General features: G+C 38.5%; 1 protein-coding gene and 2 long non-coding RNA genes across 3 annotated transcripts; 2 read left to right on the forward strand and 1 right to left on the reverse strand.

Moving 5' to 3' along the window:
- Positions 896 to 436,327, forward strand: PARD3 (par-3 family cell polarity regulator). Its single transcript, XM_021389241.1, has 26 exons — positions 896 to 979; positions 3,677 to 3,787; positions 45,896 to 45,997; positions 140,862 to 141,042; positions 171,052 to 171,230; positions 185,343 to 185,474; positions 216,375 to 216,466; positions 219,126 to 219,209; positions 227,342 to 227,467; positions 228,686 to 229,068; positions 239,625 to 239,764; positions 241,373 to 241,501; positions 245,304 to 245,342; positions 256,682 to 256,870; positions 257,341 to 257,511; positions 268,493 to 268,643; positions 276,163 to 276,352; positions 281,285 to 281,433; positions 282,524 to 282,568; positions 288,412 to 288,639; positions 294,912 to 295,128; positions 317,245 to 317,355; positions 335,476 to 335,733; positions 421,897 to 422,017; positions 431,300 to 431,427; positions 434,795 to 436,327. The coding sequence occupies exons 1-26, from the start codon at positions 896 to 898 to the stop codon at positions 435,186 to 435,188; spliced, it is 4,134 nt and encodes a 1,377-aa protein (XP_021244916.1). The 3' UTR covers positions 435,189 to 436,327.
- LOC110393060 lies at positions 86,568 to 94,082 on the forward strand. Its single transcript, XR_002434766.1, has 2 exons — positions 86,568 to 88,754; positions 93,206 to 94,082. It is a non-coding gene; the product is annotated as an uncharacterized LOC110393060 (long non-coding RNA).
- LOC110393165 lies at positions 534,965 to 539,231 on the reverse strand. Its single transcript, XR_002434864.1, has 3 exons — positions 539,036 to 539,231; positions 538,555 to 538,636; positions 534,965 to 535,186 (listed from the first exon to the last, which is right to left on the reverse strand). It is a non-coding gene; the product is annotated as an uncharacterized LOC110393165 (long non-coding RNA).

The raw sequence follows: 540,287 nt of genomic DNA on the forward strand, positions 1-540,287 counted from the left end.
CGAGGCGAGAGCCGTTGGAAATCCAGCCGCAGGCTTCCCGGCCCTCCAGGCCCGGCGAGGAGGCGGTGCAGGGGGAGCCCGCCGCAGGGACGCCCCCCGGCCCTGCTCCGGCCGAGGCTCCGGGGATCCCCGCGGTGGCCCGGCCGCACCGCGCGGCCTCTGCACGGCTCCGGTGGTGCGTGGGGAGCCCCGGGAACGGGAGGCGGCCGCGGGGTGCGGGGGCCCCGAGCCTGCGGCGGGGCCGAGCCCAAACGCTGCCCGTGCCGGCCTCCCTCAGCCCTATGTTGAAATCTCGGCTGTGGGTGTGCAGCGGTTACACGCTCGGCTTCCCTGCCACAGATTTGTTGGAACTGCTCTTTTGCGTCTCTCTGTTCTTTTTCTTGTACTTTCTTCTTGTTGCTGCAAAGTTCTTAATCAGCCGTTGGCTGGGACAATACCAAAGTTGCTCGCTCGAAGCTGAAGTGCCATCCGTTCCCCTTCCCTCTCCCCGATTCGTTGAAACACCGTGTTCAGCTTTTCTGAGCCACTCAGACGGTCCTCACTCCCCCAGATTTGGGAGTTTTATGTTGGCAAACGCCGACCTGAAAGATCTGAAGCTGCAGCTCTGCTGGGAGAGCCCTGTGAGCAGAAGTGGTGGGTGTGGAGGATCCCCAGGAGATGTCCGAGATCCTTGTTCTCAGAGGGAGCTCTGAGTGCTGCAGGGACGGGGGACACTGAGGGTCTCAGTGCATCCCTGCTCTGTTCCTGAAGGTCTTGGTTAGGAAGGAAAAAAAGCAGGAAGCACTCGCTACTCTTTTGTTATTCCTCTTGCAACAGTTGCGATTCTGGCTGGGAAACGAGTAAGGGATCGGCTGGGATGGGGCCGCCCCGTCGCTGATGGTGTGCTGCAGGCACTATGCATGCCCATGTGCTGCGGGTACAGCGCAGTGGCCCAAAGTGTGTCCTGGAGGAGCACCGAGGGCTTGGCTGGGCCGTTCATGTGAGAAGCATTTGCAGAATTCATTCTTCAGTGCCACAGCATTGGCAAATATCAAGTATTGTGATGCCTGGGATTTGCGTCTGGTCACGGCCTGGCCCCTGCCCCAGCTTCCCGTCCTGGTTTACATGGCGTTGTACTGCAGGTATTAGCAGTTATACGGTGGTTATGCCGTGTGCCACGGGTATGGGCTGGAGTAGCCATAATTACTGAGATTGTTCCTATTATATGGAAATATTGTGGTTGAAAACCTAGCAGCAGCTTCCACAGGTTTTTCTGTGTGTGGTTTTTGCAGTCAGTGTCACACTTTGTGTTTAATCTGATCCCAGTGCTGCCCAAGATGGATCCCAGAGCCTCCCATAAGCGCATGGGTAATGTAGTAAATGTATGGTACCAGGGGCAGGGCTTCTTGGGTTACTGTCTTCTTCCAGCAGTTAGATGGTTTGCTTTCAGTGGTAGTGTAGTGTTAGTGTAGCCAGGGAGCAACTCTCCCGTCTGGACTGAGATGGTGAGGAGACAAAGTGATTCCTGCACTGAGAGGTGGAGGTGTGTGTGTGTGTGTGATGACCGGGCCTGGCAGCTGGCCCTATACTGACACTGAGATCTGCTGAACTGCTGCTGTGGAAAACGCCTTTGTGGTGGAACAGTGTTCAGAATAGTTTAATGAAATGTATGGTTTTCCTGCTGACTGGAAAGCAATGTTTCTCATCCCGCTCAAGGAGCGTGGCGGCTCAGCGTGGCTGTGCTGCTGGGAGAGGGCCGGAGTTGCTGCTGGCCTTGGCCAGAGCTTTCTGAACTCTGTTACTGAGGCTGCGTGCTGGGAGTGAGGAGAGTACATATGCAGGTAATGGAGATCGTAGTGAGGTTCTCCTCTCTGTGAAACATTAAAAAGCACATGGCTGACACACCTATTTACTGCAGTCTCTTGTGGATGCTGCTGTCTGTGGTTGGTGTTCATACATCTCAAAGAAGTTCAGTGTGGATTAACACAGCTGTCGGTACTAAATCTTTACGTGCAGAATGACTTCCTAACATGGTGGGCTGTGTGCGGAGTGCACTGTGTCCAGGAAATCTCTGTGATCCCTTGCCTTTGTTCCAAAGGGAGCTCCGTGTCTGAAACGTGATCCATTTCTCCTCAAGTTGTGTTTGTGGAGAAAGATGAAGTGAATTGAGAGATGTTTGAGAAGTCCACCTGTCAGGGGTGCTTGGACGTGGTGTGTGACACAACTTCTGCAGCGCGCATTCCATGAGCTCGGTTTGTTCAGGTGGTGGCTGACCTGAGAGGCACTCAAGGAGCTTGGGGCTCAGTGAGTTCCATGTCTGTGCCATTCTGGTCATGGTTCCTGGGCAGTTCATTTGGTGATTGAATGGTGCTGGAGAAGAGCTATGCGGATCCTTGGGAAGAGGGGAGGCCAACCAGCCCGTGATATGTTAACACTGACGGAAGGAGTAGATGGGCTGCTCTGCCAGGGAACAGGCAGATGGGCGTTTGGTTTGAAATATTTTAAGTGATTGCTTATGACCTAATGTGAAAGTGTGGAAAATATCCATTAAAATAATGTCAAGTTGGATGTGTAAATTAACATCAAAAAGAACTAAACTGCCCACAGGGGCTTTTGGGGCTCTTTGTGGCTGTAGATCCTGCTGTCCCATGTGCCACGAGCTTGTCACAGTGTTTGGAGACTGCACGTAATCCTGATTTTCTGTGAAAAATAAGGAAATAAACAGAAACTCCCCCTTTACCCACAGCATTTTAGGAGAATCCTTTCCCCTCCCCCTCACCAGAACATTGTGGAAAATTAAATCTTGGAGGGATTGCAGTATTGTATGGAACAATGCTTCAATTGTTAATTTAAAAACCACAGGATGTTAATATTTGTTAGAAGTAATTGAAGTCTGTTCCCCGATAGCATTTGAAGGCAGCTGCTGATACCAGACCAGGACTCAAAACCCCTCGGTGCTGTAAGCAGAGGTAGCCGTGTCAGGTGCCACCCAGAGCCTGAAGCCCCAGCTCGCTGGTAGGCGTGAAATCCATTAGCAGGGAAGCATGAGGAGAAATGCTGTGTTCTTAGGGAGTGTATACTGCATTTTTTTTTTGTTCTTAATTTGTCTTTCTTTTTCTCAGTGCGAGCTAGCACAGGAGTGTGTCAGCATGAAAATCTCCTGATTTTGTGTGTGCTTTCTATGGGTGTTAGCATTCTCTCTGCACAAGAGCGGCTGCCAGGTTTTGGCGTAGGCACAGCCGATTCCCTCAGGGTGCCTTTGGGATACTCCTTTGCAGTCACAGTGAAGACACTCATGGGCAGTGATGGCATACATAGCAGAAAGGAGGTTTTATTTTCAATTCATCTCTGCTGAGTTGCGTCGCAGCCCGTTCCCCTTTGGAAAGCTGCTGTGGGATTCTGCAGGTTTGGAAGCTACTGCTGGAAATGCAAGTCTACAGCTGGTGTATGGTGATGGAATTCCCTCATTTGTTGTAGAAAACTTCTTTTTCCCCAGTTCTCTCTTTATAACTCTGCTTTCTTGTAGCTATGCTGAGCATGAGAGCTGGGCGGCATGCAAGTCCTTCAGCTCTGCAGGTAGCATTAGTGGGGGCATGCGTGGTGTTACCTTGTTTTGCTTATGTGAGCAATACATATCTTAGCTGGATGGGCTGCAGCATTATTTTAAGATAGTATTGCATGATTTGTCAATATTTAGCCATTACTTACTGATGGCAGCAGTGCAGTGCGCTTTGTGGAAGAGCAGCTTGTGGGCGACTCACTGCTGGGTGCTGAGCTCAGCTGCAGCGCTGAAGATGGAATTGTGGAGGTCTGTGAAAGCACTCAGCGTGGTCCGTGAGTGGCTCCGGCCTGCAATTTGGGGTTGAGGAGCTGCCAGCCTTCCTTGTCTCGGGCAATAGCCTCGACCAGTGGAAACCATCCGAATCTCATAGCTCTTCGCACTTCAATGCAGTTATGATGGTTGCAGATGTTTTAGTGCTATAAAAGCACTGCTGGAAGTAGCGCTTTCTCAGTTGTATCAGACTATGACATCTTCTGGTTGTGGCACATTCAGTCTGGTAAAATAAGATGGAGTAAACAGGGGAGAAACATTACTGATATTGGTCAGACAGCGTACAGCTCATGTAGCTTTATAACAATTTCCTGGTTCTTCAAAGGAAAACAAACCTCTTCATCCAAATAGAAACTGAATGGATAAAACATGCAACAATGCCGAACTGATGCTTATGTATATTGAAAATAAAGTGGAATTCTTCTGACATAAATCCAGAGTATGGCACAGATGTTCTCACTCAGAAATATTTTGTGAGCAGTAAGAAAATAAAAAGTGGAGGAAAAAAAGTATTAAAAATTCTGCAAGATACATTAGAGCATCTGTGCTCTATATTTTTCTTTTCTTTTTAATATACAGTATGTATTTTCCTTGTTTCTTTGAGGTCATTTTACTGTAGTGCTCAGCAAATCTGGTCCTGGAATGAAAAAATCCAAGAAGCCAAACTGCCTCTGAGGGAAGTTCCATAATGCAGTGATGCTGCTTAAAAATGAGAAGGGAAAAAGAATGCTTGGGAGCTGGCAGCACAGATGTCCACAGTGCTTGTCAGGAAGACTGGTACCGCTGGTGGAAGGGAAATGAGTCAAATTCTGAATTCAGGAAAAAGTAATTTTAAATGAGCAGTGACCATTAGGGTGTTTTTGTTCTTAAGATAATCACGTTCTTTTTGCTTGTGACCCTGTTGAAGTATTACATTGTTTCCAGTTGGTAGCTTTAGTTATTTTCACAATTTGATTCCAACTATTCGTTAAATCAGAAGTGCTTTTAATAATTATTTTATTGCACTTACTCTTAAACACACAAACAAAAAAAACCCAAGCCAACCAACCACCACCAACAAAAATCCCAGGTAATAGGTACATGAGGGTGACTTATGTTCTACTTGAGTTCCTTATTGTACTGGTGGTACAGATCATAGAATCAAAGAATATCCCCAGTTGGACGACACCCATAAGGATCATCGAGTCCAACTCTTGGCTCCCCACAGGACCACCCAAAAATCAGACCACGTGTCTGAGAGCACTGTCCAGATACTTTTTTGAATTCTGGCAGCTTGGGGCCATGACAACTTTCCTGTGGAGCCAGTGCTCCGCCACCGTCTGGTGAAGAACCTTTTCCTGATGCCCAGCCTGACCCTGCCCTGTTGCAGCTCCATGCTGTTCCCTCACCAAGCTATCAATGCTATGCTTGGTGCACCCTGACAATTGGCGTTCTTGGCTGCCTGGGCATGCTGCTGACTCATATTCAACTTGCTGGGGACCAACACCACCAGATCCCTTTCAGTGGGTCTGCTCTTTAGCATCTCATCCCCCAGTCTGTATGTATAGCCAGAGTTGCCTCTCCCCAGATGCAGAATCCAACACTTGCTCTTGTTAAACTTTGTGTCACTGGTCGTTGCTCAGCTCTCTAATTTGTCTAGATCTCTCTGCAAGGCCTTTCCACCTTCAGTGGGGTCAACAGCTCTTCCCAGCACTGAGTCCTAAACAAAACGAGGAATGTATCCTACCTGAAAGCTCTCAGACTAGATCCCATTTGCTGTATTTGCATGTGGGCCTGCTGGAAATGTATGTGGGAGCATTTCTTGTACCTGTCTGGAGGCACAGTGCCGGCCCTCTGAGGTTTTCTGTCTGTAGTAGAAAATAAGCTTGCCTGGCTTGGGAAATGTCAATACAGAGAATCTTCCAAATTGAATTCAGTGCTGACCTTGCTGCTCTGCTGTGTGAGATAAGGGCTCACCAGGCACTCACGTCAGCAAAAGCACCTGTGTTGGTGAGGTGCAGAGGGCACTGATTTCATTGAATTAAGGCATTATGGATGCCGTGCTGCCTCTCAGGGTTTCCAGTGGAAGGGGAATTTCATCAAGGCTGTGTGTGTTGCAGCATGGGCTGTGTGTTGTGGGGCTGTGTGACACCAGCCAGCCCCATCTGCAAGGCTTTGTGCTGGGCTGCTTGGCTTGCTTGGCTTCCCACATCAGTGCGTCTCCGGCTCGTTGGGACTTCTTGGTAACAGGAATAGGGCTGGCAGAAGGGAAGGGATGGTGAGGAGAAGAGTGGACTTCTGAAGGGGAGGGAAAAAGGCTTGGGGTGGCTCTGGAGTCTGGCCAAAGGAAAAACCTCCGTGGCAGTGACAGATGGATGTAGCTCCTGGTACCATTTCTTTCACAAGAGGGAAATAGGAATTTGCAAGGGGGCAAGATGATAAATTGCATACTGACAAATGAGAAGAGCTGAACGTAGGAAGAATCTGGTTAACTCTGTGCCCCAGAGGTAAGCACTCAATTTAGGAAGAGGATGAAATATACATCCTCAGTGGGACACCAAGGCTGTCGTTCAGAGGGCTTTATTTTAAAAAGAAACCCAGGGAATTTATCACAGGAAGCTGTCCTTTTTGGGTCATAGGTCATAGGTGTCCTGAAAGTAGTGAATCTCTGACTTGGCAGGGAAAACAGGCACCATTTTGGAAAAGTGACATTCCATTTTTAGCCATACTTTCCCCATTCTCTTAGCTTAGCTGGCTGCTTATGCAGAGATTCTGGACCTTTGCAATAGGAGCGAGCTGCTTTGTCATTAGTGGTTTTCTTTTCAAGTGCCCACGTTGATAGGAATTTGTTATGAGTATGCATGCTCTTGCTAAACCAGGGAGTCGGAGGGCTATTTGCAATGTTCTGGTATTCCTGTTGAATTACTAATGGGAGAAACAAGTTATGTGGGTACAAAAAGTTTTAAATGGAGATAGAACGGTTGGGAGTGTCTGCGTGCTTGTGTGTGCGCCCACTTGGGTGTTCTCATTCGTTTGAAGAAATTTAGCCACACTTACCAAATGAGCAAGGAGTTTCACCTTACCCCATCTTTTTTGCATGTGCTTTCAAAGTTCTTGAGTTACTCTGCCTTCCCCTAGGCAAAGGGCACATCGTGCTTTTCTTCCCTATTAAATGTTGGAAGCTGCGTCCTACCTGTGAGAAACCTGCAGAGATGCACCCTGTCATGCACGGCAGGGGAGCAGCTGCTTTGTTTTTGTCCTCAGAATCTGTCTGAGCAGGAGCAGAACTTCATGAAATACAGAAAAAATACTCATAGAAGTTTTGGAGTGTCTGTGAGGTGACCAGCCTAGAAGTTTTGTTGCTGTAACAGCTGAAGTGTTGGTTAAACTGAAACTTCAAGCACCTTTAGCTTTAATAAACTGCTAAATTAGACTTTGCTGCCTTGGTCAAAGAAGAAAATGTTGTGTCCTGTATGTAGCACCGGGTGTTTAACTTGCGGTTGTAGGAGGCAAGGGAGCTGTCTCACACTGCACCTCGCAATCACACCAAGCATAATGCTTTGGTAAACTGAAACCAGATGTCAATGTGTGAAGTGTTATTGTAATCTGTGTCTTGCAAATCTCCCCTTTATGAGTATGGATGTTTGAAGTACATCCCGATGACCCTGTTGTTGTGTCACATCGCCACAGATCGGTCCCATGCCAAGCTGGGAGCCAGTGTCCTGCAGCTGCTGGGGGAATCCCAGCATGACCCAGCTCTGTCCCTGCTCGCTGGGGTGCCACGTCTTTGGGCTGAATTCCCTGGCTGCAGAATGGCAGCAGCAGCAAAGCAGAGCTAGCTTATACAAAAAGTTAATTTGTGCTAAGTATTCTTTCGATATTTGAATATGCAGCAATTATCTTGGACGTACTGCTGTTTGCCTTTTAGGATTTGGAGAAGTCTAAACAAACTGCTGAAGGGAACTGTATTATAAATCTCCTTCTGAAACATTTTTTTACAATGGTGTGTTTCAGATTGAGACTAAAGCTGCTCTCTGTGGTGTCCTGGTGTCTGGTGACTGCTGGGAGCAATGCTGGGCCCAGGGTAAGGGAAGGGCTTGGGCAGAGCTCTGATGTGTGCAGTCACCTAAGGGACCCTGGGAGTCCCCGTTCTGGATATGCCCTCAAGGTGAGAGTGTAACTGCTTGCACATGGATGCTGCTTCTCTGGCTTTTAGAAAGAGATCCATAGTTCTATATTTACCGTGGCCAGCTGCTGTGCTGGAGCATGGTTTGTAGGAAGTGCTCCACTTTGTTCTAAATTGCTTTGACTTCTTAATTCGGTGCTTGCTTGGTCTCACTGTTGAACAAGGTAAATAGAAACATATGTTTTCTTTGTTTAATATGAAAGTTATTAGAATATTTTGGATCTGAACATTGTAATAGCTAATTTTGTAACTTGTACGTTGTATGGGTCTGCTTTGCTTTCTTAGCCCATGTGTTATGTCTGTGATTATACAGTGATAGGGATAAAGGCTGCTCCAGCTCTGGGTGCTTTCACATGGTGCTTCTGCTTCTATGTGCATTTTGTTGCCTCCTGAAAGGCTTTGTTGCCAAACGTTAGTAAATGCCAAAGACACTATGAATATCCATTGATATTGAATATCCATTCTCAGACACAATAAATACACAATTTTTCTTGATCACTTTTGGAGATTAAAGTTGTATGTCATATTGAAATTAAAACAAATAGTTATTCTGTTATGAATTATGATTTAGATGCATGCCATGTTTAGTCCAGAACTTTTCTGTCAGTTGCTTTCCTAATGTGTACTGTTCCTTTCTGAAGTGGAGCGCAGAGCGTAATAACTCACCTTCCTGCTTCATGTTATTCTGCTGTATAAGATAAATGCTGAGATAGGAAGCAGAACTGTGAGATTGAGCAGTTTATTATTAACACCCTGTTGCAGCTTTTCTTTCACCTGTTGCTCTGGTCTGAAAGCAGACTCTCAGTGAAGACCACACAGCTTCAGGTGTGCCAGCTGTACCTCAGTCCAACATGTGAGGGGGTCTGTGCCCTGCACAACCCAACTTGTGCCCCTCTCAGCATCTCCAACCAACAGCAGCCAGCCCTTTGCTGCTCACCTCCTCCTTTGCCACACATGAAGCTGGGAGGTGGGTGTTCTGGGGATGTGGACCAACGGCTTGCTGAGGGCAAAGTAAAGGTTTCTCAGAAGCTGCCTTGTGATGATGATGGCAGACGCATGTACTTTTTTCTTCCCCTCCTTCATAATGTCGAAATTTCAGTGTGCAGCTCTTCGGTGTGTAAATTATGGTGTGTGTGGGAGGGAGGACATAGTGGAGATTGGTACCTAGACCAGTCAAATGACATGGGCTTACATCTGTCCCATGGAAGCTGAGGGAATTTAGAATTAAACACTGATCTCTAATGACAACAGTTCTTCTACTTATTTGAACTTCAAAGCTCCCCTCTCCCTCCTTCTTAAAACCCAATGTGAGATGTAAGAGCAAAGCAGAGGAGTCCTTCCCCAGCTCCTTATAAACATGCTTTGTCGTCTCTGCTGCTTGGGCTGTGCTGCTAAATGGGGAAGGGAGAAACAGAGCATCAGAGTGATTTTCAACAAAATGTAATGTGATACATTTTTTTTGTTTTAAAGCTTTGATTTTAATGGACGTTATAATCAGTGTAGGGGAACTCCACTAACTAAAACTCCAGGTCCATGTTTTGTTATTTCTTAAATGACTTGAACGATGATCCTATTTAGCTGATATTTTATATCACTTCTCAAGTAATTTTTGTAGCTGTGTTTCATTGTAGAACTTGCCCCTTTGGGAGTCCTTTGGAGCTCAGTTAACAAAATCCACTTGAAATTCATTTGCTTAAAAGCATGGAGACTTTTTTTTTTTCTGCTGCTTTACCAACACCTTCATCCTGGTTGCTACTGTGGGCTTCAATTTTTGGAGCTTCATCTATGCTCACTGCTGAGGAGCCCTGCTTGGTTTGTACAAGACCAGCAGCAGTTCCGTTACTGCCTGGAGGGCTGCTGTGCAGCATCCACTGGGAGAGCCTCCTGGGTGTTAGAGCTTTCTTTCATTGTAGGATGAACTGCTGCAAGTTGCCTTGATTTCTTACCATGAGGTAAGGTCATGCATACAGGTTGTATGAGCTGTTGGTGAGCACAAATGGTTTGAGTCCTGACTCAGAGTTACATCTTGCTTGTCTGCAGCTCTGAAAGCAGGGCGTCTTTGGAGGAGTTTAATGCAACTTTGCTAATACATCATAGGAAACTAACGATAGGTGTTTTTATTTGGTCAGAATTATTCCATTTTGATGTGTGAAAAAACCTTGGGGAATGGAAAGATGTAGAAATGCATGAGGAAGGCTATAAACACTGTGGTTAGGATTTAAGAAAAAACACTGCAGTGTCTCAGTTCAGAGGAGACAGTTGAATCCTGTGGTGAAGATGTAGGAAATTCCTTGATAGCTTTTCACCACCAGGCTGCGATTTGGGAAGGGAGGTGGCTCTGTCAGTGCCCTGCTGTGCCAGGGTGGGGCTGGGTCCTTTCCATCACCGCTGTCCCAGATCCACAGTCACTGAGAGAGTCATTGTTTATAGCAAGTGGATGCTTGTACAACATCCACATGGGGATTTTTTCCATGTCTTTGTGTTCTCTTAAGACAGTCAAAAGTACTTTGCTGAACTGGTTGTTGGTGCTGCAGCAGAGCCATGATGCGCCCATCAACTACAACAGTGCATTGTGCCTCAGCAAGCTGCAGTCTGGCACTTTGGGTAGTAATGCAGCAGCATGTGAGCTTCAGCAGTGTGCTCACCTCACGTCTGTGCGGTGCTGGGCTCTCAGTGTCATCTTGTTTGAAATGAAACATGCTGTGGTTTATATGCTGCAGGCACAGCCAACATGCCTGCTGCCTTGCGTGGCTCCAGCAGTGTTCGGCCGTTTGTAACCTGGGGGCTGAGGCCCTGCCTCTACCTGCAGCCCAGCAGCAAGGGGAAAAATGCATTGTGTACTGCACGCCAGTCTGCCTGATGGTAACTGCTGATGTGTCACTGTGCCACCAGGAGTGTCCACTGGTCCTGCATGGTGAGGACGGCCGTTGCAGCGTGAGTGTGCATGATACTGAGAGCAGTTTGCAGAGAGAATGGGTATCGTTCTTCTCTGGTGGAAAGGTGTCAAGGAACTGCACCCAGGGGCATGCAGCAGATCAGCAGAGAGAGTATGAATGCTTTCAGGCATGCCTGCCTCTTGCGTGGAGTGTACGGGCTTGGAAACAAGATTTCTCTCCAGTGCCTTCTCATCTTAACTTGGTAATTTTCTTGTGTGCTTCGCCACCTTCTCCCATCAAAAAGCAAATCAGGGAGCAAATGTTGTAGCATTTGGCAGGTATGTAATTAACCCACAGAGCAAATGGGGAAGTGAGGCGCGGGAGGTCACTGACTTCAGGGCCACACAGGCAGCCCAGCACCGGGCTGGAAATAACATGCTGATGTGCTGACTCCTCAGCCGCAGCTCTATCTTTCCCCTCTAGTAAGGATGTGGTGAAGCACTGCTGTACTTAATCCTGCTGCTCTTCTGAAGGTTAGCCTCCCTGTGAAAAGACGTGCCAGGCTTTGCCAGGCTGAAAAGAGAGTGTCTTGTGGTAACTGGCTGCTGGAAAGAAAGTATCTTCCTGCTAGGGAAGTGTGGGCTCTGCTTGCTCAACTGCTTAATAATTACTGTTTCTTGTGTAATTTATTTCACAGGTCTCAGTTTGTGTGAGATCTCTCTCACAGTATGAGTTACTGTGGTTGAAACTTCTGTACAGTAATCCACACTGAGTAGTGAGGATGTTGATTCCAATATTGCATACTTGTTGAAAAGGTTGTAACTTAGAAAGAAGGCAGAACAAAGACTTATGTTTCACTTTAATATAACTAAGTGGATTTATTAATAGCGATTTTTATTTTTTTTTAAATTTTATTTTAAACTTAGCCCCACACAGAAGCTATAAGGAGATGTATCAGTGATGTATTTGGCTTAAATACAAGAAGTTTAGACAAGGGAGAACATAGACCTGTGCTGGTGAAACTTGTCTGATTTTTTCTCATTAAAGTGCTGTATTTTTCTTTTAATACTGAAGTATTAGAAGTAAATAGTAAGTGCTCTAAAGTTCAGCTGGTGCTGGTGAGAAAAGGTGCCAGGTCAAAAGGCAAGGGCTGGGAGCAAGAACTGTCTGCGTGCGTGCGTGTTCCTTTTAGATTGATGGGGTTAATTGCCACGGTCTCGACTTTGCTTGTGGACTACTGTGCTACTGATGCTGACTGAAAAGGAGCTCAGTCTAGCACAACTTTTTAATCCCTTCTTCATGCAGTGCGGAAGAAAGCACATTTTCTCCTTGTAGATGTAAGTTTTCATTATCATAATGTCATATCAGGATCTCTATATTAAGGAGAAGGAAACATGCAGAGCTGTGTTTGCTATAGCAAGTATTAAATAATAAAAATAATAAGCCCTGAAAATTGAGATATTACAGATTATAATGTCACCCTAAAACAGCTTTTAAAATGACTGGTTTGAATTTAATAAGCAGCAATTAATTCTTTTGTGTTTTAAAAACATGCCACAGCACAACTGCAGCTCAGTATTACTGCTTTTGTTGAAGCCTTCAGGTTCTGCTAGCAGCTGACATAGCCACGTTATCTCCAGCACTTTGGAAAAATGCAGCTGGAGGACTGTGCAAATGAAAACATTTACTGACTAATTTCAGATGAACCATTGTTCGTCTTCTGGCACTAGACTTCATTTCCAAGTGACTCCGCGCCTTTGACAAGCACACTGTTACCCGACATGAGGACGTACAATGCAAAGTGACTTCTTGAAACTGGATAGCTTGAGAGATTTCAGTGAATCCTGTTAACAAATATCTCTAATGATTTGCATGCATCATTTTGCGTCTCTTCCTTGTTGTAGCACTTCCCTATTATTCCAGACATGCTTTCATTAGAAAGCCCCTGAGAATGTATTGTCTGCTTGTACTTAGGTTTGAACATTCCTGAAGCTCACAGTGCTGCTGTTTTGCTTTCTGCTCTCTCCTCAACTTCTACTGCCTTTGGAAACAGAGCTGTTTCTCACCTGTGCAATGGCATTGCTGTTGGCTTTTTCATCAAAATTAATTTTCCCTAGTTTATAGCCTCTACTTTTTTTTTTTTTTTTTCTGGTGCTGTTTCTGTTTCTTGCAATTGATTGTTACATGACAGTGTCCCCTTCCATTGTAGGCACTATATGCACTCCAAAGGCTCTGTTTTAGGGGGTTTCCTGGTTCTCATGTGTTACAGAGTGCATAGTGACACTATGAAAGGAAATCACAGCATCTCAGTTGTGGTCATTGCTTCATCCGCTGTGTCCTACAGTAGAAGAAAAGAGGACGGTGAGGTGGTTTCAGAACTGGCTGAGCTCAGAGGGTTGTGATCAGTGGTGCAAAGTCCAGTTGGAGGCCTGTGTTTAGCGGTGTTCCTCAGGGGTCGGTGCTGGGTCCAGTCTCATTCAACGTCTTCATCAGTGACCTTGATGAGGGGATAGTGCGCACCCTCAGCAAGTTTGCTGATGATACAAAGCTGGGAGGAATGGCTGACGCACCAGAAGGCTGTGCTACCATTTAGTGAGACCTGGACAGGCTGGAGAGTTGGCCGGAGAGAAACCAGAAGAGGTTTAACAAAAGCAGTTATAGAGTCTTGTAATCTAGGGAGGAATAACCACATGTACCATTGCTGGTTGGGGGATGACGTGCTGGAGAGGAGCTCTGCAGAGAGGGACCTGGGGGTCCTGGTGGACAACAGGTTGGCCATGAACTGGCAGTGTGCCCTGGTGGCCAAGAAGGCCAATGCCATCTTGGGATGCATTAAAAAGAGCGTGGGCAGCAGGTCAAGGGAGGTGATCCTCTCCATCTACTCTTCCCTGGTAAAGCCTCACCTGGAGTATTGTGTCCAGTTCTGGGCTCCCTGGTACAAAAAAGACAGGGATCTCCTGGAAAGAATCCAGTGGAGGGCCACAAAGATGATAAAGAGCCTGGAGCATCTCTCTTATGAGGAAAGACTGAGCAACCTGGGTCTGTTCAGCCTTGAGAAAAGAAGATTGAGAGGGGATCTGATCAACGTCTATAAATATCTAAGGTGCGGGAGGCAAAGGGATGAGGCCAGACTCTTTTCAGCGGTGCGTGGCTATAGGACAAGGGGAGATGGCCACAAGCTGAAGCATAGGAAATTCTGCACAAATGTGCATAAGAACTTCTTCACAGTAAGGATGACGGAGCACTGGAACAGGCTGCCCAGAGAGGTTGTGGAGTCTCCTTCTCTGGAGATGTTCAAGACCTGCCTGGATGCCTACCTATGCAACCTGGTCTAGGGAGCCTGCTTTGCAGGGGGGTTGGACTAGATGATCTCTAGAGGTCCCTTCCAGCCCCGACAGTTCTGTGATTCTGTGAGGAGATGGTCTGCAGATGGACATAAATGGTGTATTAACTTATCTTCCTTTACTCTGCCCCATACATATATGTTTTTAGGCTGTCTCGAGCTGCCTTGGGCCTTTTTTTTTTTCCTCTCTGTCCTAAATGATGCTGTTCGCCATACCAGGACGGTAGTCAAGGAATTCTGTATTGCCCTATAAATCTCACACCCTGCTTACATGAGCTGTTCCTGAAGGCATGCAAGAACAAAACAGAAGTGGTGGCTGGTGTGCAAGAATGATGGCAGCAGTGCGCGTTCTGTCCAGACGCTGTCATGCTCTCGTGTGCATGAACCAGCCATGTGAGGACACAGATTTTTCACCTGCCAGCAGGACTGTCGTGAGGTTTGCTACAAATGCTACTGAGGCAGAATTTGCAACAAAAAGCTGAATTTTACTGAATGCAATGGAAGTGCTGTGCATGATGATCATTGAGTATGTGGTGGTAGGCTTCTGCCAGCTCAGATGTTGCTTCATTTCTGCTTGTCCTGACGCCTGCAGTTTACAAGTGTTTAGGTTTCCAAATGTAGACTCTTCTGGTAATGATTTGAAAGGGTATTTCTGTGCCTGTTCTAGCCCAGAATATATTTAAGTTGAGTTTGTAAACCGTTAAATAAGCTTAAACCCATGTGTGTGCTTTCTAACAGCTAGTGAAACTTTCATTTAATCAATTCTAATAATGTTAAGAAATGTACATTCAGCATTTTGTCCGTGGCAGACAAAATGCCTGGAGGGAGAATACAGCCAAACAGACTGCGTATAGGAATCAGTATTAGAAAAAAAAAAACAGAACATCACTGTGAAGAAGGGTAAATAATTCAGTTTAAAACATAAGTAAATAATTGTTTCTCATGTACAATGCTGCACTTTTCATTGAAGTACAAAACCAGAAAAATTGGGTATGTTCACTGATTTACAGGCTGCTCAGACATGAGTGCATGAGACAACTGAAGTTCCTCTAAAGAGAAGGCAGCATAATCTGAGGATCAGCAGCTGAATGGCACTCCCCTTTTTAATCTTCTGTTTCCAGCTGGAAGGGGAAATGTTCTTAGTTTTTTTCCTCTCTCTCTTTTTTCTTTTGTGATAGATTGTAGTTGTAGAGCTAACAAGAATAGACTGTTTGCTTTCACAAGCCAGGCACGTTTCCATACAATTGTTCTATTTGCTTCTTTCTTTATCAGTTGAGGGCAAACCGTTCAAACTATTCTTTTTACAGTACCTTTCCTTTTTATTACCCTTGCCCAGAGCACAGACTTGTTAGTTAGCATTCAGGTGGACTGTGTACAGAACATAAATGGGAGTCATCCCAACGATATTGGCCATTGAAATGCCTCATCTGCCTTCCTTGTTTTTAAAGAGCCAGTTTTCTTTTTTTCCCTATATCTCATCTGCAGTGCAAAGCATAAAATATTTTCAAACACCCTTCAGTTCATGCTGTGTGAATGAATTGAGGAAGTAGTCTGATACGTGTCTGCAATTTGCAATTTACATATAAAATCTGAAAGGTAGAACATCTGAAAAAGAAAATCTCAACTTGGCTTCTGCTGTGTGCACTGAAGTGCTACGCTTATTAAATATAAAACACCTTCAAATCTTAAGATGAGCATATATGGGACCTGTCCCCTACAGGAGAATGACTGCTGTTGTTGCATGACCAGGGCCACATTTAGGTAGGAACTGGATGGAACTGCCCTGAAATCAGCAGACTTCTGTCCAGGCACGGGGACCTGCCACTAATGCTATTTGCCAAATTCTGCAGTTAAACTTCTGAAGATGTGCATTTAGCACTGTATGGTCTGCAATTTCTTCAGGCAGCAGCAACCCCACGGTTGGATTTGTGTCATGTCATGACACTGCTGTGATGGGTCCTCTGTGAGTAGGGCTGGCCTCAAACCTAGGGGTTACCTGGCTCAGCTCCTGGCTCTCAGCAGGGCCAGTACTGTGGTGGTGTTGGTCAGTGTGGATTACTGGTGTGGAAGAGGCAGCTGTGGATGGAAGGAGACACAGAAGGAGGCATTTGCACTCAGCTGTTATGCAGACTGTCTGTGCCTGTAAGCATGCTCTGTAGATGTGATGAACATCACGGATGCCACTTGCTTGGGTGACTGTGCTACCTGTGGAAGGAGGGGATGAATTTGCTGTCAGGATTCCCAAGGCCAGAGGGGACCTGATACTTTGTGAGGCTGACTGTGTTCATTGCCCTTCTGGGAGGCCTTGCAGTGTCCTGTGGTGGGCAGGCCTGTGAGTGACAGCCCCTCTGAGCAGCGTCAGCGAGGTTCCTGGGGCTCTGCTGTGGTTTGACAGGCTTCTGGTGAAGCTGGCACATTTCTAAATGCCCTTATTAGTGATTTTATTGAGAGTGTGCACTGTATTTCCAGTCTGAATGCAGAGCTGCAGTTCTCAGCCTTGTCTGCGGCCTTGCCTTGAAGTTGGTGTCGTAGGCCTTTAGGAGCAGGGGCTGCTTGGGTCGCACTGCAGGTCCCCATGAATCAAATTCCATCACGCCTGTGGATACTATCAGGCTCTGTGATGGAATTTGTCCTTCCAACTCTGGATAAATTGTACTAAGTACCATCAGTGTGGAAAAATGAAGAGAAAAAGGGCAATGGGGCAAGAGACTATGTCTGACCTTGCCACGGCTTCTGTTCAGGTGAAGTCTCACTCCTTATTTGGGCTCAGAGTAATCACAGGATTGAATTTCATTGGATTTCAGTTGCAGGAACAGAGTCCATAATTAAGGAATTCAATGAGTGCTTCTCAGAGTCAGGTTACATTCATTTTGAGGAGTTACTTAGGTGACTGCTTAATTTTCATTCAAGGTTTGAACTCTTATGGGCTTATTAATTTAATTATCTCTTTTTAACTTGTCCTTCTCACACATGCACACTAAGACCCTACTGAGGTAGATTTTAGTTACTGTCTTATCTTTTTTTGGTGATTTGATGTTACTGCTATCAGTGATATGGTAATGTAAAAAGTAATTTTTCTTGTAAATTTAATTTTCTACAGTTCTGCTAAATTGCTATTCATGCTTAACATTATAGCTTTGAGTGAGGCTCAAGATTTCTGCAGAGTCTCTGTCTTTGCAGCTTTGTGTCTACAAGTGTTAAAACTCTTGAAGAGAAGCCTCTTCAGTGATGAATAGATTCAATGATTCAGCTGTTTGTAAGGGTAAAAGAAAAAACAGGAAATCTGAGCACTGTTTTATGGTGTTTGGCAATCTGCTTTCACACAAGAAATGAAGCGTTTTTCTAGTATTCACAAGCGCTGGTGTCTCCAGGCTCTTATAAATGTGCAACACTGGCTGCTTTAGCAATATACACCTCTTAAGCAAGTGGGAGAGGGATGAGAGCCAGCTGGCCCCGAGTTCGGGGTGAGAGATCTAAGAAATCACAGGTTTCATAATTTCATATGTTCAAGAGTCTACACAATGGTTACTTTAGCACTTTTACTTATCATATATTTTAGATGTAGGAGCACAGGCAGTGAGTTCTGAAGTGCTTAACTGGAGTAGCCTTGCATGTTGACAGGTTTCCTTCAGTACTGACTGTCATCAGAAGCATGTGTTGTAAATGGTGTTGCCTGGAAGCTTCTTGAGATGCACTAGAGGTTACCCTGACTCATTTGCTGCACGGAAGTGCTGTAGCAATAGTATAATGGAGTGAGCTTTGAGAGATTTGATTGTAATCAAGTACTGGCATATCTCCTGTTCTTTACAGTTACTTTCTTTTCCCTCCAAAAACTAAATTATCTTAGTTAAAATCTGTCAATTTGTGGCAATAAACATGGTTCTGAAGACTTTAAGGAAAATGTTCTTTATGATATGGAACATCTTATGTTTCCTGCACTGAGTCTTGTTGGAGACGATCCAGATTCCACTCCGTGTTCCCATTTCACAAAATTAATATTCATCCCCCAAAAGCCAATATGTTTTAATAATCTTCATAATAATAATCATAAAACTCTTTACTATCTTGTGATGTGTAATATCTCTTTTTATTTGGTGAAATCAGAACATGCATTAGGTATGAACTTGCGTGATACAAAATGTGAATCATTGTGAAAGAAACCAAACCCCGTGTCATTGCTCTGTGTGAATGTGCTGCTTGCTCATTAAAGGTGTATCTTTGCACTAGGAAGCCAACAATAAATCAAATAACAAATCAGCTCACACCGTACCCTGCAGGTGAGTCAGGCAGCACAGGCTGGATGAGTGCATGTGCCTGTGGGCTCTGAGCATGACAGAGTTGTGCTGGAGCAGCAGCCATATGCTGTGAGAATACACTGAGCTTAAACCACTCATTCTGAGGTGGGAGCATGCACAAAGGTGTTCAGGAGATGATAGCGTTGCCTCAGAGAGAACAGATATTGGATATTGCAGTGCAGGGGCTCATACGTGTCAGTATTGAGCTATACAGAGCTTGCTCCTACTAGGTATAATTTCAGTGTGTGTAAGCTGCCATCACCAAAATCTTTGGTCTTGTTTTGTATTCAAGTACTGATTCCAAGTAGTAATTAATACCCAGTTTAAGAGAGTATCTTCTATGTGATTGTTGGTTTCTCTTGGACAGCTTCAGGTGCTTTGTAGCTCTTTCCTACTTTGAACACTGTTGCTATCCAGTGCACAAAGCTGTGATTGCAGCTCTTTCTCCTACTGACGTTGAGAACTGATATCTTCATGCTGAGATAATGTTATCTTCACCTCCCTCACACCAGCCAACTTTGACAGGAGCAAGCATAAGTACAAATCTAGCTGTTTGGCGTCTACAGGTGGTCTGGGTCCCACAGGCTTCCTTCAGAGTTGGTGCAGAGAAATTCATGGTTCTAAGGTGTGATTCACCTTATCCTCAAGCAGCAATATATAATAGCTGATTTTTACAGTCTGGGAGCTGGCTACAGCATGCCTGCAGCTGCACAGCCTTCCTTCAGTGTGCACATATCCACTGCTAGCTGTCTGGGTCTATCTCAGTGGATCCTATTCATTGTATCCTCTTGTTACAGGTCTCCATTTACACTGGTATGTGATCTTGCAGAGCAGCCACTTGCTATGTATCAGAGTAAGCATATGCATAGAAAAAAACTAAGATAACAACAACAGCAAAAAACCCACCAAAAACCTCTGCTGCTAGCTCTTCATGCAGTTGTAGGAATGTTGCACTTTCATGTTACTTTGGACAAAATGCTCACATCTTGTGTGTTGCTGCGAGAGCTGCACAATGTGTGTATAAGACAGTACTACTTTACTCAGTGCAGAGTACTGAGCTCTGTGCTCTGGGGAGTACTCAGCTCCACAGAGCTGAATGCTGTTGAGAAATGTTGCTTTGTCTTTTCTTGCAAGGAGGGATGGGGACTCCTCAGCTCCTCCCAACAGTGGTATTTACTCCAGTTTTCAATACGAGGGTTAGATAATTTCAAGGTTGTTTTTTAAGGCCAGCCACTAAAATCAGTGTTTTGAAAAACTGTGTATACACGCACAAATACACATATATTTATAATACTTCTTTTCACCTGTATAAGCTCAAATAAACTCTTCAAACCCAGTAGGTTTTGGCATAAACTTAAAAAGGAGCATAAGAACGTCTTCATATTTAGCATCTAATTTTTTTCATTCCTCCACTGCTTCGAAGTTGCATAAAAAGTAACACTGAACTTTGTCGTGTATGGCTGTGGAAACAATTTTAAATCACATATTTCAACAAAATGCACTGTCCTGACATGTGTTTCATGATCTGCTTGTTTGCTCTTTCCACTGCTTTGAAACCAGGTTGCTAAATGGTGATGGGATGGAGGTGATTAGTTTTACATGTGCCTTACTGTGTCATGTAGAATTAGATGAATAAATATTGAAAGCCCTGGAAAAAAAGTATGAGAGAAGCACCAGGGTTGTATAACCACCTCTGTGTAGTGAAAATGGTGTCAATCAGATACATAGGCATGTTGAAGCAGATCTGGAAGCTGTTTGAAAAGAAATCGTGGCAATTGTTCCTTCTAACGTAAACATTTTGTAACTCTAATTAAAAGGTACAAGAAGAAAAGGGTTGTGCTTGCAAGTAAGGAGTTGTTCTATGGTGTGTTGGGGGAAACGAACTGAATTGTTTTGCAATTTATATAATTCAGTTTCAAAAATAAAGCTGTTCTTGGTGGAATACCCTTGTGGATGCAGTCAGTGTCAGGTGGTCCCAACCTGCAGGCTACCTGTTACGCGCAGATGCATGTCCATAATGTTGCAGGCTGTTACTTGCACTGTAAAATTGAAGCTAAAAGCTTGGCAGTATTGGTAAACGTGGTAGTAAAACTTATTACAGTCCTTTATAAGTGTTTAAGGAGGAAATCTTTCATTATATCCATAATATTGTGGCATAAATGCTATCACACACAGTCAAGTTGTCACCATGTGCTGAATTCCCAAGTACTGTGAGAGGAAACATTCATTTGTGGTTTTGAAATAAGATGTTTTCAGTTCAGGATTGATAGGCACAGCGAATTCTGTACCACTGCTGGTGTTATTCTTGAGCTTACATTTTGGTAATGTTGTTACGATACCTATCCCTTGCCATTGCACAGCCGAGTACTGGGGATTGTTTCAGGGCAGTGAACCTATCCAATTCCAAACAAGTCATTTACTGTTGAAACAAAGTTCTAAAGTTCTAACTGCTGGAGCTGCACTGTGTTGAAGTTACAGAGCTGGGAAGACAAACACAGGTTTCTGTTTGGTGCTAATCCTTTCTTAAAGCTTTTTTTCTGTGACCAGTGGCTGCACCAACCCAAGGTTGTAGTGCCACACTTCAGAGGGGTTTTGTGGGCTGGACAGTGCTGCTCCCCAGGAGCTGGGGATAGTAGTAGTAGTTTGGTGATGTGCTGCTTCTCACCATACCCCTTTGCCATCCCCCCTCTGGATACCACTAGTTTATTATTATTATTATTATTATTTTTTCCAGTGTGGGTCTTACTCAGTTCTTTTCCCCGGGGGATTTCAGTGTATTGTTTGTCTGTTGGGTTGGCAGAGGGAGCGTGCGTGCTGGTGGGCACAGAGCACTGGGGGAAAAGAGTGGATGTTTTAAAGGAACATGCTGTTCAGTGATCTTTAGCTGTGTTTTCTGATTTTTCCTTTTGACTTTGTAGTCCTGCTCTGTCCTGTTGAATGCTGATACTTACACCTGCAAGTACTAACATTCCCATCCAATGTTGTTAACATCAACTCTGAAGCCAGAAGAGCTGCTTACACAATGCTGACAGCTTGGGGTTTTGAACTTGCAGCTGCTCGTGTCCTTAAAAAAGATGCTTCACAGCTGTGAGATCTTGTTTCTGTAGATCCTTCAAATGGAAGCGTAGAGCTAGAGGTGACAAATCTGAATTTACAGCATTTTTCCTCTTGGTAGCATGAACAAATACACAGTAGCACAAATGGCAATTGCTATGAAACGCTAAATTGGGATGTTGGGAACTAGCGGTCAAGAACAAAAGAATAATAAAAAGAATAAACAAAGATCAGGCGTAGGTGTGATGGTTTATGGTTCACAGTGGCAGTGACCTGTGAAGAGGTCTGGATAGCGGGTTGGATTTTCAGTGTAAAAAATGAGTGCTTTGGCAGTGCACAAACTTGAGTGGCCAGGCGTCACCAGCATAAAAGCTCAGACAAGGCAAATCCAAAGATTCTGAGTTTAATACTTCCCTGAAGTTTTTAATTATTCATTTCAGATGTTTGCTCAAAGTGGAGGGTCTTGGAGCTCGTGCTGTGCCAATATTGCTGCTCCAATACTTGTAGGCTTTTAGTGTCTTGAAGTTACAAGCTGTGTGAAATGAAATACTCAGATCCACAGCTCTCAGCCTTAGCATAGACTGCTGTAAAATCTTTCGGATGTATCTGCTGATTAGGTGCCAGTATCTGAGCAGAAGTAAGAATGCTCTCTTGCGCTGTAACAATCTATTCACTTATTGCCACTGGCCAGAAGTAGGAATTCTTCCTTTCAGTGAGTAGACTAAATCTTGTATGCTACAGTTTTTGTTCTCTGGTTTGATTACATTGCATTCAAATGTGTCTTATTTTACTGTAAATTAGAAGTTTAAAGGGTTGGGGGTGGGAAAGATATGTCAACTTTCTGATTTTCACCATTTCCTTCTAATTCTGCCCTCTGCCCTAGCGTGGGTTTTGAACAGTGGTTTAAGGAGATAAGTGCTGCCATTCCTTGGTAAAACTGGGTACGCTTTCAGAAGTGGTAGGTGGGTAGGTGGTTGTGTTGGGAGGTTCTTAAAGTTTTAGATTATTTTTTCTTTTTAATATTTTTTTTTTTTATAATCACTGGCAATTTAATTAGCAGCCAATCCAAAAATCTGTCTGAGTACCATCTTAAGCTTGCTTTTTGATCTTAAAACATAGAATTTGTAGATCTTCCTCTGCAGAGGGAGTCTGCCATGGGCTGGACTGATGACCTCCCCTGGGTGGAAGGGGCAGGGGCAGGGAGCTGTGGGGCTGTCCCCACCTGTTGCTTAGGGAAAGGGACAGAGCTTTCTGTTGGGAGTGGGTTGGAGCAACAACTTGAAAAGAGTTTGCTTGGGGTGCGGTGAGCAAGTGGTCTTCTAGGAAAAGGTTTGGAGAACGAAAGCAGCAGCAGGAATGGGGAAGAACTTGACAAGCGAGTAGGGTTGCTCCCATGGAGAAGGGTAGGATGTTGTAGCCAGAGGCAAGGAATAATAAGGCTGAGAAGGATAATAGTCCCTCCGGGTAGTGCTGGTGCTGAGCAGAGAAGAAGGTTCAGTTATGGCCCTGCCAGCACTGCTTTGAAGTGGACCAGAAACTCCTGTAGCCTGTGGACAATGTTGGTGAGAAAAAGGTTGTGAAATAAATTGTTTTGTTTAAAAGTTCATTGGACAGGGTGTGAAATTCTGGTGGGGGTTGGGAAGGGAGAACAACCTTCCTGCAACCAGCTGACCAAGGAAGGATTGCTGCTGTTTATGAAAAAGGCAGGAACCAGGAAGGAAGGTACTGAAAACTGCACATTTATCATTGTGGGAGAGCTGGAGAAAAGTGAAAGCTGTGCGGCGGCACACCAGGTTGATCTGGAGTCAAAGTCAAGCTGCAGTAAGGAGTTTGTCGCCCTCCTTTTTTGGCAGAAACAACTGCCTCCCCCCAGCAAAAATCCCCAACCATGCACAAAAAAAACCCAAACAAAATAACGGGATGCTGGGACTCTTTTGAATAGTGTGCACCTACAGATCCCCATGAAATCAACAGGATGAATATGGAGAGATTTTTCCAAGTCTGAGCTGTAAGTTATCCATCAATAATTATTTTAAGAAACATCAGACATTGTTTAAAAATTCTTACTTTGTAGCCAACATCATCATCGTCTTCTCTGCAATGCTGAAGTTAATAGATCTTCCCCTCCTCTTATCATTTATGCTGATGTCTACTCCTTTATAAATTATTGGCATGCTCCCCAGTTAATTCTTTGATGACAACAAAATGAAGCTTGTATCTCATTTCAGTAGACAGTGGTTTCCCTGGGATGAATATTTCATTGCTTTTGCATTGATGTGTTGTGTTGGCTTCCGTGATACCTGCTTCTTGCTTTGCTGGGATGCACAGCTGCTTTAGCCAGGTAACTGCTGCAGGAGGGAGCAGTGGGCTGGAGCCTTTGCACTGGGCATGGAGGGAAACTGGGGTAAATAAGGAAGAGAAAGGCCTGAGCCTGGAAAACCTGTTTGTCTTGTGCTGGTAATGGTAGGCTGTGTGCTTATTTTGTTAGTGGAGATTTCATAGCTCTGTCTACATTGGCTGAAAAGTCCCAGACTAAGATAACTGGAACTGGAGGATGAGGCTATGAGATCCATTTGTATCTTCAAATTGATCTGCTGGGCCATAAAACCCTGCTGTTTGTCCTTGTGTGCTGGCACCCATCCCTGCAGCTGCTGTCTGGGGTAGGACTGCAGCTGTCAGAGGGCAGCAATGGGACTCCTGCTCCCTCCAAAGGTGGCTGCCTTCCCCTGCCACTCTTCCCCATCTTGTCCCTGTGATATCGTCCATTGCATTCTTCTCGATGGATAGCTCAGTCATTTCTTACCTTTATTTATGAGCAAAGTTATTTATGCATGAACAATTGCATTAAGCTGGTGTTACTTTTTTTGGAGACCCTCTCCTTATTTTCTCTAATCATGTGCAGGGCCTTGCACTGTGGAGGGAGATGTCAAGCTAAATGTTGCCAATAAAACGCTGTAAAAGAAAAAAAGACTCAGTGGCATGACTTTTTTATTTTTCCAGTGAGATCAAGAATTCTGTAGATTGGGGTGGGATTAATATTTCAAACACTGAAAAAGTGGTTAAAATAATAATTTTAAAAAATTACAAAAAAACTGGTAAATCCTTTCCGTGAACTAGGAAGGTTTGCTTTAACAGAAGTTCAGTTGTGAGTCAAGAGGGTTTGCAGTTAATTTCAGAAGTGCATTTAAGTCAAGGAGCAGAGGATGATCAGGCCAGACTGGACTTTCAAGGCTAGACTGGATGTGGCTCTGGGCAGCCTGGTCTAGTGGTTGGTGACCCTGCACTCAGCAGGGGGGTTGAGACTCAATGATCTTTGAGGTCCTTTTCAACCCAGGCCATTCTATGATTCTGTGATCAGAGTGAGGTCCCCTCATGTGTGTTTCACTAAGGATTCGTCACCCCCCAGCTTTGCCCTCATCCCGCGACAGATCGAGAAACTTTTGGTGAGCAACAAAGAACAGGACTGCAAAGTAGATATTTCTAGGGATTCAGGTTATTCATACACATAGGAAGTGCAGTAGCATTTCCTTTGTTATTACTGAGCATCATTTACTTGGCTTCAGCATCCTGAGCTGGAAGGCTTTGGCACTGGCGCTGGTTTGCAGGTGTGTGTTGTCCGGGGCTTCAGGAGCAGCTCTGCAGGGTGCTGTGCTGCACAAAGTCACATTCAGCATTTAGAACACGTGTATTTGTGGCGAAGACCACATTGCCCATTTAATGTTTGCACTGCATAGTGAGCTTTTTCACCATATCTTTTTGGTAAATACATCCATTTAGTTAAAGAGAGGTTGAACCGTGTCTATAAGAGTGCTTAGTGTTGAAAGCTTTTGTAGGCTTTTGGAAGGCACAGAATTTCATGAAAAATTACTTTCTCTGTGATGGTTTTATTATTTTTTTTTTTACCACCACCACATTTTTTACACTTGAGGTTATAAAATTCGAGATTATTACTCCACAGTTTCTGGTAAGAGTGTTCCCATCGGATGCTGTAACAGCAGAAGGAACTAAGCCTCCTGCCTGTTTTGTTCGAACAAAGTTCTCCAGCATTCTGGAGGGTCAGATCTTATTATTTTTACAGTATTACATTAAATGTACTTTGAAATTAAAGGCAGGTATTCCCAAGTCTATTGCCAAAGTACCATTCTTGCAAAGAAATGATGTGGTTTTTTCCTCCAAAGTCTTCTGACATATGAGGATAGCTTTGAATTTTAAATAATAATTATAATGGGTTTGAAAAAAGCAACACCTTAAAACAAAACCAAAAAATGCAATCAGGTATCCCTCATACCCTCCTCTGTTCCCACTGTATCCCTAATTTGTTGGGTTTTTTTTGGATGTAGAGGAAACATATTCTTTCCAGGCAAGGTAGTGGAAGAACTGCCATACATTTTTCTTTTAGATGTAAAAAATATGAATTTCAGTCTAAACGAATGAAAAAAGTACCCTAGTGTTTTTAGCAGAGCCAGGAACTTGCAGAAATTAGTAGAAAGTGCAGAATGTAGACGACTTCGGCAGATCTCTTTTTGCAACGCCAGGTCTAAGCACCGCCTTTCTGTGTTTTGGAATCATCTTTGTTTCTTAAATCTCTGTGCTCCAGCTGGACACCATGCTGCTGGGACGGATGTGCACCGAGGGATTGGGAAGGGAAGCTTGAGCGTGCTGCCGTGCAGCGAACATAGCTGGCTCCTGCAGGAGGAACTGATTCATCATGAGCATTTAAAAAAAAAAAAAGGGGCAGGGGGAGGGAGAGGGAAGCAAAGCTGAGCTTGCTTAACATATAAGCCAATAAAAACAAAACTGAGTGAAGAGGCAGCACAAGGCCCATGAGTGTAACTGTATGACATGTAGGTGCAACAGGTATTTAATTGAGAGAATAACTGTAACTGGTGGTGGACAGAAGGAAATTGGAAGAATGGAGGCAGGACTTGAGCATGGCCCGTCCATGCATTTCCTTCACCCTCCTCACTACAGCATGTTCTGCCGTGCCTGCCGCGAGATGCTTGCACTCCCAGCCTCAGGCTCTGCATGTGTGACTTCACTGGTGTGTTATGTACTTCAGGAGTAGTCCTGTTTATTTCTGCTTTGTTAATTCTAGATACTGGAGTCAGAATGACAGGGGAGGTTCAGGTTGGATGTCAGGAATAGGTTCTGCACCAAAGGGCAATGGGCATGGAACAGGCTGCTCAGGGCAGTGGGCACGGCCCCGAGTGCTGGGGTTCAATGAGTGTTTGGACAGTGCTCTCAGCCACTGGGTTTGGATTTTGGGTGATCCTGTGTGGACCCGGGAGTTGGACTTGATCACTGTGGGCCCCTTCCAACTTGGGATGTTCTGTGATTTACTGTGGGGAAAGGATGAATTTCTGTTTTATTTTCAAATAAAGTGAATGACCTGCAGAACTCTCAGATTTTGTTTTCTCATACCGCTGCTTTTTCGGAAAGACCAGGCTGTGGCAAAGTGTTCAGCTTTGTCAGCGGAGTGCTGTGAAATGCTACAAATGGCAAAACCTGGTTTGCTATAAAATGAGATTTTGCTTTGTCTAATGCAGTGAACTCAGCTAACCGAGGAAGCTAACTTATATGTGTTTTGGTTTTTGTCATTTTGGTCGTGGTTTCCATATGCATGACTTACTTGGGTATGAGATGGATCAGCTTTCTACACTGTGCAGCAGTAACTGCATTTTAATGTGCCCATAGCTATGTTTGTCCAGCCATCCCGTAGTATTTTAAAGACTCCACTAAATCAGATTTCGTTTTGTTTGCATTTTCTGAATGTAATTATCTTTAAAAGTTGTGTACACAGCAAAAGCCACTTTAATAATACTCTAAGATTTGGAGCAAAGTAGACAAAGCGTTTCGTTTGCTTTGTCCATGGATTCCCTTCCTGTCATTGTGGGATACGTGCTTAATTCCCTCTGAAATCTTAATTTGATGGAACCTGTCTTTTCACTGTTGATTTTGCTGCTGACAGGTTTAAAAGGAAGTTTCCTCCAGTTATATGTGCTTCACTACTCTGCTTTTTGGGAAAAAAAATGCATAGTTTTCCAGAAGTGGCTGCTATTCCTACTTTATTTATTCGTTAATGTTTAAGGAGTGTCAGTATCAACAGAGCAAGAAAGTTAGCAGCGCAGCTTGATGTTCTCCTGCAAGATCTGTTGCAAAGTGAGTAATTATATATATGTTTTAAGGACTGTTGGACATATGATCAAAGCTTCATCATAACCAGGCAGAGCATTTGCTGAGCTGGAGCCATACGTTGCCAGAGCTCCTTTTGCTGTCCGCATGGTGAATGCTAAAAGGCTCCAGTGGGTTGGACTGACATGGGGAGGTGGCCTTGGCAGCCTGGTGGTGGCAGGAGAGGGAATGCTGAAGCTCCAGTGACTGACTTTGTCTTAAGCGTCGTTTAAACAAATGGGTGCACAGGATGGCTCCATGATCGACCTTGACCCTCAGGAAGACTGCATTCCCCCCCTGCATTTCTTACGTTCTAGAAAAAGCATTTATGGAGCAGGTCTTAGATGTGGGTTTATGCTTCAAGCCTCAGGGGTGCCTTTTGCTGGGAATTACTCTTGTAGTTCTCTAACAGACATTGAGAATGCCGTGTGTGTACATGGCTGCTCAGCAGCGTTGTGGTATGCGGTTTGTGTACTTCCGGGGCTTTAAAAAAATGTAATGAAGACCATTTGTGGGCTGGTTACCCAAGGTCACCTGGTTTATGGTGGCTGGGGTATATGTTATTCCCTCCCAGAGATACATAGTATGCATCCTTGTTTTCTGTCATGGTGTCTTGTTCTTGGGCTGGGTAGTTGTACTCCTCACCTGGCTTAGGGCTTGGAAAGCCCTCAATCCCTTGGACTTTTTCTAAATAGAAAAGGGTAGAAAGCTGGGGAGGATGTTGCTGCTGCTTTTCAGCCTGCAGTGAATTTGTCCACCGAGCCACTTTCCTAAGTGCACCTCGGTTCTCCTTTCCACTGTCATAAAGCTGCAAAAGAAAACCCTGCATCCTCTTTTGTCCTGAACTACTCAGTGACTTTAGTCTTGATTTAATGTTTTTGAATTGAAACATTTTTCAGTCCTGATTCAACTGCAGCAATTAGAATTAACAGGAATGGGAACAAAATATGCAACCGAAGTGTATATAGAAGAATTGACTGGGAAGGCTCAGACCTTTGCAATGACATTTTCCCAGGGGCAGGCAGTGCAGTTGAGATCATCATATCTGACCTCCAGTTGCTTCTGTCCTGCATGTTGCAGCTGGCCTGAACTTCTGGTAGTAATGTTACGCTGCAATTCCTTAATTTATCCCAACCATCCCTGAAGTCATTTGCATTAAGTCTGAAAGTTTCCTTTTAGTTGCTTGCAGTTAATTCCTCTATGTGCATTGAGTATGCTCTCATTTAGTGAAGAAGGGATTTATATAAACTCATCAACTAGCTATTATATGGACATTTAATATGTAATGACACTTCCATTATTTATTCATATGTGCCAACTGCCCTGTGTCATAGCACAGTACCTGTTTTATCGCAAAATGACTGTCTTCCTCTGGACTCCTCTCATGGGGAACGCATTAAGTGTATTTCTGAACTTCATTAATTTGCTCTCCTTCCTAAGTGGTTCTTGTGTATTTGGCATTTAAAAATTTGCAAATGTTTGTTAACATTGCTCCATTGTGAGGACAGAGCATGCAGGAATCTCTTGAGACGAGAACATGGCCTTCTAGGTCAGGTTAAAATGCTTGCTGGAAGTGAGTTGAAGCAAGCAAGGAAAACAACGCAGGCGTGCTGCACAAATGTGTTGGCAGGAGATGAGGGTTCTTCGCTGTGCATCCACCATCGCTGCCTGAGCCTGGCAAAACATTTCTGTAGGGTATGTGTATGGCTCTTCAAGCAAATAGTGAGTAGGGTTTAACGCCCCTTGAAGCACAGGGTAAGCCTGGGTGGAGGCGGGGGGCACTTTCTACTGACTGCAGGGCTGCTGGAGCCAGAACCAATTATGTGATTGCACGTTTATCTTGGCCTTTGAGGAGTCTCTTTTGGATTTAGTCTGTAATCAAAAAGGAATGCATGAAACAGAAGTCTCAAATAACCTTTTCCCGATCTCATTTCTCCTTTAAGATTTGAAACAGGAAAAAGTTATGAAGACAATAATAACCTAAAGCTAAATTTGAGTTAATGGCACAAAAACCTGTGCTTATCTCTTGGTGACTGATCTGTGTTGTGAAAATTTGAGCTGTGAGTTGTAGTCTGAAGACAAACTATGGTTTTTGGAGTTCAGCAGAAATGATGAGTTTATCTTTCAACGGATGGAGGTCTATTAATAATGATGTTATCTTTTTTTTTCCCTTTTTTTTTCATTTCTTCTCTGAACACTACTGTATCTGCCCTCCCCTCTGCTCCCTCTGTCTAACCCTGGCCCCATCCCTATAATTTAGTCTCTTCAGGCCTCTCAGTATGGGACAAAAGCCCCAAGTCTCTGAAGTGATTGCAGTGGTGGTGGTTTGTGTCATTTCCCCAGACTCCTCCGCTGCTGGTTAGAGCACACTGATGTTTGCTTCTGGCCTGAAGGCCTCTCTCATTTTCTTGTTTTGCCTGCGGAGGTGGCCGGGAGGGCAGAGGGGTGAGGGGGCAGAGCCCATGCAAGGACAGCGATGGGGCTGGCACAGGGGCCAGGCTTCAGCCCATCACAGACATGAAGTGTGTTTCTCATTTCACTCAGCTGGCATGACATTCAGCTGTGGATAATCCTGGAGCAGAATTAGAGGTAGCTAGCTTTGCGTTCACAGGTTTGGGCTGTGGGCATGTCTTACTTGTGGGACACCCTCATCCACACATCTGCTCCCTGACTGCTTGCTTCTCCCTGCATGGCACTTTCATTAATTGCCCAAAGGCCTTTCTTATTTTGGATGCATTCAAATAAAACTGCCTTCAAATACATTTTTCCATCTAAAAGTCTTTGGGTCCTGAAGAATGAAAATCCCAAAGTAGAAATAACTGGGATTTTTCTTTTTTACCTTTTTTGATCATGATAATTTTGTGAATCAAAGTACAGGCACCTTTTCCATTGTGACCCAGGTCCAACTTTTGCACCCTGAATATCTGCATACATCAATACGCATGCAACTATTTCTGATGTTTCTCATTCATATTCTGATCTTAATTATTTCAGTTTGGTTTTTCTCTTTTGAGCACAAGTACAAAAACTTAAGCACAGATTTTGCTTTCTGATCAAAAGAGTAGCTATTCCGAAGATGTATTTTTTTTTCCTGTGAATTTTGAGGGAGACATGCAGTGCAGTTTATCAAAGTGGTGGAATATTAAAACTTTAAAGGAAATTTTTTCTTTCTTTAAAAAACTTTTTTATCAGCCATTCAGGTGAGACTGATTTTAAGAGTCAAACAGTAATTTTTAATAGATTTATTGAGTAGAAGAGTGTGTAAAGGATCACTGCAACCCATCGCTGTGCTAAATTATAATTGATCTCTTTCATTTTACAAAACATGACATGTTCTGAATTAGCTGCATAAAGACGTTTGCATTTGCTCTTACTTTACAGACCAGCGCAGAGAGCAGCTCTTATAGACTTAATGTTACACTGTATTGTGCAACAGAATTGTACCTCTAATAGCAAGCCTGACACATTCCAGAGTTCATGACTGCTTTTTTTCTTTTTCTTCTTTTTTTTATCTTTATAATTTAAGAGAGTGTTTCACTATCACAGTGTTAAGTTTGATCTCATGTTGAAACTGTCTGAAAAGGATATGTAGTTTGAGAGGTCTGAAAGATTTGAGTCCCAGACAGTTTAACAAATTTATTTTTGAACTCCTGAAGCTTAGTAAGACTTCAAACAAGCAGGTTTTACATAAAACTAGCTAGTGAACAGGATTTCTGTTGTGTGAAAAAAATAATGTTTAAATTTTTATATGGCGTTTCAAGGGAAGTGGCAGCTTTTGTATAAAGCATTTCCTACAGTGCACAGAAGGTGTTTCAGAGGCTGAGATGGGAGGTTGGGTGGTGAGGCTGCACTCTGCAACCACTCCCCAAGCCTGGGTGCTGGGTGTTGACATTGCTGACATCAGTGTCTACTCCAGAGAATCTTCTTTTCAAAGGGAAACTTTGTCAAAATTGGTGATTTTCAAATTGTGTTTTCGAGGAGCTGATGTTGAAGGAAGCTCTCCTAAGCATGAGGACTCAGCCATGGGATCAGGCTGCTCAGGAAAGTGGTGAAGTCCCCGTACCTAGAGGTATTTAAGAGACATGTGGACGTGTCACGAAGGGACATGATTTGGTGATGGCACTCAGCAGGGGATGCTGATGGTTGGACTTGGTGATCTTGAGGGTCTTTTCCAACCTAGATGATTCTATGATTCTATTCCTCATCACGGTGTCTAAAATATTCCTCTCAAGTTCTAAAATTTTATGCTAATTTTTGTTACATTTTATATTTCTAGTCAGGATGAGAACTACATTCCTAGTGTCAAAATGTATGTCATGTTTAAAAGAAGAAAGAAATCCTACAAAATAGGAAGGGTGGAAGAGAAGCGAGTCATCCAGCAACATAAAATGATATTAGGGCTAAATTTTACTCCTCAGTGCAAACCTCCTGATGAAATCCATGCATGCGAACTTGGAACAGAAGTTTGGCCTGGCCCAGAGCGTTGCTGTGAGTCAGTGTCTGATTCATGACAGCCGGGAGAACATAATCCCTCTTCCTCCAGTACCTAGTGTGTGTGCAGCATTCATCCCCCCACCTACTTTATGGTCGTGCAATCTCTTACTTGTGCTTGTATAAACAGTCTGTTTTTTAAATTGAGAACTAAATGAAGAGGAGGTTTCTTGCCTTTCCCTTTTGTTAGCACCGATACATAAAAATCCAGCAAAACTTTTGATTTTTTTCCCCTTCTTGCTTCATTTTGAAGGAGTGTGGGGCTTGCGAGTTGGAAATGCTTTCTGCTTGGAAGACAGCAACAGCCTCCAGCCAGCTTTATCTTTAGCTTGCAGCCTGTAGATCTCGCTCTGTCACACCAAAGTAAGGAAGTTCATGACCTCTCCATATCTGAAAAAGTTCACTAAATATAGACTGGGAGTTTCTTGGGAATTCTCTCAGCAATATGCCTCATAAAGCAATGGAGTAGCCAAATCCCCTGGTAATGTGGGAGGTATCGGTTGTAACTGACCTGTACATGGGGTTGGCTTGTGCCCTGTGCTCTGCGGCTTTCATCTGTTCACAATCGTGAGTGCCTTACATGCCTGTAGCAGAAAGCACATGAAAGCAGCCATAAGGCTTTCTGGTGAAGTGAAGGATTCTCCAGGAGAGAGCAAGATGTCAGTACTGGAAAATGGCATTATGTGTTAAGGCTCTGGAAAATGCTTTCCTATTTCTTAGTGTTTTCAATTGTTTAAATGTACATCAGTTGTGGTGTTTTTTTTTTTTCTTGTTTTGTTTTCCATACTGAATCAAATAGAGCACAGGAGAAAAGTCAGAGAATCCAAATTTTTGTGGCACATTTCCTCTTTAAGAACAATATTCTCAGTTTTAAAAATTAGAGAGTGGGTTTTATGCAGGGAAGATAGTTTCGTTGCTTGCAAGCTTCTGTCACTTCAGACATCTTGCTGTTTAAAAAAGTATGTAGGATTTTTTAAAATAAATATATTTTTATCCCAGTTATTGAAACTTTCATTGTATTCTTAGCAGTGTTGTTGCTATCAGTGTAGAGGAGAAGAGACCCAACAAATGACTGCTGGTTGCTAGGGAATAACTTGCAAAGTTGAATTAATTCATTTGAAGTGTTTTGCAAAAATACATGGATGGAGGTTGTGGTTGGATGAAACGGTTTAAAACTCTTGTTAGCTTGATGTAGTAGTGGCTTGGGAGCTGTTAATGTATGCTGTCTGAAACACATGCTGTAACAATCAGAAAGATGCCATATTTTAATCTGTTTCTATTTCAGCAAGCTCTTTTATTTTTGCTATTCTGTGCCATTACAGAACAGCAAGCAGATTTTTTCTTCAGTGGAGCCTAAGTCACTGTCCTAATACAAGTAACAACAGCAGTGGTTATGCACTGATCACTGGGAGACAGCAAGAGATGCCAGTGCCTTCCTAGATCTGCCTTGTGGTGTGGCACCAGTTGGAGAGAGCCCAGATGAATAATAAAAGCAGGTTTTCAGAAAAAAGCCTTGTGAAGTTTTTAAGAACCTGTTTTTTTTTTTTCTTTTTTTTTTCTAGGGCTCACTTGTCAGGGTTTGCTATTTGTTCTTAGTCTCAAATGTACTGTGGTTATTTTAGAGGAGTTACTTAAAGTAAAAGTTGCAGTTCTTAAATAAAAAAATCTCAAACTTTTGTGTGAATGTTTGAGCTACATGTAATTGAATATGCCTTGCTTTGATTTTTTTTCTTCTTTTCTATCAGTCCTATGTAAAACCTATTTTTGGCGTTTTGAAGCATTCGAAGAAATAAGACTATGGTTTTGCTGAAAACATGTCCATCAAGTCAGTTTCTCGAAGCATGTAAGGATCTAGAAAGTGGAAGTCTCAAACACAGGTTTCACCAAGTAAAGAATGCTTCTTTACTTGTCTAGCAGAATTGGAAAGGCAAACACTTGTTTTTTGAAAAACTGAAAGGTATAATTGCAGATGGAATATTGTGTTGCATTTTACTCTGCTTCTAGCATTGTTACAATGCTTAGTTTTGAGTAATTTATCTCTATTTTCTGCCAAGATTGACTCTGTTGTGAAAATGGGAATTTCTAATTTAGACCACATTATGAGTTAGGACTGCAAACACCAGAGCGTCGTATCGGTCTTACACTGATCAAACCTTTGCAGACACAGATTATCTGAGCTGGAAAAATTAAGCTGCCTTCACAATCTCCTATGTGATACACTCACTGTACAGTTGAGAAGACTTCAAGGTTTACCTTTTGCTTTACTGGTTTTAATGTGTTTCTTTTTTTTTTTTTTTTCCTTTTCTGGTCAAGAAGACTAGCTGGTTTTGCTTCTCTTTTAATCAAGACTTCTGCTTTAATTTTGACGAGTGCAAACTTGCTGTTACAAGATTTAAGCAATTCTGGAAAATGTGTAATGGGTTAGAATTCAGTGCCCTGCTGTTAGCTGCTCCCCATCACCATAGGTGACAAGGAGGAGAAGATAACTAAGGAAGTAAAACAAGGTTTTTAGTGCTAACCCCTATCTTCCTGCATTACTGAATTCATTTTCAGGGTTTAATGTACTAATGCTGCTATGTTTGTGAATGTATCATGGGGTAAATTTGGAAGGAATACCAGCGGAGTGATTGTGGTACAGTAAATGGAAAACATATGCTTTATATGCTTTTAAATAGTGTGGTTTTCTTTATTTCTCCAATAGTTGTCATCTGTGTTTGCTTTAATATCTTAGAAGTGCCCTCTGTTGCTGCTGTTTGCCAGCTATGGAAGTGATGGTGAGCCGTACATAAATGCAGATGATGGAGGAGAGCAGGTTGGGAGAAGGGAGAGGAAGAACAGTTAGGGTTCTCCTGCTGTGGGCTCTCTTCACTACTCGGACAGTGGGAGTTAGGACTGTGGTTTCTGTTGGTTAAACTGGGGCTTGGGCCAGACATGAGCTTAGGTACTGATTTGTAAAAGGAATACTGCAGGTTTGAGAGGAAGAACTGTAACCAGTGACCTTTGAACTAAGCGTGGGCTTAAATTGAAACAGTGGGAAAAGTGAAAAATGTGGAGTTGGTAGCACTCAGCATTAGTTCTGTCTTTATTTTTCCCTTGAAGGCTCCAGCCCGCTATGTGCTAATTATGCTTAATCATAAAAGATGGTAATAGCCTGCAACATGGTCAGACAGTCATAATACAGTCATACTAATCCTAAGGCTACTTTAGGATATTTTTATTTATTTTCCTAAACCTTTATCTATAGAAGTTATGAACACTTTTGAAAACAAGGCAAACAGTCCCAGAGACGATTAATTTTAGGAGTTTGGAGGTAAGGTGCTTTCCCTCATTCATCCATTCCTGGAGTCCTACCTCACAGTTCCTGCTCTGGATCGATACCATTCAAAACCTTGAATTCAAATAGATTGGCAAATCTGTTTTATTTAACATAAAACAATGATGAATATAATAGTTGCATTTATATAGTGTTATATACTGTAATATATAAATTATATACTGTAAGCTTCAGACAGATGCTCAGAGTGTCCAGAAGTGAATGACTGCACATCAGTCAGTGCCATAAGAGAGTGTTGAAGTTAGAGCACTTCAAAATATTGAGCAGTTTGGAAAAGTAATAGCTAAATATTGTTGTTAAAATTTTCCCCCAGAGATGAAAATAAGGAGTGTTTTGGTTAACGTGTCTTGAAAAGTATTTAACAGATAGATTAACACACTACCTTGATTATTTCCACATTTCCAGCTAACAGCTTCAGAAACAAGGATCTGACCCACAGGCCCTCACATGGGTGTGCACACGCGTGTGGTTAGCAAAGCTGCTCCTCTGATTGTTGCAGGTACAATGGTGGGCGCTTCCTTGCGGGCCCTCACATCAGCCTGCTTTGGGCATGCAGAAAGCTGGCTGTTGTGTGAACTACTGTCTCTACACAGCTGTGGAAGATGAAGGAAAGGACGATGTTGCTATTTCCTTGCCATGCAAATGGTGGCAAGGTCATTGTGGACTTGGGAGCAGTTTTATAGCACACACTGGAAACTCCTAAAGCCTCCAGTCCCCTACTTCGTTATTAGCAGCAAGTGCAGATGTTGGGCCACCTGGCAGGACAAGGGCAGGTGCTTTCCTATATTGCTCTGTAGAGATGATGTGTTGGTTCATGCCTTCCGAGAGCGCGTTTATCCTCATTATTGAACACACAGCATTGTATGAATGCTTTATCTGTATCATTTACGTAGTTGCCTATTGACTAATCGTGGTTCTGCACTCAGTATGAAATCCTTTTCCTTGAACAATTAATAAAGCTCTAAATCCTATCAGAAACATAAGATACCATAGCTGACCTGAACAGTGATAAACTTTCCTGTGATTCCCATAACTTGTGCATTCCTTCCCCATGGTTCAGCAAAGCTGTTTATACTGCAAAGTCCTACCCACTACACTTTGACTTTGAAGCTTCCAGAGAAGTAAGAGTCATCAGAACAGAGAGGGACATTTTGTATTTTTCACTGACTTCATGGTTTACAGGCTGTTGGAAATGTGAGGCTCTGTTTGTAGTAATGTAATTGCAAATCTCCGTGTGTATTAATCATAGCTTAGAGTTCACATACTACAGGATTAGTTGTCTCTGCTCATCCAGGAGCATGTACCAAAATTTGTTGTTTCCATCTTTCATGGCATTTGATATTAATGTCCCCCAAATGAAAATTTTCTTTCCAGTACACATCTGAAATATATAATTTCATCTCATGCTGGATGTCACTAGGGTAGACAACTGTATTTCTTCCCTCCTCAATCTTCCCTTAAAAGGAAGGATTTGGCCAGACTTGCATTTTTTTTTTCTAATGCTTAATAAGCATAGATCAGTCGCACACATCAATCTACATTATCTATGTCTGAATATAAGCCACACACATGGCGATGGTTATTCCAATAAAATATATTATTGCAGTCTGAAACTAGTACCGACTTTGAAGAGCTTTCATTGTGGCTGAAAACCAATGGAAGCTTAAATCCAAGCAATGCTGTAATGATGGATGGTTGAGAGATAAGCTCTTAGGAGAAATAGAATCGTAGAATCAGGATCATCAAGTCCGACCTCAAAATAGAAATCACTTCTCTCTTTCTTCAGATTCATTCATAGGTCAATTGCCAAGCTGCAAGCCAAAGGTGTTCTGCATTTTTTCACCATTGTTGCCCAAATTCTGATGCCCCTGCATAGAAGATTGTGTACCAGTGTAGTCAGTACATTATGTTTCACGTTTGTGAATTCTGGACTTAGTTGCCCTATTTCACATCTGTAATCTGAAGCAAATAATAATAATTGTAAAATGTTACTGACAAACTCTTTTGTTGCATTATTGTGTTTACTATGTACTACAGCAAAATAGTGTGAAAAGGACAAATTGTTCTTAGCCCTCTTGTGGATTTAGCACACTTGGAGGCTGTAGCAGTGCTGTGATAGAGATCTAGGATTTTCCTACAAAGGAATAAATCCCGTCTAAAAGTTATCTCACAGTTTAAGCAGAACAATAGATCCACTCAATGTATTTTTCTTCAATATTTTATTATTTTTTCCCTAGTTAACATGAACTTGCACAGCAAAAACAAATAGTACTGAGGGTAAAAAAAAAAACAACAACAACAAAAAACACAAGTATTCCTCTTTCACAAGCAAACATAAGGGTTTAAACATGTATTGAATCTCAAACCACGTGCATTCTAATGGTGTGTTGCCCTGTGCATTCTACTGGCAGCAGAAAGCAGCTTTTCCCTTCTGCTGGACCAAGCTTTGTGAGCCGGCCCTGTCCTGTGGCAGGGCACCTCCTGGTGGCTGCCGGGCTGCGTGGGGAAGAGTGTCATCTCAGTCCTTCATGTTGACAACTGGCAGCACTTCCAGGGCTTGGGATGGCCAACAGGCCCACTGCCCAGCCACCTGCGGGAAGAAGGGGACCCAGCTGGGGCTGGGGACCAGGGCAGGAGGCAGGGTTGTGCCCTTCTGCTCAGCGTGCTTGGAGTACATCTAGGTCAGGGCTGGTGCCTCCCAAGGTCCCTTCCAGCCCTAATTGTCCCAGGATGGTTTGTTACTGGCAGTGTGTTGATGTGGTACTTAACAGGTAGTGGAATAATGCAGCACACCGGGAAGCTGACTTATGTTAGAGATGTAATTTCTTGTGGCTTGGTAAGTGTTGGTCCTAGGTAATCTGGGTGAGCTGAAAAAAAATAAATAAAATCCAGACGTCTGTGATGCATGAAGATAACACACTAATGGGAAGGAATTACACATCGTAAAACATAGTATTTTTACCTAGAAAGTTGTAAGGTAGAAAAACAGGAAGAATATTTCAAGGGTGCCACTGGAGTACATCTCTGAGTATTTTGCTGGTAGATTCAGGAAATCACTAAGTGCACTTTTGTTTCAGAAGAGTAAGAGATTCATCTGTATTGAAAGTCAATGTGAACTGCATAGTGGTTAACAGCTGAAGAAAATTCACCATTTTTAATAGCAAACTTTTGTTGTTCAGAGCAAGATCCAGTAGTCCTTTGATGCTTTAGTATTCCAGTAGTAATGCAACACAGCTCAACATATAGTAGTGTTCCAATGATTTACCATGTTAGTTCAACTTAAGTGTGTTTTTGGAGATATTTTGATTTTCAAGTGCTCTAATAATTGGCTCAATTTTTTGGCTGTCAGACTTCTATACTGAGACCTGAACCTGATAATGCAATGTGATAAATTTTTAAGGAAATGACTGTTACTTTTAAAAGCAAAAATGTAGGATGCATGCAAAGACTAACATTGCTTTCCACTTCATAAAGACCCTTTCCAACATTTCATTGTCTTGGGAAAAGTGATACTAGCCAGATGTTCAGATATTATCTTGAATGGAGTTTTGCAAAGTAAAAGCCCTTTTAGAGAGGCTGGAAAATATTGTTCAATGTAAAAATGGACCAAGATGCTGCGGTGATCAGATCTGTGTGTTCTTCTCTTTTTCATAACTGGTTCATATCCAAGACTATTTAGGTAACTCTTGGTTAAACACATTATATGTATACTTAATTATTCTATGATTTTATGTTTGAAAAAATTGAATCCCCTGAGCAAATCCTCTTCTAAAGGCATGGTAAGTTATATTTTGTGGTGTAGGTCCTTGTTTTTGTTACTGCTGAATTTACTTTAGCTTAGTACATCCCAACTCCAAAGAACAATTTTATGAGTTAAGGAACAAAAAGATAAAAAGGTTGAGGCTTATCTTCTAGCATCATCAGTAGTACAGCATTCAGCTATTTCTGTACTCTTTTTGTAGCTCTGCTTTTCTTTGTTTCATGGGGCACAGGGCAAACTAGAGCAAACATGCTCCAAAACTGTGAGGAGAGGAGTGACTGCAGGTGGAGTGCCATCAGGAAAGGAAGAGCTGGCTCAGCTCAGGGCCTCGTAACTTGAGTTGCTGCAGGTATCTGGTGCCTTCTGAGGCATACAGAAGTACTATCATTGATGTTAAGTATTTTGCAGGCTTGTGCTCTGGCAGAAATTCTGAGCATACTTACGTTGAAAATCATCACAAACTGTCCATGGCACAGTGTCAACATACGTAAGAGAACGCAATTGTCCGCAGAGCTGCTTTTTCTCTTCCCTTCTGCTGCATGTGTTACACAGGAGGTCTTTGTGTCTGAAATTCCAGTAGGTCTGTGATGGGGATGAAATGCAATGCAAACCCTCAGGTGTTTGCCCTCCTTTCTGGGCTGCAGGGCTGTGCGAAGTGATGGGAGCCCAGCTCGCATTAAGAGCATTCGTGGCTTTCCCTTGGCACCTGGAAGCTTGTTTTGACGGTTCCCTCCTCCAGTACAGTGCTAGACAGGGAAATGAATGAATTTGTTGGCAAATTTTCAGACACATTCGTTTTTTATTAACCATTATTTTCCTTTCAGCCTGTGGTAACATGCCCAAGTACCATATGCTGCTGAGCAGACAAGTCCGGTCCGCGCCTGAGCTGGGTTATTGTCTTAGTTTTGATACATGTGTAATCTTTTGCCACAAAAACTCTATCTGTTCTCAGAATACTCAGTCACACACATTTTGATGTATCCTTATATTCCAGGTGATTTTAAGCAGAAACCAGAAATTCATGCTTACTTTCCCTTTATCACTTCATTTATAAAGGAAAAGTTGTGTTGAATGTTTTGGAACTGCCCCTGCAGCTCCATGGTCATTGTGCACAGCTGTCCAGTTAGCAGTGTTTTTTAAAAATCCTCTATGGAGCTATGTAATGAAAAAGGGCTTAAAGCTGAAAAGCTCTAAATGTGTCCAAATTGAAATCACCTCTGCTTTAGGAAGACAGTATCAAGTAGGCTCAGGGAGCCATGGCGAGCTCAGCATGACAGACAACCCACTTCACAAAGTACCGTGGCCAATTCGGCCTGACTGGATTGGAGAATAAAGTTGTACGTAGAAAATGTCTGGTTAACCTGATTTCTGGATGTGTAACAAGTGGCAGTGGCAGTGGGTGCGCACTTAGCTGAGGTGAGCTAACACACCCTGGGCGGGAAGGCCCTGCCTGGGAGTGGCCGCCTGCTCACAGCGCTCCCTGCTGGGCGGCTCTGGGCAGGCAGGAGCAAAATGCCAGAAACTGCCGCGCAGTGCCAGGCAGATATGGAACTTGGGGTGCTCTGGGGCACCCTCATGGTACGGCAGGGGAAAGTACATGATAGCAATGAGTATTGCATGGCAGCACGTAGGAGCTGGTTTTCTACTGACTGTTACACATGAGGGCTGCTCTGAAAGTGATGCCTCCTGTTTTATTATGTTGGCCCATGATCTCAGGGGAAGATGCTGATAATATGATAGTAGAGGCTGAACCTTCCCACTAACACTCTATTACATTTTGTTGCCGTGTGACATATGGCAGCAGAGGGACAGTCTGACAGTATGGCATCTGATGTGGAAGTGTGTATGAAGCAAAGGTGTGGAACTGAATTACTCCAAGTGGTAAAAATGGCACCCACTGACATTCATTGACACTTGCTGATTGTTGATGGAGACCAAACAATGGATGTGAGCACAGTGAGGTGGTGGGTGGTGTGTTTCTGCAGTGGCAGCAGCAGTGACAGTGGTCACCTCCACTGGTGCAGACTTTTCCAAGCATGTCATGCAGACTCTTGTTCATAGCTGGTCAAAATACATCACTTATGGTGGTGACTGTGTTGAGAAATTGTGTTTTGTAGCTGAGAATTTGCTCTATCAACTAGTGTTATTGTGCTCTTTGTATCTGTTGTAATTTCCATGGAAATAAGTAGGTGGCATTACTTTCAGGGTGACATTTGTAGATGGCTTCTTCCAGTGAAGTTTGTGGTATTCTATTTCACTGCATGAACAAAATATTTCAAAGGACAATTGTAACTTATTGTAACTTTTGATTTTAAACATATATATTTTTGGAAAAGGTATGTTTGCAAAAACTAAGACACATTTAGAAATAAAAAGCATAAGAAATCTGTCTGTGCCACTAGTTAAGAGCAAATTATAGTTTCCATTCCTGTTTCTAGATATTGTTTTCCACATATGGTCCTTGTTTCTACTATGTGGGAACATAACGTTGTTAGCTACAGAATACTGAATGATGTTACTTAAACTGATGGTTTTCTCAGTTTTTCCTTTGTGCTTTTTACATGTTGTGTCATATGGAATAAACAGAATATGAACAGCTGCATTTTTACTGGCTTTGCTAAAGTGTTCTTGCTTCCACTCTCTGTTAGCGTTCACTTAGCAAATATTTATCTTCCATTATAGAGGACTTTGGAGCAGAAAATGTGGTGCTCATGAGTTTAAATTCTAAGTATCTTTATAATCATTGTCAAGTAGAATAGTTAGATGGGTGTGCACAGGAAACAGGAGATCTGACTTGCTTAGACTTGAGCTGAGTGATGCAATATTTAAATGAAGATGCAATAAATCAGGTTTAGCATTACTTCTGTCCTTGTATTCAATGAAGTGAACTTGCTAGTTCTTCTGCATACGCTAGTGACAAAGACATTTATATAGCTTTTATGAAGTATTACACATCGCTAATTTACACAGAGCAGTGTAGCTAACGAGTTTTCTATCAAAGTATGTTTTGATACCTCTAAATGTATTGCAAATTTGGAGACCTTTTAAGGCAATCATGAGAAGGGTGAGAGAGATTATAAACATGGCTTTGTTTTGTTGACAAAATGTGGGAATGTATTGTAATATCTAAATTCATGTTTTGAAACTACAGCAAAATATTCACATCTGTGATAATGCTTTCTTTAACCAGAAAAATTCTGAAGCAGGTTTTGTGAAAAAAAAAAATATATGTAGATTTAATTTTGTTTAGTTTTTTTTCATCTTTGCAGAAATTGACATTTCTACCCTCCCGACTCAACATCCTTTGTACTCTTTCTGTTTAGTAACTAGCAGGCATTTTCCTTCTCAGTACTGCAAGCATCTCTTTCCATATGCTGTAAGCGGACAGCATCTCTGGGAGTTACTGTTGGAGCAAGTTCTTTGTTGATGAGACCTCATTTGGGGGCTGTGCACTGCCACCAGGAAACGGTGACCCTGAAGGTCCCTGAGGTGTCCTGAAGGAGCCATTGGAGCAGTCTGTCTCACAGATGAAGTAACTCTAATAAACTCTGTTCGTTGCCGATTTCCACATTATGAATCACTGTTTGAAGCTAAAACAGTAGTTTTGTCTCCTTCAGAAAATGTTTGAGGGCTGCGTTACTACCTTCACATAGGAAATTCTGAATATCTGTTTAATGACTGCAGTGGAGAAATACAACTTGACCAAGCAGTGAATACGTATATCCTTGTGAAGTCAGTGTTGTAGTACTTGAATTCAAGTCAGTGCTGACTGTGGTTCAGTTTCTTTTGCATTTAGCAAATAGAGCATATAAGCTGTTTCTTATGCAATGTGTGTTTGTTGTTGACAGAGTGCGAACCTGGAATTTCAATTTGAGCATTTGTGCAATTCATATGTTTCCATCTTGTTTGTGTAGTTATTACATAGAATTAAGCTTTAAAATTTGGAGCCGTGGATGGGACTTTATTAATGCAGTAAAATCACTAGTTGTTTTTTTTTTTTTGGGGAAACAGAGGCAAAGGCAAGTATGTGTTTGTGAGGACACAATGTATTAAGGTAGTCATTTTTCATTTTTAATGACTGGGGGGGGGGGAGGGAGAAGGGGAAAAAGGGAGAAGTGGAGCAGGAGGCATGGTATAACTAATCTCTATACCATGTGATTACTCCACTTCTCGCTAGAACTCTTCCTTCCCAAGCCTCCCCCTCCAAGTATTTGATTTATGGGAAAATTTTAATGGAGGAAAAGGGCCTCAAGAGAAGGACTGCTCTGTGAAGTTTGGAGAAGGCTTTAATGAAAAGTTTCATTGTTATTTCATATTTACTTACCAAATCCTGCCAGAGTAAATTCTTGCCAAACTAGTTTTATATATTTCTTGTCTGGTCTTGCTAACTTACTGTTTTGTATCAGGCCCTTGTCAAACAGGAAGAGCAACCAGAGTAGTTCAGGTTATGCCACAACAAATAGGTAATGCAGAAAAAATGAAGTCTATCTAAAACTTCTTATGTAATATCGAGTAACTTTTAAAGGAACTAATTAGCAAAAGTGATGCAGCTTTTATCAAAGCTATTTTTAATGCAGATTGAATGTACTGAAATAGCACAATAGTGCTTTAGAAGTGGGCGTTCCTACTATTGATACTGTAATCATGCACGTTTCCTTATGTTTGCGTTGGAGGTGGGAAGTACTTGAGGTAGAAAGGAAAAAAAGCAGACAGGAATATTAAAGTTCCAATTTTAGTTTGTGTGTTTTTGAGCTGGATTAATTAGCAGTGGAAACATGAATCAAGTCTGTAAGATGCTTCCTAGCTTGTTGGTCCTCTTGAGCCTTCAAAGCGTGTGTGTTCATAACAGTGTCTCAGGGTTTGGTCTAGGTACCAGAGAGAGGAGTTTTTTTGTAATGTGCTAGAGGATGAAAAAAAGTGTCTTTCCTTTTAGCCTCAGAGCAGAATTTACAAAGGCACGTCTTTAGTGCACATTACTTGAGAACTTGTTCACTGAGGGTCTTTGAAGTTTCATAGCATCTTGAAGTTCCTCTGTATGCCTGGTAATGCCAATAATGGAGTGTTGTTTAAAATTATTTCTGAATTTTTACCTTACAAAAATGGATGATGAGTTATTTCGTGTACAGTACTGCAAGGCTAATTCCAGTGTGAGGACAAGTCGTACATTAGGAAAATCAGTTATCTGTACGATAAGTATTTGCTTAGAAGAAATGTGAGTTAATGGTCTTTAATAGTTACAGAAATTAGAGAAAAACACCATAAATTTAATTTCAGAAATCTCTTGGATAATGACTGTTAAATGTAATTCTGACATCTGATCGTCTGATGATGATAATTAACAGCTGTATTTAAGTTGAATTTACTTAGGAATGAGGCAAATTTCATGGTTATCACATTTCTCCAAAATCATTGGTCTATACAAACGTATCACATGCAAAGTTGTTTTTCATACTTTGAAAGTAGAGTTTAGGATGTTACAAGCAAAATGAACGTCACTCAGTGTTCTTGTGTGGAGCATGTTGTCCAAAATTTCATGCAGCATGTACTGTCAAGATTTAAAAATATGTACGGATTTAGAGGATTTCTGGTTGACCCTTTTCTTCTCCTGTTCTGTCCTTTAAGACGTCAAATGTTTTGACTTCTAGACTGATACCTGAAATGAGGTTGATGCTAGTTACTATTTCTAGGAAGTCAGGCACATTTTGCAAGATGTTGCAAGTTTGAAGTTCCTCAAATTAGTCACTTTCTGCAGTCATCTCTGCTCTGTGAAAAGCAACTAAGTCCTGCTACTCTTTTTGCACTTAACAACAGCCTGGGGCATTGGCTTTGTTAAGGGGGAGTATTTGAGAAGAAAGAAAAGATTATGTACCATGTTCAGGTTGTGTGTTTATAGTACAGCTTCTCCCTGTTGAAAAACACTTTTTAAGAATAGCAAGTTGAGTTCTAGTCAGCAATCAGGTGATGTAATAACATGCAGAAGACACTTCGTGGATGCTGTGTTATTCTTTCAGTTATGACTTCCTTCAGTACCAAAAGTAATAATAAAAACTATAAAGCCAGTCTGTCCAATTACTGGTAGGCATATATACATATACATGCACATATAAATACATACGTATTTATATGTGCATGTATATGCACACGTATATATAAGTCTTTTCTTAATTAAAATGCAAAGTCTTCTTTGTATGTAATTCAGATATCCCATCTACCATCTCAGCAAGCGCAGGTAGAAAGCCCTTTCATACCGCTGACCACTGGCTGAGATGGTTCATTTTGAGGAGGATGAATTTCCTTTCATAAGTGCATAACATCAGTAATACTGAGAATCTCTTTCTCTTGTGTGGTAGTGTTGGGAGTGCGATCATGCTTATCACATGAAAGCACATTCATATGTGGAATGATTATATGAAAAAAAAATGCTTTGGCTTTATGTTTAAATTTACATTAGTTTACAGTATTATGACCTAAATAGGTGTTTTAATGCTGAGTGTTTTTAGGACCATGATGTTCATTGTACTGGGGGGGGGAGGTGGGAACCTTTTTCTGTCTTTTTTTTTGACCTCTGATGGTTTTTTTTCCTCCCTTTGTGTAGGATCCAAACTACTGGATACAAGTACATCGACTGGAGCATGGAGATGGTGGGATCTTGGATCTGGATGACATTCTCTGTGATGTTGCTGATGACAAAGACCGTGTAAGTACAGATAGCTACAAAAGAAGTTCATTGTCCACAGTGCACGGTCAGGCCAGTGATTCTGTGTTTCCAGCACATGTCTGAATGTGCAGGTCAAACAATACAAAGGGTTAATTGTTTTAAATTGTTTGCTTAACAGATGTGGGAAGTCTGTTGCTCTTATGATTTTTCAGAGAGTACAGGAATTATTTTATTAAAATAATGAGTTTTCTCTTTGGTTCTTTAACAGATCAAGTACAAAAATGAACTGAAGTAATAATAATAATAAAATCTCAGAGGAACAATAATACGAAAAATTGAGTACACAAGTTAAGATTTTAGCTTCACGTTACCAGTTGAATATCTGAAAAAAACATGCTGTTTTCCATCTGTGGAACGCTTATCATAAATCTTTTTTGATATTGGATACCCAAATATTTGGATAATTGCTGGATGCACACAACTTCAGAAAATAATTATACATTCTTGGACCCTGTGTGTTCTTTTCCTCCTTTTTAAGTAGAGATTTAGATCACCATCACCTAGGAGGTTTTTCTTTATTGATTGATTGATTGAGGTTATAGATATTTATGTCTTTGAACTGCATGTTCTAAAGGGTAAGGTAAGAAACACTGTGGCAAGCTGTAAAGGCTTATGTAAATATACCTCTTTTTTCTGCAAAGCTGCTCATGTTTGCTGAAGCTCATGAGAGTGCCTGAGCCTGCTGCAGACTTCAGCCTGGAAGTGTAGGACCCTGCTCACGTCACTGGCAGGATCTTTAATTGCCTCTATTGGAGGCAACATGCTCTCTAAATATCCTTGAAAAGAGGCCAAATTATGACTCTTAGGCTAATTTTTCCAAAGTTGATACTTTGCCTACAGATATTTCTTGTGACAAAACTTAATTGTCTTGGTTATTTCAACCAGGACTTTATAAAGAAAAATTATGTGGAGAGTCTTGGGATGTGAAGACTCCTTGCTGTCTGAAATGTAGAGTGGTATAGAGTAACAGTGCTGTGTTTTCAGGAATTTCTTCAATAAAAATAGTGCCCAGCTAAGATTTCATGAAAAGCTAATTAAAACCTCCAGTTAGTTATCTCATATTCAAGGTCTCAAGTTGTGTGATTAGTTTAGCTTTTGCTTATGGGCCTCAAGGAGACTGGTGGAAGCTGTCTCAAAATATACACATAAATATATACATACACACGAATCTCTATAAATGACTTCTGACTTATTTGAATCATGCACTTCTTAGCTGCTCATGTGCTTCTTGCTTCAGAAGGAGAAGTTTAAATTCTGGTGACTCGAAGACCTCATTTGTTGGCTGTTATCTCAGCTTGCTGCCTTCAAGTGGGGTAATTCCTCCCGGTGAAACTCTGTGGGTGTTTATATGTGTGTGACTAATAGCTGGAAAGCTCTTGACTGCAACTGAAACAAGCAAAGTCATTACAGCAATATTGTTTTTGTGTACAGATGGACAAGATACTAGTAGCTAGTAGTATTTATTTCCAGATTTGCCCAGCTCATTTCCTCTGATTCTATGAATCTGGCATGTCTCTGCTAGTAACATATATCAGTTATTATTATTTTTTTAAAAGACCTTGTAGCATTGATTAGGAAAGTGCAATATAAACATGTACTGTGCTATATTGTCTTATATCCTTGAATTAATCTTTCTCACTTGACCTTCACACTTAATCTCTTCAAGCATTTCAGTCATTAGTCATTGTTTTTCAGTTTCCTATCTTATGTTTTACAGCTGACCTTCCTGGTTCCTTGTAGTTTTGGATTGTTAACTTTACGTTTTATGCTTCCATATTAATTGTATTAACTAGTTCTGTGTTAGCAGGAGCTGATACAAGTCTCATAACTGCAACGTCCTGAGCATAACTCCAATTTGCAATATTCTATATACATACAATTTGGCACATCTTGTTTAAAAACAGGTTATGTGTAATCATTTAAATTATCACTGAAGTCTGTACAACTAGTTATAGTCAAAGCTAAGTCACAGAATCATAGAATGGCTTGGGTTGGAAGGATCATCAGGTTCCAACCCCTCTGCCACAGGCAGGGCCACCAACCTCCAGAAAAGAGAAGCTCATAAAACTCATGAATGTAAGCTTATAAGTTAGCTTATAAATATATTTTTTAACTGGGACAAAAATGTCCAGGATATTTCAAAACTGAACACTTAGTATCTTAGTTTTCGTTTTTCACAAGGAAGGTCTTTATGTTCCTGATGACAAAGGTGGTTGTGTTGCTTATTACTTGTAATGTGTATTTCTGAAAATGAGTTTGCTCTTACGATTCTTTAGTTGTATGCATCATTCCCACAGTGAAAAATACTACTGTTTTGCTTTTTTGTGTCACTTCTGTGTCATGCTTTTTTTTGCAACATCTTTATTAGCAAAATATAGAATATGAAGCAGCTAAGGATCAGCCTGTCCTCTTGATGAACTTTTTCACTTTGTATAGTCAGCTATATTAGTAAAACGCTTAAGTAATGTGAGGAATATTCCGCTGTCTCCATGGAGAAAATTTTCTATCCTGTAACAAATACAAAGATCCTTAGAGACAGCAGCTGCTCTGAATGGAATAAGAGAAGTATCTTTGTGACAGCGTCCTTCCAATAACATGCAGCATGATAGGGTGACTTTATGTTGCTTTTTTCTATCCCTGTATGTTGGTATTCTTTTGTCATTTAGTAAAACAGAACAGATGGATGAGGGTTGACCAGTTATTCTCTGGGATTATTTGTTGTGTGCAGTCTTGTTTTCCCCTTAAAAAAAGGAGAGAAACATGAAAAAACCTGTGTGGAAAAATTTATTTTGCTATGCTGTTTGTTACTTTCTGAAACAGCTTTTCAGAAATCTTTTAACTTACTTCACTGAGAAAGTGCACAATGCCTACTAACATAGCTGGCTTGCAACTTTGACATTTGTATTACACAATGTCACTACAAATGAACTTGGTTAATTATTTGTAGTAATAATATTAAAACAAAAATCAATAAATACTTGGATAGTTTTTTCAAGGCGACCATTTTTATAATTGAAGTGAAAATATTGTTGAAGCTTTGTTGTGGAAGATTGCTTGCAATGGAAATATACCAATATTATTTTTTTCTCTCTCTCTAATCCTCCATGTATACCAGTGGGTAGTCTTGGTTTTTTTGCTGTTTTTGAAAAATGTTTGTCTACAAGAACCAGGAATCTGTTTGTAACTTGTGGTATTCATGTCAGAACAAAAGGAGAAATAATTTCCTTCAAATTGCTGCTATTGAACTGTGTAATCTATTTCAATTATTTAAAACATACATGGTTCTTGTTCATTTAGCAATCAAAACAAAATTTTTAAGTTAGATTAGCAAACTGTTTTACTTGGATTTTTGTTACTTGTAAAAGTAGGTTTTCATTTAAAGGCTTTCAAAAAAACATATGTCAACTTGTCAGGTTTCCAGCTTGATGATAACAAACTCGATGACCTCAGTTTTCTGTAGGTAGGCATTCTCAGAAGCAAAAAAAAAACAAAAAAAAAAAAAAACCACAAAAAAAAACCCAAAAAAACAAAAAAAAAAACCCAAACCCCACCACTAAGCAAAAACCAGCTGTCTTTAACTATGGTTTTTCCTGACAGACCAAAGCGCATCCACACTTCAGTGGTCCTCATACTTTGGGTGTAATATGGAAGTACTTCCTCAGGGATCGCATGGGCTCTTTTTGTCTATGGAAAAAGATATTCAGTGAATTGCTGTATAACCTCCCATTTCAAAAGTATGCACACGAATATTACTTACTCTCAATTGAATTCTCACTGAAAAAGTCAGTTGTGTTTTGGATAATTAAAAAAAAAATACTACATGTGCAATTATATGTAATTCTTTCCTTCATAGTAATGCTCAGGCTGTTGCTCAGTGAAAAGCTGTAGAGACTACAGTGTCTGTATGTGGTGTAGCTCCAATATTTCTGAGAAATTAGAGGCTTTCCTTCCCAAGAAAGCAATGAGTGTCTGCCATAAACAGGCACTGGCTTTGGTAAACAGCTGGACAAATAGAGCTTATAGGGTATGAAGCTGCTGACAGTTATTCATCAATTCATTTACCCTAACAGATTAGGTTTCTGTTAGGTTGTGATTAGCAGCCTGTAGCCGTAGAAACATTGGCATCTTATGATTTCACTCACTGCTGTCCTAATAAATTCAGTGCTCTAGTTCTCAAAAATAACTGCTGTTAATTTACTGTATTGTGGTATATGCCCGAGTAACAGCCCGAGCAATTGTCTCTAAACTGAAAATGGTCTTCCTCTGCTGGCTTTACTGTTTTTAAATATTCAGTCAAGTACATACCCCACATAATCTATATTTTTGCCCACTGAGTGCAGATGTACAAAGTGGAGAAATATTGTTTGGTAGTGACTGGAGTGAACTTTCATGCTAAGTACAGTGTTTGTGTGCATGCTTGTAGAATCCAGGTCGGTGTAATATGAGGTGATGTTTGTCCTTAGTGCTGGTTTAGACATATTTTGAACTTCCTAGAAAGACACTGAAGAAAAAGAAAGTGCTGTATTGAGTGAAATTCTGTTGATGAAAGTGAGATGGACGTTCATTTAATACGAACATGCATTCATTAAATATTAACATTAGTTTAATAAGTCTGTTTTGAGGTAAAGTTCATAAATGTTCATAAACTACAACTAGCTTTGTTAGGTAATCAAATTGCAGCTGAAATTTTTGAGGTCAGTTGAGTTGACTTGCATCCCCTTCTGGAGACCTCGAAAGACTCTTTTTAGTACTATTATGAATTTAATACTTGCTTGTTTCTAGCATGATGGGAGAAACTCTGAGCTGTTTCTTCACGTAGCATGAAGGCATATTAGGACCTTTTCCCAGCATCGTGGAAAGGAAATGAACTTTTGGTTTTTGTGTTAAACATATGGTCAATTGTAAATAATACTGTTGTTTTGTTTACTTCCTCTTGGAAAGCACTGCTGAGTTAGAGAAGCATGTGATATACAAAATGTGGCTTTGGAAAGGATGATTGTATTTTGTTTTGTAACAAATGTTAACTTGAAACCAACAGAAAAAGAGCTCTATTTTGAGCGTCGTGATCCTGAGGTTAAAGGCTAGCTTGGGACTGGAGAGCTGTGATTACAATATCTCGCTGCTATTTATTTTTATTCTGTGACTCTTATTTTTTGGGAGAGTTGTGCACAAGCCTGGTTTTATAGTGAATTCTGTGTAGGGCAGTGGCAACATGGTGCTTATAGAACGAGATTCTGGTACCCTTGTGTCTGTTTATCCTTTAAAATGTTAAAGAGCTTTTGAACATGATGGAAGATAAACTTGTGTTATCTTTAGATTTCCATCAGCACCTAATCAGGATACTCAAAGTAGTGCTGTTTGTTCTAAATTTGGGTTTCTGCCTCATTTACTTACAGCTGCATTTACATTTTAGTTTTCTTTGACTCAGCAACTTAAGAATTTAACTCAAAGAGCATAAACAGAGAACAACAGTTCTTTTGTTGTACTTCTAAAGTTTTCTGCCATTAACATACAAAACCCTAGAGTGAACTGAAGGACATCTGGATCTAGTGCAGTAAATTGGAGAGCAGAACCTGAAAACGGCAAAGTTTTACTCAGTATGCCCTTTTCTTTCCTTTTTCTTCAGAACTTTTCCATAGAACTAATATTCAGCTGCTGCCTTGTCTCTTTCTGCTACAGTGTGCAGCTTCTCTCATTTTGTTCTGTGGCTTCCTTCTCTGTATCCCAGGAAAGCAGAATGACCTTGAAACAATTTGTTGTTACTTGTAAGTGACTTGGCAAAACACATTTTGAGCATAAGGCATTCTTTTCTTGCAACAGCTTAAAATAACCACTTGTGCTGCTGAGCTTGGGAAAGTATTGGTATTGGGAAAGAAAACTTTCATACAACAATTTCATGATTCTCTTCTGTAATAAAACTTAAAAACTGTAGTTTGACAATGAGCTCTTGATGTCATCTAGGATTCTGCAGTTTTTTTTTATTTTAAAGTAAATTTTAAGAGGATTGACGTTATAGTTTTATCGGAGGTTCTGACAAATGAAAAACAGAATGTCTCTGTTTTAACTGGATTTTCTTGCTGTAGCACTATTGACTCATTATTACCAGGATGTCCACATGATTTTTATGTTCATCTTGCTGGTGGAGTTCAACCAAGGAAGAAATCGAAGTCCTGAAGATAGTCTTTATTCCCATCTGTTTTTTAATGAAGACATACTTGGAAATAAGTTACTCCAAATACAACTATTGTATTCTCTCAAAGAACTGAATTAAGATGATTATAACATTTCTAATTAATTTTTATCTTCACAATGTTTATAGACGAGACTGAACCTTGTGGAAGTGAGGAAACACTGGATATAATGTATTACTATTGAAATGTGGGAATTTTCCTCTTGCTAAGAAATACTCGAATGAACTGAAGGTTTTGTCACACCCAGAGATCTGAGTTTTATGGCCCTTTCAGTGTTCTCCAAATTTACTTTCATTTAATCTCATTTACTATTCCCATCTCTGTAAAGACAACATCTCTATTCATGATTCACTGTTTATTTTTGGAATAAACGGCGATATCCAAATTTGTTTCCTAAATTACTGACGTAGTTGTATGAATGCACTAAGAACTCTCAAGTAAGAGAGGAATGAAATCAACATAATATTGTTATTTGGAAGTTAGTTCCCACAGAAACCTGAAGAGCTGTATGTAAGGCTGACTTCTGAAAATTAAATCATATGGTAAAAGCTGCTCTTTAAAGAATAGTGGGTGCATGTGAGAAGATTATGTACTGAGGAAGACCACAGAAGTGTTGTGAAAGTCAGTCATGCCTCAGAAGTCTGCCAGAAATGAAGAGCTGAGCAATAGTGCCTTGGTTCATACAATCAGAAAAACCTCACCATCCTGCCATGGGAAAAGAAAAAGAGTTTTAGGGATACGTAAGGGATGGAAAGATGGAAAATAGAGCTTGCATTGTTGAGCATATTTGCAAGATCTCTGGAGAAAAGGGAAGAGGTGACTGAACCCTGAAGTGACAAACTCCATTGCTGTTTGTGAAGCTGAATGTTGGTAGTAAAGCACTGGTTATAGAGTGCTGGCAAGGCATTCTCTGCTACAGAGGTACATGGTAATGTGGTTCATGAAATAAGATGTGATGTGCTTTCAGAGAAAGACTCTTTTAATTGAATGCACAAAATAATTACTTTGGAAAAATGTTCCCAATTCTGTAATAGATCTTGAGAAGCACCAGCTTATGCTGCAAGGTATGGCTCTGTGAGATTTAATAGGGTAAAATAAGGCATCCAGCAACTAACCCTTTTGCCTCTCCTTCATGCTATCACCCTCTCCTGCTGCTCACCTCTTTCAGGCTCTGGCACTCTTTGGACCCCCTCTCTCAGCCAGTTTGTTCACCAGAACATCGGAGGAGTTTTTGCAAACTTAACTGAATGCTTTTTGCTGTTCCGCTGAAGGAGCTGGCAAGCTGGTGGAGAAAAGGGAAAGGACATCACTGCTGGGAGTGGTTGAGGTGTGAGGGAAGAAGAGAGAGGAGACCAGGTGGGGATGTGAGCAGGAGAAAGAGCGGAGTGAAGCCTTCCTTGTGAGTGCAGCGAGGCTGCTGGTGGCCTTGGAGCCACTTGTGTGGTCCCTCCAATGAAGCAAGGGAAGAGGCACCTGAGGATGTCCATGCCGGTGGTGAGGCTGGCTACTCCCTCCAGCCACCAACAAACATACCAAAAGAGCTGTTGTACAGAGAGCAAAAGCACGGAAGAGTTTCCAACACCAACTCCAGATATAGATTAAAGGCTAATTAACCAGCAGTGCCAGCATGGCCCAGGACTCTCAGCCTAGAAGAGGAGGTGGAAGCAGCTAACTGTGGATGACTGTGAAATCACCCGTGACATTAAAAAATCAGTCATCTTTTTGTTGCAAGGTCTGGGGGAATCAAATAAAGCTGAAGCTTTCATTAGCAAAGCAAGTGAAAGGAGTTGCATGTCATCTGTAAAATACTACCTTTTATTTCAATTTTGGTTCTTTCTGAGTGCTGCAGATTCTTATTTGTAGGGGATTCGTGAATAAGTAAAATCCAGACTGTCTTCTATATCTTTGAAGATTTTAAAGACCTCTGTCCTGTTCCATTCTTGTCCAAAATATTTTATGTCACCTGGAAATCCTTGCAGATTCCTGATCGTTCTTAATACATTTCCTATACCTGTGTGAGAAGTAATGTGGTTTTTACTGAAGTACAATAAGCAAGGTTAGTAATACCTACAGTATTTACTATCAAGTCAATTGGATTCGGTCAAACTGCAGTGAAGTAAAATGGATCTTAATGGATTTCTAAAATTAATTTGTGCCTTTGTCAGTCTTAATTGTTGCTTTTTTTTTTTTTGGTACAAATAAGCATGATTAGAATAATTAATAAGAGTAGATACCTGTAAAAGGCTTTCAAGCTTACTTTGACCTTAATTTTTATGTTGCATCAGAATATCTGGGGATTTTTAGCAGATAGTGCAGATGCTTTAAGAAGTTTTGGAGAGATGTAATTGTTATTGAGATGTCATGGCTTAAAAGCATGCATTATGCTGTATGATCCATTAATTGTTTCATCTTCAGAAAGATGATGCTGGTAAATCACAGAAAGTGGTAATTCAAATAGGGCTTCAGTTTTCTTTAAACTTCAGTGGAAACCACAGTGTGTGGAAATGGTGATGATCTCACAGTGGCTAATATTGGTAGCACTGAATGTCAATATGTGTCTATGGATGATGACTGCTACAGTATTTTAAACCCATCACGATTAAGAGACATGTTGTACAAAGACTATTTAATAATGGATTTTTTTGTTCTGTCTTGTAGTAATGACAAAATTCACAACTTAGATAGCGTTGTAGATAATAGGAAGAAATGTTTTATAATTCTTCATTGTTTAATTCTCCACAGAAATCAGCAGTGAATCTAGAATTAGGCCATTATGGCTGAGGCATGATATTTTGCTATCTTTTCATTAATTTTATCTGTATGACTTTGTCCTAGAGGTATATTATTCATCCTGCAACAAAAGAAAAAATTGCAGCAAAGGTTGGTTGTGGGAATTCATTAACACATATCGGCAGGTTTTAAAAGAAATGCTGCTAGAGCTTTGCGAATATTTCTGAATAGAGATGATGAGGCTTGTACGCTAGAGGACTGACCCATATTAAAGCTTAATTATTGTAATGGATAATCCTGCAGGTATAAATTATTCACGGCTGCTTAGTATGCGAAGTAGTGTCATGAATAAATTAAGGAAAAGTTTCTGGAGAAGACATTTGACAGTGTCATAAGTTTGTCAAAACAAAACTTTCCTTTTTGTCTTCTAACCCAGATTTAGATCTGATAGTGTTAGGTTTGCAAACACATCCCTACATGTGCAACTTTCTGCTTTGGAGATGTTTTGTCTAATCAAAATCAATAGCAGGGAGTCTTGGGCTTCTACACCCTTGTAGTGTTCCTTGACTAATACGTTATGCAAGGGAAACATTCCTACCTAAACACAGGCCTGCTACAAAAGTTGCAATCTCAGCTGTCTGATAAGATTCCCACACTGTCACAAGGCTGCGAATTCATTAACATTTCCCTGTCATCAGTCGGTACCAATAGGGGAGTGCTGTAACTTCGTAGTTATTTCCCAGTAAGGACAGCAAGACTCATACATAGGCTTGGACTTCATTTTCCAGCAGGCTTGTTAGATAAAGTGTCTCCTAAGTTTATGGAATGAATAGCCTTTCTGACAAAGGGGAATATTTGAGTAAGGCCATTAATGAGTGGGGCAGCTGTGTCATGCTAAAGGTTCTTTCAGCACGTGCTTTGGATTAGAAAATAACACCATCATTTTGGGGGAACCTTCTCAGCCTGACTTCTCAGATACCTTGTTAGCAGTAGCCTAGAAAGGAAGGAGTTAAGAAGATGCTTTGAACCCAAAGTCTTCTGCTTCATCCCCACACCCTGTTGGTGTACTTCCACACCCTCCTGCTCTGCAGGGAACTACCTTCCGTTCACCTTTAGCGTGCTCAGCAGGATAGTCACTATGTTTTTCAGATTAGCATCACTGCTGAAGCCTGTTTGAGTTTATACAGCAAGAAGGAGTTCTGCCTGCTCCTCAGTGACACACAGCATTGCAGGACCATCGCCTTTCTTCATCTGTACAACCTGCTGGAAAACTGAAATTGTTCAAAGTGGGCTCTGCTCCTTGTAGGTTACTTTGCTTCCTGTAGGATTGAAGACTGTTCCCTGTAAGTTTGGTGGAAGCTTGATGGTACTGAGGATTTGCCTTTTTGGGACACTGTTTGCTTGAAGTTAACCACATTTTGGTGGTTAAAATGGCAGACATACCGAAGAGGAAAATTACAAAGAAGTCATCATCTTTTTCATACGACCGTCGGAGAGATTCAGTGAAAGTCAGGAGACAGTCCAAGTCCCTTAGCTTTAAGTCAGCTGCGTTGGACGCTCAAAAAAGGCAGACAAAGAAAAAGCAGGTTTGTATTTGGATATTCCTTTACAAATATCTTTACTTCCCAAAGTCCTATAAAGATTGTAAAGCTCGATGTGTTCATGTGAAGCGGAAAATAATTTCTGCTGATATGCAGCCTGCGTGTGAGTATGTATGTGTACGTACACAAACTTGTGGGCAGGTAAAGCTGTGGTGGTTTTTTGTTGTTGTTTGCTTTTTTTGTTTTTGCCATGATGTTTCTTGCAAGCTAGTGAAACTTACAGTGTCAATTTGTTTCTAAGAAAAGTCCGCATTTTCTTTGCTTTTAAGATTTCTGTTTTGTTGCCGGCAGTTGCTTCTGTAGTGCAACACGCACTCTGTGAGCTTCTGGTTGTGTTTTGTCATGCTGAAACTTTTAAAACAATTATTCAGGTTACAGCTGTTTCACTGCTCTTCATTACTATTTATTTATTCTTTTTTAAAGTTGAAATGTACCAGACTGAGAGCTTTAGGGAGGGAAATATTTTACTTATTCCAGAACAGGTAGTGCAAGTCAGCGGCAGCACCTGTTCTGGTGGGACCAGTTCCTAGGGTTAGAGGGCAGCTTAATGCCTTGGCATCATTGCACTTCAGTAGTAAAAGACTCATACACAGGTCTTTATCTTTTATAGTTGGAATATAATTAAATGAAATTTCTCCAAAGAGCAAACGTACCATGTGCTGTAGTAAATGGAACAAAAACAAGTGAGTCAGTTCTTGAAATGTCTTTGTATACTGATCTCCCATTTAATCTAATATGAAAGGAGCTCAGGATCATGGACTTCATAGCCATCTCACTGAATTTATGTGCATAGAGTGCCTTTTTGAAAGGCTTAAAGTAAATTTCAGGGCAATTTTTTAATTAACTGCAGAACATGGAAGCTTTTAATACTTTGCAGCTAGTGCTTCCACAAATGCTTTGAAATAAACTACATTGTCATGAGCAGTAAGAGTGAATTTCTCATACACCTGACCGCTAGCTCTGCTCCTAGCTTTGAGGACAGTATACCCTGTCAGATTTAGGAGTGTTAGCAAGCCCAGTGTAAGCTTTGATATTAGCTGAAAAAGAGAATGGGTTTAATGTATTTGGGTTCATAGTTGTGTTATTACTGTTTCTGTTCTTGAAAGCTTAGAATGTCCCTATAAAATGCAAAAATATCAACTATTAGAGTATTAGAATATCCCAGCTTTAGTGTGTTTCTTTAATGTTAATTACAGTCATAGGTGAAGCGCTTTTGTCTGACTGAAAGTTTTAAACTGAGGAAATATTTGCAAAAATGAGGAATGCCTTCAAAAGGGCACCAAGCTCTAATTCTGTTTTGCTTTCCTGTCAAATGTAATTTGAGAAGTAAAAATCTTGTTCTGACTTCTGCAGAGGTATGTGAGCATTCAATTTCTCTGGAAATTAAAAGTTTGCTCAAATTTAATAATTTTCTTTATAAATGCATATGAGTGTATTTTAATTTTTGCAGACCTTCAGGTTTTTGCAGACTCTTCGCTTTTGGATGACTGCCATGGTTGCTGTCTGACCTCTAGTGGTTAGTGGAAAACAATTACTGAATTCAAGCTGATGCTTGAAAAATTCCCTAACACGTATGCTTGCTGGTTTCATTATTTGATGCTCTCAATTCTATTATTATTAAAAAGAAAAAAAATGTCATCTGGTTTAAGTTGATCTTCAGTGGTGTCACTTCTGGAAAAAATATTTTCTAAAATAATTACATGGATGTGTTTCTGAAGAGCAGTGCTGGTAGATGTGGAATATTTAACTCTGTTTTTTCTTTCTCTGCTCTTTTGTGAAGCAGTAGTAGACTTTGCTGCTGATCCACACGAAACCTCTTATGTTGTCCTTTTCTGATGGAACAAGACTTTGCTTCTGCTTGTGAAGACAGGCAAGCTAAAATGCATTTTCTAAACATTTTAAAGTATTGATATCAACCTCAGCCCATTAAAATCATAATGTGGCAAAAACATTTTCTGCTTCCTCTGCCTTTGTGTTGCTGACCTCCCTTTTTGCAGAGTTTGATTTATTTTCCTCCTTTTTGTGGTGGTAGAAGTTCTATTTTGGTCTTCTTATATAACTCATCAAGACTCTTAAATCTTTGATAAAATATTAATGAGAATTGGAGAACATTTTAAAAAGACATTTGTCACAGTTTCTGGATTGCAATGGTGATGTGACTACATTGCCAGCTAATTGCCACACTGTTGCTTGTTGCTTTTTGTTGTTATTTTGTTAGCTTAACTAATTTATTGTAAGTTGAAGATTGTAATTTGTTCAAAACTGACGGTTTCACATATCCCATCTCAGGTAAAAAGGAACCTTCAAGATCATCTTATGAAGTTACTTATTAATGTGGTTACTCTTTATTTCTAGTGATTTCTTTCATCGTTCCTAATACCTGAAGTCTGTGTTGCAACTCTCAGCAACGAAGCCATCTTTAAATTGGTCACATTTTGCATTTTCTGTTCAAATTAGCAGTTAATTGGTGAAAATTATTTAATGTCCTGTTTCAGTACATTTTACGGCAGGCACTGAGGCACCCCTGCTCTTTCCAATTGAAGGGTATATGTACGCCCTCATCACTTATGTAAATTTTGTGCCTGATCCTTTTTTACTTGCTTTGTGATACTGCTGGTGAATTCTGTTATTTTGGTGGAAAAATATGAAGCAAGGCCTGTCGGTTCTAAGGGAGGAATTATAATGCTAATTACTTTCACTGGCTGCTGATACTGTCAGTTTAGTTGATCTGAATGTAAAGCCATGTTGCACAAAGATGTTGAAGGCAACTTCTCAGCTACATAAGTATTGTTCAACATAATCTATGAAATAAATGTTTGATAATGACAGGAGAAGGAAGTTGCCTATTTTTACGTTTTGAATGAAGAACAAATTCAGTTATGTGAAGTAAAACCTATAAATAAGTTTTAAGAGAATGTAAGATCAAGATCCTTATGTGCAGAACATAAGAGATGCGTTGCTATTTTGGTGCTTCTAAAACCCAGTCTTTCATCACCAACTGACTGGCTACCATGACATGGACTGGAGCCTTAGTGGATTAATATGATCTGAGGCTGTTTTCCTGATAACTACTTATGTTTTGGATACAAGTTTTTGGAACATGACAAGATTTCAATTCCATACTAGGCTATAGAGAACTTGCATGGCACTGCAGATTAGGTTTTTTTCCATGCAATCCTGGAACTGTGTGGGATGTGCCATCCGCTATCCCAGGTGCAGAGGGACAAAGGGAGCCCAAAATCTCCAAATCTCTGTGTTTAAATATTCAGTTAAATAGGAGTGCTCCAGATTTATTGTTATGAACATCTGAGTTGGCTAAGTGTTTTGAATTACACTCCTTGTTGCCTTATTAGAAGGCATTACGATGGTTGGGGAGATGAGAGAGGGGGGTGGGGACACATAGCGTGAGTTTATCATGTTGAGCTCTGTTGTAGAGAATATTTATGGTACAACTATATATAGTATAGTGCCAGGTGCAGTGTTACTGGTGCGTGGCAAGGCTGCTGAGCACATCCCATTGTACCAACACCAAATTATTTGTAATCTACTTAGATACCTAAGTAACAAAAAAAAGTTAGGGATGAAAGAGACATCTGAAATCATTTTCAGGCAATATTTTTGAAAGCATTAATGTATGATTGCTTTTCTTCTATTGCCTTACTTACTTTTTTTTTTTTTTCTGCAAGAGCTTGTTTTGCAGTCCCTCGAGAATCTTAAATGTCCTCTCCAGGGAGCAGGAAGTCAGCTTCCAGTGTGAGCTCTCAGGATTTGTTGTGAAAATCTGATCCTTTTTCTTTCAAAATGAAACCAGACAAGCATGTAAAAGAGAAAAAAAAAGGCAATGTGTTAACAGAGTACTGGGAGATAAGAGCGTGTTGGCTCTTCTGACAGTTAGGGTGTTAGAACAAATGTGGCCTATCGAATGTGGCCTATTCACTCTGGAACATGGCCAGAGCTGAACCGTGGTGGTTAGCTGTTGTTATTAAACCAGTGATCACAGCAAGGCGCGGTTGGTTGTAGCCAGCTGAGCAAGCCCGTGTTGAATGAAATGCAGAGCAAAGAGAACTGGAGTGAGAGGCTTGGTGATCTCGATTCTTGTTTCTTGCATTCCTTCTGTTACTGAAGCTTGTTTGTGGAGACTGTGGTAAATGTCTGCATTAGAATACTTCCTGGGATAAGCAGAAATAAATAGCGGCATAGATCACTGAGCCTGCGCAGTGTCATGCCCTTCATGCCCACTGGCTTCCAGGAGATGGGCCCGCTGCCAGGGGCAGCAAGGTCTCTCCCTTGACGACCTGTCCTGGTGGCTAACACAGCATTGCATACAATCATACAAGCTCAGAAAATATTTTATTATGGTGTTGAAATCATGGTGTATTGCCATGAGCTTTTCGGATGTAATTGGTGATTTCCTTAATGCAAGCCAACTATTAGGTCTCATTTTGACAATTTTACAGGTTCATCTGGTCTAAACTGAGCTACTACTTTTAATTCTTTCTGAATACTTGTTATAACTCATGTATGACCTAACATGATTAATCACACCTTTGAATTCCTTAAGGTGTGGCTTTGTGATGGATTTAAATGCAACTAAGGTGGTGGTGCTGTACAGTGGTTAGGCCTCACCCTCCCCTGGCCATGGCCATGCTTTCTACCTCTCCCTGCCACTTATGGCAAGAATTGTCACTTGTGCCCAGAGGGCCTTGTCTGCTGGTCTGGCTAAAAACTCACCCTGCCAGGAGAGTGGACGGTGGTGGGAGTACTAGGGCTATGTTGCTGGCTGCAGGGGGGAGGCAGTGGGAGAAGGGATACGGACACAGGTCTCTAGTGCATGGAGCAGTCTGGATGCTGGGAATGGCTTTGCAGGTGGTGACCCATAGAGGACTGGATTAATTTTGGCCAAATGGAGCATGCTGAGCTGATAGATTATGTGCATTCTCTGAACTTGTTACAGCTGAACTTCACTGTGGTTGAAGTTTTTGATCTAATGCTGCAATGTAGGTACGCGCACACGAAGGAAAGTGAGAAGCAAAACCGAGTTGAAGAACTGTAGAAGGATTTAGGCTGTAAAGAACCTCTGGTCCACGGTTTGCCCATGGCCTATATGGTTTGGGTCTGTGCCTCTCCAAGCAAGGAGGTTGCACAGCCTCCCTGGGACCTGTTTCAGTATTTCACTGCCTTGGTGGAAAATGTGTTCTCTCATCTGAGTTCCTGGTGTTGCAATTGGTATCCCTGTTGCCTCTCCTCCCAACACCCTCCACCTCCCAAAGATCCGACTTTCTTTTCTCTGTCCCCTCCCATGAAGCAGCTGAAGACACCCACATGCACTTCTTTCATCCTCCTCTGTACAAATGCCAGTAGGAGATTCCCATTCTAGATTTAGCTATTTTGTTCAAAGTAAGAGGTGGAAGACTATAAACTGAGTGGAAAAAAGGGAGGACCCGTTGGTATCACTCCTTTTCAGGATGCTCAATATCCAATGCATTAACAGAAACAGAATTCTAATGTTTTAGTACTTCCAGGACTTGAAAGTACCTTTCAAGTGTTCTGCCACAGTTCATGCTTTTGTGGAACACTTTGACGCTTGTGTGGCTTAAAGCTTGTAAGTTTTAATGTATTGTTGTAAAAATAATATACGGACGTATACTTTGAATAGTTACTGAAGTTCTGATTGCATGACCTTTCCCCTTATTTTCATGCTATTAGAAAGAGCTGTGTTTTGATGTTACAGAATTTGCTGATTGGGAAAAATTTTATCACATTTCCAACTGACAAGTTTGTCACTTTTATAAAAGGAACAAGCTTAACCCCGTGATACTCTGTGCAAGATTGGGTGAGCCAGGAGGTTGATTTTAATCTTTCTTGACAAAAGAGAAATAAAATTAATTTTAATTATCTAAAAATATGTCCCCTGGCTCAAAGTGTAGTTCTCAGATAGAAAGAAAGCAGTGTTTTGCTTTCTCAGCAATTTCTGTCACTTGAACCATGAATTGATCATGGAGGTAATAGAACATGGGGAAAATCCAGAGGGAACTGTCTGATTTCATATGTGTTTCTGTTCCAGCACTTAAATTCTTTTGATTTGTGGACTGTAATTTTCACTGACAGTATTAGTAGCTTTCAAAAGAACAGCCATTGACAGATGACGTCCTTCTAACCAGCTGCTGCCTAATCCGACTTCAATCTGCTAATGGTATTATCTAACTGATTTGAAATACAGTAAATATTAATGACATTTCATCTGTTATTTAAAATAAATAGAAAGTAGTGAGAGAGTGATGGTCATATTTCACACTTCTACTGTTACTTGCTTCTTGTCATCTGTTATGATACTATCAGCTTTTATGACTGACAGCCATTCTTCTTAGGTAATTTCTTTGGGAAAACTCAGTATTTTAATTTTTTTTTTCCTCCCACAGTCTTTATTACTCTGGTTTGCAGTATGGTCAGAAATAGTGAGTTGTTTCAGATGTGTGAATTTAAAAGTGAAAAATCAAGAAAGTTTTCATAATGCTGTTTTCTACTTTATTTGTTAATGCTTTAAAAAAAAAACACAATAACAAACAACCTCCACCCCCAAAAACACAAAGAAACCCCACTCTGTGTTTTCCCATTTTCTGAAACGAAAACCCAAGATCGCGGTAGTGATGACTCTACCGTGTATTTGGCTGTCATTGCTCTTGTTCTGGTTTTATTGAAAGCAAGAAAACATGGAATGTCATAACTTTCGCTTTAGGCAACTGCAGTGCCACTTTTGAAGTCAATTTGATCATCAGTGACTGTTCTAATTTCTCAGTACTGTAAACCTGAGGCATTTCACTAAGCCCCATTAGATTATCTTCTGCAACCCCTGCTTTCTGATATTTTGTATTTTAGTAACTGAATTGTCTTCTCTACCTCTATTAATACTTGTGAAGGCATACTACATTGATTTTTGTTTTGAATATTAAGTCATTCTTCTTTCACATTTTTCATCAAAAATAGCAGTTTTAAGTACGTCACCTGTCATAAAAAGAAGTCAGCTTTGAAAACTTTTTAAATATTGCAATACATTTTCATTAAAGCAAGTTGTCAGTAGAGAACATATTTCTTTCCTTGACACTGTCATACTGCAGTGATGAATGACATCGGACACTGGTGTTACTCTTTATTACATTAGTTGAGTACAATAACAGCATTGCAGGTGTAAGACTGAGACATCAATCTTTTCCCTATCTGCCTGCTGCACCTGTTTGATTTGCAGGGAAGTGCCAGAGTACTGACGATGCTGCTTGCTGGCAGACGTTGATAGATTTGCAGCAAGGGAAACAGGCACAGGATGGTGTTGTAGGAGTTTGTTGTCTTCTTAGCATGACAGAGATTTCCTGAATCATGAAAAATGTTGGTACTTGCTGTTATGAAACAATTCACTGAGCTATCTGGTATTGTGCATGTGAAAATATGTTCATGTTTTTATGCGTATTTAATTCCTCTTTCTTCCTCATTCTACGTTCTGTTAGAAGCTAGGTGGGCTGAATATAAACACTTAATCTGATGCAGTCACTATTTATTGCATTAAATAACTTGAGCACCGCCTGTGGCTTCATACGTTCATGTCAGATGACTTTTTAGCATTTAGATGCCAGGACAGCTACATTTAGATTATGAAATGTGGTATTCAACTTTATAAAAAAAATTTCTGTCATGCATCTTGAAAGAATAATTGCTAACATCTGCTGATTTAAAACAAACAAACAAACAAAAAAACACAACAAGGCTTGAGTCCTTCCAGATGTTACAGTGGAGTTTTACTGAGCAAATAAACTCAGTAGTAGGGTTTTGTTCTTTGAATATACAACTACTCCTTGTTGTTTGTATGCTTTGCAGGCTGTGATTGCATATATTAGTGCTCTGGCTGGGGTGGGTAGGTCTTCAGGGCGTTCCTACCTAGCCCTTCGCCTCTCTGCTCTCTGGCATCCAGTCAGATACTCAATCTTCTGAGTAGCCATCAGGTGTGAAAGCTGGGGGTGTTTGCTAATAATTCAAAGGATTAGTCAGTGGAGGTGTTACAGAGCCAGTGTATGATGTGTGGTAGTGCAAGGGTTGGGTTGGACCATCTTGATGCACCATGTCTTCCCTTTCCCTGCCCCTTTTCTTTCTACGTTTGCCAAAAAGCAAGTATATTTTTATTTACCAGAATAAAAAATAGGTTATTATGTATACATACTTTGGGAGGAAAACTGCTTGACTAGCTACTCTGAATGTATTGCATATGTCTTATAGAAAGGTTAATGCCTCCTTTAGAGCTCCGTAAGACCTCTCAGATACCACATGGAAACAAATATTTGTAACTGCTCTTACCTGTTTGTAATTATTTCCAAACATAATGGCCTGGTGTTACGGAGCCTAGGTAGGCTACTTTTAAATTGCTCCTGAAGTTGATAGCAATGAATTGATATACTTGGTGAATTTACATGTTGGTAAACTTGCAGAGATTAGCACATTAATCTTCTGCTGCATTTTAGTGAACATTATTCTCGTGCCCTGAAATTGAAAACCCGTTGCAAATTTGCACCTAGTTTGTCCCAGCACTTATACTGTTTAGATCAGCATTTTGGTTGAACTCACAAAATGCAACAACCATATTTGATGCTTTGATCAGCCCAAACATTTTTTTAGAGACTTATGAATTTTGTCTCAAGTTTCTCTTTTATAAACCTACCATTCTAACAAAGGTATCATAATCTTAAGAATAAAATTCTCAATTTTTATTAACGTTTTCTTCATATTACTTCCTTTACATTAATTTCTGAAATGGAACTTGAATTTTTACATAATTCTTTTTCTTTTAATCTGTTTTCAAGTTTAGCTTTCTGTCACTATTTATTTTCATAATTATACTGCTAGAAACTAGTTTTAATGAGGAACTGAAGAGAAAAGGCATATGCTTTTTTATTGCCGTTGAGGGAATTTTTCTTGGAACTGTCACAAAAATAGCGTGGAATAAAAGTCAAGCAATCGGATTTTTTGTTGTTGGCAGTGGTTTTACCTTCTGCTTCAGTACGTGTTTAGTTCAGTAGACAAATCAGTATCAACATCTGTAACAGTGAATGAACTAAACGGAAGAAATTTGGGAGTTAAAAAATTAGTGATATGGCTACAGGCTTCAGTGTAGTCAGAATTGAGACAGTACTTCACAAAGTTTTTTTTTTTAATACTCAAACCTTTTAAGATGATTAAAGAAATTAGGAAATGATTTTTGGTTTTCTTTTTTAGAGAATTCCAAAGAAGGATCTATGCATAATTTACAGAAATCTCAGAGATGTATCTGTGGTAAGCTGTAGGTACTCATCTATGTATGAGTAGTTATGTCTAATTATGATATTCTGATTAAAAGAAATAGACACTATGTAGAACAAAATGAGTAAATTAAACCTCACATTTATTGAAATCATAAATAAGACTTGTTTCAAATATCAGCAGACCACTGTTAAACATGAGAGCCCATGGCATGTAGTAGCCCAGATTGTTCATTAAATACTGTTTCAAAAAAGACTGAAGCTGAATAAGGCTGATACAGAGGAGCACTAAGCTGAGCTAGTAGGAGAGTTTCTCTCCTGGAAGTAAGTGGATCAGCCCGAGGACTTCTGGGTAAAAGAGATGTTTCACTCCTTTCGTGGCTGGTTGTGTTTTGGCTCAGTTGCAAGCACCCTGTATGACTGTGGGCAGGTCTGGTGGGAGAAATGGTTGGTATGACACACGTTGGTAATGAGGAGAAGGAATGTGGTATGGCCAGCTCTGATTTTGTTACGCAATAAAATTGCATATAAGCAGGAAGCGGGGTCTGAGGTTAGTAGGAGCAAGTGTGAAGGACTGTACCAATTGATTGTTCTAGTTCTCTTCTGAATTGGAATGAACTCTAGGTGCACACAGGATACATCAGTTTTTTTTTTTCTGTTTGCACATTAGTCTTAAGACCTTTCATGTTCTTATTGTTTTGGCACTGTATTAGCTTGAATGGTGTGCAAGAAAGAGGAGGTTTCAACTGGAAGTGGGAACCAACTTTTTGTGAGAGGGAGTGTTAAGTAGATATGAGAAATATCAGGGTAGATAATTTTATGGGAGCTGTAGCAGACCCATTGTTTCTGGTTGGATTTTACTGAGAATATAAGCCTCGGAAATATGTATAAGCATGAACCCTAAATTTCATTTCCAGATAAGTTTATGTATTGAAACAAATGACAGAGCTCCTATTGATTACAATACAATTAAGTTTTTAACTTTTATAATTCCAAATTCAAGTTTGAAAAACTATTCCAATTAAAATCTGGTGGTTTGCTTGCAGCATATGATGACTAAAATTACTAAAATAAACGTTTTTTCTTTTAATTTTGGCGGTTTAAACCTGAAAGCTATTTAAAATCCATCTCTTTTCTTCTAAGGGAAGAAGGCAACCAATTTGTGACTTATGAGCCCTCAGAGTGATGTTTCACATGTCTCTAAGTTGTGAGATGATGATGATCCATTAGATGTTTCTTAATTGAATTTATGAAAGGTGTTTGACAATGTCTCTCTCTGGAAGCACTAAAGAAGTCTTAACATCCATGATATGAGAGAGAAAGTTTGTCACTAACTAAGAAAAAAATAAAGGTAGAAAATAGAAAGGAAGGGTAAATACCAATTGTCAATAGTAGAAGGTCACCAACAGTTTTTTTTTTTTCAGAGAATGACTACTTGAGACTTGTGTTCTTAAATAGATCTATAAATGAGCTATAAAGGAAAACAGATGACAAAACTAAGTGACGACCCTAAGCTGTTCAAAGTAATAGAGAACAGGATCTGCCACAGTCTTTCATGGTTAGTCCTTGGAAGATGGAAAGGTGGGTGTTACAGTAGTAGATGAAACTGAGCTTAGTTGAATGTTGAGGGATTGGAGGCTGATTTTAACTACGGTGAGCCCAACCCCAAGGTTCCGAGTGCAGGTTTTTGGCTCTGAATCCTCCCTGAGAGCAGCTGTAATTTGACATTTTTGAGTTGTGGGGCAGAACCTCCCTGCTTACTGACTGCAGGTAGTGCTGGTGGAGCCAGAGCTGGTGGAGCCAGAGGTGAAATCCCCTATGGCCTTGTTTACAGATGCCCCCAAAGTCCAATTTAAGGGAGTGTCTTGAGTGCCTGACTGCCTAAATCGCTTGACATTGATAGAGTCCAGACATCTTAGACAGTGCTGTAAGCACATTTCTCAGAAATGGTTAAACTGCAGTAGAATGCTTATTATCTGTGTTGTCATCTCCCTCTCACACCCCTTCCTGACATAGAGCCTGTCCTTGGTGGGCCTTCCTAGTTGCTCCTCGCACTCATCCTCCTTCCTGTTGGCAAAGAACTCTATGCAAAATTGGGGGTTGGAATAAAACAGTTTTCATTAAAAGCATGCAATTTAGTGGGGGATGATGTGGAGCCTGGATTAGAGCTCCTGTTGCTCTGGGCCTTTTGTGTTGGCTCTCCAGTCAGGTTGCAAGTATTTTGTTTTCCTTGAGTTCAGACCAAAAGAAAATGGTATCCAACTGCTCTAGCTGATATTTAACCTCCTTTGGTGCTTCAACCTGTAAATTTTCCAGGATTGGATTCGTCCAGTTTCTCTTGTGAAATAAGCATCCCCATTTAACAAGTTTAGCTGGTGAGAATATTAGTTGAATTACCCGCTTCTCCATTTTAACAGCAAGACAACCTATCCTGTTCTTATTGAGGCTGTTGCAGGTGCCACCCAGATAAACTGGGAACATTGTATTTTCCATCGAGTGGTTACAACTATGTCATAACTGGAGTGTATTTAGCTACCTATGTTACATATCTCACTAAAAATCTAAAAGTTTTTAAAGTAAAAATGATTCAAATTAATCATTGATCCAAATGGTTTTAACAACTCAAATGGATATGTGAATAAAGTCAAATGGAGAATAAAATAAACTGACAAATTATGAACAGGCTGCCAGCTCATCTCACTCCTTGCCTTGTAAAAATTTAATGATGACATATTTTCATGTAGGGTTAATGAGAACTGACACCTTCGTTAGTATTTGTCATTTTAAGGAAATATATATTGTTGTTGCTTCTTATCCTTTGATACATTTTATACTTTTGAAGTATTCTTTCTTTTTCCACATTCTTTCTCTTATACTTTTGAAGTATAAAATGTACCAAATTTACCTACTTTTGAATTCACTGCTCCTATACAGACATTTTGCTTTTCAGCATAAAACACCTTATTGCTTTGAGATCTGTTACTGAAAGGGAGAGCAGTAAATCTTTATTTGTTTTATTTATATCAATATCAAGAATTGTGTGAAACTGTGAATGAAGCTGTATCCCCATCATACCTGTTTGTTGCAAAAGAAATCTCATGTTGATATATCATCATCAACAACAAAAACCTTCTAATTGAAAGTACTGAGTTTCACACAGTTCTTTGTATGTTGTGGTAAATATTAACTGGTCAGTTGCAATTTGACCTTTTATGTTTGGCACATTAATTCATTTGAAGAATGTTAGCTAAGACTGGGAACCTGCCATTGCAGAGACATGCTTGCCCTAATGAAGTCATAAGTACAGATCTTAGTCTGAAATGTATGTATGTTTGTATGTGTATGCACATGTAGGAGAATGTTGCATGTCATTTGCATAGAGACAGCTCTAGTTGTGGCGGTGCTTCTGAGAAGTTACATGTCCAAAATTCACTGCAGTAGTATGAGGCTGAGTTAGGAGCTGTACTTGTGACATTTACATGCTGACTTTTTTGGTGAATATTGCAAAAGGCAAAGTGTCATCAAATGTCTTTTTTTTAACATCTTGGGCATTATTTTTTGATGTTTTAGGTTTGAACAACAGATACTATGTACAAGTTAAGTATGAATATCTGGGCACCTTATATTTTTAGGCAAGCCTAATGGTTTTCATAAAAACCTCTTTCTTTGCAGCATATTTATATCGGGCATGTGAGCATGATCTCAGTGCTCTCCCAGGTGTTTCTCAGACTGCAATCCAGGTGCTACAGAATGTGCAGGTTTAAGTGGAGGTGGCTGTCCCTGCTGCAGGAACTGGGCCTCCTGTCACAGCCCTCAGCAGCCCTGCATTGCTCCTCATCATGGCCATTCCCTTCCTGTTCTCAGCATGTGTTTAATTAGTGGGAGAAACAGTTTGAGAAAGAACTACAGGCAAGTACAGGTCATCACAGCCAGATGTTTAATTATTGTCATTAGGAAGCATTTGGAAGTTCCTGGTGTGCACTTCTGGAAACATAACAGTAACTGCGTCCCTTTGGATTTTGATGGATTTGTCTGTTGTATTAAATGAGGATTAAAATGATTAGATGCACAGTGTTGAAGCATTAATTTTCTGAGTATCTTCATAAAAAAAAAGGTAATAATTATAGTCTACTTGAAATGTTATGCACATCATACTCCTTTTAGCTGATTTTTCTTTTTGCACGTGTGCCAGATTTTAATTAACATACTTGAATAGTGTAAAAACTTGTGCATTTATAATTATTATCTTCATTGACAACATCACTGTGCTTTCACAAATGTATATTTACCATAAAAAAATGCCCAGAATTATGGCCAGTCACACTCTTCCTCCAAAAAGTGCTGGGCTTACACATGAAGCAGATGGCAGCCCTTTTCATCAGGGAAAAAGCAGCAGCTGATGGAAACGTTTCTGGGTGCACTCAGGGCTCGGTTGTGAAACGACTCAGAGCGAACATGGTGCTTTCCAGGGGGCTGAAACCAGGACAGTCCTCTCATTGTTCTTCCTGAACTTTCTCAACACAGACAACTTTAATTTTTCCACATCTTTAAAAGCAAATCATTCCATGTGGTCATTCCGTCCTCTCCTGTGTTAGGGAGTAACGTGTGAGAACATGAAGTCACTAGCTACCTCTTGTGTTCAGTCTCTTTAATTACACTCGTGAGCCTTTTTGGTTATTTTTCCCCCAAGAGGGCTGGATAGCCTCTTGTTTTTGTTAGAATTCCCAACAGTTTTCTGGAGTATTCGAATTGGTAGCAGCAGTGTTTTGTTATTGTGCAGAAGGGTGGTGGATGAATCAATATTTTCACTTGTATCTCTTTTAGTAAGATATTTCTTTTTGAAGATGTAATTGTGGAAGGAGCCGATCTTACCTTGCACTACTGAACATTAGGAACTGTTAGGGAAATGGGAGAAGATCTGAATTCCCTAACCCTTGCTCTTGCTTTCTAGTAGAGTGTTGTGAAATCTGTTTATTTGGAGATATGTACATATTTGGATATATGCTTATGTTCTATAAATGAAGATGAATAAAATATATATAGACACAATCTTGTAATATGTATTTTTTAGCATTTCTTCAATACTTAATAAAAAGTATATTGCAAATGCAATCAAATGACTGATGACTGCTTCATTTTCCAGGCATTTGGGAAATGTTTCTTTTATATTTAAGCTATGCTCAGGGAGAATCCAGCCTGCTTATTTTTGATTCTTGTGTATCTATTTTGTCTTAAAGGATTCAAATATGATTAACTTCTGTGGAAGGAGCACTTAATACAATGCAGTAAGCTTTTACAACGTATTTTATGATCTAAAGTGTTGCAATTAGATCATTACTGTAAAATTCAGGGTTCTTCTATTTTCTCTCTAGGATGATGCTGTTGTAGAGTAGGGATCTTCAGCCAAGGTTGTGAACTCCAAATTTTTTTCTAATGGAGGCTCGACACCCTTTTTGAATTGCCTCTATCTAAGTTTCCACCTATTTTAACAAATGGAGACAGCGGATATATCTTATGTGTTTTGAATCTTAAGTTAAAAAAAAATACATTTTTAATAATTCTGGTAGGGCAAAGACTACTAATTCTGGGTAGTGTAGGTAGATAACATTATTGTTGCAAAAGTAATTCTGTAGCATGTTTATCTGATTGATCAGCCAGTTGAAAAGAAAAAAACTCTGCCTTATTCCTAAATCAGCTGTCTCCAGAAGGTACGCTGAGGTACACCAGCATGGCTGGTGTCAAGTGCAAGTTTCTTGCTTAAATTCCAAAGTGATACTACTGCAAGCCAGTGAAGCTGCAGAGTTGCGGAAGCTTAGAAATATTAATATATGAGTATGGTACTGTTTGGGGATTCGTATTCAGCTTTTGCTTATACGCATGTGCGTAGTCATGCACAATGCTCTCTAACCCACAGTTTTTTCTTTGGGTATCAAGCGTCTACTATAAGTGGGAATGCAAAGTATTTACTATGTTCAGGAAGTGTCGTAAATACAGTGTGCAGTCTCCTCCATAACATTTGAATATTTTAAAATGGCAATTATTTTTTGTGTGCAGTATGGACTTCTCAGAGGATAAAAGCTGCCCTTTATCTGTCACTTGAATCTTTTTGTTTCCTCCTTTTCCTGTAATTTCCTTTTGTTCTTGGATGCTTTTCTCTCTTGGTATTGAAGGAGGCTTCATTCTCTGAGGAGCTGAGCTAAGCCTTGAAATGACCCCTTGGTTTTGTTATCTGTGGTGTAATAGAAATATAGTGTGAAATGTCCGTGCCTCATGTTTCTCAGCTCCACTGGGGGAGCTGAGTGGCTGAGCTGCCCATTAGGTTTGTAGGATGCAGCTTGCTGATGGGTTTCCTGTGATATGTCTGATGTGTGCAAATTTTGTAGTTTCTTTGTGCATCAAATCCAGCGCAGATCCCCTGTGAGACGTGTGTAGGATTTATTTAGATGAGAAGACAGTGGCTTAACACATCTCTGTAGGGATGTGGGAGCAGGGCCTCCTTCCCTCCGCTAGGTAGCAACTGCTTCTTTCCTCCCTTCCCCCACTTTGAACTGTTTTATCTAATTTGGGATGTTTCAAGTTATTATTCTAGACAGCCACTTAAATAAAAATAAACAATTAAAAATACATCATAAAAAGTATATTGCGCCCAAAAAGGAGTCAATGACGTGTCCCACAGGACCATAAAATGAACCTTACAATATTATGGACAATTTAAAATGGGCAAATTTAATTATAGCAGGAGCGTGCAATTACTGAATGAGGTATGAGAGACATGGGAAATGTCCCCATCTAAATAATGACCAGAATGTGCTTGTTCTAATAATATTCCATAACACATTTAGGGCCCTAGGATTACAACACTTTCAGGTTATTAGAAGACAATGATAATAGTGTGTTTTATTACCAAATTACTACCATACTCTCTGAGGTATGAAGCGATATTAATGACCATTTTCAATAAAGAAAACATTTTGCAACATTGTAGCATTTAACTGTATTAAAATACTCCGTGCAGTTAAAGCCCTGGGGTACAGAGATGAAAACTAGAAAATTTAATTTTGAAATGCAATTGGGAAATTATTTGGGCATTCAAAAAAGCTTTAGGGTAGAAATATATTAATGAAGTGCATTTTAAAACTATTTGCATTAAATAAAAAGGTGCCTGTATATTACTTAGTTGTAATTTTATTTTATAAAAACGTTAAAAACAGTGCACGACCTATATTCTGCTTATTGTGCTATATTAAATTCCAGTTATCTAATTGTCTGTTAAATCTAGAAATTGACCAACAAAATAGAAAATTAATATAAAAGTGCATGCTGGCTGGAAGTACAATACTCTGAGAAAAATGCGTGCAACAGATGTAGTCTTTATAGAATAGGTGACGAGGTGATAAGTCAGTTTTTCTATTAATATATTCTGAGAAGCTCAGTATTAATACAACAACTTACAGACAGCCATTCTTTACAGATTTGTCTGTAAATATTTCAATATTTGTTTTGCCAAGGTCAGATGCTCAGACTTGGTGGCCTCGCTGTCACTGATCTCATCATCTGTAACTCTCATACCATCTGGTTAAGTTATTATGTTAATTCCAAGTAAATAAGTTAATTTCAGTCACTCAGAACTGCCAAATGCAGGGTATTTTATGATGTCAAAATATGTCTCTGGAGCTAAATAAGCCCTCTGTACATATTGTATGTTATGGAATATTGTAAAAATGAAAGATGCTTTTTCCTGTAGAAACATCACTTCCATTTGTTCAAATTGAGTTTTATTTAGAGCCATAAAAATATGGAAAACATATTATGGTTTCATAGTAACTGTAAAATTACATACAATATTTGTAAGTTACCATCTTGCTGTTCAGTGAGCAACTGAAGAATTGCGTATGATATACATGCTAATTGTATATGATGTTGTTTTGTAAGATATGAGTATCGCTAAAAGGACACAACAGAATACATGAAGCATTGTTTTGCAGCCACAACCTTGTTTAAATGTAAGATGTGGAAGTGTCAGAATTGGAAATCTTGTGATAAGTCTACTCATAACTAATGGCAAAATGTGCTATCCATATTCTTAGAGCCTGGGTTGCCTTTAAATATATGAAATCTATCCTTTAATTAAGAACAGTAAGCTAATTCTGTATTACATTATTGAGTTCTGCTATCCCATATGTTCAAAGAACCTGAAATGAGCACTGAAAATTAGAGAGGCAATCTTTTAAAAACCATGGGATTTCTCTGAAGTGAATGTTGGTCATGAGAGAGTATCATCCTTGTGATGCTGCATGAGAGCCAGTCTTGAGAAATTGAAGCATCTGAAGTTTAAACACAAACCTGTATTGTGGAAGTGGATTAAAATCACAAGAGTTGGGTGAAATCTTAAAGGCTGAAACAGCTGAATTTTTAATTAGGACCCTAAGAAGTCCAAGTTCATCTCCAATGTGATGTGTATTCCTATTTGCCATATTGTTTTGAAATGTGTCAGTTTGTGGCTCTTGCATAACTTTGGTACTACTCCAGCCATCCCTTTACTGCTTAATTAAAAATTACTTCAGTATTTAAGAGTAAAATAAAAAAGTTTTGTTAGAGTCATAAGAGGAAGCTTTGCTAGACTCTGCCAGGTAGCCAAATCCTGATTCCCTTGAGTCTACATGGCTGAGAGCCGTAGGGCATAGAAGAAGTGATGTCTGGTGGCTTTGATGTGGAAGCATGGCCTTGGGAGCAGTTGTGTCTGAATGAACTGAGCCATCTGACAGTCTCACAGGGAGGGGATTAGTGTTTGGTGGCACAGTATGCAAATTCCTGCTTGGTAACATGGTGTGTAATGCAATTTGGGATGGAATTTTGACTATTCCAGTTTCATGCAAATAGAAATATTATAAAGACTCAGTATTCAAGCTTTTTACCTTTAACACGTTTTTACATATGCTTTTATATATCCACCTTTATAGAGACATTTGCAATGTATTCACTAGCAGAGCTACCCTGTGTTCGTGTATATTCTAGCCTTAATTCTCTTGCTCTGTTATGTCTTCACACCCTTACACTTTCCAAGGATCCAAGTCCATCAGTGATCCAGATACTGGTTTCTTCTACAGGAGGGTAACGTCAATTTGAAAATCACATTGTGGGACTGCAACTATCTACAATTACTAAGGACAGTTTAAGCTAGAAGAAAAATTTTGATGCTGTTAGTTTAGCTGGCTTTGAAGAAAATGCATCCCCTCTCTGTGTACGTGTTTTTCTCTACATTTCAGAAAGAAGTGGTAGTAGCAGAACTGCTGCTGCTTCTAATAAACCAAAGTAGCTGAGCTCAGCTGTGTGTGGGATGAAGGTAATTGCCTGAGTCTGGAGCTCTCTGAGGTCTTGAGGTTTTTAGGATGATTCTCCTGTTCAGGAGTGAGCCCCAGTATCTTTTCAGTAAATATATATATATATATATATATTTAACTTCAGGCAAACAGAGCTGCTTTTTTCTGTCCTCTTGTGTGGGCTGAGGGCACTTACACACCTCCCGTGTTCTTTCTGATTCCTGGAGAATATGCTCTGGGATATTGTGGATTTGGCCAGAGATTCTCAGCTATTTTGAAGAGTGCTTTATTTTTTCAGATGTGTTCCTTTTATCCGTTCCGCCTGAGCAGGGCTGTGGCTTGGGCTGTGGCTGGGTGTCCCCGTGTCATGGGAGGTTGTGCAGGGGCAGGCAGGGGAGGCCCAGTGCGACCAGCACTGGTCTAAACCTCTGCACCTAGCCTAGGAAAAGGGTTTGGAGCAACGGAAATATTCACTCTGTTTGTCAAAGTATGCTTGACAGAGATTTGGGAATTTTCTCATTTGTAAGATCTGAGTATTTCTGGTTGCACTGCAGCCAGCACTGCTCTCACCAAGGTCATTATCTAGACCCTGGGAGCACACGCAGAGCGATGGTGTTTAATTTACTGGAATAAGTGTAACTCTATAGTGGATGGATAGTTGAAATTACTAGTTCCAGTCAAAAGCATTAAATAGCTCACAAAGTCACATATAAAGCTTTGGTGCAAAACTTATCTGTTTTGGGTTATCAGAAGATTCCTCCTGGTAGTTCTGCATAAAATTTTGTTGTATCAGATAGAGCCGTGTGTTTTGTAGCTGAAATGGTGGCATTCTTTTCAAAATCTCACTTGTGCAACTGATTTGCAAGTGACGGGTTTGGCTGTGCTGCTGTGTTTTCGGCATGCAGGGAAGATGCACAAACCATTCAGCAGAGGTCACTGTGAGTTTGTGGTTGAGACATTTTAATGATACTTATCAAAATGTAGTACTGGAAATATTCATATTCTGACTAGGAATTCTTACTCTGCATTAGCTTAGAAACGATATGAACTTTAAGAAAGATCTTTTTTTTTTGTGGAAGTAGAAAGTGGAGGAATTTGAGGAAATTCAAGAAAATGTGAATAGCCTTAAGAAATGTGGCTTATACGCAGAATTTCATCATCTTTATTGTTGTTTATTAATATTTATCCAAACAGTGATTTCTGTAGCATTACCTCTTCCTTCGCAAATGTGCCATGCCTCCCTGTGAGCCAGGTGTGGTGTGCTCATCTCTCACTCAGATGCTCACACCTTTCCAGACTCTTCTTGCCCTGTTTGGAAAGGCTACAAAATAAAGTCAAAAAGGAGTGGGGCTTGCTTGTTTGCTTTGTGAATTGCTAAAGAGGCACTGAAATCTTCTTCATAATTTAGTAACTGAATTAGTTTTTAAGTGTATCACATTTGCTATTCTAAAAGCAATTTTGATGATCTGCAAGTACTTTTTGGATGAAAGAGAAGTTTATTTTTCCACAGTTGATTAGGAATCCAAGTTCTGGAATATTGCCATAGCAGTTGTCTTGCTGAGAGGCAGTAAGTGCTCATGGGTGTGTAGCTGTCTTTTCACCTGTAAAAGAAACAGCTGCAAACGAGCAGGGCAACCTTCACCCCACCGATACTAGGCTATTATTCTTATAACTGGTGCTGATGTGACAGCTTCAGTGTTCTGAAGTTACTGTCTTATCCCAGCTGTTTAGACAACTTGGATCCCTCATGGTGCTGCTTGTATTTCTCTAACCAAAAAGACAGCTGAGATCTCCATCTACTTTATGAACTGTATACACTTTTTTCTTGTTCCCTTCACCATCAAAGTAGGTTTTTTTTAAGCTACATGGCAGCAAGAGGTTATTTTCCAGCTTTTCCCCTTGACTGTGTTTCTGTTATTTTGCCACTGTGACAGTGGGCATTAGTAGCAGGCCTGATCATCTGTTATGTGAAAATGTTTATCCATTTTCAAACTAAAACAGCCACAGAGCTTCTGAGAAATGTTGCTTTAAAGCTTTTTGTTTTCCAGTTTCATGAAGAGCAGTCCATAGAAGGAATCTCAAAAGGCGCCCATCTTCTAAGAACAACTTAACATTCTGATTAATAAGAAAGTTAATGAAGCTTTCAAGTCTTTTGGATTTTTTACTTGATCTTATTTCTTCAAGGGCTTGTCTAATCTTATTGTGGAAATAGTGCCAACAGATGTTTGCAATTTTGCATCAGCTGCAGATCTATCATTGCATAGGCAACTGTGGAAATGGATTAGTGGGGGGAAGCAGGTGGAGTTAGGTTGCTAATAGGTGTTTGGAAGGAACAATAAGGAGCTCAGATTTCATTCAAGAAAATAGAGGAGGGAGGAGTTCATTTTAGTAAGGGCATTGGGAATGCAGTTTGTGAAGTGTGCTGCACCAAGGGGAGTCTTTTGTTAACCAGCAAGTGCAGCAGAACATATATTCTCTTTTTCTGCTCTGCCTCAGTCAGTGTGCAGTTGGTTTTTGTGGTTGCACTGAGGTGAAGTAGTGGAAACCCAGCCTGGTGAACCTTGCAATAGATCATGTGTGTATCTGTGCCTTCAGAAACCACTGCTTTTTGGCAGTTGCTACAAACGGGGACTGTAATGTCAATTAAGGGCCTCTTTGTGGTCCTGTATCTTTTCAGTTATGTTCTGGCTTAGTCATGATTCACACTACCTTTTTTAATAAAGCCAAAAGACCTCTGGAAGGCATGCATTGGGGTTGGAAGGATACGAAGCAGTCAGTGGTATGTGTGTGCCACTGTTCCTCCTGTGCCCCAGTGGTGAAATTCTCTGAGCATGCCTTGCTCACACAGCAGCAGTGCAGCCAGAGACAGGGAGGAGGGGTTTCTGTGGCTCAGGCTCCATTCCTCCATGGCTTCTTCTGCCTCAGGGCACTCCAACGCACAGCTCAAACCACTCAGGCCTTCCTTCCATCCAATAAATACTGGGTTTCCTGAAGACGAACTGTACTGCTTAGGCTAATGTTTTACTGACTATCCATAAGTCAGTAAAAACAGATTTTTGCTGCTAGACTGCAACTTACCACAAAATTCCCTATCAAAAGGAGATGAAATATCCTTTTTGAGTTGTCAGCTTGAAATATTTGTTATTCATTCTGTAAAGATGGTATGACTGAGACAACGCGTTTATGGATATGTCTGCATGGATAGAGGAAGTCCTTACTCAAAGCATTAATTGCATGTGAAGGTTTCTTATCTTTCACAAATTTCTATGTCCAGAAAGTTTCGTTCTGTGGTGGGCATGTGCTAAAATAGTCTCCAGTTCTTGAGATTTTGAGTGTTGCTGTGCAGATGCAGCTTGGGATTCCTGAAGAAGGCATTTCTGAAGAGCTGCTCCTGGGTTTGTTGTTCCTAGTCCTCACCAGCTTATCTTCCTCATAGCACTTACAGCTTTTTTCTGTTGAAGAATTTGGTGTCTTCTGGACTGTGCTGCTGTCTTCAGAATGGAAGGATTTTGGTCTGGCTGTTGTGGAAGAAAAGCCATCCCCACCCCAAAATCCCAAGCAGAACTAAAACACACAATAGTGACCCTCCCCCCCAAAAAAACCCAAACCAAAAGCGCTCTACAAGAGTGATTTGGTTTGGCTGAGAAAAGCATACATGTGTGATGCACACAGCTGAGGATCTTTTGATTAAAGAGCCTCAGTTCTCTGTTTAAAACTTGAAATCAATGTGTGTAAGGGTGGGAAAGTAAGCTCCTCGTACATTCTGTGTGTGTGATGCTCACCTGCACACTACAAGATGCTCTTGCAGAGGGGATGCTACTTTTCAGTCATTTCCTTTCAGCCTTTATGGAACACTTTCAAACAGTAAAGCAGAAATTGCCAACTCATCCTCAGCTTGGTGATAAAAAACTTCTTGTATTGGTTTTCTGGGCTGATCTCTGAATTTGGTAAACAAAGGAGACCCCTCCCACACTTGTGCTGTATTTAGAGTGGCTGTACTGCTGGGTTTTTCCCATTAAGGTTGATAAGAGATCAGATTAATTTAACCTTTTCATGGTTAGGTGTCAATGAGACCATTGTGGTAGGAATATAATTTTAACACCTACTGTTGGGAAAATAAATTGAAAATGTTTAATATGTTGACACTGGTGATAAATAGCATTCTGCTTGTTAGGACTAACACCCATTGTGTTTGTATCAGATACAGGACATGAATGTGTTTATAGAGAAACAATTCATTACTGCCTTATTCAAATCTATATTTTATAACTGCTAATGCTCTGGTGATATTCTGCAGTCTTTTCAGTGACCGTCCTTAGTTCTAAGATAAATCTGTAAATAACAATGCAAAAAACCCTCAGCAATAGCTGTTCTTTAGAACACAGCCCTGTGACTGATTATCCAAAGAGGGAAATCCCGTTCTAAAGCTGTGGTCCCACAGATTAGATACGAGGACTTTATTATTCCTCAGTGTTGTTGCTTGCCATCTTTTAACACAAGTAAAGCAGAGAGCAGCTTCACAGTCTCTCTCTCTCAGATGTTATCAAAACTCATGTTGTTGGCAGGCTGCACATGGAGGTGTCCATTGGCTTCCAGTGGTGCTGCTCTTCCTGCTGCACGGAAAACTGGTCCTAATCCCCATATTCCTCTCTTCTCCGTCTCCTTGCAGCATCATTCACAGTCACTATTTGTTTATTCTCCCTTTGCTTAAAAATGGTTTATGAGGGGTAAAAATAAAAAGTGATGAGTTCAGCTGCAAACAATTACATACGTCCATACCTTTTACAGTCTTGCACTGTTTTGGTTGCAGTGGTTTTGGAAGTGTGTCTTTGTGTGTTTACTTGTGTACACAAGGGTTTTGTAACTGTTTTCAAGCAATGTCTCAGCTTGTGTTTTGTAGCCAATTATGACCACTTCTGAAATAGTTTTCTGAAAGATGTTTTTGGACGTAGCAACTATTCGGCTAATTGGGACAGGATTGGGAAAATGTTTTTTTTTTTTGTTGTTCAAATTGGGTGTGTGAAAACTCTGCTTCCCAGCTCAGAATGTCACTAATCCAATTTGTTGATTTAAAAGATATGATTCTTTGGCTGCAAATTTAATCTAGTAAGGTCACTGGGAAAACTTGGAATCAGCGAAGCTGGGCAGAGAAGGAATGTCTTTGTGCAGAGCAGAGGCTCTATCTGCTGAAATTTGTTTTCTTAGTGGAGAAGGGAACACTTTTATTTATTTCTTCATTTCTTTTTTCTCGCTTTCTCTTCTGAGGTTTGCTGCATTACTGCATACATCTTGAAGCATCTTAAAGGAAAAGTGGAGTGGAGTTTTTCCCGAAAACTTCATTCTACCAAAACAATACCAAAAAACAAGCAAGAAAAATCCAGCACCAAGGCTAGTTGATGTTTGTCAGTGACTAATGTGTAATTAAATTAAAGTAACAAATACTCAACATCTAGGATGGTGTGGACCACAGTGTGGTATTCCAACTATCTAAAAAAGAAAAACAAAATCCTCTCTAACAAAGAGTTGGTGCTTTGTGATGGGAATAAGTACCCTTTCTCTGAGAAAGCTAGGCAATATATAACAGTGTCACACTATGAAATAGACATATGGTTTGTGTGTTTGATCGTGCTAAATAAGTTTACTTTTAAGGTAGTGCCTTTTAAAAGATAGAATCTTTGCAGTCAGATCTCTTTTTTCCTCTTGCTGGCTCCTGTAAGCATGCATCATTCATTATTATCATTGTACAGCATCATGAACTCTTTGATGGTAATGAGCTGACCACCGTATTTTTCTGATACCTCGGGCCTCACTGCCGTTACTTGCATTCATGTAACAGTCTGTTTCTGTGGTCTTGAGGGGACCCACATCTGTGAAATTTCAACAGGAGGTGGAGATTCGTGCTCCTCCTTTGATCCCACCGAAGTGCTGTGGTATCTGCGTGTCCTATGGCATCTCCTACAGGCTGTGGGAAAAATATACCAGGAATGATACGATGCTTTGGTGATTTTACAAAAATAACTACAGAGCATACTTCAGCATAAGGACTGAATTAGTGGAGATGAGAGCTGAGCAGATGGCTTAATGCTAAGATTTGTGCTACCTGAGATGCTGAATTTTAAATACAGACTTTAAGATTTCCTCTTGTAGTTAGGGATCTGCAAGTTTTTCATTCCCCTAGTACCTTTACTTGGTGCCTTCTGGCCTTATGTGATATGGATTTTTAGAACAAGCCATTTGGGTAATAAAATCATTTTGTTATAGACTTACAGTTGCAGTGCTAATAAAAGATCAGCTGTTCACTGTAGAAAAACTGTCACTTGTGCTATTGCTGCTGTCTGGGAAATGGCTACCTCCCTTAATCCCTTTGCTAGCCCAAGGGACTGTGAAAGGACTTTACTACTTCAGCGTGAAGTCAGCTGCCCCCAGTGCAGGCCGTGGGTGTTTGAACTAATCTGAACTGTAAGGATCAGAGCTGCAAACCACACTCCTAAATGACCCGGCTGCACTCTTGAGTGCCCCTTGAGGTTCCTTCTCATTGGGCCATTCTTTTTGCAGATATATGATTTGATGAAACTTCTTGCTTTATATTTATAGCTTCCATTTTTAAAAGACATTAAATTGAGTTTAACGGAATTTTGAGTTTCTTTTTTTCTTTCTGCCCCCATGTCATGGCTTGCGTATTCCGAACAGGGTGTGGATATCCTTTCATTTCACTTGGCTGGGTGCCTTTCCCGCCCAGCCGCACGAACAAGAGGGAACATCTTTCTATTCAGAAGTTGGCAAAAATAATGGAACAGCAAAATTTCACCCTTGGGAAAATTTCTGATATTCTTTTAAGAATGTGAGAAAACAGCAGGCTTTGCCTTAAGGTACCAGAGTGAAAATTGATATCTTTGCACAGAATCTTTCATTAACACATGGAAAAACACAGAGAACACATGGGAAGATGTATGGAAAAGTGCTACTACTTGGCGAGAATGCCAGCTTTTCTTTACTAAGGATCTGGGGCATTTTTGATATTCCCTATATATAACCACCCAGAGTTCTGTAGCTGGTACCGGGTGATGTTTCTCATTTTCTTAAAATCATTTATCATCTTTATTATCTTTGTTCGGAAGCACTGATATTACTAAGAAAAATTATTTCAATCAATTATAGTTTTAGTTGAAAATGTATTAATCAGCACTGTACATAAACAAGAAGGCATATAAACAACTTGTGTTGAAATTGCTTTCTAGTTTTGTGTTTGAAGAGTAAATAGAAAAGGAAAAATATGAAGGATCAGAGAATTGTAGAGAAGTGTAGATCAGAGAGCACAGTGACTTATACCATTCACCAATTCTTGACAGCAGTCAGCACCAGATACACGATCTGAATTTGTCTCTTTTATTCTCTGATTTCTCAATGCTTTTTACAGACCCAGACCGAAGCGCTAAAACACTACAGTTTTCAGCTTTCGTTACTGCACGCTTACCCCCTTAAGGGCTATGCAGGTGATTGTACATTGGCACTAATTAAAGTAGCTGGGTCTGTATATTGGGGAGAGAAGAACTCCAGCACTAAGGCTATCACTGATTGCCACTTGAGCAGCAGAGCCACAGCAGAAGGGCACCAGATTAACAGATGTGCCCATGTCCTGCCAGTGGCTGTGACTCCTGATCCCCTGTCCCAGAGATGAGGGCTGCAGATCTGCTCTGACAGCTGGGGGCCTGGGGGATGATTTGCTGCAACTCAACAGGAAATAAAATGTAGGTTGTGGTGAGATGGACAGCAGCAGGAGACTAACACCGAGAGCAGCAAGGATCAAATAATAGTGAAGTTGGTACTTCTGTTATGAGGATTCTGTTTGGCTACAGTCTTTTCCACAGCGTGTAAGACAAGGAGGTCTTGCCTGTGGGGTTTTGCAGATCTTGAATTCAAATTTGATGCGAAGAAAACAACTACTTTTCTTTCAAAATATCAGTTGTTAAACTTCTTAGTCTAGAAAACAGAGAGCTATTGTAGTAGTAGTTGTATTACTCCTGCGTGGCTGTGCATTGAAGAGCTGAGTGTCTGTGCTGTCTGTATAGATACTTAACAGCATGGAGAACTGCTGTTGTGCCGTCTCTGACAATACTGTGTACTTGAACGATAATTTCTACATTGGTTTTTAGTTTATAGATTGGAGGTTGTGTAGGCTGCCCTAGTGGGAAATACCGGTAAGCGCAGGAGAGGTTGAGAAACGGTAGCTTGGCTGATAGGGAAAGGAAACCTGTGTTGTAACAGAGATGACTGAGATTTGCAAAAATGTATGGAGTGGCTCATTCTGGAGGGTGTATTTTTGCGGTATTTAAGATGTAATATGCTGGCTGTGATACTTTTATTCCCAGATGAGCACAATATTCTATGCTCTAATTTCACTGTTCATTCTCAAGCTCTGTCATTGTAATTTGTAAGGTGCAGTCATTGAGATCAGAGCTTTAGAGAAATAGAGCTTTCATTCAGAGGAGTTTTTATTCTAATTTTGTAATTAACATGAATTCATTTATTAACTTGCATGCGAATAATGATTTAAAAAATGCTAAAAAGGAAAAATCTCTTTTATGCTGCAGTTTTTTTTTTTTTTCTGTTTGCACAAACATGGACTATACCATTTAATAAAAGTTATTTCACTGAAAGAATGTACATTTACACACAGACTTTGCGGTGAGGATGAAATTGTTCTTTTTGGAAGGATGCTAGTCCAAAATGTTCTTAAAATGAAGTAAAACTAAATTACACACTGTGATTGGATAAATTTATAAAATAAAATTTCAGGAAATGTACACAATATTACAATGCATGTATTGGTAAAAACATTTAACATTTATTTTTTGTTACTGGTGGTGACACAACTACAGTAGTTTCTCAAGGAACTTGAAACTGCCAACATAGTTACACAGCTTTAAGTTACCAGGCTGCTTGGGGCTTGACTGAACATCTGTGACATCTGTGGTGTAATTGTTTTACTGTGATTTTTAATTCTCTCCTTTTTTTTTTTTTTTTTTTTTATCTTGACAGTTGCAGTTAGCTGTCTAATTACAGAGATGTTGCAAATCTTTCTTCCTCAGAGCTTTGCTAATAGCGGTCGTTGATTAATGAGAAGCTGCGCTGAGGTGTCATTATATGACCACTGAAACGTTTCTTTCCATTTCATGGTCAGTGGCTCTTGTTGACCCCACTGATTAGATCATAAATGTCCTACTGGAAGTTCTGAGGTTTAGTTAAGGGCAGGAAAGAAGATGCTTTTAATATTGTTTTATTGTCAAGCCATGTTCAAAAATAATATGGAATTCTGTTGATGCACTTCACCTCTAGGATAAAAATTGTTCTTGGGGAAAATATCGCTCACAAAGATCATTTGGAATACCAGCTCAAAGTAATATTTGTGCTTAGTATTCCCTGTGATTAAGAGCTGGTGTTTCTACTTATCTTTCTTTCACTATATATGGGATGTATAGTTGATATTACGTACACTTGAAAACTTCAGCCTCTGGCAAAATTAGTCTTTCAGTAGTGATTTCACTGCTAATTTGATTCCTTCACACAAACGAAAACATCTCTATCTGCATGTGTAAATAATCCATAGCTGCTTGTGTAGAATGTTAATAATTACAAAGTATGATTAAAATAAAAATTAAGTGACCAAATGAAGCACTCCCCATGAAGCACTGCTAGAATTGAGGCTCTATCTTCGCATTTTTAATTTTTATATAGTAATTTATTGGTCTTTCCCTTCTTGGGTGTTATTGGCTGTGAAATGCAAACTGGAAACCATGTTCAACTTCAGCATCTTATCATGCTACACTGATTATTGAGAGTTCTCTGCTCATGCTGTAATGGATAGAAATAGAGTGTTTTCCTCAGTCTTGCTTTGCATGCAGGTAAGAAGATGATAATACTCATATTTAACCATTTTTAAGGTTTACTTTAGGCGAATGCTTTCAGTTACTGATTGTGGGAGAGTATGAGCAATGACTTTTCTGAGCCTTCCTACTGAACTGACTATATTTCACCTGCTCCCTTCCAGCCTCTTCCATCCTGCCTTGCTTTTGTCTCAGTTCTTTAGTGCAGATGGTGCCAGTTCCTCATCCTTCTTGCCCAGAACCATTTATTTCCCAGTCCTGGCCTCTGTCCTCCTCACTGTTTCTTTGAAAAGATTTCCTCCTTATTTACACCCTGCTGTCAGGAACATAATTTTGATCTATAAGTGTCTGCTTTGTATGGTGTAAGAGGTAAATAAAATGGGCATGATCCTAACGAAGTGATGATCCTTAGGGAAAAACTGATGATCTAAATTAAATAGGGTACAAAGACCTGCTGGTCCCTATGAAGCATCCGTTTATCTAAGTTGCCTCTGTGATGCTTGCTGATCATCGTTTTTCTGTTTGTATTCATTTTGGCAGGGGATTTATTCTGAAATATTTAACAAAAAACAATATTTGTTTTGAAATCTACCTCTCCACTTCCCACCCCTCCTTGCAAGGTAGATCTGTTTTGTCTTTATGGCCTTCCTGCAGCCAAATCAAATACATTCAGCTTAGCTTGTTCCCATGTTGCCTTGCTGTATGAATTTTCTTCCGGGCTAGAAAATTGATAAGTATCTGATAACCATTGTGGAGACAAAACAGAAACATAAAGATCATATGTTGTGTAATCATCCTGATTACTCTGAACAGTACTATGCTGCAGGTTTCTCTAATCAAGATTAATTGTGATCTAGGCTACATGAACTGCCATGTAGAGTGGATTGTAATTAAATAAAATATAATCATTTTAACATTGTGCCACTAATATGTATTTACAATAGGTAGTACTTTTGAAAGGACTCTTATTCCCTACAGTGATTAGGAAGCAGAGTTATATTTTCTAACTGCACAGATGTTGTTAAAAGCTCATATTTCAGGCCATAAAGACTTATTATATTTGAGGTTGTACTGCAATAGAAAAATGGTTTGTGTGTCTGTCTATTGTGTGAGATGCTAAAATTAAAAAGTCTGAAATGCCAGAGATTTATGGAAAACCTAATGTGTGTGTACGTATGTATTTTATATGTGGTAGCTAGTTATAGTAGGGCATTTCTAACAACAACAACAAAAAACGCTTTGACAGGTCTTTACAACTATTTTTAATATAGTGTCTAATAAGAGAATCACCTCTGTTTCAGAGTGAGTTGACAGGTCTTGACTTCTTTCTCATTATATCTTTAAATTTTTGACTGGAAAGGATTCTACAAGTGCTCCAGTTTGAGGCTTAATGGATCAAAACATTTTGGGGGAATGTATACTCAGGTTCTTTCATGTGGGGTCCTATATCTATTTATCAGAATATTGCATTTTATATTCTAACATGTAGAAATGTAGTAAGCTTAAATATTCCTTTTATTAATCAGAGAAAAAGGGTACATCCTTGGCAACTGTACAAAAAAACATACCAGAGTATTAAAAACTCAAGTGTGTGAGTGGGTTTCTGCCCGTGTGCGAAGTGGCCTTTTTTGGTGACTTTTCTCTACTGGTGTCGTTTTCATCTCCTGACTGTTCCTTTTACAGGACAGTGCTTTCTCAAGTGCCTGAATTTCCATTCTCACCCATCTCAGAGATAATCAAGTGTACCTCTGAGGATCTTTGGCTCTCCAGCTGGTGGTACTAACCCAACAAGGGCTTGCTGCCTGTGCTGGCTGTTGCACTGGCTATAGAGAAACCTGGTTCTTGACCATGTGTCAGCTTGGCAGGAGGCTTGTTGGTGTTGGGAGTGTATCAAATGTTTGCAGGGAGATTGTGTTGATGCTAGAAAGAAGCTGTGGTGTCATGAATCGAGCTGTCTTGGGCACTCAGCTGAGATTTTATCAGCTCCATAGCTGTGCTATCAGCGCTAGATATGGTGGGCTTTTCCTAAATGTGATTTTCTTTTAAAAGATGTGCTTGCTAAAACTGAAGGAAATTAAATTTAAACATGCTTTCAGATTATATTGAGTCAAGAAACTAAGTGGATAAAAGCAAGGAAGTCCTAGCTAGTAGTGTTGCTGGTCTTTACCCATCCATCACGGTGGGCTGCCTGAGGCCTGCAGGATCGGATTGCCTGCTCCCTGGTGTCCAGGCCTCCATTATTTTCCTTGCAAACTCTCTGAGGGGCCTGTGAGCAGCTCCCCAGCTGGGAATCCTGTCCTTACACTCTTGAGGGCTGAGGGCTCTGGACTGAGGACACCATTGAAGCTTTGCAGTGATAATGGCCAGTGTTGTCAGGATGATCTTTATGTTGAATACAGAATTTAGAATTGTCTTGACTTCTTTTTGTTTTTAAGAATGATTAGAAATTATTGTTCAGAATTTGCTTTCCTTGTCTTATTGTAAACAATGTGCACACAATTTACACTCACACACATATTATGTATGTCTTTAAATTCCTGTCAGAACTGCAGGAAGGCTCAAGCCAGTGCATGAAGCATCAACATTTGATGACAGGACAGAAAATGCTAGCTTTGCTTCTTTATGTCTTTTTGATTTTGAGACTGACTTGAGAACTCTAAAGATGTCTGTTTAATGTAGTGACATTCAGATTGTTTTCTTTAGCATTTTTGAGCCTGATTCTCAATAGTGCTATACAGTGCCGCTGCCCTGGGCAGGCTGTGCTCATGTGTGGTCACAGAATGACTCAAAGACCCCCTGCAGTGTTTTGTACTTTGAGCCTCAGGTATGGTCAGAGGAAGACCTTTTTCAGTATCATTTGAGTCTAGATAGTGAGAATATATTTCCTAAATTAATTATCTCAGAAAATATTCATTTTATAAAACTATCATTATAATTAAAACATACAAATCATGGAGCTTTAAAAACAATTAATGAAATTAGGAAAGACTATATGTTTCTATCTTTCTCAGAGATGGAAGCTGGTAATAGAAATGTTTTTTAAATTGGTCATTTTCCTGTACTTGATGTCCACATGAACATACAAATGCTGTGCTGCAGGTCAGGAAGGACAGCCAGTACCTACCCCAAGTCACAGCTCTTCTCCTTGAGTAGCTTCATGTGGTCTCTGAAACTGCTCAAAACAGTTTTGTGATTGACTCTGAAGGAGAATAGTCATGGTGAATTGCTCTTACCTTAGCTGTTGCAGTGTCAACTACAGGCAAATTCTTGCAGTTTCCCTCAGACCCTTCCTATTTCTCTCAGAGCAGGTGTGAATCAGAGGAGTTTGTGGTGGGATGGAAGGAGGATTTTATGGTGGTTCCAGATGAGGGACAGGATGCAGTAAAAGATGATAATGAAAAAAATCATTGCTGTGATTAAAATCATCATTTGTTCAACCTGTAACCACATAGTGTCAGAAAAAATCATCTGTTCTAAGCAAACGTGTAATGATTATTATTTATCCAACCATAACAAGTGAGACACTGTTGATTGCTGAACTAAATATAATTGGGGAAAGGCTAGTAGTCTTCATCAGCTTTATCAGTGCTCATGTGTGCTCCTGTTCTCTTCTGCTTTATAAAGAAAACTTCTACACTTTTCTGTATCTATATATAGGTGTTTTCCTTCCTGTAGACACAGTTCAGTAAGAACTTGGACACTTGGACAGTGAACGGTTACATTCATTTCATTGTGAGTATTTACACTGAAATTTAACCTCAAGTATTAAATGCTTTGCTGAATCTGGCGTGAGCGGGATGCAATGATTGCAATAGGAAATGGATAGTTCTTGGCACTTCCCCAAGCTTTCTTGCTTGTAAAGGTGTTGCTAATGTGTGTGGGGAGTAAATCCCCAGCAGAAGATAAGACAGTATTTTCCATTTTCTTCTTACTGAAAAATACCAGATAGCTTGTGTTTGACACATATCTCCAGGTAATAAAATGTTGGATTTTACTTCAGGAAGTTACATTATTATTAGTCAAAATAATAATTTGAGCTGAGACTCATTACATGTTGTTCCTGAATTGTAATAGTGGGGAAAAAAGCATTTTCCACCTTCCTATATGATCATTGAGTGACCTTAAAATCTTTGAGTTACTGATGTTTTCCTAAGTCTCTTTATTTTTTTTGTCATTACAAATGTTGTACAAATGTTTGTCTAATGAAACTTCTTAAATCATTCTATTCTATTCCTTGATAATTTATACAGATTCTCTCTTCCATCTTTAAGTAGATGATGATAGTGCCTATATAACATGTACGCGTATACACAGACATAGATGCGTGTGTTCTCATTTATGCTACTGTTTCTTAAACTCTTAAATTCTTAAATAAAGAACTGTCAGTCTTATTGTTTCCTGGGAGCTGATTTTTCTCCTAAAGATGAAGTATTTTTTAGGAGATAGAGTAAAATAAGATTCCAGTTAGACTTACACTAAGTAATCTATATAGATTGGCTAGAGCGGTGGGCAAATTTATTTCCAGAACAACAGAAATGTGACTTGTTTTGTTTTGTTTTGTTTTTTTTTAACTTTAAAAATAATGTGACTAGTGTAAATCAGAAAGGGTTACTATGCCAAATGCAGTGCAGCTATTTAAAATGAGTCTGAGATAAGACATCCTGGAACAAATGGCAACAAGACATTTTACAAAAGTAGTCATAATGTTGAAACCAAAGACTGCATTATCTCTTGATTAGACTTTGATTTTTGTTACCAGAAGAGAGACTCTGGTCCTAAGGGGTGGCTATAATTTATTTAGAAAACTCATGTCATCTGGCAGGGGGGTCTATACTTCAGTAGCAACTTGATTTTTACTATTCCCTTCAGAGGTACTCTACAACTTGCTGTCCTTGAGTGAATCAATCCTTCTGATACAGAGGACTAAGAAAATAGGTACTTTGGAAGTAAAGAAACTGTAGTTTAAAGAGGTGCAATAACTGATTCTGTCTAATCTCAGAGGACTGATATTAAGAGGACAAATCCTCAGAATTACAGATTAGGGGGAAAAACACCTGTTTTTCATAATCAAAAAGCTTTGTGGGATTCATTCCTATTGAATTAAGCTTAAACAATTGAAGCTGATGTATAACAGCCTGCCAAATGGGATTGCAGGAGGTCAGGTTTTGAAAACTCTATTTTTCACATATTTGTTGAGGCTGGAAACAACTGTTCACTTTTAGCAATACAGGATGTAAGCTGTGGCAGCGGGCGCTGGAAGTGATTTTTGGGGCTGAGATACATGGACTTGGAGCTCCTGTTCCCATGGAGCATCTGTGAATTAATTGATATACAGGGATGAGGATAGGAAGGAAAGTGAGCTGGCAGTCTGCATGTGTTTAAATGTGCAAGGAAACTGGGTACTGAATGAAGAAAATAGTAATGAGGGAAAGGAGCAGTGGAAGCAAGTGCTAAAACAAAGTGATAAGAAATGTGTCTTGACTTTATCTTGGATGCATGAGGTAGAGCAGCAATACTGTAATTAAACAAAAGCCTTCATTTTTCAAAAGGTGTTGATTTTTTTTTTCTCTCCCCCTTCCCCTGTTCAGAGGAAACCTTATTCAAACTTGCAAATTTGGATGAGAGTAAGCTTTGGCTTACCTATTGATTTTCCTGTGTTGGAAAACAAATAGACAAAACTCCATGATTTCTGCTGCTGCAGATCTTCGAAGCCCTCTGAAAGTAGAAAGAGATAGACTTTGTTCTTACCTAAATTATTCATAAGATGATGACTGCTAGCCAAGGAATCTGTGAATCGTGCAGGATTGTTTTTACTAGTAATCCTTTTATCAATACGTTTTTAACAATTGTGTGATTAAAAAGGAATATTTAGTTGCATCACAAACATTTCAGATATGGACTTATTTAGCTGGGTTCAGGGTTGGTATTCAAATTTCATACCTGTGAAATCTAATTTTTTTTTGAGTTCTGACTTGTAGCTCTGGCACTCTACGGGGGCAAAAGATGTGCTTCCTTCTGTGCTTACTAGAGAATGTCAACTTTGTTCAGAAGCTGTCCTGTAGTGAAACTTGATTGAAACATAATTTACAGATGGTGAAAGCATTTCAACCAGATACATCTCAGATTTGAAAATGCAAAGAAATAAAAACTCAACTTTTCCCATCACTTTGTTGTAGCAATTAATGAAAGTTGCTGTTAATTAGCACAGTCAAACCTAATTTTACTGGTACTTATTTCCTCTACCCATTTCCCATGCAAGCTTTCTGAAGTAGTCCTTTGGAGAATGAGTTTTAGAAGTCAGAAGATAACTCAGTTGTAGCATTGTTTAAAGAGGAAGATTTTCTTCCATGATTATTCCGTTTCCTAATTGGATTTTCTTTTCTAACAAGGTCTTTTGCACTTTATATATGAAATCTTTTTGTTGAGTATAATTCACTTTTTACTTTACTGAAGTGACAAGATTTAATCTCCCATTCCATTGAAGAGAGGAAAAGTTAATAGAAATTTTACTGAAAACACAGCACAACTAAAAATAATGGGAATGTTAGGTGAGCACAAAATTAAACAAAGCCCATTCTGTACTTACACATTAAGAAATCCTTATGAAGGGAGGGAAGATGAAAATAACAGTTTGCTACTGGTTTTAAAGAAATATTTATACACAGGTAACAGAAACACAAGTTGCTTGTATGTGTTGCTTGTATGTGAGAAATTCATAGGACCGTAGAATGGTTTGGGTTGGAAGGGACTTGAAAGACCATCAGTTCCATCCTCCTGCAGTGGGCAAGGTTGCCACCCACTAGATCAGGATGCTGAGGGCTCCATCCAACCTGGCCTTGAAGGCCTTGAGTGCAACCTACAGTATTATATATACTGAAATTTGCTTTAAATAAACTAATTGGTGTGTTATTTAGTTATAAAGATGAGTCCTCTGCAGTACGTTTTAAAGTTTGGGAAATAGCCACCACTTGTGTTGACGTCAGATACTTCACTGTAGCTTGTAGCAAATGATGTTTAGCACTTCAGAGATTTCTTGTTCGTCTTCAGCTGGCTTGCTTCACAGTTGATAGATTTTATTTTTTTATCCTGTGGTACAGGATCACTTATCTTCTTCATTTGGCTTGTTCATATTTTGAATCTTTCCTCCAAGCAACTCCCCTTTATGTGACATCTGACTGTTAAACTCTTTCTGAGCCAGTCATGTTACCATCCACTTATTCACTCTGTTTAAATAAAACTTTTCTTTAGTGCCTTTTTCAGTCAGTTACCATGACTATAACTTTCCCAAGGCATGGGGTATGATACCTCACTCCTTATTTATTGAGATGCTGCTTGTTTTATCTGGTCGGACACAAATCTGTCATCCATTTCTATTCAGCCTTAAATGGAAAGCTTTAACAGGAATATTCACACTATTTGACTATAGTTTTCAGTCTTCCTTTGGGAGTACAATTACTTACCAAGCAGTGCTCTGAGTCACCTTTTCCAAAAGTTCTTGGGACAGTAGAGGAAGCTTTGAGACTCTTGCATGAAATGCACGCATCTCAATTATGCTGCTACCAATTAGCAGTGCATTGTGACTCTTGTGGTGTTGTGGTTGGTAATATTTTGTGTCAACCACCCAATATTGTGTCTGCTAGCTTGCAGACTTAATTACAAATATATGCTTTGCTTTTGCAATCTGTAATGCTCGACAGTGCTGGTTCTGGCGATAAGTCTATCAGCTTTTACTTGGTCAGTAACACACTACCAGCATTAAATTCTAAATGGCAGCCTCTGTGTTCGCTGTCTGTGCTATCTCTGATAAAACATTAATCATTTCAAGGTTCCATTCAAACTCATTGATAGAAATTGTGAAATGCAATTTAGCTTTGAGAATAGAATTAATGTTTTCTAATAGCTCTAAGCTATTCTATGATTTATTGGTTCCACTGCTTGAGGGTTTTTATAATTTAAATTGGTGATTACAGATGATACACAACATTGTGTATCATAAATAGGAATTATGTGTCTGGTAAAAATGATAATGGGTTTTTGTATCCTGTATGTATATTAGTATATTTAGTAGTATATTAATGCCCATTTTAGAATCTGAAGATAATTTTGCCTACGTATAAATCTTCCCAGGTCATTCAGTTATCGAGTCTGCTGCTATTTACTTTTTTTTTCTCTTAATTCCATAGGTTCGTATCGTATTAGAACAGCATAAAAAAGGAGTACACCTGTGGAATCTCACTGTGTATGCTATACTCTCCTTTACAGTTTATGATATCTGAGGGAATTTTAGACTCATGATTGATTGGTGATGAATGCATCTATAGATTGTGTCTGGGAGGATCATTTCTGTACAGTAGCTCCACCATGGGAAGACACCTTTGTAAACACAGAGAAGATCGTAGAGTCGTAGAATAGCTTGGATAGGAAGGGACCTTAAAGATCATCTAGTTCCAACCCCCCTGCTGTGGGCATGGTTGCCACTCACTAAATCAAATGCTACATCAGGTTGCCCAGGGCCCCATTCAACCTGGACTTGAACATCTCCAGGGATGGGACATAAGTGAAGTGAACATCTTTTTGGACAATGCAAATTTTATGCATTTGTATTACAATTTTCATGTGCTGTTATTTTTATTTCCTAAACATTTCCCAAATTTCTGCCCCTGAGTCTAGGACATTATTGAGCTGTTCTTTCTGTCACCAGTGTGTTGGTAGACTTTCTGAGATCATTCTCAACAATCAGTGGTTTTGAAAGGCTCTCACTGTTGTAGAAATTTTAAAGCAATTGTGATGAAACAAAATTGGTTTTACTGCTTGAAAAGTGATCTGGAACAACTGGTTTGTAATAACGATCTGTAAATTCTTCCTCTAAACCTTCACTGATTTATTTAAATTTAAATCTTATGAAGAATGATATTGAAGTACCACAAATATTGCTTGATTTTTCCTTCTGTTCTTCGTAATATGAAGATATGCAATAAAAGTTAATGTTCAGTATAAGCGGAACTAATTTTTGTTATAAACGAATTATACAATGAAATAAAGTATTTCTTATCAAACTGAGCAAACTGTTGTATATTTCTTATTTATGGTGTCTACATCTAATTTCAGATAAATTCACTTTAGACAAGGCTTTCAATGAAACCAGGAAGTCATTTATTGCATTCCTCTTTGAATTTGCAAGGTACTCAGGTTTCACAGTGATAACCATTTATTATTATTTTAATCACATAAATACTTAGATAAAGACAAGTCAGTTCCCTTCATAGATGCCAGCAGTGAATTGAATAAAAAAAATACTAATCAATAACTCGATTTTAGTTCAGGATTTTTTTTAGAAAACAGTGGTTTTAATCAGGAGAGAATGCTTCAAGTATAAAATTTGATTTTCTTAGAGGAAAATCATTTTGCTTTATCAAACTCTGAAGTTCTATCCCCCCCTTTCTCTCACCATCATACAATTCTCCTTTTGCAGTACGTCTAAATCAGATTTGTCTGAAGCAATAATTGGTGATTATCTCCTAACGGCAAGATATAGTTGAGCCTCTTTGGCTAATCCTATCTTGCTTGCCATCTATAGTGAGTCAGAGCAAGGCAAGTAAGAGAGGACTTGAAATGTGATTTCTCAGATCATTTTTCCTCTGAGGCATAATTATGTCCAAGAGCTCTGCAAATTGTGGAGAGAATGGCCATTGGATCTCAGCATGGAGACAGGAAACCTTTGTGGTGGAGAACTGCTTCCTGCTTCTGCACAAACGCAGCGAGTGGCTGGTGCTGTGATGAGGCAGGAAGAATCCCATGTTGTTTCTTTGTGATGAGCAGAAGTAGAGAATTTTTCTTAATTTTTTTTCTTGCTCTGTAAGCTTTCTTGTGCACTCTTGTGTATGTGTTCATTATTTTCATTAATGAAATGTTACAAGATGAAATCTACTTAATGGAAAAAAAAATCTTATTTTATTCCATATAGAAATTTAAAATGGAAAGTGAAGATTATTAATGCATATGCAGTGTTCTACATTCCATTATAAGGATGGGTTTTGCTTCATAGTTGACAAAAGGTTTATGTACTGCAGATTCTCTCATCATCTTCATTATTATTATTATGTTATCAGGTGGTCTAATAAAAACTTCTCTCACTTCTAAGCCCGACATTCTTGTTTTATTCATGCTTCTTAGCATCACTTTGTCAAACATGACACAGTTTCTGCAGAAGTAAGGCTCTTCTGAAAGATGCCGAGAGCCTTTCCACTGAGCTCTGTTGGAGGCAGGAGGATGATTTATAATTTTGTTAGCAAAGTCTTCTCTTACAGACAGCTTCATTAGATGTTTTATGGGAGAAATGTTTTAGAAGTCCAGCTGCTAGTTTGTTATTTCAATCATATGCTAGGGAATCTCACTGCACTTGTGGTGCCAGGTTCTTTGTTCCTTGGGTGGAAGTCCCATTGCTGTCAGAGCAATCCTATGCAGTGCTGGAAAGCAAACAACAAAATGGTAAAGAGATGAGTAATTTCACAGTTTATTAACACATTATGTATCATCTCTCTGTCTCTCAATTTTGGAGTGTAGATCAATGTGATATCAATCTATAGGTAATGCTGCAACTGACAACTGTAAAGGAACTTTCTCATAAATTACTGTTATTTAAACCTTGTGTTCTCATAAAGTATTTCATGTATTCATCAGTATTTTGATTCACTCTTTAGTATTATGATGATTGAAGGATGATTTTTTTATGTACTGAAGTTCTTAATATATAATTTTGTTAGTGTAAACATTTATACAAGCCTCTTCAAGAGCTTTCCCACTTCCAATTTATCATACATTTGAAATGATGTTTTCATATTCTTTACATCAGCAGAATGCTTTATCCTGCATGTAACTGTAGAAAATACATCCAAAATCTCTGCTGCTGAGGTAAAAATCCTTTTACTTTTCTGAAAAAAGCAGCTTGACTGTATTAGGACTGTCTCTCTAACATTTGTGATTTCAGTAAATCCTGTGCTTTCTGTGTTTGGTTCCTTGCCGCACAGTGCCTGGGATGCAGCCAGAATCAAAGTCTTTAGGTCTGCAAGAGTAACATAGAAACGTTACAATCATCAGGGTTATATTAAACAGAGAACACTGAAGGGCGGCTGTGAACCAAAATTGTATTTTGGCTTTGGAAAAAATGTCAGAAATACTTCTATTATAGCATTAAAATGAAATTATTTAACTCAATAATAATTATTGATAACATATTAAAAGTAAATGTCAATGTGTTAACCTTTTTTTCTTTGTTCTTTCGACCAACCAATGAATAGATGTATGGCCTGCTGGAGCTCCTTGTTACTTTACGAACTTCAGCATTTTTTCCGTATACAATTGTGGCCCTTACTTATATTACAAAGTTCACTTTACTATGCTAACTATAGAGTTACGGTTAAAACTTCACAAGTGAAAACATCAAAGCAAAATATTTTTTACAAGGATTTGCTGTTTTTTTTTTTTTTTTCTTTTAAGTGGGAGCTGGGTTGTGCCAACACTTATAAGTTTCATTACTCTTTGTTGCTCATTACTACAGTATGAAAGGTGTATCTCAACAAAGGATATATAAGCAAAGCATGCAGGGTGGGTGCTTGATTTAGGAAATACTTTAACTTCATAGTTTTCTGAATTCTGATGGAGAACAGAGATGATTAAAGCTAAATACAATGACATTAATGTCTCAATCTATACACAACTCCCTTTATGGTGACGGTCTTGCTTTTATCCAGGTATTTGTTGGTGCCAAGCAGTTGTAAGTCCATTGTATGGAATGGTGCAGCAGTGCCAATGCCAACCTAGTGCACGGGCACCTGTCCAGGTCTGGTCAGCTCTGTGTTCACAACAGTGTTTTGGCACAGGAGTCAAAAACAAGTCTACGTGCTCTTATTTTCACAATTTTGTCTTGTCCTCCTTGCTTTCTGTACTTTTAGGGTAGAATAACGATACTCTGCTTTCAGCACTTCCATTTCCAAAACTACTTTATTAGGATGCGTGAAGTATCTGGCCGACATCAGTAAAAAATGAGGCGACTCATTTTTTACTGATGTGGGTTCACTGAATAGAAATGATATCAGGATTGCAGTTCTCTGGCCAAGAAATGTTGCCATTTTTATGTACTTGCACGTGTGGGAAATGAATATATTTCCATGGGATGCTACAGAAGGAGATGCATATGAAAAACAAAACAAACCCACCTGATTCAGATGTTTGAAATGTGCATTCTTTTTCTTTCTTCCTATGTAATTACTGAAGATATGCTTAAATTATTTGTTTGCATTGTCAATTTAATCAGTACACTTTCAAGTTGTTTTTTCTCTTTTTTTTTAACCTTTGACTCAGAAGTCAATGATGAGATGCCATTTTTTGTTAGTCATTAGTATTCGCTGCTCTGTTAGACTGCGGTTCAAACTCTTTTGCTTGTTTTTGTCACAGGAGATGATGGAGGAAGGTTGCTTAGAAACACTTAGCCACACTTGCAATGGGTGTTATCAGTCTGCTCTGTGTATTCACCTCCACATGCAGGGGAGAAAATTGAGCTTTACAACTGGTGATGTGAATTCATTGCAGGTTTGTTTTAGCAGTAGTATTTTTAAATGAACACAAACATGCATTTTCTTTCATCAGATACAATGAGAAAATGTCTAGGAGAATATAGATTCATAACAGTGATTTCAAAGTATGAGAGATTTAATTTGCTTATATGCCCTACAAAAACACAAAGCTTTAAAGTTGTTGGATGAGGTAGTCAAGACGTTGTCCTTTACCATCGTTCTGCATAAATTTGAGATTATTTCACGATCTATTTAAAATAATTTGTATAGGTTACTAGCTTTAGTCTTCATTTCAAGAAAATATGTCTCATTTGACTACCAACAGCAATTACATATTTCCCCAACCTAATGAAATTCTTGATCTTTGTAAGACTTGCCTAAAAATAGACCAAGTCACTCAAGTTATAAAATTTCTGATCTTTTCAACTTTGAGTGACTTGGTCTATTTTTAGTCCAGCAGTAATTGTACACTAATGTGATAGGAAAGATAAATGCAGCTTTTTATCACTCTAATTTCTAAGCACCCCAATTATTACACTTATTAAATATGCTGGAAATGCATATATTTCCTCCTTTGAGTCTGAGATAGACTTCAGTATCTTTTCAAGAGCCTTAAATGTTTCATATAATTGAGATCCTTCCACTCTTTTTAACATACAAGCTGTTGTTTAGTGGGTCATTGACACTTGATCCTGCTTTATTTTCCTTACTTTATGCTGAACTCATCCTCTTATCTCCTGAGAAGCAAGAAATCAGGTTAAAATAAATGCTGCACAACAAAATGCTTCTGTAAAGCTAATAAAATGCTTGCAGCCACTTTGTGAAGTTTAGTTTTACTAAAACCAGAAAAGAATTCCTATAATTATAGTAGAATAAATCTGGCAGCAGACCAATAAAATTGCAATAGTAAAGAGGGAAATCATTTAATTCTCACTTTAGTTTTCACTATTATTTAAAAAAAATCAATTTTCAGTAATATAATTTATTAAACCATTTTACATGCTGGCAATATTTGAATTAGTCTGGTGCTTGTGGATTTTATATTTAAAGTGCATCTTTGGCAGAATTTTACATACTTGAAGTCACTGAATCTAGATTTTCTCATGGAAGATAGCTGAGGAACTATTTACCGGGGAAAAAATGAAAAGCCACATGATGGCTTAATATGGGATACCTCCTTTGAAACTGTTAGTAGAATCTGCTTGGCAAAGCTTCTTTGTTATTTGCTATGAACACTGCAAAAAAACTGAAGAGGAATTGGTATCTCTGGTACTTGAACTTAGTGGTGTGAGCCTTATTGCCTGTATCTTCTACTTAGGTGCAGCTCAGAGGAAGGACTGAAGATGCTCTTGAGCATGGGAGCTGTGTTCCTTGTGTTTGTGCATTTCTGCTTTTTCCTCTCACTCTACTAGCCCAATCCCTTTTATATTCTTGTGTTGGATACTAGTTCACTTTGTGAAATAGGATTTGTTACATTCTTTTTAGTCTATATAGTTGATTTCCTTTCTCTTCTGCCACTGTTCAGTCACTGTTGCAGCAGGTGGCTGTATATATGTACAGCAATGTACCAGTTGTGGCTGGTCTTCACAGCCCTCATAACGGCCCAAATACACCAACGTGTGTATTTTACAGGTGTCTGGGCAACTTTCAGTCCATCAGTTCTTTATTAGGAAATAGTATTTTAAAAAGGTATGCTTATAAATAATACAAAGTCAAAATGCCATCATGTCAACCAGGGTACTTGGAAATGATAAGGAGCCAAAGTTTGTCTGAAAAAAACAGAATGATTGCAGGAGGGCAGGTAGGATGTACTCCTGTGGTACGAATGGATTATCCTATTAAAACTGTAAAGTAAAATGTGCATTCTCATTTTAACCCATTTGGTAAAATTAAGGTATTTGTAGCAGCCAGGGGGTATATGCTTGGTCAATAAGCACAGTTCATCTGTGCTTACCTACAGATGTTTAATTGTGCCTGTAGTTGGTGTGGTCCTTTCTATGGCTGCTGAGGAGAGTTTGGGGTAACATGGTGGATTTTTTCTTTTTTCACCTTAGTTTTGTAAATATGCATCTGTATCTGCTTGTGCTTAGCAGAGATTGTTCCTTTTCGACACAGTTTGAGTGTTTCCTGCTTATCAGTTCAGATACCACCTTGCTATTTGCTGAACTTGTATGGATTTGGAGATGCAAAGCTTTTTACTGTTCCTGATACTTGGGTCCTCCCAGAACAAGACAGCAACTGCCTTTTAGAAGAAGAATTAAATATAATCGTAATTAATTCTTGATAGTATTTCTTAATATTAAATATTTGTTCCAAATTAAAACTGAACTAAATCATGGATCAGCAACATATTCTGCCGATGGGAGTCCTTTATGTGTCTTTTTGTCTATTAAAAGCAGGTGTGTTTTATAGCTGCTAAGTATCCTGAGAGAAATCCGCGTGTCTTTCAGGTTGCTCAGATTGTGTGTGGAAGCAATCCAGGATTAAAACCACCCATGTCACTGCTAATAAGAATTCACTTTAAAGTTGTATTCTGAATGAAATCCCAGCAGAAAATACAAAAACTCCGACCGGTGTTAATAAAAGGAATTCTCATGGGAGAGTCTGTACATTGAGTAAGACACAGATAGAGGGAGGCAGAACCAGAAATATTCTCAAGAGTGAAACTGAGAGGAAAGCAAGCTGAAAACACTCATTTCCTTCTGAGTTTGTCTGTTCATTCCCTTTTCTTTCTCCTGGTTCTGAAATGAAAATCACTATTTCCATATAGCAAGAATAACAGAATTTTATAAGAGTGAAGTTCAGTTCCCAAACCACTGCCCATTACCTTTAGGCTGTAATGCAGCTTCTGTCTTTTGGCAGTGTTTGTCATAAGCTTTTGGTATTGTTTGAGAGCATTTGACACCATTTCTGAATCTTCCTCCCTTGCTTATGTTCTGAACCCAGTGCTTATTTGTGCAACCAGCATGAAATATCATTGCTGCTCTAGGTAAAGATTATAGACCATCTTCTGCTCTCCTTTAGGCTATTGTGAATTTTCTTTCATTGCGAGACTCTCAGTGGAATAGAACTCAATAATCACATTCACATCAGCTTAATAAGAACATGGAGGGAGTAAAAGTCAGTGGCACTTTCATATTAAACTTCTCAGGTTCTTCAGACCTATTAAATGATATGTTCTTAAAATTGAGAAAAATAGATAATTCTTGCAATCATATAACAAAGGCTGATTGTTTGGGTGTGAGGGCATAGGATGGGATTGACTTGTTTAGCTGAAAATGGAGCTGTTAGAGATTACAAGTTCCTCCTATTTACTTACTAAGCTGCAAATAAAGTGCTGAGGGAATGTTTGGATGACCCAAGAGTGACTACTTTTCTTACTTCCTTTTACTATCTCGTGACCATTTGAAACTTCAGTCTATTTCATAGTTCTAGGAAGTCAGGATCTTTATCACCTTTTCTGACCTGCCTTACTGCTGCCCCACCAAAAAATCCAGGTTTTGGTATGATGGTGAGCGAGAATGGAGTTGTAAGAGCTTTTAAAAATATACTTCAGTGAGATTTCAGTGTCATCAGTGACCATAGGGTCGAGTGCACCCTTGGGAAGCTTGTGGATGACATCAGCCTGTGGGGTGTGGTTGACATGCCCGAGGGAAGGAATGCCATCTAGAGGGACCTAGACAGGCTTGAGCAGTGGGCCCAGGAGAACGTCATTAGGTTCAACAAAGCAAAGTGCAAGGTGTTGCACCTGGGTTCAGGCAACCCCCACTACCAGTACAAGCTGTAGGATGAAAGGATAGAACACAGGCCTGCCGAAAAAGACCTGGGGGCACTGGTGGATTGCACGCTGGACATGAGCCAGCAATGTGCCCTTGTAGCCCAGAAAGCCAACTGTATTCTGGGCTGCATCAAAAGAGGTGTGGTCAGCAGGTCAGGGAGGTGATCCCGCCCCTCTGTTCTGTGCTGGTGAGACCTCACCTGGAGTACTGTGTCCAGATGTGGAGTCCTCAGAACAGGAGGGACATAGACCTGTTGGAGTGTGTCCAGAGGAGGGCCACAAAAATGATCCAAGGGATGGGACACCTCTCCTATGAGGACAGGCTGAGAGAGCTGGGGTTGTTCAGCCTGGAGAAGAAAAGGCTGCGAGATGACCTGATAGCGGCCTGTCAGTATCTAAAGGGGAGCTACAGGAAAGAAGGAGACAGGCTCTCTTGCAGGGTCTCTGGTGATAGGACAAGGGGAAATGGTTTCAAGCTTAAAGAGGGTAGATGTTGGTTGGCCTAAGGAAAAAGTCTTTTACAGTGAGGGTGGTGAGGTACTGGAACAGGTTGCACAGAGATGTGGTGGATGCCCCATCCCTGGAGACATTCAAGACTAGGCTGGACCAGGCTCTGAGCACCCTGATCTAGCTGCAGATGTCCCTGTTCATTCCAGGGAAGTTGGACTAGATGATCTTTAAAGGTATCTTCCAACTCAAATGATTCTATGATTCTATGACTTTGGTACGCATTTTGTTTTCTTGCTCCCAGTTTCTAAAAGCTAATACCCAGTTGTGGGTATATGTGTGTAGTTTCTGATGTCTAGATGTACGTATATTGTAAAGGCATGCTTTAATTCTTATGCTGACTTTTGTAGTGACTTTAGTGAATATAATTTTGGGGCTTTCAGAAGGTGGGAATTTTTAGAGTCATTGTTTTTGTGACTTCGGAAGATGAGCAGAAGGTGGTATGCGGGAATGTATGTTTCTCACACAGAGATCTTGGAACTAGAAGAGACCGTTATGGTCTTAACATCTAGAGGGCTTTATACTCGAAGGCAGAGATTTTCACTGTCTTGAACCCCAAATGCTTGTATTTGAGCTGGAAACCCTCACATTGCCGTGTGCACAGTAATACTCTCTTCTGTTTTTTCTGATGCAAAAATTAGCTCACAAACATAGTTTGTTTTAAATACCTTGATTTGATTTTACTGTCTGTCAGTGTTTCAGTCCTATACCAGTTTGAAGTAGCTTGTGTATCAGTAATTGCCTTACGTGATATTATATTGCACTGGGAGTTTTGCTTTAATGAAGGTGGGGATCTATGTGTCTATTTAAAACAGATGTATCACTTCCTGCTAAAGGGATTTATTTACTTCTGTTTGTGTTTTATAACAATTTTGTACCTTATTTTGGAGAAAAAACAATTTTTGCTTCCAAAACAATATATTGTTGCTGACTTAGCAATGTTGTGGTGAATAAATTTTTTTCTTGTCCTACTTATCTAGGGTAGTAGAATTTACCACCTAGAGTAGTAAACCTATAAAGGTTTGGTAAAAATAACAGTGTAATGGCTAAAAAATTCCTTATGACATCAAAAAAAGAAATACTTGCTTGAACATATCCCAATTGCATACATTTCTCATTATACGGAAGATTTATGATTGGTAATATGACCCTTTGAGTTCAGATACTTGCTGCAGAATATGATTTCAGCACCTAAAGCAGTAGGAATGATTGGAATGCATGTTTTGCATTTTAATTTCCATCCTGTAATGTTGACCTTTAGTTTCTCTCATTTTTGTCATGTTTGCCTTTCTTCATGCTTACTGTGTATCAGCGCTGCTTTTCCTTTATAGTGATAACGTCTTCAGTAACTTTGTTCACTGGCATGGTTAAATGTTTTAGAGTGTGATTAAATGCCACGCTAGATGTTGAATTATTGTTAATAAACACACTACTCTAAAGTAATTCTTAAATCTCACTTTATTCTGTATGTTCTTCTGGTACCATGGACTGTGTTCTGTATGCATTTCTGGTACTGTTTGAGCTGCTTTGATTGCATAGAGTGAAATTGAGAACACTGCGAAAAGAGAGAATATTGATTTTTTCCTCTACTTAAGCAGCAGTATTCCAAGTGACAGAGCTCAATTATATTATACTGGTTATAGGACTATTTAACATATGCCTTTTTAGTGCAGTGATTCTGGTCAGTAATGTTCTGTATCTTAATTAAGCCGATATTGTGAGGGCAGTTGGGTAGAACATACATCCGAAAATGTAAATGTCAAGTATATTGTACCAAGGCTTATCTGTTAAATACTGCTAGGTTTCAATCCAGACGAGACTGCTGGGAGTAAGAACAATTGTTCAGCCTTTTCTTTTTCTTTTGTTGCTGTGTAATTGGATCATCACTTTGCCTATTTGATAACTACTGGGAAGTGAGAGTAAGTTGGTAGTGGATGCATAAACATGGTATTTAAATCGTTAATTAATGAATTGGAGTAGGTACTCTGCATGAGGTCAGCCTCCAGGCATCTCAGAATTGCTGTCAGAAAATTTCATTTAACATTAAAAAAAATGCTGAGAGAAAAGAAGTATCTTTGAAATGACAAAGACAGCTCTATCACTTTAGGGAACTGAAAATAGTTTTTAAAATAGGTGAGAAGCTAGCGGCATATAGCACAATCATGACTTGTCTTCATAATTTGTGCTCCCTACGTATTTGCTTCTTTTTTTAGGGTATGCTGACCTTACATTGTGTGGGTGCGTGGATATGCGTGTGTGGAGGTAATCACAGATTCACCCAGCAGCAAGCAGTAACACATCTATTGCTTGTTCTGGGAAGCGCTGTGTAGATTAGAGTTAGGTGGATCACACTTTCTATTTTGGTCTAAAACCATTGCAAATACGAATAAAATTATAATTCATATTAACAGAATGTTATTAGCCTTGTGTTTCTGCACAGATTTGTGCATGTCAGAGCTGTAACATGCATTTTGGATCTTCTGCTTCCAGCTGTTTTGTTCTTTATTTCAAACTACCATCTCCAACTACTGTAAGGAAAAGGTGCACAAAGAGCAGAACAATCATTACAATCACGTGTGGCTGTGCAATGCAGATATGTTTCTGTATGGTGGAAAATATTTTAATGGTATGGGGAGAATATTCTTTTTCAGTTTTCTTTGTATTTTATATGTTTCTGCTTCAAATAAGTAGCAAGGATGGTTCAAAGTGTTAAAGATTTCACACAGAAGGTATGATAGAATTTTACAGCTCCTTTCGGCAATGTTTTTAGATCTGATAAGAGTATACTGGTGTGGTGTGCAACGCCAGCATAGAACTGTATCAGCATGAAAGAAATAGCGTGCGTCTTACAGAGTTTTGTATTCCACTTGGTTTTTCTTACCTTAGTTTAGACTATTTGAACGGTTCTTAAGTCTAGAATATGTCAATTTAAATCTCTTTGAAGTTAGTAGAAGAAAGCAAGTTCTCTATAGTTCAGCAATCAAGATAAAAATATGACATGCTTTGTTTGAGGGATAGGTAAGTGGCCATCCGTTATCTCAGAGCTTCTGTGTTGTTTTGCAGGATGTGACCTTTCTGTTCTGCAAGCCCATGATAAGGGTATCTGTAGCAGTGATTCTTTCTTAAAATAATGCGTAGAGACTAGGGAAAACAACAAAAAACAAATGCTTCACCTTATAAAGTTTGATGGTATTTACCTTCACAAAAGCAATACTTGATTGATAGTGTATGTGTTTATGCCGTGGCTGCCAAGTGCTGATGCATTTCATTTTTGGCTCCTGTGCAGATTTGACACTGTTCAGACTTGTATGCTTTTGTTCATTTGGATTGGCGAAATCTGTCAGCTGGAAGTTTGCTGAGTGATCAGGCTGAAGAGGCGGTCTGGGCATAAACTTTCTATTTTGGAAAAAGGTTAAGAAAAAAAACAAAAGCCACCACATGTTATTTCATGAAGTTATTCGAGATCTTCAAAGTTCTGGTCTATTTTGCATGAAAGTAGTAGCATTTCCCAGCATGTTAAAAAGAGGAACCAGCAAGACTGTCTTACCTTGGACTGATTGATTAAGGCCATGGCATTTTTGAGCTCTTTGTGATCTTTCTTGGGCTTTGGGCTTTTTGTCAGCCTAGGGGTACTAGCGTAACAATAAAGGCACAAAGTGCTGGAGTTCCACCAGAAAATTACAGCTTTATGATCATTGTTCCAAGAAAACATATCCTAATTTTTGCCCATTGCTTAATGCATGCTATGAAGGTACGGCTTTTCTGACTTAAAAATTGGTTATGATCAATTTTAACTTTTTTTCAGTTACATAATGAAAGTAAATGAGTATCGTATAAACTTGCAAGCAGTTGAAATATTTACAAAATAGAGAAGACTTAAGGCAATTAATTTGCAGCCAGGACCTGGTTGTTCGTACCATACAGCTACATAAGCCATTGTTTGTGGAATAGGGTTGCTTATGCTCTTTAACAACTTTTTTGATTTGTAGTCAATTTTGTAATCTTCTAGTTAACAGAGCATCCTCTTCTAAGCAAAGTTCCTGTTAAATTGCATGAATTTTGCACTGAAGATGCAGCTCTGTGCTGGGTGTATTTCCGTACAGACATATTGCATGAAAGACATTTAGTGACAAAGACAAAGCAGATGATAGCAGTACTGCCTTAATCAATAAACTAACTCTAAAAACCCGGTACCTTCTCTATGATATGTAACTACTTCTAGGCAATTCTGGTCTGCTCACCGATGGGATTGATAGCATTTTCATTGTCATTTATGTCTGCAGTGCAAAAAATGAGAAGTGATGAGTGAGAGGAATGAGGGGTTACAGGAGATGTGCTCTGCATCACTGAGATCTTTAGTGAAACCTGCTAACAACTTAATTTCTGAAAGACATAATGTACTACAGATAAAAGCAACCCTTTCTTTCTATTGACTGACGTGGTGCTTTCCCACTTGAAGCTCAGGCCCCAACTATGCTGACCTTTTTGCATGTCAGTAATTACCTATGCTTGTTGTCCTATTGTCCTTAGGTGAATTTTCTGCACCCATATTCTAGTTGTCTGCACTCATTAAAAGCTTTTGCTTACTTCTGCATGCAAGTCATACTTGGCAGCACTTCCTTCTTCCTGCTTTAATCCAGAAAGTGGGCAAGGTGCAGTTGCAGGCCTGAGGCGTGCTTCCCCCTGTTTGCCAAGTGATCAGCACAGCACTGCCTCTGCTCTGTGGTTCACTAGGCTCCAGAGGAAAGAAGTCAGGCTACTGTGTTTACCTTGCCAGTGATTCTCAGATTTTGATCTGGACTTTGGATTCTGAAAAGCCAGTTTTCCCACCTGAAAGTCACATCTCCTGTGGCTTGATACCACAGGCAGGGGTGCTCTTCGCCATCCAGAGTCTCCTTTAACACTTATACTGAAGGTGAGAATATTATTACTGTCTTACTTGGTAGATTTTTTAACAAAGTCTTTCTGTTGTGCTGTAGTTCAGCCTTGGCTAGACTTTGCTTGCGCAAACCCTGCTGAGTTCACAGCCTGAGGAGCTCAGCAGCTGCCGTCTGCTCTGCCTGAGTGGGTGGCCAAGCAGGAAGGGTGTGGATCCATCCATGGTCCTGATGGCCTGATAAAAGTGATATACAGGGAGTCAGAATCAGTCAGGAAAAACAGCAGAATGAGCTGCTGGATATGTTTCTCTTGGATGTATTTCCTCTAATCTCCTATTTTTGTTTATTCTGAGCATTTCTGAGGATTCTGGAGTTGCATCTCTGAAAATATTACTGCACTTGCTGGGCCTTTAAATTACAGTGGTTTACTTTTAGTCTTAACATTAATGAAATTTTCTCTCTAGGGGGAGTTTGAATAGTGAGAGTAAAGAACTGCTAAAGCCAAATCTCACATCTTTGTTGATATATGGAGATTAATGCCCTGTCTTGCAAATTTTAAAAGCATAATCTATTAAAAGAGCTGGAGGGATGTGATTTAGACCTAGCTTTTAAAGAAAATTCTGATTTAAGGTGGAAACAGTATTCAACCCTACTGTGGTCTGTATAAAGCGTTGGGAATAAAATATAAAAATAAAAAACAGGTCAGTCCATGAGTTACAGGGCAGTATGTCCTAATAGTGAAATTGGCTTTGATCTGTAAATGCTTGTGTCTTGGCTGCACTTTGGATTTAACTGAGAGAAATTTAGTTACTGTTTTTTTCAGAACTCAGTTGGGAAAATGAGCCAGTTTAAGTAGAATGTTGACCTCATGTTAGGGCAAACTAGAAAAGTGCTAAGCTTTGCATCAGCAAAGCTATCCTTTGGTGATCTGCTTAAAAATAAATAAATAAATAAATATTATGTAGAGAGTGTTTCCAAATCATTCCAAATCAGCATACGTTCTCCAGGGGATGCCACTGATTAGGAAATTTGTACCCTTGCTTTTTGTCTAGTATTCATTTTGTACTTACATGAGTTTGGATTACTAGGAACTGTTTTTTTAAGGCAGCGTGCTGAAATATAACTGCTTTCTCTTTGTTGCACAGTTCTTGCGGGACTTCAAACAAACTCTTGATTTATCTGTCTCTCACTTTTTTCTTTATGAAACCTGGATGATACCTTCTAGATCTGAATCCACTGGTATGTAAAGCGCTACTCTGACTCACATACTGAGAGTATCACAGAATGTGAAAGGTGCAAACTGGCATTAGGACGCCAGTTCTTAGTTATCTGCAGTACATATTATCTGTATTTTGAGTACAAAAACACCTTTGCACACTTACAGCTAACAGAATAAGTTATTTCAGAAAAATAGTGTGCTTGTTTCTTGGTGATTCTGACCAAGGAAGCCTTGTCCAGGCCCGAATAAGTATTTCTTCAGGCTTGTTTGTGCCTGCAACATCATTTCTGCAGACGGTAGACTTGACTGTAATGCTAAGTGTGAAACAGCATCTTGTTAAGAATTATTTTCACACGACCAATTATAACATTTCAAATAAAATACATTTTGCATTCATTTTCAGTGCACTCTTTAAAGTTTCACATCTGTTAAATTTCATTTTTATACTTATATCTGCCTTGGCAGTGAGTAGTTTCTAGAAAAATCTTAAACTGTATAAATATAACTTATGAATTTTCTTCCTCTTTCCCCAGCCTGTTCATAGGATGCATCATATTTATGTCCTGATGATGATGTCAGGCACTGTTTAATCTATTTACAAACAACTGCCGAATGGGAACTCTGGTGAACTGTTTTGGAGACATGGTTCAACATCTTCTGGTTACGATACTCTAAGAAGCCTTTTTATTTTCCTTATAGTTCTTTATACAGTTCTTATAAATTACTTGTGAAATGCCTCTCTGTTAACCTTCTTGAAATTAACAGTGAATCAAATATATTGACTTGGAGTGAATTATTCAAATTCTTCTGCATTTTTTTATAATCTTTGTAGTTATCCTGTGAAATTTGAATTCTGAAAGCATCAAAAGCAACTTGAAATGTTTGCATAAGATGAATCATTTGGGGACCAGCTTTCAGATGTGTTGAATTTAATGTTTGTTATTTTCTTCCCCAATACAGTATTAGTTAGCTGTATGCAACATATAAATACTTATTTTTATAAATATTTATTTAATGTAAGGATTATTTTGCTTTTCAAACTGTGGTGTCAGAGATGTGAAAGGTGATGTCCTCATTAACTAAAATCTAAGTCTGGAACTAGGGACTGCAGTTTTCTCTTCAAGCCTTTAGAGATTTGCAGAGTAGCCTTTCAGAAAAAAAACATAATTCATCTGAGTTTGCTCTTATATTTATGAAATAGCTACAGTTAGATTGGTTTAGTAATTTATTCTGTGAATATACAGACTGGGAGGAGCAATCCTTGAGAGTAGCCCTGCAGAAAAGGACCTGGGGGTCCTGGTGGATGAAAACATGAGCCAGCAGTGTGCTCTTGCAGCTTGGAAAGCAAATGGTATCCTGAGCTGCATCAGAAGAGGAGTGGCCAGCAGGGAGAGGGAGGCGACTGTCCGTCTCTACTCTGCCCTCGTGAGGCCCCATCTGGAGTACTGCGTCCAGGTCTGGGGTCCCCAATACAAGAAAGACAGGGAGCTGTTAGAGGGGGTCCAGAGGAGGGCCACAAAGATGATCAGAGGGCTGGAGGACCTACCCTACGAAGACAGGCTGAGGGAGCTGGGCTTGTTAAACCTGGAGAAGAGAAGGCTGCAGGGTGACCTCACTGCAGCCTTCCAGTACCTGAAGGGAGTCTACAAACAAGAGGGGAGTAAACTCTTTACAAGGGTAGATAGTGGCAGGACAAGGGGAAATGGTTTTAAGTTGCAGGAGGGAAGATTTAGGTTGGATATCAGGGGGAAGTTCTTTACCAAGAGAGTGGCGAGGTGCTGGAACAGGCTGCCCAGAGAGGCTGTGGATGCCCTGTCCCTGGAGGTGTTCAAGGCCAGGCTGGATGGGGGCCTGGGCAGCCTGGTCTAGTATTTGATATGGAGGTTGGTGGCCCTGCCTGCAACGAGGGGGTTGGAGCTTGATGATCCTTGAGGTCCCTTCTAACCCAAGCCATTCGATGATTCTGTGACGATTCTATGAATGCCTTTTAAAAAACAGTCACTTGCATGGGGTTTTGGTCTTAATAGCTGTTTCAGGCACCGACATCCATCGCTAAACATTGAGATGCCTTGCCATAGAAAACAATAATATAACAAGAAATTTGTGTAGCGACATAAACATACCATCAAATAATTTTATACTGAACCATATCTGTCTGAGAGGGTGGGTATGTAGAACAGATGTCTTAGCTGCTTCTCAGTCACTGCTGAGACTTCTGTCTATAGCAATTCACAGATACATCCCATTAGTAGTGGGGTGATGTTGCAGTTATACCATGAAGACAACCATTACAACTGTTGGTGAACAAAAATGTTTGAGATCATTATTCGTCATCTACAAGTTGAATTGAAATGGGTTCTGCCAGGATTTGCGATGTTATTCACTGAAAACCAGTTGAAGGCTATAGGTGAATGGTTTAAAATGGAAAAGATCACGAAAAACAAATATTGAATTTCAGGGCCTTTATATGCAAACTTTTTTTCACAGTCCTTTAGAACATATTTCCACTTTCTTTGATTTGCACTTTATAATTACATGTGAGGGGATCTTATCAGCACTTAATAAATATGTTAATGGGCAAGGCTCTTTAGGGATGGGGCCAGGCTCTTTTCAGTGGTGCCCAGTGACAGCACAAAGGCAACAGACATAACCTGAAACACAGGAAGTTTCATCTGAAAATGAGGAAAAAATTATTTACTTTGATGGTGACAGAGCACTGGAGCAGGCTGCCTAGAGAGGTTGTGCAGTCGTCTTCTCTGGAGATACTCCAAATCCCTCTGGAAAATCCACTTTCCTGTGTAACCTACTGTAGGAAACCTGCTTTAACAGGGGGTTGGACTCAGTGATCTCCATAGATCCCTTCCAACCCCTGTGACTCTATGATTCTGTGATTCTGAGAAGTGGTTTGCAGACCAGCAGATGTTGCAGGGATAAAGGTGGAAACCCCTTGTTTTATACACTAGGTGTTTATTTCAGTGATTCTCTGGTTTTGTTACAGCCAAAAATGACTGAAATTTTGCTTTGGGGAAGAGACTTATGTGAAAGAAGAGAGTTGTATGCTATCTTAGTATGTTTCTAATATGTATGTCAAGTATGTTCAAGGATTTTGAAAAGTGTTTGATCATTATAGTATTGAAAAGGTCATAATATAGCATTGTGCAAACATGCAGCCAATCATGTGCTCATGCCACAATGTATTGCTGTGGGTTGCAGAGTACTGGCTTTATTATGAGAGAAGGTGGACTTAGAATGAACTCTGAAAAATGCCTTACAGGCTGAAGTGAAGGACTTGAGAACTTTCAGAAGAACTAGAGCATGCTAGTCTTCTGCCACACGCATAAAGTTCCTAAAGTCCTGTTATCAAGGAGGTTATTCTATTTTGACGGCTTTATTTCATACATTATGGATAGAGAGCATAGAATGGAAGTTATTGGTGGAAAATTAAAGATTTCTTTCATGAATTCATGACAGCATTTTTCACGAATGTGCCAGTGTCTGACACTTACATAATTTGTTTTCCTTTAACTTAGAAAATGTAAATCTGGCTTTAGGATTGACTATACCTAGTGAAATGATGGAAGCATGTCATCTAATTTCTACTTTCTCCTTTTTGCCATCTTAAAATAATGTCATGCACAGTTTACATAAAAGTGCTATCAGAAATGAAGTAAATTAAAATCTTACTCTTTTAATTATTATTTGGAAAAACAATCAGGTTTCAGTAAGTAGCCAGTCTAAAGAATTATAGTGGAGGAGAGAACAGAGGTATCCCATTTAATTATTTGCGTGTAGTGTATTCTAAATTGTCTCCTTCCTGAGTGCCCCTTAAGTTGATGGTTACCAGCCTTCACTAGCTACTAGGCAGAAACTCAGGGCAGCTAACAGGCCATAGACCATGCTTAGGCTGGCTGCACTTCTAACTTCTTAATACATAGTTCAGAACTTCTTTTGAAAGGTCTGCTGTATATTGCAACAAGCTGTGTCTTGGGAAGCATAATGTGAATTACATGTTGTCATCTTGCATAGATTGAGGATAATTACATGCTACTTTCCTAGTGATGTGGAAGTTCTCTGGAAGCTTTCCATTTCCCTCATACCCTATGGTATATTTATTGTTTGTCAGTTGTGGATTTCAGCCTTTGTTTTACAGCTCTCTGCATTTCTTTTTCTTTGTAGGGAAACTGAAGAGTTGTTGGTTTAATAAAACATTTTCAATAATTATACACACTAATGCACTTCCTTTTATTGTTGTATTAATGATACAGCCATAACCCCTACTGAATTTATCAGTCCCAGTCAACCATAAAGATAAACTGGAGAGCTGTGATTTTTAGCAGAACGCCTTGAAATATGAACGAATTGAAAAATGACTGTTATTACAAATCATTCTTCTCAGCAGAATTGGTATAAAACCCTACTTAAGTCTAATATTTAAAATCACATTGTGCATCATATGTGAGCATTTCTAAATGTCGTTCACATCTGTTGTATTTTTCTGTTAGCGACATTTACTTCAGAAGTGCTTTTTTGTTGTTCATATGTGTACTTTTAGTTTCATGAAGTGAACAGAGTCGAATTATATTGCTGTCTTGGGAGTCTCTTTTCTAATTGTTTAGCTGTGCATTTTTTGGTGGATGAGCAACTCTATTAAAATGTAGAATAACAGTTTATAGTAGGGAGTGCAGTTCCTCTGCTGGGTACCGCAGGAAGCCCTTCCTTCTTGTAAAAGTTTCTCACCAGGTGTGTTTGAGAGACTGCACTTGTTCCTTTATTGAGCCCTTTTCCATACAGCGTGGGTGCTAAATACTGAGCAGCAATCCTGTACTTGTCCCTCTTACATGAATATGAAGTGTAGCATTGGCCAAGTTTTAATAGCAACATTATTCCATTTAGATTTTTGTCCATTAGAAGCAGTTGGACATTAACCAGGCAGCCATAATGCCAGAACAGTTGACTTCTGCTGAGGATTTGGACATTATTTAAGCTTGTGTTGGAATTGCCTGTAATTGCATGTTTTCCTCAAATGTACAGCAGTAGATTATACAATGCTTTGTGTGAGTGACTGGAGCTATCACATGTGAACAGCTTCTGGGCATTGCCGACTCTGTGGTGCTCGTCCTGGTGTTTCCACTGGAACGCCTGGCAGTTCTGCAGGCTGTGCGTAGGCCTGCCCCAGCTCACTGCCTCAGGCCTTGTCGCTGCGAGGAGCGAGATCAGGGAGTGCCAGCTAACCTCGCGGGTGCACAAATTGTCGTAGTTGTTTTGATGAGAAGGATGAACAAAATAGATGCTCCCTGTTTTAATGAAACTCATTAAAAATACAGATGTTAATGGGAGAATGCTGAGGGAAGGGGTAATGTTTCTAGAAGTCTGTCCTTTCTCAAAACGTTTGAATTGGCGTATTTATTTTTCTGCCTCTCTCTGTAAACCTTGTTTCTATAAATTTGCATGAATTAAATACTCTCACACTGCAGTGGATCTTTTTCCAGTTACTTTGGTTTGTCAGGAAGTGCCTATATCAATTCTTTCACTTCTCAGTGCGAAACCAATTTACTTCTAGGGAGAATCAGTTAGGCCAGAAGTAAGCAAGTGGGAGAAAAGTTTAGTTTGGTGAGCTTTGATGAATATTACATTGCTGTTCATGGTCTGAACCAAACATTCAACTTAATAAGCCTTATTCAAGTGAATCGAGTGGGATGTGGTTCAATTTCTTGTTTTGTTGTTTTAGAGACACGCAGCATTCAATGTGTCTAATTGCATTGGAGTTTAGGAGAACACTTCTTGAATATCAAATATTTTTTCTTTTGACTCTCAAACATTTCTTATTTATCTCACTTTTTTTCTTTTTGCATTTTGTATAATATACTGCTTTGACTCTGGATTATTCTGCAATTTTCTCATATTAAATCACAGCACTGAGATTAAAATCTGTTCTTTAACTGAAAGATTCTTCTATCTGTGATTCTTATTTTGTATTTTAAAGCAGCCCATATTTTAAGATGAAAGAAAAGTTGCTTTTTACCATATTAATAAAGACTTAATAAAACCAGAGTCAGTGATGGGTGGTGGTGTTAATAATTGGCAAATAACGTTTTAGCAGATTCAGGAGTATCTGTGAACTATGAAATGAAACACTTTCTTTTTAACAAAATGGCTGGTATATTATTTCCAGGGAGTGATAGCAATAAAAAGGGGGCAAAGGTGTATTAATAACTTACAAAAAGTCATAATTCATATAAATGTTACTGTCTTTTATTATGTATTGTAAGAAATAAATCAGCTCTCTGTTTTCAGACTTTTTATTCAGACCATTTTGTCGTGTACTCATCTTACAAATGAATTCCTTCATCTAGGAAGGATGGAAACATGCAAAAGGACTATAAGACTACTCTATGATGATGATGCTTTTTTTTTTCCATTTCACCAGCTTGCATTGAAATACTGAAAATTTTATCAACATTTTTCTTGAAGCTCCTGTCCCCATTTACCTGTGATAACCCAGTTCTGCTTGTATACTTGCAGATGTGTAAGAGACAGTTTACTAGTTAGAGTGAACCATGCCTACTTAAATTAGGGTATTTGTAAAAGTTCCTTGGGCTTTTTTTTTTTTTTTTTTTTTGAGGGGGACAGTCTTAGATTTTTAAAAAGTAAAAAGAAACAGTCAAACAACAACTCTGACAACAACAACAAACCTTATCTGAGAAAATAAGTGTAATATATTTAGATTCTCAGTTCAAATGAAGATGGTGAAACAATGGAAGAACACTATGTTCTTTGCAGTTAGCTGAAAGTTTTAATATGATTGTTTTTCTTTAGCCAAAGTGTATTAGTTTTTCATTTATACAGAAACTGTGTTCAGGTGACTGCTGTGCACATACAGGTACTACCTATTCCTGGTTATTTCTTCTTTCAATATGTTCATTCTGGAGCAGGACTGTTGCGTAGGTTCTGGTTAGCTTTATCTGTAAAGTGGAAACAGTACAGTTAAAATGAAAGCAAATGGTTTTCTAGAACAAATGTTTCACACAAAGAGCTGTTCAGAAACTGCTGTTGTGCATTAAGTGGACTCCTGTGTCAAATTTGAGCAATAAAGAGCTTGACGACAGATGAAGGTTCATCAGTTTTCTCCAAGTAAATGAAGCTTTTTCTGTGTTTTATTACTTTAGGATTGAAATATCAAATTGTTCTGTTTTGCAGGGAGGACAGAAATTACATGCCCAAAATTGAGAGATTCCAGGATATGAAATACACAGCCAGTCTGTTTTCAGGATTTTTTTGTTGTTTATCTCATTTGTTTGTTACAAATAGAACAGCCCTAGCTGTAAATTATAAACATATTTATTTTTTGTGCCTTTCTCTAACCCTCATCACCCTTTCCAAAGCATTTCCTATAATATGGAACTGATATGGATATAATTTAATAATATGGATACCAGCTGATGTGTGTCATGAAAGTACTTTAAATTCCACCATGAGGATGTATGCAACACGTATTTCTTCAGTGTCGTGGAAAACTGAAAAAGAGCTATGTGTTACAAGAACAGAAAAATTGGTCTCAAGATGGAAGAAAAATACCAAGGAAGTGTTGCAAGTCATTGTAGTTGAAGAGGGTTTTACAATATCTAGAAGAGGAGTAATGGTAAGCAGAGTAATGAAACCCTTGAAGTTCGTTGTCTGCCCCATTCATGTGTCTTGCACAGGTAGAGGAGAAGGAAGAAAGAGAACACATTTTTTCTTTCATGCAGATACTAAAGGGAATGACTTGGGGTAAAAGAGATTCTGGGGCAAAAATAGATTGTCATTAAGATATCAGTTTCTTGTTGTTCTAGCTGTAAATACTGTACTGTAGACCTTGATCATTTTTTCAGGCTTTCCGGTTCAACCCTGCAGTGATGTTTTCCTGAATTAGACACAGATTACTGTTTGCTGCACTCACTTTCCGTGGAACTGTTTTTTCATGGAGACTACCCCCCAATTCTAGCATAGTCAATAGGATTATTTTACTATGGAACCTTCATTTTTTGAAGAATTCAAGGGTCCTTTGCAGTTTAAATTTTCAAAGCTACTTAATACTTTCACAGTCTTGTTTTGCTTTCTACTTAACCCTGTGCACAAGTTAGGTATTTCCTAAAAAGATAAGCAGACTCTATTCTGCTCTCTGGCTGAAGACATTCATCATTGTCTGTATTTTATTTTTATTATCATAGAAAATTAAGATATATAAATCAAAACTTAAAAAGCATTTTGATTTTCAAGAGTAGTAATTATTAAATTTTAAAAAATGTGAGTTGTTAGTACCATATTTACACTTTTACATCTGTGTGGTAAAATTTATCTGCTCCTTTGGGATTTCTGATTATTTGTGTACATGGGAACCTCACGATACTTCACCAATATCTTGGTAGTCCTTATGTGCAATATGTTATTGTGACTTACTGTATTTGTTAGTAGCTGATACATTTTAGAACTATCTATTCTCCCTTCTAAAGATGTATGGGGACCTCTGTCCCCATGACAACTGCTCTCATCCATCCCTTGATGTTAATGACATCAACTAGTAGGTATAATGTTGTCTTGGGGGGAGAGACAACAGAGGGTGTTTTATTAGGTTATAGAGTAGAAGTGCCTTTCATCATGGTGCCTTGTCAATATAGAATTATCAAACTTCGAAATGTTTCTATGTCTGGCCTGCCTTCTGAACTTGGTAGAGCTTTATAGAGGCTATTCTTCGTTACATGGGGACCTGCTTTTGGATGCAATGAGCATTCTTTGTATGTATAAGATAGATTTGAAACAAATGTGTTTATTACATTGATATATGTGAAGTCATCCTGATTATTGTCTAGATCGGTAATGTCTTATTCTTGCTTTTTTTGCTTTACCTTTCTAAGGTTTGGGGAAGAATACATGAGTTGCAAGAAACTTTGAAGAGAGATTTTACTGTCTTTGCAGTCAGTTTTAGCTTTGAATCAGTTTTCCCTTACAATTTGCATTAGTACTTTTTGCAATTGCAACTTTTTTGATCTGGATGTTGCTTCTCTGAATTCTTAGACTAGCTCTCTGTGCTGCTTCAAGAAACGCGCACTGAGGAGGCTGGCTTACCACTGTCTGACTTCACCTGGGTCTATGAGGAAGTCTGGAAACAAATCACTTTACTTCTCTCCCTAGAACTTCAGGCCCCCAGCAAGATGTTGTGCGTTGATTTCTGAACAGTGGGAGAGGTGGGCTCCTAATGGAGAAACAGAATCTGTGTTTTATGTCGAATCCCCTAAGCTGGATATTTAAAAAATATTTCTAGGAATCCTTGAGTAATTTCTATATTTCTTGTGGAACTAATTACATTTTAAAATGATTACAAATGTATAATTTCTAGATAGTATCGAGAAATATTGTTAACATCATTACTTATGAGCTCCTGAGATCCAGTTTACATCTCTTTAATTTAATTTGGATTTTCCTGACTTGGCTCATTAAAGTCCCTGAGAGAGATTTACATCAAAATTAATCATATCAATGGCTGAATTGCTTAGGTAACTTGGAGAATTCAGTTTTGAGTAGGTTTTAAGATGCTGTTTAGATAGTATGCTTATGTTTCACAAAACAATTTCTAATAAACCCTAAAGATTCTCATCAAAGATAGCGTTCACAGAGGTCATAGCCTCTCACAAGGGCCTTGGAAAAGCCTGTTGTACACATGCTTTGTATGTGTATTTTTTTTCTATTTAGTTATGAAATATTGGAAAATATATAAAAAAATAAAGCATAAATAGTAAGCACTGTAATAGAAACTTAACTGTCACAAGTAGGGTTCTGTGGAAAGTGTTAATTTTATGAAAAGAAGAAAAAAATTCAAAACTTAATGGGACAAATCGTGGTCTTCCAATCATTCTGTGAAAAACTGTTCAAAAAAGCTAATTCGGATTCTACTTTCCAGTAGATGTAATGAGTGTTTATGAGAAGTAGTAAATTTGTAAGGTGTTCAGGGGTTTTGCAGAATCAATGTTTTAGCTATATTTACTTTAATATTGAGTGAGAATTAAAACTTTTCATTACTGTGCAGTAGGAGTGGGAAAACAAACAAATTCTGATTTTCCCAACAGCTTTAGTTACTTTTAGAGCAGATTTCTTTTACATTTTTCAATTTAAGTCACCATAAGGCCATACCTTTGGGATTCAGAATTCTTATTCAATTGCTATTCCTCCTGCCTCCTTTTTGCAGCAGTGTGGACCTATGAAACAAGAAATTGTAATTAATGTATGTGAGGAAGGTGGCTTGAAAGGCATGATGCAATTACAATAGCAGAACTTCTGTGTTTCATAGAAAGACTCCTAATCACTTATAGAATGAGGACGCATAAACCATATTTGCAAAGTACTTTGATGTATTTAAAAGGTTTTAAAATCTTATTTATTTTTCTTCCAGAAAGGAGTATAAATACAATATAATATGATTTAGCATAATGAAAACCAGAATCTCTTAGAAAACAGAACATGACAGTGTTATGCTCCTGCTGTTTTATTGTTACTCTAAACATTTAAGGACTGAAAAACCATAAATCACTTTGCAGATCAGGAGAAAATACTTGATGGTCCTACCATTGCGTGACTGCAAAACTTGTGTTCTCACAGGAGGATGTCTCCCTTCTTCCGAATGTGCCTTGAAGTGCTGAGATGCCCATCAAAGTTCAGAGCACCTCTTTATTGGTTTTGACAGTGTTTTCATTGTGCACTGAGACTCTTTAGAAAGGCAAACAGACTGTTCTTGGAAACAGAGTGAAGTGAAATGTGTTGCAAGTAACCTGAGTTCTGGAAGTAACAGTGCTTCTGAAAGAAACCTCTGCAATTTGTCCGCATTTTGGGAAAACTGCAACAGATTTGATGGTTCTCTTGTTGTTAGAAATCATTATTTGGGATTCTTTCAGAGTTTCTGTAACCCAGAAAGGCTAATAATGGAGTTTAAAGAGTTACCTTGTTAGTATAAATAGTATTTAGATTCGATACTAAATACAATGAACTGTTTAGAACTAAATAGGACCTTTAAATAGAGAAGTATAATTCCTGAGGTTATTCCACCTCCTGATTTTCCAGGATGATTTGGAACATATTTTGATGTTTGTATGGATCATCCTGATATAAATTGCTGTGGGGAAAAAACAGAGAAAAACACATTATATTTGTGATTTGGAAGTTTGGCTTTGAAACGCAATGTGCTTGAAAAGAATAGATCTGATGAGATCTGAATATAGTGGCACAAATAGCAGTAAATACTAGAGTCCGGATTTCATTGTTTCAAACTATTTGTATAATATAATTTTATTATACAAATTTATATTTAATTTTGGCTTAGATACTCTAAACACAAACACAGAACACGTGGATTAGGATGCCCCTGAACTGCAAACCACTGGGTAAATGAGGAAGTATTTTTGTCGTGTTATTTGGCATTTGCTGTTGGGGACTGTTAGAGCCAAATAACGGGATGGGCAGATCCAGGCATACCTGTATTTTTATTTTTTTTTAAATACTTGGTTTTACAGAAACATTTTAGAGTGGATTTTCCACATAGACCTCATTGTATCTTTAATACACACGGAAGGTATCAGTGGAATTCTCTGCTCAAATGTCAGAATGCCTACTGCTGAATTTTATGGCATAGTTAATTTGTTTTAGTGCCATTTTTATGTGAATGCTATCTGAGGATGAGATTTCATCATCAAACAGCACTGGTCCCTGTGGATGACTTTCGAAAGAAACGATGCTCAGAGATACTCTTTGGAGACAACTGTAATTTTGGTGGCTGCTCGCTGCAACAGGAGTGATGGGGCTGCCTGGCACCATTTACTGGAAGCCAGTCACAGTGAGGTTGGCCCCATACCATATGGGATGCTATATGCCAATAAGTCATAAGAAACGCGACTGTCAGTGCAGTTCTTCCCCCAGTGGTGTGCTTGGAGAGCTGAGATCTCACTGATCTTACGTTTCTCCTTTTAACACCACTTGGAAATGTATTTCCCTTTCCTGTTCTTCACTGTGCATTATGGTTTTCTGTCTTCCAACTATTATGTGCAGTAGATCGTGTGCAAATTATAAATGTACCTAGTTAGCATAGGTGAAATTGGTACATGAATGTGTCAGCCATGGTGGGTTTTGGAGCTGGCTTTTTATTTTAACACAGCAGGAAAAAGTGAAGTGGCTGCTTTTGTTAGCGCTTCTAGCTTTATCTTTATTAAAGAGAAAACTTGTCATATCACAGGTTTTACTTTCTGAGAATTTATTATGCAGTGAAAAGACATTAATTGGTTGATTGCATATGTATAATTTAAGATAAAAAATTTAAGGTAATATTTTAAATTTTTTTCTAAGAGTAAAATAATTGCTCTTTTATTTATAAGTAGTTTGATTTAAAATCCCCACCCTGCATCCCCTTAATGGAATTGTTAGGATGTTGCAAAAAAGAAAAAAAAAAAGAAAAACCCAATTTAACAAGCAAAATAAAATAACCCATTTTCAACCCCCCAAAAAAAAACTTAGAAAAGTAAGAGAAACATTCTTCCTCCCCTTTTCCATTTCAAGCTTGTTTTTGAACGTCAGGCTAATAACTTCTTCCCAAGCTCAGAATATTTCATTTGAGTTCTGACAGTAATAACTCTGTTTTCTTGGGCTGTCAGGAGCCCTGTGAGATGGCCAGGTAATGTGTTGATTCTGTGTCCAGTGGGAAGAGAATACATTAACTGTCTGAATAAATATAAAAAGAATGAGAGCAAGTTAAGTTGATTTTAGGGAAAATAAAAGCAATACACTTATTTGCAGTGACAGCATGCAAGGTGTAGGTTAGCTGTGCACTGGTTATTCATTGTGAATATTAAAAACCAAGCAAACACAGAACCACAACCATTTCTCCTTGTGAACCTAACCATCCACTCGCTGTTGAGCTGCCATCACTTGAGATGCTTTACTGTTTCCTGTACTTTGAGAGGTTTGACCCCTTCTCCATCCACGTTACAGGAGATTTAAACACTAATGAGAAGTCTGAAGGGAAGAACAGCTTTGGAGTGCCACACGCTTTCTAGAACATCTGGTGTGGAAGAACTGGCTGATTCAAGCCTGGCATGGTGCGATAGCTGCATGGGCACCTGAAGCCTGCGCTGCATGCTGCAGGGTGCTCAGGGCAAGAACTAATTTATCCAGAGCCTGTGGGAGAACCTGCCATGTATATGGGGGTGTGTGGGGACTTGAGCAGGATCGCTGTATCTTGATCACAGCTCTGCGCAGCACCAGGCAGCTCTGTTGTTCCAGAGCTCACTGCATGGTGGCATGTGTGCAATGCAGGATATGCTTGTTTACTCCAGTTGCTCTCTTGTTTTCTCGCTGCCCAGTTACAAAATGTCAGAATACATTCTTGATCTCTTGCCACCAGGCAAGGGCATGGGGAATTGCTGCCCGTGTATTACTTTGGCTCGTGCAACTGCTATCTACCTGTGCCTTCCTCAGTCACGTATGGAGTGTAGTTTTGGCTGCTAGTCTTTAATGGAAAAATAGCCTACATGTGGGATATCAGAGTGTTTGAGAACTTTCATATCTCAAAAGCACAGTGTAGATGGATCATTAATAGTGGATGGAAAGACCTGGGATGTTAAATCTAAGTTACAGTCCCTTATGTCTCCCAAAGAGTTGTGTTAAGAGCTCTGCCCTAGTTAAAATAACTTCTGGTTGATTGTCGGAGCGTAAAGGGGATACTAACTGCGGTTATTCACTGAGGGAGGTGGAATTACACATGGCTGCATTACTAGGTTGTATCTGAAATGACCTACGAATGGAACCTGGCCTGTGTTCCTCATAACACTGGAGAGTGGCAGTTCCAGCTGAGCATGGAAGGTGCTGGGTAGAGCCCAAGGAGAGGCAATGCAACAAAGAGCTCTGTGGGTAAACTGTCAATTTATTCTCTGCTTGGGAAACAATTTCAGGGAAACTGGGGCAGGCAGCCCCTTATTGATTTCTGCTTGTGTGCAGACTGCATCTTTCCCGAGGCTGAATACCACTGTGGTGGTCAGTGGCTGTGGTACATATGTCATGTGCATGGTTATGGTGATTATGAGTACTTTTAACAGGAATTCTCGCTAACTTGCTTTCAGCGTTTTAATTAAAATGACTCTGTAGTTTTCCTTTCCACACAGTCTTCCGTATGACACCAATAAACACTTGGTTGATTGCCTGTGTGGCTAATGCAGCCGGACAGTTGTCAAGACAATCTATGGTCTTTTCATGTATTCAAGAGTAAAGACATCTGAGTGTCCAAATTTTATTCTGTAGGCCTGTTCACTTATTCCTTCAATACAGTCAACTCTCATTAGGTTTCTGAGCCAAAGACGTGAAAATAACCTATTGTGTCCTTTTGATGCAGTTTGAACTACTGCTTCAAAATAAAAATTGGATCACAGAATGGAAGATGTTGCGAGCATTTCATGTACAACCGTTGTTTCTTGCTCTCAGACTAGCTTTTAAACTTTAGCCCCAGTCTGGGAAGAGACTGGTGGACATTGTATTAGCAGTCATATCAGTCTTTTAGTCAGTTATTCCTTGACGTAGGCCCTGTGGTTAAAATGATGCACAGCATGTAATGTTACTATGATTGAAGTACTATTTTGTCTTTCAAAAGATGTTCTGTGGATTTAATGTTTCTTATATGTTGTAAACGATATTTGATGGTAGGTCACATATTTGTTAGCATCCAATAGTTTAATAACTGGAAGCAAAGCTTAGTTTTTCTAGTGGAATATTACAGAGCTCTATTTTTATCTGCTCTTCTTCATTTCTCAAATACCTCTGCAGCTGAGTAACACAGATGGGTATTTCTGCTGCCTAATTTTAGGGATCCGATTTGTGCTAAAGTTAAGCTGGTATGGTCGAGCCTGCAGAACTGGTGGAAGTGAGTTCTGCTCTGCAGAGAGCCACTGAGCATGACACCCTCTGAGCTCTCATCTCTCTGGAGAGTAGCAGGAGGCCAGCTTCTCAGAGATAGTCTCAGTTGGATGTCTGAAGCTAAGCAATGCTTCTCCAGAAAAAAATCTTACTGAAAGGTGAAGTTCGGTCAGTTATTTTATAGTTGACTCTTAAGGTCATTTGCAAAGTTCAGTCTGCTGCATGATGGAATCTAAAGGGAAAGAACTGAAAGTGTAGAAGGCTTTGGTTGTAGAAAGTATGTCTGGCTGTTGAGTAGGTGCCAAGCACTTTAGTACTTGATGCTCTCTGCTGGCTAGCAGTTTTGCTAACATTTTTGCAAAATCCCAGACTTTGGGGTATCAGAAAAACATCATACAGAAGATATGTGAAATGGTACTGCTTTAGGTTTAGGTGGCATTGATAACTGGATTCTAGCAGGAGTGATGACTGTTTCTCAGTGCAGCAGTATAGCTTGAATATAATCACAACTTGTATAGGTAATGCTTCTCCATTTCTCCTCCTGAGGTGCCCCTGCTTTTGCTGATGTTGGCCATCAGCTTTCTTTGGTTTTGAAGGGAGCGTGCATTTCTGGAATTGGCAAACAAATGGTGGCATGGTGGGAGCACACATCTCCTGCTTTTCCCATGGTCAGTAAGGAGGTTCGTGCTTTGTAAGGAGCCCAAGGCAACATTCATGGCCCACCAGTGCCTGTGCCATCTCAAAGTGAAAGGTTGGCTGATAGGCTCCATGTTGCTTGTTGGCTTCATGCTTTAGTTGAATGATTTTTCCAGCTTTTTGAATTATAAAATATATGTGAATCTTTTACTAAAATGTTTTATTTCTGCTGTGTTTATTTCAAGATTTTATTTAAAAAAAATACAGCAGTCTGGCAAGTCTGGTTAAATTAATATATTTTTAAAATAAATTCTACTAGTTTTGGAGATAAATTTTCTGTGTGTGTGTGTGCAGTATTCCGGGATTTCTAGATTCAAAATGAACACAGTGAACAGGCAAGTGCACTGTTAAATAGTAATTTTGGATCTTCCAATGTAGTTTTATTTCACAGAATTTTGCTTTGTATACTAGAAAGCGTTCTACAAAAGTCTTGGGATTGCATCTGAACATGAAAGCTCAAATACAGGGCTTTCATATGAAATGTTTGCTGGAAGGAGAAGTACTTTGGTTTTAAGTGGAATTTATAAGGATCAGCAAAGTGTAAATTAGAATCTAATGAACTTCCAACTCAATATTTAGAGCAGCCTGTATTGAACAGTTTATTGCCTTTTGCTTTTAAGTCTCAAAGTTGTTTTTGGCTTGGAGACTGATCCAAGCTGTTCCCTGCTCTCAAAAGATGAATTTTGCATTTCTCCCCCCACCTCCCCCCACTTCCCTGTGCTTTTCCTCCTCCGTGTAGTAGGATGGGAGGGGCAACTTCTTCCTGAGCCCCTCTGGGACAAACTATGTATCCTTCTGGCTTTGGGGCTGCACAAGGAGGTAGGGCACACGCCTGACACTGCCATAGTCCACCGGGGCTGTTTTGGGAAGCATTGAGCCCTCATTAACGTAGGTGTGTTGTGACAGTTTCTACACTGTATTCTTGCTCAGAAGAGCACTGCAAAACACCTTATGAAGTTCTTAAAAATTGATTCCTTAGAAGTGCTTGTTGTCCTGAGGACCGGGTGCCTTTAGCTCTGTGGTGAGCTAACACCAGCGCCACAGTGTGCTCTGTATGTTGTGAGTGGCTTCACCTGGCGTTCCTCAGTTAAGGTTATCTGCATATTTGAGGAAAGCCCCTTTGCTGAATATTGAGTCTTACGGACAGCCATGGAGTGGGACTAGCACATAAATAACCTCAGCGGAGATAGGATTTTTTTTTTGTGGGAGGGAATGCTGGAAAACCAAAGTGATCATGCTGAGTTGTCTTCTCAGAGGACGCTTCACATTCCACAACCTTGATGGGATCCGCCTGGGTTTCTTCAGTATACAGTTAGCTAAATTATTACTGAAGGAATATAGCTGATAGCAGACCCAAAATAAACATCACAAACTCATAAATTCAGCTTCCTCCAGTGCAACAAAACAGATGAAGAGGGAACAAACCCAGATATATGGATGCAGCTCTCTGTGGCAGTTGGGGAGTGGGGGTGGACGAGCGACAGGCTCTTTTCCAGCTACAAATTAATGACTGCTAAACCCCTCCACGAAAGGGGAGGCCAGCTTTGTACTTGCTACCTCTGAGAGGTATCACTGTTCTTTTCTCCTTGCGGGCAGCCTGTGTGAAAGGAGTCCATAAATGCTTCAATGCCGGTGCTGGCACAGCAGCCCTGTGCTGCCCACCCTCCTGGTATGCTCGAGGCCCCTTGCTCCTGCAGCCCTTTGCCCCTCACCAGGGGGTGACCACCACTTGCTCCTGCCTCCTGCAGCCCTTTGTTGCCTTCTAATGCCATCAGGATACATGCTTCCAGGGAAAAAGTCCAGGCCCTGAAACCTCCAGAAAAATCCCTCTGTGCCACTCACCCTAAATACACATCCCAAGCACTGTGGTTAGTGGTGCTCACCTCTGGAATGCACAGTCAGTTAGGATTCTTCTCATCTTCTAATGGCGTTTCTGCTTTTTTTGTCCTTAATATTAGATATATACTTGTGGGAAAGTTTGGCATTTTAAGCACGTGGGTTTTTTATTTTTGTTACTTTTAAAAGAAGCCTGAATGCCAGCCTGCGCTGACAGCCTGGGCTGGGAGGCAGTGCAGTGACTCCTCGCTGGCTCTTCTCCTTTTGTTAGCTGCCGCTTGCCTCTGCCAGACTGAAGGAGCTTTTGCTCTGGCACACAGTAAGAACTGCAGTTTTTCCTGTGTGATTTCCGAGGGAATTTAGTAAAATTCCTCTTTGGACTGAGCCCTAACACCTGTGGCCGTGTGTTACTGTCAGCTGGGGCTAACCACCCGTGCGTGTCCTGGAAGAAGAAAAGCAGCTTGGCAGATTTACATTTCTTGTTTGCATTTTTAGGCAGTTGCACACATCCACCTTTGAGGTGTAATCGCCTTTTCTTCTGCATTAGTTATTCTGGAATTAGGTAGAAAATGGAACTATTACGTATTTGAAACTCGAGGATTTATCGTTTGGAGTTTTAGGGGACTTAGAGTAGGATTTCAACCTCTAACGCTCTAAGTAAACGAGCAGCATTTAAAATTTTGATTTAGATCAGCTTAAGGAGAAAACGCTTTATCAGTGATCTGTAAATTGTATTAGCTACATCTCAAAACACCATAAAGCTTCCTTTTCAGCCATTTGTCACTTCTCATAAGGAATTGCATAATAAGATAGTGAGGCATGCTGCCTAGTAATCCATTAGCAGAATGCAGCAGTGGGCATTGATGCAAGTGTGCTTGAAGTTGGATCTGAGCAAACTGTATTTCAGTGCCCTGTGAGGGTTTCTATTTCAACAGAGGAGCATTTTCTGAGCTCTGAAGTTGTTACAGCCATTCTGTGCTTCTGAAATTCAGGTCACTTTTAATGAGAGTGATATTTACACCAGCCAAGTCAACCTGTTTCACATTTTGGACAGTAAGAATGTGGAATGAAATGAGAATTCATTTCCTCAAATAGTTTATGTAATGACTATATTTATGTAATGATTATATATGAATATTTTTATGTAATGAATAAGAAATGCGTAGAGCTGCATGTCTGGAGATAGTTAGCACCACTGTTTTCCCATGAAAGACATATGTTATTTCACTAGCGCATGCAGTGTCCCAGTATAAACAAAAAGGTGAACTTCAGATCATTCAAACCGTCAGTTAATGATGGACGAAAGTGGAAAAAATGGCAGAATTATTATTTATCTTTTGCTGTCTTCACACCTGACTGACCGTGACTGTACTAACCCATCAGCAGTGGGAGATGCTGCTCTGCACCCTGGCTCTGCAGCTGAAGCTGAAGCAGAGGCCTGTCCGTATGCTGCATATCTGTAAACTAGCGGTGCCAGAGGTTCACAATGAGGCGACTTCACCTTCCTTCCTCTGCTTCTGTCAGCTGGCTGTTTCGCTGTTATTCTTGCTCGTCTGTTCCATCAGCCACGCACGTGTCTTGTGTGTCTCCTTTCTCCCACTCTGTCACTTTGAGCTTTGGGTTTTCACGTTGTACTCCATTCTGCTCCATGTTCTCCCCAGGAATGTTTGAGGTTCCTATCTCATGAATTCCTGCCAAGTTCTGATTCCTGCATCTGTTCCAGACATTATCCAGATGCTCTAATTTTGATATCTTTAAAGACATGACTTTTCTGATCCTATGTTTCTCTGAAACCCAAGTAACCTGAAGCACAGATACAATTGTGAAAGCATTAATCTTACAGTTAAACAATAGTAACGGCATTCTGGAAATGACACTTTTGACCACAAGAGTTTTTGTAATAGCTGGTATGCGCTGAATGTAAATTAATTCACTCTGCTGGGGATAAAGTTACTTTTGTGTAGCTGTGGCTAGATGGAGCTGTCAGAATGTGTAAGGCTGTTTGATTTATGTGCAAAGGCTATGTGCATTAGACTTCCCTGGTATGTGCTATTCATTTTAGCTACTTATGGGGTTGAATGTTGATGCCCTTTTACTGTTTTAGCAGAGATGATATAATGTTTGGTAATTATTTTGGAAAGTAGAGAAATCATTTGGGATATAACAATTAGGCACAGAGACTGTGAAATAAGGTTTGCTTTCAGAGAGGGGAAGATTATCTTAAAGCAAGGACGCTTGAAAAAGTAATGAATGCATAAATGTTTCTGATTAAATGTGTGGTTTTTTTTTTGTTTTTTTTTTTTGTATTTATGTGGGCAGAGTTGTTCTAATAAATGAATAGTCTCTAGTGAGCTAGGTAATCTGAAAATGGTATTTCACATTGGATAAAGTGACCTCTAATGAAAAACGATTCTTTTCAGAAGCTATGCTCTCTCTCATTTTCAGTTTTTCCTTTTAATATTAATTACTAGGATGTTTTAATTAAAAACAGATCTTGGAGGTATTATCTGCTTCCTCTGTTTAGTCCTTTTAAATGTTAATCACTTATGACAGCATAATTTACACAGCAACCTGCACAAGTCTTGTGCAATGTGTCTGCTTTGTGTAGTGCCAAACTGCAATCTGCACCCCAAAAGCGTTTTCAAAAAGTGCATACAATTGCAGAGATTCAGCTTGGCAGGAAAAGCACAAGGGAAACAAGGGTGTTTTTTTTATTTTTCCCTAGATAACTTAGAAATTAAAAGAAGACTTACTGAGACAGAAAAGCTATTACGAGATGGTAGGAGCTTCCCAAGAACTGATGCTTACACTTGAAGCTGAATTTACTCCTATTTCTGTGAGAAGACATTTAGAGAAGGGTGGAATGTGAGAGACTGGATTCAAGGTTGATCTTTGCCTCCCTGTGTTCTGCTTTTTTACAGATTTTTTTTTTCTCTTTTTGACAGCTGGTTTTATTTGCAATGACAAAAGGTGTAGTTGTGAGTTCATAAAGCTAAACAATTACTATATATCTCTACAAGGTAATATATGTTCATATATGGGACTTACTCTCTAAGACACTGAAGATGCAGTTCATAGGGTTTTTTTAAATATATAACAGTAAAAATTAAAGGCAACTATAAATTAATTGGAACACGATTAGTACAGTGAGCAGTAATCAGAAGAATTAATGTGTTTAAAATAAATAATCTGCTGTTGCACAAGTGAAACTGCTTGTTTTGTGTGGTGTTTCTGAATGGAACCTTTGGCAATCAGATTCCACACATGCTTTAACCTTGTGCAAAATTTAATGAAAAATAGAGTTACTACTGAATATACTGTTTTGCCAGCTCAACAAAGGATGTTAAGTTCTGCATATTTTTGCATAATAAAGATAACTGTTGACAGTGTAATGATCCATTTGGCACAGATAAAATCATGAATGATTTTAATAACCTTACAGCAGTTTTGAATTGACTATGAAATGTAATATAGGCACTTTAGACGGAGGCAGGTCTCATGCCCTGGTAAGGACTGTCAGCTCATTATAACTTTTATTTTTCTAGAAGAGAAAACAGGAGAAGCAGAGAGGCTAGACCAGCCTAGAGGAGGCAGGGAAGAGTTAGAGCTGAAGAATGGAAGGGATCTACTTCAAAGTGTTCAGTGAAGTCCTTGTCTGTAGGTTGAAGCTGATGGCTTTTGGCAGTGTTGCATCTTCTTCGCCACTCTAGGTGACTTATTTATGTTGTATTGGAAAGTGCAGTCATCTGGATGGGGGTAAATCAAGCTAAAGTGTAATAATGGTACAGTGTGCCCAAGTTGGGTAGCTTGAAATGAGTGTGCATGCAAATGTAATTTCTCTTGAGTGATTCTTTTTAAAAATATCTTTTTAGATTCATATAGGTGATGTAGGTGCATCGGTCCTGGTTTCCACAGTGATTTAGGGAATTAATTTCCAAAATGACTTCTGAAAATAGAGGCTGGAATCTTTGAAGCTTTCGTACTAAATAATTTAGGAGTAGAGTTCCGGCAAAAGTCACTGTTTATGGTCCTGCCTCTTTGGTTATAAGCCTGAGTGCTGCATCCCTATATAGAGTGCCCTGTAAGAGTGTGGTGTTCTGCACCAAGTAGCCAAGCATCATGGGCTGATGCAAAGCATAACTGGAGTAATACCAGGAGTTGCCATTGCTGTTCCCTCCTGTATTTCACATAGACAAAAGAACTTGACTTCCAGCGAATGTGCTTTGAGACTGAATGTCATGTCATTAATGATTTCCTTTCCTTCTGAGGTCTTCAGTTGTTAATCTTAATTTCTTCTTGCTCCAATGGTTTCTGTTCGTATTTGTTTTCATAAGCATCTCGAGGACAGATTTGAGAAGCCACCAGGAAGGTTTTAAAAGCAGACTTCCAAAAATGTCTTGGCATCTAATTGCTAATGATTTTACAGGACGTAAGCAAGCTTTTCTCCAATGAAATCTGCCCAATTTTTGTTGAAAATTTGGCTGCAGATAGTTCTGAACATGATTTTGGCTTTGGGAGCCTAGTTTTTAGTGAACTTTTCTGGGGATCAGCTACTACGTCGTTTAACTTGAGGGTGTTTTGTGTGAAATAAACAGTCCCTAGAGATTACTGTGTCTGGTGGATGGATATGCTTGTGGATGGGGAAGCACCAGGATATTTTTTCTTCATACAGAGATTGCTATAATTCTGTCTGTTATAGAAAACCAAAACACGTTTGGTAAGAACTGTAGTATGACGGTTTAGGCATCTTTGCCTAGTGGTGTCTTTTGCTTAAGATCAGAGTTCTTTGGCTGGCCTATGTTCATGTGATAATTCTGGTGAGTCAAGCCTGGGATGCCACAGGGCGGGCACTCATAACCTATTCCCAGTGTGTGCTGCCCACATCAGCCCCTCCTTAGCTGAAAAAGCACTGCAAGCTATTTGTGTAGGAAGAACAGTGCTAATGGGCTGCAAGTTGTTGCATTGTTTTCACCATTGTTACATTTCAAAATCTTATTAAATATTAGTCAAGGGGAACAATCAGTCATTTGCATTAAAGATTTTTTTTAGAGCTTATTTAAAGAAAGAGGAGCAAGAATTATTGACTAATGTGCTGATTATTTTTCCTATTATGCATAAAATGAAGAATGTTGTTATTGTTGTTTTAAAATGTCAGAAATAAATGTCTCTTTGACATTCTTTTTAAAATACTATATAACAAAGTTAGCTAAAAAACATTCCAATCTTGTTTTTATTAAGGCCTCTGAAAAGTTTCGGGGGGAGAAAGAGTTATACAAAAGGTAGAGGGTATGTAGAGTTTTACCTTTTGAACAGACCTTGACGTTGATTTAAAATAAGCCTAATTTAACAGATATTATATTGCACGCTGAAGATAATTTAGGCTAATGTCAAGGACAAGTGTTATCTATTCCTTTGTTGTAGTGAGGTATTGAAATAATGAGTGGAACAGAAGGGAATCACAAAATGTTTGAAGTTTTTCATCTGTGTCTCTAGATGGGTATTTTTAATCACATTCTCCTGGCTTTTGCATGCAAATTATACTGAATAGCACGTACTATACAAAATTAAGAGCTGTATTTTACCAAATCTATTTTCTTGAAGTTTAATAAGCTTGCAAAGATTCGTCTGTGCTTTAACTACCTAGTTACCTTTGTGTACCTCAGCTGAAATTCACAACTTAGATTGTTAAATGCTGCTGTTTTGATCCTGTAGGAGAGAAATTGAAAGCCTTTGGTATTTTTGAAGGTTTCTGAAGCCATTTTTTCCTTGGTACTCAAGGACTGCAGCTCCCAATGACAGATGAGACAACTGTTAAGATTTAGTACATCTTTATTTCAACAATATATCTTTCTGTGTGACACCAGCCCCTCTAATGACCCTGGTGTCTGCATTACTTACTGCATAGCGTCACTGTTTGACTGCCGACCTCTGTGTCAGAAATAAAATACAGAACTCCTCCGAGCTTCACACTGCTGACATGAGGCCTGCTGACCTGCAGACTCATCCCATGCTTGCAGGCTCAGCTGAGTGGGAACAGACTGGCATCTTTTAGGGCCTTGCCCTCTTAAAAGGGGAGGCAGAATTTTATAGTGCTCTAAAATGTATGTAAAATTGCTTCCAAAGTAATATTAACAGCACTGTCATATGTAGTTCACATGCATTCATTAGTGCTAAGGGAGCAAAACTGAAGGAGATGAAATCGGCTCATTCACGTGCTCGGAAGTGTGCCTGCTGCTTTCCACGCGCAGTGCACTCTCTTCTGATACCATGTCTTCTTTGCACATCTCTGTAAAGGCAGAGTAGGTGTATTTTTTTCCTTTTTCTTTTCAAGATGAGCTAAGGATATACCATGGTAAATCATATACTGTAATAATTTTGGAGAGTATGTGCTTAGCCTTGAAGAAGAGGGCTGTTTTCACAGAGGGATTTTAAAAGAAATGTTTTCTGCATAAATTGAGGATTTAAGGAAATAACAGGATGGCATTGTATTCTGTATGCTTTCAAAGGATGAGTCAGTGAAGAAATGACCCATTACAAAAACCCCATGATTAAAAAAACATGATTGAAAAACTTTCTAATTTAGGACTGTGATATTTTTCCCAGCTGCCCTCATACCCCAGATGTATGTAGATGTAAGTGTTTTGGTATTTGCTGTGTGGTGGAGCTGCAGCAACAGAAGAAAGGAAACTTCTGTCTGATTGTGATGTCTTCATTTTTGCTGAGGAGCATCAAAGAAAAATATAAATATTGTTTAAAAGAAATGATAATGTTTTTCTATATTCTTGCACTGTCATTTTTGCTGAAGTTTTGTGCTTAGTTAAAAGTTCTGGAAATGATTTCTCCATAGTCTTAATCAGGACACTTCCTTTTGCAGTGCGATGCATCTGCAGTATTTTTGTTTTTTGGCTTTTGTGTGTCTGTCCCCATCTTCCTAGGCATCAGAGCACAGTGATGGCATTACTTGCGCTTTGGCAGGACTCAGCTTAGCAGCTGCTGGTGTTGGTGGTGGTTGGTACATGTTGTGGAGCAGGCTGGAAGCTAATTCAGACTGTCTGTAGAGCCTTCCTCAGTGTGGTTCAAATTATAGCAGAAACACAGCATTTGTAGCAGGAGCTACAGTAACAAACCTGTCACCCATCCCTGGCCCCAGGTGAGTTTGCCGTACCAGTAAAAACCCCAACTACTGTCATATATCATCATCTTGTAGAGCGTGTCATCTTCATGATAGGCAGACTGCTTCAAACATTTATTTTTGCCTTGAATGCCTTTGACCCATTTGGGACAGGGCCGGGGATGTCTGGCTGCTGGAGATAACAGATGGAGCTAGCAGAAGTTAGCTGGCGTTAACGGCCACTCCAGAGTTGGGCCCAGTGGTCAGAAAGTCTTTGCAGAATTAGGAGTTTGAGCATTCTCTGTGTGTTCTTATCTGATAGACCACACATTGGGCCTGGCAGCATGATGCTATATATCTGATGTAATGGCCTTAAGTTCACCGGGGGGGGGTTCAAGTTGGATATTAGGGAAAACTTACTCTCAGAAAGAGTGGTAATGCATTGGAACAGGCTGCCTAGGGAAGTGGTGGAGTCACTGTCCCTGGAGGTTTTCAAGAAACAATTAGGTGTGGCACCGAGGGACATGGTTAATGGTCACAGTGGTGATGGGTTGGTGATTGGATGATCTTACTGGTCTTTTCCAACCATTATGATTCTATGATATTCAGAATCTGAGGGCATAAAAAAGCAAATCCAGCCAACTTGTCAGGCAGCTCAGTGGCATTTCTCTCTGTCTGTCTGTCTGTCTATCATCCAGAAGGACCTGGACAGGCTTGAGAGGTGGGCCCATGCTGATCTCATGATGGCCAAGTGCAAGATCCAGCACCTGGGTCTGGACAGCCCAAAGCACAAATACAAGTTTGGCTGAGAATGGCTTGAGAGCAGCCCTGAGGAGAAGGATTTGGGGGTGCTGGTTGATGAAAGACTCAACACGAGCCGGCAATGTGTGCTTGTGGCCCAGAAGGCCAACCTTATTCTGGGTTGCATCAAGAGAAGCATGACCAGCAGGTTGAGGGAGAGGATTTTGCCCCTCTACTCTGCTCTTGTGAGACCCCACCTGGAGCACTGTGTCCAGTCTGGGGCCCCCAACACAAGAAGGACATCGAGCTGTTTGAGCGGGTCCAGAGGAAGGCCACAAAGATGATCTCAGGCTGGAACACCTCCTCTAAAGGGACAGGGTGAGAGAGCTGGGGCTCTTCAGCCTGAAGAAGAGAAGGCTCCGGGGAGACCTTACAGTGGCCTTCCAGTACCTGAAGGGGGCCTACAGGAAAGCTGGGGACAGACTTTTTATAAGGACATGTAGCAACAGGATGAGGGGAAATGGCTTTAAACTGGAAGAGGGTAGATTTAGACTAGATATTAGGAAGAAATTCTTTACTGTGAGGGTGGTGAGACACTGGAACAGGTTGCCCACAGAAGTTGTGGATGCTCCCACCCTGAAAGTATTCAAGGCCAGGCTGGATGGGGCTTTGAGCAACCTGGTCTAGAGGGAGGTGTCCTTGCCTATAGTGGGGGAATTGGAACTAGATGATCTTAAAGGTCCCTTCCAACCCAAACCATTCTATGATTCTATGATCTATCTATCTGGCCTCAGAATACTTTTAATGCTTACCATATGATTTCTTGGTCTAAGTCTCAGCCTGAATTAAGCCATGGAAGCCCAGCAGAGAGTAATTCAGTTAGAATATACACACAGTGCTTTGTAGAGTGCCATCGTTGTGCTTGTTTTTAGGCTGTTGATCAGCAGTAGAGGAGAGAGGGGAGGAAAATTCTTTTAAAAATATGTCATCTTAAACTAATATATTTTAAAAATAGTCTGTTAAATTACAGTATAGTATCTAAAACTGTATTTAATTCCTACTGGGAGAAGATTAGATTGCAATTTAATATTGCTTCTAGAATTTCTCAGATCAAAGTGCTGTAGGAAATGAATAATCAAAAGCAATGTTTTAATAAAAACCTTGTATATTTGCTTCAGAATCACTTCCTAGATTTAAAGAATTATGAAAGCAGTAGATTCTTAAACTGTCTGTAAAATTAAAGTGTCTTTTGAATTAATAGATGAATTCTGATGTTGCAAAGATGATTTAACTTGGTATGTTATGCTAGGCTCAGTAAGGGAAGGATATTTACTTAGTCAGCAGATTTAAGAATGACTTTCAATTAGACCTATGATACATTTTCCAGCAGTGATTATTTTGTACTGGGGGATTTTGAGGGGGCAGAATCTATTCAGCAAATGTAGAGTCTTGCTCCTGGGCTGGAAAGCCCACACAGCAGTACAGGTTTGTGAGCCCACTGCCTGTGGTGTAGGAACTGACCTGGTGGGCAGCCTGGGGACAACTCTATCCTGGCCTTTAAAAGCAAGTGTGTAGCAGGTTGAGAGAAGTGACTATTTCCCTCTGCTTTTGCAGTATTTGATTTCCCCAGTACAATAAGACCTCTGGGCTGGCCCAGCCAGAGGCACCGGGATGGGTTTAGGGGCTAGAAGAGATCACATGGAACAGAGGCTGAGATCTGAGTGATCTCTAGAGGTTCCTTCCAGCTAAAATTTTTCTGTGATTCTCTATGAGCTTATGCTTCTGTGTAATTCACATAAGATCTAATACAAGGTGTTAATTTGATAGTAGAATGTGACCCTTGAAATGACCTTCATATGTTTTCAAAAGCAATAATGTAGTAAAGCTAAGAGAATACCAGTTGTTATCCTCCCTTCTATCTAAATTACTTTGACAAGTTGTTACTGAAAGCTAGTTCTGGCTTCCGACTGAAGCTGATGAATTAGCACAGGTAAAGACTTTCTTGAAATTATGAAAGCTTGTTGTGCTACCGTTCAACTACAACTTTGAATTTAAACTGTACTTGCCTTTTTTCTTATTTTGAAATGTTGAGTGATCTGTAAGTCCATATTGAGAGGTTCAGGTCTCAGGTTGGAGATATAGCACAGGATGCCTCCAGATAATATCTTTTTGTAATCAATCCATTTTTATGTCTGCAGACAGTAGTGCCTTATTTGTTAAAATGTCCCCTTTTTCTGCATTTCATCTTACCAGTTCATTGAAACAGTAGTTATATTTAAATGGGCTTTTAATGAGCCATGTAGAAAAGTGAACCTCAAGGGATGATAAGTATTTGGGTATGCCATGGCATCATTAAAGTCAGTTCAGAAAGCTTACATATTGATTTCATATTTAGAATCTTTTGCATCTAAGTTACAATTAGAGGCTACCTTGTTAATTATTGTCCAGAATTTGTGTTTCTTACTCTTATATTCATTTGTTCGCTCACGTGTGCAACAGTTTGTATTTCTGGACACTTTGGGCTCTGAGGTGCCATTAGCTGGAATTTGATTTACTGCTGGGTCTTACACAACAAGACTTTGTTAGTTCTGCTTTGTAGCCTGCACAGCACAGTAGTCCGTGCTGTCTGCTTTGGATTATTGCCAGTTCTACAGTGTTACTGGAGAAATTTGTTGGCATTCTCTTCGGTTATGCTCATTGCAAGGGAAATGGGCAGTCAGTCAGGTGGCACGCGTGCTTAAGACTGCATAACTGTCTGGAGAAGTTTTTGGCTAAGGGAAAGATACCTTGGAGGTGCCCTGCTATGGTCAGTTGGAAGCAGAAAAATAACCACTTGTGTAAAAGGCAGTTCTGTATATGGAGGGCTATCCTGCGGGAGAAGATGTGCAACAAACTCCAGAAGAGCCCAGCAGCTGTGTAAGGGAAGCCCACATCTGGAAATCATTGTGTGGGCCAGCAGGAAGGGAGCAGCTCAGCCAGGGGGATGGAGGCTTCTAGGTACCCAGCAGGTCAGCTGCAGAGCACAGGGTGATGAACAGGGGAGCAAATTGGGAATGTCCGTTATGAAATGCTCTAATAATTATCCTGGTAAGAAGGAAAGATACTTTAGGTAGCTCTTAATTACTGGGAAAATTTTTTTTTTACAGGTGCTGATGCCTACACAGGAGGCAGCATCAGATTCAACAGTATATTACAAAAGAATTTACAGGTTTTGGAGACCTGCTTAGGAATATGTAAAATATAAGTGATCGTTTTGTCAGTCTTGCATGTCATAGGGAAAAATACAGCTAGACATTCTGGCTTTATGGGTTTTTGTGATGTAGAGGATTTCTGGTTTTGTGGTGACGAAGGATGAACTAATTGCACTGTAAAAGTGATGAATTGTTTTATATGGTCTTAGTATTTAATGAAAATGTAAACAACTCTTGCTGGTGTGAATTTTTTTTTTTTAATCCAGTTAATTAAAAGTCAAGTACTTAATCTAGTATATTAATTAAGACTTCATATGTGTTTACTAATTTTTAATTATCTTAGAATCAAAGGAAATTGTAATAATGCATGTTGGAATGCAAACTGCTGCTGATCTGTCAATAGAATAAATCATCCTTCTTGCTTTTTATTTATTTGAGTACATATAGCCTGTCTAGTGTGATACGTCCAGTCCTGGACGAAGAAAGAGAAAAGTTTGTGATGGATTCCCTTTCACAAGGTGCTAAAGACTGGAGATAAATGCTGGGGAAATTGACAGAACGTTTCCATAGGTGGTAATCTAAACAAAGCAACTGTCTTTGTATTTGTAACTGCTACAGAATATTTAAAACATTTTTTTTCTTGGAAAAACTAATAGATGCTTTCACTGGGGACCAAATTTTCAGCCTGTTCAAACTGCTGTTTTTTTCCTATGCCAGTTTACATTGATGAAGAATGTGGATCTGTATTGAAATCTCCTTTCTATTGCTATTATAATTGGAAATGTAAACATGTCAGTCTGAATTAAGCCTACCATTTATTAAATTTGTTTCAGGATAACAGAGTGGTTTTTTGCTACTGAATTTCTCAGTTCCAGATTTTTTATTTAGTGATTGAAAACTGCAAGCAGTGTCTCCTGCTGTAGCTTTCTAACCATAGTTTCAATTCTTTGAGTTCAGATTCAGATCCCATGGATTAGTGGGGCAGGGAGGGAGGAAGTGGCTTAAAATATCATTATTTCTGTTAGTACTATTATTACTTATTACTTATTACTGTTTCTGATGTGACTTTGGTCTCTTTGACTGTGGGATGGATTCAACAAGCCAAATGGCTCCAATTTTCACTAAATTTTGGTGGAAAGTCTTTTAAAGACCTGTTATAATTTTAATCAGCTTATCTGGTTTCTTTGCACTTTTTCTGGTTTGTTCATCCCTTTCACTGATTTCCAGTGTGAGTATGATTGGTTTGGTAGATTACTCAGGTCATTGCAAATCTAGGATTGTAAGATGAAGAAGAGGGGGCACAACTGTGTCATGCATTGGAAGTAATCATTGCAGAATAATTCTGGAAAGAAGTATGCAGTCTGCTTTATTTGAAAATGGGCACAGAGTGCAACTATGGTAATTTCAGTTGTGTTTAAAATAGAAGATAAAAAAAGAAAAAAATGAGAAGAAAACAAACCAACCTGGAAACTGTTTCTCAACAGATGCTGTTATTTTCAGGCACAATAGTCATCTTTGTTTTCTGTGCTCTTTGTAAACCTGGCATTTAAAACCTATCAAAATTTGATCAGTTTACCACTGACTTGAAGGCTACAAACAGCTACTCCAGTAATCTGTGTTACGTGCTTTGCCAAATTAGCACCACGTACACGGCCTTTGAACATGACTGGCACCTCACTGACAGGTTAATTGCTTCCCTGGCGCAAAGCATCAGGTCCTGCTGTGGCTTCTTGGTGGGTCCAGTGACCTCCAGATATGGCTTGTGTCCAAGCAGCCTTAAGGATTCTCTTAATGTTTGTCACCATGGTGGTCATGTCCTGGGCTTATGGGCTTTGCAGAGTACAGCAGTGTGTTGTTCCTCATCTCACTCTTCGAGGAACTGCCTTTGAGGAAAAATATCGGAGAATCTAGAAATTAATGCTCAGTGTGCAAGTATGGTGGAAGATATTTTGTTGGTCCTTGTTTCCCGTAATCTTATGTCACCCTAAGAGTGGAATACCGAGCTCTAGAAGTCAAGGACCAAGCTGGAATTCACTGTAAGTCTTTCAGTCCTCAAGACTTGCTCGTTATTAGGGATGCCACTACTGCAGAATTAAATGTAGAGCTAATTAGGGTTGGAGAAGGCTATCATGGCTTGTGTTTCTTTACAAGTTATATGCAAAAATGTTACAACTTGGTATGCTTTTAATTGGAACTGAAGCCTTTTGAAGGTTTGACACTGTCAAAATGGTGAATTACCTGTGAAAATACCTAAGATCAAAAGCTGAGCTTGAAATGAGAAGCATTCTGTTTTAGATGTTCTGAAGTCAAAGGTTGTAAGCTGCTTGGAATAGGCAAAAAGCTGGAGGCAACTTACAGCAGAACTTGCATGTGTATATATATATTAGTATGAACATACTTTTTAATATGTTTAATGTATTACAAATCCTTGCAGAGCATGCAGTGATATTTTTCAGTTAGCCTCTAAGGAGCGGAATGTAATTTGGGGATTTATCTTGATACATGCCAGGAAAGTAGAAGATTTGATGCTTCATCCTTGGAATTCTTAAATTCATCCTTTGTGTACCAATACCTTGCACATTTTCACTTGCGGATTAATTTATTTTCAGTTGCTGGAGATTGATAATGAGCTTGTTATACAATACAGCCAAATTGTTACAAGTGTATAGTGTGCTGCTTTTGAGAGATGTGCTTCGATTTGTGTAAGTGTTGGTATTTCTCAACGTGTTAGAAAATTAGCTGTCTCATACTATTGATGTACTGATGTTTGAGGTGTTGTCTCAATTCTTTTGGTGCTATCATATGTAGGTTTCTCAAATATAAAATGGGGAGTAGTTTGTTAAAACCACCCACTCTATCTGCTGTTGCAGCCTGATTTTCCTTCTGCTGCCTACCTTCCAAATAGCCCTGCAGAGAGCACTGACTTTTACCCATTACTGATTTGTTCTTTCTCTTTTGCACATGCCAAAGCCTAAATTTGCATTAGAAATGGAATTATTGGCAGAAGCTCACTACTCTCTGCAGTTTCAAAACTACTCATTAAAAAAAAAACAAAAAACGTTAATGCCTGAAAGTAGCTTCGAAAGCTCTATTCCCAAATGATTTCCATTTGGGCTTCCAGTTTTAATTTATTTATTTTTTAATTTATTTATTTTTACTTTTTTTTAACCAATGTTTGCATAGGTCAGATTAGAGTAATGGGACTGTGGTTAAAATCTATAAGATGAGCTGATGTCAAATTCACTCAAAGAAAAAAAGAAACAAAAAAAGATAACAAATGACTTCTCTGATTCCTTTAGGTTATAGGAAGCTTTAAGTGTTGTTAAAACAAACAATTTGTAGAGATCGGCGCAGGTTTAAGCTGATTTGCTCCATTTACCCTACCAATTTGGTCAGAAGAATGTAATGTGTTCTTGGAAATGTCTTTCAGATATTACATTAAAGATTAATTTATAGGCTGCAGAATGCTCTTATCCATAGGACTTCTCTACCCATCTTGAAAATTAAGCTCTAAAATTCAATGTGTACAAGAGCTGGCCTTTTCCCTTTCAGTAGGTCACTGAAAATAAAATGGGAGGAATTATTTGTTTCAAATATAAGCATTCAGATATAGTGGAAAAAATATGTCAGATTTACTGAAAAAGCCCTGATGTTTTTCCTATTTCCTCTTGCAATGGTGAACACAGGTTTAGCAAATCATAATTAAATTAGTGACTCGGCTAAGTTTCAACTTGGGCTTTGGCTTTTATTTTTTCTTGGAGAATCTGAATGCAAACAACAGAAATATTTCTGGAAATTTGACTAGTGAAATTTTGCAAGGGAAGCCCACAGCTGAAATCATGTTAGTAGATATTAATAGATGTCGGATTAATAGATGATAAGGTAACTTGTAGCAATCTGATCACTGTAGGGTGGCTTCGTATTTTGTTTGTAGCTTTCAGTGTGTACTAACATAACTTCTTATCATGTGTTTTTATTCTATAAAGTTATATTATTGCCAATGGTTTGACTTTGTAACAGTAATGCATAGAGAGGTATCAGAAGGCAGGTGGTTACCTCCAGTGCACAGGCTTTGGGCAGTTTCTGCACTGCTGGGTGAGATTCAGGGCTTTGCTGGGAAAGGTGAGATTCCGTGTTTCCTGGCTTGGTGCCACTCGCTCTGTGCTCTCAGTGCTGGGGTCTGTGCCGTGTTGGAGCTGCTGGCCCCTGGCCCTGCCTTGGGCACAGCTGCCTTTCCTTGGGCTGGGGTTGGGCTCTAGGCATTGATTTGAGTAAGTGCAGATGGGCATTCCTTTCTATTTGATGGGAAGAAATGATGAAATGCTCATCTCCAGCGGCCTTTTGATGTTGCACAAGGTTTCTTTTTAACAGTAGATTAAATGTCGTTTGCAGCTGGTGGCTGTGTTTGATGAGCAAGATCCTCACCATGGAGGCGATGGCACCAGTGCCAGCTCAACAGGCACGCAGAGTCCCGAGATTTTTGGCAGTGAGCTGGGGTCCAACGCAGCATCGGCCTTTCAGCCCTACCAAGCAACAAGTGAAATTGAGGTCACCCCTTCAGTCCTCCGTGCAAGTAAGTCAGTGTGCTCCATATCTCAATGTGTTTCATCTTCGCTTCTGAGGATGCCAAGTGTTCTTACACATTCATGCTGCTGGGAATGTGAGTCATTATCTGTCCGTACCAAAAGCTGATCAAAATTGAGAAACGGCTTAAATGCTGGTTGCATGCAAGTAAATAAACTTTTCTGTTTTAATAAATTATTTATAAGCTGCTTTTAGGAGCAATAAATTGTGCTGCCAGATTAAAATTATCCTAACACTGAAAATCACAGCAAAATTTCTAAAGGCAGTTGCTGCATGCTGTATTTTTCAGTTTGCCAGTTTTATTGCATTTAATGAAGAAAAGAGTAAAAAGCTACTAAAGGCAGGAGCACTTTCTACTGAACCTGTCAAGGTTGCTAGGTTATGCTCAACACCTTTCCTTAAAAACACCTTGTGATATGTGCATTTACTGTGCTGGAAAAAGATACTTTTCTAAAAAGGTAAACCATAGCCAGGAAAATCCCTTCGTTCAGTTTATTTTGAAATGTAGGCAAGTTGCAAAACCAGAAAGTATTAACTATGTATAGATCGGCATTCTTGTTCGGGAAGGATTCTGAGTATTTCAGCTTACTGAAATGAAAAAATTGCCAAACGACAGTTGCAGTGCAATTTTCATTGTTGTTAAATCTATCGTGCAAGCAAGACAATTTTAGACTAAGCAGCGTGCCCCTCTTACTTGTACTATCTGTCATTTCCCCCACTGAAGATTTGAAGTAGTGATGCCATTCCAGAAAATTCATAGCAGAGGTTCTCATCAGTCAGTCCTTTGATATTCTGCAGTCTTTTAAAAAATGATTTGTAATTCCCAAGAGGTTACTTTTATGTAGGCGTTCCTTTAATGGATAAAGTGTACGTTTAAGTAGAGAGGTAAAAACACAAATGGAAAAGTTACAACTCTCTATTTAAAGTTTGAAGGGTTTTGTACCAAAGTGTTTTCTATGAAATTAGGAGTCCGGGTTTAAGAATTATGTTATGAAGTCTTGAACGCATATCTTTTCAAGTTATGACTGTGTTGCATTAAAATACAGAATTAAATTAGGGAAAGTATAAATGGCAGACAAGAATAAAAAAAGTGTCCTGGAATTTCAGTGCGCTTTCGTTTTGCTGTCATTGGAATATGCCACTGCTAAACACATATCTCAGTTCTGTGCATAAGACAAAAAGCTGTAAAGCTGTCCTCCTGGCTTCTCAGCTTGGGGTGGCTCAGAGCAGGTAATACGTACACATTTTCTCCTTAGTGTGATCATCGGTGTATTATTCACAATGTCAATGCTAGTGCATCAAAATCATATGGCGCAGATAACTTTCAGTGATATATTGGACAGCTCTCTTACCTTTGGTGTCATTCTGGAAAATACGTGTAATACTTCGCCTATTCAGTGGCTGCTAAAATGACCAAAAAGTGCTTTGAGACCCAGCAATACAAAGGTCTGTAGAAACGTGTGGGAGTTTTAAAACTGATGGTAAGCATTATAGCTCTTCTGACACATTTTTAATAAAATCATGCAAAAATAAAATGGGTGAAATGATTTGCCGTAAATGTTATTACAAAGCAGAGATGTTGTCTTACCTGGCTATGGCTTTTTTTTTTTTTTTTTTTTTTGAGGTGTTGACAATTCAATATATTTCATTTGTAAATGTTCCGCACCACAGGCTAAGAATCCCAGTCCAGTAATATTATCCCATATTAAACCTACCTTTATCAAGAATTTCATTTAAATATACATTGAAAATGGAAATAATATCCCTATTGTATTTCCTTTATAATTTGTGAAGTGAAGCATAGCATACAAATGGTATTCTCAGTATTTCAAATAATTATCTTCTTACTGCGTAAGTTCTATTCAGCAAATAAAACCTATCCAGTTTTGTGGTAGATGCAGATCCCGATTATTACATGTTGACAAGGTCATATATCTATTAATTGGATTGGAGATGGGATACAAAATTGCTGTAATTATTGTAATTTTCTAGTTAATTGCAGGGTTGGCGGTGAATATTTTACTTCTAACAAATGAAAAACAGTATTCCGCCTGAAATTGGTTTACAGCGTTTTAGACATTTTGTTTTACATCCTTGGTGCTTTTTGCTGGTGGGCTGGGCTCTGCTCCTTGCAGCTTGTGCCCAGGCTCTGTCCTCCTCGGTTCCCACTCACCTGTGGTGTGAGGCTGGGGCGGTCCCCACAGGGACACCGCTGGAGCGGGGTGTCAGGGGGCTGAGATTTGCTCTTTGTTCTGGTTGCCATGCCACCCCTTTGTTTGTTTATAGATCGCGCCACTGTGCCTTCTCAGCAAGGGAAAGGTTAGCTAGATCAGGTCCAGCTGGAGAAGTAATATTCAGCTGGATTCCCTCTTTTCCCATGCACAAACATAGCCTGTACTTTGCTCGCAGGGGGTTGTATCAAATTGAATCTTCCCATCTAAATGTGGAAACAAAAACGATGCTGGTCTATACCCCCTATGTTGTTTTGCATTGGGAAAATGTACTTTATCGATGAAAGCAGCTGGCTTACTCTCATTATCTAGCTCTTTCGCCTTTTTTTGATTTGTTTTTTTTTCTGTAACCTAAGTTAAACTTCCCATTGTTGTATTTCATCCCTTGAGCTGCATTATTTTTTGAGCATGCGGAACACAAGGCATGTTTTGTGTGAGCCCGCGTGCTTTCTGAGAAGAGGCTGGAAGCTTGCTGCGGAAGATTGTTAAAGCAGACTGATATTTATTCCCTGCTGAAATCTAAACTCGAGGCGCAGGTGAAAATTGCCAAACCTAATGAGCAATTTGGCAGATAAGACAGGATGTCAGGCAGTGACAGTTCAGCAGTGGGTGCACCGCCTGTGAACCAAGTTGTTTGTTTCACAGTACTGCATTTAAATATTGTAAATAAAATCCCTTTTCAACTACATGAGGTATTGTGAGAAGGGCCATCTCTTTGTCTAGATTTCCTTTTAAGTTACTTAGCTTTATTAAATAACCAAGGGTGGTCTTAGTTCTTGGTCTTGGTGTGATTATACATTACAAGTCTCTCTGAATGTTTCAGCAGTTACAGTTAAAAGGCATTTTTAACATAAAACATTATTTGGAAAAAATGTTAGGAGAGATTGAGAGGACTGACTTTTTCCCAGTTCAGAGAACAGTAAGGCAGTTTGGAGAGCTTTCTATTTTATAGCTTTAGCTTTTAGATACAATGTATCTTATGGGAGATAATGAAGAAGATGAAGGTAGACTCTTCTCACCTGTGTACCCAGGTAGGGTAGGGTCGGAGGTACCCATGGTAGGGCTGGAGGCCACAAACATGTGTTGCAACAAGGAAAATTCCAGTTTTTTTAAGGAACTGACACAGCCTCTAGTAAGGTTCTCCAAAGGTTGGAGTTGAGCACTCCTGCAGTGCTGGCCAGAGGACTCAGAAATTACAAAGAGCCAGCTGGAAGTGGTACACTTCTGCAATGTATTTGCTCAAGTGATCTATACTAGATATTTTAGTAGGACTCCGGACATCAGTTTCATACTCTGTTCTCAGAAACAAAGTATGGCAAAAACGCCCAAGATGAGAATATTATGCAGTGAACACGCAGCTGGCTGCAGAGACGTGCTAGCCATGTCAAGCAGCAAATAACATGCTGCAGTTCCACATCCTTGTCTATCCAGCAGCATACCTTTTGCTCTGAGGTCACTGCCTGCATGCGTGCAGTCCCTGCATTGGAAACAAGTCTGTTTCTCACAGGTAGGAGCACACATGCAGACTGCCACTCTGAATTAGCTGCTGTATTGAAGTTCATGACCTTGCTTGTCTTTGAATTTGTGCATCTCTCTGAGCCCTGTGAGCAGTTTTTAGTAGTTCACTGGCAAATTAAGAGGACATATCAAGCATAGTCCCTGAGGTCTCTCTTAGGTTAAGGACTGTTCAGTATTTTAATAAATCTGAACTGGAATATGGAGCATTGCATAAAAAGCGAAGATGGACTGTCAAGTACTTTGAAAGTCAAGGCTTCAGTTCAGCCTTCACACATTTATAAACTGTTCTGAAATCAGTGAGATGCAGTCGCTACATCTAGAAAGGGAAATGTAATTTGCAAAACAATACTCGTGAGCATCTCACTCCACAGTACTGCAAGAGGGGTCTGCACATTGTTGTAGTGCCTCTGGGCTTTAGGTTCTGCCACCAACAAGTGCTGCTGTGGGATCACAAATATAGGTCTAAGGAGGAGTGCTGAAGCTGGAGTGATAAGCCATGGTGCCAGACTTGGAGAAATCATAAACTTGGAGAGGAACAAGAAGATGCATTTGAGACTATTACCAAGTGTTGGAAGGACTGGTTTATGAAGATAAAATTGATAGGATCCAAGTCTTCAAATATATTAATTTTTTCTTGTTCTCCATGTCTAGTAAGAGAAGGCAGCTGGCATTTCCTGGGGAAAAGTCATTTTTTATAATCTGTAGGCTAATAAGTTTTGCTTACAGCTTGTACAACAAGTAAGTCTTAGTGGGAAAGGTTCAGAGCCGTCTTCTGCACGCTGCTATGCACTGTCGCATGGTATGCTGTAAGGCAGGAAGGCAGTCACTATGGCAGATATATCAACTTTCTGGCCAAGCCATTGGGTTATTTTGTAAACACAGGCAAGCCACTACTTGCATCTCTTGTTAAATATGTGTCTTTTCTTAGCATCTCACAATCAGAGTGTTCAAAAAATCCAATACTAAGCAGAGCAGCTTAAGGTGTGAGTGCATAAATAAATGTGTGAATTTCAGTACTTCAAAATAACACTTCATTTTACTTCTCTGATTTGATGCAAGTATTTATCTATTAAACCCCAAATGCATATTCTAAAAATTAATTTGTTAATATTTATAGTCCCTTTGTTTAAGAGATTGGAGCACTGCATGTTAATTAGCAAAGAATTGCAGAGGTAAGTTCTTAGTTATTCCAGCTTCAAAAATGATTATAGAATCATAGAATCACCAAGGTTGGAAAAGACCTCCAAGATCATCTAGTCCAACTGTCCACCTACCACCAATATTTCTCTACTAAACTATGTCCCTTAGTACCACATCTAAACATTTCTTGAACACCTCCAGGATGATGACTCAGCCACCTCCAGGGGCAGCCTGTTCCAGCACCTGAACACACTTTTGGAGAAGAAATTTTTCTTAATGTCCAACATGAACCTCCTCTAGTGCAGCTTGAGGCCATTCCCTCTAGTCCTATCACTAGGTATGTGGAAGAAGAGGCTGACCTCCACCTTGCCACAATTTCTTTACAGGTAGAGACTTGATAAGGTCTGCCCTGAGCCTCATCTTCTCCAGACTGAACAATCCCAGTTCCTTCAGCTGCTCCTCATAAGACTTGTGTGAGGGGTCTAAAACTGAACATGGTATTCAAGGTGTGGCTTCAGCAGAGCTGAGTACAGGGGGACTATCATCTCCCTGCTCCTGCTGGCTACACTATTTCTGATACAAGTCAGGATGCCATTGGCCTTCTTGGCTACCTGGGCATTCTGTTGGCTCATATTCAGCCAAGTGTTGACCAACACTCCCAGGTCCATTTCCTCCTCACAGTCTTCCAGCCACTCTGCCCCAAGCCTTTAGCGTTGCCATGGGTTGTTGTGGCCAAAGTGCAGGACCTGACATTTGGTCTTAGTGAACTTCATCTCATTGGCCTCAGCCCACTTATCCAGCCTGTCCAGATCCTTTTGAAGGGCCTTCCTACCCCCTGGCAGATTGACACCTCCTCCCAACTTAGTGTCATAGAATCATAGAATCATAGAATGGCATGAGTTGAAAAGGACCATAATGATCATCTATTTTCAACCCCCCTGCTGTGTGCATGGTTGCTAACCACTAGACCAGGCTGCCCAGAGCACCATCCAGCCTTGCCTTGGATGCCCTGTCCCTGGAGGCATCCAAGGCAAGGCTGGATGGGGCTCTGGGCAACCTGTTCCAGTGCATCACCACCCTCTGAGTAAAAAACTTCCTCCTACTATCTAACCTAAATCTCCTCTGTCTTAGTTTAAAACCATTCCCCCCTGTCCTATCGCTATCAACCCATGTAAACAGTTGCTCCCTTCAAGTACTGGCATGCCACAATGAGGTCTCCCCAGAGCCTTCTCTTCTCCAAACTAAACAAGCTCAGCTCCCTCAACTTTTCTTCATAGGAGAGGTCCTCCAGCCCTCTGATCATCTTGGTGGCTTTCCTCTGGACCCGTTCCAAGAGCTCTGCATCTTCCTTGTGCTGGGGGCCCAGGCCTGGACGCAGTACTCTAGGTGGGACCTCACAAGAGCTGAGTAGAGGGGGACAATCCCCTCCCTCTCCCTGCTGGCCACTCCTTTTTTAATGCAGCCCAGGATTTTGTTGACTTTCCAGGCTGCAAGTGCGCACTGCTGGCTCTTGTCCAGCTTCTTGTGCACCAGGACCCCCAAGTCCTTCTCCACAGGGCTGCTCTCGAGGAGTTCTTTCCCCAGTCTGTATAAATACCTGGGATTACCCCGGCCCAAGTGCAGCACTTTGCATTTGGCCTTGTTGACCCTCATTAGGTTTGCATGTGCGCACTTCTCCAGCCTGTCAGGTCCCTCTGGATGGCTTCCCTTCCCTCCAGTGTATTGACTGCACTGTTCAGCTTGGAGTCATCTGCACACTTGGTGAGGGTACACTCAATTCCATCGTCTATGTCATTGATAAATTGGTGAAGCCATGCTGGTTGTCTCAGATCACCTCTTCATCTCGTATGTGCCTTAACATGGTAACCAGGGGGATCTGCTCCATGATCTTCCCAGGCACAGAGGTGAGGCTCACTGGCCTGTAGTTCCCCAGGTCATCCTTTCTCCCTTTTGTAAAAATGGGAGTAATGTTTCCCTTTCTTCAGTCACCAGGGACTTCACTGGACAGCCATGATTTTTCAGATATTATGGAGAGTGGCTCGGCAACATTAGCCATCTCTCTCAGAACCCTGGGATGCATATCATCTGGTCTCATGGACTTACATACATTCAGTTTCATAAGGAGGTCTTGGACTTGTTCCACTGTTAGAGTGGGACAGAATCTGCTCCTGTCACCCACAGCTCGAGGTTCAGGGTGCCAGCAGACATGGGGAGCCTAAACACCAGTGAAGACTGAGGCAAAGCACTTGTTGAGCACCTCAGCTTTTTCCATGTCTGAGGAAGCCAGTTCTCTGTCCTCATTTTTCAGAGGGGGAACAGTCTCCGTGGTCTGTCTCTTCCTACCTATGTACCTGGAGAACCCCTTCTTGTTATTTTTCGCATCCCTTGCCAAGTTCAGCTCCATCTATGGCTTGGCTTTCCTGATTTTATCTCTACACATGCAGACAAGGTCCCTATATTCTTCCCAGCCTACACAACCCTGCTTCCACTTTGCATACATTTCTTTCTTTTCCCTCAGTTTCAGCTGTAGTTCCTTGCTCAGCCATGCCGGTTGCCCGCCTCCTCTGCTTGATGTTTTCTGCTGAGGGATGGAGAGCTCTTGCGCTCTCAGAAGGGTGTCCTTCAAGAGCTGCCAGCTCTGTTCTGTTCCTATGGCCTTAAGGACAGTTTCCCAGGAGATTTCACCCAGCAGTTCCTTGATCAGCCAGAAGTTTGCTCTCCTGAAGTTCAGGGTCCTGACTCTGCTTTTTACTCGGCCTGCAGTCCTCCAGATCACAAACTCCACCAGGGTATGGTCACTACAGCCCAGGCTGCCTCCAATCTTAACCTCTTTAATGCTTTCCTCTTCATTGGTGAGCACCAGGTCCAGTAATCTCCTGGACTGTCTGCCACCCACCATGCTGCTATCCCAGCAGATTTCTGGTAGTTGACATCCCCCATCAGGACAAGAGTCATCTGCAAACTTTCTAAGGGTTCACTCAGTCCCCTCATCCAGGTCATCAATAAAGATATTAAACAGGACAGGCCCCAGTACCAACTCCTGGGGAACACCACTTGTGACTAGTTGCCAGCTGGTTTTAACACCATTCACCACCACTCCCTGTGCCCAGCCCTCCAGCCAGTACTTTACCCAGCAAAAGGTGTACCTGTCTAAGCCTTGGGCTGCCAGCTTCTCCGGGAGAATGCTGTGGGAGACAGTGTCAAAGGCTTTGCTGAAGTCTAGGTAAACTATGTCAGCAGCCTTTCCCTCATCCACCAGGTGGGTCTCTTGATCATAGGAGATCAGGTTTATCAAGCAGGACCTTATACATGGAAATATAATCATCTTCAAGTGTTGAAAAACTAAGGAAGCAAGAGATTAGAAAAGGGAGGAAAAAAAAAGATGGGTTCTTCAAAAAATAGATGTCTGGAGCTTTATGAGATGGAGTTGTCTTTAAGGCTGAATAGCTGCTTACTAGATGTAGAGAAATTCAGCCACATTTATAATGCAAGATTACAGCTTTAGAGGCAAAGCTTGCTAAAGTCAATAGGAGGTTTTCACAGCTCCACCAAGCTTTTAGTCAGGTCAGCTTTCCACACGGAGTTTCTTGGTCAGAAACCCTCATTGGAACCAATGTGAAACTGAGGTGTTCAGGTGTCCATCATTCCAGTGCAGTAATGGGAATGAATCCATAATGATTTAATGACAGTCATTCCCACTTTTAATACCTTGCTAGGTTCTCAGAATTTTCCTTTAGTGCCTCAGATAATATTAAAAGAAATTAAAGCTGAGAATTATGCCAAGCGGTAGGCAGCTGAATAAGAAGGGTTTCCTGTGCATCAGTTTGAAGAGAAGATGTGGCAATGTCCATTTTCTTACCTTTGGGTGCTCTAGTCATTCAGGAATTCTTACTCACTTATCCCTGTAGCTCTGTCAAGGATGTGATTATTTTAAAGCCAGAGTTATTGAATCAAAAAATCAGTACCAGGTGCTGCTTTCTTCCACGAAACTAAATTTGTTCTCTCTGCAGTGCAGTTCTGACTTGAGTGATCTCCAGTTGGTGTTTTCTCCAAGTGTAGCGCTCTGCTGTTAATTTGGGATTGTTGAGCAGTTTAAAAACCATGTGTTTTTGATGAGACCGTGACACGTTTGTAAAAACAAATGGATTTTAAACTGCTTAAGTTTCTAAATTAACCTTTAATATCTTCAATCTTCTCAGTATATCATCAAACAAAATACTATAGCTTCTAGTAGGATTAAAAAAACACTGAAACCAATAAAGTAAAGAATTTTGAACTCTGTATTCTCTAAAGGAAGCCTTTGTATTCATAGGGCATTTCAAGATTTCTTCCCATATGGTGAGAGATTCTTTCTTTGAGTATTGATAATGAGGAGTAATAAAAATATGGTATTGTATCTGATATCTGGTGGAATTTTGTTTCATAGCTACAGAAATATAATACAAGACAGACAATAAGGAAGGGCTATGAAGATGTGAAGTATTGAATTTGAATAGTTTAAGAAGTCAGATTGGATTTTACTCTGAATTTGACATGTTAAATAGATTTAATGATCACTTGAACAAGAAGCTATTATGGAAATTGCAACTGTATCTTGAGAATGTTTCAATATGTATGTGTGGTGTTGGTGATGTTTTGTTTTCCCCATTCTTTAAATGAGCGGTAGTTTTATTTCCGTAAGGGAACTGTATGTATATAAAAATGTTTTGCCATTTTATCCAGGCAAACATCATAGAGTACCTGCGCCAGTCCATTATATTCTGTTGACATACTTTTATTTCCACTGTGATAAAGCTATTTGTTTATGGAAAGAGTTTGTCATCACACACGTATCAATAAGTGTAATAACCATTTCTGTACAAAATGTCTTGATTACTCCTCTGGTTCTTGTTATTTCACTATAAGTAAACAATAAGCAACATAGTGCAGATAAAAGAACTTGAATTTGAAATGAGTAGAAAATGCCTTTTTGTAGTATAGTCAAACAATCTGCTTTTTTTTTTTTGTAAATTTAGGGCTGCGTGGTGTGTGTATATCTTGTACATTGGAATCAGCAGTCCCATTTATCCAACTTTTTAAAAAAAACCCGAACATAGTATTTATAGTTACCTATTGTAAAATGTGATAAACATCATGCTTCAAGGCATCCTTAATATCCAGCACCACCAGCCCACAGGAGTGATGGGTATCTGGATCTTGTTTTGCTTTGCTTCGAGGCAGCAGCATCAGTCTCTGGGGGGTGCAGGGCTGACATGAATTACTTGTAGACAATTTTCCAACAGGAGAGGGTGCAGAGTTTGTCAGATGTACTTCACAATTCAGTCAGTCTGAAGTGAGATGATGGTATTGGAAGAGTGTTGTAGGGTTGCAGAGCATGATGCTATTGGGGCTCTGTGAAGCCTGAGCACCAATCTTATGCACGATAGCAACATACTCCCCACCCAAAAGAAAGCAGCATGTGAGTTATGTTTTGACCAGAAGCCCAAGGCTGTAAGATATACTTAGAATACTTCCTTAATTACTCAGAATTTATGCTTCAATGAGAACATTATTGCTTGTTTTTGTTTTTAATTCACAAAAAACCTTGCTCCGCTCTATATTGCATTTGCAGCACGTGAACTTACATGCTCTTTTTTTCAGATGAGGACATGTTTTGGAGATAGACCTTCTCTTTTGCTGATTACTGGAAAAAAGTTGCTTTCAAATCTGTCTTTTGACAAGTGCTTTTGAGGGGGATGAAACAGTGACAGATGGCTGCTGGCTGAATAAGCTTGTTTTTGGTTTGTACTTTATTTACACTCATGCTCTGAATAGGTCTGAAAGATGATACAGAAATGAAGGAGTGGATGAGAAATAACACTCCATTAATTTATTGCTTGATTTCATACTTTTTAAAAGATCAAATTTATCCCTTCTCCCACCCGTCTCTTGTAAATCTGAACTGAACTGTGTAAATAAGATGAGCACCAGCTTCAGAAATGCGTTGGGTTCATGTTAGGGGCAGATTAAGTATTTAGAGTGAGAGTACAGCATATATCTAGAACTTTCCTACAGAGATTTTGGCTCGCAGTCCTGCTGGATGCTGCGGAGGTAACAAGTTCAGCTCATACCCATAAGGTGAGGCAAGGATCCACTGTCAGCTCTCCTGCCAGCCTGGTGTGACCCAGCCCATGTCCCTGTCTGTGGGCAGAGCCCTGGGTCTTTCCCTCTATGAGACTGCATGGGCAGATCGAGTTTTTCTCCATGACACAATGACCTCCTCCTGGGGTGGCTTTCGTAGCCCGAGTTGATGCTTATCTCAGCAACTGGGAGTTGGAGGTGGATGTGAGCTTGGGCTGCGGTCCAGGTCAATATTTCTTTACTCCATTATGGATTGTGGTAATTAATTCTGTCAGCAGTTATGGATTTGTAGAAATGAGAAGTGATTGTATAAATGGGGAGGAAGCTGGGGATTGTGGAGGTTTACAAACAAAAGCAAAAAATGATGCTTAGATTAACATAAAATTGTTGTGTTGCTGCTTCCATACATACAGTAAAGGGATGCACAAAGATGTCAGAACAAAGCTGCTGTGTTGTCTTCTGGAAGCTGTGCATACAAGTTGGGGACCACGCTTCTGGTTTCTTTTAACTTTTGATCACCCATTAAAACTTGGTCCTTAGTGACTGGATTTGACTCAGCACTCATACAACTCAGTTCACAACTGGAAGTAAAACTGGGAATTTTTTGGCAATCTTGGGCAACAGCTGATTCAAAGCAGACACAGTGGATGCAATGAATATCAAAAAACTTCAGGTTCTGCTTCTGAGCTAAAGAACCAAGGCAACCTTCATCCTTGGGGATGATCAGACACCTTCAGGTTGTGTTTGTCCAACCTTTCTTGCAACTTACTTCAGAATGGGCTGGAGTATGGCCAGCTGCAGTGCTTGGTCTCCATTGATTACGGAGAATCAAGGGTGAGTAGCTCTGAAGTAGATGTCTGCAACTGTGTGAATCTCATTCTGACTGTGACTCACAGTCTGTAAAAGTTAACTTTTATTTAAAAAAAAATATAAATTTAATGAGGTAAGATGTTGCCTTAAAAATGATAATTTGTACTTCTGGAGGAGAAAAGCTATGTGGCATTTTACAAAGCCAAAGACTTCTAAATGTGACTCACAGAGCAATTTTACTTGTCTTCAGGAAGCTCCTGCACAGCTGAAATTATGCTTGGGAAATATCTTTGGTTTGTATGCCGTGAGTGCAGATAATCCCACATTAACTATTTTCAGAGAAAAATTGACCTCAACAAACTTTTATGAAATTTTATGGTTAAACCTGTAATATCATTGTGTTGGATCTGGAACAGGCATATAGTCACTATAGCAGTACTACTCCCGGTCTGGTAAAGAGGCAACTCTGCTTTTCTTGCAATGCATTCTGAGAACCCAAAAACTAGCAGATAATGCTGTGCGGACCAAGAGTCAGTCTAGATCTGGGGAAACAAGTGTAACTTGGAACTGACATGTGTTGGGCTGTCTCTGCCATTCTGCGTAGCCAGGTGTCTCTGTGCCACATCCCACAGTGCACTCACAGCATCGGTGTTTTGTGGCTGTCCCGTCTGTACCACAGCTGAGGTTGTGTGCTGGGAGCTGGAAGCTCTTTGTACATGTGCCCAGCCTCTGAGTGGGAGTTGAGTAACAAGCCATTCCTCCGATATCTGCAACTGAAGTAAGGTTTTTGCAGGTCTGCAAGAGAGAGTGATAGTAACAGTGAGCAACAGCAACTGAGTGAAGTGATCTTTGAACCGATGCATGCTGTTTATTTTTGGTGCATTATAAAAGAATGAAATTGTTTACCAGTTTCTGATAAGCTGGAGTATGAGTAAGCACACGTATCTTGTTAACCAGAACCGTAAGAAATCAATCTCTCAGCAGTTTTTGATATGTCTTCTCTTTCTTTTTCTGCTTTTGGGCTTTTTGGAACCAAGATTTCAGAAATGTTTTCTGTGTTTGAAAGCTTCTTCCACAAATAAAAAAGTGGCATTAGCTTCTTCTGTTCCAATCCATTTTAAGCTCTGATCCGTAAGAACTTCATTAGATGACACAAGGATTTCAGGTCAAGCACTGCCAGACTGTTAGGATGATTTCCGTCTGAAGGGTCTTGCACAGTGAAGTCTCTTGATGTTTTATTTAAAATTTAGTTAGGCTCTTGACTCATGGAAAAATAAATAAAAATGAAGAGCTTACTAGGAGTGCTACAGTGAAAAAATGATGGAACTTATTTTTCAAATGAACAGCGTGACATTTATCCATGAGAAATATCCACTAAGTACGCATATAAAGTTACTGCTCTAGTTTGACATAGTAGGCAATATTTCTCCGAGTATTGTACATATAGATGATTTACCTCTACCTCTGGTTTAAGTTCACCTTTAATGTAATAAAACATAAGCGGACAGTCTTCCCATAATCCTCCTTTCCCATAGCTCTGTGCTTTGTTGTTTAAAAGGCAGCATTACAGTGAAACAAGTACATAGGTCAGTCAGTCTGAAAGCAAGAGCAAATTCTCAGCTACAAAACATAGTCACCACCATTAGCTATGGATTTTTGCCAGCAAGGAACAAGAGCCTGCATGCCATGCTTGTAAAAATCTGCACCAGTGGAGCAGGATTCCTGGGGAGCAGCGGTGTGGGGCCGGAGGCCATGGAGAGCCCTTGGCCCACGCTAGGAGCAGGGCTGTCCCCGGGTGTGGGTCGTCAAGGCCTCGAGCCAGCAGTGAGGGGAGGGGAGGGATGCTGAGCTGCTGAAAGCCTCAGAGGAATGAAGATTGAAGAAGCCTCTGAGAATCTGTATGGGTGTTTGTTTACTACAGCTTGGTCTGCGTGTGTCTTGTGTCAGCAAGAGTTTGTCCTTAACTCTGTGCGTCTGTTGGTGGTTTGTTGCTGTAGTGTGGTAAGAGCAAAGCCAGAAAGCCATTGGGCAGTGAAAAAAATGTGCTTCATCCATGTCCTTGTAGGGCAGAGAGCAGCCACTGTGCTCCGAGAGAATAGCTGTGCAGGAGCTGGGAGGGCATGGGGATGCACCTGTGGGCTGTCCCAGCTGCTGCCCTGGGCTCTCCTTCGCATTCTCAGCAGCTGTGGGCTGGGCTGACCTGGGTCAGGCTGCTCGCTTTACTTGGCTCAGGGCTGCTGCATGGCTCTTCGAGAGTGTGCTCAGAGCACATCCAAGCACACGCTAACTGGTATTTTTCTTATTAAATGAGGTTTGGGGCAGGTTGTAGTACTGATATTTATACACTATTTACCAGGGATGTCTGCATGCCTGCTGGTGTACAAACAAGCTACTGGGAGTCTCGTTTCCCTGCGTTTTACCAAATGATTTTGTGGATGTGAATTCTGTGCATGGGATTCCTGCTAAGGACTGCAATGAATATTCAATCACTCCTCAAACCCTTGAGGCTGTACATCAGCTTCACTCTGCAATCTGCGCCGTGCTCTGTGTGCCATGTACAGGCTTTGGGTTCTTCATCCTCGCAGAGCTGGGGCTTTGTTCCATCCATTTTCATTCTTCTTTTTCAGAGTTGGAATGTTTTACAAAGGGTCAAAAATATTTTTAGCCAAGTATTTTAATTTGTTCTTGTGCTATTGGCTTGTAATCCTCCCCCTCTATGTTCCAGCAGGTGTTTTAAACATTTTCTGGGTACACGTGCTTTCAAGGTTTTTTCTGAAAATGAAATAGTATTTACCAGTCACTGAGTCCTTGCAACGCGAGGTTATTTTCCTCTGCTTTAAACCTCCCTGTTCTGGCAGATGTCTTGGAGTTCTAGGACAAGAGACTCTCAGTGTTTGCTGTATAAAAGCAGATAAAATTGGTGCATAGTTAGAATCCGCTCTGAAAGGAGCAGAGTTTCCAACCTCTGTGGGAGGAAGGCATTTCATGGACCATGTTTTCTGTAGAACTTACTAAGTTTACTAAATAATTAAATCCAGTAATGCATCTTATGCTGTGTCAAAAAAGTGATGGCTTTTGTAAGGAAAGCTGCCTTTTTTTTCTTTCTTTTTTTTTTTAAACTTGAGGGTGGCATATGTCACATATAAAGAAAATATCACGTTCGTTTGATCTTAGAATCATAGCTTTGGTAGGATTGATGATAATTTTCATTCATGGAGAGATATGCTTCAGTTTTATTTTTATTATCACCAGTAAAATTAAGTGTATTTGTATCATTTTAGCTGTAACTATGCTTTCCCAGCTGTATTGCAATAGAAATTCTGTTTCCTTATTTCTTTTTTTTTTTTTTCCACTTTTTTTCCCCCCATCATTTAATTTAAGACACCTGAAGTATCATTTTAAAAGCTGAAATGTAAGGAAATGTAAATGGTAGGGCTACTGCGTAAGGTTCCTCCTGTGCTCTGTGCTTTCTGCCCATATTTGCAGAGCACGAGATGCTCGGGGTGTGGGGACCAGGCTGCGACCTGCGAGAATGTTGGCTGGTGGCACGATGCTGCTTCCTTCTGCTTCCATCTGCTGAACTCCAGATCCAGACGTCAGGGGAGCTGGGTTAACGTGGTGCTTCATGAAAATTTTAGATTTCTGTTCTGAACATTTGTGTTCATATCAGCCCATGAAGAGAAATGGAGAGAGAAAGGAAAACGGAAGATATGAAGAATTAAAGAACAAAGGAGCATGACTCAGAAAAACAAAAAGGAGCTTGTGGCAGGGAATGCTTACCTCCCCAGGGACAAATGAAAACACATAACTGTTTCCTTGATGTTACTTTGCCATACAAACAATTACTCTGGGAGCCATGTAAATGATGCACGACTGTGAAAGAGAGTGAGTTTACTTCTGCCCTCTCTCTTTCCTCCTCTTTGCAGAATCTGAGGTGCAGTCCATGGCAAAAACAGCAAAAAAAGGAAAAAAAAAGGAAGCAGAAAAAGCTTAAAACAAATGAAGAGGGGGGAGAATCCCCAGTGATTGTGCTTTTGTTATTTCTTAAGTGTTAATCACAAAATGAAAAATGGTATTGTGTGTAATCTTAGATTTGTGTAAGTGCATGATGACATTTTGAATTACCTTTCCTGAAACACAAACTGTGGATGTCTCAGACACAGCAGACATTCGCTGAATTGCAGAGCTTTAAAAATGACAGTCCTGGGGCTTTGATGGATTCTGTGTCTCCTGAAGTCTTGAAATTAAAGTCAATATTTTTCTGTATTTCCAGCAGAAGTTAAAGACTAAAAGCAGACATTATTGCACTGCATACCTGGGCTTATATAGGTGTTTGACAGGATGATCACAGGGTGTCTTCAGGATTTGAGTCGTCAGGCTTGTTTGGAGCCTTGCCGTGGTGCTGTGGTGCATGTGGTGAACAATTCTTTTCATACTTGGCCTTGCGCTTTTCTCGTTTGACATTCTTCCTCATTTATTTTCTTACATTTCCTTTTTTTGTTGTTGTTGTTGCGGTTTTTCCAGCTGCACTTTCTCTCATGATTAATCTGTAGGCTTCAGCCAGTCCTGCAGCCTTCTCATCCCAGCTTCCCCTTCTCTACCTCCACTGCTGTGACCTGCTGGCCTCCTGCAAGCCAGCCAGCAACCTTCTTTCTCTTTCACCCATGCCCAGTTTTGTTTGTAGGTGGATACTTGGTAGTTTTGGTGGTGATGGTTTTTTGTTTTTCAAACAGTTCAGTTCCTCCTTCATGCAAACTGCAGCTATGGAGCAGAACTCGCTTCCTCCAGCACAGCTTGGGCAGAGTTTCCTACCAGACCGACTGGAGACCGAGCTGCTGCCCCAGAGCCAGGGCTAGTATCTGTTCTGCGTTGATGCTTCATGCTTTCTTGACCTGTTAACAGAAGCTGATCTGTTTTGCCTCGGCTAAAAACTGAGCATCTTGAACCCTTTTCTCCCTGGAGTATTTCTGCCCTTTATGGCACTTCGTGGCCAACTGCTGGCAGAGCTGTACCAGTGAAAATTCCTGAAGCAGTGTTTGCAAGTGTCTTGTGAGAGTTAGTAGGTAGAAAACCAGCTTGTAGCTCTGCCTGTGCTAGGGGCTTTGTGCTGTGGTGGCATGAGTGCTTGTTGTTGGGGCATCAATGCAGAAGACCTAACTTACCTTACAAATGTGTTTTTTTTTTTAAATAGAAAAATAGATTAAAAATGTATGACACTGTGGAAATGCAAAGTATTGTTACAGAAGGCAAAAATGATGATGTGAGAAAATTGTGTGACAAAAGCAGGAATGCCTGTACGCCTAGGTTTTTATCCCTTTGCTTTTACAGCAAAAGACTAAAAATACTTATGCAATATTAATTCAGGATATACAGCAAATTGGCATTTGGAAGCATTCAATTTTCTTCATAATTGTTCTCCATTCACTTGGCCGATTATCAGTAATTTCAGGGAATTAGAGATGCTCCTTTCATAAGTTTCTAGTGAACTCTTTAGAATTGTCAAACAATAACAAACCTGCCACTTAGGCAGCAATTTTCCCTCTTGCCGTCCTCGCACTAATGCTGTACTGCTGCTTGGAAAGGCTAGACAAGCAAACTGCCACACAGCAAATCAGGAGACATTTTTTTCTGCCTCATGCTGTTTGTGAATTTTGATCCAAGAGCTTTCTTCTTGTGTTTTGTTCATGCAAAGGCTTTTATCCTCCCGTGTGGTTTGAGAAGGTTGTTTTTTCTTGTTAGCAAGATTTGCAAAAGTATATTTTGCTAAAGAACTTAATACTATATTTTTGTAGATTAAGCTTGAATGTCTTTATTAATCCCCAAATGAGTCCCACAGGCTAGTAATTTAAAGTATACGGTGTCCAGGTCTTCTATTTTTCTCAGCTGTGAAATGAAAAGAGAAATAAAATTAAAAAGGAATGGGGTAGTGAAATGCCTTTTACTGAAAGGATGTAACTGCTTCCCTCTCTGCTGTGGGACTGCAAAGGAGCTGTGCAGCTCCTGGAGGGTACAGTTGCTTTTCTCTCCATCGACATGGCAACAGCAGAAGTGGCTGTCCTTGGTCATGGTATCTGGTCCTGTCACTGTTTTTGGCATTACCCAGCAGCTTCTGAGGAACATGCGTGACAGCTTGCTTTGGACAAATTATAGAATCACAGATGGGTTTGGGTTGAAAGGGACCTTATAGCCCACCCAGTTCCAACCCCCTGCCGTGGGCTGGTTCCCACCCTCCAGATCAGGCTACCCAGAGTCCCTCCAACCTGGCCTTGAACACCCCCAGGGATGGGGCACCCACAGCTTCTTTGGGCAGCCTGTTAATCTCAGAAAAATGCAGATACAACAGTTTGCTTTGTTTTAATCTGTCCTTTGATGAAATTGGCCGTAGTATTCATGCAAAATGCACCATGCTGCTTAGATTCCAAGAACTAAGAAATGGTAAAACCTGGGGGAGGTGAGGGATGCTTGATGTTGGCTTTGGAGCTGGGAGCACCAGGAAGGCCTCCGGGAGCCCTTCCTCCCAGTGTTTGACCTTTTCCTCTGAAGCAGAACCCCTCTCCTAGAAATGCTCTGTTAAGGGGTGGCAGGAACACTCCTCTGTTATTAAGATTTAGATTTGATTTCCTGCATGTGCTTAGTCTTGGCTGCCCTTTTAAATTTTTTGAAAAGGTTTGAATTTCATACATGTGTTGTGTGACCAATGGACTGATCTTCTGTGCTCCTAAGTTTGAACTTTGTATTAAGACAAAGGGTGTTAAACGTGCTTTGGAAATATTTTCAAATGCTTAAAAAATATACAAATCCAACTCTTATCTGAGATGAACTATGTTATGAATTAATGACTTTTTAAGTAGTTTTACTAATTCCCAAAAAGATTCACAATGTAATGAACTTATTCTCAAAAAGCCATTTAAAAACATTTAAGAAATATTTTTAGTTTAAGTGAATACGGTTTATATTCACATACAGATCTCAACTAAATCTAATATGTATGTGTATGAATACAGATTTATTTTTGTTCTCTGGTGGACTTAAAAGACATCTGCATGAGCGGTTATGGAGTTCTCTTTTTTTAAATCGCCTTTTTAGTTGTAATGGTGAGTATCTTTGGTACTCTTTTAAATGGTATATTTTTTGCCATCTGATATGAAATATTAAATACACTAGCTCTCAGAGTTGCCCTCAGAGTTTACATAAACACAGGCAAGTAAACAATAATCCATTTCACTTCTCTTATATGTTTTATGTGAAATTAAATATAGCTACATTTATTAAACACCAAAATGTTTAGTCAAAAGCACCACGTGTAATGTAGAAATACTGTAGTTTGGCAAAATACTTGTGGAGAATTCCTTAGAATAACTCTCGGATTTGGAACTGAGTGCTACAGAAGAATGAAGCTTTTTCCCACACGAAGCACGTGGACCCCTTGTTGTACGCTGCAGAGGAGCTGATGATGATGATCTGAGGTCCTGTAGATGTTCTCCTGCTTGGAGACCTTTCTAGATCTTCCCATATGTATTTGGTGAATGTCCACATGCTGTCTACAAGCCTCATAAGGATCCACAGGCTGCAAAATCAATGTGCTAGGAGTTTTTAATGCCAGAAAGATTTCTAAATTCGAATGTAAGGAAAAAAAAAAAGGTGATACTAAGAATTGTTCCTTAAAATCCTTCATTCTTAAGTGGATTAAAAAAATAACTCAGTAAGAGAGATGCCTCTCTCTTGTTTTTGGTTTTTTTTTTTTTATCTTACACAAGATAACTTTCTTCTCTTAAGGAGTGAAAAATATCTGAATTGCATTTCACAGAGCCTTTGTGGAGTTAAAAAAAAATAATAAAAATTGTGATTTTTACTTTTGGCTGTAGTAGCAGTATCTTAGGGGTACGCAGCTAACAGACTGGGTGAGGGAGTCCTGCAGATGCTGAGGACTGCCACATGGGGCAGTCTTCCTTCACCTGCTGGCTGTGCCACCCAAGAGCAGACTTGAATGCCCTCCTGCAGGAAGGTAGCTTCTCCTTGCACCAGCCTGCTGCCCATCGGGTGGATAGTAACCACTGCACATTCCTGTTTTAATGTTGAATATGGATTTTTTTGTAGTCTGGGGTTGTTAGCCTCAATGCTGCAAGGGTCATTGCTGGGCGTGCAAGGAGTTGTTTTTTTTTTTTTTCTGGATTTCCTGCCCTGGAATGTTGATTTTCCCTTAAATCTATTGAGATTCCTCTTTTTCAAACAACAGCGTTCAGTTGTTCATATTAGCAGAAGAGTACTACATAACATAGAGTGACTGTCCCCTCCTTTTCTCATCTCTATGTTTCATTACATTTTGGGTTGCAGAATAATAAATTGAAGAAGGAAAAATCCTTAATAGTATAAAATGAATAATATTCATGATTATTTTTTAGTAATTATTTTTTGTAAAATAGAAGTATGCCTGCCTTATGTCTCCTTTCTTTGTGCTGATAATCTCAAATTGTTGTAGCTTATTATAGGATGATATAAGGAGTGAGGCTTGTGGTGTGGAGACAGCTTGGAAAAGTTAGCTGATGGGAACCTTACAAATTCTGGCACGAATTATATACCATAGTATTTCAGTAAATATCTTCTGTTAGTTCTGGCTGATGCTGCGTCTCCACTAAGAAAGATGATCGTCATCACTAGGCTAGAACCAATCACAAATTGTAATGGAAATTGGCAACTGTAAGCCTGAAAAGTCATTGATCCAAAAATTCTTGTCTTTCATGTAGTGAGATTTCTTTTTGAACTTCAGCTGAGGTTCTTTTTATTTGCTTATTCTTGGTTTTGAACTTTTAGGAATAATTTTTGACTCTCTTCAGCCTTAGCAATGTGAAATGAAAAAATAGAAGTGAGAAATCAGTAATTAAGCGTGCAGAGTAACGATGTATTTCCAGGGTGAAAAAGGGAGGAGGGAGGGAAATTGCTGAAGTTTCTCCAAGGTGTGGAGAATTTTCTGCGTTTCTAGAAGAGAACAATTCAGGCTCCTTTTTGTTGTGAGGGCTTGGTAAAGTGTATGTAAATGCTCAGCTTTGCAGGTATTTAAGGCAGTAGGGAGATTTCCCGCTACTCATTCAGCTTAGTTTAAAAACAAGGAGATATTGTTTGTAAGTATAATATGCTTCTAGTAGGAAAGAAGAATTAAAGCTGTCTGTTGGTCCATCAGCCCTTGGAGAGCAGCAGATGTTCCATTTTATTGTCCCATTGTGGGCATTATCTAAACAATTTCACTAACAACTTCCAGTGTAGGCTAATTTGCCTTACTCCCTATTTGGCTACCGGGAACACCAGAGATTTTGCAGGAAGTGGTCTTAGCCTTGAGAGCTAATGAGAAGATTTCAGCTTTTAGCGCTGATAGCTGAAGCTCCTTATTCCCCACTTGTATAATTGGGAGGATCTTGTCTGTGGGTTGTTTGTAAGCCAGTAGGTTTGTGCTGTCCCCTGTTGCCTCTCATGGCTTCCCAGACCATCCTCTGACCCATCCTAGTGAAAGGGCAGGCACAACATCACGTTTCTGCCCAGGCACGGCAGCTCCGTCACTGCACATCCGTCAGTGGGAAGGGTTGGTGGCATTTCACCTCAGTTAAACACGCAAATACTTGATTTGTCTTCAGGGATTCAACTTGGTACTTGGAGCTGAATGATGGAAAACAGTGCTCTCACCTGGAGATTCTTATGCTCTGAGCTTTGCCTATGAGCTACGTTAGTCTCTGTGTGTAGAAGAGCCATCTGCTAAAAATATTCATTTGAGCATGTAGGATGATGTGACATGGACTTTTCCTGGCTCTGCTTAAGCTCTTTTGCTTGTCTTGGTCATCAGTGGCAGCTCTGAGCTCAGTGAAACATTAACGCGCAGGGATTTGATAAGCTTTAATGAGAGCATGTTTCATGAGTGTACCAACATGTTTCTAATAATCCTTGTAAATGTTTCTGTCATGGAAACAAGAACAAGTGCCATTAAGATTACAGAAGCTGTTAGTCATTTTTAATAGTGTTCAGGACTGTGTACACTGTATCTTGTTATGAAAGTTCTTTCCAGTTTTTTTTGGCTGTGTCAGAAACTAAGTAGTACGCAGTAGGACCTGTTCTTTCCCATGCCTTTTTTCATTTATTTTTCATCTGTAGTTGTATATAGATATGAAAATGTATACATAGATCATGTTTGACAAAAAAAAAAAAAAAAAAATTACTGCAGTAAAATCTTCTTGGTTGTCGTAACTATCACGCTCCTGTAAAAATCTGTCTAAAGTTCTGTCATGAAGTTATGTGGATTTTGGGCAACAGGTGTTCAGATCCACTTGCAGGTGCTGATACCCTAAAACTCTTGCCTTCAGCTGCCTCACAGTGGTCTGTGAGCTGCATGTAAATTGTTCATCTTCATGTCTTAAAAACCCTCAGTTGGCTTTTGGTGATTTTTTAACTTCTCCAAAGTGGAGCGTGGCTGGAGCTGGCTGTGTCCCCTTGATGTGTGGGGAAGGGAGGCTGGGTGCCCAGTGTCTGCTCCGTGTAGGGGAGACTTTGCTGTGTGGAAGTGTGCAGATGCACCAGATTAGCATCCAAACACTTTCAGAGATGGACTATTCATCTGTCTAGCTAAGAACTATCTCTTCCCTTACTGTTTCAAATGTATCCAGGGTAAACAACGTTCTTTTGTAATTCATTTGTGGCTCAAGGATTTAAGATACAAATAGCATCCTCACTGCCATCTGTTCTTTACCATACTCTATATACATGATGACCTATTCAGTGATGGTCCTGATGTGATGTTTTTACCAATCCACATTCCTTTATTTCTAACTCCCAGCTGAAACACTCTGTGTTCTCCTTCCCTCGCTGTGCTGGTGCTGTTTGCCAAGACAATCTTGGTGGGTACGGCTTCCCTTCATATTGGGGCAGGAGCACTGCAGTGCTGTTCATGGGCAGCCATGATGCTCCTCTAGGGCTATGCAAGCCTTTATGGTTTGAAAAGTCATTTAGCTCTGCATATCAGGAGACAGTAGGTGCTGTGTTGGGATCTGATGGAGAGTAGGACAGGGGAGAAATTCCTGTTCCAGCTTTGTAAGGCTTTGCGTAACAAGAAGTCCTGTGCTAATTGTGCACACACACCTGCTGAATTACAATTCAGCATATCTAACTCTTTGGAATCTGGGTGCGATCCACGTATGAATTCCCACCTCACACAGGAGGTGATGTATGAGACTGTGTCAGCAACAGATGTTGAAAGGAAGTTTGATTCTTGGGAAAGTCAGAACTGGATATAGGCTGAAGAAGCTGACCGCTAGTTTTGAACCGATAGCTTGCATTGCAGAGTAATGGTGCATTTTGCCCACCACTTTTACTCCTCACAGCCACTGCTGGTTTTCTCTGGTTGAAACTCACTCATGAAAGAGCCATAGTGCGTATTATGCATATTACAAGATTTGTGGCTCTTCCCCTGTTTTTCCTTTTTCCAGGAAAAAGTTGGAAACATCTTCCTCTAAGTGAGCCTTTCCAATCCTACAGAAAGAATTTAGACCATGAGTAATATGCAGTTTTCAGATCACAGTAATTATTCACACTAACAGTAGCTTTTCTACTGTTCAGTTTTAGGGGATTTTTCAAAGTTGTAGTAAGAATAATATCTGCCAACTTTCTTGGTGTTACCAACTCAAAGTAGCAAGGAATTTGCTCCTGTCATTGCAAACCCTTGCCTGCGCTGCAAAATTACTTTTGAGTGAAGATACAGGAATACAATGTCGTCAATATAAAATAGCTAGAACTAAATATCAGTAAGAGTCTTATTAGCTAGGCTTGCTCTTTGATGTAAGCAGATGTAAGCTGTAGTAAAGTTGATGACACTTCTGTTGTCACACAATGTTTGAAAAAGGAATAAGCAGAATTCTATTTGAGAATAATTTGCAACATCCTGGGGGCTATAAGTGCATTTTTTCCAGATCTCTAGCAATGGTGTGAAAATAGGTAATGGGGTAATCCAGAATGATATAAGAAAAGCTATGATGAATGCAACCCCAAAACTTAGACTGCAGCTCATTAAAACATACTGAAACATAATTTTTTGACAGAAATGAGTAGAACATTTGTAAGATCTGACATTTTTGTCTTTTCTTTTGGCATGCAAAGATATTTGCATTTAAAAAAAAAGCCCAGAGAAAGGAAATGGAGATAGTGTACGTAATTAAATTTTAATTTCAGTTTTAAAGATCTTTCACTAATTAGCTTTAAAAGTCAGTGTCTAAGTAAATTGAGTTTCAAGGTGCAATCATCTTTTTCCTCCTGGATATCAGTATTCAAAAGTAAGAAGAAAGAATATTAAAGAAAGAAGGATGTTATTTTAAGCCTTTCACGATAAGGATTTAACATTACCTCATTATTAAAATGTCTGTGGCAGGTTGTTGTTTTCTTATTTTTAAATTTCAAAGTCACTGAGCAGGAATGGTTAAGAAAATGGAAAACTTAGATTTTACTAGAAAAAATTGAAAATGATACTAAGTCAGTTATGACTTTTTCCTTTATGATAAGACTTGTTTGATGGATTGGTTGCATTCTTTTTACTGTCATCCATTCTTCCAGAGATGATGACATTTCTACACTATTCTGGATGGTTTCTGAACAGTGTAAGATCAGAATAATAGTTACAAAAATGAATAGAGCAATAGAGAGTTAAGGTAGAGGTGAAGTTATGTATTGCTTAACATCGTGCAAAAAACATGGGAAGTGCTGTAACTGCGTGTGACAAGTGAAAGGAAAATATAGTTTTGTAAGTTAAAGTGAGACAACTAGTAACAGAAGTATCAACTTGGGGAAACAATACATATTGAGAAGACTTTTTTTATAGTTAAGATTTTAATCACATAAAGAGTACTTGCTTTGAGGAATGTTGCAAATTCTTTTATTAAATAGTAGTTATGTAAAAGTGGAATGAATTTCTGAGAGAAAAACACTGCTCTGCACCAGGAGAGATCGAGTGTTATATATATGCTTTTCCTTTGCTGTCATGTCCAAAAATATGTTTCTGAAAAGATCTGTAACTGGTAATGCGTGGCTACATAGTGCTACCATTGTGCTTCCCTCCTGGCAGTGCTATCCACATGGCCTACATGAGTTTGCTTACAGGAAAGATGACATAATTGTTCAGGGAGTACTTTACCTCCTGGAACTGCTTATAATTTTAATATTTTTTCTTTTAAAATTAAATTTGCCTACTTTTGATTTGTACTGTTTTGCTAATCTTGAAGTACCAGCTTATCTTCATTGCTGTTAGGTTTAACACAGTCTGTAGATAAGTTCACGATCAGTTGTTTTTTGTCTCCAACTGGTTTTCTTCACTCTGAAGAGAACAAGTGTTGAAAACCTGTGTTGTAGTCCAGCCCGTGACAGCCTCAGTGTTCTTTGGAAGTTATCATCATCTTGTCTCTAGAGGCTTGCAGGAATGAAAGTTGATCAGCTTTGGGGGATCTGAGGTTTCAGAGGTCATAAGGGATGTTTGTGTGTCGCTGTGCCCAGTGGAGTGGAATGAGGAACTGGACTGGGCCCACTGAAATTTGAACCGATGCCCTAGGAGCTGTGCTGGTGTGTGAAACTCCACGCTAATCTGAATATTTTTAACAGATATTTCAGTTAAATATTCATGAAGTCCTAGCTTGTAGTTTCAAGTACTTTAAACTGAAAGAAACAGTCCTGTTTTCCAGAGCCCCAGGATAAACCTAATTAATCATTTTTCTTGAGGGCCAACGAGACTTGAGTGCTAGGGTGAATTGGCTGGGTGACACAGGCAGGGAAACTGTTAAATCCCTGTCTCCCATCCCTAGACCAGCTGCTTGATGCTGAGGTAGGATCTCTGTGTGTCTAGTGTATACAACACAACTCAAGGTACACATGTACAGGTTTGCTTCAAGATACTGTCTAACCTGAGAAACGTCCTTGATGAAACCTACTCTTTTCCACAGAGTTTTTTTTTTGTTTTACTGAATCATTATTTTCCCTGAGAAAACCTGTTTGAGTGTGGAGAAAAAAATTGTCCTGTTCAGGTCTGCTCCTTCGTCTTGGGCCTGATAGTCTGTGTGAGGTGGCCAAAAACAGCCTTATGGCTATTTTTCATCAGTGTTTTCAATTCACTACACGCAAAACTGCAAACTGCCATGACACTGAGGAGCTGAAACATCAGCTGAAATCTTCAGTGTGAAATTGTCTTGGCTATGCTGTACACATACGTACATATATATATATTTCCCCAGTCATTTCTGAGAGGAAATTGGTGTGGGAACATATATATTAGCTCTGCACTTAAAGACCACCAGCCTTTGCAGTGATGGTTGCAGGCGGGATGAAGCATTTGACTTTATGGATGAAATTTGCCAGATCCTCACATGCTTTTGGTCGTATGCTTATTTGAAAATCAGAAAAGGTGATGACCCTTTTAAAATAAAAATGGAATTGCTGGCAGGAAGGAAAGGTACAACTCTGTGTTCCTAGCATTTAAAGATGGTTATAAAATGTACATTGACTATTTTTATAATTTATAGTGAAACTGCTGTTGCTTTTAATAAAATGAGACTTCCAGTCAGAGTTTCATGATTATGAATGTGAGCATTTTGTTACCCAGCTTGGATTTATCCTACAAATAACCATTTTCTAACATAACTGTGGCCATATACATAACTTAATGGGATTCTCTGTCACACATAATTCTTTCTCAAGTTCCAGTGTTGGACTTGTTGCTGAATACTTAAAGTCCTTGAATATGGCTCAAGAACTGAGTTAGTGGTGACTTTCATGATTTTTAATTTAATTTTTTCCTTAATTCTTAGACTTTTAAAACTTCCTGTAATTCATTATTAGATTTACCATTTCAAGTGCTTATTTAAAAGGCACCTTAGCTGCAGAAGCAAATCAATATTTACAGTGCATTAGTGCCACAGAGAATTTGAAGCCTTGTGATTAGAGTTCATTGCTGTTTTATCTACTCTTCAAAGAAACCACAGACTTCAAATGGCATCAGCCATCATTCTGAAATCAGTGACATTGCATTGGTCCCATACATACTTGATCTAGTGGTTTAATTATTAAGTTCAATTCCTTTGATTTTTCTTTTAATATTTTAAAGGATATACTCTTCAAATCTATAAATTTAAGAAAACCAGAAGATTGCAACCAACAGTATGTTGGTAGAAAAATCTGTTCTGTATATTCTTTTTTGTTGTTGTTTTAACAAACAGTACATAAACTGCACTAGAGCAGCCTCTCAGAATAGAATTCAAGAATACAGGAGATTATATTTACAACTTGTGGTTAACATAGCATGAGTAAGATTTAATTCCTGGATTAATACCTGGCGAGGTATCGTCCATTGCCAAGGAGCAAGCACTAAAATTCTCCATGTTTGTCTCATTCCAGTGATAAAAAAAAAAATAAAAATTACCATGTATAAATTTCTAGTTTCACACTGGAAATGTGTAGATGTAGAACACACAGATGAATGTCTTTTATAAATCACTTTATTGTGAAGCTTGTTTAGTAATACAAGTCACATTTCCTTATACACGGAACCCTTTCCATAAGAAATGACTAGAATTGATCAAGTTGTGTCTTTGCAATGGCAGAATAACATTTTTTAGAGAAGTGTTTGATAAATGCCTGAAGGTACATCAACAGCTAGCCTTAATAAAATGAAATGGGCCATACCAAAGGTAGCTCATTACCAAAGAGATTTTTTAGAGAAAATCCTCACATTAGTGTTTTCTCTGGAACATTAATATTTGGGAATTCTGTTGCATAATCAACTTTATGTATTGTGAAAAGTCTCTGACACTTAGCACGGTTCAAACTCTGATGCTTTAGCTACAAAGAAAAAGGCAATGCAGTAAGATTTACTCTCTCTTCTCCAGAATTACTGACTTCCATTTTCTTCCTTTATTTCTTTGTTAGAAATTCAGCTTCTCCTCTTACAGAAGTTCACTGAACTGAACTTTTGTTTTGTCAAGTAATTTGAAGAAAGAGTGTAAAAAAGAAGAACATTTTGCATTCGCTGTGCTTATATATATAGATGTAGGAGCATAAGGAGTAAGTGAACTCATGTTTGAAAATTATAGTTCCCTGTTGTAGGGTGGGTAGCTAAGGCAAGCAGGATAATATGCATGGGCTGCTGCTTGGAACAAATATAGATTGGTATTTTTCTTAAGTGGCACACTCATAGTACAGACCTTCTTTCTTGACCAGGCTAATCCAATAAATGAGAGTGTATGTTCGGAGCTAAGCCAGAAGCACAGCCACTGCTGTTAATGGGTCACTTCATTATGCTCTGTGCTGCTGTTGCCAGTGACCACAGCTGTGGCACCTTTGTTATATAGATCTCTGGTGATTTGATAGTGTACTTTTATTATGTTTACCATCTAGCGGGAAATGAGAAGCTTTGCCTTCAGCTGCTCCATGAAACTTGAAGTAGTTGAAGACAAAGCAATCAAAGAGAAACTCTCAATTATGGGTTTTATTAGTATAGACTGAGTAATCAAACTCTAAGTAGAAGTTGACTCAGACCATAAATAATTTCTTGCATAATTAATGTGATATTTCCCGAAATACTATTTTATTCACTCCTTGTTTCATTATACTCTTATATATGTATTTATAAAAGAAAAAAAAATTCTTTGCTGGAAATTAACTCTTGTGAACATCTTTGTAATGAAAATGAAAAAAAAATCAGAGGAAATGGAAATAATACAGTGTTTGTGGGAAAAACACTAATTAATCCTCTGTTATCCTTGATTACCAGGTTGGACTTGAAATAGAATGACTGTTTTGGTGTTTTGCCATGTACCACTTGTGCATATCTCAGCAGCATGATTCCTAATTGTTCCAAAAAAACTCAGCCATGTATATTTTCTCTTTTTTGTGTGGCATGATCGACCATATTCCTCTGTGTCTTTATAATGCCGTATAAAATAAGGTTTTGTATTTTAATATTGTTGTATGTAGCTTTAATAGATAAACATTGTAAAGCTTAAGACTAGTCACTTATCAGACTGCTGCCACTGTGTTTTCCTGCTTGTGCTGGGAGACATGAACCATCAGCTTCTTCAGGAAATATTTGATCATGGAACTGAAAAATAGTCCTGGTCATCATTCTCGGATGTTGGCCAGTGTGACTTTCCCAGTGATTCTGCTGCTTATGTTGCCATAGTTTTCACCTTTTTTTGCTTTGCATTCAAGGTTCTCAGTGCAGCAGTAAAGAGAAATAAAACTGATAAATCACATCACCTCCTTTCTGGTGTTGAGTGGGAGAGTGCTAAGAGGTCAGAAATGCAGGCAGTGAAACTTCTGTTTGGGCACAGACAGTACAGATGTGTGGATATTTATTGTAGGATAATAAATGAAATTGGAAAAATGAAGTTGTATTTCAAGAGAAACTAATGTGCCATCAAAGTTTCTAAAACTTTGACCTCCACATATATTAAAAAACCCTTTCTTTTTCCAGTCTGTTTACCTGCCTGCTGCATTGTTTATTACTAATAAAATATTTTTCTCCTGTCATTTATACTAGTTGTAAAGCTAAGGGAAATGGGATAAATCAGCACAGATCATGTTTCAGCTATCAGGAAAAGGAAGAATGCAGAACTAAAACCGATCACTTCCTTGCATTCTGAGGAAAGAACAGAACGTGTACTTCCAAAGGAGAGGAGGCTGCCTTTCCCTCCAGAGAGGCTGCTGTGCCACCTCTTGCATGCTCTGGCAGTGCCCACACTACAAGCGTGGTGCTGGGGTGAGGGAAGTGTAGTCTGAGTCCACTCCTGATTTTGGCATCAGACTGTCTGCTTGCTCTTTACCTCTACGTTACTTTCATCAGTTGTTCAAGCTTGGGCTGTTTTTATGTTTTACACAACAACCAACAGATGGTAACGATACCATTTTTGTACTTATCAGACCAAAGAGCTGTACTAGGTTAAGAGTTTTGTTTGGCCCTCGTTTTCTTCTCATGTGGTCAGGCAGCGAGACTGTGGTTTTAAAAGAAACAGACCTTGTCCTTGAGGAACTATGCTGAGGTCAATAGCTGCTTACTCTACAAAATCACATTTGGTCAAAACCACCCATCCAGAGCTTGAAAAAAAAATTTCTGACGTGAAAAACATTTTAAATCTAGTCAGTGTTTATTTATTGTCTGTTTCATTCTTCAGATATGCCTCTTCATGTACGGCGGAGTAGTGACCCTGCACTGATTGGCCTCTCAACCTCTGTAAGTGATACAAATTTTTCTTCAGAAGAGCCTTCACGGAAAAACCCTACGAGGTGGTCCACAACAGCAGGCTTTCTCAAGCAGAACACCGCTGGCGTACCCGCTACACATGAAAGAAAGGTATATTTTGGTGTACTTCTTTCCCCCTCTTTGTTCAATAAATGTGAGATGTGCATACATTTTTTTTGTCCTTTTAATGGGTAAACCTTTATTTTCAGACCTTGTCCAACAAACCACACTATCAGCAGAACACTGTGCCAGTTCCATGTGTACCTTCTTAGGAAGCACTTAGTGATACCCACAGCAGGCGTTACAAATGTTTGATTTCGCCATTAATTGCCACTGAAGCTCTGATTACTCCTTACTCTGCCAAATAGGACCTAAATACTGTCACACATTTTCTTTGAATGCAAATAGACAGCGTCTATAATGATTTCTACTGATCTCTGCAGAAGTCCTAATGTCAGTGAATAATCTGCATGCCTACAGCTAGTCTGGCTCTGTCTTTCTGGCATACCAAAGGTAGTTTTCACTTTCGGAGTCAAATAACGCAAAAGAAAAATTACAAATGCTGTCTCTCTTTGTTAATGTTATTAAAACTAAAACAGTGCAATTTAAAGTTCCTGTTATTTGCTTCCTTTTATTCAATGTGATTTCGGCATCTCTACCTGCACTCTTTATTGAATTAAGAAGAAACTCAAAAGAAAAATAATAATTCCAGTGAGTCATTTCTATAGAAAGTCACCATTCTGACTGCACAGCACAAAATCCTGTCAGAAAAGAAGTAGCTTATAATAGTTATATTCCTTTATTATTGTTAATTCTGTGTAATATAAACACTACCCAAGAACCTGCAGCCAGGACTCCCAAACTCCAGATAAAGAAATCTTTACATACTGCTAATGAACTCGTCTGTCTCCCAAGGGGTTTTGATTATTTCAAAACCGACAATAGACATTGAGGCCCACATTCTTACAGAGGTTTCAGTTTAACATATCTTTAGGTCTCTACTTGATCAGGATTTCAAGTAGGTAAAGGTACATTTTCACTTGTGCTGGTGCAGCACAGAAGTGTGTCTTGTTTTGAAAAATATCTTATAGTATTCTGATTTGGAGAAGAAAAGTGATAATCTAATCCCTTTGAAGTGCTACTGTTTTCAGTTAATTTTTCTGAAATGATAATGAAGCTGCACTTCATTACTCTACTAGCACAGATATTGGAGAGCCATACGCAGCATAATCAGATTTCTTTTAGTATGTGAAGTTAGCAGAAATTGGAGAGAATTGAACAGCAGCTGATCTTTCACACTCATGTCCTTGTGTCATTAGTTGTTCATCATGTACTTGCTCTTGATTTTCATGAAAATATTTGATGTCTGTTGAAGCACGGCGACCAAAATAGAAAGGAATACATGTTATCTCATGTAGTGATGGGAACCTAGTGACAAGAAAACATTAAATCTGGAAAATGGTGAAGAACGAATGTACATTTGTTAGCACAACAGATACCGTTAATTTTTTTTACTATTTTTTTCATTTTACACATCGTATGCATTTGTCCTTCAAATAGAACAGATCACTGAGTAGGTTATTTTTAACAGATAAGATGCAGTAACAACTGCAATTGAATAATAATTGCTTGTACAACATATTGTACAAATTCACTTACTGAGTGAATTTCTGCTACGTTGTTTGTGTTGCCAGCATCTTGATTTCTTCATGTGAACCAAGATTTAATAGTGAATCTTATTTCTCTTAGTAATTGATATTAATTCTCCTTTCTTATCTGAATACTAGCAACAATTTCAATTGCATTGTTATTCTAAAATTCATTATTTCCTCTACCTTTGAAGTATCTATCACCTACCAAAGTACTAACACTGAATTTTTGAAATGTATTTAGATTATTTGAACTATAACTAGTATTGTTTTCTTAAGCTATTCAGATAACAAAAAGAGATGGCTGTGCTTTGTTTCAGACTGTTTCACTGATTATACATGACACAGACATTTCAAGCAAAGCAAGGAGAACAATCTTAATTTTCTGCTCTGTGCATTGGGTTTGAGCACCCATATATCTTTTGGGGGCGGTTGGCACTACGTAATGTTTTCACTGCATTTCCTTTTCTTGACAGCACAAGAACATATGTTCTTGGGCTGAGATTTGCAGCACAGTTGTAGGTTAGCAACTTTACCCCAGCAATATCTATATGTCTCTCACAGAAACAAGAAAAGGGTTTCTGGGAGAGTTGCCAAAAGCTTCATCCACCTACTGACTCTCAGAAGTGACATTACTTTCAGCCCGTCACCTCTAAAGAGGAATAATTGACAGGTAGAAACTCTGTCCAATTTTTGGAGGAATTAGCAGAGGGAAGCTGCATGTGTCTGGCAGAAGGGATTTATTTCTTAGGGGCAAGTGAGAGAAGACTCTTCACTGGTGTTTATTTCATTTTGGGTAAGAACAATTTGAAATGGCAGGAAAATGGGCAGATGCCCAAGATTAGATGAAATTAAGAGGAGAGAGTGCTGCCATACGCTGAAGGCTGTGAAGAGCCAGGACATATGCCAGTAGTTCTGGGCACATAAAAAGAGAAAAGGGCACTGGGAAAGAGGAAAAATGTGGGAGATTTGAAGGATTCTGTTGATGAAATTACAGTGCCTTTGCGTATTAGGATGGAAGTGATTTCTCATTTGTTTTTCATATCCCCTTATTGAAAAGCAACTTGTTTATTGTTGAGATATGCCAAACTCTCTGTGCTTCCTTTGAACTGGAATTTTGACCTTTTCTGTTTTCTGTGTTGTTCAGCTGTACTTACACCTTGCAAGAGCAACTTGAAACCAGATATTGAAGTTTTCTATCTGAAAGTACTTAAGTATTTGAAGAATTATCATTATAGATTTTTTACAAATTACTGTAGTAATTTGTCAGGTCAGGTAGTTCCTGACCTCTTCTTTCTGTGTCCTCCTGAGTAGTCTCAAACAAATGAATAAGTCTCCTTATCTGTGCAAGTATTTACAAAGTTAGCTCATGAGTATCAACCATTTTCTTAGGTAAATTCACTTCTCAGGATTCTTTTAAAAAAGTGAATATTAAAATGACTTTCAAATAGAATTTTGTGCTTGAGATGTGTCTGCATTACATAGTGATCCAAGGCTTGACTTAATCATTTCTCTTGCTTCCTTGAGCCATTCTAATGAAACAAGAAATCTCTTAGTAAAAATATCTTCTCAAAGGCCTGCGGTAATACCTGATTTGCAAGCAGTAATTTTGTTTGAATTTTATTGAACTGTACATTTGAACAGATTGTATGCAGCTCAAGAGCACCAGAGGTGGTTCCTTCCATCACAGTAGAATGTTTTTTTGATGCTGTGTTTTTCTGAATAACTGTTAATTTGGCTTAATAATGCAGTATGAGAGCCGACTGGCTTAAGTAGCTGCCCTTAAAACATAAGCTGCAGTAATGAAAATCAGGTTTCCTTTCCCTTAGATGTTTGTGTTACAGTACAAGAACTTAAATGCAACACCAGATAGGTTTTCTCTTGTAACGACCGCGAGTTAATTATCCTCTTTTTTTTAATTTGCACCTACATCTGTGATGAATAGTTGCATATTATTACAGATTACTTATCTGCATTGAACCTGCTTCTCTGAAATAGCCAAGGCTTATCTAGTTAACTTGTCTTGCTTAAGACAGGGATATACCATGACTACCTGGCTTATGAAAAATTTCCCAGAGTGACTTTTCTGAGTTTGATTCATGTATTGTTGCATCTGAGATAACAGCATTGGTATAGCATAAAGAGGCAATAATGTACATTGAGAGAGAGCAATGAGAGAGAAAAATGATTGTGCATGGGCTTCTGTGCCTCTCTCGCTCCTGGATTCACCCACCTGGAGCAAAGCAAATGGCGTGCAACATGCTCTGCAGGGTGGATCATCAACAGCAAACACATAGCTGAGTATACGTGGCACATCACTTTTTTTCCTCTTTTTGCCTTTGCCAGTTAGTCAGCAGCCAGATTTTTTTTGTTTATGTAGGTTTTCCATGTCTATATTATGTGGTTGAGCATAGCCATGCCTTGTAGGAATAACTGGTTTTAGGATATTCTTTCTTCCTGCTTGGAAGCCTTATCTTTATGGGCTCCATAAACTGCAGAGGAAGAAGTTTAAGCCATGTGAGGGTGACCTAAATTTCACGTAGTGTCAAATCCCTTAACTATAAAGCGTTTTGTTTCTCACCATCCCCTCTTGCAGAAATTTTTATTTCCTATTGGCTTGAGACAGTTAAATACACATATTCAAGCTGTTGCATTGATTTTTTTTTTCTGTGAAAGATGCAATGCACTCTAAGTCTCTTTGTAAGCAGAATATAAATTTTCTTTCTTTAGTGAAGTATGTCTCAATAGGATAAAAGCATGCATGCATTACATGAGATGAATATACCAAACAAAAATGGTTTGTCCATGTCAAAATCAGATTCAAAGTGAAAATTAGTTTCATTTAGCTTTAGGTCACTTTAAAGCTGGCTTAGTGAAATTTTCTCTATTGCTGTCACCAAAGATGTGGTATTTCAATAGATTTTAGCTATAATTCTGAGGATTGAAGATTCCTATATTAAAATAGTGTGTATGTATTTCATTTTATAGCCAAGGAATCTGACTTTCAGACTGGAAAGTCATTAGACCAAGTAGGGAAAATTATGGACTAAAAGATATCATTCTGGGAATAAGCTTATTTCTTTTTAGTGAGACCATTCACAGATTTTGTCATTTCAGATGTGACTGCATATAGAAAAAGAGGAAGGAAAAATGTGAGAGTTATTTACAAATAATGAAATAGTGTTTTAATGCAGAAAACGTTGCTATGGGAGAGAGAGGAATGGATATTTAGAAAACAAAACAAAACAAAAAACAAAAGTTAAACGCACCAGTTTTCTTTCTTTGTGATAGAAAATCATTGCTGGTAGCTCATCACATGATGATAAAATAGTTTAGAGCAAATGTACCCAGAGAGAGTGCATCATAAAATAAACCTAGTATGTGTTATTTTTGTCCTGGGTTGTGTGTAAAATTCATGACTTTCATAGCTGAGGTTGGAAGGTACCGCTTGAGGTCATCTAGTCCAACCACTCTGCTCAAGGCAGGGTCAAGCAGAGCAGGTTGCTCAGGTCTGTGTCCAGTCAGGTTTTGTATACATGTATCTCCAAGGATGAAGACTGCACCACCTCTCTGGGCAACCTCTTCCAGTGTTTGGTCACCCTTATGGAATTACTTGTATTTCAGTATGTACCTGTTGACTCCTGTTATTTCACTGGTTACCACTGAGAAGAATCTGACTCTCTGCACAGAGTAGCAAGTAATATTTTAGTACAGTAAGAATTAAAATCTCAATGGAAAAACTGAGCATTTCTGACTTCCAAAATGTGAAAACAAAACCAATATTTCTTACCGTCAGCAGCATGTTGAGAATGGGAGATAGAACATGAAAAATCCTTGTCTGGTGCACAGAGAGATAACAGAAAATCTGTATCACTGGATGTTGTGCTCTGCTGTTTGCTGAATGCTGTGTACAAGGAAGGATTCAGCTGTTTGGATACAAAAGTCAGTCGTGACCAGACTTGCTAAGAAGCAGGGAAAATGCCAATAATAAAAATAAACAATCCAAAGTGAAATTGCAATTTTCTCCGTCTCTTGTTCTTTTACCTATTTTTTTTTTTTTTGCTGTGAAATATCAATTTGTGAAAGCTCTCCTATCAAATTTCCTCTCTGTCCCCCAGAAGATTATTGATGCAAGATTCTAGAGAGATCTAAGAGCTTGTGTTTTTTTTGCACTTTGCTCTGAGGCTGAGCTAGTGTGTCGATCACTCTCAATGTCTGTTCTTCATCAGTTAAGTGGGAAGAATAAGTCATTTTCTTCCAGTGCTTTGCTACCCCGTCTCTTTGTGTGATGGGCCTGGGTGAGCAATGTCTGGTCTGCAGGTGAGAGAACACAGTGCTGTATCATGAGCTGTGAATGCTAAGGAGGGTCTGAATGATCGAGTATCTTCCTAGTGATGGAGGAGCGCTGGAACATGTGCAGGATGTTGATATTTTCAATTCAGTAGTGGTGGTGTACAGCATTTTTCAGAGAGGTGATGAAAGCTATACTGAAGGTACGGACCTCTCAAGTACAGAAAAACTTAAGTTGTAATGAATGGCTGACTTTTCCTCTGCCATTCATCTAAGTGTACATGTACTTGTAAATTCCCAAAATAGTAGCTTGATAAAAGATTTAATAACTTAAAAAAAAGAAAAAAAAGAATTAGGTTGAAAGCTCATGTTTAGTAATTTTTTTTTTAAATTTTTATAGATTAGAAATAGGTTTTCATTGGATCTTGGTTTAGGCCAGTTTTCATCTATTTAGTTGTAGCCCAGAGTTGTGTATTTACACTGCATTTGCAGTATACACAAATAATTTCTCCGGATGCATGTTCATATATTTGTCCATCTGCCTTGTTTTCATGTTACCAAGGTTTTGTACTGATGCAAAGCAAGTCCGAATTTTGTCTGAATGAGTAGGTAGTCTTTCAAATTTGAAGCACAAGCCACACAACAGGCTGGGCTTTCCTGCAGTGTCCTGATGTGAGTCTGAGAAGCATCAGCAGTGATTATTTCAGCCTCTTTTTGCTGCGTTTGTTGTATTTTTAAATTAATTTAAGTTACCATGCAATGAATATCAGTCATGCAAGAAAAGTAGTCTCAGACTGGAATTCAAAACCATCCATGGAACCAATATGTACAAAAGGATAGCATGATTGAGGAGGAGATGGTGAACTTCACTGGGTGGGAATTAAAACCAGGAAAGCCTACTCACCTGCTGGGCTTAGTTCTGTTAGGATTGAATTTGGGTCTAAAACAGATGCTGCTTGTCCTACCTTGGCTAAGTCCTCAGGAAGGAGTCTGGTCAAGGCCTGACATTAATTTACAAGACTGATGAGTCAGCTGATCCCTCAAAGCTGAGTGATTTCCTGGGAGCTCTGCTGAGTCCCCTCTTATTGTTAAATAGGGCAAACAGTGGTGGTTTTTAGGGTAGGGTAGGTTTTAAGGGCTGACGGGGAGAGACCAATGGCTGCTGCCTCTGGGCCTTGCTGCAGCCTGCAGGCCTTGCCTTGCTGCTGCCTGGGCACTGCCCCATGGGCTTGGTCAGAAGTCACTGCCCTTCTCTGCTCACCTGTTAAAGCAAGGAAGACAGAAACACTTAAGTTTTCTTAGCTTGAGAAGCTGGTATGGTTACCTCATCCCCTCCACTCCATTTTTGTTGTTGTCCTGCAGGTGCAGTTTTCTAAACACAAAAACAACCAGTTGAAGCTATTAAAAATTCATTTTAGGGGCATGGCTGCCTTAAAGCATTTACATACGCTTATCAGGATAGTGCTGGCAAGTTATAAGCTTTGCTTCATCTGCACTTCCATGGCAGATGCCATTCCATCAGACTGCCCCTCTGCTGCCCTCTGTCACACAGGAGCAAAATGTATTGTGGGGAAAGTTCCACCTCTCCTGCCATACCACCAATATCTGCCTCTGATGTCATGGGCCAACATAAAATAGGAGGCATTACTTTCAGAGCAGACCTCATAGCTTTATTTCTGTGTCTGGAATTTAATGACTTGCCTCTCCCAAGGAATCAAATGAAGAGATGTTAACAGTAAATAAACAAACAACATTACAAATACTATTTTCACTAAATCCAAGTACACATAAAGCACTGTATTAATTTGACTACAAAAAAAAAAAATCAGTGAAATTGGCAGGGCTGAGCATAGTTGCATTACTGCATATAAGCAACCATATAGATTGATACATAACTGGACATAAGCAACACTTTTGCATCCTTTACGGTAGCACAGCAAAAGGATGTGGGAATTGACAGAGTGTAAACAAGAGGTATAATTGTACAGATCCTCTTGTGTGATCTCACTGGAACTGTCACTTGGGGGGGGAACTGTATAACTCATCTCCAAGTATTCTTCAATTTCATTTTGGACATAATTTTACCAGCTTTAAAAGAAGTCACAGAGACCTTTGAGATATATGCCTATATATATACATACACTTAAGTATGCTTTCTAGGAGATGTTCTATATAGAGTGAATGTTTCATTTTTCTGGACAAAAAGAATAAGAAAAAGAATAGTGAGAAGAAGAAACTGCTTTCAAAATATAATGTATACAGGAAGCAGAACAGTAGCTTTATGGCATTTTAAGCTAACTGATTCATTTATTTTTCTTTAAAATGATGCTATGGAAAACAATTCCTTTTTAGTGCTGTTTCAAGAAGCTTACAGAAGTAAAATCCAGTTTCAGAATTGTAGTTTCAAAATATCAACTACCATACGCTATTTTGGTTGTTTAGCATTATGTTTTGTGAGGTTTTATTGTGAGAATAAGTAAAGAGTGAATTGATTAAGAAGCTTTTTTTTCCTGTCTCGATCAGAAAAAATGAAGTACACTACCCGCTATGTTTCTGTTTTGCATGTATAAATGCAAAGATTGTTACATTTTTTATTTTCTTTTGTAAACAAGAGAGATCAACAGGATATGATTTGTATATACAATGTCACAGTGTTTAGTTTATTCTTAACTTAGTCCACTTTCTTTGGTACTGAATAGCTACATACTCACAAGATGTACAGGAAGCTGTCCATTCTTCGTGGCCCCTACTCACTGCTATTTTTCAGGTCAGTCTTTCCTTGTCAATCAGAGGACAGCGTAGAATACATGAACTGGAATTCTGCAACTTTGGAAATTTCTGAACATGAAGTGATAGAACTTATGCATAACATTGGCTTTAAAATTGTCTTTCTCCTCATGAGCATCTAATGTGCTATTGTTAATGCATAAGAAGTTAATTCAACTCATGGAACTACGGGAGGGGTCATTTCTGAAGACAAATCTTTCTAGATTCTCTAAAGGCATCAAAATGACTATGGAATTGTCATTCTTCACATCTATTTCTATTTATAAATAAGGAATGCAAATGATTGTGTTCTTTTAGAATATTAGATATTCATCTCCTGTATCCAAAGACAGTTTTTACCAGTTGGCTGGAAATGACCCATGTTGCAGGTCAGATCTAAGAATAGGCATAAAGCTGAGATATTTCATTAATACAGGAATCCTCTCTTTACTCCCTGGGGAATGGCCTAAGAGTAGAGATTCCTGATAGTGGGTGATTGAGACTGTTGTATGCATTTGATGGCTGAGTATCTGGTATCCAGATTATTGTAGCTTCTGTGTTGTGTTCTTCAATACACTGCAAAAAAAAGCAAGCTTTGAAATTGAAATGTAGAATGATAAAATAAACTGAATTTTCTGAGAGGAAAAGGAAGATCAACAAAGCAGTAGTGTCAGATTCTTAAGATGTATGGATGTTTATAGGGAATGAGTTACTTAGTGACTGGTACAGTTCATTCTGAGGAAAACTTGAAAGCTGGTATAATTTGTTGATAAAATGCTGCTGATGAATAGCAAGATTGGATCCAAATCTGACCTCTATGTAAGGTTTTTTTAGTGAATTCCTATATGTATATCACATTACTGGGTTAATTAATTTCCCTGTAAATGAGGCATAATTTATAGTATTATTATTATTTTGAGAATTGGGGATCCAGTTGGTCTTATTTATTCGTTTATTTAAGTCCATAAAGCAACAAAAACGCGGTACAACAAAATAAACAGGAGTCTGTTTACTGAAACTTCAGAGGGCATGCAAAAGTGAGTGTATATGGATATTACTGCATTAGTAAAAGGAGATTTGTATCAGACATATCTGTATTCACATTAATTATGTGGATGCTTTGTTAATTGTTGTTTTTAGAATCCTGTCCAAGTGTGACATCAAACTGACCTGTGTCAGCATGGATGTAGTGGAGCATAAAAAGAAAGAAGAGCAGCTTTTATAGTCATGGAGCCAATAAACATATTTATAGATGCTTACTTGCCCAGAGTTGGTCAAATGAAATAATAACCTCAAAGGATTAAACAAAGTCTCATCTCTCTTCAGCGTGGAGGTATCAATCTGAGACTGTCACAAGGTATTGAAAGCAAGCAAACAAAAACCCTTTTCCAAAATGTTCTGCATACGTGAAAAAAAGATACAGCCAAACATTTTCAGTGCCCCAAATGGTTTCCTGTAGTGAAGTTCGTGAACAAAAGGTGAATAACTTGCTGTAGAAATAGCTAAAGGGAAAACTTGGTTGAGATCTTTGGATCTCCTCGCAGAGAATTGCCATGAAGAGGTCTTCAATCTGTTTACCTCCTGTTCTATCGCCATATAGAAATAAAATATCAAAAACTCATTTTGCTTTGCATTAGACATACAGAAGGCAAAAGCAAATGAAAAAAACCCTACCCCTTCTCTATTTGGAAATTGGTGTAGTGGCAAATTGGCACTACACCCAGTGGGCATGGATGTGTCACCATGTGGTGTGAAGGACATTCTAGTTGGGTTAGTCGTGCTGGGAGTCTTTAGTGGTACAAGTGCAGGTTACAATCACTAATGAGTTTATGCACTGACAGCCAGTAATTAAAGTACACGGATCATACTAATGCATCATTTTATCTACAAGCTACAAAGTCTTTGATGAGAAGCTTGTTATATATTGCAAATCATCTGAAATTAAAAGCACAGCAAAAGCACTTCACTTCTGTCCCTTTCACCCCAGCCTCCAGCAAAGCCCTGCAGGGACAGTATGCTGAACTACATCTTAAGGAGTGGGATTCTGTATCCTCATTAAAAATACTGCAAAATGCTACTATTAAGTATAGTGGCAATATGGTGATTTGACAGTTTTAGAGTTATATTGATCAATTTTCATTTCAAATATCATAAACTTGCCATTTCCCATGGTCCCCAAAGATGTTTGAGAAAGAACCTTTTTTTAAAATTACTGCATTTGATTGTAACTGATGATGCGTGTCAGTACCAGTCTCAGGAGGGCTTCCAGCTGCAGCTCCAGAAGAAATGAGAATTCCCTGTGTGACCCTGATGGCTTCTGCACTATAAAATCTTCTCTTAATGGTATTGAAGTTAAAAGCAGCACACACCTTTCCACTTGGGTGTTTGGAGCAAGCATGCTAATGCTGAATCATGCTGAATGGAAGAAAAATGGTCTGGGTTATTTGTCTGCATATTTTACAACATATATTTGTTTGTTTGTTTGCTTGCTTTAGGTGGCAAACAGTGTTGCAGTTGGTTCAGCAATAAAGAAAGGAGTGTGGTGCTTACCTATGGCAGGTTGTTTTTCTAATGTTCTGCTGTTCGGTTAACACCCACAAAACTGCGTATGATTCCAGCCCTGAAGTCATTTTTTGTTACACACTGATGGTAGTGATATTTTGAGCTGCAAAGCATAAGTCACAGGGACTGCACCTCTGCCCCTCTGCAGCTTTTGTTTCTGCCATCAAAAAAGTTGATGAGTAACTTCGGATGCCTCCTGTGTAAAAAGAACTGGTGTGCATCTCAGCAGGAGAAAGGCAATCTTCTATGAAAGTGGACTACAGCAAAAATATTTTGGTAAATGGGAGGAATTTATTCTTCTGGCCAGTGCGGATATTACTAGGCATGAACTCCTTGCAGAATTTCTGATAGTGTCTTCTGTACCAGAGGCCTAATTTAACTCACTCTTAGCATAAATAATTTCAACTGTGCTGTGTGCCACGGCATTTAAGACATTCCACAGCAGGAGGTTCCACTATAGACTGTAAGCAGTACTGCTGTCCTGCGTAACCAAGATCAGAGCCACTTAGCGTTTGAATGACTGAAGGACACTTCCCTGAACACATCCCTGGATGAGCTTTTATCTTTTTTCCTTCTCTCTTGCTTTTGCAAAAATTTCCGCTGTACATGGCTGGTGGATGCTGCGTAGAGGGAGATCTTTGTGTACCATAGATAAAAGAAGTCTGCTTTAAACGTTTGTACTGAAAATTGTAAGCATGAGTCAATGAAAAAAAGGAATTATCTATAAAATACAAAGATAGAGAAAACAACTAATTACGTAGGAGGCAGAAATTTCTATTCATTCAGATGGGGTGATGATCTGTCTGATAACAAGTTACCGTCAGATAACAGTAACTCTTGCACCAGCTGAATGGAGTGTTTTTGTGCATAAAATGATCCTTCCTTATTTCTTTGTCCAGATCTTGATTTTGTTGCAATACCTTTTCAGAACTTTGAGCAAGAGAAATTGTTGTTTTGGCTTATAGGAACGGTGCCACCTCTGTCACCATAGGAGGAGAATAGAATAAGAGCAGCATTAGGAAAAAATCAATTTCTGCATGCTGCTTCCTGTCCTTTATGGCTCCGCAGAGGGACAGTTGTACAAAGCAGCAGCTGCCTTCCACTGTCCCTCTCCTAAGCAAGAGGCTAAGTTTGCTGTGTGCTTAATCACACTGGAAAAGTGGAATATTTTTAGTAGTTGAAAGATGTGAAGTTTTTACTCATCTGTGGGAGGTTAAGCTAATTTATGATGGGGATTTGTTCAGCTGATTACTTGTGCAGATGTTTTTATACAATATCTTGTGCTGGTTGAATTCAAGCATTAATGTCTTGAAATTGAATATTTCTTTTCTACTACAAAATCTCTTTCAAAATAAGAACTTGTCATCAATTAAGAAAGCTTAGTTTGATAAGTGTGGAAAAAACCAAGCAAGCTTTTGGAAACTCTATTTATCACAGTTATACTAAGAGTTCAATTTCCTAGCAAAATATGTCATACCTTAACAAGAAATCAAATTGTAACAGGCAATTGTAGAGGAATTGATGCTACAGTCTGTGTTTTAGAGTATCAGACCGATACTGTGCTAGGCAAAATAAATATTGATAGCCTAAATAGGGGAAGGAAATACTTATGCTGATGGAATGAAGTACTGATTTAAAAAGGGAATACATAAAATATATAAAAAAGTATTTAACTGCCAATGTACACTGGTGGTTTTTCTTTTTTTTTTTTCTTTTTTTTTTTTTAAAGAGATTTTCAGGATTCCTGAAGGCATTAACATTGTTAAATATTTGGGACTATAACCCTAATTTACTTGCTTAGGAATGCGTAAGAAATAGATGCTCCTTTTAAATTGTCTGATTTGGAATTAAGATAGATAGATAGATATTGACTGGAAAAAATACTCTGCTTATCCTGTTATATTTACTGCTTTTGCAAAGCTAAGGAGAATTTTGGTTCCATGTATGCTTTTAATTGGAGGGAACTAACTTGTATAAATGACCAGTTTTTCCATTGACTTTGGGCTAAGGGTAACTCCTAACATGAAGGATCTGCCTCTTGTGTTTTTGTTGGCTTTTAGTGATCAGACTGTGTAAGGACTAAGTACCGTTAGAGGCTGAGGAATATGTACTTGTGGGAAAGAAAATTCAAACTATAACTTGTCCATTGAAAAGACTTTTTAAAAATCTGTCTCAATGTGATACGTGTATTTCTATCAGCACAATCTCTATCTGCAGCAGTGTTACAAATATGGCTGTATTTGTTTACTCTCAGCAAACCAAGCAAACAGAAACAGGGAAAAGACCCTCTGAAATGAGAAAATCAAGCTTGATAACAAGTTTCAAGCGTGAGTTCTTTACTTAATGTGTTACACATAAACACTTAATATTGAGAAGTTAAGGGGAGATAAGTATATCACCAGTGATAATCTTTCATTATGATGTGGGATGAGAAATTCCAATTCTGAACTCTCTACCATACTATTCTGGTGGAAAGGAGCATACCTGGAGGAAGGAGACACCTTTAACTGTAAAACTGACTGAATTCTGGGACTTGGGGAAATTCTGTATTGGACTTACAAGTTTCTAGAGGAAATGTTGTATGGTGTGTTTGCTTTTTTAAGGAGCTGGGTATTCTGACAGCCTGATGGAGTACGTACTTGGGAATTCTGTGCACTAGAGGTTTGAAGTTGGAATAGGGCAGTAGTGAAACACAAATGGGTGCAGGAGTGACAAACCCACTGAAGGCTGTGTTTGGACCTCTCTGGTGCTAAGGAAGGGAAGCTCTTGATGTTGAACATCTTTATGCACACACCAAGCAGTCAAGTTGTACATGTCTGGTCCTTGAGACCAGCCAGACCTGCTTTTTCCTTTGTCCTTGTTTTCATTGTATGATTTTAGTAACCAGCTGCATTGATAATGTGCAAGGACTGGTTGTTTTTTTTTATAAGACACCTTTTTGTTTCTTTTAAAATAGAAAGATGAAAACTACAGAAGCCTACCACGAGATACTAGTAGCTGGTCTAACCAGTTTCAGAGAGACAATGCTCGTTCATCGTTAAGTGCCAGTCATCCCATGGTGGACAAGTGGCTGGAGAGGCAAGAACAGGTAATATATATGCATATATATATTACTTTATCAATCTAATCTTTATGCTACTGCAAAAAAGTATATTGTTATGTGATATTGGCTTTCTAAGCGAGATTCAAGCATTAGAAGTACACTGACAAAATTTGTATGGGATTTTGTCTGCTTTCAAAATACTGCATTAAGACTGAAAATAGACAGCTGCAAATTATTTCATTTTTGAGTCATACACCCATTTATGTAGTATGTGGAGCGTTGCAGTTCTTCACAACCGACACAAACAGAGTTAATTTATTTACAGAGTATAATTTTGATAAATATTTTGCTGATGAAAGTTAATAATATTACTACAGAGTAGCCAAACGTGGGTCAGTTTTGACATTGTACTTTTAAATATTTTGTTGTTCATAGCCTTGCAACAAATAATGATTATAAATTAGAAGAAACTGCTATCATATTTATTTAGTGTACATTTGTACCACTTTTGATTTTGGTCTTTTTTGAGACAATATATATAATTTCAACTTGATTTTTCTTTAGTAATAAGCTGGTAGTCCTAGAATGTTAAAGGACTAAAATTAATATTAAGTAGCAGTCACATCACATATTTGTATTTGTCTGAAAATTTTCGAGAAGTGTCCTGAAATGTACCATGAAAATGCATCTTTATTATGGAGAATGGAGGTAAAACAGCAAGTCCGCATAAAGAACGGTGCATATAAGGGCTATTTCCTTATGTTTCTTCCTTATACAACGTTGAGATTTTGCATTGAGCATAAATGTACAAGGTTCGTATTTTATAGCAGTAGGGTATGAAAACAGAATTTACTTTATACAGAGGGATCTCTGCCCTTGGTCCTTGTATTTTTTCCCCTGCGCATTTTGTGGTAGGACCCATGGTGGCAATTTGTTGCTGTTTTCCCCTCAGTGAACCCATCTAGTGTCAGTGAGTTCAGCTGCTGCCTCTGTGCTGAAACAGGAAGGCCAGTGCCCAGAGCTGGAGGTGTCTCCCTGCTGGTGCTGTTTGATGTTTTCAAGGCACGCTTCAAGCGTCATTAGATTTTTGCTGTGGCAGTTAGTAAAGCTGTTGTCTCAGCAAAAGAGGTTGGATTAGGAATCTTAATAGTGATCTTCCTGTAGAATGTTGGGTACATGAATATTTTAATACATGGGAATCCCTGTTCAAAGAAGCATTACGTTTTCTGCTGATTTTGGTGTCTGAATGGCTTACCTAGTTCAACTTATTCCCAAATTAGGTAAATAGCAGTAGTCTGATGTATATGTTATGCCGACTAACTGGTTGAAGTCTGAATTTGCAAGTTTTATATTTCTTTTGAGCAAGTTTTTGGCTTTTGGGTTTTCTTTTGTTGCTTTTTGAAAGAGAGAGGATTAATTCTTTCCATGTGTTAATTAATCTGCCTCTATCTGGAAGACCAGGATACCTTTGCCATTTCATGCCAGTGGGATAGTTAATTAGATTGAAAACTGTTTAACAGGATATGAACAGGAGGTGAGGATGGGATGATGCACAGCTCTGCAGGGAGAGAGGGAAAGGCCCAGCAGAGAGTGGAGGAACTGCACAGAGAAATTCCATTTGGTTTTGGGGTTTGAACTCTGGTTCTTTTACAGTGTCCTCTGTAGGCACTTTTTTTTTTTCTTTTTTTTTTCTTTTTTCTTCACTGGTTCGGCCTTTCCCTTTGGTTTGCTTTTTGTTTAATTTAGCAGAAATTGAAATTGAATCTGGAAATCTTGTTAATAACTGAACCAGAAATTACAGAACACAATCATGCTCTTGGTTCTTTTAAAAAGACGAGTAACAAGTTGTGTGTGTGGTGCCTGTGGTGGAAACTACAAATGGATGAGGTAATTGTACCGGAGACAAAAGGCCAGTCCTATCTCACTGACCCTAGCTTTAAAGCACATTACTTGCTGAAAAATGCTTTTCAATGTATAAGCTTTCCAACTTTAGGTTGCGCATAACACTTTTCTTACAACATCGTTTGCCTTATCCTCTTTCCTCCTCTTTGCTGAAGCTCTGTATTCAACACCATAGGAATACTGTTAGTGGAAATGGATAATCTGAGAGCAGATGCAGAAAGGAGAGTCTCAGACAAGAAGGTTGCAGTGTAGTTTGCTGACCTGGCAAAGTCAGTTCAGTTAGTGACTTCCAGCCCTATTCCTTTGTGTACAGCACAACTGTGGGGGTGGCCAGAGTGCTCTGTGCCAGCACATGCCTAAGAAGTAGCAGACATGATGTCTGGTCAGAGGTGTTGGGCTGTGCCATGAAACCAGTTGTGCGGGACCGCCGGATTCCAAGAGTGGTGACAGTCCTTGTCCAATCTGCCTCTGTGGCTCTGCAGACTAGGTAGCAAGGACTGCATTTGTCCTGCAGGCTTCAGAGGCTTGTTGTTTAGGGAAGGCTTTCTGGGCTTCGGTTGAATTGCTTCTCTTGAATTTTCCACGCTTCCTCCTTTTGAATATAAGGAGAAAAAAATCAACTTCAGGATGATCATTGTCAGCTTCTACTGTACATGAACATTTACTGGAATTGCACTTTGAGGAGGGAGGGTGTGATGTGCCAAAGTTATTTTTGTGTGGGCAACGCCTCATTTCCAATAAGCAGAACCACAGAACACACGATAATCTTGCAACATCACAGCCTGTTCTGCAGATGGAACTGTAAGACACCTCCTTTCTAGGAAATCATTATAGGCTGCTGTAGTAGGGACTAATCAAAGCACAGAATTAGAAATACTCTAGTAGTTGTTAGAGAAATACTTCTGTAGATTTGTGTAGGTTTTAGTGCCTTAAATGGAGGAATGCTCAGAGCCTGTTAAAATTCCTTGAAGTAATTGCTTTTGCTCCTACCTATTGTGCTTCACTAGGGCTCTGCTAAATTAGAGTGATACATCAAAGAAGTGGAAAAGATTAATTCTGCCTCCTGCATACGCTAAGACGTTCTGGTTGTATATGCTGGTTAGCTACTTCTGCCTAAGGTTTGTTCCCAGTTTAGTTCCAGTTCTCCCCCTGTCCACAGGGCAAATTGATCAGTGTAATTCTCAGAAAGCTTTGACATTTCTCATGACCATGAAGTCAGTTATGTGAAATTGTTTGTACCCGAGAATCACCTTACTACCATAAAATCAAATATCCAAAGACCACTTCAAAATGATTTTAGAAAGGTAAGCTCTGTATTTTTTTTTACTGCTTCTCTCAGTAATTTCACTCGTTCTGTCTTGTAGATCGTCAAGTACTAGTGATAGCATTAGTAAGGTTTAATTCAATTCTCAAATCTTTTAGGAAATAAAAAAAACGTTTTGTTCTTTGCCTTCCCCTCCACAGTACTTTCTTCTCTCCACAACAACCAAGCTTTGAGGAATGTCTTGAGATATCTTATTTCCTTCCAAATGTATTCATCTACATGGTAATACCACTTTTATTTGAGAGATCTATTTTTTCTTCAGTTCACCTAAAAACTTGCTCAAGGCCTGATCAAATCTGGAATCATGCTGTTTCATAATAGAGACGTGAAAAGGGAACATAAGAAAGAGTTAAACTTTTCACCAATTTCTGAAGTATACAGAGCACTTCTCTTGGGTGGTCATTTTAGTTCCATTAGTCAAATATTGAAACTGTTAGCAACCAAGAAAACTTGAGCTGAAATAGTATATTCTGTGCTCTGTTGCAGAAGCCCATTTCGCAGAAGGATTAAGAGCACCCTGCTGTTCTCAGAGCTGGGAAAAGGGGCAAGAACAGCAGGAAAGGGAAATTCTCCAGCTGCCCTGCTTCATTTGGAAGCAGCTGATCAGATTTGCAAATATGAAGGGATTGGTTCAATTAAACCTGTGTGTAAATATATATATATATATTTGTATTTGATGTATATCTGTATATATGTGTACTTGCCAGTGAATGAGAACAAGGCAGGAAATGAAGTGAAATTTCGTGCTTATTACTGAAGAACAGGTCTGATGCCTAAAATCCTTATAGCTTCCAAGTAGCAACCAAAGCCAGAGATGAAAGCAACTAAATTGTATCCTGAAATGGGAAGAGAAGTGTTTACTACTGCTATCCTCTTGAACAGAAATTTGCTGTGCAGAACACTCCCAGTAAGTTGTTTATGACATCCATCCAGTGATCTTATACGGTTTCTCAGGTTCCTTTTTCAACAATGAGATCAGACATTCAAATAGCATATGGTTTTATATCTCCAGCTACAGAGTACCTGCCTTCGGCTGTTATTTTCAGCAAAATAAGGCTTGTTTTTAATATGATTGAATAGACTCTCTAAAAACATTCAGGTCGTATAAATTAGTGCATTTCAGAACTATCTGTTGAAAAAGAAAACCAGAGCTTTAGAGATAGATCGGAGAATTTAAATCATTAATTTTCTTTGGATTCTTATGTTGCATCTTAACCATGTTGTCAGATTTTTCATTTAACAAAAGCCCTACTTCTATTTTGTGCTTTAATGCAAGGGTAGAAGGTAGAAATGTAGCCTTTTTTTTTTTTTTTCCTTTTTAGTTCTGAATGTTATATGGGGTTATAACTAATGAATATAATCATCTTTATTTTCACTCATGTGCCTCTTTTGTGTTTCTCCTTGTCTGACAGGTGTGTTTTTACTTTTGTCCCCCCCCCCCACTATTTTTGTAACTATACAACATGATGGTCTGCAATTTCTCATGAACAGAAAGATGGAGAGGCTTGTGGGGCTGGAGGCTGTTCTTTGCCTCAAACTGTTCACGTGTAGAGATAGAAACTTCAGGAAAAAATGCCCTCATTAGTTAGGAATTCTGCTAATTTAAGATTTCGTTAAGAGATTTGTTAGATTTCAGTCTTACCCTGTTGTCTGTTATTCAGTGCAATGCCAAGATAGAGTCTCCTTGCTTTCCTCCCTATCGAGTACATAATTTTGTAATTTGTCTCTTATGATAACCTTAATGAATATAGAATGATGACAACAGATAAAGTGTAAAATAGAAGGATGGTTGTAAAGCTTGTCATATTCAATAGAACACACTTCTGTCGCAAAGATAGATATGTTCAAAGCTCCAGGCCTAATACAGGGGCCTACCTCTTTTTTGGGGGGGGGAGTGGAAATCTTCACTGGGTGGCCAGGTCCAGCCAGGAGGCAGAGCGGAGCTGAGCCCAGCTTTCTCATGTGGTTTACTGTGTCTGTGCAGCAGAGCTGTAGGTCATGGATGAGAAGGGCAGTACTTGGCACGTGACACTGAATTAAATATTAGGCCATAGCTGTAACTATGGACAGGTGGAAGTAGTGGCCAGAGGTGATAGAGGATTCACATATGGTGTATGTCAGTCAAAGAGCTGGTCGGGCCTCAAGGTGCCCCTGCAAGTTTAGTTTCCACAGTCGCACATCCGTGTGCAAATTCAGTATTTTTACTACCGGAGGCGAGTTCTTGGCCATGTGATGGTTCTGGCTTCCACCTAATGGATCAGTTAACTTCCCGGGTGTTACAACAATTGTTTCTTTTCACTTGTGTATCATGACAGGGGTGGAAAACTTGATTTGGCTCAAGATTATTTTCTGTTAGATGTTGCTACTATAGGTAAATATGTAATCCTCTTCCCTTTATTTTTGTACATTTGCATGCTGTTAAGTACTTCAGCTCAGGAGCTAAAAGCCCCAGCTGAAATGTAAGCTGTAAGTGCCTGCTTGACTTGCACTCTGTAAGCACAAGAGGAGTGCTTACATGTTAGCTAGGGCAGCAGCTGCATCTACCTCTGGACCAATGAAATGTCCCATCTGGCTACCAAAGAGCACCTTGACTCCTTGGAGCCATGTCTAAACACAGGTGTAATTATATATATGTATGAAGTGTATATATAATACAATACATTACAATATGATATGATGTATTAATATAATATAACATAACATAATATAAACATTATAACATAACTGTTCTGCCTAATCAGACCTTTGGAATGCTTTATATATATAATACAGTCAAAATCAATTAATGACTTGTTATTGCCTTTGACTTCCCAGAAGAGTATAATGATATTAGGTACTGCTAATCCTTATATAACCACAAATAAATTATAGTTCTGTTGACTTTTTCAATGTTCTCTTCCCTTCTATTATTATAACATTATTAATATAGTAATCATCATTATAATAATCATCGTTATTACATTAGAAAAAACTACTGTGCAAAGTGAACTCCAAAATGAGAAACCTATATTTAGCTGTTTACAGTGTGAGAACCTGCATAAATATCCCCAGTCCAGTACTGGGTAGTAGCAGAATCTAGATCTGCCTCAAGACTAAGTGTGCATGAGGGCAGCCAACAAGCTTCCACACTGGACTCCACTGAGCTACGTCCAGCAGCTGAGGCTCTGGGGGGGGGGGCGTTTAGGTGTCCAGGTCCTACAAAAAGAAGCTCTTATGATGACCATGTACATTCTGTATTTCCATATATATGATTTCTGCTTTCTACGTTTGAAATTTTTATCATTTTTTTTTCCTGCAGGGAGAATCAGAGTAGCAGACCTCTTCTAGATTTAAGTCAGACTTTGAACCTAAATGGCTTCAGTTCCAGATTTCTGAATCTAAACTAAATCTAACTGTTTTCCCGCTGGAATACGTTGTCACATATTCTGAATTCAGAAGAATCTCTGTGTTCTGCATGTAGCTTAGACATGAGTATACTAATATACATATTAATATTCTCTAAATGTATGTAAGTACAGAAAAAGAAGCATTAAAGAGAAAGACCCATCTTCATAATGAACACATCAGTGTGTATGGAGTTAAAATTTCAAATTTCAAATTACAGTATGTACTGGTTTTAAGAAAATATTAACATGGAATTTAGAAGTCTGTGCATTTTTATGGAAAATGGACATTTATGGACATGATCTTAATTGTGTATTTTGGAAAAGAGTTTCTCTTTCTTATTCATCCTGGAGTTATGAACAGCCTTGAAGTTATTTTTCTGTGCTGAGCATTTCAGTTTATATGAAATAGGATGTTGGAATAAACAGCTTTATTGCTTGGGGACAGCTGTAGTAGTGCTGCTTTTATAAACAGCATTTCATGCTGGCATCTATCTTGTTCTCCTTCAAAAATAATCTGTCATTTCATACTGTGTATTAAATAGGCGAGACAATTTTGGGGCTACAACCTGTGCTCGGTTATGTGCTGCTGTGTAGATATTAATGCAGTGGCAGAATGTAGTTGTGTACATAGAGAGACAACAGTACTTGCAATTAAATATATATACACACATGTATATATAGAAGAGTTGATTTTATGAGACAAATGAAACAACGACAATAACTACTCAAGGATTTTAATGATTAGAGGAAAAAACATGCAGTACATTCAGGTGTATATCATTGATGATCAATCTTATAGGCATGTACATACACATAGGAGTGTAGATGGTCTGGGCCAAGTCTAAACATGACTTCTGTTCTGCAGAACCTTTCTGAAGAGTGTTGGCCTTTTTAGGGTAGCTGGTAACCACACATGGCTGTTTTCCTGCCCTTTTGGACCAAAGTATTTAAGTAATCATGTTGTTATGGTAGTTAATGGTAACTAAGCTATGATGCCATAGATGGTATTTCATACTCTTAAATTACATGCAGATTCTGTAAGAAGCTTTAAATAAATTATTGCTGTTATTTTTCCTATCATTTCCGAAATACTTTGCAGCGCAGTACCATCTCTGGCTCCCTTGACTGCTGTCTGCCTATGATAGCAGGTCAGTTAAGGACATCTGAAAGTCTCCTGCTGTGCACAGAAAAGCGTTTCATCCAAGGAATGTTTGAGATCTTCCTCTTCTGCTTTTAAAAACTTGTTTTCCCATTCTTTCATTACATTGTGGAGGAGCTTTATCTTCTAGTATATTTTCTTTTTAGCGCAGGCATACATGTAGTTGTATCCCAACTGGCTGTTTGTAATAGAAATAGTCTCCCTATGTTCACAACGTGCTTGTTGCTGTCCTCAAGCACTGTGGTGGGCAGGCACGAGGAGCTGCTGGCAGTGCCGCAGCGCTGGGCACAGGGCTCCTGCTTTGCCAAAGGAACACAAGAGGGGAATGCATTAGGAAAATTAAAATTTGTCCTCATTCCCTCGGAGGGCAATACAGTTAATGAAAATAGATCTCACCAAATTAAGATAATTTATTTCATTAGTTTACAGCGCTATAAAACTTTTCGGGGCTGTGCAGCCCTTCTGTACAAACCTGAAATAGATGCAGTTTCACTATTTGCTTCGAAGAGCACAAGGTTAAAAGTTTTAAGTGTATTAAACCAATTCTGTTAATTGTGCCTATAGAGGATTCTCCTTTGCCCTTGGTCTTCTTAATTTAAAATTAACATTATGCTCGGTCTGCATTCCAGCCTTTTAACCAAAGTGTAAATATGTAAATGATTATACATATCATTGCCGCTTAAGAAGAAATTCTGCATTTTTGTTTCAGAAGATGGTACTGGTAGGACACGATATTGGTATTTTTAATGGGAAGAAAAAGTTTCCATTTTGTATTCCCATTTTCTTGTTTATTTTACTTCTTCCTGCATTCCTGCTTTGCAGTTTGTAGAATAGATTTCTATCAGACTGATTCTTCCTTTTTTCCTAGGAAGGAAGCAAGGCCATCTCAAAACCCCAGCTCCCCAAATCCCTTTTCTGCTTTGTTTTCTGATGTCTTGACGTTGTCGTTCTCCATGTTCTATCAGAAAGACCATCCAAAATTGGAAAGTTATCTCGAATCCATTTTTAGATTTTTTTTCCTCTGTTCCTTACAAATCATAAGGAAACTGAAGACTTGAGAATTTCCCTGATTTTGCTGCCAAGCCAAACTTTTATAACTCTGCATTAGGAGTCTGTCTGCCTTAGTTAAAGCCTTGAGTTAACTTAATTTTCAGTTAATTTGATTTTCATTTTAGAATTTGCTGGACTTGAAATGGAAAAATAAGTGCATTTTTTATTATTTTTAATCGTCTAATTTTCTTCCTGGAACATTATCATCTTCTAAATGGCTAATGTTACTTATTTTCAAGAAATATTTATATTAAAAATTTGTAGTGGAAGCTGTGCTCTTCTCTGCAATAAAGTATAACGAGGTACCACCCAGAAAGAAGAGGACCTTAGCACTTGTTGCGTCTCGCCGTAGGTTTTAGAGGAGATTCAGGTAAATCCCTGCAGAGCCATGCAGGTCAGTTAATTCCAGACAGAACAGAAATAAAGCAAGAGTTCTTATTTTGAGCAAGGGAAGATGACAAATTTTATCTGAATGGGAAACTAATCTTTATCTAATTTATTCAGTTATGGCAGCGTGATTTTTTCCTTTTATGAATTATTAATTATAGGAAGATGCTTACAGAAGAAGGCCAAGTTTGACCAGAAAATTGTGGAAGTGATAATTAATTCATTTTCCATTGATGTAACTAACAGTCATTTTCTTTTTAAAAAGCTTGTGTGGACAAGTCATTTTAATGACATGGTTGCACTTTGCTGTAAAAGGGAACAGAACTGTATAACTTAGAGTTAATAATTGAATTATATGGAGTAATGTGTCTGGGTTTTTATTTTATTTTGAGTTTCAAATTTAATCTTGATTTTATTGCTTAAGTATGAGCATTTCATTATTGAATGTAGTCCTCTTTGGCTGTATTAAGTGGTTAATATAATTTATAGGATACTTTGAGATATGTCATGATTCTTCATGAAATGACACAGCAAGATTTAGTGAGTGCAGCAACTCAGTGAACGGAATTACGTAATACAACCTGGTTGATGGGCTATACTGTGAGGTTTTAATTTATTGCATTGGTGTAACGGGAAGATAAAAGAAGATAATGGACCAGCCTTGCCAATTCATTCATTGACTGACTTGAGAATAAGCCCATCCTAAGTTTATCTTGAAACTACTTGGAATTGCATCTGACATAGCCAATCTAGGTAGTATCTGAGGCTGGGGAAGGGGGTGAACAGAGAGAACAGAAAATGGTTTGGGAAGGATGTATTAAAAAGTTATTTACTTTTATGTGTCTCACATGCAAAACAGAAATACCGACTTTGTTTTTCTCTACTCTTTTCATTGGGTCTGATTTAGTCAATAAAATTATTTTCGTAAGAGCCAGCAAATAACTGTCAGCTGCCTTATGGCACTGGTGGGAGTTTTTGCTCAATCCCTATACCAGAGAAGAAAAGTGCTTTGTGACTCTGATTGAGAGATGTTCCATACTCATGGTGTACAGAATTAAAATAAATACAGCAGAACTAATGCTTCCATGAGGAAGTAATCAATTGGAAACATGTGAAGCAAGCGGCACTACAAGTATTAATGAACTGAAGATTTCCTTTAATAGTCTGCTGTAAAGATTTTACTTTATAAATAAATATTCCTTTAAAGTTTTGATCTCTTGTATGTTATGTTTTAAGAATTCCATATTAAGGTATCATTCACTTTTATGCCAGCTGCATATGATTACTTTATTTGGATTTAACTTTTAATGCTTTTTTTTTTTTTTTTTGCAGCCCAGAGATATCTATTTATAAATCTGAACAAAATCAGTTTGCTATTTGCATTATTTTAGAACATTTGCCACTTAAGGCATTATTTGTTTTCATAGTTTAAAAATTAATATTGAGGCCAGCATACATATACATGTAACTATTTCCAAAAAGAAAAAAATAAATGTATCTTCCAGCTGTTTATTGCAAATATTTTTACAAACTGTGGAGTAAACACCTATGGGGTGAGGTATTGAGAATAAACAAAACCTCTGTGGTCCTACCAATATTTCTTCAGATGGCAGGGAGCCAATGTTCAGTGTCTTCATATCAAAGCTTAATTTCCTCTTCCTCATGGACATCCTCATTTGTCTTCAAAAATCTTTACTTTCCTAATACGCAGGAATTCATGATTGCTTATAATTTCAAGTCATTTATCCAGAGAACAGACTAAATTAAATGCCCCAAAAGAAAGCAGTCATATCTGAGCATCTCTATTTGAATTATTGAAACTTACACTGACTATTCCATCATGCCATTTTTATTTATCTAGATTTCCTAGGCAATAATTTTAACAACAAAGCACAGAGTTCAGAAAGTAAGCCCAGCAGTATTTTGTACTCCATCAATAGGAATAGTTTTCTTTTCATGAAAACTCTTTTAACTCATCCTCTTTTCAAACTGATTGGTTTTCCTGATGATTTGAAGGTCGCGATTGCTGGTCTCTGCATGAAGGAGACATCTTATGATGTTATATGTGATGGTGGCCATTGCAGGGCCCTACCCTTTGGTGTGACTTGCCAAGAGGCCTCAGGAGGGGCACGGATCTGGGGGGAATGAGTGCATGGCACGTGGCTTTGGTTGGAGTGGTCAGTGGGCATACAGCCACTTGCTGAGACTTGCCTGGCCTCAGTGACACCTTTCTGAGCCACTTCCCTAATATTCTGTCTATCTTGTATGGTATATCCTCCTTTAGTTTTAGAGGAGAAAACGCCCAGTGTAGACTTGTTTCCATACTAGAAGAAATATTATTTTATTTTATTTGACTTTTATTTGCTTTTACAGCTAGCCTGAAATCATGGCGATGGCATAACATGCTAGGTTTGTTTAATAATGTGTAGCAGTATCAATTTAATTCACTGGACAATCTGGAGTATTAGTCTTTAGCAACATGTTTTAAAAGTACTAATGATTATTCATCTCAAGTTTTGATTTTAAGAATATTTTTCAGAAAAAGCTGAACTTAAAGCAGTTCCTCAAATTTCAAATCTTGGATTATTTCTCTTTCCCTTTCTTAATAGTGGTAGCCTGGACTGTGGTGGCGTTTAAGCAATTGTGGTGATTAAAGTCAAAGAGACCCGAAATAAGATTGGAGACCAGCAAAGCTTTTCATGTGGCAGTGTTTAACAGTGCTGACCCTAGGTAGCTCAGGCTTCTTTCTATCTGGATTGTGAAGCTGGAATAGAGTTTCAGGAAAGAACATTTCAAAAATGCACAAATAACCAATTCATGCACTGTCCTGTAGTATTATAAACCTGCAAAGAGATTCTGTAAGTCACCTCTCTTATCTCACTTACACAGTTAACTTTTTTTTTTTTTTTCTGAAGACATTAATTTCACAGTGTTGGATAGCTTAATTTTCTTCCCTTGTATTTTAGGAGACTGGCAGTGCAGATATCTCCATGTCTGGCACTCCATTTTTCTCTGCACAATACGGTGTGTTGTGTGGCTCGAGTGCAGCGGTAGACTGTCCCAGAAATCACAATCTGGGATTATTGTCTTTGTGTATCCTCAAGGAGTAATATTTTAAAGTCACTGCATCTGTTGGTACTTAAGAGCATGATTTTTACTTTTTATTTTTGCCAGTTTTTACCATCTGTGTGTCTGCTTTTGGCTCCTTGATTTAATTTTTCAGTTAAATTTCTCCGTTGCTGTGGGATTTCTTTCTCTTTCTCACACATGCTCTTTTTGACTCATCCATGAACTTCCATTAAAAAAAAAAATTATTTACAGCAGTTGCATTGTAAAATTCTTGGCCTTCACAATTTGGATTTTTTTAATGATGGTTTTATACTGAGACTTTTCTGGTAAATGCACGTCATTTTTGGAAGTGAAATAACTTTTATTAGACTTTGTTTAAGTTTTCAAAAATTACTTTGGATTACATAGAGGCATTTTGGCGGGAAAAGCTACCTTGGTCACATTAAACACATTCTAGTTTTTCATACTCATTTAGTTTTTAATGCTCAAGAGGGAATAATTTTCTTGAGAAATGTGCGTTGTAATCATAAACAGACATAATTCAGTAATTTTCTCATGAAACATTGGCTGAAGTTTTGGCGCTAATGACTTGAAACTCGCACAAGCAGGAACATTTTTGTTTGAATTCCAAGAAAAATACTAAAGAAATACATTAAAATAGAAACAAAATATACATACAGCATTTTACAGACTACTTTCAATCTAAGGGGTGTATCTTCATCAGTTGATAAATGTCTCATGAATCCAGGCATGTTCTAGCGTCTCAAGAATGTTCTGATAGAACTTGAATTGTTTTCTGTGCTTATCTTTGACAAGATTTTACAAAGTGTATATGTTATGTAAGCAATTTTTAATATACCAGGGTAACTATTTAACACATCTATCAAATATTTTGGCTCTGTATATATTTTTGAATATTGAAAGCTCTACTCCTGCTCTTACCTTTTCTTTGACATATGTACTTTCCTTTTCACTTTAAATGTAGCGCATTTCTTAAGGTCAAATTCAATGGCTTTTCTTAAGAAATAGGCAGGTTTATTTTTGCCCTTTTTCAGATATTTTTGTAACTGAGTATTTTAAGGTTTTATTTTTACCTTCTGGTGTACTTGTTTGCTGGTGGTTGATTTTCAAACTAGAATATGGACCTGCTGCATGAACCAGTGAGTAACATGAAAATACCAGCATTCGCAGGTGAAGACATGTTCCTTTTTGAATACATGGCTCAAAAAATCTAGCATATACTTTCAGTTCTGTGTGGTCTGCTTTGAATTATTTCTCTTAACAGTGGTGCAGACCATTAAAAGACCAAAAGAAATACTTTCTTCCGTTGATAAAGCATTTTTTGAAAGGAAACATAGCTGTGAAATCCTGAGGAGCAGAAGCTATCCACATATGCCCATAGTTTTATGTAAATGCATATTATAACCTCTTTTTTTTCTGCGTTAAAGAGCTGGGAAAGTGTAGTGGCTTTTTAGAGTGATTTGGCCTTTTATTCCCACTCAATTCCTGTTTTACTGAAAGTATTTTGGTTTGGAGGAAGAAGAGCATTAGTGCCCGATTTTAAGTTCTTGGTTGTCATAAAAAAAATACGCAAAAACAACTTATAAGAGTTTTCCAGTTTTACTAATAAACATCCAAGCAACCCCTATTTGAGTGGTACCAGGAATGATTAAAACTCTATTCTCGAAATTTGAGTTCATGAATTTTTCCTGGCTTTAAGGATTTTACTACTGCCAGGCTTAGCTTCCCGAGTTCCTGCCACATGTTCTTTTACTGTTGCTGTAAGTGATGGGGAAAACTGAATGGAGAAACTAGTACCCATTTCCCATTGCACCGAGGTATGCTCTTCATTACAACACTGTAATCGTGTTCATGCACGAATTGAACTGATTTGGTGATGATAATATTTGATGAAGAAACTGCTGAGCTTTGTTTCTCTGTAGCTTTAATCTTGCGAAGTTGAAAATTTTTGAGAAAAATAAAAGAATAAAAGTTGAGAATGAAAGTAGGATTCTTTCACTGCAGTTTGTTTTTCATAGGGCTACTTAGAAAACGATGGCTGAAATAATCACTTCAGCTTTCTTTTATTTCTTACCTTCCCTGTGGAAAATAAGTCTCACGTTCTCATAAAATGGATCTTTAGTAGCATGCGATTAGGAGTGTGCATGCATTGTCCTTTTAGCAATGTTGGCTTACTTTGGGCAATATGAAGAAGAGGGGACTCCAAACACCTGTGAGCAATGCACAAGTTTCCAGCAGTGTCCTCTACAAACCACATTGCTCCTACCTTGAATCAGAACTGACTTTGCCGAAGCAGAACACTATATTTGAATGTCAGACACTCGGCCATGCTTTACTATCTATTTTAAAAGGCTCATGGGAAGCTGGGTGTAGAGTTCCATATCCAATAGTTAGGCAGCTGACTGGTACATTAATTCATTGAGGATAAGAGGTACGAATTCGATTCTTTTCCAACCCTTGTATTGCAGTCATTTTCTGCTCTGATACGTAAGGATTGATTACCATAGCAACAGTGTTTTAGCTTGTACTGCTGTGAATGTGGTTAATGATAATAGAATTATCTAGTCACTTTAAATCCTGTTATTTTATTAGGTCATCTGAACCATCCTCTTACTGTATATTGAGTTTTTCCTTGCAGCCTATCTTGTAGTTCTTTGTCTGTGCTGCTTTTACATGTGTTGAGCAGTGGGGATTCTGCTTCTTCCCCTAGGAGGCTTTCGCCATTTGATACATCACCCCAGTAAGGATTTTCTCCTGATATTTAGCCTCATTTTGCCCTTTTCTTCCTAGCTCCAAGGATTTGTACTGTGTAGAAGTTCTGCTCTGGTCTTACCTATCAAGCAACTGCAGTTAATCCTTCTTCTTCCTTCACTGTACCAGAATATAACTGCTTAGAACTTGAGCTTTTCAGAGTTTTCTTATGGGGAAAAGCAGATTTCTAAACTGTCTTTTTGGCTACCTCATTTCAATAGCAAAGGGCCCAGTACTCAAATACCATTCAGGTGACCTGCATTGTTTACATGAAGAGATTCCAACTTTCCAGTGCTTAGTGTTTCCTTTAGCATATGCAGCACTGTAGTGCTGGTCTTTATGCATGCGTGTCCCTCTGCACTGGGTGTATACAGCAGTGTGGGATGAATAGGAAGATGCACTTTTTGTCATGAAGCTCAAGGGTTGCTGCTTAACCACAAGTCAGTGGAACTATGCTCTCAGTCTGTCCTGAAATGTGTGTAGGCATAGATACTTCTGTTACCCTTGATACATAGAGACTCCACACTTCAGCCTGTCTTAGGATGTATTCTGTTTATAATCCCTTTTAGCAACATTGATTTTCCACCATGCAGGGAACTAATTTCTAACCACGTCCAAAGAGACATACAAGTTATCCTGCTCTACTTCAGGCATTTCATTGTCTAAGTGTAAGTTGGTCAGACCGGGTATTAGTTTAAAACAGGCAAATGAAAGTAGTTTTCAACACAGCAAGTAGGGAGGCCATGGAGCTATCTGCTGCTGCCCCACAGGGGTACCTGCAGACACATTATGGCTTTGTCATATGCTTCGTCTGCTCTCTCAGAAATTGTTAGTTTAGTAAGAAAGTTGGAAGAGTATTGATATATTTTTGGTAATGTGTTTCTCCCACTGCAAATTTGGCTTTCTGATATAATTTTCTTTATTAATATCTTATATCCATGTCCACTTCTTTTGCTTTTTATTCATTTACAGAATAAATCATTATATTAATATTTATCCATACTACACTGAGAGAGTATGAAACTGGGAATTTCCATTTGAAATTACTTTTAGAGCTAAATGTTCTGCAAAAGTATTATGCTACAATAAAATTCAGGTGTATTAAATTCACCACTGTATTATCATTCACCAATTCTTTAATTAGTATTGACTTTTCCTTTTTTTTTTGAGAAATAGGTTGTACTACTTTTTCTAAGATTCATCCCTTTGAGAATTAGATTAGATGGTGTTTCTCAGTATGCTTTATCTTACATTTTTTCATGTTTCAAATTCCTCAGTCACTAGACTTCTCAGTCCACCAGTGTGAAATAAGTGTGAAAATTCTCACAAATCTCATTGTGTTTTAAAAGATTGTTTTAAACCTAAGTTTTGTCTCACTGGCAAATTTAATCACTTTATTCTTAACTTGCTTTACCAAATTATTAGTCCTTTACCTTACTATCAGCCTCTTAGGAAACTATTAGCTTTTCTATTTGAAGGTTTATTTTCATGTTATTTTGTTTCTGTGCATATGCACAGTCTCATTCTTGTTCTCATTTTATCTGGTCATTATTGCCTTCAAGCTGGTTGTTTGTAAGGAGAGAAAGACAAGTGCATCTCATTAATTTATGAATTCCTTTTGAAATATATATTTTTTAATTAAATCAGATTGCAAAAAGGTTATAACTAATATTATTAGGAAACTGTTCTGAGTTTCTAGGTAGTTGAGGTTTAAACTGCGCTTATGCATGGAGGCAAATAGAATGGGCACTACAAAAATAGTGGGAAGCCTGCTTTTTTTAGTAAGTGAAAATTTACAGATTTAAGTTTTTTTCTGCCCATATTTTCTTATTGTCTCCAAGTGATATAGTCCTGTGTGAACACCATGAGCTTTATTAATTTTAGTGAGAAGCCACAGCCTTCATCACAGAATTTTTTGTTTCCTTTTTCAATTGGCTTTACCTTTACCTATTGAATCAGCTCTTAATTATAAGGCATAATGACCCTTGCATCTTTCTTCAAAAGCTCACTGTCCAGTCTCTTCAAGAGTTGATTTATGTGATGACAAAATAGATAATTTTCTCCTTCCCAGCTATTCAGGAGTATTGGTAGGCTAGCACTGTCCTTGCTTAAATTTTCTAGTGCTTGAGGAAGTGCAAAATACATCCCAGTCCTAATGATATTAAAACTAACTTCCCAAGGACAAGGCAGAAGCATATTTTCAAATTGTTTGTGTTGCCTACTGTAGCTCTTGCCTTATCTTCTGAAATAGCCAAAATTGGTCAGAACAAGGTACTAGTTTAGTTCAGCTAGTTAGTCTGAAACTTGTTGTATTCTGTGAAACTGGAAAGGAGTGCCTGAAGATCCTGCCTGAAGATGCAGTGGAAGAAGAGCTCAGTACATTTTGGTTTATAAAAGGTTTTCTTTTATGAAAGAAAGGAATTTGCTGCTTCTTCAAGTTTCTTCAAGCTTTCCTTTCATATCTTGAAGACAGTACCTACAGAATGGAAAGGTAAAGTGCTTGGTTTCTCCTATCTTTTATTTTTTTTTCAGATACACAAAATTGGTAAGAGTTAAATTGAAAAGAAATATATATTTATGTTACTTCAAGAAGACCTTAGACTATCCTGGCTTCACTGACAAGCTTATCTGGGGTTTGAATGTGGTTTATTGGAACCAAATAACAAGTCTCTATAGATTTGGAAACCTTCAACTTGGCATTATCTTCTTTAAATGTGGGATTTAAGAATGCCTACCCCCTTTCAATTCTAAGTGAACCAGGTTGTTCCGACTCTTTTCATATGTAGTTCCCAAAAAAGCTATTGTTAACTTTAAAAACATTGCTTGTGTTGACAACTGTATATAAAGTGATAGGACTTTTTGATGAAGACGGGCACTTTGGCACTTGTCTTTCAAAGACATGTATGAATTCCATGCTTTCACCTTTTGATTTTTGCTTTTGGGATGAGGAAGGACTCAACCCCAAATGCATTTGAGTTTTTCTTTCTGTTTATGCTTCTTAGCTTTTAATTCAATCAGCTAATAGCACTTGAAAGCATTGTTGTGCCTTTGTCTTAATTTGGTCTCATCTAAGGAAGATGTTGTAATCCGTGTAATCTGTGTGAAGTTGTTCAGATAAATAGTTCTGTGGTGACAAATGAAGTTCTACTGTAAATTAAAAACCGGCAAAGAGGAAAATGTATTATGGAAAATAGGTCAGCAGCATACAAGGGCAAGAGGGATTTATTCCTGGAGAGCATGCTTGTTTTGAAGAGGGTAAGTGCTGAGATAGCAACTTTAGTGAAAGAGGCACAATTATTTAGATTGGTTGCAAATAAGTAGAATTTAGAAGGAGGCAGTACGGGAAGTATGAGATTTGGCACAGAGCAGTGCAAGCCGCTGAACGCTGAAGAGTACCTTGGGCTGTGTGCTAACCGTATCCTTACCAACAAAGGACTGAAGCCACTGCTCGAGAGGTTTTAAGTCCCTGCTGAAAAGAGAAGCAGGCATGACCGTGCTTGGCTTCCTCTCTCATGTCTCTGTCAGCTTTTATGAGACCTTTAATTGGACTGAACTGGATCAGCATGGGAAACATAACCAATTATAATAGTTTATACTAAGCATTAACTTTAATTTATAACTTTTGTGTAGTGATACTAATGCTTGAATAAGCAGAAAGGAGAAAGTGGACAGAGGGATCCAGGGACGAGGATGGCTATCTAGGAGGGGAAGAAATGAGACTTCCTCTTGCAGCACCATCTGTGGTGTGCACTGATCTTGCAGCTTAATTTGGTACTGGGCTGAGATGTTGTTATGGACAGCACAATGGAAATACCATTGCCTGAAAAGATTGCATCTCCATCTTCATCACGTGTTAAGTAATGCTTTGCGTGACAGTGATTTGCATGCTGGTGTGGGTTTGGGACCTCACTGATGCTGTTCCCAGTATCTCTCCAGTAACCAGCCTCCTTTAATGCGAGCTAAGTGCTCATCTGAGTGGTCACTGACTTCATTGTCTGCCAGAAGAGTATATAATTTTTTTGTTCTTTCCAGAAATTTGCTTGGGGCTATTTTATTTTTCAAAGCACCTTTTCAGCTTCTGTCCTTTTTGGTTGCCTGCAGTAATACGTGTGAGTATTTTAATTTCTTCTGAAAGTAAGGCTCTGGCTATCTCAAAGGGATGATCCCAAACAGAAAGCATCTGAGGCTAGAGATGAGTCTCAAAAAGATAGAAAGGAATCTTCCCTGCCTCAGTTTCCCGTAATGGGAAAAAGAAATGGAGAATAACTTTTAGTTTTTTTCCCGAGGGTGCAATGAAACTAAAATCATTATTGCCATGAAGTGCTTTTGCCACTTTGTGCTGGAAGGCACCATAGAAATACTGAGTACTATTTATTTTAAATTTGATTTAATGCTTTTGATTAAAAAATTAATAAAATTGTCATAGACCAGATTGTAACCCTGTAGGCACTTGAAATGGAGCATTCGTAAATGAAGCATTTACTGAAAAGTTTGAAATTGTTTCTCATGTTGACTTCAGCAAAACAAATTAGCAAAGAACAGTGAAAAATGCTATAGTATTTTCTGTTATTAAAATAGTGAATTTGTTTGGTGCCTCAGGTAAAATCCATGTTGTGCAAAAGACCGAATGCTACAGTGTAACACAGAATCCAACTGAAGCAATTTAAGTTGAGTTTTTCTTTGAAGTGTGGGGTAAAATACCAGGTGTGACATATTGCTGTGCTGCTCTGGAAAAGAGAAGTAAAAGGTGGAACTGCAAAATAGTAAAGTCTCATGACTAAAATTTTGCACAACAGCTGAGAGGGCAGGAGAGCAGAGCTGAGTGCCTCTTGCTCTTGCAGCCTGACCGGGTGCCCTACGCTGCTGGAGCATTGTGGTGACCCGTGCTGCATGGCTGCACCCCATGAGCCCACCTCCGTGTTGCCCTTTAGCAGAGAAGAAGAGTCAGCTTTAAGCTGTACAAGACACTTATCCCTTATCTCATGAGTGCTCATCCATCTATGTGCTGTGTAAAGCAGGTGCATAGGTATATTTTCATTCCAACAATGAGAGTTTAAATCAAAATGTTAGCACATCCTAGCAATGAGAACAAACGATAAACCACTATAAATGTACTTTCCTTCAAGCAAGATGATAAAATAGTGTAACTCTGTTTTTCCAGCTCTTTGGGCCAAGTTAACTTGGTGATTTTTATTAACACAAAAACAGAACCTTTGAAAGTTAAGTTTCCTAAATGAGATGTAATTCGGAGTTAAAGAGTACATGCCAACTTTAAACTCTCATGACGCTGGGACTTTTACCTTCTTGGTAAAGTTATTGTATTTTAATAGCCTTTTTAAGAAGCAAGGTCTGTAATAAGCAGTCTGATGTCATCTCTTAACAGTCCTGTGCCATGCTGAGAAAAATATCCAGAATTGAATTTTGTTATTAAAATGCCCGTTTGAGTAAAATGATGTTTTGTGTGACAGAGAACAGAGTGCTATACTTCTAGCTTGCTTCTAAATTGACTCGATGCTCAGTACTCAAGGGGATTGAACTGTTCTGTTCCTAGCTGAAGCTAGTGAAATCCTTGCATGCTGATACAGATCTGCAAATCAAGCAACAAGGGACTATTTCAGATTAAAAAAGAAAAAAAGAAATGAATAAGGATAAAAGAGCTATGAGACCTGTTTGAAAATTGCCTAATGACAAATTCGAGTTGCTAAATAAGAAATGGTTTTTGTGTCATAAAAAAAAAAAAGAAAGAAAAAGTAAAAGAAAAAATCCTCAGAAGGATGAAAATCGCAGTCTTTGAAAAGGTGAGGTGAATAGTAATATATTCAGAAACATTACAGGAAAAATGTGATTTATGCAGAATTTTCTCCTTTCCTTTGTCTCGATATCAAGGGGAAACTATGTGACTCATCTATAATACATCTCTGCAGTAGTCTTTCAGATCTCTAAACTTATAGGTGGAGGCATGTACATTTGGTTTTCTTCAGGGGAAAAAACTGCGTCCCAATTTCATCTATCCATTGTCGTTTCTTTGGCTTTTAAAAATCACACAGAACTTAATGACTTTTTTTTTTTTTTAATACCTACATACAGAAAAGCTATCTTGTCAGATTAAAGGAAAAATTATTTTAAATTCTGTTGTTCAACATTAGTTACAAGCAGGTGAACTCAGTGAGGCTCTATTTATAGGAGTGCTAATGGACTTGCCCAACCTGACCTACTTCAGACTACTCAACAGAAAAAACAAACGCGCTGTAGTCATACCCATGCAGGGCACCTTATCTCTTCTTACTTTAAGAAGGAAGTATTGCCATTGCTATTGTGGCATTCTAAATATACATATATATTTAGAAGCCAACAAATATTTATATTTGTTTCCTGGGTGCCATAGTAACTCTCCATGTTAGAGGTATAATTTTTTTTCTTTCTAGAAATGCCAACTTCTCCATATAAAGTGAGTACTAGTTTTTGTTGTTTGCTGTGCGTGAAATCCCAGGTCTCTATAACCTTGAATTGTGGGGGTGGAAGAACTCAAGTTTTGAAAGAAAACTATACTTTGTGTTATAAAATAATCACTCTTGTCACAAGGTAATTCAAATATAGCATCTTCTGCCAATTCAAGGGCAATTTCTTTTTCTGTATGTAGGTATTATGTAGGTATTATTTGAGTTAATCAGTGGGGGTGGTGGTGTATGAGGATATGTGTGTATATAGCAGTTAACATGAGGAAAGGTGAAACAAATGGTATGCAATGCCATCAGTCAGAAGAAGGATTCTTACATGACAAATGCCACATTCATCTTAACTCACCATGGGGGATGTCATGAGGTAATCCCTCTGTTATTCAAGGTAAGTGATAAAAGAGCTTGAACAAACCAAGCCTGGCCTTTGGGCTAAACTTTCCAGGGGAATTTAATTATACAATGACCTATAATTGTAGCCTTGTTTCAAATAATGGTGATAACCATTTCTATTAAAAATATTTCCCATGACTTCGACATCAAAGTATGACTTTGAATCCGTATTTAATATGAACCCTAATATTTGTTTTACACTGACAGATCTTGGTGGTCTCTGTGTCAGTCTATGAATCATATAAAAGGAGTATAAAATTTCAGAGATTTGAAAGTGGAAGTCGTCTGCAGATAAGCCTTATTTAAAACAAACAAAGAACAGAGGCTTTCTTCTGTGAAACTTTTGAATTCTGAGAAAAAACAGAAAGCAGATAAAAAACTGTAACTAGACGGATCCACAGAATGAAACCGTTTTATTTTTAGGACAACAATCAATCTGAGGTAATGTGATATAACCATACATGGACCTGTAAGATGAATACTTTTCTTTCTAATACAGTGGAAGCATCTATAATTTGTTATCAATCAAATCTTCAGAAAACTCTTCAGATCCTTTAGTTAATATTGAAAGCATGGCTTTCCATGCTAAACCTATTTCAAATATTTACCATAGGAGTAGTAATTTTTGTTACATGTAATCTTTTGGTTGACTTTCTGTCACCACATTGCTTTTTAAAACCTCATTTGAGCGGGCTTGCCAATAGGCGGCAGTATTGGCACTGAAATGGGCTGCCAGGTCATCCTCAACCTGGGCTCCCTATGTCGACCTTTTGCTCGTAGGCAGCTCTGTAAGTGAATAGTCTCCAAAATCAATTACGTAACAAATTGTCTTGAATTTTGTAGTCCTTCTGATGCTTTGCATCTGATGTTAAAAAAAACAGAAGTTATGGACTGCAAATGTTACCTGGTGATTAGAAAATGGAGGGGTGAAACTCATCTGGTTTCTTCCAGCAGGAACAGGCATTCTGTGGCCCGATATCCCATGCTACTGCTGAGACATTTAAGATCTGTTTTAATACTACTGCATTTAGAAATATCTTATGCAATATCTTATCCAAGCTGTTATTGGTTTAAATTTGGGTACATGTTACTCATTTATAAGTGAACAGAAATTCTGAGAACTGAATTACTGTAACATTTTCTAAAATGCTTTGACTATTATGACAGTACATATTATTTGTGGGATAAAAGCTTTTGCAGAATGGCTCAGTATGTACTACAATAACACTAGTCTTCCTTGAAATGTCCCTTAAGTATGATATGGTGGGAAGAGCTACATATCTTCCTTACCCACTTGATAATTGCCATCTGTAGAGGAACCTTGCTCTATGGATTCATTACAGCAGCTATCAGATTACTGTACAACTCCTTGCTCTGGCAAGCACCTTGCACTGTCAGCAGTCTCAGAGACATCACTGAAATGTTGTGGAGTGGGATGCTGTATGCTGAGGGGAATACTGATGTAGTTTTCACCCAAACAGTGAATAGAGGCTAAGAAATATGATTACAATGCACATTGAGAAATGATAGAATGGCTTGGATTGGAAGGCACCTTAAAGAACATCTGGTTCCGTACCTCTTGCCGTGGGCAGCGACACCGCTCACAAGACCACGTTGCCCAGGGCCCAATCCAACCTGTCTGTGAACACCTGCAGGGATGGGGCACCCACAGCTTCTCTGGGCAGCCTGTGCCGGTGCCTCACCACCCTCTTAGAAGAGAATTTCTTCCTAATGTCTAACCTCAATCTCCACTCTTATAGTTTATCTTTGAGAATTAGCAATGCTTTAGACATTACTGTTTTTCATTCTCTGTCAGATTCCATTTTCTGCCCTTTCCCCTGTACAGCTTTGCTGAGTTACTCATGTATTTGCAAAATCTTTTATTTTTGCCATATTTTTTCTCTGCTAGGAGGCGCTGACTGTTGAGCAGCATTAATTCACACAAACATGTTTCATCAGAAACAACAACAACAGAGTTTTAATGCATTTCTTACTGTTTGTTGGCAAACTACCACTGTAAGGTCATGTTAAAGCCCCTTCCTTTAGAGGAGGAGCAGCTTCAGCAGATAGGATGAAGGCTGGAGGGAAGCTTGGAGTGTGTGCTGCACAACTGGTGGTTGGGAGGATGTGCCTGTGTGTATTTGGCTGGTTCTCCTTTCTGTTCATAATCTTTTTATTGAGGAGCATGGGAGGATTTTTTGAAATGCCCCATCAAAATAAAATTTTTACTGCAAATTTTCAGTTCCTTTTAAAATGATATTTAATTATGGGGAATAGTAAAGACAAACCTCCATAATACACACTTTGTCCAAGATTTTCTTTATTGTAAAGAAGCAGAACCATCAATATGTCTCAAGTTAAATCCTCCAATGGGAAAAGCTTTTGTCTATCCCACTACAACTCTTTGAGGGCTCTCATACTTGTCTGTAGTGCCTCCCATAAAAAGAATTAACAGACAACTGCAGTGTAATCCACTAAAAAGCCTTTTTAGTGAAAGCTGCTTTAAATGGCCAAGCAACATTTATGTTGTGCTCCTGTAGCTAGCATTGCTAGCTGTGTGATAAAGAGATGCGTGCTGTGTAATTGTTACAGAATAGATGAATGTGATTTCAGTGACATAGCACAGATTGCTGAGCCCCAGAGGACCATGGACTCCAGTAAACCTCTAAACTAATACATGTTACAAAACAATTGAGATACTACAGGGCTTGTCCAGTTTTTGTTAGTATTGAAAGGCTTAAAATATATGCTTTAAGACAGGTCATTAAGTATGAAAGGAGATGTTAGATAGTCAAAACAGAATGCAGTATTGTATAGGTTTGTCAAAGGAAGGTAGTATCAAACTAATTTTTTTTTTCCACTGGATGTCTGGTGTTTTGTTGTGTTTTTTGGTGAGGACAAAAATAAATAAAATACATCTTTTAAATTTGTAAAAACATTTCCTTCCAAGGCAGTTCACAATAGAAATAGTGTCGTCATGAAGCCAACCAGTTTTAAGGCTCAGCTTGATCCGTTTATTAAATGGGAAATAAGAGATGATTGCCTGTGATAGCAGGGGATGAATTTGATATTTATCAGGAGACCAAGGAAATCCCTTCCATTCTGTGCTCCTCTATGTCTATATGATATCTATTCAGTGATTTGACTGAGCAAGGCAAATTTCATTTTGGATTAGTGAAGCATATAGAAACTATATGAATATTGCCATTTCCAATTGTGGGGTGACCCTGCTGCACAAGTACGTGAACAACATGGGAGTGACTGACATGTAGCAGAATAATAACTATAAAAAAAGAAAGGAAAAGATTCAGCTGTTTCTGTTGTTTTTTGGTTTAAATGGATGACGATTTAATGTAAGATTTCTCCCTCTCTCCATCCCCTTGGATTGCTGATAATAGCAGTGCACCTAGTATAGAACCAATGTGGATTACATAAAGCTCTTATCTAATTATATGCAGGTATATCATACTTCTTTATTCAATAACTTTTGTTTTTTCCCCATGTGATCTTTGTAACCATTCTTCAGATTCGATTGAAAATTGCTCTTCTCTTGAGATTTGGCCAGTTAATCAAGAAGTGAGAACATTAGCACAAAAGCCTGATGCTGGTATATTTGTGCTAGTTAAGACTCAGGAAATAGGTCCCTTAGGAGCTGTTGCCTATCAAGCCTGATCATACAGAGAGAGAACCTGCGTTATGTTGCAAGGACCAAACAAACATTTATAAAACGCGGCAGCCAGGAGACTAATAGCAAATGTGGTCTCTTCTTCCATAATCATTACAGAGAAGTGCAAGAGAATAAAAGGGGAAGCGTGAAGGAAAGGGCATATTTTAATAACATAAGCCTTGTTTTTGTTGTAACCCAGCTGGGAAAAAAAGACTGGTGTGCAGGCTTTCAGGAGCTTCTCTATATTGATAATGTGTTCTTCTCTTCTTTAAAATCTGAAGTATCTGTTGAAAGTTATATGCTGTTCCTTTCTGTTCATTATTCACAGTACTTCAATTCTCTGCACTAAGACTTAAAACATAAATGCTAGAAAGCAAACAGGCTTGATTACTCCTTCCACACCACAGAGGCTCTGTAGTGAAAGACTTCTCTTTGTAGAGATGTGTAAGTTGGATAGTTTTATTGTATGTTGATCGCACTGGCAACTCTGCCTGTTTACCATTATGCTGGCAATACCTTGCCATTTCAGGCCCTTCTTTCTGTTGCTAAAGATAGGAAAAATGCTGAAAGTGTTGTATAATGAGAACAACCAGCTCACATGAACATACTTTGCCGTAATTACTCTGCAGACTACTAAAAATACAAAATGGCTTTGATTATGTTTTAAAAGACTCTTTCTTCATATAACTCTTGTGTACCTATGTCAGCCCATCCTGTTGAGGCTATATCCCTTGTGCTGTTGACAACTTCGAAAGATGGGAAAAAATTGGTCTGTGTACAATGGGAACAGATTTACTGAAGTTTACAGCTAAATTTGCCAGACTTTCTGTTTTCACTGGAAGTGTTAAAGCCTTTGACACAACAGGCCGGTGAGGCTGCCCAAAGCCCACACTTTCCCAAAAGCAAGAGCATTCAAACCATTTGAAAACACAGTTGTTCTATTTCGTATAACCATTATCACTAAAACTATCAAATTACTTTCTGAACAATAACAAAATAATTGTTATTTCTCTCTGAACGGGGGGAAAATAAAAGCCACCTTCTCTCTCTACTGTCAATTACTGATAGAATAGAGATACTGCTACCAAATTTGAGATTTCAGTGTTCAAAGAGAGATGCATGCGTAACCCTTATGTGCCTCGGAACCCATTTCCCATTTGCCTGGCTGAAGTAGATGGAAATCACTGCTCTGACCGGACACCTGGAGATGAAGAAAGCACCAATGAAGCGTGGAGGAATGTGAGCAAAGAGCACGCTTTGTTCAGCCTCCATGGCTGCTATTGAGTTTTCTGCAGGTAATTGTCAAAAGAAAAGTTTCAAGAGGGAATGTGAAGGAGAAAAATGAAATAGTTCTGCTTATGTTTTTGGAGAGTTCGTCAGAAATGCATGGAACAGCACAGATGTGTGGAAAAGTTAATGTCTGAAAATAAAGCTGAGACTGGTAGTGACTGTGGTTTAATCAGAGGCAGGAGCTGATATTTTGGTAATGAAAGATAAACTGTCCAGTAAGACTAGGAAGGGAAGGCTGGTTTTGTGAGCTTTGGAAACTAAGCAGAAGGCAGTGTTCAATCTGCAGCCAGTGGTCATGGCTGTCTCGTATGTGAATGAGATGGAGATCCTGAAGAAGAAATTATCCAAGAAAATGTAATTAAAGAGTCTGTTTGGGTGCATGTATACTGAATAAGGTTCACTGACAAGAGTAGCTGTGGGGATTTTGCAATCGTAGGGAGTGACAGAGAAACCTTAAAAATACAAAAAAAGCAACTTTTCCTGTGTATTCTGTGATTTCTCAAAAGCTGTGCGGGTGAACTGTGAAATGCACCTTTTAGTACTTGGAACTGTTAACATTCATAGTCCATGTTGAGTAGTGAAGATTTTTTCCCCAGTGTTTGAGTAGTTAATTTTATTACAGAACATAGATCAATAATGCTGCTGTGTACCTGTTCACAAAGTTGACTGTTCTAAGACAAGGGAGTTTTAAACAGATCCATCTAAAATTAGGAACAACTTTTTGAGCCTCCGGTTCTCTTAACCTACCAAAAACAAATGTTAAGAACTGTTTTCTTTTTGATGTCATTGTTCAAGCTGGCCATTGTATTGTTTAACATCTGATTTAGTAGCCTAAATGCATGAGACGTGGCTTATGTGCTTTATGGGGAGCTATACCTGCATCTGGTGGCCCAGTGAGGCTCTGGGGAGAAGCTCAGGGTGAGGCACCTTGGTTAACAGAAAAAGAGAATTGGTGGAGGTTTGTATGTTCGGTATGTGGGAGTACATTGGAAGAGGTTCTTTAAATTTTCCTCCATGCTGTAAAAATGAGATGACTTTTAACTACTTCAGTTCAATTTTGGAAAAAGTCTGTGGTGTATGTTAGTTCCATGAGAAGCTTTGTCTTTTAATATAACCCCTACTGGTGATTTATAGAGATCAAAGAAACCTTATGAGTTTGAGAGTTTGATCAAATCAGTTGTTACTGCAAATTATATCTGCAGTAATATCAATCTATGCTCTCAGAAACTGTCTTGCTCTTCTAAGTGTCCTCTTCTTGGCTTTCCTCATGACAGTGTGTACAGGTCAAATTTGCCTTTCAGAAGAAAACTACTTTCCAAATAAAGAAATAATTGCTAGATGGAGAGGTTTTCACAGATAGTTATTTTTCATAGTAAATCAGAATTTTAAGTCAAATCTCTCTGTAAGTGTCCAATTTTTCTCTCCATTCACTTCAATGTAAATCAAAATCTGTGTTATTTTGAGCAGAAAAGAGTGCTTGATGGCAATAATAGTAATAGTAATAATAGTAAAGATTTTAAAAAAGATACACTGTACATCTGTTGATTATGGCAGCGCTGTAGTTAGGGTTGTGATTCCTCCCCTAAGCACCTATTTACAGGCACACACACGCTGTTGATACAGATCTGTCTGCTGTCCGGGAAGAGCCAGACACAGGCGTATGGGAGCTGCTTTTTTGTAATTGCTTGGATAAATGACAGTAAGTCTGGTCCAAAGCTGACTGTGTTTATATTTCTCAATAAGAAAGACACAAACCTAAATGTGGTTTTGCCAGATAGAGTCTGTTTAACTTAGCTTTTGGTTCGCAGTTTTTGATGTGTCATGTCCTAATTTTGAAAATTACAGTTGGGCAGTGGGCAGGTGAGTTGGTTGTGGCTGCACCCCAGGTTGGGCAGGAGGGTGGCAGAAGTAACCTCTGCAGTACAAGGTAGGACTGACAGAAGGAAAATGGGATGTGCAACAAGTGAGAGGCTTGGGTGTGAGCTGACATGGGGAGACTCTGGGAGTGAAAGCAAGGACACAGGACTAGGAGGAAAGATTTCCACAAGGATTTAGCTAGTGTTGTGCACAGAGGGTGTAACCCAGGAGGACTTCAGAAGTCAGTCTGCCAAGGGCAAGTCCAAAGAAGGGCCCTGGAAAGTGGGTAGAGCAAGGGGAGGTTTTTTACAGACTCTAAAATATCAAGGGAAACACATAGGGGACTGAAGGATGCTAATGTGTAGAACTCAAGGAGTGCTAGGTGAATGATGCTGCTGTTGTAAATACATACATGTGTTTGCCAAAATATCACAACATAAAGACAGAGTTTTTGTTATTGTTGTTAGTGAAGGTGTATCTACTAATAGGAAGGATGCTATTTCAGTCTCTTCTCAGATGTGTGCTCATTGTATGTTTGCTTGAAAGCCAGCATGGAAAATTGCCTCAAATACTGCATTAACAAAATAACATTTAGGATGACCTCTTAGTATATCTGTGATTCAAAATCATATTTTTTTAGTAATTCTGATTTTAAACTTACAGATAATAGCTCCAGTGCAACATAAATACTTAAATAGGTCTCTGTAATCACCTGTGTCCCTCACTTCGAAACGAGAAACCCATGACAACAGGGATCTGTAATGTGCTATATGAAACAGGGTGTAATACCTCTTTTTAAGGGAAAACTGCAATGTTATGGTTTCCCTTTCTATATTTTTTTTTTGCAAACTGCATTTAACCTTATAATTGAATTGGATATTTGAACATTTGTTTATTTTTAGTCTTTATTCTTTGTATCAGTTGTACATACAGAGCTTCATCTGGAGTTACTAAACAGAAATGTAGGCATAACTAATGTCATGTTTCTTAATGTACAGGTTATCATTTATAGTGGGTTTATAAGCAACTTCTACTATATGGAATATATTTTATTTTGAGTTGTTGTTTGCGTTCGTAATGCAGTTCTAGGCAGGTTCAAGATGCTGGTTAACCTTTGAAATGTATTATTTGCCTAGTACTTAGCAGAGATGGATGACGAAGAAGTGCGCATTAAAGCCTCTCAAAACACAGGATCATCAGTCTTCAAGCATCGCAGCTTCACGCATTGTGCTTCTTCCTGGGATGCACAAGGCGTAGCTACAGCTCATGGAAGCCTGATGCATCCAGCCTCCTGCTTTTGCAGACTCTCAGTGGAAATGTCAGTTGGACATTACCAAGTGTCTCTGCCTTTCTTTAATATCTCTTCAATAATTTAATATAATGTCTGACTCTGTGTGCTGAACTCATAACCTATCACTTGTTATTTTTCTGACTTGATGGCTCTGACTCTAGAATCTGTGTTTGAATCCTGCTGTTCACATGTTGTATTATTTTTGGTTTGGTCACACAAGTAATTAAACCATAAGCTTCTAATGAGCAACTGAGGTATAAGAGGGGTTGTAGATCATCTTACTGGTTGTCCTTGAATTACCCTGATCTAAATTTGACAGTACAGCATTCTCAATTTTGACATTAAAATTATGTTTTATGACTTTTTGGAAAGTCAAATTAAAAATAAAATCAATTGCTTATCATTAGAGCCTTGTGTAACTCCCTGAGGTCAGCCATTCATGGCATGCCATGAATAAAGTCCTGTGATAAAATGTTTAAAGAGGTCTTGGTACTTAGTGGAATTACACAAGCCAAAACTTCGTCTAGTGGTTTTGCAAATGAGCCTTGGTGAGCTGCCTCATGCATTCAGCTGAATTCCCAGCGATCAGCCCAGAAAGAGCTCTGAGGGAGATTGCACCCACGCTGCTGGCTGTCAGCTGCCTTTCTGTCCCAGCTCACATGCCTTCCAAACAGATATTGCCCGTGATAGCTTCTGTACCTTCTGTACATATAGCAAAGTTAAGATATAAAACTGACTATTATTACAAAAGAGCATACAGTGATGAAAACAATTTACAAAAATTTCAGACAGCATCCAAAAAGGTTTTTGTCAGTTGTGGAAGCACATATTTCCACTTCAATTTTTGTAACAGCCATCATTTGAAAATGAGATACTGTCATTATTACAATAAATGAAATTATTAAATGCAGATTTATGAGATTTTATCCTACTTAAAACCTAGGATGAAGATCGAACAGAGGAGGACAGCAGCAGAGTTGAGCCTGTTGGACACGCAGACACTGGCTTGGAGAACACTACCAATTTTTCCCTGGAGTAAGTTACTGGCAGAACACATTGTTTTAATGATGACTTTTAAGACTGAACATAGACTTGCAAAAACCTCAGGACTTGCTCTTAAGAAAGCGGGGCAGCCTTTTATTAGGTCATGTGTAGTTTTGTTTTTAAACAATTTGCTTCACACACCCTTTCAAGGCAGTTTTTAAGAAACTTAAAAAATCCTGTGTCAAGGATAAACACTGGGCACTTAACGTTTCTAAGTGCTGATGCTATGTGCTGATTTTCTGCCTCAAAGAAGATGCTTATTTGGTGGAACTCTGAAAACTTTGTGGAAGGAATTGGGTCAGTGGTAGTGCAAATAAATTAACAGACAGGAATTTCAAGGGGGAAAATCTTATTACCTGTGAACTGTTCACAGTCTGCTTGGAAGGCGTGTGGGGTCACAGGAGTTGCATAGTCAAATGGTGACATCTATTAAACAATACCTGCTGAGTTTACTCCATTCCATTTGCAACATCTCCTGTAATTTCAAAAACTGCTTGCTAAATAGAATTTATGGAACTTCTGTCGAATTTAATACTTCTTGGTGTTGCTTTTAATTAACTCATTGGCCTTGCATTGTACATAGCCTCATCCTTTCCTGTTTTGATATCATACTTCTTTGTATATTTGTTTGAAGTACTTGGTGCAAACTTATGAGAAAATCTGTGTGAGATGCAGAATTGAAACAACATCTCTTAGGAAGGGGCCATTTCTTTTCATTTTCCACTTTTAAGATTTGAATTTGGAATGTAGTTTTGGAAGAAAAACAGTAGAAGAAAAATGAGTGCATAGGCCTTAAGTGTATATATTAGAAAAAAGGAAAGATACTGGCTCAAGCAGTAGAACAAGTTAAATAGTGTAGTCTGGCTGTGAAAACTGGTCTTTTCTTTAGCCTGTTCTTCTGCGTAGGCCTGTTCTGGGTGAATCACATGAATTTAGTTTTTCTCTTCCTCAGCCCTCAGTTGTTATTTTTTTTTCTTTTTTTTTTCTTTCCTGTAACAGGAAAGTGAGAAAAAAAGTTGATTGTAGGGGGCCATAGGTATACCAGTAGTAATAGATGACTTTTAGAATGTCTTCAGGGTAGGGAGACGTTGCTTGATGCTTGTTTTGCATGAAAGTTAATGAAAATGTAGCCTTAGTGTACAGTGAGAAAGAAACAAAATTAGCTGATACACAGACTGGGACAGAAAACATTGCCAAGTCCTGTAGTACAATCAATCCTAAAATGCTTGTCCAAGACTGAAAAATAACACTTTTTTTTGGCTGCTGTCTCTCAGCTCTCCCACACTTTTAATACTTCCTTGAGCTAAACAATGGAGTTAGAGAATTTCCATTGGGTCATTTAAAAAATAAGTTTAAAACAGACACAAAATGTGGCATAAAACAAGCATAAAACTTACCTTAAAATTAAACAAAAATGTGGAAGAAATGTAAAACACAGTGGATTTCAAAATTTTTGTTGACTTCCTAACAGCATGTGGTCTGGTTACTCTCAGGTTCCAGATTAAGCACTACAAGTTTTTGTGGTGTGCCACCATATGATCAAGAGCCTATTGAAGGGAACAGAAAATCTTTTACTGCTATCACAGGGCATTGCTCTTTGTTCCATTTCTAGATTAAATTTGACTTGTATGCTTATGAGAAACAAGCTTCTCAAAGATGTGTGTATGCATTATATACATATATATAGTGCCAGGAAACATGGAAAAAGTATGTAATGCTTGAGAGAGGCATAAGTCACAAATTTACATTGTGGCTTTCAATCAGATCTGACACTTCCAGATTTACTGAGAGGTTTGGCCTTTGTGCATTATTTTCTCATCTGGGTATTTATAACTCTTCAGAGTCTATGGGCTATGCTCCACCTTTCCAGCTGTGCGCAAGTTTCAAAATCATCAGTAGATTTGATCCAAATTTATTTCTAGAATCTTTGCACATATGTTTTCTGAACTCGTGCTTTCCTCTTTCACTTATACCTGTTGCTGAAAGAAGGTAAAATTGAAAACTAAGTGGATGGTGGCTTCAGGAGGACATGGTTTTTTTGGGAATGTTATAGATACATCTTAAAGGGGAAACTTTTTCTCCTAAGGAGTTATAGACACAGCAAGCTTTCAATAAACAAAACGGCGACACAATAAAGCTAATAAATTTGTTGTAAAAGCAGAAGAACTTAAAGAATTATAAATTTAACAATCCTCATTTAATTATGGAGTAGTTTTGTAAAGACAAATATTAATGCTTGGAATTGGGTCTCCCTAAAATAAACAAATAAAGCATGCTACTGTTATGATCAGATTTAGCTTTCAGGGGAAAAATTGTATGTGATACTTAAGATATTTCTGTTCGGTCATGCAAACAGTTAAATTTATAATAAGGAAGAAACAGAACAATACGCATGTGATGATTATTTTGATATAGCAAACTAAGTATCAGTTGCTTTGATTTTCACTTGTTTTATTAATCAAACTATTTTTGATGATTGATTTCCTTTCATGCCATCAGATTACTATTCAGGTATGTAGCATTCAATGATGCTTTCATCACCATGACGTAATTTTTGGAATGTTTTTGTTTTTCTGTGTATGTTTCTGTTGGGTTTTTTGGTTCATTCACGGTACATGTTCATATTCCCTCATTCATCGTTGTCTCACAGTGATATGGTAAAGCTCGTAGAAGTCTCCAACGACGGTGGGCCTTTGGGAATCCATGTAGTGCCTTTCAGTGCCCGAGGTGGAAGGTAACGTATCGTGTAGGATTTTAATTGAATCATAACTTCCTGTGTTTTATCTTAGTTATGTTAATTCTTGTACTGTGTGCATTTGGTTTATGTGGAATATTGAATATAAAAGGAAGCCTCACTGATTAAGAAAGGAAGAAATGCAAGTTTACCGACTGTATCCTATAATGTAAATGTTCTGCTTAAAATGAGTTAGAATTGCAGGATTGTAATGTTATCCCATGGAAAACTGAGGTATTAGGATGTTTCCCTTTGGGCCCTTATAAATTATAATCTGCTCCTTTAGTTCAGGTGGATATTTAGGCAGCATTTCCCCACTGACTGTTCATAGCCACATGTTCCAAAATAACAGCAGTCTAAACCAGAGGCTTCCTGCGTCTGCATTTGATAAGAGTGGAAGAAAAAACAATCATCATTCTTTTGATATTTGGTATTGTCCCATCTGCTGGAGTTAAAAATACATAGCAAAAAAAGTTGAAACATTATGTTTTGGGGGAAGGTTAACCTGTTTTGATTAACTCAGAAGCTGGAATTACTAGAGCTGGGATGGTTTTTAAAAAAGTGCAAAGAAAATAGTCTACTTTAAAAAAATCATTGAGGGGATTATAATAGTAAACACAATGCATCACCTCTAATGCTTACATTGGTAGAGATTTAGCATTTAGGGTCTTTAATCAAAACATTAACATAGTCTCAGAAAAATAGCTTTACTATCACAGCAATTAGTGGTGGATTCGAAGCTTTTATGTATGTTGAAAAAAAAATCATCACCAATAGAAGCAAATTTTATTTTGTTGCAGCTTCACCAGTGCTCTGACCTACCTTGACTTTTTCATTCTCCCAGCAGCTGTCTCCTGCTTCCTCCATCATTTGGGGACAGGAGGGTCTGCCACTCTAGAGAGCTGTGTGCCACTCGGAGCTGAAAAAGCTGGTGGGGAGAGATGCTTGTGTCCATGGCTTCAGATGGTGGGGGATCAGCCAGAGTTGTAGAGGACCTCACTGTTTACAAAGCACTTTTCCCATGCTTCCTGTGTAGTGGTAGATTTGGAGGAAGAGCCGATGCACTTCTGCCCACTTCTTTCCCACTCCAGCACACAGCTGCTCTTTGTCCCTTCCCTGGCTGCAGAGCACTGCTCTATGCTGCATTGAGCACACTTATTTGAGCAAGGGATCTGCTCAATAAAAACATAAAGAAACAAAACTAAAGTCAATAAAGATGCTCAGAAAGAAAAGATCTGATGTATCTGCTTAGTATACCTCCTATTCTATTTGCCCACCATGTTTTTCATCTATTTGGTGTTCAATTGCTGTACTTTCAATTCTTTTCTTCCAGTTCCTTTCATTGCATTTTGAAAATGTTACTCAAATAAGCAATGGTTATTAAAACGATACATTTTAGAAGTGTAAAACTATACTGATTTTCCCCTTTCCCATATGCAGTCAGTAGGGGCCTTCTACCAGAGCAAAGAAAGTAAGCACCCCAAATCTTTAAAAAGTATGTGCCACATTTATGTTCTTTCTTTATTTTGAGAAAATATTTGGCTCTTTTGTGGAAGGCTTGGATCTGGAGTAAGAATCTGTCTTCTGTATTGACTTTTGATCTTGAACAAAATTTGTAAGGATCTCTTCCTTATCTATGTGTATGCTACTAATTATCTCTACTGGAAAAAAAAGGAGATATTTTCCTTAATGAAAAATAAAACTCTCTCGGTTATTCTCTGGAATAAGTACTGTTGATTTATAAAGACATGATCATACTTTCATTTGCTTATTATCTGTCTGTTTTTACCTCTACAAATCCATCTGTCCTTTATTGGCCCTTTTGATCATATGCTTTAGGTAACAGTTTGTTCACCTTGTCAAAAGAGAGGAGGGGTATACATATTCATCACCTTATGGCTTGAAATTTGTGGAGATAAAGGTTTTGTTTACAAAATCTGCTTGCACATTTTTTGCAATGGTACAAATGAAGTGGTAAGCACAATAGGAGGCTTGAAAATGAATGCAGAAAGAAAGAGAAAATAGAAAGCGAGCACAGAAGTATTTAGGTAAAGAGAGGAGCAGAGAGGAAAAGAATGAGAAGAATGAGAGAAAAACAGAAAGAAATTCTCAATCTGTGCAAAATTACAGAAGAAATTAGGTGCTCAGAGAGAAAGCACTCAGGTTTTTGGAAATCTAACATTTGAGCAATCCTGGATGATGGAGGAGGCTATGTTGATGTATAAATGAGGTTGCATCGAGATCTCTGCACGCTTAAAAATATCATTATTCACCATGAGGTTACCTTTTCTACTTTTAAGAGTCTTTGAAATCTTCTCAAGCTCTGTACAGTTGCTGAACCTTTGCCATATCTTTCTCTGAAAGGAGGTTCAGCTGACACAAGGAATATATGAAATAACATCAGAAGTCTCTGTGAATAACAGTGGGGAAAGCTCCATAGTCCCAAGACTACTGTGAAAGTCTATGTTATAAAAAAAAAATAGAAAAGGATTTGGGTATTCACCTGGAAAACCTAGGAAAGCACTGCCATTAAGAAGTATCAGATGTTATTTTGGTGCAGAGCACTGATTCTGTGAGGTTTTGCCTGCTGTCCTTGCTATCAAAACATGCCAAGGAATCCAAGATAAACCATACTTCTAAAACCTGGCAGCTAGAAATACTTAGGACATTTAGGATATATAACTAAAAACACAGATTAAGAATATTAAGGAAGTATGAGAAGGATGGGAAAAATAAGAGACTGATTTTCTTGTCAGTTTAAGTCACAAAGTTAACAAACTTTATTAAAAAAATATAAAAACAAATCCATTAAAAATTGATATATACACAATCCCTGTACTAGAAAATAGTTACACATTTTTCTGTTCTGTAGTTCTCTTATTTTCATGCTTTATAGTAGAAGTGCTATTTATTTTCTAGAGCTTATGATTGAGTTTGTATTTCACTGTAAAAGTTTTGTTCTTTTGCTCAAGACACAAAGAAAACTAAAGTCACATCTAATGGCTATTGTGTATGCTGAGATTCCTTCAAACCACCTTCAAGGTGTCTTTCTAACAATCCTATTGTATTTGATCATCTAGTAGGTATGTGTTACCTTCTTCTTCTGCATTTCCAGCCTTTTAAGTCTCAAAAGTAGCCACTGGGAAAAGATTCCTGTGGAGTAAATGTAAATTCCCTCACTCTTTTAGCTGAATTCAAGGCTTTCTTTGTCTGATCTCATCCTTTTAAAAGTTACATAAACTTAATTTGAAGTTGTATTCAAGCTGAGATGCTGAGGAGTAGTTGCCAAAGATTGGAAATTGATTCCGGACTTCAGGCATGAAAGCTGATAAAGTTATTTTAGTGTCCTGCAGTCGCTTGGTGACGTAAATGTTGTGCAAAGAAGTTTATGTGCAATTTAGCATTGATCAGCCATGATAATTTAACTTGAGCAAACAAGCTGATTTGCTGACTCAGACCTTCTGCTCTCAGGAAATTTGCACCATACTGGTGTTCCCGTAGCACATCTCTGAGCTCTTTCAATGTCGCGTGGTTTGTGGGAAGCTACTACGCATCTGCTTTTGTATCAATCATTATTTTTGTCCCTTAATCTAGTTTTTGCCCTTTCATGTTACTGACTTTACATAGACATCTAAATTGGTTATTTTCTGTTCTGTCTGATTTGATTATATTTGTTAGTTTGTAGGTAATAGGTAAATAACTTCAGCGTGTACATGCAATGGGCATTGATGGCTGAATTGTCTTCTGGATGTTCAAAATCATATTTTTATTACTCTCATGTATTTATACTGTCAGTTTTTATTATGACAAATTATCATCATTTCCATACAGCTGGGTGGCATGTGGGGAGTTCACAATTTCAAAGATCTACTCAGAAAACTCAGGCAATTTAGATGTCAATAAAACAGTTGCCACTTACTTCTAGTTTTATCATTGGTTGTAATTTGTATTTAGAACTGAAATGTTAACTCATGTAGCTGAGTTTATTTTAATTGTATAATTAGAGTAATGAACCTTGTGGAAATACAGTGGTGCAAATGCTAATATAATCTAAGCTGTTTACATTCCCAATTATATATTTAAAACAAATACTAAGCTAGAGCTCCATACTTTGATACTGTTTCTGTTCTGTCCCCATATCAGCTAATGCTAGAATAAAACAGCACAGCAACCAAATTTCCATTTAGAATTATTGTTCCTGTAGGGTTGCAGTCTTCCTGTGTGTTTGCAGAGCGCAGAGGTTCACACATGTAACTCCAGTACTTATGTTGAAGAACGTATTTACCAACTTTAACTGAAAAGATTAAGCAAATGCAAATGCATCCATAAAATTGTATGCTACATTGTTGCATTCAAACAAATATATATATACTGGTTTGGGTATTTTAGACTAGATTCATCTGCAGCATTTCAATATTTGTATGCTTTCCTAATGTAGAAAAGGTAATACGGAAACTGTAGTAGAGCTACATCTCAACTTATCAGAGTTAATGCTGGGACCATGTGGCAGGGAAACAAATCCAATTAGTTTTGTTTGCCGTATCAGATCCACTCCATTTCTCTGCACTCACTGCAATAACAAACATGAATTCCTGTAATGCCTTTTTTAGAGTAAAATTCCAACATCTTACAAAAATATGCTGAAGAAATAATGTAGGAAATTTTGGTACTAGAATTTTCAGGTATGTACATTTTCTGCAAGTTCTAGGAGAATTTACTCTCCTAAATCATGTTCAGGAGATTGTTTTCAGAATGGTGTCTAAAAGGAATTTTGATCCACGTGTCTCTTAAAAAAAAAAAAATAAATGAAAAGTTGGACATTGTGAAGATCCTGGTTTCAGATCTGAGGCAGGCTGCTCATCCAGCCTTGGATCTGTTCTCAGTGTCCTCAGCTTTACGTGCCTCAGTTAGGCTAGCTCTACCATTTGTTAGAAAGAAAATTCCTCATGAGCACCATATGGTGTGTCTGAGATGTGCTATGTTGCATTAGGAGAACTCGTAGCCTTTGTTTAACAAGATTATTTGCAATTTTGACTGGTAGCTCACTTATGTGTTACATTACCATTGGTTAAAGATTAGTACAATTTCTACTAGATTCAAGGATGTAGATAGGTGAATTAAATTTAAGAAATGAGAAACCATGCATAACGATGTGGCTTGCATTAATAATTTATTAATATTACTTTAGAATGCAAATGAGTAGAAAATTATTTTTCTAGAAAAATGCTATGCAAAAGCCATTAATAGACCAATTGCCTTGTATTCACAAGTATGTGCAGATGTTACGATGAAGTAATCATAGCATTTTGCATAGTGGATAATTACCACAATGTTAACTTTGAGTATTGTAGTTTATGTAAAATGTTTTGATATCTACTATGTTAATATCTTGACACTTCTGACCTATAGCCATACAAACAAAAGGTCTTTAGCAGTTACTATGTGTGCTGTCATTTAACCAATGTGTCCACATCCAAATTCTGAACTGTCTGTGGGCACTATAGTGGGCACTCTCACATGAAACTGCTGTTGGGCATGAAGTGAGAGAAAAGGAAGAGCAGACACAGTCCTGTCCTCTCCTCCCTCAAATACTGTGGTGCTTTTCTCTCAAACATCATGTTCTCATTTTTGATATTTGATTGCTCTTTCCCTTTTAGAGATACATCTTCAGTAACTTCACATTGTGGGCTCTACCCACATTATTTTCCCAGTGAAATTCAACCATTTACATGTGAAAAAGTAGCAAATTTGTTTTCTAAACATCAGTTTTAAACGTATCAAAACTGTAATTCTGATAAAACTAATGTAGTGAAGTCACACAAGTATTTGTCTTTTTCTTAGAGAAATAGAAATACTTTTATCAATGACATTCATAGATATTATTTTAGTTCTTTCTGAAACTTAAAACATAATGCGTAAAGTTTTGTTTCCTAAAATTTGTGGTGACAAAAAAAGCCTGGGATTGTATTCAAAGCTTATATAGTAGTGAATAGAAGTAAAAAGGGATGAACATTTAAAAACTTTCTTCTGTGTTTTGCTTCCTGTGACAATTCCTCAACAAATCAACAAATTTTAGCAGAATTACTGCAGTACAACTTGATCATTAAGCTACTGTTTGATTGCTATGGACTCTTAATGTTTTTTTTCATGCACGCTGTTACAAGATTGTGGGAACTGCAAACAGTAGACCACCTAAAACCATCTAAACAATACTTCCTGGATCATATCCTAAAATGTGAAAGTGTTTCACTGTCTAGGTGACTACCAGCTAGGTTTTTGCTTAGAAAAACACTTTTTTTTTTTTTTTTTTTTTTTTTAAGGGAGATGCTGGGTTGTTGGAAGAAGTCTACAAGAGGTGGAATTTTCCAAACCCAGAGTATATCAATTTGAAATAGGGAAGGATAGGACTAGATACTCACTAGTATCTATTTGGGTTTCCAAACATTTTCTGAAATGCTTGGATTCTATAGAAATGATGCTTTAGCTTGATGGAATGTTTCTGATCATTGTGTTTGCTGTTGTTATTGCAAAGAAACAGATTGCTTATTGTGACAGCTGAGCTAAAGTCAAGTCCTATCACGGTTAGCATCAGTGACTGCACCCATGGACTGCTGTCCATTGGGAACCAAATGAGGGTGGTGAAGGTTTGCCACTGATGGGACCTGTGCAGTTGAAGATTAGGTATGCAGTATGGTAGGTGTTTGTAAAATATACCATATCAGCTGAAGACAGAAGAGTATCAGTTAAATGTTAGTGTCTAATTCAGTCTTAGTTTGATGATTTGTGTTGTCAAAATGATTTATGTTGTTTTTCTCAGAGTCTGTTTACATGTACAGATCCTTTCAGCATCATGCCTTAATGTCTATAGGAGGTTCCAAAGTGGAAATACAAAAAAAAATTGTTTCTTTTACTCCTTCATCTGGCTTGTACAAGAGAAAGCATGACTGTTCTGTGAAATAAATGTCTTGCATATGCTGGTGGTATCTTGAGAAAAGAAGAATTTAAAGTGGAAGACAAAGTTAATTTTGCTATTCTAACCCATTTGATGAAGTGCTCAAGTGCACATCTAACTTTTGAGTGCACAAGGAGTCCTTTTAATCATCCCTGACTGCTCATTTTCTTTGAGGTATGTGTGAACTGCAGTGCTATGTTTGTTGTAAGTTTTGTTCTAAAAGGCATATTGTGATCTTGCAATTCCTGTCATGCAGCTAAGGGTTAACTTGGATGCTGTGAATTTGACCCTCTAATACATCCTGTGCGATTTCAGTATAAAGCTGATTTTAAAAAGAAACACACAAACAAACAAAACACAAATGCAGTGTGGATGCAAGAATAATCCCAAAGATTTAATTCTTCTTCAAAATGACAGTTCATGTATTGAAATATCACTGACTTTTCATACAGACCTACCAGTACTTCAGAAATTCCCTCTTCAGGATCCATTTCATATTTTCAGGCTGAACATTTATTTGTATTTTCTTTCAATGAATGTCAGCAAGATGACAATGTACATAAGCACTAAGGAGAGGTGATCAACTCATTGCACAGAAGCTATCAAATGGTAATTGTTTTCAGTTATTACTGAACCAATTCATCTAAGATAATATGCTGAATTAAAAATGACATTTATGTTTTTATTTTTAGTTTACTCTTTGCTGTCTTGCAAGAAAAGTTTAGGTTTACAATGAATGCATGAGATGATCCCACATTTCACTTGCACAGGGGCAGTAATGAATGGCTGTCGTACTCTGCTAATTCAGAAATTCAAATTTTAAGTTGAACTTGTTCAACTTCAGTTAACCATTAGAAAAGATGATGGCTGTCAGATGTGCATGGAACTTCTTGGAGCCAAGTTCTACTCTTCTGATACCTTTCGCAACAATAGCTCTGATGTTGTCACACTCACTGCTCGTTTTATACTCTTAAATGACATGCTTGTTTCACCTAGGGTCTTTGTTTCATGGATAATAATTCAGGTAATGCTTGTAAATTATTTGAAACACTGGTATCCTACTCATGAAGATGTTTTAAAATTTAGTTTCTATAATGATTATGATTCAATATAAAGTCAATATGATTTTATATACTGCAAACTGTTAGAACTGTAATCACTTGTAATCTTAATGTTCCAGAACCCTGGGGCTACTAGTAAAGCGGCTGGAGAAAGGTGGAAAAGCTGAACAAGAAAACCTTTTTTGTGAGAATGATTGTATTGTCAGGATTAACGATGGAGATCTTCGGAATAGGAGATTTGAACAGTAAGTTTACTTACTGCATGATACATTTTGTTATTTAATTGTTAGCACTGCACCATGCAGTAGTTTGAGGCAATATAGTATTTAAGAAAAAGTTATCTGAGCTTGATTTGGACCAAAGTAGCCATAGTACAAAAATTCAAGATAGCTGTTGTCATTAGAATGTACACAGTTCCCTTTTTATTCTTTTTGCTGTGGTTTTGAACATAACAGACTTTGCCTTCTTACATTGACAAACTGTTTATCATGAAGATTTTTGCTCTTATACTTGTAGTACATCATCTTCAATATATGCAAAGAACACAGAGGCTTTATTTTGTAACATCTTAAAAATAATTGTAGTTTTGTGTGTGGAAACTAAAGGGACTATATAGAGGAATTTTCTGGAGAAGTTTAAGACAACATAAATTTTTGCGTAGTGGAAGTCTGAAGTTGGTAAAATCCTGAAATGGTGAATGAGAAAGACTTTTAACACTGAAATCAGTTTGTAGGTCACACACACATAATTAAAAGAGAAAGCAGAAAAGAAGTATTCAGAAAATGGCTGATTTTAAAGATGATAATATTGTTCTGAAAGCTTACATATGTTGAGAGTCAGAAGAATGTCATTTAGGCTGAGTGTCCTGTACTTTAATATTCATTTGAAATGCTTTCCTCATATCTGTATCCTTTATTGGAACATGACCTCTTTACTACATGGTGAAAAGCACCTTATCTCCATATGCTCTGAGATTCTGAGTCAAAATTTAAGCCTGAGGAGACTTTTTCATTTTGTGTGTTTCACATCATGACCTAATGCCCAATGTCTGTTTATGACTTAGTCTTTGTATAAAGTGTAATTTTCATTCCAATAATTCTGTCATCACTGCAATTACTGTATCTGAAGAAACAATTATCAAGGTTCAAAGTAAAAAGTACACTGTAATCCTGCCATAGAACAATCTGCCTTTCAAGATTGTGGTTAAAATTTTTGCTTTTCTAAGTATTTGGAATATGAGTTTTTAAGCATACTTAACCATTGTGTTACTCTAAGGCAGTAAACCTTAGCAAAAAGCAAAAAAAGAAGACTAATGAACAGATTCAGGTTTTATACTTTATGTCTGAATTTCTGCTATGTGTCTGTCAGCTCATGTTGCTTATTAAACATCAGCAATTATGCTTATAATGTCTTGTAGTCTGCCAGTCCTAATTTGCTAATTTTCTGTTCATTTTGAAACCTAGAGCACAGCATATGTTTCGCCAAGCCATGCGTACACCATTCATTTGGTTCCACGTGGTCCCTGCAGCAAATAAAGAACAGTACGAGCAATTGTCCCAAAGTGAGAAGAACATGTACTATTCCAATCGGTTCAGCCCCGATTCCCAGTATACCGACAGCAAAAATATTCACAATTCTGGACTTCACACGTTACAAAGAATGTCTAGAGCGGGTAACCAGTCTGATCAGACAGAGTCCTACTCGCAGCTACCTCATAGTGTGAATTCATCAGGGAAACCACCATCGGGCCTGGTACCATCACCTCAGAAAGTTCTCACCTCCACTGCGAACAGCGGGTATAACACCAAAAAGATAGGGAAGAGGCTCAGTATACAACTGAGAAAAGGTAAGGCACCAGTGCATTTCTCATATACTGTGAGATATATCGGTGTAGTGTATGTCCTTGTGTCCAGTGCCATTATATTAGGCATGGCACTTTGCAGTAGCATAGGAACAGCAATGGATTTATTTCTGAAACACAGATACTACTCATGTTCTCAAGCCAAATGGTTGTGTTGTCCCCAGCAGCAGTCTTTCCTTGCATTCAGTGTGTGCAACATATTTACAAAAGACCATTTTTAAGAGGGCTTTTTGTTTCCTGTTAACTAAAAAAGAAAGGTGCCATGGGTTCTACAGCTTCTGTTGGCTAAGACCCAGGGAGTGAAGAACTATTTAACTAACAAAAGTAAATAAGCTAAAAAGGGCTATGTTCTGTAATTTCTGTATATTTTCTATATATTCTAAATTTTCTGTATTTTCTGTGTATTTCTGAACTTTACAGTTAGCATGACTTTTCAAATTATAGTTTTACTGTTAGATTCTAAAAGTCTATTGAACTGAGTTGGTAATACGGGCTTTCTCGGTTCTAGCTAGCATGTTTTTTTAAATCCACTGGGATGTGAAAGTTGTTGTTTAAACCATAGAGATGAAATATGATATTTCCTATCTGATGTAATTTCGGTAAGGGTGAGAAACTGTTTAAGAGCAGAGAAGAAAGTGGTGCATGCTTATCTTGACATCTGTCTTGTGTGTATATACTGCATGTAGATGCAATGGTATTTTTATCATATGTTAAATGCCCGGAGTGAGAAAGTTTGGTATTTTTATATAGTTACCATCTAGATGCTTTTAAGATTGTTTAAATTACTGTAAAATGTCATTTAGTTGCAAGTATTTCTTACCTCTTGATAAATGGTTTTTAAAAGATTATGCATTCTGCAAGCTCTGTGATATTAAAATAAGCATGTTTAGGGTAGGTATAATTTTGTCTCCAGGAACAAGAACAGTATTTACATTATGCAGCAAAAAGTTTACCTGTGTGACAGTATTCTTCGTGAACTTTGTTTTCCCCCTAGGTATTGTGTTTTCCTAGTGTTGATAATGCTTAATTGTTGTTTTAGTAGAAAGGTATCAAAGACAATGCATTGAATGGTAGAGATTTTAGTTTCACAGGTGCCAGGCTACTTGACACATTATCATAATGCTTTCTTTTCTATGAACTTCACATGAACTACCAGATTGCTTCTTTATGGTTGCTGAATTTTAAGCTCCACAAACTCAGATGACATAAGGTTGAGTTGACAGTTTGCTTCTGTTGTTGATGCTCCTTCAAGAAATACTTGAGGCCATCAGCTCAAGTCAGCCTGCTTGGAAAAACGTTTTGCTATTAGCTGAGTAAGGAATTGCTGTGCTTACAAGTAAGCTCTCAGTCACTGCAGATTTTTACCTATTTTTTTTGTCCACTGGAAGCCTATAGAAATATTATTTGGACTTTACATAAAATAATTCTTAGCCAGGAGTGTAAGTGCAGTTTTAATATAATTTAAAAGCATCAACAAATGAATGTGGAATATTGGACAACAATATTTTTGCACAAAAGGTGAAGTAAGCGATAAGAGAATGTAATTTTGATATATTATGGATTCTTTGACTGTGATGTGAGTTTACATTTTGTTCCTCTTGCACTGGATAATACTTCATCGATAACTACTCCCCCAAGTTCTGTAATAGCTTTGCTAGCACCAGTATTTTAGATGGTTTTGGAGAGGAGGAGATGTGTGCTACCTGCTGATGGAAAGTGATCTACAAGATACTTTAACATCTAGTTCACTCCAGAAAAATTGGGTGTCTCTTATGCTAATAAAAGCTTTAAAACCTATATCTAAAGTGTATCTCAGATGTTTGCAGGGAATGTTTGCTCTTATTGTTCCTTATATGAGAGTAATACATTTGCAGACATGGCACCTAGTTCAGATTGTGGAGAGAGAGACAGAAACTATTTAGTGTTCTGTTTTTTATGCATGATGATATTAAAAAAATAAATATCTGTGCATAAAGAAGAGTACTTTTATATCATTGCTGTCTTTGATGTGTTAGGATCCACTGTGAGAAGAATTAACAATGTGTTAATATCCACTGCAAGGCCTCCCATTTTGGCTTTCATTTGATCACTCTGTGAACATAAATGTATTAATTTGTTTAATAACAATTAAAGTAAAACAATTAAGTATACCCCAAGTAGTTTGTTACAAACACAAGTACAACAAGGATGTTGATGGTTTCAAATTGTTTCTAATGAAGAATATTGTAATAACACAAGCTTTATGGAGACTTAACAAATGTGCTTTCTTTGTGGCTAACAGGCAGCAGTTATTTCACCAATTATCATCATTAAATCAAAAAATGTACATTGACCATATTCAAGCTTCATCTTGAAATTCACTTTTTATTTAACCTGGGTATTCTAGTTAATGATGTAGTATATGAGAATTGACTCCTTTTCAATATAGAGAGAGCTTTATTACATCTGTGTTTCTATATATTGTATGAGCTATATTATAGAAAATGACACAATAAGATAGCCCTACAGAATGTGCTTCTGTAATTATGATTTCTTAATATTTATTGCTGTTTTGGCATTTTAAAATAACCTGAACTTTCATAGGATTTAGCAGTTTAATAAAGTCAGAAGAGAAGGTCAGTCATATGTTTCAGTCAATGCAGAATGTTTGTTGGCTTTTCTAAATGAAAATGGATATCTGTTTATCTTTTCTTAAAGGTCAGGGCCTGAACTTTTAGCGTATAGATGTAGGGTTTATTACTGATATTCGAATGCTATTAAGGGTGTATAACAATCCGGCTTAATAGTTCACACAAATTAAGATAGCACAAGAGGTGACAGCCACCCTGTTTATATATATTTTTGGTGTAAAATTGTAGTAAGTACATACAAATAAAGACGTTCTTAGCAGCTAATGTATAGAGAAAATAAGATCACTGATATAACACTCTGTGTCAGGACAAATTTTGATCTCATATACAAAAGTACAGTTCCAGAGTGATTTTTTTTGTTTTTCTGCAAGAGCCAATACAGTTGAGAGAGAAATTTAGACCAGCACTTATAAATAATAAATTACCTATCATTTAACAAAGGATTCTAAGGCTCAGACTCTGAGCACTTGTGGCATTTAGCCTGATGCTCACTAAAGCATTCAAAAGACTGCTTTTCAGTTGGACATTGTATTAATCAGATTTCACATGTACTGGTTTTTTTACATCACTGTTCTAAGAAAAGCCTGAAGTACTCAATCTTTAAATTAGCTTCCTCAAATTTGATTGCCCTTAAATATTATAATACTCACTGTGTTGAATCATGTCTATCTATAACTACATTTTTTGTCTGGATAAATTAAATATATGGTTCTTTAGCTAAAATGTCAAATCTGAGCTCTTGTTTTCTAAGTTGATTCTTTTCTGTCTTGGGCATGGAAGAACCCAATGAGGTTTAACAGGAGCCAGTGTGGAGTCTTGCACACAGGGAGGAATAACTGCATACATCAGTACAGGTTAGGGGATGACTTGCTGGAGATGATCTCTGTGGAGAAGGATCTGGGGGTCCTGGTGGACAACTGGTTGGCCATGAGTGAGCAGTTTGCCCTTTTGCCAAGAAGGCCGGTGGTATCCTGGAGTACATTAAAATGAGCATGGCCAGCAGGTTGAGGGAGGTGATCCTCTCCCTCTACTCTGTCCTGGTGAGGCCACATTTAGAATACTGTGTCCAGTTCTGGGCTCCCCAGTTTGAAAAAGACAGGGATCTCCTAGAAAGAGTCCAGTGGAGGGCCACAAAGATGATAAAGGGCCTGGAGCATCTCCTGTATGAGGAAAGACTGAGTAGCCCGGGTCTGTTCAGCCTGGGGAAAAGAAGACTGAGAGGGAATCTGATAACTGTTTATAAATATCTAAAGGTAGGTGGGAGGCAAATGGATGAGGCCAGGCTCTTCTAGGTGGTATGAAGCGATAGGACAATGAGTAATGGTATAAAACTTGTACACAGGTAGTTCCATACTAACATATAGAAGAACTTCTTTACACTAAGGGTGACAGAGCACTGGAACAGGTTGCCCAGAGAGGTTGTGGAGTCTCCTTCTATGGAGTTCTTCAAGAACCGTCTGGATACCTACTTGTGTGACCTATTGTAGAGTCTCTGTTTTAGCAAGCAATTGAGCAGGAGTCAATTGTCTCTTGAGATTCCTTCCATCTCCTGTGATTCTGTGATTCGAGTTTCACCAAATATTTCCCTGATTTCTCTTTGAAGTATTCAGTGCAATTGGGCTTAGTCCATATCTCCCTGCTTCCAGAGCACAGCTTAACTGCCAGCCATGGCCCAAAGACTATTTATCTCTTACAAAATATTGTAGCTTCAAGAGAAAGAACTAAGTGATAAAAGTAAAGGACCACCTTACAGCCAGAAAGCTGTAGGAATTGCCAGGTCCATCACAGAAAGGGCCTCGTAGCTGTGTTCTAGGAGATGCTTAGGTGTGAAGGAGGCACCTCAGTGCACAACAGAGAAAAATGTGTAAATTTTATATGTGAGGAGAATTACAAGACTTCTTGCTTTTCGGTTTCCTTTTGGATCCCCATTTGCTTGTTCTCCCTTCTGTGGTTGTTAATGTTGCCTCATGTAACAGAGCCAAGCTTAACACTGCAAGACCTACCAGGTGCCTGGGCACTATGCAGTGTGACAGAAATCATTAGAGACACAAATGAGTTGCCATGAATATCTTGTAAATATGCTAAATTAAAATATAAATAAGATATTAAATATCTAAAATGTAAGGATATTAAGATATTGAGTGTGTCCAGAGGGCAACAAAACTGGTCACAGGGCGGGAAGGCATGTCCTCTGAGGAAGGGCTGAGGTTATGTGGGCTGTCCAGCCTGGAGAAAAGGAGGCCAAGAGATGACCTCACTGCTCTCTGCAGCTCCCTGAAGAGGGGAAGCAGAGGGAGGTGCTGGGCTCTGCGCCTGGGAACTGATGGCAGGATGGGAGCAGCACAGAAATGCACCAGGGGGTTCAGACTGGACTCAGGAAAAAATTTTTTTACCTTGTGGATGGTCAAACACTGGAACAGGCTTCCTAGAGAGGTCAGTGGCTTATGCCCCATGCCTGTCAGTGTTCCAGTGGCGTTTGGATAATGCCCTTAAAAATACGCTTTAACTTGGTTAGCAATGAAGTGGTCAGGCCATTGGACTTGATCTTTTTAGGTCCCTTCTAGCTAAAATGTTCTAAAATCACATCATATTTGGTCTCGAGTAAAGCACATGTATAGTAAATCACTTGTTTTACTTGTGTTAAATGGTTTATACAGTGCAGCATAAAAGATGGAATCCTAAACTTGACTATTAAGTTATCCTGCATTGTGTATCTGAACTGTACAGATTTACATGCATTTTTCATCATATTCTCTTGTTTTGCCACACAGTTTTTTCAGCCAGACTTTGAACTGACATTTTAAATTTTTATTTAAAATTTCTTTTGAAATGATTGAAGTGTTCTCTGAGAAACAGGCTGATTTTAGAATTTCTTTTGAGATGCAGTAGTGGTATTTGTCACTTCTCAAGTGTAGTAGATTCCTAAATTGTTTAAGTGACCTTGAGAAGTATGATTCAGAAGTGAAGCAAATAATTTTTGGCATTACTAGCCCCTGAAGAAGAATAATCTGCATCAAGTTTCACCTTTCCATTTTTTTTCACACTTCTGATCATTATTTACTAGAAGTCTAAAAAAAACAGGAAGAATATTCCAATCCATGCAACTGCATAAAAATGGACATGCAATTATTTGCATTGTTTGGGTGTGTGGCTGCAGCAATATTATAGACAGCTAAGGGACAGACTTATAAACAGTCATTTACATGTACAATTATGCTGATATTCTGAAAATATGGGGCTTAAATTAGAGGCAGTAAAATAACTTTTCAGGAATTATCTAAAATGGTCTTGGTTAGATTATTGAAGCCCCTAATGATGAGGAGAACATATTTTCTGTTCAATTCTTGCATGAGGTTCAGTCCTTAACAAAAACTACTTTCCAGGGTAAAATAGTAGGAAAATTATTTTGGGAATCATCCATCCATCTCAAGAAACAGATCCATAGTGAAAAAGATCTCAAGAAACAGTCCATGGTGAAAAAACAGGGATTTGAAGTGCTTGGAAAGAGAGTGTTTACTGTGATTATTGTCACTAAATGCTCAGCCCTTCTAGTTAGTTTGGTTGTAATGTTATCTCTCTCCTTGTAGTTGATATTTTCGTAATCCAATACTTTCATTAAGTGGAAATGTTTTATTCTGTAATTCCGTTGTTTAAACTACTTTGTGTCACAGACTGTTGATATGTGTAACCAATATCCCTTATTATTTCATGAAAATGAGATTGTGTTATTTGTCCATATTTTCCTTTAGAAACCTTTATTCCATCTGAAAACTGTTCACCTACATGGATTTTCCTTATTTAGGATGTTGTAAATTTTTTTCTGCGTCTCTTGCATAGGTACTGGCAAATTGCCCAATTGTCTCATTATCAAATGATTTAATAAAAATGTTTTAAAGGTGAGATTATTTTTTAAATGGAGGGAGAACTTTGTGGAAGCACCTGAGTACTCATGTACATTTTCTTAAATTAGAGGAGAAAGAGGAGCACGAATAACTTGAGCTCTGCTTACACTCCTGAAGAGGAAGATACTGCAAGAGAAGTACAGTAATTAGTAGACAGTATAGGTCTTTCAGATGTTCCTTGTTCAGTCTCTGAATTAATGTCCTTTAGAAAGTGACATGAAAGCACTGGAAACAGTGTTGAGGATATGACTGCTTTTTGTCTTGTGTTCTGACAGTATCTCTCCCCAGTGGCCCATTTTGCTCCAGAGAATTTAGATCTGCTGTTGAGGACTGCACAATTTTTGATGCAGAGGAGTCTTAGAAAACGAGAAATATTACTCCAGATGCTCTTCCTACAGTCTAGAAGATAAGTGTAGCATTAGTGAGAAATTAAACACTTCTTCACTGGGAGATAACAGAAAATCTAGCAATCTCCAGTAAGGTTTAAAAATTGCTTTAACATCCTGTCAGTTTATGATCATACTAATTCCAAATAAGAAGATAGTGTTCTTTTTGAACATATGTTTAATGAATTCCGTGAAGGATTTTTTCTTTTTCCATATCTTATTGCTAATAGAACCAATTTCCTCCAAAGCACCAGCTGAAGCATCAAATCTGCCTCTATTCTGTTTGTACAATACAGCTGCTTTGCTATTGCCACTGCCCTTTTTATTCACCTAGAACTTCTTTGTCTTCAGGTCAGAGCTGGCTGAGCTCTCTCAGGTAATGTGACCTTAGGAGGTGTGTTCAGAATAGCATTCAAGAGAAAAGGGGAGCTCTAACTTGTCGAGAGAGCTGCTGATTTATCAAAAGGAATCTAAGAATTTGCATTACACAAATTAGTGGGTAATTTTTAAACGTTATTATCACTTGGTGTAATTTGATAGTTGTCAGAGATGACAGCTATAGAGAGAGGAAGATGTCTTCTACTGTCATTGATTTCGAAAACTCTAAGAGATTAAGTTGAACATAGTTTAGATAATCTAGACCGTGCAAGCTAAAGCTCCTAGCTTTGAATAGAATGACTCTTGTGTTTTCAAAAAGATGGAAATTTCTTTTTTTTCTACCTCTTGTTCTGGTTTGGCCTGAATGTGTCCATTTTCTCCCATTTTAAGGCTTTTTTATTCTATGTCAGAGATATCAGAGGGGTCTATGGCATGTTTTCACAGTTAGCTTGTTACTCTACCTCACAATTTTACATCCTCAGAACTAAATACATTTTAGCAACAGGGAGATGCTTAGATACTATATCCATTGCTGTTAATGGGACAACTGAAATGCATGGAGTTGGGATAACTGAATTAATTTTGTGTATAAAAAGGGAAAGAAAAAAAAAAAGCTTCAGATCAGTCCAGTCACTAAAATCATTTATTTTTGCCATAGTCAAACATATCCATTTATCTCCCTGTCTTGTCAGTCCTAATATAAATACAATTAAGCATTGCACTTTGTGAAGCTGCATTATCCAACTAAGGGCAGCTCTCGAACACCAATAGCCTAGTGAAGCTGTGAAAAAGCCAGCTGAAAATGACAGCCAAAAGCAGCCTCCTACAAAGCTGTAGAAAGCAGTAGAGCAGAATGAATCCTGGTCAAACCCCCTCCTTCCACAGAAATGAGTAATTAGAATTTTATTCTGCTAATGTCTGGACTCAGTCAGTGTGCATTTTTGGCATTCTTCTCACTTTGGTAAAGGCTTTCTGAAGATTTGACAGCAGAAAATGCCACAGTCCAAGCTTATATCCTGTGCACATTTGTAATGTGAACATTTCAACTTCTGTTTTTTTCTGTGGGGTTTTAAAGTGGAGTGTGTGAACCAGGCATCTGTAATGACACCATGATCAAGCTGTGGGAATTAAGCTTATTAATAATGAAATATTGTCCTGAGCATGCTATCACGTTCTGATATTGCTTTAGAAATCTTAGCACACAAAACATGTATTTGAACAGCAGTATTCAACACAGATCCTTAAATTAAGGAAGAGATAAATTCCATAAAAAGCTGAGATGCTACTTAAAAAAACCCCAACCTTTCACTTTTATAGATCATTTTCACATGTCGTGAGGAGCTAAAGAGATCTATGAATGTTTGAAGCATCATTAAAATTGTGAGGTCTCCAAAGTAAAATATGGATGTTAAGAGATCTAACATTTTTTCATCTGTATGTAATAGCACTGATAAATTTTATATCAGTCTGAAAATGACTGAAGACTTTCAAATTCAAATATCAGTTTTTTCATCTATCTTGAATGCTGCAGACATAAGGAAGGGAAGTTGTGTCATTGAATTTGGAACTGATTCAAATTTCCTGAACCATCTGAGCTGCACGCACTTGCTGTGGGTAAATTAGGACTTAGATACTTTCAAGATGAAGACTTTAAAAGGTTGTGCTTCCTGAAGCCCCCCATCACCTGTGTCAACTTCTTCATAACAAATTATGTTGTACTATATTTTAGTCAAATATGATTGTGCAAATTTCAGGAATATGTATGTAGGCTGATACTGACTACATTAGACTCTTCCTTCCTTTTCACATGTGTGAATACTAACCTGCTTAATAGAAAAATTGACTTAGCAAATGAACATGGGGAAGATTAAGGCCAAAATTAATTGAGCTTTAACCTGAAGTAATTCTGTGTGTCTTTCACACAGGATGCACTCAGCTTCCCAGAGGATCCAGGCTGAGGACTGTTGTATAAAATCAGTGACTGTCCCCATGATTTTATACATATGCTATGTTGTGCAACTTTTAGGGACCATAACTATGCATGTGGAAAGAACCTCAGGTAAAACTGATATGGCTGAGAGCTAACTGTAAGTTGCCTAAGTAGGTCAGGGTAAAGTGTAAAAATCTAAAATCTAAATCTAGATTGGTCATGTGTATGCCCACCTAGCGAACTTGAACTGTAGACATTTTTTGACAACTTCTGAGGTGTTTCATATTGAAGCTGTAGATGCTGCCACTCTGGAGGCTCTTGATTGAATGTCTGTCTGCTTTTCATGCTCGGTTAAGTGTTCTGAATGGACCTGATCTGATGTGTAATGTTGCAGGGACTTCAACCTAGAGTTTCAAAGATTGTTAATAACTTTGAATGGATTGCTTCAGAGGGAAGATCGCAAATGAGCTTTTCACATGGTAGAAAAGACTTCTCTTTGTCCTCCCTTCTTGCAAGTCCCATTTCTGCTGGGGTATTCCCATGAGGTACGCTCCAGGGACCAAGGTACGAGCAGGACTCGTTTGCCATATGGACGGGACTCCCTTGCAAATTTCTCCAGGTCATCTTAGAGGTCTCCATTTTGCTTCAGTCTGCCTCAGCTAAGTGCTGTCAACTGCCATAGTGCACAGCACAACCTCCTGGCCTGGCCCTGCCCACCAGGTAGCACATTGCTGTGTGGCACTGCATGTGTGGGATTTGCCAAGAGCCAGGCCAGAAGACCATGAGGCAGAGGAGTTGCTGACAGAACAGCCTGAGGTCTTGGAGCAGAAGGAATGAGACCACGAAGTTACAGTTCTCCCCATTCGTGCCAGTGTCCATATGAGAGCTAAGAAAGCCCTGTGCCCTCATGTTTAAGGACTTGCTGAAAGAGTTGCAATAGAAAAAGAGGGGATTATTGACAATATCCAGATTATCATGGGGGAAGGCAGTGACAGGACATCAGATATGCTTTGTTCTGGCTCCTTGTCACTCATCTAATCTGAAAGAGAAAGTTGGAAGTATGGCAGTGACTTGGAAATCATCAGAACAGTGATGTACATGGAGGGCCTGCTAAGCCACCTGTGCCAACAGTCAGTACTTCAGTTATATTGTGCTTTTTTCCCCCTCTTCTGAACAGTAAATATTATGTCTTATATATATTTTTTCATGGATTGTATCAGTCAGATATGCATACATTCTCCTGAATGAAATTAAAATACAATATAAAATATAAAAAATGCATTTTAACAAGTAATATTCTATGTTCTTTATGCAGGTACAGAAGGCCTGGGATTTAGCATTACTTCGAGAGATGTTCCAATTGGTGGCTCTGCTCCAATTTATGTGAAAAACATCCTTCCGAGAGGTGCAGCTATTCAAGATGGGAGACTAAAAGCTGGAGACCGTTTAATTGAGGTGAAGATGCATTGCATGTCTATGTTTTGTCATGAACCTAAAGAGTAGTTCACTTTAAAAGCTCTCAATAGCTTATATGATAGGGGAGTAGTGCTACTGTTTCCAAGGCTACTTCCCTTCTGAAGGGAGGATGTTCTCAAGGGAATTAAATTTCCCTTAAACTGGAAAACAGCAGATATCTTCCTGCAGATCTACCTCGAGTGACATCAGATGTCACCATTCACAGGTCTTCATTACTGTCCATAAGCCAAATGACACTGGAGGTACAACTGAGATTTGTGTAACTGCCTCTCTGTGCCCTAATTTCACTTTACTGCAAAATTGACAAAGTCAGCTTGAATTCTTTCTAGAGTACATAGCCTTCTATAATTATAGTAATTGCTGAAAGTATATCAACGTAACCTGGATGACTTGGGTAGAAGGAGACTAAGAAGCATCAAAGAAGGCGGTTATAGCATCTTGACTGTGTGAGCTGTGAACTCCTATGAGGGGAAAGAAGAAGATGGTTTGCTAACTTCTGAGGACTGAGCTCCCTTGCTTTACACTGTTAATGTGCCCAGAATGTTTCTGAAGAGGCCTGAGAATACCCTGTCTTTCCGCGGCTTCTCCCTTTCTTAAGTTAGCTCATGCAGTCATACTGTGGAAAATTTTCCATCATGTATTCCATACTTGGCTGTACTGTGTAAGTGGCATATGGAGACCAAGGGGTCAGATTACTGAAAAAAGAGAAAAAAAAATCTGCCTCTAAGTTGTTTTGGGGAAAAAAAGTTGTTTTCTACTTTTGACACAGTTTGTTATGGAAGATGTATTTAGAATATATGCATAACACCAATGTAAAAACAGGATAGTCTTTGGATCACACGCTGGTTCTCGTCAAAAGAATTTTATACAGAAATTCATGTAAAAATACTGGTAGATGAAATTACTTTGCTTTAGAGTATACTGTGAAGTACACTGTTGTTGCGTAAGTGCAAGGAAACATTGCTGTTTGAGTCTTATTTGTATTCATATGTGAAGAATGCATGTTTAGTTAGTAAGGCAACATCTGGCGTAATTTCTTAAGTTCTTGAATGGAGACGAGAAAGAGAAGTGTGATAAATAAGAGTACTGAGAGTAGAGAATAGGAAAAAGAAAAATATGAAGAAAGCCAGAGAGGAGATTGACTTAGAAGAAGCAAATAGCAAAACAGAGAAAACTACTATGAATATTAAATATGTGTGAAACAGTGTGAATAGTAATAATATGTGTGAAAGAGAAAGAAAACAGCCATGAAAGAGGTCAAATTAAATGTGACTATTTGATAAAAGTGCTTTGAGTTTCTGATAGTTCTTTGGCTACAATTATTATCCAGGTTTCTGAAATATTTCTGGACAAAATATAGGTGATCTGTTCCAGAATATTACAAAAGTATGGTTTGAGTTTATTTATGTAGTTTATTTTTATAATTTACAGCAATTTCTATAAGTGATATCGAGCCAGGGAGCAGGTTTTTTCAGTGACATTTTTTAAGAATACCATCCCATGAAAATCAGATGAATTTTCTATATGAATTCTAGTATTTTTCCAATTTTAGAGTCTTATCAATTTCTAATATTTCCCTTGTCACAGGTAAATGGAGTTGATTTAACAGGCAAAACTCAAGAAGAAGTTGTATCCTTGCTGAGAAGCACCAAGATGGGAGGGACCGTCAGCCTCCTGATTTTTCGACAGGAAGAAACATTCCATCCAAGGGAACTGGTGCGTAAAATAGAGAGAAGCTAAGAGATTTATTTAGATGAATGTGAGCAAATGATCTGATCTTGTCACCTACTAGTAAATGTGCATGGCCAGCACTGCATATAAGGAAACAAAATGGTATTTGCTTTATTTAGGACATTTCACATGAATGTTTATTATTATCTTTGAGATCTAGTATTGGAATTAAAAATTTGTTAGTAGTGTATAAGTGAGAGTTTTACTTTGAGTGAAGATGTTTATTACAGAAGTAGCTGTTGGATGAACTTTCTTTGAATGCATGGAGACAAGCAATTATTTCATATCTTTCACATGGACAAATCTATGTTTGAAAGCTCGCCATTTATCCCAGTACTTGCTCTCTAAAATATTTTCTTGCATATACTATTATGCCAAAACCGAATATGTAAATACCTAAAAAAGTGGAATATATAAGAAACAGTAGCCTTTTTTGAATATAAATGAAATCTCTCTATGCAACGGAAACCCTGCAGTTATTAATTTAGCAGGGTAATTCAAAAAATGTTTCTGAGAAATTTACATCAAATGGAAATAAAATGATGTTTCATACTGTACCTGTTCCACTTGCACAGTGTATGCAGATATTTCTCTGATAATTATTCAAGATAATTTCTGTTATGAAAAGATAGACTGTGAATGTAGCAGTCTTACTTTGTTCTGTATTCAATTAAACTACTGGAGTTATTTATTATTTGTATTATCATAGCTACATATAGTTCTAAAAATAATTTATTTGGCTGCATTATCATAAAAAGATGGACAAATGTAAGTGGCTTGTAGTGGGATGAATAGATTCTATCATTTTTCTATTGGCTTTGTGTTATTTTGAATGCAAAAATAATAGATTTTTGTTTGGCCATTTCAGGACATTTAACATTAGTCTTTTGTTTTCAAAACTACAGTTAAACCTAGTAAGTCAGAATGACAGGGAATGTTGCAACTGTATTGCACTTTTAGCTCAATATTCTTGGAACATGACTTAAAGTATTGATGCATATAAGTAAAAGTTAAAATGAAGTCATATGATGCCCTACATTATTGCTGCACCCATGAAAGCAATCTGTTTATAATTTCCTATGATGTGTAATTTTCACAGTATTGCTATCTTTCATAAAGGTGAATGAAAATGCTTTTTAAATTTTCTAAATAAACTTAGAAATAAGAAAATGTCTTAATTTTGTGTATATTATTTCTATACTTAAGATAGGAAATTATATAATTAAATAATACGTAATTTAACATGATATTTTGTTTGTCTTGTAAAAATGTATGATGTGAGTATGACAGGTATTTAACCATAGTAATACTTGATTTAGGTTTATAAATAACATGAAATCAGCTGCTTTAAGTGAGTTTAAACTTAGTAGCCTCCCTGCTGCTGCTCAGGTGATACTCTAAGCTATTCTGGCAGACATCAGACTAGGGGAGCCAGATCTCCATGTCAGGTGGGCTCTTCACTGTGTAGTCAGAGGGTCAAATCTGACCTGTTGTACATTTCTGCAGCTCCAGTTGAACAAATTTCACCATGAGGATCTGACAGTATATGTGTGTGATGATCCTCTGTTGCATAAGGATGTGTTTGTTTGCATTTTGACTTGAAGAAATGTTAGATATGCTCTGCTGACAGCTGTCAAAGAGCATGAGCAGAATTGCTGGGGAAGGTGTTGAACTAAAACCCATCATAAGGGCTGTTCTTTCTTCTCTGGTAAGAAATAACCTTAAAAGGAAAACATATTTTCAGACAGCTCCTCTCATTGACTTTTACTAGCTTTATGTGGAAGATAAAAGAAAATTAATATTGGATGAGGGAGGGGATCTGAAACCATGTTGGTTCATCTTTTTTGCCATACAAAGCTTCTTTGTCTTTCCATCCTTCCCCTATTTCTGTCACATTTTCTACATTTTTATGCATTAAATTTTACCTTAATGAGATATGTCTCAGAAACTGTAAGCATAAAATCATGTTATTTGATATTATGCATCTCATAAAGTGATGGACTTGCTGTTCCTTGCTGAGCAGCACTCTGTTAAAACCATTTTATATTTGCCAACATTTGTACAGATAGTAATCCCAATAAAAGAAGTGTTTAAATTTTATGTTTTGGGCTATGGCTACATGAATGACTTTCAAAGAGTTATTTATACTTGGTTTTCTTTGTAAGTAAAATGAAGATAATAAACTTTCAGGAGAGTTGTGAGTTTAATGTCTTTGATGCATGTTGCCATTATTGTCTGGAAGGAACCTACAAAAATGTGCAGTCGTATATAAAACTTACAGGAATGTTAAGCTGAGCCCATTGAGGTTAGTACAGGATATTGTGTTGTCACGTTGAGAGCTGTGTGTGTGATGGAGAACCACCATTCAGTGTAGCAGCTTCTATAATACGAATCATGGTAAAACTGTATAAAACGTGGCCACAGTGAATAAAATCAGATTGGCTGGACTCCACTCCTAGCAGTGAGATCTGGAAGACCAGTTATGCTTCTTCAGAATACCAGGCATTTTATTGCTTCCAGTGTTACCTAATGCCAAATATCTAATATCTTAGTTTTTGTCCACATCACTGTGAGAGGCAGATTTTCTTGTAAAAATCTCATCCCCTTGCCCCCTTCCATTATGAAAGGAGTGAGGATTACTACACTTAAGTTTAACTCACTAGACTGTTGTCATCCTCACAAACCTAAAGGTAGCTTCCTGTGACATACTTTTGTAAAGCTTGCTACTGTTGGACTTGCACTGAGGGATTGGTTTGGCTTACTCAGCTTTTGAGCTAAATAAATTCCCAATGTCAACAAAGAGACGAGCCTGCAGTTAGTCTCCCGTATCCTACAGCCTAATGCGTCCATTGCTACGTGTAGGTCCTTTACATATTCCTAGCATTTGCCTCCTTCATCTTTTGTTTTATTGGTTGTTGACTGTAGATTTGAGCTAACTGGATGTTTGCATTAACATTTTAGCACTACATTTTTTTGTGTTTAAAAATTTCAATCTCCTGCAAGACATACCAAAACAAAAAAGTCCAGTAAACTCCAGGTTTTCATTATGGAAGGCCTTTCAGGCTGGTTAGTCTGAAAGCGATCATCCAGCCAGCAGCAAGGTGACACCTGGGTGTTTAAAGGGATTTTTATATGGGTGGGCATGTCCTTGGAAGAGCAATATTCCTTACATGCGCTTCTGGAATTGTTTGAGTGATGCAGAATGGTTTCCCAATGATGTATGTTTGCCTTATATACCCTAAGATGCAAATGCAAAGTACACTAGGGTCTCTCCTATGGTATGCTAAAAGCACCCTTCTGTCCTTGGATACCCAGTCCTGTTATTCTGGCTCACCCAAACTTATGGCAAAGGGAAATCCCTTGCTAAAATGTGAGTGGGTATTTTAAAAACTGGTATTTGTTTAAAATATTTGGAAGGGTTCATCTGGACTGCTGAGGTCGTTCTTTGAAGCCCTCAGAGTAGAAGCGAAATGCCAGGGAGAACATCCAAGAACATTCCGTTAGCCAGAAAATGGTGTGAGCAGTTGTGATCCTCCCTTAGCCAGATAGCCGCCTTCTTCATAACCAGATAAAGCCAGGTGCACTGGCCTTGGATTGCTGGAGGTTATTTTTGTTCACCTCTCATTTAGCGCTAATTTAGAAAAAAATTGAATCAGCGTGATGAATGCCTTTCATTTTTCTCTTACCAATTCACGTCAGAATTAGACCTCTTTGCTTATCCCCCTACTAATAGATAGTTTATGTCGTATATAGCTGTGTTCTTATTTATTTTTTTTACTTCCTTTAGAATGCAGAACAAAGCCAGTCACAAATTCCAAAGGAAACGGTAAGAGCTTTGTCTTTTCCATACTGGAAGACTCCCAAATGTTTTTAAATTGATATGGCACTTCTCCATCAAAGTTTCACAAATCCTCCTTTCACGTTATATACTGTAGATGGCTCTCTCTAGCTTTACATTTTACATGTATTTTTCATGTAACTTCAAATAGTGTTTGAATATTATGTACCATTCAATTATTATATATGTTCAAACACTATTTGAAATTACATCTTTTTATACACAGAGACCTAAAGCTGGAATGGTAATAGTAAGCTCTTAGTTTGGGTTACTTTTGGAAACATAATTGTTTAAAAAGTGATTATATGACCAAAACTTGAGATACAAAAACATAGCAATTAAGCACTTTTAATGTAAATCTGAATTGACCATCATAGCAAACTAGGATTTGTTAGTTAAAGAAATTATAGGGAAGTAGTATCATGTGTAACCCTTTGAAGATTGTAACAGGTTGCATGTGCTGTGTCAGTGGGGCTGTGTACTGTATATATCTCATTTTAGTCAGTGGGACAGACTCAGTTTCAGTACAGATTATACTAACATACTAACATGCAAAACTGCTTACTAAAATAAAATATTTTATGAAATATTAACATTGGATATTAAAATAAAAGTACCTTAAATGTATGCTACATCTGAGTTAAAAATGCACTTCAAGAAGCTCCATTCAATTAGGTACCTATTTCAAAATTAAATATTAAATTAGATTACAGAGAAATTACATGGGTTCGTGCTGAGATTTGAAATTAGTCAGAAAAGCTGCTGAAAAGCAGAAGTGACTCTAGATGAATTGGAATGCCTTGCCAGTGATGGTGAGATAGTATCTGAGATTAAATTGAGTTTAGGAAAAGAGATTTAACAGTCATCACAGTTTAGGGCATACAGGTTGACATTATCAGTGTTTTAGTCCAATGCAATGTAACTGGCAAAACGAACATTTGGGCTGAAGGCAGCAATACTAGCATTTATCCTCCATCTTATGTTTTCCTTATACATCCTATAGTCTGAAACTCATCTGCATAAGAGCTTTGCACGACTGTAGGTATATCATTGTGTCTGACATGCTTCACAGTATCTTTTTAGCACATCTCTACAATGCGTGCGTGTTCTTATCTTCTTAGTTTCTTACCACATACTGCTGATATGTGAGGAGATCAAAGATCAAAGCCCACGATAGGATTTCTGCCTGTAATTGAATACAATTGGAAACAATTTGTGGGCACAGTTGTATAAAAGTGGCCTGCTTTTAGGAGTTACATTGAAATTCTGCCACAAAAACTCACTAAGATTAGGCAGATTGCCTATAGGGTATTTATATAAAGTAATTATCTGTTGCAAACTTAATGTTTTGTAACAAATTCTATGGTGAAATCCTTTTTCTGCCATTTTCTGTTTCAACTTCCCAACTTCTTCTAAGACAAGTCCAAAAGAAGAAAGGCACTCTCACTTCTCCCCCAAAGGTGTGAGCCATACATTTCTTGTTAAGAAGGAGATTATGCAGGAGCAACAGGGAGCATATGAGTAGCTAGGGATTGCTGAAAAACTGTGCTTGAATCAGCCAGAAAGCTCAAAGAAGCCTTGGAAATAAGGAAGTGAACTGGGAAACATGCAGAGACATACAGTGAGGGAATGAAGCTACAAAAATAGCCATTACAAAAATATTTTTTTGCATAATGTTTTGTTTTAATTCATTATGGAATGAGATCTTTCTTTTAAATGAAAACTAAAAGCAATAGTGACCGATAGTAGGAACAATAAATGTCTTAAAATTTCCCACTTCTGGGTGAAAATAAAAAAATAGACTAAACGAGAAAGGTGTCAGTGAGTGTTTAAAATGCACAACGCTTTCGCCCTTTCCTCCTCCCTTCCAATCTTCTTAGCTTTGGATAGGTATGATACTACCTTTCCACAGAACTAAATTCCCTCAGCTGCATGTTAATAATAGAGTCACAGACTTGTTTTCTTTTTTAATTTATTTTTATTTTTTAAAGTGCTTTTCATTACTTTCCTTTATTTTCCTCCGGTCTGCCTCTATCTCTGTTTATTCATCCTCTGTCTAATTCTCAGGTCTTTGAGATTTCTATCTTGCAATTTCTGTTTCTGTGCGTGCTCTGATCTTTGTGCTGTTAGTTGTGAGGTTTTAGACTCCAAGAGTCAAGGACTTGATTTAGCAGAAAGCAAAGCAAAATAAAAGAAAAAAAAAGAATAGAAAAGTGTGATGAAAGCAGTGAAGCTATCGAAATGAGAGAGGTGATGTACAAAAATCTGCTTCTAATTTAAAGGGAAAATGGCTGCAGGGTGTTTTTTTTAATGGCTATGTCTTCGTAGGGAAATGGGAGAAAAATGCAACTTTGAAAATAAAAATAAAAAAAAACCCTGAAAATGGAAAGCCTGAAATAAAATTTATATGTAGATGCAAAAATATAAGGGCTAATTTATCAGTGTATTATTAATACTGAGGGGTTACATTCTTGAAACTGCTCATTTGAAATGATTTATACTAGTATTGTGGCACTTGAATGCAGTACTTAAAATCTTCACACATACAGTAAAAGAAAACCTTGACAATTGGTCTCTTTCTTAATTTATATGTAGCCTGAAATCATTGAGTAGCTTATTACTTACTTAGTTGCCCTTTCGAGAAAGCATATGACTTTATATTTTGTGCACCTTCACAGAATACACATTCTTATATTCCCATTCATGAACTTCCATAAATGAGGGGTTTGCTTAACAGGCTAAGCTCAGAGAATCTAAGTTTTGCTCTTCAGTTATCCATAAGAAATTCAGATTGCTAATGTATCTTCAGCTCTGTCCAGTAAGCGTGCCCTAGTGAAAACAGGATGGATGTTTTTACGTTCTATTTGCAGATGAATGGAAGAGGCATTTGTTTTAGTCCTGGTGCATGAAAGTCTCCTGTACTCATTCGAAAGCCCTGCTTTGCCCAGCCACTAGTTATTACCATTGGTATAGCTGATGACAAACTAGAACAGATGCACCTATTTCTGAACATGGTGATTATTTGGAATGTAGGAGATTGACCGTAATATGAAAACCAGTAATTTATCATTATTACATTTCTGTTTCTAAGCATAATTATCTTAATCTTGTTACAGAGCATTGAAATGAACTGTTAATTATGCTATGTAAAACATCTGCCAATTAATTTTTCCCCCATACTCTTTGAAAGTCAATAGTGTTTCAGTAATATTTTGCTTTTACAATTGTCATTCACTGTTTGTTTTCTGAATTCAAACTGGCGAGTTAACTTTGATGTAAGCGTAGTGCTGGAGAAATAATAATTACCATATATGTGTACAAATATTTTCTACAGGATGTTGTCTACTGGTAAAGAGGTTCAAAGTTAAGGTTTAGACTCCATTTCATGACCGCTGCACCATGCAGTATGGGAAAGCTTCAATTTCCACTGCTGTAATAGGTGATCCAAACTTCTAAAAACTAAGCCAAGATTTCACATTCACTCATACCAGCCAACACTACTGGCAGTGCTGATATCATTAGATACGGAATGATTTGATCAAATGAGGAATTTTATCAAATGTGGAACTGATGCTGCTATTACCTTCACAATGTTTAGGAATGCTGCAAATAATTGGTGCTGGTTGTTTTTGTATCTTTTTTACTGCAGTGGTGTGAGACAGAAGGGTGATTACGATGCATACAGAGTGATATTTTGAATGGTTTCAGGTTCTATTTTTCATAAAGTTGTGAGATAAGAAACAGATCAAGTGGAAGAAGAAGCAAATGTGTAATCTTATGCAGGATAATGTTGTCTTTAGAGTCCTTTATCATAGGAGGTACTCTATTATTGAGTAGCTTGTTCTGGGGGCATTAATGAGCAGAACTGAGGCATAATTTGTAGTGAATAATTAATATAATAGTTGAGTGACTGTGCCCGTGACTGTGAATGCTCTTTGAATAGTTTGAATTCTCAGAATGTTCAAGGGTAATCCACCAGCGCTTCTGTGTTACACTGTGCTGGGGACTGACCCTACATCTTGTAGCTTTGTCTCTGCTGTCCCCACAAGACTTAGCTGAGCTGTAGTGTGACTGTGGCACAGAGTAAGAAGCACCCACACAGACTCACTTTCTTCTGAGAGAGCTGGGAGTGCAGTGCAGCTGTAGTCATTATCTCAAAGCTTAGATTTAGAAAACTTGCTGGACAGTTTCATGCCGGTTTCTTGCAAGCCAAAGCATCCTTTGCACTGAGGTTCTATACCAGCTTTCCTCAATGATGCTTGCTGAGTCATCCTGAAGCCCTACTATGTGCACTTCATTATTCACTGTTATTGTGCTGTTTCCTACATGCCAGCCTCAGTTATTTTGGATAATGAGAGGTTGATTGTGTAAGGTATTTGCAATTCAAACAACAGATATAGGATTGAGACTGAAACGGGCCCCCAGGTCCTTTCGTTGGTCATCTGCTAGCACAGGCAGTGGGGTCGTGGGTTCTTCCAAACACTTGGCTTAACCTGAGTGTGCGCATAGTTCATGTCATTGCTTAAAATTCCTCTGAAAACTCGCATGTCATGTACAAAGCTTGCTTTACTGCACTGTTGCCTTTAGATGCTTGGTGTTAATTCTTTCTTGCAATTAAATCCTGGGAAAAACAGTGAGATGAACTGGTTTGCCACGGTTGCCTGAAAGCCTCTAGCAGAATTAGGAGTGAGATGTGGGGCACTCCCGGTGCCCAGTACGAGTTCCTTGTCCTTGACTTCTACAAAGGCGTTGTGTTGCTTTCAACTTTGTTATTCTGTCTGGCTTTCCCAGACACTCTATCTGTTTCTTTAGTTTTTCGGGTCTTACACAGCCAATAGCCCAATGAGAGAAGTATAAAGATTTTTAGGGAGCTGTGTCATTAGTGTGTCATGCATTGAAGTTTTTCTGGGATGAGGGATAATACAGAGAGCTATAGTTTATAGACTTCTTTGGTAAAGCAGACACCTGCTGTGTATCTAATCCCTTGGTTTTCATTTCTCCAGGATAAGCATCTGTAAAAAAAAAAAAAAAAAAAAAAGAAAAAGAGAGGGGTTAGCATTACAATTGCATATTTGTTTCAGAGCATACAGTCAGAGCACAAAATTGGAGTAGAAGCAGTTTGGAGTGCGTTATTTTGATCTTAAATGATAGATGATAGTCATTATGGTAACTGTAATGTATAATGAATGAAATATTTTTAGTGGTGTGATCAGTTGATTTTAAACATAGAATTTTGTCTGCTTAAAACGGTTCCTACAACACCCCGGATCACAATGTTAGCATTAGGAAGAATAATGTTAGCGTAGACAAGCAATGGTGTTCTTATACAGATAAATAACAAACATGTGGATATACTTAACTATGGGCTTTTGCAAAGCTTTGATTTTCATGCTAAATGAAAATCACATGCTGGAATTTTTTTGTGCTTTGGAAAAAAATTAATTTTTTTCCTAAACCATTTTTTAATCCATCAAAAGCATTAAACTGAAGACATTTTTAGAATATGGAACATGTTTTTGATACTAAATTAAATCCTTAAAATGGACGTAACTGGAAATACAACAAGCCCTGTTTTGCAGTATTTTCATGAGCTAGCATTTCTGTGTAAAGGGACGTACCAAAGTTAATCCACATATAATATGCAAAAATCTTTTCCTTGATGGGATTAAAATTAAAGCAGACCACATTTCCCTTAAAATCTTAGAATTCAAATATAGTTTTTGATATTTAGCAGCTGCTGTTTAATTTGAACAAGAGTGCAGTATTTGCCAGATGTGGCATATTAACTTAGCTAATATGAATAATGAGCCTCAGTGTATACATGCAAATAAGATTCATTAGTGTTTATCTAACATATGGGAGATATTAAAATACTTAACCTAGGAAGAGTTAGAAAAAGAAAGCAAGCACAAGAATTTTAGTTATTTATTTGGTTTATGCCCTATTATCTTTTTATAATCTAGGTTAAGTAGATGCTTTGGACTCTTACAACCTGTAATACAGCACATGATTATTTCATTTAAAATAGTAAAAGGAAGGAAAAAAGGCCTTGTAGCATTTCAGGGAGAAACTCGGATGGAAGCATGGAATGCACATGTTGCTCTCCGATCAGGAGGAATGCGTTTCTCTGCTGGAGGTCCAGTTTGAAATCAAAATAATCTGCTGTTCTATTTGTCTGTGGTGCCTAACCATACCAGGGTGCATCAGCTCTCAGTTCTTCCTCCTCCAGAGGAGGAGGAGGCGTCAACTGAAGTCAGAGAGGTGTGTTCCGGGCCACCTACACTGCTCTGTTTTCAGTACCTCCATCAGTAATACATCTACATTTTTGAAAGGACCAAACATTGCCCCCCACAAAACAGCTGCTGATCAATGAAGCTGTTGTTTTGGTTCCTTAGGGCTGCTCAATATACGTGTTGGATGTTTGTATATGTGATAACATATGATAAAGGTGAGTTTTGTCATGTTTTGGTGTATTTCAGTTTAGGAGGTTACCTGATGTGACAGCAATGTCACCTGCCTAACGTGAAGAACAAAACAGAGCCATCTCTGAGGTCAAGAACGTCAGTGCAATACCTAATTGACATCTCCTTTCTCCTGCATATATGACGTTCATTTCAAAATAAGAATTCTGTTCTGTTCTAGCAATACTGAGACAAATTTCACTGGCTTCCTAATGTGTAGGATTTATGATTTCTGATTTTCACAGGTACCCTTTTAGAAAGGAATAAACAATGAATGCTGTATTAAGATCCTCTAAAGATTGAAAATATCCAGGAAAAGGCTGTGACTTTAGTCTGACTCCCCATTATTGGAACCAAATGAATACATCTGTGATTTTGTATATTCCATTCCTTTTATAACCTACATTTCTTAGACCTGGTGAGCTCTTGGAGGTCCATGGAACGTCAAACTTCAAGCCTTTCAACAACTTGGGATTTTCAGACCAGGCAAATAAAAAAAATGACACATTTGTGAGGTGGATAGGATAACAAAATAAAAATTAAGCAGAGGCTTATAGGCTTAGGGCAGCTGTGTGATGAGACTGGACACAGAAAGATTTAGGGGCTGGTAAAAATGGATAGTACTGATGGGGTCATTGGAGTTATTTAGTGGGTTTGTGCTCTAGTTACTTAATCTGTCACATCAGTATAATCATCATGTAAGAAATGCGCGTTTGCTTTTGTGCAGCCGTGTATGTGTTTATACAGGAGCCCTGCAAATGTTCCCATTTGTGTTGTATACATAACTCTGAAAGATAGCTACTCTTTAAGTGTGGGATACAGCTCTATTACTGGCTTCTGCGAGTGAAAACAGCAGTGCACTGTTTTTTGCTCAGAGTCCCATGATTAACTTCTTTCTTTTCTCTATACGTAATCGCAAAGTAACTTGCAGACAAGTTTCAGTGGCTCAGTAGCTGCTGAGAAGTCTGCATGTCTAAGCTTGCAAGAGAATGAACTACTCTGTAGAGAATGCAGCTGGATTTGTAGCTGCAGCGAGCCACTTTGAAAACCTGTCCCAGCTTGATTGAAATTGTTTCCCCCGTTAGGTGGGAGGAGGTTTTTCTTTTTTGTTAGCTTTCTTTTTCACCCATCTCATGCTGTTTATTCACCAGCTGAACCCTGATGAGATTTTATAAAGGGAAGAAGTCCCAAGCAAGAAATTTCTTTGTAGAGTTTGAAACATAAAAGGAAAGTAGTAGATGCTGTTACTAACAAGATGCAATAAGCTTATTACACTGTTACTGTCAAAGTCCATTCTAATGTTATTTATAAAATTATATCAGATTTTATAAAGGGATCAGAAACTGATTTTATATGAAAGAGTAATATATTTTCCCTCCCTTTATCTTTAATCTCTGTATATCTCCAAACATCGCCATCATTTTGTTCTACTCAGTAAGTGTACCTTTAAATTTACAATATATTTATATTGCATTTAAAAAGTGAAAAAAGTATCTCAAATGTCATTTAGCATAAACTGATGCTAAGTATGAATTTGAAGGAAAAAAAAAGTCACCTACATAAATTATCACCAATCGAATTTTTATTACAAATTACATACTTGAGCAGCTTCATTCATCCAGCTGAAGTCATTTCAGATGACCTTTTCCTCAGCAGACTCTGTCTGAACAGAATATTGTTCTGCTGTTAATTGTTTTGGATGTAGTGTGTGAAAAATCTCAAGGGAGTTGAATTTTGTTGCTGAGGGTTCATAGTACATAAATTTGCTTGCATGTTTACTTCTGGTCTGTCAAGGTATATGAAGCAATAAATTTCTCCCACAGATCAACTAATCATGAAAATAGTGTTGAGGTGTTTGATTGACATAGTGAAGATGTTAATTTAGAGTATATCAAGATCAAATGGAAGTTATTGCAATTAGGAAGTGATTGTGTTCTCAGTGTAAATTTTTAAATGATGCATTTTAGATTTCTGTGCATTTTTATTCTGTTTTGTGGATGTATTAGAGAATTACTGTGGTTTATTACATTTAGATTCTTACTATGCAGTAGAATTTTAATGTAAATTTTTCTTTATGGTGGTAGATATTTTATTTATTGGGGAGAATCAGTGCCTGTTTAGTATTTCCATAGTATAAAGCACATTGGTTAAAAAGATTCAGTCAATCTTAATACATTTATATATTTATTCATTTATTTATATATTTATCATGACTTTTGGTTCAAAATATCACAATGTCAGGCTGAAATCTCATTGCTTTCCTCAGAAAATGGCTCCTTTTGTTCATAACTAGAGTTTCTTCACAAATATGTAGTCCATTTCCATGCTTTGTATGAAATAAAATTTGTGTTCAATGTAGTATATATAGCTAGGCCTCCTTTGGTAGCATGGTGTGGCACAAATGTTACGAGTCTGTACTTTGATAACCATAGTCCTTGGATCCTAAAGGTTCAGTTTTTGAATGCCATATTTTTCTCCTGTATGCTTCTAGTAAGAGTTGTGGGGCATCTCTACACTCAGGTGTCTGCGGCTCTGTTAGCACTGCATTGTTTCCTTATTTTAGACTGTAGAAAATAGGTGAGCGGAAGAACCGCATTAGGAGCAGGGCTGAGCTGACAGAACAGCTCTTTGGGCTCAGTGAGGAGAAGCACTGAGGCCATTAGTCCCTTCCATGGCGATGCTGATGGAGGTGCTCCAATGGGCCCATGGGCTTGGAGAAGTGTACCCGGCAGACTGTGGGGAGAAGCAGTTCAGTGGCCTACACCAGAAATGAGACCACAGCCAGACAGTGGCTGAAGTGCTTGCATATTTAACATTAGAAAACACTGAGGAAGGAAGGATTGATTGTAAATTCGTAATAACAGTAGTGAAGAAAACTCTGATGAGCTTGTGTGCTTTGGAGTACCCATGCATCCTGCCTTGGCTTTATCTCCCTTTTGTCTCCCTAGCTTTTCTTCCTTCTATTATTTGTTAAGGAAAAATGAAAGCAATCAGTGTTACAAAAAATCAGAAGTAGTATGTTTCTGTCTCAGATTGCTTTATTCTGCAGCTACCTGACATCATCGGTGCATCTCAGTTGTATCTTCCAGCTAGTCCTTTTGTGATTCAAACGGGAAAATTGAGGCTGTAGTTTTGCCAAAACCTGAAAATTATGTTTTAAATTCAATATTTTTTTCCATGGACACAGCAGACATTTCCATTCCTGATGGCAAGCACAGATAATGCTGATTTGCACAGCCAAGCGATGTGTTTGGATAATGGGATTCATTAGCAAGCCGATCTGGCACTTGGAGAGGGGGATGTTAAGTTTGTATTATGCTTTGTTATAACCAAGAGATGGTTATACGTGTGTATCTAACACAATGGAAAAGAGCTGGTGAACACATTAAGGCTCATGCTTTTAACCAAGTGGGAGAAGACAGAGCTCCTGTTTTCCTTACTCTGGCTGTTCCAGTGCTCTCAGCAATCTGACTTCCTTTCCATATGACATTTTTGCATTGCATTTCTAGGTCAGTGGTGACAAAACTAGCATGCTTTGCCCAAACTGATAATCTCAGTCTGCTGTACTCCACATGGCTTTCACATCCATCTCTGCAGTAGTCTGTGTTTGGATTTCAGAAGAGCCTGTCAGCTTTGCATTTCCTCAGATCTTAGAGACAGAGATGGCTCAGCAAGCAAAAGTTAACTTGTGGTGCATCCTCTCCTGCTTCAGCTATCTGAAAGTAGAGAGAAACAGGAATGAGATTTGCAAAGAGATGAGAGTGACATGGGAAAAATGGGTATAAAATCAGAGTCAAAAAGAGAGGTGATTTTAGTAAATCTTATTTGCCAAGAATGTGAAAATATTGGACAGACTAATTCTTCCAGAGAAGAGCTACTGACTACTGGACATTCTGGTGGACGTTCTCTTACTTTTGCTTCTTTACATGAGTGAGAAAAGAACAGCACACTTGGGCTCTCCATCATCTGTCCTGAGCACTGTGTCCACACCTGCTGCTCGCACAAGTGCCACTGCTCTTCTGGGGCTTCCCGGGACCCTGCTCCAACCCATCCCGAAGGCATTTGCTGGGCCACCCTGAGTTTGGCAGGAGGTGAAGCGAGAAGGCACTCACCTTCTCTTCATGGCTTTTGGGGGCACTGGGGTGTCCTGAGCAGCTCCTTGCCAGTGGCACTGGCTACGCTGTGATTATAATTCCAGGTGTTCAAAATCTGGAATTGTCCTAGCAAAGCTAAAACAGTGTGGAGGGCAGCAAAGAACCAAAGATGTGGGTAGAATGACAGAGGAGAAAGGAAGAGCCAGGAAAGATGGGCAAATTGGCACACTGAACTGGATTTGATGCTAAGCCTGGCAATAGCAGAGATGTGCTGTTCAGATCTCAGCTGTGTAGTTTTCTGTTTTTCCTAATACAGCTAGTTTTAAACAAAATGATGGGACTGTATAATTTTTGAATTTAATTTTCTTGCAAGTAGTTTCTCCCCATGAATCACAGATACCACAGATTATGATGATATTTTAAAAATACTGTAAGTAGTCAAATCAGAAAATATTTCAGATATGGCTTTTTTTTGCTAATGAGATAGTTTATGTGTATTGGCATTAATGACACATTCAGTAATGACATACAATTCAATTATTTTACTAGACAGAGAAGCACTTAGACACAAACATAAGATATTTCTGATTCTAGGCATCAGCTGGAGGTGATTGAATATACACTATTTGTGCATGTTTCTTCAAATGATTACTGTGGAAAATATTGTGTCATTGTAGTTGAAAGCATTTTTTTAAATGCTAATCGCTGCAGAAGGAAGAGAATTCCTGAGGAGAAATGCTCTTCTGTAATCCCGTGTTAATCTTCCTGACAGAAAGCAGAAGAAGAAGAGCTTGTTCTCACACCTGATGGCACCAGGGAATTCCTGACATTTGAAGTTCCACTTAATGACTCTGGATCAGCTGGACTTGGTGTGAGTGTCAAAGGGAATCGGTCAAAAGAAAACCATGCCGATTTAGGAATCTTCGTCAAGTCCATTATTAATGGTGGAGCGGCGTCCAAGGTAAGAAAGAACATCTGTGTGCTTTGTCTTCCTCTGTTTTCCATAATTAGGCTATTTTGTAGATAACCACACGTCCAAGAATGAGATTGCTCTTTAGCTAGCATTTTTGCATTATGCCATTGGAGGCAACATTTAGATTTCTACAAAAAGTCCTGTTTATGTATTGGATGATTTAAACAGCCTGTAAAGATTCTAGGGAGGACACAAGTGATCTCTGGTACAGTTTAATTATAATTCTATTTATTCAAACAGATTGTGGTAATAGGTTGAAGTGCAAATCTATAAATGATTGGAATAGACATTTCCTACAGCAATGTCAATGGAAGGTATTGCATCAGTGTCCACTTGGCTGTAAACTATTAGGGCTTAGTGTACTTGTTTGATTGTTTTTCATTTTTTCCCTGTCTCCGTCAGAGACACTTCGTTCATAGTGCGTTTTGTGTGACTGGAGATAATCTTTGCTTTTCTAGGATGGCAGGCTTCGAGTGAACGATCAACTAATAGCAGTAAATGGAGAATCATTACTGGGCAAAACAAATCAAGATGCTATGGAAACTTTAAGAAGATCCATGTCCACTGAAGGAAACAAACGAGGAATGATTCAGCTTATTGTGGCAAGGCGAATAAGTAAATGCAATGAGGTAATACACTTCTGATACTGGAGTTGGAATTTTTAACTTCTGAGTTATTTCTCTTTATACGTGATGTGCTCTTTCTTCTGATACTAGGAAAAGAATATTTGGGGAGCTAAAGAAAGAGAGAATTACAAAATGATCTAAATTTCAGTGTTAGACATGTTAACCTTATTACCAGATCAATAAAGTTTTTCTTTTGAGTATTTTCATCAATGAATAACAGGAAACACTGAATAAAACTATATTGATTTTGTAATTGGATCCCACTGCTTATGTGATTTTTGTTCTTTGAAGGTTTTAATGCAGGTCTATTGAATCTTTCATTTATAGACTTAGTGTCAATTGACTTGCTTCTTTGTCACTTTGAATTTTTTTAATGAAGAGTAGAGCTTAAATATTTCATTACTACATTTTATCTAAGCAATTAAAAATTCAATTTAAAGATTCTTCAAACTAGATGCAAATAATTCTGTTATTTCTGATTTTCAAATTGTTGTGTCTTGGCCTTCATTGCAGGGAAGTACAGAATGCTGAGGTCAGGGCTCGGTGGTGATTCTTTTTCGGATATTATTTGCAGCTTTGGTATTCTCCAGTGCTGTGTTAATGTGTTGATGTTTTGAAATGTTTTTGTGATTTGTATTAGTTTTATCTTCTAGATTAATGTAAACAATGTTATCTAGTAGAAATATGCAGACATATGATACTGAGAAAGGCTGCAGATGCTGTGTAGGACTGAGTTAGACTTCAAAATGATTTTGATGCATTAGAGAAATGCACTGAGTTAAATAAGATGTGGCTGAATGGCAGATCAGGGAGACATCTGTTCTTAAGACAGCTAAAAGTCATTCTTTCACTCTTGCTAACACCAGTAAGGTCTTATCTGGATTTTTTTTTTCCTTGAGCATCATCCTTCAAAGATGATGTGCACAAATAGGTTTAGTATTGCAGATCCTTCCTAGGGGGAAAGGGCAGGGTTTACTTTTTAATGTATAAAATCGATCTTCAAAGAATTTCAGTTCATAACTTCTTATTTGAAAAATAGCTTCCTTGTTTGAAAAAGACACTAGTTTCTCTAAAAGTATTAAGCTTTTCCTGACTGAGTGCTTATACATAGCTTTAATACATATACACACACTGCTGAAAAACCAGCTTGTATGCACGCTGGTTTCTCACCTGGTGTTGAAAGAATTCTGACCTTTTAATATTTGGTAATGTCCTGTGTTAGCAAGAATTCTGAACTCCAGAGGGTGCAGACTCTCTCGTTTGGAGACTGTTTCTTATTTCAAGCCAATTTCAGCTGTATTTTCTATGTTTGTACATAGGAAGAAATATTTTAGTCTATTTCTGTGTTTAGATTTTTTTTTCTAGAAAGGACATGGAAAGCGTTCTTTCTAATCTTAATGAAAGTCTTCTAGAATAAATGTATCTAGGCAGTATTTGTAAACACAATGGAGCAAATCCAGCTCCTTAAATCCGTTAGTATTGCTGATCATTCACATTAAGAATAATTTGCTGCCCTACATCTGTTTGACATTTACTTAACTATTTTGCAGAAATCATTTGGCAAAAGTGGCATAGCTTATAGTAGTTGTGCTCTGAATGAAGGAAGTGATGTTAGAATCAGATTTAGATACTCTGAGATGGGTCCATATCAGCAGAAGGGTAGGAAACTGTGTCTGTGCCCGCCTTAGTGGGTTTTGTGCATTTCCTAACACCTTTATAAGATAGCGAGATGAACCATCATGATTGGGAAAGCATTGATGTGCAATTATTGGTACAGTGATCATCTCTATTAAATAATTTTTTGGTAGCCATTTATTCTTAGGAATACTTGCTGTCATCTCATTCAGCCAAGGGAAGTACAATGTAAATACTGTTTGCATAATTTAATATGCTGAAAGCACAAGCTGCATGGACATAAAACTACCTGCTGAGCTGGCAGTATTGAAGAATGTTTTCTGAAAGCCTTGCAGGCCCAGACTTCAGTGAAATGAAAAGCGAAGAGAGAAATTTTTCTTGCTGTTTGGCAATTAAACCCTAATTCCTTTTTTTAGGAATTGTATGGATTTAAACTTCAGATATTATTATGTTTATATAAGATTGATAAACTATGTTAATATTATTTATGTATATTACATGAATACCATATATGAGCATGGTATTCAGGTATTTTAGCCCCCAAATAATGGATGTGTAGACTGAGACCCTGCTGGAGAGCAGCACTGTGTGGCTGAGGCTTGTAGTGATGGTAGCTTTCCCATGGAGCATCACATATCGGCCATGTCTGTCTAAATTGCACTTAGTTCAGCAGTTTTGATTTCTTAGACACTCTGGTACTTGTGGTGTTCTAATGGAATATTCCTGTAACTGCTACCAGATTAGTGTACAGTCTTTGTGAAGAGTTTTAATATCAGGAGAAAAATCCAAAAACATGACATCTTTCTGGAAGCAAATTCAGGAGCTGTAGGTTAGGAGGAAAAGCATCATACAGGCAGACCCTGTCACGCATTTCACTAGCTTGTTCTTGAGAAAAGGGTTTTACTTGCTTTTCTCAAAGACAAAAAGAAGTCTTTACATTTACACAACTCTTTTATTTTCCCTGGTATTTCATATGGTTTTGCCTCTCTTTTGGTTCTTCAAAAGTGTCACCCTAAAATAACAACAGTAAAGATCCTATTCAATTGATTTCTTTCCTGTGTTGATTCAGGATTTTATGTACCCATGTGCCTGACAAAAATAAATAGCTTATACTCTCGTTAGTCTTGCAGAACCACAGTTAAGTGGAACGGAGCCCGATTATATTCCCTTTAGTGCTTTGTCGACAGAATTGTTTATTCCATTCCATTCCGGTGACATGGTCAGTGCCGCACCACAGCCCAAGGTCAGGCCTCTGCCTCCTGGAGTTCCTTGCTGAGCCATGGAGCAGCCCCAAGCATCTCCAGGGGGGAATTTAGCTTGTGGAATCTGTACAAGGGGTGATGATGCCAGTGCAAGAAAGAATTATGTTCAGCGTCTGGATGATAAAAACATTTGCTGTCTGTCTGTTAAAAACAGCAGGAAAAAAAAAAAAGAAAAGAAAAATAAAAGAATGCCCTGCTTGCCTTTTTCCCCAGTGACATTTCAAGTCCAGTATTTGTTTTGCATTTGCAAAACGAACCCAAGTTCTTTTGAGAGAGATGGGCAACTCATCTTTTCTCTTGAGTAAAAGAGAGTCTGAGATGGATTTTAAGAAAGTTGCATGAATAGTAAGTTCTTTTATTTTTAATGTTCATTTTCATAATCAGCCCTAAGCATTGTGAGGAAGGGAGAGTTGGTTTGACAGTGTAGCTCTGCAGAACACCGTCCCTTTGTGTTTCTGTTCAGACCAAAAAATTTCAGGTGTCCTTGAATCCTTTTGTAGTTTGATTCTTGTCTAGAAAGGAGGATGGCTCAGTCCCCGGATGCTGGCTGAGAAAGGCGGGGACAGCCACCTCCCTTCTGCTGCAGGGGAGCTGCTTTTTTGGGTCAGAAAGTCTTCTTTAAGCTTCCACACTTTACTTAGCTTGAGAAACTATTTCAGAATGTAGCCTCTGATACTCCCTTTTTGTGCCAGCATTATTCTCTTGCTGCTTCACCAGTTCTCATGCTACAGACTTCCAAAGCAATTATTGTAACAATGAAAGCATGCATAAACACCATAACCATATTATCTTGTCTTCAGAGAAGTAGCGAGGAGATCATTTACATCATCAGTTCTGACATAACTGTAAACTCAAAAGAGACCACAAACTTCCCAGAAGGTAAAAAGCATTTTTATGTTGTTGTGGTTTTAGTGAACTGAAGGGTTGCCTTTCAAAAGGGTTTTCATTGACTCACCAGGAGACAGAGTATAACCTGTCTGGGTTTTCAAGTGAATTATCTTGTAGTAAATATTGATAAGAGAACAGAATGAGTGGTAGTTATGAATGAACTCCAAGCTAAGGCTGTGGATTAGAATTTTTCTCGTCTGCATTGCATCTACATAGAGCACAGTAAAATAGTTCCCTCTGTAAACTGCACTATTATAAAAGTTACAAGTCTTTATTTAATATCTCAGCCACTCCAGAACAAATCACCCAGTGAGTATGTGATGGATGTTGTTAGATTAGTGTAACAAAAATATTTTTCTAGCATTTAACATGGGATTTGGATATATCTAAGGTTCCATCCACTCCCTTTCAAATCTGTTCATATCTATGTTTACAACTTCCAGCCTATCCCTCTGTGATTAGCATTGTGGGTTGACACTTAAACTTTCCTATATAGGGTGAGAGACTATAAGTTAAGTTCCAGAGTTGTGTGGACAGCAGCAAAAAAAAGGAAGAATAACAATAGTGTTGACTTGATAAACACATATGGCCAATATGTAACAGGTCAGTTTTCACAGGATGTGGCCATCAGCTTTTTGAATCTTTAACTCATGGTTGATATTTTTTTAATTACTGAGGAGCCAAAGATTTAAGGGGAAGCACTTGGAACTCCTTGTAGTGTGTTCAGTTAATTAGTGATATTATGACAATTAGCCTGTATGGGCAAACAGCTGCTGGCTGTATCACCATAATGCGTACGCAGCGCGTAGGCATGACTGTCAGCCAGATGAGTGCAGCTGCTGGCAGTATGTGCTGATTCAAGAAAATAAAGCTAATTGTTACTTTCGGAATCCTGCTCTTTTCAGTCCTTCAACCTGGACAGCTTAGAGGCACAGATTGCTTAGAGGCACTCTGTTCCTGTCACACGCAGTCAGCACTTGTCTGCCATTATGAGAGAGCACATCACCATTTTCCTCAAAATGGGAGATTTCAAGGGTTTTTCTTGTCTGTCTCACCTTTTTGACAGAATTAATGTCAGGCCAAACCTGCCTGAAAAAAAAAGATTTGCAAACGATTTGCAGATCTCCAATTTTTTTTGTGTATGTCTGTTCATACGTTGAAAAAGGACTGTATCTTAAATTGGAGAAATGAATCCAGACCGTATAAGGACCTCATCACCTTATCAACTGCTTAAGTAAATTGGTAGATTAGTGTGAGAGACCATTCAAGTGAGTGGTTTCGTTATAAAAAGAAAAGGAAAAAAAAAGGAAACAAGCAAACATCTATTCTTTTCAGTATAAAACATTCAGCATCATTTTTTTCCTTTAATGCATTACTCACTTACTTTGAAATTGATATACTATGTTTGTTTATTTGTTTTTCCTTACTAGATTAGTTTTGTGAAGTCCTTCTGGAGTTCATTTAACTATCAAAAAGACTTCAGTATCTTCTTCAAACACTGATTTCACTGTTCAGTCCCTTCTCCAGGTCATTGATTAAGCTGCTCATCAGCCAAAGCTGTTCCCAGCCTGGAACGCTGGGGGAATCTACAGCTGACTCTTCTCCATCCTGAAGACTGATTTGTGTTTCCAATCCTTTAGCCAGATTTTGATTCAGAAAATGAAAACCTAGTCCAGTTCCGTGAAAAATTACTTTCTTTAAAGGCTTTGATATGAAGCTGTGGGAAAGGCTTTTGGAAAATGCAAATGTATTATGTCTGTTTTATTGCCTGAGAGAGCTTGGAGAGCTTACTGGCATCTTTGTGCAACTCCAGCATGTCAGTGAGGCAGGATTTCCTCTGAAAAAGCAGTGCCGCCTCCTCACAAACTTGTGTCAGCCATGCTCAATGATTTTACTCTTTATTGTAGGTCCCACCATTTCATCCTGAAGGTGGATCTGTAGTTCCCAAAATCTGCTTTAGGTGCATGGGCAACCACCAGTTCTTGGGCACCATGGCCATTCTTAATAGTATGTTGGACATTTTGGCCAGCAGTTATGCAGTTTTACATTTGAGTTCTTTCAGGGCTCCTGGGAGAATGCCGTCCAACCTGGGTGACTTGTTAACTTCTCACCTACCCATTTTGTCTAATGTTTCCTGGGTGTTTTCTTCTGGTTGACCTTGGTTCTTTGTCTCATTTGCTACAAAGATTGGGGTCAGGTATAGAAATCTCCCCTGTATCTTTGACAATATTGTCAGATGCAAAGAAATCACTGAACTTCCCTACTACAGATTTATCCTTCAGAATCCCTTTCACTCATTTGCTGTTGAGCGGTCCCATTGATTCCCTGGGTACGTGCCTGATGTCCCTGGAGAACATTTTGTCTTCAGTCTGAGTATCTTATGAAGGGTGCTGCTTAAAATTGTTATTCTCTCTCTTAATTTCTTGGGCTGTTTTGGTGTTTTTTTAAAATTGTGGCACACTTTACTTGAGCTTCTAATACAGTGTTTGTTAACTGTCAGGTTAAAGTATTCTAGCAGTCTTTTTGGCATCTGAATTCCAGAGAATTATTATTGAAAAATAATAGCGAGGGAAGTATAAATATGTTCATTTATTGCATCATGTCATTGTGTCTTCCATTCTGCTGAATCTGTGTCCATTTACTATGAATTACTTTTTGTCTCTTTTAACCATTTACTATCCTTGCTGTCAGCTTACAAGCTCAAGTTTGACCCAGGTTCCTCCTCAGTAACTCACCATCTAACTACATTTTGCAAAGCTGCACTTTTTGTCCTGTGCTTGCCTTTTAGCTTTATAGGAACAAGAATGCAACAATTCTTAGAAATACTGTGCTAATTAAATTTACATTTAATAATTCATTTTTGTTCATACAAGTCAAAACTGATCTCTTACTGGCTATTACCTACATTTTCCCATCTTGCAATTTTCTCCCTAAAGTGGGATCCCAACCATAGTTAATATTGGTTAGTAGTATTGTAAAATTATCTGTTGAAAAGGAAAGTTCAAGCATTTTGTATATCATATTAGCCATAGTACACAGACAAGAAAGGATAAAGAAAGCCCAAAGAACAATTCTGTGTGACAGAAAGAGCTTCAGTACCCTGGAAAAAGAGTGTACAATTATTGTTTATTAAAAAAAACTGTTTATGCTTTGAATATTTTGGCAATGTTCTTGCATGTAAACTTTTTTTCATATTTATGTGCATAACTTCAGATAGAATGGATGGTGGTGTTTAAGTAAAAGGGACTGCATTAGTAGTCCTTTTATCATCTAGATAAGCAGCAGCTGGGCTAGTTAGTACAGATAGTGCTTTAGCTAACAGCTGGTTCTTATCTGAATGACAAAAGGCCAGGGCGAAGACCTTTTTTATTTGAAAAAAAAAAAAAAGGAGAAAAAGAATGTTATTTCCATTTTTATTTTAAGAGACCAGAAAGAAAAGGACTACAGGCAATCTGTAGTATGTAAGGTTTTCTTGTATTTTGACTAACATGATCATTTATTACTGATAAATGCTAGGACCCAGAGGAAAAAACCTCTCTATTCAGCCTGGAGACGAGGAGGTTAGGGGGGATCTTATTACTGTCTATAAATCCATGATAGGGGGAGTAAAGAAGTCTAATCTATGCTCTTCTTGGTGGTACCCAGTGCCAGGATAAAAGGCTAAGGGTACAAACTGAAAACTGTTTAAACCTCTCTTCTATTGGAAGAGCGACCTAGCACTGGCACAGGTTGCTCAGAGAGTTTGTGGAGTCTCCATCCTTGGAGGTATTCAGAACCCAGCTGAAAAAGGCCCAGGGCAACCTGCTGTCCCTGAGCATAGCTTGGAACAAGAGGTTGGACTAGACAGTTTCCAGAGGATCTGTCCAACCTCAACTAGTCCCTGACTCTGAACTCTTGTACCAAGCAGTGCTGCTGCTAGGGATGGCTACTGATAAAAACTGTTAGGGGTGAGTTTGTTGCCTGACTTGTTTCATAACCAAGCCTTTAATGAAGGTCAGGGATTCATACATCTTTGTTCATATTATCAAATCGTTATCAGTTAAATTAAATGATACTGACTAACACTAATATCAGCTAAGGAAAGAAGGTAGAATGTGTAATTCAAGGCCGTTATAAGAAATGCTTTAGAAGGAGCAGCTCTTTATTTCAGCTGTAATCTTACTTTGGATTGTTGATCTCTTTGTCTTGCCCACAGCAGTTTCCAAATTAAATGTGTTTTTTGTTTTTTTTCTTACATAGGCTTTCTGTTGGCAGTGCAAGGAAAAGATTTTTTTGGTGCATGTCACTTGTGTAATTCCTGTCTGATTTTTGTTATTTTATGAAAGGCATTGTATCTTTTGTAAAAATTTTTTTTGTAGTTGGCTGTCTATACCTTTGTTTGAACACATCTTTTTGTGATGCTAATTAGAAATGGGAAAAGTTTTCCTCCTGAAAATGGTAAAATACTTGATTTACTTTACAAAACACAGCCATTTGAACACAGTGCTCTTGTTTGCATTATCCTGTGTCTACTCTATCAGGTGTAAATTTCTACATATTTCTCTGATTCTGGGATCTTTTATTGAGGGTGTCTTTCTAAAAATCTCTTAAGGCTTTCCTACAAATGAGTTTGAAATTTGATGGGTTGTCACATGAGAAAAGACCATGTGATACGGCTCACGAGAAGCTGGACACTTGTTACATCAATATAGCACGGGGAGAATAAATCCCAAAGCAGTTTATATTCTGATGCTTTGTTTAAAGACAGTGAAATAAAGGTTAGTTTACCATTTAATATATCTACATGCAAATTTAAGCTCTCAAGCAGTAAAATGTTTCTGTTGTTTTTTTCCCAGTGTTTCAAAGTTTAGCATTTCTTCTCTTTTTGAATTTGCCTTAGATTTCTTTATAACAGAAGCTACAAATATTGTTTAATTCACTTTTCAGTAAAGCTGTCAGTTGTGATCTGCAATTTAAAAAAACTAATAAAACAAATCCTCATTTCACAATTTAAACCTTATTGAGTCTAATTCACTTGCACTGGAAGTTTATTATTCTCCTGCAGCTTGATGTGCCTCCAATTGTAATTGTGTTGACCCTCTGATGCAGTAAATCTCCCCAGTGCTTATCAAACGGGGGAAGATAAGTCTACAATTTGGAACTTCATTAAATATCTCATTTATATTAAACAGATGATGGCTTTGAACAGAAATAATAATTTTTACAGACTCTGCGACCTTCGATTGTGGTCTCGGCGACTCAAGAATGCGGCATTTTGGAAATCTCCAAACCCTCAATGCACCTGGCCACACGCCAGCAGCCAAATGTCAAAAATTGTTCGTCCATCGGGCTGACTTCAAAGCCACTGCTGCAAAGGCTGTTGCTGAGTGCTTTTCAGCCCTGCAAGCAGATTTTTAGAAATCTTTCGTGGCATACTTTTCTTAGTCTTCTGAGAAATGTGGGTAGAGTGATTAATAATGGGCAGCTGTTTGAGGGAAAAAAAAAAGCAGCATAATAAACATGTTTCTTGTTATTATAATTCAGGAAACTATGAACCACTCCTCTTGTGCTCATTTAGAGACCAGTCCAGTGAAATAAGTGCTCCCAGTGGCTTCAAAGAGTTTACTGTGTGCTCAGTATCTTGCAGTCCCTGCTGTATTTCAGCACGCATAAAATATATGCTGTGAGATTTGTGTAGGCATATTGTTCTTAAAATTTAACTTTGCACATCAATAGTAAATGGTGTGTTGGTGAAAACAGGTAATGATTTGATGTGTAAGTTTGTACGATTACTGTGCAAAACTTACCTGTTTTTGGATTAGTTACTTTTTAGTAGAGCTGGATGCAGTTTGTGCCACTTAGTTGGTTTAATGCTCTCAGTGAAGCTCATATGGTATTACCAAGTCAGCAGAAGGGTGCTAGAGCTCAGGTGAGCTCAGAGCTCTGCAGGCAGGAGGCTAGATCGGGAGGGCCAGGTGATGGAGTGAGAGGCCTTTCATCCCCTCAGCTGGTTGCTGGTCACTGAGAATCAAGCTGGGCCTGTCAGCTGGTTGATGTTTGCTCGCCTTGCTCTGAGGAGTTGCACTGGCAGTGCCCTTAGCTAATGGGGTCTCTAAACCCAGCTAGATGATGTCAGATTGTTTTCTTTCTTTGCTGCACATGGGTTCTGTTTTCCACTGAGATCTCTGTGACTCTCTGGGGAAAAGATAATTTTTCCTCTATTGCTGAAAAATCGGAGAGGCATGTACAGGAAAATATAGGATGATCAGGTTCTGCAAACAAAGATTGAACTGGGAAGTCACATGGAGGAGCCTTCTGATGGAAGGCTCTGGGAAGGGGAAAAGGCCATGCATGCAAAGTTCTCCTCTGTGCACATGGCCAAGCAGCCTATCTCCATCCCTTCCTCCACCACCTACTTCCATGGCATTTGCACAGCACAGAGGGTCTGCCTGGATGTCCTGGTGGGCCCAGACCTGGCTGCTCTGGTGGAGAGCAGCCAAAGCCCTTGCCCCTGGTGACCTTCATGGCTCTGGCAGATTGCTGCAGCAATGCCAGGGATCAGGCTGAAAGAAGCACATGAGATCCTTGTACTCTGCGGACAGGAATGGCAGGGTACTCATCATGAGTAGAAAAAAATATACATTAAAAGTTAACATGAAACCTGATTTTTCTTTCATTCTGTAATTTTTCTCCTAACTACAAAAGGTGTGAGTGTTTGTGTATTGGTTGCTAATATGTGTGGTGGAGTTTCATGGGGGTTTCCGTGATGATTACATTTGAAAGCAAATTGCACCACTTCAAAAAGCACCAGCAGCCCAATTCCAAGTGGAGTTCTCGCTCTGCGCCCTGACAGAATTCTTGTTCTGACAGGCTGTCAATAAGGGAAAGATGGCTCAGCTGTCTGCCGTTAATACTGAAAAGAGCCCAAACTGTCTGTTTGAGAAATTCTGCAACAAAGACACCAAAATGCAATGTGTTTTTTTTTTCACCAATTTTCCGCTGAAGGATTTGGAATTTGACAGGGCACCATAGGAGGCGCAGTGTAAAGTGGCCTACAAAGTTGGTCATTAAGCAGAGCTGTCATTGCAAATTATATTTGTCCAGGGAGAGAAGTTCTAGCTCATTTGGTGCCCAGACAGGTCTAGGCCTTAGGCAAGTTGTTATAGTTCCCCCATGCTGCTAAAGACACTTTCAGCACTAATTTTCCTCTCTCTGTGCAGCTGGAGTCACCTGGGAGCCCCTCTGGGCCAGAGCTGCCCATAGAGACACTGCTGGACGACAGGGAGCGGAGGATTTCCCATTCCCTGTACAGTGGGATCGAGGGGCTCAGCGAGTCACCTACAAGGAATGCTGCACTGAGCAGGATCATGGGTGAGTCAGAGGAGCTCTGCTAAATGTGCCTTGTTTTCACCCTTTCTGTGATCCATGGAAGAGTGATTAATGCACTACTTATGTGGGAGTCAGGGAATATGGCCATGACCAACCTAAAATGTGCCTTAAAATTGTTCTACGCAAGTCTTCTGGATATGCAACATGAGAAAAAAATTCAATAAATCATAGAATCATAGAATGGTTTGGGTTGGAAGGGACCTTTAAGATCATCTAGTTCCAGTCTCCCTGGTACAGGCAGGGACACCTCCTTCTAGACCAGGTTGCTCAAACCCAAATCCAGCCTGGCCTTGAATACCTCCAAGGAGGGGGCACCCACAGCCTCACTGGGCAACCTGTTCCAAGTGTCTCACCACCCTCACAGTGAAGAATTTCTTCCTAAGATCTAGTCTAAATCTACCCTCTTCCAGTTTATAGCCATTACCCCTCATCCTATTGCTACCTGCCCTTATGAAAAGTCCCTCATCAGCTTTCCTGTAGGCCCCCATCAAGTACTGGAAGGCTACTATAAGGTCCCCCCAGAGCCTTTATAAATGGATTTGTAAAGTGAATTTCTTATCCCATTGCAGGTCTTTGAACAAATCATAGCAGAGTCTAGCATGGTTTTCAGTGTCTGATTTAGGAGAAGAAATTATTGGTTGGCCTAGTCTCCATGTTGGGTCTTCATTATGATGAAAAGTCAGTGACTTTCTGTAACAAATTTATAATTAATTCCAGCATTTGTTCTTCTCTGTGTTAGTCATACAGAAGCATAAAAATAAACGAGGAAATCTTGTACCCATTTATGCTTATTAGGGTATTTCATTAATTTGTTTTAATTTTTGCTGCACAGGACACTAATTTTAAAACCTCTTAACTAATTTTAAGCATCCCTTTTGTAGGTTCTATCCCATGCCATTTGTATGGGCCCAGTGGATAATGAGGTTAATGCAGTTGCTCTGCAGCAATTCAGCCTCCTGTGTACAGAGCTAGGTAATAAAGACTTTTCTTACCACAGGAGTGGTTGGATTCACTGACAAAGATTGAATGAGTTTGAAAGGATTTTCAAATTTAGAATACAAAAAGCAGTTTGATTAAAATAGCACTCGATATAAGATGCTATCACTGCTTCCTTGCGTTGCAGGTTTTGAACACAACAAATGACCATTACGTCTTTGACTCTTTTTAGTATGCTTGACACACAGATTGCGGTAGAAGTTGCTGCTACAAACTTGATGTGATTCAAAAGTGAATTTAGTTTGGAATGATTAGGGTTGACTTTCAGCTTTAGAAAAATTTCCAGTCAACAATTAGTATATAACCTATGCTGTGCTTTAAGATTGTTGTTTTAATTTTTTAAATTCTTTTAAATTTGAAGTTTGTTGTTTCTTTGCAGTAGCAGAAAAACACAGTTGCTAAACTCCATGAGCATCTACAAATTTGCTATTTAAGATATTTCATCAGTTAGATCTTTTGTCTACTTTGGTGCATTTGGGCAACAGTAATTAGAAATAAATCATGTTCTATTCTATTGCATTACATCTCATGGAACTTTGGAGAAAGACAGTATACCTGAGAATCCTGGAAGCATGAAACTTTTTCACTCAAAGTCCCAGGCTATTAAAGAAAACATTTTTTTCCAAAAATGTGTATCTGCTGAAAAAATTAAGGAGCAGTATAATGATTCTTAGTGCTACTTTTCCTAAAACAAACCTAGTTCTTGTGGTGTCAGGGCTTTAGGTAAAATACTTGCAAAGCACTATCCTCTGCTTTTCCCATCAGTATTTCAGAGGATTTACAAGTCCAACTCCTGTAAGCATTAAGGAGTTATCACTTAAACACCTTGTCCAGTGATGGGAGAAGAAGTCCCAAGAGAGTCTGTGTACACATACTTCAGACAATGCAGACTGCTGCCACATCAAAGAAACTCATGACTTGCTACGCCAAATCGAACTGGCGGTTCATCAGTCTGGTATCATTCCTTTACTGGTAGCCAATAACGTATGTTCCTACAGAAGACCATAAATCTTTCCAAAGCTCTTAAAATCTAGTGCTTCTGGATACCTCTACTATGTATAGATAGGGGAAAAAAAATCCATCCTGCATTATGTCTTAGTTCTATAACCTGAAATAGATGCTTTGATTTCCTCTGAATCACTGCTTTTTCATTGTTTTCAGAGAACAGGACCTATGTTGGAAGTTGGTTTAAAGGAGGTTGTGACTTAAATCCGTTGATGCTTTAGGTGGTAGCACGTGGAAGGTCAAATCATGCCTGAGTCTCATAGTAAATGTGGTCTGCTCTGGTGTAACTGAAAACTGGTTTTGCCAGGACTAGTTAATTCTCCTCTGCAATCACGGCTCCTTCGCAAAACTGTCATGTTTAAACTCACCTTCCAGAGATCAGACAGTTTTCTATTATGCTAATCTTTCTGTATGAATCAGTACCACTACATTAAAAGCACATTGTTTACAGTCTTTTGTGATACTAATGTGCTCATGGTTTCTTGTAGCGCTGTACAACAGAGCAATATTGTTACCTGTTGGCAGAGACATTTACAAAGTGGTTTGTTTTGGAGTAGCTAAAGTTTGTGAGGCTCAAACATTATCCACTGAACATCCGGAATTCACATTTATAATGAGAAAAATCTCAGAACTCCTTTTATTTTCTTGAGAAGGTATATGGATTGTTACATCACTCTCCAAAAGCTCTTCTCCTCTCTTGAAAATTGGCCTAGAAGCAAGGATTACTTCTGAGAACAGTCTAAATACACAGGTCTGCTCCTCTCCAGCCTAGTTCTGACAATGAAAAGCAACAAAAAAGTGCTTTTTATACCACTTTTTGTAGTGCTTTTTCCCTTGAGTTCTCTCCTAGTATTAAGGAACCATCTGAATCACTTGGTGAATTTTTGCATAGCCCTCAATGGACTGCACTATGCAAACTTTAGTATTCTTGATACCTTGTGGCATGGAAGTCCCAGTTTAATTTCATGTGTGAGGTAGGGCTGCTTTCTGCTTCTTTTGCTACTTGGTAAAATCAATGGTTTTAAAGTTTTTTTCCTTCCCAATTTAGACCACTCAAAATTGATAGTTTTAAGGTCTGGAAAATTCCTGCTCTTTGCAGTTATTCCTGAAGGTTTGAACAAAAATTTTAGGTGAGTTTTGTTTCTTTTAAATATACATAATGTAATTTTCAGGGAATGCATTTAAAACAGTTTCCTTTACTCTTTCAATCCATAACTGACAGCAGAACCACTGGTCAGAACCTTGCTATGAGAGTGGGAATAAAATATCAATTTTAGAATGCAATTTAAATTACGTCAAGTAATATTTGCTTACTGGAGAAAGACGACATGAATCTTAATTTTTCTGATGATTCTTATGAGGATCTATCTATCTAGAAGATTATAGCTATTGAAGGTCTTCTTATACTTTTCTGATTGATATTTATCTTTTTGATAAAGAGAGGAAATACCTGCTTATGTATCCAAGGAATACATTCTCTATACGTACAGAATGGTTTTGTGTATTCAGGAATTTATACAATGCAGGTATTCTCTCCCAAGAGTTAGATAGCTTTAATAAACCCTTAGGTTTATTTATTTATTTTAATACGTTCAGGTTGCACAGTGGTAGTCCATTCAAAACAGTAACTGTGTTGTGCTAGTCTGCTTGTCTCTTTGATTAAAAATTCAAGTCTTTTCTTCTGATACACTGTTCTTGTATATCATCCATTATGCTCCTGTGTTTTGCAACGTGTGAATACATAGCTGCTCTCTAATAAATTATTCTTACTCAGCAAACAACTTAGTACAAAGTACTCTTTTATCTCTTTCATCCAATTTCTGATACTTTTTCATGAGCACAGTGGGTTTTGTTGCTAGTGGTGACTAAACAGAAGTTATTTTTCAGGGGGTACATGGAATAATAATGGTTTGCACTGAATCTACTTTTCATCCTGAAGAATCCCCCAGAACTTGGTAAAATTTGATAGTTACTACACAACAGGCAGTACTTTGTTCTCTGCATAAAGAATTGCTATCTTCAGGATAGAAATCAGGAGGAAGCACTAAAAAAAATGAAAAATTAGCTAGAGATATGAGTGTTTGTGTCAATGAAGTGAAAATAACCCTTTACAGGCATACTGTAGTTCCCCAGCTGGGAATCTGAGCTGAAGGTGATATTCTACTACAGTAGTCTTGACAGTTCTGAGCGCTCTCTTGAGATCCAAAGCCTAGATATTGTGGAGACATTTAGTCCTTAGATGTTCTCATGCATGTATTCCCAATCTCACCCTTATTTAACTGGGAATATTAAATGATGAAACTATCTGCAGGAAATTTTGCCATAGCTCACTATATTGCTGGGAATAAATAAGCTGTTAGTGAACAATAAATAAGTGAAGATCTGGAGAAGTTCTAATTTCTCATTGGACAATTCTTTGTAACCTTCCTCTAGGAAGTCTTATCTCTATTATAATTATCACCATCACTGTTTTCTTTTTATTATTTCTATTATTATTGTCTTGTTTTCTGTAGTTGTAGAAATTAATTCTCAACTTGAGGTTCCCAACACATTTTTCATTTTCTTCTTAAGTGTTTTAAGTCTAGGGGCAATGACTGACAGAATTTATTTATTTTCATCTGTACTGGTTGGAGAAGCTTGAAGCATAGCATTGATCTGAATCCCACAGATTATAATCCCACAGATTCAAGATCAAAATGCTCATGAGTATCACTCATAAAGTAATATTTGGTTTTAAACATATTGTAAGGATACTGTACAGATTTCTGAGGCCTTTCTTTAAAGGTAAGGCAGTAGTAAAAACACAAGAACCAGGGCAGATGAGTTGGTCTTCCCAGTGCAGTGTAGTCAAAGCCAAATTATTCTTACATTAATGAAACTTGATGAATTTTTAAGATTTAAAATGACCTTTTGGAAGCTGGTTGGTTTCAATGTGAGTAAGCTTGTTGATCATTTTATAGACTATACATGTTGTTGTTTTGCTTTGGTGGCTTGTTTATTTGTTTAAATTACTTTATGTTTGTGGCTTAATTCACATCCAAACTATGGTGAGGTTTAAAGCATTGCTGTTTGACGTGATTTTCCTTGTTAAGTTCTCACAGACCTGGAGACCAGCCACTCAGTATTGGAGCTTAGAGACTTCTTTTTCTGAGCAAATGGATGGGAACCTTTCTTACCCCATACTTTGGTAGGGTCCTTAGGCTACACTTGTTTAGATTGGTAACTGGTACAAGAAATCTGAGCCTCATTGTCCTGGGGTGAGACATACTTGAAAGGAAGAATTTTCCTTCCTTATTACACTGTACAAAGTACTACATATTATTACAGATTACCTCACTGAAGATGAACTAATATATGCAAAACTGGACTTGAAGTATATTCAGATTCTAAATTTAATAGCACTTTTCTAGCCCAAGAGAAAATTATTGTCTTGGAGAGGTTTGTAGGCAGCTTGAGTAAAGTCTCGGTTTTGTAGATCAGTCAAATATACTGATGATTACTAGGTTTGAAGTTTCTTTGAAGTTCCTTTGTAATGTTTCTCACAACATTTGTGGAGTTGCTTTCTCCAGGGGTATTTTATATCCACTTCAGCTAACCTCTCTACAAAGGACATATTGAGCCTTTTGCTGAGGTATGTTGAACCATCTGCTGGAGGTAAAGCCTTTCACCTGCTTTTAGCTTCATCTACAGTGAAAAGCACAGGCATGTCAGATGGGTTTTCTGCTTAATTCCAAGGCAACTATTAAAATGTCACTCTTCACCCTTGTCAGATGTAAAGAAGGGTAGTGAAAAGTTAAAAATGTTACTGAATTACTGTAGCCTCTCAAACGGGAAGTTCAATCTACAGGATGCCATAAGGTTATACCTTTTCTCAATCAATTCTTTGGAGACATTATTAACTACAGAGTTAACAATCTTGTAGACATTGTGTTTGAAAAGAAGTACATCACCAGGCTAAACATTAACCTGTCCATCAAAGAAGCTATTGCTGGGCAAAGAAGCAGCCGTTATGCAAACTGAACACATTCATTTCAGGTTGACAGTGATGAGATGTTTGTCATGCAGGACCTTTTCCTTCCAGGCACTGTCATCACTTTCACCTTTTTCAAAGATCTCTTTTGAAGGCAGTTTTTCTCTCTTCGGAAAACTGCACAAAATGTATTCTCTGGTGCAGTGATGATCTTAGCTATCTGTGTAGTAATTAACCACTTATTCTTTAAATTTGTTGTTGATGATGTTGTTTAGTTTAGTTTTGTTTTTCCCCCTCCATAATTGCATGCAAAAGTGGTAACAATAACCAAAATGTTTCCAGAAAAAAACAAAGCAAGGAGGAGGAAGAAGGAGGAGCAAACAGACTGGGGGGACATCTCCCACTAATTCTGTGCAGTCTTACAACTTTTCCCTATCTGTAGTGAAAATAAAGTATGAATATTTGCTGTGAGTTATTACTGCAGTGCTTCACAGTCTTAGAATAATTGACAGTTTGTTGTCAGATCAATGGCTGATTAAGCTAGTGCTTTTCTCATCATGAGATGTGACAATTTTACTAATTGTTTTAGAAAGCAATACATATCTGGTAGTAAAATTAATGTTCTGTCATGATCATTCGTTAGAAATAACACTGTGTGTAGTGTGAGAATGAGGACCAGACATTTTAGATGGCAGAGCTTTTTAAGTCAAGCATCAATATCCAGGAGCAAAGAATATTTTGAAAGAGATTCTTTCACAGAAAAAAATTATATGCACCTAGTATGAAGGAATTACACAACAATTTGCCATAATCTCCGGTAACTCTATAATTCTAATTTGCAAATCATTATTCTCCTTAGGTAAAAATTTAGCAAAGTGTTTCTGAATACAGAAATAACCTGTTTGTTTTTGAAGTTAAGAGTTTAAATAGTGATCATTCTAGATTTTCTATCATCTTCCAAATTAATATTATATAATCTTTATTCTCCCAACTCTGTATTTCATGCATATATCCTGAAAAACTGATGTATTCAGTTTAAACCGTAATTATGGTTCTAAGCATTGCGATGAAAATGTTACTCTTTTTGACATTCTTCATAGCAATTTAGTCTGTTTGGGTGACAGTTTTCTATAGGTTCAAAAGTTGCTTCTACTTTGTATTCAGCAGCTTGAAAACTGTACTACAGTCTTATGCATCAAAATACATTGAAATACTGGAAAATATAATGGTGTATATATTGATCACTATAAAAGCAACTGGTGGTAGTGGTTTTATAATATTTATGGGCACATTCCTTTCATTTCCTCAGAAGTGTTTGATGCAAGAGAAGATTACTGACTTCTTGCAATAGATTTGCAGGTACAAGCAGCGTATATTACTTTTCAGACCTCTGCATAGGACCATCTATAGAAAGTGAAGCATAGCTAATTTTATTATCTGTGGTGTTGCTCTTATCAGTAGGATTGTGTTTATATATTATTCTCTGCCATTATTCACTTTTCATTTCCATTTTTTCCCTTTATTGTTCAGGTAAATATCAGCTTTCTCCAACAGTGAACATGCCCCAAGATGACACTGTCATTATTGAAGATGACAGGCTGTCTGTACTCCCTCCGCACCTCTCTGACCAGTCCTCATCCAGTTCCCATGACGATGTTGGGTTTGGCACTGTTGATGCTGGTGGATGGGCTAAAGCTGCGATTAATGAGTCGACAGACTGGTAAGGCATGGCTTAGTGGAAGGAAAAAATAGATGACTGCAGTTGTCTTTTTCTTTAGTTTACTTTTTGGTTACTACTAATATGACTTTTTTTTTCCTTTCACATTTAGATTTTCATCACGTTTCACTGTTTTCATACTTAAATTGCCCCTGTTTTTGGAAGAAAGTCTATACACATAGATTGTTAGACTTCTTAATTCAAATTGGAGTTTTGTACTGTCTCTAGGCAGATTTGTGAGCTAGAACAAATTTAGCTACCTATGCTAAATTTATGAAAGATGAAAAAATAGTAACTACTGGAAAATTTAATTTATAATTCTCACTGTAAATATTTCTAGGTCTGTAAAAGATAGATTTAATTTTCATATTCCAATATATATTCAGGAGGCTTGTAATACTTCTGTATACTTTCTTGACTTTCCCAATAACATACAGCAATTTTAAAATCTGCTTAGAAGTCAAGGCAGCTCTTTGTTTTGCCAATTAGTGTTAACGGTTGTGCTACAAGAACTAGTCAAGTCTTCTTTAATAAGCATGAAGGGATACCTTTCATATCATAACAATATTTGTGTCATGCAAAGGCAGTGTGCTACAATAATTTCACATTTAAAACGTGAAAATGTTTTACCTATGATAAAAGTAATTTCCTTGCATCTTAAGTTGACTCTCTAATTACACTTACACACATTTTAACATAAGACTCTTAATGAGAAGTGCACTGAATTCCATTATTGACTTGCTTATGTTCCTGGCAAAGATATACTGTTTATTGCTAAGTACAATTAATACAGATCTAAAATTTAATTTGCAAGTCCTGTAATTATCTATAGCAATAGCAAAATAAAAGCCCACCTCTGTACACTGCCACTACTTAAAGCTAGATAATTACCACAAATGGTGTGAAGTATACGAATTTTCCTATTTCTCTTGTTTCTCAAGCCTGTTAAGAATGTGTCAGCAATATCTTAATAAAACAGCAATAGCACCTGCCAGCTGGTATGTGCCTGTCAGCTTCTTCTTTGGTTTATGTTAGTTTATTTGATCTTATGTCCAGGAATTAAGCTCTGTATTTTTAAGCACAGTTTTAATGATTGTATAAAAAGCTACTTTTTTGCATCCTCATTTGCCTTTTTTGATGTTGCAACTCTTCTCTTGGACAAGTCATACCTGCAGTTTGGGCCCTTGAAAAGTCCATCTTACTTTTGTAAAAGTTTTTATAGCTGAAAATCTGAGATGTTTAAGTAGAATTTAAGTATTCAAGACTGCACATAGGGGCTTACTGATGAGGGAATTTTTTTATCTGAATAAAAAAATATAGCATGAAGTAAGAGTCTGTTTGAAACCTACATATGCTTTTACATTTATTTCTGCAGTGTATTTTGCTCTTCATAGACTTCTTTAAAAAAGGAGAGTCACACTAAAGAAAACAGGAATTAGATATTGCTGAATTGATCATGCTCAAAACCTTTAAAGCTGGATCTTGATAAGAAATTGAAAAGGTCTTCTGATACAATTGCAGTTAAAAAGAGTAGATGAGTACTGCACCTTGCTATATGATAAATTCTATTTGTATAAAAGTAAATAGCAGTAGAAGTGGATTGTTGCATTAATTTCCTGCTGCTAATGGATGAAGGAAGACTTGTAAAATGAAGGTGCATTGTATGATTTTGCTGGAAGGCACAAAGGGTAAAACTAAGAATATGGATGAAGGGTTATCCAAACAAGAATGGCAGCTGTTCTGAATCACGGAAGAAAATGTAAGCTTTTCCAGCCTGACAATATCTCCCTAATCCTTGATGAAAATGTTATGAAAACAAAGGGGCAATAAGACAGGATTAATAAGTGGAATTTTAATAACATTGAGGGTCAGAAGACGGTTACATTCTTTTAAGGATCAGCTGTCATTCCAGAGACCTTATTTGTTAAGTATGCTAGAAAATAGTAAATTGTATTTGGCATTGCTTAATGACTTGCATTAAATTCACCTTCTGTCTTCAGTTAATGTAGTTGAAAAATATTAAAACGAGGCATTTTCAGTGGTATTAGTTACTCCTCCATGCTCACTGGCTTTTCCAGTGACGTCTCTTTAGTATGGCTTTTGAATACTTTTGGGCAACATGTGTGTATTTAAACTCCTGTGATCTGCGTGTTCCATAATTATTCAAACACATCTGTGGGTCATTCATCAACCAGGATGTGAAAACTGATGACGCTACATACAACTCTGATATTTGTAGTCTAAAATCATATGAGATTTTATGATGTCAGAGAGTAACCAATTTTTTTTGTGCTAATTAACACCTCTCATATTCAGAATACTGCACAAACATAAAGTCATAATAAATCTGTGTGGAAGATAGATGTGATAAGTGCAGATAAGGGCAGCAGAAAGAACAGAAAGATAGCCCTTAAACATAGTGGCAGTAGAAACATTTGGATCTGGTCTCCAGAATTTGCAATTGCTGATGCTGCGTCAGACCACACCATTCTCTATGTGACCTGCAGTGCCCGTTCCAAGTTTTATTTAACTTTGGAGTTTATGTTCTCAGGGCTTCAAATGAATATATATGTGCAGACTGTTTTTATATGAAAATGATATTTGACTTTATTAGAAGCTTTACGTATGCTGATCAAAGCAGCTTCATATGAAAAGAAGGAGCATGCAGCCAAAGCAAATAGTGTTAGAAATTCACCCCTTCTGAAGGAAAGGCCTCATGATACGTTTTGTTCAGCAAGATGGAGCTGGTCATCTTTAACTAACGTGAGCTGCATAAACAGATGTTGCTAGAGCAAATTTTCCCTTAGTAAAACCACATTTTTCTAGCCTTCAGAGACAGAGCTGACTAGTAGTGAGCATAAACTCCTGTGTGGCCTTGGGAAAGTCATTTATGATCTGATTATGAAAGGTGTTGAGTTGAGTCACTCCCAGAACGTTTTCAGACTTTGGTGGTTCGTATTCAGCTACAATGTTGCACTGCTGTAAAGGCTGGAAGTATATATTGGCCTCATCTGTTTTATCTTTCTATCATGTGGAGATAATTTTTTCCCTATTTTGTGGGACTGAATGTGAGGACTAAATAGTTATTTTTTGGTTCAGGCTCTGATTCATCAGAGCCTTTAAGCATATGCTTCAAAACGTTGCTAAATTGTGCAGACATCTCTGAAATAGTTGCTGCAATTAAATGTAAAACATTATGAGCCAGAGCCAGAAACATTAAAGTCAAAAGGCACTTGACATTGACTTTATTCATATAAGCTCTGATCCTGCTCTCACTTAAGTAATACATGCTCGTCACATGCACGTATCTTATTATTTGTAAATCTGACACTTCTAGACCAAATTTCTTCTACTCTGTCTAGTAATGTGGATAGTGATTTTCATCTTTTATAGTACTTTATGCTTCTGAACACATTTCCTTACTTTTCTTCATTTTTGTGTCTAATACCTAGGTGTTTCTTGTTCAAAAATGCTTCTATACATTATATTACATTGCATACATCAACATTTTCACATTATATTATTTAAAAGTATAAGTCATGTTCTGCAGAAACTTGCTATTTACCTGTTTCTCACTAGGTATGAATTGTGTCTTATAACTAACCCTTGAAATAGAAAATAATTCTTTTGAAACATATTGAATAGTAACGTGTGTATATATATAATATTTTGTACAACAGTGACAATGTAGTTAGCTTTTTTGTCTTGAAACGTTATAACATTCAGAGGAAGGAATTTTGAGGGATCTTTTTCCTGCTGGATAGATAATGGTGGCACACAGTACTTGTTTTTTTGTTTGTTTGTTTGTTTTGTTTTGTTTTTCCCAGTATTTTATAGTTTAGATTTCTTTTTCTGCCAGCTGAAGTAGAAATCTATTTTTTGGGCTTGCCTTCAGGCTCTTCCCTTTTTCTGGGAGTGAGAAGACCCACGTGTGAATTTCCTTTCAGCTGATCTATTAGCAGTAAATGATCCTGCACCGGTTCTTGAATTCTTTCTTTTTGTTTTTTCTTTTTTTTTCTTTTTCAACATGTGGTACGGGAATTGTGACACATGGCAAGCTTAGGATTTAATGTGCACACCAAACTAATTTTTTTCATTGTTCCATTCATGATTCTTCCAACACTGGATCAATATTATTAAATCTATCTTCAAAAATCTTCTGATGAGGCATGATGAAACTCTCATTGCTGTTCGCTATAGACCTGACTAATTCAGCCAAGGTCATGTAAGAATTGTGCAGAAGACAGACTTGAAGAATGATGGTTGGGGGTTGGAACTGTATGATCTTTAAGGTCCCTTCCAACCCAAGCCATTCTATGATTTGATGATTCTATGAAGCGGATAAAAACCCTGAGTCCAGCTTAGTGGTGGAACCATTGTGATAAATACTTGCTCTGTAATGGAGCAGTAAAAAACATATTTGAGTAAAAAATATATTTGTATGTCATAGCCAGGTTAAAATCACAAAATGCTATGAGGGTTTTTAAATGAGGAACTTTGGTAATTCTCTGTGGGCTTCAGGCACGACAGATTTTATGTTTTACAAAAAAAACCATTTTGTGACAAAGAAAAATCTTAACATTTGTTATTAAGAGAATATATTGGTTTATCATTAAGAAAAAGAAATTGTTTTCTTTCTCTATCAAATTATTCCCATATTGGGTTTGTATATTCTGATAGTATATGCTTAGCTTTGCACCAGATATGTATACCTTTTATTAAACTTATAAGTAAAATTCTTGATTCTCTTTAACTAGAATTGCTTGATGCAGTGAAACAAATTCATCATGTGTGTGACTACTTTAAGTGGTTTATCTAAAAATGTGTACTTTACTATTGGTAGAAGTCACATGCTAAATAAATGCTTTTCTCTGCAAAGTGAAAGGTTGTGTGATCTTGATAAATGTTCGCATGGTTTTTTTTCCCTTCCTACAGCACTCTTAGTCCAGATGTTGATCCAGTGCTTGCCTTCCAGCGAGAGGGTTTTGGACGCCAGAGCATGTCAGAAAAGCGTACAAAGCAGTTTTCAGATGCCAGTCAGTTGGAGTTTGTTAAAACACGAAAATCCAAAAGCATGGATCTAGGTAGTGAGTGATATTTTTTCAATTGTTTTATTTGAACCTGATTTTCATGTTGTAAGTATTCAGATTTTGTATTTCCAAACATGTCATTTATGTGCAGTAATACTGCACATAACAGCTACTAGTGTGAAGTAAAGTATTCTGAAGGTGAATGGCCAAGCAGCCTGTGCATGGTTCTTACCACTTGTATATGTCTATACCTTTAAATATCAGAGTTCTCTGTATATATGGGTATACATAGATATAGAACATATTCATTAAAATGGAGATGAAAGGTGCATTTAACAATCTGCGTAGAATACCTCTACTTAAAATGTTCCATGCTGTGGTTCTGAGTAGACAGGATTAGTCTCAGTTCATGATTATAATGCAATTAGCCTTACAGATCCCTTGTAGCTTCTCACTGTATAGGTCAATTGTGGTGAAGATATTAAATGTGCAAGCGTTTTTTTGAAGAGATGGTTCAGAATTAGAAAATGGAGCTAGTCTGACTTTTGGTTGAGACCCATATTTTGTATTAATATCAGAAACCCTAAGAAGTAGCAGTAACTAATACAGGCAATCAACTATAATCATTTTAACTGACAAAACAATAGAGAAGAAGCAGACACTAACAAGCCCATCTATTTTTCTGCCATTGTATTTAGATTCTGAAGTGCGGAAGCTAGTAACCTTAAACAGTGAGTTTTGATTGTTTAAACACAAAATTCCATACTCAGAATAATGAAATATAATCAGGTTTTCTCCTTTACAATAATTGTGAATATCTTAACTGCAATCCCTAATTCACCAACTTCTTCAGAGGACAGTAAGTTTGGTGTTATTGACTTGTCTTGATTAGTTGCGATGTGCTAACGTGAAAATAACATTGTACCTGCCTGTGATGCGAACACGACTGACATTGCATGAAGGTTACTAGTTTGCTGCCATTTCTGTCCAGAATGTTTGCTTACTGTTGCAGTTTTTATGCATGAAGAACAACATTGCTAAGGCCCCCCCTAACTTGAAAAAAATATACAAAAGAAGGAATGTTGGTTGCATGTGGGGCATGGTCACTAACTGGGCTAACCATTATACATTTACCTTTTAACAGTAGCTGACGAGACTAAGCTCAGTACAATGGATGACCAGAAAACAGGTAAGAATTGACAGTAAGGCTGTTGCTATAGAAACCTTGGTCAAAGCAGCTTACCACAATTACAGAACTGCCAATCAAATTGCATGAAAACATGAATATTCCAGTACTTGCATGGCTGCTTTCTATTGTTGTGAATAATCAAGAAAAAGAAAATTCTCTGCAGAGATTAGTATCTGGGGTAGCGTATTCAAGGAGGTCATACATCTGACTGTAGGTAGACACCTGTGTCTACACTTTGAACTCATAAATATTCAGTTATCGTGATTTTTGTCCCTTCAATAAAATCTTGGAAAATCTAGCTTCAAACTCAAAGTGATGCTGTAGAAGTGTCGGATGTTTGGCTCTTACAGTGCTAACACAGTGCTTGAAAATAATTATTTTAATTCCAAAACTGCTATCTTTGCTTTAAGTGGTCATCAGATTCATGTTGTGAGTTGAGTTGATGATTATTAGTGCAAGTTGATTTGCCTTTGGAACTGAAACTGAAGCAGTGAAACAGAACAAAGGAATACGTAAATAGAATCTTTTCCACATACGATTGATTGTAACATTTCACACAATGATAATGAGAAATAGCTTTCAAAGCATATTTTTATTAGTAATTAAAATAATGCACCAGCTGCAGTTATTAGCCTTTATGATTTATTAATACATGTTAGCTTTTGACCTTTGAAATGCTGTTTTAATTAGGCTAGATCCAGAGGACACCATAACATTACTTAGCTCTAATTAGGAACAATTCACCTCTTAAACCTGACAATATTATTTATTTTAGCATGATTTGGGGAACAGAGCATTCCATGCAGAATTTATGATTAATAATTCACAACTGCGTTTCTTTTTAACCGCACTTTACAACATGAGTAGGAACGCTGAGAAGTTGTAAGTAATCAACTGATAACAGTATAATTTTTATTAAAACAGCTAGAACTTCTAGTTCTTAAAATGCTGTAGAATACGGTCACAGTCTTGCAGCTTTAGAAATTGAGAATGAGCACACAAAATTAAAATGTGTGAATGTTTTGAAGGATTCAGACCATCAGAGAGTGAAAGTATGAATTGTGTTAATGGTCATAGTAAGAAACAGAGTTTGGGAACTCCTTCGCCACTGAGCAATACTCACAGAAAGTTACACAACAAACTCAAATTTATTGTTCATTTTCTTATTGACCTACTTATTGGAATAGGATATGATTACAAAGAGGTAGATCCTGTATGTTTTAGCAAAATATGAAGCTTGGGTTTAAAAGTGCATAGCGCTTTTGGTGGTATCAACAGAGTGCAGTTTTTCTATATGTGCAACACCTGGATTAAATTCCAAAAAGAGACACGTCAGACAACTTGGGTGAATGAGCATGACCATAACCATCTGGACTAAGCAGTTACATATTTTGTGAACAGCTCAGTGGCTGCAAAAAAAAAAAAAGGAAAAAACACTTTCTACTTTTTTTTTATTTATCTTGTATGCTTTTAACCAGGTTTTGTATATAAACACTGCATTTCTCCCATTACTGAAGATGGATGTGATTTTTAAACAAACCACTTACTGTAGTTTGGCTTAAAAATTATCTGGTAGAAGAAAAAAATACCTCAGATGTGTGGTGAACTATGACTTGATGAATCCTGGAAGCCAGAAACCTCAGCATATATTTACTTCAGAGAAAAATAAAAACAGGCCCTGCTACAGTCAAATAATAATATTGGCTGAAAAGAAAAGGAAAGTGCAGAACTCACCAGTGCTAGTTACTATAATAGATTTTTAATTATTTTTCTTTCTGTAGTTCACTTGAAGTGCCTAATCCTTTCAGTGTTTACAGTTCATTCTAGAGGTTAGAAGTATATTCAGTAGCAATTGAGCATGGCTCATTTATTGAGTCCCAGGCATACTATAGTTCTAGCTGTTTTATTTTTTCTGTGTACACTGTGAGGAAAGGCTGAAACACTCTCTCTCAAAATCAAAGCAAAACTAAAAACCTCCACTGAATATTTACTTAAAGCAATTTTTAATTTATTTTTACATGGTGCTTTTTAAATAAACTTTTATTAAATGGAACCAAAGCTGAAGTACTTTTCATGCAGTTACTTGCTCTGTTCCTCCCCTGCCCCCTTCCAAGCTGAATTGTTCCTCCTTTATTGTAGGAATTGAACTAGAAATAGAAAAATTTATCATCAAATATAATGGAGCAGATGTTAGTAAATACAAAAATTGACTCTCTGCTGGTGTCTTTTAAGAAAAAAACGTAGATGTCATGCCTTTGCAAAACTGATAGAGGGAAGTTTTTGACATGTCACTGGTAGTATTTAACCTAAGAGTTGGTGAAAATAATGGTTCAGAAAGAAATAAAAACATTACATTAAATCATTTAAAAGAAAACTATAAAAAGCTAAAAAAAAAACAAACACTAAAAAAAGCTATTATAGCTCTTAAAAATCACCACTGAAGGAATCCTCCTACATCCTTTAACACCAAGGTTTTTGCCTTTGCAAATCGTCCATGTGGATTTGTGGTGCTGTATAAATACATAATGTAAGATTGCAGAAAGGGAGGCATCATGAGATGTGAAACAATTAGCATAAGGGAAAAACAAAGGGCTTGGAACAGGGAGCATCACATAATGTTGTGTGTGTGTGTTAGATGTCTCACTGGATCTATACATGCCATGTGAGCGCCTATCCACCCAATGCATGTCATGCATGAGCAAGGGGTGCTGCGTGGGGTGGAAGCAGGCATGGTGCTGTGCCCAGGGACAGGTCTGGGGGATACAAGGTGCTGTGTATGCATGGTGGGCAGGGGCAGTGCTTGGCGGAGGTGCGAGCATGTTGCCGAGGTGGATATGGGTGTATGTTGTATAGGGTACAACACTAAGAGTGAATGTGTAAGCAGAGCATGGGGAGGTGAGGCAATGTGATCCACAGGAGGAGTGCTACTGTGCTACAGATGGCTGCATCCACCTCAAAGGGGATTTGTTAATGAAATTGTTGGAAATGAAACTTTTGATAAACTTCAAATTTTTTACAAATGATAAAAGAGCCCCTTTCATCCCTCAGTCACATAAAGATGCTTAGGGTAGATGTGTCTTTTTTTCCTTCTTTTTTTTTTCTTTTCTGTTTTAAATTCTGTTGTCAAAATAGAACTCATTCTGAGCAGATAACATTTCTGATGATTACCACCAGCGCTGTAAAGTCTGGAAGAAAATGCTGACATTTTTGTGCTTAGAAAACAGGGTTTTGATGTAACTCATAAATTTTAAACAAAATGCATTTTAAAGAAAGTTTCTCACTGGATTATGAGTAAACAACTCACTTTCTGGCTAGTGAATTCTAGTAATAAATTCTGAACTCGCTCAATTTACAGGGAGACTTAGCTATATATTTTGATAATAGTAGACTTGCTATGAAGAGGCTGTAGAAGATAGTGGAGGTATTGAAACACGTATAGCTTTATGATTGCAGTGCTTAAATTGCTTGTGAAAGGACATTTTCCTCTTTGAAATTCTGCAACTTGTTCACGTTTGCGTTCATGACCACACAAGTTCATTAAATATTCCTATCATTTCTGCAATCCATTATTAGTTATACAGTACTCAGGGAACATTAGGTCATATCCCATCTAGGTTTTCCTTTGGGAAAGCACAACTTGCATAAATATTGTTCTCACAAACATCTGTACTGGGTTGCAGGAAATGGAATTTTTGTAATGTCCTTTATGAACATAAATGGGCACATAAATGCTTGCTTTATAATTACTGTTTACAAAAAGAGCCACTCAGTAATTAGGAAAAGATATATGAGCATTTCATTTAGAAGGTAGCAAAGCAGAATCTGGAATAAGGAAGTTTACAGTAAGTTGCCATGTAAGAGGATAGCTTTTCCCTTTGTATATGAAACTGAATATGTTAAACAGCTGGTTTATATAGCATTGTCCCCTTTCTGCTTCTTTCTTCCCTTCAAACTGTTACATTCATTTTTATTTCTTGTCTCATAGACTGTTTCTTTTTTTTTTTTTAACAAAACAGTCTCAAAAAATAAAAAAAAACAAAAGCTCATTTGTTGCCTACTGCAGACATTAGAGACTTTAGTGGAAGAAGAGCAGTTTGTGACACAAGCTAGAAAGCGGGCAATTTTATAAGGCATTGTCTAAGCTGAAGTTCTTTTATTTGGCACAGAGAGTGTTACGTAAAAGCACTTGCACCAGACTTCGGGCCTTGTTCAAAAGCTGGGGGAACCCGGACTGCAGTTTGTTTGCACAGCTGGGAAGCCATCAGCCCTCCCTTGTCCCAGCTGGCTCCTCTTGTTCACCCAGGCAGCTGCACTGTGCCCACCCATCCTCGTGACCCTCAGCCCTCAAACAAAAACAGGCTGCAGCAAGAGGGTGGCCTTTTCTAGGAGGCATGAGTTCATCGAGATAAAATTACTATTTTGTTGAGGCACATTTATTTCTGGCTGAGGGTGCAAGTGGCAGGACCCCAGACCTCTGGGGGAACCAAACTGCAGGAATTCTATAGACCTGGGAAAGAGGATTTTTATTTTTCTGTTTACAAATTCATCTTAACAGTAGGGCAGCTGAGGGGGGATTTTTTGACAGCTGCTGTTTGAATATATTTGATCAAACAGATTTCATTTCAACTTAGTTGCTCAGAATTTTAATAGCTGAGTGGAAAATGGAAGCATTTATTGAAGCATTTGTTGCCTTGCTCTGTCTCATACCAAGACAGCAATAAACATGGTGAAGCCTTGCCATGCTGCTGTTCTGCATCCCTTCTGTATGTCCAGCATCCCTCTTCAAGCTTCCATCCCACTCATCTTTCTAAGCAGGCACAAGTCCTATGCAAAATTTGCCAAGAGTATTCTGCACTTTTAAACAAAATCATTCTAAGTGCAGTGAACTTTTATTTTTATTATTTTATTTTCTGATAGATTTCTCCCAGGTTTAACTATGAGATCCGATTGTGCAACTGTCAGCCGATTTTCACTAAAACTGTGTATCTAAAAACAGAGGCTAGAAATGTAGTCCACAAAGCTGAGAAGGCAAGTCTGGATGGAGAGAGGGTTTTGAGAAATACTGTCCAGGGCTTTCTCGGTATGCCTCTGAACACACAGCTGTGATAAGGGCTGCCCTCCCCCCAGCTGTAGAGCTGTGCAGACATCAATCTGTGAACAGCCAGCAGTGTTTCCCGTCCAGCTGAGTAACTAGGACTGTGGTACTGCCGGAATAACTGGGGCTTCGCCACAGATTTTTGTGAATAAATTCTCAAAATCCCAGCAAGTCAGTTGATATTTCTAAGAAATGTTTCATTATGAAATTGTTAGCATTTTGATGCAAGTCTCTAAAAGTCAATTTAAACCAAACATATTCCTTGAAGCCAGAAGTTGGAGTACTTTACCAGAATGTTACTCTAAACACAATAGGATTCATGACCAGAATATGCTCTCAGTTTATCAGTTGCTTGTACAAATGAAATTTTCTGCTCTAAACAAAAACTAATTAATAATTTTGTTTGATGCAGTAAGATTTGTATCTCTGTTGTTTTTATGAGCTGTGTTTAAAGCCCTGTGCTTACTTTTATCATTCAGTTTGTTAAAATAATAGTGATGGATGTTGGTATCTTTTCACTGATTTGAAAAGCCAGACCTTGCTAACGTCGGTTTCGTTGACTGTAACTTGACATACTCATTCACTTCTGAGACCAACAAATCTGCAGAGAATTCCCCACAGATTATTGAAAGATGATGTGAATAATGTTAACTGTGTCCCCAAAGACATTCACGATGGATATGCATAATCAAGCATGCAGTTCTCTACACTAATTCTAATTACTTTTTTTCTTCCCTAAATCACTAAGGTTCCCCAACCAGAGATGTAGGGCCTTCATTAGGTCTGAAGAAATCCAGCTCATTAGAAAGTCTGCAGACAGCCGTTGCTGAGGTGACTCTCAATGGTGATATTCCCTTCCACCGCCCCCGCCCACGAATTATCCGAGGACGAGGCTGCAATGAAAGCTTCAGAGCTGCCATAGACAAATCATACGATAAACCTGTAGCAGATGATGATGATGAAGGCATGGAAACTTGTAAGTAAGCTATTGCTGTACATAAAGAATGTTAACAATATCGGTCAGTTCCTTTAGAAGGTAATTAAAATTGATAGAAGATAATTTTAGGATTTTAAAAGAATAGAACTAATGTCTCTTCATGGATTTTTTTCAGGCTTTTGCCCTTCATATGCATTAAACAGATTGCAACATTGCAGCTTCCTTCCTTCCTAAAATAAGGAAATAAGATTATTAGGAGTGTGTTTACTTAAATTACTTACTATGAAAATTTTCTGTAAGGCAGCTAATTAATTTACTGATGTAAATTAGAAAAATTTTTACGCAGAAAGAAAAAAAACACTGAATTAATGTTACAAAAATATGTGCATCTAACTTTGAAAGGGTACATTTGTAGTGTCTGGGGAAAAAAAAAGAAATCACTGTCCTTTAATTAGAATGAGTAAGGCTGGCAGATCTAATAAAATATAAAGTTAATGATCAGCTATTACCCACCCTAATGGGCATTCATTTACATTTTCAGTTCTTTAACCCGAAGTATGACCCAACATGTGGAGAATGTCATTAACATAAAAGAATCACTTCAAAGCTAACCTTATCATTATTGAACTATGTAAGAATGGGCTGGGAAAATGACAACTTATATTGAATAAAAATAGTGTGAATGGTAAATTACCTCAATCAGAGGTTGTATTAAAATTATTGAATTTTTAACCTTCATGTTGTATTAGTTTCAACTTGTCACACACACCCACCGAATTTTTTTTAATCAACCTGCAGCTAGTTAAAAGTTTATGAATGAAGGAGATGCTTGGAAAGCTGAAGTGTAAAATATTTAGCCTGAATACTTACAGAAAAACCATAAAAAGAGATTTTTCACTCTCTGCTTGTTTAAAATTTTTTTTTCTGAAGTGTCATTCTGTAATATTCTGTGGTAAGCTTACTCCTTTTATATATTTTTTTAAATTCTTTGGTTGTTTTTCTTTTAATCTGTCTGTTACTAAAAGCGTTCTGAGACTGAAGGGGAGGTCATTCTGCCAGTCACTTTTCTCAAAGGTAGTTATGGACAGAATTAATTCTGCTTCGCTTTTACCATACCTAGCAATTTCATGGAGCACTGAGGCTAAATGCTGGTCTGGTGCTGCTGGCTGTCATTCTGTTTCTGGTCAGTAGGAGAACAGGTATGAGAAAAAGTGTAGTGATCCTGCTCATTCTCCCAGACTGCATACCTATGGTCTTCCGGGACATAAGGTCACGTTTTTCTAAAAGCCTTTATTTGGTGTGAGCCAACTAATGGAGATACCTTTTTTGAGGCATCAGATATCCAGGGCTTAAACAGAAATTACAGATGATTTGACTTTGTTTCACCAAAATTGCAGCAAAACTGTTTTCAAAAAACGTTTTCTAGGTGAGTATAGGCTTATGACAGTTCTGTAAGATGTTTTGAGCTTATTGATGCAACGCATAGAGAGCAGAAAGGAAATATTTGGTGGTCTTTGTATCCTTTGCATGAAGTAGTAGAAACCAGATAGAAATTTTCAGTCTGCAGGCAAAATGCTGTGAGGTGAGTCTTCATCCTCGTCTTTGTATGGAGGAAGAAGTCTAGCACTGATGGACCAGGAGCCATCTTCTTGTCACGGGAGAGTAAGAGTGAGATTGTTCTCAAATCTCACATTCTAAGGAAGGCCTGAAGGAAGAATGGCCAAGCTATATGCGTGGAACTACATGTTCCGTTAAAGTTGTGGGGCTTAATAGCTTCTCTTTGTTACAATAAAACATCTCAAAGGTAATCCAGAAACTTGGACTGCCCACGTAATAGAAACAGATATGTAGTAAAGCTGTCATAGTAAATTGGTTGGACAGAATTGAGTTCCAGGAACAGTGTTGAAGATCCTTTAGGTCTTCCCCTTCTCACGGTGGCTAGGAGAGCTTAAGAGCTGGTCCAGCCATATGGGGCATGGGATCAGCTCAGAATGCTAAATCCCGAGGTCTGTATTTCTGGGAACGTGTGTGTATCTGTGCTAAAACTGAAAGCAACTGCAGTCTTCCCCACTTTGTGTAAATTTTGTGTGGCTTCAGGTTCCAGAGAATTTGCCAAGTGATGTCTTCAGCTGGAAGAAGTCTGGGCGCCTTTGAATACATGGAAGTTGATTTAACAATCTGGTACTAGCCTAATGTCTCACTGCTGCCATAATGACATGGCATAATTTTTTTTTAATTGTATTTAATTATTCCATAATTGTTTGAAATTAAAATGTGGCTTTCTTGTATTATAAAATCCAGGCAAACATGTTGGTGGTCAATTTGCTGGTACCCTTGAGGTTGGAATCATTAGTCTTTCTTGATATGTTTTCCCTTTCTTCTCCAAATGTTTCAGTGCTAAGAGTACTTTTCCAGACACTGCCTGCAATGTATTTTATAGAAGAATTCTTAACATGTCATTACCCTATATAAGAAAGCCATAAAATACAGGTAGTATGTGTGGCAGAGGGCCCAGCTCTCTTCTAAATGAACTTACTGTCATTGCAAAAAAATGTTATTAAATGACTAGGAAAATCAGATAGGTGTGTCCAGTTCTGGGACAATCTTTTCAGAAGTATCTGAGAGAATGTGTATGAATTTGAATGGTCACATTAAAAATCAGTCACATTGTGGAAAGGTGTGAGTGTTTAGCTATTACAGGTCATTTTGCCTGATTTTCTTTCTTTTTTTTTTTTTTTCCTTAATACTTGAAATAGCTGACTGGAAGCAAAATGTTTATCTTTAGTGATGTGAATGAGAACAAGACATTTGAATTGGGAGAGATCGCCAGAGCTTTCTAATCTTTTGCTGAATCTTAATTGCTAGAATCTATGGCTGTATTAAATATCACAATAAGAGGCCTGGAAGCTTAGTGGCAAAATAGCTTCACATTAAGTAGCTTTGATTCCTCATGTGCATCTTTTCTATTTTATGGCCTAATTAGGAGAATAGCTTCATAATACCTGTTTGTGTAGATCTCTTTAGTACAGTGTGGTTCATGAAATGACACTAGTTTTCAGCTTTAATTGATGTTTAAAGTATACTCCAATTTATTTTTTTGTCTTCAGCATCCTGAATGGGGGAAGGGAGCGGGAGAGTGGAGGAAAAGAGGAAGTAACAGTATCAAAACAAATAAATTCTGCATTTTGCAGCAACCTAATGTCATTACTGCAACTTTACAAAAATAAGAAGTTTCATTTGCAGCCTCGACTTGAATTTTAATTGAGCAGCATTTGCATTTGTTCTAAACGCTAGTAATTAGGTGTATGTTAATTGCAGAGTGAATGTTCTGCATAAAAGTGAAACAAGTTTCTTCATGTTGCGCCTTTTTAAGAAACTGGAAATCCATTTACTCCAGTGGAAACACGAGTGTTTATTCCAAGAGAACAGACATCCTGGTTCACAAGGCTCATTCTAAGCTATGGAATTAACTGCGAGCAAAATGTGTATGATAGACAAATATTTATTGCAGCACAACCGTGGAAAGGAGCCAATATTATCTCCATAGAATATGCAAAACAATAAAAGGAAGCATTGTTATGACAAGTAGTTCAGCAATCAGCACAGCTCAATACACTTAATACATATTTAGGATTAAAATAGTGTATTGTCATATGAATATGAACAACCACAAAAAAAAAAAAATTGTTTCTCTTTGGAATTCTAGCTTTGCAGTACCAAGTAAACAGTCAACTTCAGAATTTGTCAGATTTTTACTTTTTTTTTTTTTTTTACTAATTATGTTTGTTTGCAAGTACAATAATTTAAATGCTTAGTTGGTTTAAATGGAACAGATTGTAGCTATAAATTAACATGCAAAAAATTTGCATCTCTATTCCAAAGTAGTTTTCCACTACTGTTTTCATAACAATTAAATATCATCCCAAAATTTGTTTAAGAAACACTTTCACCAAAAGAAGTCCAAGTACAGCTAATACAGAGAAAGTTATAGGAAATGCGCATTAGTTTTCTAAAATGAAATTATCCAAATTCTAAAGTGGTGCCTACAACTGAGAAGCTTAGCTGATAGCAGTCCTGAAGACAAGCTGATATGAATTGCTGGGAAATGTCTTTTTTTCTTTCTGTTGGTTTGTACTTCAGAGTACTAGTTGATATTCAAAAATGGTTATTAATGTTGATATTTATGACATGATATGTTTTTCTTGAAAAATGTTTTTGTTATCTTTCAGGGTTGGATAATACTTATAGAAATGCTGAGATACTCATTGAATAAGTCTATTGGGCAGGTCTGTGTAATGTAATAGTAAAGAATAAACAGTATTTTGCAGGCAAGTATCTGAAAGGGAGAACATAGAATAACTAGTGGCTTTTCAGCTGGTGATTTGTAGACTCCTCAGCTTTAGTGAATTACTGGTATGGTGAATATGAAAGATGAGTAAGAAGAGCAAATTTATATTCTACAGTACTCTGTTCATAAAAATTTCTAAACAATTGCACACTTCCATTAGCTGTAGAAAAGTCCCTGAGGTCTACCAATAATAGTACTAGTAGTAATAATAATAATAATCATGAAGTAAACATATGGTAAACTGAAAATGATTCTTCCTTCCAGCTATGTCATGGCCTTTTCCAAATCTTTTTGAGTATTCTGTATGTATATATATATAGTTGTTTGGAAGCTGTAAGAGGTACAGGAATCAGTACAGAGTATGCGCCTGTGATCCTAATTGCTGCTTCGTGCTGTTTGCTGGAAAACTGGGAAATGATGCAGCACTGCTTATAATGTGATGAAATAAAATGTTAGAGCTCCTGGGAGATCACAGCCATGCAGCATAAACGCTGGACTTGGCATTAAGCTATGTCAGAATGGCTTCACGATTCTAACTCTCATGTTTAACATATTTTCTTTCTTTCTCACTAAACTGCTGGGGGACTTTTCCATCCCTGATTGGATTGTTTCTTTAGATCATTTTTATTTCAGACTTTCTGAAACACGTGTGCTCTGTTAAATTTAACTTCAGGTATACTTTAGAATTCTCTGAGTCTTGGTCTTGGATTAGAAACAGAGAAGAAACATGTTACCTGCTCTTAAAATGTTTTCCTTGTTCCACTGGGTGGAATCTCCCCACCTGAGCCTCCCAGGCTGCTCCATCTCAACCAGTATTACTGCTCTGGAAGAATAAAAGCTATGATGCATGATGTGCTTTAAACTACATCAGGAAATGAAGTAGTGCAGCAGAATCACTATGGTATTTGCAGCAGAAGAAAAAGTCTATTAAGGCTTCTATTGAGGGTCAATAGTCCTTCATGACTTTCATATTTTTATGGGAATATTACTAAAAGTTTACTTTGTCAGCGGTTTACGGGCGTTCGGCCCAGTTCCGTGATGAAGGAGACGGGGGATCCATGGGTCTACGCCCCGGGAAAAAGGGAAAAGGGGAAAAGGGTAAGGAGATGGCCCTGAGAGCAAAGAACAGCGGCAACAATCTGAGGAGAAACAAACTAATTTACTAAATAAGATATCGGAATGCAAAACAACACACTATAATACAATATAATTACAATTTAAGCTGATAAATCCAATACAGAGAGAGAGAATGTCCCAAAACCAAGGTAGGCCTTACTCTACTACCGACGATAAGACGGCTGGAGAGCGAGGTGCTGCCAAGACGAGAGACGGCAGAAAAAGGGATGAGGTCTCATGATCTGCAAGTTTTTATACTGCGAGCTTTTATCTTTTCCCTCTGGCTGGAAAAATGGTAACAGAGGAGAAAAGTACCGTGGGGACTGTAGTAGTCTTTCTCTTCTGAGAATTAGGTACAACCACTACATGATGTTGAACTAGGTACATCCACTACATGATGTTATGATGTGGAATACCAATAACCGAAAATCACAAAACCATGACATACTTACAGGGCATGCTGCACAGCTGTTGTTTCTTCTTGGAGACATTTCTGAAGCTTTCCTCAACTGATTTAGATGCTGAAACAAAAGGATCCAATTAAGATCACTTAATGGGGTCCAATTAACATTTCTCCCATAATCTACATAATATTCAGAGTGCACACAAAGCATGAATCAAGTTACGCAGAATGTTCTGCAAAGATGAATTCCTTGTCTTTAAGACTTTATGTACACATGGCCATTCCAAGAAAACTCCAAATTAGCAAATACTGATCTTGAAAAAGAATGGGAATATCTTGCTGTTGTGGAATATGTCGTACTTGAAAATAACTTATACAATATACCAAAACCTGCCTTTGTTGTTTGTTCTTATCCCATTGATGTTTCTTAATTTGTGCTTTCAGTGGAGGAAGACACAGAGGAAAGTTCAAGATCTGGTAGAGAATCTGTTTCCACAGCAAGTGACCAGCCATCCCACTCGCTGGAGAGACAGGTGAATGGAAGCCAAGATAAAGGCGACAGAAAAAAGGCTGGAAAGGAAAAGAAGAAAGATCGAGATAAAGAGAAGGATAAAATTAAGGCAAAGAAAGGAATGCTGAAAGGCTTAGGAGACATGTTCAGGTAGGTGCTTTGTAATCAAATATGAAAACGATGAACCTTCATCTTTTTTCTGTCAATTTCTGTGTTTATAAGTAGTGTCATGAAAAAGAAGCAGCTGAGAATGGAAGAGAAGCTGTTGGCTAGCAGGCTGAAAGGACTGCAAAGGCAAAGCAGGTTTTAAGCATTCAGGCTGCCTCTTGGAAAGAGGCTTTGGTGATGTCTAAGTACTGCACATCTCTCTTGACAGATCAAATGTTTCTTCTTTTCCTTTTCCTTTTCTTTTTCCTTTTTCCTTTTTCCTTTTTCCTTTTCCTTTTCCTTTACCTTTTTTTTCTTTCATTCTTAAACTGTGCGGTTCCTAATCTTGTACCCAAAGCTTATGTGCTACCAAATGAGTCAGCTTTTTTTTGCTTTGCTATTAAGTTTGTTTTGTATCATGGAGGTAAGACGGGAAAGAAATGAATCAGTTTGAGATTGAAAAACAGCAGGATCATCTTGAGGAAATCAGGATCTAAATAAGACTGTGTGCCCTGAGAACCCACAGTCTGGAGAAAGGTCAGTGAAAGACCTGATTTTTTACCAAGTACTATGCTTTTTAAAGGAGTCTTCTCTCCAGCAGACATAAATGATCTGAAAGGAGCAGACTGCTGAGGGACACCCTGCTGTTCTGGGTGAATGGTGAAACATGACAAACACCTTTGATCACTTCTGGGAAGGGGTGAGAGAGTAAGAAAATCAGTCTTTCTTTTAGCTAGCTAGTGTAAATAAATACATTTCCAAGAAAAAAATTATATTAAGGCAGTGTTTGTTTTCTTTTATATATGCAGTGATTCATTATTTAATTTGAAGTGAGATACCGGTATTATTTTAAAGATTTATTAACAGTGATTCTTCTCTCAAAGCATTTAAGTGAAGCTTCCATTTCCTTAAAACTTGTTATCATCTTTATCCTGTAACTAAACTTAGATTTTACTGCTAAGGTCTTTGAGAGTTGTTCTGACTGTGAATGACAGTACAAAATTAGTTAACTTAGGATGTAAAAAGTTGGAAAATAATAGAAAACTTATTTGGAAAACACAAAATCATATCAGGTTGTTAGGCATCATGTGCAACAGCATACCAGAAATTTTACAAAAGATAGCTTCACATGTCAAAAGGAGGAGAGTACCTCAGCCTCATCATATGGAAGTCCTACAGGAATACCTTCATTTTCTTGGTGTTTGCCTCAGTAAGTCGAAGCCTGGAGTAGGGTTGAACTGCACTCCTGGGGCGTTTGGGAAGGTTAGAGGTATGAAATGCCACTGGTTCTTTTCTGTACTCTGCCGTTGTTCTGTAGATTTGTTTTGGAATAGTTCATCTCTGGTGTAAATGGCTATTGCAATAGGAATGAGAGGCAAAACAGCCACAAATCATCCATGATAAATTCTGCTGTCTGTACATAGCTTATTGAGAACATGAGTGCTGTCTGGTGAGCTGAAGTTCAGTCAGAAATTATTACACAGCATCTAGAAAGCAGGGCAGCTCCTTGGGTTCCTCCTGCTTAATGTTCCTGATGCTCAGCAGACCTGGGAAACAGACAGCTGCTTCACTATGCAAGCTTTGGTACACAAAGAACAGACCTGTGAGGAGTGCCCTCCAAACAAGGGAGCCTTTACTTGCTGGGGAGCTGGGCAGTCCAGGGCTGATCAGCTGCTTTCTGCCCTCTGGCATTAGAGCCTCATGTCTGTGTTCCAGTGCAGCATTGAAAGCTCACGATGGAAATGAGCGCGAAAGTGGCAATTAATTCCAGAAGCAACCTTGTCTGTATGTTCAATATAATACTTCTGAAATCTTTAACTGGAAAAATATAATTTTGCTGATAAGAAGGCCTGATGATGGCTTCGTTGTGTGCTCTTCATAACAGTCAACGTTTCCTTGAGGTATTTTTCCCTCAATACCATTTCAGAGTGAACTTTACTTTTCAGTCTCCTCTTAATTAACGTGGGAGCAGTGCTATCTGGATGCAGTTCCAACTCCTCCTGGATCTTTAAATTAGCTTGCACCTTGTCAGCCCACCCAGGAGACGTGCTTCTGGCAAACAGGAAAATGCTGATTGAAGGAATTAAGCATTATGCCTCATTTCCACTCCGTGCTCAGATTTGCTTTGTTGACAGGCTTCTCAATAATGTTTGAGAGTGAGGCTTTATTATGTCTGCAAGATAACCTACTATTTCTGCTTATATCACTCTTTGTTTTTCTGTTTATCTGACATATAGATATCAAGTAATCAGAAGATGTGTTGCAATAGAAAATAATGATGACAGTAACATTTGAAATTCAAGCCACGATCAAAGCATAATTGGATGTTTTGGTTCTTTGCAATGTTGTGATTTCTTTGTAGTCCTTTTTCTTCTTTTTCTTTCTTCCTTTCCAGGGCTCTTATTGTAAAATAATCTTTCTTTGTTGAGTTGTAAGGGCAAGAACACTTGTGGGGTGAAATTGCTGTTAACTGACACTTTATTCCAATGTCTGTATTTAGCCAAGGGGCTTTTTACTGCCTGTATGCAAACTGACAGCTTCTAAAGTGAAGTCTGTGTAAAGTATTAAAGCAAGCTACTTGCCTTCGGTTAAAATCTTAGGATTTGGTACTGTGATCTTCATTAAACTGCACTATGAGATGGAAATTCCCACAAGGGGACCCAAAGTTACATTTATCCTTCCAGTCATCATTTCCAAGATCTCCTGATGATTCAGATAGCAGGTTAAAATCATAAATCTTTTAAGTACTTGCATTGTTTTACTGTTTTCATCAACCAGAGTAGAGAAGCTTGATGCAACCGTGAGTGAGAACTGTAAGATGCAGTGCTCTGAGACACCGAGCTTCCCTCGCTTCCAAAAGGACCTTCACTCATAATGGGCTGTGGACAGTCTGAAACTTCACCCTTCTCTCTGTGAAATAAATCTATCTGAGTATGTGTGTATTTATTTTTTCACATTGACATTTCAGGGCAGAAGAGAATAATATTTATAAATTTGACATTTGGCTTAATGGTCCCTCTTTCTGCTCATAGATAAATATAGACTGTAAATAAACCCAGAGAAGTGTTGAACGGCAATATTGATCTCTTGGAGGAGATGCTGACACATCAGCCTTGGTGCTGCTTTGAGGTGCTGCGGATCTTACACCAGAACATATCTTTGTTACCCAAGCAGTTACATCATTGCCTTGACTTTCTTATCCATGCGGTAGGATTATGTGTTATGTCCTCTGGCTTTAATCGTGTACTGTGGAGAGGCTGTGCAGTTCCATCTTCTCCACTGCTGACATTTAAGGGGTGTCTGGATGGCCACTGACAGCTTAGCAAATAGTTTTTGGGAAGCTGATAAAAAGTTCTGCTAGTTTTTGTGTTTCTCTACTAGGAAGGCTTGAATGGATGTATGTTTTGATATCAGAAGATTACAAAAATCCTTATGCTCCTCGAAGTGCAATCTAAAATATGTGTTTACTCATTTCTGAGTCTCAGTTTGCTTATTTCTGTAGAGATTCTGTTTCTTGATAAAATGAACCTGACAAGAACAATCTGTTTATAAAAAGGTCTTTGTAGTGGTGTATTAGGCAAGAGGCTTCGTGGTTTCAAACAGTGCACCTATAATTAGTGCTGGTAGGGATACATTAATTTGATGGGCTTCTCTGTTGTGCGATTCTTTGACATTCCTCTCCTGAGAGGGAAAATTGTGTGTGCCACCTTCTTTTTCCCTCCTCCTTTCAGGTACAGCATATTTTCATTTATGAAATTGGGGACATCAGGATATAAGACAGGATAATTTTTTTAGCTGTGTGATTAAGATCAATGGAGTAATAGGTCACAGATGAAAGAAGTTGTAGCTCCACATCTTTAACCAGCTCCCATAAATAATTTTCTCTACAATAGACCCGAACCATGGTTTTATAATACAGTAGCATTGCTGTGATTATGTCACTGTTTTTTCGAATTTATTTTGTTTTCAGGGAAGTAGACAGCCATAGTCTTACCGGGGACTTTGTACAGGAGAACTCTCACTGGCAAGTTTTATGATAAATTATGTCTGGCAAGTGGTCAGTCTCAGGAAAGGATGTGTCTCTGGAATAACATGGTTAGAAGAAACTGAACTACTAAGATGCTGAGAAAAAAAGAGGAAAGAAAAACAACTTTGGTTTCCAAAAAGAGGAATATTAGCCAGTCACATCTTGATGAAAAAATACTGGAGAGACAGTCATGATGACAAATAGATCTGAAACAAACTGACATCTATACAATGAGATAAAAATGAGTTTGCAAAAGCAAATGATATGTTTGAGTTTTTGGGGGAACTGCTGAGGACAATGAAAGATGTTGTGGGGAATATACCTTTGTATCTTAACACTGAGTTTAAGCAAGAAAGTATTTGCATTGGTTTTGGAGGTTGCTTATGAAATGGATGCCAGATACTTTGAAGCAACTGTGGTTAAGTAAGTATGTTATAAGAAGTGGATACCTTTTCTGCTGTAGGAATTAATACCTCAGTGCCACATAAATGTAGCTTTTCAGTGGCGAAGGTAAGCACTGTGTGCTCAAGTTTGTAGAACAAGACACTACGCTTAAAAGAAAATATATACGTAGGTGTTCTTAGTACTGGAGACTGTATATTTCAAGATCGGTTCTGCAGTGTTGATGGAAATGTAAATCTGCGATATATGGTGACTAATCTGCAATTCCTCTCTTGACTGTTGTAGCATACAGGTGAGTAAATCAATGCACTGGATAGCCAATGCAAATGTAATATTCTCAGATTACCATTGCAACCTAATCCTAAAAATACATTTAAAATGATTACGGGAGCTTTGTATTGTTTTTTTTTTTTTTTTTTTTTCCAGTTCAGTGAGAACAAATAGATAACTTAGTTTCCATCCTTGTTTAGCTGAAAGCAGATATAGTGTTGTCTTTTCTCCCCCTTCTTTTCCACACAGCTACTTCCAAGGTACAATGAACATGTACCAGTTCATAACGCTAATATTTGTAGCTTTGAATTATACCTTTCAATCATGTTATCCATCTGAGACTTCTGGAGGAACATACGGTAGAATAACCTACTAGGATTACTGTTGCTTTTTACATTACTTCCTTGTGCTTTCTACTCAAGTTTCTCATCATCAGTAGTGTCTGTGAAAAAATGAAAAGCAAACTGGAAGGGTTTGTTGTGGTTTAATCTGGCAGGTGGCTCAGCTCCATAAAGTCATTCACTCCTTTCCCATTTCTCAGTGGAATGTAGAACTCATGGGTTGAGATAAAACTATTTACTAGGACAGAGGAAAGGAAAAGGGCAATTGTTATGACTATATATATATATGAATGTGTATAACAAGTAATGCACAAGCAATTGCCACCCACTGACTGATGCCCAGCTAGCGCCCAGTGAGCAGAAGAGGGCAAGATAAACTCCCACCCCCTTCAAAACTCCTTCTGCATGTTGTCATGTGATATGGAATTCCTCTTTGGCCAAATTAAGTCAACTGTCCTAATTCTGTTCCCTCTCAGCTCCTTGGGCTCTTTGCTGAGAACAGCCTTGGCTCTGTACAATGCTGCTTAGCAGCAGCTATAAACATTGGTGTTATCAACATTGTTTTTCTCCCAGATCCAAAACATGGCATCATACCAGACACTCTGAAGAAAACAATTCTGTCCCAGCTAAAACTAAGACAGGTTTATAAAACTGATTTAGTAATTACCCTATTTTTCTTTTATTTAATAACAGCCTTCAGACTTTTAAGCAGGCTCATGACATAAAGGTGTCTGAGTTGTATAAGATACTATTGAATTTTACCCCAGTCAACAGGACTGAAAAATAATTTGAACTCAATAAAATAAAATTTGCGGTCTGATTTTCATCATTCAGTAGCTTAAGAAGCAACAATAATGGTATTTTCCTTGGAAGCGTGACTAATAGAACTTCATATTGGTGAATAACACCTTCTGATACATGAACTTAAGTGAAAACAAGGGAACGAGCTCCAGAAGTTAGATTTTTTATTTTTTTTTTCATTGCTCTGCTCATGTCACAAAATACCATAAATCTTCAGTCTTAGAACATGAAGTAAGAGGTTATTGCTTAAACACCTGTCTGTTGTATCATTTCAAACTTCAAAGATCATTGCTCGCACACTGAATTGCACCTGGCTTTGCTAACAGTCATCTGAGAACGTCGTAGGCAGCTTGTGGTACTTATATTAAGAATTTCATCAAAAAAAAGTTGAGGTGGGTCGTTGCTCAGGTAAATGGAATCTGGGGCCATTTGTGCTGTTCTTTGCCTGCTATTGCTCTATGTGCCAGCTGGCACAACCTTCATTAAGTGCGCATCTGCTTCCCCTCTTCTACCAGCTAAGAAACGTCTGTGTGACAAACTACAATCCTAGATGCAAGATCTAAGTGTGATGACTTTTCAGTTTTGAAAGGAGGAGCGTAGTCCTTGTCCTGGCTGCAAGGTGGATGCTGTTAATGAAGCTTTCGTGTGCTGTGCTGCTCTGGGCTGCTTTGTCATGATCTATTCTCAAAGTTTCAGGCAGCTCCTGGGATGCACAGAGTCAGAAAAGCTTTTCAAATGAAATCAGCCATGCAGCAAATTGTCATCTTTGATGCAGACAATTACCCAGGACTCTTATAAATGTCTTTCAAAGCATTTTCATATTCTTTACTTCCTTCTTTCCAATTAAAAGTAAATAAGGGACTGAAAAGATAAGCTTGATTGAAAATAGTTTTTCTTTTTAGAAGGACAAATGATGCTCCTTTATTCCTTTCCACACTTTTTCCTGTTTTCTTCTGCTTGGTGTAATCAGTCACTTTGAGGATATTTTGTGTTTCATTGCCTTCATCCCCAAACGTCCCATGGTACAGATGTTTATGACTAAAATGTAATTGGGGCAGTGGGCAGTGGAATGGCAAATTCTTATTTCTAATCCAAACAACCTCACATAATCTGTCAGGGATTTGAGGAATGCAGCTTCATTAAGTGGTTAGTAAACTGTGACTTTTACATGAAACACAGAGAGCAGTGGTATGCAGTTGTGGAGAGAGAGATCTGAAATGAGAGATCAGTGTAATCGTATATGGCTTTCTAGTTTGTCATTCTGACAGAAAGCAGTGCTTTGTTGTATGTACTCCTAACACTGGATTTTCCCACAGTAAGTCTTGAACTTGTATATCAGATGGGGACATATTGTGTGTTTTTTAATTTGAATAGAATCAGAACTTTTGTTTCTAGCATCCTGAATTAAGTGTCAGGATGACCTGATACTAGAGACAAGTTCATAGTAGCTGCTAACATATTCTCCCAGTATTCTTCCTTTTCTTGTCAGTGAGTTTAAATAGAGAACCTTTGACATCTACAGCCCCGTATCTGACTGCAAAGCAAGCGAAGGAGGCAGGCAGCGTGACAGCTGAGCCCTCCTAGATCCTTCCTGGCGTTCTGCAGCATTTCTCTTCCAGTCCTGGAGTATGAATATAGAAAGCAAGTGTCAAGGATGACACCTACTTTATAATCGCTGTAAAGCAAGCCTTTTCGTAGAAGAATTTGTTGACAGTTCAGAGATTCAAAGTCAATTTCAGTTTTAGCTCATATAGAAATAGGATTTTTTCCTCCACCTGATGTGATAATTGAAGACTACTAACTAGTCATCTTGTTAGTCCCTAACAAAGTATGGTAAATAAATACTGTCTGGAGATGTGAAGGATCTGTTAGATGAAAAGCTCTATTAACAGCATTCGTTTCATTGTTTGTTGGAAATGTTCTTTGAGGTTTTAAATTGCTCCTGATAGTGCTTTATATCGATGAAGGTTACAGATGCTTTGTCTGCAGATTGTTTTTAAAGCTGAGTCTTTTTTGAAAATCCTTCTCAAAAAACAGGAAAAGGAAAGCTGTCAGAAGAAAAGTAATGCAACTTAGTGTATTTGTGTAGCACAAGGTGTCACAGGCTAGTATGCCATAGTCACTTGAAGTACATAAATGGGCAGCTGCAGGAGAGCTGATCCTTCTCTAAAAGACAAAGCTCTCTCTCACTGCTGTGTCTCACTTCTTGAGAGCAACGTGGATTCATGGTGCATGGGAATGGTGGTGCCTCCTGCTAGGGTTTCCGTGTGTCTTACAGTTGTGCAGAGAACTAATCATTAGAGACAGTGTTGTAAAACATTTCAGGGAGAATGGCAGGATAGGTATAAGCCATTATGATTTATGGAATGAAACATACTAGAATAGAAATAGTCTGTGAGGCCATGCATTTCCCTGAGTGCAGTAAGAAAACAGTGTGTACCAGGCATTCAGAGATGCTTATTTAGGCTTTTAAGTTGTTTCAGAGAGAAATAAGAGGAACAAAACTTTTGTAGGAACAAAACTTTTTGACAAAGAGAAAAGCAGATATTAGAAATACAGTGCCCATGGGTTGTGCAAGTAGTATTTCCCTCACTTTGCGTCCTTGTATCAGTTCTTCTGAAGGAAAAAAATAGAAAAATGGGGAAAAAAGAAGGGGGGGATTGTATTAAGAAGAACTAAATGGGCACTGAAATAATGCACTGATAGAGCAGTTTGGGCAGGAAGGGATCTCTGCTTGGTTCAGCCCTGCTCACAGCAGGCCAACATCCACATTTCATCAGCTTACTGAGTCTCACGCCCAGTTGAGCTGCAAATATCTCGAAGGATGGAGATTTGACAGTCTCTCTTGGCAGCCTGTTCCAGTGCTTAACCACTCTCCAAGTGAAAAGTATTTGTCTTTGGTTAGTGGAGATAGGAACAAGATTCACTGAATAATCACTGATAGAAAAAAACTGAATCAATTAACATCTACTTCTCATGAAGCACAAATGTGAATCCAAAATAATTTTTTCATCCAAAAAGTTTAGATTTTAAAGGATTTTTGTGATGTGTTTTGTGATTTACTCTGAGGAACTTATTGGCCCTGCAGTTCCTTCAACATCAAGAATGCAGTAAATCACGTGGCTAAGCATATGTTTATGACTGTGAGCCACCCACTGTATGCAAGGTGTTGGGAAAGAATTTACTTGTAAACAGGTTAAATTCACTGAGCTTCCATGCATCTTACGCTAACTCATCTTGGACTGGCAGGTACTAGGACAGCAAGCGTGACTGGCTGGTATGATAGTGCCTGATATGATCCACTGAACTAGAAAAGATGATTATTTTCTTTGAAACCGAAGAAGAAATTCTACAGAAATCTTTTTTTCTATTATTTCATGTGATGCTGGAAAATGTCACCTGGCTTTCAATTAAAACCATAATTCTGTTGCACTTATGCTGCTATTCTTCACTTTCAGAAGTTCAGATATCAAGTAAAACCCTAGGCATTTGTAGTTCATTTGGTCACAAAGAAGGCAGTTTATATTACTTTTGGAGAAGGAGAAGATGTTTTTTTTTAATTCCGTTTGTGATCAGCACTTTCTATAGAGCTTTGTGTAAGAACACGATAATGCAGCCATATCAAGTTGAACAATCCCTGGTAAGACCCTGCTCTCCAATACTTGGTCTCCAGTGATGGTCAGTAGTAGCTGCCATGAGTGGAGTGCCAGAACAGGGTAACTGTACACGGATTCCTCTCAGATCTGTCTTCTGGGCTTTTAGTGATTAGCAGCTCAAGGATTTTTTGAGACAATGATGCAGGTGCCTTTGCATTCGAGCACAAAATAGGGTGTATATATTCAATTCTTAGCAATTTATCCTGTTGCCACTGTTTGTTAAATGTTTACCTAATTCCAAAGTGCTAAAAAGAAAATGTTGTATATCATATACAAAACCTTCTTTTGAAGATCATGTAGAACAACTTTTGTATCAAGAAGCTTTTATATGATGGAGCGAAAACTTGATTGCAATGCACTGCAGTAGATCTGACTCACGATATGTCAGTGTTTTATGGCTTTCAGGTAGGCATGTTTGCAAAGTACCAGTAAACCTTTTTGATGTGCAATAACATTTCAGTAGTTAATGTAGTGCTTATTAACTTTTACTGCTTCTGTGCAAGCTTACAATAAGCAAGAGGGTAAGAAAAGGCTGTCGTTGTTTATAAAATAGACCCTGCAGAGGTAGATTCATTTTTACGGTGTACATTTGGGCTAGCTGATGATGTGACTAACAATAAATCTTGAAGTGTTTGCTCTAGCAGAAGATAAATTCATAGTCTCTACAAATCCTCTTTTTTTGATGTCAGTCTTGTAGCTCCTACTCATAAAAGGGAAAAGAATATAGTATGTTTTCATGGAGCTACTTAATGGTCTTAATGATTTTCAATAAATACAATAGCATACTTTTGATATGTCTAGTTTAAAGGGTTTGAATTACATGATGAAAATATGTTAGTAATGCTGTACTGGGAGGAAAATTGTTAGAAATATTTAGTTTAGCAGATGTATTAACTTTATAGATCCAGCTTTGTTACAGAGACACTAACAGTGTAGGCTGCAGAAAGAGATTGATATGTCATTTAAGCTTTGAGGAAGACCTGTTTCTCCTTGTAAAAATGGGATAGTACGTAGTCCATGATAGAGTCTTCAGGTGCTTTGATGCCCTGTGGTGTTTCCTGAAGTGTAGAAATACAAAATATTTATATGCTAAAAGCATACGTTACCCATGGCTTCTAGACACTGGTATTGAGTTTAGTTTGCAAGGTGGTTGTGATTTTTGGACAACTGCAAGTATTTGTAGAGTTCCTTTCTTTCTGTTACACTGTTACAGGTAGTACTTAGTAGGAAAACTAATCAGAAACAAAGGTTATGGATTAGCTCTACAGAATTCTGCAAAAAAGGATTTAGTAGCAAAAATGCATTTAGAATCTTAGTTGTATCAGCATTTTTGAGTACCACAAGGATGAATGTGGTACATTTTTATAGCAATTGCAAGTGCTTCTAGCATATTCAACACCAGGTGTGGCAGCAGCATTTAAAATGCAAACTGAATTGAGATTACACATTTCAACAGCAACGTACCACAAATCTCAAATATTTCACAATATTATTTTAGATGCTATCTTTGTCTTTAACCTGTAGCGCTAAAATCCTGAAACTCAGAACACAACATGCTTCTACAAGCATCAGTTTCATGTGCAGTGTAACAGCGTTTCTTTCCTCTGATCTTGCTGAGCAGGTGATGATACCAACAGTACGATCATCGGTAACTACTGGGATCCTGATATCATCTGTGGAACCTGAAATACTTTGCTAATTCTTTTTTTTAGCCTATAATAAAAAAAATTGTGTTTTTTTTTGTTGTTGTTTATTTTTGTATTCTGAAGAAATACGGAAACGGCAGTAATGATTACTGCATGCCGCGTGCAGCACCGAGCACAAGCAGAGCTGATCTCATCTCAGGAAGAACATCTCAGGAGCTGAATATCTTTGATGTCAGGACTGGGTTTATTTTAAATATCATCTGTCTCATTTTCTAAATAAACATATGCCCAGTCACTCACTCACTTCTTATAGTGCCTGAACATGTACAAATGAGAACAAAAACACCGGCGTGTATGGGGCTGGTGCCAGCCTCAGATCTTCTGTGCTAGGAGCTTATTTACGTAGAAGCTGGAACCAGAAATCAAGCCCCACCACCACACATCTCTGCAAGTCCGGCTTTGTGCACGTTTTCAATCTGAAATAGACCTCTGCTCCCAGACTGGCCTTGAAATAATCCAACAATTGAAATTGCAACTGATAGAGTTATTTCAAGCATGGTACCATGAAGACAGCCCTGCTCTGGCTGCTGGCAGCTCTGGGATGTGATGTGTCCCTGGGAGGCAGCTCTGGGCCAGCCCTGTGCCAGCTGCTGTGGGGACTTGCTGCCACACTGCCTCCCCAGTGAGGATCCGCTCGTGCCATGCTGCCTCTGCCCCAGAGATGTTCTGTTCCACCAGTGCTGCTGCTGTGCAAAGTCTCTTCATTTTCCACCTATAAGATATGATGTGTACAAACTAAATTTTCATGCTGTGGGGCAGAACAGCTAGCGGATGGAATAGGCAGAAGCATTTAAGCCAGCAGTGGCATGCTAATGCGTGCTCAAAAGAGGCCTGGGTCTAGTGAGCTGCTGTGGCTTCATCCTCCCTTCCTAACAGACTTCCAAAATAGCATAGCTGTTGGTTTTTGTCCTTTGTTTTTAGGACTATTCAGGGGCATTCAATGCAACTGAAGTTATATTCTAGAGCATTTGCATAAATGTCCTATTGGCATTGCTTTTTAATAATTTGTAATTATTTTTTTTTTTCATCTCTGAAGAGACTTAAATGACACTGCAGGAAATCCTCAACTGTAGCCTGCAGCCACCTGCGCTCAGGTACTGCAGCTCAGCAAGGGGAATTGCATTTCTCTGCCATACGCATCCTTGGAGAAGAGAACGGCAGCTGCAGGCTCATCCGGGCCTTGGGGATACCGTGCTTAGACGTGTCCCACAGATCCTACTGCACTGCCTGTTCTCTACTGGAAAACATTTGTGCCTTTCCTATCTCCTATAAAATGTAAACGTGTGAATGAGACTGACGATAGACATCCTATATTGCTTAATTTACCCTACAGAGGTTATTTTCCATGAGATTCCTATCAACCACGATTTTCAGTAATTGACAGAAAAAGTGCTGACTGACATATTAACGTTTCTAGATAATGAGATCTGTAGGGAAGTTTTAATCTTTGGAAGGTTCCGGGTGAGCTGTCAGTAGTTTGATTAACTTTTTGTGTATCTACGTTAACCTTTGCTGATTTTATACAGCGTAATAGTAAGTCTGCATGACTAAGTTGTTGGAATAGAGTTCTGCCATTTTCTGGTCTAGCTAGCCAGTGTTTTGCTGTTGCATCCTCATTTCTCTGCCTGTTGCATGTGTGGAGCGAGCACATCTTTAGCAATTTGCTTTTTGCAGCTGACTTATACACAAGATATGCAATGCTGAAGTATATGCAAACGAGTGTTCCAGTTGCAAATGGAGTAATGAAGACTTTTCATATTACTGAGGGTTTGTTTTTCTTTTTTTTTCTGCAGAAAAGAGTTGAGGCAAATTTCCCTTGCAACTTTTCCTTTTTTGCTGCCTTCTCTTGAGTGCCAGTGAAATAGATGGGTTTTTGTGCTTCATTAGCATTTCTTACAAGGTCTGCCTTTAGACCAGTACCCATTTTCTAAATTGTACTTCTGTAGGGTTGGAAAAAATCATGGTAACCAGATGCAGTATTTGTCTCTGGCCTGGCAAAGTGTTAGATTTGACAAAAGAAGCTAATAGAAATGTTCAAATTGACCCTTCTCATCATTTGGACTTCTTGGAGCTCAATCAATCTCTCATTATTATCAGAGTTATTCACGCAGAGGCAGAAGTGCTAGTATTTCTCATAATCAGCCCTTGAGCCAGATGTAATTTGCAATTTTGCAGCATTGTATTTTGAAACAATAATGCATTAAAATGAACAGAGCAGGAATTAGAAGTATAGTTGTCACAATAAGGCATTGAAGAGTGGCCGTGGTTTAAACACTCTCTCAGCATTCCTAGTGGACACTGGTAATTGGAAATACACAATACAGAATTATTAATACCTAACTTGCGCCCTAATTTTTAAAGTATTCTGTACAGCGTATCCGATACTTTCTTCAGTGACCATAGTGCTTGCTTTGTGTGTGAAATCTGATCTCGAAGCAAGGAACTTTGTAGTCAGTAACTACTCTCATTTTTGAATACATGCACAATATTAGAGTTTTTGTCAGAAAAGCAAACTTTAAAATAACCAGTCTGTCAACCTTCCCTTAAAATCCCATGTCCTGCTTCTGTGGGTGCTCCTATCACTGGTGATTGTTAGCACAGTTGTAACTAAGCAGAAGCTGTCCTTCATTTTTCATCCCTTCTGGGATGCCACAAACCACAGCTTAACAGGTTTTGACTCACTACTAAGGAAATGAGTTACCTGTAGTCAGTTTCAGTGCACTGTGTTATTGCTTAGTGAGTTTTGTTTCAGACGTAAAACAGACAAATTTCTTCTTTGTTTGTTGGTTTGCTGGTGTTTTTAAAATATTATTATTGTAAAACTACCCCCCACTTCCTTTGACCTTCTCAGCCTGTTTTTAAACTACATCAGTTTGAATTCATTGTTTGGTTTTGTATTTTTTTCCTTCTTATTTCTTGTGAATAATTATATTAATATTAGTTATTCTGATTAATAATAATTTTATAACACCTGTCAATGGCTCCTGCTAGCTTTAGGCAAGCATGAGAAGCAGTGCAAGATTATCTTCTGTTTAGAAATTTGCAAACAGATGGTCTCTCCTAAAAGAAATCTGTTTTTAAAAGTTCCACCATTTTATGCTGGAAGTAAATATTACAAATGCTTAAGTTGTGAAAAGAGAGAGTCTTGGTGTGAATAATATTCTGCCTGTTGTGTCATGCCTTTCAGGAAATGTTATCAAAACTGTTTATGAAAATAATTGAACGAAACCTCATGACATGTCTCTTGGTTTGGCATTATCCCCATTTTCTATGAAGTTGGGATATTGACTCACAAAGGCAGATTATTCCACAGTGGCTGGAAACAGTCACCAGTCCCATATGTTGTTTCCATTGCGGGGACGTTGTTGTCTCAGTGGCTGGTAATGCCGCATGGGAGGTGTTGGGATGTATGTGCTCTCCTGGCTGTTGGTTTTCAGTAGCCTTTGTTTGTTCAGCTCTGCTACAATTCCTACCTGACCAGCACTGAAACCTGTTTTTGATGTTTGGAAAGTGAGGCAGAGTATGTTGGGAGAAAATGTGTGACTATGATATCACGGAAGAGCTTCACGTGCTTTCATAATACACGTGCACAGGGTGGCAGCTGCAGAGAGAACTAATGGTTTGGAGCGCTGACTGCTCTGGTTCTCCTGGTTTATGTCTGTGTTCATGACTGAGTGCATGAGCTTGAAGGCAAGATTTACTGCTCTGAAGAAATATTAGTGTCTCTTTCCAGAGGTTTCTCCCCTTCCATGAGTTTTTGTAATGCCCTTTCCTGATTCTGGAGCCTGAGTTCTGCAGGAACCCTTCTGGCAGGGAGTTTCTGCTGACTGTTGCACCAGTAGGACTGCTCTTTGATCAGGTTTAACATCAGCAAGGAAACCTGTGGAATATGAAATGTTCATTCATTTCAACTACACCCACCAGCTCCTGTATCCAGATTCCTCACTCCCTTTCATTGGCATGTCTGTATCCTCTTGGGACAGTGATGCTGCTGTGTCATTCCAGCATCTTCTGTCCTCTCTCCTAACATGTGTGATTTTATCTTCTAATTTGATTAGATGTGATAACTGGCTATTTCTAGAAATAAACTGTGAATATGTAAACGTTTGCACTTAAAATGCTATTTTTAAAGTAGCACTTGCACAATTACACTTCTGGAGTAAGGCTCATAAACACTCAAGTCATCACTAGTCAGGGAGATTTTTGTTTGTGTGTTATGTTGAACTGTTTATGCTTATTAAATTCTATTTTAGCAACAGAATGTGTATGTGTGTCACAATAATCTTTTGCAATATAAATCTTATGATTTTGCTGACACAGAATGGTGAAAAAGATTACAGAAGTCATTGCAAAATCCTGTGAGCAGTGTTAGGCTGTGTGTGTGTGAATACAGTGGGGAAAAGAACATGCGTTGAAGACAGAACTGACAGACTAGCTGAAGACACTTACCATTTGTTAATTTTTAATGGTAATCTTTTTTTCAATTACAGAACATAATGCTGCTGAACTTCTGTCTCAATAATTTTTTGTGTTTTTCTCATTAATCAACTAATGCATGTTTCTTCTATAGCTCTGTATTCTAATGAAATACGTGGATGATTTGGCAGACGGCAATGATCTCATCAGTAACGCATTGGAGTAAAATCCATTTAGCAGATATTATGTATATGATTTTTTGTTATATACAGGATGCTGGTATATATTCCTGTAAACTGAAGCTATTTTTGAGAAAAGTTGTAAGTGTGGAATTTCTGTTGCTACCATCCATCCTCCTTTCTTCATTTCTTCAGTCTATGTATTTATTTATGAATAATCATTTACAAGTGCTTTTATCCATGCGTATACTTTATATATATTTAAAATATTTTTTATATGTGGCATCTTGATGTAGCTTGAGCGTGTTCTTTACATGTTCTAATTGTACCACAAGCAGATTCCTGCTCTGGGTAGCCTTGCAGTGTTCAGCTGCTCCGATGCATTGACCCAAAGCCATGGGAGGCACTTCCTCATCGGAGTCTTTCTGCTGAGTGCGATAGGAGTTGGGTGAGGCCACGTCCTGACTGGTGGCAGTCATTCCAGCAAGTAAGCTTGAAATTAAGACAGCTAGGGACTGATGGAGAGGTCTGAGTATGCATTTGGATTTGATTAGATTATCCACAGAGTTCACGGGATTTCCTATTTTAGGGTCAAGCTTCGGGCGTATAGGTCTGTGTTCTCATCTTTTTATTAACAATGGTACAACAGGCTGGTGTCACAGGGCCTGAGGATAGTCCTCTCCTGTAATATGACTTGGCTATTCTATTCTAGAGATCATACTTTTTTAAAAATGGTCCTCTTGTATTTTTGATATTCTTCACTTATTATCGTTACTATTGTTGGCTGAATTTGAGGATTAAGTCTGTGGATCTGTGAATATGACTTTGAGCATTTACACTTATCTTGAAACTTTCTCTAACCCTTAATGTAAAAGGAGAATTAAGAAGCTATAAATTAAGTAGAACCCTGGAGTATCTTGGCAATTAGAGTGAACAAGATTTCAGCTGCTCTTTTCCATCAATTTCTCACACTCTTGGATAGACAGGGTATTTTTAATTTGCGACTTGTATTTCAATTAGTCATAGAAGATTTTTCTGGAAGTTCTTGCTTGTTCAGTTACAGAATAAAATTAAACTATGTTTTAGTTATTATTTTTTACAGCTAATCTTTGTTTAGCTGTGCTGTAAGCAGGGTTTAGATCAAATCAGGGTTTAGAATAAATCAGTTAATAAGTGAGATGTTGTTACTATACTTATAAATATTGTGACCACTGTAAGAGGGCTATTACTTAACCATACATGTATGTGCCCTGAGAGATATATTAAGCTATGTCTATGAAAGAATGTATTTATCAATAGGTAATCCTTTAAAATTATTTGGAGCCTGAAGGACATTTTCATTTTGTTCTTTATTTTACACAATAAGTAATCATGTTCTGTGCTCTGTTTCCAAGAATTCGGACTGGGGGAAGTGCTGGCTGCAGGTGAGCACTGTGCTGCTGTGGCAGCAGGTGCTCCACATGTTGGTGAAGCTCAAGCTTCAGTATCAGACTTCTTTTGTCATAGATATGTGAAACAATAGTATGTGCAGCTTGACTGCTTTTGCTGTGCACCATGGGGTGACTTGTATCTATGCCTTGGTACCCTGTGTGCTGATTTAAGGTAGGGCTTGTATAGCTCACAAGTTTTTGGCAGGAAATGACAGGAGCTTGAAATTTGGTTCTCAGAATTGTCTGAATATCAGTGTCGCAGATGCTCCTTTTTCTGCACTGTTTTGTTTTATTAATTCTGACAATAGTTCATGCCTTTGTTTTTAAATGCTGTCCTCCTTTTCATTAATGCACAAAGCATTGTTTCTGCACAGCTCCTGAACAGTGCAGTCCTTCTACAAAAAAAATGTCATTTCATTTGCGTGTGTAAGAACTGCTGCAAGTATCCCAGCAGCCAGCCTTACAGCAATGAGAATGAGAGCAACACAGGTTCAGACAAGGGCCTGAACATCGCCAGGTGTTCAGGCACGTACTACCCAGCTGCATGCAGAGAGAGGCCGTGTTCTTGCAGAATCTAGAGTCTCTCTGACACAGGACAAATGGGTGTGATTGCTGTTTTACGATGGAGATATTGTTAGCAATTGCACTCTGTGAGTTTCCAGCCTTCGGCTGTTATCACAAAGTGAACAGTTGCTTCAAGGGGGAAGTTGTTACGTGGGTGTGCCAGGACATTCAAGATATGTATTATGGAAGAAATAGTACTGGAAGCAGTAAAATCCAAAGTTTCCCTGGGACATATATGGGGCATACATCCTAGTTCCATCTTCCCTTCCTTTTGAGTCCATGTGCCATATGGAATTAACCTTTCCCAATGAAGCAAGAGCTGGTGGGTAGCAGGGAATGTGTCACTCACGTTAATGTTCATAGGACATGTCACAGCGCGAGCCACTTGCACATTTAATAAGGTGAAACTTTTACAGAGGTAAGCCGGATCTTTTCCCTGGGCCATTGCATTCAAATTGAGGTGCTTAAGTGCCAGGAGTAAATCTGGGGTGCTGACCCACGCTTTTCTTCATTTGACTCATGCAGCTACACAAGGGCCAGGGCAGAGCAGCAGGGCAGGGGCTCGTCACAGGCTGTGAGGGCACAGGGCGACTGTAGGATGTACATTTGGTGTGCTTGAAAGGATATTGCATAGACTGCTTGCATTTCAGACATCTAAATACCCTCATTTTTATTTCTAACTGTTCTGTTTTGTCTAATACTTATAAATCAGAGTAGAAAACTTGAGGAAACGCGAAGAACTGGTGATTTTGAGTAGCTTCACATCAGCCTAATCACCAGAATACACTGAGTGTTGTACAGTTAAGAGAGTGCTTAGCAGCTTGCTTTAATTGTGTGCCTTAGCATTGCTGTACGTTGCTCCTCTGTAGTTAAAAACTTGGCTTGAGCATGGATGTTTAATAATTTATAAATGTCGTCTGTTATTAATTTGGTGGAGAAAGATGCTGATTTGGGCTGTGGGCTTCATTATGGCTATAAATTGTACTTCATGGAGAAAACACTTTTAGTAGAAGTAAATATCAAGCATGCTTACTGTTAGAGCAATCTTAGCAAAAGCTCTGAGTGTCACTGGGAGCAGGAAGTGTTGACTCCCTCTACAGAAATAAAAGGTTGGAGCTAGGTACACTGTGTATGTATCCCCCTCACAGTTCTTTTAAACACCTTCCTAAGTGTTGCTGGATCCTGGAAAATTCTTCCATTTGTTTGTCTGTTACTTCCCCTTTTGTAAGCTGAAGCTTAACAGAGATGCGAGACATGCGATCTCGGTGGAAATCTAGGACTTGTAAATATTTTTACACAGAGGTCTTGCTAAAAGTCTGCAGAAATGACTCAGATTAGCTTAGGGCAGTGTGCTTCCAAAATCATTCTGCAGCTCCGAGACATACGAGTGTGATGGAGAACTACCTGTGCAGGTGATGCTATTAAAGACGTGGAGCCACAATCAGGGAGGGGGGGGGGACGGCATTGATTGCTCCGGGTCCGAGGGTAGGGACAGTGCAGTTAATGTTGCTGAACTTATTACAGGCAGTGGTGATTATGGCAGATATATCACTTCTGCGGGTGACAAAGTCCAGAGAAGGCAACTTTCCAAGACCACCGCGGTTCATATTCTGCCAGGCTGTCCACTGCTGGGATGACCACAGAGCTTGTCAGAGATTGGCACTGGAAAGTCTCCTGTCAGAGTGGTGAAATATGGCCACCCTTTGAAATACCTGGGAAAGGACCGGCAACATCTTCTTGAAACTCTGTTGGGAATGTCCCCAAGAGCGGAAGATGATCAGAATGTGTCCTGAAAGAGAAGAAGGGTTGTTGCCACAGCTTGCTCACGAGCCAAAGCAAACTGAGCCCTCTGCCTCTGTTGAAGCACAGCACGAGCGTGGCTTGTTCTGGACCTGGACAGTTGGATCTGGAAACTCAAACCATCAATTTTTGCTAGGTTTGCATTACATGTTAATGTGAGAAGTGCTCTGCCCACAATCATTGCTTACAAGGATTATTAGAAATTTCCTGTGTACTGTATTTTTTTTAATAGGGTATTGATTTCAATATATTTCTGTTCATACTTAAAATTAATTGATTTTTGTTGATATAAATGCTATTTTGCTGCCCAAATCTGATAGATACTAACAGATCCAATTTCATCTTTTTTTTTTTAACCACTAGCTCATTTTCAAAAACGCACTGACTATTCCAGAAGTTGGTTCCTTTACTTTACCTGACATTTGAGTGAAGCAAGGAAGGGCAGCAGGGAGAAGCAAACATGAGCATCCCAGAGATGCTGTGCCACAGCACTACATATGTTGTGCATCTCCCACAGCCCCGCATCTTCTGTCACTCAGAGCCCTGCCACCCCAGCACTCCTTGTGCATCAGGGTAAAATGGCTCTGTTCCACAGTTTTTCTGCCAAGGTTTTACTCCTCTCTTGGCTGGAAGATTTAGGGCTATTTTAAATTGACTATTCTTTTTTGTCTGGTATGAGACATTCAGAAGCTGATTGGAATCTCTTTTGTCATATATGTAACTGTTTTGTATAATAGTTTTGACTGTCCTTTAATAAATAGGTAGATGTTTTAAAAGATATGTGATGGTATTTCTAGTCACTGAATTTAAGTATGTCAGTTTTATGTATAACACATCATAAAACCAGAGATTTCACTTTATGTGGTATTTTGTGTTTCTTAACCCTATCATGTCCTCTGCCGTTCATTTTTCAGATAATTATTAATGAACAATTTTAGTATTCGTATGCCTGAATTACTTTGGAAGTGAGCAGCCTGGAACTGTGGAAAACAGCCATGCACTTTACAGTTTGTGTACATGCTCTTGCACTGCACATTTGTTGGTTGTTTTTGTTGCTGTTTTTTAGTGGCTGCTCTAAGATCCACGTATGTGGTTACTCGCTATAATGTTCTCTCTTCACTGGGTGGTCAGAAATGAATCTTTCTGCATGTTCCTTCACTGTGCAGTACGTCTTCATCCACACAATGGCTTTGTACTAGAATGAACAGGAACAAGAAGGAAAATTCTATAAATGCCTGGTGGACTCTAAATATTATAAACAGTGTATTTTAAGGGACCAGAAGAAAGTTTTAAGAACTCCGTATTTTGTTTCACTGTTTGTGAGCATTCTGGGTACCTGGGTCACTGGACATTGCAAATTTCAGTGTTTGCTTTTGTCTTTTGCTGTGGGCTTTTGTGTGCAAAGTGCCACAATTGCCAGTCCATGAAGTAAAATTCTTGCTGCTTTTAGTGTGATAAATGATGCCATGTTTAATAGGTAAGTATCATAAAAGTGTAATAGATATATGTTATCCTCTCAGCCTTAAATAGACAGAAAATGGTCATCTAGTCTCGGGATATGTTTAGACTTTGGATTTTTCTGTACAAAAGTCACTCCTTTCAAAGTTGATCTGAAATGCATAACAAATACATCAAATTTCATCCTAATAATAACTAAATATCTCAAATGTCAGACTGTGCTCTGCTTGAAAGTCTAAAAAAATCCATGGAATGTGCAAATATGGAAGAAACTTAAAATACTTGAAATGTAGCCTGTAGAGGGGTAAGAGATGTGAGAAGGTCGAACAGTGGGCGGGCAGTGTCCTTCGTCTGGGACAGCCAGGACAGTGCCAGCCCTCTGCCCTCACTCATTGCACAGAACATCCCTGGGGGAAAAGAGTCATGAGTAACAATGTTTAAAAAACCCTTAAACCCTTGGTGCTGGAAAAGAATAAATTTCTATTTTGGATGTTGTCCACTGTGTTGTGAAACTGCTTTTGTGGGGAGGTTGTGTGGGGTGGTACTGCTTATTGGGCAGTCGTTGGACATACAGCTGTCTGTCTTTTGCAGTTCATTTGTGAAAGCCTCTGCTTAATGTAAACTTGATTTGCATTCTTTGGCAGTGATAGTGTTGAGTAATTTCTGAAACGCTGCTCGACCATGTATTTGAGAACAGCAACCCTGTCAGAAATAAGGAGTGCAACACTATCCCTTTCTTGTTTTGTTGTGTACTTTAGGGGGGAATTCTATAAGCTTTTAAGAGGAGTGAAGAAAAAAAAAAGCAGAACAACCTACACACATACACACACACAAACCACAATAAAAACAAAACAAAAAGAAAAACAAAAAAAAAAAAACAAACAAAAAGCCCACAAAAAGAAAACAAAAGCAGCCTGAAAATATTATGAATTGTGATTCTGAGGTCTTTGCATTTTCCCTTCCTGGTTTTCAAGCAGGCTTTATTGGAGGACTTTTTTGTCATAGGAAAAGGAAAATACAGTTGTGTTCATTTCACAAGTTAGATTCTTTTTTTGTGTGTTATTAACAGGTTTGGCAAACATCGCAAAGATGACAAGAGTGAGAAAACTGGTAAAATAAAAGTGCAGGAAGCTCTTACTTCAGAAGAGGAGAGAATACGAATGAAGCAAGAACAGGAGAGGTAGACTTCAGTATTTGCTTAAACCTTGATAGAGAGAGTTTGTTTTTTAAACTAAGTAACTGAGGTTCAATTTTCACTATGAAATTTCCCAAATGTTGATATGTTTATATACTTTAAATAACAAGACAAAGCTGGATTTATTTTGGAAATTAGTATTTTGGACATTGGCTGTGATAAGCATCTTTTGTAGGCCCAGAGCTCCTTTCTTTATTGAGGAGTCTCAAGTAATAATATGAAATGGTTTCTTTATACCTTCTATAACTGATTTTATTGACTTTTTCAGAAAAGAAATATTTATATAGAGTGAAGTATGTTTTGTATTTTTCTTCAAAGTCTTGCATATCTAGTTTTTTCACTGATATATTTAGAAACGACCTAAAAATTATAATTATCAGTGTATTTGTCACTGGAGTGCAGTCTATTTATGTCATGCAGTCTGTTTATGGAATGATATGTATATTAAACTGCTAATTGTAAAAATGAGTGGTGAGTACCTCTATTTTTCCTTGTCAGCTTCCCTTAACGTTAAAACCTATTTAATATACGCTCATACGCTCTTCTCAGTATTTCCAATCTGCTTTTCATCCTGTCTCTTGTAGCCCAAGTTATGTGGGGCCTAGACTAATATCTCATATAAATTTAGCTAAAATCTTGGAAATCTTTGGTCATAAATTAAATAGTATTCAGGGATGTGTTTGGAGAGAAGACCTCTTTGAAAAGAAAGCTCATCAATAAGGAGGCGAACTGTAAAGGACTAAAAGCTTGAACGCTGTCTGGATTCAGGCATGTTTAGCAGTGAAAGTGAACAATGAGTTGAAATGATTTATCTAAAACTTATGCTGTAACAGCCATAGCAGGAAGTATGAAAGGAAATTCTGTTGTCCTTGTACAGGAGGTATAACTAGTTAGTCAAAATGATCCCTTTTACTGTCATCTCTATGCAACTTTGTCTTCAGCAGGTAAGAACAAAAATTTACAGATGATGGCATCGTCACTACAGTATCTCTTGCGTAGCCTCCTCAGTTCAATGTAAAACAGTTAGCTTTCAGTTGTTTTAAGGGCTGAGGGATTTGTACTGCAGTTAAGGCAGGCTGTACATCTATGAGTTACTGAAGATCAACTTGTTAAACTGTAGAAACTTTATCATGTGTGACCATCTGTTTGGATTACATTATGGGAATTTTTTTTGGTCTTTAACAGATATACTTGTATAAATGTATGTAAAAAGTTATTCGTGTCTTTCTCCATCCATTTTGACAGTAGAGGGTGGCTGGATCACAGTGTTTGGTTGTTTTTTACTTGTCAGATTGGTTTTTTTTATTTTCTTTTAGCAAAAAATGAAACAGGGTCACTAAATCTGTTCCTGTTTTTTTAGAATAATAGGCTTTCAGATTAAATTGTAAAGGGAAATGCTGGAAATGAAGGAAATAATTGACTTTGGAGATAAGTGTGTTTGTGCAATCAACTTTCCTTTACCCACGGACAGACTACCTAATTTCTGAATAAGCTTATATTGGGAGTGCAGAGACACTGAAAGCTGCCTCAATAGCTCCAGGCAGCTCAGGGCTGGAGAAAGGATGTACATGTAGTTCATATTGCCACTCATAGTGCTGATCTCTGGCTTAATGCACTCTGCCGAACCTAAGATTGCCAAGCACTTGGGGCTTGTTAGCAATGGTAGGTCCCCAGGTAATCAGCCATGTACATTTATGCAAAGAAGGAAGTCTGAGTTAGTTATTTTGAATTAGTAATGTTTTTTCTCTCTTCATTCTTCTTTCTCTGTCTCTCTGTGTCTCTCTGTCTCTCTCAGTAAGAATGGTGAGAGTATAGACTGTCCATGTGATGATATAAGAGAGGTTGCAATAGTCACGCTGGGTACCAAGGTAGAATTATGAAATTATTTGTATAGTTCCCCATGCATGGAGCAAATTCCTAATCCCTGTCTACTGAGTTATGCTAACTATTTTGAATCTTTCCTGGAATCTCACTCCTCATTTATCTTAAAACAATTTTATGTCTTCACTGAACCTGCAGAAAATGCATGTGCCAGAACTTCATAACAGCTCAATGTTATCATAACACAGGTCCTCCTCCTGTTATTCTCTTTCCTTAACTGTGTATTTGCTTTCCTTTGTGTTATGTCTATAAGAGAATGCAAGTTCTTTGGGGATAGTGGCATGTACAACTAATAAAAAATAATAAAATAGCAACCAAATGTGTGAGGTTCTTCCTTATGTTTCTGAAAAATTCAGATGTTGATTTGATCCACAGAGACCTTAAATATTTGTGCAGTTAGATTGCAGAGTTTCCTTCTGATCCTGTAAAATAATGCTGTTAAACACAAGCTATTCAAGGATAATACTTTTGCAAATTAACTGAACAATCCCTCAAAATGCTTATGAGGAGGCAGAGTGAAATATTACTGTCTTAAGAAGTGTTGGTTCATAATGGCTGCTATTTTAACTTTGTTTTCTGTGGGTTTTTCTCTCTCAATGTTTTTAGTGGTGTAATTCAGTTGCTCTGTTTTACTTGGTATTTGATGCTATATACCTCTATAATGATGCAATACTTTGGGGAAATAGACTGGATTTAATGAATTTACTGTGTTTGAGAGGCTTGGAAGAAAAATCCTTAGGGGGTCAGAGAACAAGTGAATGGTCAATTAAAAAATCAATCATGCTCACAATTTTATAAAATTATTATGCTTTGACTTGATAATTTTAATAGTACTGTGCTTACAGTAGTATTTTCTTTAGTCTTAAAAATGTGTTCATATTGATTATGAGGAAAATAAGCAAATTAATGTTCTTCAATTTACTGTGATTAAAATTAGTAAAATTGCCTTGTGTAAATATATTATTAGTAATAATGTCTTATTAAGGAGCAAATCTCTTCTCCTACGTATGGTATGTATTTACTGACAATTTAGAAAAAAGAATTTTAAAGAGAGAAGGAAATTATCTAGACAAAAATACAGACAGCTTTAGAATACTGGAACAATTAGAAGTGTCATCTGAGAAGAACACTCACCAGTCTTTCCAAATTTGCTCTAAGATGCTTGCTACTTGCAAATTCTTAGAAGTTTAGACTAATGATTCATTGAAGAATATAGGAGGTTGCCTGGGTGTATCACTATTCTTTAACACAGATTTGCTCTAGAAAAAGAAGTCTACTTCCATAATTCTTGAATATCTGCCAAGCACTGTTCTGAAAATTCAGTTGGTGTGCTCTTCGAAAGGTTTTTTACTGTCCAGCATGGACACCAACCAAAAGTATAAGACAAAACTAATAGATTTTCTAAACTTGGCCTTTTGGCTCCTAAAAAACAATGAACTGCAGAGTCTTGAGGAATTTATATAAGCTATGAATTGAATTACCTCTATTCTTGTGCCAAATCACAGCCATTTTATATAAATGCTAACTAGGAGCCCCTCTTTGTCATGCTCGACCTCTGGACCACTGAAACTGAATAGCATTGAGATCCTATATTGGATTGGTTAGATTGGGAAAACAGCCCTGGACCCATCTTAGTTTTATGAAGGGAGGTGGTCTGCTACTTCTAGTTTCCTGATGAAACTGTAGTTGGCCTGTCTTCCTCAGAGTAATGTCTTGAATTTTACAGTTTGGAGACGCATGAAGTATCTTGAGTTTCTACAGATACTTCAATCTACTTGTAGTCTCACACAGGCATTTCTATATAGGGGAGACTTAAAATGAGCTTCTGAAACTTTTGTCAACGACCAACTGGTGTTAGAGTTACAACCCAATTAGTTTTCATATGGATAGTCACCTGCTATCCTACTGGATCTAAACCCTTTGAAGCCCACAGACCTTTTCACTGTATAAACTCTTTGCATCTGAACTTTGAGAACCCCCCAAGTCAGGGTTTTCTCACTAGTCAGTATGACCACAGGGTATCCCACAGATTGCCCCGGAATGTTTTCTGACTCCTTCAAGACAATACAGTCTCTTTCTTAGGAGACTGGAAGACAGAAGTGTTCAGAAACACACTGCTTAGTTTTGTGTTCTTGTTTTGGTTGGTGACTCATGCTGGTGAGATATCTTTTTAACAGCAGGTTCTGATACCTCTTTCACCCTTGGATTTTGCTTTGCATATATTTTCTTCTCTGTCTTCAGTGCAACAGAAAAGAAATCTTTAGCAGATCAAAAACCTTTGCCAGTGTCCTGCCTCTCCTCAGCTCCAGCACGTGCTGCTCTGGTCACCTGCATGGCACAGCCCATGCCTGCTGTGCCTGTCTTCAGCCCTGGGCATCCTCTAGCAGTGCAAACACCCCCCGGCCTAAACAATTTTACTCTTTGTAGTCAGGCAGTGGATAACTGAAGAACAAAATAAACATGCTTCTTCGTGAAGTTTTCAACATGTTCAGCAGTATCCAGCATGGTTCACTGCTAGATAATGCTTAAGAAGATGAAAGCAGCAATTCTAGTGTAATCTTATGGTTCGGAGTATGTGATCCCAGCTATGGGTGAATAGTGCTGATTCTTTAATCTGCCTCTAGAGCCAATTCTTCCTCTGGAAAGTACAGCCTATAGGATATTTTCTCCGTTTGGTTAATACGCTGACTTAAGAGCTTTACTCATGTTCTGTAAATCTCTGTTACCATACACAGGTATTTTAATCCTAGTTTTGTATTCTTCCTCTGCTTCCACAGAAATGGATGCGAAATCAGGTGCTTAAACACCTGTGTTGTGAGGATCAGTAGTGAGGCGATAAGGAGAAACATTTTGGAAGAGAATTAAATAGCTGTATTGCTGGAAGCACTGTGACAGAGGCTTCAGAAATGCTGAGAGGATGACAGAGTAGTCAGTGCCAGGGAGTCAGCAGGGTGTGCCTTTCTTCTCACTAAAAAAGGAGCCGTAAACTTCCAGTCCTTGCTAGACTTGTTGGAGGAAGATTAACACACAGCAAAGCAGCACCATGCTTCATGCATTCACACATAGATGTAGTTATCATCTGCAAAACAAACCCATTTCTTTGTAGTTTTCCCCCTTGACATTTTGGGAAACATAACCTTTTGTTCCTGTAGGTTATGAAGGGAATTACATTTACATAATTCTGCTGTTATTTTTATCCTTGTTCTGTGCAAATGTCATCACAGCTGACATCAGTGGTGCCGTGGGAGTCCCACCTGCTGGCTGCAGCTGCAGAGCCAGGAGGGGAGCTCCCGACGAGGCATGCTGGGGTGCCCAGGGCTGAGGAACCAGGAGCAGGCTCCCTAATGATGCTTCTGGCTGGGAACTTCAGCAGGCTTTTGAATGGCAGAGCATATCTTAACGCCTTGCTATCAAACGTGGAAAACTATTTTAGAATGGGAACTGGGGAGAAAATTATTATGGTTGGAAGTAGGATGTGGTGCTCTTACAGCTTCACCAGAATATGGTAAAAAACTTGGGAAGAATGACTAAGGATCTGTGTCTTGCAGAGAAGCTGTTAGGAGAGGTGGATTAGGTGTTTGTCTCCACATTGACAGTTTTACTGTTACTTTTGTAGGTCAATCATTAGGCTTACAATATTTTTTGGTGCTAACATAAACAAAAGTATGATTCTGGTGTGTGTTTTTCATGTAATGATTTTTCCTAAACTTAGAGTGAAATATTCTGTATGTTCATTAGCAACTAATATAACACCGATATTTTTTTCCTGAAGGTTTCGGTCATTCCATAAAAAGTTTCCTGTATTATATGTGTCCTAAGGGTATTAGAGTCTGAATCTCCAACATATAATAAACTTCTCTTCATCTTTCTCTAGTGCCATTAAAGCCACAAGCATTTTGTTGTAAAAGTATACTAATGAATAGAAATGTTACAACAAGAACAGAAGTCTTGTGTTTTCCCTTCATCATGCATCATCCATTTTAATTAGACGAAAGGGTGGTGAGTACTGTGACAAGAGTCTGGAATTAAAATCATTAATTGATGTCAAGCTGACGAGAGACTGCTAACATGAATATACTGACAGCAGGAAAGAAATTAACCTTATTACTTTATTTAGTACATTGGGACTATTTATTATATTTTCCTATGCAAGGTCAGTGTGCTCCATTTATGATGATAGAGAATGACAAATAATTAATAGATGCTGTGTACAAAGTTTTGTTACATCCTATAAGCCACATCGTTAACTTGAAAAAGAAAATGACACACCACATCCCTTTCATCAGCATAACTCATCAAAACCATTACAGCCATATTTTTGATATTTTAAATGAGTATAATATGCTGTGCTATACTCTCCAGCCAACTACAATTACAAAAGTGATCTGATTTAAAACAATGCCTTTATTTCGTGATGTCAGTGTCACAAAAAATGAAGCATATTTTTTCCTGCAGTGACATTGATTGGAATAACTGTCTGTTTTGATCATCATTGGAAGGTCAGCCTAACAAAGATGAGTTTTAATGTTAAGCGTCTTTATTCTTTAGATGAAAGAATATAATGGTGTCTTACAGAATGACAGCAGCATCCTATAGATAATTTGTGACCCAGAGGTCATCATAAAAGAATGGAGAGGAGGTCATCCTGTAGTAAAGGCCATCTGGAACTGTTAAAGTATCAGATGGAGTGGGGGGCTGAGCAGCAGGACACTCTTGGTGTCTTTCCAGATTTCCCAGAGAGACCATAATATTTTTGTTGGAAAATCCCAACTTTCTCACTTTAAGCAAAATATTTTCATGAAGCTGTTTCATCTTACTTCTAGGGAAAAAAAAAAGACAACATACTGTGATATGGAGAGAATTTTTGCCTCATATATAACCCAAGTCTTATCTGTCTTTAAAATAATGTGAAGGTTCAGCTTTAGATTTGCTGCTGCTGTATTTTGGTGCCACTTAACAGCTTTCACAAGAAATATTCTCTCTAAATACATAATTACTGAAAGCATTCAGAATATAAATATTTTCTAAAGTGACTTGCATAAAATCCTGATAAGATTCCCACCCCCTTCCCAGCCCATAAGAGAGGAGAGAAAATAATCCCTCTGTGAATCAGAATGTAAGAGCAATGTGTTTCTCATTCTCGCTTATTTTGGGACGGGGTCTGCCTGTCAAGGGATATTCCAATTTCACTGAGATTTGTAGCATTTTTTGGCAGTTGTTTTTTACATAAGGGATGAGGGTGCAGGATATGAAAACAAATGAATTGCAATATATTTTTTTTTTTGTGAAAGAACACAGAAGTAAAGCATGAGAATATTGAGCTTAGGAAAAATATTTGAGACTGGTTGAGCTTCATAAAAATATGGGCTTCTGGAGATATGTATATTGAAGGTTGAGTGGAATAGTAGTTGCTGAGGTGTTTTTTACACAAAGCTCCTCATGTGCTTTAACTGCATTTTGTAACAATATGGATTGAGATTATAAAACATAACACTAAAACTGTATTTTCTCTGTTATTCTACACAGATTCAAGGCACTGTACTGATTGGCTGGCCAAGTCCCTTGCCATATTTATTTGGTCTCTATTATTATTCTTAAGTTAGAAATTTGGTGAAGGTGTCTTGCAGATCATACAGGTTCAGCACTCTGTTAGACCTGTTTTAATAAGAGCACTAATTTGCAGTGTTCCAGTTTTCCATGCCAAGACTTTCAGGATAGGGCAACAGTCTGTCCTCTAATGTCCATAAATCACGCAGTTAGCGGTACAGTGGCTGTAGCAAATACTCATTTGAGAATGAAAATTGTTGTAGCATAATTACTGACTTACTGAATATGGCTATTGGTGCTGAGTGGAACAGAACTGAAAACCTGTCAGATTTTCCCAACGGTGCTACAGGAGTCTAACAGTAAACTACTGCACTAAAAGCTTTCTTTGTTCTAATTTTTAGATAAAGCAGCAATTATTTGACTAATCAGAAAGACACCTAATGGCATATTCACAACAGGCAGACAAGTCCCCTCTACACACCACAGCTGGACCTTGGATTTTGTAACCAGTTACTAGTACGCTCCTCTAAATGGGTTATAAGAAACCTGGTTCAGTGTCCAGCCATGCTGTAGATATACGCTCTCACTCAGTACTGCAAGCTAGCAGGGTTTTAGAAACAAACTCTGAGAGGTGTTGTGGTTGTTAATTTTTGGTCCTGAGAACATAAAAGCTATATTCTCTATTGGTCTTTTCTTTCAACTTCAATGTACAAGATTCATATAATCCCTTACTTTGTTGTAAGGTTTTTCATTGTAATTTTTTGTCACTTCACACTGTTTCATTTTCTGACTTTAAGATTGGATTGCTTCATACATAGCACTAGAAAGACAAATAATGGATCTGTAATTGAGCTGGTGGCAGAATTTCATACCTGCTTATGTTACTGCACCAGCTGGAGGAGGATGATGCTGGATAGGATCATCTCAACTGACTGATGACAGTATTGTAACCAGACCTCTAGTTACTGCCTGCAGTATCTGTGAATGATTGATTTGATATGTGGTATGATATATGGTAGCATTTGATATAGGGTATGTTGTTTTCATTTGTTTTTTGCACATATGAGAACAGCTGTTCCTTACATGTCTAACTAAAGAGTTCAGATGTTCACCAGCAGTGCTGCTTGCTGGTTGGTTCTCCAGCTGGAAAAACGCTGCAGGGGAAGTATTGGCCCAACAAAGCCCCTATAAGAGAGGAAAACAGTGCTCTTAAAGTGAGGAGGGTTTGGAGTAGGAGCTTTTCCAGGTGTTTTAGCAATAGTTGAATCTCTTTATCTGCTTCAGTAGTACTTCAGTCCAGCAAAAGTGCTGATAGAAGATTAGAGCTACATTAATCTAATGACCAGGGATCTGTCTCACATCAGCTAATCTGCCCAGTTTTGTAAACCAAAAGAAATGTGCTCTTCTGACAAAAAGCAATGATGTTATTTGATGCAACCTGTTTCCCAGCAGGATAACAGCTGTTTGCCCATCTGAGTGATCCTCAATTGCTGGGGCTGCTGACCCCAGTATCAGACATGAAAATTACGGTAGAAAATTGTAGTCCTGGTAGTGTTTGATTTGGGGATGGAAGGACCTACTATCCTGCCTATGTACCTGATACATTTGGTTTAGGTGGAAAAAAAAACCACAGCAGGTATACTCTCCACCCCAAAGTGCTTCAGACTATCAACTGTGTAGTCTGAAAGCTCCACTGAAGGGATAATTTACAGATTTGCTGTGTGTGCATGTGCATCAAAAAAAAAAAAAAAAAAAAAAAAGCAAGGATTTTTACTTATTTACTCCAAGATCCAAGAAAGCAGGCTTGGGATACTCTGTGGGGTGGGATCTTCACTTTGGAAAGACAAGGGATGAATCAAGATAAGGAAAGGTAGGTGTGAGGTACATTGGAGACTCCACCAGGTTAGAAAAAAAGATTCTAGTGACACCTTTATTTTCATCAGTGTCACTTGGTTTCCAATTTCTGTTTGCACTTCATCTGCTTATTAATGTAATATTTACTTTATCTACTGCATTTTTTTCACTTCTTTATATCTTCATTTCTATCAGCCTTCTTAAATATGAGTCCTTATAAAAATGAGCATGCTTTTCTCAATTTATTAGAGCACTTATAGTAATCACTTTTTTTTTCTCCAAACTACAGCCCTCCTGGGTTGAAGCTCATTGAAGGTTTTTGAAATTCTCAGGGATCTCTTCTGCATGTGGAATTTGGGGAAGTGCAGGGAGACACTTGGTGCTATCACATTTTCTAATTGGCAGATAAGCTATGATTGTTGGAAGAAAATTAAGACTGACTGTATGTATTTCTGATGTATTTCTTTAATTTCAAAGTTGGTGGTGGACTCTTGTTTTTTTTTTGTTTTTTTTTTTTGTTTTTTACATTACATGGAAAATGCGTGTGTGCAAAATTTCTATGGATGTTGTAGTAGAAATGCTATGTCATGGCCTGAACCAGTGATTGAGCACTTGGTGGGAAGGCGGGGCCCACTCAGGGGAGCTCAGCTGCATACAGTGCATCTGAGTGACTGGAAGGGCTGGAGCCAGGACCCACGCCTTCCCAGACCTCATTTAAGGGTTGGCAGTGGCAGCAGGGGCATCTTGCTGCAGATCCCTGCACATCTGAGGCCTTCTGAAGGTAAGCAGCTTCTTTCCTTTACTTATGTGCCTATGGCTGTTGAATTTGGGCAAATCCTCACTTGCTGCAGCCTAGGACCTTGCTGCCCTGCTGTCATTGCTGTGCTTTCCATCGTGTTACAGAAGTGTGGAATTATATGTAGGTTGCTCCAAAAATAATGCCTCCTATTTATCTACCTAGAAATTACAACAGATATGAAGAGCACAATAACACTAGTTGATACAGCAAATTCTCAGTTGCAAAATGTTATTTTTCTTCAACATAATCACCACCATTAGCTGTACATTTTTACCAGCAATGAAGAAGACACTGCATACTGTGCTCAAAAAAAAAAACAAAAACAAAAACAAACTGTACCATCAGAGATGATTCCTTGTCACCACTGCTGAAATGCAGCACCCACCTCCCCACTGTGCTTACGTGCACTGTTTAGGTTCCATAAATGTTCAGTAAGCAAGCATTGATGAATGTCAGTAGGTGCGTATCAGATGCCATTGTGTCAGACTGCCCCTCTGCTGCCACCTGTTGCACAGCAAGAAAATGTACAGAACATCGGTGGGAAGGCTCAACCTCCACTGCCACTCCATCAATATTCACCTCTGACTTTGTGGGCCAACATAATAAAATAGGAGGCATTACTTTCAGAGCAGCCATTGTATATCTGGAGGAGAGATCATGTTGCTTTTTCAGGGTAGGCTCTCAAGTGTATAACTCTCCTGCAAGATGTCTGTTTCATCTAGGTTTTTGAGGGTACTTCTGTTGTTTTTCTTCTTCCCCGCTTTATAATGGCATAGGCTGTACAACTGCTTGTGGCAGTCTGTTTTACTATCTTTTTAATTAGGATGTTCCCTGGCCCACAGCATCTAATTTTAGTTATTTTTGCTGCAATATACATAATATTTGCATTATATATAGAAAACATGATATTGTTTTCCTCTTCATGTATTAGCAGACTGCTGTTATGTCCCTGCTGCCTTTTCCACAGCAGGTTGACATTGCTGACTTAGGAGTATCTGTCACTCAGTAGAATTTCCAGATCCGTTCCTATGAAGCAGCTCTCATGTTTTTACCTTTCTTTTAATTGACACACTTATTTATTCTGTCTAAATTATTTTCTATTTCCTGCTATTAAAGTGAATTTGCATTTTGAATTCTGCTCTGTCCTTCAAGAACGTTTGAAATTTCGGTCTTTTCCTCTGCTTTTCCTTCATTTTGGTTTTGTGCAATTTCAGAAGGGTCCTAATTAATAATGAAAATACTGAGTAAACTCAAAGAGGGATCCATGCGGAAAATGTCTCAATTCTTCCTTCTGCTGAGAGCTACTCCTACTCTCTAGATGCTCTGTAGGAACTGCTCTGTTCAACCTATTGCATCCTTCTGTTGCATTTTTCTTAGCCTGAGATCTACTACTGTTTCTCCCCTATTCATAAGGCCTTTTGTATTGCAGAAGGCATCGGATTGGCTTGACCACATCTGTTCTTGATAAATCTGTGGCGGCTACTGCTTGTCCCATTATCTCCTCAGTGCTTACCAATAGTTTGATTCAAAGTTTCCCAGTGGGTTGACATTGAACTGATGAGTCAATAATTCTCTTGCTCCTCCAAGGGGTGTTTGACTTTTTCTGGTCTTGCAATACTTCAGCTGTCCTCAACAGTTTCTGGCAATTACTGAAAAAGGTCTGAGCCTACCTGAGACAGTGGTGTGTGCAGGATGAAGTTCAACTAGCTTAACCAGCCACGTGGTTGCAATGAACTGTTTAGTGAAGACAGGTGAAAAGAAAAACTTTTGTCTCCTCAGCATCATCTGTCAGTTTCATTTCCTCAGTACTGAGCAGGGAAGAAACCTTTTCCTTCCTCTTCCATTTATTGCTAATAGAATTACACAATGATTTATTGTTATATTTAAAGCTCCATGCTACTTTTATCTCGTACTATGCCTTGGCCTTTCTGATTTTGTCCTTGTATTCTTGTGATTATCCATAGCAAGGTGGCCACATTTTGTGTTCCTTCGTGTGTTTGAGGTCAAAGGACAGTAATATCTTAGCCAACTGGATACATGTGTATGTACAGGAGATATGGTTGAGGTGTTCATATATTAACTTGAAAGAGGTTGTTCTTAAACTTTACCATTTTAAAGTACTTAATTACCAGTATTTTTTTTTTTTTTTACTTTTTTTGTGTTAAAGTTTTGAAGTGGGAGGGCACAGGAGGAAGAAGAAATATCTCGTTTGCATGTTAACCACAATTGGGTAGCTTGTTGCTGCCCATGATCACTCATTGCCCACAGTGATCCTTCAGAATGATTTCCCTAGGAATCCAGATGGTTTTGCTGAGAGGTGGTTGTAACTATGATAAATGACTAGCTCTAATAATGGTAAGAAAAGATAAGTGTCATAAGCAGGTTCAGAGAGAAATCAAAATAATGCTTATAATCAAGGTACCCTCATTAGAAGAGCAGTTGTCAGAAAAATTCTGCTTGGATCCAGACAAAGGCCAAAGGAAAATATAGAACAGGACAAACTCCCATATTGAATTGATTGTCAAAAATTAGGAAAAGGACCACTAAAGCCCTGAAGGCATTTGGGGGAAAAGGGAGGAGGAGCAGTGAGACCTGGCTTATTGCTGGCATGCTGTGCCCACAAGGTATTTTTCTCTAGTAGAGGAGGCAGGGACATGTCTGACAAGATCTGGCTACTGGCCAGTGCACCCTCTGACCTCTTTATTAGAAACAATATCTAGCAAAAGCTGGACCAAATGCTATCATCCCATCCGACTAACTTAAACAAGCTGACTGGCGTTATAAATGTGTTGTTGTTTCTCTTGGTTATTAATCCATCATACAGAGGAATGCCAGTCTGATGGCAGAAGATCTGAGAACTGTCAGTGGTGGATGGGTTGTCATTTTGTTTCTGTTCTTACACAATGCTGTTTCTATGCTTAATAAGCATTGTCAGCCGCCCCACATATGTGGAATTGCAGGCGTTCAATACTGATTTTGTAAATCAGCAAGCCTCAGTGGAAAAGACTATGTTGTGGATAATCACTCGGGCAATCACAGAGTCCTGGCAGCAGCAGGATGATTAATTGAATTGACCAAGCAATTGCACACCATAGGCTGCAGCCAGCTTTGTTTCAGCTCCTAGGGGAGGACGTTGGTGCCAGTGCAACAACTGTAATGTACTTCCTGTGAATACCCCTCCCATGCTGTATTTGTTAATTAAGAAGAGTAGTCAAAGTTTTAAAGGATCTAAATGAATCATATGAAAAATCTTGCAACACCTCTGCTATCATCACAGAATTGAGTTTTCCACTGCTGGAGAAAGTAAGTTTTGTTCCCACAGAATTGATGTAAGCATTTGACTCAGATTTGTCTTGCAGAGTGGTACAGTTAATGTGAGCTACCTGGCTAACTGCCCTTTACGACAGAGGGTGTGCACTTGACGCATTTGTTAGGGCCTAGTGAAGGATTCAGTGTCTCTGAACACAGGTGTGTTTCCCTACTGGGCTGAACGGCTCTTGAGTCCCTATGGGCGCTGACCTAGTGATGGAACGTAGGCCAGGCCTACCAGGAGAACAAAACATATGCTGACAACTAAATGTGGGTGTCTGAAATGCCAGTTGCCCTCATCTGGAAGCCTAATCACACTCTGAGGGTTTTGGAAAAGGGAACAAGATGTCTGCTGTTTGTTGGGGACAGCTGAGCAGAGCTTTCAGCTTACTTTTGTGACCGCCGTCTCGCACGCATAGGAATTTCTATACAATGGGTATGTCTATCATTACTGGATTAGTTTGCAATGAAAAGCTCGTTGAACAATTATAGGAAGTTCTGCAGCTAACAATATTGTCATTTGAAGCAGTTATCATTAGCTTTTGAATTGGATGCCACACAAATGGGTGAGGATAGTTTATACTTTAGTGAACGTTATAATTTGAGTCTCAAAAGAACGACATCACATTGTTGACATTTTCAGTATTAACACTTCAGCAAGAGGGGTTTAGAAACTTCTTGGGATAGCTTTTGTATTTTTGAAAGTTCCATTACATTTAAGCTCTGCAAAATTGATTAGCAGTTTTTGCAAAATTCTTTCAAGACTAAAAGAGTTATATAAATGCTAAGCATTATTATCATTGTTAGATCCATAGAAAGGCTATAAATCCTCAAAATTAGCTGATCTGAAATTTCAGACACATACATTTTTATTGTCATGGAATACTGTTCAGTGAAGACAGTTTAATACAAATATCCACACTGTGAAACTGAAGCACTCTAGTTGAACACTTCTCCACATACTGGATTTCAATAGCAGGAGCGCTTCTGATTAGGGCAGAAGTACAGTGCAGGTCCAGGTTCTTGTCTGTGCTTCAGTGTGTTCACATAATCACTTCAGTCTTTCCCGCTGTAGTATGCTCAGGCATTTCCCCTGTGTGCACTTAATTCTGTGCATGCTAATGGATAAGTTAAGCCACACCATGTGTATGGATGCACACAAGGAGGGGGCTCTTCATTTAAAAAAAAAAAAAAAACAAACAATGCAGCATTAAATTCAACTTACATTAAAAAAAATTGACATTTAAAAGCTATTATAAGTGAACAAGGGATAGAGTAATATTTGGCTGCTAGCTGCTGTATCTTTCAAGAACGTGTCTACGTATTCCTTTTGGTTGTTTTGTTCCTTTGAGTTTGGAGACAGTGCTTAAATACAGTATGTCCTGAAGAAGACAGAAGCAAAGCTGTATGTTAAACAATACTTAAAAATAATCTGAATGCCTATTTTTTGTCATTGAAAGAATACTCGTTTAGACTTGACACATAGAAAATTCATTAAGAGAAAAAAAAATCAGCACACTTTGGATGGCAGTACAGACAGAAATCTTATAAGTCTCACTTTTGGGTCACCTCTTGTAAATGCTATCTTAAAAGGTTACTGAATATTTTGGTTATAATTAACAGGAAGATGTATAATGCGTTTAGACTCTGATTTTTAATACTGTGTATTAACACCTTCTATTAGCAATTGTAGAAAATAATTCTAGAAAAATTCTTGGTGATGTGAATGTAATTATTTGGATAACACTTCAACAATCAGTTCTCTTCCACTTGAATAAGAGTAAGTATTCTTCACCGAGCAATGCATGGGAAAATCTTAATGTTAGGATGCAAATGATGTTAAGAGTTCAAGCGTATTAAATAGCCAATAAGCAGATACATGAGAATACTTTGTTAACAATGAAACTGGGGGCACTCATGTCTGTACCTGTGGAGAGTGAAGTAATGTTCATGGTCAAAAACTAGGTAAGTTCACCAGCACATGTCACAGCAGTCAGTAACACTAAGGTCGATATCACCAGTTGTCACCAGGTAATTCAGCTTTATAAGCGTCAAGTAACATTTTTTTTTTTCTGAGTGTATTACCTGATGCCACATTATTGCTATACTGTTAGATTTCACACACAAAAATTTCACTTATCTAAAGCATTTTTCCTCAAATTGGTGTCAGCCATTGTTCAAATATTTGACAATACATTCACCACTGTAACTAAAATTAAGTGCTAGAATTTAGCAATATCTAGAAAATTGTGGATTTCCTTTACTTTTCTTTACTTTTTTTTCTTTACTTTTTTTTTTTGTGGCATCAACAACTGCAGGTATCCTTCAGGCCCACTTTTCCTTCTGCATAGATAAAGCCTTAATCACTTGGAGGCTAATGATTCTGAATTTCAGCTCTGGAATATAGGGCAATGTAGAATATACCTTTTGTATTTTAGAAGCACATATGCAAAAACAAAGTTAAAATTTGAAATGGATTTGGCATTTAAGGATGACTCCTTTGTCAATGTAAATATTAAAAAAAAAAAAATTCTGTTGGAGTTTGATGAAATCAGGAAATTGTGGAGGAGCATACTGTTGGCTGGATACTGCTGCGGTTTTCTTTTTCATTTTCCCCTTTTGAAATAAAAAACAACCAGTAAACAAATACCTTGTTTGCTAAATTATAAAGTTATGTTTGTTTTTCACAGATTGCTCGTATTTGCATTTTCTTTTTGTTTGTATGCTTGTTTTCCTTTCCACTGGGACTGAATACGAGTGAGAGTAGTAGTAGTGGACATAAAAACGAAGAGTGAAGCTGAGGTGTAATTCAGGCATTTACATGAATCACTGAACTACTGGTGCAGCTGTTACTGGCTGTTGAAGGGAGTTCAGTGGATCGGTTTTACTCCCAAAACAGTACCCTTGATCAGTACTTGTGGCATTTTTGAAGAAAATAGATCTGCCTGTGTTACTCTTCTATTCCGTTCTTCTGTCACCAGGATCTCTGTTAGCATAGAAAGCATGATTTGCCTGGAAGCTCAGATTGGTGAAGATACTTGAATTTAGACTTCCCCATACAAAGCTCAGAGCTGGATTCTCATGCATGTATACAGTTGTCTTGTGTCATTTGAGTTGTCACAGTCTCTGAGATGTCAGCACGGGGCTGGCAGATGTGACAAGGACCTACAAGAGCCCTTCTTGTCTGGCAGCTGGGAGTCCGGCAGGGTGTTTGCAGGCTGTCAGGTGCCTGAAGCTGCCTGTGCTTGAGCAGCTAAATCAAGACTGGCAGGCCAAGATCCCATAGGAGACCTACACAGACGTGTAGGTCTCATGCTAGGACACATTGACTGTCCTAGACAGTCCTAGACACAACCATAACTCTCAGAAGCCTGCTGGCAGTGATGGAGCCTGCCTATGCAGCTCATGGGGACTCACCTGCTACAGGAGTCTGAAGTGTGATATCAAACATCAACTGGAATCCCACCCTTTGTGTGTCCCCTTTTCTTTTTGCAAACACTCATCTCAAACATCATATGGCTAAGTGTAAAATTTCCAAAAAATGCTCCAGTAACCTAACTCTTAGGTTTTCCTATTTTCAGAAGAGGCAAGGCTTGCTTTCAAAGGATTCAGAGGCTTTGAGCAGGTCGCTACAGTTAATCGGTCAGCAAGCAGGGGTGTGCCCAGAGCTGTGGTCTGAATGGATATTGTCACACTGTATGGCTGTGTCTTTTAAATGAAAAAGGAACACATTTTGCTAATGGAAGAGAGGAGACAGCGGAGTGCTTCATTTTGCAATGATGACAGCATTAAATTGGTCTGGGGAGATGGTGTTGGAGGGGCTCAGGGGTGGTTCGGTTCACTGTGCATGTGTGGGATGCATCAGATTTTCTAAAATACCAATGAAACTTTGAAGTCCAGATTAAATTTTAGTAATAGGTTTGTGTGCTTTTGAAAATTTGACCTGTAGTCAGTTTTTAGTGTCAGATTCCTAAATGTCATCTATTTTTATTTGTCACTTTTTGTCATATAGCTAAACAAATGCACTTAAATACCAAATCCCAACAGAGTATCACCTTTCATTTGTAATTTGAACATGACAAACATTAGTACTTTCTGTGAAGAAACTGCCTACTTTGAGGAGGTGCCAGATTCAGTTTGTTGACAGCCTGCACACTTTAAACAATTTATACAAGGAATGACTTCTGCTGTTTACTGCATACGTACATCCTTAAGTATATACGTGTGCGTGTTTTAATCTTATGTTTTTAAGGTTTGGAAGCATAACTTTTATAGTGTTGGGCTAAGAGAGTAAATGAAAATTCATTGTTAAAGGCAGGTGTTAGAGCCACTATATTTGTCAGATTTTGATGGCGTACCATACAATATGAACAGTGTCTGGCCATTCTCAGACAGGTCAGGTAACAGTGTAAAGTTCCCTAAGATGCATAAAACAACAGATAAACTCTGACAACTACGGCTAGTCCTTCTTTCACTTTATAATGAAAGAACAAAATGGATAATCAGCGTTCTTCTTTAAAGCCCTCTGTTGATTGTGGCATTTTTTTTTAGATCTAGACTTCAATATCCAATGTACAACTGAGACTCCATGACAAACTGAAACTGGAAACGCATCAGTGGTCATCATTAAGATGGGCTGCCCAAAGTGTCTATTAGCTGCTGCTTTCAAATGGATGGGGGGGAAAGTTAGTTTCAGCGTTCTTTTAATTTTTCAGAATTCAAGCGAAAACTCGAGAATTTCGAGAGAGACAAGCTCGTGAACGTGACTATGCTGAGATACAGGATTTTAACCGGACTTTTGGCTGTGATGCAGACCCAATGTATGCTGGAATCTCTTCCTATGACTCGTCTTCAAATAGTGGCACAATAACTCTGACCAGCAGACCGCAGAGCCCAAGGGAAGGACAGACAGTTGAAGCCTTGTACGCGCAAGTGAAGAAACCATGGAATTCAAAGTCTTCACCTGTAGACAGGTAGGCACCAGACTACAATCACTACAGTTTCTCTGAATCCTTCCTCGTAATGCTTGTGTTTTGGGAGATGACTGCATATCAGTTGGGGAAATCATAACTCCATTTTTAGTAATGGCTTTTTAAAAGCCTTTATGTAGAAAAGTATTGAGCTCCCTTAAGTCAGGTGGGAATGGAATGGAATGGGAAGTTTTCTTCTGTAGACTCAGATTTTCTTCTCATTCTTCAAATGGATTTGAGTTCAAGAGTCCCCATTTGGTATAGTTCAGTTAAAATTCAGACTTATGATATCATCTGGCTTATTTATCAGAACTCTAACTAATAGGGCTGTGGAATGCAATATTTCCAACCCATTCACAGCAGTTATAAAATTTCTGGAAAGTTCTTACTGTTGAAGCAAAAATAGGTTAATGGTTATCTGCATTCCCGTTCTACGGTGGTTCTGAACTTCAGTCTAACAGATGGAACTTTTTGATAAAATACAGACCAAACTCCAAGCTTGAGTCATGAGTTATGTTCTGTTTTTGGGCTGTAGCTTATGATTTATACTTTTTCCTGAGGTTACATTATCTAAACTTTGTCATGCTAGGCCGTATGTTGAAATGAGGCAAATTTCTGGTTTCTGTTGATGGAGTTTTGAAAACCTAAAGCTAAAACAGGCGTGCAAACTAATGTAAAGTAGAAATAACTGAAGGCAGCATTCACAGCTTTTTTTTGTACTTCAACAATGAAAATACATCTGTTTTCTTGGCTGACGTCTATGATGTTGAAGTTCTGCATTTTCTCAGTCATACAAAAATGAACATTGAAATCCTACTATGGGAGGTGTTAACTCATTGAGAGAGTATTAATTTTGCTCTCAGTAAAGCCGCTTGTCATTTCGCCTTCTGCCCCATTCTTCCCAGAAGAAAAATGATGGACTTTCACTTAAATGAGCAGAACAATATTGTTGACTACAGTGTTTGAGATCTGTAAGGAAAGCAGCTGTCGTGAAGAGTTAAACTAATTGTTTAAAAGGTCTTAAATGAGGACAGAGTAATCCTAGACCTTTTTTTTTAAAGTTCCTTTACATAATATTGGGAAAAAATACATTGTTTAACATGACAGTAAAGGATGTTTCATTTTTATACCTTTTTATTAACGTTCTGTAGCACAACTACCTTTTTATTTTCTCAGTCACAGTTATTCTGCATTGCACTGTCTACTTTTTGTATTAAACAAACAGTTTATATAAAAGATATATATATTTTATTTCAGTGAAGGAAGCAAAAATAATTTCAAAAGCAGACAGCTTCATCTGTGCTCTTGAAATTTTACGTTCCATAGTCTTACGTTGATAGACACTAGTATGCCCAAGTGCCTGACATTTCAGGACTTATGTTATTTTGGAAATCAAGATAGCTTGCTTGGATATGGCTGCCATGTGGTGTCTCTTGCAGCTGTTTTTGTTAGACCAAAGGCAGTGTTTCATGCCTGAGTTGAATGGCATCAATGTCACATCAACAAAAAAAAAGTTCTTTGATGCAAACTTGGAAAGGTGAAATGTAAGACCTGTGTGACCCAGCTAACTCTGTGTGATTGCTGATAAAAGAGCCAGGAGAGAGTGAGTAAAACCAAAGATAACGGTGTGCTGAGGGAACCTGATGTTAATGATAAGGGTGGGATAGAAGAACAGCGTGACAGTTTTGTGCATTCAGGCTGCTCTGCCAGAGCCCAGCAGCTGGGTTGAACTGGGACCAAAGGCCCAGCCTGGCTGGAGAGAGGCAAGAGGTGCAAGTTTGGGATGAGAGGGGAGTAAGAAAAGGAACCTCTGGTCTAGTGATAAGGGGATGAAATGATACACTCAGCAAGAATCACCTGGAAAGAAATAGGTCATGTGGAAAAAGATAATTATTTACTACCAGTGTCCTCTGAAGTATCTGTTTGGGGGACTGAGGCACGAGCTCATGGCTGAGCAATCTTCCCAAGGCTGTTCTGTGTTTTACAAACTTCATCTTAGAAGTATTAAGGATCTGAATGCCATTTTGAGAAATAGTTCTGGCTGTGTGCGAGATGCTTTTTAGCTAAGATGTCACCGTGTATGTAGGATGCCTGGCTTTTCACCCAAGGTGCTCCTTTGCCACTTGATTCAAACTGGCCCTTTCCAACAGTGAGACCTTCCTGTGACATCTCATGATGTCCCTTGCCATAGCAGTCATGCAAGTGCCTCTTCATGAGGCTCTTCTCAAGGGAGCTCCTGTCTCTGCAGGATGATTTATCCTGATAATGCCTCAAGAAATTTGAGGGAAAAATAGTTGTTTACAGTTCTGCCTCCTTAAAGTACTGGTGATGTTAGCGTTCATCTACAGTAAGTGTTCTTTTCCCTCTATTTTACCCTTTTCCCTGTCCATCCTTTTCTTTCCTCTGTGAGTTTCAGAGGTTACCTAAACAGCTGTTTCCAGCCTTTGTGGATGGGGAGAGGAATCTCTAGCAGCACGTTGCTGCGCACTGAGCTGCCCAGAGCTGGTAACGGCCAGGCTGGCTCAAATCTTTAGCACGTGCATATTAAAAGCAGCATTGTTTATATGGGAAATGTTATTTCTATTACAGATTGGTGCTAAGTGCCAAACAAAATCTGACATTTAAATATGTCCAAGAGGTTATTTAAAAGTCACTTACAGAGAGAACTACAACAACATGTCTCATAATAGTTTGCATACCACTGTTGAACAGATGACAAATTTTTCTTTAACTTGCAAGAGAATTACTGCATCTGTGTGTGAGGCCTTGTCAGGGTTTGCTTTTCTTTAATATTCCTTAAATTTCATCAACACATGCCACCAACTGATGCAAATTTAACTGTGTCATGGCATATGGATGATAGCAAAGTGGAGGACAAGTATGTGAGGTGTTTTATCAGAACAATGGATAAGGATGGGTGGTTGTTTTTTTTTTTTTTTTGCAAGTTTGAGGCTATTATGAGGACAACTACTATAGTGCTTCACCGAGTGATCAGGTGGAGATCCCAGAGTTATTTTATAACGTAACTTAAAAACAGGATTAAAATCATGCTTATTCTTTTGTTCTCTTTCTTGAATGTATTTAATATTTGCCCGTATCCCAAGCATTGTAACTGGCAGATAATACAAAACAATAAAAAGATGAAGAAAATGGATATTCATTAATCACTTTATCCATTCATTTCCCTAAATGAAAATGGATTGTGTGATGCCATTTATGCAATAGAGACTTGCACCTCAGTATATGGGTGGAAGTAACGTTGCTTCACCCATCTTACCACCTATGACTATAAATTAAAAAAAAAGCCTATAAATAGTAAATTTTACTTGAAAATTCCTTTTAGGACTTGAAACTGTTTTAGAATTGTTTCAATGCAGGTTCATATTTTTTTAGAATTAAAGAAATCATCAATGGATTTTGGTGGCTTCTTTTTTTATTTCCAATGATAGTTGTTATCCTGTTGAATACACAGTTGAAGTATGGAACGTTCTTTATTTTGAGCTTTTTATGTAATCCATATGTAAGCATAGTTCCTGTGAGTCTTGAAACACATTTACATAATTCCAGTCACATAGTCATAGCAGCTCTTTCCAGGAGCACAAAGAAAGTGTTTTCCAATCCAATTAAGTGTTATCCAAAGAATTAAAGCAGAGTCTCTATCCTCAATAGCAGAGCAGTTTACCACTTAGAGGAAATGAAATCCTAGCAGTAAATAAATAAATAAAATGTGTTGGGGGTAATTAGTCATCAGTGTAGCTGCATATCCATCAGCTGCCCTGGCTACATTAGCTCCATCCTAAGTATCAATAGCTTACAGAGACAGGCTGCTAAGCATTCTTTTTGCTTTCCAAGTTTTTCTGTTACCATTAATGGAGCAAAATCTAGGTGGAATGTATAATCTATGCTTATTTTACAGTACTGTAAATAATTATCTTGAGAATTGTGTTCTTGTCGATAAAGCTTTTAGTTTATTTGAGAAATGTTTCTAAGTATGTTTTGTATCATACAGAAGAGAAGCTGTGCTACTGATCAATAGTGTTTTTCATGTAGATGACAATGATGCTATACAATGGGGTTTTATAGTGATCACCTGACATCCATAGTTGAGCAGTATGTAGAAAGACAACTCCTAATGGACATTTACTGGTTGTCACTGTGTAATCATTTCCCACCAAGAGTGCATTGTTCTGAAATATAATTGAAATAAAATAGGCACTGTGCTGCTATAAATCTAAATAGCTTGGAAATAGTAGGCTAGACTCCCACGGCTTGCTGAGGACATTTTAATGGAAATATAAATACCATAATCATAAGCTTTTTGCATGCATTTTACCATTAAAAAGAAGAAAAAATGTTCATTTTAGAATGAGAGACCCTTATGAACTGGTTTCTTTTCTATCAGAAGTGGAATCAAGTTATGTCAAAGGAATATTAGGGAACTGAAAATCACCCCAGTTGCTTTAACTGTCATCTGTTCAGTGCTAAGAGGTGAAAATGCTATTGTTAAGGTCAGGCTGCATACTTTGCCTTCTACTTATCCAAAAAGAAAAAGAGAACATTTTATATAGATGTTAACTTTTATTTACTTGGTATTATGTTTGTGCTTAAATTGGCACGAGAGTAATGAACCCTGGACGCTTGAAAGAAGCATTCAAATATAACATAGGAATATGTATAAAGTGAAATAAGCAGACCTCATCTTTCTAGTGTGTAGAATGACTTTTAGCAACAGCAAAATGGATTGTGAAAACTATGAAGTACTATATTGCAGTGCCTGGAAAAATATTTGTTAAAAAAGCAAGACACTAGTGCAGCTATATTAAACTTCTTTATTAGTAGTGTCAGTCATAGGAGAGTGCCTGAAGTCTGTGGAATCATTTATGCATAGAAATCTGAGCTTATTGCCAGTCCCATAATAGATGAAGATATGCATTACTACTCAGAACGATGCATCCCGTAAGTGTTAGGGTGTTTCTTTTTTCTTAAATGAACAGATTTTTAGACAGTTCTTGAAGTTGGCTTGAGGTGCACTGCACAAAGGGAAAGGCTGTGGTGCTGTAAACTGTGTAAGCAGTGTGATTTAAAACCTACAGAGCTGTTCAAAAGGCTAGCAGCATAGGTTGACCAAGATAATGTGTAAGTTCTTCTGGCCTACTGTGTTTACTTCTGTTCATTGGTGTGGATGTGTTTTCCGAAGCTACTGTTGTGCAAGCTCCCTTAGCAACTTCAGAAGTTAATAGTAATAGGTTTTAAATCCTTATCTTCCAGAGAGTGTCACCCTTCTGCAGCATAACAAAGCTTCATTCCTGTGAGAATCAGGCTTTTGGAAATATTTTTTCCGGCCTAGAAAGTGGTACATGTGCCATTGTGAGATCATCAAACAGTTCCAAGACAACTCTTTGGAGAGCAGTGGGTTAACAAACTATTTGCAGTTCTCTCATATCTAAAATAGAAAATCATACTTGGAAGTCAGTGTGGTATTTTCTTCCTCTCGGGTAACCTGGAGAACGATGAGTTAGAGCCTCTGTGAGACTCTTCATGGGGTTTAATTTCACTTCAGCACTAACACTTTTTTTTTTGTGCTTCCATCCTTCATCCTATCAGCTAGTAATCCTTACCGCCAGAACTGCCTAAAAATTAGCTGCATCTGTCATAGACCCATGTATTTAGAACCCAATGGACTCTATTAGCATTGGCATTTTATTATCTTAGATGGTTGTTTTCTTTTGTTCTTCCATCTTGATAGAATATATGACAAGTTTAATAAAAATTCATGAGGATTTATGTAGATTCCCTGTTGTGAAAGTATGCAACTGCACTCCCTTGTTTGACTTACCACTTCAGTGGTAAGAGGCAGACTTACAGTGAACTCTACTCAGGTTCAGGACTCTGAAAGTCCTGTGTCTTTTCTTTTTTTTTTAAATAGATACCAAACACTGATACTGTTGTGAGAACCATGCTTTTTTCCATTTACCACAACTATGGCCTCACTTAAACTCTGGTATTTTTGCTTCCTCTCTCCTCAAGTTGACTTACTATGTAATCTAAAGCATGAGAGCTATTTGTTTGTTTTTACAAAAGCAGCAGACGTTGGTACCCCTACAAATGGCTGCAGTGGGAAAATGCACAGAAAGATAAGGGGGAAATGAACTTTCCACTCCAGGTTACAAAACAAAGAGGTGAAATGGGGCCCACCGAAGACTGACAGTCCTCGCTACCCTTATTCTGAGAGTCTGCCAGCTAGCACCCTTTCCTGTGGTGATATCAGTTTGGTTTTGTAGTTTTCAATTAGGTATTTTGTTGCTTGGACAAAAAAGAGAACAGGCTTCAAATGGGAAGAGGCACCATTTAATTAAAAAGAAGAAAAAAATGATATGTCCTTGTCTAAAACAAAGCATGATGTAAAACCTAGGAAAGTCGATGGCTGAGGCCTTGAACTGTGTGGCTTAAGATTGTAGTCCTAAAACAAAGCTAACATACTACTAATAAAATGTGGAGTTCTTTATTCTGAGGAAATTTTGGGGAATATCTGAGGATGCAAAGCTGAAAAAGCAAAGGCTCACCGATTCCTTAAATGAAGTGCTTTGATCCTACCAGTCTAAACTATTCTTTGCTATTCCTGTTAACCAAAATTTGGATTGCAAACTGATGTTACGCAGCACTTGAGCACCATAATTTAATCAATTAAATTTGTTGCTGCTGTTGAACATGACCCTTTTTAAATGGAGTACAAATTTATGTTTCTTCTGTCTTTTATGTACCTCCAGTCAACCCATCTGTTCCTCTTTGGTAAAAGACTCAGACTTCTGCTTTCCAAGCACTTAAGAAGCTAGGGCTTTGTATTTTTAGTTGTCTCATTATAAGAGTGTAGAGACTGACTATGGAGAGCATTCACAGAATCCAGCCCCTCCACAAAATATACAAATTGAAGTTCAACCAATTCAATAATAAGTTAGATTCATTAATAGCTTAAAGCTATTAATGATATTATTTTAAAAGTTAAGTATGAGTTAATTTTTATGTAAGTTCTTCTAATCAGCATACTAGATCTATAGATTTGTGGAGGTTTTTGTGGTTACTTCTTTAAGAATGATATCTATTTTGCAGACAAGACAAACTATATATAACTGAATTGTTTATCTTTATGGCCAGTCTTGTTTGTTTATGTGACTAAATAAGCATCCTGTGTATGGTCTAAGTCGTTTGTCAGTGGAGGAAGTGGTGGAATCCAACTGTGGGAAGGAATCCTCTGCAGTAAACTTCAGGAAGAAAAATAACATCACTACGTGTAGGTTAGCATGTGCACGTGTTAATTCCTTTTAACATCTTATAAACTCATTGAATGAGTGCTTATGTAACATACCACACTGACAATCCTGGAAACTGAGAAATTGCTTGAAGATCTCATTTCATTTTGTTATTAGTTGGAAAGCTGAAAACTAATGCTTTTCAACCCTTCACTCAGCAAACAGTATTTATTACTCATGTATTACACTTTATAGCATATAGTTTATAAGGTGTTTGAAATCTTGTTCCTTAAAGCTCAAACACTGTGATATGAAAAGTTAAAAGCTTCTTGCATGACTTGTTTTATATGATTACGTATTTCTGAAAAATGTTGTTCTACCATCAGATTTATTTACTTGCCGTAGATATTTCTTTTTCATTCCGTAAAATACTAGTGACATTTAAATAGCTTTTCAGTCTGATGCATTCATAGAAGTCTTTCTTATGTGATGGATATATGAAATGCTGTTACAGTAAATAGATCACATATCTGTAATGGATAGGTAGTTTCATCTGCCCTGAGTTTAGATGGTGCTATAACATATAAGACTTAATTTATGAAAGCAAAAGCAAAGGCACAAATTTTGCTTGATTTTAATACTTGCGTATTGTTCTGTGATGATAATGCATGGCATGCCTGAGTTCCTTCACATTCTATAATGGTATGTCTTCTGTGTGCAGCATTTCAGCCTTGATTACAGCCTTCCTTCATTCCCAGGTTTCCCTTTAAAAGGAAGTAAAGTACAAACTGGGATGAAAAGAGAAAGCAGTATTACTACTACAAACATTTTAAAAAGCAATTAGAATCCGTACCACTTCAAGGGATATGAAAAGCGATGTCTCACTTCTAATTTCCACTGACTTTTGGGAAGGAAATATATTTGCAGAAGACCACAGTACTGCAGTACTTAGCCTCCTGGACACTAAACACTCTCACCTGGTAAACAAAGGAGACAGAAAATAGTAATATTGGTCTTTGTTTTCTGAGACATATTTCATGGCTCATTAATAATTGCGGTATATATCGTGGGATATTTTATGCTGCAGAGGAAACAAGCAGAAGCTGCCTGCCCTTAATAGATATAGTGTTTAAAAAAAAAAAAAAGGAAAAAAGAAAAAGAGGAGGTTATGCTATGCATTATTTTTCACATCATCTTAAACTGTACTGTGTCTGCCTGCTTAAGATAAACTTTGTGCATATTTGCTAAAATGTTTTCAAATTAACCCACATGTTTCTAAGGATTGTTAAATGCCCATCAAGGAATGGAGGGATGCATTGAAGCTATTTTAATTAGCAAAGTGTGATTTAAAGGTTGCTAAAATCAAAAAGAGCTTATTCATTTTTCATCAATAATCACTTTCCTTAATATTTCATCAAAACCTGCTGATTCCAAGACCACCTTCTGGGCTTCGATTCATTATGACTACAGACGTAATTTAATTTTTAAAAATGAGGCTCTTTCCTCATTCTGTGATAGGCTCTTTCATCTTTGAGACATTGTTAAGATGTTTCCAACATTCACAGATTGCTAATTGATCCAACTTTTTTTTTTAAACTGTACTTAAGACAAGGTCTTCTTTTGTGTGGAAGCAATTTTCCATGCATTCGCTTTTACTAATGTTTTTTTTCTGTTGTTGCATCTGATAAAACATAAATTCTCAGACAGACATACCAAAAATTGAAAACAGGTGTGGTTTTATTTATTTATTTTTGTATTTGTATGGTCAACTTATATTTTAGAATACTTTGGAAAAACTGTTAAGGTAAAGGCTAAAGATGATACAGGAATGTCTCCATACCCGTGACATGTCTGCATCCCAGTACTGCATCCAGGGCTGTGCTAGGTTCTACTGATTACAGATTTGTCCTGATCCATGTGTCAGTTTTTCTTTACATCTAATGTGAAAGTGAGGCCAAAATACTGTAGAGATGATAGAGATAAATGTAAAGAGTTGCTATAGCCAGTAAGATTGCAGAGTCACTGTGTTAGACCTTTATAGTTAATCTAAAGCAAATTTGGAATTTAAACAGTGCTGGAAGTAATGTTTTATACCTAAATGTTTGAGGGATTATGAAGAAAAGCAATCCTGGGAATTTATACAAAGCATTTTGTGAAATGAGGTACAGTTCAAAGAAATTGCTCTTTTCACTTCAGTAGGGATGTTCCTCTAAGTTTTGTCTGCATTATCATACTCCGGTAATTTTTTAGTCCCAGAATGTGTTTCTGTTACTATTTCAGCTGCATAACCTGTTTGTTCTTGCAAGGTCTCCCTGTAGAGCAATATCTAGAAAACTTTTAATTCAGATACTGTGTTAAAACAAGAAATTATTGGTTACTCAGCAGCAACAGAATGTAGTGGGTTGAAACAAACTGACTGCTGTAGAGTGCACACTGGACCTTTCCCGTGGGTGCTTGGAAAAAGTTCACAGTCCTCCAGTTTTCTTCACTCATCTCCCACCTGTGGGAAGCTTGTCCTGCATGGTGGATGCGGTCATTGTCCAAACTGCAAACCCCTTGCAGCTAAGAGCTAGGACATCTTTTCTTCTCATATTCCTAGTGGTTTGCCTCGGTCTGGTGTGATTAGAATTTCAAAAAATGACCTTTAGGTCTTGCTTAGATGGTCAGAGCTAAATTGTTGCTTCTCTTTTAAAGTTCACGTAGACTGAATTTCATTGGCTTTCATTAGTTCCACTATTTTTGATGTAGGTAAAATTGCTACAGCTTAAGATGTCGGAATTTAACAGGGGAATAGGTAAAACTGAAACAGCGTTCAGCGTTAGGAATAATCCTACTTTATTGGACCTCATGGTTACCCCTTTTTAGAATTCCTTCTCACACTGATAGCTCCATGCAGCATGTTATCCGTGAGTGTTGATCCATATTCAGTAGAGCACATATACCTGTGTGAAATAAGATGCGGACAAATAAATGTGTTTCTTTGACAGACTTTAATGTACAAATTTAGGAATATTTGTGTATGTATAACAACCTTTTCTAAAAATTTCATCACTCCAAAGGAGGTGTCTTCCAGAACATGTCTTGTCCAAGCCCTGGCTCAAAGCAGGTTTGATCAGGTCAGGTTAGTCTGGAGTTGTATCCTGCGTATCTCTGAGGGTGGTGATTTCACCAGCTCTGTGGTGCCCACCCCAGTATTTGATCACCTTCATGTTATCCAAAAAAGCATTTTAATATCAGAATTTCCCATGCTCTAGTTGGCATCTGTTGCCTCTCATCCTGTTGCTGTGGGACTCTGAGATGTCTGGACAGTGTATGTGAAAGAAAATATATAAATCACTTTCTGTAAGATTGGGAACATTGAAACAACTGATTCAAAAATTTTAGGCATCAAAGAAAATTTTAGAGACAATAAGGATTATCTTGAAAAAGATAATGCTTCATTGTTAGCATTGAACTTTTTCTTATGATCACTGGAATTTTTATTCTTTAATCACTAATTATATTCCCATATTTCAGAGTTACGCTTAGGCATGTGGCTTGTTTCTTATTTTGAAAACAACTGTTGTCTTTTTATCCACTACACTGTTGTTAGCATGAATAAAAACCTTGAGGACAAGTCATAACCCTTCATTGTTCTGATAGGAGGCTGGCTTTTGTCCTTCATTTCACAGGTTTTATATTGTGGGTACAATGTTCAACTCCATCAAAACCAATGCCTCTGAAAATACTTCTCAAAAACTGTGTTCTGTTGGATTGCATGGGTACTTAGCTCTTGCTTTTCAGGGTCATTCTGCAGAGGATATTTGTATTGCTTGCCTTCTTGGGCAGGGCTGCTGCTGTGCTGGACCTGCTGCTGCTGTGACAGCCTTTGTTCTTCTGCAAAAGTACTTTCAGTATTTCTCTTTTCACACTGAGGTTCTGCAGCTCACCTGCATGGTTTTCTGGTCAAAAATAGATCATGGGTCCCAGAGAAACGCTACTGTGTTGGCAAGGAATTGTGAAACAAAGGTTTCCGTACAGTCCTCAAGACTGTTTACTTGTGAGATGTAGTGTGCAGCTGGTGAGTGCTGTGGCATTGCAGGAACCGAGCCCAGGAGACAGGCAGCCTCCTGCAGGGCTGAAGGACTGCACTGGAGGTGGTGGAGGGGAATAAGCAAAGGAAGGCTCCTGCAGAGATCAGGAGCACTGCGGGATGGGAGAGGAAGCTGCCTGCTGCATGTGCTATGACAAAGGGGAGCCAACCATCCTTTCACTCTCCAAAAAAAACAAAAACAAAACAAAAAAAAACCCTCCTTATAAACACAGATGAGGGAGAAGATGATCTGTGCAGTATTGTATTTCATCTATATGGTGCATTAGCAGGGATTTGAAGATCTTCATAACCTTTAATGGGGACTTGTAGTCAATATAGGGACCATTTCATTCTGTGTCTCATCCCCTCCCCACTCCCTCCACTGACAAGCTGCCACCTGCACAGTAAAACACTGCTGCTGTTTAATTGCATATAAATCAAGGCCAGGGAGCAGAGACAAGCCAGGAGAGTCTGGAAGGAGAATGTAAGTTTTAAAGGTAATTACCTGAGCTGGAACTGGGCCAGGGCACTGAGGTTAACACCTGTACGCTTGTGAGAAGTGCCTGGTGGTGTTCTTCCAGAAGCCATTTTCTACTGAATTATAGAAAAGACCTTGTTAGTCACTGGATCTGACTCCCTTCTGACACTGAATTTGTTCCTACTGTGGTATATTCTATCACTTGTGTAGTGCACCTTCACTCACTTTGAAATGAGATTTGTCCATCAGCTTTATGTAGACAGATAGACTACTCTCTTTCTTTTATAGATCTTGATTGAGAAGACAAGTGCTTGGCATCTAACCTAAACTTTTATCACTTCCTTGTTTTCTTGAATTTATTAGGGTCTAGGACAGAAAGAGTCTGAAATTCCCAGTACCTATCTGAGGGTGTCCACTGAGATCCTAAGGAGATAGAAAATATTGCTCTTGTTGCGTGCTCTTCAGTTACAAAGCAAGGCAGACCTACTGCTGCTGAGACCTTCCTCAATGTGCATAGGCACCAGCGTATCACAGCACACAAGATGCTTTTCTTTGCCACCTTCATTTCCTCCTCTGTTTAGAGACAAATGTAATGTTCTATTTTGAACATAGTAGAAGGGTGGAGGAACTGCTCATCAGTGGGGGTGTGCAAGACATTGTGTCTGATGGCTCAAATGAGACTAAATGTGGACACTGAGAACTAAAACTTACATCCTACAGGTTGAGCTAAGTCTCGGTAACTATGGCCCTAATATTTGTATTCCACATTGGCACTGAAGAAGACTTCTGCATATTCAGCAGTTGACTACACAATCCCTACACGAGCAAGAAAGTTTAAGATCTGATTTTTATTTTTTGTTGCTATTATTTTTACAGTTGATAGTATAGTGATCATTAATATTTCACTGACATTTATTATAAAGGAGACGTATATTGTTATATTAGAGGGAGAAGTTGAAACTTGCCTGTAATTTAGAACTTTGCTGTGTACATAGACTGACAAATTGTGCTGGCATACAAGAAATAAAAGGAGCTAAGAGAAGTTTAAAATCAGTGAGCAATTTTCAATACACGTGAGGATGGCAATTTTATATAGTGAATAAATAAGATATTAGGAGTGATGACATTAGGGAAATGGTTGATGTGAAAGGAACATGTCAAAATAGGAGAAAATGAAAGCTAGAAGCATCAGGCTGAGGAATAAGGAGTGAAAATGAGGTTATGTGTCCAAGGCAAAAATAGCTCCCAGGCTGGAACCTGGAGGTGATGAGGAGTAAAGAATGAGGAGTGGGGCAGAAGATAGTTCTAGGGGAAGAAGAATAGCAATTATATTTCAGTAGTCTTTAGTCTTAGTAAGTTCCTTGGCTATGATATAATTTACACACAGTTCACCGGAATGCAACCAGTAGAACTGTTCTGTAGCACTTTTCCACCCTGTGTTCTCCAGGATTCACCTGAGATATCTGAGCTCTGTTCATTCCTGCCTTGCAACATCAGCAGTGCTTCAGATAGGATGCAGTCAAAGCTTCACTTTTCTATCATCTAAATTCAGCTGCTCTTCCCTTTGGTGTCACATCAGAACAATTTAAAGAGGCATGAAACAGCATGATCCACTGTGTAGGTGTTTAGGTTCTTGCTGCTTGGCCACATTACTATCGTGCTGTATCTGCAAGAGTGTTGCAAACTTGATTAAAAAAATTAATGATGAGAAACAAGGGGATGAACAAAGAGAACAAAAGAAAAAAGTGAAGAGAGCGTGAAAGAAGTTTATTGCATGCAAGTCATCCAATTATCCCTCAGAGCCCAAATCCCTTGTCTAATTGCCTAAGTTGATCCTTCAGGACTGACTGCTTTAAATGAAATAGCAGGTTTGGTGGAAAGCAGCCTATGGGAGGCATTTTGTGAACAGGCTTGCATGAACAGCAGAATGGTTTCTCTTTTCTTCTGCTAGTCTCTGCCTTCTGTTATCTAAAGAAGGCAAAGAATGAAAAATATGAGGGCTGTTGATTAGTAAATAGTCCCTTTGGCGCAGAGTTGAGGAACCTGGAGGTACTGGGAAACCTATGCCTATGCTTTTTGTGCTGTTCTAGTCCACATCTGCTTTATCTCTCACTGGGATCACAAACTCTCACTATACGCTATATTAAGTTCATTTGAAAAACTGAGGGAAAAGAAAAACTTCTTTCTAATATCTCACTGCAAAATCACTAGACATTGCAGAATGTCAGGATTGGACTGGTGTCAAAATGAGAGCAAGCTGCATCCCAAATCATCATCTCGCATCAGTCATGTGTGCCAACAGCAACTGAACTCGCACTAGAGAATGGAGGGATGAAGACTGCCAGACTTAATGTACCTTAAAGGACTTCGGTTTAATACATTCCTCTGCATACACACTGGGTAAGGAAGAGACCTCTCTAATAGCCTAGCAGCTCACTATGTCATGCAAAATCTCTCCTGTAATTATCCCCTTCTAGACAGCATCAATCCTCCCAACATTAGGGGTCAGGAAGGGAAAGAAAACAAGAATCTCATGCAAAAGAGGAGAAAACAGAAGAAATCAAATCTTCCAGTCTCCTTTTAGCCCAAACCTGTTCACTGCCAGAAGACTGCCCTATGAAAGAGGGCTTGCAGGTCATAAACAAATCCTCAAGCAATGATGCTATCTTATTTTGGTTTATATAATGCCATTCAGTGTGGTGCAGCACTTCACAGAGTTTATAGGGAAATCAGGATGTATCCCATAATGGCCTTGTAATTGTTACATGAAATGTTAAGATGTGAGACAGAATTAGAAGGAAGAAAGGCTACAGAAACCATAGGTTGTTCATTTGGATGTCCCCAGGTGACATCTAGCTAGGAAATTAATTTCCTGAGAGAAACCTGTAGCGGAATGAAAACATTATCTAAAGTGGAAAGAGCTTAGCAGGGAGGACAGAAGAAGGAGTGCTCCATAAGCAATCCAAAGCTTGACTTATTCTTATGTACGCTTTCTTCCTTGTACCTTGAGCTGTAGTTAAGGATAATAATTTCTTAGAATCCTACTCAGTTATTTCTATCAAACCCTTTTTCCAAACCTGCTGCACACTGAACATGAAATAATTCATGCAGTCAGACCTTTCTGACTGAATAATTGATACATTTTGACAGACTGAATGTTCAGTGCATTACATTTGCTTCTCAATATATAGATGATGATTAACGTTACTAGGTCTTACTTGTGTTCATCAAGGGAGAGTGCTCCAATGAGAATATTATTTGATGGTTCAATGAGCTGAACTTTGATACTGCACTTAGACTGTTGATAGCATTAAGATGTTCGTGATGGCTTATGGATCTAACTGTCAAATTAGAAAATTTCACTGAGTAAGAGAGAAAACCTAGTGAAATGTAGAGAGAACTTAAAGAAAAAAAAAAAAGCAACAAAAATCATTGACTCATTTAGATCCAAATTTTCACTTTCTAAATTCTTATCTTAGCTCCTAGGAGGGTGAATGGACATCTCTGAAATACTGTGATTTAATGTTATTCCATTGGACTTAAGTCTGTTGGGATCTGTCCTAGCCAAAGCCACTGAGATTCCATGAAAAATAATTCAAAGCTTTAAAAAGGTGCTTTTTCATGCCTAAATCAGAAAGCCAATCCTATCTATAAAGTCTGAGGAGAGAAGCAGTATCCTCAGGAGGGCAATTCAGAGCATCCAAGTGAGATAGCTCTAGGCAGAGTTGTAAATGCTCCCTCCCCATACATATTAATCTTGCCCTGAGGTTATTTAGTTATGAAATTGATATGAACTCATTAAGTCCAAAGTCAACAAAGCTTCTCTGTGCATGGTGCAAATGGATGTCCATTCAGAAAGACTTGCCCATCCATGGCTCTCCAGAGATTTTATTTTGATCTTTTGCTATTGTGTACCCCTGATGTCTTAGTGGATATGTCACTTTTACATCTAGCTTTGCCGTACCAGAATGAGGTTTCAATGTGTTTTGATTCTCATAAAATGGAGGCACTGAGGAGGATGTTCACACGTGTTTAGTGTATATATTAGGAGAGAGAAGACTGTATATAGCCCATATATATCCACAGATATAGATGGTATCTCCACAGGGTAAAAAAAAAAAAACCACGCGAGGAACACACCTTTCTTTCCTAACTATGTAGGAAGTCTGGTTTTCATCATGTATGCCCTGAAAATTAGATGTGTGAATATCTGCTGAAAGACAAATGTAATGCTTAAATGTGAGCATCTAGAGCAACTCTAAATGTCCTTCCTGTCCTGTGCTACCTAGCCTCTAGCACCAATCAAGACAGATGTGGGACTGCTGCTAGTCCTTTTTGCATTTTCCACCCCTAAGGAAATAAATCTTTAGGTGACTAAAGTGGCATTTAGATTTTCTTGTTTTGGCATCTGTGATGCTGCAGCACACAAGGTGACTTAGCTACAATTCCACAGGTTTGTAGTGGACAGTTATTCCAGATTCTTCTACGTACAAGACCAGGATTGAAGCTTGTGCACATGCCTCTCCTTTCATTTCCCGTCCTCCTTCCAGTGTTTAAGAAGGCGAAGTATGTCTGAATATGATAGTATCTGGATGGCTCTCTTAAATACTCAAACACATTTAAACATTACAGCGTTTAAATACAATAAAATATCAAATGTCTACATGCCAAATTAAGGATTTCATGAACAGGATTTTCATCTTCAAGTATTTGGACCTTGCGTTTGCTGCACTCTGTATTTTCCTATTTCTCTCCGTTATTTGGAAAGGGGACACCATTACTGCTTTCATAAGCAGCTGTCAGCAGCAGGAATAAATTCAAAAAGCAGGAAAGATTCAGCTTGTTGATTTTGGCTAGTTTTAGAATGTTTCTGTTCTAGAGATTCAGACAATATTAATTACACACTACTTATCTCACTGAAGTCAGAGCTTATTTTTTTCTTTTAAGATGACTTAAATATCTGTAATGTCTTAAATAGCTATTTCTTTTCAATGGCTATTTAGAACTGGTTACTAGATTGGTGATTAACTGATTTTTGTTTTGTTTTAAGAAAGATACTGCTTTCATATTGTACTGTAAAAGTTGACATGCTTCTGTGAAAATAATGCCTTAATTGTAGAATAGGGTCTCTTGGCAGCTTTTGAGTAAACTCTGCTGTGCAATTACTACCTACTCAAACTTGAGTTTGAAGAACTGCACATTGTTTACAGACTTCCTCAGCAGTTTCGTTTGTATTTGGTAACCCTATTCTGTGGTTGGACCTCTGAAAATCATCTGGAGACCAATTTGCCTTTCAAAGGCAAAATAGCAATTGCATTCATTCTTCTACTCCTACAAGTTCTGTCAATGCCATTTAGTTAAGGAAGATGAGAGCCTATTTTATAAAGTATTTCAAGAATCTGTAAGACCATAAAAATTTCAGTTTTATATTAACGATATAATATATGATAGATTGGGGGAGACATTGTTCAAACAATAATTTGAAATGGCATAGAAGTATTCTGATATCTCAGCAATTGCAATATTGCAAAAGAATTCATGGCACAATGCAGTTGATCCCTTAAAATGCAAAGAGAGATTATTTTGAGATTGGGTCGTGTAATTTTTCTCACTTGATAATTATAACTGGCTCTATAAGTAACACATTTTAAATATTTTATGTTGGCAAGGCCAGCATAACAAAGGACTTAACATTAGAGAGATGCAGATGGTCTTTGTTTTACTTCATGTGCAATAATTATTAATGGAAAATTGGTTCATAAATTATATTTGAAAGGATGCACTTTTTTTTTTCAAGACCTCTTCTTTCCTGCTATGAAATTCTGAAAGCTACCATGATATGATGTAACAAGTTTCTCAAAATAAGAGAATAACCTATTCTTCCTATTACTCCTGCGTGGGACAAAAGCAATAAATTATGCTGCAAGTTTAAAAAGATATTTGGAAAAGATATCTAGCAACAACAAGAGTGAAGTAGTAGAAGCACATTGCATGTTGAGGTGGTGGATTTCTCCACAATCGGAAATTTCTGTGATTGTGTGTGGTTGGTATAAACAGGCATTGGTGGTTCTCCTTGGATTAGGGAGACTTTCAGATCCCATCCAGCTCTGCTGTGCATCAGGAAATCCGTCACAATTCACTAAGCATTTCACTTTTACATGGCATTGTGCAGACTTTCACATGGAAAGTTGCTGATTTGACTTTTGTGTTTTTCAGCAAACATAGTGTTATTTTTCTGCTACTCATGCAGGGTGAGGTGATTTTTAGTAATATTTGTCCCAGTAAAATCATTTTTTCTGCGTGCGTTATTGTTAACATACTTGCCTACTAAGTTTTGGAGAATTTTTGCTTAGGCTGTGAGGAAAGAAAAAGAGAACTGTTAGAGGTGATAGCATTTATTGCAAAGACTCTTTGTCTTAAATAGTTCGAAATGGAGTAAATTATCTTCCCCTTACCATACACTCAATATTTTACAGAAAGTTGCAACTTCAAACCTAATGCTCTGAAAATTTATAAAGAAGTAACTTTGCCAGAGAAACAAATATTTTTTTTCACGTCTCAAAAAAATGACTATGTTTAAACTGCTGCTATAATAAATATTTTTAAATAAGTATATTGCTTTGGATTCTTTAAGAAACACCTAATTATTACTGCAGTAGTCTTCAGGGTGCTTTTAATCAAAAATCATGTAAATTGCTAGACTGGTTGGCAGCAAATAGACTTCAAGCTTTCAATGAATTATTTTGTACTCATACAAGTAATAGCCATATTAAATTTGAGCATTTCATCATCAAATCTCTAATACAAGTGAAATGTATTGAATAGTGATTCTTGGCACTTGTAAAGTGCTTTACAGTTCTGAAGCATTGCACAGACAATTGTTATTGAAACCCTGTGAGGGCAAGTTGTTATCTCTGCTTAAATACAAAATATCAGCCCAGCTAAAGAAGTCTGTAATGCAAATTACATTGACTAGAAGCATGTATAAAAGAGGTTTCTTTTATATGCTTCTCTGGATATTTGCTGTTGTTCACTGATGAATAGTTGGATCTTTTCTGTGTTCCAGTCCAGCTGGTTTTGTTTCTTTTAAGATGGAAAAATTAAGTTAGAACAAAGAAAAATGCATAAGAAAGAAGCCTGTTGTTTAGTGAACTTAACTGCATACATAACTTTGGCTTCTCGAATCCTACCTGCAGGCACATTGCGAAACAAATAAAATTCATGAAAGTAGATGTAAACATAAGCAAAACTGAGTCACCTGTGTTTTTCTTATAAAAAAATGAAAATTTAATTACTATAATCAAAGAGATCTATGGTGTGATTTACCTCATCCTAAAGCAAATGTCTGAGTGGGTCAGCTAAATATATCCTAGCCATCTTAATTTATGTTAATTGACAAAGATGAATAACTTGAATATATGTTTTTATTTTATTAGGTGAATTTAGCTCTCTGTCTGGCTCCATGTACGATGATGTATATACGAAATGTTCATTTTTGTCTGTGACAATGGGCCCTTTACTGAAAGAATTGAAAAATAGTGCCCTGAAGCTATATGTTGTTATCATGCAAATTTTATTTTGGGTGGTGGTGGAAAGGGTTTTGTTATTGTTTTACCAGTTCCACCACTAATGAAGGCAGGTGGTAGGTGATGAAGACGTGCTTGGGGTCACTCTGAGGACCAGACTTCCAGCAGCCACGGTGAAAGTTGCCACCACTCGTGTATTTTTTTTTTTAGTACCTCACCTACTATTTGCTCTTCTGCGCTGTGGAGGGGAATAGGAATTATGCAACTTGTATATTAAAGTTGTCTGCCTTAGTGTTGTATGCTAGAGTTTTCTGTTTGCTTTGTATTAAACTTCTCTAGCTTTATTTTCAACTGCTTGCACCCCTTGACTACTGTGGAATTCTATATCTGAGAAATGTTCTTGCATCAGACACATGAAAAGCATGGCATTCAAAAACATCAGACATATCTGATTTTTTTTTCCTGAATTGCCTGTGAGAATGTTGCAGTGACTTACTGCATTAGGAACCCAGTCCTGTACATCTCTCCACATGCAAAAGACAGCTTTGAGTTGGGTGTGCTACAACTCCTGCTTCCAGATTGCACTGAGAGATCAGGCTTTGTGTCACGTGCGTATTTTGTAGAAGAATACAAGTGGCTTCTGCTGGTTTAGATTAAATTAGATTCCATCAGTGCTCTAGATTTTATTATCACCAAAAGAAACATTCAATTCACCTGCCATTTAATCTCTTCTCTTCCTCTTTTTCTGTTCAAGACTGAGAACAAATGTTGAATGAAATTACTTTTAACCCACACATTTGAGACATATTAAACTTAATCTTTCTTGTCCTGGTATGTTTGAAGTTGTCTGCTTTCTCAATTATCAACACCCTGGCTCCTGCTGGACTTTTTCAGTACTCTCCTGTTCCATTATAGAAAAGTAAATTAGAATTGTGGATTTAGCATATAATTTCTCTTTCTATGCAGTCTCTCTGAAAAATGTGTTATTTTCTCAAGTATTCTGATTTTTATTCTTGAACCTAAAATTCATCTGTAGAACACAGTTACAAGATACATTTCCTTATAGAACTGTGTGATGTGTGTTCAATAAAGTATAGCCTAATTGTCTCAGTATCAATTAGATTTCTCATATATTTATTTACTGCTTAGGAATCATTAGAGCATTCACTTTGCTTTTTTTTTTCTTGTTGTTTTAATAATGCATCTAACAGCAGGCAGTGTTTTTCTTTTCTTTCACGAGCTTTATGCATCCCACCCACTTCCTTTTTGCTATGATGAATTTCCTCTGTACTTGATTATAGTGATTTTTTTCTGGTTTGACATCCCTCAGGCCCTGCCTCCTAAATCAATATCATCTTTCAGTGAATGTTGTTATTGTGATGAGCGTTTTTCCCCACTTAAGGAATGCTTTAGAATAAACTCAACTGGAGATTTTTTATGTTATGTCAATTTACTTTTTCTTCAAATGCCTCTTTCTCAGTCAAATCTAAATCAATTGTTGTCTAAAGGTGTCTCATTTTCTACTCTTTTAAATTACTGTGGTCCATTTTATTTTGTTTCCCACTCCAGCATTTATCTTTGTCATGTAGCTGTCCGCATTTTGAGGTATACAAATGCTATAGAGTTTTGATGTCCCTTCATTAAATGTATGTGAGGTGTTGACCAGATTATGGAACTCATCAATTCCTTCTTAAGACATGAAATGCATTCTGAGTTCTGTGGAAAAGGCAAAAAAAAAAAAAAAAAAAAAAAAAAAAAAAAGTTTGCCCACTCAACTGGGAAGCTACAGTCTGTTGCCAAAGCCAGTTATCATGAGCTTTGATTAGAAAGCAGGAAACACGGATGCTTGAAAACGTGAGAAAAATTGTATCCAGTTGGAGAAGAGTTCCTTTGACTTCAGAGGAGCAGAGGGAAATCACCATGGGAATATGAATATGTATTTCTTTTAATATATAGATAGCTATGTAGATGTGTTAGCTTGGAATGTTTGTTGTTGTTGTTGTTAGCATCGCTCTCTTCCTCGTTACTTTTCCTTATGACCTGAGGGTCCATTTTTCTTTAAATTTAATTTTGATTGTTTGTGTTGGATTTAGATACGTAGTTGCTTTTAGATATTTAGGCTTTTTGTAATCAAAATTTCTAAAATCTGCTCATACATGCATTTGACTTTGTCACGGTATTATCTAAGGGTCTGCGTCCGTGACAAGGGGGACAGGCCCGAAAGAAAAATAAACGAGAAAAGAGAAAGGAAAAAAAAAAATTGCCAGCGAGTAGGGGCCGGCCCCCGGGGGGTCCGGCGGCTAAAGCAGCAGAGAAGCCGCGGAGCCGCAACCTGGGAAAACAAAGGGAAGAGGGGGACTCGTAGGCGGATCTAACACACAAAAAAAAACAGCGGCACCAATCTGAGGAGGAACAACTAATTTTACTAAATATATCAAAATGAGGCTAGTAGAATTATAATAGAGGGTTTACAGGCTGAAAATCTTACACAGTAAACTGCAGGAGGACCACGTGCTTTCTCCGCCGGGCAGGAAGAAACAGACCCCGCATCTCCCACGCGGCTTCACCCCCTCCCCTCCAACGCAAAGAACCCTGGGGAGTGCACCTCCTCCCCTCCCCCTCAGAGGGCCACACCAAAAATGTAGTTTACAGTAACCAGGGAATTAACTCTTTAACTATCCGTACCTTACATGATGTAATGATGTGGAATACCGACAACAAAAATCACAAAACCATAACAGACTTTAATTGAGCCATCGCTAGTTTACTAGTATAAAGTCTTCCCAGTAAAATGAAGGTGAGCTTCTGTAGTATCTTAGAAATTAATAGTTAGTTGCTACATGTCTGAGCAATTTTCTCCCTGTTATTCCATTTATCTGGTAGCTTCCCTTTCACAAACAAAACTTCAACAAGTTATTTAATTCGGAATTTCAGAAAATTTACTGAAAAAGCTCATTATCCTATGAAGCGTCCTGATTGCAGTGACATTGCAGGTTCCCTTGCATTTGCAGTTTTTCTAGCTCACTGGAATCTCTTCATAATCAGAGATGTTAGTGTCATGCTGAAAGGAAACTTCAGTATGTTGCCACTGTTAATTTCTCTGTATAGAACTGGTTCCCATTTCCATTTGCTCTAGTGCTTTGCTTCTATAAGCAACTGAGGTGGTGTGGTGTTTTGCAGCCACTGAAAACCAGGAATGTTTCATTGCCCTGCCAGCTTTCTCCATTTCTGAAGATCTGGCTTTCTCCTGGTGCCGTTCACTGAGCAAGGTCCTCTCACTGTACAGAAGATTATATTTTCCAGCAAAGTTAGTTTTCTCCTGAGCTAGTAGCTTTGTTAGTCTCATGAAAATTTTGGTGATTACCAGAGCTGGCGTTAGTTGAGCGTGCTGTTAGGTTGTGAGCACGAAGATGGGAGTGGGAAGAGGCACTGGAAGGGGAATGGCTGGGTAGTTCTGAACAATTATAATTCCATCACCCTTTTTGGTGACCTGGCAGCCTAAGATGGATTCACATCATGCTGTGCCTTTCCCACCTTCTCCCAGTGGAGCTTTGAAGAAGGGAATCAGGCCTTACTTCTTTTAGTTGTATTTCCATGATAGTTGTATTTTTTTTTTGTTATGTTAATAGCTGGCTATTAAGTAAAATACAGGGTAATACTGTTTCAAATCTTTTCTCTTACACTATGAGTTTTATAGCTTTTAGATTGGATTTTAATTCTCTGTCATTACTGTAATTGAAAAACTAGCCATTCTGTAAGGCTTACTTCAGCATTTCAATTTAAGTAGTCCATACAGAAGGCAGTGTTTTCCAATTTAGGTACTTGCATTTATTTTGCCATCCATGCCCAGTAAGACCTGTTTCCAATGACATAATATCTATGGTTTTGAAACATGAATTTGGACCTGGATGAATGGATAGAGTCCACCCTAAGCAAGTTTGCTGATGATACAAAGATGAGAGGAATGTCTGACACAAATGAAGGCTGTTCCACCATTCAGTAAGACCTGGACAGACTGGAGAGTTGTGCAGGGAGGAACTTGATAAGGTTTAACATGAGCAAGCATAGAGTCTTGCATCTGTGGAGGAATAACTGCATGCATCAGTACAGGTTAGGGGATGTCCTGCTGGAGATGAGGTCTGGGGAGGTGGTCCTGTTGGACAACAGGTTGGCCGTGAGCCAGCAGGGTGCCCCTGAGGCCAAGAAGACCAATGGTATGCTGGGGTACATTAAAAAGAGTGTGGCCAGCAGGTTGAGGGAGGTGATCCTCCCCTTCTACTATGCCCTTGTGAGGCCGCACTTAGACTACTGCGTCCAGTTCTGGGCTCCCCAGTTCAAAAAAGACAGGGATCTCCTAGAAGGAGTCCAGCAGAGGGCCACAAAGATGATAAAAGGTCCTGGAATATCTCCTGTATAAGGAAAGGCTGAGTAGCCTGGGTCTGTTCAGCCTGGGGAAAGGAAGACAGAGAGGAGATCCAGTAAATGTTTGTAAGTACTTAAAGGGAGGTGAGAAGCAAGTGGATGTAATCACCATAGAAATTTCCGTACTAACGTTCGGAAGAACTGCTTTACATTAGGAGTGACAGAGCACTGGAACAGGTTGCCCAGAGAAGTTGTGGAGTCTCCTTCTATGGAGATCTTCCAAGACCTGTCTGGACACCTACCTGTGTGACCTATTGTAGGGTACCTGCTTTAGCAGTGGGGCTGGACTTGATGATCTCTTGAGGTTCCTTCCAACCCACGCAATTCTGTGATTCTGTGACTTAACTCATTTTGATTTTGGTGCCCAAGAAGTCTCGGCATTAGAATTTACTGGCATTAGAAAGTACTGATCATATGGCAGGCAGATATTGCTACACTAACATTAACAGACATGGGCTTGTGTTCGTCCTAAGAAGCAACGTTAGGTGTGCTTAGCATTTGTGAAAGTGGATGACCTGCAATGTGAAAATAAAGATGATGTTGGAAGAAACAATGTAGTAACTAATCAAAATCTTTGGATATTACAAGTACATGGTACAAGCTGACAACAATAAAATGAAAATGTGTGGATCAACTTTGACAGAATAAGTAGAAGAAAGCTGTAAAAAAAGATGAGAGTTTGCTGGGGCTGTCCTTCTTGGTCTGCAGTATCAAGCAATGTCAGTGACTCCAATGGGAGAAGATACAAGGGAAGCTTTCAGGCTTCTGACCTGAACTGGTGTGGCAGAGTGGATGATTTTGGTTCCTTAGCTGGCTTATTCTCAGGACTGGCTGTGCCAAGGGTGTAGATGCACTCAAAAATACTAAGTGGATGTAGCTGACATTTTTCTTTTTTTACTGTAATTGTCTGATGTCCATTAGTCTTGTATGCATTGTTTAGAGCAGAGTGGCGGTACCTCAAATTCCATTTTTAATTTGAAAACAATCATATTAAGCTACCTGGCAAGAATTCAGTGGTCAGAGTCTTTACAGGATTAGGCAGATTCGTTTTTCATCTCTAGTGGCTGAAGCAATTAAGCACATTCCTTGTATTAATAGAAAAAAACATTGATTGGAGATAGTATTTAAGTAACTCTTAATCTTTTTCTCATTGCTCTTTAATTTTGTAGTTGTGGGATTTTGATCCACTTTATAAAGAACATTTTTTTTAAACTATAATAATTTCTCATAAAAATTTCTATTTCTATTATATTGCATTCTGTTTTGAAATGTTGCTGTTAAGAGTGAGCATAAAATACTTCTTTTTTTATGGTAGTGACCGAAATGGGGGATATGGAATGTTTTATCACAGCCATGAATGCAATACCAATGTCTTTCGAAGGTGAGATATAGTGTATCAGCTAAAACTGTGAGTCAGGGGGCATCTCATGGCAGATAGTAAGTTTGTCAAAACATACCAAGAGCTTTCAGAGAGAAAAAAATACTATGAAATGGAGCGGTATATGCACCATATTGCTCTTTGAGTAGCACATCCTACTGCTCAAACTTCTCTGTGTTCAGGGAATGCCCAGTGAGAGCTGAATTAGCCTTTTTTTTTTCATGCCTTTGCTGAGACTGTTAGCGCTGTTTGATCTTTGATTTAACATGCATATTGGAGAAGCATCGTGTAGTTCAGGCCCCACTGTGCTGGGTGTAACTGTACAGCAAACAACTCGTCTCGACCCCGTGCTGCATATAGTTACAGTGCAGATGCTGCCAATGGATGCAGACAAGCAGATGCAAGAGTGGAGCCAGAAAAGAGAGAGGCAAAAAAATCAGAATGACATTTTTTAGAAAAAATCACTTAACAGAATATTATAATAGCATATTTTGTCCTGAAATATGTACATATATTAATAGGGATTGTATGTATTTTGTAATTATGGGGTATGATTATGTGATGCATTTTATTCCTTGCAAGGACACATTAGGCATTAGATAATTATACAGCAGTGATACCCGTTCTGACATTAAAATTATTGCTTTGAGATATATGCATTTTTTTTAAAGACCTTAAGCATTAAGGCCTTCAGGTATGCACGGTGTTTACTAACTTGTAAGGCATTAAGGTGTTACTGTGTCCTTTCCTGAATCTGCTCACTCTTTCTTCTATTCTGCTTAATATTGCAGCATGCTGTGACACTTATGCAAAACAAAGATAACATTCTCATATGAGCAACGGATCACAAGAAATGCTTTCTTTCATCCTGGTTTCTGACCATCTGTTTAAAAAGTCACAGGAAACTGGTCTGTAATCTGCAGCTAAGAGTTTAAAGCCACACGCATTTTTTGTGGCATGTGCATGTAGAGTGCTATTCTAGAGTTTGTGTTAGCTGCAAGGGTGATTTGACCTTGGCATCTGTTGGATATGCCCACTTTTCTCATTAAAAAAAAATATATATTTGAAACTCAGATACGTGTGTTTGATTTAACTTCCCTTAAAATTACCTTCCCCTGTTGTACTATTTGTTTTTTACTGCTGGTTTTTTAACCATTCACATCTATTTTAGTGTCATTTTCTGAATTGATAATGCCTATATGCATATTGTTTTTTTTCTGAACAAGTTTGGTCTTCTAATACATTGCAGACAGCCTTCAAGCCTACAGTGATGCTTTCTGAGAAATGAGCTGCTAGATTTTAGATTGGGGTGGATCACATCTTGTGGAAAAATTTCTTATCAAAACCTGAAGAATGCAACAAGGAGGAAAGAAAGCTATTTTACAAACTAGGCTGCAATATCTAAAGGAAAAAAAATGCAAAAGGCTTGTATTGACTTCTCTGACAGATCGGTGTTGTCTCTACAGGATTGTTCTCCGTGCATAATCACTGAGGTAACTTTACCAACCCAACTTTAATTGCCACAAATAACGGAATGTCCATTCTCATCCTAGGAAAATTTTCTGTATTAAAATGCAGGTGAGCCACCTGATTTTTTGCTGAAGGTCGCTGTGCTTTAGAAGCACGTTTTATAAGCTTGAGAAAATATCTGCAAAGCCGCACCAAGCAAGGCAAAATAATTTGGGGGATTCAGTGTTTAGGCTTTTATATTCTCTTCACTTTGGCCTTTTACTATTTGGGGTTCATTGTTTTCAACTTATTTTATAGAAACAGAGAGAGAGGGAAAGACACACATAAATATTGTAGGCACATTCCGAGCAACCTGAAGACAGCATCTTGACCCTGAAGAACACTCACTTAAAATCTCTGTTTTAAAACTGTTTCTTTAGCTACTTGTACTTCAAGAACATGTGGTGTCTCTGAATTTAGATGTTTGTGTATTTTTCATTAATGGACTGCAGTGACACAGAAATTGTTCTTTTTCTTACGTACAACCATAGAAAAAATAAATATGTAAAATCTAAGAAATTTCAAAAAGCAAATGTATTAAAAGAAAGAAATTGACTCAACAGCACTGTGATTTATGTGTCACCAGTGGGAGGTGGCATGTTTAATAGTGTGTGGAAGCATAAGGCTCTTGTTGTCGGTGGTAGTACGTGGAGTGTGTTTTTCCTTTCTAAATTTGCAATCCATAGCTATAGCAACAAATAAATATAGCAGTCACATTTACAACACAGTTATTGTGTTTTGCATTTGCCGTAAAAGGTACGTTTTAAAATAATTCTCGGAAGATAGATTACAAGAGTTTTGCATTGGGATTAGCTTTCTAATAGGTCCTCAGAGTGAGTGTGCTGCATTTGCCCTTTACTAAAATGAACCACGAAATTTTCTAGACCTGATGTTAATGCTGTGATTTGCGTTAGGAATTATGTTTTCAGAGTATGCATGTGATTGTATTTCAAAATACCCCATTCTTTTTTTGTATCAGTTATCTCTGGAATTCCACAGTTAACTGCAGTTTGCCACAGTTATAAAGTAGGAGCTCCTATTTATTGGTCAAGTACTATTTTTATGTTTGAACAAAACACCTATTGTTTTGCTTTGCTTATCAACAAGCACTATTGTTTTCAGCTAAGGTTACATTTAATAATTAGGTTTTCTAGGGCCAAGAAGTCAACTATATCTTTAATGAGTTCAGTGACATCACTAGGGCTGCTTATGCTCCTTGGCAATAGTCTGCTTTGTGTGAGCAGATCACATTAGCTTTAGTAGGAGTAGCACAGATGCCAAGGTCAGGCCATTGGTAAGTAAGAGATCTTTGAGTAAAATAAAGTCCTAAAGCTAAAACTATTCAAGGCAAGGGAACAATGAACCGCTGTTAAGCAATATGGTAGAAGCTCTCTTAAGAACTGTTGTTGATTGCCTTTTTTTCCCATGTTTACTATGCATCCTCTTCCAGTGGAAGTTAAGTGAGGAGTAAGGGGGTTCTGAAGTTGGACTGGGAGTAGTAGGAAAAAAAAAACATTCAGAAATGTTGCATGGCTTTGTTGTCCTTTCTGCCATCTTTTGTTTGGGGGCTTTGAATACGATGGCACTTTTAATGAATAAAGTGACTCTTGTAATTAATTGGAAAAATAATATTTGCAGGAGGAGAATTGAGGGTAGATTATTATTTTTATTTTTAAATACCTCATTGAGAAGACCTACTTTTTGATCTGTGGTTTTGCACTGATACACAGAAGTATAATGCAAAAAGACTGTTGCTATGTCTCTTTTCAGAAGGTGACATTGTCAAATTCTCACCCACACCTGCTTCAGAGTAGTCCTTTAAGTGGTGTGCGGAGAAAGACCAGGACCAGCTTCTCACCCTGAATCGGAGAGAAGTCCTGGATAGGACAGAATTAGTAGAAAGAAAATGGAAAGAAAGGTGATGAAACGAGTCATTTACTGAAGAGAGTGAGCCAGTAATGGATGTTAGAGTAGCTGGGAGAAAATGCTGAAGGAAAATAGTTTGAACTGGAAATAGCCTTCAACCAAAAGCATAGAGTGTTCAAAGAGAAGTGGTGGAATAGCATGCAGACATTTGTATGAGATTTAAAAACTGTGCATCCGCTCAAGCTGAGTAACGTTCGTCAGTGTTTTGCGGACTGCTGCAAATGTTGTTTTTTTTAATGTGAGAACACATTGATGCCACTTGCCAGCTTGCTCTCAGAGATTCAAAATGCAGCGTCTGCCAATTGTGCTAGAACTAAATGGGGAAAAAATACCCAATTATTGAAATAGGTGAGACAAAATAGATTCTGTATGAAGAATGAGTCAACGGGGAAGATGGCTTTTCCCTCAAGGGATTGGCAACAATAACAGCACTAAGTAACTCCATGTATGTGTTTCAAGTGATTGGAAAACTTAAAGCACTGTATCTCAGTTTTAATGTGACGGCTTTACCTCATTGCCAGGACAAGATCCCTTTACTACTGGGATGTAGTCTCATGAAAGCACTTAAATTTACAACAAGACCTTTTGGCTTGGAAGCTCCTTAACCTGAAAGCATTCCCCAAGAACTTTGCTTGACTTCTGCCTAAACCCCAAAACCCCGAGGTGTCGAAACTGGGGAGGATGCTTCATGTTTAATTTAGGATTCTTCTGGTGCCCCGAGCTTTGCTATACTGCGTGACCAAAGCCGTGCTAATCCCGGCAGCCTGACATTTCCCTGCCTACTCCCGGCACTGACTCAGCTGGAGGCCCCGCGGTGCCGGTGGCTGTTAGCATGGAGAGGAGCCAACCTCCTCATCTCACAACTCCACGAGGAAAGCGCTCTGTAGCAAATGAAAGGCAGGAATTCACTTCTCACCTCGGTGTGGCTGGGGAGAGGCCACTTTGCGAGAGGTGCTCTAATGGGCAGTCTGCAGCTGGCAGGAGGGTGGGGGTCACTACTGTGCCACTATAGAGCAAAAAATTCCCTGGGCCAGAGAAAGAGACAATGAATCTTCCCCTGAAATTTATGCTGCCTTGCTGAGGAGCCCTGGATATTTATTCACTTCCCTTTCCTTTCTGTATTCTGTCCAGTGACTCTTTGAATGCATACTGTACAAACAGAGCTCCAAAATCATTCATACTGTACCTTTTATTAGATATGTTCTGATTCTACAAAGCAACTGGGTGCCAGAACTGAAATGATTTCCCCTGTCATGTAATGTCATACTCATTTTTTTTTTCAGCTGCTGCTGCCTTGTATATTTACAGAAACAGCTGCTTTCTAGGGAATGGGTTGGAGGGCTGAGGAGGAGAATGTTTTCTTCTAAGTAGGTTTATGGGAGCTACTTTGCTCTGATTGATTGTGAGAGTCTGAGTGGCTGAACACCAAAACAAATGCAGGAAGAAAAGGTGGGGGAAAAGGAAGACAAACTGAGATCTGAGAAAACAAATTGTTCAATAAATACAAGCTTCACAGCCCCCTCATTCCCTGTGCTCCTTGCTCAGGTTTCTAGAGGAAAATGTTGCCACATCACTTTTCATTAGGAAATGGCAGTATAGATTTTAACGCATCAGAGGAAAATGAGAGTGTTAGATTGAGTATGGCACAAATGCTGACATATTGCTGTCTTCTGTCTCAGAGCTTTGGTTGCCCCCATCCCTTTTTTCACTGCTTGTGAGTTAGTTCTGTCTGCCAATCACAAAGACATGTGGCTTTGCTGGTCCTGCTGAGGAGATGCTTTTTCTCTTTAGGAAACATAAAATGGTACCTTGAACCCTAAGTAAAGGAAAAGAAAATCAAACACTAGCTTTGAGACCTTTTTGTCCTGAAGAAGTCTCTCTTGATTAGCATTATTGACCTAAATGTGATCTTTTTTGTAGTCACTTCAGTCATTCTCCATGAGCTCTTGGGATGCCTCCCTGAAGCTCACTGTGCATGAATGTTTTCCTGCTCAACTTTTTCTCCATACTCTGTGACTAATCTCTTTCCTGATAGAAGTACCGTGCGCATTGCATGTTGTGTGATGAGGAAGTAGCTATTTCTGTGCTTTTGCCTCTTAATTTAGTATCCCAAATACTCAGTTTAGGACTGTGACAATCAACTTTCAGGACACCATGTTGACACTCTTGGACTTGAATAATATATATGAGATATATCGGCCCAATAGACAGTGCTGCTATTTAATGAGAGATCAGTGCTTCTCTGTAGCTTTGCTATCTCAGTAATGAATGTGTTATCAGACATTAATATGCTGTCAGATGCTAAATACTACAATATTAGCACCATAGGCTTCCTTCAGGGCCTGCACATGATTCGAGCTGATGTTTTAACTCTAATTCACAAATTCCACTACTGCTCTGGCATATGTGCAGTAACATTGTGCCAACCTAGCAGATCGTGAATGTGCAGCAGCTAGGAAATTCAACGAAAACTGAAATGCAGCAGTTTGCTTGGTTTACTCTGTTTTGGAGTATCAGGAGCTCAGTTCTTGAAAACTTGGTGATGGATTATCCTATGCTCTGCTGCTGAAAAGCAGCATTAAGAAGGGTGTTGTTGGCCAACTTTTCAGAAACATACTGTCAAATAAACCCGTATCTTAGATAAGACAGGCATTGCATCTAAAAGCTCACAAAAATGTAAATTACTGTTTGGCTTCCATCTAGGTAGAGTTAATTTCTTAAAGATGTATCTCTTCCCCCAGTATTCAGTACAGGTTTTTATTAGACCCTGGATCATGGCTTGCCACATGTCTTCCATTTATGTTCCCAACCGCCCGTCTCTCTGATGAGGGATCTGGTGCTGAATTTGATGAATAATCTCAGCAAACTTGTGAGCTGTACAGACTGGGAGAAGTTCAGATTTGTACTGACTGGCTGTGTGTCACAACACATTACGTCTGCATATAATGCACCAAATGCAGTCATGCAATGGAGGGAAATATCAAAGATGTTTTGAAGATTTCAAATGGGTTTTATGAGTGAGAATCATCCTTTTTGTTGCTTCTAAAGATGAAAGTGCTCAATTTTCACACACACGGAGTAAAAAAAAAGACTGTCAGATGTTTTAAATGTAAAAACTGCATAATGTGGCTTCTTGTCATATCTGTGGTTCCCTTGTGGATGAAAATTTTAATCAGATGGTTTTGTACTTTAAAGATTTTTCATTTGATTTACAACTTGTAGAAGTGGAGTAGCAGTAAGCAATCAGGGAGAATGCCATGAAGAGGACAAAAGGAAGGTGAAACACAGCGTTAATAATTTAGTTTCAATAACCTTAAAAGGTTTACCAGTCACTTTTAACCTTGTATCAGAAAAGAGAAAAGCACAAAAAGCAAGCTACTGCAGTGAATCATAAAAACGTTTCTTTTAATTTGTAACTCATTTATCTAAGTCCAGATACAAAAGCAACTGATGCATTTGTTAAACAAAAGGGTCAAAAAGACAACTACCTATCAATTTGACTTAGACCCCTTAGCAGGGCTGCCTGCAGTTTCTCCTGGCTCAGGAAAGTCATAAAGTAATGACCATTGTAGCTGTGTTATCAGTAGTACAGGCTAACCAGAGCAAGACTTTAAGCATGCAGTAGGGTTTTCAGAAGCGCTTAAGCAGATTAGATATTTAGATGTTAATGATCTCAGTGAAAATTAGACAGCAACTCAAAGGCTGTCATGCTTTAAAAAAACCCAAACAAGTAAACAAAATAACAACCACAAACAAAAAAAAGTAAAAATAAATAAATAAATAAATAAAGCTGGTAAGTACTTATGTTCAGCTTTCTTATTTGCTTATTTACAGGATTTGAATCTGTATCTGGTCTCCTATAAGCTAGGGTGATACAAAAAGTGCTATCTCCAAGGTGATGGTGTGGGGGTTTTTAAAGAGGAATCTGGTTTTTTTTGTTTGTTTATTTGGAAGGATCGGGACATCATAAAAATTCATGTCACATTTGTATACATAGATCACAGCTGAACAGTTGCTCTTCCATATTTGAATGTGCCCATTTTAAATTTTGCCCCAAGTGAGCTCCATGTATTTCCAATTTTGTCATAATACCATGAGTTATGAAGATGGATTCCTCGTGGTTCTGAGTGTATTAGGTAGCCTGTACAACACTTACTGTTGAGACTGAAGGTGAAAGTAAAGGAATGGAATGACTGAGATCTGAAACAGATAAAGCAAACTTTGGGATCTGCTATGATCTAATTTCATTTTAAAAATGATTAAAAGCTTTAAGAATTAGAGGCTAAAACACCTGGGTTATAGCGTGGGCTATGAAGTATGTATGCATACGCCATGTATGTCATAATAATCATAATATTTCATCAATTATTAAGTTCTCTAAAAATTTTATACAGCAAACCTTAAATGCACATTTGTATATCTTATGGGCTATTCTTCCTTATGCAGTCAATATTTAAATCTTTAGAGTATGAATTACTTCACAAAAAACTGAAAGTCAAGCTCTCTTTTTCTAAGTGGTACTGTTACTATTTGAAAAACAGATTCTGTACGTGTTTTGATTTTGCTCATTTAGAGCTGGAAGGTTTTTCAGTTCCCAATAAACTTTATTTTGTTCCAGATCAGAGTGAATAATCACTTACTTGCACTGCAGAAATGACCAGCGATTCCACTTGCTGCTGGTATAAAACAAATGCATGTGGATACAGAGCCCCTTCTCCAGAGAATGCTTCTTCATTTATACTGAGAAGCATCATGTAATTGTGACAAATTGTAAGGAGCACATGTGTGATGATTATATTGTTTTCAGTGTTGCACAATCTGTACAAACTGTAAAGAATTTAATTTTTTTTTTTAAGCTACGAGCTGGTGAAATTGATTACTTCCAGCTTGTGGCATTGTTGATTGGCTAATTACTGTTTAGTAGTATACCAGTGTACCGGCGTTGTTTCTCTGATAAGTTAAATGAAAAGTGAGGGCAGAAAAATCACAGTTTAATCCAGAGAATGGGCAGATTGCATTAAGATGAAGATGAAATTACAAGCACTGAGACCTCCTCAAGTGAAGATCTCTGTCAGTGGGTCACTGAGTTTCATCAGTCTTAGAAAATGTGTTCATATGCTTAGCTGCTCTTTGGTAGAAGTATTTTGCTTAGATAGGGAAGTATGCTTGTTCTAATATTGCTTTATGAGGGATTAAACTGAGGCCTTTCTGATTTGTTTGCATTTTAATGCGAAAGTAACTTCTTAGTCTTACATCCATGTAAAACCCCCATGCTGTCAGATTTGTAGGGATATACTTGAGTTTTAAAGGAATGGCAGTTAATTAGCATTTGGAACATACTACGTCTTTGAAAATGTGGACCGGGGTGAGACAAGTCTGAAACCAAAATAGACTTGTATGCCATAAGTTTCTATTTGAAGTGAAGTAATTGAACTAAATTAGTGCTTTTGGTATTCATGGATAGTCTGTTTCCTCTGATTTGTATTATTTTTACTAAATTACTACTTATTAGAAATGGCTGTAGCTGAGTCCATGAATTGTTGACAAAGAATCTCTTCAGCTCTGTCTTTGATTATTCATGGTATGCTGTTGATCTTTAGAATAATGTTCTATAGTTTCAGCTTTTAGGGCAAAGGAGTAAAACTTTTCTGAACGGAAAGAAGGGAAGTTGAAAGAGACTCGTCCCATTTGAGTCTTAATCCAAGAGTTTTGTTCACATTAAATGAACAAATAAGCTCATAGGTGTCAACTGAGTTTTTAAATGTTACCCCATGGAATATCTCTGGATACTTTTTTTGCAAAATTTCCTCATATGAAGTATGCAACGTATTGCAAGACTTTCAGTAGTTAAGCAGTGTGTTTCTTAAGTAATGTACAAGTATCTGAATTGCAATTGTGTCTTTACTATTTCTTAATCTTAGTCTCAGCTGTGTTTTTCCTGGAATCTTTGCTAAATTTATTTCCAAGATAGGAACTCATGGGAGCAGTCGCATGATTTCAAACTGAGGTTTGAAATGGGTTTTTGTAACATTTATGGAGTTCATTTATTGACTTTTCTGTGAGGCTCAGCACTGTTGTGTCTGAGTATCACATGGTCACAATGCATCGACATCTCGGTACTTTGGTGCAGTTAGGGAAGTGTTCTGTTATGGATGGGAAGTTAAAGCACTTAAAAATGGCACAGGTTCACCAGCACCTTGTGGCTGGGTTGAGAGAAGAGCTTGCCTTGTCTAATTCCCACCCTAGTATCTTGCATAAAAACTATCTTTCCTCTCTAAATAAGCTTGCACTTGTTTTCCAGTGACAAATAGACTGTCGAAGAAGTTTAAAGGTCTGTCATGGTTGGAAGCCATCAGCAGCGATTCCAGAGTTAGCCAGGAGCTTAAATTTCCTCTCTTGTTGACAATGGCCGCTGCCCTTTGAATTGCGTGGTACCATAACACCCTGAGGGATGCAGCATGATTTTGTCATAGTTCAGATGAAATTGAAAACCTTGAGCATTTTGGGATATGGGACAGGCACCAGTGAGCTGCAAGTTATATATATGTCTGCATTTTGCCGTGAAATCACTGATAGCGCTGTGACAGGCGCATGGCTAGAGGGGTCTCGTGGGAGGACTTGAAGCCCCGTGTTACAGCTGGGACAACAGTGCTGCTGTCTGCCCAAGCGCTTGGCTGAGTCTTTCCATGGGTACTGAGGAAAAGCCCTGAGTTTATGGACTTTTTTCAATCATAAGGGAACGTAGTTGTGCTGTTGGGGCTGTAAGAAGATAAGGAGAAAAGTGCCATCAGTTTGGTTTCTTCCTACTTGCTTTCTGAAGGAGAGCCTGTGCCAGAGTTTCCTACTACTCAATCTTAATTTACTGCTGGATATTACTTGCAAAGAAACGTGTAATTTTTGTGTGTGTGAAAAAAGAAAAAAAGAGGACAAAACAATGCGACTGCCAAAAAATAAGTGTTTCCATGTGGGAATATCATCAAAGCGAGAGAGGGGAGGTTGGGAAAATTATTCTGATATTCCTGCTTTATTTGAGTTTGGTACATCTGTACAAATGCAATTTACCTCTGAGCGTAATTGGCTGTAGTGTTAAGCTCCCTGTCCACGGTGAGGAAATCACCATTATGGCTTTCAGATGCGAAGGAATTCAGGAGTGCCTTGTTTACATTGCTGCCGTTTATAAAACATTTAAAGCAGCCATTCTGCTGAATAAACATTCAAGGGCCTGAAGGATAAGCGTATCGCTTAAACTTCTTAAGACTAAACTTTCCAAACCATTTCCTGCCAGGGGGACCTAGCAGTAAAATTGCAAACTCTGTGCTCCAAGATGAGATAGGCAGAATTAGATTAAGCAGCTTACTGTTGACATGTCTATTGATCTGGGTTCAGTGCCGTTTCCTGTCTCTGCTAGCAGTTAGATTGCTGTATACAATAACATAGTGGCCTGGTTTATGTGAAATTGGGGGACTCCGAGCATCAATTACTCCAGGAAGGCAGTGGCACTGGGAGATAAGGTTAAGCTGCTCACAGTGTTTAAGACTGCTGAAACCCGAGCAACATATTTGCTGTCTAAATTGCTGCTTATAAATTTGACAGTGTTCCATTTACGTTGTTGATTTTTTCCCCTTCTCCAAAGAGAGATCATCCTGTATTATTCTCGGCAGATAGCAGTTGGGCTCTCATTATAAACGTGCATTGTTAGTTAGTCTTCCCTTTCTGTCATCCTTTTGCTAAAAGTTCCTAAGCATCACCTGGATATTTGCATAGAAAATAGTTAGACGTGAAGGAGAAGAACATGAAATGTTACAGAAACTCCCCATAATAAACTAACAAAATTTTCACGGCTGTATGGATTCTGATACCGCATTAAAGAAATTCTTTCATTTTTTTTCCTTGCTGTCTGGGAACACGTCACTTAATAACAGTGGCTAAGTGGAAAGATACCTGGTACCCTTGAATTTCTCACTTAGTCTTCTGTTTTCCTTCATAAGCAGCTCTCTCTTTTGCCGTGTTACTTTTTTTATCTTTCTCAAAGACTGTTATCAGAGTAAGTTGAAAGCAAAATGATGCCTTTCACATTCAAAGAAGCCTGGGGAGAATTGTTTTAGGGGTCTGCTTGTGATGAACTCAACCTCATTTTTTTTCCTCTGGAAGAGGGTCACGCACAAGAGATTTTCTCCAGGGGGTACCTTTAAAGCTTCTTTACAGGTGGCTATCTCAGTTAGATGCCACACGCATTGCCTTTGTCTTAAATTCAAACTTCAAAAAGGCATTCAGTATTCCCACTGAAGTATTAGCAAAGTTGAGTCAGTTCTTGCATTGCGATGAGAGATCTGTGCTGTGAAACTGATGAAAGGAAATATTTTAATAGTGACATTTGAGTTCGTTTATCATGACATTTCAGGGACTTCGTGGTACATATTTTTATCTCTGAACAATCTCTTGTCAGCCTCCTGCCATTGGAGGGGGAGGGCACTCCTTCCACACAAGCTACAATACTGAAAGTAGGAATTCTAGCTGGTAGGCATCAAAAAATAAAATCAAGTCTCCTTTTATTAATTTATTTTTTAAATATCTTGACATGCTGTAATTAACACTACCCTATGCTAAAAGTACAACAACATCTGAGCTTCTGTATATTGGCTCATACCTTGGTGATTGCTGAATGCAGGAATATTGGAAAGCTATCAGAACATATTTCGGATACATTTTAGGGTTTCACTGGCATGGTTTTGAGTGTCGTTTTAATGAGTTGCCGATTGATGTTATTGTTGGCTTTTGTGTAAGGGGCACTAACGTATAAGCAGTAGGTGGGCACTAATAAATACTTTATATTGCTTATGATTACAACTATCAATACCAAACGTATTCTAATTATTGCTAGGAGGCTGAACCCACAAAGTCCATTGTCACTGAGATTTATAATTCCATCCTCATCTAATGCTATTGTGCAGGTACATGCATGATCTTTACAGGGAGTATCCACTTTGGGACGCTGTACTGTCTCATCACAATAGGATTCTGTCATTTAGTGATTTAAATTACATCCTTTTATTTTGTTAACTCCTTTAATAAGTGTTTTAAACTACCACCTTCTGCTCTTTCTTTCTTGCACCTTCTGCCTCCTGCAGTGTCTCCTTGCAGGCTTCCAAATTCAGAAGGGGTTTCCTGACATCTTCCTGTCCGTCAGTCCTGCACTGTTAATCAGGGGAGCCAGAAAGCATGCTGGGGTTAGCCTGGAGCGGAGTTAATCGGGTTTGCTTTGGCTTAATTGTGCCTATTGTTATAGGGGAAATAAGCATAGTGCAGGAGGCCTGTGCTGCTGATTGCTTGAGAGGCTCAGCTTGTAGTGCAGCGTGCAATATGGTGTGCAACCTCTGAGGTGCTTCCAGTAGTACAGAGCCTGTTCTAACGTTTTTAGCCTTGAAATACACAAAAGTAATTGCTATAAAGTAGATAACCTTCTACCAGGGGAAGAAAAATAAAGAGTAAATGAATAATACCTGTGCAGGTATTGTTTTGGTCTGCTGAAATTGTATGGAGTGAATTGGTTGCAACACACATATCATTTAACTATGAGCACTCTCTGGCATATCTATATGCACTCTTGTGTACCCATATGGTAAGAAAGAACTTAGGAAAGTAATGTGGAGCACAAATCGATGTCTGAAGAGACCAAAATCCCATGCATTTTTAAGGACCAGCACAACTTTATCACCGAATACCACTGATTACAATTTGGCTCTTTTTCCACAAAAATTCAGGAAAGACTATTCCTTGTTTAAATGCTAAGTTCCCACTGAAAATTATCTCATGTTATATGCAGAATAGTTGCATTATTTTTTACTTTGCTTAAAGTGCAAGCTAAGAATAAGCAGATAAGGACAAAATTAAATCTTTTGGGCTTTCAGTTGAATATGCTGAAGCATTTAAAGCTTGCCTGGCTACAGACTTCACTCTAGCTCTATAGTTATCCTTCTGATGGTGTTGATGTTACAGAATGAACTCTCACAAAGTGAAAAATAAGATATAACAAACCTTTAGAATCCAACAAAAAAGCTGTGCAAAAATTGCACAAATTAATAAAGAATATAAATGGTTTTGCAGACGCTGTAATATGAGCTCTTACCACGACTGGGTAACTGTGCATCACAAGAAAACTAACAGTTCAGCCTCGTAGGTGGTTCCATATTGTTTTCATTGTCCCTAATTCCCTCCCTCTTTGTAAGATGCAGAAGCTACAATATCTTCAGCAATATGTGAAGTATGTGTAGTAGTGTGATAAACAGCTCGTGTATGCCAGGGGGTAGATGCAGTTTCCCTTTTCCTATCAGAAGTATCAAGACTGATAGCATTTCAGCATGGTAGTAAGGAAAAAACATCCCATGGTATTATTATTTTCTGATATTTAACATTGTTTTCCTAGCTCAGTATGAAGAGAATTAAATATTTTTTGAGATTTTCTGGATAACAAATTCCTCAATGGGGTGTCAGCACTCTCAGGATTCAAATGAATGTATTGTAAAAAGGTAAATGCTATGTTAATAAATCAATGGATTTTATCAAATTCATACTAAAATGACTTTATAATTCCCTAAATAATGAAAAGAAACACCGCTGGAATTGTTTACATTTTATTCGTGTTGGTTTCATGTCACCGCGGCTTAAAACTAACAACTGAAATAAAGCCTTTGTCTTTTTGCTCAGCTTTCATCTCTCCCTTATGTTTTAATAGATTACTGTTTCCTGATATGTAAGGTTTCATATCCAGTGGCCATTTTCCCAGTCTAAAATAAACATTTTATTTTTTTTATCTGTTTGTTTTTAAATACGTAGGGGAGGGAACCTACAGCTTTTTTTAGCTGCATTAAAATATTTTTTAGCAATATTTCATCCATTTGAATTGCTTTCAACAGGAGAATTACCATGCTGAAAGTAGACTGGCATACGTGGAAAAACAGCCCATGCAAGTCCTGTTGATACTAGCTTTGCACCTGGAGCTCTCCTGATGCAGTCTTTAAAATTTCCCTTCATGGATAAACTATTATCTGTACCCTTTTTAAAATGGCAGGGTTTTGCACTTTGTCACAGAACAGTAGCACGAAGTTCACTGCAGCCTATTTTGTCTGCTGTCCTTTGTCTCCCTAATTTGTACATAATACACCATGACCTTTCACGGGACGGTGTTTTTTTGTGGCATAGTTAAGAGAAAATAAAACAAGAGTTTGCACTTTCCATCAAATGGAATAATATTTGGCTTTAAAGGTAGTGTTACCATTTTAATGTAGTATTTGAAGAGATCTTTTTTTATTCCTTTATTCTGTTGAATTCTCCAGTACTCTGGAACATAGCTTAACTGCAATCTAAAGTTCATAATGTGGAAATTATGAGTAGAGTTACCCTCAATCTGTAATCGTGTCACTGTGCATGCAGGTAATAACTTTGTAAATGTTTATTACAATACAGTAATAACAATTCCAGTAGTTGTTTATTAATTTGTTCTCCAAAAATGTATTTTAACATTTTGATCTTTAAGAGATATCCTACAGGAGGAAGAGGAGATTTTTAAAACCGTGTACTAACAAAGAATAGAAAAATCTTTTATTTGTAGGTAATTACTCTTATTCTTAATAATTAAATTATAGGAGTAAAGAATGAAATAGACCATACGAAAATCTTTCGTCCTTCTGTTTTCGTATGTAAGGCTTATTTTTGTAACATGTCCTCAGGAAGGTTTTAGAGCTGGATTGCACAAGCAGTGATAACGTGAGACTTGATGAAGAAATAAAAGAGCTTTGCGTTTACTGATTCCTCACCCAAGCCATATGTTTTAACATGCATGGGGTTTGTTTTGCTATTTCAGGGTGGAGAAACAGTAGAAGAAAATATTCACATACACGTTCACAGCATAATCTAAATTCAGCCTTTTCTGTACATAAATTTGCTGTCTTCCAAGTAAGAATGGAAGGTTCCCCACAATGCTGCAGAAGAGGCAGCGCAGAAGGCATCGCCATACACTGGATAGACAGACATTCTCGATACATCAGACTTCTCCATGCTCAATTGGGAAAGCTATTAAGCAGTGACTGCAGGGCAATGTTTTTACTTTTTCCATGTCTTGGCTTGTTTATGTTAAATCAGACTGCAGGAGGTCTGTTGCGTTTCTCTGGCAGTTATTGCAAGGCTTGCTGTGGCAAATTCTATTTATGACACTTTCTGTATCCTAGGTGCAGTGAATCTTGGCAGACAATCTGGAAAATTTCCCATCTTTGTACTTACAGAATGTAATATCTCAGTAATGGTGTGACTGTGGCGACTCACTGCAAAGGTCCTTAGTTCAACTGCCACAGTAGCCAAAAAATCTAGACATGCTTTAATTGCTGGCATGACATTTGAAGAATTTGCTTGACCACTGGACATAAAATATTAATTTGAAATTCCTCCTGTTTTGGCTAGAGCATATTCAAATTGAAGATAAAATCCAAGAGAAGCACTTTGGAGGTGTAGGGTAATGGATTCCAGCCTGTCTTTTTTTTTTTTTTTAACCTACCAATGCAGTGTTCATATCTATTAAGAGGAAGTAATCTTACGTGTGTACATTTTGGTACTGCAATTAACTTCACTTGTGTGCACCATCAGTCATGCCATTATCCTTCACAAATAATGTATTGGTGATTCCAGAGATTTGGGATTCCATTCTGATTCTGCATGGGTGCAGACATATTGTCCACAACCACTTATCTTTACACTAGACGTCCTTATTTATTCTAAGTCTCACATTAAATCTGATGATCAGCTTTTCTTTACTCAGAAGTATAACTTAATCATCAAAGAACAGACTATTACATTGTCTTTTGGAAGCGATTTCATTTTCACTTACAGAATCTTACCTTCTGAGAACAAAAGCAGTTTATTTTCAGGGTGAGAAAAGCTAAGTAACTCTAAACCATTCAGCTATGCTGAATAATTTTCTTGTGGAGGTTTGAGAGTCTTCTGCTCCTTTTGTTTTTAAAAACATATTTAATGGTTAAGCAGGGGGAAATTAATCCACCTAGTTATAAAAGAAACCAATTTGGCATCTCAGAACCCATTAATCTGAGTGAAAATTATGATTATGTAGATGGTCATTGAAAGACCTGTGTGACTGCTGGGTGAATAATAATACTTCTGTGGGGGTTTTGGTGTCTTGGCTTTACATTGAGCTTCTGATATGGTTTGATAAATGTGTAGAGCTAGAGGATCGCTGGGGTAACTGGAACAACCCGCCCAGGTCCCTGAGAGGTTGCCCAGAGCATCTGCCTGTAGGCATGGCCCGGAAGGTGAGCCCCACCCCTGGCAGCCCCACAGACTTCCCTGCCATCTTGCCATTAGCTTCAGCATAATGACAGAACACACGGGTCCACTTGGCTGCTGTGGGAAGGACACAGAAGCATGGACTAACCTCCTGCCTTCTCTCCTTTTCTGTGCCATATCGTATTTCCAAATTCTCATGCAGTTTCACGTGTCTGTCATTGGCATGGAAGAGTTGACAGCTGCTGCATGATGGCAAGGCAAATGTATCCTTGCCTCCATGCAGACCTCCTACTTGTGAGTCACATCGCTTTTCTAAAGGAGAGGAAAGGGACTGTAAAGACAAAGAATTTATTTTGGCACTTTTGGTAGGCTTTTTCTTTCATATGATAAGAACTATCAGAGTAATACCTTTTGGAGCAGAGGACATAGTGCTTTTTAAGAATGATGCCTATGGGGTAACATAACTAATGTGTGAGACTGGAAGTGGTAACAGAAGACAAAAGAAGAGAAACAGCTCAGCCTCTTACATTCCAGCTGCTGATGCCGGTGACTTCAGTAACTAATGCCTGTCATGCCAGAAATACGAACAGCATGTGGATGAGGTTCGTTTCCATAGTAAAGAGATAGCATAATTAATTTCACAAGCCCTCTAGGCTGCTGTTGACAAAATGTGCTTATGCCACAAAGTTAGGTTGCAGGTTAAGGGTAGGGATAGGGAAGGTTTGAAGTGCCAATCCCTACACTCAAATTACTTTTAACATTTTCTTTAATGATACTGATACAACAATTTTGCTTAATTACACTTTGCTGTCTTGAGCAATCTTTCCCTTGAGCCACTGCAAGTTTTATTACAACGCCTTAATATGATTATGAAAATTAATGGACTTGTACTTACAAGAGCGAAATCTGGTTTTTTTTTAATTTCAACCAAATTAGAAGTATTTAGTAGAGATGCGAGTTGGAAAGTCTGAAACCTCGTAGTGTGAGGTGGTACAATACAAAGAGTTGAGTGAAATTTATAGAAGTAGCAGCATGTTTCCCACTTGGTGCAATTCAGCAGAAAATTATTTTTCGCAATATTTAGCAAATGCAATCATTTGAGTAAAATACATAAAAATGTGTATCTTATATCCCAGTTGGAGCATTTTGTAGAAAAGCACACACATGAGAAAAAAAGGGGGTAAAAGCCTGAAAACACACATTTTGTTTCCTACCACTAGTGTATTTTGGCTTAGTTGAAGCAGAATGTGTGCATGCCTTCCCCTTTTTCAGCTAGTTTGGGGTTGCCCTTCTTGTAGGACCCTGGTCTGCATCCACAGTAACTCTGAGCTTTTATACCCTGTAGAAAACCTTGAGTGGTGCTGAACTCCTTCAGTCACAAGCAGTCTCTGATACTGTGAGTTACCAATACCAGTGATATGATGAAGGACAGATAAAATTATCACTGTGGCAGACTGCAGGAACTGATGCATGCTTTAGTAAAATGCAGCCATGATTATTTCCTGAGACCATTTCTGCCCTGCAGAATTTCTTAATGTGCTTTCTTAGAAAGCTCGACTGTAGCACAGCATCTGTTCTGCCTTTTTAAAAAAAAAAATCTTTCTCTGCCTTTTCTAGTGAGTTCCTGATATTATATGTGTGTTACAGAGGCATGGCATTGTAAAGTAAGGCAGTCTGGATGTGATAAAGAGATAAATGAAAAGAATTAAACTCCATTTCTAAGGAATGAGAAGCCATTAGCCACTTAATTCTGAGAACAAGCTAGGAAGAACGTGACTGCATACAAAAATCACAACAAACTTTACAAGTCTAGAAAAATATGCTGAATGTCGCTTTAATAAAATGCTGACAATTTACCTGAATGTATTTCAATATCATCCAAGAAACAATGCACAGATAGCACAGGTTCTAAAAGTGGTGTCAGGAGCACTTAAATTTGTATCTGCATGTTACATTTCTTCATTGCTGCACCTATGGTTCCTTCCCATTACCTAGAAAGGATTGGGGCCTATAAAAATTAGGAAAATATAAACTCAGACAAGATGGTGATTCACATTGCTACAAAATTAAATTCCATTAGGCAAAAAGGCCCAACAACCTAGGTTGTATTTTATATCTGTATATGTCAAAAATATTCTTGGATTTTTTTTTTTAAACTTACTGGATGAAAACCACTGCCATGTCTGAGAGGTGCCATTCAATACTTAGGCAGATAATAAAAGCAATTTCCTACGTATAGTCAGAAAACAAACATTCAAGATGTTTTTTTACAGAGATGATATTTTCATTTAAAGTCAAAATGATGGATTTCCTTACTACCTTTTTTCAGCTTTTCCTGCAAATTGTATGGAAATGAATGCAAATAAGCAGTCCTCACTACTAAGTTGCTTAGAAGTGTAAAAATGCATAAAATTAAGATTCTCAGAGAGAGATGTGATCTTGCTTATGGAAAAATGTTTGAATTTAAATTAGATATTTCAGCTGAAAGTGTTATTGTTTCAGGTCCTAATTGTACATTTCAGAGAAAGTGCATAGAAATTTTGTTATCTTCTGAAGACCTGGTAATGCGTATGAGTTGGTCCCGTGTGAGCCAACATGTAAGAAAAAAGTAAACAGAAAATAGCTTAAAGTTCAGTGCTTTTATTTTGAGCATGTGGACTAATAGTGTTCTACCAGACTTCATCAGCCATTGTCTCTCAGTCTATTCAACAGTTCTGCAGTGAATAAACCTGAAACTTAGTGGCTGTAACACCATGAAAACTGGAATGCCAGAGCTGTTCTTTTTGGTCCAGACCTGCTTAAAATATGGTGCTACAGTCAGCAGACTTCCCACCCAACTCTGATGGTGCTATACATCATGAGAAAGGGAAATGCTCTTTGATTTCCTCTGAGATATCAGGCTTGAGTAATGCCTGTGGTGCCATAAGGGATTAATGATCTCTGTGCTATATATAGAGATGCAAAATAAATTGTAATTTTTTTTCATAGAATTACCAGAGTTTTATTGTGCTGCCCAGACAAATTCAGCAAGTAGGACTCATTGGTGTGTAAAATGGAGTTAATTTATAGAGAATATCCCCTATCTTTGGATAGAGTTGTCTCTGTGTAAATCATCTGTTCTGGTCGTTAGTTTAGGTTTTTTGCATCTCCTTGCTGCATGACCATAAGGATGAAATATTAACGAAACTTTCTTAGTACAAGTGCCCCCTCGTGCCTCATACTTGTTGTAGAAAACATTTGCTCTTCCTACAGATCTCCCATGTAATTGAGAGCTGAGAGCAGTATTATGTAGTTAAAATGCCTACTGGTAATTGGTATTTAAAACAAATTTCCATAGCTCTAGAAACAGGAAACCAAGGTATCTCTGGAAAGCCATTTGATGTGCAGTTCTGAAATATTGGCAAAAGTGTAGTGAATCTTTCAATGGTTGATTCCACAGTGATTGATCTTACAGATTTTTGAAGTAATTGATGGTATTGCTTTAGTTCAGTCCGTTAGTGCAAATAATTATTAATCAATATGCACTCAGCTCTTACTTTAGAAGATAATTTTAACACATGATTTATTCTGAACATTCAATTGAGCTACCTTTACAAGGAGAAAATCAATTGGCTAGTGGTCTAAAACACTTCAATTATCTGAAGAGCTATGTCCTTTTTAGGCTTTTTTTTTCTTTTTAAACATTACCCCATACTAATAAAACCCTTCTGCTGGACGCTTCTTTTTTATCCTCAGAAAACACTCTAATTTTCTCTTTCAGATTATTTTGTTATAGAATTTTTCAGGTCAGCACTGAAAATATACCAGAATTAAACACCAGCTTTGGAAATTAAATTATAAACAAAGCAGAAAAAAAATAGAAAAACGGAAAATAGAAAACCAGATTGTTTTACCCTTTTTTCTTTTCTCTTTCCTTTTTTCTCTTTTTCATGTTTCTTTTTCCTTTTTTTCCTTTCTGGTGTTTTGTATGTGTATCATTATACTTGTAATTTCTTTGTGTGTTTTCATCGCAAGCATAGCAGTGGAAAAATACAGTTAATTTCATAATGCCACAACATTGAAAGAGGCTTGAAACATTATAGGACAAGAGGTGAAATCATTAATTAATTTGCAGTGGGTATTAAATTTATGAAGTATGCATTACTCCCATTACATTTATATTTACCTGTTTTAATATGCCTCTAAATACTATAGTGAATCTTTGAAGCAGCATTTGCACAGTGTCCATATATCCTTTTGAAGCAGTTTTTACTTGGGCTGAGGCATAAGGTTATGGAACCATCAGTCATCATGAAAAGCCATCCGAATAAAGAGTGTGATATAATTTATCTCATGTTCATGATACATTTTGCTTCAACTTACATGAGTTCAGCTCTTCTCTCAGTAGAGAGAAGGCTGAGTAGGCTTAGAAGTGAAACCTGAAAAAAATTTTGTGCCTCGTATATCAAATGCCACAATAAGTCTTCAGCCTGCAAACAGTCCTGTGGCTACTTTTTGATATGTGGGTAGGAATTCCCAGGAAGTACAAAGATAAGAATTTCTGTTTATAGTAACAGAAGAAGCTCATATTCTTGAACTGGCCTGAATTGAATGTTTGTCTTAATGTTCATTCTATTTCTTGCATTTCTCCTGAATTAGATTGAGTGCAAAATCATAAATGTCCAGTTTTCTCTTTAAGGAGATTGTAGTCAGTACTGTTCCTGAGTTATCATGGATTTCCACTGTACTGCAAGAGACTAATCATTTTTTCTTTTAAAATAGTACAGGAAATATTTAGAATTTTCATCTAACAAACAAACTGTATATCTTCAGGGTCAGAAAGTTCAGATTTTTGGACTGCGTTGTGCTGGAAAGATTCCTTAAGGAGGTTTCTTAGAGGATGTTAGTAATGTACTTGTAAGATTTTGAAAGAGTCAAATAATAAAGAGACAGCACTACAGTCTAAGGACCCAATTACAGAAGCACTTGTATGTATGTTTATTTTAAAGTCATTAAGTACTGTGCATATGGAAAACATCATGCCCTTAATTTCTGAACCTTGATCTTCAAATGTAAGTGTTGTAAAACAGGGCTTTTAGCCTTATCCCATTAGGTGCCGAGTGCCTTATTTTCTGTTGGAGCTAGTGGGAGTTCTGGCTGCTCGATAGGTTTTAGCAGCTAACTCTCCTCCAGACAATTAGGAAAGAAGGCTTGGTTTTGCTGTAGAGTGTAGAATTATATTTTACTTGATCTTAATTCCTACAGCTGACTTAAAAACTACCTCTGAATAACCTCCCAGAGGATTTCCTGGAAGGAAGCGTTACAGTGGTGTGTGTTTTCCAGCAGAGAGGCTGTGACTGATGGCCATACTTTAAAGTCTGTATTAGATGAGAGAAGCTATAACAATATTGGAATAAATCTCAGAATAATAAGATTAGAATTGTAGTAAGAATAGAATAAATCTTTGTTCATTTCAAGAAGGCAGTTGAAGTTTGTGAGTGGCATTGTTTGGGATCTCGATTTTTGTAGTACCAAGAGAGGGGTCAGCCTTAGGTGTATTTGCCTCTTGCTGGCAGTGTGCGTGGCAGTGTGCTATCTCCCTTTCTGCAGAAATACCAGCTCTTTTGTTTCCCTCTGTGGTGATGCTCGCAGTCTAAACTTTTACCTTAGTATATATAGAGCTAAAGTTATTAATGGGAATCCTGACCTGGTTTAAATCAACTGGATTTTTTCCATTCAACTCATTTAACTGCTTTTCTATTTATACTCAGTGTCCTTTCTGAAGAGCTGTTTTAAAATACCTGGGAGTGAAAGCAGTGCGGTATGCTCTGGCTTATGAGAAAACATAGATGAAGACGTGTTCATGTAGATAATCAATTTTTTTTTCTTAATTGGCTGTATCTATTTTTGAATCTATTTTGATCTATAACTGTATCTATTTTTGAAGGTGATTATCTACATGGACAGACAGTTTGCCTAATGAGCATAACAAAGGTGATCTGTTTTAGCTTGTTTAGTTCAACATCCAACAGAAATGAGCTATTCAGGAAGTCTATTTAGAAAAGCCTATTTTTAAAGAGTTCTAAGGATAGAACAAAGAATGGGATCTCATGATACTATTCTGGTAGGACTGCCACATGCAGAAGTACAATAGTGAGCACCTCTGACTGCGGAGGAACTGTTGAAGCACTGTAAAATCTAGTTGGCATGTGTGAAAGATCAAGCAGGTTAACTCCAGAGATTTTTTCTATCAAGATACTTTCTTCCTTCCATTCTGTTGCCTGCTGTCTTCAGAGCACAGCAGTATTGAGGCTCTGCAGATTTAAAACATTTGTCTTTCCATCTCTGATGTGCTGCAGAATAACGCTGAAATTTAGCACTGTCATAAGTTTGAGCTGACATTGTTAACCTGCCTTTGTTATTAAGATTTTTTTTTATCACCAGTGAGGCTACATGCTAAGTAGATATGCCAATATTTTCTGTAATGCAGCCCTACTGTTACTTTTTTTAAATAATATTTGTGGTCATTATTTTGGAATTCAGAGCCTGTTAATTACAATGTAATTAGGGACAGACAATATTTTATACTGCCCAGTTTTCATCAGTGTTTCAAGTTCGTTTCTCGAGATGCATGAAAACAACAGCAAGCTGTTTATTTGTTGTAAGGAAAGATCAGAGTATTATATCAAAAAGAAGTTGAAAATATTATATATTAATAAATTTTACTAGTATTAAATAGCTGATAATGTACTTCTATACATGGTTGGAATGTTCAGATTGCAATGAATTTGATGGATTTTGCTCATGGGTACAAATAAGTATGAACTAAAAATTCATATACACTTACGTAAAATGAAGAAGTGTGCATTGTTCTTGAGTATAAATGATAAAGTTTACGTTTTTAGGTTATACACGGCAAATATAATTGTAATGTTTTTATTAATACTCATCATGGACTTAAGCTTTCATGTCTGAACCCACATAAAACTGACAATTTATAATCTATGTCATGTGACCACTGGATGACTAGGTAGAAGATCAATCTGTTCTTCATACAAATCTAAGTTGATGATGTTGGATATAATTTATATAGAGTGGCTAGTTTTGTTATGAGAAAATGAGTAGTTTCATGTGACAGCTTTAGATGTGAGCATGGTTATTAATCCTGAATAGTTGCATTATTATCAGGAGTAATTTTTTTAATTTGCACTTTATGTAGAGTATGATGATAATTTCCTTTTTATTTTCTTTTCTTGCATTCTATGCTTATTCACAGCCAAAGCGTGTTGTGCTGAAACTGGGGGGTTTTATTACCTAATTCTGGCACTTTTAATAAAATCACATTAATGGGGGGGGACAGGTCTCAGACCTTAGTTTACATCATATCCTCTGACTTTTGATGTTGTCCAGTGTGACTGAAGAATGACAAAGGAGCACAGTATGTCCAGTTATCGTATTTTACATAGGTTGCTCTGAAAGTAATGCCTCCTATTTATGTCCACGGAAACTACAACAGATACAAAGAGCACAATTGCACTATTGGATAGAGTACATTCTCATCTCAAAAAGACTATTTTTCAACACAGTCACCACCATTAGCTATGCATTTCCACCAGCAATAAAAAAGAGCCTGCATGCTGAGCTTGTAAAAATCTGCATGGCGATCCAGAACATGGCTTGTTTTTCATGTCACTGTTGCCACTGCCGAAATGCACCACCCACTGTCTCGCTGTGCTCACATCCACTATCTGATCTCCATAAATGTACAGCAGATGTCAGTGAATGTCAGTGGGTGCCATTTTTTCAGCATGCAGGAATTCAGTTCCACACCGTTGTTTCATAAGCGCTTCCATGTCAGACGCCATTTTGTCAGACTGCCCCTCTGCTGCCATCTGTTACATGGCTACAAAATGTAATGGTATACTGGTGGGAAGCTTCAGCCTCTACTGCCATCCCACCAGCATCTGCCTCTGACATCACAGGCCAATAATAATAACATAGGAGGCAATATTTTTGGAGCCACCGTCATATAAAGGCAGATGGATCTTCTGGATTGTATTTTGGGAGTAGTGGTCCAGAGCCTCATGAATTGTTTCTGAAGTGGTTTCCTTTTACTTTATTAACTAGATGTAACATAAACCAGTCTCATGACTGATTTGTATGGTATGCTACTCATAAACAAGCAGTTAACAAATACTACTAAGAAGCACTATTTAGCTGAAATGTCAGCGTCCAAACAGCTTAGACAACATCTGCTTGAGCAAGACATGCATTACAAGTTATATCCCTGTTTCAGAGAACACTGCTTCACCAAAATTCTTGGTTCACCAAAGTTTGCTTATATCCCTTGGGGCTGTGCAGCATGCAGACACCATTCAGCTTAGCTGAGCGTAGTCCCTGTAAAGCTGGCATTTTAGAAGCCAGCTGGCATCTTTCTGCTGTATTCTGGGATAGAGAATGTGAAACGGCCTGTTTGAAAGGAAAGGAGTCCAATAAGCTTTGGAAAAACTGAGAAAATCTTTTCCTTTCTGATAAAATAAATGCGATTTCAGCTTCAGAGTTTGATGGTCCTTCAGGATATGTGCCACTATGGCATATCTGTGACTCCACTGTATGATGCACATGTACGTTTCCATATAAATACTGATGTGTGGAAGAAGATAACACATGAAACTAAGAATACATTTCTAAATAAAATATTCTACAGGAATATTAAATCTCTTTTTCAAGAAAAGCACAAGCTGCTTTGCAGTGAGAATTTCCAAGTAAGGTTTGACTTCTCTGCTCCGTATTTGTGGTCCTGTGTGAACTGCCTCTATTTTTGTAGGATCTGACTGTAAGAGTCAACTTCAGGTTCTGATTTCAGTCCCTCTTCCTATGTAGGCATCAACGTCCAGAGTATTTTTCCTTTGTTCTTATCATTCATGCTGTGGTTCTAAGGAGTGATAGCTCATCTGCAGTCAATAAAACAATTCCTTTTATTATCAATCTCATTTTTCCTACTATTACCTCAACTTGAAGAATGAATTTGCTTCATTGTATTAGAGAGAATATTTTCTGACAGCTTTTGAGTACAGATCATTAAAAAATTACCAGTTTGAGATGTTGACTTCTGTCTCTTTCTTTGTCTCCTTCTATCTCAAAAATAGCTTATCACATCTTTCAACTTTCTAAATAATTAAATCAGCTTGAAAACTCATGCATATTCTGTGTTGGATAGAACAGGTTGTAATTAAACAGAGTTATTAACGATTTTGTTGTTGATAAATTTGGGCCCAACTCTGTTCTTGCACTTATTCGTTGACTTTATTGGCCTGATCTTTCTCCATAGAGTTTACTCTTATAAAACTGGAGCAACAGAAGAGAAAACCACCAAAATCACTTTTTTGTTATATGCATAGTGGAAGCTTTACAGTGCCTTTAACAGTCCACTCCTTTGTGTTTAACAGCTCCAGTTCCGTGAATAATGAGATAGACAAGTGTTTTGTTGTCATTTAACATTTGTCAGCTGATTTATGAAATTAATTAGATTTCCTTTTTTTTTTTCTTTTTTAATAAAACAGAAGTGTTACACATTTGCATCAGAGTCCAAACCATGCAAATGCCAAGATAAAAGTTTTGTTTGGGAACTGCCTCTGTTGAACAAAGGACATTTTAGGAGACATTATCACAACTATTAGCAAAGACCCTCCCCATTTCCTAGCTGCATTCTTAATACTAAGCTCTGAGTAATGGCTTTCCAAGAAAGTCCAATTTTGTTGCTTTCAGATGTACTTATCAGCTACCTAAAAACAAAACAAACAAAAAAAAGCCCACCGATACTTCCATTTGAAATTGGTTTATTTTTGTTCTTCTTTTATACCTGTCCTTCCCTCATCAGGTTTGTCTGAGTTTCCTTGTCCATAGTTGAAATTACTGAGTGGCATTTTTCTGTGACTATTTCAGCCATATAAAATATTGTAAAAGAGCACTGGTGTTAATTTTTCCTTCAGTGATATCCCTTGGTTACATCTCCCATTTTAAGAAAATGTAACTCAGAGCAAAGGAATTCACTAGAGCTTTGTGTGCTACTGTGTCGGACCCTAAAATGACACTCTCCTAATAGACGAGGTATAAGAAATTACAAAGGTTTCAGGCCCTTGCATTGATGTTCTTACCCTTTGTCTTTCTGATGAGGTAGACTCAAGCTACAAGCCAGAACCATTTTACTCTTTTAGAAAGGATGGCATTTATGTAACAGATATGTGAGCAGAAGTGCACACTTATCTTGCAGGTTAAAGAGGTAAGCGAGGCTTCGGCATAACACTTCTGGGGCAAGTTTTTACAGTCTTAAATTTCAGTATCGAACACAGATGCACAAGTTAATCTTCCCCAGCTGTTTATCCAGCAGAGAGAGAAATTTTGCTTTCTGAAGATCCTGTCCCACTCTATTGAGGGCAGCCCAGTAAGGAACCTGGGGCCTGGCCCTCACCACACATTCGCTCTTCTGCATCACGCTCTCCTTACCCTGGGGCAGTAACAATAGTGTCAATTTCGCCCAAGCTGGCAATGTAAATGTTCTAGCTTATCGCTGTGAGGGCAGAGATAGGCTATCAAAGCACCTCTGATGTTCACTTGTTAAGGACTGACTTCCCACAGTTTTAGAGGGATCTTGTTGATCATGCCATTAAGGAGGGAATAGTTGAACTGCAGGACCTGGGGTCAGTTTAATTGCCCACCGGACTAAAGCTTGCAGAGAATAAATGAAAGGGATGAGAAAGGTCAGGTCTAGGGGAGGAAAAGGAGAGACTGTGGAAGCTTTGAATCATTTTACCTAAATTAAATTCCATCTGGTATTTTAAATTTTTTTGAATGCATTAGACAAAAAATGAATATGTTTCTACTTTCATGAATTTATTTTTTTCTGCTACGGTGACCCTTAGACTTGTATTCAATTATTTATAATGACCTATCAGTAGCTGCGGAGGGTTCAGATCTAATATGCTAATAGAAGTATTGTATCAGCATATGAACTTAAAAATGAGGTGGAATTAAACATTTTGAAGTAATGTTTTAGTTAACCCTTAATATATTCAGTTGAGTGCTAACACTCTTCTGTGTTTTTAAAGGAACAGCTCTGAATGAGGTTCATTCTTTACATAGGTGTCTTATAGCTTCTCAGAGACAAATGTTTGGAAATGGCAATATGATCTCCATCACACGTAAACTCTGCAAGTCTGTGTCCTGACTTACCAGCATTACAGCAGGTATCTTTCTGATGATTCCCAATGTGTATCGCAGTGAATCAAAACATTGTAAACCAGGGCAGTTCCTGGTCCTCAGCTCCTTGTTTGTATTCCCTACGGGGAAGTTTCCCTTCTGTATTTCTCTGAGCATCACATCTCAGACATATTCCACTTTTAAACAAGGATTTGGTCCCAGCATCTTTTTCTTGTAACCTCTTACCATATAATCAATGCTTGTCATCCCAAGATCATGAGGGTGCTTAAGGAAGCCTTGAAATTAAAATTTTTCTCTTCTTCTTACTCAGTTTATTGATTTTTCAGCCTTTAGAGGTTTAGTGACTTGTGCTTGCAGGTTTTTCTGCACCTGCCATGTGAGTAGGTCTTACTTTAAAGGGGAAAAATGTTTTTTGAGCAGCAGAATGAAAAGACTTCTGTCCTACAGGTTCTACTCCCGTTTTTTCTAAGCTCTCTGTCCCCAACAAGATAGCATGAGCTGTCTTCCCATTACATTCCCCCAGGAAAAGAGGCAGCAATTGTACATACGAAGTTTGGCATGTCTAAGGTTACACATGCCAAGTGTGTATCCAGGACTGGTATGTTGTCAACCAGCTGGCAGCTCTGAAGCAGCGTCTCACAGCTGAGCTGTGATTGTGTTTCCAATGAAGGGGCCAGCAATTTTAGTGCCTATCCTAGACCCAGCCAGCAACTTACATAAAACCCTAAGAAACTTAACTGTCATTGAGACTTCTGTCTTTTAACTTCTAACGTAAATCACCCTGTAGTTTCAAAAGATATTAAGTATCTCTTCATGGATTGAAATACAGACCAGTATGATCATAAAAGCTTTCTTTTCTTAGGAAACTAGATTAAGAATATGAGGGATATGTAACTCCCATCAGGCAGAGCTTTGGGAAAATGCATAGATGTCATAAGACCAGGGATTAAATCATGTGACTTGGATAACAGAACAGTTCTGTGCTGCTCATAAACTGATCTAATTTCTCAGATACAAAATGTGTGAGTGGGCTGTGCAGTTCTAAGCACATTTTTCCTATCTACCATGGCAGACTATTGGCAGGAGGAAGCAAAACTGCCTATTACATAGGCATGATAAAACTATAGCAACTAAATGGAAACTGAGGTGGTAACCCTGGACAGAGGGCTTTCATTAAGAGAATAACAGCCTCTGTTCTCCAACAGCATTGCTAATCACTTCCTATTGGTGATTTTATAACCACAGAAAGCTCTGTGAATTTAATTGCTGGAAGTTACCTTTTTATTTCTGTTAACAGCATCTAAAATTCCTGCTCAGGGACACCAATCAATCAGAAAATAAGTCTTTGCTTTGAGTTAGTCTTTGCAGGTGCTTTAAAGAAAATTTAATTCTTTCCCACTTGGCCACATGCGGCACCTTTATCCCCTAGATGAGGTCAATGTGAAAATCTCCTCTGAGCCCACTGTCAGCGCTGCTGTAGTTGGCTAGTGATCCTGGGGTGCTAAAAGTTGTGCAGGTGGCAAGCCTTGCCCTTGAGATGGAGCACATCACCTCTGTGCCTATTATTTTGCCTGAAAATACGTAACTGAACTTTTCCCAGAAGTGGCAGCAATAAACAATTATACCACTTCCGGCTTCAGCAACTTTAAATGCTAATTGTATGTGCTACTGGATAGGCATGGGGACTCTTTTAAAAGAACGTAATTTAATTTATCCTTTTTTTTGTTTGTTTCTTTTTCCCATTTACCATCTTGTTCACAGTGCTCTCATTATTATAGTTTACTGTATATCTATTGTATGGTAATTCATGTGTGGTCTATTTTCTGCATTAATATGCCACTTCTTAGCAATATCTTCCTAGTTTCTCTGCTTGTTTCCTCCTGAACATTTGTCAGGGCATTTGTAAATTGGTTTAATAATGCCCTTTGACCTTAAAAATAACATAAGGCTTTTATCTAAAATACTTTAAAAGTGGTTTCTACTCAGCCGTCTCCAAGTCCAACATGGCAACAAAATTTAACATGAATGTTCCATCTCTGCTGCCATACCATCAACATCTGCCTCTGTCATCATATGCCAAAATAATAAAATAGGAAGCATTACTTTTGGAGCAGCCCTTGGTGTAAGTCTCCTTCTTTCTGATAATATTTGTTCAACATCACAAAAGATTTAGTTTTTGGTAAAGACCTGTTATTAAACAAAGGTACAAAGAGAATTATTTGTTAATGAGTCATTTATGAACTGCAGAGTGTCAGCCAGAAACCCTGCTTTATTTGCCCATTTCAAGCACCTGTAGCAGTATTTTTATGAAGGGTGTTCTTTATCACTGAGCTAACTGAGATCACATTTACATTAGTGCTTAAATTCAGTGGAAGAAAACAACGTGGCATGAATATGACAGATGTACCATAAGAGCTTAAACACCTGTTTTCTCTTCAGTAATTTAAGAGACTTGGAAAGCAGAAGCACAATGCAGACTTAGTGTTTGTGTGGTGAATATCATTTCTCTTTAAGAGTCTCAGTCATCCCACAAAGGTGATTGTTTTCAATGTTTTTTGCAGTATTACTTCTTCTATTTTCTGCTATTGTGAAACTGTTAGTTGTTATTAGTCTCTTTTAAAATTGGAGAATTCCTCCATCATGTGGAGTGAAATGTTGCAGTGCTTGAATGCTGGATTTTCCCAACTGGAAAGAGATAATCTGTGGAGATGGACTGCTTTAGCCACTCTTCAAAGGGGAACATCTTTAAGTTTATTTGCAAATGTGAATCTGGAGTGGTGTCACAGGGGTTGATGTATTGCCACGTGGAAGCATATTTCAGTTTACTTTTCATCCTTTGTACTTGTCCCAGTGTATTCTGCATATGAGAAAAAGAGCAGGAAGTCTTAAGAGGGAAGGAGGGAATAATGTACATATCATATTACTGGTATAACAAAAGAGTGTAAAATGTAGTCATTATTTTAAAAAAGAATACTCTTCTGTGAGTGCTAAATTGCCTGTTGCTTAGCATCTGAGGGACCCTAAAGTAAAACTTGCTTGAATTCTGTACATTTCTCAATTACGATGCCACATTCACTGCAATACATAGTGTTTAGAGACATGTTTTCAAGAAGGTTACCAAGTTGAAGTAGTTGTTTCCAACTTTTGGGGTCATCTTTTTATTTTTCAAAGATTGCCGTTAGGAAAAAAAAAGATGAGTTGCATGAGGACCAGCTGTAACCCATGCAGTAAGCAAGGCTACGTCTCTCCTCCCTTCTCAGCAGCATACTCCCTGTAGAAGGATACTCAAGAGGAGTGCTAAGTGACTGTTTTGCCAACGTTAAATGATTTTTTCAATTATTCATATCCAGCACAAGGTGGAACATCTGCCCCATATCAATTAGGAAGTTATCTTAACTCTAACTGGGACTCCAGAGCACTGCTTCAATTGGATAGACCTAATTGTCTTTATACCCTTATGCAGATAAGTACTTGGATGGAAGCAATTAGAGTGCATAATATACAAAACATTTCAATGTATATATTTTAAAATATTTCTTCTTTCAGTCCTCTTGTACATTTGCTCATCAAAAACAATACGTGTATTTTTTTTTGTAATGCGTGTTCATTGTCATGCAAATTCCACAGCTATTAGCAAATCTTTCAGTTAGCAGAAAAATGTAAATCTTACTTAACTTGCTACTGCTTCCAGTTGATGCGGAAGGTAAAACCATAGAATCAGGGAATATCCCAAGTTGGAAGGGACCCATAGGGATCATCGATTCCAGCTCCTGGTTCCACACAGGACCACGCTTATCCAATATATAATAAATGTTTTTGGCTAGGAGAAGGTTTGTTATATTTAAAATTCTAGATCCTACTAAAAACATCTGTCAGGAAGAAGGTATTGCCTCGATCCTAACAGATGACCACCAGCTAGTCCTTCCACAACCGAGAGCTTCTCAGCACCAGAAATGCTAAAGTGCATTTATCTATGATAGCTGGGAACCCTGGGAATAGTGCAAGCCAGCTCATTTTCAGCAGGTAAAAACAGAGAGTGCACATTATTTCTGGGCTGTTGTACAGAGCTGACAGGCTTCTAACTATCACTGTAATCTTGTTTACTGTTTGGTTTTCAGTATCTCATTGAGGTGTGCGCTGCGCTGATACCTGATGGTGTCAGATACTGTTTGAACACAGTCTCATTCAAAACACAACAGAACTAATGAATAATATTGAAATGCAGAAGATAGAATCAGTAAACACTGAAGAATATGTGTTCTCTTATTCTCTTATTTTTAAAAGCAATTCTTTATTTCAAAAAAATTTTGGGGGAAAGCATTTAAATTTAATGTTAGGTCCACAGCTCCTCTGTGAACTAAGGAAACATTACCCATGCTGAAGGGTTAGCGTGGAGGGTATTTAAAAACCCTTTAATAAACAGTTTACTGGTCTTTTGAAATTACTCCATACTTTTCATCTGGAATTTCTTCATCAGTTCCTCTTTTCCTTGTTCAATTTGGTATTTCAAGTCCACCTAATCTCAATATAAGTTTTCAGGTGGGAGAAAAAATAAATCACAAATATTGTAAATTATTTCAGAGGTTAATCACTCTTATTAATAGGCATCCATTTGAAAGTGTGCTGAGCAGAACTGCAGATTGCATTCTTTTAATGATATCAATGTGATGTGCAGAGGAAACGCATGACTTCTCTATTCTGACATGCACATCCACGTACATGAATTCACAAAATATGTGAGTTCTGAGAGTCAAAATGCTATTGCAAGAATCTATTTTCAGTTGGTTTGTTTGCTAGGACTGCTAGGATATTTTTAATTATCACAACTGCCCACAATTTTATTCTGAGCTATTTAGATGTTCAAACGAATCTTGAGTCTGCTGCTCAGGCTTATTGGCCCTTTAAAATTCTTTATGATATCTTTGTGATATCACTGACTGTCAGTTCCTCATTTACAATTTCTTTTTCAGATACTCAGTGTCTTGAACATATTTAACATACACACCATGATGATTTTGCGCAATGCTACTTTTTCATCAGAGAGATAATAGGGAGAGTTATTTATACAGAAATTAAAGCAAGTATTTTCAAAAGTTATCTGTATCTACTGAATTTGTAATATCATCACAAAATGATATGAAGTTTCCTAAGAAGACCTGTTTTCTATTAAACAGTGTTGATTGGTATTAATCATGCTACTACTCAATCCAACTGATTGCCTCCTTTAACATTATTTTCAGTTTTTCCTTACAGTGATGCCATGTTGAGATGATCACACTTACTTCCTTGACACATTATCTTTTTTTCTAGATTTTAGAATTTCTTCCATGTTAGAATATATATTATTCTTCAAAATAATAAAATCCTCTAGTCATTCCTTTGATATTATTAAAACACAAGTAATCTGGTCTTTCAGATTGGAAAACAGTTCATTCCAGATACTCTTTAGTATTTACTGTCTGATTTGACAACACCTTTTCTCTCATAATATAAGAAAAAACACCTTCATTTGCATTATAACGAATCATTTATCTCTAATAAAGGACAAGGAGATATTTTTCGTTTCATGTATGTTCTGAATTTTTTTCTCATAAGAAAGATGTGTCTGTGACATTCTTTAAAACAAAAATGAAACATGGATTATAGAATTCCAGTTTTCTGTGCTTTTTTAAGCTTGGAATGGGGAAGGAACACTGTTATAGGTCCGTTCTGACAATAAAAAGAAATGTATGTACAATGAAGTTTAAAATTAATGCTACTTGATTTTTCTGTAGTTACTCACTAACGGAAACTTAATCCAAATAGTTATTATTTCATAACCGTAATAAAGCTACATGTACATGAGGACAGCATGGCAGCTGACCATTTGGTAACAGTAAACACTCACTTATTTCAAACATATGTGCCTTACATCTTGGGTACAGTTGGTTGTATTTACTCTTAAATTTCATTCAAGTACGTGGTTCTGCTTCTCTGCTTCCTAACATCTTTAAAATTTTCATTCTGGCATTACCAAACTGTATATACAAATGCCAGCAGAATTCTCATGCTGTGTTGAGAAGCTTCCTAGTAGCCCAGGCAACTGTATACCAAGAGCCTGAAATGCTGCAGGCTCTTTCTTTTCTATTGAGCAGGGATATACTATTTGAAAAATTAGAGCACAGTTCTTGCTTAGTTTTAAATAACCATCTAACAGATTTGAAGTTTGCATCATAAATTAAATTTACTTTCTCTAACAGAAAGGTCAATATGAAATTTTCTTATTGCAGACATTAGAAATGAATAAGTTATCTGGCACTTGTTTTCACTGAAGAGCTATCAGAGTTTTGAAAAGGCAGCACTTCTAGACTGCCTGATTCGAAATAAAGTGCCGTACGATCTTGCAGAATGGTAGAATATAACCAAGGGAACAGTAATACTTTTATTATTCCTGAGTTTGTTACTTAATTCTGTCCATACTTTACAACATTTTGCTGGTTTCCTTCAGGCTTTTTCAGCATGCATTGATTGTTGTTGCTAATTGGAAAAGTAATTGAAACATGCCTGCCTCTTGTGTTTTACAGCCATGCATTGTCATTAGCAAAAGCTATGCTCTCTGACCCTAATTGCTCTCAGGGGTCAGAATATATCATTGTACTGAAGCACAGTATTTCATAACAAAGGCCATAGCAGCAGTGTAGCTTAAACATGGCATTTATTTATTTATATTTTAGTGAAAAGAATCAAGGAAAAGAATTACCTGCTAACTACATTTATTTTACACTTTGAGTAACTGCTGGCAAAATACAGAGTCCTGAGATGTTCTACGTAAATATTTTATGAAGGAAGCTTCTCCAGCAGAGATGTTAATAATTTAAAATATGTTGTACTACATACTGATTTTTAGGCATAGACATTTAGTAATAAATTTGTATTTTGTATGAAAACCTACTAAATGACTCCCTTGCCACTTATTTTGTGTTACAATTGTGTTTGCATGTCTTCCTTCATAAATTATGCCAATGTATATAAATATTGTGATAAACTTGGACTTTAAACCCAGAAATGATTCCAGGGTCCATTTGGAAAGGATTATAGGTCAGACCTAAAAAAGGTGTATCTTCCAAGTCAACAGCCTATTCCTCCAAGAAACCAATATTTTGTTGTATAATCATTTTTTCTGTCTGAATCATCCCATGCAACTAGTAGGGTCATATAAGGCCCTCAGAAGATCAGTTCTGCAACTATTGTCTTTAAATGAGGATTTATTCTGTTAAGCATGGCTGCAGCGAGGGTAGCATTCATCTTTAGCCAGTCAGTTAGAGAAGCTGGCCAGGATGCTTTTCTGTCCACATCCCTGCCTAGGCATGTAAACCCTCTGGATTCAACTTTAAATGCCTTTTATTTAGAAAACTAATTTATGGTATTTGCATACTACTTGAACTCTTTGGATTGTTCCAGAATAATGTGGTGGTGAATGTTCACTTTCTATTTCCAGTTTTGATAGGATTCATGTGGGGGAAACCACGTTGGTAGACCACACAACAATAAATTGATACGAGGATGAGCTTATGAATGTGCCATTCAAAATATCTTTTAATTCTTCAGGTTTCAAATTTTATATGCCAATTCTACTGTTTGTATCACTATCATATCTTTTTGTCCTTAGTTGCTCTTGCTGTTTTATTATCCCATGTTTTTTTTAATAGGGATTTAATACTGCTCTCTGTAGAATTAACTAGAGGGAGCATCAAGAACAAGCTGCTATGTTCCTGTATGTCAGCGTAGCTTTGTCATTTCATACAGGTGAAATATGGTATTTATGGCTGTAATATAATAAAATATTTAAAGTCAGATTAAATATCTTCTGTACTAAAATTCAGAACATTTTCTGTCAGGTAGGAGTATTATATCTCCTCATTAACTCTTTCTCACTGCATCAGACAGTGGTCCCTATTTATATTTGTTAATGAGTGCAGACATTCGTATTTTAGTACCTGATGGGGATGTAAGAGACAGAATATAGATTTTTTTTCCCCTAAATTAGAAAATTATCTGAATGGATGGTTGATTAATAATCATTCTAAATTAAAGTGCTTTCATAAGCTACCATACAGAACCTCACTTTTAAAAAATCAATCTTTCAAAGCTGTCATTTTTGTCATTTGTTAAGCATTTGTTGAGGAGGAAAGAGAATATTTGTCCTAATTCTGAGCTCCCAAAGCTGTGCCAAGAAAAATGAAAAAAAAAAAAAAAAAAAAAAAGTCATTCAGCTAATGCACTGTATTGCAACAGAGATTAAATTGATCAGTCTGCTTAGGTATTTCCAGAGTGCCCCTTAGTGTAATATCTAGGCTCTATATTGATGTGCTGTACACTCACTAATAGGTAATAGAAAATATTTGAATAGCTAGCAATATATCTAGTTCCACAAATGACTTTTACCATGGTGGATTATTGAAATCTTAAGCCTGGTTTTGGAAATAGCTGAGACTCTGCGACTTCGGTGAAATGCTAAGAAGAAAGAAGGAGCAAATTTCTCAAGTAGCATTAGGCTTTTTTGAGGGCATGATGGCTGCGAGCCTGTTCACGGAACTTTCCCACATAAGTTTACTGTAGGACTGGGACTGAGGTTGAGAGACAGTAATTTATAACTACTGATCCTGGATCTGACATCTCCTCTCTGAGTGGTTTTAACTTCTGCCACAATTTCCTTTTCTTAATGAGCCAGTGAGGATGAATCAGTTAATCTTTGAACATATCTCTGAAAATGTTACAGGCTGTTCATGTTTGACTTTCATTAAGCTTTTATTTTAATCTAAGAAGACAAGTCAAACACAAAAGATTCGCAAAGTACTTCATATTTTGGCCAAAGCTTATTTAAGAATACTGTTTATTAATATCTCCAAAATAAAAATAAAAATAAGAGAAAGAGGGAGACAGAAACTGCATAAAACTTCAGTGCATCTACTGAGCAGAGGTCTCCCAGTCTGACTGACCTGGAATACCTCATGCTGAAGCTTCTCGCAGACAATCTGTTCCAGGGTTTTGCCCAAGTTTAAGTGCACACTGAGACAGAAATAAGAAGTTTTGCTGCAGGTAAACTTCCTGTCATAATGGATGTGTTCAATAAGCTTTAGTTATTGAATTTAAACACAGAGTCTCAGTTCTTAGAGTAACTCAAGGAGTTTTGGACACTGAGACCCAACAAATGCCATTTTTGACCTCTTAATAAATTATAAATACATGACTCAGGGGCTTAGAGTGTGGATGCATTGAATTTCCTCTGTCTCGAAAGCCAACTCAGAGGAGGAGTGCTCAATTGGGCAGCATTGTTCTTTGTTACTTTCTGGCTCTGTAGTTTCTTTAGTTGCCTTTGGACATAGTGTAAACAAACACCAATCTCTCTCCTCTATCACATTAACTCACAGACTGCTCAACAATCCTCAAAGTCTCACAAAGGTCATAGCATTTCCTTAATCATATACAGTTTACTTTTCCTGTGGCTGCCCAGTTTCCATGTTGTTGTCTAGAAAAGAAAATGTGATATTAACCTTTGGATATTTTATTTGTTGGTATCCCCAGGAGGAAGTTGAAAGTAGACATGATCACTGGCCCTTGATTGTGTTTGTGGTTATGAATTTATGTTGTATTTAATTAATCCCACTCTTTGTGTCATCCATTTTTCTCTTGAAAGGGCACGAAGTATTTTTGACTTTGCAAGGCAGGTGACTGGGGAGCAAGGCCTTCATCTAAGATTTCAGAGTGTAGTCATCTTGGGAAGTGCTCTCCGTCATACTGAAGAGCGCCTCTTGTGTACCTCGCGCTCAAACTCAGGGATAAGCTGGACACTCCTTTTGAAGTCAAGATACTTTTTCCTATGGTCATACCAGTAGAGACCTATATATGAAGGGAAAAGTAATGTTTTCTTTATAACGTGAAATATAGTCCTCAAAGGACTGCCTAGGTGTTTCATGTAAACTCTTGGTGATTACTTTAGTCTATCTTTTTGTTGCACACAATGAGTTTCATATACTTTTATTCTTTGTTACCAAGAGTTATAATTTTTTCATGGAGTACTTTTTGGCTTTTGAGTTGTTCCTGGCAAGAGGGTAGAAAAAGAGGGCTCTTTTGAAGTACAGTCATGTTGAGCCTGAGGCTACAGAGAACAGCGATTGGTGGGTTTTGCTGACCTTCCACTCCTGTGCAATAGTGAGACATTCAGATTCCAAAAAGGCAAAGCTACCTTCATGCACCTACTGAGTTTTCAGACTAGAAACAAAAGGACGCCATGTATAAAGGTTGTGCTCTTAGAGGTGAGACTTTCATTATTTCACTGTGTACTCAAAAGTCAAATGAAATAAACTTTCTATTAGCACTCCACTTCTCAAGTTTTCATTTCCTTTGGTGACTTTTGCTTCCACTACACACGTGCAAGATTTCTCCAGGCTTTCTTCTCATTCTTATATGTTTTTTCTCCTCTCTACTTCTGCCTTCACTTGCCTGAGTCTAATCCTCCCTCAGTTAAAACATCAATTTGTCTTCTCCTTCCTAGTTTCAATGTCAGTGTGATAGTCCCTTCTGTATACAGGTTTGAATTCCATTAAAATCCCCTTATATTCAATAGAAAGAAGGGATGGCATTTCCTCTGGGATCCTTACTTGTCTAAGGCAAGTTTTACAGCTAACTGTTATTGTGACTGAATGCTAATTTCTTTCCATAGATTAAGAACTGAAAAGCTTTCATTCAGACATTTAACTTCAAATGTCTAAAACTTATCTGAAGTGATCCTCACCATTATTTTCTAGAGTTTACATTGCCCTTAGAAGGTCTCTGTTTCCCCATAGGTTTTCTAAACCATGTTCGCATTTCTATCTCAACTTTTCTCAGTATTTTTTTTCAGTAAAAATGTTAGATTTTTATTATCCTATTCTCCATTTCTCCTTCAAATTTGTGCGTAAGTACTTCATCATCCTTTAAATCTCTTGCCATCTCCATAAACATTATGTTTGCTCCTCTTCCTTGCCCTTTGAAGTTCCCTTAGCTTTTCTTTAATTCAAATTTACTCTTCCAAAAATCACTTTCTCCCACATGAGTTCTCTGCAGTTCTTTTCATTTCTTTCCTAGCTGATACATAGAAGAAAATAAGAGGTGAGAGGCAGAATTGTCTTTGATAATCTCTCTCCTGCATTTTTAGCAGCAAAAACATGAGCAAGGAGGGCTCAGCCTGTTTTCATTGCCATGCTCTCCTCCTCCCCATTCCCTCTCCCCAGCATCCTTCAGCACTGCTAGGAGTTACCCAGTTCTGCTGACTTTCTTCCTGCAGAAGGCAGGTGGTTGGATGCCATGGAAAGCAAAAACATGGGATCTAACCCATGAAGAGCAGATGTGTGCACTGGCCTGCAATAATAGCCTCGAACCCCTAGTAATCCTTTCCTTTTACTCAGAAAGAGCTATTTCATACTACTGTCATTAACATTTCCCTCCTGCAGTGGCTTATTATTGTTTAAAGTCTCTGACACATAAAACTGAAGTCTTTATTTGAGAGGGAGTAAGCAGGGGAAAAATACACATTCCATCCAGCAAATTTGCTGTTACCATATGTTCTTACTCAGTGGCGTCTCCTCACTTTCAACACTGCTGTAACAGCAGCAGCAGCACCACCTGTCTCTCTGAGGCTTCCCATGTGCACCCTTAATCGGTTCTCTCTCACTCCCTCTCCATCTGAGCTGCCCTCAGCTTGCTGCTGGAGAGAGCAAAGGAACTTGTAGCATTTCTTTCTTGTTTCTCATCTCCCTTACATGTGTTTTACTTGTACTGAGCTCTCCTTGTTGGAATAGAGAATTGAAAAGTCCTCGTGAACGGATCAGGTCTTAAACAAGTTACTTTTTAAAATTCTGCTTACTAGGCCCCGTGGTGTTTCATGCCATTTAAGATGAGGGTTGTAGTAATTTAATCGCAACATACTCCTCTTACCAACTTGGTCAATAACTGAGTGATAGGAAGGGTCAGGGTTTACAAACTAGTGAACTCTGCTCTTGGATACTGTTGTTCTCCTACTTGCTTTTCCCATTGAAAAGTAATTGCTTTGAGCACCAGAAATGATTACAGAAGATTACATCTTTTAAAGCAATCTCAGGATCTCGTTCAGAAGAGGAATACAGTCTGTAAAATGTTGTATGGCTTGCCCAGCAATTACTCACTTTGTTGTAGCTAATTTCAGAAAGCATAAATTGCCTATTATTTCTGAAGAGGGTTTTTTTTTTCTGAACAGCAGTGGTGAAGGTGGATGGTTTTCCCTTAGATTTTCATATGGTTTCCACACAGTTGTGCAACTGGGAAATAGAAAATTTTTTTCATTTCTCATGTTCTTCTTTAGATTTTTATTATTATTTGAAAGTGTAATGTTTTATTGTATAATTTGTTGATGAATGAAGTTTAGTAAAGCACTAGAACTACCTAAAATGCACGCTTTAGTTTTGCCACATTGAAAATATTTCATTGGGAAGGTGTAAGCACCATATGTTATTTCAGGCCAGATAATTCAAACCACAATTAAATATTTTAATTTGATATTTATTTATTTGTTTTCTTAATGCCAGTATCAACCGCTGTGTTGATATTGTCTCTTCTGAGAACTCATTCCTGGTCATTCTCTTTCATGAAGCAATATATGCTTATTCGCGTTTGATTTTTGTGGTATACATTATAAAATGCCTAGTTTCAGTAAGAAAATCCAACCTGTTTTGGAACATAGCTGCGCAGAGCACTTGAACTGTATGAACCGTGAACACATGAGAACATGTAGTAATTCAGAGGAGTACAGGTGGTTCTTGCATTGATCCCAAATTGAATAGGTGCTGTTCTGCTGGACTGAAAATATATATTTTTTTAATTTAAGGAATAATGTAGTATTTCATTTTGGCAGATAACTTTAGGAAAATATTTTTCACCATTTCACAATTCTTTTTCCATAGCTGCTTCTTTCATGGAAAAATTCCATTCAGTATTTTGAATTTTCATTCTAGTCTGAAATTGGTACCCCACTAAAATTCTGATTTTAGAAATCACTAATGTCTTGTACATATTTCAGAAGCAAGGGATATATATTGGAAGCACTGTCTCTAGGTAAGCAGTACATATGTCTGTCCACATAAGCCTCAACTTAATGCAATATTAATGCAATGTAATTTTAAGAAACCTGATTGGATTGTGCAAAAGAAATTCCCTTAAATTATTGAAAACAACATGATTGCGGTTGGATGAAAAGAGTATGGTACTTACTAAAGAGCAGTATTCTTCTCTGTTGCATGCTCACATGAGAAGTAAAGATGAAAGAATTTCTTATTTCCCATGTGCTGCTCCTATCTGTACTGCTGTGGGGGACAGTGACCAGCTCTCAGGGAATTACTGTATTCCCCGGGGAGTTAGGCCAGGATCGGGATGTCCTGGGGTACGTTCAGCCACGTGCACTAACAAACAGTGGGGCAGACTGGTTCCATTTATCGCTGTTTGCGTCTGGGACCCCTCTGAGGAGGTTTGACCTCTGGGCTTGTGATAAAGCAAGAATTTGAGACCATGGTAGATTATTTGCTAGATATGCTCATTTAGATAAGAGGCATCATTGAATCTTTCTAGATGGAGCTTGAGAGGTTGTGATGATATTTATTTTACCTTTGAAAGTGATCGATCTGTCTGTCTTTCTTGGACTATTAAAGGGAAAAGGAAATCATTCCATTTTAAAAGCAGGTATATTTGGACAGTGAAAAGACACAGCATGGTCAGATGCAGATGTTAGCAGAACAAGAAAATTAAATTGCAGCTAACTCTAAGGGACCGCTGCATTAACACAGGGAAAAAAAAAACAACAGTGTCTGAAATAGATTTAGGAATAGGAAGTTCTAGGATGTCTGAATATCCGAACAGTTGAGCAGTTTGAGCAAATAACTTGGTGTTCTACACATCAATGCCTGATTTTATTTTAAAATATAAAATGAAAAACTTATCCAAGACTCAAATATCTTCCTGCATTGCAGAGCAGTAATGCTTGAGTTTCTACTGGGAAGAAAATAACATGAAATAAAATAAAAAAGAAGTTTATTCCTCTGCTCACAAAAATTAACCTGCCTAAGCCCAGTGGCTTTTCTATAACAGACATTATCAGGCACTGGATGATCAGCAGTACTTCCTCCTTGCATCTAACATTGCATTTCCCAAAGATACAGCTTTTTCATTATCTTAAAAAACAAAACAAAACAAACAGCCAAACAACAAAATAAGCAAACAATCAACACCGTATACTTACAGTGTCAGATGTCGCAGACCTAAAAAGTGTCCAAACCCAGGCTAACAGAGAGCTGGAAGAGATACCTTTAAGTGTAGCCAGTGCCTTATAGAATAATTCAGTTTACAATTAGCAAAAGACAACTGGACAAAAAAATGACTGGAATTAGAATTGTGTATACCACAGCGACCATGGAATCTGGGGGACTGCTGACTGACAGCAGATGAGATCTGATTTATCAAGTAAGGTGTATTAAGCAGATGCATTCAGAAACTATTCCTGATTATGGAAAGAAGCAGTAAAATACCTGCTGCTTTTCTCCCTATTCTCTTATGGAAAAGGGAAGAAGCAAACTGAACCTGTAAAAGGTGACAGCTCGTGTGAAGTCTAATCCTGCTGATTTACCACTGAGGATAATTTTAATTTCCAACTTCCGATGGCATTTACTATTCTGTATGCAAAATAGCCCTTAGCGGGTATTTTTTGACTGCTGATGAGCTTTATTCCGGTACTTGCTGGATGTTCCCAGCTCCTGCTGGCTGCTGGGGGCACTGGGGACACTGCAGCAGTTACAGACTCTCCTCCAAACATGTAAATGTAGGGGTGTGAGTGCTGGCTCCCTGGCACTGCTTGAAGTCAACTTCTAGCTATGTTGGTTACCTGGGAAACAGCTGTCAGCACAGTGGAAAGGAATCTATTTAGTATGGTGGATAGGTGATGATTTTCAAAAAAAATGAGAAATAGCAACAACAAAAAAAGGCCATTGCTCCATGATATTTAGCTTTGTATTTGTATCATGAAAGAAACATGAGTTAGGGTGTACTTTGTAAGAACTTTGTTAAGAATGAATTTTTCTCTGCATATATTGTCTGGAAATGCAGAAATGGCTTATTTTATCATCAGGGGCTTTTTATAAGGGTTTTAAATGACAATAGAAGCCCAAAATTTGTTTATAAAAACAACACTGAGTATAACATAATTTTTGCCAGTTATTTTCAATTCGTATGCTACAAGCAAGCTACAAATGAGAATATTTAAGCCACTATCAGTTTTTTATTTTCAAAATTCTTCCAGAAGCATTAATTTTTAGAACACTTCTCTAATGAAGGCAAAAATTGTTGGATATTTTCAGACAGATGTCTAAAGCAGCCACAGAAAGCTTTTCCAGAGGTGTCAGAACTGAAAATTTTTGGCTTCTGCTCCGTGCTCAGACTCACTGACCTGTGTCACATCTCAGAGACAAAAGCAAAAATGACAGTGAAATGAAAAATCTTGTTATCTTGGCAACAAGTCATCATACATTTCTGATGACCAAAGGATAATGGCAACCTCAAAGCTCATGTTGTTACCTATTCTGCTGTGCAGCTTCCCTGTTTCTACAGAGGATTTAATGCTGCTTTTTTGGCAAAGAATAATAACTGCATCACTGTAAATTATGTAAAATATGTCTATAAAGTAAGATGCCTGCCTATCCTCCTAGTTCATAGTTCTCAGTTTTAATTGTTGCTGATGATTTCAATTTTAAACGAACTCTGACCACCTCACCACTGGTTTGTTGTCCTGCCAGAGCTTCCTCTTCCTTATAACTGCAGAGTTTCTCTGATAGGTTCCTGTCCTGCTTTAACTCTTCAGAGGAGTTCAGCCTCCCCTTCTGCTGATGAACAGTGGGTGTGCCACACCACAGGGACCGGTTCCCACTGAAAATACCAAATCTCTACTTTTTCCTGTGTCCCAGTTGCCTCTCAGTGCTAGCGTTCACAGCCAAAATGACCAGGGAGCTGAACTTTCTGAAAACAAATCCTGTAAAAGAAGATAAAACAAATTAATAATGAACAAGATTTTTCATTCAGCTCCTTAGTTTGGATAGCCATGTGATTTCATGAGTGCTTCGCAGCTCAAGCTGAAACAGGAACATTGAGCTGTGGAGGGCAGAACTTCTCCACAGCAGCCAATGCCTGAATCAGTTCCAGCCTTGGGTGAAACAGTGGCTCTCTGAAACGCTTTTGAGTATCTTAGCCTAAAAAAAACCCATGCTATTGTTTTACAACAGTAATCTCCCAGTCATTTAGTTTGATCCTCTAACTAAATATTTAAGAAATGACTCTTAATAGGCATTGCAGATAGTGAAACTCCAGTTAATGGATGTATGCATCCCATAGTTTGCTCATAGGTTTACGTGGAAAGGCAAACGTAGTACGAATGTATTAAAATGCAAGAATAGTGTAAGGTATTGTATAATGTATATGATGTGTTTGTTCATGAGAAAATGTGACAAAATTGGGCAAGGAACAGCTTTGAGCTATTAAATAAATAAGAAATCTCATAGGAGTTTTTTGAAGTAAATCAAATAACACATTTGTACCTCCTTGTACTATGAAATTCTGATTTTTTTTCACAACTCTCTTTTGAAAAATTCCAGTTAGTCTAAAAGGTACTAATTACTGAGTCCATCAACTAGAAAAAGATTATCTCAATAATCCTTGTATCCGTGTTTCAGTATCTAATAGCTCCCAAGCTTCCAAGATTAGAAGACATGCCATTAGTGGAACACCGCTTCTCCATAATACTCAGTTTCCATTTCTCGTCTTCCTGATCAATATTCCCAAAACCCTAGTCCTTAGCTTCAGTTAAATATAATTGTGTTGTAGGGAAGATTGGAAGGCAGGAAAACTATCCTGGAGGCTATTTGAAGGCAACTGAACATAGCAAAGGAATCAGGAGATGATGAGAGGAAATGGTGCTGAATAAATGCAGTTTATCTCACAAGTCCGTACTTTATGGTTCCAGAAGTAAAGGTGCTTATCCAGAAAACTGCATATACTGTTTTTCTTTTGGATTTTTTTAAGTAATCTGATGACAGCATTATCGCCCCCATTATCCTTTGTCTGAAAAAAGATAAAGCCCACCTAAAGGAACCAGGTCATATCTATTACTGCAGAAGCCAAACACAGCACAGAGGTGTCTATGAGTAAAATGGCATGTCATGAGAAGGTTTCTCCAGAGGAGAATTTCACAAGACTATAAGCATATGTTTATGTTAATTAGGAACGTATCTAATGTTGGAGGGGCTTGAGAAGGAGATATTACTGTACAGAACATATACGATCATTCTTAAATATGTTGTGCCTGTAACTGCATATTACTATATCCTACACACTATACTTAGCAAGTCTGTCTGTCAGAAAGCTCTAATTGCTTTATGTGTGAGAACATTAAGCTGCAATAAATTTATATACACAGCTGTTCCATTACTGCAGAACAAGTTTTATCCCTTAATAAATTGATGTTTCTTTTTAGTGTCAACTCAAACCAAAATTTACTCCCAAGAAGGTGAACCTTAACATCACATAATTAGTTCAGTGACACCACTGGTAATAGAGGGTACACACTGTACATCTCTTCAACATATTGATGGAGAAAAGTTTTGACTTCTCTTAATTGTTTCTTGAAAGCTTAATTGTGATTAAGAGCAGCTTTAATTGGAAAAGGAAAAGAAATCATGACCTTTAAAACATACACTGCAAATTGTGTGTCTGAATTTACAAGGAGGTGCACCATAATGGAAAAAAAACTAAAAGCTTTTTTTAAAATAGGGTGAGGGAAAAAAAAACCCTTGTGGTTCTGTATGGAGTCACGTTTAGGTTAATGGAACAGAAGCTTAGACTGCCCTGGACTTTTGATTAATATTTAATTAATCTTCTGTATAAGACTCTGATTTGAATTAAACCTAGGTACTAATAAAGGAACCAATTCACCAAAGAGTTCACATAAATTTGACCTGCCATTATTAGGATTTAAATTAAAATTGCCGAAGTTTTGTTTTCTGCTCATTTTATGCCTGCTCTACATCAAGTGCACATAATTTACTAGAAGTGATAGAGCTGGAAAAAAATGCAACCTGAACTGGGCACTAGTAATAGAGCCATAGCGGTAATATAAGACACCCCATTTGGTTTATTTTAAATAAGTACCCAGAGCTAATGAGTTGCATTGTTCTCTCAGAACAGGCTTTTACAATCCTTGCAAAAGAAGCAATTACCTGTACACAACCATGGAAAGTATATTTGCTTATATCTGATCAGATAACCAGACTCATGTCTCTGTCCTTGATTGTCTTGGGTTCAGCTGACAGGGGAATTAATATGAGTCTTGAGGTTATTATTATTTTATTTGTGCCAATGGCTTGAAATGATATTGCTTGATTAAAAAAGAAAAATTGTTTGATCCTTATTTTTCAGCCACTATCATGCCCTCATATCTCCATGCTCAAAGATAAAGTCTTTTTCCCAGTAAGAAGAGTCTTTTATCTTGTGCTGTGAAATATGGACTTTGTGTCTGGGAGAGGGGTTTGGGATATCTGCTGATGCTTCTACGTTGTCTCTTACTCAAAGTAGCATTAAAATGATACATGCGAGGGCTGCCCTGAACTGCTGTGACTTTCTTGATTCCCCTTTCCATACTGCATGATGGTGGCTGGAGTACTGCTCACTACAAAGACAGGAAGAGGCTGAAGGGACTCTAGAAGAGTCCTCCTTTTCATCCTCCAGATGAATATTTAATATCTGCTTAGCCTCAACATAGGAATTATGAGTTTACATTCACTCAGATTTTTTTTCTGCTGTCTCTGTTTAATTCTGTGAGAACTGTTGGTGATAGGTGGACGGTTGGACTGGGTAATCTTCTAGGTCTTTTCCAACCTTGGTAATTCTATGATTCTATAATGGCCATCATTTTCTTGCATGCGAGTCTGCTGCTCTACTAATGAGCATCTTCGACATGGCCCTCTCAGCAAGTCTAGATAATACCTAAACCTTACAGAATTTCTCTAAGTATTATTTTTAAGGTGATTTTTCTCAGTCAGGTGCTCTGACTTTAGAAATCAGTGCTGCTCTTAGATATCTCCAGTATAGTCCTTTATGGCCAAAGTTGTCACACATGGCTCACTTTGCAGTCAGCAGATTTGGGCACAGGGCTGACCACCTACTGCAAGCTTTTGCTGGGGTGAACATAGCCATTTCACAAATGTCTGTGTGCTCCATTATGCAAGTACATATCTATGTTTAAACTCTAAAATCCTTGGTTAGGATCTGGTTGTAGGCAGTCTGTGCAATGTATACTACAAATAGGGTCCTGCTATTTGATTAGAGCTTAATGATGCAGAAAAATGGCTAAAATGATGTAAAATAAATAGCAAAAGGGCAGAAAAATCAGAGTTTCCTGGGCCCTCCTTCCTAAGAATATTTATAATTCTTCCCTTACCTAATCTTATATTCTTGGGTTTGGTTTCCCTAAAAAGAAAATCACTCCACAGTTCAAATGGGAAAATTCATGTGAATTGAAACTTATCTGAGTTAGCACCATAGCAATATGAGCTATTCTCTTGAAGTTGTGTCTTTCCTGATTCATTGTGAAAATTCCCATAGATACTCATGGAGTTATTTTACTTTTTGTAGGGTAGAAGGCATTTTCAGAGATGGCTAGTGCTTACACAAATGATGTGCAGTGTCCAATACCTCTGCCCTCTTTGCATCATCGTGGCAGTCACATGTGACAAAAATACAAGGTGACCTGTTACAATATACCCTTTCAATTACAGAGACAATACTACACTGTAAGTTTATTTCAGAGATTAGTCATAAATATCTGTGAAGTTTTGTGTTGATACTTCATTAGTCTTTCATCTCATGGCATCTATAAAGATCATTGCAATGAAAAAGCATTTTAAAATACTAATTGCAATTCTTAATTTTTAAGGTAAAGGAAGAAGGTGCAGTGAGCTTATAAAATCTGGAGGCGGAAAAATATTTTTGCATGTTATTACAACAAATACAAGCATTTTTTTAAAAAAACATACTCTTCTACAATACACATCTCAGTTCAGCCTATTTTACGTTTTGTTTTTTTTTTCTGGAGAAGAGTGGCTAATGCCGATAGAAACAAATCTATGATTTGCATAAAATAGAATGGGCTCTGCATTATTGCTTGTGTTAATAGCTGCAGTTACTTGCCTGTATTATTTCATCTTGTCCTTTGGGATCATGAAAGCATTTTGTAGGTATGTATCAAATTCTTCAGGTCAACTGGGTTCACACTTACACAGGCTCACAGCTCTTTAGCTTCATTTTCCTCTACTGTCAGGATTTCCTCTTTGCTGGAAGCACCCCAAGGAATCTCTTAAAGAAGATGTGGAGGGTATTAGAATGTCAGGGTACAACTTAGCCTTCTGTCGTTCATTTAATAAGTGTACATTTTCTGGTGTTATAGCAATTAATTCCTTTTACAGGAGAGTAGTTATGTATGAACTTTATATGGACTTGTTAGCTGTTCCCCTGGAATATAAATCATTGCCATCAATTGTTTGAAAAATTCCATTTTCATCTCAGTGTAGTTCTGTCATCCTAGCAATGGCTTTGCAATCTTAATCCTGGAATGAGAGGAAGGGAAAATCTTTTAAATAAGGAGTAACAATGGCAAACTTTTATTTTGGGGGATTGTTTTTCATAGACATTTGTTTACTCTGCAGATCAAATGCTTAGTGTGTCCTTTGACAAGTATAGTCCATTAAATGCTTTATTCATGAACTGGGATCAAGGGATTGTCTCAGTCCTAGCCTGCTGTCTGAAATAAGATAATACAAGCAATTTCTATTAAGCATTATGCTTTAGGAGAGTGGGGGGAAAGGAGAAATTATTTAATCTCTTTGATCAGATTTGAATGGTAGAAAAATCTAATGCATTAATGTTTAAAATTAAAGATTTTATCAGCAATCATTTTAGTAACTAGAACTTGGGTTGCCGTACGGAATAAATATACTTCTTAGTAGATGCAGTGTGTTGATTTCCCTAGAGTTGCTCTCTAATTCATTGTAGAGAAGATTATAGAACACGTAAATAACAAAAAGAAGAAACTGAGTGATATTGCTATAAGGGGACTTGTTCAAATTGCAGTGACAAACATATTTCTGGTACCCCGGGTATAACTCACCAGGTCATTTTTATAGCAAATTGTTTCAGAATGAATTTCTGAATTACATATTGATAACATGAAAAGAAAAACTCAAAATTATTCATTGTTTCTTCCCCTAAACCTTTTGAAAACGCTTGATCAGATCTTCAGATGCCTGTGAACTCTTACAGCTTCGTTGGATTCAGTGGGTCTAGACAGGTTTGCTGTAGTTAAGGCTCAATGCCAATGTCGTGTTTTACAGCACTGTATTGGAACTGGCATTGCTGTTCTTCAGTTAGAATTACGTATGTAGCAATTTCCATTTCAGTGAAACTTATGAATTAGGAATTTCACATTTTAATAGCATTCAGGAAATAATTTCTGGTTTCTATACAGGGAATCATGAAGTGTGTGCACGTCAGACACTCCAATAGCAGCAGAAGGTTCTGGTTTGCGGCAACGTGTTAGCTGCTGGGCCTCCTGCCTGAACTGTCTAAAATAGAATTACAGTACAATTTATTAAATTTATTATCAAGCTCCAGAAGAAAAAGAGTTTTCAAGTTTTCATGATCTGACTGAGGATCTGTATCATGTGACTAATCTGCTATATTTTCAGATATCTGCCCTGTACTAGTTTCAACAGAAGTAATGTGTGCTATAAAGCCATGCTTAGCATTTTCAAAACTTTTTTTTAGCTCTTTCATTTGGTCTGAAATCTTCTTAATTAACAGTGTCAGAATAAAGTAGTATCTTAGAAATCCAACTGAAACTTATAAAGATGACAAAATAAAGTGATATCAGTTTGGGTATATTTTAACATGATGTCAAAACACATTATCATCAAATTCCCCAGAGACACCATTATGGTGTCAAAATGAAACATTATCAATCCAAGACTGTAAGAATAACAACATGAAACGGTACCATTGTAACTTTGTAATGTAATGTCAATAACGTGTAAAATAAATCTGATGTACTAAGCAGAATTGCTTATTATATATGTTTCATTTCTTCCCATTTACTAAAAAATATAGCAATTCTGTTATTGGAAAAAAACTTTACAGCATTTGTGTAGCGTTTGTTGATGTAATTTGAACGCTGAGATACAAGTGAGCCACATCAAGGAGATCTTAAATATAGAAGATGTTATGTTGCAATCCTTGGCTTTTCTCAGGCAGGGCTATATGTGATTGTGTGTTTCAGAAACTGAAAGTCTTATTTTTTGCCTATGAATAGAGTAGAGTAGAGTAGACTAGACTAGACTAGAAGTTTAGTTGGTAAGGACTTTCTAGTTAAACTGCATGACCACTTCAGGGCTAACAAAGTTAAAGCATATTAAATATATAATTAAATATATGATTATATAGAATAGAGCATTACCAACAATACTATAGTATACTCTGTAAAGAACCCATTAAAATCATAGTAAATTAAATGAGAACTGGTTGTGTATTGACTTTAGATTCATAGAATCATGTAGGCTAGAAAAGACCTTCAAATCATCATGTCTAACCATCAGCCTGACTTACCAAGTCCCATCATTAAACAATGTCCCTTAGTCCCACTTTATGCAGGCTCTCAAAACCACTTCTTAAATAAGGCTGTTGTCCATTTACAAATATGTGAATTCAAACACAGAGATGCTGAGTGACTTGGCGGTGGATCACAGATGGACAGACATTTTTATTCTAATTAATTTTTCTGCCTAAGGATGGAACAGTTAGATTATACTGCTATGCCAGCTGACTGTCATCTTCCACCAGGCAGCCTTGGCACTAGACTTTCTCAGGAGGATTCATTTTTCATTTACCTTGACCCAAGTTAGTCATCTAGAGTGGGATTCATGTGCTCTAATATAGTTGTCTAAATCAACCCATCGAAGTCTGAGCTCGTCTCTCGGACTTCATCAATGAAGAGAACTAATGAGTTCTCAAGGGTGAGTGATTTCATCTTAAGACAGGTGCTGTGAATTTCCCCAGGGGGTAATTTATTTCTCTATATTTCCCTAACAAAGGGCCTAGATGTCCAGTTTGGACTTCATGCCTACCTTTTAGATAAATAAAGTTGGTTGAGAAAAAATCCTGCCTTCACTTCTCCTGGCAAATAACTTCGCTTTCCTATAACTTTTATCTGATGAATGGTCTACATAAACCACCAAATTGTGTTACAGGTAAACACTGTATTTCTTCTGTAGTGAAAGAAATATACATTTGGCCATCTGAAATCTGAATCTGTTCTTCGGTTGAGACTAAGCCTCTCAAGAATAATAACAATTAAACTTCAGTATTTCTAATCCAGTGATTCAAAACATAACAAGACCATCATCAATTACTGAGCATCCTGCACAGTAATATGAAAAGAAAAGTAATTCCTGAGGAATAGTTACTTACAACATTTCAGAGAAGAAAAATAAATGAAGTAGTTTGAAAATATGTTGTGTAGTATAAGTTGTGTCCGGAGTGTCTGCCTGGATAACATTTTGGGTAAAGGTGAGTGCTTTTCTTGTCTGTCTTTGCCTGTAATTGATTTTTTCTTTTTTTTTCTTGAAAGTAACTGTCAGACCATCATTTTATGGCAAGTTCTAGGTCTGAAGTTAATCAGGACAGTGTAGTAGTGACACGATTAAAATTTATTAAAATCCTTAAAATCTTCATCTTTACAGTAAAATGCTGCAAAAGATTGATCCAGAAGTCAGTAGTTTTACAAGATGTCATATGATGATTTTTTTAAATCTCCGTATGTAAATATTATTTAATTAAATCTCTTAATTAGGTTTTTTCTTGCTAATCGTTATAAATCTTAGAGCTCAACTTCATAAAAGGCAACAGGCATGTGAATTTAGGCACCAATTCAAGTTATCAATCTTTGAATTTCGTTTTTTCTTGCTTCGGTCATATAGGAAACTGAAGGCATAGTCACTAACAGTAAGCTCAGAATTAAAGTTTTATTGAGAGGTTGCAGAGTATTTAGTGCCAAAAATAAAACAGCAATTCCATATTTCTCTGTGTTTCATGCAGAATTTCGGATGAACTGCTGATGCTGCTAGCAGAGGGAGTTCTACAATTTACTGAAACCTCACGAAATTTTGATCTAGCCCTAGGATTGCTAGGCCAGCTATTTTCATTTGTTTGTTCTTAATGGACAACTTCTCATTTTGTGGATGGAAATTAGTTGATAGAGTAATGCAAAATTGGTCAAAATGTTATTTAGAAGTTTATAATGCTGTAGCCTCTCTGTCAAAGAACAAAATAATTATGCCATAACTATATTAGCTGCTGGTAGGGGCTGTGGGAGTCATATGAACTTTGTGTACTGTGAGATCTTTCTAAATGTTCAGGCATTTGAAAGAGATGTCTTTCCTATAGATCACTGTTTCTCTTGCAATGCAGGGCTTGATACGGTAGTTGTATTTGTACTGAAAAATAAAGATGTCATTTTTAGTGAGGGCAAGTGCTCACGAGAGTCAAAAGCATTCTGTTGCATTTTGCTAGTTACAACGCACTGATATCTATTTCCTAAGCTTTTATCTGTAGTTAAATAAAACAACATAAAATATTTTTTGGATTTCAAGTGTAGTGTGTGTCAGTGTGTTAAGGCAAGAACTGAATACCTTTTAAAGATATGTATATTTTTTGCATTGAAACATAACTAAACTTCACCATTTGCAAACAGAGTGTAACGGTGTATTATTTGAATGAAGTCGTATTGTCACTCTGTTTTGATGCGTCCTTCAAATCAAAAGGTACAATAAGGAACTTCATTGGATTTTCTTTTTCCTCTCTTATTTTTATTTTATGTCTCTAGCCTACACCCATGTAAAGACATAGGCTTTTTTCCGCTTGATAATGTTAGATACATGAGAAAAAATCTGTCAAGCAGATTTTATGCTGTAAAATAATGTGTCACCACGTTTCCATAGCTGAAGTCATGTGAAGTGTGCCGGTGTAAGCTGGGCTGTCCCTACGTAACAACATTCACACTATCCAGGTGGTGCCGGCTATAGGCAGATGTTTGTTTTTGCAAATAATAGCCACTGTGCTTTAGGAAGTTACTGCTTCCTGACTGCTTATTGCAGTCCCACTGAAGGTTTCTGTCCCTACATCTCCTCCAGAGAGATCAGAGAGAGTGCTCCCTAAATAGCTTCCAGCCTAGCAGTGGGATTAGCTCAAGCAGAGACAAAGGCTGACGTCCCGGAGCTTGCTTGGGATTGCTCTGACGATCCCTTCTGCTGGCACAGGAACAGCCAGCTTGATCCAAGGGAGGATTTCTTCACTGTGTTCTTTGTTAAATGTACTTGTGTGACTGTGCCAGGCAAGTCTCCTTGTGTTGACACAAAACATCCTGTGATGACTGATTGTGGGTGTTCATCAGACCTTACAGCACTGGAACCAGCATTGTCTGTTCCATTTAGGATGGGAAGATATTTGGAAGGTCAGAGCCTGCTTCTTCGCCTGTCTCTGTTTTTTTATTTCAGTTAAACTCAAAAATGTGAAGTTCTCCTTTGCTTGATCAAAGTTTCAGCTTTATTTTCTTTTCTCATTATTTATTAAATCTTCTTTTGTGTGTGTGTTTCTGCCATTTCATTAACATTTTGATAGGAAATTCACAGAGTTAGATGTCACTTCTTTTTTGTTTAGATTATGTGTGGCATTCTCTTTTTTCTTCTTATCTTTAGTTAACTTGAAAAAATGCAATACCTTATTTCAACAGCTGAAACTAGTTGTATGTGGTTGAAAATCACCTTGGCTTTTATCTGCAAAATCTAACAGCTCCAAAGTAAGACTGCACGACAGCCCAGTGGCTGAGTGTCTGTTTTTGGATGTTTATAGCAAGCTCCTAAAATCTCTACTTTTGTTTTTTAGTAGAATTCCCCTGAAAAGTAAGTCTGGATTTCTGTCTCTGGTGAGCAGGCTCTGACAGGCTAATAAGGAAGACTGATGGTGGCAATAAAAAGGGTCTTGGGTGCATTCTTCAGATTTCACTGGATGTAAAATGATGGCCCTGCTACAGAATGGCCACAGAGGGACTTGAAGTGAAATCTTGTCTGGAGAGTTTGAAGAGAGTATTGTACTGAAGTGACCTCCCCATCAGCTCTGGCTCTCGGCATTGTTTATGGCTGTTGCATCTGAAGAGAGTGCTGAATTAACAGCATTTGAGGCAACCTTTTTTAGCCCAGAGAATAGAGATGTATGTTTTCGACTTTTGTTGATTTTCTCTCTTGAAATTTGCATAAAGTGATCAACAAAATTTGAAAAGAAATTTCATCCACTGAAGGAAGTGAGTGCATTTTGGGGCCTGAATAACTCTGTGGTGCATTTGGTTCTGGAGCTGATGACTGCCACTGTGAAAAGTAAACTGGAAATGACATAAAACTTCCTGAAGAGCTTATTTCACATGCATACACATTGACATATATCCTCAGCTTTAAATCCTTGTTTTGATGGAATTAATATGCTGAAACGTGTAGGTACAGGTAGTATGTCAGATCTTGCCCTGTCACATTAAGCCAATCCCTGAATTTAGCTGCATTTAAAAATGGCAGGCTTTAAAGGATATATAATGCTCTATATTCATTTAGCAAATGCGCAATGGGCAAGAGGGAGTGATTTTTATAACCTCATGAACAGTAGAAATAAGCTAGGATTGAAAGAGATGTGGAAAAAAAAATATTCAGATAGGATGTATACCCTTCAGCATGCAAGAAGCTGCCCTTGTTAGAAGCTAACTTTGCATGCATAATTAATTTGAGCAGCACATTCAGTTTCTTGCAACTGGAAGAGAAATTGAATTCAGGTGTTTGGTGAACATATGGGGGATTTACTGTGAATTTATGACCTGTGGTTTGAGTGTAAAACCCCAAGATAGTACCTGATAAAACTTAATGAAGCCAGTGCAGAGAAGCTATTTTTATTTGCAGTTTTGTAATTGATATATTTTCTTTTTTATTTTTTGTTTTTGTACTTCTCTCCCACCTTTTAGTGCCATATCTCCAGTACATTCTTTAACGCTTTAGAAAAATGAAAGCCCTGTAGGAAAAACTATTCTGTATCTCCTTCCATGTTACAACGTGTCGTGTTGTAGTTGTGGTCTTAACAAATATCATCTCTTGCTCAATTGTTTTTCTCTCATACTGACTGTGCTGAGTTTGTAGCCACGCAAAAGCTCTGTACGATGCTGGCTGTGATTGGTTCTGTTTGTGAATCATGCCTATAAATACTAATATCAGTGAGTTTGTGGAAAATCAATTACCCAGTGTCTCAGAGAAGGACTTTATGTAGGACACTGGAAGGAAACCACCAACACTAATTTAAGCTTGAGGACTGGTATTTAGATGTCAAAAAATTATAGGAAAAGACCAACCTGCTCTGCCAATCCGGTGGCAGGGAGGAGATGGTGCACCCTCTGTCAGTGCTCAGCCATCGTTAACCTCACGGCTGTGTGGGCACTGCCTATGTCAGCAATGGTTAACAAATCTGCTTGAGGTGAACAGATCAGCACACTGTGCAGTGCAGTATCGTGCTAACATTATGCCTGGTAAAGGGCATGCTTTCATTTTATTTTGCATCCATGGCTTTTTGTAAAACCAAGAGAGTTTCTGCTTATCCATCCTCGAGGGCCATCTGAAACAGAACTCCATCTGCTTGGAGTAAGCACCATGGTGAGAGGCTGCTTGAGTATCGTTCAATGTAGCAGAAGCTTTTATATTCGATTATCACCACTCTGCTTTCAGTTGTGCTCAAATCATGGAGGAAGGAGCCCGTTCTGTAGACACTCAGCTAATTCTGTGCTTTAGTAAGAATGCACAGCCATAAGAGGAAGGACAGCCTTAATCTTCCGTGGGATGAGAATAAACACTTTTTCTGTTCCTTTCTACCTGTAGATACAGATAGATTCCGATTCAGCTCTTGATTTTTAGTATGAAGTGAATAGTAAGTAATCTGTCCAAACAGAAATAAATGTATTTTATACAAATAGGTGATTCTTGTTTACCAGCCTGAAGTAAATAAGGACCCATCTGTGTTTTATAACAGCTATCCAGGGATCTAAGCAGCCCATCAGACCAGAGAGTCCCTGACAGTACAAATCTGTGTTAGAAGATTTCAAGGTGTAAAGAACAGTTTGTTTACCAACCTTTTGGTTATTCTAGTCATGTTGCAACTGCCTGGTGATATTGTTAAGACCCTTTTCCATGCTTTTTCAGGCCAATAATTTTTTTTCCAAAGCTTTAGTCATCTCTGTTCAGTAGCATGTTTGTATCTACTATATCACACTGAAAATCTGTCTGTTTTGAAAGCATTACAACTCTGTACATCAGTGCATGACATCACACTGAGACATTGCTTAATGATCTGAGACTCTGGTGGTCATTGCTATGGCTGCTTGTTTCTGGAAATACGTGACAGCCCCTGGCTATCTAATCCTTGCTTACAGTTGCATTTTTAACCTGTGCTGGTGGTTGTGTGTTTTAAAACAGTGCTCACAAAGTAGCTGCTTGTAAAACGTGGCATGTGCAGACAGAAGTCAATGGGATGCTGGGCACAGAGGTGATCCAAGGACATCTGGCCGCTTCGCAACCCAAGCTATTTTGACCCTAAAAGCCTTTCCTTGGTTTTCATTTCTTTTAGGAACTTCTATTGAGAGCACTTTGAAATAAAAACATAGCTTATATCTGATGCTAGGAAGTGCTAATTGTCTTCTGAAAGTTCACAGGCATCCAGTTATTAAGTAGGCATAGGGGAGGTCTCATAGCTGAAGTACTGATTAGGCAAGCTGAGGTTACTGTAGAAAGTTGTAATTCCAGTTTTGTTGAAACGTTTAAATTTACCAAAGGTCAAATCTTTAAGAAACTTTGGATAGATTTCAAGTTATCCTCCTTCCTTCCCACTAGTAGTCCTGAATTCTTTGAGGCAGTTTTGCCTTCAGATTTTCAGTTCATTTGAATCATGGAATCATAGAATCCTGATTTGGAAGGGCCCTCTGAAGGTCATTTAGTCCAACTCCCCTGCAATGAACAGGGACACCACACCTAGCTCGGGTTGCCCAGGGCCTGATCCAGCCTCACCTTGAAAGTCTCCAGGGATGGGGCATCAACCCTAACACTAGGTAACCTGTTCCAGTGCCTCACCACCCTCACAGCGAAAGATTTTTTCCTTATATCTAACCTAAATCTACCCTCCCTGAGCTTGAAGCCATTTCCCCTTGTTCTATCACCACAGACCCTGCTAGAGAGTCTGTCCCCTTCTTTCTTGTAGCTCCCTTTTAGATACTGACAGGCCACTAACAGGTCACCTCGAAACCTTCTCTTCTCCAGGGGGCACAGCCCCAGCTCTCTCAGCCTGTCCTCACAGGGGAGGTGTTCATTCCGTGGATCATTTTTGTGGCACTTCTCTGGACACGCTCCAACAGGTCTATGTCTCTCCTGTACTGAGGACTCCACATCTGGACGCAGTACTCCTTGAATGAAAAACTCAAACAAAACATGGTCATTTAGTTAAACTTTTGAGGAGTTGCACCATACATCTGCAAAAGTCAAAAGGGAATATAAGCACTGGGAACACCTGCATCATAGTAGTCTGTTTGTTGATACAACCCTGTCATTCTTTGCCTCTTCATCTGACAAATCAAAATTCAATTTGCCTTTGATCGTCTGAGGACTCTACATGGTGGATAAAAATTTTTTAAATTTCTCCCAAGGGGCAGTGATAAGGCTTACCTAAAGAGCTATAGATCAAACAGAACATCAGAATCTTAAAAGGAACAAAGCTAAGATTTCACTTTTTTATGTGCCTACTTCTTATTATAATTATGATTATTGCATTTCCCTCCTTTTTAAAGTGGGTAAGTGTTGCCTAGTGTTTGAATGAGTGGAGAAGACCTTGGAAGTTGCACTAGGAGACAGAGAAGACATAGCAAAAAACCTGTTAAAGGTAATTGGATAAGGAGAGACATGGAAAGAAATAGAAGCCAGTATGGCAGGCCAGAATGGAGATATGCTAGCCTTCACTGGTGAGAAGGATAGGACAGGTGAATAGTTTAACCAAGAGAATGGAGGACATAGTTGAGAGGAAAGTGGAAATGAAAGGAAGCCAACCTGAGCTAGAGTCTAAGCCCTTAACTAATGTTTTTTTTTTTCTTAAAGTTAACTTAGCCCCTCGCAGCTTTCTTTTTCCCTTTTCCTCTTCTAAATGAAAATGTTTAAAATCTTTTTTTATTTTTATAAGACTGCTCATTTGACCTCATTTTCGTTGTTTCAGACTTTTTGATCACACAGAAATTTGAGTAGATACTGAAGTGGTTTTGTCCTTTAATTTAGCTCTTTCTTTTCTGTGAAATAGTCCTCTTTTATTATTCACTTCTTTTGCAATTTTCTAAATTTGGGTCATGTCCCTTGCTTTTGTGATAAAATGGAACTATTATTAAAAGATTTATCTTCTATTATCAAGCCTTTCAGTAACTTTGAATAACTTCAAATTTCTTAAGTCTACTTGGCTTTTTTTTCCATCATTAAAGTAAGTTGTTCTTAAGTTCATCATAATTAATCATAAATCCCAGGATCCTCCTTGTCTTTTTGTTGTTCTGTGTCTCCAGTGTGTAGAGGGTGTTAAATTCATGCATTCCCTTAACTGGAGGAGATACACATTTTAGCTTCATAGCATGAACACTATGCATTTACTTGCTATTCTTGCTTTCTCTGTTATAATTTCTTTCATCAGTAACAATCACAAAATGTGCAGAAGTCCTCAAATCTGTAATAACCTTCCAATAACCCTTTTAGGAGCTGATACAATATGTCTGTTCCTCATCATGCACAGGTTCTCATTCACTACTTTTTGGGGGTTTTCCTTCCAATTTTTTCTTTGCCTGGAAATCACTAGCTACTCAAGTGTCACATTTGCATTGTGATTCCTTAGAGTTTGAAATAAATGTGGTTGAAGAAGACTGATCAGCCTGAAGGTGTCTATGTGCAGTGCTTTGCTAGTAATTTCACACCGAAGTCCGAGGGTATTTCCCCTTCAGATATGTTCTTACACCTCAAATGCTAATAGTTAATTTAAAATGCAGTTTAGTTTGTAGAAAAGATTGTCTGTTTATAATGTATTGAACTACTCATATGTTAGATTAACAATGCCAGTTTTAAAACCAGCAGGTTTTTTGCATGTTTTACATTGGATTGTGGTGATTGCATTTTAAGAAGTGCTGTGTATAGCAGCACAACGGTAAAAACAAATTCTTATATAGAAAAGCTGGGCAGAATTTGACAATAAGAAATGAATTTACATAATGTAAAACTGCTAAAAGAGATAAGCTGTTCCACAAAATTAAGTTGAATTAAGGAAATAGAATTAGCAATGCACCTGAAATGACAGGGAAATTTTGAAAATGTCATAATGTCTTATTTGCACCTGTTCTGAACAAAGATTTCTTTTAGCTGTACTTTTCAAAATGGCAGTCTGCATGTAGAATTGACCTACCCATCCTTTTCTTTGTCTTTTGTTTCGTAGAGAAAAATAAAAAAAAACAAACAAAAAACAACAACAACAACAAAAAACACAAGAAAACCTCTTTTAAAAATTCTTTTTTTGCTAGAACCGTGCTAATTTTTCTGTTTGGCTAACCAAGCAATGATAAGCTCCTTTTAATGGCACTGAAAAGAATGGGAGGCAACGTCTCAAACAATCTATAGCCTCCAGTCTACTGCACCTACCAGTCGTGACAGATGCAGAAAGTAGTCACAGATGGACTCCAGAAGTGTCTCTTCTCATATGAGAGAAAACTTGGGATATAAGTTCACTGTGTTTTATTATACCCTGTGTCCAAGAACGGGAATCTGTGGAATTGTTTTCCACTGCATCCCTGTAGATTTCTCCTTTGAAACAACATAATAGCTGAACATTCCTCATCAGCTTTTTTGAAATAAACAGTAAAATGCAGGGCTTAAAAAGACAATAACAAGAGATTAAAATGTTTCTGCTTAGTCTTGATATAACATTATTTGTTTGTCAGACGTCCTGTGATTCCCACATTAACGTTTGAAATATGGTGGGGATTGTAGAGGTCAGATGGGAGCTGCACAGATGGAAAAATGGCAATGAGATTAATAAATATCCACTTTGCCTCATGAAATAAGCTGTTCCTGTGTGTATTTCACCACGATTTCACATAAGCCTGAGCTATGGAGAAATGATTACCTGAAATAGGCATTATGAAAAAATTTATGATTTCGAAGAGCTAAAGATTCTTTTCCATTTTACATGCACTTCTCCATAAGGGTAACCCTGGGGCTGAGCCCTCCCCAGCACTCCAGTGTCTGCAGATTGGGAGCCAGCTGCTGCTCTGCCACTGAACGTGTTCCTTCGCATGGCTTTTCAGTGGCCCATTGGCACAATGATGCTTTCAGGCTGATCTGCTTGAAAGACTTGTTAAAAACAGAGCTAAGGGATGACAGGCTCTTATCGATTGGAGAGAATAATCAAATTTTGTATAGGTAGGACCTTCAGACATTGTAATGATTTGATGTGAATAAAGATGTGATAGTCCTACCGTTTATTGATAGGGGAGAAGAATCATTCATGTTTATTCAGTAACAGGATCATTAGGACTTTTTTTTTAGTATTCCTCAGTGTTAAAGCTGACAATAACATGTATTCCTCTTCATTTGTAGGAGTAACATATGCCAGTAACTTCTGGTGATTTTTAGAAATTGCCTCATTTATCGATTGTTACACTATCTGAAGTTCATTAATCAAACAACATTAATCATTATAAAAGTCTAAATGTCTTTATATTGAGTGCTTGGAAATTATTTTTAAGTCTGTACTCCTGTACTGTAGCAGTGGTGCCTTGCAAAGAAATTGCAGTCACAGATGGCAGTTCCTAAGTATACTGATCATTTCCATCCTCCTTCTTTTAGCAACAGATCAACTCCTAACAATCATGACCGGATACAGCGCCTGAGACAAGAGTTTCAGCAGGCAAAACAGGATGAGGATGTGGAAGACAGGAGACGTACTTACAGCTTTGAGCAGCCATGGGTAAGTGTATACACAGTCTGTCCAGTCTGGAAACTTGCACCAACCTCCACTCTCCCTGCCCTGGTAAGGAGCAAGGCAGGACGGAGCCAAGGTTGCCTGCCTCCAGCCTTCTTTCTGCTGGCCACATTCATGCTTCATTGATGTTTGTTTCATTTTTAAACTTCTTCAACAATCTGTTCTCTGTACATGTAGCATAATTTGCTCTGTGTTTAAACTCTAGACTCTGAGTTTCTACTTGGATTTTTTTGCCTCAAAGCCAATATAAATGACTGAAATTTTCCAAGAAAATCAAAATGAAGCACACACTAATGTTAAATAATTTAAAGAGATCATGTAACCTTGTACATAGTATTTTCTCTGAAGCAACATCTTCATGGTTAGTTCTTTTCCTCATATAAGAGGAAGAAGTATGTATTTTCACAGTGAAAAAGAAGAGAAATGCATTATGCTGTGCTTCATAATAGTGTCCCTTTGCCACTGATATTAGCTGAGATAGATCTGTCTTGAAATATACATCCTAAAATGATCATTTAAATCCTGTTCAATCTGATCTAGCAAAGTGATACAATTATGTAAATCCATGTGCTTATCTTGTTTTACATAATTGGATGAATCACTGATGCCTTTTAATCAATTACATATCCTAAATGAAGATTCTTTAAATGTGGGATAAGTACTTTATTGTATGTATTTGTTTTTAAAAAATCAGCAGTAAAGACAGTGAACCATTTGCTCACATTCTCAAAGGAAAAAGGTTATGTCATAACAGCAGTAGAATTTCCCACATCTCCAAAAGGAGTATAGGTGATGTGTTATAGCTCCTTAGCATTACAGTGCACATGAGACAGAGGTGGAAACATCCCGAGATCAACGTCTCTGTGTCTGAAGTCACGGAGAACAACCTAGGTAATGTCGTCACACGTATGTCATCTCTATTTGCTGTTGTGGTGGATATTGGAGATTTTTTGACCTCTGTCCTGTCTTTGTGTCCTTGTCCATCTTAAACTCACCAGTTGAAAGCTGTGGTATTTTTAACACACAGCATGGAGAGGAACAAAGGTGAATGTGTCCCTAAGTGACCTCAAATACTGTATAAGGATATAGGCTTCTTGTTTCCCATGTTAGAAAACCTCTAATACTCTCTGAAATTGAATCAATAAAATAAACATTTCTTTAAAGACCAGATGTTTTTGATTTGATGCTGTGAATATGATGTGATAGCTCATCTCAGTTGTAGCGTAGCAGTTTTTGGAAGAAAGGGGCTGGGTGTAGGAAGTACTTTCCATTATATATTATACAAATCTACTGCAGCTTAGTTTCCAAATGAGAGATTTGAGCTGTATTCTTGGGAAAACTGTCTATGAGAAAAACTTGCACTCTTGGAGACTTGGGAACTTAACTACTGAAGGTCATGGGCCAAATTGTTGTATATCTAAATGCCATAGCAACTTTAGACAGGCAACTTGGCTTTTATTATAGTTTCTTGTAATGAGTGAGGAGGGAATTATTTGGATGACAGGCTGATTACCTTAGGAATGGAATAATTTCCTAAATTGTGGGTCAGAACATTGACCTTTTCTCTTATTCAAACAAATGGGATCTCTCTGTTTACTCCCCTTCTACAGATCATGCAAATGAGCTCAAAGTGACTAATTTGGCTTAATGCATTAATATTAATTCTGAAGCTCGTTGTTGCTTTTGTAGGAGCTGATGTTAAGTACTTAAGTGACCCAATGTTTTATTTTAGATACGTACTTTAAAAAAAATTGGCCCAGAGTATTTTTGAATTATAATATTTTTCCATCATGTACTCCAGGCTTTCAAGATCATAATGCTTGGAAAGGATAAAAGAGTGATCTCATCCATTTCAACCGTTCACAGTCATTTCAGTGTTAAGGAACCATAACCCTCTCTCTTAAGGAGAGTCTATTACTTTAACATATTAGTTTAAGATGACAGACTTTGTTAAGACACTCTCTCAAAACAGATCCAGATGTATTATTAAATGCCGGTGACACAAAACAATGCAAAAGCAGTTTATAATAAATATGCAGGAAAATACTTATTCATTTATCAGCCTCCCTTCAGTTTTCTCCATCTGCAAACTGTTGGTTACAAACTGTAGCAGTGAGACATGCACCTGTACACAGGCCTTTGTTGAAAAGTATGCTTTCACCCGGGAAGAAGGCTTGTGCAGCCTACACAGACAAAGGGCTTTGCATCCAGAGATGCCTCCGAGCCGCATGACATTAGCCAACTCTGACCTGGTTTGGATAAGGGAGAGAGGAAAAAAAACAGTCTTTCACCCATTGAGAAGTATGTGCTATGAGGTGATCAGTAGTTTGCATTTCTCATTAATAAGATGATGGGAGGATTGAGGATAGGGAACAGAGTGTTGATGTGATGTCGGACTATTGGTTACTTTAAGGAAGTGTAAATGAACATAAAGTTTGCAATGTAAGTAATGGGTGCTGACGGAAATCTGGCAGCTTTAAGGATATTCAGAGGAGCTCAATAGCTCAGGAACCTGCTAATATATTATCAAAATGATCCTGTGAACGTCACCAACTCCAATCCATCCCGGGCTATTAATGGCTTGTGACACAGCAGCCTGGTTACCTGTGACAAATACATAGAGTCTGGAGGCAGATCTCTGCACTATGGAGCACTACATCACACTGGCCCTGAGCGGTGCTGGTGGCAGAGACCAGTGCTTAGCCCCAGCTGCTGCTGGCTGCTCCCATCAGGTGAAGGCTGTTTATCTGTAGATGAGCAACATGGCAGAGCTGGACTTCTGGCCTGCTGTATTTGCCCTGCCTGTAAACAAAACACTTGACTGCCTACAAGCACTCATACAGCATCAGGCAGCTGAACAGACACAAAGAGTGATAGTGCTGGAAAGAGAGGACATGTCTGTTGATGGCATGGTGTTTCTGCTCAAGGCCATCTGAATGACATGCTGTTAAAGTTTAATAACTAACTAACTGCCACAGCATCGAGGCATCTCTGGAACCCAGCAGTTCTGCAGTTGAGACAGCGCTCAAAGCTTTATGGAAAAGCTTTTTGTTTATTTTAAGAGAACTTTCTCAGGCTTCTCTATTTTTTTCCTCTTACATGCTTTTTTTTGTGTATCAAAAATGGTACAAGAAGACATACAAGGGCAAGGCTTTATGTCTGATGTTCTACAGGGAAAAAATGGAAAACAAAATCAAGTATGATTAATCCATTTTAGTCCTGCTGGTGTACGTTCCAGTCAGGTTGGCAGAAATGTGTACCTGGGCATACAGAACTACACGGAGTCACAGTATGGCTGCTGATTTTACAGTCCTCGCTGTTGCTATGACAAATTGTTATACCAATGCTGGATTCTTCTGGAGTTGATTTTTCTGCTCAGGACCAACGCTGAGTCTCTGTGGGGTTTTTTGGTTTTGGTTTCTGTTGTTGTTTGTCTGCTTGTTTTCCTGGGTTGTATTGGGTTTGCCGAGATTTAGCTTTGCGCGCATCAGTCCTGGAGTTAGGGGAGTTTGATTGTATGGCATTCCACATCTTTTATTTTTGTCTAGTCACATTTTAATTACAGATCTCCAAAAACATGCCATTGTATCACTAAGTGTCATGGGACTGAACACTCCAATTAAAAAATCATATACCATATTTAATCAGTTGAAAACACTACAAGTGCTTGCCAGTCGTGCCTGTAGAAATGCACTGACTATGAGAAAAACACAAAGACTCTGGAGAGACAAAAGTTGGTGTTCTAGTTCTTCATCTTTAATACAAAATTCAGTGCTAGAAATAGAAAGTGACAACTTCCATTCACAGATACATTCTTCTTCAGTCATCTCATATCTATTTGGATGGTAGAAGAAAATTGGTAGCAAGAGAGCTGCTGAACAAACTCCACTTTAAATATTTAGGAGTCAAATAAAAAGATATTTTTATTCTAAAGGTAACAGCTAACTGAGTCAAAATAAATAGCAAACGTTACTTGTTGGAGTATAGCTTTAATTATGTGCACAAAGTTGTGAAAGGTAAATAACTGCATGATTTTCACAGAGAAAATACTCCAGCTGTCTTAATAACACAGAAATCTAGGGACTATGCTTGGTTTTTCTGTTTCTTGGTCTATAGAATTCGTGGCTAAGCCAAACTTAGAGAAAAAAATGTTGTTTTTTTAATCTGTTTGTGGTACTTTTTTCTATCCCTATCTACTTGTTTTTATCCCTGTATTCATGTCCTTAACCTATTCAAAGCCATAATGAATTCTAAATAATATAAAATTGGTTTAGAAAAACAAAACCCTGATTTTTATCACTATAACTTCCACTTTTTTCCTATGAAAAACAAATAACAGACTATCTTTAAAATGACTATTGCAAGGTGTATATAAGGCTGTAAATTCCAAAGAAGAATTACTCAACACATTAATGAGAAAGAAAATCAGTATGTTACTTCTTTTTGCTATGAATACGTTTCAAGAGTCTCTTTCAGGAAATGTTATTAAGATATTTGATAATATCCAATGGAACATTACTGTGGACAAAGGCTAAGAGTTAAGATGCTGTTTCTCCTAGTCTAGTCTGTTTCGGAAAGGAAACCTAACTTGCATCATCTCCGTAGTTAGTTTCTCCTCAGTTGAGTAATTTATATCCATGCTTTGTCAGAGTTGGGAAGGTTTCATGAAATACCATGTATCCTTTGCCCAGCTTTAGATTTTAGCTCTAAAATGTCATATCTATTTTAAATTATTTTTTCCCCACTGGTTTCAATCTATTATTTATGTGAAACATAAAAATGAGGATAGAAAGTGTGAAAAAAAGAAATTATAAAATTTCATTTTGTAAACAAACGTATTTTATAGCTTGCAGGCATGCAGTGCATGTAAATAACCCAGGCAGAATGTCAAGGCTGTCTGAGTGGTTTGTTTCTACCATACTGAAGATTTTCTTTCTGCAGCTGCTATTACGCAGAATGGAAATCTTAGTCCCATACCATGGCATTCAGCTTCCTACATATACACCAAAGAAAGATGCTCAAAGGGATGGGATTTTCTTATTGTATGGTGCTTAATACACACCTTTTGGCAATTTTTAAAAGAAATGTTGCTGTATGTTCTGTTCACCATAGCAACATAAACAAAAAGATGAAATTAAAAATAGTTTTCCAGGACAGCCATCATAGCCATGGAATGTTTTTTTATTATTCTAAACTTTGATATACAACTGCTGGATTGTTTATCATCTGTGGCAAGCCCACATACATAAAGCAGGGAAGATCATTTCATCTTATCTATTTCTAACTAGTGCTGAACCATAAGAACCTAAGGCATTTGGGGGGCTTCATGTTTACAGACTTCCCATGTGAACTTTAAATTCCTTAGTTAAAAACAGAGCTTAATCTGAAAAAAAAATAGCAAATATATTTCAATATTAGACAGTGAATTATTTATTTATTTATTAAATAACTAGCAAAATGCAAAAGGTCTTGTTCATCTCTGTATTAACTACATTTTTATCAACATAAAGAAGTTTTATGAATTTGAGTAAGCATTTCTCCCACTTTCACTCTATGACAGCAGTCCGTGAAATAGAAGCCATTTAAACTGGTGAATCTTGTGTCACCTGGACTAGTGGATCTCCCACAAAATGTAGTTACCTGGATTGGCCGTATGGTCTCCTTTCTGTAACTCTGATCCCTGCCTATCCTGGGGGCAGGCAGATTTCTGTGGGCAGAAATGCCACTCTGTGGGTAAAGACACTGTGTGGGCAGCCTCAAGTTTAACTAGAAAAGGGAGGAGTGACCTTTAGTCCTAAAACATGCTGTCCTTTACTGCTGAGAGCGGTCAGTGCAACATGACCCATGGGTACATTCTATTTGAAATGCAAAAAATGTTATTTGGAAAAAAGGAGAAATCTTTAGAAATGTCTAACTTCACAATCCTAGTTCTAAATTCACGTCTGTTTGAGAAGAGAGCTATCAAATGTCATGTATCTCAAAACACAGTTTTACAAGCGGAGCACTGTTTAACAATGCTGAATGCAATAACTATCATTGCCCCTTAAATGTATTGTGGAAGACACAAACATACATTTATTTGTATAATGCAGCCTTGGTTGTTATTGTGGCCTTGACCGCATCCTGATTTAAAAGGTCAATGCTTGTCGTACATCTCATTGCAAACAAGGCCAGAGTTCTTATCAATCTGTACTGTGAAGACAGAGCTGTTGCCAGGTTTGTTGGATGATTTCAGGTTGTTATAATTGTACTTAGCCTTGTGTTACCCAGTTCATTTCAATGCTAAATGTATTGTGTTGTGTTCCTTATACATGTATTTTGTTGCTATTGAAAGATCCGTAAATAGCTCAACTTATTTTTAATTACCTTAATTTTTTTCTGACATAAATGAGGTATGCATGTTAGTTTCTATACTGTAACACTGGACACTGTTTATGTATATATTTTTAAACATACTCATTGGATTTTAAGATTACATAAGTACTTTCTGTTCACATACTTTAATCGAAAGCATATTAAAAAGGTAAATCACTGCACAGGGAGCTGCATTTTTCTAAACAAGTTAAGGGTCCAGAAAGAGTATGTTAAGTCCTTATATCATCTTAACCATAATTAAGGGGATTCACTATGATATCACTGAGGTTTTTAATGAAAAGTTTTTAAAGAAATGCCTTTCCATCAATAAGATGATTGAATGTACCTGTCCATGTGTATATACGCTGTTATGGAACGTGATTATGTACAAGAAGGAGTGTTTTTAGGCAGCATACTGCAGCTATTGACAACGTCTAGACAGGACTCTCACTAAGTATCCTACTTTTCATGTTAAGTATTGCAAGACCGCTTACTTTAACAGGGCACACAGGTACTTGTACCTTCAGAAAAGCAGGTAATTGATTTTAGATTCTTGCATTTAGACCCATTAAGTCATAAAACTTGTCCATTAGGTGACATCCTTTGTTAGCAGCTGAGAGTACACGCTTGTCTCCTCAGAGCAAGTAATTCTGGACAGGTGCTACAGAGGCAGGCAGGTGGCTGCCCTGCTTCTGTTGAACCATCGGTTCCTGCGTGCGTTAAAACAAAAACTCCTTGAAGCTAAGGTTTGATCTTTGTCCATTCACACTCTAATAGTTCTTTCAAAGCCTTTGTTACCTTAGTAGAAGCTTTTCTGACAACCTTAGCTCTTAGCACATGCATGCACGCCTATATATATGGGTACCTGCATTCATGCTTTCTAGATTATGCATCCTAGTGTCTTGTTGACTCTTGTTCAATCAAGAAGCTGTTCAATTCTAGCTCCACCTGTTTGATAATTTAACCATTCCCTGTCTATAAAATTATTTCATTCTATATTTACAGTGAACTGAAACAAGTGAAACTGTTTTCAAATAAAGAAGCAATTCCAATTTTATCTTGCTTGTGGTCACCATTTTGTCACATCTGACATTGTTGTAGCTTTCCAGCTGTCTGCAGTCTTCCAACATTGGTAAAGTAGAAACTGCGCAATGAGAAGATTGGCTCTAAAATCTTAGTTTAAATGCTTTTATTCCTTATGGAGGAGATGAGATGGGAACTTCTAAGTTTCCCTGTGGTTCTCTGTAAGCTGCTTATAACCACACTGTAAAGAATTCACAAATAAATCTGGTAATTTTCAGGCAATCACTTGCTTCCATAAGCCAAGCCCTTCAATAAAATACCAAATGTCGGAAGACTCTCGATAAAGTCAAAAAGTTAGAAATGTTGACATATGCAATAACTGAAACATTGTTCCATATGGGTTTCCCTTATTTAATATAGTAGGAAACCTCCATGGGAGTTGTTGGTTTGAACATACATATGTACAGCGTATTCATCTCAGAAAATTTCCCACAGGGCTGACACAATTCTGTTTTCTGAACTTGTTGCCTCATCATACCATTCCTAAAGCATTTTTCATTAGAAGTACTGCTTTGCTGAGGCTTTTTCTGAGTAAATCTGTTCTGAAGTACACAACAGTGGTGTATCAAGGATCCTCTAAAGTAAGTTACTCATAGTTTATGCGTTCACATTCTGATACACAATAATCTTCATCTAATGGGAAAAGCAGTTGTTCCCTAAATTGTACTTCTGAGCTGAGAGTGATGTTCTGTCTGAAGTGTATTGTTATTGAAGATAGAGTTTCTAAAAGTTGCATGCTTGCTTCAGATTTGTTGTGGTTTTGGCTACCTGCAAGTACTTGACTCTATAGTAAGACAAAGGAGTTTATGTCATGAATGACAACTTTCTGGTTTCTAAAACTTGTCTTTGGGGTAAGGAGAATTTGAAAACCCTTTTATCTTTCAGATATTTGTCAGCCACTATGATATCTTTCAGCTGTTGAAATTATAATAGCAAAAATAAAAAATAGAACCAACTCAAAACAAAAGAGATGTTCATTGTGAAAGAACACACAGAGCAGAAAGCAAGAAAAGCTTTAAGAAAAGCAGGTCTGACACAAGTGATTGTGCTCCCTGACCAGTGATTAGATAAACACTTCTGTGGCACCCTACTTTGCAACTTGAAATCACAAAATATGGATAACATAGTAACAGAGAATGAAAAGTGAAAACTTTACGAAGGCAAACTTTTTCATAATCTCAAGTTTAAATTGAGCCATTCTGCCAGGTCTTGTCTAGTACTGTTGTGTATTCCCAGAAAGGCCATCCATTTTCATGTGGTCTTGGCATTGGCCCCAAAGTTTCAAATTGTCGCCGTATTAAGATGTTATCTAAATCGTTCTCTGAGGCACAGGATTCCCCATGTCCCACAGGAGACTTGCTAAATCTGTCTTCTTGATCCTATCAAACTAGAAAATGTTTCCCTATCTACAAAAAACAAGTGGTGTACATCTGGGCCAACAGCAAAGTAAGATGGTACTGCTAATGGAGAGCACAGCGTGAGAATTGAGAATATTGCTCCCTCTTCCTTCAGATCCTCAGTAGAGTATGAAAGTTAGCATTAGCATGGCTGGGGTAGCTCCTGACTTCACTTAAATTTCAGTGTTACTACAAAAGCAGGACCCATTCTGGACCAGTATTTTTCTCATGTACCTCATAAATAGGTCAGGAACAGAGTCTGTCGCACAGAACACAGTACAATGTATCTGAGTTTAATGCAATTCTGATGAAAGAGCTCCTTGAACCACATGTTGTTACAAACAGGACTGTATGTACAAAAGCAATTTAAATGATAGCTCCTTTGTGGGTATTTTTCTGCTTTCTTTAAGACATTTTTGTTTTCATTTTGTAGCCAAGCTCCAAGACGTATTCGCAGAGTGGCAGACACTCGGTATCGGTAGAGGTTCAAATGCAACGGCAGCGACAAGAAGAAAGAGAGAGTTTCCAGCAAGCTCAGCGCCAGTACAGCTCGTTACCCAGGTACAGCAACTGGCTGAAGCTGCTCTGTGTATGAGCCTGGAGCTAATTTCATTTGTAGAAAGAAACTGTTGTGCTTAGTGCAGCCAGTTTTGTTTAGCATTGATATAAGGTGGAATGTATTCAGTGTGGAAAAGTGAAATAAGAAAATGTGGTAACTGTTTGTTTTAGTAGAATTACTTCAGAGATTATTTCAGTGAGATTTGATGACACAGCACCCAGCAGAATTTAGACAGTTTCATACGGTTCCATTTTCTGCAATCACAAAAGTCTTCTGAGCATGACATGGGTTGTTCCCTTTTGACAGGCCAGGCTTTTTTTTCCTGTTGCACAATGCCTTACTGGGTAGAAATTCTTTCACTGTGATGCTGATACAGAACAAAAATTAAAAGGAAAAAAAAGAATCAAGACTGTGAACAACAAAATATGGAATGGAGGAAACTATCCAAAAATGTCAGTGGCCTCCAAGTTTCCAGTGTATATTTTTCTTCTAAGTTCCTCGGTCACTAGCAATGGAATTCTGAAAAACAATACACTTTTTGTCTAAAAAATCTGTGTTTAAAAAAACCCTAGGTTTTTTAAGTGAGCTAGTTGGGTAAAATGTCTTTCACTTGTTATTTAGCTATAAGAATTATTAAAAGTTTACCCAATTTGTATTCTAAATTAAATAACTATCATAGTTTAGTATTATGCAAATAGTTTTTTCATTTTCAAATATTAATGGTGATGGCTGAATGGGAAATTCTTTATTGTGGAGTTTGGTTGTCAAATTGCTTTGATTTAATGTGTTTTAGCAATATATCATAGCTATTATTTTGAAACAAATAGAAGCTTCATAATCAAAGTTATCTTACCACGGGCTCTTATCTTATCACCTTCTTTGAAAATAAAGCAGATCTCTCTGATTTTCACGTGGTATAACACTTTCTAGTGTAGAATTTTCTTGTTCTTTTTGGAAGAAGGTGGGAAAAGAAAAAGTAGTTACTTTGTTTTCTTAGAAAGAATATTGGTTTGTTATTTTGATAATTTTTGTATTTCCTTTCCTTCCTATCTCTATCCTTTTTTTTTTTCTGAAGTGACTGCATGTATAAAGGCCATGTTGTTTAACCTGAGAAATTCTCTTTCTGTGTTACTCAGCAATAGGTTGAGTGGGAAAACATGAGTGCTAGTGCTGTTTTTAGGTGGGGGGGCTATTTTTAGTTTGAAAGCTATGATTCCTTACTCTTGCTTCTCCTGTTCTGCTCAGTCACTGGTAGCATTTAAAAACTAGAATTCAGTTACAATACAGTTCTAGTGGTAGAAATTATTGTAAGGAGAACATTAATCTACATTAAATTTGGAAAATTATTCTTTGGGTTATAGAAATGTTTGTTTTGAAACAAGGGAGCAAGAACTTCACTTAGTGCATTTTTCAACATGGGAAATGACCAGCAAGCTTGTAAGAATGCATGTTACTAAGAAATTAATGTCTTAAATGTTTACTTTAATATTTAATTTAATTTAATGATTGAGTACTGTGGGTACCTGAGCTGTGCTTAGAGCAGACACAATTTTAGGATCTCAGGCTAAAGCTGAGTGCTGTGAATACCACAATTCTCCTACAACAAGACACTTAGCTTTACAAACTAACTCAATGACCAATCTGAAAAGAAATCTTACTCTTACTCTGAAACTTAGGTCTCTGGGTTCACGTTGCAACTACAGCCTTGTAATATTTAACATTTGTGTTCTGGCTTCATTGTGGAGCTTTGTTGCTTTTCATCTTGTAGAGTCTCAAGAAGCCTCTTTTTTTTTTTTTTTTTTTTTTTGTACACTTATTTCATCAGTGCTGAAGGCACTTTAGTCAATTTTAAAGAATCTTCCCAGAAAGACAATGAAAGCGGGCCAACTAATTTTGAACAAGTACCAGAAAACAGTAAATTAAATCAGTTCAACTAGTCATCCTCTTGTCCCATGTGAAACTGTAAAAGCAATGTTTAACTCCAAGTTAATTTTGTAGTACTTAAAATTTATCTTGCTCTAGATCAGAAACCTGACAGTTTCGTAGCCTACAGAGGTTCATTCAATTTGCTCTTGTTCCAGAGAGTGATAAAACATGGCTCAAAAACATTGTTTCTTTGGCAGAGTTGGATATTTGAACACCAAGAACAGCTATAAAAATTTGCATAAGAATTTACATTATGATATAATTTATGCGGTAATAACTCGCATTCATCCTGAATAAGTTTTCATCTAGAGGTCTCAAAATACATTACTAAAAAAAGTGGATACGGTCATTTTCAAGTTAAGTGCATGGAAGGAAAACTGCAAAAATACCCACAAACATTGTTACTTTTACAAATGGTAGTGAAATTCTGCAGGTCTCCTGTCTCTACACTGCTTATTCATTGGAAGAGACCACATTGAGTCGTGTGTGCTGACATGAAGAAACAAGCCATATTTACGCTACTGAATGATTTTCTTATTGATTAATATTGCAATATATTTTATTGTACTGCTTGATTCTCATACACTAAGGTTAATCTCAGAGTGGGTATCTTTTTTTGCTGCAGCACAAAATTGTTTTACTTTATCATCACCAGTCCTATTTTAAATTCATAAAAGCATCTAGCAGCTTGATAGTGAATTAAAGCTATTTCAAAACCATAATCTGTCTTCAAAATAATGCAGTGATTTATTGTGAAAAAAGAGAAAAAATTGTAATTCCTATGTACTTTTGATTTATTTATCTGCTCAATGGAGCCAAAAAAAAAAAAAAAAAGAGCAAGAAAGCTTATATCTGCCTTTACTTTTATGGAAGCTATAGCAAACTGGACAACAGTTGTGACAGCATAAAATTCCTTCCTTCTGGAACTGGAAGAAAATCTCATCTCTGTATCTACCTATCAATAATGTGCTTTATCTTCTGACTTGTGCAGTGTTAAAGTAAATGTTTTAAAGGTTTGCCTCTTGCATTCTCAATCAAGTACGAGTCTAGATTCAAATCTTTCATGAGTGACTACAAGTGCTGGATTTTATCCGGTTTCTTAGGAAGCACAGCATTGTATGTGGTCTTTCCTAGTCAGCAACTAAATTGTTGCAAGTTTTTCTCAGTCAGTTTATGATCATTGTGGCACTGTATCAGTATTCAGAACATATTCCTACTAGAGAGGCCCAGAAACGTAGCTTAACCCTATAGGAAAGGTTCTCCCAGCAAAAGAGACAAGATACCTCTTTGGGGCAGAAGAGAACATGGCTTCTCAAGCATGTTATAGTTGGGGATGCCTGCTAGCATTTCAGAAGCACCCTTCTTTCCCAGTATTGTTCTCAGTAATATTAAATGGAAAACCAGAACAATTGTCTTAAAAACTTCTTCCTTCATTTTTTTCAGGCAAAGCAGAAAAAATGCCAGTTCTGTTTCTCAAGACTCCTGGGAGCAGAGCTATTCCCCAGGTGAAGGGTTCCAGACTGCAAAGGATAATCCCAGATATTCCAGCTACCAGGGATCGAGAAACGGCTACATGGGGGGACATGGCTTCAATGCCAGGGTGATGCTAGAAACGCAAGAACTGCTCCGTCAAGAGCAGAGACGGAAAGAACAACAACTGAAAAAAAAAACTTCTTCTGAAGGGCCTAGCAACTATGACTCATATAAGAAAATTCAGGACCCTAATTATACCCCACCAAAAGGTCCTTTCAGGCAAGATGTGCCACCTTCACCATCTCAGGTTGCCAGGCTGAACAGATTACAAACACCAGAAAAGGGAAGACCATTTTATTCCTGAGGTGAAGAAAATGAAGATCTATTCATCATGCAATAAGGAACATTTTCATATAAAGACTTATATTTTGAAAACTTTTTAAACTGATGGTACTAAGGAATATATCTATTGTCTGTTTCAGTGCCTTTAACAATACGGGCAAAGAGTTGGTGGCCCTTATGTCTTTGCTGTTCTGTCTCAAGTGTTAACTTCATGGAAGGATTTTCCACCATTTGACAATCATAGCAGAAGTGAGCAACACCACCCCTGCTTGCCAAGTCCTGTAGCCCAGTCCTGTGGTTGTCAATGGCTTATTACTAGGATTTGTTGTAATGTGTTTTACTTTGCAGTGATTTACTACACCAACATGCAGCCTTGTGGCATAAAATTAATGAATTTGAGGTTGAAGAAAGCATTGACATGTCCTTTTTTGTTTCTCTCAGGTCAGAAGAGGGGGTTACAAATCACTCTTGAGTGGACAAGGCTTAGCTCTGCTCTGTATCATAGTCTTGAGATGTTTTATGATGGAGTCATTACCAATCTTTGTTGATCAATATTTAAGTGTCTATAAGCTGAAAAACTACCCCTCTCCTGTTATGCACATATGCGCTCTTTTGTCTCTCTCCCCACTCTGAGCTTATTAAAAAAGCCCTACCCTGACTCATGAGGAAAACAATATTAGGCTCTCAGTTATCCTGAGGATCCTGTTACAATTGCCTTATAATCATAAGACACAGTCCATTGCAAATGAAATAACTTGAGAGAGATTATTTATACAGTCACAGCCAAGCCCTTGATAAGCCTATTTCATCATTTCATTAAATATGGGGAATTAAGAACAAACCAACAAGTGGGTTCTGCTTTTCTTAACTTCCAGAGGAAACTGGTCATAAAGCAACTGTGTCTTGGAAGACAACTAGGGAGAAAGTCATCTCATGGTCATCTGATATGCAGTTGTCTTTGCTTTAGGATGTAATATTAAGCAAGATGGAAAGAAATCGAAGTTTTTCTTTGGATCAAAAACAAAAACAAAAACTGAAAAGAAAACAATTTCTTCTTTTTACAGTTTGTGAAGCTTTGTGGACAACTGCCTTGTGCTTCCGTATGCTGTACTGTTGCATTGTGATGTTACATTAAAAATAAACCTTTAAGTATATGAATGAGACATAAGTGGAGACAAACTGTTACACATCATCCTGAAAACATGTCAGTATCCAAAAATAAGTAAAATGAAAAAGATTGCTCTAGCAGTGAGTAATATTTGAATGTGCATATGGGAAATGAGAATTTCTTTTGCAGCAGTTGTTTTTATGTTTGTTGGTCTGAACTTCATGTATTGTAAAAATATAGCTGGGTTGCTGAAGTGCCTGCAAATCCTGATGTGAAAAGGCTTGAGAATGGATCTCAGCATATTGTGTACAAAAAGGAAAGAATGAAAGCAAGCAAGAAAAATCATGTATTGCGTGATTTTAAAAATGCCTATTTTTTTTACTGGCACATTTTATTTTTGCGCCAACTTGTTTCTAGAATATATGTGAAATATCAGCACACATATCTGTGTCTTTTATGCCTGTTTGTTAATGGTTTTCGTTGTTAATAATGTACTCCATGTTTAAAAGTTGTTACTAATGTAAGCATGGCGACATTGGATGACAATAGCTCTTTTACGCAGAATTTCCAAATACTGTGTAAAACAGCTTTCTATGTACATATGAAATTTAGAATAAAAGACTGTTTCCATTCTTGTCTTGGTGTTGACTGTAGACCCTTATGAGAACTGCTGCAGACATTAAGTTTCAGAAATATTTAACAGATGTTATTCCTAATGGTTTGCGTGTGTGTTTGTGCGAGAACTTATAAACATAGGCAAAAAAAAAAAAGATTTAAAGCCCAGCTGAACACCTGAATACTATCCTCAGAGGGAAAAAAATGCTCAGTTTGGCCTCTCATGTTATTTCAGGCCGTACCTGTGATGTTCAGAAAGTGCATTCTTGAGACTAGCCTCTGCGTTGGAAATCTTCCTGGGCTGTTGTGCGGAGTGCTCTCCCCAAGGAGTTTGTGTCAGGATATGGGCACCCACTGGGCTCTGGCCGAACCCAGGCCCATATCAGGAAGACCTCATGGCACCCAGTGTGTATTTTGGGCTCTGGTGTGAGTCTTGAACAGAAATGTTGGCACAGTTAAAAATGGGAAAAGGCAGATTTACGAATAAAGCAATATTTACAGTGCCAGTGATACTTTGTTTCCCCCCTTAGTATTGAATCTGTATCTGATTGTCTCCTTCTTCCCCTCATTTCTCCTTTTGTTGGATACTGCAGGAATGTCAATCATAATTCTGTACATGCATGACATCAGGCTGTTTCCATGGCAATAATAGTGTCAAATTATTCACTGTGACTTTAGTGTGGGATCTCAAGGGGAAGAGGGGCAGAAGCTGTAACGTGGACAGGCAGCTTGTGGTGCCCAAATAAGCCAAAGGCAGGATTTTGCAAAAGACCTAAACTGCAGTGGCTTGCAGTTGTGAGTGAGGAAATAATGGTGTTTGCTGTTTTGCAGGCCTTGCTGTTTCATCTCCTGATTGTGTTCCCAGATTACATAGTTTGATTCTTCTATGGAATTATTTGGACAGGCAAATAATTGCATACACTGAGAAATGCATCCACAGGAATGGAAAACAGGTTGAAGTCCTTTTCAAAATAAGGTCTTGATAAACTGTTGTAGGAAAAAGGGCATATGTTTGGAAAAATATGAAGTACTGCATGTTTTACGCGTGAGGATGGCATATGTTAAAGTTTACCCTTGTATGAAACTCCTCTTCAAGGTGTTAACAATTTGCCATAATTAGATGTGTTCATGAAAGAAGGCAGATGTTCTCTCTGGGCAGTGCCTGTGTTATGTTCGCAAAGAATAAGGTCTTTTTCTGGCTTCGTCATCCTGTCTTCTTCCTGACATAGCATAGACAGGATTTCTAATATTAACTCCCATAAGTTGCAAAGGATGATAAGGAAGTGGGAGGGAGATGTTTTAATAGAAAGTGACCTTTCGTTCTGCATAGTGAATAGATCTAAAAGTTAATTGAGCTCACTGCATTGCTGCAGTAATTTGCTGTGGACGTATTACCATTATGAGATTAACTCTGACATTAGTGTGTTTAAGAATGATCACAGGACAGACTGTAAGGGAGCTTAGAACATGGAGGAGTGGGTGTAGAGCTTGCACATTTTTCTCTCCTATAACCCATCTGCAAAGCCTGCTGGTATTTTATCAAAATAATTTGTTAATGCTATTGAAATTTCATGGGAGAGTTCAATATTATTCATGTAGAAGTCTGCTGCCTTTCTAAAAAAGCTTTCCCCTCTTGTTACAGGGCCTCCTTGGAAACGAGACTGCAGCCTTAGTGAGTTATTGCATAGGCCAGATATTCTAATATATGTCTTGGAGAACTCTGCCATCAAAAACAGCAGAAAATGGCATAGAGCCCAGCTGAACATGGTCGGAAAGTACAATTGCCATTTATTGCTGGCAAACAGCAGGAAGAACAACAAAACAAAATTTAAACCCGTCATGACTGTGAATATATGGCCTGCCTTCCAAAGCTGTGCTGATGTTTTGCTCACAATCAGACTGTTTATGAGTGTCTGTAACATAGCATTTCTCTGTGCTGGGTATGTTGAGAAAGGAAAGGAAGAAACATTGGCCAGACGATAGATGCATCAGATTAGCAGTGTTGGCTAAACACGGGATATTCTTGGGTAATTCAAACCTTTGAACTTGTGTTGTTGAGACTCGAAGTGAATTTGGCTATTGCATGTCCTGGCTTGCGAGTCTATTTTCAAAATATTTCCTAATTCTATTTGCTGTGCCTGACTATTTCTACATCTTTCTCTCCTGAGTCTGGTTCATAGGAGTTGTGAAGAATCTGTCAGGAATGCAAATGCAGAAAAAATCTCATCTGTTCTTTGTGCCACTCTTGTGCCACAGTCCAGTCTTCCAGGCCTGCTACAAAGGTCAGCCCCGACTTGGCAGAGGAAGAGCGAGGGATGAGAGAAAACCAGGATGGGGGATGACTTCGTGAAAGTAGGCTGTGTGTGTTGTGTGCGCATACATGCGAGCAAGAGAGAGAGGCACAGACTTCTTTAATTTCCCTTTAATTCACGTCCAGCTTGAACTCTCTTCAAGTATCTTGTAGCGTTTATTCAGAGTTCTTTCCATCTGTACAGTATCCAGCTGATGATTTGATGCACATGGTGATTGTTTTATGCCCTCTTGTACGTCTTTTCTATTTTGTATCAGCACCACACTCTCTCTTTTACATCTGCTGATTAATTCTGTTTCATTTACTTGTTTCTCCAAATGGCATGGAATTCGTTCAGATCCTGGGCTGCTTCTTGCCAGTGATTGATATTTCTCTCTTAGCACTGCAAACTTATTTTAATATTTTCTGTCCTTGGGAGTAGTGTTATCTTCTGTAATTTACACTTTAATAACATTTTAAAAATTGAGACTAGGAGCTTGAGTCAGGATTACACAGAAGCAGACAAAAGAATATGGCTTTGATTGCTATTCTGTGTGCAGTGCGCACTTTCCTGGTAGTTGTGGGGATTGCACAGAGTACTGTCAGAGTGAGATGAAGAAAAACATCAAGCCCAGTAGCTTTGGAGAAAAAACAAACAAACAAACAAACAAAAAAAAAAACTAGGAAAAGTTTTAGAAATATTTATGCCTACTACATGCTATCTGCCATGAAAAAATAATTCCTTAGAAGTGTTGCTGTTTGTAAAACTGATGGTTTCACAGCTCGGATGTGATGGGTGCAAAGACAGGTGGCCAGAGGAGGAACCTGCTTGTGCCCATTCAGAAGATGCTGCGACCCTCTTACCTTACAAATTAGCTCCTGAAGTTCCACTTTCAGCTGCACATCTTACAGCAACGGAGGACTGGAAGGGTCTCGCATTCACACATTGAGCTAAAAACTGCAGTGACGTCTGTCACAGAGGGATAATAGCCACGTTGATAATAGCCATGGTTGTCTGATTTTAATCTGCTTGGTTGTTGGTTCAAAACATCTTTGCTTGTTTCTAAACAGTAGGGAGAGAAGTGAAGGGTGAAGAAGAGGATTAAAATGAGAGTAAAAGAGTTCTCTGCTGCCCTTCCACCATCAACTGCCTGCAGTGCAGCCACTGGTGATTGGTCACCGTCTTTTTCTTTATGCCCCAAAGTCATGAAAAAGGAGAAACCCGCTGACAGTAACCTCACCTCAAAACTCACGCCCTTCCTAGAGATTCGCACTGTTGTGCTGCTTGTAAGATGCGAATTAACAGTGCAACAAGTAAAGAGACTTACCAAACCTCTATTATTTCCTCTCTGCATTTCACTGGGATCTGTTTAGATTCTAGTCCCCCCCCCTAGGACTGAGAGCTATGCTTTGTTTTTATCCTATATAAAATAGAACATTGTTTGTAGTAAGAGCTAGTAAACATTTGTGCTTTTTTCAGCTTGAATGTAACTTTTTTAATGTTAGTTTGTGCAGATTTTTTCAACAGGTGTTCTAGATGTATTCCTAGTCCTAGCAGTATTTCATTTGCAAGTATAGAGAATATTGCTGGAACCAGTCATAGCTGGGGACTTGCTACCTTTGGCGTTTAAAATGAGTTCATCAGTCTCTCCATTTAACTGAAGGGCTTTTTACAGCTTCTGTAGGGGGAGGAGAGAGAGAGCTCTCTTCCCCTAGGAATGGGAAACACATTCCCATGGTCACTGTTTGAAGCTGAAGAATTATCTACAGGAATTTTAAGAGATTTCAAGGAGCTGCAGCCTTTTGCCAGGAGCCCAGAACAGTTATCACCTCAGTGTTCAGCAAGCTGGAGAAGACATTAGTTTTCATTGCTCCACCAACGTAATTCTTATTCCCACTTAGAACTTAGGAAAGACTGAAACCCTATTCAGGGTATACATCAGATTTTATATCTTCCTTAGGGGCAAGTGCAAAGCTTCGTAATACTTCAGCTGTAGCCAGGTTATTAAAAGCCAGAGGGCTCTTAGGAGCAGGAATGTCTTTGCCTAAAACTTTGTGTCTAATGATGATGTACATTTTGTTCCATTCTGCCCACCATCTGTTGGTTCCTGTCTATGACACAGCTGTGTCAGTTTTCTTAGTGTATAGTACATTCCGGATCTGCTCTGTTGTCCTATGCAAGTACCATCTTAATAAATGTGTTTGTAAATAAAATTAATTAATACCTGGTCAGTCATTTTCTGGGTAACTATGGACTGTAAAGGATGGGAAATTTACTGCTACAGAAACTACTTTGGCATTTTCAAAGGAAAATTTAATCTAAGGAGCATTTTTTCTCTTTAGGTTCCAAAAACTCAACAAGGGTTAATCCAGTCAGCTGCAGCATAATAAGGACTGGAAATGGCAATGTCTAGTTTTAGAGCCTGGCTGATGGTTTGAAAAAGTCTATTTTATAATCTGGACTGAGTTCATTGTAATTTCCCACACATTGTTCCTTACTCTGAAAAACTGCATAAAATCATATTAAAAGCAGAAGACACTAAATTGCACAACCTGTTGCTTCCCATAAGCTCAGTTAATAGTACAGCCGGCAAGGTAGAATATTTACATTATGACTGTGAAATAATTTGTGTTTGAATATCCCATTCTTTGTTTAAAAAAGATATCACAATATTTTTGCAAAAAGTAGTATACAGAATTTTACAAATGTCCATTCTTGTTTTTTAAAATCAGTTTGCATGAATAATTTTCTCATTTTTATGCAGAATTTTTCCATATTTTTGTTGACTAAAATGTTACTAATCTAATTTCCTATTAAAAAACTCATTTCCAGCATTGCAGAGCTGAAAGGTGCTACCAAGCATTTAGTCTTCAATTTACATACAACAAACCCTGTAATCTGATGGGGGATTTCACACAAGGATGGCTGCGTGCAATTACATAGGCAAAGAAAAAATTTCATCCAGGGCTCTGTTCTACAATAATTTCATCTGTTGGTCTCCCATTGAGAGTTCTCCTATTGCTAAATTGCTTATTGATGTGGACTTAAAAGTAGAAAAATCCACACGATGTTGTCATACTTGGTTTTCAATGCTGTTTGCTTTTTTTTTCCCTTTTAATTATAATTTGGGTTTGTTAGAGAAGGACAAAGTAAACAGATTGGAATAATTCATTTGAGTTAACACTCATTGACAAGAAAACATTAAGCATTCTCCAGATGAAGCATCAGTCATAAAAGACAGAAGGATAATCCTAACATTACAACACAAGTAAATTAGTTTTCTGATATATATTCCAGCATTGCATAAAGCTGTACCAATTCTTAATACTTGCATAATAATATGCACTTTTAAATGATGCCAGAAATCATTATAACAGAGTGAGTTCACTGTTTATTAATGTGGGAATGTTGGAAGAGTTATTAGATATTACATGTCACGTTTTAGAATGATCGAAGCTAAACAACTGTAAAAGTGATTGAGAAGATTTGAGCAGATAAATGCAAATGGAAAAGGAGACCTCCACACCCTGCCACAGTGGAAACATATCTTGATGCTACACCACTTGCATTGCAGAACACGTGCAACTTGATGAACCAGCTCCTTTGAAAAGTGGTGAGAGAAGGCTGTGGGCATGGGACCACGGTAAGCATGAGACTGAAGCAAATTTCCTGCTTCTAAATACAAGGAATCATTGTATTTTAGCTCACCAACATCTTTCTCGCTTTCAAGGACTGGCCCAATTTATCTGTATTTCTCCATAGGTCAACCATTGAGGTGGTATGTTTTTGTTTACTGGTGAGGTTGGATACAAAATTCTGCCCCATCGTTCTGTGCCAACAAGACCGTTGGAGTTGCTCTTCAAAGCTAGTACATCAGCCTGTTAGCACTTTCCCTCTAAACCAGATGGGAGGAAAGCAGGGCAGAACTGGTCCTTAAAAAGCAGCAGTTGTGGCTGATGAAGATGCTGTAGGGTCCTGTGGTTGGGTACGGACGACCTAAGCAGATTTTGCTCTCCCTGAGGTGAGATGAGGTAGAGAGAGAGAGAACAAGAACAGCAGAGTATAGAAGTAGTATAGTAGAGTAATAGAAAAGTAGAGTTTCTTTCTGGAAACTTGTCTTTTTGTTTATTTGTTTGCTTTGGTTTGCTTTGGTTTCTAATAAACCCACATTAATCTACTGGAGTGTACTGTCTTTCTCTCCTTACACCTTTTGCTGCTGGAATGGTAGGCTGCCATTGCCACAGCAAAAGCTGTTGCACTGTTGTTAATTTAACCTGTTAAATTTCTCCCAAGTAAGAAGGTACGCTATGAATTCTTCCTCCACTGTGGAAGGACTGGGGTGCAGAATTCATCCTGGGAAGGAAAGTCTGGAAAACTGCTTTAGTGTTTTGTGGACCTTAAAAAAAAAAAAAAGGAAAAGGAAAAAAGGTACATTACAGAGCAGCTGATCGATCTCGTTCCACCACGTGCATTCTCTCAGTCCACACTAGACCATAAATGAAATGTGGTTAAGAGTTTATCTCCCTATAAATACAATCTATGTTTATTAAATGGTGACTGATTTGCATCATTACGACATTTGATCGGTGGTATTCGGATCCAGCTGGTAAAGTTTCAGCGAGAGCTGGGAGAGCAGCAACAGTTCCTCTATTGTCTTCAGTTGGCGTTGCGAGGCAGCAAGGGGAGCAACACAGCCAGCAGTGCGGTAATCTAATACAGTATACACGCTGCTCCTTTTGTTAAACATCTTCCCCTAAAAATGCTGGCAAGTACACATTGTTTCCTTATCGTTTTTTTCCTCTTGAGAGATTTCAATTCCATTTACCCCACGGGCCCAAATCCTTCCTGAACACATGAGTTAGACAGCAAGGAGGATTACTAGAAATAGTGCAGACAATGACCAAAAGCCTTCTTGCATGTCTTTTCTTTCCAGCCAGCCACCCACCTTCCATTATCAAGGGAAAGAATACCATATCTGACTGCATAATCAAAATCCAGTGACCTGTCAGAGCAGGCAGTAAAATAAAGCTCTCTTGCTGTTTCCCTTTGACTAGGCTTCACTTCTGGAACCCTTTTAACCCAATTTTTCTGACATATTGTAACTTGTAGGCATTTAAGGATGCAACCACTGAGCTAATATGTTTCAGAGTGCATCCGTATAATATATATGGTATATTTAGTGGCCTGATTTCTGGTAAGATTGGAGCACCCTGATGCCAAAGTAACAGCCTTTAATTAAAAGAGCTACAGGAAAGAGAAGTAAAAGCATGAACAATAGAAATCTCTGACCAGTTTTTCCAACAATTTTTCTGCCTGTGATATTTGGCAGCACATTCCTGATGAACGTCTAAGGTAAAAACAAATGTTCATGTGGATCTTGAATGCTGTTCAACATATGGTAAGAACTGCTTACTTTTCTTTAAATACAGTTCCATGGAGCCACCAATGAATTTTTTTTTTCTTTTTTTAATAACTCCTTACATTGCACATAGATGATTAATGCTGAATGAAAGTTCACAGAAGGTTACACAAGATGCCAAAGGGCCACATTCTCCTGTTGCAAAGCTGAACTCTGTACCTCAGAGGCAGCTCTGGATTTTGTAGGGAATGGAGGAGAGGCTCAGTTTTTAAATATTTTCCATATAGTGTGTTTGATTTGCTTCCTCTTACCTGATGCAAAGAAACAGTAAGGTTCAACACAAGTATGATACTCCTCTCAGTGGAATCACAAGGGAAAAGGCAAGGCCTGATCTCACACCTCCAGCATAACCACGTTGCTAATGGGTCCCAAAGTCAGTGCCTGGGTGAGTCCCACATCTCTCTATGGTCTCTTTGTCTCTTGAGGTAGAAAATAGGCAAATTTTCCCCAAAGAAGATGAAAAATGGTCCTATCCGTAACACACATACAGTGGCTCCAAAAATGACAAATACTGTTTGTCCCATTCATTAGTAGAATAAATAAACTGACTTCTAACACAAACTACAAAAGCCAGCCTATGAGCATGGTACCAAACTCCGCAGCAAGCAGCAGACTGCCTGATTGTACTTTGTTAACACTAAACCTAGACCTGCCTAAAAGCACTTGACAAACTGCCTTGGCATCAGGACCTGGTATCTTTACTTATCATCTTTTTTATCTCTGAACTGAATGAAAATTATTAAAATACTGGTAGCCTTCTAATCGGCTGATTCTTTAAGTATTTCCAGATTGGGCTGTGCTGCTATACGAGTAGGATTTTATAGACAAGATCTTCACAGCCAGAGATGCATGTCTCTGCTTACTGTGCTGAAGTAAAGTAATATTTCTGAGACATCTATTTTGTGTGACAGTGGAGAAGTATCATAACCTAGTGGAAGATATTAATTTTTAATATTTTATTTCAAATTTTAAGGTGTGTGGTTGCTGGATAATGAAAAATACAAGCATTTGGGGGGAGGCGTACATGAATCAGAAGGCTGCTTGTTTTATATTTTCACTACTTATAATCCTCAAAAAATGCTGACTGCAGTCAGCAATGTTGGCAATAGTCCTTTTTCACAGGACTCATGAAGTATTGCAATACCTCATTGCCCACAACAGCCAAGCAGGCTTTTAATAAATTATCCCTGAATATATAGATTCTGGAAAGATTCTGAAGTTAGAAGGGACCATTACAATCATCTGGCATATTACTTAACATCCCTTTATCACTGACCATAGAATTTCACTCAATAAGTCTTGCATCAAACCCAGTAACTTGTGGCTGAAATAAAATCTTTCAGGAAGACGCACAGTTTATGTTTAAGATTATAAGGGATGGAGAGCTTACCACATCCTTTGGCAATCTCCTTCAATTTTTAATTGTTTGCACTGATAAAAATTTATGTTATCTTCAGTTTGCAGTTTTCTACCTCATCTTTGATGATCTTGTTTTGCCCTTTTTGTGTGCTTTGTTATAAAGCGATATAACATAGATGTGATTTCAAACACCAAGCGTTCCATGCCTCAGTAAGAACTGGCTGCTAAATAAGAAACCATAGTCTTGAGCCTCTGAAGCTCTGAGCAAGGAAAACAGAAGCACCCCGACTATATGTGGATGAGGAAGGAAGGAGAGAGGGTGAAGCCCAAAGTTGGAGTATGTGCTGCGTTTCCATCTGCAGTCTGGATACAATCAAAAATAGAGACTGATTTTGAAAACCTTGCCTGTAAATACCTTAACTTCAAGCCAGAAATCTATTTTCAAGACAGTGCCTGCTGTCAGGTTAACATTCTCTTGATGCTTCGATATCTCTTCTTTAATGTTTTTTGATGTTTCTGTAACTAAAACCAGGCTTCCCTTACAAAGAGTTGTTTTGCAGAATATTAGCCGGTACTGTGACCTAGAGATAATTCTTAGTGCTACTTCTGTTGCGTATAAAATCATGATGCTTTGTCACCTTGAACCTACAATACTCTCATAAGGGACTTTAATCTTATTCTCCCCATTGAACAGAGGCATTCTCATATCCTTCTGTAGTCAAATCATAGGATTTGACTGAAGCTGTTTTCAAAGAAATAAATGTACTTGAAAATTTAAACTTGATCTGAAAATCTAAGGTAAACATTTTGTATTCTAATAGACTTTTCTTATTTTTATCAAGATAAGGACAAATAGGAGAACAAGAAACTCGGCTTCAAGATGAACCAAACCCAGTACTCCCAATCTATTTTTTTTCGCCTTGTTGTGGTTTCTTTTTGTTGTTGTGTTTTTTTTGTTTTGTTTTGTTTTTTGCTGATCTTTCTTTTTCTCTATTTCTTTCTCTAAACACAGAAGGATATTTGTCATTGCAGTGATAAAACTGGGAGCAGCTTGGAGTTCAGTCATGCCAGGGAGAGAATATGATACTTTACATGAACACGTCAAGGTAATGTCAATTAAAACAAAAAGAAGGAAGCACAGAGTGACTTTTTAAATCTTTCATACAGCTCTTATCTATTCACATCCCAAATCAAAGCAACTCTGATTGCTCTATCAAGTGTAATATATAATTAAGGCAATTCAGTCCTAAGGTTCGGGGTTATCGCAGTTCTTTTGATTTGAGCTGCTGATTGTCTTAGTTGAAGAGCTGGTTGGGAATTTTTTGACAGAAAGGTTTTCATCTTAAAGGAAAAACAATCGATCAAAAGCAAAACTTTTTTAGTGAGGAAAAATGTGCAGAATAATCCATACCCCAGGAGTTATGGCACTCACAGGTGTGAGAGGGTGCAGTTCACTCAACCACACAAATGCCCAAGCCACTAAGCTGCTGTCTAGCTGGGACTGTCTCAGATGCTCTCTCTGTTGTCTTCATTTAAATTGTGTTGAAATAAAGGCCCTGACTATTTGGTTGTATATTCAGTCCCTGGCATGTTCTGATTTGGCCCTCATATGGGAATGAGAAAGGTCTGAAGTGCTAAAAAAGCACTCTCATATGCTGCATATATGAAGTCCTTGTCAACTGGCCTGCCAGTTGGGGCAGTCCTGAAGTTGGACCTCTGCAATCCTTTTGAACATTCATTATGGCAAAGATCTGGTACGTACATGAATTTTGGCATTTCTGCAACACCCATATGATTGGAAGAGCCATGCGTATGCTTGCACTTCTGGGCACTCATAACCACCCTCATAAACCAGGTGCAAGCAGCACGCAGATTTTAATATTGTTTAATGGCAAGGTTGCAGCATTCTGAGGAAGGGTCTGTGCTTGTCTATATGTATACGGACTGCAGTTAATGCTGCACATTAGCAGGATGCAGTTAGGCTGAAAGGTGTTAGTGGCTGCCAACAGGGATGTCCTGGCTCCGAAGAAAATAACAATCCTCGTTAAAAATAATGGGTGTGCCAAATACTCGGCCAGCCTCAACAAACAAAGCAATCAAGGCCCTTTATGAGGTAAAAGCAGCTGGTGGCTGAGGAAATACCAGCGGCACTTGGATGTAGTTTTACAGCGCAGGAGCTTCAACTGCACGGACCTGAAGGAGTTCCTTCCTGCCTTTCCTGCCTGCCTTCCTCCAGGCCCACAGCATGCTGCCCCTCAGTGCACACTGTTGATGGGGCACTGCTGTGAGTTCAGCCAGACTTCAAAAATGGGGAAGAAAAGGGGCTAAGGATGGCTAGGTACAACATGGGCTCCCAAAGCTCTGGCTACTACACACACCCCATCAACTGAAACATTGAAATTGCAACCTTATTTTGTTCAGCTGATTTGTGGGTGAAACAAAGTTGTGAATAACACAACAAATAAAGCAATGCAGTTTTTATATTTTCTCTACCATGAGAATTTAGAGACTCATAATACATTCTACTGCATCTGAGACTGAGAAAGAGGAACTCATAGATTCCACCCCCAGCCATGCTTCAGCCTGGAGAAGAGAAGGCACAGGGGGACCTGAGAGCAGCCCTTCAGTATCTACAGGGGGGCTATAGGAAAGAAGGGGACAGAATGTAGCAGCATCTGTTGTGACAGGACAAGGAGAAACGGTTCCAAACTAAAAGAGAGGAGATTTATATTGGATATAAGGAGAAAATTTTACCCTAAGAGTGGTGAGGCATTGGAATGGGTTTCCCAGAGAAGTGGTGAATGGCCTGCCTATGGAGACATTCACGATCAAGCTGGATAAGGCTCTGAGCACCTGATCTAGTGTAGGTGTCCCTATTCATTGCAGGGGAGTGAGACTAGATGACTAGATTTCAACTGAAATGATTATATGATTCTATTTTTCTATGATTCTTGCCCAGATGCATGTATCCAACATGTGTGCTCCACTCAGGGTGGGATTTACCAAGTCTAACTTCGCTATCTGAAAGTGAAGTGTCTGGGATAAGTAACTCATGGAAACATATTCTTGTGTCCGCTGACTGGGAACCACCTACACAAAGCAATTCTGCCTATCCAAAAAAAGGGCTTGAAAGCAAGTGCTGAGCCTGGTCCATTGCTTTAAAGAAAACCCAGATGATTGGCAGCTGATTTTTAGAATGCTGAAGGAGGTGTGATAATCGTCACCCTGAAAATCAAAATCTTGTCCCACCAACATTTAAAACAAGACTTCTGCTTATTTCAGTAGGAGAAGAATTTGTCCTTTGTGTCTCTCTTCAAGAGACTTCATTTCAGGAAAGCAAAGCCCATGGGAGCCCAGATTCAACTGATCACCTCCCTCCAAGCCCCACCAAATGCTACACAGGGCAGTGCCACATTGGGAAGTGCTAAATGGGAGAAAAAAAACACTAATTCTGTTTTTGTTTTTTTTATAAATCTGTTCCTGATCCTTATCTACCTCACAAATCTGGTGTTTTAGAAATGTAATTAATTTTTTTAAGGTGATTCCTAGGTGGAAGATGTGAAAGCTTGTCTGTTTATTAGTAAGAAACACTTTAAAGGTGAGTACTAAATACTTAGTCCCATTCATATATCCTGCCAATGCATTATGGAGGAGACCAGATATCCAGCGTATGTAATGACAAAGCATGTAGCCCCAGTCACAGAAGTTACACAATTCCAACAGGCAGCTGTTTGTTTTTTTTTTTTTTAATAACATTAAATCAGGGCTTTTGTTCCTAAAAATTATATTAAAGTGCCCACCATCTGCTTTAAGCTCACAACAGCCAGGAAATTTAGAGGCTGAAAATGTCTCCTTAACTCATCCCATTGTGCCCTGTGGATGGAAAACCTATTTGCATCTAATAAAGCAATGCATGCCAATGGAAATGTCGTCTCTATTGGCAAGTTGCGTAATTCTTTATAGCTGTATACTAGATCCAGATGCTTTGGCAAAGGATATCTTCCTTCAGGAGTACTGCTTGAGGGAGGCTGTATTGATTGCCTTTGCAATTATAGATTGGACCATGGCAATCACTTAAAGACAGGGAAACATTTTGATTCTGTATCATACATCCTCAGTCCTGCCTTTAAAAAAAAAACCCATAAGCCATCTATTTTTATTATCTGTATATTTCTAGTAGTGCATCATAAAAAAAAAAAAAGAGAGAGATTAAATGAGTTATTAAGGAAGCTAGCCAGTATGTCCTGCAGACATTTCCAGTCTTCACATGACGCATTCACCAATTAAAATAGTATAAGGATGGTCCAGCCCAAAATTCCAATAAAGAACTGAAGATCAAGACATGGATAGTTGAGAGACACTTCCCTCAGTGCAGAACTTCCTAGTGAAACTATGGTTATCTAGGGTACTCAGCAGCACAGCTGCTACTCCAGAGCAGAGCAAGAAATCTGCAAGGACATTGACGGCTGTTGCTCCACCACATACACAGTTGTCTTTGTACTCAGAGCCTGTGACTAGGCAACAATCAGACTAATTTGTCGTAATACAATTTAGTCAGATAGGGGCAGCTTGCAGGGGGACTTATATTTCACATTAAACAAATCAGTTCAGCTGAGTGTATGGCTTTACAGGCACATCACAAGCTGACATAAGTAATTTTCCACCAAAAGAAGACCCATTCTGTGGCTTTTCCTGGCACACACTGCTCAAACTCAATATGGCAGTGTAAAGTCACATCTGAAGATAGCTGTAATCATCCCTTAAGTTTAGGTGGTGTTTACAATATTTAACAATCTTTCAACCTAGATACAGGAGATGTTTGAGGAACAAACAGTTGACCATATCTCAAAAGAAATGCTCTAAGAAACCAGCTGATAAAGTGTGGACATTTCCCATCTGTTGCATCCTCATTCTGGCCTATTCCACTGATGATTTGATTCATTAACTTGAATACATTCATTGAGGGCACTGAATTTAATGCACTTGATTTCTTTAATTTTGCTCAATACTTTTTTTTTTTTCGGTAGGATAATTAGCATAATGCGTTGAAAAGCAATCAGTGTTACACGAGTTATTCACCTTGTGCGAGTATGCAGCTGGCTCAGGACTGTTTGTTGACTGTACTTGCTCTAACTTGCAGGTTTGGCAACAAAAAGAAAACCAGATGAGGATAATATTCCCAGCCTTAAGAGAATATAGCCTTTGGAAAAATGATAGGAGAAAAAAACACCAGGGCTATTATCTTCTTTACTTAGAGGAAGACTGACAGAGAAAATGTGAGTATCACACCTTCGAATTTCCCTCATACAGCATGAAAGATGAGGTCTTTTCCTTACCTAAATTGCACCTTCAAACAGAAGAAACAATTCTAAAGATTTTTTTTTCTGTGAGCAGCTTTTACATTTCAAGAAACTTTGAGTTCTGCTCTGACTTTCAGAAAGCGTCTCTCTGTTCTATGGAAAATATTGAATGCTACAAATAATCAGAGTATGCTGTGTATTGTCTATTAGCTTGATCTTTCATCCTCAATTGATGTTTTCTGTGCAAATACAGTCCAGGGGAAAAAAGTGCATTGTGCCACATTAATTTTATTTCTACAAGCACATAAATGGTTGTGTGATTGTTCCACAGGTTAATTTTGTACCCCTGGGTGAGTCTGTTTTTTATCTTGTTAAAATTTCCCATTCATAAATAAAATTGACTTTTTATACTTTGCTAGGCAGTCACAATTCAATGAAAAATGGCTGCTAAGGCTCTCCTGTCTGCTCTGCCTTCGTTTTCACTTGGGCACCTCTTTGTCAAGGTGAAATATTGTGTCCTTGTGGCTTGAACCCCTGATGCTAAAATACAACAAAGGAATGTATTTTTGTTACACAGATGATTGCAGTGCTGCGTTCCTCAAAAAGGCACAAACTGCAGCACAGAATCACAAAGGAACAGATCCAACACCATTTGACATAAATGAAAATCCTTCCATTCAGTTCAATAGGCTTTAATCGGACTGGTATTGCCTTATTTCCCAGTTTTGTTTTGAAGTATTCTCTACACTTAAGAGATGAGAACTAATCCCTTCTCTCCCTCCCTCTTCATGTTTATGATCCAGGCTTTTGTAATAGTAGCATTTTCCTGCAATGCCAGCAGAATACCAATGAAATGTTTCTTCCCATAGTGACAAACGCGATCATCCTCAAGTGGGAGGAATGATATTTACAATACCCTACCAGACTCTTGTTTTAGCTCACTGGATCCCGTCAGTCATGTCTTATGGGTTGCTACAAAATGCTGTGAGAACACGAGGAGCACCTACACTCACCAGAAATGCAAACTGAATGGCTTAAAGAACGTAGTATTTCGACAACTGACTCACAGATTTTCACTCTGAGAGCACAGGCCTTACTGCATCTGTGCTGTTGTGCTACCATGCGCCAAACTGTAGTTGACAAAGTGATATAGTAGATGATTTTAGATGAAGCTTTTGACTGGTAGAGAAGCCAAGAAAAACTCATGGTTTGAATGTCTGGAACTCCTAGACCTTTCTTCAACTTCATTTACTTTTTAAATGCACAGTGTGGCAAAGCTATCAAGCAGAAGTATCGGATAAAGGACTCTATTGCATCTTTGTTTTTTAGCATTTCTAATGCTGTTGCTGCCTTAGCAGGCAGGGGTTCTGGAAATAATCAGTGGATTCAGAACTAGAACAAAAGTGCTAATTTGGTACCGAGTCCCTGAGTAAATAAACAATTTCCAGACAAAATCCTTTTCAGCAGCATTGTATGTCTGTGTTAGCACTGTGTTTCCTTCAGGAGTGATCTGGTCAGCAGCACTCTGGCTGCACAGAGGAGGTCACTCACTTCCTGCAGCTCTGTGCTGAAGACTGAAGGGTTTTTAGGTAGAGTATACCACTAAGGGCTTGCAGGGAGCCATGGGAGCTACATTTTGTGGCATAATTAGAGACAAAAATGAGAAGAAAAGAAAATCCCAGTGGGCATATTTGAAGGAGGAAAAAAGACATGAAGTAAAGGCTAGTTCTGCCAGCTTCAGTGGTCCATTAGCTAATCAGAGATATAAACGTGTTTGTTGTTTATCACCCAGCCATATAGGTACTGTATTTTGATACGTGAAAACAACTTCTCCAATACTTTATATGCTACAGATTAACAGGAAAGAGCTAACAGGAAAAAAAAAAGGACACCATCGCAGGTACTTGTTTACTTATTTCAAACATACAGCACCTCAGTAGAAAACACTGATTTCATACATGTTGAGAACTGAATGTGGAGATGCCTACTTTTTTGCTCAGATGCAATGGAATAGTTATTCTCCTGATATTTTTTTTTTTATCAAATATATGGGAAATCTCACGGGACTCCTTGATTTCATGTGATTACTGCTAATTAAGAGATGTAGAAAGTTTGAAATAATCAGTCTGATAGGATTTTTGCCAAGGCAGTTTGAAACAGCTTGCAAGAATTGTGCAATCTGTGTGTTGGTCCTGATTCAGCTTGAACTTAACACTGGGGTCTGCTTTTTATTGTTCCCTCTGTCCATGGCTTACTTAAGATTTTTACCTCTTGTTGTGGTGCTTTTTGGAGTCCAAGCTGAAATATTCACCCTTTTTCTAATATAAATACAGTAAATCTCTAATGTAAGACTTCTGGGTGAATCACTTCACAAATTTCAACCTAATAACTTATTATTTTTAACCAATATAACGTAGGTGGATAACATTCCATCACCGGTGACTGTAATCACCTTCAGCCCCGATTCAGCATCCCGAGTTCTGGCTTGATTAAGTATTTGCTGCTTCTATTTCATCCTCTCCCGACAGAGATAACTTTGTTTTAATTCAAACTGTCACACTCTGGAGTTCAGGAAGGACATGAAAATGTCAGGTAATAATCCCTACTCAATCTTGTGAGTAGTTAGTGCTGCTAATATGCAGAACCATTAGTATGTTGGCATGATTCGTACTTAATCATTTGCAGCAGCCCAAGCTTTATTGAGATCCGCTAAAGCTGATCTGGATAAGCGTCGCCCATCTTTACACGCTTTACCATAGTTTTTAGTGCTTAACAAAGGGTGAATTTAATCTGGCAACTCTTCCAGTATCTTTGGTACTTTATAATATTAAATATTATATTCGCATTACCGAGTTTCATCGGTAATGCGAATATTCCATAAGAACAAATACACACATTTTTTACTTTTGGAGAGCAATCCAACACAAAACAAGACCTCTACGTGGATACTTTTGTCTCTGGATGAATGTGCTTGCAATGGGCTAGTTAGTCATGAAAATAAACAGCAACACTGCCTACATTCACAAACTAAACAGGCAAGCGAAAGCTAAACAACACAAAAAGGATCTCATCAAATATTAATAATAACTGTTTTTATGAACTTACCATCCTACTGTCGTAATTTGTAGGAGAACATGTGAAACCTCATTCTCCAATTCTCTCTCTGGGTGGAATCATGAAGAAGGATAACATTCACCCCAAGAGTTCAAACTACAGATACAGGAAAGAGGCATTTTCTTTTTAACAGTTTAACATTTGACATGTTTAGACTATGAAGGAAACAAAGGTATGGCCTCCAGTCCTTTGCCTTGATGAAGATGAAATTGAGTTTTATCTACATTTCTATTGTATGTTAACATCAATTTTTTTTACCTGGATGGGATTACTGGTGTTCTACACCCACCCACCCACCAACACACCTACCTTCTCTGACTTCTTTCATCCTTTGAAACACTGGGTTTTTTTGTTCTATACCTTGAAGTCAGTAACAATATTCTCCACTGGTTCATGATCTTATTTCTTGAATGCACTTGTTTGAAGTGCATGACACCTGCCATCTCTGCACATTTAGTAATGATGACTAAACACAGCCAAGGGGTACTTTTGTAGCTGATGAGTCAATTTATCAATAGGAGTAAATGACACAGTTATTTTCATGAGCAAGTCTTTGTATACAGTCAGAGTAAGTACTTCAGACATAAGAAATTTTCTGGGCTGAAGACTGCAATTTGGTTTATGTTTACCCTGCTCCTCCATAATGTTGCTTGTTCACAAAGAATCTACTTGTACTTCTGAAGCCCTTTAATGTGAAATAGGTCTCTTGTGAAAATCTTTATCTTCTCACTTTCCTTCACTATGTTTGTAATCTCCCTAGAATAACAACACATCAAAAGCAAATATTTTTATTTCATGCTCACAAACCAGGAGCAAACTAATGGTTACTAGCTTTTATTGCTGAACATGATGCTGTATGGTATGGGATATTCAATTGGTCAGTCTGGTTCAGCTGTCCTTGCTGTGTCCCCTTCCAGCTCCTTGTGCACCCCCAGCCCTTTGCTGAATCAGAAAAGTCCTTGGCTCTGTGTAAGCATTGCTCTGCAACAACTAAAACCATTGGTGTGTTATCACCACTGTTTTCATCAAGAAATCCAAAATAATGTATCACATGAACCTCTAGAAAGAAAATTAGCTTTCTCCCAGCCAAGACCATGACAGTCCTCTGCTAAGTTTTTGTCCAAATAGCTGCAAAAGCACACATGTTTAGTCTTTTTCATTTCCTTATGGCATAGTTTGCATTTTTCCTGATTGCCAACTATTTAGATTGTGTGATGCACCAGAGCCTGCAAAAGCTGCCTCCATTAGAGTTCTTGAACTCCCATAGCATTAAATAGGACCTCATAGTCAAGACTAATCTTCACACTACTTCACATACATTAAATTCCCTATGCTAGGGAAAAATACCCTGAATATTTCAGAAGTAAGCTGAGGTCTGAGTGACTATTGTGCCCGAAATATCATTCTTTGCAAAGTATGCCTTTAATTTAGAAATCACTCTTCTGTGTATCACTATGAAGATCTCCCAGGTATAGAAGGAGGTAATTCTCTCCCTCCAAATCAGGCAGAAGGTATGCATCATCCTCAACTGTCAAAATTCAAAGGTTTTAACCCTGTAAAATCCGGAATTCATTTATTTTTTTTGTTTCTAACAAAGCTTTTTTCTTGCAAGAACATTTTCTTTTCATTTCCCTTTCTGGTGTCACAAAGTCATTAGTATTTACTCATGAAAAACTATTTAATAAAGATTGACTATTTGGAATTCATGAAGGAACCAGTTATGAGTGATCAAATTCAATATCAGTTGGTTAGATGAAAAGTTTTCCAGTAACTGACTTTAGCTATTTCTACTTCAGCTTTGTAAAAGAAAGGAGATGAAAGGCCAGATTCTCAACTGGTATAAATTGGTATTGCTTCATACAATGAAATGGAGATGTATTCTGATGAACACCAGCTGAATATCTGGCTTTGAGATCACCAAAGCTAGCATGTATTAACCACATGTGGTTATTGTCCACACATTTCCCAATGTGATATGCTGATATGAGTATATTAGAGTAAACTATTGTGAAATTAACTATTTATATTATTGGTAGACATATAAGCAATCTCCCTGATGGAGGTAAAAAGAAAAGTTTAAAAAAAAAAAAAGAGAGAGAGAGAGGGAGAGAAGAAAGAGTTTGGGAGATGGAAGATGTACTAATAAACTAAAGCAGTTTTTACCAGCGTTTCTCCCAGGTGAGAAGTACACTTAGCCGCATCAGTATATTTGCCTTAACCGGAGGTAATGTTTGTGGATTTTACTCTATCAATTATTTTTAGGAGGTTAACTGAAAATAAAAATGTCTGAAATCAAACATATCTTACATCATCTGTTTCACAGCACCAGAAATCTACTTTTACATTATCATATTCAGTATCCAAACAAAAGCAGATGCATGCTCGATGGTTAATGAATGCCCTTGGAGGACTTTGAGCAGCAGTATGAGATTCAACTGTATTAAAAAAACTTGGTGGCCTCCACAATGGAAAATAAATGACAAGTGGAAAGAGAAATGAAAAAAAAAAAAAGTATTTGCTTTTGCTTGTCTTTTTCCTTTTCTTTATTGCATTTTTATTTCCTGCTCTGATAATCAAAAGAAAACTATATATAGCTTAGAGCAAACTTTATAACAAAAGAACTTGGTTTGAGGTTGTCTTTATTATCAGCAGCTTTTAAAAGAAGCCTTGAATATCATGGGCTGATATTACTAAAGAGTCTGAAATAGTGCAGAGGAAGCACATCTGCATATTACTATCCATGGGGAACTAATTTCTTATTTGCTTTATTACTTTATTTGTTTTATTCTTCAAATTGTACTTACATTGGCTCCTTGATATCAGCTGAGCAGTATGCTGTAGGTTCCTACATTACAGTGAAAACCAGAATCAATTCAAGAGAACACTGGGAAAGCTGTTAATTTAAGAATTCCCAGTTGTATCATGTGTCTATGTGTATTGGTTGAATGGCTCAGAAACCTTTATTCCTTTCTCTCACCCTGGCCAACAAAGTTGGTTGCATATTTAAACATTCGAGAGTGATGAAATGTCTGCTGGAAAAAATTCTACTGAAACTATGAATGACTGCAGAATTGAATTTCATTTCAGTGTTCATTTAGGGGTACATTCATGTAACATAACATTTCAAGTAGACACTTTAAAACTGCAGGTTCCTAATGTAGTGTTGATAAAGACTATAAAAGATCTTATAAGGCATCAGGTCTACTGGAATGTCTTGCCAACTCAAAATTCTCTATTTTGATCTGGAGCTAAAATACTTTGGAAATTTTCTCCAAAATCTGAATTCAGAACATTGGCTTGGGAATTTCCTTTTTAACATTTCACTTAGATCACTTAGGTCTCATTTTTGTATGTTTTTTTTTTCTTTTTTCTTTTTTAGTAGTCCATCCCTGCACATAGTTGTAATGCTTGGATAGAATAGTGCTCAAAACTAATGACATCATCTATTGGCAAGCAAGAATGTTTCATAATCACAGTTTAAACCCTAATGACTGTAAGTCTATATTAATATAATAGTCATGGAGTCAGAAGGAGAATGCAAACTTTGTGGTCAGACAATCACCTGAGAAAGTAAACTTGGCTTTCCGGCTCTGCTTCTTTTAACCTCCACCCCGTAGTTTCACAATTTGTTAAACCAATCAAAGGTCACATTACAACCAAAAACAATAGTTTTGACCATTCATTCTGGCTCCTTCCCTCTGATACATCTCCTCTATCTGCCTGACAGCTGACGGTATTGTGGGCAAATTTTCTGTTGGGTAGGAATTGACCTGACTTACCCTGCACTGCATGATTACAGGAGTGAAGACAGCAAGACTGAACGGCCAGAGATGGGATCAGGGCTTTGGACACCTCAGTCATGTGGAACCAACCAAGAAATGGTCATTAAAATAAATATTTAGTGTCCTTAGCTCTTCAAGAAATCTCAGCATGGATATCCTGTCTTCTCAACCTGTAATAAGGAACTGCTCTACCTCATTTTCACTAAGCATGGGATATACTTGATTCCACTATTTCTTTGTATTTTGGGTTTTGCTCACTTATTTTTAAAGTAGAAAATACACAGTCTCTAAAAAGCACGAGTCAATTTCCTCTATTAATGTGCTCTTCTACCCTTTCTAAACTGGCAGGTTATGACAACAGAACCACTTTTTCACTGTAGGAGAGTTAAACCTATTTTGAAAATTATAAAAGGTCCTAGCAGACTTATTCTGAAGCAAATGCCCCTTTTCATGTAGTTCTTGTAATTGATTTGGCAGACTTTGAAAGAATGAAAGACATGTTAAATTATTGTCTTAGAGACATTTAACTTGAAAGTCATATGACAATTGTGAGGGACTATGTTTCTAGGCACTGCGAAGGAAAAATTCCTTTAGGAAAAATTGAGATTTTAATTATTGACTTCTAGGGAGACATGATTAACAAGGGCTTCTCATCCTCAGTTATCAAATCCCAAGTGTCTGCTCCTGTATCTACTGTTTCTTAAGACAAATCCCCAAACTTCCTTCCAGTTCTCAGCATAGCCTCATTAAATCAACTGTAGTTAAACCTTCTGTAGATTAGAACTTGTTAGGAGAATGTAGATGTAACACTTGATTACCTTTCTAATGCTGATGACAAGAATTGATTTTTAGAGATTTGTCAGCCCTCGCTCAGCCAGCAAGCCCCCTCCTCTCTATCCCCAATTTTCTCAAGCATGAGGAGTTAACCCATACATTTAGCAGACTTCCAGTAAATAATCTATTCTGCTCATAGGTAATTGTTGAAGTTTTGCCTCAGAATATGAACGGTCCTAAAATTCTGCAATCTACTGATACCATATGTCTTGTATTATCTTTAGAAAAGTATCGCTACCAAGGAAAGAGGTTGTATACCATCACAGCAGGCGGCTTTGTGCTATGTAATTAGTCCTAAGACTAGTCCTAAATTTCATTGAGGCCAGGGACAGTTACACCACTGCTGTTTCTACCAAAATATTTATAGACAAAAGACTTAAGTATACTGTCTAAAAACTGGTTGTAATGGACTTCATTTATTTTGTTAAATATGCATATGTTTTCAGTGACACAAAGCACACTAATTCATCAAGAATAATAAGCAAAAAATATATCAAAAAAGTAATCATTTTACTGAATCAGCATATACCTCGGGTTAATTTTATAATAGTATGTAATAGTCTATAATAGTCTGCCCTGGCTATTTAACAGTATTTGCTGCCGTTTCACCACAAGTTAAAAATTTATCCAACAGAATGTAACGTTATTGCACTTTTTTCGTGGGCAGTTTTTCTAGCTGTTGTAGTTTGCTCTGAAAGTAATGCCTCCTATTTATTTCCATGGAAATAAAATATTTCCATTTTTCAACACAGTCACCACCATTAGCTGTACATTTTCACCAAGAGTGAACAAAAGCCTGCACAACCTCACTGTGCTCACATCCATAAACCTGTCCATGTTTGGTCTCCATAAACCTTCAGAATGCATTGATGAAAGTCAGTAGGTGTCATTTTCTTTGCATGGAGGAATTCATACCCACACCTTTGCTTCATATGCACTTCCACATCAGGTGACATTTTGTCACGCTGCCCCTCTGCTGCTATCTGTCACATGGCTACAAAATGTAATAGAATATTGGTGGGAAGGTTCCGCTTCTACTACCATATCACCAACATCTGCCTCTGACATCTTTAGCCAACAAAATAAAATAGGAGGCATTACTTTTGGAGCAGCCCTCATTGAATATTATTTTCAAGAGGGAGTAGAGTACTATCACTCTATGACTTATTGGCTGTAGGATTAATTAGCAGGTTGACTTTAACATTTGGTCACTGTATGGGAACTGCTGAGTCCCGGCCTGAACCACTGATTGAGCACCTGGAGGAAAGACCTGGTCAGACCTGGGAGCACAGGTGAAGGCAATTCACCTGTGTGACCAGAATGGGTGGAGCATGGCTCCACCCCTCTTAGGCCTCACTGAAGGGCTGACTGCTGCTGAGGAAGGATTTCTTTTTGAAGATTCTTTCTTGGTGGGGGTTTTTCCTGTGAACCTGGAAAATTCTGGTATGGGTGAGTGCTTTATTTCCCTTCCTTTGTAGTACCTTTCTATTGTGCTGGTCTTTCCACCTCTTTTGTAATGCCTTTTCTATTGTGTTGGTCTTTCCAATTGCTACAGTCACTAACAAGGCTTTACATAGCTTAACTTGTCCTTACAAAATTATTTATTGATTGCTTATTCATAGATTGTTTTCTTTGTACATCTTCCAAACATTTACATTCATCTCATATGTAGGCTACAAATATTTTATGTGGATTATATGAATTCACACAGTATGTGCCCTTGGCAATGAAAGTTCACTGTGAATTTAATCGTTTGAGTCACCTATCCAATTTCTTCTCTGAAGTTACAGTTGCAAAATCTTATTGGTGTTTTATTTCATTATAAAAGCTTCAGATAGTCACTTGAATTATCTGCTTAATAAGGGATGCATTTAATGATTCTTTTTTTCTCATAAGCACATTTCATGCTAAAGAATGTTCAAGTTATATTTGTACAGGAATTTTCTTCATCTGCTCTTGAAATCTAGCGACACTACTAAGAAAACTGATGAAAAGCATGCAGAAGGAAAACTAGTCACATTTGACCAGAAAAGTCTGAAAACATCCCCTTTTCTGACGGTATCATTGTGGCTCTCTAGTATTTGTGAATTGCAAACACAACTCTACTTAACAGAAGATTTTTATCTATAAAACGTTCTGTTCTCAGTTTCATGGAGCTCAGTTTGTCTCAGTTGGAAGAGTGAGAGTACGGTTGCTAGACTCTGCCAGTTTTGAACCTAAAGTTCAAGGGAATCTAGGCATTTCAAACCCAGCTTGGAGCACTAGAACAGCTCCTCCAGTTTTTGAAGTGCCAGTTTAATGAATCATTCTCCTCCAAATAGTTGCTTCTGACATTTCAGCCAAAGCCCTGCTGCTTTTGCAGGAGCCTGTATGCTTTTATCTTGCACACTGGTTTGAGCTGCAAAAAATGTTCCAGTTTATCACACAGTGTTCTGTACAGTCACTTAGAAATATGCTTGTGCTTGCTGAGTGAATATTGATAAGATATCTTGAGACTGCGATAAAAATGGGGTAAAGAGAAGATATATTTCAAATTTGATAAATAAAGTTCTTAAAACAGTGATAAAAGTCTTCTGAGATTCTGTTACTGAGAATGTATTCTCAGATGTGTACATGAAGTTGGGGGCTTATTGTTTGGTCGTGCTCTTTCAAAGGTTTAGGGCTTTTGCTCTGTGTTTCTAAGAAAAAGCTCTTTGAAGGTCGTGTTTGAATTCAAAGCTGTACTTATTGTCTGTTTTTCCATGCTATCTACATTACTGTTGCATATCGCATTTGGGAGCCCAATAGCTCCTGCAGGTAATATTTTTCTAATTCCACTTATCCTACCCTCTGGTGTAGCGTTTGTCAGTGCAGGTCTGTGTCTGCAGGTGTTGATAAGGTAGAAAAAGCTACCTGACTAACATTATTATACTGCCTATTTTTTCCTAGGTAGTTTGAAATGATTATCGCCGCTGGACTATAGTCATGTGTTAAAAGATAGCGCATCCTCCTCCTGCAATACCACCCTCAGCACTTTAAAGCAGTGGTAGTTGTCCAGATTACCAGACAGTGAGAAATCTTACTGTGGAGGAAGGAGAATAGGAAGGAAGGGTATGGGAAGGAGCTGATTTTTGCTGCTAGTGTTATTCCTGCGCTGAAGGCCGTGGCTCCTTGTTCAGGTATCTGAGTGGGCAATTAATTTCTTGCTGTTAGAGAGCAGTGCTAATCATAACTACTGAACTACCAATGGTAATAGTGGTCATAGAAAAAGAAGCGAGCACTAAAGCTGAGCCATAAAAACCACTGCAGCTGACTTTACTATGCAAGGCTTTGGATTGATTCTCCACCTGTGAACCTCAGCAAATGCAAGAGTGTGTGAGTATGTATGTGGATGCTTGCTCATTCCTCAGGAGTGCTGGAAGCAGCACCACAATCCCAGCTCCCCATTACTCATGCATCTGCAGCAGTGCTGAAGGTCTCAGGAAGTGGCTCCTTACTCCTTCATTGGGAGATGCTGCCAATGGGAGCCAGGTGGGAGCAGACAGCACCCCAAGTTCTCCCAGCCCTGGGAGAGTTGTGTCTGGGCAAGGAGCGCATCATCCCCTATGCTGTGCTTCCTGGGGCTGCTGTGCCCCAGCACTTCCTCAGCTGGAAAATGATGTTTGTGCAAGTGATACTAGACATGCCCCACCAAATTAGAAATAGGGGAAAAAAAACAGCCCTTTGCAATAAAGAGCTTTTTTTGCATGATCCTGACCTAGCACTTCTGTGAGAGGTTGAAAAAAGGAACATAATGGTTGAATCATAACAAAACAAGAGAAGAGTGTGTTGGCTGTGCAGACACTCAGCTCTGCTGCCTGCTCTGCATCTCTATGAGCTTTCCTCAGCAGAGCATCAGACTGGTTGTAAGCATGACTACAACTTGCCATGTCTGACCAGACCTGCCTTTCAGCACCTCCCATGTGACAAAACATTTCTCCTGTCTGTTTCTGTGATAGAAACAAGCTCCCTGAAACACATTTAGCTCTGATGGAGGTAGTTTACTGTGTTTTTTCCCCCTTCCCCAGTGATAACATAGCACTTGGATCAAAACATAGGTAATAAGCATACTGGAAAAAGAGCATGTTACTACACCAGAGAAGGAATATTTCTGTAGTTTCAACATTTAATGTATTTTTCTTTTTTAGTTTTATCTTTTTTCCTTATTACTTAACTTCAGGAGCAGATGCAAGATATTCACTTACTCTTCATACCATCATGATGACCAATACAACACCATGTAGGTCTGTAGCTAGCTCAACCCACCTGAGTTCTCAATCCATACTGCAAAAATCCAGCATCTCAGTCAGCCAAAAGATTGCAAACAGCTTTCTTACACCACTGTTTTCTAACAAAGCTATCTCAAATGTTATCCCTGGATCCATGCTAAATACATTTGTATGGATAAATGCATGGACAATGTTTTTGGCAGCTTATTAATGCATGTTGGCCTAATCCTTTCTGCCTTAGTACCTGTAAAAGGATAACAATATATTAATCTATTAACTCTGGCCTGACCAGGATTCTTTGAAGATTCACTAAGTAATGTCTAAAAGTAAGAAAGAAGTCTTTTCTGTGGCTCTCTCATTCTAGTTTTGTAGTATGAACTAATCCTCAGTGAGCTTATTCTCAAAACATCCTTACAGTTTGGGAATTGTTATTCTCATCCACGTTCTTAAAGTCCAATTAAATTGGGATTTAATGATACCTCACTGGCTCAGTGCCTAAACAGATGTATCTAATGCGTGTTTTCAGACGTCTGAGATACTGCTACAGATGTGGCACTTGTGGCAGACCTGTCATCCCTTTGGAGCAGCATCTGGGGACCAGACTGAGCACTCTTGGGCATAAGAAAATGTGCTAGACAACTCTGTTAGAGCAGTTGAACTGAAATTTGAAGGAAAAATTCAACTTGCTCTCTAACACTCTGCCTAAAGCCTGAAAGTGCCTGAGGTCACTAAATATGTTCACTTTGGAACAAAGAAAATCCCTTGAGTACCTTAGCAGAGGCTTTTGCTAGTGATCAGAAGCCCTGGCAAGAGAAGCAAAGAGCCATGCCTAAGCAGTACTGCAATCCACATAGGGTTTGAATGACCACAGAGACCTTAAATACTACCCGTGTTGGACTTATGTTGCTCTCTTTTGAATAACCAAACCATTTCCACAAATGGCTTGAGTGGATGGTTCTTCTGCTTCCAGAAGACCCAAAAGTTTGTGACCCAAAAGTTTGTTCATAATATCTTACCAAACTAGGGCGCATTCTGTTGTGAACAGGGCAAGACTGGCCAATGCCAGAGCACTTGTGGAGCAGAACAGGAGTCTCTCATAGTAATCCTTCAGCATCCAGAGAGAATCTGACTCCATCCCAGGGGAATATGCTGTCAAGATGGAGGCAAGTCTGTGAAGGGTCCATTTCCCCACTGAATCTAGCTGTCAAGGCACCAGTGGTACAGGATTGAAGTTATGAAATCAGGAGTAAGAAGGGACACGTCAGCTTGGACTCATCTACAATGTCTGATTCTCCTTTTGTCACGGGGTGAAAATGTTTAGGCAGTGTTGAGAATTAGGGCCAGCAACCAGGAAACAGTTTGTTTCCCAGAACCATCTCACTTCATTACAGCTTTAGGCATCTTGAGTCTGCGGTAGTTTTGATTTCATGAATATTAATTTATAGTATCAGCAAATGGGAGTGATTAGAAGGGACTAGAGGGATCTTTGGCCAGAAAGTAGCATAAAGACAGCTGAGATAATTAAGATTGCAATAGTGTCTGAAGGTCTTCTGAAAAACAGTGGCATTGAATGGACTTTTAATTGATGAAATATTTTTGATGGGACAGATGAAATACTCAGCTGTAGGTCAGACATTCTTGTTCTAGGATGTGGTACAAGAAGAATACAAAACTTTCCTCCTTGCAACCTCAAAAAAATTTCTCATTCAAAATAAACAGCATTTTGAATCACTTATGGACAGAGGTGTTGTTGGGAAATTGATGTCAGCTGCAGTAGTACTAATTAATTTTGAATTGTGTTTGGCAGGGGAGAAAAAATTGCTGCTGCTTTTATTTTCCACAGTATTTACTGTCCTACTTCAATTTTCAGTTTATTTGCTGTATTTGTTTCATTTACTTTTAAAAATGTATTGTTTGCAAATTTTTGTAAATTTTATTTTTAAATCCTGTTTTGATAGCTTACTAAGTTTTTGATTGATGATGAATATTTCTAGAGTCCTGCCACTTCATTGGAATATCCAGCATTTACATCCCTTATTATAAGCATAGATACAAATAGAAGCAAGACCTGCCAATTTATTTTTCATAGTAATCATCACAATAATGAACAGTTGATTACAATATTGATCTCTCAGGGAAGACAGTAGCTTACAAAGATGTGGAACAAGGATTTTAAATCTAATGGAGACACTGTTTTTACATTTGTACAGACAAGGAAAAGGCTGAGGTACTTAATAACTTTTCTGCTTTGGTCTTCTCTGATAACTGCTTGTCACACGGCCCTCAAATATTTGGTTTGGTAGGAAGGGATTGGGGAAGAAACGTCCCTCTCACTTTAAGCAAAGATCAGGTTCATGACCACCTGTAACCTGAACATCCACAAGTATATGGGTCCTGATGAGATGCATCCCAGAGTCCTGAGGGAATTAGCTCACATAGTCACCAAGACACTCTCAATGATATTTGAAAAGCCATAGTGTCATGGTTTTATGATTTTCAGTTATTGGTACTCCACATTATAACATCATGTAGTGAATGTACCTGGTTCTCAGAAGAGAAGGACTACTACATTCCCCACAGCACTTTGCTCCTCTGTTACCATTTTCCAGCCGGAGGGAAAAGATAAAAGCTCACAGTATAAAAACTTGCAGATCATGAGACCTCGTCCCTTTTTCCGCCGTCTCTCGTCTTGGCAGCACCTCACTCTCCAGCCGTCTTATCGTCGGTAGTAGAGTAAGGCCTACCTTGATTTTGGGACATTCTCTCTCTCTGTATTGGATTTATCAGCTTAAATTGTAATTATATTGTATTATAGTGTGTTGTTTTGCATTCCGATATCTTATTTAGTAAATTAGTTTGTTTCTCCTCAGATTGTTGCCGCTGTTCTTTGCTCTCAGGGCCATCTCCTTACCCTTTTCCCCTTTTACCTTTTCGCCGGGGCGTGGGCCTATGGATCCCCCGTCCCCTTCATCACGGAACAGGGCCGAACGCCCGTAAACTGTTGACACATGGCAATCAGGTGAAGTCCCTGGTGACTAGAAAAAAAGGCAACATCACACCCATTTTTAAGAAGGGTAAAATTATGACCCCAGGAACTACTGACCTGTCAGTCTCACCTCTGTGCCAGGAAAGATCATGGAGCAGATCCTCCTGGAAGCTCTGCTAAGGCATGTGGAAGACATGGAGGTGACACGGGAGAACCAGCATGGCTTCACCAAGGGCAAATCCTGCTTGACGAACCTAGTGGCCTTCTGTGATGGTGTCACTTCATCAATTGTCAAGGGAAGAGCCCCAGATGTCATCTATCTGGACTTTAGTAAGGCCTTTGACACAGTACCCCACAACATCCTTCTCTCCAATTTGGAAAGCTATGAATTTGGTGAGTGGACTGTTCAATGAAAGAACTGGCTGCATGATTGAGTCCGGAGAGTGGTGGTCAATGGCTCAATGGCTGGATGGAGATAAGTGATGAATGGTGTCCCACAGGGGTCAGTGCTGGGACCGATGCTCTTTAATATCTTCATCAAGGACATTGACTATGGGTCAACTGCACTCTCAGCAAATTTATGATGACACTAAGGGTCAACACACCAGAGGGTTGCCATCCAGAGGGACCTAGACAGGCTTCAGCAGTGGGCCCAGGTGAACCTCGTGAGGTTCAACAAATCCAAATGCAAGATCTTGTGCCTGGGTCAAGGCAACCCCTACTACCAATACAAGCTGGAGGATGAAAGGATTGAGTGCAGCTCTGCCAAAATAGACTGGGGCATACGGGTGGATGGGAAGCTGGACATGAGCCAGCAATGTGCTCTTGCAGCACAGAAAGCCAACCATATGCTGTGCTGCATCAAAAAATGCATGACCAGCATGTCAAGGGAGGTGATCCTCCTCCTCTACTCTGTGCTGGTGAGACCTCACTTGGAGTACTGCATCCAGATGTGCAGTTCTCAGTACAGGAGGGACATAGACCTTTTGGAGCGCGTCCAGAGGAGGGCCACAAAAATGATCCAAGGGATGGAACACCTCTCCTATGAGGACAGGCTGAGAGAGCTGGGGCTGTTCAGCCTGGAGAAGAGAAGGCTCCAGGGAGACCTGAGAGCAGCCTTTCAGTTTCTAAAGGGGAGCTACAGGAAAAAAAGGAGACAGACTCTTTAGCAGGGTCTGAGGTAATAGAGCAAAGGGAAATGGCTTCAAGCTTAAAGAGGGTAGATTTAAGTTGGATATAAGGAAAAATTTTTACAGTGAGGGTGATGAGGCACTGGAACAGGTTGTCCAGAGATGTGGTTGATGCCCCATCCCTGGAGACTTTCAAGGTGAAGCAGAATCAGGCCCTGGACATCCTGATCTAGCTGTAGATGTCCAGATGTGTGTTCATTGCAGAGGAGTTGGACTAGATGACCTTTAAAGATCCCTTCCAACTCTAAGGATTTTATGATTCTGTGATTCTAATGCAATATGCACCATCTGCTGAAGTAATGGCTGTGTACATACTACCCCCTTCCCCAACATTTTTTCTTCAGGAATGAGGAAACAATCATTAGTTTATGGCTATTATGAAACTAGGGTAATCATTTGCTTCTACCTGGTATGATTATTACTCATGCATGCCTCTCATTTTAGCAGAAGCTATATTTCATATGATTGAAGGTCCACTTATTCTCTACATTCCTGGCAATATGTAGAAACCTCAGAGTGCATTGTGTTCATTTCTGACAGAACACTATGCATGACACATGTTTTTTTAATGTATTGAACATATGCAATACCTACTCTATAGCAAAATGTACGAAGTTAGTAGCGTACAGCTGTTCATTTGCATTCAGAATTGATGCATGAGCAAAACCTGTGCACTTAATCTATCAATACGAGCCACTAAGATTAACCTATCCTGCACCTCATTCTCAGTGCAAAGAGGTTTTCTGCTGTGATAAGGTAGGTGAGTTATCTTGCAGTGCTACTCTCGCTCCTAGAAAATGTAACGATAACTCAAATAATAGCAGTTTCTACACCTATACGTCATGAGTTACCACTGTATTTTTACTGCAAATCTGTGTAAATCCATACTTTATTTGCTCTACATGAATTTAGGCTTATAGAGTAAACCACTATTGTCATGGCAATAATAGCAATCAGGGAGTGAAGGTTGTGCCTCGGTGCTTTAGGCCATCCACAGTAATAAGAGTATTTCTCCATTCATTTAAACTGTTTGGTTTTAAGCCTTTTCAAAATGCTTTTAGAATAATTTGAGATGAAGAATCGGTCTGCTTTTTCAATAAAGAACTCTAGTTAGAGTAAGTCTCTATCACTAGTTTAAACTATTTTTTTTCACAATTACAATGTTTGTTAAACTGAATATTTGATTATAAGTTTTTTCCTTCCACACCTTCAAAATCTGTTGGTAGTTGAAAGTATTCCTTCACTTTCTGGAACTTGCTTAGAAAAAGTTTAACTTGCACTAGGGGTTGGAATATAAAAGCAAATTGAAGCATTGATTTCCCCATTTCATCACCTCTAGAGAACAATTCATAAAGCACGGAAGTTCTAACTAGTGAATCAATAGTTGCTACTTAAATCAGAGACACTGCAGATAGCCTGTTGTTATTAAAATTGTTCTTCAGAAGATGATAATAAATGGAGAGGAACCAATTCCACCTCCAAGTGGATTTCAAGATTGACACATCAAGAGAAGGGAAGCTGTACGTGCAACTTGTCCTTTTTCCCAAAGACAAATGGGAAAAATGTATTTCCATAAAGACTTCCCAACTCTTGTGACCAAAGATGACTTGAAACACCAAAATGTTTTGTGGATACAGGGTAGCATGAAGGATTCTGTCAGAACCCTGAATGAATGTTTGCACACTCCACTTCCTGAGCCCCATCCAGAGGTTTGGGTAGAGATTTGGGTCCTGCAGTATATTCCTATGTCAGATGTCCTGGTGGTCCTGCTGCAGAGCAGAGGCCTGACAGTCTCAAGGCCTATCAGACCTGACTAGGAGTCAACAAGGAACATCAGAGACATGCAGTTTGGGTGTTTGATGCTCCTGCATGTCTGGAACAGCCTGAGGAGATGGGGGAGTCAGAAGTAGTCATTTCAGGAAAGCAAGACAAAGTTTTCATTTCTCTGGAAAGCTTGAAATATTCTTACTTCATTCTGGATGAAATGCAGGAGTTGGGGTTTTAGTTCAAAAAAAAAAAAAAAAAAACAATGGAATGGGAATTGTAAGCTTTGAGCATTTAAACTGTAAAAGATTTCAAATTACACATGCAAATAATGCAGCTGAAAAATGTATTCCTTCTCATGAAGGCAATGAAGGAAAATAAAATTACAGCACAAGATGCAGTCCTGTGTGATTTCTTTCTGAAAAAGAATGTTAGAGTAGTTAATAAAGCATACTTTAAATTAAGGCAATTAGTCTGTTTAACAGCTATTAGAAATGTTATTTTTCCACATCCCTGATAAACATGCACTTATATCAGTGGAGGACGTGTCCATATGCAACATCACAGTAAGCACGATGTGATCTCATTGCTTTTCAGTGCACAGCAATGGAGATCCTTGGGCACATAAATAACAGTGGCAGCAGTGGGAGCTGCACAGTGCAAGGTCAGTGTGACTGCCCTGGGACAGCTTGCCCTGACGCAGAGGGAAGTGGAGGAGAAACCACACTCTGCAGCAAAACTCAGCCAAAGCTTTACCTCAGCAAAGAAGCACGTGGTGAATGTGTTCAAACACACTGTTGGCGAGGGGTACTCAGAACCAGGGGCAGGGACACCCTCAAAGGATTGCAACCTTTGGGTGACCCACAGCACTGTTGGGACAACCCCAAGTTTCAAGGCGATGTGGTCTGTGAGTCACCCACACAGGAGGAGGGACACCAAGGAACAGATCAGCAGAAACTCTGTAGTGTGAAGCAACAGGAATGGTTAAGCATCAGCTCAGCCTGCTATGGGGCTGTTCTCCTTTTGGAGGAAAGTGATGGAGCATGTCCTGAGGTGAAAACTAGGAAAACTGGTTAGGGAGAGATTAGGATTAGTATTTGTGGAACTGTTTGTGTCCTCCTCCCTTCAAATTCTTGAATCAACAATCAGAAATTGTTATTGTCTGACAAAGAAACAACTGATGTCTAATTTCCCAACTCTAGACTGCTTTACCCACAGCAGCATTTTGTCAATGAGAACATGTCTTGCACTCACAGAAGGACACTATGAAACAAGAGAGTGCACTCAGAGATTTTCCCCCAGGTATCTAGTACACTGCACACCCACATCTTTACTTCTGCTGCAGTAGTGCAGTCCTGGGCTGCGATACCTCTGTGCCAACAGGGAATGGATGGCTTTTCTTTGGAGTAATGATTTAACCATTGGGATGAACTTTTCTCTCTTCAGTTAGGAAAAGCTGGCAAGTGAGGAGTTTTGTCTGCATGCAGACTGTCATTTAAATTCACCATCCAGTAATGTTTGAACAAATAAAGCTAGGCTTCTGCCTCATTGTTCTTTAATAAAGGGGGTGGGGGAACCTTTTCTAAACCTATTGACAGCGCATAGCAAAATGAGATCTAGTGTTTAAAGATATTTCTATAGTTATTATGAGATTTAGAAGCCTCCAGTTATATCAGTGTCCAGATATCAGTAGTAGGGTCAGTACTATGCTGCTTATCTTTTTTAGCTAGAAAAGTTTTCAGCAATTCTTTTTCTATTGTTCATCCCCATGCTCCTCTGTTCCATTTAAACCATATTAGATTTACAGTAAGATGCCATTGAGATGACATCCTGTGACCTATTTGCATTGGCTATCTCTCACATGCTGATGTAATGGTGCGTGACCTATCAGCAAGACATTCAAAAACGCATGATTGATTGGGCTAAGTGTTAATTGTTCTATTAAAGGGGAAAAGAAAAACCCCACACCCTCCTTTTCTTAACCTCTATTCTGACCCTGGTCCTCCTTGTCATAACCCAATACATCCTTCCTACTTCCACACCTGTACAATTAACCCTAAATGATTACAATCTCTAATGGACCGAACACGTCAAGTTAAAATCTGATTCTCCAAAGAGAATTGATAAAGTGGGTTGAGGTAATCCTGTTGCAACGTGGCAAATGAAGCATACATTACTACTAGATGATATGACTCTGTACATTTATAAGGTCCCTCTGTCTGGGAGAAGTGGACAGAATATGTTAGCAGGAATAAGGGCAGTATGAAGATGCCTTTGATGTAAAAACCATATTTTAAAGTATGAGTATGAGACAGAACAATTGCCTAGCTCACAAAGCCTGATGAATTAGCAGTGGATGGTGAGTTCTTTGAGAAAGGCTTTGGCCTTTGGCTTTGGCCTGAAAGTGAGTTACACTCACAATATGCCTAAATTTCACCTCCAGTGGGTAAATGTGATTCTGCTTTGTATGACAGTGAAACTGGTACCAGAAGAAGCAGAGATGTTACGAAGCACTGTATGTTATAAGAGAAAATCAGACAGTCTGGTTTCCCTGATTGCTTGGAAGTTGTCAAGCCTTGCAAGAGGTGTATGGGATACAAACAACTACTCAACTAGTTTAATACAGCAGGAGCACTAGGAATAGCATGGTCCTGAGCTAGCTGCCATGTAAGCCTCAGATCACTTCCAAAGTAAGGCAGAGGTTTCCAGAAACCTGATCACAGTCCATCTGAACCTAGTACTCACATGAAATAGGAGATTAGCTCTATAGTAAAATACAGCTGTTTGCATGGCACAGTTCTCCACATGAGCTTGGTGGCTGCTGTCTGAGAGTGGTCTGTTCAGAGGTTCAAAATTTGGTGGAATTGCTCCATGTGAAAACAGTGCAAAGTTCCATGGAGGAAAAAGAAAATTAACAGATGGTACCAAAGGTGGGTAAAAGAGAATCCATAAGTGGTTGTTGGGAGTGCAGGCATCAAAAATGCATGGTTAGCTACAGTTAACATTGCATGAATTTCAGTTCTTCTGCCATAATTCCCTACCTCCTGAATTTGAGTAATGCAAGGCTTTCACTGAGTGTCTCCCAGAACTACAATATCACTTGGTAAGAGGCAGATGTAGGCAACTGTTAATCACCCTTAACAAGAGAGAATACCTGATGTCTTCATTCAGTTCCTAAATTACTAGTTGAATCCCACACAATTTATTAGACATCAGAAATTCTCACAGATTCAGCTATACTGTTGACCACATAAAAGAAGTCTGGCATTCAGCATCATCTGTGTGCATCATCTTACTTTGAAATAGCTTCAGTATATACCAAATTCCTCTCTGTGAATCTGCACAGTAGAGTGTAGCAGAAATAAAAATAATCGCTTGAAGACACATTTTGTCCAGGAACAGCATGAATTGTGTCTTCAAAGTCGTATAATTTTCTAAACTTTTCATGGGATAAAGATTTGGGAATATGAGTAATATTTTACCTATGGTAGTGTCAGTTTGTGATAGTGACTACTGTGCATCCTTTCTTAAATAGCTACGTGCTAGGTCTTAAAAGATGTCCAGTATAGGTTAAATCTTTAGGGAAATACTTTAACTCACTGACTTCGTTCAAGATATGAAGTGCTCAGAGAAGCAGCTCCATAAGTAAAGTCTTTGTCACTGCTGCAACAATGCAAAAGTGAAAAGAAATCTTCAGGAGAATAAATCTTTAAAAGCACTGAAAGGGCTCAGGAATATGAATTCCACTGTCTGTCAGTGGCACAGGTTCTTAAGCACTTGACCCAATTTGCAAAAGTATTTAGAAATCTAAAATTTAGATAAGCGTTTCCTGGCATTTCAAAAAGCATCCATTTCATTGACACTAAAATCTGCATCTTTAAGTGAAGAAAACCTTTGAAAGCATATCTGGAGTTCCTTTAGAAAGGATTAGACTCCTGGCAGTTAGACACTTGAAAAGTTTGCAGAAGAGACAGGAAAAAAAACCTCCCTGGCTCCTCCCAAAAATTAAAGGAAAAGAAAAAACTATCCCTAGGCCCTCTGAAGTCAATAGTTAAAAGCATGCTGTGTTCAGATCAAGTTTAAATGTCACTTTTTAAAGTTGACAGAGTCCCTTAAAGGTAAATACTTTCAAATGGAACAACTGCCTACTTATGGAATTTTTAATATTTAACAATCTTGACAGTATCCCTTTGATCAGCAGGTAAAAATGAAGTTGATTTTGATAGGCAAGTTCATTTATCTATTTAAAGTCCTTACTTATTATCCTGGACAATGTGAAAATCAACATTTTTTCATTGGAAAATATGTTTTCATTTAGCAGTACTTGCAATTTTGCACCAACATTTAACCATGAGAAACAAAGATCTAAGCTGTCTTCTTTCTTATTCTCTTCTAAAAGATGTTCAGCTCCATGCAAATTTTTTATGCTGGACATGGCAAAAATTGAGCAGAAAGGTAAATGTGATGGCTAGGTTGAATCACAGATGATGACTTCTTGCAAGAAAGGAAGGATCTTATTGTTTTAAGAATGTAAAAATAATGTATTATGTTGGAATCATGTTTTGTTAAGACCTGTGTTTTTAGACAAAACTAGCCAAGTGTTGAAGTTACACGCATATAAAATATCACATGTACTTAGCCATAATTTGGTCAAAATAAATGACCAATTATTATAGAGAGAGGATATCAGAGCAAGATAAACTGCTAAGGTCTTATCTCCCTAAAAAGTGAATAGATGGCTAGTGAATAGGAAGAGATGATGTCTGATGATAAAATGAATCCAAGGACAGCATTCTGTGTTCACTGATTATTTTTTCCCCCGTCATTGCATTTTATTCCTAAAGTCTGATCTTTATGTTGACTTGGCTGCCCAGGAGCTACCTTAGGGAAATTATGAGCTTGTCAGGACCAGAGAAGTGAACGCCGAATGACTGAGAGAGAACATGACTTTTTGTCTGACATTTGGGTTTTGTGTTGCTTCTTTTTTACTGACTTCATTGACAAAATGAAGTGAAGCTGTCTCACTTGAATAAGTGGTAGTATTTTGCAGATTGAGACTGCAGGTCTGAGCTCAAACCCTGTTTGAGCATGGCAGGCTGTTTTAGAAGCATGGCTGGAATGGATATGGTAAGGACCCTTCCTTCTATTTTGAATTGCTCTCTGCACTCCATTTTAATTTTTATTTTTAATCAAAATCGGAGCTTTGAGCAGTTCTGGCATCCACATCCCCAAGGAAAGAAGGAACTCCCCTGAACTGTGTGATGGCCTTTGCCACAGCTGCTGCTCTTGGAAGGTATTCTGGTGGTAATGCATTAGGGTGAAATCCTCATGTTCATTCCTGTTAATCCAGCACCTCCCAGTTTCCTCCTCCTTTTTAGGAGGAGAGCTGTTTCCATGTTCTAAAGCAATGGCCACAGGCTTTTTTGTTCTTACCCTCTCACTTTTCTACTCTATATATTCCTTTGCGAACTCCCTTCCCTAGGTGATAGTCTGCCCCTACCATCTTTTTCTTGTCCCAGATTTGTATACATCTCCAGGAGCACACCAGAAATATAAGGTTATTTGTTATCATCACTGCAAGCTGTGCTGAGGGCCATGGGGCAACACAGGGAGAGGAGGGACAGTTGACCAGGAAGGCTGCAGCTGGACTTGTGTCTCTCAACGTGTAAACTACACCCCTTTGACTCGCACAAGGAACCACCAGAGAAGAAAGTAAAAGTTGGGTAGAAAAGAAATACTGAAGATAAAGTTATGGGCTGCAGGACTGTTGTTGCAGTTGTTAATAGCTTGAAATGTAGCAGTGACTAAGAGCGACCAAAAAAAAGATGGATGTGCTACAATCCCTAAAGTGCAGATGTGAATCATCCTCACGAAAGTCTCTTGCAGGCTCCTGACCAGAGCTCAGAGCCTGCTGGTAGAACAGAGGTGTTAAAATAGGCTATAGCTTCTAGAAATTGTATTATAGATAAGACTGTGACACTCTGATCCTTGTCTAGCACTGTTCATACAAGATCTGATTTTTTTAAGCTATTTATTATGTTATTTTCAAATATTTTTCTCCAGTTTAGATTTAAAGACTTATTTTTCTCATGACTGGCAATGTGTCAAATTGAGAAGTGTTTCGATGAGCTGTTATTGTTTTATTGCTTATCCAATAGTAGCTTAAACTAGGTTAAAGCTGAAAACGCATAACGTAAAATGGAAGAAAGGATTTTTCCTTAAGAAAGATTTTAATGGAAGCATTGAGATTATTAAGCACTCAGGTATAATTTCAAAAAAAAATATGAACGTGGGAAAACAATGACTGAGAATAGAGGCCTGACTGAAATGTTAAGTACAATTTTTGCTGCCATGAACACTATAAAATGAAACCGTGCACTTGTCTGCCTAGAATATATCTCTTTTCTGAATAACATTTTCAAGGAGAATAGCAGTAGCAGCAGTCACATGTGCAGATTCAGTCTCACGTTTTTAAAAAGTGCCTTACAATTGCATCTGTTGAAAATGGAGATTTGTCACTGGGCAAAATAAACTGGGCGAAATAAAGCATTTTCATCTTTTTAATGAGCATGTGTTGTTTAATTTGGATTAAAAGAAGCCAACGTGAGAGTACAAGAACTTCTTAAGCCTACTGGACTTAAATTGAAACAAATTGTTAAAAATAAAGATGAAAATACGGTCAATATGTAAAATTCCAATGAAGAGAGTTAACTGTGCATTCAGCTGAGCACGTTTATCCCACTCTGCTGAGACAGACTGGTAGGGTAGGAGATTTTCAGCATTTGTTCATTTAAAGATAAGGATAACTGTGCACACAGCTCTGCAAGCAGAATGCAAAGAGACTCCCTTCAAAGTCTGCTCAAGTCAGTAAACAGACTTCTTCAGCATTATAAGAATTCTTGCCCATCCTCTTGTAATTCCACAGGCAGCTCTGCCAAGGCAGCTACTTCTAATTTCTGTTAAATGAATGATGTCTTATTCCACTCAGACTGATAAATAATTCTCTCAACTAGAGGTCTGAACTTGCTATCTTGCAGACTCTCTGAGATGTTTGTTATGAGAATCAACATTATGACTCATCTGAATAACGTTGCAGCAAAAACCTCATACAGTTGATACAGATTTTTTCTATCAAAATGAAACACAAAGTAGCTCTTCTCCTGATTTCTCTCTTCTCCCCTCTGTCATTCATTTTCTTGTGCACAACTGCACTATAGAAACTGATTTTTTGAGAATGATATGTTTTCCAAGGTCTCAGAAAGTGACAGATGACCTTACCTGTCTTTCATTACTTCCTTCACAGATTTTTTATCCAAATTGTTTCAAAACATGTGCTTACAAAAGAAACATACTAATATCAATACCATTAAGACAATCACTTCAGATGGGAGGAAAATCAAGTCCAGCATCTCTAGAAACAAAGTGGAATATATTCTTTTTGCCTGTAGCTTTGAAAGCTCTGAAAGTCCTATCATGTTAAGAATTAAATTCGCTCACTTTGATGCATACAGATGGCAATGCCTTGTGCTAGGTACAGCTGCCTTTTATTTATTTATTTTTATTTTTGTCCTCAGTGGAGACAGGGAAAAGTCTCATCTGTCCATCTGCAACAAACTATGAGCTTTTGTAGCAGCAAGGTGAGCTCGAGGGTTTTCTCTGTACATGCATGCTTTGAGATGTCTCTTTGGTGCAACGAATAATATTTGCAACAAAGCTATTCTGGAAATGATATCTTTTGGAAAGAAAACAGAATTAAAATGCGATGCCTGCTGAAATGTTAAAAAAAAGTATCTGCTGAACTCAGTGGTCAACAAATAATATTTGCAAAGAAACCCAGCAATTTTTTTTGAACATGCCTATACATAAAATAAAAAGAGAATCTCTATAACCTTCATTAGCCAATCTCTGATAAGCTTAATACACCAAAACAGGAATTTTCATTTCAGTTCATTGACTATTCATGCAAATACATTTCTAACTTGTTTTTTTTTTTGTGCATGACAGTCAGTGATTTTGCTTAAATTGCTATTTTCCACTCTCAAGACAAACTCAGCATCATTTTCAGATTCAATGTTGACTGAACAATCTGCTTATGAATAAAAAATTCAGGCTTTTAACTCTAATACTCTCAACCTTTGCTTCCAGTGAAAATGCGTAGGCTAAAGTAAATACTCACAATAATGTTTGTAGAAAGCACAAGTTTCACAAAACTTGTGAATAGCTGCAGATGAAACTGCACATCCAATGAAACTCCCATGATGTCTCTCTCAGTTTTGGTAATATAATTGTCATCCAGTTAGAGAACTGAATCAGTAAGTGTGACTGAGGTGAATGTACTCACTCTTAGAAAATGTGGGTGTGTGACTTGAGTAGGTCATACATTATAGTAAGATGGCTGTTGCACAAAATCTTAAAGTATTCCAAAATATAAACTATTTTCATAATATGTGTATATACTGCCTAATTTATATGAAATGTAAAAACCTTCTACAATAAGGGAATGTCCTTATTCTGGTTCTGTTCACATAGGATAAACATGGATTATTGTTTCTACCTTACAAAACTTTGGAGTCATTCATAGAATCACAGATTTGTAAAATTATTAAGGCTGGAAAAGACCACTAAGTTCATCCAGTCCAGCCATCAACCTATCCCCACCATGTCCACTAACCACGTCCCTCAGAGCCACATCCCTACGTTTCTTGAACACAGCAAAGGCCAATGAGTCCACCACCTCCCTGGGCAGCCAGTGCCAATACCTCACCACTCTTTTGGAGAAGAATTCTTTTCTGATATACAACCTGAATTATATACATTTGATTCACTGGAAGAAGAACAAGCCAAAGAGAAAGAGCAGAACGTGCTAAAAAAAAAAAAAAAAAAAGAAGAAGAAAAAATAAACTGCATATTAAATATGGACAAATACTGTTTTCTTCAAAGGTGTAACAAATCTTAAAATAAGTTCCAAACCATGAACTGTCTGACCTGTGGAGTTCACAGCTTGTTTGTCTGAGTAGGGTTTAGTTAAACCTCAATACTCAGTGAGAGGACTTTGGGGAACAAAACAGAAGAGGAACATTTTATCATCACTGGACCTAGGAACAATGGGTTCTGGAGGTCATACTTCTTAAGATTCAAAGAGTCTTCTTTCAATAATATGTTGCTAGCCAGATTTTAAAACAACTTTGTATAGTTTGTCCTGCCTTTTAAAGTACATCTCATACTTCCTACATGTTGTGAATGAACTAGCCAACCCCCAAGCAAAGGTTACCCTCTGCTCTTAAATCTTTCTGGTCCCCTGACATTTCTGACTGATGGAAATTGGATGTAGAGGCAAGGCAAACTACTCTGGCTAAATGCTTCTGAATAGGATGATGGTCTGCTGCTACATAAATCCTGTGTGCTGTCAGGTCCCTGGAGCATTCTTTGTTTTGGCCTTGGAGAGATTTTGTGTCAGGTCACCAGGCAGTAAGAAGAAAACTGCAGTTGATTCTGTCAGAACGTCATACTACAAGAACAAAATTATGATTTTCCCTATTTTCAGAGCTCTCCTCAGTTCTAGCTCAGTTACAACAAGCTCTAGAAGAAAGAGAAGTCATGTTTCAATTATCCAAATGTTCTTTTCAGAGAACAGCTATCAGACTAATTTCCCTGAATTACATACAATTTTTCTCTGTGCAGTATTGCAAACAAGGTGAATGTAGAACAGATGGGGAAGAGGAAAAGGTGATAAAAAGGATAGAAATATTGTACAATAATTCTTCTAAATCATTTCTTCCTGATGTACTGTGTTGTAATCATACACAGTTCATGCCACTTAACACTTGAAACTGCAAGCAGCAGAGATTAAACAATAAGCAGTTACTGAGAAAGTAAAGAAGGGTGATAAAGCTTGCTGATGAGACTGTTATTCAGAGTAGTAGAAATGACAGCCAACTTGGAAATGTGTGGTAGAAGGGCCTTACAACATTGAAAAATTAGACCATAAAGTGACACATACATTCAGTACCTTTAATGTAAAGTACTACACACAGGAAAGAAATTCTAACTTTACCTATAAAATGGTGATCTCTGAGCTGATGAGGAATTTAGGAATGAAACTGGGGTGTTGTAATTGACATTTCTGTGAGAATGTCAGCTCAGAATTCATTAGTCACCACCATCACCACCACCACCACCAACAGAAAAACAGAAAAGAATTCAGTGTTAAGAATTGTTAGGAAAAAGACAGAAAACAAACCAGAAGATTTTAACTGCTGTATAAATTCATGATTTATCTGCACATTAAATGAAATAGTCAATCACAGCTCTCATATTTAAAAAAAATACAATAGGCTTGGAAAAGTTGCTGAGAGGTTGATAGGAACATCACATATATGGTCTCTAAGAAAAGCAGCTAAGTGTTAACTAAGCATCCAGTCCAAAAATCTCTTAGGACTGAAATAAAGCCAAATAAGATGGGCTATAAGAAATGCATGTGAAACCATGACAGGTGAAAATGGATCTCTTTCAGAGAATCACAGAATTATGGAATCATAGGGGATGGAAAGGACATGTGGAGATCATCTAGTCCAACCCCTGCTAAAGCAGGTTTCCTAGAATAAGTTACACAGGAAAGCATCCAGGTGGGTTTTGAGAGAAAGCACTACCTCTCTGGGCAGCCTGTTCCAGTGCTTTGTCACCCCCACAGAAATTTTCCCTCATGTTCTCATGGAACTTCCTATGTTCCTATGTTCAGGTCCACTGCCCCTTTTACTGTTGTTGGGCACTGTTGAAAAGAGCTTGGCCTCATCCTATTGACTCCCATCCATTAGATATTTATAAACATTGATAAGATCTCCTCACAATCTTCTCTTCTCCAGCCCCAGCTCTTTCAGCCTTTCCTCATAAGGGAGAATTTCCAGGCCCGTAATAATCTTTGTGTTCTTTCACTGGATTTGTTCTAGAAGTTCTTTGTCTTTCTCAAACTGAAGAGCCCAGAACTGGACACAATATTCCAGATGGGGCCTCACCAGGGCAGAGTAGAGGGGTAGGATCACTTCCTTCGATCTGCTGGCTGTACTCTTTTTAATGGATCCCCAGGATACCACTGGCCTTCTTGGCCACAAGGGCACATTGCTGCTCATCCCAACCTGTTGGCCATCGGGACCCCCAGCTCCTTCTCCGCAGAGCTCCTCTCCAGCAGGTTAGCCTCCAGCCTATACTGATGCGTGCAGTTATTCTTCCCCAGGTGTAGGACTCTACACTTGCCATTGTTGAACCCCATGAGATTCCTAAGTGCCCAAGTTTCCAGCCTGTCCAGGTCTCACTCTGTAGCAGTATAGGCTTCTGCTGTGTCAGCCACTGCTCCCAGCTTTGTGTCATCAGCAAACTTGCTGAGGGTGCAGTCTGACCCTTCATCCAGGTAACTGATGAAGATGTTGAACAAGACCAGAACCAGCACCGACCCCCAGGGAACACTGCTAGCTACAGGCCTCCAGCTAGATTCTGTGCTGCTGATCACAACACTCTGAGCTCTGCCAGTCAGTCAGTTCTCAATCCACCTCACTGTCCAGTCATGTATGCCACACTTCCTATGAGGACAAACAAGTGTGAAGACATCATCTTTAGCTACTGAAGCTGTGTTGTAAATTGCTGAAGCTGGGGTTGTGTCTTGGGATAGTGTTACTTTGCGCTGGCCTTGTTACACTGCTAGAGAAAAAATGCTGGGCTAAATGAGTCACTGGTCTGGTCCAGCACAGACATTTTTATGTTCTCTTCTGACAAATGAGGGGTCACCAAAGTAGAAAGAATGAAACCCAAACTCTACTGAAGCAAGAAATCTGTATTGCCTTCAGCAGGAATGTGGAATTGTCATACAAAGGCTCTTTCCAAAAAGCCCTGTTTCAAGTACAAATAAATCTATTGACTGGCGGTCAATATAAACTTACATAGAGATTTCAAATCTCCCCGGGATGGAGGTATATTTGAATTGACTCATCACATTGTAGAGGTGGAGAGGAAATGTGCCAAGTCAGGCACAGAGATACTTTGATTCAGTGGTTTGAACTCTGGACTACCACTTAAACAGTTTTGTTTCTACTTTTGACTGAACCAGGACCATGGTATGAGACCAAGGCCAGGATTCTTTGCTATTGCAGTTGGTATATTGATTCAATTTGTCTGTAAAGAAAGGTATTTTCTATTGTGTGTATGTGCAACTACAGTTTACCACTTCTATAATGTCCAATAATATGTTTCCTGCTTTATTTCTTGAAGTTAATTTACTGCACCTCACTGAGCCTAAGACATGCCTTTTTTCCTGACATTTTAGTAAGTAAAATGTGACTCTGAAAACTCTGACAAAAATCATGGCCTAACCTTTCCCAGCTTAATGATGATAATGATACCATTTACAGGAAAAAAATTGCTTTAAATTGGATAGAAAACACTTATGTTAAAAGATGCCTTACCAATGTGAAGGAAGAAAACGCAGAGTACGTTTTCATAGTTAATTTTGGTTAAATAGGCTAATGAATGTTTTCCACATGGTAGCCAATATTGCCATGTGGCTGCAATGAGATCAAGGCTGCTGGAAGCAAATGCTGCTGGTTCCTTTTCAGTTTGTTCTCGGATTCTGTGTCTGACTTTATATGGATCCCGCACATGGTGTCAATGAATTTGAAAATGACTTGCTTTATGCCCAAGAAACAGAGCTCCTAATATGGTGCTTCTTTAGATGGTGGATTTGCATTTACTCCACAGATTTAATGCATGCCATTTTCTGCATTTGAGCAGAGAATTTGAGCACAACATCCCCCTCACCAATCTAAGCAAATAGTGGGTTCTCAACAATAAACATTTGGGCTGAGATTGAATGTGGTGCTTCGCTCAGAGTGCCCAGCTGCTGGGCAGGAGTTAAGCTTTCAGCAGGCAAAGTAGTGGATTGATCTACTGTGACTGCACCAGAATCTGTGCCAACACCTCTATCTTCAGCACTTACGGGGTAACTCTTCTAACCCTGAAATTCTTCTAGGCAGGAGATTTATTTTTTACTTTTTTGCTTTGTTCTTTGTAAATGCCAGTTTGCAGTCCAAAGACTTTCCAAAATGTTGAGTTTTTCCTAAAATCCTGACGTCAGACAAATAACTGCTCAACTCTTGTCCCTTGCCTCTTTCTTGGAGCCCTGCAGAAGAACTTCACTCATATTTTAATGACTTTCCTCTGTACTTGCCAGTGCTAATAATTTATTTTTTTTTTAATAAAAAATGAATCTGGTCTTTGTAATCAATTGACAGCAGGAGCTGAGCTTTCTGAGAAAGCATCAGAGACAGTGAGATTCCTGACAAAAATCAGCCTCAGGAGAGCTGCTTTCATCTTTTACTCATTCTATCTTTTTCCTTGCATACAGGTTGTAACACTGGAGCCCTGGGTAAGCCTCAAAATGTGTAAAAAAGAAAAAAAGAAAAAAAAAAAAAAAAGGACTTTGAATTCGACCCATCATTATGGCAAATAATACTACTGGGGTGGCAGCAGTTTTTCTGCTCTTGCTGCAGAGCTTCCAGATTGCAGCTATTCTGCAATACAAGGTGCACATGGTGTAAAATGGGCTTTGGTCTGAAACTTCAGGGGCAGTAATTAAACTTAATTGAAAACATGTCTGTGAGACAGAGGGACAACAATCCTTAGGAGCACTACCACAGCTGCATCTTTTCTGAGTAAAGATAGCACTAGTGGTGAGAAAATAAATACTGGATACTGTGGGTAAGTTAGTGTTGTGTAACGCCCAGAATTGTACTGCAAGAAGAATTCACAGTAGAACCCTATCATAAGTACAAAAAAAAAACCTATAAGGATGAATATTACTTTAACAATACATGTATTTCCTTGCTGTTGGTTCTTTACAGGTTGTTTCACAGTGTCTTTATTGTTTGTGTCTAGCCAGGAGGAGAACCTGATTAAATGGTCTGATTTTTCTTTATCTCTTATCTTACCTGCACGACCTTCATGTTTTAGAGTGTTAGATATTTCCATCTGCATTCTCTTATGAAATCCAGATTGTTTTCTGGAAGTACATTCTTTCTGATGAACAACAAGAGAAACACAGGTGGGTTTCTGACAGCAACACGCCTGAGTTCTTGCCAGCTCATTTTATGGGCTGTCTGGGGCTTCAAAGCAATTGTACCATGTAGAACCTGCTGTTTTGAGAAACCCTGGGGCTAAATTTCCCACAGGTCTGCAGATTCTCTGCCATATATGCATGAACCAGGGGAGTCCTGGATCAGTTTTGCAGGTGGGATCTGAAGTTTTTGGACTCATTTTCCTTTTCAGCTGAGATTCTTCAGTCTGCAGTGTCTTCTAGCACAGAGTGGGTAAGCAAGGAGCCCCAGGAGCATCACCTCCTCATCAGTGGTGTTCTCCCATGCTAGCATGGTAGTCAACAAGTTAAGAACCGTTGTGTTGCCCATGGGACCTCCTGATCTTGCAGTCAGAGGGAAAAGATGAAACTGAGAGTAATGGGGAGGCTGAGTACATTGTGCAGACTTAGTGTGACAAACGGGGAAAGACAAACCTCATTGTTTTAGACTTCTGCCTCTGCAGCAAAAAGTCTGGAAGCCCTAATGACTCCTGGCTTTATAACACTCCTGGCTTTATAACGCTATGTCTGGCAGATGGATGTCCTCTTCTGAGCCAGCGATCTTAGGGCTTCAGACCCATTGCTGGCAGAGCAGGGAGTAACTTAGCTGTAAATTCCAGCACTCCTAACTTCCTTCAGTCAAAGGAGCCATTCCACAGACCTCACAGCTTCTTCTCATATCAAACAAATGAAAATTTTTGACTATTTCAAACAATATTACTAAAATTCATTTTCAAGTAACATTTCTACTTTCTACCAACCATTTAATTCTGAAAACAAATATTACTTTTTTCTCATAATTTCAGAAGTCCTCATAAAGTGGAGATTTTTCCTTCAGTCCAAGTAAGAATTGGCTTTTGACCAGAAGGGACCTGGGCCTCTTCTGTCACCTTCAAGCCTCTGCTGATAGAATCTCCTTGGTAACCCCAGAGCATCCTCCAGCATATTGATGCTCATATACATTGTCTCATACTGAACTAATGTAGTTCCTTATCTATGACACTTCACAAATTATTGTTATATTCCCATTTTCATTCACAAATATTAAATTTAATTGTACTAGCACTGCACCATTTGTTTCACTGACGTATCAGTATCAGTCTACTCTATTTGAATTCCTTTAGCTCAAATATCATCCCGAGTTGTTTCTTTGGGATTAAAACCCTCAATAGTTCAGTCTTCTTTAAGTTCTCTCTTTGCCATTCACTTCCACCCTTCTGCTGCTCACTTCTATTTCTTATCAGCATCTACTGCAATTATCCTATAGAGTATGTTTATAAAATTCAGACAAGGTCTCCAGTTGTGTAAATATTTGACTTATATAAATACAAGTCATAACTACTGTTTTTTCCTTCTTTCTATTTGTTTGTGTCATGCTTGTTCTGCTTCCAGGAGTAATTAGACTTCCAGTTTTTCAGGACAGGGAACACATTTTCTGGATTGGTGCAGTGGGTGTCAATATTGACCAAAACCAGGAGACACAGCTATGCCATAAATAAATAATAACATCTCTACACAACTTTTCATCACCTTAATGGCTATCCAATCTCTGTGCATTTTTGTTCTTGCAGTAAGTAGCTGTAGAAAGCATTGTGATAAAGTCAATAGAAGTATGGTATGGTAATGTAAAATTAATGAGCTAGATGGTAATCTTTTTAGGCAAATCATATTCTGTAATACAGTACACCCTCTCAATTAGTCTGTTCTCAGGAGCCAAGGAATCAGTATATTTTAAATGCACAGTAAAATTGACTGCGTTACTTGGGAAGATCAGTGTAGCTGATCGTCAAAGTACAATAACCTCCGATGAAAAGTGATCTTACAGTGAAGAGCATTATAGAGTCAATGCACAGTGTGTTCATGTCTGTGTTTTTAAAATCTCACAGGTATTTGTTATTAAAGGAAAGGAGACATCAGTGATTTTTGTTATGAAAACCAAATTCGGAAAGCTGGACTGATGTCTTCTGTGTTTTGCCAACCCGCTGATCGAGTCATTTACGAAAGATATGACTAGGAGAGGGCAAGAAAGTCTGTGTCTTATTCCCCACGGCAATTACCTTTCAAATCATTAATGCAAAGATTCAGACTTCCTTATGTAATGCAGTTGATACCTGAATCACTCTGTAGTCAACATTATCAAGTAGAAAAGGGAGGTGATATGCAGTCATTGCAACTGTCCTTCCACAAGATTATATCCATGCAAAAGCACTGGAGAAAAAGGGTCCTTGGCATTAAGAAACCCATGGACTGTGCAGTGCTGACAAGGAATAACATGATGTTGCTTGATCTAACACTTGCTTAGCACCAAGCACAGATTCTTTCATTTTTTTCCTCTGGTGTCATTTTTTGCCTGTTGTGTGCTCTGAACAACATGGCCACATGCATATAATGAGCTCAGCTTAATGTACCATTAACACATAGGAGCTACAGGCTAATTTATAAAACTCACTGCAGTAGCAGTGATACAAAGAACACATTTGATCCTATAGTTAACTCGGAGAAACTTCCAGTGACTTTAATGAGCTCCATGAGAATTTGATTAAAGATTGTCAGATTGGGTTCGTTATGTCTGATGAAAGAAGAGGAAAGAAATTCATTAATGGAAGAGTTTCTGAAGGAAAGGACTTAAATCTGGTTTACATCATAAGAGAGATTCATTCGGTCTCAAACTATAGCTCAGTGGATATTAATCTTTATTACAGCTCTGTAGCCTGCGAAAGTAGAAATTTGTTTGGGATTACAATACTGACAATGCAGCCAGCTTTGAGTCAAACAAAAACTGGTATAAAAATTTTCAATTTTCAGAAAATTTTGACGAGATGTCAGTTTTCAGAAGTGTTCAACTTAAATTAGTATCTCCAATTTGGAAGGAAGGTGGATTGCTTTTTGTTCTATTTTACAAACCAAATTTAAATACGGCCTGCTTCATTTGAATGTCTGGGGAAAGACAACCTTTGGTATAGAAATGAGAAGATGATCTTGACTATATAGGAAATGAAGTTTATCTTGTATTTTAAACCACTGTGTGCTAAGATACCATTGTAACTCTCAAAGAAGCAGCATCTCCACAAGGCAAAAATAGTAGTCATGGTAGAAGAACCACGATATTTCAATCCATATCTTCCATCCTATGTTCCCAAAAGATTAAAAGAAGAAAAATACTTTTTTTTTTTTTTTTCCAAACTGCTGTCGAGGCTAAAATAGTATTTTGTTTTCTCTTCTGCTCTTTTATGATTTTGTTGTTCTCTTTTCTTTTGAAAGGGATGACTAAGTCAAAATCCTGTGCTTCAACACTGATGAAACATAAATTTAATGGAGAGACATTACTTGGAGAATATACAGTACTGGCCATCCAGGAACGTGCTTTCATTCATTTCAAATAGCAGGCATCCCTTTATGTCACAAGCAATTGTAGTCTACAGTGTAAATGGTGTCTACATTAATAAAGTTCACTGTATGAAAAAGCTAGTGGACTATGGTTTAGTTTATCTATTAACAGTTTTGTGCAGTCCATTCTCATTTAAGCCTTAAGCAGTGGGCAAACAAAGGAGCTATTGATTGTATACAGAAAAAAATTTGACATCTGCAATTAGAAAAATCCTCCTCTGTTCAAATGGCTAAGCATATTCCTGGAAAATTTCCTGCGTCTTTGAGTTTTGTCTGAAAGTTAATTTATCAGTTGGCATACCACTGGGTCCAAACCTGTTTTTACTGAAGTAAGTGGGAAGGTTGCCATTGGCTTCTACAGGAGCAGGTGCACGCCCCTAATGAGGTGGATAATGGAAACAGTGTACGCACAAGAAGCCTGGACACAGTCAGGAATAGAAACAGCCGCGAAGGAGAAGGATTTCTCAGAATCCCAGGGCTTGTGAACAATGTATTGCATTGACATTTAAACACTGACAAGAAAAGTGAAGAGATTAAGCAGAAGAATAGAACTAGACAAGAAGATATTGTCACACTGGAACAATTTGCCTCTTCCTTGGAAAAGATTATGAAAACCTTGAATAGGAGGAGGGAAAGGGCACTGTGATAAATGAGAGCACCTAAACCACTTTAGATCAGCTGATAACATAGTCATTTTTGCCAAAATCCCTGAAGACCTTGAAACACTGATGAGGGAATTAATCATGAAGAGTATGGTTTGCATAATTAGGAGAGGAAGAGCTGAGCTTGAAGTGAAGCTTGACCCCAAGCCTCCACCCCACGTTGTAATCAAGGATGACCCAAACCTTTGCAGAACTATGAGAAAAAGGCAAAGGAAATTTTTTTCACCTCATTATTTCTCATTTTACTTCATCGTAGCCAAGAGAGCGTGCTGTGGATAATCTCAGAGTACTAACAACTAAAATAGCACCAGAACAGCAAGACACTATGACTTTATCAGCCAGTACTGCATCTGCAGTAATTAGCCCTGCTTCTCAGCAGTGAGGAAGGGCATGTTAATGAGGATGAGTACAGTGCTGTGCTCATCCTATGGAACTGATTCCATGAACCAAGTGAGGCCCTTGCTTTGTGCTAATCTGCCATGGAGAAGTAACAGATCCCATGGTAATAACCAGGGTGTATCTAACATAGCAAAATCTAGCACACAGCAAGGCCAACGTGTGCATATCCTGGCCAGTGCATTTGCCGGCGTGCTGCAGGAGGAGTTGAGCTTGAAGGAGCTTCACGGTATCTCATGCTTAGGAGAACAGAGGACAAGGTAGGAAGAAGAATACAGTGTGCCTTCATGCTGTCATCTTATTGTACACCAAATGTGTCATCCTCAGAGAAAAGAGTTAATGCAGAAGACTCAGAAAAGATAAGATGTAGAGATGCTGACTGGTGCTCCACTGAGGCTTTTTCCCAATCTTGGTGAATACACCTGACTTGTTTTGCCAGAAGGTGCTAATGACCTGTGTGATGAGTGCAGAGTACTCATGGCCACAGTCCCTGCCTGTCTGAGCCACGGGTGGGTGTTAGTGCTCCCAGAGCCAGTCTGTGCTTTGTGCAGGAAAGAATAACACATTTTGTGTTTTGATCTTGGAAGATATTTTTCATATATTTTATGGTGGATTTTTTTGGGAGGGGGCATTTGGGGATGGTGTTGCCAAATCTGGCTCCAAGTCTGAAAGGAACTCTAGAGGGGCATCTTTGTTGGACACAAATACTGTTTTCCTCTCCACTTTGAGTGTTTTATCTTGGCCACAAACTGAAGCACACAAAATGAGGAAACGAACATCACTCATTATTCATATCCTTGATTGGCAGAGTTGTATAGGTGAAGGCAGATGTAGATCTCTTGGGATGCTACAGCTATCATGGCAAGAAATTTTTCCAGTCAGATATTCGAATGAGATCTGAGAGCTCAATGTAATTTGCCTCTAGTTTTATTTTTAGTGATTTCACTTTTCTGGCTTAAGTATTGCATTCCCTTTTACTGTCAGGATTTATTACTAGCACTTTGTGAAGTGCAGCCAGTTCCAGTCTTCTGACTCCTTCTTCCTAAACTTAATTTTTGTCAACGGAATAGTTTCCTGTAAAATGTCTAATTGTTGGTTTATTGGCAGATTAAGTCCAAGAGCTTTTTTAAAACTGACTAAGGACAGTACCAATTATGTGTCTGGTGCCAAGTCCCTTAGTTGCTAATGGAATAAATGAGAATTTCAGCTGTCTGGTTTTTTTTGAACAGTGACAAACTTCAAAACATTAAGCCACAGGTTCTTAGCCACAGTATTGGTATTTGTCTTTCTATAACTCCATTTTATGATGCCTTTAATACATTTATTTACACAACATTCCTGTTGATAGGAAATGCTGTTATACTTATTTTGCAAATGGAAAACCACAACCTCAAGAAACTACAGCCAAGTAAGATCAGAAAGTACTTTGCACACAGGAGAAGCAGCAACCTTCCCTAGAAGGTAAAATAGGTTATACGGGTGTGCTTTTTATGATGAAATTTATAACAGGTCCTCCAAAACTGAAAAAGGGAAATGAATGCTACATTTTTGCATCTATACCAGGAGATTTTGTTCATACAAATGCTTGGATAAAATCATAGTTCTAACTCCTCTGAACTAAATGTTTTTCCTTGGCCATGTTATCTGGGACAGAGAATGTGGCAGAGCTTCCAGGGCCAGGTCTGATGTGATCCCTACCACCGAGTAGCCCTACTGACCTTGGACTTCCCTTGTTGCAGGCAAAAAGGACTTCAAAATTGCCAGTGTAGTATTTAGGTACAAAATGCCAGTTGAGACACATCTCATTTGTTTTCTGCTTCACAAAGATCAGCTTTCCAGCACCTTTATATTTGGGTTTCTAACAGCTGCCTTGTACTCCTCCTGCACATACTCTTCGAAACACACTGCACTGTGATTAAGAATGGGCTGTAGTGAACATTTTAAATCCAGTCACAGAGTTTCTTCATAAGGGATAAAGAAAGTTACTTGCCCTAAACTACATTCAGGGAGAGGTTTGGTTCCCTACTCATGCCTGAAATTTACTGCTCAAACTTATGTTTTATCAAACTCTAAAGAAAAGCTATAATCAAGTAATAGGTAAAAACATATGGCTTTTATTTTGGTTCTGAGTTATGTCACAAAGAAAACATTTGTCTATTATTTTCTTTGTGGAAAATGCCATTTTCTTCTTTGATGAAAGCTAATTTTAAGTATTTATTTTTCTTCACATTTATTCTCCCCCTCTAAAACACAAACAACAAGGTTAAGAAGTGAAGTTAGATTTCTGTATTCCTGAGGTTTTTTTTAAAGTCATGATGCAGCCGCCAGGATGATGAGTTATTGGTTGTCAATGCAGTAAGTATTGATCATAATCTTCCTGAATTCATCCTTCATATGTGTGTAAAAAACAGAATATGCTGTGAAGTGCAGAGCAGAATTAATTACTTTGTCCCCAAGGGAAGAGCAGATAATTACCAAATAACATTTCTATCAAAGCTGTAGCTGAGTCCTGAGTGTTACGTGAGGCAAATTCCACACTCCTACAAAATGAATAAACTTGTCAGTACTTTCACACAAATTAAACCTTGTAACTTTTCACTAAAAATCCTATTAGGAATGTCCTCATTTTTATAATTAATTTGAATTTCTTTAAGGGCAAGAGAAAAAAGAGATGTTAAAAAGAGTAAGCAAATATTCAGAAATCTTGTGGATATCTTGCTCTCCTGTGGATATTTTTAACAGATCAGTTTTATGGTGTTAAATTTAAAGGATTCTTTTATCAGTTTTTGATCAACACAGTTTTAAAGACTTTCGTACTGGTGTCCTATGTGCTGGGATGCTTAAAATATACATTTTGAAAGCAGTATTGCAATGAAAAGATAATTCATGCTTTCCATTAATCCCCTCCCTCTTATTGACATAAATTACAGCTTTGAGACAAGGAAATGATTGAAGCCCTCATTATTTTATGTACCAGCCTATGTTCAAAAAGCAGTGGAGATTTTGCAACGAACAGTATTTTGCAGGACATCCCCACTGTTTTAGTGAAGCTTACACTACTTACCAGAATTCAGTGGAGATGGCTCCTGTCAGAAAAAAGTACTGCACTGGAAATCATTTATGCAAAGCCAATTCTCTGTTTCAGGATGAAGAAATTTATATTAGAAGAGGTTGAATTATTTACTGGAAATAAACTAACAGCAAATGCAGCTTTTTTGCTCCGTTTGCAATTTAAGATCAGATTCTGGACTCCATGAATATATTTGTTATTCAGAAGTCTTTTCCAATAAAATGAAATATTCTTCTGTGCAAACTGGCTGTTTGTTGTACAGGTCTGGTTAGCTGCGTACCACATGGCATAATTAACACCCAACTGTAACTCCCTGAACAGGTGTGTAAATGCACTTTGCAGTCCACCTTCCTGTGAGGAGCTGCAGCTGCCATGAGACCTCCCCTCATCCTGCTCTGCTCCGCTCCAGGTTGAACAAACCGAGGGACCTCAGCTGCTCCTCATACATCTTGTCCTTCAGACCCTTCACCATCCTGGTTGCTCTCCTTTGGAACTGCTCTAAAGGTTTTATGTCTTTCCTACATTGTGGCACCCCAAAACTTGCCAGCAATGCAAACACCTGAAGTGGTATTCACTTGTCATTTGAATGACCATCTCACGACTAGCTTAAAGGTTATCTTTGTTTTGTGTTTTCCTCAGCAGCTTCTTCCCACTGCCTCAGCAGGTGAGGAATTGCAGTGAATAGGCCGAAAGCACATCTTGTGGGAAAATGAGAGGACAACAGAGCTGACCCATTTTCTTCCTGCTGCTGCTGCTGCAAATTGAAGACATTATTTCTCTGCCCTCTCCACTTGTTCTCTCTGCTTCTGGCTCGTGAACCTTGTGGTTGTGGACTGCCTCACCTGTGCCATGTGCAGCCCATTCTCCTCCCTGTTTTGCACCAACTCTGGCACACATTCGGCTCTTCACTGGGGTGTTTAACTCACTAAGTCTGTACAAAACTACTGGTGCTCTTTAGCTAACTTCATTTTCTGGTGAGGTAGTGAGTTACATCAGTGCTTACAAGAGTCTGCTGAATATCAGTGCAAGAAGTGAGAGGAGTTTGACTTCCTATTTTAGGCAGTAGTGAGCTTCCTGATATGAAACATCTCTTGATGTGCTGATTATGCATTAACAGTGAACTTAAAAGTGTATGTAATGACTGGAGAGATTCTTCCATCACGTATCTGAAAGGAAGGTCAATACATGGCCAAGAAAGTTAAATACCTTCTGAAAAGGAGGATAATAAATCCTATAAATAATATAATAATTGTGAATAAATAATATTCACAAGTTGAAGTAGCCATACTCATAGGCAGACCACAACAAGGAAAGGTTTAATTCTGTTTTCAAAGCCTTTCTCTTCCCTGAACCAGAGGACTCCATGCACACCGCGAGGGCCTTCCAAGCTCTAGGCAGTGGATACAGAGTCCTTTGCAGATCTAGAAAGCAATCTGCAGCAGATTTTAGGTGTGAGGGGACTGTACACCATGTACACTGGGACAGTGATACTACTGGATTAACGGCTCAAAGAGGAGGAACATCCATAGGCACAATTAAAGGCGCAGTGATCTCAGACTCCTGGCATTGATAGACATTATGGATGTGACAGACTTCTAAATAGGGACTATAGTTTCTTAAGGTCCATTTCCTGCTTCCCTTTAAAAGAAAGGATGGAAGTGACAGACAACTGAGGCTCTGGCCACTGAAATGTGCTGAAATATTCAGCACTGATGCAGTTCCAGTGGGCAGTGTGTTTTATTTGTTATATATCCTAGAGTGAGGAAGTGCAAAAAAGTCTTCAGATTTTCAAATATGCATTTACTGTGGCATGGGATTGTACAATGTCTGGGAAAAACACTGGATCTTGGAATCAGGGTCTCAAGAGTTGGAAGGCTGCCCAACTGAAGGTTATGAAACTGTCAGGAAGAAAAAAAAAAGGCAGAGGAAAACAGCATGGGGGAATTAGTAGATCAGATGGACATTTCCAAAATATCTTTGTCTGATCTATGGGAATAAGCTCTGCTTTTTCTCCAACTTGATTGTAAGATCTGAGTATGTGGATAGTCCAGTGCTGAAGCCAAACATGTATATTCTGCTATAAAAAAGACAGTAGCAGCAGCAGCTGTCTTGGAGTGTAGGCAACGTGAGCTCCTATCTGATCTCAAAAGTCTGCAGGAAAGGAACATGGGACTAGTAACAGTGTCTCTACAGCCTATGCAGAGACTTAGATGTGAATGTGTTTTCCTGTGTGTGAACTGGAAAGACAAACTCATGCTGGAAGGGAGAACTAGGATCTGTGAGATGAAAGCTGGCCCAGTGTTTTTGAGACCTTTGAGAGATTTGAGGAAGAAAACAGCATTTTGGTCCCTTGAACTTGATTCTTATGCTAGACCAGAATTATATTTCTGTGCACACTCAGCCTTGGTGCAGAGGCCTCCAGAGAAATGAGAAAGGTCTAGCAGCTGGTTCCATTGCCTGCATGCTGTTAAAATAAGAACAGCAGATTCTAGGATGGTGTTAGGGGAGGGGAGGGAGCCAGCAAAGGTTACTCTTCTCCTTTTTGTTTTTGTCCTCTTCGCCTGAACGGAAAAGAGAAAGCACTGTCTTCCAGGATGAACATAGATGGTTCCTGGGAGAAGAAGGTTGCAGGTTGCAGGAGTTTGCTGGAGGCAGTTTTCACAGTTCATCCAAACTGCTTCCAGCACAGCTCTGCAGTGAGATTTTGTTATGAAGCTACTCTAATGCAACAGAATATGAGAAAAGAGCTGTTGATAGGAAAATATTATTTTCTATAATGACAGCTATGGGCAGCTTGGCAGCTATTTCTTCTGGACATTAGTAATTGTTAAGCCATAATACGTGGTACAGCAACATAACCTAACCTGTAACAACATATATGTTTCAGACATCCTCATCTTAGAGGGATCTGAGAAGGGTAACGTACTCAGATGGACATATCCTCTGAAAGCTGCAGTGATGGTAAGATACTGTAGAGCATAGCCTTCTCGGCCCACTGTTCAACTCAAGCTCAACCAAAAGTACATGAGACAGTTACATTTGGCTGGGATTTTTGGCAGTGAGGTACTTGTTTACTCAGTAGTGCAGCTACAGTTATGAAGAGTGAAAGCATCTTTAGGCAATAAATCATACTATTCAGAAGTTTTATGTATCCCAGATGGAATGGTGGATGTTGAACAAGCAGATCCCAGTGGCCTCCTGTCCTCTCTCAGGATATTTTATACAAATTACAGTCAAATATCATGTGAGACCTTTGTAGCCAGGGTGTGCAATCCAGGAATGTGTGAACATGGGGATCTTAGAGGGAATAAGGAAGGAAATAATTCCATTTTGAAGGAAAACTTAGATAAACTTCCAAAGAGCTTGAAAATGAAAACTAAGGCAGTCCTCTCTGCTGTATTTGAAGGGTATAATAGAAAGCATCATGGAGAGGACACTGAAGCTAATGTGTGAGGGGAACAAGTAATTTCATGAAACCCTGTAGATGAACCCACTAAACTTCAAAAAGAGGGAATAGAGCAGTGAATCTGGGCTCTGGCTAATCACGAAGCTGATTTCCTTCCTTGTCTTGGAGCCCTGATCAATACTGCTAGTTCTCTGGTAGAATAATTGGTCTGGCTGATCCACAAAGACTGCACCAGAATGCTGAGGATGCTTTAGGGCTATTACAGAAATGTTTTGGGAGTAAACTAACTCGATTTTCCGTAACTGTTTGTTTCAGTACCACAGGACTGACAGAGGATCAGGACTCCTGTCCATGACTGACAGATTCCTATGACTCTGTTGTCTCTGAAGGACACAACTTCCCTTGAGGCAGGGAATTGACAGGAGAATTACTTTTTCAAGTTTATTGAGCCCATCCTTATGGTTTTCAGTTATGTCTTCAGCAGTGGCATCTTACCTTGAGTTTCTATTACAGTATAATAACAGTTGATACGACTTTTAGAAATTCTTCTTCACTTAAACTCAGGAAGAGTTAGATTTTCATGGACTCACCCTAACAGAATGAGTTGATTTGAAAATTTGACTAGAAATTACCAGAAAGCTCAGTGAGGATACACTCAGTTATTCACATTCTGTTTTTAACTGCCAGTTTGAAAATCTCTACTTTATCCTTATCTAATGAAATAATTGAACAAAAGTATTATTATTATTAGCTAGCTTGCAAATGGGAAATATAACTGCTCTCACAATGTAAAGCTCTGCCCATAGAGTAGAGAACACAAACAAATGCCATCTGCCTCCAGTGTTCATTCCTACTGTATAAATAATACCACAATATATTCACTGGGCATGTTATCTCTAATAAATAATTCAGGCAGCTGAAGATATAATGAGGAATATAGTGAAAACTCATCTACCAAACATAGGTTTTTGGGTGTCTATTACAACACCGTGGGCAAAATTTTACCAATCAGGTTTTATTCCTTTAGATTTTCTTTGATGTCATAGAATCTTCAGTATTTATTTATGTGGGGAAAAAGGAAATGGAATTGGTTGATTTTTTTTTTCAGTGTACATTACTCTGCTTCATTTACTTTGACAGTGCAGCATTGTAAAGAGTGATATACTTGAAATATTATATACATTTTGCTAGATACCTGATTTCGCACTACTTCAGAGTGCTGAACTAATTCGCTTTGATGTTTTCTGTGATCTTTGCACACAAAATCATTACATGATCAGGCCCTAATTTTTTAACAGTTTGTTATATTAATAACAGAAAAAAACCCCACAGAGATAATTGACCTTGAGTTCTCATACATGCACACTTCTTTATCTTACTCCATGTAACAAGCAAGATGGTTAAGCCTGTTCCCTTGCAGTAGCAACAAGGATGGATACTTGAGCTGCGGTGCTGGAAGCAAAGTGATTGCAACAGCAAACATGAGCTGTGAGTCAGTTGATAATGTACAATCCATGATAAGAAAAGCATGCTTGTCTTATTAATTATTTATATTTGGAATGTACTTATTCTAGTAGAGTCAAGGTTTATAGAGAGATATAACTGGGAATCAGTTGGGCTAATGAACAATGCACAAATATGAATATTAATTAGGTTAGAATATTATTTCAGATAAGTCATTGTATTAAAAAGGAAAATGAATAAACACACACCATCTCAACTGTTCTTTTTCAGAATATTAAGTTGATAATGGATAATAAGTAGTTACTGGGATCCATGAAGGAAGCTGCTTCTTATGCATGAGCTTAAATCTAACAACCCCAGGTTTCGGGATGGTCCTTTGCAGATCACAGCTTTAGAAAGTTGTAATATAAATAAGAATCCTGAGCTGATCTGGGAGTGTACAATATTTCCAGAAAAAATAATCTGCTGAAAAAAATAAGGAGAGCAAAATACAGAAAACTGTAGGTTTTTTTCCCCCCTATTACCAGAGAAAGGTTGCAAAGTCCACCCCTGCTCATAATGACATTCCAAAGTGGTGTAGGAAACGTGTGCTGGCTTCAGCTGTCAATCACTGTTTAGAAATGTCACCAGTAATTTGCACTCTGGAAGTACTCAACGTATGGACCTCTGGATTTAATTGGATCCACTGATTTTGCCTAAATCTCGTCCTGTCAGCAGCTCTGCAGTAGGTAGGATATTGAGGCTTTAATGAATCCAGTAATAACTTTAAATTGCCAACCTGGATTATATATATATATATACGTATATTAGGCCTGTGAAAATAGTTGTACCTTTCTGGGGAAAATAAATATCTTTAATTAGTGCTTAAATAGCTATGCTAAATTGTTGACCAAGCAGACAGGTCATGCATTTTAGGGACAGGATGAGGTGCATGTAAAATTTAGCAAATTTGACAAAGGATCCAATGTTTCACACATATCAAGTGTCTGCAAATTTTATGATTATCTATTCCTGTAGAAAGATCCTATCTGTTCAGTCACTGCTGTCCCAGTCAGCATGCTCCCAGCTACGCCATGGCAGCCAGAAAACCATTCTGCCTGAATGGGCCACCAGCCACAGAGGCGGTGACAGTGAATGAGTATGGCGCACTGTCCATTCCTTCATCTCTGTCTGTTGGCAAGGTTTGGCAAAGGCACCTTTGTGATAACAAGAAATATCTCAGGCTGCTGTAGTGGAGGTGACAAAACTGATCCCCAATTTGTGAAGAAGGACAGAGAGCCACAGCAACACAGTGGGGAACTAAGAGGATGAGAAATACTTCAGGAGGCATTAGGGAGCTCAGTAGGTGCTGACTGTGGGAGGCAGCTGCAGCAAAAGGAGGGACTTGATTTGGAAACTCTGGGCAATAGTAATGGTTTGGGCTGGGACATGCAGAGAAGATTTAAGGACCGGTAGGTGAGTGATTAGGAAGAAATGTAGAGTTATCAGCGGTTCTGGCAAATGTAAAATATAAATCCAAAGACTACCAGACTTCACTAGCTCTGGAACACATGGAACAGTTGGGTTTGGTGTTTTTTTTTAGATATGACTCATTCCTTTTTGGATGTATTTGAGCTGAAATGACATTGACTTAATATCTAAGGCAGCAGGAGCTATCACTCAGATGCAACATGAAAACTTGCAAGAGCACCTAAAAGAATGTTCTTGTGAATTTTCCTCTGGGCTAAAGTAAAAGGCGTTTTATCACAAATATGATGCATCATTTTATTATTCAACTTGTATAAGTGTACACTGGGTATCATAAAGTTGAACAAAGTTTACACAGCCCATAACTACAATATCATCATATCATAGGTTACTTGTCCTAGGAGCTGAGCATATACAACCACAAAATATACGCTCTGTCTGAAAACTTAAGCCTCAGCTATTTTTGCCCCAGCTATTATCCAGTCATAATAAAAGCAGTGAACTAGAACCAAGAACAATTATGGCTCTTATTCTGTATTGTATAGGGAGTAGTCATTTGCATGATCATGTCCTATCATATTTTTCTATCCTATCCTTCTATATGTTCCTTTATTACTTTTGATACTCCCTGTTGAATGTTTGCAATGTTCAAATGCCAATGTACTTCATTCTCCTGTGGTTTCACAAAGTCTGAACCCAGTAACCTTCTGGCCATATTGAAGAAGACCTGTTTGGCAGGATTTTTAAAGAGGTAAGTATGTACTTTCTAGACACTGGAGAAGCAGAAGGAAGGTTTATATGTGTTTGGCTGACTGAACTACTCCCAAACTGACTGTGTGAATACATCTGTCATTCAGTTGTATTGCTAATAGAATGCTAAGACAGTGAGTATAGGATAGCATCTTTAATTACTACTTCATGCCAAATAAGTGAATAAAATATTATTGGATAGATACCATTTCTTGATGTCATAATTTTTTCCATATTTTAATGTAACATCATTCAGTCTCTCAATTCCTTGTGTTTGTGTTCTCTTAGTTCCCTTTGATTTGCCCACATCCTCTTGATGCTGAAGTATCCAAAAGAGAGGAGAGGAAAGTGATTGCAGAAGCAAGATAAACTTGGAATGTAGGAAGCTGCGGTTGAATTATTTTATGTGTAAGCTGGGTTAGAAACTGCAAGCACAGTACAGAAAGAACATATTCAGATTTTGGCTTGCAAGAAAAGGAAGCAACTCAAATGAAAATGACCACAAAAGGAAACGGGTAGCTGAAGGACAGGAGGATGTAAGCCTGCCACCTGCCTCCTTTGGAACGAAGTAGCTGGTGTATGCATGTTTTGCTTGGATTTGTTTCAGTCCAGCTTTCTAAACTTCTGCTTTCCTTAATCTTGGCTCCTTTTATGGTGGGATCTCCCCAAAGATCCGTTATTATTTTGCTTCAGGTAAGTTACTTTACACTGCTGCCTCAGCCAGAGCTGCACTCCTGTGAACAAATGTTGCATAAAATATGAAGAGAGGAAAGGAGAAAGAGGGAAAAAAATCCATTAGCAATGCTTAGATTGTAAGTGTCTGATAACTGTTATAATAACCGTACATTTGTCTTAGGGATCAAAGAGTCCAAAGACAAGTATGTGGATTTGCAGCTTGTTTTCGTTGCTTTGTATATCTCTAGGTGGAGAAACAAAAATAAACATAGATAAAACCAAATGGAACGAATGACTGGGAAACTAAGCCCCTTTGAGATGTTTTATCCAGCTAGCAAAGTTTTGCTAGAGATATGCAGTAAATGGTAAAGAAGTGGTGTTATTTAATTAGCTACTACTTCTAATGTAAACGTTGATAAATTAGTTAATGGGCTGAATTCCTTCCCTGCAGAGGGCTGCTGAAAGGGAGGGTGCGTGGAGAAAAGGAGAGACTGCAGCAGAAGGTGCCTGCAGCTTTCCTTGAGCCTTTGCTGGGATGCCGGGACAGCTGACACAGCAGCAGCAGCAGGAAGAGCAAACGAGGAGCAATCTCATCCGGTGCTCAGCTGTCAGTTTTCCTGCTGACTTACCCTAGCAGGAAATTCAAGGAAAATGAGAATGGAAAATGGAGAGAAAGCTTCGTTAAGGTGTGCAGAAGGTGCATGCATGTAGACTTAGCTGAGAGTGTGTCAGGATTTGGGAAGTACAAACAACATGGCAAGGGCTGGATGTTGTGAAAACACTGCAAGGTTCAGGCAGTCTGAACACGAAACACCCCCACAGCCATGGCCGAGCTCTTGGCCGGGGCTCTTGCTGTCTGAGGAACCCGAGCAGGGAGGTAAGGCTAAAAGCGAGATCCTGTTACCGCTGTGGCAGAAAACCAAAGCAAAACAGCAGTTTAGGACTACATGAATGACAACTCCTGTATCTGCAGGCTGAATGGCTGTGTGTATTTTGGGCTCATTAAAATGTCTGAGCTAATTTCTTCTGCTGTGCTATAGCAAAATTTCCATTTTAGAGCAGAAAAGTACTCCTGCAGGTGCCTCATCCAAAATGCGAGTGTTAAAACAGAAAAGCTAGGCCAAGATTGCAACACAGGAATGTTTGGGAAATAGTAAATGGAACATTCGTTACTAATTTTTCTAGGGTCAGAATTTCAGAATTGAGTTCTCTTGCAGATAAAATTTCATGCCTGTAAAAAATTACAAACACATTTTTCATATAGGTAGTCATGGTGTTTTCATTCATGCTTTTAGAAGCTAAATACAAATATTTACAACTGCAAATCAAAGGTCAAACATGCATGTACTTTTACTGGACTTTCAGGTCCATATTGCTTTGGTAAAAAAATAAAATAAAATCAAACCCTGGAAGATTTCCTTGTCCTGTTTAAGGAGGGACAATAATTCTCACTGTTTCACGAAGACATGGTGTCTTCGTAGGGAAGAAAAACAGTCTTATTTAGTTAGAAAAAAATATTTTCTAACTAAAACCAGCAATTATTTGAATACAAGTTCTAAGATGGACAAAAGTTAAAACATTTTCATGAAAAGATCCTTCTCCAAATAAATATTTTTACAAGATTTTTGGTTTGTAGGCCTACCTCAAGTGATCAGTACTGAAGTTTAATTCAGTGTTTCTCCTTTTGAGATTACTCCCAGAGACTTGCCTGTTCTTGGCAAAGATTAACCCACGACCCTTCGGTGCCCCTCATACACAAAGCAACAACTACTGCTCTGTCTCTCCTGTATATACTTCTTTCTAAGGGAGGATAATCGTCTGCTTCATGTTACATACACACCATGACTCCATGGCATCATTTTTACCCCATGGTGGATATACAAGCAAGGCATTTTTGGAGTAGCTCATTTTTTGCTAAAGCTCTCTGTAACTGAGGATATTGTGATAACTTTTTGCTTTGAGTTCAGAGATTTTGCCAAAGGGTAGCACCTACAGCAAGCAGTATGAACATGTTCACCACGCCAAACTGCAGAACCACGTGCCTCAAAAATACTTTTTCTGCTTGTAATCCTTTTGTAAGAAGGCCAGCATGTCTCCTCCATGCCATTCCCTGAAGCTAAGGACATAGCCCTCTATGTAACGATTACAAAACTCCAAACCTCTCCCCAGCTTCTCAGTCCCTGGAGTTGCAAAACCCACCTTTCCCCTGGACAGCTGTCCAATGGGGCACAGCTGTACCATGGGAAGGGTTGAGCTGCTTGTGGAGTTGTCCCTCCTTTCCTGACTGCTCCAGCTGGGATTTTGCTCTGCTCTCCTTGCAGGTTGCTTTTCCCCATGGACAACAAGACAAGTTTACAGCATTCACTTTCCACTTCATGCATTCGCAAATGACTGCTCAAGCACTGGGAAAAAAAAAAAAACCAAAGTGGCTGCAGAGTTTTAATTCTAGTGTTCACAGGTAGCTGACAATTAGCCATAACCTGCCTACCTCTGCCTGTATAAAGAAGATGAGAACTAACACTCCTTCTGCTCAATCATGATTGCTGAGAAAAGCTGGCTGAAAAACCTGTGGTTGTCCCCTCCTCCCCTCACCCAGCTGCTCTGCAATCACCAGCCCTCTCTGCTCAGCAGATGTGAAGAGCAGAGGTTGAAAAACACCATCACTTTCATAACCATATAGTAACTGCATTCACTGGGTAGGTGTGAAGGGTTATGATGTTGCCACACATCTGTAATCTTTCTATTATAATGTGGACAACACCAGGTACAAATTGAGCTAAAGCTATAAGTAGGTTTGAGCGTTTCCTCTCTCTTGGGTTGCACTGTGCAGTGGGAAAATGCAGATCTATTCTCACTCATAGGTAGTGCTGAGAGTTCCTGAAGAAAGAGGAAACTAATCTGGGAAAAGATTATGATATTCAAGTCATGTGAGGAGCCATCACAGAAGTTTTCCTTCTTACTGTCTGTTTCTTTTTCACTAATATGCCGTATTGTATATACAGCAAGAAGAGCAAGGCATAAAATGAGAGAGGGATTCAGCTTTTCTTCTGCTCTTTCCCAAACGTCTCATCTTGGAGTGATGAATCACACTGTCACCCATCACCTGGGGTGCCTTAGAAATATAAGGATGCAGCTGAAAGGAAAGCTCTCCTCTACCCCATGTCCCTCTAAGAAGCTCCCCTTACGCCTGCTGTTGCCTTCTGTTATCACCAGCACCTATGGGGTAGCAAAGTGAGCTGAGCCACCAGAGAAGAGCCCTACAAGCAAGAGCCAGTTCCTGGGGCAGCTAAAGGTTGCTGCAGATGGGTGCACAGGATGGGGCAGGAAGAGCTGGCACCCTGTGGGTCCTCTGTAAACGCTGGGTATGGGGAGCTGGTGTTGAGATATAAGAGCAGGGAGGCTGCAGAGGCTCTTTTCTTAAGTAACTTTCTGTATTTGGTGACCTTGCAGTCATCAATTAGTCATCATGTTTCTGAAGAAGTGTTTCAGCTGCTGCATTTCAGAAGTGTTTATCGTTATGTGGGCATTCAAACTGGGTGTAATTAGTAAACAAAATGTTTTCCCACTGTTAGACTTGAACAGAAGTAGTAGGCTGAATGCAATATTTTTTATTATTTTTTAAAACATGATCAATCTACTCTGCAGTAGAAAACTATATTGTTATTGCATTTAAACTGCTCACGCTACATGTGAGTAGAGGAAGAAGAAATGCTTGGCTATCCTTCTGCCTGGACTGAACACTTGAGGTTTTGGCAAAGGCAGAGGTGAGCTGGAAGCACAGAGATACATATGCAGAGATTCTCACGCTGGTCTGTGCAGTGTACGTGGTTTGAGAGGTTTGGAGGAAAAAAAAACACAACTGTTTGAGAATTCTTTCTGGTTAAAAATGACTAACAATGAGGTAATGGTGGCTCAGAAACATGTTGTAGTTAAGGTTGCGCTCTAGAGACTGTGGTTAGCTTCCCAGGCTCTGCAATTGGGCCAAGAAAAGTAATTACAGTGATTAATAATAATGTTTGATTTGCCAGTCACACAGCCCATTCCTCAGAGTGGGTTGGTCTGGGGGAGGGGGCGGTAAATTGGAGGAAGGAAATTAGAGCAACAAAGTATAGTTCTTGCAATGTATAATCCAAACACTGCTGGAGCCAGCGCAGCCTGGCATCAGCTATTTTTATACAGCTGTATACTACAGCTATGGCTTTGTGCTGTACAGCAGGAGTTAATTTATGTATCTGTGTATTACTGCTACGGACCTGTGCGGTACAGTATGGGATAATTCACACACCCTACACTACAGCTGTGGTATTGTGCTGTGCAGAAGAGGTTGCTCCATGTAACTGAACACTGCACAGATGCTGTGCTTTGTAGATGGCCTATTTTCTAGATTTGGACGCTACAGCAAGGATTGCATTTTGGATTTCTAAGCATGAAAGGCTATGAGAATCTCACCTTAGCGATGGAAATGTGCTGGGAAGGCACAGCAGCCAGCAATGCATAGCAGGGCTCGAGAAGGGAGCTTGGCTGCAGCAGTAATCATAAAACCTTAACAACATCCGATGGCAGGCTGCCTGCCCTTGCCTTTGGGTGTGAGTGTGAGGAAGGTCAGGACGAAGCAGCGGTGCTGCCGGGGTGTGCCTCAGCAGTACTGGAGGGGAAAAAGGCAACACCGATCCCCTGGCAAAGTTGGGCTTCCTGATTACAGGAGTCCTTGGTGGCACCACAATGAAGGGAGTTGCCATGGAAACCATTGCAAAAGATTAAGCATATCAAGGAAACCTGATTGTGAGAGAATGGGTGGAAATAGGAGAATTAAATTAAAGTAGAAATGGTGTTTTTGTTTCATTCCACAAGTCATGGTAGAAACCTTTACATTCACAAACATCCAATTAAGTGAGAAGTTATAGTCAAATCTGCAAGCCCTGCTTCAGAGGAGTATGATTGCTCTATAATTAAAGGCAAATAAATAGTGTTTTACGATCCAAAATGAAAATCCAGTGGTGCAGGCTCTGTTATTCTTCATTTTCCCACTGTAGAATCTGCCGAGTTTTTTTTGACATTTTGAGGCAGACAGGCCACAGTGACCCCCTGGGATGTGCTCACAGGTGCAGTGGCTTCCAGCCATGGAGTGGCCAAATGAATTTCAGATATCTCTGAGAGGAAGGGAACACTTAACTCCTCATTCTCTTTTGTCGCATGCTGGCCAGGCTCCTGGACCAGCTAATCTTTGCTCATTTGCAAGTTATGAGAACAGAATGGCAAAGGTCAGCGATTTGTTCTGCCTATGCTGGGCACTGCCTACACCAGTCCTTGGCCAAAAGCAAATCAGGCTTTAGGCTGTTTTGTTGTGATGAGAAATAACTAGCGCAGCTGGCTTGGGCAACAGGGAAGAAGGTGGGCATGATGACCATAACCAATCCTCCCACTTCTAGTAATGCAGCAGGGTCGACCAGGGAGTTGGCATCAGGACTCTGCAAAGGGACTAAAGCCAAGTAAGAAGTTAAAGCTTTTATGCAGGGCCAAAATAGTTGGATTAGATGACCTTTAAAGGTCCTTCAAACTCAAACAATTCTATGAAAATGACACAGAGAAGCACAGATACCTTGGAGAATCCAACACACTGGCACCTCTACTTGGACCAATGCACTGAAGTGCCACCATCAGCAATGGATTCCTCTTCTAAAGACAGATATCCATGGCAGTTTGAAATTAATAACCCTACTGATATAGAAATATTTCTGTAAAGAGTGGATACTATGCTCCACTGTGCAAGCACCAAGCCTGTGTCAAGAAAAAAGAAAGTGAGGTATTTTGCTAGAGTACCATACACCCCAAGAATCACAGAACAACGTGCAAATGTTCTGTCTTGGTTTGGAATAGATGTTTTAGAGGGGCTTTGTCATTGGAGCAGTATTACATAGCTGAGAGTCCATGAAATAATGACATTGGGATGTCTTAAGAACACAGTTTGTCTGCCTCCTGCTTGGACTGAGTGTATCCATACATCTGTATAACTGGCTAAAGTCAGGGAGCTGAGGTTGTGTACAATAGATCTTCATTCACTTTAAGCAGATGTTCACTGACTAATCACAATCCAGTCTTATGTAAATACAGTTGAAATTGCTTAAACACTGCTTCTTTTAAATGAAGATACATAGAGTGATAATGGAACCATTAAGTTCTCTTGTCATCAGTCAGGAAATAGAGTGCTGCACTTCTTTGTATTGAGCCTATGTGATGACCAATGCCTAACTTTTCTGTTTGTTTAAGGTATTGCCTGAGGTGGCAGAAGCTCACACCAGACTAACACAGACCTTCTTGATTCATTTCTCTTACTTGCTATAGGCTGGTTTGTTTAGCAATAGGGATCAGTATGTATCAGTATACTAAACCCCAAGATTTTTATCTAGACACAGTGTCCTGCACTGCACTGTCCCCATGTCCTCATGAAAAAAGTCCAAAGTCACTGCCATGAAGTATTTATGTCATCAAAACCATATCAGTAGGTGGGAGGTGATTAAACTTCATGAAGGTGTCACTGAATGAGAAAAGTGTTGGTTGTTTCTGTCGTTGATACATAGAATCATAGAATGGTTTGGGTTGGAAGGGACCTTTAAGATCATCTAGTTCCAACCCCCTGCTGTAGGTAGGGACACCTCCCTCTAGACCAGGCTGCTCAAAGCCCCATCCAGCCTGGCCTGGAATACTTCCAGGGAGGGGGCAACGACAACCTCTCTGGGCAACCTGTGCCAGTGTCTCACCACTCTCACAGTAAAGAATTTCTTCCTGATATCTAGCCTAAATCTACCCTCTTCCAGTTTAAAACCATTTCCCCTCATCCTGTCACTACCTGCCCATATAAAAAGTCCCTCTCCAGCCTTCCTGTAAGCCCCTTTCAAGTACTGGAAGGACGCTATAAGGTCCCCCTGGAGCCTTCTCTTCTGCAGGCTGAAGAGAGGAAAGGTCACACATAGAAGACAGCTTTGATGTGGCAGTTGATTTATTTTGATTTTCAGCTCACATAAAAACATGACTCTGGGCAGCAGTTATCTTGATTTTGCAAGACCCCAAACCTGATGGCTCCTTTCCTAAGATAACTCTAAGAAACTTGAGTTGGTGCAGAAAATTGGTTTAGATGCTGTGAATAGAGGTGCCTTGATACCAGGATGACAAATGTAGGGGGGGGGGAAAGAAACAGATAAAGAAAATAACGACACCAGCAGATACAAACAGCTGTACTAGTTTCCTGTTTACATCTGGCTGCAAGTCAAGTTGCTGAGATAGCTCTCTAACATCTTGCATGGCTGGAGTCCTGCTCTGCTGTGACTGCCTCAGCTTCATGGTAACACTTCTGCTGTGGTATTAAAAGCCAACAGAGAACCCTGTGCTGTATCTGGTCACTGGGGCAGCCAGGCAGAGTGCAGTAGTCTCAACTTTGGTGTACAACAAGAACAAATAAGATGTTTTAGGATCTAGCATCCAATACAGTTTTCCCCTTAGGCTTTGTCAGAAAGGGCTTGGCATTTAGTTTATTGTCTTGGTGCATTTATATGCTGGCACTGATCAATAGTGTGACATAGAGTTTTTGTCACTACAGCACATAGATTCTAAGTCTGGCACTTATCGGGAAATAAAAAAAGTACAATGAAATGAATTCTTAAAAGCGTGCTTTCTTTTTGATTCTTACAGACAAGGGAACTGTAAGGAAAAGAAGAGAAAATACTTCCAACTCTTGCAATTATTTAAGGTTACAGCTTGAAGTCAATCTCTATGTTAAGAATACACAGCACTGTAGTTTTTTCTTTCTTCTGCCTTTTCCCACACTGTTGTAACTGCACACTTTATTATTGCTGTCACAATCTGCTCTCTGTCCAATATGATTGCTATCCCCAAAGGTTTATTCTACATAGCAAACATCCTGTAATAGTGACCTACTCTAATAACAGGAAATTTATTTTTAAACTGCATAATGCCTGCTCCATATTAATCTGTTATTAATCTGTTTCTTTTCCAAAAATGTTTGACATGAAAATCTAATAATATTGTCCAATGCCTCATTGGTCTCCACAAAACTTTATATCTTTTGAAGTTCATGGTGTTCACTAATTTGAGATGGCAACCAGGCATTTTTTTCTTTCCTATTTTGTCATTAATGCTAAATAGTAAATACCAGCAAAGAGTACTAAATCAGTCAAACATCAAAGGTCAGTGCTCATCAGTCACAGTCTTTTGGAAGAAACTTCATTCTCCTCATTTCAACCAGTAGCTACAAAAAGAAGTTAACCCTTGAAGGACAGAAATTGTGGTCTAAGATGGCTTTTAACTATATTCCAGAATGGGTTAATTTTTTCCTAACTACATGTGTCTTTCCTCCTGCTTTATGCAGCTTTGCCTTTAGAGGCAAGTGATAACTTTAGGGTCAATTACACTGTTATCCAATGGATGAAAAGACATCAGTGTTGATTTTTCTGTCTGTAAGGGATTTTCATGGGAAAGAAGAAAACCCATCATGTCAAGTGGTTCCTCAAAGGGCCCAGTAAGTTTGCATTTATTACGTCTGCTGAAATATCTGATGAATAGGTGTAAGCCTTTTGGGTTTGCTAACACAAAGAACTAATACATTGTAGACAATATTTTAATACTCTTAAGCCTGAAGTGCCACATTATCAAATCTCTGTTCTATCAAAGTTTTTCAATTGTATCTTTTTTTTTTTTTTTTTTTTTACTCCCTTTAAGCATAGTTTGACGGTTCTTCTTCTGGATCCATTTTATATTCTGTATTGCCTGCCTCAAGGATATCATATGCATCTCTGTCTTAATGAGGTTGAGTTCTATACCTAGTACCAGGCTATTTTCTCCCAGATAAATCATTATGTCTGGTTCTGTCAATGCATCTAAAGTAATGCACAGATGAGGACACCAGCTGGTTCCCTCTGGTCTGCCTCTTTTCCCCCTCTATCACAGTACTCTGTACAGAGTAACTAGCCCCTGGTGCTTCCAGCATCACCACTCTGACACTGATCACCTTTATGCTTCACGGTTTTCCCTTTTAGATTATTAGAGGGGCTTCATGCACTCAGAAAGTTCTGCAGGAAAGAAAATTTTCTATGTGTATTAGGCCTTCTGAGAATTAAAACAAAAAAACAATAAAAAAAGAATGTAGCAAAACTTCAGTATAGTTTTCTTTCCCAGTTTGGCTAAACCCTTCTTCAGATAAATTACTCACAAAGCTGCCATTAATTCTAACAGGAAGGATATGCTTAACACTTCACATTGCTGCTTTCCCATGTTAGTACTTGATTTAGACAACATTTACAAAAAAAAAAAAGCCTAACTGGTCAAGTCTTAGTACTGGAATTGAGACAGAGTAGGTTGCAAATACACTAATTTTTGCATGTGGAGCCAAAATACCCCAGAGATGAGCACATTGCTACCAGATATATTTGCTAAAACATATCTGCTCTCCTCTGTCTCATGAGCTGTTCTATTCTTCTAAGGGTTTTGAGTTATCAAAATTAAAACAAAATGCATGGTTCTTTGTGCTTCCAATTCTCTAGATGGGTAGTGACTTTATTTGACTTATGTCCAATTAAACTTCTAGATACACACCAAATGTCTCTTCCAGTTCTCTGATGTATCTGTTTCTGAAATGCTCATTGCATTTATGGAATCCTTGTTATGGAGTGGATATGGCTGAAGTTATATAATGTGTAATGATGATCTGCACCCTGTCCCTCCGTGCTGTCATGCTGACAACTGGAAACCAGTGCATTAAGTCCTCCTCACTGTAAAACAGGTCATGATATCCCTCACTCTTTCACAAAGAAAAGTGATATTGCTAGGCAAGCTGGTCTTTATATAAGCTTTTTTCATCATTTTTTCTATTTTCTTTCTCTCCAGCTTGGTAGGATTAAAAGTGTGTTAAAAAAAAATAGTGCAAAGCACATATCCTTACTTTTTTAACATTAGAACATTTCTACTAAATGTAATAAAAACAAAATATAGAAATATTATATCATAGAAACATATCAGAACTACTTGCTTTTTTATCCATGTCAACATATACACTTGCTCATCCAAAAGAAAATCTGTATCTATCTCTGGGCCCTGCAAGAGACAAAAAATTGATCAAATACAAAATTGCTCACCCTTCTCTAAACACTTGGAGGCTATAGAAATCCTGCCATGTGGACTGCTGTAGAAATGCTGTATTCAATTTCCTTAGAATTATTTTCCAGATAAGCAAACCTTCTTTGATAGTTTATTAAAATAAAAAATAAACTCACACCAGTTAAATACACATTTCAAATAAAAGAGCAACTAGATGACTTCTAGAGAGAGGTCTCTCCTGCTGGAATCACTACCAATATTTGTGTAAAAGTAAAGATTACACCTGTTATAATCATAGGTTTACACTATTTTAAAATAACACAGCATTTTTCCTCTTAGATCTAATTTCAGCATTTGAAATCTTTGCAGAGAAAGACAACTGAATACTGGGGTCAGATTCAGAGGGGTGAAGCTTTTCTCTTCCTGGCATGAGATTGTGCACTTTTTTTAATGAGCAAGCCAAAGCTTGCAAAAAGTAATTCATGCATTTAGATAGGAATCTGTACTTGAAGAGAAAACTTTTGGTGTGATTATGGACAATAATGAGAAAGGTGGCAGGATTTTCTTGAATTTCCATTGAAAATACATAATAAATGAGTAGGAAATGAAACGTGAGTGGCAACTTTCTTTGGAATTTTGTATTATCAAAACAGTTTTGGCTTTTACTTGATACACACAGCACCTTTGTCTATGCCTTTATGTGGAGTATATTTTGCTGACAAGGATGATCCAGTATTAAAAGCAAGTACAAGTTCATTCTACAGCATTCTCTTACCCAGTAGTTGGCCCACATAAAAAATATCAGAGGAGTATGTCAGAGAAAGAACTATGGATTCCAAAGGCGAATTGTAAGAAGGGGAGCAAGTGGGTGGAGGAAATAAAGGCAACCGCACAGAATTAGGATAATAGAACAAATCTGGGTTGGAAGGAAGCTCTGGAGGTCATCTGGCCTAACTTCCCACTCAAAGGAGATATCAGGGATTATTCAGCTACGGATTAAGCTGACTGAAGTTCACTTGCAAAGCAGAAATTTGAAGAGAAGGTATTCTCGTACAGTAAGATGCTTGCTTTCTCTTTATCTGAGTCATAATGAGGTACACAGGACACATGTAAACTCCTCTGTGATACTGTTCAGTGCTCAGAATACCGCATTAAGCAGCCAGCCTTCTGTATCAGCTGCTTTTACTTCCAATTACCGCTTCCCATCCTAGCTCCTGCTCCCTGCAAAGATTAACTGATTGACTCTGCTGAAGTCACATAAGTGCTGATAATACCAAGAATTTGGCCTGCACTTTATCAGCAGCCTTCAAATCTCATTACCAGGTGGGCAGACATCATTATCTCTTTATCCCGTTGGGAATAACAGTGTGCAGAAGTTCCTCACTCAAGGTCATACAGCAAGTCACTGGAAGAAGTATGAAAGTAGAATTGAGATCAGTTGTATCCTCATCACGGACACTCACACACTGACAGGGCTGCTGGCATTGCACCCATGCAGTTATCAAAACCATTAACTGAGCCTCCCTGTAGTGGGGATGAGAGGGTTAGTGACTAAGAACTGTCAAAAGTACCTGTCTAGAATGATGCTCTATTTGTCCTGAAAGATAAGAACCAGGCTAACGTTTATCTTACACTTAAAACTCTGTTTTTTTCCAGGGTTTCATGCTGATGTCACATTTTACATTTTGTTTTGTAGTGGGCCCCCACCAAATATTTCTTCTCCCTTAGAATCATGAAAAGAATATAGTACACCTAAAACTGGAAAGAGTGCTAAAGCCTGTACATATATATTGAACTAAATTAAGCTTTTCTTATATACTCTCTATAGAAGATTCATGGTGATAACAAGAGGGGCTATGGAGATTTACCTCTGGTATGACGCTTTGCTAGTGATCTGATCATGTTTTGCTGCCATTAATGAGTTTTGTTTCCTTTCTTTGCCATCCCTTTGTAGAATCAGGCAGATCTTTCTGTTTATCCATGCGATCATTTTATTTGTTGACTCTTTCCTTTCTTTGTTTCTTTCCCAGGAGACATCTACATTCATTAGATCTCGAACTCTCTTGCTTTAAATTCTCTAGCTATGAAATCCAAAATATAATCCCTCAGTTTATTCCAGTTTTATTCCAGGAATGAAAATCAACAGAAGAAAAGCTCAGGATATCTCATAAGATTTATTTCCACTTCAGTATTTTAGACAACTGATTATCCATTTAGAAAGCAGTGATCTGTGTCCAAGACTAGACTCTCCTGATAAATGGACATACAAGGCAAAGCTATGCATTCTGAGCATGATTTCTGCTTACTATGACAGGTACCTGAAGGTGTTCGTCTCCTTTATAGTCTGAGTATCTTTCTATGGCTCTTCACATCAAAAATAAAGCACTGCTGAATTGAGCTGAACTGATAAACTTCAGGGATTAAAAGAGTTCTTGATTGTTGCCAAGAAAAATGGTACGTGTTTGGTTATGTTATTAATCTTCAAAAAATGCTTTAGGGTAAAATATTATTTTTCCAAATATATGAGTGTATTTTTGAAAAAAAAAAAACCACTGAGAATAATAGAAGCAAGGCAACTTGAAAAGGAATAAAGGATTTTTTTTTTAAATTCAAGCTGCTTAAAATAAATTTAAATGCCTGTTCCTAGTATCTAAAATAAGCTACAGATGTTCACTGTTGCCACAAAGGTGAACGTGCAGTGAAAACACCACTGAAGGAATTAATTTCAACCTACTACTCTTCATCATGGTATATTGTTCACAGTATAATTCTATAACCAGATAGAATACTGAAATGGAACAGGTAGAGCCAATTGGAGAATGAGGATCTTGAGTAGGTGCTCATGATAGCAGATTCATATTCAGTCACTATGCATTATGCAAATGTATTCACTGTAATCTGTAATTGACCTTAAGACTTACCATCTACATGCTATAATTCCCATACAGCAAGTACAGTTCTCAGTCTTCCTGCCAGGCTGACAATAAAGAATCTCATAGTAAAAGTTTCCCAAATACAGAATTCAGGCAGCAGTACGTTGAGATTTTTTTTTCCTTGCTATTTCAGAATAAGCACTATTCCAAGTTAATTATTACATATGGCTTGTGACATTCCTCAGCTTAGGATATACCAATGACTTAATAAATAGAAAATATTTCTTTTTGTGGTGTATTGAAATTCATTCAGTTTGCCCCGTTGCGCAATTTGATAGGGGTAAATGATATACATCTAATATACATAGTGTTTTGTGATAGTGGGGCAAAAGTAAACTGAAATTTACTTCATCAGCTCTTTTAGTTCTGATGAGATGTGAAAAGGGACAACAATGGAGAAATCTATTGCCATAGGCTGTGGGGCAATAGTATAGTAAGTGCTTGAAACAGTCAGCCTTGAATGTGAATGTGGTGTGGGGGTGATGCTGGGATTGATGGTCTTAATTCAACCAGGGAAGTTGTTCAGGTGTATGGCCATGATGCAATAGTCTGCAGAAACACAGGCTACCTGGATCAGTGATAAAGGACAGGGCTACACCTCTTTATTTCTGACCTTCTGTGCGTACGCTTAGACTACAAGGAATATCATGACGGATTTCCTGCTCTGACTCTCCATCTTGTTTCATCCCTATTTGTATTTCAAATCAACTGTACTACTGGGAGTAATAGAGGACATGGAAATGGCATAGAGACATGGAACCAAGACACTCCCTGACCAAACTGAGATCTGGAGATGTGACCAATGCACCTGCTGAATACTGTTGTCTATCTCTGCCTCTTTGCCCCATCACTAAGTACAAACGGTGACTGAAGAGATCTGCAGCAACAGGATGAATGTGCCTTTTAGAGAATACAGATATTTTCCTATTTTATGGGGATCTGACAACCTGGAATTTCCTCTGCTCATTTTATTCAAGAGAGTGTTTTTCAGTCTTTCCTTCACATTTTGCATTTTTAATCTGAGAAGTTCTACTTGACATAGAGAACTTCTTAATGGCCAAGATAAATAACATTCCAGTAAGCAAAACTATTCTGTGGAACAAGAAAACCTACTCAGCTTACCAGGAGGCTCAGTCAAGGGATAATAGCAATAGAGATTTAAATTAACTAAGACATTTGTAAGCTGAAATCTAGCCAACATTTCTGGAAAATTAGAAATCAAGAGAATAAGACCAGCTATCCAAATATTCTTATCCCAATTATTTCATTTGCTAAGCATTATTGTATTGTGTTTGTATTGTATGGTGTATAGTATTTTACAGGGGCTTAGAATATTGTCTCTTGGTAGAAAGGAAGTTGTTAAACAATTGTCCTTTTACATCTGTCAACTCAAGGCTATTCAGATTTATTCTAGTGGAAGCCGAACCTTTCAACTATTTCCTCACATTCATCTGTCTTATTCCTCCCATGACAGACACAGAGTCCTCCAAAACAAATCTGGGACTTTCGAGAATGATGGGTTACGATATGCAATTGTGAACTCCCCACATCCTACTCAACACAAATAAATAGATTAGATGTTTTCTGATTATGGGAAATCTATTCAGAAAAATGCTCTTACACATTTCTCTCATTCTAAATGCTCTTAGGCAATCAAATGATGATGTATTACGCGTTTTGAATGGTCTAGTTCATGTCTAACGTAGGACCCAATTGAACATTGTAGTTTTAAAGGTTTAATTCAAGCTGGTAATAAATGATTTCATATTGCATTAATAAGAGACTGTCAGACCAGAGGAGAAAACAGAGAAGACAAAAGCTAATGAAGACTGAAAGTACAGAGAGACTGAAAAATAAAGGGAAAGGTTCATTCATCCTTATTATTTTCTGAAAATTTAAAATAGGATAGGAATAACTGTTGAAACATAGACCAAAAAAATTGGTTTCTGGCATCTCAGCTCTGCAGAAACGTTTCTGATAATTTGTACTTCACACAGGAAATCATAGCCACATATGTCATTTTGAGAAATTCAGACTTCTGACATTTGAAAAGTTCCTCTACTTTTCCAGCACAATACAGCTACAGTGCCTTAAATTATAAGGGTGTGTATTAAGAAAAAAAGACTTTACTTCAGTGGAGTTTGTCTGGATTTACATTCTTGTAATTGAAAGTCTTGTTGGTGAAAAGCCATTAGATGTTACATGTACTTGTAGCAAAATGCAAGAGTACCGATCAGTTCTCTCCACAGCTCAAGTAATGAGATCATTCCTTGAATTATTCGGGGGAACAAATACCTTGTATGGGTTTTTCTTTCATTTGTTCCAAGTAACAATGAACAAACACTTTGAAAATGGCAGGAAGGAGAAACAGCAGCAGAGCTCTGGCAAAGCCAACGCATTTAGTGGCTCTGTTAATAAGCGGATCAAGGTCAAAGCATGGTGCAGGCCCTGGCCTGAGACAGTGCAGCCTGTTCCTGCCTCAGCATGCTCTGCCAGGTACAGCATGGGCCAGGCCTGGATCCTGACACCTGGGACAATCAAGGCCTTCTCTCTTTTCCTTGCTTTGCGGGGAAGAGAGTTTAGCTGTGTGGGCTGTGCTGCTCGCCACAAAGCTCAGAGAACAGGCCACTGCTTGTTTTATTTACTACCACAGAAGTAGTTGGTGAAGCTACTGGAGGGTCGGGAGAAGAAACGAAATTACTTTGGGAAGGGAGCGGTGGTTGGAAACAAGTTGTTCTCCATGTCGCTAAGCACCTGGAAACAATTTGACAAAGGAATGAAGAAGGTTCAGATCAGTTCTCACTGTCATTAATTGTTTTTTTTTTTTTTTTTTTTTTGCTTCTCTCTTTACGTGTGAACACAACCAGCTCAGAGAGTCCCTGCTGTCACTGCGGCTTTTTGAAGATAAGCGTGAAGGCTAAAATCAGCATGCTGTACTTACAGGCAAAGAAGCAGCAGCCAGAAACCCCAGACCATGAAAGAAGGAGAACGACCTGGCAATCAGGGGATTTCTGCACTGATCCAAGTCAGAAAAATGCAACTTTGCTGGGTGGACACTTCCCATGGATTTCTTACACACTCAGATCCAAGAAGTGGATGTACCTGACACGCAAACAAGGATGCTAACACCCATGTGGTCTTGGTAGAAAAATGCAAAGGAAATCCAAAAGTGCTGGCCTTGACTCCCTTCCTCACTGTCCTTCCATACCTGTCATGCCTTGGCTTTCTGCCCCGCTCCCTCCCCAACACTCCTATCTCCCACTGAACCTGAGAAACAAATGCTCATGGAGGCCGAGTCGTCCCCAGCTGTTTGCTCTGCTCCTGAGCTCCCTTCCTCCCTCTCTTTCCTTTTGGGTCTGTTTGTAAACTGTTTGGGGCAGCAACTGCTTTTCCACATGTGACATCAATGGACACTGTTTTTGGCTGGCCCCAAGGCACAACTGGAATAAATGTGAATAACAACAATAGTGACAAACAGTATCAACATTGGTAATGACAGTAATAATAATTATTGTTATTATTATACAGTCAACCAGACTGACTTGGTAATTATTTGCATAATTTGTATATATAATTTGCATAAGCAGAATAAAAGACTGTTCTCATATCCAGAGACTATCTCAACCGTAACGTTTTGTCCCCTGTATGTGCCCAGGATTCCCACTGGTGTCAGTGGGAGACTTTTTTCCTTACTTATTCTCAAAACCAATTGCTCTGATGACAGAAATCAGTGGGAGTCCCAATAACACATGGCTTCATCCAGTGAGGGTGCTGAAGGTGCTTTACTAGCTTTATCTCCAATTAAACTCTTTACAGATGAAGGTGCTCAGCACTTTTCAGAAGCTTCTCATGACGTGCAGGATTGAGCCCCTCAAAACAGCTGTCTTCGGGCTCTGACAATACAAAGCCGAGCAGAGATTTTTTTTTCCTTCTTCATTTTAATTGTCTATTTACAAAACAGATTCCAGCAGCTCAAGAGTATTTATGGCCTAATGGAGAAAGCCTCAGTGGGTGGCTTTTTGGCTCTCAAAGAGCGAGAGCCTCATCAGTGGCAGAGGGAAGAAAGTGTAGATTATTCACACAAAGCAGGGCAAGGAGCTCAGGGGAAGCACAGACGACTTACAGGGCTGTTTGCAGAGTGCTCTTCTGAAGAGCCTGGCAGTGCCTCCATGCTTCCAAGCTCAGGAGGACAAACACAGTGTTTCAGTTTTGTGCAGAAAAACATGTTGAATACATGGAGAGAAAGCAAATGACTGTAGTACCCAGTGCTGCCTTTTCAAGGATGTAGTTTCTTGGACACCTTGCACAACCTTTTAGTTCAGAAATTCTTGCAGGTTCTGTCTAAGCCTCGACATGAGAGGTATAGCTTCCAACACATAGCATTAGGAAATATACCTCAAAAGGCAGAGTGAAAATTGAGTGAGAGGGATGTTAAGAAGGGGTTGCAATACACAAAGCTGACATTATGTGGGATGGCAGGGCAGAAGCTTCAGGATGCTGCAGAAGAGCTATTCCAGTCAAAGGATCTGCAGATTTATGCTGTGCTAATTCTCATATGCTGAGACAGTTTGATTTTTCTTGCAAAGAGCCAGCCTGAAAGCATAAAGATGGCAAAGCTAACTCTCTAGTGCCAAGGAAGCTGATCCCATCAGCACTGCTGGGCTGGGAGCAGGGCTACTGTGCAGTACTGTCCTCCTACTGGCAGCCCGGCAGAGCCAGATGAACGCTCTGTGTAAACCCTCTTCATCTGCCTCAGTATCAGACGGGGTAGATTATATAGCAGGCAAAGGCATGTTTTCAATGTTTACTCCCTTGTAGAGTACTCAGCGCTCCCATTTGCTCCTGGAACTGCTCTGGTTCTGTAGGAGTTGCAGAGCATAACAGAGGACAGGCTGCAATCACTGCTATCTAAACACGTTAAGTACGGGCATGCCAGATCTTAAAGGGATCTGGCCTTCCTGCACTTGTTTAACTGAACACTGGGCAAGCTGGAGCTTGCTTCCACGCCATGAAATGCATCTGCACTGAGGTGGGAATTTCAGCTGCTCAAGACTGAAAACTAACAGGAAAGGCAATTTGCTGTGTGATACTAATTTTTCTTCTCTGTCTGAGAAGATGGCTGACCTAGCTTAATGGTGAGGACCCTCTCCAGGCCCTCAGAATAGTTACTGCAAATTAATGATCTGTAATCGTTAGGAAAAACACAATGAACTTTCTGACTATAAAACCAGATCTACTAGTGACAGTGTTAGTTTATATTTACTTTATGGCCACAATAAGGGTGCTTTTTTTTCTTTTTTTTCTTTTTTTTTTTCATGCTGGAAAACCTTGTAACCCAGCTATTGAGCACACAAACCAGTGACTCTACACACTGTCAGCTACAGGATTAGATTGGCTTTCATGATGGCCATATCAGTACCCCTGTGTTCACGACTCCTTCCCTTGGGGAATGTCTATCTGTACTTTGAACCATTAACTCCACCCAAGATTTTAGCTTGAATATCAACAGATGATCTGGGAGGGAAGATGTTTCTGAATCATTATTTACAACCTTTAGATAACAATGTTTGCCCAGGAGAAGATCTTTATCTTTTACCTGTAAGTTCAGATTGCTGATTCAGTTTTAGTGGAAGACAAAGGTAAGTAACCCATACACTGACTACTGGAAAACAAGAAACCGCTGTAGATTGTTCCCCATTTCTCATCTTATGTACATTCTCATATACACAGAGGTTATCCTCAAAGCTGTATCTTCTTGTAACTGGAAAAAAAACTTAGTGCCTCTAAGTCAGAAAAGAATCTGTTCCCCAAGTTTTTCCTCAAAGTAAATCTCAATTTTTCTGCCGCTCTCCTGATCACAGGTTTTATTTCCAGAGTTAATTTCCTCTATTGCTATTTCCAGTTTCCAAAAGTGATTCATAATACATGCCCACACAACATTGTTTTTGCATTATAGAGCATGGGGGTTGGGATGTGGTTATGTTATTAAGCATTACGTGTGAAAGAAGTATCTGTATTTGAGGGATGAATTTGGAGAAGAGGGGAAGGCAGCCTTTGTGTCCTATATTGAAAGACTAATCCTTAAGGTTTGATTTTGTGTGCAACCTTGGTTTTTTTTGCATCTGCATGAAACTAAAGGCATTTACATGTCTAGCTATTATACCTGATTGCTAGCTAATTATGCTTATGGGAAGGGAGATGGGGGAGGGGGAGAAAATAGGTCTGAAAATATACATTTTCTGTAGTGCTTTAGATAAATGGAGACATTTCTTACACAAAAACCATACAATAAGAGACTTTTGGCAGGAAACTGAGAGGTATGTCATATGAATACCATTTACAAATAGCATTTTCTAGCCATGGCATCTGAGCATAAGTGAAAACACATTAAATATTCCCCAGCCAAATTTCAAAGCCAATTTGTCTTGATTTTTTTTTTCAAACATTCATTAAGAGCGGGAAAAGAAAAGCATACATTTCAATAGGAAACATACAGCAGGTCATTTTGCTCATGGTTTTGTTGAGCAGACCTGTTTGTTTCAGGACTGTGCTATTCTGAAGTTCCTTTTTCTCACTCAAATCAACAGTGTTTGGAGTACAGATGATTTGCTGTCCACTGTGCTGTAAGTCGTATCTGCATCTAAGACACATACTAGTGGAAGACGAGAAAGAGAGAAGAGATTGCATCTAGTGCTTCTGTAATTTTCTTACTTCAAAGAGGAGAAAAAAAAAGAAGTGCGAAATAAACTTTGTCTTTGTTCAGTAACCAAGTACGCATCCATGAGAGCGCCCACTTATGCTCATTTTGTCTGGCGTTACACACAAGATGTTTTCAGGGGTGCCAGGTTACTAAGTCCTCAAATCCATTTACTGTGGCCTGGAACAGTTGTTGATTTCCATTTCAATTGTTATTAGGATTTTGTCTTTAGTCATCAAAAAAGCTTGAAATAAATACATTTTATTAGAGTTGGCGAGTTTGAGAACAGATGTGAGATATTCTGTAATCTGAAGGCAGGGAACCCATGGGACAGCAGTATTCAGGATGAGGGCTGTTTTCTTCCAGAAAGCATTGGCTGTGGAAATTCTCAAAGTGTGTGAGGTCTGCACACATTTCAGTAATGTAAAAGAAGGAGAAGTGAAAAGTATATTACGCAGTTTGGGTATTTGCAGTTTTATTCTGATAATACAGAATTAGTACATCCAGCCCTGCTATATTTATATGCATTTGTTTGTGATGCCTAGCCCAGATTGCACAGATATTTTACAGTATTAGACCCCAAAAACCCAGACCCATAAATCACAGAGAACATCTGTTTATCTCATGCAAAAAGGGTCTTAAATGAGTGTCTTCTCAGCATCTCTGTTGTGTATCATTTATTACAAATGGGCCTTCATCTTGGAACAAAAGAGACCTCCTACATCCTCTTCCCCAGGCAGCAATTAACTGACCTCAACTTCCCACCCTCTTCATCAGCCCCCATAATCAATTATCCCAATCAGTCTTTCTGAAGAGCAAAAATGAACAAACAGGTGGACCATTATTCTAAGCAATTTGGGGCACTCAGAAAAAAAGTTGAACACCGCAGGATACTTACACCACCGTGGTTACAGTTGTGGAGAAACTGCATAATGTTATATGATTACAAAGATCACTACAACATTTTTTTCTTTTTTTTTTTTTTCCCCTGAATACATATATATGTGTGGGAGTGTGTATGTGTATAAGCTGAACTTTCATAGATACTTCAAGGTCTTTCCAATTTACTGGATAGAACTTATCCCAGTAGTAGTAATTTTATATATCTGTTGTTGGCCTCTCAAAAAAATCCAATCTCCTAGACGGATCGTATGGCTCCTACTTAGAATAAGAATGTGTGCATAGGGGCTGACATCAGCCCACGGGGTTAAACTGTGATATGGTAGAGGGCAGCAGAATGTGGTTCATTGCAGCAGAAATGCTTTTGATCTCTGCGCAGTCATGGGCCACAGCGATGAGGACACAAGCTCTCTGTCATTCATTCAGGTGGGAGAAGCAATTAAGCTCCTCCCTGAAAGAAGACAGCTGAGACAATAGATGCTACTGTCCAAATCACCGTCCTCGGGGCACGCCTTGGCTAGAAGAGAAGAAAGGGAGATTTCCTCCGTGGGAAATAAAATTGCTTTGCTTGTGTCTGTGGGAGCGTGGAGGGAGAAGATGAACACAAAGCACCTAGAGAGAACAGGAAGGCCACTGAGCTAGGTGATCCTCTTGCTGTATCAGTGGAGTTGCAAATGGGTATAAGTTTGTGCATATGTGTTAAAAAGAGAACTGGTACCGCACTGAGTATAGTGACAGACCTTTGACTGACACCAAAGATTGTGCCTCGATCCCCTAGAACTAATAGAAAAAATAATAAGTGTCCAGCTTTGTAACATTTTTCAAGCAGTCAATTTTTATGTAACAAGTTTATGTACTGTATCCTTCTTGGCTGGCTTAGATGTCTTCAGTATTTCAGATGTCCTTTCTCATCTTCCACTGTGAAATACGAGAAATCAGAAAAGTAGCTGTTTCTAATCTGATTCTTTCAAAGTCCACTCTGAAATCTGTACCCCCACCAAATCAATGGCAAAGCTCCAAGAGATTTAAAGGGAGCTAAGATTTTATCAGTGATCTGGAATAAAGAAGTTATTTTTCCAGGCTTTCACAATAATTTTTTAATCTGAGATTTATTTACACACTAAAAAATAATTTTTTTTTTAAAAAGAGAGATCTTTGCATTCTCTTATTGATAGCATTTTGCCATTATACTCAATATTCTGCCAGGTGACTGCAGATGAGCCCCAAAAATACATCAAAATGTCTGGCCCAATATTAACAGAGACTGCAAATCATACTCTGGCTAAGGAAGTGTCATGGTTTTATGATTTTTGGTTATTGGTACTCCACATCATAACATCATGTAGTGAATGTACCTGGTTCTCAGAAGAGAAGGACTACTACATTCCCCACGGCACTTTGCTCCTCTGTTACCATTTTCCAGCCGGAGGGAAAAGATAAAAGCTCACAGTATAAAAACTTGCAGATCATGAGACCTCGTCCCTTTTTCCACCGTCTCTCGTCTTGGCAGCACCTCGCTCTCCAGCCGTCTTATCGTCGGTAGTAGAGTAAGGCCTACCTTGATTTTGGGACATTCTCTCTCTCTGTATTGGATTTATCAGCTTAAATTGTAATTATATTGTATTATAGTGTGTTGTTTTGCATTCCGATATCTTATTTAGTAAATTAGTTTGTTTCTCCTCAGATTGTTGCCGCTGTTCTTTGCTCTCAGGGCCATCTCCTTACCCTTTTTCCCTTTTACCTTTTCGCCGGGGCGTGGGCCCGTGGATCCCCCATCCCCTTCGTCATGGAACCGGGCCGAACGCCCGTAAACCGTTGACAGGAAGATGTTGCCATGTTAATAACTCAAGTCTCAATGTACTGGAACATATTTGCTATGAACAAGCCTAGCTCTGTGCTTTATTTGAACCCCAAAGTTAGAACCTGTCACTACATTCACATGGTAACAGCGTACAGTCTTGGTATTTTGAGTTTATTCACCAAAGCTTGCTTAAATTTTTTCTGCATTTGTTACACTGCATTATTATTACTCATGCTGTCAGTAATATGAAGTGATCTCCCCTCTACAGAAAACACACAGCTTTTATTTCCAAAGCACTCAATTACACAGCAGATAAGTATTATTGCCCCATTTTATAGATTAGGAAACAAAGAGGGCAAAGCATCTTTCTTCAAGGACAAAAGCCCATGTGTTCTGTGTCTTAGTTTGGTCTGCGATGCAGTAGGCCATACAGCTTCCAGCTGGGGGCTAGTGATTAGGTGTTTTTATAGCAAGCTCTCTGTAATTCTTACTTTTTCCTAAGGTAAAGGATTGGTGCATGGCTGTAATGTCTATAAAATGCTAAAGCTGTTAAAACACAGTTTTTGTTGTATGTCATCCAATTTGCAGTTGGGAAATGGTAAAATTTGCTTAAATTGAAAACATGTGTTCTACTGGAAAGTAGGTAATGGAACTGCCACCTTTGGATGTTTAAGCCCCCATGCATTTTCTGCAATTTACACAATAATAAACCTAACTAATGAAGATATTAAGCCATTATAGATCATTTTATTTGGTGACATAAGAGTCTTCATAATAGAATAGGAAACATTTTTCTTGTCTTGTGAAAACTTTCATGATTTCTAAACCATTCCCTGTCAAAATCAAGATGAACCTAGAGGCTGAAAACGCAGTGTAAAAGAAGCTCCTAATCCATCCCAGCATGGGCACGTAGGAGTGATCAGATCGTCCTTCAGGATGTAGGATGCTCTGTGTAGAGCAGGTGAGATTTTCTGCCTTTCACCAGAAATTTCATACTTTATAACTGGTATAAATATTTTCAGGATTAAAAAAAAAAAAGTTTTCAATGAATTGATTTTCCTTGATTTAAAAAAATGTGTTTGAAAATTTCTGTCAAATACTCCTTATGTTTTCAACAAACATACCGTGGCTGAGATATGTCTCCTAAGAGACTCTGGGCTCAGATATTTTCTTGTTCTCTCTGCTCAGAAATAGGCATGTTTTTTGATATTTATTTCATGAACTGCAAGCAGCCACCTTTAAAGTACGCGCTGTGAGAAAAGCCTGTGACAATGTAACACAATTTCACCATTGCTGTCCTTCTCCTTTCTTCTTTATCTATCTTTGTCTTATGGTATTTGCTCAGTGTCTTTAACGTGAAGGTTTTGCATTTATCTTCAAATCAATGTCTTCAGTGTTTCATTGTGCTTTACTATATTTTAGGTTTTTCTTTTAAACCTTCACTCTTACCATCCAGAATTTCTTTCGTTTTCACTTGCCTGTTTTCTTCCTGTCATCTTTTTCTTACTATCTCTGGTTGTCATTCCCTTTAGGACAGGAAATGGCTGCATGCCAAAAGTCAGAAAGTAAACATAAAGAGCTATCAAAGGATGAGCAAAGGATGAGAATAAATACGGTAGTGTTGCTTTCTGGAAGTATAATGACAGCACCTACTTGGCTCACCTGGCTATAGGCAGGGATATATTTGGGAGGGTTAGGAGGACTAATTATATACCCAGTCCAGTCAAACACATGAATAATTCTCACTGATCATTAATTATGTCTTAGAAATACAAAAATATTCCTTGAAATTTTAGAAAGAAAGAAGTATTATCATCACCACAGAGGCATCTCAGATCTGTCAAGCTTTGATAGAAAATTTACTTTGAATATGAAATGATGGGAGGAAAAAGCAATGAACTGATGATATTCCTCCCCCACAAACTGGTTAACACCACCGAAGGTGATACCATACCCTCTGATGATGTGATGAGCTAGCAAAAATAGTGCAGTATATTTCCCCTGGAATTCCCTCACTACTTCATCCTGTAGTTGTAACTTCATACTTTCTCAGATTTCTACAAGAAAGCATAACTTGACCACAAATAAAAAAATCAAATTATATTATCATAATCCATCAGTGATGTCCATGTTTTTATTTCGTCAGTCTTAACTTGATACTTGATTTCTGTTCAATTTTTGCTAGCCAGGACAATGTGACACTTTTTATGTAAAAGCATAGAACATTAATTAAAACATTAAAAGTGAACCACTGTCCTTGTTCTTTATTTGATCTGCTATCCAAAGCCTACTGTTTACCAGTAAGGATGAGCCAAACACAATGCACATGAAGGAAAGTGCTCTGAACTTTGATGCATACCTGTAATTCTTGGCTCTCCGACTGAGGGAGGACAAAAACTGTCAAGCGGACCTGTCAAGTTTACTGACATGGACAAACTTATAGAAATGAACTTAGAGAAAACAAATTACTAAATTTAATTTAAGAGTAATTCTCCAGCTATCACGCTAGGAACTGTACATTGTTGAATGAATATTCTGACAGGAAACATTGAAGTTTACTAGTAATCACCTTCTCTCATTGCCCAAGAGTTTTAACAATGCTCCGAAAACGTGTACCCGTTTGCTGAACAAAAATTGTTCCTTTCTCTTTTCCTGCAGTGCTCTCATTTATTGTTATCATGGTTACTGCCATTACAATTGGTTCAATTGCTTCTGCTGTTGTGCCACAGTCATGATAAAAATCAGATGCTCTTTAAGAATTCCTTTGGTAAAAAAAAAAAAAAAAAAAAAACTCTTGTAATATTTATCCCATGGAAAATGCAAGAGTTATAAACTATCACAGACATTCAATATATATTTGCCTTGTTCATCAATGCGNAAAAAAAAAAAAAAAAAAACAACTCTTGTAATTCAGAAGGATCCTCTTTCTCCTCCTGCTGAACTTCTACTCATATCTCAGATCCATACCTCATAGACACCCTTGACCTTCTACAAACAAATGTCAGAGCCTTGGCAACTAAAGTTAAAAATGATAGATCAAACTGGTGAAGAATATTGGTATATCAAGAATTTCTGTCATTTATCTTCAATCTGAACACTATTGATATGATAATCATACATCACTAGAAAAAAATCTCACTGTAGATCTGCTACTTCCAGACATAACTGATTAGAATTTGATATTCCATTTAAGATCTGGCTGAAGCAGAAACAAACCCATGTCTGAACACTGATACTTACCTTGAGAGACCAGTGTAGGGATCCAGTTGTTATATTATGAGCTTAAAAGAGTTAGTCCTTTCATAAAGGTACATCAGAACTGCATTCACTATGCTGGGGAACATTGTAGCATGACCTAATGCTAGAGGCAGCTGCTTGATGAGAGTGATTTCTTTAAGTGTGTCTGTATTCTGCTTCAATACATTCCATTTTTTTCCATCACTATGCTAGAGGTGTGCCTCAGCTGCAAAAAAATAATATAAAAATCTGTGTTCAGACTTCTTCAAAGTTGGGGAGCAATTGAATTCTAAGGGCAAATGAAGGTTCTGCACTAAATGAAGTTGCACACAAAGGCACGTAGCACTATGAGACGCAGGATGAGAGTTCCTTGAAAAATATTCAAGCTCTTGTTCTTTACTTTGTTTATGGCTCTAGGGATAAGTTTCAAGAGGCAAAAGAGTGGAAATAGGGCAGAATAAGTCCCTGTTGGGCAGTCTGATGTCCCAGATGTTCTTCCAGATTTCTTTGTTTATATATGCCCACGTCTTATTTTCTGCTACAGTAAAAATATATATATATATATTCCCAGAGAAAGCAAATATCCTCATGGTCTCTGGAGGCAAAATCAATGCAGTGCATCAGACTGTGGCTTTGAAGTCCCAGCACAGGCTGGAGAATGGGCTTGAAGCAGACTTTATACACAGACTGGAAAGAGAGGGCAAACTTGCATGAATCCTGCTGGCTGCTGCTCCTGCTGCTGACACTGAAGTAGATTGGCAGGTTCATGGCAGATGTGTGATACTGGCTGGGAAGGACCCGGCAAGGCTGTGCAGAGCCCTTAGCTGCTGAAAGGAACCTTGGGAAAGAGGAAGTCCTGAAGGGAGTACTGGAACAGGTACGTGAACAAGATGCTAATAAATGCATGATACTATTTACTACAGGATAAATCCATGACTCCGGTGTTATGTCTGCTAATAAACAACCTTGGCATGTGCAAACCTAGCTATTACTTAGTTTCTTATTAACAATGCAAGGAACTTGGGCATCTGCCTCTTCTTTGCTAGCCCTATACTTTAACAGCTGTTATACTGTTGCTCGTTAGGCTGAAGACTCATCTGAGACATAACTCTACCACTGGATTCTTACTAGCCACTGGCTGAAGAGCATTGCTTGGTGCTGCCACCTGCTCGCTGGGGGAAAGCGATGATTCCCAGAAAGATCAGCCTAATGTTTCTGGAGAGCATGCTCTTCCCTGCCACGCTGCCAGGCACAAACACTGCCTTTGCCAGGATTAGAGCTGGGGGCAAAGCTGGTGCTTCCTGGTGGGAGAGCTGGGACCTCTTGTGTAGTGCAGCCAGCCCTCAGGCACAGCAGGGCACAACAGCTTCCACTGCCCATGGCTTGTGAACATGGTTGTTTTCTGCACTAGCCAGCTCAGAGGTTTTGCGTATGATTTTCACATTAGTCACACTTTTTCAGTGTTGGTACCTGAGAACGGGATTAGCGAAGGTTCCTCCTCAAAAGCACTGAGCTCTAAATAGTTCCATATTGCACAACATTGCCCCAGGTGACAACGTATGCATTATTTTCCTCTCCCAGAGCGTGTGGAACAAGCCATGCTGAATGATGTGTCACACATTAAGAACAACTTTATTTTTATTCTGATGGAATTCCAGGAAGCCGGCTTCAGTGCCTTCCCACTGACTGAAAGTGCTGTGATGTGTCCTAATAGCTACAGGCAGGACAAGGCAAGTACATATAAAAGGGACATCTAATTAGTTGTTCCAGAAAGAGACAAAGTGTTGTTACACAAATTATGTGTTTCTGACAGGCTTGAAGGTATCTAATGATTTATAACACTAGAGGAATTTTGACATATTCAGCCTATAAATCTGTGAAGATAATAAGACAGATCATTTTAAGTTTCTTTATTGAGTTTTATTGGAACTTAAACTAAATTCAAGAGGAGACCTTGTTACAAGTCATCTTAGCCATTAAACAAACTCCCACTGCTGGGGTAGGGCGATATCTGAAGATTCAAATTGTTTTGCTTTCATCATCCAGTTCTCCAGAAAGAGGAAATCAACTTCTTAAATATGATGGCACAATTGCTGTAATTCATCTTTTAGAAAAACTGCAATTTATTATCTATGTGCAGTGCAACACCTACGTAGCTTACTCAGTGAGCAAGGATCCATTATTCTCAACATGCTACAGTTAGATCTGGTTCTGTCTCCATGCATCAGACTAAACGTGTTTGCATTTGAGCAGTTTGCACATTGTATTGAGGTGAATGTGATATACATTTTTCTGACCAACGGCATTTGGGATTCTTCTGCTGGGCCTCCTAGATTTCCAGTTACATGTGCTTGCTACAAGTCTCTCTTGAAACGGTATTTCTAACTGCCTAGCAGCCCCATCCGAGTGCCAAACAGATCCTCAAAACATGGGACTTAGAAGTATCAGATATTCCTGGGGTGGTGAGACGAACTGAGAGAGAACCAGGAAAAGCACCATTTGGAACTGAAAATCAGCCCAGTTACCAAAAGCGTTCTCCAAATTTCTTAAATCCTTTAATCTGAAAGGCTACTCCTGCTGGATGAATAAAACGTTCTAACACAAGGTTTTATTGTCTGTTTAAGAACAGCTAATAGAAACAGTGTTATTAAACCAAAATTTAGGTATGCAAATTTTCATGCAGAGGAAGGTACCTCAGATGATACAAAACAGTGTAACTGCACTGAAACATTTCAAACATTTAAATGTCAAGACAAAGAGATGCTAAACACTGTTAATAATGCAATGTTGTTTTCTGAAACAAAACAAACTAAAAAGATGCAAAGGTAAAATACAAAAATAAGTAGTTAACATAATAATAAGACTTAGCCTTTACCAGCTGCTTTACATCTTCAAACCATTGCTAAATTATTAACTAATTGATACCAGATCATGCATATGCTAGCTGTGTGCAGAGCTGCATGGAGAATGCCAGCAGAATGCTGTTGTTGGCTCAGTAGGTAGACAAATGTTGCAATACGTGTGGCAAGAAGTAGTGTTATTGCTATATACAGCACGGTGCCAGCCCCTCTGAGTACTGGTTCTAGCAGTAGTAACCTTGCCTTCGAAACGATATAATTGCTCTTATGGGGTTGCCTGACATGGAAACCAAAATGATATCAAGCTTTAATAATTAAATTATGAAGTAAGTCAGAGGAGGACAGATTTGTACTCAGTAGAACATAAGAGACTACTCGCTTTGGTGACCTAATTGCTGCAGTTAAAAAAAATGATTATGATAGCTGATTAAAAGGAGCCAGGGAGCTTATTCGCATTCGCCAAGAGCACACAGCAAATCAAGCTTTATGACTTGAAATCAACTTGGTGCTTTGTCCACATTAAATTAAGAAAGGAGGTCACTAAAGTAAGGAGTTCAGAAGAGCACTTGAGATTGGAACTATGAGAAATGAACATCAGAACTGAAATGAGAAAGGTATAAGGGAGAGAGAAGCCATTTTCTGCTCCTACCGTTCATTTTCATGAGAGGTTACTGAGCAAAGAGAGAGAGAGGAAACACAAGAGCAAGAAACAACTACTCTTCCTGTAGAGCTGCATCAAAAAACATTCATGAGAAAGAGTGGCAAATGACAGGCACATATTTGCCCAGCACTATCTGGGACTGCTGCTGAGTCTGGACACCATTGGGAAGGTCATTTTGCTGCCTGCTCAAAGAAAAGATGCCACAAAACTACAACAAAATCAGATGACCGATACTACAGTCAAACAACTGTTTCTCCATAATGTACATAGGCATTCAGGGCCTCACTCTATATTCTGTGCTTCCAAAGAAAAAATGATAAAATATATTACTGACAAAGTCCACAGTGGTGAGTCCAGCTCACCATTGCAGCCTGTTGTGTTCTTCTAGCTGTCCCCAAGCAGCTTACAGACTCTTGGCACATTGAACTGCTGAATGTCAGGTTACCTTTTCAGGGCCGAGGGGGACAGAGAATTTAGTTCAGAGCCTGTCCTGCTTCAATCAGCTAAAAAATGCTAAAAATCTCTTCCACGCTTATATGCAGCACTGGCAGAATATTTACACAATGCCATTAAATAACTTCGCTGTGATTCCTGCTCTGTGGAAGATGTCCCAAGGGAGAGATTTAAAGGCATATGAATGCCAACTGGACAGGTTAACTGTCCCCAGTGCAAAAGTACATTTGGAAATGTATCGTCTCTTGGTCCAGTGAGAGTGCAACAGCACACTCGTCAGCATCTTCACACTTAATAATCCACAAATGTTGCTGTGGTGCTCTGCACTGAAGGTCTGTTCTGAAATACAGCCCTATTAGACATTTTTCATGGACCTTTCATAAACCTAGGCTGAATTTTTCAAAGATGTCCTCAGGAATTAGCTGTTTCCTAACAATATGTAATGGAAGATATCTTTTGCATTTTTGAATATCCCTGTATGGGCAATTTATGGCAACTACTTAAAAATGTTATTGAAACTTAATCAAATAAGTGACTTTCTATGTTAAAAATACATAAAGGAGGCACAACATTTTTAATGAGTCTTTTCCATTGGTTTATGTGACCTCTGCTGTTTTGTGAAATATGTCCCAACCATTACAAATTCTTTTTATTGGGAGATGGAATCTTGGCCAGGGCCCTGAGATTATTACTCACTCTATTGAAAGGGTACTTGGGGGATCTCTAATTTCCAACTGGAGAGCTGGCAGAAGGACAGTACATTTAACATTTCCTCTGAAGGATGACACCTCTGAAAGTGCCACACGCTGCTTATTTCTGCAATACTCTGGATGGGAGCCAAGGTCCCAGTATGAGACTTGAACCCACAAGTAGTTGGCTGTAAGGCAGACATGCTACCCACAGAGTCACAATGACACCTAGTAGCATCTTAATTTAATAGACCACTTTTTTCAGTGGCAGTCTCTTGTCTTGTATTTTCATGGTCTGGATCACTGAAAGTTTGTTTTTCAATTCATCATTCAGTTGCGGAGAATGACACTTTGCTTTCCTTGCTCATATTGCTGTTGGCAACTATGAACAATATACTCTTGAATAGTTATGCTCATTTAAGAGGAAACTACAACTAAACTGGTTTCTCTAAGCTCTGTAAAGAAATTTTTAAAAGTTAGGACAAGAAAAATTCCAACATGTTTTAAAAATAAGCTGAGGAAACATCTGAGCCCATAGAAAGCCTCTCTATCCATGTATAGTCATGTTTTCAGGTGTTTCAATAGATCTAAGAAATGAAAGCATCCATCTTCAAACACCAAAGCCAAGCTTTTCCAAACCCAGAGACTTTATTTGGTCTTGTGTTTGAATGTTCTGTTTGAAATGCTTTGTAAGTGTGCTACTAGCACTTTTTGAAAATCAGATCTCTTTAATGTCCCTGAATCTGAAGCCCAGATAACAGAAGCCAAAACCACTAGTTACTTTTTGACATTTAAATTTGGGAATATGAGTCCTTCTATAATGTGTCTCAGTGTTCCAACTTGTAGCAACTAGATGACAGATCTGCAGAAACGGGCAATAAGTTCAGGAACTGATGAAGTAGACACATCCTGGGCAGCTCCAACCCTTGTATGAACGCTGAGTTGACATTCCTCCACACCGTTAGTTACTGGTTAATTAAGCCTCCTTCTGAAGAACAGCAGAATAACAAAAATACAAATGGAACAGGGGGAGACAAGCAGATTCTGAGCAGGGCTGATGGGAAACAAATATATTAATGGTGGTGGGAGTCCATCTAGGGCAGAATGGAGGGACAGAAGCTAGGGCTGGAAGAAACTAGTGATGTGACAGGGACAGGGGACAACTGGTGCCAGGTTGCCCATTTTTGGATTCAAGCTGTTGGGAGCCATTGGGGTAAGTGAGGGCATAGATTTGCTGCATAAGCTGCTGTGGTGGGGCAGCCCTGGAAACACCTGGGGCAGAGCTCCCTGGTCTATGTGCATGGTCTGCCACAAAATCCCAGCTCTACTGCCAGCAATGGTAACAGTGCTGCTGCCAGAGACTCTTTGTACATTTGCTTTTCTTGGCTCTTGGTCTGCATATTGTTGGGCAGCCCTCACCTAAGCACAGATACAGATTTGCAGATGTCTGGGAATGGTGCTGAGGGAGCGCTGCCCCAAGCCCTCCCAGGCCCATGCCTCCTCCCACTCAAATGAGCTTCCTCGTATTTGAGTGTTTGCATAATCCAGGATTAAACTGTGAGAGCTTTACAATGTGTTTGCTCTCCAGATCTAAAAGTTTATTTTTGACCACAGCTAATAAATAGTTAATACTCACATTTGATTAAAATAAACCTTTCCTAAGAAAAAAACAAACCCAAAGCAAAACTTATAAACCCCTTAAATATCAGAGGGGTTTTAAAAAAATAAATATATATAAATAAAACATTAGTTCACTCAAGGGAAAATAGTATCATTTTGATCTCAGTTAGAAAATATATTTGTCAGCACTTAAAGAAAAATATAAGCAGTTCTGTCAGGTAACTAACAGGATTTTTTTGTGACTGGTGAAGATGATATCATTTCAAAAGCACTACCACTAATTTATCTTTTCATTTGAAAGCATCAGTTCAAACATGAAGCGTTCCTAACTGCAAGAAGTTGGTAGAATTTTTAGCTAGGCCCACAGGGACACATGTTCTCCCAACAGCTAATGCACAAAATAACCTTCCAGTGGTGTTAGAGACTCCTTAGCTTGGAGGTAAACCCTGTGGCCTCTAGGCTGCTGTGGAAATTCTCCCTGTAGCTCCAGCTAGGCTACTGGGGTCATCTGCCCTAAGGCAAGCATCAAAAATTAGCATGAGATAGTTACTGTGGTTGCTTTTCACAGGGAAAGGGGGAGAAGAGGCACCTCAAGAGAGAAGCTCTGTCAGATCCCCACGATCTGAGCCATCCTAGACACCAAAGCCAAGTCTGATGAGCTGCTGGTTCATGGTGCCTGTTTTTCGCCAGTGGCCATATAGAAGTCACAAGATCACCAACACTGACCTGGATAGCTAACTTTTAGTTATTTGACAGTAGATGAACCACCCAGTATGAGTTGCTTGAAATATGTGTGCTTCCTTAGCAAACTACATTTCTAAGAAGAGAAACCTTATCTTTTGAAACTTTTCTTTACTTATTCCTGGCATTAACAACTGTCACAATAACAACATAATCAGGGGTAATCTACAAAAAACAAAAAAAAACAAAACAAACAAACAAACAAACAAAAAACCAGAAGAGGGAACAGATGAAAAATTGCCTGTGGTGCTTTTTGCCTTGTGGTCTTTTGGTTGACTTGCGATTGAAATCTGGTCTGCACCAGATATTGGTAAGGCCATTAGTAACTACAAATAATTCATGTATGTTTTTAGAAGTCTTATTCTCTCATTCTTTCCACAACAATTTTACACACCCATCAAAACTCTTCATAAGTTCAGCCACATACTGGAGTCCCTGTCTGCAATGTGATCAGTATGTCAACTTCTGACATGTAATTAAGAAGTACATTTGCCAGCAAAATTCATTACTGGGAAGTCACTCAGAGATTCATATAACTGTTACAAGCAAAATAAGAAAAAAATAATCAAGGAAGTAACTGTTGGACAAACATTTACCTTTGAGTCCATTAATTAGCTAACCAGTCAGTTCAAAAGTAATTCTCGCAACTTTAATATGGAAGCTGTGGAATGACAGTGTGACTATTTTAATTCTATTTTGAAGTGGTTATGATTTTAACAGTTCCCAGAAGTTCCGTTCATTTGATATTTCTCTGAAAATCTCAGTTTGGGATTAGATGAGAATTCCAGCTCTACTTTACAAAACAACAGGAAGATCAAAGCAAGAAGTGTCAAAATCAGGACTAGGATCCCAAGAATTCTAAATTATAGAAACTAAATAAAAAGCATATGTTATTTTTAGTCTAATAGTTTACAAGCAGTCTTTGCTACATGAGGGATGAACTGACAACCTGAATATTTTTGGATATATAGGATCATCAGTTCTTCAAAGAATAATAAGTGAGAAGAATGCATTAAAAAGGGACAAGCTGCTCTACAGAAATATGCAAGTAAGGTGTATATAGTAAACGTGCCTCAGCGCCACTGACATTTACTGTAACAGCATTAAACAGCTTTGAAAGTCTGCTCCTCAGTTCCAAGCCACACATTGCAAGCCATAGAAAAAGGAAACGCTTCATATAAAACACAGCATCACAGTAAAGTGCAAAAATGACTACATTTTAGTCTGGAGTGAAAAGATTATAGTTAATGAATTAAGTATGAAATCTCTTAAAATCAGAATTTTTCACTTCAACAGCTCTTAGGACATGAAGTTTTTTGTTTGTCTTTAGAGAGAAAAAAAATGACCGTGGGCCTCAATTGTTACTCTGTAATTTTCAATGCCATTCGGCTAACTTGGAGCTCAGGTCTGTGGATTATATAATTATTATCATTGGAAAGCATGTTTTAACATCTGGGAGTCATTTGAAAGAATAGAATCAACTTTGTCCTTTCTTCAGAGAGTGTCTTCTGCTAATATTTAACCCGTAACTGATTGCATGATTTACAAATTCAACCCCGACCAACTTGTGAAATTTATCATCTTGGGCTGTTACTACACAAATCTATCATGGTAACAGAACTTTTTCTTCCGATTACATTTGTATGCGATGTGCCACGGAGTAATCTCTGGATCTGTGTCCATGACAGGGGGACAGCAGGCCCACAGGCCCGGAAAAGAGAGAAAGGAGAAAAAAAAAGTGTCGGCAGTTTACGGGCCGGCCCGGACTTGTCCGGCAGCTAATGCGGCAGGGAACCCGTTGATACATGCCCTGGGGAAGACAAAGGGAAAAGGGTAAGGGTAGGGGAATCGTAGACGGGTCTAAAAACAGCGGCAACAATCTGAGGAGGAACGTTAATTTACTAAATATTATATTGAAATTGAGGCCAACAAATCAAACAAAGCGAGAGAGTTCAAAGCTGAGATTCTTACTCCGTAAGCTGCAGGGGGACCACGTGCTTCTCCGCCACGAACTAAGAGAGGAAAAACTCCTGGTCTGCCAGGCGCCTTCACCAGGCCCTCCAGACACAAAGACCCCTGGGGCGTGTAGCTCCTCCCCTCCTCCTCCGAGAACTGAGCGCCTGGAAAAGGCAGTCCACAGAACCAGAACATTAACTCTTTAACTGCTAGTGGTTTACATGATCTTATGATGTGGAATACTGACACCAAAAATCACAAAACCATGACAGCAATGTCATTCCTGTCGGTGGCTGACTGCTCCATTCATGCCGTTCTGCTGGTCAGCAGGGCTAACACTGAGAACAGGAATTCCCTAAATGTGGTAGAACCTCTGTAGAGGGAAGGTGGTTTTTTATCATTAAAAAACAAACAAACAAACAAAAAAAAAACCTTCCTTTTGAAAACAGGGCCAAATCCTGACATCCACACCTACTTTTTACACTAATTCTCATATTTTCAATCTTCGCTCAGTCTGATACATGGTATTAGCTAGTACAATATAACTCACTTAAAAATTGATCAGAAAACTTTATAAGGATACAAACGTGATTATAAATATGCACACTATATTGCTTCTGGGGTCTGATCCCAGGATTGTGTGGCTTCTCATTCTTCCCCAAAAAACTTCCCATTATTTTTCAAGAATGTATTTGGCCAAAATCAAGTTTCATGAAAGTCAGTGTCAGCTTTGTCTTGTCACCACTTCCACTGCCCTCTTTGTTGAGTGAACCACAAGGTTGGAGATCAAAAAGAGCAATATAACAATAGAAAGGGCAATATACGTCTTTTAAATAAGGTCTAGAAAAGGTCAAATTGTAAAGAGGTGAGGAAAAAAATAACAAAAAAGGCAGGTGCAAGTGAGAGAGCTATTAAATCAGAGGTGAAATCAAATTGGGGAATAAAACAAATGATAGGGTCTAGACAGAAGAAAAGGTTGTGGGCCCAAAAAGTGCTGGGAAAGGGAATTTGTCCACAAAGACAAGACAAATCAGGATTTGCACACATCTAGGCAAGATGTGTCCAATGATCACGTCTTATAGAGGAGGGAGATGCACAGGGGAAATTTATCTTCAGTGTGTACAAGTGAACGTGCAGAAACAAGATCAAAATCCATTTGTTGCTTGATGCAGAAGGACCAACTCTGCTTAAATGTTGAGCCTCACGATAGAGGAGAGCAGCAGGATCCACCAGACAGAGATCTCGTGCTGACAATAATAGCAAATGGTCATGCCCAAACACTAAAGGGGAGAGTTGAGGGAGTTCCCCAGACATAAATCATGGTAGAGTTAAGTAGAAATGGATTCTCCCTTCCTGCCATTCTAATACCACAGGCGCAAAGGGGTATGATTTAATATGGTTTGACCCCAAACTTTTGTATAGATAAATTTCTGTGCATTTTTGGAGAGACATCATTCACTTGAAGGTAAGATCTGCAACTGTTGAACACATGGAAGATGGATGGATTTCCTGTTGTCTGATCCACAGAGCAGTTATGCTGTAACCATGCATATTATTGCCCCTGTAATTGCACCCACCCGGTAAAAACAAACAAACGGACTCCCAAACTCACTTATAACTAGATAAACAACTGTTCTCTGACAATGTGGCAGATACTTATGGCCTGCAAGTAGACCATAACCGATAGGAAGGACAAGGATTAGGGGGGATTTGTAAACCATAAATTGTAGAAATGTACTCAGAGTCTCCAAGTCAGACTCCTTCCTTAACTTGACTAGAATTATGCCAGGAATAAATCTGTCCTTCTGTAGAAAATCAGTGAAACTTTGTGCAATCACCTTTTACTATGTCAATCATTTATGCGTTACAAAAGCTAGAGCTTCAGCAAATCTAAGTTGGTAATTTTTTTCCTCCCAGGTTGCAGAAGGATAAAATGTTCCAATTTCTGTTTCTGGCCCTCCATTGCTGTACAAAAAAGCAGAAGATAAAATTCATTAGAAATAAGTCAAAATGCAGCAGAAATGTGGTTTTATCCTTGCTGGTTTTGAATGAGCTGGAAACAAATTTAATTCTTCTAACATAAAAAAAGCCATATCTAAAAAGAATTCAAACTTACACTTGCTTTGGTTTTGCCTGCAATAATTGGAAGTAATTAATAAAATTAAACAAGTAAAATAAAGAGGAAAAAAGAGAAAAGAGAGAAAAAAGAAAGGAAATAAAAAGAGGAAAAAAAATAGAGGCTTTTGAACGCAGTGCCTGGTGACTACGGGCAAGCCTGCAGTTTGAGCAGTGCCTTCCTCTGGGGCCATCCCACCCGCACATGCAGCTCTGCTAACTCCAGCTGGAGTGGATGTGATGCAGCATAGCCGGCAGCTAGCAAGCTTTAACTGGGCTACCCTAGCATGTCACCGGTGCCCAGACAATGCTCTGATCTTCCAGACTTTATTTCTAAATGAGAAGAGCCACACAGGAGCTAAAAGCAATTTAGGTCACATACAAATGTTTATTGCAGGCAGTTCTGACAGCTGAGGATGATGGCTCCCTCAGCTCTTTGCTGCTCCTCCTCTGCCAGCCAAAACGTTTGAGTGCACTTCTAAATTCAGTCCAAAGTCACTCAGGGGTGAAGGCATCCCAGCCTCACCAGAGCATTGCCCTCTGCTAAACCTGTATCTTCTCCTTGGAGCCCAAAAGACTAAAACCACTTTCTTAAATTGAAAACTAGTTTTTATTTGAGCGTAAGCTGAAGGAACAAGCTTCTTACCAGGGAAGAAGCCTAGAATAAAATGTAGTAAAAGTGAGAGCTTATCAGCAAAGTTCCTCCTGCAACGTGTCCTAGCAAGATGGGCTTTCTGACAGGGCTGCTCTGAACTTTAGCAACTCAGCAATGTTCTGAGCGACACCAAATTTTGCAGTCTCTTCTGGGTACTTCACCAAACCTTTCTTCCATTAAGTTCTGCTGAACTTCTGTTCCCTGCACTTCTTGATGTTGTCTCAGCACTTCAGGCCCCGTCCTTCATGTTCATCCTGTGCTCCATAAACCTCCCATGACCCACCAAGCGCTGTTGTTTTCCCAGAACCTCTCTTCTTCAGGGCTCCCTCTGACCCAGCGCAAAAGAAGTAAAGAGGTTTCTGCTGCTGTGCTGACCTCTTAGAGAAATCTGGCATGCATTAGCATTTGGTTCCCCTTCAATGCTACATAAGAACTCACTTCAACAGGCAAGGAGGTAGTAAACTCACTTCCCCAATTATGATCCAGTGGTAGCTTGATTTAGCTGTAAATTTCAATTGCAGTCTGTCTTAATTACCTACCTGTCACCTCACAGAAACACAGAATCACACAGTCATAGAATGGTCCCGGGACCCTTAAAGATCACCTAGTCCAACCCCCTGCCATGGATGGGGACAGGACACTTGGCTCCTGACCAGTATGGGATGAGTGTGACCTTCTGGACCCCATGCATCTTGCGTGTAGTTCCCTGTCGGATCTCAGGGCCACTCAGGCTCACACAGGTAGAGCCAGAGTAATTGTCTGTGCCACATATCCTGCTGTTAGATTTGTATAACAATGTTTTATGTGCAAAGCAAAAGCTAGCCTTGCTAAGCATTCACTTCCTTTCAAAAACTCAGCTCCTGTCAGTGCACCTGACAGTGCACTAGCAGTGCACTAGCTCTTCACATGGTGGCTGCTGCTGCTCTTCATGTGTTGGTGCAGCCCGAGGCACCTTCTCCCTCCAGTTTGAGGTCAAACCTGGAAACGCTTGGTTTTGTGCTCCCTGAATTAGCAAGCTACTCTCGTCTATGCTCACATGGGTTAGATAATTTTGACATCCCTGGGCAGGATGGTTATTTCTGACCACCAGACAGGAGCCTTTGGGAGCTGCAGCATCCGTAGGTGGCACTGCTACCTCCAGAAGTGAATCTCCTTGACTGGTGAATCTGTGTCTAATTTTTTTCACACGTATCCCCACAAACAAGCATTGCTTTGGGTAATCTGCATCTAATTTTCCTTCCCTGTACGTCTCCCTGTAAACAAGCATTGTGTTTCAGTTTGAAAACATCCATAGCAGTGATGAGCATAAAACACAGCAATAGAGAGGAAGAAGCAACAGCATGGTGACAGGAGCAGAAGAAAGCCACCTGGAAAATCTGATACGTACTCTGACCACAGTTTCATGTTTACTGACTTTTAAATAGGACAGGCAGCAGTATATGCATCTAATGCAACTCCAGAGGAAACAGAGTCAAACTAATAAGATAAGGACAGAAATGGAACAAATGGCAAAGATGTCATATGGGAAGGGAAGTGTGAGGGCATTAAGAGAAATAACAGACTGGAAAGAATGCTGAGCAGATTTAGTGATGAAAGTGCAAGTAGACATTATTCTGTTAAGCAGAAAAGTTCTGCAAATAAAACAAACCAATTAAGGTCTATAGCAGAAATTCAGAAAATAGAGACTGAGAAATAAGATGAAAATCGTTTGCTTATTCTAAATAGCACAGGTTTCAGGACCTCTTTTGACTTTCAGAGAATGCTCATACAAGAATAGTACAAGCTATTATAATAAATACCCTGAATACTCTCTATTTTTCGTAGACCACATTGCAATACATGAGCCAAAGAACGGAGAGAAAACCTAAAACTGCACTGCTGCTTCTCTCATAGTTAAAAGTATTGCAAACAAGAGAACAAAAATCAGTAAGTAAGCGGCATACACTAAACACGCAAGTTTTAAAATGTAATTGTGTTTTGTTCTTTTTATGTTATGTTGATGATTTTAACATTGGTGTAATATAAACATTGCTTAGCATTATCACTATGGGCTCCTGGATTGTTTCAGATCATGCTAGGTGTGCAAGCATGAACATTTACTTTACGAGTTGTATTTACCACGGGCCTCTATGCAAGTTTATAATTAGTTCTGCATTTCTAGATACACTTATACTCTTCGTTCTATTTATGAAAGCCATTGTATCTCTTCTGCTCTGTTCAGTGCTGTAACCACACATCTTTATAATTCTTTCTAAGAATTGACTGAAAAATCAAAACTTTCTCATTTTTGCATGTGCGCCAAAAGAAGGCAATGACAGTGCCTTCAAATAGAATATAAACACTACAGAGCAACAAAAGGTAACAAAGAAGGAAAACTGGTTCACCCCTTCCAACAACCAGCAACAGCTTAAGAGAAGTGCAATCACTATCCAAAAAGATGCTGCTCCCTCAGCTGCTAACCCTTGAGTAAAAGTGAGGAGGGGCAGATTCAGAGACCACCCCTTCCAGTCACTCAGGTGCATTGCTTGCACCTGAGCTCCCTGGGTCAGCCACTCCTTCTCACCTGGTGCTCAAACGTTGGTTCAGGCCATGATCTGGCCATTTCAGTGCAGTGGGTTTACATTATTCTGTTAAGGAGAAAAGTTCTGCAAATAAAACAAACCAATTAAGGTCTATAGCAGAAATTCAGAAAATAGAGACTGAGAAATAAGATGAAAAATCTTTGCTTATTCTAAATAGCACAGGTTTCAGGACCTCTTTTGACTTTCAAAGAATGCTAATACAAGAATAGTACAAAACCAGAAATTTTTTATTTACTAGGATGGATTTTAAAACCCATTTAAATAGTGTTGTTAAATCATGCACTAGAAGAGTTGCTTAGCTATAGCAAGAATAGTAGAGGTTTAGAGGAATAGGATTGAAAAAGTAATTGAGGAGCAACTAAAGACAAAACCATCAAAACAAAACATAAGACTTAAGAAAACAAAATAAAGGAATAAAAAAGGCAAAAAAAAAAAAAACCAAGCTGTTGGGTACAACCTTACCTAGTACAATCTTCAGAAACCATAGAAAAACCAGAAAAAAAAAAGAAAAAACCAACAACCAAAACCAGATCTTATAAAACAGACTCTAAATAAGGCTAAATAACAGCCACACAACTGTCTCAAATAGGATACTGAAGAAATTGATTGAAAACACCTGTTACAACAGCTGAGGCCCATTGATGAATGACTCCCTAAATAGTGGGCTGGCAAAGATAGAACCGAGTACTGCCATGCTGCTTCTAAACAGGTACTGTCCTGGGGGAGTTGCTGCCGTCCTAGGGGCTGGTGGTTGCTACCGTCCTAGGGGCTGGTGGTCTCTCCTGGACTAGTACAAGCAACCTTTTTGTTGAGATTTGGTTTTCTTTGTTCTCTTACAGGTCACTGATGAGCTTATTGTGCAGGATTTTTCACATTACCAATGCCCGGACTCCCTGTCTAACCCCTAATTTTGATCTTAATCTTGTTCTGCTCATTGCTGTTACTTGTGCTTTTCCCATCTGTCTTTTTTTTTTTTGTTTTTCCATTTTCATTTGCTGGTGGCCTTACTGTTATGATTGTGGCGGTTTCTTGTTCTTTGGGCTTTACTGATTTGCTTCAGCAGGTAATTGTACATTGGTTTTGGTGGTCTGGTGCGTTTTATTTGTGTTCTCATGCTGAAAGGATTCCCTCTCAGTCTGTTGCTTGTGATCAGGCAAGTTCATGTGTTAAGTATCAAATGGTGACCCTCGTGCATAGTGACCTGGGCGTAGTCATATTTACCGTGTTTGGTGATGGAAGTGTGAACTCCCACCAGTGCTCCACTGTGGATGCAGGGAGTCTTTTTATCTGCTCCTGGAACTGCTTTGTGAAGTCCCCAGTTAAACTCGTTATTAGGTCTTCAGGGTTGAAATGTTGAGGCCTGAGGTAGATCAACCTTGATTCATGGCCTACAGATGTAGGTCGCAATGTCGCAGTGCATCTATTATTTATATTACTAATTTTACCTATAAGATGCTGGTTATCCGTGTTGTGCATGTCAGGATGAGTACGTATATTCCAGCCTTTACCTACAGAAGCTCTGTTATACTGCTTAATATACAGTAATCATGGTCGTAAGATCACAAGGGAATGGTCCCTTGATCACAAGGGAATTTTGTTGTAACAGTTGTTGCCTGGTTAAGCGTGCTGCAGGAGGAAGTGGCAGGCAGTCATGCCAAAGAGGCCTGTATTGCCCCAAAGTAGGTAGCACTACTCCCTTGGTTCCTCCTTGAAC

Source organism: Numida meleagris, chromosome 2 (genome assembly GCF_002078875.1).
Source record: "Numida meleagris isolate 19003 breed g44 Domestic line chromosome 2, NumMel1.0, whole genome shotgun sequence".
Classification (NCBI taxonomy): Eukaryota; Metazoa; Chordata; class Aves; order Galliformes; family Numididae; genus Numida; species Numida meleagris.

Excerpts from the sequence above, each read along its gene's own strand:
- PARD3 (XM_021389241.1), top strand. The coding sequence starts at position 896 with ATGCATGCCCATGTGCTGCGGGTACAGCGCAGTGGCCCAAAGTGTGTC. Across the intron at positions 3,788-45,895 it reads CTGAAGATGGAATTGTGGAG|GATCCAAACTACTGGATACA; the intron begins GTCTGTGAAAGC and ends CCCTTTGTGTAG. Across the intron at positions 171,231-185,342 it reads CCGCTACACATGAAAGAAAG|AAAGATGAAAACTACAGAAG; the intron begins GTATATTTTGGT and ends CTTTTAAAATAG.